The following is a 576,716-nucleotide window of genomic DNA, read 5'->3' on the forward strand; positions in this document are numbered from 1 at the left end:
TCCTGACCTGACTGACGTCTCTGTCCATTACAGGTAGGTGAACATTTTTTACAGGTGTATCTCAAGGAATATCCGCCCCGTGACTGTGTATAGTAAATGCTGTATTCTGTATGTACTGAAGCTGTCAGCTGCTTATAGTAGTCAGTATAGTAGTACAGTAGTCATAGAAATGATTGATTCATTGATTGATGATTGGGTTCTTGTACTGTAACTAGATAGTCTACTTGTCCTTGGCTGGTACAGTATGTTCTCCTGGATAGTTCCAGTCTTTGTCTTGTAGAGTTTGGGATTGATCTAAATGGAGGCATTCCTCCCATATATAAAGCAGTGGAAGCTGCACACCAGCTGTGCAGGTACTGAAGCTGGTGGTTTAAGCAACAGCCTTCTTAAAAAAAAAAGATGAACTATGAAGACCTAAAGGTCTGAAGCCTCTTAGGGAAAAAGAGCCGATTGCCTGATGAGTATAGAAACGTAACCTTTTCCGAAATGTGAGCATCATGCACAAGCTTGTCAGTTAAGGATATTTAAGGTCTAATTAGATGGGAATGTCATCAAGTAGCTATGTTATCTTAGTCTGCAGTCTTAGGGCACAGTATTACAATTAAATTGAACTGGATTGTGCTTTGTGGTACTGGTGTTATGGCACTTTGCATCTTATTATTCATGTGGTATTTAGAAGAGAAACTTTACAAGACAGAAAAGTGTTCACCTTGCTTTTTTACTCTTACTGTAGCTTATTGAGCGAGCCTCTATGGAAAATTTGTTAAAGGATCCCTGATAAAAGGTTACAGTGGAATGCTTTGTTTAAAGAACAGTAAAATGTAATGTATGATGAAGGCTAGAGAGAATTATGAGAAAGCATTGTGCAAACTGGAAAGATAGGGAAAAACACATGCATGGCAGGATCATGTTATACAGGATACTGTACACTTACTTCCTAATCTCATTCTGCAAACTGGCTTGCACTTTGAGTCTTTTGTTCTTGATTTTAGTTGAGAGTTCAAGAGGTCTTACTAACTGGCATGTAGTTTTTCTTTATTTTAATTTCACCTCTTCAAAACGCCTTTTTTACCAGACTTTTTGAGAACGGAACCTCATCAGGAATTGTTCTGAATTTGCTCCTGAATTGTAGTTGTTACCATGATGGATGCCCCTCTCACTGCGCTGTAAATGGGTAGTCATTGAACTGCTGGAGCTTCCCAAAGCACAATCTAACTTAGTGTGGCTGATGATTCAATAATACGCAGTTTCATCTGCAGCACTGCAGTCGCATTGAATAACATTGTTTGACAGCACTGAGAAAAACGATAATTCTTGTCTGTCTCCAGCTTTATTGCTGCACAACTGGAGGTTAAACAACCAGGTTCTGCTATTTCCCATTCATGTTGTTGGAAATGAGCAGGGGTGACATTGTTATGGGAAAGATGACCCATCCTGTCTCCTCTATTTTTTTCCGAAACACGGTTCATTTCGGCCTTGTGCTGAATACTTATCTGATGGTGGTTTGATTGACAGCAAAGGCAAAAATAAAACTCTCTGGTGGAATGGTTTCCTGATGTGTTCTTCCTCATATAATATTGTCTTTGTTTTAAGATTTAATTATCATGTATGTAAGAACTTCCCTGAGACATGTATTGATTAAATATTTATAATAACCTTAAAGCTGACTGTTGTCATTGACTGTTGTTTTTTTAATTAAATCTTTGGAGCATACTGAGACCAGATCAGTCAGGTCTCAGTATAATAGCAGACATAATTCATCTTCCTAGTCCTGAGAAGCAGAATATGAGGAGCACCTAGTGGGAAACCACTGGAGCCCATGAAAAGTGTCTGGGGCTCATTGGTCTTCTTGCACCACAGTGTCGTACTCTGGTATAGCTAGCGGCATGTGTTGCACGTCTCCTGCTGTCCACACTTAGGAAAAACAGGAAGCATATAAACAATGTAAAAGAGCTCAGCTCTGTCATGTCTGCCTGTAGTAGATCAGGGATGTGGTAGTTAGAAATCTATTCCAAATATTTGTGAAAAACTAGACTTACAAAATATGGGGTTTTGTGTATTGGTTATGAAAGCAAAGGGCAGGATAATCAGAAATTCTTAAAGATTTTATTTTAGCTCACCTCTAAATAAATTATTTACTTAGAGGCCACTAGAAGATTAGAAGGTCACTATAAACCTGTAATAATGAATGACTAATAATTTTATTACTTGTTGAAAAGACAGCTTTAAGGAGAAGCAGAGAATGATCTGAACACGTTCTGCACGCAGCCAGGAAAGGCAGTCTTTCCAATGTTGAAATCGTGCGTTTGGCAGTTAATGAGAAAACCAGCGGGACTGAGGGAGGAGGAGGAATTATGATATACAGTACCTTGACGATGCTGGTGCTGATTCTTGTCCACGGAGGGACCCCAGCCAGGCTACGCGGAGGCCAGGATGAGTATAGTGGAGCCCAGAGACCGTGGAGATAAGGGGTGCCCACTTTCCAGCTCGCTATTCGAGGGACTTTGGCACAGCCGGAGAAAGGGGTGATCAGTGGGAGCTAATGGATGATTTGAAGAGGGGGCCGTGTTGCTCTGCTCCATTCTTGTAGATTAGCAAACTCTCGACCAGAATTGATTTAAACTAATTATAACAAGCTGCGGGAGCAGAAAATTGCTACCAGTAGTTTAAAACCATTTCCTCTTTTACCACTCCCTTTCATGTGATATAAATAGGGCAAGTGCAGTACAGCACAGCATTTGTGTAAATTAGTCAGATGGACAAGATGGCTTTAAAAGTAGCAGTGAACTTTTACTTACACATAAATAGACCTCTTCAGAAACAGAGACAGGCAGAGAAACAGAAAGTCAAAAGCTGATAGTATAAGAAAAAATCTTCACACTAATTAATGCCAGCTGACCTCTGCTTTTAGGAGCATCAACATTTCACTACAGTTTGGTTTACGGGGTGATGTGGCATTTTAACAATCAGGTGTTTTTACTTTAAAACCTGTTAAAGGATACATTTGTATCATTTTGGGAGTCTTAACCATATTTGTATGTGCAGTCGGTTTGTAGAAAAAAATGTGACAGAATGATGCAAAAAATTGAAATATAAAATCACAAAAAAAGTATTATAGTAACATACAGTCGAGTAGACGTAGAATTTCCATTCTTGGTTACAGTATAAATATCTCAAAGGGACTACTTTTGATTGTAGCCAATTTAAGAACATAAGTTAAAATGAGAGTAGATAATTCGGGCCATCTGGTTCTTTTGGTAGTGAATTATAAACATAGGATCATGTGTTGTATAATTTAAGGACAAAACGCCTAAGATGTTTCCAAATCAATAAAATGACCTCAGATGGCCAAACGTCAAGTGCAGTCAGTTGAACAACTGTCAAAATATTTACTGGCAAGCAAATTCCTTAGATCTAATAGGAGACTTTGGAGAGTCTAGGAGTTATATGAGAGATTGGAAGCAAGTGTTTGCACTGAACAAGGTTAAAAAATGCTTGTGCCTGGAATCACTGAGTCGTAACATGGGTATCTGTAAGTTTGGTGTGTGAATAACCCTGGATTAGTTTACATCTGTGTTCCACTGATGTGAGAGAAGACATCAGTAGAGACCAAAGAGTTCTTCCTTGTGAGCTTCATCCATGAGCATATGAGATTCTCCAGCGGTGGCAGCGAAACCTGCCTTGAATCCCCTTCGCTCAGTTAACGCTTTGTAGATTTGAAGTGTTTTCCACCTTTTATTAAAAGAATCTAGAAGAAGAGACACAGGATGCTCTGACAAGTGGAAGCACAAATGTGTAAAATGAAAGCCCAGCGCAGGCACTTCAGCGGTTTCCCATGACTGGACAGCTCTTGCAGCCTTGTTTTGAGCATGTTTCAGTTGTTATTGCTTTATTCCCTCAATATGAAGTGGTAAACAAAGAGATTTTTAAAATGAAAACAGCTGGCATTTGTAGAGCCTGAAAGAAGAAAGGGATGAACTGAAAATACAAGCTGCTGGAGTGAGGCAGAATCTCTTGCACAGATCTTGGACATTCAACAAAGAGAATGAGTGTTCTTTTGGCAGTTTTGAGGGAGCGCTAATAAGTTGAGGAAATTAACATTCAGTATGAAAGGGAAATGGTGAGCCTGAAAAATGATACACCCTTTTGAAGTGTACCCTCTGCAGAGGGGTCCAGAAAATAGCGGCACAAAAGCCGAGCTCTTGGCTTGCTTGTCTTTGTTAAACGAACAGTTGTCCCAGATTAAAGCTTCTGAACTGTGTTAACATTTTTTCTTTGCTGCATTTTGGATCACAGCAAGGTTTTGTTTTGGCTCTTGCTTTTGCATTATTTTCTTTAATCTTTCTCTGTCTCCCTTTCCATTTTTGTTTTCCTGAGAACCTCCACAATCTGCATGTGGTTTAGTATTTTTTTCTGTCCTGCTCTTTTATTAATGAGTGCTTGTGAACATTACCCTCATGTTACCAGCAAACTGTGATTGCATCTTCTTGTGCTCCATCCTTCAGATGTGACACCAAACCTAGTGAGAGTGACTCTTCAGTAGCTGCTGTTCATAAATGTGTTTAGCTTTATTCTCTGTAAAACATCTTATACTGTGTACTGTATGAACTCACCTGTTCATTTTTTTCATGTCCAGAGGGCAGAGCAGACAAACTGTTGTCTTTCTAAAGAAATGGGTTATATTGATAATGCAGTATTATGAGAAATAAACAAAGCTAAAGTGCAAAATCCTAAAAAGGCTAGAAAAAAAGTTTTTTTTCTGTCAGGTATGCCTTCAAATCATGCCATTATAAACCACATCATTTTTCCTCATAATTGAGGGATTTTGAAAGGAACGTTAGTGGCATTGGGAAATATCAACAGTTGGCTTTAATAATGTTCGATTCCATAAAATATTTCCATAAAGAAAGAGGTTGATGGTGGCTCTCGGCAGAGAATTAGGCCTAATTACGAATGAGGTCTGTGTACAGGGCTGCATGCTTCACTTATTGTGGGTGTGAAATTTAACTCTGTTTATTGTGTGGTTTCTTAGTTTGTGGACATTTTATTTGTTAGTTTGTTGTTTTTTAATTTATTTGTTTTTCTTTCTGTTTTTCATTATTATCAAACTGTTGTCGTGCACTTTATCTTTACATTGAATCTGCTGTCTTGCTGTTTTGATGCTGCTATCATAGTATCTTTGCAGTTTTACTGTGGTTTTACCTCACTGTTGCTATGGTTTCCTATGTTTTTAATATAGCTGAGCTTTACTGTACCGGACCCAGAATAAAGATTATTGGCTTAAATAATATATTCCTTAGAAACTTCTATATTAAGGAATCCTATATGTCCTCTAGTAGCTTGATCTATTATCAGCCTTTTGCTTAGGATCAAGAGTAGTACTGTATAGTGGTGTAGGTGACGTTCCTATTCTTGAAGAAGAATCATTGTGAATATAGCTGTTTTTTGATTGCTGTTTCCAGCAATACATGATTCATAATAATTCATAAAGCAATCCATAATACATGAAAATAGTTCAGGTTTTGTGTTTCCAGACTGTACAGGCACTGTTTTTGTGTGTCAGTTATCAGACATCGTCTCAAGTAATGTGTTTATATTGCTGTGAAGTTTAACATCCCTCATGGTCATTTGGTACCTAGTACTGACACCAGCAAGAGGAATATTGTATTTCCTGAGTGCATGGCCTGTTCATAAAAGTCCAAGGTGCAGCTTTTTTTAAAACTCTTGATACTTTGCATCATCCTGTGAGCATAGTGACTGAGCGCTGAATGGGCTCTACATGGGGGTGTGCTGAGAACTTTCCAGTCCAGTACACTTTTCTTTTTAATGTGCTGCACGGACAGTCTGACCCTGGACTCAAATCTTCGCCTCAGTGCGCCTCATCTGCACAGGAGCAACAATGAACCTGTGGCATTAAAAAGTCCCTCACACTGCGAATTGGTACACCCCTAACACAAGGTAGTGAAGGCCAGGTCTGCAAGTCTGTTTGCATCTGTTAACATAAATCCATGAAGTCCTTGATTCCGCGGGCAGCTTCTGTAACTGGATTTCAGGTGAAGTCATGATGATAAAACGATTTAAATGTAAAAATGTGACCACCAGCGTGCTGTGTGCTTCATCAGCAGTATGGATTTATTGTGTTTTTAATGTCTGTTTTACGTGTTGAAATGCAGTTGTGACCTACTTTTGTACTATGAATTTCTTGGAAACAATCTGAAAAATAATTAAATCAGAATAACAAAGGCAGTCCCTTTTGTCTAGCCCGCAACTGAATAGATTTAAAACATCATGATTGGTGGTCAAAACATCCTTCCTGGAGTTTCATTGAGGACAGACAGTTCAGTTTGCTTGGACACTTTCCAAAAGCCCAAAGTTGCGGCTGTTAGCTCCAGTACAAGGGTTTGCTATTTTTACATGGAAATAATTAGCAAAACCAAAGAAAAAATAAGAACAATTTTGGCAGGCATCTCCAAAACATGAAGAAAAAAATCTCTGTTTAATGGGACTCCGCTGTTCTTTTTCTAATGTGGGGATTTTAATGAAGTTCATTAACTGAATAGAGGACACATTAGCCCTTACTTTGTCATGCTGTTTTATTGGCTGGTATAACAAGACTACACCACTTTCAATCTGACTGATGGAACTGGACAGCTGTGCACAGGCGGGGCTGGCTGACCAGCTGGGGGAAATGTGATGTGGTCTGAGAGTGGCTCATTTGATCCTGCCCCTGCGCTCCAGTAGGTGAGAAAATGATTCAAGGACTCAATAAACTGGAATGCAAATTATCCCCGGAGTCAGAATTCAGTCTTACTGGGAGTAAGGTTTAGTGACCCAGGAGTATTTCTTTTTACTCATCTCCACTCCTGGACACATGCGTGTCGTTAGTTTAGGCAGGTGAATCTGTTGGATGTAGTTTGTATTTTTCTTGTGAAGTGGGGACTTTTTTTTAAAAATACCACGGCTCAGTGTTTGATGAATGTACTTTGAAATACGACTGAGTTGCTATGGCCAATTCATTAAACACCTTTTAAGGAACAGAGTCCTGAATTTTGTTTTGTTTTTTTCCGAGGATTAAGTATGACTTTATTCCTTAAACCCCAAGTATGCACAAGTAATTGGCAGGATGGTTCAATTTGGATTTGCGATTATGCAAAATCTTCCTGGTAAACGCAGATGGCACATTCATTATCTAATATAACAGAATTGTTGGGTTTAAAGGTGGGTTCAAATATAATGATACATTAAACAATACACATCACAGCAAAATGTATATGGCCAGAGAATGTAGAGAATGGGAATCTTTGAATTGCACAGTTCCTTTGCAGGAGATACTGAACTGTATTATTATTATTATTACTATTATTATTATTATTATTATTATTATTATTATTATTATTATTATTATTATTATTACTGTTATTGTTGATATGGAGGGGTGGTAGCATGGGGTGTTCACTGAGAGTGATGCCACTCAAGCTGAATACACTCTCTTCAGCCTGAGGTTCTTTTCAATTGCCTAGAAAACTAACTTCTACAGGCTGCTGGGTGGTGAAGGTATCTCAACTCACAGCACAGATTGAGTCCTATGGCCAATGTAGGGAGTTGTGGACTAAGGCCTTTGTGAATTGGTCAGTTCCATGCCCTCCTGGCGTCTGCAGGATACCTGTCACTGAGTGACGGGCTTCTTCTCTAACTGGTGCCAGCACCCCTGTAAGCCAGTGTGAGCGTGCTGGGGTTGAGACAAGGATTGCTCCGACAGCTTGGTGCTTGTAAGACGTGTAGGAGCACAACTTCAGGTCATCATTCTCGCGATAAAAGAGCTCTTGCCCAAAAGCCAGGTCCTAAAATACTAGGCAATATTAAAACGCATGATTCCAGAATGTGATCAAGTGAACAAATGACACAATATCATAACACTTATAACCATATGGCATGGTTTGTGCTAATATTTACAATGTTATGATGAGGCACTCCTTAGTCCTTTAAATAATTTGGAAACTGTTATTGTGGATAATAATCTTACAGAAAGCCCATATCTATTACAATAAATAAGCTACAATAGAAACTGCAGTAAATAGATTACAGTACAGACTGCAGTCAATAGTTTCCAGAAAAAATGTATGACCTTTGCAGGCTGCAAATGCAATCCTTCTATCAGACTGACTAACCTCAGGCCATCCCATATGGACCTCCAGACAGCATTCCAGTACTGTTCCCTTGCGGAATCAGAATAGCATTGACACCAGCTTGATGGGGTCTTACATCGCTGGATGATATGCTGTTAATTTAGCTCTCGTTTTACAAAACAGGGAAACAGACAAGCCATCCCAACAACTTCCGAGCCGGCCCTCTGGGGCTGGAGGGATGGTGTGATACCCTGTCTCTGGTCTGTGCTCATGAATTGCATACGGAGATTGTGTGTCATTTCCCCAGCTGTCTGCACTTATCTGTGTGTATCTGTGTGGTGCCCTTTGGATGGGAAGCCAAAACAAAAAGCTTCATACCGCAGGAAGACACATTTAGAAATCCATTCAGCTTTTGTTTTCTAATTTGAAGGTGCAAGCCTTGCAGCTGCTCTCTAGATAGCTCTGCTTTCATGTCTTTCCATTCATATCTTTATATGCCTCTGTCTCGTGGGGTATTCATTTCACCAGTCAGCCTGCAGCGGTGTCAAACTCAGATAACAGGAGCAGTTGGTGCTTTTCTTGTTAAAGGGTTTCACTTTATGTGAGAGGAACTGCATTTGCAGCACAAATGAACTGAATTAAGCTCAGTCAAAAACTTCTAGCAAAAACAATTACTGGTTCTTTTGATATTTTCTGATCTTAGCGGTACAAAGCTGTTATGAATTTCCTTGGGGTTAGATCTTTAGATCTTGTAGTTTATTTGGCTTTCTCAGAGTATCATCTAGTGCAGTTCAGTGTTTCAGCTTCTGCTGTGTCTAAATGTGGATGGGAGAAAGCAGATTTAGCTTATTAAGAAAGTACAGATGGAATTTTAGAGAGAGGATGCTGGCAGATGTGGGTGAGTCATGGGAACTTCAGTACATATAGGGAGACACTACAGTCTCCAAAGAAGACTTTATCAGTTTATATTTGACTATATCTGATAAATCTACAGGCATATGGTGTTGTGTTCAAATAACTCATTACCTTTATTAATGGTGACAAACAAAATTATTTTATAATCTTAAGATTTCAAGATTTTCTGTGGTGTTGTCCTATTGAAGGAGATCAAGACCACACATCAAGACACACTTAAGATTGAGAAGGAGATATTCCTTGCAAAACCGCTGAATCCTAGCAGAGCTCCAAGATGGACTGTGATGGATTGCAGTAGTATGTACAAGATGTTTAAATCCTCAAATCCATAATGGTGTATTAATTAAATCCAGGTTCACTACCTGCCAGTGAAAAGGACAGTACAGTTAACAGTTTTGTAAGGGTGACACAAGTGTTTAATGAATGTTCTGAGCCTTACTGCACTTGTTTTAGATGCATCATATCTGGTCCAGTTACATTCTTGGGTATAATTGCACCACATCTCTATAAGAGGCCTGTCTCTAGTAACACTAAAGCTGAAGGACGGTTTGGAAAAATAATACCCCAGTCTCCAGTAGTGATTCATGTTTGTATAGAAGAATAATTCATTACAGATGCTGTATTCTGTTTGTAGAAATTCATGTTATGGGCACTTGGTCATTATTCCTATTATTCAGTGGGTTGTTTTGGGAAAATACACCTTAGTATTTTTGTGTCGTTTGTACAGTAAATAAAAAAAAGTTGGTGCATTTCCTTATGCCACAAACTTTGATTTGGAGCTCTGGTTTTTGAGTCCATGCAGGTGCCATTTCCCGGGGTAGCTGGTGGTGTTTTGAACTTGGTGTACGTCTTGCACAGACGGTAGTTTTGTTTGCCTTATCTGGGCCAGTGGTGGGCTGGTGCTGGGATGAAGCACACGAGATGTTCCTGCATCGTTCCTCCATCAGGTCTTCCCTCTCTCACTGCACACCTGCTCGTGTTTGCTGTAGGCTCTCTTTTAGGACTCTGGGAGCGCATTAATTCTGAGCATTTCCTCTTTAAAACCAGCAGAGCAGAGACCACAGCAGTCTCTTTAGCATCTTCGAGGGAACAAACCGTTAATCTCTCCCTCTGTCACCCATTCTTGCCAAATAATAAAGATCCTGGCTAATGGTCTGAACCAACAGCAAACAGTTTCCTGTGACATGTTATTTCCTTCTTTTCGATTTAGTCTTTATTGGTGGTTATGGTATTTTTATTTTATGGTCTCCAGTTTTCAAAATGCGCTGCGAAAAGAATCTACAACCTATGCTTGGAAAAGTAATGAAACATTCCTTCCTATGTTTGTGAGCGGTCATTGATTTTAAAGCAGGTTTCCACGGAGCAAATATGACAAAGCCTAGAAGAATGCAAGTGCATGTAGTGTTCGCCCCCAGAAATACCACAGCTTCTCTAAAAAATATCTGTATGTGGAACCTTTCACCAGGGTTGTACATACAGTAACTACCTCACACCTGAAGAAGGCTCCATAGCTGAAACACTCTTTTCTTCTCTTTTGGAATAAACCTCTGCTTGTTCCTTTTTACATAACTAGTCCCCCTTCACAGGATATTTAAGAAGGGGTGATGGTGGACGAATGTATTCTTTAATGCAGCTCCTGTTGTTTTTTACACATTTTTTAGAAAACATTGGAAAAAACTCTCAGCCTATCTGTGCCACATTTTTAAAGTTATACTGTATGACAGGTTAAAAAGAATGCTAGTCTGTGTTACTATAACATATCTCATAGTATAAAATAAGCCTGCTGCAGTCAGATTGGTGTCTCGCTGGTGCCATTGAATACTGGGAGGTGTGTCTGTTATGGTTCCTTAGTCCAGCCACACCCGCTACATTGGCTTGTATTGAGATGCAAAATAGCAGACGGGAAGTGTGATGTCATTAATTACATTAACTAACTACAAGTAAATGAAGACAAATAACTCACTAGTCCCAGAACAGAGGAATACCAATATGTTGGGTTCATCTGAAACCCCCTGAAACACTGGTTAAATCACAGTTTTTTAGGTACAGAGAAGGGTTCTTATTCAAGCTTTATCTGATGAGTGGCTTAGGAAAGAAGATACAAATGCACCATAATTTATAACATTACTAATGCGTTTTTTTTTCTACAAGAAATAAAGCTTAGCTGGAATTGAGTGCACATTACTTATATATCACAGTCTTACATGCAAGTATATTTGTGACTCACTTGAGACTGATGGAGTGCAGTAGTTAAATATTGAGCCTTTTTTGTAGAATTAAAGTAAGTGATGCTTTTATCCAAAGGTGTACAATAGATCCAGTACATTTAAACCCATTCATACGGTTGGTCATTTTAGTGCAGGAATCTGAGTGATGTACCCTAGAACAAGGTACAACAGCAGTGCGACACCTGAGATTTGAACCCACAACCTTTTAGTCCACTGTCTTCAACTCTTCTGGCAGCAGTGCAACGTAGAAGCCTAAATCCTCAAAGGAATTTAGACAATATTTTTTTTAGTCCCAGAAGTTCCAAACATGTCCTTGTAAACACGTGCATTTTGTCCTGCTGGAATATTGTTGCATCAGGATGAACCTGCAGGAAGGGAGCGAATGAGCTCCCAGGATGTTATCCATGAAGCCTGATGCAGTCAGGCTCCTCTGGGGTTCTGTAGCCCACTGGTTAGTCTGTTTCACACAATTAGAGTACTGTTCTGCAGCTGCAGTGAATGAGTCCAGCATTGCATGAAGGCATTGCTTTCTTGATAAGGGGTTCATGTCGGTTCCTTTCTGTGTTTTTCTGCCTTGATTTGCAGGCTTGACATTCAACAGTTTAAATGACCTCATCACACCCATTCAGCTCTCTCACTAATGATAATCAATATGTACGTATTAACATTGCAACTAAAGAGCTAACAACTTTTCTGGTACAGTTAAAATCCTGGAGAAATTAACAGATATAATTGTACCATGTATTTATTTTCCTGTACTATCTGTTGTATTTTGTTGTGCTTTGTTGCACTGTCATTATTTATTATTTACAGTTTTTACTGCTATCATGTATTATTATGTTTGTATTGTGCACATTGTGTGAAAGTGTTGTCTATTGTACTTGGCACGTCCCAAGAGAGCAGCACAAATACAAATCCCACTGTACATGTACTGTACATGACAAAATAATCTCTTCCTCCACCTTGTAACGTCTGGAGCTGGATATGGACTTCTGGGGTTGTCCTGGTGGTAAGTTTCACACCAATTGTGGTGTTTCCAGCTGTGATGTCCTACTACAGTATATATTTGGAGCCGGAGGAAAAGCACACATATTTTAATCTACAAAAGACCGAAAAATAACTCCATTAATCAATTAGCAAAATGTTGTACAGTGTATCATTTTCATTCCAGCACATGATATATTCATTTCCTTTTCAGTTTTGTTTATTTATTTTTCACCATTTATTGTTTTAATGCCTTTGGAACCTCAGAAAGCCGATAACTGCAAATCTTTATTAATCTGACACAGTTATTTTTCTTAAAGAGACTACAGGATGTCTTACATGTACAGCCCGCTATCATTCAGTGCTCAACCAGAGTTCACTTCGCTTTTGGTTGTCTGGCTGTGTCAGGTTGGAATAACTGCAGGCAATACGGCTATGGTTCAGGAGCCTTGCAGCCTTAAATAAAAATCGCTTTAGTCCCTCGTAGATAATAAATGATAATAAATGACTAGCTACCTGCATGCCTTCTAGATAACAGGCTACAGTCTGCTTCTAGCAGGGGAGTGAATAGAGGCATAAGCCTAACTGCTTTGAGCATTTAAGAAGTGTTTAAGTGGCGACCAGATGAATGAACAACAGATGGTTGCAGAGGAGGCTAATGAAAATGAAACATCCAACTGTCCACCCAATTCATGACACCAGAGCAGAACAATGTCCCTCTCAGGATATAGGGTGTTTCTGCACAACAGATGCTTCACAATGGACTATATCTGTAGGAAAAGCATATGGGCTCTAATTGTATTAGCACCTTGAGTAGAGAGTCTGTCGGGCCTGGAGTGTTCAGTTGGCTACGCCTGTTGATGAAGGTAACACTAGGCCAGGTGTCCGGCTGTTTAGCCTGTCTGTGTGGGACTTGGAAAGGCTTTTTCTCCCTTCATGGGCCAGCAGTTGGCCAAAGTGAGGTAGCCCCAGGACGGGAGCCGAGTATGGATACAGAGTGCATCTGAAATAGGAATTGACAGAAACAAATGTTGACGCTGCTGTTGGACGCAGGGCGTACCTTTAAGCGGCCGGTTGTGGAGTGTGGCTGAGGGAGCACTCCGATTATCCACTGGTACTCAGCCAGCACTTTGCAAGCTCCCAATTCATCATCGTTAAATTACTGCTGCCTGTCTCTCCCATTACTGCACAGCCTTTTCTTTTGCTATTATTAGTGCTGGGCGTTCCATGGAGATATAGAGTGTCATTAGAAGGAGACCACTCATCTCAAGGGGAAGAGTTTTGGATGGTAATGCTGCAATATTTCCATTTAACGTTATTGAATTTTGGTTTTGAGGAACATTCATACATTTCTGTGTTTCTGCATTTCCTAGTGCACAATCTACGACCCCTGATTCAATTTTGTATTTTGTGGTTGTGCTCTTTAAGTAAATTGTGCTCTAAGTCTCTCTGTTTGATTTTGTTTTTAATATGGGGGTTTTAATTGTTTTTCAGATAATCCATGCAAGTAATATAGGCAATGTTAAATTTGATGAGCATACTGTATATAATGTTCACATTTTTCCAAAACAAAAAAGATCACAATCATTGTAATCATTTTTTATTCTGTACAGTGCATTCTGATGTTGAACACATAATTTTTTCAATTTACATTGGAAGAACAATGATATATGCTGTACAAACAACTATTCAAAGTAGTGAGAGACCGTACGGAGATGAAAATGTGAATTTTCTGCATGTCAGTCTCACAATGGCAAAGCATGTTTGCAGTGAATAGTGTGAAGGGTTGGTTTATGGCTTCACCTTCTTTTCTCCTCTTGTCCAGGGAGCCTGTGCAGTCCTGGCATTGTTATCTCTTCAAATTCCATTCTGTCTCCAGGTGGAAGCCTGGTTTCTTCTCTAGGAAATGGGCGTAGTTCCGAGTGCAATGGAAAGGAATCAGAATGGTTCTGACAGGAAATGTCATTGCTCAGCGGAGGAACCAGAGAATTCTATCTGATGCCTTGATGGTAGCCTTCCGTAGGGTGTAGTGGAGTCGTGTCTTTCTTTTCCTTCCAGGGGACAGACTCAGGGGTCTTGCTCATTTTGGACCCTTTGCTCATTCCGAGAACAGCCCATAGAAAAAGTCACCAATTCCTTGTTAATTAGAAAAAAGAAAATCTATCAAGTTTCAGTTGGTAATTCCTGGCCTCTTTCAGTAAATCCCTAAATCCTTTGGTAATGATTGCTCTTAACATTCTTTCCCTCTGCTCTGAGAAGGCCTGTAGTCTGGGATTAAATGCGTCAGACTGGTGGAGCAAAGAGTCATGAAAGTGTTTGATGTCTGATGTAGAAAAGGCACTTAACAAGTACAAGAAATAATGGAACCCCAAAGGAGCCGCGGCATGACTCTTCTTGAACGTTTAAGCAGTAGAGCAGATTTCTGCTTCTGGGCCGAAGGAGAACTGTCTTTCATTGCGCCTGTAACATGTCATCACTCAGATCTAATCATGTTTTGGAAATTAAGCCTGTGAGGATACTGCTGAGCCTGCCTTGTGTTCCTGCTTTCCCTTTTTCTTTATTAAAAAGGCAATAAAAACGGCGGTTTGCTTCATTTTGCCTGACAGGAAAGGCTTTCAGTAAAATTCAGAGACATTATAGTACCTGTATGCGTCTGTGCATGGTCAAAGGGTCCGATTGAAGCCACTTGAAAGCTAAGCTTCATTGAGGTACCTTGCTATTTTGTTTTTCTTGATTGCTCTTCTGTAAACACTGCAGAAGGGTTTATATTGCCTGAAGGGTGCATATTATAACATCAACATTGCCGATTATTAACCAGAAGTGCTGAGAAAACACATAGCTGTGTTCCATTGCCGTCATGGGAATACAGTTAATTGGGCAGCCAACATGTTTTAGTCATTTCTTTCCGAATAACATAAAATTAGGTTTGCAGCACCAGAAAAGGGAAGCCTTTGATTTTTCATCTGATGCTGATGTTCTGATTTTATTTACAGCAGGTGTGGTGGTTATTAAGCTGCAGATGCAGAGTTTCTAAACTAATTATTAAGAAATATCATGTAAAAAGAAAAAAAGAAAAATAGTTAAATAAAAACAAATTCTGCTAACCTTTAACAGTTGATTTCTACTAACCCTTAGGCATTTATGATCCAATGAAACAGGTTCTGAACATGTGTTTATGTGGTCTTTGATGTGCTGAACACTATTTGGGACATTATACATGTAAAAAATCGTAATCATCGAATGATCCACTTACATTTTCTTTGCAGGTTGTACTTGATCCCTTGTGTCCATCATCCCTGCTCTGTCCACGGAGAACCATAGGCATATTCACACATGTTTTGGGAGTGTCCAGTTATACAGTAGTTATGTTTGAAAGACAGGCTTCTTCTCTGTCTGCTTTGCTTTCTCCTACTGCTTTTGTTGACTAATGACTCCCACTTATTGGACTATCACAGTAGCAGAATTGTACCTAGTTAGCTAGTCTCTGCATGGCTAAAAACCATGTTGGTGGTGTGTTGAGAGCCTCTTAACTCTCTAACATGGCATCGCTGGAAACTATACTGTCTTGACCCAGTAGTGTTAACCAAAAATGTATTGTTTGTACAGATTTTGGAAAAAAAAAAGTTCACAAGGTTTTAGATGTGCATTAATTTAGCCAAAGAAAGATGCATATAAAAACCACAGATTTAACATTCAATACAAGTGGCAAACATCTTGTACATTTCCAAAGTTTTTTTTGTCTCATAATATTGTAGCAAAAGCAACATTGCATGTCTTTAATTGTAATATTGTTCGTGTTTCACTTACCAATATTGTAATGCAACTCATACAACACACCCTTTATTTCCTTTATTTCAGCATGTACTGTAGAGTATGCCTACTTGAATAGACACCCACTCATTTCTCTTTAACAGATGGATTGCATGACCGCTCATGCAAGCAGGAGGTTGTGAGACTGGAGTCCCAGGCTGCCTGGGAAACACTTTGAATCCTTCCTTTCTTGTGCAACCTAAAGCATCAAAATCCAGTGTAATCCTCTTAACTGATGAGGCTCCTTGGCCAACTATCATATTAAAGAGTAGAGGAGGAGTCCACTTTAGTCAGTCTACAACCAGGCCCTTCTAGACACCTACAGGAACGCACAGATAGTCAGAGTCCTTTTGTCTGTCGTCTTGTGTCGTGATCATTAAATCTGCCAGAAGTATGGCTTTCCTTGTAAGGAGGCCATGAAGCATGTCTGATCCTCTGCTTTGTTGTGCCTTATTAAAGTGGAGTTATGCTAGCTGATTCTGGCATTTAGTCCTCTTATCTTTAGGTGTGCGCTAGATGTGCTAGATGAAACGGTTTGTCTTTTATCACTGGGTCTTTCCATAAATCCAAATTTAATTAACATTTAAAGGCCCACCATACTATGATTTAAGGTTTCTTGTGGAGCTAGAATATCAGGTGGACCTTTCAGACATATTGTAGACGTAACTAAGAAAACAAAGGTGAATTGCTTGTAGAAAATGCTACTGTATTCAAAACAAATATTGTTGCACATACTGAGTAAACTTGCAAATGTGTAAAGAAGGGCATTCATGGAGTATTGATTTCTTTGTAAAATCAATTTTAATGATTTGTATGAAAGGGCGTCTGCTAGGTGATTCGGACAGGAAAGAGTCAACAAGATAGTGTATAAATGCAAAGTGCATTAATATCATAAGAAAGATCAAATTCTCTATGAGGCTTAGAGAGGTGAGTGACATTATTACTAAACAGAGGCAGCAGTGCCCATACATTAGATTGGAGCTCGCTAGGATTCTAAAGGCTTTAAATTATTCTGTTTAAAGCCCCCTTTAAACACAATAATGCAGATCCACTCATCCATAATCCGCAGGCTGGAATGGCTATATGAGGAAGATAACATTCACTGTTTGCCGTGCCTTTCTGAGAAAATAATGCTATGAAATGCACTTTTTTAAAGTGGGCTGGTGTTTGCATATTGATCCTGTTATTATTACGATTATGACTATTATTATTTACGCATTTCTTTCACTTCAGCAGGCTAGCTGGAGGTATCGCTGATGGAAAATCATTTTTCTTGCCCGTGCAGATAAGAAGTGAGGAACAGAAATTTATTCCCTCCTATTGCGTTACGGATTGATTTTCTATTGAAAGACTCGCATCTCTGACAGCTAAAGCCATCAGACATTGACACAAAAGTCTGTATTCAAGACTACATTTATTAAAAAAAGATTAATGGTATTAATCTTGTATTTCTGAAAGAATCACAGAGAACGTAGTTCAGGGCTGCTGCTGGAGTTGAATTAAGTGTCGCTGGTACTTATTTTCTTCTCAGGCACACAAGGCATCTTTTTTCAGTTGCTCATGCTCAGTGGCTCACTAAGTGTTTTGTGTAAATCTCCTCAGTAGCTATGAAGAGGTTTATTGGTGGTCTGTGTAGGAATAAAGTTTATTTTTAATAATAGGCAACAAGGCAACAGAAGAAATAAGGTTACGTTTGAAAGTTTGCTTTAATAAACTTTGCTTAGCTGAATAGTTTTTCATCTGAATAGTAACTCATCAAAAGCAGATGGAACAATAACATTTTTTTTTATTAGTTCATTGTTCATTTGGGTTGCAATATGGTGCAATCATTCATTTGTTGTTCTTAAATTCCTCCAGAGACTGTATTTATCATAATGAGAAATCCAACTTTTGTTTCATTTAAAGTAATTTACTAATTTGGAAATGTATGGTTTAATTGGTTTTCCATTTTAAAATGATAAGTGCCCTGTTATGGTTTTAATTCTGCTGTAGCATTCTCTGTCATAGGCACTTGCCCCTTTAAATACTTTCTTTGTTAATTTTAATTTTTTTTGCAGCAACCGCAATCCAATTAAAGCCTAATCCTCTAGCTTCTTTTGGTCCAAATTATTATTAATTACAATCATCTTCATCGTCATCCTCTGTCCATCTGTTATCAGGATGCTGCATAATCCTGGTAAGATTATAAACACTGAGTCTATCCCAGAAGCACAGGACATTTGACAGTGTAGTTTAGCTGTCGCTGCCTATTTCAGGTTTTCTTGCAAGAAAAAGCAAAATTGGAAATGAGATGGTAGTACAGTACATCAGGTCAACAACTGGTTATTAATATTAGTTGTTTTTTTGTGAGAGCTAGCACAGAACAATTGATCTAGTACACCTTGATAGTAGAATGGTCTGCAGAAAGAATTTTTTGGTATTCATGGCTGACACAACAGAGGCCAAAGAGGCGCTACAAACTATGGCCTGTAACATCTCAGTGTAATGTTTATTCCTGCAGAGAGGTCTTTAAATTCTGGATTGAGGGTAAAAGAAAAACACATCATCTTGTGCTCTTTTCCCAAAGGCTCGTTGTACTGTGCTTTAAAGTGCTTTGGGTACTTTGGGTAACAGTGCAGCGACCTGATGTTCCTCAGCAGTGTTGAATTTGAAAAATGAGTGTATGAACGTATTTTTGAAAAATAAAAATAGTTTCCTAAAGCAGGAGCTCATAACATTTTTGTCTTTGAAACTGTTTTTTATGTTAGACCATCGCAGACTTTAAATGCTTACATTTTCAGGGTTCTTTTATGGATGTGTTGCATAACAGCCCTGCTTTGTGGCTGTTTGTCAGTTGTGTGGTTGGGAAGGAACTTATCCACATGCAGAGACATCCAAACCAGAGGGCAGGGAGCTGAGGGCCTTTATTCATGGTGACCAGCTCATGACCCACAGTCTCTGTTGTACCCTTCCCTCTGGGTTCTCTGGGTGTGGTAGGTTTGGCAGTAAGATGATGCATTTGAACAGCTGGTAAAAACTGTCTTTATAAAAAGAGGCACAGTGCGTTGTGTGAAAATAAGCCCATTGTGATTAGTAAGGGTTGTCTTGCCATTTGATTTTGGTGTAAAAATCTGTAACAGGATGTTATGGTGGATGATGTAGCAGAATTTCATTTTTGGGTTAGTAAATATTTTGTCTGACAGTAAATATTTAGTTTGATCATGTACTGTAGCTATCATGTTTTTTTTCCCAAAAAGAAAGGTAAACACCCTGCAACTCTTAGGCCATTCCTGCTTTAACACAATATTGAGAGAACGGTTTGAACATTTGAACAGTGTCATTTTATTGATGTATCCAAACACAAAAATAAAATGTTTTTGTTTGACAGAAAAAGATATAAATACTACCCCAGCAAGACCAGAGTTGTTTCTTAATCGGTGTTGATGAGGGAGAAGGAGTAGGAATTGACATGTGAAGTATGTGGTGATACAAACAGTCCCCACCCGCAGCTTGAGAAAGAGGTGCCATGACTGCTTTTGTTATTTTTGGCGAACTGACAAATATCTAAACAAAATTGTCTGTGAATATCAAAAGATTTAAAATGTATGTGTTGCAGCATTACGTACTGTACGCAAGAAGCAGGATCTGTTTGTGTCATAACACGGGGTAGCTGAACAGGTCCATAATCAAGTCACCTTTTGATTTCAAAGACTTGCTTTGGTTTTGACTAGTTTTGCTGGATTCTCACTGATTCCCAGTGTGAATGCCCTTTCACGTCTCTCACTTACTCTCTTCTTCTGCAGTAAACACTTGTGAAATACCAAGGGGACAAGGGAGAAAGGTTAGCAGGAGGGCTCTAGCAGGCCTGTCATGAGAACATGAGAAGTGAGATGGGTGCAGACCTGGGAGAAGCTGCTCAGTGTTCTGGTGCTGCTGATTCCTCTCTGCAAGTCCAGGGCTGTATTGATGTGGGCACTGTTCTGGGATAGGTCATTCCCAGGGGTCAGTGGTCAAAGGTCAGAAAAGAGGTCATTGCAGTAAAACATCTGGGGTGGAAAGAATAGCTTTATTTTTAGAATCGTTGTAAAGGAAAAAGCAGTTCCTGGTTGAAATACTAGGTTGCGCTCGCCTAAAGTCTAGTTGAATTCCTTAATATTTTTTAACTGATTGCTTTGAATTGAGAACAAATTATCATGTAGAATGCCTGTTTGTAGAGCACCCGTTTACTGGAGCCATTTGAGTTAAGTATCTTCACAGAAGATCACAGAAGTGTTGAACCCAGGATCCCCTGGTGTCTGTAATTCTAACCACTTCTCCACACTGCTGCCTTAGATTATCCATTACTATGGCAGTCAGAACTAAAGGCAACCAGTATGTCTTTGCTCTGAGTTGTACTGTATAGTGCCTTTTTGATCTTCAAACCTCTTCTCTTCGTGTAGTGTCTGTGCCATTTAATGTATACCAGGATTTGTGCTAGTTAATGAATAACGTAGTGATCAGTTTTCTTGGGACTAGGTAGGTCATCCTTTTAGAGACTATCACCAGATTTTTATTTCTAAAATGGGCACAGCTGAATTCATGAAAATGAAGCTTATAAAACATAATAGTATAATTTGCAATTATACTGTTACGTTTAATACTATACAGTATATTCAAAATACATTTACAATTAAAATGCAAAACCTGCTATCCTGTCCAAATATGTAACCTAAAAGCCCAGATTTACATTTTTATATTCTTTTAGAGGTGTTTTAAATGATTCAAATTGATACATTCAACTACTTTTAGTTCTTTTGATCAGCAGTACTGGGATGCAAAGGTTTGATCTCATGTTGAGTTGCCATGCTTGTTTCAAGATGATTATTTATTGGTGTTGGTAAAAGTGACTGCTGAAGCGAAATGAGTCACTTCTTGTGGGTAGAATAAATTTACAGTGTGCAGCAACAGCAAGCAGAGAACTTACCCAAGGCAACACGTCCCCTGCCAGCCTCTCACCAGGACAGTGCCAAAGGGATCTTTAGACATACGACTGCTAGGAGATAAACTCAGAGGTCTAGCAATACTTACGCAACGTTCTTTAGAGATCAGCAAACACATAAATATGACACATTGTAACCTTGCGTGTTGGCAGTGAGGCTAATAAAAACAAACTTGATTTTTCTTAAATTGTTCTTTGGTAAATAACATTCACAGATTAGTTACAGTATATCCCCATGGCTTTGAATTATTTTAATAGTTGCCATTCTGCATGTAAAGTGTAACAGTTTTTACAGAGTACACAAAAGAAAGTATATAAAGAGGGAAAGCAACCTTGACTTTGACCAGTTACTGTGTTTGTTTATTGTAAGCAAAATGTGTTATTTAAATGTTGGTTCTTTTTATTTCAACACAAATGTGCTTGGGCATATCTTTCCTCCAACTCTGCATAGTACATTAACATTTATAGATGTCGAGGATGTTGTATTTTGTAAACAAATCTATAAACTTCTGCCGCTAATAATCAGGGGGTGGTTTTGGACCTTTTTCTGCATAAAATGTAATTTCTAAAACCTAAACTTGAAGTCTTAGTCAAATTCTTAAAATACTATCCCTCTCTATAATGCCAACACTAGGAGTGGCTTCCTGTCCACACCGTAGCAATAAAACTCTTGAGGTCAGAAGAGTTAAAACACAGCCTATAATGTACTAAAAGAAGCTTAAGAACCATTCAATATTTAACCTCAGCCGCAAAGACATCACATTTTGAAGCAGTTACTACCAGCCTTTGTTTCCTTAAACATCTTACAGATGCTATGACAGAATGTTTTAGCTGAGTGTATAAATTAAACTGACTTGCAAAACTAGGCATGAATTTGAAGACTCAGCAGCAAGGTTTCTGTACACTGTGATAGCCGCAGAATATATTAAGAAAGAAATCTGCCTTTTTGTTTCACGTTAGATGCCAGCAGAAAAGAGCACTGTAATTAGGATTTCTTCCGTGTCTTTTAAATTTAACTAAGTGTATTTTGTAAGATTCTGATTAAATGAAAAGCTAATGACTTCTGCATCAGGTACGATATGTCTCTTTTAGAATTCTTTTCACAGTTCAGAATCAGTCAGGTAAATCTTTAGTTAAATATCTGATAATTATCATGTAATTATGCAGTCATTTATCCAATATTTACTTCCTCATCCTAATTAATGAAATCAGTCGCATTCTATAATTAACATTTAGATGCATGCTGACTTCCTGCACAATCGTATTAATCTTAAATTGTTTTCTAAAGATGCTTTTTAAATGAAGAATAAAAAACTAGTGGAGTTACTCACTGACAGTTTTGCTGGCATTATATTAGAGCTGCTGAAGAAATGTTTGTGTGTTTGAAAAGAAATGTGTTTGAAAAGCAATTTGTCAGAATTTGTCTCTGTTTTTATAAAGAAATATTTTGTTTTGGATTTTGTTAAAATTCCAATGACAGAACACAAAATTCATTTTGAGGCATGAGTGACATTCACCTTGTCTGGACTAAACACATTAAATAACGCCTGCAGAAGGCTCCACACCCAAAATGTTGTCTCTCTTTTCTTTCAGCATGGAATCAACCTTTACCTGCTCCTTTGCAGCCTATGCATGCAGACACAGCTCCTTACTTGAGCTTCTTTAACTAAGTATTTTTAGTTTAATCTACTTCTGTCTACAAATGGCATCAAAAAACGATGTTCCACCAGGATATTCCCCTCATTTAAAAAGACAAATTTTGCATCGTTTGGGGATGAGGAACTGGAACACTGGAGAGTGGTACAACAATACTGTAGTGTAGGGGCCCTGGTGAAGTACAGGGCTGGATGAATACAGTTATGGGTCTGCATCCCCAAGGGGAATCATGTAAGATCCAGGACATCTGGATTGCAGACAGGTGAACAACGCTATTTCCTTAGGAATGTGTCCCACAGGATAGGAATTCATCTTGTAACATGACAGTGGTCACAAGTGTACATGCAGTGTGGTGTAAAACTATTTGGAAAAGGGGTTGATGGAACAGCAAGGAAAAGATCTCAGCCTGGACAGTCCTGATAAAGTAGAAAAAGCCATGTGGGGTTGAATGGATGCTTCAAATGTCAACCAGTCCACTTGGATGAAAAACCTGTGGAAGGTTTCAGTTTCAGGATAGCTGGATTCAAATCATGCAGCCCTTCACTTATAACTGTATGGAAGCAAGAAAACAACGCATCAACCTCTGTACAAACCGATTGTGCAATACATATTATACATTATAAATAGTTTCAATGCTTATTTGCTAAATTAATTTGCATTACATACATCATTTTCTACTGCCTTCATTTAAGTAATCCATTCAAAAACAGTATTTGTTTGATATGACACATTTCAGTCCACTGTGCCTTTTATATGTGACAGTTTTGTACTGTAGGTTTTAAGGGTTCTTTAATGAAACATTCCCGGTATGAGAGAAATAACACTGTGCCTTTCAATCCAGAGAATTCTCACTGGTGTATGAAAAAGATCAATTGCTTTCCGAGAAGGCCGAGTTGAAAGTGGGGTTACCGATGGATGTGTTGACTCCCATTAAATAGAGGTCCATGTGAGTAATTTGTCATCTTGAAATTACAAGATAGCAGTTTTAGTTGCTAAATAAAAGATCTGTCTTGCCTTTTTTAAATTCTCAGTGGTGTCTCTTTGAATGTAGGAGGGTGGAGGCTTTGTTTGCACACAGGGGTAAAGCAGGAAGATGAGGAGAGAAAAGAACGCACATAACTAGCAGCCTAATTAACTCTGCTGTGCGCAAAGAGCCAGGAATAATTGAAAGGAAGATATTTCACGAGGTGATTGGCTTTGTTCTTGCTATGCACAGTCATCTCGGAATGGCATAAACATTTTTCCTTTAAATTAACAGCAGCATCTAACAGACATTGCGAACCAATTGGACACAAGTTGTGGTAATTGTCTTTGTTAGTTCCATTAGTAGATCAAAACCAGTTCCTAAATTTAATTACTTTTAGCTGGTCCGTGTCATTGTAATGAGTTCCATTATTGGTGGTAAAAAAAACCTGTATACTGATGTCTGCTTTAAGGTATTTCAAAGTTACTGAATGGAAGTCTGTTTGGCAGGTTTAGATATAGACCAATATGAAATGAGTGTGTTCCTTATGCTGGTTCTTGTTTTTACAAATACTAGAAGAAAGTATAACATGCATTAAGGCAGTTTTTTTTAAGCAGCATGATGCATGTTTCTTTTCTCTAATAAAACGTCTGGCATAGTTCTGCAAAACTGGCATTTTATTTGGCACTAGGAAACCCCAGATCACTTGTTTCCATCCTGTGGTTAATGAAACATTCCCTAACATTTCCCACTTTTCTTCCTAAACTGCAGTGCTCTTACAGCACAGTTCAGGTGCATCTCCTAGCAGTGTCTTCTGATTTCATAGTGTAGTGTTTTGAGTGTAAGCCAGCCCAATGGATTTCTATAAATTTTATGGTTTAATTGCTCTGTTTCATATTACTCAGCTGTTGTATTTCAAGTATCCCATCAATTGCAGGTATTATGTGTATCATCATCCAAGTCTTTCTGGTTTATTTCTCAGAGGACTTAGGATTAAAAAAAAAAAGTAATTTAATGCATCTCAGCCAATCCACAACTTTGAAAATTTAGGTGTGAGTTTAAGGGGGCTACACACAACATACCTGACAGAATAATGAGTGAAACACAAACCAGAAGGTAGAAGTGGAAACGTTGTGGAAATCCATGTAAACCTGAGAACAGAAGGCAGTGAGTGTGTGGAACAGCCTGTCCTTCCATGTTGCTGAAGCTGATATCCTGGTTCTTTCATGCAATGGCTGGCTGAAGCCCCTGGGTCAACTGACTACTGACTACCTAACAAGCTAGAGGGGCCAGGGGCTTCCTCTCGTTTATACCCTTTCTTATGTTCTTAATCTGATTGATTTTTTTATGTAAGAGGGGGTATTGTTCAGTTTGCTTTATGGATGATAGCATGTGGCATGAAGAAGCATTCAGGAAAAGAAAATATAATCAGTTCCTTAAAACAATGAAAATTAATTAAATGATTAATGATTAAAAAATGTCTATATGTAAAGAGAGTTCCTATAATTAACTAGAAGGACTGTGTAGGTGCAGTTAATGAGAAGGAATATATGAATTCTAGCAAATTAGTTTGCAGGGGGAGATTATTAAAAACTAAACACACCAATCAGTACATTGGTAATATTGAGGCAATAGACTACTGAAATCATTTTTGTGATCTTTGTGATATAAAATGCCTAGCAAAAGTATTCTTACTCTTGCACAGTTTTTACATTTTATCACTTTAAAGCTTGCAGTCATTACAAGAAGCAATTAATATTTGTTACACAACCTGCTCCACACATTCAAAACAGAATGCAAAAAGAACAGATAATTAATGTAAAAAAAAGGGGAAAAGTCATTATTGCGAAAGTATTCAGATCCTTTACAATGGCAAACCTAAATTTACTCAAGGTCCTCTGTAAGATCCTGCAGTCAGGTTTTAATTTCAAGCAAAGATTCAGCCAGCAGTGCTGTGGAGCTTTCAAAGCAAGCATGGATAAAGTTGTAGAAAGGCACAAAAGAGGAAAATCTAAAAAGCACAAAGAATATCTCCTTGAGCATGATGAAAAATACCCAGTGTCATTGCCATAGTACCCAGACACAGCTTAGAACCCTAGACCGAGGGGAAAATGGAAGGATCAGAGCTCAGGGAAGCTTCAGAAGAAACTCTGCCTCACTCTGCTTTAAGAGCTAAAACTGGGATGAAAATTCACTTTTTAGCAGGAGAATGGCCCAGAGCTCAAGGCCAAAGCTACACTACAATGGTCTAAGAATAAGAAAGTGAATGTCCAGTAAAGCCCAGTCAAGGTCCTGGCTTGATTTCTGTTGAGGGTTTGTGGAATGTCCTGAGCACCGCTGTCCATAAGAGATCCTCAAGCCATGCGAGAGACCTGAAGAAAATCTACCAACAAGAATGGGAAAAATCTCACCAAGCCTGTGTGCAAGGTTTGTAGGGGCTTACATACAGTAGGAAGAACTGTGGCGGTACTTGCTGCCAAAGGTAATTCTACCAAATATTGAATTCATTGGTCTGCATACTTGTGCAATCAACATATTTAATTTTGCTGACATTTACTGTAAATTATATGACCCTTAGAGGTCAGGTTAAGGTTCAGGTTTTAAACTATGAATTAAAAAATATGCATCATTGTGCCATTGTTTGTAGGGATGGTATATACATCATTTTGCACTTGCACAAAAGGACCACTATAGGTACTGTAGGGCCTGAATACTTGTGCATGACAATGGATTTAAAATTTATCTTCAATTTTATCACTAGTCTTCCTACGAAATGACAGAGAAGTGACAGGACTGCAGTGTTTCTGTAGGCCAATTCTTGGGGTCCCCTGATGGGGTGCAGCCATGTGCTGACATGGAGCTGACAGCCATTGTGGTTTTGAATCTGAAATAATAAACAGTTAAAAAAATTCCTGAAGTAGAATAGTCTTTTGAACAGCAAACATCACATTGTCTTATTGATTACGGTATGTGCCCTGAGGATCAGTGTGTAAACCTGAGGAGAATTTTGTTTTCAAAGCTCTAAACATGCACCAAATGTTCACTTCTCCTGAGATTTTACCACTGCGTTTACCTAAAATGTTTCCATATACAAAACATCTTTCTGTTTACTCAGAAAGACTCTTGACTAACAATCCATATGCTGATTTTAATTTTGTGCTCACAAAAGGAAAGAATGGTTTCTTACTTTGAATAAGTGCAAAAAATAAAAAAAATATAAAGATTGTCATTTGAAGCACAGCCGTTACAAGTGAAGGCTTAACAAATGAGCCATTTTATGGAAAAACAACAACTTAAAAAGCATCCAGAAGTCTTTAGAGCCCACTAAAGTCATTTTCATCAAAGACTGGGTGCGGCTATATAATGTTTAAAAACAGAAGCCAAACCTTTTCAAGCTAAACAAAAATGAGGTTTAATAGTTTCATAGTCTCCATAAGTTTGTGTGTGTGTTTACTCTTAGACAACCATGAATTTAGATTTGGTCCCTTTTATGGCATTGTGTATCAGAATGTGATTACAATGCTGCAACCCTTTGAGAATCTAGCAGTGGGAAGGAGGGTCTGTTAATCTATTCTTGATATCAGAAATTCAACAACAAAAAGGGGGTTGTTTGTCATTCGAACACTTGAGAATAACCTCAAGAAGAGGCGAAGTCCTTATCAAGGAAACCATTATATTAATTTTTTCACCTAAGGCTGTCCCTTTCAAGTGGGGAAAGATTTCTGAAATTATTATCTTCCCTTTGTTCCTGCTACTCCATGTTGAATGTATTTATTCTAAAATCAGGGTCCTTGCTGAATGATGACACTGCAGTGTACTGTACTGTAAATACCAACTGGGAATGTGAAAGACTAGGCTCCTTATGGATACACTTCAGATAAAATAAAACTAGCAGACCTGATAAATATTGTTTTCCTTTTCCTCAGCAATAACTTCATGTCCAGAATATGCCATCTTGCTAAGTCTTCGTATTAGAAAGAGGAAAGGCAATCTTTGCGGCATATTTGGACTGCTTAAAAAGAAGAAAGCTTTTAATTACAGACTCCCTCCTCTAACCTCTGTCTGGGATCATTAATGCAAAAGTCTAATTTGCTTTCTATGAAGTGGGTTTAGACTGGGCAGCTCTGTGCCACAAAGAAGATTCTTGCTTTGGGGGGGGGGGCAAATTATGTTAAGTACTTGGATTCCCAAGGCAATCAATTGAAAGTGTTTTTTTAAATGGACTCTAGAGCAGGCAGAGAAGACAGCTAATGATAAGTAGCAGAGAGCTTGTTCCCAGGAGAGCACTCAAAAGGGACTAATACATCTTATCTGGGCCTGGTGGGGAAACATGGGTCTCGAGAGGGACGCCCCTGTGGAAGCGAGGCCGTACAACTGGAAGAATGAAAGTGGAGGTGCTTTCCTGATCCAAAGAGTAGGCTGATTGAGAAGGGCAGTATGGCTGTGCTCAGTAGTTTCTATAAAGAAGAAATGTTAAATGTTGAAGGGTCTGGGGCTGTGCTGAAGAAGTTCTGTGAAGCTTTTGAATGTGATCTCATCTAAATTCTCACTTAAGAGTCACTACTTCCTACTTGAAAGAGCTCGAGTAAGCCTGGAGCACCAGCTCAGCACTGCTATACCAACCGCTGCACGCCATCAGGTCTCGGCGAATTTCACTCTAATCCTGCACAAAGATTATTGTGACTTTTGCTGGTTGAATTCTAGTTTTACCTTATTGTTTAATTAACGAAATTAGATCAACATACAGTTAGCTGGTATTGTCAATATATTACCTATGGGTTTACAGTATTTCATTAAAGGAAATTACTGGAAGATTTTTTGTATCACGGACAATGATGGTGATTATTTTTGTTTTTGTTATTATTATTTTAATCAGTATTACAGCCTTCCTCTAGTTTTCCAGATTTGCTTGTTTATGTTATGGAATATTAAATGACTGAGAAAATTAAAGATGAAGATGTGGTTGAATAACTTCTTCAAGCAGCATGTATAAACACTGTGTCATATTCATCTGTTTATCATCCCAAGCGTTTTCCTCACTAGGACTGCCCTGAAGTGAAGTTTAAAGATGGAGCACTGATTGGCTTTCTTTTCTTAAAGCCAGCAAATTGTTGATCTTAAAATGCTGACAGAATTTCTGTGAAAGAAGGTACAAAAGAATCTCTCTCTGAAGGGAGCTCAGATGTTTTAATAATGAACCACACAAATCCAATGCTTCAAACCAACAGAACACATTTGAAGGCGAGTTCATTAGTGTCATTCCTAGAATTTCTTAAAATCTGACTTGCAAAGCAACACAGATCTTAAAGCTGAACCTAGGATTTTAACCTTTATTTTTACTTTTAAAAATAAGGATTTTTAAGGTGTCAAATTTTAAAGCAGACACCTTTAAGGCTAGAGTATAAAAATAAACTTAACAGATTAATTGAACCAACTATTTGTAAAAGACGCCAAATCTCATGTATTGCTTATGTGATAATCAGTCTACTAATTAGAAGTACAGTTAAAACCTGCAGTGCATGTCCAAGTAACTCTCCACTGGTAATTTCAGAAGAAAAACATTTTAACTGTTATTAGTCTTCATGCATAAATGATAAATTCAGTTCTACAATTTACTCTTTTCATTTTTTTCCAGCCATTACTTTTACTACTGTGATTAACAAAACAAAAATGCAAAAATGGTACCAAGCATATACCTTTTCACTTCCAGAAGAAGCACCATGTTTGTATCGTTTGCATGTTTCATCCTGTCACCTAAGGAGGGTCCTGGCAGCCCTATGTGGACGGTTGAGAGAGTGACTCTTTGTTGAGTCCACGAGCAAACCCGTAGCCGATAGCAGCTTGCAAACAAGCAGAGGGGGAGAGAAACGGGGGATAATCTTTTCTGACTCTCTCGGACACGAGCAGCAGGATGGTAATACAAGGATTAGGGCAGCAGTTCACTGCTCAGACTGGGGCCACAGCTAATCGGGTTTAAGTGAGGAGCCAATTGTAATGCCTAATCAGATAAGTATAATTAGGAGGGTGGATGCCTCGTTCAGTGAGCTGTTTCATGGACCTCCAGGGGCAGCCTGGCCTGTATAGCAGTGGGCCTGTTTTTGCACTGTGTCTGGCTGTATTCCAGATCTCACTGAGGTGCTTTTTTTACCTACACAGAAATAGGGTTTACAGTTTTATGTGGCCATGTTTTTTTCTGGGTTGGAATAATTTAAATCCAGAGTTGTGACTAGTCACAAACCATGTCTTGTGAAATATTTTGTTTTTGGTATTGAAATAGTGATAGTAACAGGCATGCAAATTACCTTTTAAACTTTTTCAGTTTGGTATCTATTAGTCTTTTAAACAGAATCTGCAAAGCTTTACTCCCTGTGTACTGACACTGACCAATGTTCAGACATATGTTCCACATAGCTGGTTCAAAAATCCAGCACTGATATTGGGTTTCCATTGGATAGAAGCAAGGTGCCACTGTAAAAACAGCACTTTTTATTACAGAAATACAATTACAGTATCATTAATGATTGCTGTAGCAACAACAAGAGTCCTGTCCTGAGTGCAGTCCTGCCTCAAACCCTGTGCTTCCAGCACAGGCTGTAGTGGTTTCTTACCAGAAATAACTGGCTCATTCACAATGGGTGGACTGCCTGTTGTAAGCACCAGCATTATATTTATTCAGTGGTTCTGTCATTTTAAAATTAAACATTTTAAGGGGCTTTATTTTGTGCATTTGTGTGATAAATGACAAAATGATTGCACGTAAAAGCACAGTGACATTTTATGGCTTATCCTACAATTTACAGTGGTATGTGAAGTGGGGAAAATTAAATATTTTCTTGCTCGGAATGAGATTTTCTTTTGCTGTTGACAAAAAAAAAAACTCCTGTATATCACGATAAGCTAGACTTACATTTTAGCAAAGGTACAAAAACATCCAATGTTTTGGTCACAAGTCCTCCATTGGAGCATTAACTTTGTCACATTTTAATCTTTAATTCTCCTACTCTGTGGATTTTATGGTTGTTTTTTACCCATTTTGCGGTTGAAATTCTTCCCTATGGAATAATTGTTAATATCAAGTCTTTTCTGAGCAATCCATATTTTTTGTGGAACAAATAGAGGTTAATTCCACAAAAGTAAAGACGTAAAGAACAAGAAAACACTGTTTCAGCCTCAGAGACTGAAGGTGTGTGTGAAGAAGCTCACATGTTGAGGATTCTGCTCAAGTATTTGCAGTTTCATTATGAGCTGTGAAGATTTGAGCCTGTAGCCCAGTCACACTAATCTTTTGATAGTCAAACAAATTGCTGAACATAAAAGGAAACACTGCTAATCAGCTTTAAAATACAATCCATGCTTTTTACATAATAGCATAAGCCTGATTATTAAGTAAGCACGTGTGTAAATGGAAGTCAAATTACTGTGAGTGTGATGTGTGTCTGGAACCAGGACTTCACACTCATACAAAGTTCCTAGAAGCAACAGAAAGAGGTGTGAAATTTGGATCAAGTATTCACAAAGCTGATATCAATTGTTATCAATGAAAATGACTCAAAGTCTTCAGACATGAACACACACAACAACTGGAGGAACATTATAGATTTGAGATATAGCCAACGTTTCAATTTATTGTGATTTTTCCTTTCTTTTAAACTTTATTAGTTACTTTTGAAACCACATTTTATTATTGAGTAAAAGCTTTGGGCTTCATATTTAAATTAATATATGTTCATATATGAATTCACTTCATATTTATAGGTCACTTTTGGTTACGGGGGTAACTGCAGAGTATCAATATATTTTTCCCAACTTTTTAAAATACACAAAACAGTCCATGAGTCCTTGTGTGTATGTTTCTGTATACCAGAAAGTTATGTGTTGTGCACAGATACAACATACCAGGTTTGTTCCTAACTGAATACTGCATGGTGTACCACCTCATTCCTTTTGGGTTAATGTAAAACCACTCTTCGGGTTTTTGGATGATAGGAATTTGGACAGTAACTCTATTGTAAAGTGTAAGAAGGATGATGTCTCTTTCTCAAACATAAATGTTTCTCTGCTCCTCTAGCTTTGAAGAAATAATATGACAGTGTTTAGGTTGTGTTGTAGTTGTACCGTATAAAGTTTTGACAGTAAATGGACCAGCAAAAAGAAAGAATACCCTGATGACAAGACAGGATTATTTTTAGTCCTCACGACATTTAACAGTAACCCCTTGTGTTTTCCAGCAATGTGTGGAAATGAGATAATTGGGCCAGACGTGTTTGAGAACTCTCAACCAGTGTAGGTCTGTTTGTACTTTCTTTGCAGGTGGTACAATCCTGATATCTCAGGAAGAATGACAATGGTGCAATATTTTTAGGAAACAGATGATTTTTTATTACTAAGAAGGCAGCTATTATTGTAATGATTGTGAGAAATACACATACAGTATAGTCCTTTTTTCCTTTATCTGCTGAATTAAGTTACAATTGCATTACAAATAACTAAAAGAATGACCACATGCAGCCTGCAAAATGTTGATATACTGTACAGTACAGTATTTGCATCTGAGTACCTACTGATTGTTTTAGTATAATCACCCGGGAATGGTGTTTGGAATTCAACTATACGGTTGTAACAGTTTTCCAAGGAAGTGGGATCTGGCTGAAGGAAGCTGTTTCAGTCTCCAAAAATCACTGAGAGATTAATTTCATTTCACAGAGGTGTGCTAATAATTTGGTCCCTGAGTGAAAAAATATGAAGAAATTCTAAAATAGCACTGTCTTCAATGATGTTTCTCTTTATTTCCCTGCTGTCTGTTGTATGCACACTTATTTCAGAAGTAGCTTTGAAGTATTTCAAGGGTTGCATATATTTTCCATACTCTCTGGGTTCACATATTAGGAATTAAGATGCAATCAGAAAGCTGAGACCACCGCACATCTTGAGAGAGAAAGCTGTAGATGGTAGCTGTGGGGGATGGAGTTATTTTGCAGTTTTAACCTGATGAAAACATGAAAAGCAGACTGCTACTGTGCTGGCCCAGGGGGGGAGAAACTCCCAGGCTGAGAATTGGAGGGCGGAGGTTCAGAGGATCAGCCACAATCTCGCTCCAGCTTTCCCAGTGCCCTCAGGAAATGGTTTATCTATGAAAAGACTCCAAGGACTGGAACAAGAGTTATTTGCATGTTTTTTTATCATGTTAGTTAGAAGCTGGCATTTGAATGAAGTACTTATAACCTATAAAAAGCTTTTGTGTGCAGTTCAAGAAAGCTGTTATATAGGCCTTTGTCATGTAGACAAATTCCAAGGTGTTGAGCTATAAAAGTAAAAGATCTTGCTCCTATCTAACTATGGGGGCTAAAATCAATGGTTTGGCTTAATTTATTTTTTCTAAGGTTTGGTTGGTCGGACAACCCTAAATGTTCCTTCGAATGGCAAATTAAGATCAAATGAATGGGAGACAACATCTACTGTACGTGCACAATTCACAATAAATCGCTGTACAGCTCATGTGTTTGTAGTATGCCGGTGTTTTCTTGAGGAGTGCTGTATGTTTTAACAGAGTGTTAAGAACCCATTCTGTTAACAGGTAGCCAAACGGAAACAGCTGGCTTACCAATTTAATCACCTTCATAGGCCCCACATGAGGTTTAAGGATGGGCTTTGAAATCCAATTGATCAGTGTGCAGCACCACTTTTAATCCAACACCCCCTTCATCCTTTGTGTTCCTTGTTTGTTTCTAGATTTAGAAAGTCATGTCTTTTCACAAAAGGATGAAACTTTTTGACTTTAACATTTTAGTTTTCTATGTACTTATTGTATTCCTCTTTTACCTGCGAGTGTTGTGTACTTCCTCCACAAGAAACAACAAATCATTCCCAGTTTAACAGGGAGCAAAAAAATTCCTGTAAAAACCCAGCTCCAACAATGTGAACTCGCACCAGATTTCATTCTTTGTATTATTAATTATATTGTACAATTATACAATTAGTGAAGCACAATCTTGATATTATGTATCATGTTTTTCTTATTGCCGTTTTAAATAATTCCTTGCATTTATATGTTTTGAATAAAGAAACCCTGGAAGAGTAAGAAACTTTAGCAGACTTTAGCAGTTGATTTTTGAAGGAAATTTAGGGAGACCACATTATAGAACCTCAAAATAGAATTTAGCCATGAGAGCAGAATTAATATCCCTACTCTTACAAACATGTCATTGTCTTTAATGACCAAGTAATGAAGACCTCAGTTGAACGTCGCTGTCACTGTACTCCAGCAATTAATTTGAAAATTGCAGTCCAGATGAAAGACTGTCACCTACTGGTCTATCAATACCACTGGATCACCACTTTTTGTATATTGTTATTAATGGAACAGAACTGGAAGGAGAGGGATAATTTTGTACAGTGCTCTGTGAAATTCAAGATAAAAGCAGTTCAGACATTAGAAGAATATTAAAAATTGACAAAATCCTTGATTTTTACAGAGATTTCCCTTGGATGTTTTTGGAGTAGTACCCTGTGAGCAGATCATTGCCATATATTCCCTTGATCAAGTTTAAGCACATTGTACTGAAATCTTTACCCTGAGTATTAGAGTGGTGGATCTAAGTTGTTGCACGGGTGAGTTTGTTAAAATGTTCCCCCTTGGCTCTTTGGTCCTTCAGCTCGGCGGTCTAGAGGAGAATAATTCCAAAGACATGTGTGGGATCTGGGTGTTAAAATAATTGAACCCCAGCGGAGCCCAGCAGTTTCTGCAGCTGGGGCAGGGGAGCTCACAGTAATTCTCTGACGTGTAAAAGGGTGTTGGTGTAGGGTTATGGGGTCAAACTGTCTTTTGGATGACTGAAAAATCATAATTATCCCCCTGGGGCTGATGAAGTGGACTGCCCTGAAAGATCAGGAGGAATAGCTGAAAAGGTTCTTTTTAGAGGGCTGAAATTTGAGGCGTTTACAGTATATATAAAGTTTAAATGTGGTAATGAAGAGTCTGGAATATGAAAAGCCCTCTCTCTGTGACTTTGTAGTTCTCTCCAAAGTGTTGAGGCCTTTTTAAAAAGATAAATACCAGAAGGCTAACCCTCCCCATCACACATGCACACATTTATTAGGGTCAAAGTGTAATCCATGGCTCAACATTGGTAATGAAAGGACAAAATAATGTTTTATTTATATTAGCAGAACCGTTTGAACTTTTATTTCCTCTTAATGAGCATTAGAATTGCATAATCAGCATTATCTCTGATACCTGAGAGCTGAAGATGTTTTTCTTTGGACAGTGAGAGGAAGAGGACTCTTTTGAAATATTGTATGAAAGTGAATTGAGCCTCATAGCCAGTCTGGTTGGTCCTCTCTGGCACAATCCAGGTCTCACTATGTAATTGTCTGCTTTTTGCGTTCCTTGTGTTTTTTTCACATAAATTTTGGAAGATGACTTAAGCTGTCTGCAAAATAAAGCAACTGCTTGTTGTGTGCTTAAAGAACAGAGTCTCAAATCAATGCTGAACAGGTGCAAATGTTGATTTTTTTTACTTAACCCAGTTAGGAAATAACAAAAAAATCTAAGTCCAGGGACAGCTTTGTTGAATAGTCTCTGGTGGGGATTCTGATGAATGTTTACACTGACTTGATGTTTCATATTAAGAATTAAATTAGTCCTTAACCTGGATTTGAGCTTTTGACCTGCTGACACAGACCTGACTCCTTACCATCTTGTCAGCCTCATCACAACATCTCATCCACAGCTGTTGGAATGTCACAGCTAGAGCCAGGCAAGTCAGTGCTTGAACACATCTTGTTATAATATCTTAGCACGTATTTAACATACACATTATAATTCTGTTTTCACAATTTTATTTATTCAAAAGGATTCCATGTGAGTGAGTGAATAATAATTGTATAACATTAAAACATTCTATAATTCCTCTTATAGAAGAAATTATAGTTTTGGGAAGAACAACACATCTCCCATGTGTTGTGTCCAAATGAGAGTTTCTGTCCCATTTTTCCAAAGATTTTTGGATGTTGCTTATTGTGGTTTTAAAAATCATCAGATCTGGAGTTCTTCAAAAAAGTGTCCACTAAATCAAGGCAAGACTTTGGCCATATTATGGCACAATTTATACCCCTCCAAAACAACTTTTTTTTAGCATATTAACATTTAACATAACATCCCTTGATTTAAATTCTGTGGTTTCAAAACACAGTATATTGTTTGTCTTTTCAATTCTGTCCCCACATTGTCTAGAATATGTAAGTGGTTTCAACATAAATTTATACAGTAAAAGCCCAGTCTTTTTCATACATAGCCTCTTCTAGCTCAGCATTTTCAATTATGCATGTGTACTTTAAATGCCATCTGCCAGGTGTTTGCCCAGTCTTGAATTTCATCTAAATCTTTTTAAATTTTTGTTGCTATTCCTACAGTATTTGCTAATCCTCCTAATTTTTGTATTATAAGCAAATCTCACCACTTTAAGAGCTATACTAGAATCTTGATCATTCTTATAAAGAATAGCAGTGGTCCTAGTACAGATCCCTGTGGTACTCCACTAATTACACCACCTCAGTCTTAATGTCCACCCCTCTCTGTTTTCAATTTAATGACCATTTCTCAATCCAGAAACACCTGTTTCCATGAATGCCAACCATCTTCAAATTGAGAATTAATTATTTCTGAGTAACTTTATCAATATCCTTCTGAAATGAAATATACTACATCACATTCCCAATGTGTATCTATTATGAAAGTCAGGATTCCTGAATAAATTTATCTTGTCTCATTTAACTGCTAAAAACCAAATGAGCTGCATAGGCTGAACGTTTATCCATGCTGTGTTTTCAAGTGACAGATTGTTATGTTTTTACAAACTTGGAGGCTTTGAAAATGTCAAGATTTGCCCCAAATGTGTACATTTATAAGTTCCTTAAAAACATGTCAGCACTTACAGTACCTCATCAAATTCTGCAATGGTGTGATTCAGTGCTTGGTTAAGCTGATGCAGAATGACCGGTGCAAGCATGATATGTTTTACAAACTGAAAAGGGAAGCAACTTTCTTGCAGGGGGTGTGCACTGTCAATGTAGTATGGAAGATCTTGGCAGACCTTCTTCTAAAAGTTGGATTATTAAGTCTATTAATCACAGAAATGACATCCATCAGGGAGGTACTGTTGCCTAGCAGGGGAGAGCTGGCTGCAGGGGCTTCACCGAGAGCCACATGGGAGTGTGACCTTGTTTCCCCTTTTGCTGTTACAGTGTTGGCAGAAGGACTGTGACAGAATACTGCAGTCCTGTTTGCACCATTACATGGACATTCATATAGAATGTGCAGACTGCCTTGCGCCTGTTGCTTGCCAGGATAGACTCTGGCAGCCCCGCTGTCCTGCTTTGGATAAAGTGGTCAGATAGATGGATGTGTACTGCTGTTATTTATTTTTTCTCCACAAAACTTGTTTTATATGCTTATAAGTCAATTATCAGGAGTCTTGGAGCTTTATTTAAATAATCGTTGAAGATGGGTTGTTAGCAGACAATTATAGTATCCAAAGTCAGCACTTACAATTTTTGGGGAATTGCAGTAATATTGCAGACTTGCTTTTTGCTGAACTCCAAATGACATTTTATATATTCAAAGTCCTATTTCAAAAGCGATATTACAAATAGTACATTAGGCCTCCACCACAGTTTAAATTTTAAATTGTAATATTTGACAAGCCACGGTTTTGCATACATTTGAGACACACTTTTTTTCCCCCGTTAGTATTTCCTCCTTCACTATGGTTGGCTCTACAAGATATGTCCATTCATCATGGAAGCACAGACATGAACAAACACATCTGATCTTTTAGTATTAATTATTGCTAGGGTAGTAGGTCAGTACAGTACCTTCAGAACTTTAAGCAAATTGGGCAATCATGCTAAAAACTACAAAAAAACCCCCAAAATATCAGTACATTATATTGTGCAAAGCAGCATCCCAGGTAATTGCATACTAACTGGTTGTTTTGGGAAGCCTACAGTGTGTCCTTAGTACCTGTAAGTTGGGTGTTGATGATCCTTTAAACTATAGTAATCAAATAAAATGATCTTGGTGGGCATCAGAATTTACATGCAGCTCTGCAGCTGTTTCTGGAGTTAGAGGAGACAGCAAATAAATCTTGGCTGGTTCCGAGGACTCCAAGCATGCAGTGTGTCAGTATTGACTGCACATTGCAAGGAGACCACAGTAGCGGGGTCTACTGCATTAATATTCAATGCTTGTAAAATGCAAGAGGCTAAAGAGACTAGAGTTACATTCTATAGCGCTGAATGACATTTTCTCTTCTGAATTTTACATTGTACTGTCGCTTCTGTAATGGATTTAATATAGTTGCACTAAAATATCTGAACATGAAAACATTCATCAGTCATAAAATAAAATTGATTGCATCATTCCAGCAATATTTTCTTAAAGTCTTTTTTTCCCAAATTGCTGTCATTACAAATTTAACTGTATTATGCAGCTGTCCATTATTACTTTTCTGCTTTTTTCCACGTGTTGTCTGCACCTCAGTTGCAGTTTAAAAATCTTTCTTATTCCAGTTGGCCCTTAGGCATATTTCAGTTAATATTAATATTTTGTCCCGAGTGCTTTACATGAGGAGTAATGAATGATATCTGCACACATCAGTTAACTAACACTGCCCTGTAATGGAATAGTCCCATGTCAGTTTCCGGCGTATCAGTTGCTTGTTTTTCCTGGTAGTTTTGATTGCTTTAAAATAGTGAAAAACCTGTAGTCTACGGTATTGTATAAGACAATTGCCTGTTTGATTCTTTTCTGATGCCGACGAATGAGGGACCATTTTGTCCCTCTTTTATTTCTGAGAGCATTCTTCCTGACCCCTTAAAAATGTTGCCTCCTTACAGGCTGGGACCAGTACAGTGAGTTATTTATCTTTGGTGCTTAAATCGCATTATCTCTAATGCAAAAAGCCATAGGCCACAAGGTACAAACCTTTTTGTGCATCGGAAAGGTTACTGTACAACACTGTTCCTGTTTAATCCCCTGCGAAACAAAAGGTCACAAGCAGGACTTGACTGACAATTTAATTACCTAGTAAAGCAATTCCTTTTCTCTTCTGCCACCAGAGCTAATTACATCGGAGCGTTTGGGCCTCCCAGGGTCCTTCTGACAGTGTCAGGGGAGCAGCAGAGTCATATTGGACAGGAAGGAATATATTTACAGTTCAGAAGTGGTATGAGGCTAGAGCTGCCCCTCAGAGGTGATCAGGAGCAGAGCAGACATGGAGACGGATGAAGATAAGCAATGACAGAAGCCACCACCGGGAGGGCAAAATCCTCGCTTGAGATTGACCAGCAACTGTAAATTCCAGTAAACAGGATTTCAGATTTGGAAGGGGTGGTGGGGGATTCATAAACATAAAACGCCAGTAAGAAAAGTTACCGATGACAGGAGGCCATTTGACATATTTAGCTCATTCAGCTGCTAGTAGGTGATTGGTTCAAGTAACTCACCCAGCTGTTTCATGAAGGAATCCAGGTTACAGGCTTGGATAGCATGGCTGGGTACTCTCCTGTTTGTAAGAAGTGCCTTTTGTTCTGTATTTTAAATCTATTTCCCGTGAGTTTGTACCAGTTGTATTTGAGGGTTAGGGTTAGGTGATGTTGCCAGCAGTTCTGATGGGAGTTAAAGTGCAGTAAAGGGAATTTAGGATTTGCACTTTATTTCACTAGTGAAAGGATTAATATGTTAGCAATATTTGTTTTGAGGCATTTGACATTCAGTCTTCACTTTCAGTCTAATTCTGTGTATGCATGATGGCCTGGTGTGACCATGATAGCATGTTGCAGACCTACAACACTCCCTGCCAGTGAGTCCTGCCCTGCATGTGAATTATAAATCATTCACCACATGGTTCACCACAGTACCCTGGAGGATGATTGTGACGGGTTATGTCGCTCGATTTAAAGAAAAAAGGGCTGTCAGATGTAGCTCTTCTGTCAACAGGGTCTTAATTGTAAATTCTACCAGGTTTGTACTTTTGCTTTTCAGGATAATGTATTCTGTGTCCTCTGAAACTGAAAACAGTATTGCTTAAAACCGTCTATTTTCTCTGTTTTAAGCCACGGTTGGTGCTCCACATTACCCTATGCAGGCTTTAAATGGAAAAAGTATTAAGAATCTGCAGAGTAATTTGGTTCGCCCACCTTTCTTTTTGATCTGCTTTTTTTTGCATTACGTCTTGTAATGCAGCATGTAATCTGCACTAAAGTTTCTTATACTAGATAGGTTTAAGTATTCACCCTTGTGTATGAACTGGGTATCTCTGCTTTATTTCTCTCTTTAAAGCTTGAAATTAAGAGTACTGACTCGTGACAGGCTTTGCTGAAGGGCCCTGAGAGCAGCCTGTCTTTCTGGAATAAATGCTGTGGAGCCTAAAATCTGAGTAGAGCTTCTGTCCCGCATGGGTGGAGACTCTCAATGCTTTTCAAGTATGGAGTCTTTACAGTAGACCTTTTTTTTTTCAAATAAAGGTCGCCACACACCAGAAGCATCTGCGGAAAGCAGAGATGTACATACAACGACAGGACAAGATACAGAAGCAGATGATTATCGTACGAACTGCCAGAGTTCCTAAGCATGAAGGTCTCAGCATTTCCTTTCAGATGTTTTGCCTCGTCTTTCCGTCAGATACTGTGTAGAGTGGGCCTGGACCTGACTTACTGTATGCTGAATATGCATTCATGCACTCGGGGATGCAAGTGCCGTATCTTTCCATTTAGAGAAGTGGGTATACCTACCACACTGTAATACAGTTGGGCTTTTCAGACTTGAGCGGAATTAATGATTAGGGATACCTTCTGATCTCCCAGCAATATTTCTTGGTAAATAATCATCTTAATGTAGCATGTGTGCACTAGAGCAGCTGTGCAGCTGTAATTGTGAAACAGGGGGAGGTACTTTTGGGAGCAAAGTTTACAGCAAAATGACAAAATGGCTGCCCTCTTCTGAAAATATCAGTCTCTTTGCATTATAAATTATTAATGTATATAATCTGAATTTTCTTTTCTGAGTTATGGTGTCATAGCCGTCCCTTATACATACATTACTTTCACAAGGGAATCCCAGTGGTTTTTATGTTGTTGCCAAATAAGGAATGTCCACTTCAATCACGAGTACTCACTGCTGCGGAGATCTGAACAAGATCATTTTAAGTAAATGGAGTTTGATTTTTTAGCTCAAGACGTTGTGTGCTGTAGTCTGTTGCAAGTGATCACTCTTCCATATATATTACAGGAGGTAAAAACCCCAAGAACCAGTATTATCTGCGCAGTCTATTACACAGTGATTCATGCTCTACTGAGCTGTGAGATTGTGCTGTTTAAATCTGTGTGCTTGCCACTGGTCCCGCGTCTGTCTGATGTTTTCCAGGCGAGCAGCTTAGGGTGAAGGTGCAGCTCTGCCAGGGTCTCGCTGGAGATGAGCGAGATCCTGGGCTGACACAGGACCGGGCACAGAGAGCCCCTTGTCAGCGCCGATCTGCGGCGCGTAACCTTGTGTCAGTTCTGCTGTAGCAGACGTGTCTGAAGGAGAAGGTAGCCTAGGGGACTCTGGGTTTATGGTTGGAAACAGAGCACCCGGAAAGTGTGCAGTAAAGCATTATGAACTACAGTACGGCGTGCAGTGGACTAGGATCTCTCACTCATTGGTAATTAGCCTTTCGTCTTTTTTAAGAATGGGGACTGTCTTAGGTGGCAACCTGCTCAAACCACTTAAATAAACACAGAAGACAAAGAAATGAGAGCAACCAAAGTATTTAATCGGTGAGCTATTTGAATATGAGAACTGATGCAGTTTATGTAAAAAACTGGCAGGAGCTGCTTCAGACATTTTGGCGAACTAGGAACCAGCTACAATATTTGCTAGAGGGGGATGTGCGAGACCTCCCTTCCCAGTTTCCAATTTGGTGATATTCCAAATAAAATGAATTTATTGCACTCAGTGTTGTCTGGCTCATAAGCCTATTGCACAGCTGGTTGGGAACCTTTGGAAACTGTCTTGAAGCAAGAGGTCAGGAGTTGATGGATGGCTCCTCTATGGCAGGCAAGAAGGAGTCAGTGTAGATTAGGCAGGAATGGCTGGTGTTCCATTATAGTATACAAGTGACACTGTAGCACCTTTGGTAAAATACATACAAAGATCCATTTCCAAGTCAGAAAGGCTTGTGAAAGAAATGGGCGAACATCTGGATACTACTCTCACATAATTCGGAGTATCGATGCTCATATACATACAGTATAACAAGAAGAGATTAATTCTATTCTGAGAAGTAGAAAGAAGAGACAATGTTTATGCCTGTGGGCCTTCTTCAGGTGTTCACATCATTCTTTCTTTTTCAGCACTTTTTAATGTTTACCTCTTCTTTTGCAGCCTGCGAGCTGACACAGCTTCCCACTCAAACCATTTCAATATGCTGTTTGTGTACCGCACATACGCTTGCTTTGTTAAACTTTAGTGATTGAGATTAAATTTAGGGTAAAATGAAATGCTTCAGGAAAATCGCTGTCAATGGCAATGCTTTTCTAGGTTTTCAGAAATCTTTGGATTTCATATTTTAATATGCTTAGAACATATTTGTGTGACATGCTGTAGAACCTGTAATTCATATACTGTATATTAAAATTTCCAAATAACTGGAATTGGTTAAAGGTCATGTCAAATGTCAAAGGGCAGCATGTTTTCTTGCCTCTTTTCAAACATGGCAGTACTAAAGAGAACTTAGGCGATTATTAGTGCTAACGCAAAAGTCCCCTTTCACAAATTGTGCTTTTTTCACCCTTTGAAAATGTAATGAAAGAAAACTAATGCTGTATTAAAGCAGTCATGCTGTCTGCCTTGTGAGCATATCTTTATAAGGGTATATACAGTATAAGCCTTGTGTGCTGCTGATTAAACCTTTTTCTGTCTGCTGTTCTTTGTGCCAACAGTGCCTGACAAGTCAGTGGTGTTGAAAGACTGGCAGGGAGAATAAGATGTCACAGGAAATGTGGGTCATTGGGGGCACTTTAGCTCACTGAGGAGTGGACTGTTGCAGTGTGCATCCTGTGAGCTTTTTTCCTTTCAAGTCCTGGAATAATACAGCACTCAGACAGCTATGAGCCCACTGAATTGTACCTTTACAAGGGAGATTATCTGATTCATACAGGGCAGCAGGGCATTCATTTAATTTGCAAGTACAGTAGTCTGAACAGTGCTCAGCTATGTATTCTGAATAAGTGATTTCCGTTGCTTCCAGTATCCATATCAAAACAAAAGCACACAACTTCTTCTTATTTAAAAACAATTGTGTGTTATTTATTTCACATTTTCTTCAGAGTTGAGAATGGTCTTATGACATGCTTTTAAAACTGGAGTAGATAAGGTATATTTCTGTTTGTAAAAAAGGACATTACCATATTAATTCTTCCCATGATTTTGTATGAGCTCCTCCTGTGTAGAACAGCCAGACCTGTAGTTTTGCTAAAGTCATGGGCCTTTAGTGTAAGAGACTGGTACACTGTTGGCAAGATCAATCTCACACTTGCTCTGCAGAGACGCAAAAACAAAGACAGTGTCTAAAGAGCTGGGAGGAGCTGTTAACTTGGTCCAGTTAAGCCCATGATAAGCTTATTCAGGTCGGTAAGTGCTGAGTTTGAATCAGAACCTGTAGACATGTTGGCTCTCCAGGGCCACGGTTGGAGTCCCTTTCTCTATAGCCTTGTTTCTATCTGTCTGGTGTTCCCTGGTATCCACAGGTCCCCTGCTTTTTAGACCTATGGTGCATTTCAGTGAATGTCTGAAAACCCAGTAGACATAAGACTCTTACTTTACAATCGGCATGGGCATTGCACTGTGTCACACAAACCCATTCAAAACCCCACAACCCAAAGTAGTGAATCAAAGTGACTCCAGTAAATATTTGCATGGATGATATACATGTGCTTTCTGGAGCCACTGTAATGAGGATCTGAAGAAAAACATGGAAAAGTCATCAAACCTTGACATATTTAAATAACACAAAAGGGCAAATGGGAATTATTTTGTAATTTCTAAGGAAAGTTGACAGTATATATACAGTAATGTTAAAACATTTTCTTTTGATTGGAGCAAAACACTTTTCAAAGTTCCTTATTCTCTTTGATATTATCAGCCTGGTGCCTGTTTTTTTCCAGAATTCAACACTCAGACACATTTTAATGCATATCTGGGAGCAATTGACATGTTTTTGTAGTTACTATTTCCGGCAGTGCTGTAGTTCTGAAAATAACCACAGTACGGTTTTGTAAAATGCATCGTTTCCAGGTTCCTCTATTCCCTGTTGTATTCCTCACAGTTTTCTCTTCTGCTTCCACCAGGCTGAGCTACCAGAGGGAATGCAGAATCATCATGCTGATTTTGTACATTAGCATTTCTTTATATACTGGCATACATATATTGTAGAAGTTACAGAGTTGTACAGTATGTATCATTTAAAATATTGTGAAAATTCAAAGTAACAGAAAACGAGAAGTTTTGAAGTACAGCATTGTCTGCATTGCAAAATGCCAAAAAAAATCTTCTGGTGGATGAATCTTTGATTTGTCTCTCCTGCAGTGGACATTGGTAACAAACAACAAATCAAGTTAAAAAGAATCCCCACTTTCACAGCACAATGTCTTGAAAACTTTCTGAAACATCACAGGATATGTCAATTCAGCAAAGTGATGGGAAATCATCTTCAAAATAATGAAACCACAGTCCTGTAAAATATTTCTCTGCTGCTTAGGAATAGAAGCTTGTGGAGGACCTCTTTGGTGACGACTTGTGTTCTTTTGGTCAGAGTTTATCTGTATTTTCTCTTGGGATAAATGCTTTGGATGTAATGGATATTTTAAGTGACACTCAAAATTAAAGTCAGAAGGACGCTGGAGGACTGGACACTGCAGAACAGTAACTTTGCATGGTAGAAATTTGCACCCAAAGTCCTAATTCAAAGTCAGTTTAGTGTTTGGTATTTGGGAATGACCCAGCTCTGTGTTAGCTCCACTCAACAAAAGTTTTTGACATGGGAAAATGTCAAATATGAGTTAAAAAGGCTATTCAGTTTTTAATTCAAACTGTGCTAAAAACCCACAGAACAAAACTTAATAAAGGGGGTGATTGAGCTGATATTGAAGGACAAGAGGGATACAACTTTAAAAGCCATTGAAGCAGCTGCTGAGATTCACTCTCTATGATACACTGTCCTCTAATTATGATGTCAACATTTCAAATTATTCCTGTTTTAGGTTATGACAGTTCACAGGGATTTTACTTAAATATCTTGGGGTTTGATCAAATGTCAGTTTTTTGCTTTTTTGTTATAACAGTAGAATTCATTTCTTTTTGTTTTACTTTGAGTGAGTATAGTCAATGTTTGCTTTTTTAGCATGGACAGTTGTAGCACCTATTGCAGCCTGGGATGTATTGAGAACATTGGGGTTAAAGAAATACAGTTTTTTACAGGAGATAATTTAATCTTTTCATCTGTCTTCATTTACAGTGCAAGGGACTGTATATAGAGTGGCTATTGCTATTACAACTGTAAGTGTGTATATAAGACACATTATGAAAAATAAGTCTTCTATAAAATAGCTCCCATGAAAAGAGTTTTTCTGAGTCTGTGCTCTTCAGTTGTCTGTGTATTACCTCAGGAGTAACCCATCCTGTCAGGAGCCCTCTGTGTGAAGTGAGTCGTGCAGTTTGCAGATGGTTTGTGATACAAGCAGGTGGCCTCTGTGGACTGGAGGGGTGTCTCACAAGTATACTTACTGTTAATCTTTTTTTTCCCCTACCACTAAAATTCAGCTTCTGACTGTTATAAAGACATATGGCTGTGTTCAATGTGGAGTATTGTCACTTAGTTTTTATTTTGTGTTTGAGTTCACCTAAATGCATTCATCTATCACTACAGAAGTGTAATGAATGTCTCCTGTGTCCTCTTATCATGATTTATATATTTATATATATATACTGTAGTTGTATATTTTTAGGGTATTTTAAGTGGGCTTCTTGCACTTCAATTCTTATTCTACTACAAAACAGAATGGGCAACATACTGTTTTGAAGTGCAAGATGCCCACTTTAAATGGAATGTAATTTAGCTTGCCTGAAATATAGCAGACTGCTGACTGCCTGCTTTTTGTAGCATAACTGTAAGGTTAGCTAATAATCAAAGAGTCTGAGTTTTAAAAGAATAGTTGACTGTATAAAATGTATTTTTCCCATTTATAGGTTAGTCCAAGTCAAAAGTCAAGCTGAGTGTGCTGATTTTGTTGGTTGCTCAAATGGTCCTTGGATGAATTCTATTTTAGTGCTGTAGAAGTTTCTTACATATTCAACAGAAAATACATTTCCAGGCTAAAATAGTTTTAGAAACATTACATTTTTTCCTTCCTGTAGATCCGTTGTTGACTTGTAATCAGACCAGTAGTAATAACTTTCCCAGTTTTTGTTGGCAGTGAACCCATATAATCTACATCCTTTGACAGCACCTGCATTATTTCTTATTTTTTTCCTTTTGTTGTAAAAATTCTACAAGATGCACCCTTTGCAGATTAACGCATTGATTTCTCATCAACCTGATTGACAGTAAGTCAATAAAACTGACCTTCAAAAGGTTATAGATAGTTTATTCTGTTTATAATGAACACATCTGAAAGGATGTGACTGCATACAGATGCAACCATTCAAAACGCGTGGCACAACCCCGTACCGCGGGAAAACATCTACAGCCTACAGCCTTTGGCTGGCCAAAATGGCCGACAGGTGGCACTTGTGGTGCGTTAGTTGTTAGTGAAATGATTGCTTCTTTTAATCTCTCTACTGTACATGTTTATATCTGCTTAATATGGTAAATTAATATGGAGAGTTTATTCTGTTTATAATGAACACATCTGAAAGGATGTGACTGCATACCGTAGCTTGCTGTTTTTATCGTACCCCAATTTATATCACAAAATACCAGTTCTTTATAATTCACTTACCCTTTAAAAATAGTTAACAAATGTACCCTTTGAAAAAAAATTAAAATGGATTATGAAAAATAAATCCCAGTACAGTAGTTTTAAGAAGCACATAATTACAAATCCCAGATAGAGAATCCTCTGACTTTCTAACCCCAGAATGAAGCAGTATAATCTAATCTTTTTTGGCACCAGAGATGCAAGAGAATCCCTGCTGCATTTTTTCAGCGTGACATGCCATTTATTGTACTTGCTCTACTATGCTTTCATTGGGATTGTGCTCTCGGAGGTCAGTCTATCTCTGGAAAGGTGAGCAAAAGTGAGAAGCAGCACAGAGAAAGAGAAAAGCAAAAGTGGATTTAATTTTTGTCCTACCTCCAACACTCCTGTCAGGGCTGTCAAACAGATTTTCAATAAATATAATGAGATTACACTTTTACAAGTAGAAAAGAGCAGCCAGATTGGTCAGAATGGTTTATGATCTTCTTTTCCATATGTCAACTTTTAAGTATATCCATTTTCAGTACTGGTGTAATGGTACAAAAAGCATGTTAGTTCAGTTTGTACATTTACAGTTAACACTGAATTTAAAATATAATCTGTAGTATTAACAGGTGGGGGTTTGAGAAAGACACTGTGGATAAAAATGTAGGTGAGAAGCAGGCTGTAACACACTAGCAGTCACAGCCCACATAGGTGCACTTGGTTATATTTCTATACAAGGAGCTCATTTTATTCTTCCAGGGTACCGGAGCTCTGTGCCGTTTGTGGGTGGGTGTCACATTATGAAATGAAATGGGATGGAAACTCCAATGAATGGAGAAAATTTAAAAGAACAGTAGTCTGTCGTTAAGGGAAGGGAGAAGGTGTGATCCTAGCTGCAGAATAATTTTAGTTTCGGTGGTCTTTCTGATGTATGAGTTTGGAAAACCGTCTTTGAGAACACAGACGGAGAGATTAGAGTGGTCGTGGCCGTCAGAGGTGAAATGAGAAACAATGGGCTTGGAGAGATCTTTAATCTTTACAGCCCTGACGTGTTCTCTGAAACAGTCTCCGAGTCTCCTTCCCGTTTCTCCAATGTAGATGGCTGGGCATTTACTGCAAGAGATACAGTAAATAAGGTTGCTGGAGGTACAAGATGCTGTCTGGGTGATCCGGAATTGTCCTGAGGGGCCTTGAATGAGTGTGGTGGTGGCTGTGTATTTGCAGGTGATACAGCGAGCTCTGTTGCAAGGGAAAGTGCCTGGTGTGGATGGTTGTTGAGGGCGGTCAAGGGAGCTGTGAACAAGGAGGTTACGCAGATTAGGTGGTCGGCGATATGAGATGATAGGGCGATCAGAAAAGAGGGCCCCAATGGAGGGATCATCCTGTAGGATGAAAAAGTTGTGGTTAATGGTCCTGGGGATAGGAAGTGTGTTAGGGTGGTAAGGAAGCACCAGAGGAATGCGGTTGTTACGGCGGGAGTTCCTGATCGGGTTGATGGTCCGGGGGGTGTTTTTGGCTCGGGCAAGGGCCCTGTCAATCACACTGCTGGGGTATCCTCTGTTGATGAAAAATGAGTACATTTCGAGGGCTTGGTTCTCGAAGTCGATGTCGTCGCTGCATAATCGTCGTAACCTAAGGAACTGTGAAAAAGGAAGAGAGTTTTTAGTGTGGTTGGGGTGAAATGAGCTGTACAGGAGGTAGCTGTGTGAATCCGTGGGTTTGTAATAAACTGAAGTGGACAGTCGGGGGTAGTTGATAGACAAGTGGATGTCTAGAAACGGAAGAGTAGTGGAAGATATGTTAATCGTATATTTGAGGGACGGGTGGAAGTTGGTGAAATGGTGCAGGAAGAACTCAAGCTGATCGTTGGAGCATGTGGCGGCACCGACGCAGTCATCAATATATCGTTTGTAGAGGTCAGGGACATAGCCAGTGTAGGAAGCGAAGAAGCGTTCTTCTACCCAGCCGACAAAAATGTTGGCATAGCTGGGTCCCATTCTGGTGCCCATGGCAACTCCACTGACCTGTTGGTAAAAAAGATTATTGAAAGAGAATGCGTTCAGTGTGAGGACCAATTCTGCAAGGCGTACCAGGGTGTGGGTGGGTGGATCAAGCACTGTGCGTTTGTCCAGCATGTGCTTGAGTGCTGTAAGGCCGTCATTATGGGGAATGATGGTGTACAGAGATGTGATGTCCATGGTAAAAATGTAGCATTCGATACCCTGAAATTGGAAATCATTAAAAAGTTGGAGCGCGTGGTTGGTGTCTTTGATGTATGAGGGAAGATCTTCAACCAGCGGTCTCATGAGGCTGTCGAGAAAGGCTGAGATGTAAGTAGTTGGACAGTTACATGCTGATACGATGGGGCGTCCAGGGGTGTCCGGTTTGTGGATTTTGGGGAGGAGGTAAAATTGAGATACCTGTGGATGTTCCATGATGAGCCGGTTTGCCTCCTGGGGGAGCTCATTACTGCTGATAAGAAGAGAAATGGTGGATACCACTTCCTTTTGGTAGTCAGTGGTAGGGTCCTGTTGGAGAGGGAGGTAGGCAGAAGTGTCAGTTAGTTGTCTAGAGGCTTCAGAGATGTATAGATCCTTACGCCACACCACAACAGCGCCTCCTTTGTCCGCTGGTTTGATGACGATATCATCCCTGTTGCGGAGAGACTGGAGCGCCTGATTTTCTCCTTGGGTGAGGTTAGACCTATGTTTACTGGGTATAGAGAGTGCCTTGGGAGCTTGATTAGTGCATTGGTTGATGAAATAATCAACTGGTGGAAAACGGCCAGAGGAGGGAGTCCAACAGCTCTGTTTGGGATTAATGTTGTTAATGACATCAATAACCGGGTTGTTATCAGCTGCCTGTGAAGAGGAATTGTCGGCAAAATGTGCTCTGAGACGGATCCTGCGGTAAAAGCGGTTAAGGTCGACATTGGTCTGGGGGATGTCCAGCTTCCTGGGAACTGGTACAAAACTGAGCCCTTTGCTGAGGAGGGATCGCTCATCCTGTGAAAGGGAAAGGCCGAAACGTTGTGTTCTCTTTCTTCTTTTTTTCAGCATGGAATAAACCTATTACTTGTTCCTTTGCAGCCTACGCATGCTGACGCAGCTACCCACCTAAATCATTACTATGCCACCCTGTTGACCCATTTCCTCTTTTCATACATACAGTATGTATGTTCCCCACGAGAAAGATAAGATTTCAGTGATCCTCAATAGTTAATTTGTTATTGGCTTTGTTTGGCTATTGATTCAGTGTATCCAAAGAGATACACTCTTCAGATACCCAAAAGAGAGGTGACAAGTGGGGTTTTGGAAAGTTTAATTTTTAATATTTTAATTGGTCCCACCACAGTGAAATTATAGGTGCCTTTTCAGTGATAAGTGAAGCCAGACTGAGGCTGTCATGCCCATCCCATGCAGGGTGTTAGTTATGCCGTCTGCCTTATGCTAATTGACTGGCACGAGCTTCTCTCACTAGCCTGGCTAAACACAAGTGTGCCAAATCCCTAGCACAGGCCTGGAGCTTTTCCGAATTAAACAGAAATCTCCCTTGCCCTGGTGCTGGCAGTCTGGAAGAAAACAAATCTTGCAAAACCTAAAGTTTCACCTGGAATCAGTGGGGACTTCAGGAGATTACAATTCTTAATTTCATGAAGAAATTCTACATTTCAGTTTTTCTCCCTACAGTATATATATGGTCATCACTATTGCTGATCATGATCTAGTTATTAAATGAATACATTCTAGCTATATTTTAGGCTTTGAATACATGTATATTTCAATTTGTTTTCAAGGGTAAGTATTCTGATCAGTATTTTTTTCTTGCCACAATCACTTTCATGTGCAATCTGTAAGGAGCTCTAAAAACAGTCACATTTTTGTAACCTAATTGCTTTTGCAGTACGTTTTGTAGCTATCAGCTATTTGAATATATTAATGTCAAAAAGAAAGTGTGAATATGATCATTTTATTTTTAATAGTATTTAGTAAATGAGAACAGAAAGTCTGTTCTGTAACCCATTTTGTTTTGATGGGAGACTTTTTTAATGGGGTTAAAGGGTGTAAGTAACTGACAGGTGAGATGCATGACATTTAGAGAAGCGCACAGAATTTCTTTAAAGTACAGAAGGTTTTGGCAAGGATCTCTATTAATTACTGCAAACTGGCTCGGTGTCTGAGGTTGCCTCACTGGTTCTTTCCTTTTTGGATTAAAAAATATTTTTGTTATTGTTGTTTCCTTGCCTTTAACTGGCAGAAATTCAGTAGGAAAAATAGTGCTTTTGTCCATTAATTTAATTAGAAAGCAGAAGAAAAAACATCAAGAAGGCTTTCCACTGCTTAGATACCAGTGGTGTTAAAGAGTTATGTGCTGAGCCTTTGAAAGCCTGGAAACTACAGAAGTTCATTAACTGAGCAGAATAATAAGACCCTCTCAATGTTTGTGCAGAGGGAGCACAGTGCTGGACATAATTTGTCCTCTCCTTTGGTTGTACTTATCTGACATTGCTCAAAGTCATACAGTGTCGGAGCTGGCTTAGGTAACCTGTGGTAGAAATCAGGGGTGTCTAATAGTCAGGCAATGTGCTTATATTCCAGGAAGTCTAATTGAGTTACTAGAGTCATCCTGAAAGAGCAGCTGAGTAATAATTAAACTGAATAAAATTTCCACTTACAAATACACAGAACAATAAAAAAAACAGTGGATACAGAGAAGTACCTTTTAACAAATGTATAAATATTGTACTGTTCAGTAATTAAACAGAAATAATAAAATAACTTGGTGCTTCCCTGATATGTTTGCAATTTGGGTTTCTTACGATTTTCAGTGAGAAAGAGTGAGATGATACGCAGATGTTGCCAATACTGTAGTAACTGTGGGTGATTTTAGAAGATATATGGGCTTGAAAAAACTTATGAACCCCAAAAAAGAAATCCTTTGCTGTAAAAAATAAATGCCTCTACTGGCATGTTTGTTGATGGCCTTAGTTACAGCTTGTTTCTCAGTGACTGAAAAAAACTCAACAGTATAACACATTCTGCTCATTTGTTTTTGTTTTAACTGCTAGATTTGGGATTGAGTATAAACCACTCGTAGTGCTGCAGCTGTGTGCTTTCAGATATTAATATCACAATCCTGGTCTTTCACAGATTAGCAAGAGTTGATCTCAGCATTGCTGCTAATGAGGCTTTGACAAAGGCTTCAGTCTTGTGAGGAGACTAAAGACCAGGGTTTATGCTTCTTATCTCCTGAGACACTCGGTACAGAATAAAAGGGAAGAAGAGAAGAGAATTGCAGAGTCTGTAGCCTGGCACAGCTAATCCAATTGCTCAGAGAACAAGATAAGACGGTTCAAGCGCCTAGTGATTGGAAATTGGTCAGAACTTCAGATGATCAGATGAACAGTTATTGTTTCTGATGGCCTTTTCTGTTGTTTTATTGTGTTTTTTCTAGCTTCAAAGAAAATGTTAATAGCCTTGGCACACTGGTCCATCCATCTACTACCTGGGAGCAGATGTCTGTCCTCTGAAAGTCATTCTCCATTTTATGCTGAAAGCCCAGACTGCCAAGGCTAGGGTAGTGTCAGAAGGACCAATAATCCTGGGTCCTGATGTTGCTCCAGACAACTCTGAATCCTTACAACAGCAGTGGCACTCCTGTTTTTACACTGTGTAATCAAAATGTTTTGCTAAGACATATTCCTTCTGAACACAACCTGGCCCTGCCTTGCTTTGCTCATGAGATGTTCTGATATTACCATTTGGCTATTAAGAAATCAGTGTTAGAGGCTGTGCTGTCTCAGATGATTACAGAAGGAAGGGACAGTTCTATCATGAGGTTCACTTCTTTATAGTAACCCTGTGATGCCACAGACAAAATGCAGTTGACTCAGATAAGAGATGACAGAGGGAGACTGAATGAGGCATGAGGCAACTAAGATACTGTGGGCTGATTAGGAGTCGCTGGGTCCCAAGATTTATCTTACAGCATCTCTTTTCAGGCGTATTTCAGAAATGGATTGTTTGACAGCCAATTTAATCACAAAAAATAATTGCTGCAAAGAATTTTCTCTCCATTTTGTAGCTGCATCTAAAATCACAATGGGCTGACACAGGTGGCTTTAAGAAATATTGAGAGGTGTTTGCTCTTCCAATTTCAATATTCCACATTTCCCAAATAATTAATTTCCGCCTTTTGCTTTTCTCAGATATAACTGTATCCTCCTGGTGCAATTTAGATACTTGAGTCCCAGTCTTGTTTGCTCTTCTTTATTTTCAGTGCCTTCGGTAGGCTTGTCTGTATTATCGTTAAAAAGCATAATTTTGGACTCCCTGTTCTAGGAGACAACAAATGACTACATGAGTACAAACAGACTCTCGTTGGATTCTTAGCACTCTGTAACATAAACAGACAGTATACATACAGTCTTGTATTATTATCCAGAGTTTCTGAGTACATATCTAAGAGGACCCAATGTAGGTTCCAGATTAATATTTTATTCCAGTCCAGGTTTGAACAATCAGATGGTGTTCATTTGAAATGAAAAAGCGGATCTGTTCTTCCAATCCTCTTATCTAAATTTAAAACCCATTTTTTTTTTACAGTTTCACATACAGTGGCCCTGTGGTGTGTAGATATTCCTCACCAGTGTTGTCCCTCAATAGGATTGCCAAGTTCACATTCCTTTCTTACTGCTGTGATGTCTTTCACATTTTCACAGTTTCCTATCCTACTCCTGTGTGAGGCCAGGGGCAGATGGACGGTCTTGCTTTTTGGCCAGATATTTTTTCACTTTGGTTTAATCTAATTTGCAGTTTCTGACAGACCCTTTGAAATGGGGTGTTCGTTGACTATAGCTGCTATTTTGGGTACTGGGGTCATTTTCCCAAACTAGAGCTGAAGCGGAAGGGGGCCAGACACGCTTGATAGTTTTCCTCAAGCTATTGTTTCTTTAAAGTAGAACTGTTTTTATAATTGGGCAGGTGGGGTTGGGTGGGGTTGCCCCAGTGGTTAGCATTGCTGCCTGGCAGCACTGGGGTCTGGGGTTCGATTCCAGACCTGGGGTGCTATCTGAGTGAGTTTGTATGTTTTCTCCATATGACCAGCATACTGGTAGGTCCATTGGCTTCTGGGAACTTTAGCTTGGGTCTGTTTGCCTTCCCTGTGACAGACTGGTGTCCCATATAGGGTGTACCCTGCCCCGCGCCTGTTGTTTGCTGGGATAGGCTCTGGCTCCCCTGCGACCCAGAAATTGAAGAACTGGTTAGGAAATGGATAGATGGTTTTGTACTTCGCTCACGGTTATTCTGGTTTATGATTTTGGCCTTCTTAATGGAATCCGCCCTGTATGTTCTGTACTTCTTGAGTCAGTACAGCCATAAAACAACCCATTATTCCAGAACCCCATTTCAGTGTTAAGTCCTCCCTCAGCCAGGCAGAAATGTGCCCGGAATGTAACAAAGTGGACTTACAAGCTTTGCAGAAAGAATTGCAAGGGGCAATAAAGTCGATGGCCGTGAAACGTCCGACTTGTTTTACGAGCGCGGGTGATTTCGTCAGCTGGGTAATTACACAAGCACGTTCAGGGAGTTGTAGTTTTTTTTTTAATAACGGGTGTCTCTCTCAAAATGCGTTAGGGATCCAGCAGTTTGTCATTAGGCACCGTCTGCGAAGGTTTCACAATCAAAGCTGAAGCCATTTTTCTTTGCGGCCCTTCCACCATTATGTGCTTTTATTTCCTGGCGGTAGTGATTGTTTTGCCTGCTGTCAGAAGTCTTCACTGGTGTCTGCAAATGAATGACTGACATAGAGAAATAAAAAGACTCCCAGTCTACACAGGAGCTGCATACTGAAGTTGTTCTCATCTTAGCGTCGGTCTGTAATTTCTATCCCTTGATCAGGAAGAAGACTGAGGCTTCCACTTAACAAAGGCTCAGCAGGCACAGCTGTTTAAAAGGTATAGGGGTACTTAATGTCTTTTTGAAAAGCAGTGCCTTACAAACACAACACAAGGCGTGATTGCTTCTGTGGCAGGGGTTTATTTCAATTACAAGCAAATTGAAGAGTTCCACCTTGCTTGAGAGTAATAATTACAAGAGGAAATTCCACCTGCTAGGACAGAAATAGGTTTTCAGACTCCCATGCACACATAATGAGCATGTTCAAGGATTCATGTTGCTTTCTACCTGATTAATGTCAAGAAGCTACACTGACTCATACTTAAGTAATCTTATAAAATTAAGAAAATAAAGTCTTACATTGTCAGAAACCGAGTTTGAATTGTTCTATATGAAATTACGGGCTATACTATTTTTAGCGTTTTCCTTGTTTTATTATTTTTTTGAATGAGAAGAAATGCAGTCTCAGGCTATTGTAATGATTGCTGTTGCTGTTAAAGTTGCTGTAGACCTGATGTGAATCATGTTATCTATACTGTGGAGGTTAACTGAATTTCATTTTCATCTGTGGCCTTCGAAGGGAGGTAAGAATGTATTCCAATAGAGCATCGATACCCTACTTTTTTTTCTTTAGTGTCTACCCCTATTAAGAGCTTTCTGTGCACTCTTTTACCAGCATTTGCTTTGAACTCATTTCACACCTGAATATTTTGTCAATAGTTTTATGAATTTAATCAGACATTAAAATGATAATAATGAACATTTCTACACCTTTAATGGATAGGCCTGCTTCCTGGGGCATAAGCATGTGACGTTCAGAGCGAAAGGTGACAGATTCAGCTGTTTTCAGTGCATTCGTGGTTGATTTCATGTCAGTGAGCGGCAAAAATCCACTTTCACAAGAGGACGTTAAAAACTTGACTGCCTTGTTAGAAAACGGAGGATACTCAGATTGCTTTTGATGAAACTAAGTCTTGAGGACACTGTTAATTTCTGTATCAATGAGGCTGATAAAAATCCCATTTACTTATTCATGTTCTGGGCCAGTCGTTTGATATTTGTATTGTGTGTTCATGCTGCTTGTATGTAGTGCTTTTCCATATGTGAGCTTTCAGTTTCACCTGTCGGGTATCATACAGGTTCCAACTCTTTTTAGGACAGTGAAAATGGAGACTGCAGCTACAGAGAGCCCAAACCCATCACAGCTCTCTTGGATTGTACACAAACTGCCCTTATTTAAGACTGGCAAGATATCTTTTGTTTACTCATTCATTTATTAACAAATACTGTGACAATTCACTGACTGGTTCATGTTCTATGACCTTGCCAGACAATTTATTTTTTTCTTCTTGCTCTGCCAGTGTCACCAGGATCAAATAGGAACCGATGGCAGGGGTTAATTAAACAGGGATCTGTGAGAAAGCCAGTGTAGGGCCGATACAATATTGTGTGTAGCAGACTGGTCTATTGGTTTGACCCTGTTGGAGGGCACTGAGGGCTCTGAGTAAATGGCTCCATACATCACTGCTCTGCGGCTGTCAGATGCAGGCAGCCTGCTTGATGTGAGTGACAGCCGATCGGTCTGCAATGCTGCCTCTCCAGCCCTCCCCCTACCAAGTACTGCAGCAGCAGACAGATCCACCCGCTGCAGCTAGGAGGATTGACTCTGACCTTGAACTGGACAGCACCTGTACCCTGCTCTTCCATTTCTTTTAGTTCTGAGCTGATAATTTGCATTTTGTCCTTTGTAAAAGACTAAACAGCATTCTAGCAGGGACCTGGGAATTGGCACATGAAATGGGAATTGGCACATGGATAGAAGTTCATACCCCGACTTCAATGGCTTGCCTTTGCTTGTGGATGCTTTGTAGAAGCGCTGCTGTATTTCCATATACAGTAGGAAAGGCTGTTGGCCTGCTGGAATCAGCTCTGAATCAGGAAAGGAATGTGCAGAATTCATTTTGTTTTTGTGTGGAGATTATCTTGCTCAGGAGGGAAGCAACCGTAGCAACGAAGCAGGCACCTTGCTCTGCCCGCGGTGCCAGCAGGCCAGCCAGTACGGGCCGGCGGCTTATCAGCATCTGCAATGAGGGCAAAGGCAATGCGACGGGATTGACTTTTCTGCAGGGTCCAACAGTTTCATTTACTGCCACTGCCGATTACTTTAGCACCCTGTAGTCATCCATCTTTGATGAAGACGCGAAAGCTTGTTTGACGTGCGTGAGTAGTTTATCTCCTGCCTATATATCATAGAATATGATGAAGGGCATCATTCTGCAGCGCACCTCCGGCGTACTGCTCTGGATAAGATACAGGCTCTGGCCTAGAAAGACAGATTGAGAAAGGAGCTCTGTTATTCAAGATGTGGTACAGTATGTCTGGAATGTTAAAAAGCAAAATGGTATACAGTAGCTGCCATCAATCAAGGAAGACATTTTAATGTTTGAGGTGTACTAAATAAGTTAATCTTTTTAAAGATTTAATTATTTTGAGTTTTTAGTTGTGGGGAGTAATCTGGAATTACTGCTCAGATATATGCTGGCTGGCGTAGTACCAACACCTCCACATTGGCTGGACAATGAGTGGCTCCATATTTGCTCCACACTCCTCTGTCCTGTCTGAGCTTAATGGTCGGTTTGGATTTGAACTAATGTACATCACGTTTTTTTCTGACACTACTAATCTTATTTAATTTATAATCCCCGACAGCAATACCTCAAGGCCCTGGAAAACTGAATTTACAATGCTCTGACTAGTCTGGTTTTTGCTTCAAAAACTCAAGATGTCAATCAGGACTCTCCAAGGAACCTAATCTGATGAATAATGAAATAATCAGCCGCTCTGACTAATGAAGGACAGTTATAGCCATTCTACACCTGAGGCAGTATACTCTGAGCTTATACTTCGGTAAAATCAGCAGAAAGTGATGAAATTGGATACTTTCTCTTACAGAAGGTATTACACCTTTTTATAGCTAGATCAAGTTTAAAAATTAAAATAATGTTTGAAGATGCTTTCTTCAGTCACAATCTGAAGCATTAAAACTGTATAGGACCAGGACCAGGCCTGGTAACAATTGTATTGCATCATTTGTGGAAAAACGGATCACAATACTTGATCATTTCAGATACATGGAGAAATGTGTGCAATATTTTTGTTACGATTTACAAAGAAGAGGATTTGCACAGTATTATTAAAAATAATAGATTTTTTCTTGCTTATCAAATAGATCTTGTCTAGCAGAATTGTTTTCACCTTCTCAACACTTTCTCATTACATGTGATTAAATAAGGGAGTAATTATTGTACAGACAGAACTGGGAGTGTGGGTATTTGTGTAAATAATGTAGGATTTTTGATATTTCACTGAACATGGAGCTCCGCCACTGTGCAGGAGTCACTGCTCCTGACTGCTGTGATTAATTACTTTTAATAAAAAATAGTATTGTGCTTGTCAAATCAACCTTCTTTTTACATGTAACGTGAATGATTGTTGAAATAATTGCTAATCCTTGTTGTATGAAATGAGGTTTCAAATGTCTTGGCTTGCAATTTAATTTCTTACCTCAGTACTTCCATGTGAATGTCCCACTAAATCAAAAGATGAGCTTTTTTCCCTTAATGTTGCATAGCAACTGTGACTCTGGACAGGTTAAGTTAAGCGGGCCAGTGGATCTCAGCTTTCGAACAGCCTGTTGTCTAGAAAAACTTTTACTGTAAACTGAGGACGAAGGCGGACAATGAACGGCTCAGAGGCCCTAATCAGTTTAGTTGTCAGTGCTAGCAGCATCCTTTCTTTTAATAATAATTGTTTTTACCTCAGCCCTAGAACAACGTATTGAGAGTGTATTTCAGGGTGGGATTGAGAGTGTATACTAATGAAACAGTAGAAAGCTTAAATTGTTTTAAAATGGTTAGCTACTGATTAGTGTTTTTTTTTACTTTAAAATCTAAGAGCTCACAAATACCAGACACTGCTGAAGCCAGCTGTAATAAACTGTATTTATTTATCATGCTTTTTCGGAAGAACTTTAGTGTAGTGTAGTTTTGTGTGGATACATAAGAACAGTAAGTCCTTGCTGTAATTCAAGGTATAAGGCTTAAAACACTGTATTTACAAAGAACAAAGACATGAGGATGTCTATCTGTATTAAGAAAAATGCATCTTATTCTGTACTGTTTGACAAAGCTTCCAGGCGCTTCTGTTTGAAAACATTGTCATCACTTTCAGAATCCAGAGGATAGCTGAAGCAACATAGTATTCTACATTTGTCCAGTGTGGGCTTTCTGCCTCAACACCATTATCCACTACACTAACAATCACTAAGTATTCAACGGTGCTTCTTGTACACCAAGCAATCAAAAGGGTGTGTCCCTCACCTCTCACATGACTCAGTGATGCTGACACACAGAAGATCATCATCTCCTTCAAGACCTCAGTCATGCACCTCTGTCGCGCAGGGGCTCTGGAGATCTACTGAGAGTTTAGTGGATGTTGCAAACAAGACTATACAGTGTGTGAAATATACATAAAATAATAGCTAATGCAGTACAGATGCAGTGCTTTGCTTATGTGAACCACAAGCTGGAAGCTCTGATAGTTGATAAAATTCCTTAGCTCCTCAAGGTAAAATATTTTCATGGTTTTTAACCATTCCATTGAGTATTTTAATATATTTTATACTTTGTAATTTAATACTGCTTTGCTTAAAGTACCTCAACAGGTCATTTTCCTTGTACAAAAACAGCCAAGTTAGAAATTGGGGGTCATCAAAATAATGTGATATCAGCCAACATACCAAAGTTAGTAAAACACATCAGCCCTAAAAGAATATGATGTATAAGTCTGTTAGTTAAACAAGACGCTACAATCACCAACTTTGTGTTCACTGGCATGAAGTTTTCTTTCTCCTCTTTGCCTCCCAAAGTCAGTGCCCAGTAATTCACAAAAAGCATATACAATATACATGTCAGAATTATTTGAGTGAGCCTCAAAGTGGGCTTACATCTAGTACATTTTTGTAAGATTTAAAAAATAAATATATATACATAAACAAAAAGCTTGTGCTATTTAGACCCTTCATCATTTTGAATTTAAGAACATGAGGCCACTTAAATGTAAGATGAGAGTATAAGGCTCAGCATGATTATTTCTTAATCATTTTGATCAAAGAAATTCGATCATTTCTTGAAATCTTTGTGTTGCTGTAGGCAGAGCCTTGCAGGAGACTGCTAAGTGGTTTGAATCCTTTTTGACCAGCTTCAGTCAGTGTGCTGCTCATGTTTTGTCTCACTGGCTGCTGTGAGGCAGGGAAACTGCTTGTCCTGTGAAGCTGCGCTGAGGTTTTGAAAATGTTGGGAGGCTGGGAGTGCTGGCACTTGTTCAGCCGTCACTCCACAGAAGGGGAGAGGCAGGCCGGCAGGAACTGAACTATCCTTTCAATAATTGATAGAGCTTAACTCTCAAACAGCTGTCTTCACAGAACAATCCCGCTTTAAAGCCTGGTTTGATGTGCAGTGTTCAATAAATTTTTAACACAGGGCGATTTGTTACAAGTAATGATCTTTTGGTTACTACAATCTGATGCAGGGATGAATCCTTAGGAGGAAAATGAGGCCAGGATTGCCTGGGGTGTTATTGGTTTTTCATGATGAAGTGATGTACTTTTGTCCCTGTTGACATTGGTTTACTTTGGGACAGGATGATCAGACCCTCACAGGTCCTCAATAAATGTGCAAATTTCCTTGATTCTTTATATATATCATTTTCACATATCTAGTTTTTATTTTCTTTGAAATAATAGATTATTGTCTTTTGTGCAGTCTTGCACAATGCAGTGCTGGGCAGAAAGGTTAGAGAACTAATCAATGGGAGCTTCTTTTCAGATGTACTTTGGATTGATTTGATGTCGGTCAACAAGAACAAAAATGTAAACAAATGGTGTTCAACTCTTGACCCAGTGTTGTTTGAAATACAGTTACTTGTGCCTCAAAGGTGCAAGTAAACAACAGTGACTCACACTGTTTTTTTTTTCCTGCTGAGCTGCATAATGATTTTTTTGTCGCACCCAAAACTAAGAAGTCCTGTGTTGAAGAAATATAAACTGCTTAGATAAAATACAGATATATGGGAAATACAGAGCTTGATGAAGCTCCTGTTGAAAAAAAGATGTACCGTAGATGTTTATGGTGATGTGTCGTTTTCATCTTGGAGACGGTGTGGGGTAGCAATAAAAAAGGAAAAAAGAATGTGAAAATGTATAAAAGTGTAGAATTTAGATCAAGGGATGTTATGTTAAAATGGTATAATACAATTGAAAGACCTTATTTGGAATATTGTGCGCAACATGTTCCAGAATATATTACTATTCTGGAAAGAAGCCAGTGAAGAGCAACCAGATACTGTACATTCCCAGGCACCAAGGAAAGTTCAAAACTGATTCAAGTACTCAGAATCCTCAAAGAGACGTCTGAACATAATGACTGCAAAAATTCATCAGTCTTAAAAAAATCGTTCAAGGTGATTTTGCTTTATTATTTTCACAGGCTGTTATGTTTTTTTCTAATCCCACAGAGGAATGATGCTTAGTTTATGGGGTCATTACTTTCAGTTTGTTTTTCTCAGGACGTTTCCAACTTTGTTCTGTCCCGGAGACCAGCTTGTAACTGTCTCTGATAGCATTTCAGTGCTATCACATAGGCATTTCACGTAAGTCTTTCATTGCACTTGTGTGTATGACAAATAAACTGAATTGAATTGGTGACTGTCTCTGGGTCTTCAAAGCACTCATTGAATTAAGGTGAACTGTACCAGTGTTCAGCACTCATAGGTACTAGGTTAGGGTTAAGGTAGGAGAATGACTGAACCTAGATGTTTTCAAAGAACGTGAATGTGTTGTTAGTTCAAGGATTATTAATGTTTTAATGGAACCATTGAGTTTCTTTGATATTTTTTTTTTTACTTTTCCTGTCATTGACATGAGGTATTAGGCTATGCACTACTGCACAAAATACTTTATCAACATTTTCAATTGTGTCCATAAAACCATTGAAACTCGCTTAATTTGGCCCATTCAAAAAAATTGGTGACCTTCTTTTCTTTCAAACTTTTGTAGAAGTTTTAGCCCTAACCCTAGGTAGACGTTATGTGCTCCTATACAGTAGGTCCTATACAGTGCTCTCACTACTGCAAACCTCATGATTTTGCAATGTCAGGACCTGTAATGTGTGAAATCTTGAATGACTGAACTTAGATGTTTATAAACAACATGCTCAGCACAGTGGGTTGGTGGCTCAGAGCGTATCAGGCCGAAGATTAGAAGTGCCGAGGCACTTGTTAATTAAGCTTGAAAATAAGCTTCTTTTTTTTTTACTGGTGGCTTTAGAGTACATTTTGGCTAGTTAGCTCATAACCCACTCCTGCAGACACTCCAGTTGAATGCAGTTGTACCCCAGCTACTCCAGTCCACCCAGCTAGATACGTGGGACCAGCAGTGCTAGGAAGGTCATCCATGCAATGGACTGGTGTCCAATCCAGGAAGGAGGCACAGGCTCTCTGGTCCAGTTCACATTGTGGAAACCTAGGCTGATGAGCCGCTGTGCCTCTGTAATGTATTTTACCATCACCTTCTTAAAGTGCTTGGGTTTAACAGCCCCTCGGATTATGCACAGGAGCGCATGATGAATCCAGGAGAAGGCCTTGGATGAAATGAGTTAGAGTCACAGTGGGCTGTCTTTGGAACAGGAAAAGGAATTCAATTAGGGATCAATGGACAGAACAGCAAGGAACACTGTAACAGGATTATGGTATTTTAAGAGCAAACAGTTCCTATAGATAATGAGAAGTTGAATGTTAATTAGCTTTGACTGTTTCACAGTGCTAGATAGCAGAACCATCAAAAAAGGCTTATTATTCCTCTTTGCATATATAAAGTCAGAGTAGGCAGCTACAGACATCTGTTTCGCACTTACGATATGAGGCCTCATCAGCAACAATTTATAGAGCAGATGCTATTGATATATACACCGTCTTGAGAAAATATTCAGCCCATTCTCCTGGATTACAAATGATGGATACACATTTTCTAAATGAATATTTTTCTTCAAATGCTGAAATAGTTTAATGGGTGAAAGAAGTTAACTAGATAATGACTTTGCAAAACATCTTTCTGTATTTGTACACTTGATGAGAAAGATGTGGTTCCATGATTTTATAAGCCTGGATCAGCTTGCTCAGCTTGGCAGTCATTGCCAAGCTTATATAATGTATTAATTGGCTCTGTGCAAAAACAGAACCTCAAATAGATTAATAGTGTTAAATTAACTTTGCAGAGCAGCAGCAAATAATATTCATGGGAATTGTCCATGTTTTTCAGTGGATTGTTTCAGTGATGTGAACAGTTGGGCTCTGGAGTTTCAATTAAAGTTGTATTTATTTTTTAAACCGTTTTTATGCAGCAGGTGGGCTGACAAACCTTGCTGCCTCTTTTCTGTGTTTTCCAGCAGTGGCAGAGCTGCGTTGCAGCCTGCAGAGTTTCTGTCTCATATTTAGTCTTGCTCTCAGTCATCAGCTCTGTTGGTTTAGATTAATTTGGAATTTATAATACATTTAAAGCAAAGTTCACATGCAGAGACAGATTTAATGTATAAACATTTGTGAAGAGAGATTAAATATCTTAAATAGTATTATTAACAACCAGAATACACCATTCTCAGAAATCGGGGAAAGTTTGTTTTTACATTTTTAGAGAAATTGTCACCAGTCAGTGTACTGTTAAGTAAACAGCACTCATTATTACTTAAGAAATGATCATGTAAATAGATTGAGCACAAACCTGTACTCTTTTGTTAGTAGTTTATGTAAAGATAATTTTATTTAAATAAATTTTAAGTTTTAAATGCTGTAAAACAAAAAAAAAGTAGCATTATTGGAATACAAAGAGAAACATTAAACTCTGAGATACTCGTTTTTTTATCTTTGAAATTCTCTGATGCATTGAAGAAGGCAACAACAGGCATGGTCAGGTTTTCAGCGTAGAAGCCTCGAGGGTTTATGTGCATTGGTTTGCAGTTAAACTACCACCAGGAAGCACAATTCAGGCAGCACAGTGCTACTGTACCGAAGGACACGATACCAGCTTACTGCATATGACAGCTCCCACATCTCCATCAGTGGGCTTGTAGGACTGACACAGTGAGATGTTGCATCTCTAATGGCCTCTGGATGTGGATTCTGCTGCTTGTGAGGTGATATACTGTAGTGATTTTATTTATTTTATTTAATGTTGTTGCAATTTCATGAATTATATTGTAATTGTTTAATGCTAGACATTCTTTAAAACAGGCTTCTACATGCATGGCTTGAGAGCCTGCAATTCAACTTTTTGCTGCTCACACCATTGTGACAGTCAAACAAATCAATAGTATTCAGTCCACAGGCAAAACACTGAAGGAAAACAAAACACTTACAAGATAGCACTACAATACAGCAAGAGAAATGAAAGGCCAAGCCCTTTCTGTCTGGAAAGGAAGCCCAACAAACCCAGCCCGATCAAAGGCAGTCGAGGGGAAAATTTGATGTACAGTACTGTGACTTTCAGCTGAGCTGAGGGTTTCTTTCTCCCTTCAGAAGATGCAAAATTGTACAGTTCAGGAAGTGAATAAAAAGAATAGAAAACTACATTTCATCCTACAGTCTACTGTACTACTACTAAAGATAACAGGAAACAGCACTGCAGGCTTCTTTGTCTCCTGTGACAGTGAATCTTACTGCAGTTACCAAGCATAAGGCATCTCCTTAAATGTACTATAGAAGTGAAAAGGCTTGGACTGGGAGCAGTGGTACAAAACTGGTAAGCCTGAAATAAATCTGCCCTTCTGTTAAAGATGCACAGTTTTTGTTAGAACAAGCTGCAGCGTTTTTATATTTTCACAAGACTTAAGTGCATTATGTTTGATCTCAGCTTCTGTCCTCCTGTTTTAAGGGATGCACATCTAGAACATAAAAACATTGCTAAAAAGAGGAGGCCTTTTAGCCCATCATTCTTTTTTTAAATTGTATCTACAGTTTCATACATCTGCTTTATGGAAGAACTTAGGCATCTGTCACTTGATTGAGAAGCCTGTTCCAGATACCTATAACCCTTTGTCTAAAGAAATGATTCCTCATAGAGTGCATTTTAGTTTTAAAATTGTGTCAACAGTCATTTTTGATTTTGATCGTACAAGATGGCACCCTTGGGTCAATTAGATGAGAAACGAGCTAGATGGACCTAATTGACTCTCATTTATTGTTCTTTTTATTCTTCCTTCATTTCAGTTAATAAGTCAGTTGAGAACATATTCCCATTAATAATCATGACCCTGAGAGTCCCATTTATACAGCAGGATTTTTTTATTGTAATAATTTGAGTGAAACAAGTTGCTGAAGGATACAACAGCAGTGTCGATGCACTTGAGATCTGAGCCAATGACTGTCTGGTGCAGAACTATCTTTAACTCCACAGTGCTGCCTTATGTTGTAAGGATTTCTTGATGATGTTTTTTAAGTTGTGGTTATGTTTTTTTCAGTCTGTTCCCCAAACACTGCCAATCAAATCTCTGATGGTGTGGATGAAGTGAATTACCAGCACAGAACCTATCTTGACTTGTGTAGCCGTTCATTGCTTTGAAAATAGTTGTGCTTCTGTATGAATTTGTGGGATGAAACTACCTTAGTGAACAGGCAATTTAATGCTTTGCGCTTTCGATGCAAAGTTAGGATAAGAATGCACACTGAGCTGGTGTCGCAATCAACTCAGTGCACACATTAGTGTGGCCAGTGTGGAATCTGGTAGGCTATATTTAGGTCTTTTGCACGTGTTCTGAATTAGAGTGCATCACTCTGGAGATCTCTGCATGTACATTCCAGCAATCCTACCGTGGTGCTACAACCCAGTCAAACTTGGATGAAGATAGAGAAGAATTACAAACCCTCTCCCCTCTCACTCTTTCTCTGTGGCTTTCAACCTTGTTATTGTGTGGTTGAAGGGCAGCTCCACAATGCTACATGGTCATATCTGAATCCTAGTTTCATTTGAATTGGGTTCACATTGTAAAAGAGATAATCACTATTGTGCCTTAATTTTATGTAAGGGAAAACTAAAACTCAAAGGCTTCTGTAACAGATGATGAAAAACAGAGCTCTTAATCTTTGTAGAGCAGAGCTTTGAAAATGGTTCGTTGTTTATAAAGAGATGGCTGTTTCTTGCCACAGTCATACTCATTATCAAAGCTAATTAAGGGCTCCAACAAATAAAGATTGAGGATCCTGCTTCTGTACATCATTTAGGGTGGCTGATGGAATTCTTCCATATTGTAAAATTAGGAGAGAAAAAAGAACTCTAAATGTGTCTTTTTAATAAATTAAAGCACACAAGTCAGATGTCACTGTGACAGCACATACTGTACAGTAATTATTCTGATGTCTGAGGTTCTCAGTCACCATTTCTGGAGAGTAAACTACACTTAATTTATAGTTTTAATCAGCCTGTAAGTTGGGTTTCAGGGTTCAACAGGGTCAGAGTGATTGACATTGTGAATGATACCATGAACTACTGTATAAAGATAGGTTGTTTCCTTTGTTTAGGTATACACTACAATCTGCAAGCCTTAGCTTTCTATCTCAGTATAGTTTCTCTGCCCTGTTTTATTCAGGATTTTCACAAAATTGTGGGCCAGAAATTGTCTATTGTTGTGTCATAGATGTAGAAAGATGTTGTGTGGTAGATCAGTGCCTACAGCATGACCTGCTGCTTGCTCTGTGCTCCCACGACTCTTCCTAAACACTACACCTCCTTTTCTAACTGGTGTTACCTTATTTGATATGGTATTGCCCATTCCATTGATGGGTGTGTAGTTTTCCTGTTTACCCGTTTCTTTTAGAAAAAGTAGAAGTAGAAGTTGGGCTGTAATCAAGGAAACTATCAGTGCAGTTAAAAGTTAGAGAACTGCACGGTAAGTGGGGTTGGTATAACTTTCGGTTGTTTACAGTGCTTCACAAGATTATACTATTTGTCAGGAAAACATGATGGCACTGGAGGATGGGAAACTGCACTGTAGCTGCTACAGACCTGCCAAGGTGGTCTGTTTTAGTCTTGAACTTGTACTTCTGAAATCCCCTGGCAAACTGCGCCAGTAGTATAAAAATGCATTCTGCTTCGTGTTGCTCCATACATATTGTATATGCAAGCTGGCTTTGGTACTAATTAAAGGCGAATTGACTCATTAATGTGTGTTTTAATTAATGATTGCCCTCTTCTCATTCCACATGGCTCAGCCAGTTTTGATCATTACGCTATCTGATATTTCGGGACACAGCTCCTTATAAGGAAAGGCTGCCTGAAAATGCAGGACAGGAAACAGAGCAGTCTACTCTTCAGTCCTCAGCCTGTAAATCAGCCCTGTAAGTCTCAGCATTTTTTCCCTTTGCACAGTACAAACAGATGATGACACAAAACATGCCAGCCTTCTCCTCTAAAAGAGCAAACACTCCTCTTTTGCTAGTTCAGTGATAGTGGTTGTACTGTATGACCATGTTTGTTCTAATGGTCTTAGTTTACCATTGCAAACAATCTTGTGGCCTTGTTGTTGTCTGTGTATTGTATTATTGATCAGGAATTATAGGGAGAGAAAGAGGTTGTCATAGAACAGCATGCTGGCCTCATGTGTCCATGGTGGCTATAAACTGCTTTGCTTTGGAAGGTGCAATACACATTTATTGTTGCGGTTGCCCTCTTGGTGTTGTCCTGTTCTGTCAGCATAAAGGATTGGTTTCTGAATGTGGTTGTACTAGAATTTAATTGATGCCTCCTGTTTGCAAAGGGCAGCTTTCTTATCGAAATGCGCTTTGTCTGTTTTAATTGTTCAGAGGCACTTTTTGTGGTTCTACAGCAGTTGGGGATTGCATGTAATTGATTGCCTTGAAACATGACCTTTCCAAGTCACAAACTGCTAGTTAATCTGATGTGTACTTTGTATTGATTTTTCTACAAGATAAGTTCTGCTTAGAATGTCCTTTTTCAGAAGAATATTAGTAATAATACAAATAATAAATATTATATTTATTCTAATTGTATTGTCATTTTTTTGTTTGTTTACTGGCTTTACAACCTTTACAGTACATTCTGATTGCAGTGGTTCACGTGTGAAGGAGTCTGAGGGTCTGTACTCTCTCTGCACAGGATATTTGAGAACCAGTAACCAAAATCTTGAGAAAATACTGGCATTGTAGAGATGTACCATTTAGGATCAGGATTATTTTTAGAGTTAATATTATCCCCCTAGCTAGGCATATCTGTGTAAGTGTATTGGCTTTTAATGCTACACATTTCGTTACCAAAAAACATTATTGAATCCTTTCTGAAAATAATGCAAATATAATTTATCTCCAATATCCTTTAAACACAACCATTAAGTTTGTTTTCACTGTAGTGAAACTCTTTTGTAATAAATTAATAGCGTAATGCTGCACTTCAGACAGAAGCTGCACAATAGTTGAATAATATATATTTTAACCAGCAAAATCACATACTATACATCACAAAATACAAGCCACAATACAACCTGAGCTTTTCAGAACTGTGTTTTGTAACTAGATGCATCAGCATAAAGCAAATAAACCTTTTTTTCAGTTATATTCATCTCATGTTTCAGTTTAGAGAAGCATGAAAATATATCTATAATGTATGGTTCTCCAGCAACATACAAGTGCAAAAGCGAACATTTGCTAAAATAAGAAAGCATATTTTACCATACCTTGAGAAAGTCCTTTCATTTTACTACTTAACTATGAAAATTCACAAGTTTATAAAAAATAAAACATTCTGCAGCGAAGATGGCTGCCAAAGCCCTACAGTATATGTTCAAATCGACCGGCTCTTGAAAAACCTCTTCTGATAGGTTAAAATAGCTGTCATTCAGATATTTCTGTCCATTCCTTTCTATAGCATGCATGCTATGGTAAAAAAGAGAACAATCTATTGAAGTTTAGGAGTTTGATTTCCTGCAGTTTAACCTTTCCCTGCCTGCACATGTTGCCCGTAGTATAGGCTGCACTATTCTTTTTTTATCTTGAGCTTCTTAACCCAGAGTTTTGCTTCCTCTCCCATGAGGTGTATGTTGAGAGGCACTGCCTGGCTGTTTCCTTTGACACCGGCAGTCCCTGTGGAAGGATGAAGAGAATCAGTCTCTCCACAGAGCTCACACAAGGATGCCTTTCAGGATCTGGCTAGAGCAGCGGCAGTTGTGAACAGATCTTTTATGCCTGGCTTGTGGTGCATTGAGCCACTGTGAAAGAACACATAGGTTATGTTTCCTGAGGCCTTTTGAAAATACACCTTCTCAAGCACTGTGAATAAGACTTAAATATATTAAACACAAAAAAACCTTCCTGCTCATATATTGGCAAAAAAATCCAATACTTGAATTTGTTCCCTTCTTACATAAGTCTTGTACAGGTTGAACAAAGGTGGAAATGTGCATAAGAAGCCACTTCTAGTAAACAACAATAATTATAGTTCATTAAGACCATAAGGGTTGTTATTAATGAAGATAACATTCTTTGTACAGAAAAACCACATGTGCACCTTTCCAGAGTAAACAGTAGATTACTCTTCTACTAATCAGTAGATTGCTAAAATAGTGTTTTATTAAGAGTATAATAGGGGGTTCACGCAAGAGGACACCACTGAGACCATTTTGTCTGGTTGCTAATAGTGATTGAAGAATTACATAAATCATTTTTTTAAAGCAGGGCTGTCCTTCAGTTCTTGAAGAGAAGTGTGTCTGCAGGTATTCCCTTATAGCTCTTTTTGAACCAACTGAGCTAATTAATGAATTAATGGGAGAGGTTTAACAGTTCTTTCCAGATCTTAAGGTGCTACTAATTCAGAGAGACACTGCAGTGTAAAGGACAGGGATTGCCCACATCTATGTCAAAGGACTCTGCACTGACAATTTAGGATCTTGGCTAGCTTATTGTTTTTGGTTGTTGTTCTTAAAGACATGCCTTGAATTAATTCTGTCAATCCTTTTCAGATGTATGAATACCATCATGAAAGTACCAAACCCATGACGTCTCTCCTGTCATTCTTTTCAGAAAATGAAAGTAAATGAGATGACCAAAAAGTACTATTATTTCCTTGTACCATATTAACCAAAGGTAGTTTTCAAACAGAAGATCAGGCGTAGTTCTTTCTTCCGGAGTGATGTGTGCTAATCTGGTTGATCCTGCTGTAGGACAGACTTCACTCAATCTTCCAACATAAAACAGCTCCCTGCACACATATAGTAACACGCATCTTCATGGATTTAGTGCAACCAAGACTGACACAGGAATTCATGACTGTCATGTAGCAGTGTGGTTACTGTTTAGTAAGGAACGGACACTAATCATTTTAATTGGACTTTAAGGTTACAAATGGGCAACTCTTGTTATACTTTATTGTTTGTTATATAATGTAAAAATGGACTGCAAGAATGTGTTTATAATTGGCAATAAAATGGAGGTATACTCCAATTAAAAAGAAAATGTCAATTTTCTAATTACGCATATGGAATAAGAAATTTCCGTGTGTCTCAGGTGGAATATTTTTCTAGAGTACTATGGGATGAATGCATATCTCAGCTATTTGCTGTAGAAGCTGGGAAGAAAATGCATTTAGTATGTCTTGGCAATGAGAGCTTGAGAATGTAAGAGAGGTTAAAAAGGAGGTGAAGACATTGTCCCATCTTTCTTCTCTAAATTAGTCAATTAACCTGCCAGCATGTCTTTGGACTGTGGGAGAAAAATGGAGCACCTGGAGGAAACACACATTCACACAGGGAGAACATACAAAATCCACACAGATAGCACCCCAGGTAAAGAGCCCAGGGCCCCAGCGCTGTACCACTGTACCACCGTGCTGCCCTGACAGTGTACCTGCCCCTCTCTACTTAAAGAAGTGCATCATGGCGTAAAAAAAGAGCAGTTCCACTCTTGTTGTGTCATAATTTGTGAAAAGGAGCAGTAAACAGTCTGTAGTGGTGTGGTCACTTGTTCCTGGTTTCACAGGCTCTCTGAGACTTCTCTGTAGTTTCTGTAGGAGGATCAGTGGCTGCAGATCTGAGGCCTGACCCCGCTACCTTCTGATGTGGAGTGCTGGCGCACTGGTATTTCTGTGTGGCTGTGCAACCGCTCAGCTCAGTCTCAGTCCAGCAGGGAACTTTTCCCGGCCGCCTGGTGCCTTAGTGGGTTACCACAATGGCTGGGCTTGGGTTTCGGCACTGAGGGGGTATCCCCGAGAGAGAGACTTGTGTACTTTCTATGAAAGGAATGGGTCAGGTGTGTGACGTTTGCATCTATTAAGGGATTAAGGGAACCCAATGTGTATATGCTGCTTCATCTCTTTAGGGAACATTAGGTCACATTTTCTTTCTGTGGCATTGATGGCAGTGAGTACAGACCATGATGATCCCATTCATTCTTCTGTCATTTTGACTACTATTCAAAACCAGTTACACTTACCATAGCCTGCCCAGATGTCTTTTAACTCATCTGTGTGTGAGTAATGTTGTCCCTTTTGTTAAATGAAAAGAGAAGGATTATTTCACATTAAGTTAGAACCTTTGCAATGCAAAGCCAGGCTTCCTCATGATTCAACAGGAGCCTTTTAAATCCTGTTTTACACATGATACTTTTTATTGAAGTAATTTAAATATGAAAGGTCCCCACTGCCGAGTGACAGATTGCAGTGGTTCTATGGTTTTTACAATGCAACCCAATATGAACTAGCAAACATGGGTATTTCTCGTCAGTGCTGTCTGGAAATGCTACCACCCTGCTACTGCGCCACTACTTAAACAGTCATGATCAAACATAATTACATTTACCCCAATAGGGAGGGTTTAATGTAATTTTAAAAAGATACTCTAGTTCCTATTCATAAGCTATCGTCTGAAATGATCTACAGTCAGTCTCTTTCAAGATTACAGTCAGTGTACATTATGCAATGTGCCTTTTCAAGGCAAACATCATTTCAAAATTAATGATGGAGAAGGAAATAGAAATACACATGTGCTGTATATGTAGTTTTTTTCCCTCAAGATAACAATGCAATATGGATGAAAGCTCTGCAAAATAGCACTTAATAATAGAGATATACCAGAGATACGACAGAAGCGTTCACTAATATTACTGAGTTTTATCACTCAGTGATCCAAGAGTAGAATAAAAGGAAAAAAAACCACAAAATTACTGTAAATAAATTGATGTGATGTGCCTCTGAAGTTAGTCACTTTATGTCCTTTTTATCATCAGGTAGGTGACGGTGTCAGCTATTTGGACATAATGAAATTGTGAGGGAGAGCTTCCCATCAGCGAGGGGAGGGGGCAGAGGGTTGCTAGGCAGTGTGAAAGAGGGCTGGTGAATTGTGTGAACCTCCTACTGCACAAATTGATTGTTTGTGAGAGACTCTCTGTGTTTGGGGATATTAATGTGCCTGCAAGGGTCTCTTTCAAGAGCCTTCAGTAAACTAAGTACCACATATTATTATATTTGTAAGGCCAAAATTTATTGGAAGCAAACATTATTGTACAACTGTTATTTTATTCTGTTATGGGTTTTATTATTATAGTAATCATTAGTATTGCTACTTTAATCACTGAAACCACTGCTGCATTTTGCTTGCTAAAGCATATTGCTTCATGAGCTGCTGTGTTTGTCCTTTCTGAGAATTCAGGATTTCTTGAATTCTTTTTTAAGGTCTGTAAAAAACTACATGCAGCACATGAATGTGTAATGACACACAATGAAAGGAAAATACACCCTGCCAAGAGTGCTTAGTACTACAAAGTATTTTATAAAATGAGTGTTATTTTTAAAGATTAGATGCTAGCACATGGAATAGATACTGTCAAGATTGGCAAGTGGAGTAATTTAAATGTTGCCATTCTCAGAATTTCATTGGGTGAGCTTGGAGGCCATCTTTAATTGACTCTAGTGTTATTTTAGCTTGGTCAAGAGTCTGCTGTGGCATTTCAACTCAGTAAAGGCTTCGGAAGGGTGCTCTGTTCCTGTAAAAAGTCTGTGGTGATACTTCATCCCAGAAAGCAGCCTGTAACAATAACTAAACCTACTAAAGGCTCTGTAGCATTAATGCAGCTCAGTAAAAGGTGTGTAGTGATACATCAGCTTGGATTTGACCTGTAGTGGTTTTGATCTCTAGTGATATTCCCACTCATTGGGAGTTTGCAGTGAGATCTTGACCCACTGAAGGCTCTGGAGGCACATGGTTTGGAGTGACATTTCAGCCAAGGAAAGGGTTAAAGAGGCTTCTGGGAAATTTGCCTTGTGAAGTTTGGCCCTTTAGCAGGCTTTAAAGCTCTCGGCAGGGTGCTAACGAGGTTTGTTACAGTATGTGCTGAGTGATAGGCCGAGGGCTGGTGGCGTGGTGTTGATTGTTGGAGGAAGTGGCGTGCTGTCAGCGTTGTGCAGCTGTAAAGGGCAGGCGACAGGTGCCAGCTGCTGTTCGTAACCAAAGCCAGTGAAAAGTTAAAGGGAACAGTTGGGTTTTTGCTCTTCTGTGCCGTTCCTGTACTGCCTGACGGTGTAATCCGGTATGCTGCCCCAGCCGCCAGAGACCAGCAGAAAGAGCTCGTCAAAGACTAGATTCAAAGACTTTCCTTTTAGATCACTTTGCTAAAAGGAAGTCTCCTTTAGACTCCTGTGTGGAATTTTGCAAGCTGAAGAACAAAAAGCTTTTTACACAGTGGTCACATGCACTGACACATAGGGAAATTCTGTTGGAGGTGTGGACTATACTTCAGTATTCACATTTTCTCTCTGTGACCTTTAGAAGATTGTTTTTCACAAATACCAGAGTAGTTCAGAAGTTTCATACATACTAATGATGTATCTGCAATGCAAAAAGAGTTCACTTATCTACTGTAGAATAAAAAATATTGAAGTACATTGTTCAACTGAAAAAAAGGCCTTGAGAAGTGCAAAATCTTGTTTTTACTCATAACAATTATGTTTATGTGTCATAATGTTTATGTGTCAACAGTGTCAGCAAAAGAATAGTGACTTTTTGTAGAGTCATGACAGCAATTTTGTCCTCCCCGCACCTAATAAACAACATCACATCTGACCATCTGTGATTGCAGTTGTTGTCACCCAAAAAGTCAGTTGATCAGTCTTGCAAGCTTTAGAAAAAATATATTCTGGTAAAAATGTTCTCAACAGTAACCGCAGTTTCTGTCTGCATGACCATGCTGTAATTTTACTTGTCTCTTCATAGCATTTGGCCTCTGTGTAATAATGCTGAATCATGTAATCTGTGGGAAACTAGACAACAGTAAAATCACGTATAATTTGGGTTTTAGTGTTATGACAGCTTGGAAACATTGATCACAAGCAAGGTCAAATCACAAATCAAAAGTGTTGCCATGTTGCTGAGTCGGTTTTGCTCACGCTTCCACACTTACACATAAAATGCACACTGAATTCAAGGATAAGGGAAGCATCAGAGTCAATACTGTTTGTTTCAGTTAATGTTCTTTCGTAGAATAGAACTGATTGTCAAGATACAGACAATTAAAAATTCTGAGCTTTATACTTGCATTTGCATTGCCTTTTTGTTTTTTTTTAATTAGAGAATGTTAGCATGCCCAAAGGGGTTGGGCAACCAGTTGACCTTGGACCCCTAGAGGTTTTTTTTCTCCTTACTAAGGGATTTTTAGTTCCTCTCCTCCATTGTCCTCTGGTCTTCTGCTCTGTATTGACAAAATGTATCGTCAACTGCATTGTTAAGCGCCTTGGGGAAACCTTGTTGTGAAAGGCGCTATACAAAAATAAATTGAATTGAATTTGCCTGAGGTCTGTGTCCTTTTTAAATAACATTTATTTGCAACTCTGATCTGGGTAGGTTATAGTTAGCACTTTAAAGAGCAGTAAAAGGTGTTTCAATGAGTGATTATTGCCTTTCCCTCAGCTACTTACTACACTAGAGATATTTTCATATTCATACTGAGTATCAGCTTGAAGTGGTTTCTGTAGTGCTTTGGAAATTAACAGTGCAATATCAATTGAAATGCCTCTTACTGATAAAAGCTTTCTTGCAACATTGAGCCATGCTTCCATGCTGTTAAGACATGATTTTTTCACAGCTTGGAGGTAGTGTGCTTTTCCAAGTTTACCACACAGCTGAAAAAATAATTGGCTCACAACCACACCACACTTCAGGTAACTTGTTGTTTAATATAAGACAATAAGATGTCTCTTTTAGTTTATTAGTTATTGAACATGAGAGAACATAACATAGAGAACATGACAATTAACATAGACAATTTGCCTCACCTTTCCTGTTTGGTAGTTAGTAGGTAATTTATCTAAGGAGCATACAGTACTTCCACAACCCTTTAAGTAGAGGAGTGCCTCCCATTCTCAGTCAGATGTCTTGTAAGTGCTCCTCTACATAGTTTCCTCTTGTGACCTTTAGTTCGTGTTACACTGTTGATACTAAATACATGTAAATTTACCTTTGCGGATTTTAAACTAGTGACTTCAGTACTGCCACCAGTGAAGCGAGTGGTAAGGCTTGAGCACAGGTGGGAAAAAGTGTTATTGGATGACCTGTAGGAACACAACACAAGTACAAGCTAATTTGGAGGTTGGGGAGCCAAAGATCTTTGCAAATATCAAAGAAACATTAAAACAATAAATTAGATTACTGGAAACATATATTGAAAAACTAATGTGGCACAGTTGGAAATGGGGTTACCAGAAGAGTTCAGGCATGATTGAGCAAGGCGTTCATACAGCACTGTGCCCGTATTAGTTGTGATTTTACTTATGCAGCCCTACCAGAATTACTGTTTTCATTTTAAAGAGCTAGCAAACTGAAAACATGAGCAGGTGTAAGGAAATGCTATAAGAATTCCTATCTTCTCTCACAAACCAATTTTTTTTCATAGCTTTCTAAAGAGTGCTGTTTAATCAGTATGGATTCCTACAGCTGTTCTTCAGTTTGAAGTCATCTTCGCCATGGACACTGTCATTGTAACCTCGTCCGTCTTCCTAAGAGTCAGTGATCAGTTCGTGCAACACCAATAATAAAAATGAGAATAACACTAACAGTCATCACTTTTTAGCATACACCTCTGCTCAAACTTTGCATTTTTATTGTCAAATGGTGAATTTGTTTATGTTGAGGTTTATTTGCTCGTTTTTGTCAGAGATTAGTCTATTATAGTGCTTACTGATTTAATGTGACAGTGATGCTGACCCCAGCTACAGTTAGACGGTGTGATCATTATGCTGTTTTACTGCCGCGTCCACTTGAGCTACATATTGATCACATTTGATCAGTCAAAGTGAACTGCAGGCACCCTGTATACAGTATGTGCATGGTGTGCATATGTGTGTGTGTGCCCTCCTCCACAAATAAATCCTTTTTCCTATTGCATAGTGATGAAGTTCATTAAATCACCCATTTGCTGTCTTTGTCTTACCGATTCCATGAGCCTACGCTAACAGTTCAGTCCAGGATTGACAGAGCCAACTATCAGAGGTCATAATGACAGTCTATTTGGCAACACCCAGAGCTGAGGCTGAACTCTGCGTTGTGCCAGTTCTTGTTTCAATGCATTGTAGCCCTATATGAATTTCTTTCACCCAGATAGTTTTTAACAGGGGATTTTCCCAACCTCAGTTTGGCTCGTTTTCAGGCAATGCATTAATCAGTGACAGTACTCGTTTGTTTTCTTTCTTTAAAAAATTCCACTTCAAATCCCATCTCAGTAGCTGGCTTTCAAATAAAAAGTGAAGTAGTAGTATGAATTTATTCATTTTTTACAAAAAAAAGTCAAATCTCCATGTATTTTTTGTTGCATCCACTTGATTTGGAATCGCCAGTTGGTTTTTTTTTACAGCACCATTTCCCCTTCATGGGGAGAATGAGGAAGTGCAGGCAGACTCCAGCCTAACCGCCTTCGATTCACATACCTTTTTACACACCCCAGGCAGAAGAGCAGCGTACCGGAGGTTCAGCGCTGATTTCGGGACAAGCTTTGCTCTCACACTCACAGAGGTCGTTGTGTGGCTGAAATCCGTGAGAGCCTCAGCCGACTCCTCTGAGCCCACCCTTAGTGGGGTAACACTAAGTGCGCTGCTGCATTGTGAATCCTGTTTCAGTCAGCTTGCACAGTGTTAGGCTTAACCCTACTGTACAACCATAGAGCCGGACCTGATCTTACCGGACAAGCACTTACAGTTTAGATAGATAGATAAGACTTTATTGATCCCAAAGGGAAATTGATTAATCAATTCCATCAATTTCCATCCATCAGTTTAATCCACCATTAATGGAGGTCCGTTCTTAATGATTTTAGCAAAACAGCTAGACGGTTGTCTGCCTTTACTTTCTGAAGTACAGTAAAGTGAGGCGTGGCTTGTTTAGAAGGCAGAAATTGTGCTCATTCAGTCACACTGGTGTAGGAAGTGGCAAACTGCAATTAACACTTAATGTATTTTGTTGTTTGGTTGCACTGAGAGAAAATGTGCAAATTTTGTTTGGCTATTGTCTGTCAAGCAGGGCTGCTGTATTTTACATCTGCAAAGTCATTTTGCAGGTAAGGGTATAAACAGAAAGCTTTCTGGGGGAATGCTAGATTAGTTGTCCCTAGTGCAGTGGCTAAACTAACATGACATTGCTGATAGAGATTCAGTCAGCACAATATTAATCAGTGTTACCTGCCATCTAGACTAGAATTGTGTACAGTAAGATGAATGCCTGTAAAAGTGGCATCCAATTGCTATATATTTTCTGTTGCACACAAATGCCTGTTTTATTGAAATTTGCAGCATTTGTCTTTTCTTGATATTTGGAGTGAAAGGGGAATCATTATGATAGATCCATGTTTTAAAGCTTATATTTTACAATTTTTACTACAACTTCCAGGAACCCTAACCAGTTAAGCTCTGACTGATGTAACTGGGTTTTTGTATTGTGCTTTCTAGGTGGGCGGAATGCAAGCATGGTGGTTATCACTGCTGTCTCACATCTCTGGGGTCCTGGGATTGTGTGGAAATTACAGACTGGGGAACCTTCTGTGTGAAGGTCTCATGCTCTACCCATGTTCATGTGGCTTTGTGCAAAGTTTCCTTTGCACTTCCCAAAAACACGTAGGCAGGTAGATTGGCTACACCAAATTGCACATTCCATCAGGAGCAGAACTGCAGTCTCTTCCCTGTTAATCTGCAGAGAGGTAGGATAAGGTTCAGGTGAAAAAGAAGGATACGCTCTTTGTACACTGGCCTTGAAGGGCTAGCTATAAAACCTGCAGAACTTTGTTTCTCTGACAGTGATGTGAAACAGCAGGATTAAAGATGTGATGGGAGACTCATTATGATGCAGGCTAAAGGGCCTTTTCACAGTGGCCCAAACTAAAGGAAGTCCATTCGAGGGGACCCACACAAGCACACAAGACAACAGAGCCGCACGTTGTCGTGAATCGAATTAAAGACCCAAAGCTGTGAGGCAGAAATGCTAACTACCATACCATTACACAACCAGAACTGAATTAACGACATTTTAATCTGAATCTTAAAGTGTCTGGAAGCACCTGGTTGAATGATTCGCCAAACATTGAGAGCAAGACAAACAGCCACGTTGTCTAAGTGGTCAATCATCCAGGCATCCTGGCAAAATACCTCACAGCCAAACTGCTGCTGGGGGAGGGGCTGCAGCCTGCAGTGTGATGCCAGTATACAGCTGATGTGGAATTGTGTTTATCTTAATCTAAGGCACAGATGGAGCCTGGGCATTAATGATTTACTATTCCTTTGGGCCCAGTTATTAATTGTACATTAGTGGTTTCTCATGCTTGTACATGATACACAGTGTAATACTCCAGTTCTGTGTCGGTAGCCATTAACCAAACTGAAACACTGTTACTTGTAATACACCAAACAGCACACCATAATGACAATCACTCGATATTTATTAATTTTCAGCAGAAAAATATTTTAAGGATGAGCTTCCCCATAATATGCAGCAGATACACAACAGTTCATGTACTCTTTATTGATGGCTTTTCTGCATCGGCTGAATAGCTTCAGTGAAGCGTTCCGTGATCATGAAAGATGCGGATGTCTCTTTTTTTCGTGAAGGGTATGTATATTGATTCCTTCATGTGTCACCGAAGCAATGAAGGATTTCGACATAAATCCATCTGATGCTCGTACTTGCATCCTAGTAAACCCACTTGGAAAAACTTTCCACTCTTGATTAATGATGAAAGGAATTTGCCTTTAAAGGCTAATTATCATAAGTATAGGCTATATTTTTGTAATTTACTTATTTTACGATCAGGATGTTTTTAATGGCTGCTTGGGCTCAGAGCAGCTGTGTGATGTCCTTGGGTCAGTTTCTATTAAGCAAAGTCAGACACTAGTAAGCAAGCTGATGAGTGGAATGGCTTCTGCTCATTTGAAGTCTTGCTTATGTAATTTCTAGACAATGTCACTATTTGCAGACGTCTTTCTGCAAATCTTTCAGTTATTTTATAATATCACACCAATGAGAATTCTACATTTGCACATCCTTAAAATAAGGTAATTTACTGTAAATGTAGCAGTCTTTTGTCCTGAAACGGTTTGTGGCAAGATGCAGGATTCAGCACAGGCCAGTGAGATTCTACAAAATGTAGCAGTTGGCAAAACTCAATATTGAGGTATTTAAGAGAGATCCTTTTTGTTTTGAATTCAATTTCTTTGTAGTTGGGTTTATACTTGCCAATTATAAGATTTTGGAATTATATCTCTTGATCTTTTTATTTTTCTGTATCAAAACATCAATAATTCAGCCTGTAAAGCACTAAGAAATTTGCTTCCATTGCATTCCTTTGTGGGCACCATATATGTTCAAATACAGAGTGCTCTACATACGGGAATATTTGTTAATGCTGTTTTGTAATTATTTGATTTATTAGATTGGATACATGATTAATAAAAATGCAAATATATGTTTTATGCAGATATTAAACAAGAGCTGTGAAAATATTTGCATGACAATATTTGTGCAAGAGCTGTAAGTGCTTCAGAAGAGTGGTATTCACCCCCCCTGATCTGACCATCACAAATGCAAATGTTTTTTTTACTGTGAGGATGAGATCAGATTGTCTGTGTCACTCACTGTTTATTTATGGTAGGAGAGAGGGAATCCTAGATGAAGATGATTTTAAAATCAGCTACTTAGGATAAGGATGGAGATATTGCTTTCATGTTGATATTGTTATAACTAGTCCAAACACAATTAGTAAACACATACAGTATCTGACATTCCCTAATGTTTGGGAATGTAGTTTCTATATAGCAGGAATACTTACCACCTGCTTTGTAATGATATGCAGTGCATATCTCTTCTTTTTAAGCAGTTCCTGAGTAGTGCCCAAAGATTTCAAACTAAACGAAAGCATTCCTTCTTTCTCCTCCTGCTGCTCATCAGAGTGTTAAAAAAATCCACTTTTTTGAAGCAGTCATACAGTAAATCTAATCAAGAAGTGAAGTGGTTTTAAATGTCTTCTGTTCCCTGGGGCTTAACAACTTTGCTTCACTCTGTTCCAGTTAGGGCTCTGAACCCTGCACGCTTGAGATGTAATTAATATTGAACTGGTACGGTGGCCTGTGCAGCTCAATAATAACGCAGTTAGACCAAAGGTTAATGAAAGAAATTTAATCTCCATCCCAATTCATTTAAATAAAAAAGATGTCTCCACAATCAAGGATGGCCTAATAGAAAGGAAATTAATTATTGGTGTTCATAAATTTTCTGTGTCACGTCTGATTTTCTCTCATTTCTGCCCTGTTTAGAAGTGGCTTTTGAGAAGTTGCTTAGGAGATCTAATGAAAACCTATTTTAGATGCTAATTGAAGATTAGTCGCATTTCATTTGCAGTCAGCTCTGGACTTATGGAGGAAATGTACCTTGAATATTGGCTAAATTAATGTTAGTTTTCTTATATTTTTTGCATTGGCCAAGGTTCGTCAATCTTTTGCATTTGACAGTAGGAGAGGTTTTTCCTGAACTGGAAAAAAAGTATATATGTGCAAAACTAATTATTTGTCTAAGTACAACTGCAGTACATGCAGGATTTTAATTTAATATCTTTTCCTGGCAGTAATCCAATCATTTTGATTCGAACAGAAGCTCCATGTCCATATTCCCCATAAAATTCAGTTTTATTAATTATTTCACCCAGCAAAATAAGAAAGGTCTCAAGCAAGAGAAGACCATTCAGAGCATGGTTGTTTGGTTATTAGCAGCTAATTAATCTGAGGATCTCACCCAGCTTTTTTAAAAAAATAAGATGAGTAGCTTGTTTCTCACTATAGCAACTCTAATTCTAAAGTTATAGTCCTTTGAATAATACAAAAATGTTGTATGTGGATGTTTTAAGCACTAAATGATCACTGAGTGAGAAGGGATAGTCCTGTATTGAAGTAAAACGATGTCATGGTTGTCATGTTGTCTCCCATGAATCTGGCAGTAAATATTTACATTTCTAAGCTTTTTAAAAGAGGAAATATAAATATAAATTTGAGCAAGGTGTGTTTAGCAACAGGCAAAGCAGGGTGTACTGGAGTTTCATAACCTCATATTGAACTACTGTATGTTGTAAAACTGAAAATAAGAACAGTTTCCTATGAATTACACTGTTACTATGTATAAGGAACACACTTACCAGAACCTGTGTGTACTCCCGGTTTGAAATCAGGTATTAGTTGGCAGAACATAGACAGTTTGTAGTTTTGCTTTCAGTTTCAAAATGAACAAAGCAAGATTATTAACATTCCGTTAACACAAGAGCAAGAATGTTTCTGTAAAATGATTGACTTATACTCAAAGCCAGAACATTCAGCTGTTTCATTGTTGTATTGACTAGTGTTGTATTGACTCTGTTTGCTTCCCTCCATAAAGTCGGAACAGTTGTGCATCTCTGGTTAGAAACACAGCGTTCATCTACGCAAAGTTTTTTTTTTGGTTTAACCTTTGGTGTATTACTAAATACATTGGTATAATTACTTACTGTAAAATGGTTGCTTGCCGCTGTCAGCATTATACCGCAGTCGAAATCACAGACAATCACAGTCCACCCAACCTGACTGGGAATCTGAATCCTGGCAGATAGTGCCTCTCATCCTCCTGTACCAGCAGGGAGTCTGACAGTTCTCCTCTTTTGTTCACAGGCATACTTCCGACAGGGTGTTGCCCTCCAGTATCTTGGGCGCCATGCAGATGCTCTGGCAGCGTTCGCCTCAGGCCTGGCTCAGGATCCCAAGAGTCTGCAGCTGCTGGTTGGCATGGTGGAGGCCGCCATGAAGTCTCCTTTACGAGGTATGAAGAGCTGCCCTGGCTCTAGAAGAAAGATATCTGCTTTTCTGGGTCACACTTTGAGCTTCAGCTGTCCTACATGGCCATTAATTATTCTAATCTTAAATCACTCAGGTTTCCTCTCTTCCCCCGCCCTCAGCCGAACCCAACTCCAGTTTGTAATTCCCTCTCTACTGTAAATCGACCAGTATTGCAAACAGGATGGATGATCTGTTATTATCCTCATATCTGTTGCCAAATGAGTCTAATTAGTTGGTACTCCCTATGTTAATGAACCTAGTAAAATGGGCTGTGTCTCAGGAGCTGTTTGCTGAGTTGAGGTCATTCTACTAATTACAAACCAAATCTGTCCTTGACAATTTTCTCTCTTCAACTAGCAGCTCGTCTGAGCCAAAGTAGTACTCCCTTGTTGTTTCACGGCAAGATACAGAGCTCGCTGCATCCCTTGTTTCAACAAGGAGACTCCCAGTGAATGGCCCAGCTTGCAATTCACACAGTGCGCTGTTTTATTTGCGACATAATCTGTTCAGACCAATAATTCCACTTGATCGTTATTGCAACACAAAGACATAACACAGCAGATTTCGACTGACACCACCTTGAGGGCTGTACAACTGTAACGATAAAATTTATTCAAGTTCTGCACATAATAAAAGCAGCAGCTTTACCAAAATGAGTGGAAACTATGCAGAGTACTATGCCAAAATGAAAGACCTGCAATTGACTTGCAAAGACTTTTAAGTGAAGAATCAGTACTCAGTAGTAAAACACTGGTTCATCTGACCCCTTTTATATAAGGATGGGTAGTCTTTTACTCTGGAATTCATCAAAAGCCATGAGAAGACCGAAATTTACTGTGTCATTATTTGTATCCTTTGCTACTCTCGCTTGTTCAATGAACTCTTAAAGGCAAACTAAGCAATAACATTCTATTTTAAATTCATGTTGAACACCCAGATAAACTTCTTGCTGTACCAATGATCCTTGTTTGTCTCCGTAACCTTGCCTTCCATAATGCACACCCCTGTCTTGAGTGAGTGTTAAAAGAGATGTGTTAATGGTCTATTAATAACATCCTTTATTGCCACTAATCCATTTGGCAGAATACCATCAGGCTCTGTAGATTTTATCTTAAATGTTTCAAGTACCTGTAACACATCTGTACTTTCTATTCTAAAGCGATTTAAAATAGGACTTTCTTTCCTCATCCTGAGGCATATTGTCAACCTTTCCCTTAAGCAAAGGCCTGGGAATATTAATAGTGTAATACATGTGATGATAAATGGCACAAGCATTATAATCTCTGCAACTCTAAATTACATCCTTTGCTTTTTGCTGTTGTAGCACTGAAAAAAAGAGTATGTACATAAGTATAGTAAATATACAGTAGTATGTACATAACCTACATTGCAATATTCTAATGTGTCTCCCAGAAAATATATTTTTGACCTGTGCTTACTATTCAAACAGTTTTTTTTTGGATTTAAAACCTTTTCTTAGAGTATACAGATAACAAAACAGCTGATGGAGGGTTGAAGGAAGACACTGATCATTTGCATCATACCACAGAAGGTTTTCCATGCATACTTCTTTTTCTCCAGTGCTTTCCCCCAAACGTTGTTGCAGTTTGTTTTATGGGAAAAGTGCAATGCTTATTCCATTTTTTTTGGGTCCGAACATAAACAACAACCACCGGGAGGATTGTGCTTTAGTAAACTGCTGTTTACTGGAGTATCCCGGATTGCATTCACTAGTACCATGATGAGCTGGATTCTATGACAGCGCACTGTCTTCATGACTGAGTTGTCTAACTATTGATAGTTCTAAAATCAGGGTATAGAGGCTATTACTTGTGATTTTTGGTTTAGGGATTAGTAGAATATTCTACCATTTGCATAATACAGGTAGGTGCAGTGCAAAACTAGTCACTGTAGTCTTATTCAATGCTTATTTTTTAAAAACCCCACTTTATACTATGCTGTTCTGCTAGTAAACTAACCTGCTTTATTTTAGATTAATCTAATGTTTTCATTTTCACTTCAAAGACTAAAAAGAAAAAGGGTTAACTGAGCAATGGATTAAAAGGCTGTGATATTTAATTAGATGACTTTCACCTTTTTCTCTAAGTGAAATGGCTTCTGTGTGTCACTAGTTGTGCTTGACAGAACATCACGTAGATGTGCTAAGTTCCTGTCACACTCTCTGTAATGGATCTTTTAGTCAGCACTGAGAATACAGTAGCGTTTCAATTAAAAGGGTTATTTTAGTATTAACGCATATATTATTAATATTATTTCACATTTGGAAAAATACTGCTGTAATTGGGCAAGATTTTTAGTTTCTGTATTGAATAAGACATTTATTTCAGAATCTCCACCCTGTTTTATTACTGCTGTGATCACCTTCAGCAAGCTTAAACTGGTTAAAAGGACTGCATCACAAACAGTATCCCCACTCAGAAGTTTTTGTTCAGAAGCTATTGCCTTTTTTATGGTCATTAGGAGACTTTCAGTAAATTAACTACTAACAGGAATGACCTAATAATGACCATCGTGTTGGCAGTATCTTAGTCCAGCAATGACAGCATTCTGTTATTGTTCACAGAATATCATTGAGTGTTTTTATGAAGGAATGTCTGTTGTTTCAAATAAACTTTTACAGCTTTGGTTTCCTTATGGGGCTTTTTCAAATTGCTGAATTCCTAAAGCAGTTGCATATAATTTTCCCTGTTTAGCATTCTCAATGTTTTTATGCCCTCCATTGGAAACTGTAGTTTGGCAGTTGATTGACCAGTTAAAAGATGAAAGATAAAAAGACGAGGGCTCTCCTGAGTCCTCAGAGGCCTGTACGCCACTAGGTTATTTTTTTTGGCATGATGATTCCTAAATGTATTATTTATCTAAGTATTTTGTATTCTAGCAACACAGCACAATAAAAAAAGAGTATTTTTCACAATTGGATATCTTGTCTTCATGTTTGTCACATATTGTGATGTTACAGTTTAGCTGAATAATGTGTTCTTTGCAAAATCATTACTGATGCTTGATTTAAACAGTGTCAGAATAACATAACTTCATTCACCATGATGTGCTACTACAGCTGTTTGCATTAAATGCCCTTTTCATTATTTACATCTTCACAAGTTTTTTAAGTCAGATATTAACGGGTACTACTACATACATCTTCAAGATCTTAGCTTACATTTTTTAATACAAGGGTGTCACTCAGAGTTGCTGAAAGAAACACAGACTATGTGTACTTTAATTATGTCGAGGTCTGGACAAAAGTATTTCTCTAGCTTGTTCAAATAATGTCAAACTGAATAAAAGTTGTACAACTCCTCACCCCATTACAGAGATGCAGAGATCAACGGCACTGTTGGTTTGCTTTTTCTGGGGGACAAAAGGTATAAAAATGTTTTTACTCTGGAAGTAGCAGCTTATTTAGCCAAAATTTCTTTCAGATTCCCAAATGCTTTTCACTTTAAATGCAAAATAGATAATACAAAAATTAATTTACTACATAAGAAAATATCAAGTGTAAGCGATCAAGAAAAATATTAAATATGTCAAAGAACATTAGCACGTTTTAGAATAAATGTAAACATGATACAGGGTGCATGATCTCCGAATGCTACTCATGGGGTGTGTGTCTTCCGGGTGAATAGAGCTAAACAGTGTAGCTCTGCCCTAGAGATGGCAGTAAATTCGGAACTGTCAGCAGGAATTAATGCACATGTCCTTGAAAGCCAAATGCCAATTTCCTTCTTGGAGTACAGAAGGAAAACTTTCAGTGATTCCTTGTATAAATGGTGAATAAAAAAGGCACAGTGTGACATTTTATTGGCATTTTTATCCTGTTAGTTAACCTGTCTAATTTTATCAGTGGTGGCACATGGAATGGGGCTTATGATATTTGACATAATATATGACATAAAACATATGTACCCATAAAGCACACTTCAAACCAATAGAATCATTTAAACCAGGAGAATCCCATTAATAACCTGTTAATTGCGAAATGAGATTGGCCATGTGTCATTAGGCTATATAATTTTCAATTCAGTTGCAGTTTTTGCTACCAAACACTGATAATGGGAAAACCATCTTGAAATTATCTGGATCAGATGTGCATTATATGCTGTACACTATATCATTTATGGATTATTTACATAATAAAGTTGATTTTTAGTCTGTCAAAACAGCATGTGCTCTGCATTTGCCTGCGCTGTTAAATTATTAAAGAGGTTAACTTCAAACAACATGCACATAAGCACAATGTTTCATGAAATAGTATACTATTTTAATCTCTGCATCTGATTGCTTAGCATGTATTTGTATTTACTTCAGCTCGTATGATTTAAATATATGGTCCCTAATCATTAATTCATGATTTGAAAATTCTATATTACAGAGCACCAGACATTGATCTTCCCAGAACAAAAGACTCTTAGACTGCAGGTGAAGGAATTCAACTCTGGGAATGTCTTCTTGCAGTGAACACTGGCTTTCCCATCGTAAACTGATTTCTAGCAGCGGGAAATGTTCAAAGTGACACATTATTAGGAATCCCTTTAAGATGGCTGTAGCCTCATTCCACATGTGCCTCCATTGGATTAATTCATATTAATTATTAATACTGAGATCACCTACAAGAGGCCTTCAAGGAAGCTGTCTCTATAGTTTGGATTTCATGTGGGGAGGATCTGAGTTTTCACACCCTCTGTTTCTGGGCTCCCTCGGAGCAGTGATTTGAACTGAGACTCTTTTTTGGGGGGTTCTTTCAGTTAACACAGCTGCGCTCGCTGATAAGGCTGCCAAGTCAGTTGGCTTAGCCACCCGGGGTGAAATCACAGGCTGGGCGCAGCTCCTCAGTCGCTTGACAACAGGTATCCAGCATCAAGGAGACGTTTCAGTGCCCAGGATCCTTTCACATTGACTGAATTCAACAGACGAGAAGGAAAGAAAATCCGTTTGGAATTTTTTGTATTCCCCTTTGAGATGAACTTGATAAAAGTCCTTAAAGTTCTCTATTCCAGATAAGAGAGGCTGTCATTATGACAAATATGTATAAGATGTCTGGCTAACAGTTCCAGCAGCTATTTATTACCAAATTAGCGGGAGTCATTTCCCTGCCAGGAATTTTATCAGCTTTGTAGATACACTGGGCTGTGTATTAATCCAGGATTACCTCACCCATAATTTAATTTTCCCCTGTTTGCCTTTCTTTTGTTGCGGCCTTCCAAACTTTTCACACTGTGTAAGCGTTAAAAAAAGGCAAAAAAAACGGAGGTCAGGAAATGATGGGCCCAGCATCCAGTGTCCCACAATGTCTAACCATCTATTAGATTTTGTGTGAACACAAGGGCTTTTCTTACGAGGATATTTTAATTTCTAAATTCTCTTTTAATTTAATTTTCATCTAATTTAAACTTTTAATCTAAATAATGTAAAAGTTGTGTTATCTTGGGAGCAGTAGTAACCTCCTTAGCCAGTCACATACAGTAGCTTTCTCAAACCTACAGTACCATTTAAACTATTTAGTTGATACAGATCCAGTCGCTTTCTTGGTAAAATTGTTCCAGGTGGAAGTTTTGAAAATGAGAAGTTTGCCTCATTCTTCACTTCTTATGTTCTCTTATCAGAAGCCCTTTTCAAGATCCTCTTACAATGTATACAAAGTTCTATGTTATGCAGTATGTCTTACAATATGGAAGATTTATTACTTGGAATATGTAAGTAGAATGAATAAAATCACCATAAGTACTATTGAATGCTGAATGCAAGATGCTAAACAGCTGGTGATACTATAAAAATTAATACACACTAAAAATAAAAAAAATATCCAGGTAAAATATAGAAAAACCTGGGAATCCAGAAGAAAAACCTGAATAATAGCTAGAAAAAGCAGGCAGTCTGAAGGAAAGGGTTATGTTATGGTATTGTTATGAATGCACCTCTACTTAATCATGCTATATGTTTTTGTTTTTAAAATAGTGATACTAACCTGTGGCACTGATCCGAGAAGCTGATCAAGGCTGGGCCAGATCTGAACTGGAACAGGAGGTTGAGATGTTGCTATGAGCAGTGTAGGTGCACCAAAAGCAAGGCCCCAGTATGCTAACCAGAGGCACAGTGTTGTAATCAGGTGAAACTGAGGTGCTCGGGTCAGAAATGTCATGGCATTGTTTGTAAGAACAGGGTTGCTCAACTAAAGTTCCACTTTGGGCTGGCCTCTTGAAATGTTCCCCTTACTGTACATCTATTGGTGAAAGATGTTCTGACTACTTGTGGTTTACAATGACTTTGGCAGCATCAGTTTGCAGAAGGTTAAACGCAAAATGAGTTTTGTAGCCTAGGGATAGAGACACCTTAGATTGACAGAGGACAGCAACCAAGGAGACTTCTTCCTTTTCTTCACATCTTATAATGGAAGACTGACGTTGGAGGATTGTAGTCACTTTGCAATTGGAAGAAAATGTTTTGATGGAAAATGTTGCAGGTATGTTTAGATCTGAAGAATATTGAAATAGACAGGAATTCCAGAAAATAGATGGGAATTTGTAAAAGACATACTGAAGACCCCCCTCGATCTGCTGGGATTGTGCTGCATGTCTATTCCTTCGTTCACACTTGATTTTTTTCTGCATCAGCATCTTTGCAGAATTATTCTAATTACCATAACAGCTGCTGAAACATATTTACTGTGAAGAGGCACCGTCTTAAAATTGCCTAAAGTGATTCAAAGCTCTCCAGTGTTCCTGAGGTACATTCAACAGGAGCAATTCATGATAGCAACTTCTGGCCATCATCAGCTTGATTTGACAATGAAAAACCCATACACCTTCAATTGTTTTAAAATTGTTTAGATGGCGTGGCCTTCACATTTCAATGCACTGATTTCTCTGCTTGTCAAAAATGCATACCATAGATATATTTATTCTTTAATACACCCTGAGCGTAGGGTCAGCATTGTATTTCCTTAGTCTGTGCAGTATGTAGGTACAGAATGTCAGCGGAATACTGGTACGGTCGGGCGTTCACTACACCTGATGAAAAAAAAGACAAAGAAATTACAAGGGTTAGCATTTGTGAAATGAAAAAAATGTGTTCGATAGAAGTGAAAGAAAATGGAGGTGAGATTTGTTCTTTGTAAATATTATTCTCCCAGGCTTTCCTGAAGTCCCAGGAGGTGACATGTTATGTGTCAAAGCTTTTCTCACTGAGACAAGACAGCGTGAAGACGGCAAGTAGAGCACAGACTGCTCATTAAACAAGCCCCTGCCAGCTTCTGTTTGAGAGCTAGGCACCCTGCGCTTCCCAGGTTTTTTTTATAGCTTTCCCAGCATTGCACTGGCTGTCTCATTTGGTATCCTTAAGTATGTGTTTATGAGGTTGAGCGCTGTGAAGATCACTTGATTTTTTCCTTGTGACGCGTCCGGAGTTGATTTATGGGGTGTCATGTCAAATGCGCTTTCGAGTTGTTCATGGGGATGTGGGGGATAAACACCCACATTTCAGCACAAATGTCTTCAATCTCACTGTGGTTCTGCTAGGCTCCCCTTCTTCCTAACTCTTACTGGAACCGAGGAGTAGCCAGCCCGCGCGCTATCTGTGGTCGCTCGGCACATTCAAAGGACATGAAAGTCCACACCTTAAATTTAAATGCACAAATGTCCAGTTTGTGTCAGCTATAGGACCTCTTTGCTCTACATAAGAACCAGGGCTCAAACAACCATAAAGTATGTTTTTCACAGGGGAGTGTGTGCTGGGTTTAGCTGCATCAAACTTATTGGAGTGGAATGCGTCACGCTTTAGACTTGCTTTATATACTGGTGGAAGAGGAAGGGATGATACTGTTGAAGCACAGTCATGTCAGGCATGTTGCTGTTGTTACTACCCTAACCCTGACTAAAAAGATGTGTGGAATAACCTTATGTTAAAAAAATAATATGCTGACCTAAATCCTCCTTTTAGACCCCAAACCCCACCAACACTAAACAACAGTCACTGCTGTCGTGATGGAAGAGCCTGAGCTCCCTCAGTGTTGATGGGTCACTCTTAAGGCAGATGTGGATACAACCGTTGTCATCCTCACTGGTGTATAGCAGATACTCTCTTCTGCAGGGAAGATGTATCACTCTCGTGATTCACCCAGTCTACTTCTGACAGGTACAACATGAAAGGAAGCTCTAAGGTACAAGGCTCTGTGGCAGCCTCTGTGATGTAGAAAAACGCTTCAGTCAGGGCTGTTTCTGAGAACCAGTTCTGCCACAGATGACAGATTTGAAAGACCACTACGGCACAGCTAAAGAATTTTAGTAATAGGTTTTCCAGGAGATTTTACCTAATTTATAGCAACTGTAAATATGTTAATGTTAACTGTACATATATTCATAAACCTGCTTTTTTGCTGACCTGCATTTTATGTGACTTTCAACTTCAAAAAAGGCACCCCCACCCCTATACCGTAAATTAGAGGAAGGTTTTCTGGATTCTCTCCACCTGACCTGGTGCGCAAGTACGTCTCCAGCTCATCTCATCCTCTTGCTTTTGCTGTTCACCATGCCTTTTTATCGCTCCCCAGTGTGTATGAGTACTGTATTCGTAGAGTTGACTCATAGCTTTTTCAAAGAAATGCAGAAAGTGGAACCCTAGACATGGTCGTAGCTATCTGAATGCATACACATACACAAGAAAGAATGTTTTACAATTCATTGCTACAATTAGGAATGATTTGAAAGGTTATAACTTGGTAAAAGTCAAAAGGTAGTACTGTATCTCTCAATAAAGGCACTGCAATTTAGTTAGATACCCATCTCTTGAAATATGCTGTATCTTCATCATTGTGCATATATAATACACATTACATGCTGTGTATTTCATGGCAGGTTTTCCGTTTTAGAATACAGTACTTATCCTCCTGATGCTATTCAGTCAGCTGCTACAGTATCCAGAGTATCAACCAAAGAATCATGCAATCTCTTGATGACTAATTTTCTATAGCAACGAAACCTGCAGCCTCTTTTGTAGACCAGCAAAATAATAATCTTTTACTTTGTCTTTCCAAAAAATGAAAAAGATATTAATGCCATCAAGCTACAGATGTACTGAGAAGATACATACTCATGTTTGCCATTAATCACTCTGGTTTGGGGATTTTTATATTTTGCATGTCGGTACAATTGTAATTGTATTTTTTTGCTCTTCAGGGAAATGACTTGTGTTGTGTGAACTGTCCGCCTTACTGTGTGCGAACTGTTCTTTGCCACCTGAGAAACCTGAGGATTACTACACTTATTGAAAGCTCAGTGCTTGTCCTTGATCTTTCTGTCCTCCTCCCTCTTGTGCCTCTGCTGTAGAATCGCTGGAGCCCACCTATCAGCAGCTGCAGAAGATGAAGCTGGACAAGAGTCCGTTTGTGGTGGTGTCTGTGATTGGCCAGGAGCTGCTGACAGCTGGCCACCACGGCGCATCTGTGGTTGTGCTGGAGGCCGCCCTGAAGATCGGCACGTGCAGTCTGAAGCTCAGGGGCTCTGTCTTCTCCGCCCTCAGCAGCGCATACTGGTCCCTGGGCAACACAGAGAAGAGCACTGGCTACATGCAGCAGGACCTAGAAGTAGCAAAGACTTTAGGTGAGAGCCCAGAACAGTTCGAAATGGGTGTGGCGGCAGCACACATGTGGCAGTAAAGGACAAAAAAAGTGCACTGTAATACTTATCAGCTTCCATTTGTCTTCTCTTCTTTTTAGCCATTAGTGGTCAGAGCTGAAAAATAGTTCACACTGTTTACCTAGTGTGACAGTTCACATTGGTTACAATTATAACACAACTTTATTTAGTTGTATAGACAGGTGTTTCACTGACTGTGAGCATAGATTTAGGGATTTTCAGTCATCTGGCCGTCTTTGTGCTTCCACTTCAATCTCTTCACTGTAAATTTAGTAAGCAGAGGCACTCCTACATTTAGTTTTCAGATCATGAACAAGTAATTAAGAGTATAAGTGTTTCTGATTTATAACAGATTTGTTTACAACTGATTTGTTTATCTTTAAGCGCTCTTTATAATATCCCTATCTCTTTTTTCAATTGTTTTATCGAGCTGAAGAAAAAGATGAGTTAAAATATAGATATGCTTTTGTTGCATTATACAGACCCTCTTGATGGTTATTTGGATTTGACAGATGGCCATTTTAAAAATCACTTTCAACTCAACACAAAATCAATATTAGATTTATGTGAGGAGACAGCAGAGGGTTTGAGTTTGTCCAGTATCCCCAGCTTTGCTCGGTGTTTAGTGAAGGGACCTGCCAAGCTGCGTACTGAAAAGTTTTATACAAATCAAAACCAACATCTGCATGCATAGACACCACTGACATACCAATTGGAAGGCAGGGCCCTCTGCCCTCTTGGCTGTGCTGTAAAGATCGATAATAAGTCAACAGCACACAAGTGCCAGAGATTCTTCTGCTGCTGTCCAAAAAGGAGTCGGTATGGTTTTCATGTACAATTAATGCTGCTGTGATTAACTATATGTTTTAAAATTATGTTGCTTGTTTATCCTAGAATATGGTAATTTACATTTTAATAGTATCTTGCTATAATATTACAGTCTAGCTGTACAGTTCTGTTTGAATCAGTAAAATCAACATTTGTTTATTTAAGTTTAACTGTAGATTTTTCTTTTTTTAAATCACCACATTTTGCAAATACAAGAACATTTTGAAATATCACTGCAACCTGTCCAGCTCATGAGCATGACACAGCCCATCTTTAATAGAAAATGGAATAAAAGCAGATTTTGAACTTTCTCCTTTCATCCTTGTCTGTTCTGACATTTCAGCTTGTAAAGCACTGAATGTTTTGAAATTACAACTGCAGTTATGCATCCTGAATGCTACCATATAAGTTACTGAGGACAAGTGATTTCACACCTTGACTGCGCCTCTTTTTCTGTACAACTACTTTTTTCATTTTTCAAAAATCACAGCTTTTGTGAAGAACAATAAAAACTAAATTAAAAGCTTCTTTTGTGACTTAAGACAGAATATTTGCTGAACAACAAATACTCAGTGTACTCAGTGTTATCTTAATCTTTGGCAAGCTGTATAATTGGTTAAGGAAGAAAATGAATTTTGAAGACTGTTAAAAGAAAATTCATTTGAAAAAGCTTTTTAAAGAAAGATTGAATTGGGTGTGAATTTCACAAAGCAGTGAAAGATCAAAATGTGACAAGTTTTGAGCAGTTGTTGTAATTGTAAGAGAGCCACTTCACAAATATGGGTCTACATGCTGTATATACACACAATTTATTTGTGAGTGATTCCTAAATCAAATCAAAACCCTGTAACAGGGGCAAACACAAAATCTGCAACACAGGTGAAAAGCAGGTGAAAAAACAAGCCCAGCAAATTGTCAGTGAAGCCATGAGGAAGCCTCTTTAATTACTCATTAAAAGACAGGTGTTTATGCGCGTGTTTGTTAAAGATGTTGACAGTTGCGTGGTCCTTAATGCCTGGAGCTGGAGAGCCCCAGTCCAGCAGCTGTTTGTATCTCCTGAATGGCTCAACAAGTAAAGCCATTTGATCTCTGTGACCTGAGTCATGTCACTAGCTGACTGGGACTGTGATTCACCAGGTGGGTAGGTTGGGAAGTAGTAGGCTAGGAAGACGACTTGGCTTTCATTGGAGCTGCAGTTTTAGTGACTTACTGGGTGCCTGCCATCATCCAATAACATTAGCAAGACATTATTAAGAGCCACTCCTTGAATTTTCAGCTCTTCTGTATTCCAAAATTGTACCTGTGAGACAAATTAAAAAAAGAATCTGATAAGTTGACATTTCAGTGGAACACATCTTCTGCACTTTATACTCCTCATACAGTACTGGAGGTGTTGCTGAAAATTCTCAAACCATCTGCTATTGCAAATTGGGTGAGTATTAATGAACCCATTGCCAGGTTTGAAAAAAGAACTTTGTTGAGCTGAAAAAAATACATCTATTTATAGGTAAGGTAAATCTTAGTTTTTTTACAGGGTGGAAATGAGATACAGTATCTGTAAATGCAAAGCAGAACAAAATCCTACTGTAAATCTACAGGAATGAGAAAATTATACTTTCAAACTGGAGATCAATAAAGCAAAACTAAGAGTGACTGTTTTGAATGCTAGTCTAACCTGTTATTCTAGCATTCTGTTGCTACTGTCACGTTTATTCATATCGGAGAGGATTGCAAAGTCCTACTGCTATCATTCTCAAAAATAAGGGTGAAATAGACAGCCAGTGTTTAGTTTCATGCGGTTTTGGTGTTTTATTTATAACAGCATGTGCGATTTCTAGTTATGTACCATAATGCTCACTTTATATGGATTGGCTCAGAAGCTATTTGGAAACACACATTACTCATAGTGTGAGCCGGACTAGAGCCATTTAGAGTAATTACCACCCCAGGATCATATATCCTCACTTTATGATGCCTCTTTTCACGCCAGTGTGAGAGGTTAGCACCACTGTTATTTCCTCTGCACAGTTGTTTTTTGTGTTCTTTTTTTTTCCAAAAAGAATTCCTTGGGCTGAACAATGACTGCAGTGTGTATGAGGCCGTGCTGAGCGGTGCTCTGAGTGTCTGTGCAAACAGGAGCAGATTCCCCATCTTTTCTCTTGATACCTACAGTATGCATTTAAAGTAGGAGTCTACAGCTCAGAACAGGAGCTGTAGAGCTGTTGACCAGCACTCCAGGAAAATATCTATTTTTGATACTTCTCCTTTTATTTTTTTGTAATTTTAACACCTTGCAATGAAAACAGCTCGCACAAAAATCTCTTTTCCAAAGGTTTTCTGGGGGGAATAGAATGGAGTATAGGTTCCAACAGCAAGTTCCAAGTGCTGTATTTCAAACGAAAAGGTAATAAATATTGTTAAAAAGAAAGTACAGTACTGTGATATTTGTTATGCTTTCCTAAAACACTAATACATGTGTAAAAACATTAGTTCATTATTATCATGAAATTATGTTTAAACATTGAGGTATTATATTGTTTGTTGTCTATTGTACAGTGTGTAAAAAACACTTTTAATTCCAAGACTTGTGTTCTAAAGAGACGAGGGTTTGTTTGGTTTCACAAAGCTTTAACGGCACATAGTATCCTTCTAGCAAATAGAAATCTTTGCTGGCTTCTTTTGCAACTTTCTTTGCAACTTCTAATGCAGCTCTTTCCATTCAGGTTATAAGGTTAAATATTTTCAGATTTCATTGCAATTTAATTACTCACGGCGTTTGTGTTGCCAGGTGACCAAACCGGTGAATGTCGAGCCCATGGCAACCTGGGATCGGCATTCTTCTCCAAAGGCAACTACCGCGAGGCCCTGACCAACCATCGGCACCAGCTGGTCCTGGCTATGAAGCTGAAGGACAGAGAGGTAGGCCTGCGGCGGGGGCTGAACAGATTGAAATTGAATTCGGCATTTGTATGTAATGAGGTATAAACACTAAGTCAATCAGTCCTTCAGTCCTGAGGTGCCCTTCGCGACAGTTTGCTTTTTGGCTTGTCAATGGACTGTCACTTTCTTCTTGGTCAAGGTGACACTTCGCGTGTTGTGACTGAAATGCAATAGAGCCCCTACGTGTACATTGCAGTGGCCCGATATTGATCTCACGGTTGTCCCACAACAGGGGCATACTGTATTTGACGGCTTACAGGGAAAGATGAGAGATGTCTTTAAATCAGAATTTTAAGGACAAGCAGCAGTCATTTACTTAGCAATGTCTTGCAGTGTACAATCAATCAGCAAATCTATTTCATGTGCCCTGTGCCTCTGCGCAATAAGTAGCTTCTGTCTTTTTGGACCGAACGTGATGAAACGAGTGATTTAATTTAGAGACTTGAAATCATCATCTTAAGTAATTCTTGTGCTGATGTATTGTTAAAACGTTGATTCAAAGGTGTCGTCTGTCAAACACGCTGGTGTTAAGTTAGAAATACTTTTGTCATAAAACAGACAAAAATCATTTTATTAATTAAGTTCCTTCCTCAGTCCTCATTTTTGGTTTTGTGGCATTTGTGATATACAGCACAGGGTGCAGTTTGTGGACTGGGGCTGGATGTGTTCAGTATGGAAATGTACTTTCTCACCAATATAAATATTATATTACATCCATAGCAGGCTGATTGTTTCAATAAATAATGACTTGGTAGAAGTGTTTTGTGTTATTTGTCAAATGAGGTTAGTTTTATCTGCTATTAGGACTTGGTGGGGATGAGGGCCAAATATGTCTAAATATGTCAAACCATAAAATCGTACTTACTTTTTCACCACACTGTACTGTATATATGTGTATATGTATACAGTTCTTTGTGAATGCTTATTATTCAGTGTAAACTGCGTCAGTAAAACGCATGACCTGTTTTGCATGAGTCAGTACAGTATATAGCAGATTTAGAAGAGATCCCCAAAGCTGTTTTGGCTGCTTCCTGACATGATTCCAGGCCTTTCTGTTGAGACGTGAACAGTGCACAGCACTTGATGTCAGCTGGGAATGTGTTTTCCATATGAAGGGGTGCAAGGAGTGGGGGTGGCAACTCACACTCTCCTCTGTGTGCAGGAGCTGACCTCTGCACTGATTGTTCTGCATGACAGGTGTTCATTCCATTGCTGTTCCAAGCAGACAGTGAATAATTCTCTGCTTCCTCTTTCTAAACACCCCCCTGCCTCCTTTGCTCCGCCATGCCTGGGGTTTGTTTGTCTTTCTCCTGGTATTTTAAAGTCCTGGTAGAAGCATTTCATGAGTGAAACACAAAAGGCTGTGAGCCTAAATTACACCAGCACTTAAGTTTTGAGAGCTCTGAAGCAACTTTTGTTCCTCTTCTACTTCTGCTATACTTTGTAATCACGTTTTTTTAGTTTAGTTTTCTAGTTTTTGTTTTGTGTCTTTTCTGCGTGAAATTTGAGGCAGCAGCAGCTACTCAGTGTTGAGCGGTATTCAGATCAAGTTCCAGGCCCCAGCAGAGCTTCACAGGATTGCTCTGCTCGCACACCTTAATCTTCTGCATTTAAACAAGTATCACAGTGTGAATCCCATGGCAGAGCTCATTTGTTGAATAGAAAGTATAGAACCGTGAAGTTTGGAACTATTGCCTGGGTATGTTTTTAGACAAATTCTAAATTTTGTCTAAAAGTCTAACATATTACGGACGATTTTACCATGACCGTTGGGGTGACTTGACCACTGTGTTTCTGATGCACCAGAGCGGACTACCAATAGTGTCTGTTCTGTGTGCTTCCTGCTCTGAGTGATGACAGTGTAAACTGTTCACCTTTCAATCCTGCTCAGTCCCAACTCCATGTAGGAACAGTTGTGGTGTTTGATTTTGTCATGAATAATTACTACTAATAATTTAAGTGAGAGAGATTGTCTTTAATTGCTACAGTTTGGAGAGCAAGTACTGCTTTTTCTAGAATTCCCTAGTCTATGTTTTATCGAAGTCCTGTGCCTAGTTAATTTAACTTACAAGGTTTTTTTCTCTGTCCCTTTTATTTGCAGCGCCTCTTTAATGCAAACATGTAGATAAGTCTGTTGCATTTCTGTTTGTTTTTTTGTCATCCTAATAGTCATTAGAAGGGTGCCATGCATCTCTATTGCATTTGTATCTTTTTTATATCCATTGTAAGTTCTGGTTAGCACACATATGTCAAAAACCACTGAAAAAAAATACCATACCCCCAGTTTTTTTTCTTTTCAAGTAAAAAAATGTTTTTCAATAAGTGTTTACAACTCTTGTGAGACATGAGCATTGTGAATTGTTCCCTTTCTTCTCTAATTATTTTGCAGAGAAGACAGAAAGACAGACATGCTGAGACACACATATGGTTAGTCAAACTGCTTAGCAGGGAGAATTGGTGTGCACTGTATCAATGCCAGGTGCCTTGGAGCAGTGCGTTGTCCTACACCTGTTAATGCAAGGTACAAAAATACAGTGTACCTCTCTCTAGGGCAGCCTTCTATAGATTAAAACAGGAAAGGAGTCTTGTGCAGTTCATGTTTTTTGTAGATTGTCAGTATAGGGTTTTGGACAGAAGATGGGAAATAATAATCACAGCCCCTTAGTAGAATCTCGTTTAATTTGTTAGCCAGATGGTTGGTCTAATTAAAAGCCACAAGGTGGTTTGTGTAAAAAGCTGAGATGCCTGGATTTGCTTCTCTGCTGCAGCCATAGGAAATTAATTGGGCTGTTCTTGATGACATCATTCTGACCACACTTTGCTTGGAAAAAAGGGCCATTTTTCAAGCTTGTGCTGCCTGGTGGATCAAGTGTTTTAGTTTTCCTATGCCACAGCTGTGAGAGTTAACATTTTTCTCATGTTTTTTTTTCCTTCCTCAAAGCAGTTTATTTGGATTTCAGGAAGATGCAATTATATTTTTTTCTCTTTCCTTTAAAAAAAAAATCTTTGAAGAGCAGCGTTTCTTTAGGCAGTGGTGGCAGAAAAAGGAAAGCACAAGCTGCTTTAAAGAATTTTCCAAATATTGAGCAGTCGGAACTTTACAAAATAATTATACAATTTAACATTGGGAGAAATATGTGAAAAAAAATAATTGCATGAGTTTCTCCAGCTTTTCCCTCATTTTCAATGTGCCTGTTGTTTTCCTTTGAATGTTGTGAATAATTTTCTGATTTCCTGATTGTTTAAATGCTGTGTTTGCCATTGCATTTTTTTGTAAAACTTGATGAAAGTACCAGATTAACACACTTAGGCTATCTGTGTAATTGTGTGTGTATATAATTCTTTTAGTTGTTACTCATTTTTTCAAGTGACTTACTATATCACCATATTACAGCAGCTATTTAGAGAAAATAGACCCTAGTTATCAGCTCTCATGGGAGAGAGAGCGTATGATTAAGTGTTTTCTTTTGTGCTCAATATAACAGGAGCATTGTACACTGTTTCAGCTATTAAAGAATAGCACAGGCATATCTGAAATTGAAATTGAAAGAGGTGAAGTCCTTTGGTCTGTTAATTTTTCCTGCATCGCATATTCCTTGCAGATGCAGAAAATGAGGGATTCAAATTTGGGTTTAAAAATTGTGAGCAGTCTAAATGAGAGCTCTGTATTTCTAATGTATTTCTGTATTCTGTATTTTTATTCTGTATTTCTAATATCTTAGAATTAATTACTAAGAACTTGATGGACTATGCCTTAAATGTAAAAAAGGGAAGTCTTATGCATTATTTCACATATCCTTCCATTTAGACAAATCCACTTATTCCTGGTAAGGTTGTGGTAACCTGGAGGCTTTCTCTGAGCAACAGCCTGTTAAAGGGAATACACCCTTTATCGTTGAGCAATATGCTCTTCATCGCCATCATTGACCACATTTAGATACTACGATTTAAACTTTCAAATGAAAGTATTTTGTCATTTTGTACAGTATATTCTCGTGGTGTACGTTTAGAATAGATGTGCCCGTTGTTGCACTTCTTGACGTTACTTGGCTTGCAGTTGTGAGAAACCGAGAAGCTATGATATTAAACATGCTGATATTTCTGAGTAACAGGGTGAGGATGGAAGTGTTTTTTTCCCACTTTCTGCTTCCTGCCTGTTGGCAGTAGACTCGGTGGTGCCACCCTTTGGAGCTTCCGTTGAGTGTCTAGGTCTTGTTTGGAATAACAAAATAAACAAAGACTCAATAAACACAGACCTCTCCACCTGGGTCAGGAGAACTATGTTGTTCGTTTAAGAATGGTTTTAGTTATTAGGCTTTTTTTCAGACAATAATAATAATTGCTCTAACCGGCTGGCTGAAGAGCCTGAATAAACATGGATCAAGCAGGTTTTTTGTTAAGGATAAATTCAGTTTCTTTTTTGATATAAAGGGTTTCAGGCCTAATTTTGACTTATTATAGGATTTTCTAAATATATAGTTCCTCTTGGTATTAATATTGTTTTTTTTTATTTTTCTGCTGGTTGATATGGACCTCATATACAATATGTACAAATTCCTCCATGTTTGTCCTCTTCAAAATGCAGCAAATGTAGCGATTTTTCCTGCTGCAGGTTCGACTGCCTGTTCCTGTTGGTGTGGAGTTTCCATCTTCTCTCCATAGGGTTTCTCCAGTTTCCCCTTATCTGACAGGATAGGTTTGACTGTCTTTGTCTTCTTCTTCTTCTTCTTCTTCTTCTTCCTGTGTTTGTCCCTTGTCCCCATGAGGAAGGCAACAGGACATCTCCCCTGATTACTCTGCCCTGTCTGGAGCAGCTCCTGGAGTCAGGTTGCTTGGATGGATTGAATCCTCACGAGGAATTGAGAAAAAGCTAATTTACCAGCCTTCGCAAAGGACCAATGTTGTCGATTAGAAGCTGGTAGAGAGCTTTTAGAAAAATATGTATTTTGGATTCAGTTGACCTGGGGCTTAGGGGCTAATGGAAACATTGTTAGCCAACCACTTTTCAATTCAGGCACAGAGCTGAAACAGATTAGTTCCTTACCAATATAATTTCAGGATCGTAATGATTTTATCCTCCATGTTGCCTGGAGTATTTTCATATATATTTGTGTACAAAGCATAAACAATGACAGTACTCTCTTTGTTTTTTCCTCTGGAATGCAGAATTAATGTGTTACCATGGCAAGGTGTTTTTCAAATGTATTTTGTACCAGAGGCAAAATGTGCTCTCTAGGGTTTTTTTATTTCTTTTATGGAAAGTAAGGGCTCTAAACAGTAAATAACTTAATAAAATAATTAAATATTAAGTTAAAATTATAAAAAAATTGCAGAACTTTCTTTAAGGATTTGTAAAAGAAATTTGATCTCATTACCTGGTGTTGCTGGGAGGGATGTTCTTGAATTCATATGAAGTTAGACTGTGCAGAGTTTGTTGACTCCAGTTGTGTTCAGCGTTGATAGTTTTCTTTTTGTTTGAACAGCTATTTAATAATATGTTTCAACACAAGTGATAGACCAAAAAATGAACTGAAACAGGAAAAAATTAAAAACATAGCAGGCTGAATAGCGAGGCTTTTGAAGGTAAATATTTAAATTAAAAACAATTCGTAATGCTCACTTTTGTCAGCCTTTAAGGTTTATTTGCAAGTGTTAAAAAATGGAAAGTAGGAGCAAGTGTATAGTTAAAGAAAAGCATGAGAGCATTGCACACTATTTTTAAACGCATTTCTGATGTGCTTCAACTTTCACTCCTGTTCTACCTAAATGAGAACCAGACTACCTAAATGAGTGTTCTATAAATGTATGAATCTGAAAGCTGCTTAATTTTTTTGTTTTGAAATGAATACCTCAACTTTTGCAGTATTGAACTTTGGTCTTTTAATATAAATGAACAACAGTGGTTCAGGCCATGGGCTTTATCTTTGCTGAAGAGTATATTTGAGTCTGTACTGCCCATGGGAGATTGGCTAGGCTCCCCTTCGTGATCTCAGGGCCTGGTACAGTATCAACTACAAAAGATACAGTTAATGCACGCCATTCATCTTCACTTCTAAAAACAAAAATACATTTCAGAGGTAAACCCAAATTCCCAAGTAACCAGTTCAGCAGAGAGGTGACTGCATGGTGGCAGTGTGATCCTCTCGGCTTCACCGTGAATAGAATCTCCCTGCTGTCATCCTAACGGTGGACTTAGGAGCTCCAGAGAATGGAGGAAATGTGTTTCTCATTGGAGACTTGAACAGTCCACTCACCCTTGACTACAACAATGTGAAGAAACTGACAGGCTTAACAATGCTGCTCTTTTCCTCTTGTTTTTTAATGACCCACTTCCAAATACTGAAGGTCACCACAGAGATTCAACAACGTAATCACTCTGCCTTCAGACACCAGTGATTACAGCCCTGGGCTTTAAAAATAGCAGGGAAATGAGGGAAAATCATAAAGTAGCTAGTCTGAAATGAGCGTTTGGGAGAATGGAGTTGTGTCAGGAAGAGTCATGCGTGAAAACCTAAGGAAAGAGAAGGGGAGTTTCTTGTGGAAGTGTACTGTACCTCATTCAGGCAATTCCAGAACGGGAATATATGCTCTCAGAGCTGTTGCAGATATGCTACAGCAGGCACAGTGGCGATAAGTCCATTCAGGAAAGGGGAGACGTTTAGACAGTATTAGAGGCTTTCACATGACTTGAGATCATCATGGGTCTCAAAGTGCACTGTAACACTGGACGAGCTTGTAGGTTTTAATATAGTGGTCTGTGATGTGTTCAGCTTCCTTCACTGTTCTTCATGGTGGTTTCTTTCATTCTACAAAGGCCAATTTAAAAATTAAACAATTATATAGCTGTTTTCGCTTTTTTGCTTGAAAAGATTACTTTTAAATGTGTGTGAAAGAATTAAATAGGAGCGGTCTTCGTCTATATCTGTTGAAGTTTGTTTGTCATCACTGGAGCTCTAGCTTTCACTGTTGAAGCTGGAGTATGGAGGCCTGAATTCAAGCTGGTTTTATTAGCTCAGCCCTGGCAGCACTTGAGCTATATTATGGAGCAGGCGGGAGCATCGTCTCCCCACATGGAGCCAGTTGCTGAGGCGCTATCCAAGTGAGCAAAGAGGTGGTTTCAATGACCAGAGCCCAGGCAGTGGGAGGGGGTTCTGTCAGGACATTACCGGCAAGGTTTTTTCCGTGCTGTGCTGGGTAAAGGATCCATTAAAAAGTCATTAATGTGCTGTTGCTGTGCTTCGAGCTCTTTCATCTTGCGAGCTCAAAGGAGGCAGGGGGCAGCCCAGTCGTATGCCCTTTCAGTGTTGCGGCTCCGTATTGATTGAAACCAGGGATTTACAACCCGGTTCCTTGCTAATTAGAACGACCTGCGCTGAGCCATTCAGTTGTAGAGGAGGCTGTGGAGCACATTGTCTTTGGAATAATGGAAGCATAATATTTCTCTCTGAAAATTTTTGTTTTTATTGTTTTTTTCAGTTCTAACAATGTAACAGACTGCATGGCTAACAGTTTTTGTCCAACACGGTGGCATCCTATTTTTGTTTTTATTTCTTATTGATTGAAAAGAAATGGAATTTGGTAACTCAAGTTATGTCAAGTTATGACATCTTATAGAAGTGATGGTGTCCTGCTGTTCTTTGTTTATATTACCAGTTTGCTTTTCCTACATGTGCTTTTCCACATGGAAGGACAATTCAAAAACACCCTTTGTTGTTGATGAAATTGTTCCTTTTGTATGTTTTCCATGTCTCTATGAGGGTATTTAAAGGAATCATATGAATCTTATAAGACTGTACTATTGTTTTGAGCTCAAGCTCTACGTTTAGAACCGTCTGGTAAAAGTACCAAGAGACTCTGTGGGGGTAAAGGTGAGAAATCTGACTTGACCAAATGGTCAGTAAGATTTTGGCCATGCTTAAGGACCACCACTGGGAAAAAAGAATTATTGCCAATTACTATCTGATTATGAAATATTCCAATGTTTTTGTAAAATGTATTTGATCTCTTTCGAGCATTTGGTATACAGTACCTAGCACTACATGTAATAGGATTTATTTTCTTTATGGATTTCTCCTGATTTTTAAGAAACATTTTGTACAATAATTCAATAACCTCACCCTTGTATCCTCTTAGTTTAAAGCTCTTTCATTTAAAAAATATTCTGTTTAAAATCATAGTTGAGTTATATGGTAAACTATTTCTGAGTGGCAGCAGATGATAACTATCCGCTGGTAAGTGTGTAGGTTCAATTAGTTGCTTTGAAACTTAACTGCCAGTTAAATTCAGCTAATAGGTCTACTGATACAAATGATGGAAATGTTTAAATTTCACCATTTACATAACAAAGTGCTTGGCAGTATAGCATAGCTCCCCTTTGAACGTCCCTGTAGGCATACAGATGGTAGAATTCTGCTCTGGTAACAAATGTTTTCAGTCTGTTAGAAACAGAGAGGTAATGTCCTGCTACCAATCCCATGGGCTCAAACAGAATTATTCTCAAAGGTATTGACTCGTGAACAACACCTACTCCAGTTGTTCTGAAAGAAAGAGTTAGGATTTCAAGTTGTTAAAGCAGTGACACAGGTATCTGTATTTTATACTCAGTTAAAGATAGATTGGAGACATCAATGTTTGTCTGTGTTTGAAAACTGTAGTTTTTTTTTTTGGGTGGAGAATAATTGTAATCTCAAAAGTGATTGCCCTCTAGCAACTGTACCAAATGGATACCATGTAACTGAAGAGATGTTTTCTGGCTTGTCATACAAATATTGAGTAAGGTGTTCGTGTTCACCTTGTCCGAGAAGAACTTCATGACCTTCAAGAAGTGGTACCGTCTTTTTCCTATTACTTTCCTGATTTCCTACATTGTTTGTTGAACTGACTGCACCAGGCACCAAAGAGACTTACTGAAAATGTCCGAGCTGTGAAAAAGGGCTTGTCCAAAACAGTAAGAAGCTTCTCCTCTCAAACAGTGTAAGACCAGTAGTTTTCGAAGGGCTATCAAGATCAGGTCAATAATCCATCAGTAATGAAGGTACAGTATGTAGACATAATGTAATTAGACAGTCTCTAATTCACATTAATAATACATCTTTATTGATCACTCTTGTAACAATATTGTTTTGCATGAATACTTTCAGCTAGTGTTTGGTTTCTGTCGGTGAATGTGTTGTGTGGAAGGTTTTGCGAAAAGAAACTGTCCACTCTTTCTTAGGGGACAGAGGCTGGGCTTAGTTACAGATAGATGGATTCTCTAGTGACGCTTTTCTGCTCTCTGTCCTGAGGTGTGATTTCCTATACCCAGCACTGTTCCATTTTTTTTCAGTGACTAGATGAATAGCCTGGAGTCCCAATAAATAACAATAAGAAAATCACAGCAGCTGTAGAGTGGATATGGGGCTTAGTACTTACTGAACCATAAACAGTACTGTGGTACAATATGAATAATTAACGGGAAATGTGAAATTCAGTGTTTAGGAAAAGTTAGCTTTCTTCTGAGATCTTTCAAGTCAAAAGGTATGTACTGTTTTTAGGCAGAAGAAAATCACTGATCTTAACACACCCCTTTTACAGTATGTCACCTCTGACTTTCCAACTTCACAGCTGTCTCAAGCTGGGTCAGTGCAAGGAGACAGGGCTGTGTTTGGACATTGTAGATTGTGATTTAATTGTAATAAATTGTAGATTGTAATTTAATTGTTTCTTAGTTTTGTTGTGATTTTATTTTGCTGACTTTATATTTTTTTTCTGTATCTATTTTTTAAACTCATGGAACAGGCACCAGTTTGTGCTGGAAGAAAACAGAATACAGTCACTAGGTCCCCAAGCGCAGCACAGATTAATTAGGCACTCCCTGCAAGCTGTGGCTCAGGAAGCAGCCAGAAAAAGACTTACTTCACCAGTGTTTTACTTAACAAAATCGCCTTCATTCATTTTACAGCAGTGTACTACGCTGAGAAACACATGCAATTTTGCAAGCTTACTGGTTTAGAACTCTTGTTTGCATAAATCTATAATTTTCAAATGCACTGTCAGGCTATAAATTACCAGGAACATTTTTAAAGGAAAATGAAGAAAGAGTCTATGGGAATATAAATTGGTTTTGCAGATATTGAATGATTTTTTGGCAGTACTTTAAATGATACAGGGTCAAAATGATTGAAAATTTGTTTTTGAAATGAATAATGTCTGAGCTTCACATTATTGATGTATTTGTGAATGACATTATACCACAGCTGAAATAACATGAATGATGACATTTATGTGCATATTAGGTGAACTTTCTATCTAGATCTCAGTCTGTTTGGTACATAAATTTACTACACAGGCAAATAGCCAAGTGAGGAATAAAAATTAAGAACAAATGGTGCTTGTTTTGAACATGAAGAAGATTCCCAGAAAGCTCCTTACTCATGGTGAGGGTTGAGCATCTCCTGGAAACACAGGGCAAAAGGCAGGAGAGCTTCTTTTGGAAAGAAACTGGAGCAGCTAGAGAAACCCCATGTGAACAGTGGGACAATATACAAACAGACTGCCCACAAAAGACAGACACAGGACCCAAGGGCTGTGAAACTGCAATGCTAATCACCCTATCATTGCACCACCCAACGTGGTGCTATTTGTGGATAAAATTGTCCATCCATTCATCCATTTGCAATAATAGTTTAGCTCAGTACTGGGTCACAGTGAGCTATAAGCTCCCCTGGCTGACAGTGGGCAGAAGGCAGGACGCAACCTGGTTGAGACACCACTCAAATGTACTAACACATGTATATGGAGGACAATTTAGTGACACAGAGTAACTTAGAAAGAAAGTCTTTGGATCCTGGGAGGAAATCAAGGAACCCTTCACAGGGAGAGCTGCATTCAAAAGGAGATGAACAGTAATACATGTATTTTTTATTGAATATATTTGTTTACTTGTCAATACTTCTCAAACCACTTTGAGTAAAGTGCTTCAGGTATTTTTTGGAGTGTATTCCTTTAAATCTTGCTACCTTGTCTCAGAATATCACCAGTATTATAAGGTATTGGTTTATCTGTTGTTAATTATGAAATGGCAAGGTTAGAGACTTATAGTCTTTTCGGTAACAGATTTTCTCTCTTTTTGGCTCCCAGTGCAGGAATGAACTTGGCTTATTGTTCAGTACCAGATTCAAGCTTGACGCAGCTCTCTATGGGAGCACTGGTGCTTGGCAAGTTGGAGGGGTTACTGTTACGAGTCAGCAAAGAAAGCCCTGGTAGATTTAAAGTCATTGTAGATTTAATGTGGCACTGAGCCAGCTGCATGTTACTGTTCCGGCAGTCCTAGTCAGTCTGATCTCTGGACTATAAGGACCCATCCTGTCCTGCAAACTCTTTTACTGGCCCATAAAGAGAGTGTGTTGTACACAGACTAAGTTTGTCTTAACCTTTAATGTGGAGCTATCATTTCTCTATGAACCCTGTTGGAAATCTATGGCAACAGTCCTGGAATCTGATTACAGCACCGCTCACATGTCACCCCTGGGACAGCCCTCAGGACACTGTGATTCTGCTGCGCCGGCCTGGCGCACGTAGACGGTCAGGGAAGGTCAGGAGGCATCCTGGTAACCATGACTGTGTTTCAGGCTGCTCCATATGAGCTTGAACAAGCTGGAACTGAATTAATGAAGCCAACCCCCCCTTGAAATCTTTGCAAAAGCATTCAGTGTCTTCAGAGAAATGATTTGTTAAGCAGAGATATTATCCATTTTGGCAAGATGAAGGGCTTTGGGCTCATGCCATGCAGGCTTTACGGGGCTAAAGAACCAGGCCCTTTGTTATCCCTCTAGGTATCTTTAATAATGTTGAACCGAGAAATAGTAATAGATGAAAAGAAACATATGGCAGGAGAAGCAGACCTGAATCAACGGGTCTGTGCAATAGCTCAGCTGTTCACTGCTATGGTGCTGTGGTACAGTATATTCTTGCATGGATTTTTTTTTCCAGTGCAAGAAAAGCAATAATCTTTTCCCTTAAAATGTCAAGTGCCCACCGCATGGCTGGAGCTTGCTGGGAGCAGTAACCTTTCGGGTCACCCAGCAGAGTGGAGAGGGTGGTGGGTGCTGCAGTTTGGAGCTGGGAATTGCCTTCTGTTTTCCCCAGCTGATCGATGAAGAGGCTGTCAGGGAGATGAATGGCTGCTCTGATGCTGGCTGGCTTACTGAGCCAACCCCGAGAAGCACGCTGGAATTGTGATAGAGCCTGGCAGGCTGTTCGGCAGCAGAAACTCAGAACTCTCTCTCTCTTCCTTTCTCTGGCTCTTTTTTTGTCCATTTCAGCAGTTGTTTTGGCTGTGGTTTCCAAGGGAATGTGAGGTGGGGGGAATTCCTACTTCTAGCAAAGTTCATTTGGAAACGTGTGGGGTCAGAGCAAGAATCTGTGTCATAATTCAGCTACAGGAGAGACTTCAGATTCTTTCTTGATACTGAAATGAATCCAGGTCCAGGAATCTCTGAGATAGTAGCTGAAATGTAGGATTTCTTTTCATGATAAATGGGTTTGGCTTCTCATAACAAATTCGTCCTTAGTGGGGGAAGAATAGGGAGGGAAGTTCCTTCTGATAAGAGCTGGTAAAAGTTAAAACTAGCGAGAAGTCACTGTGAGAGGATCAAAGCAGTTCAAAGAGTTTTTTTGTAATGCATTCATAAATGCACAATATGCTAGGATTCATATCAGGTCTATAATTTATAAAAGAATTATAATTAAAGTCACCTAAAGGCAAATAGGCAAGTGATAAGGCATATCAATTCAGTCTAATTCAGAATGGAGCTGTATCACACCCTTCAGGCTGAGTTTGTGTGATATTTGTAAATGTGTTTACACAAAACCATTGTAGTGGACTTGATGATTGTACAGTTATCTCAATACATATAGTTCCTAACAAAGGAATAGTGATACATTTTTAAACTTTTTTCATGAAAGGTCAGTCTTTTGAGCTACTGTATAAATTTCTATTCATGCTTACATCTATTCAGTGCCAGAGCAGTAATGTTTTTTATAGTATCTGAAGAATCAAGAAGAAATACCCTTATTCTCTTTTGAACAAATAATTTGTGTAGGATAGTCCTAAACTAAAGTAGGGAGCAGAGAGTTGTATAAAAAGGTGAGGATTTGTAGGAGCTTCCTGGTTTGTTTCTATATGCTGTTGTATTTGGTCTAACCTTAGTTAGTAAGTTCTCTCAGTGATCATTGCTGCTGAATTTCTCCCACACTTTGGTGTATCTGAAGGTCTGTATGTCCCTGTGAGAATTTTGTACCCTTTCATTTTAGAAACAGAGACCACTTCATGGATATCCCATGCCACAAAGTTACTTGGAATGCCCTGGCATCCCTAAGAACATAAGAAAGGTTACAAATGAGTGTGGGCCCAACCAGCCATGTCTTGAGAGAAGCCAGTTTATCAGCTTCGACAACACAGTCTAGTAGTTTGTTCCAGAGCCTCACAGTCCTTTGCATGAAGAAGTGCCTCATTTTTAAATGTACTTTCACATTTCACAGAACTTCCCCTTCTGTCCCCTGCTGTGTGTTTCACTACTGGGTCTTTGTTGATTTTACAATATCAGTGATCACTTGTGTCCACAGGCTTGCGGTGCGTGCAAGAAGACATTAGGTGTCTAGCTAACAGTGTGTAGACAGAATCTGCATTATAGAAATGTCCTTTTTATTTCAGCTAGTTACAATAAAGACTCAAATCATTTTCCAGTATAGGTATTGTACAGTATATAATTGCAGAGCCAAATCACAAATATATTCTGCACTGGGGAAAGAACAGTTTATTAATTAACTTCCAGCATTATAAATTCAAAAAGCAGCAATTCCCTTGAACAATATTTAAGTCTTTAAGTTATTAATTGTTAAATGAATGATATTGTGATTTAAATAAAATACAACTATGACTCATCTTCTAACAATTAATCACAAAGATAACTAATTGATTTCCATTAAACATGCCAACCACTGAAAAGTACGTTTGGTCATTTAAAATGGAAATGAATTACTTGTCAGTCTGAGTAATTAGTAATTTACCGCATTCATCCTGATTTTTGCTGTAGCAAATCAAGAATTAAGTCCCTCAGTGTTGGTACAGTTCAGTACAGTGGATATAATTTATGTGCAGCAGAGACAACCAGTACACAATTTTCCAGTCCTGGGGACTCTGACAGCTTCTTATTGGTTAGAATCAGGTCACAACTATGTACTCCATTTCTGTTTCTGGAAATAAGCCACTGTAATTTTGCCATGCTGGATATTGGATGCTGAACCATGATTGTTGGACAATGTCAGTGGACCAGCTCGCCTCAGAACAGGCCCCTACAGTTCAGCACTGAGAGCCAACATACTGTAAACCCGCCATGTTTACTTACTGTGTTTAATTCTTTGTGAGAAGTTTACACAGCACTGGCACCAATGAGCTTCCTCTTCAAGCAGATTACTTCAGCATGTATCGAGCTCCTAAGTGACTGTGGTTTTCCCCCCATCTGTTAAGCAGCGAGAGTACCGTATGAGTAATTTAAAGGGCTGGAATTGCATCCTGTTCTCTGGGCAGTCGATAGTTAGCTGTCAGAGAGATAAATGGGGGCTTTAGGAAGTCCATTTTAATGAAGGTGAGAGGCTTGTTTACTTGGGACCTGTCAAACCAGTGGGCATGAGGTCTAGATGTGAGTTGGAGAAGGTATTCATTAGTGGAGCCCAGCACCTCTTCTGTCTGTACTGATGTGTAAAGTCGGGTGTGGATCCCACAGTACATGGGCAGCCAGATCAGTTCACAACACACCAGGACACCAAGGGCTGTTCTGCAGTGTGAACAGCTCTGCCTTGATTGTGCCATAGATATTACCACAATACTAGCATATGTGCTTAGTGATGAACTGCGGTGCTGCTAAATTTTAATCGTATTCTGTGTTACCAAATAAATTAGATAATGCCTCAGGTTGGTCTACTTGAAGCAGAAATGACCACAGAAACATTGCATTTTTTATCCCACTTGATGTCTGTGGTGTTATAGGACAACTCAGAGGTCTTCTTACAAGCCATGAAGTTGCCGTGTCTATTTCGGTTATGTAATTCAGTGGTCTGAATTGCATTACTATTTGTTAACCTACAGTATAAGACTGTCTGACATGAGTCAAGTCTGGTGCTGACTTCAGTGAAGCAGTTATATACTAATTTACCATCCTCTGAAATCATGAAGGATTTAAGGTGCTGGTCTAACCCCTACTTTGAACAGGAGGAGGTACCGAGTTTCAGACAATAAAATCTTTCACACTGTACTGTACAGTTGCACATGTTTGCTTGGGTCCCCAGTTAAATGCTGACTGTACATTAAACATACTTAGAATACTTAGATTTATTTATAAGAGTAGTCCAAATCTTCTTATGGTTTTCTTGTTGTTGTTTTTTTTCTTGCCCCTAAATGGTCACCATACAGTATCAGCACTTTTACCTCTTTACCTGGTAAGTGGCAGGTCATAGCCTCTAAATTGTTTGCAGTAATTGAGTTTCCTCAATTTACATAATAAAATACAATCCAAACTGACATTGTGAGATGATGACTTCATAGTTTTCTCTTAAACTAAATTTATTATCAATGATAATGCCAAGGTATTTCTAACTGTCCACTCTCCCTTATGGCTCTAGGTCTGTGACGCCCACTACCTATGACCATTTGTTTTGCTTGTATGGCAAAGAAATAAAAAGCTGCATTTTGAAAGCTTGTTATTATCATTTGCTCAGTCCACAACTCAGTTGCTATGACATGTAGTGCCTACTTACTATCTGCTGATTTTAATTTCATGTTTGAGATTGAATTATGTATTCTCTTTAGATTTTTCTGTTAAAACTCCCTAATAAGGATTCATGGGTTTTCAATTCTGCAGTTTTTTTGTGCTTTATACCTCACTCACTCTTTTAAGAACATACCCTAAAAAAGGTCCCAAGAAGAGGCATTTTTCTCCAGCTTGATTGTTTGGGTTCCCTTCTGTCCAGCTCTAACAGGGGACTAAAGAATTGAACTGAGTCCAATATCTTTTACATAAGCACCGTTGTACTGTTGTACATTCAACTGGTCTGTTTGTACCATGCTCGACAGTGCCTTACTAAGGATTATATTAGCATTCCCAGGGTTATTCATGACTTGCCATCCATACTTGAGGAGCAGGAAAGCAGCAATGTCTTCTGCAGTCCAGTCCTTTGCAGGATTTTGCTTTCTATTTTCTTTTTTTATTTTATTGAAAGACATCATTAAGGTCCGTCCAATATGCAGTGACCTGCAGCGGATAGATTAAAGCTCTAGAACTCCCGTTAATCTCCTTTAAGATAATATAGTCTGTGCTATTCACCACATTTCTGAGCTCAATCCTGCTGTTTTGTGCATGTTTGCTGAATGCTGTTTACTTCTTCCAGTCATTTATCTCCGATACGATGCTTTAAACACTCTACCTTTCTTGTTCACATCATGCTGTGCTTCCCCTGTCCTCTCCATCTCTGTGCTGCACCTCCATTCACTGCACTTTTCTTCTTGTTTGTACTGTGCCCTGGCTGTGCTTTGCTGTAGAGCTGTGGCTTCATGAAAGGGAAACCCCTGCTGCCCAATAGCAAAGCAGCACCTGCCAGGTGGTGCTGCAGCACAGAGTCTCTCTTTGACAGTGTCAGTCAGGAGGACTTTTCTTTTTGAGTATCATTAAGGCTGTAAGTGTATTATTTGCTTGACTGGCTCTGGAATCTAGCTTACTAAATTGAGTCCTGTTGTACAGAAGGAAGAGAAAGTGGAAGGACAGCTAATTCACACAGCAGCCTGGTGAAATCATTCGACATCACTCTTTATTTCGCACAAATCTCACTGCGTGTTGTGTTGTGGGGAGGGGGCACAGCATATTAAAATCACAACGTATTATCCAGCTCGCATAAGTCCACTCAGGAAATTTGCTCACTGTTCATTTTGCCATGAGTTCCTTTGGGGGGTTTGGGAATTTCTTATTATCTTATTATCTTGCATTATCTACCGTATGTTTGAAGTACATCCTGAAATCCCTCGCTCCTCCTGAGCTACTTCTGCATAGTGTAGAAAGAAACTTCAGTGATCTCTTACCGGTAGTGTGCACTTGAGACAATAAATCAAACAGCGTTAAATATTTATGGGTTATTTCTCCAAAACAATTAATTTATCTTGCAAACAGGATATTTGTATTCTTTTGGTAGTCCTCTGCAATACAGACTGAAAGGCTTTCTCTCAGTTATGTTCTGGATGTAACTGTATTAAGGCGCCTACCCAAATGCCAGCGGTGGTTTCTGATCTTGGGTTCGAGCTCGGTCCATGCCACTGGCCCAGCACTGTGGTGCTGCTGGTGGGTAACAGGCCTCTCCTCTATCAGTGTTGTATCTCAAGTCTCAAGTATGGGGCTGTGTTTCCTGTAATGTGTTAAAAGATGAATGGTTCAAAGTTCCGTGGGAGGAGTCTGCTTACACTTCTTCATTCTCCCCTGTGTACACTCGCAAGGTTTGTATGTGCAAGCCTGGATGTGAAAAACCCCAAACTGGTGGGTCTAAATCAGCTTAGTGGATCAGAATAATTGGTGCTAATATATATTTTAAAAATCTGCTTCTCCCAAAAGTTTTAACGTATGTCTGTGAAAAATAACTTTTGTATCACACTTATCTGGCCACTGTAAGTTTTTCATTTTCAAAAGCATGGTTGTCTTGTTCTTAGTACAGATAATGAAGCAATGTTTTATTGTATTGAATATCGGAGGAACAGACCACAACTCCCCTTCAGATATCCCCTGGAGAGTTTGTGAAACTGTCTTGCTGCTCTTACATGGAAAAGATGCTCATGTTTGTTATGTGTGGCTTTCAAATCTGATTGTGTATCTATACTGTGAAGCTATGGTGTTAGAGGTCTTATTAAAATATTTTTGGGCTCAGGAAACATTCTTCTGTAAGGATGCCTGAGGTGACACACGGGAGCTCACAGCCTGAGAGGTGGGTTAAACTGGCCAGGGCAACTCTCAGAAATGTGTTCGCTCTCTTCTGAAAAGACTTTGTTGGAATCATAGACCAAAGTGTTTACTGTATGTTGTTTTACTCTTTCCAAAAAATAATCAAAAACCTGTCACATTTAATGAAAGTCAAAAAGGATAGTTGTGTGGAGCAGTGTTTTGAGTTCTAGACTCATTATTTGAAGGTTGTAGGTTCAAATCTTAGATGAGACACTGCTGTTGTGTCCTTGCAGCTTACTTCACCACAACTGCTTCACCTGGTACCTGGGTGCTAATGTGCGTCCTATGGGATTAAAGCATCAGCCAAATTCATAATCAGAATTCTGTGAAAAGGAGGGGGGAGTACAGACCTTCTGTTTCTTAGAAACCCAGAGGCTTACACAATGCAGTATTTGCAAACAGTGGTGAAGTTTTGTCTGTGACTGTAGTCATGCGTGGCTGATCCTCACATGGATGCTGTGAATCACAGTTACCAGGGAGAAGAAAAAAACAGGTCTGTGAGCATGGCATGCAATTGTATCTTTCATCTCACTGCTTGTGCAAGTTCATGGACTTTCAGAGAAGCTTGGCATGATCTGGATTTGTGATCCGTGGAGTTCTTAATGATGAAAGAGACAGAGCATGGCAAATTGATTGGGCTTTTTTTCAGGCACTTGATTTCCCCATACAGAAATAAAGTGAAATAACTGCTCTTTAGAGACAGAAATGAAAAGAGAGTGCTACATTTTTTAAAGTCTTATGTTTTTTCAAATACACTAATGTGGCTGAATATGTATCTCTTGGCATATTATTTCTGTTGCTTTTAAATAATGCTGTTATTGTAGGTCCACGAGGGATCTGTGATAGATAGGTTTAATAATATTCATCCTTTATTTGTCATTTTGCTTCTGTATTGTTTTGCACATTTTTCTTCATTGCAAAATGTATTTTGCAATATTTGGTTGTTGTTGCAGGGAAATTATGGTGTTTCTGGGATAATAAAACTTATAACAACATAAAGTTTGTTTTTTAAATTGTAAATTAATTAATTGCCATTTCAAAATACAGGGATGGGGTCCATGAAGTGTTTCTCTATGTCTAGCTGCAAAGATCTAAAAAACATGCAACATGAACAGTAGCTTCAATAAAAGTGTGTACACCTGGAGTCCTCATCTCAAAGGTAGTCAATATAATTATCTTTGCAATTGAGAACCCAGTATAAAACCTCATTTTTTCTCTCTGGTGTACAGTGAAAGACTCTGAATGGGAAATCTTAGCTTTTCATTCCACAAAGAAAAACATGACAGAAGACATTAATGAAATGCAGGCAGTTGCACCATTTTAAACTCATTTTGTGATTTAAGTTATCGGTGGGTTGCATTTCATGAAAGCATTGCAGACAAAAACCGTTTAACATCATCTGTGCTTGCGATTCAAATAGATAGCTTGTTCTCAATCTGCCTGCCACCCTGCTGTGAAGATCGACATTGGAGATTTTGAAAATTAGCAAATCGACGGACAGTTCAGTGAATGAAACACGACCATGTACCTCAGCTTTGGTTTTAACCACAGTCCACAAAATGCCCTGTAAGTACTGCTGCTTACTACTTTGCTGTCCTCAGGGATTATTAATAATGTTAGTTTATTCAACACTTACTTAATCTCTTGCTAGCTTTCTACCTTTTAAATTTGCTGTGACTCTCTTAAAACAGAGCACCAGCCTCTGGATGTCTTAGGATCTTGGGATGAACAAGCCGTGAAAACAAAAATAAAACAGCCTGTACCTACACACTGCCTTGGCTCTGTACTGCCCACCTCATTGGATTTGGCTTTGCCACAAGGTTTAAATCCAAATCAGAATCATATTTCCGAAATGTGACTCAAGATCCCTGCTGTGATACAAAGCGGTGGCAGCAGCACGTTTGCATGCATACTGCAGAGAAAGAAGAAACAGTACTGTATATTCCTCATCATTTATTCTTCACGAATCCTTCCTCTTGTAATGCTCTTCTGCTTGGCTTTCTGCACTGGCTTGCCATCCTTGCTCTTGAAGTACAAGGTCCTTGAGTTGGTTTTCCTCTGTCTTTACCATTACATTCCCTACTACCAGGCACTTGTCTGTCCTGTGTTTCTACTCCTTTGGCCTGCAGCTTGTACTCTAGTTCTGTCTCCTTCTGTGGAATCAACTATCCAGAACTGTACCGTCTCCCACCTGCTGTCACCTCCTCAGAACTCCCAATCACACTGTACCTGCAGATCCTTTAACCCAGGGATGGTCCCTGCCCAAGGGACAGAGGGTTTTGGGTCTTACTGGTACTTTCAAATAAAAATTGAATTAAAGTAGTTCAATTCAACAGTTCAGATCCAGGATAGAATACAATCCAGAGGATTGAAATTGCCCATCTATTACACTTTAAATTGTTACCAAGGTTTTGGCACTTTAATTTTCTCTGACATTTGTTTGTAGTGCAGTGCATTTTCTGATTGCCACCCTAATATATCACCATGGATAAATGTATCATCAAATATTGGGCAAAGGACTGAACATGACATTTGTAATATGTGCAGTGATGGGTGCATGTCAAGGAGGAGTACTGAATACGCTGAAAGTCATCATCCTATTGTAGGCTGTTCCGAGACATTGGTCCTCAGACCTTCTCAGTATAGATGAAATATGAGTAGAACTTTAGCTTATCTGAGCATTTTTATGAAACTGCAATGCAATCATCTCTAGTTCTGCTGATTTAAATGCTAAAGATTTGAAAGGTTTTACAAGCCTTCCAGGTGTGAAAGACTACTGAATGGAAGTCATCACTGTTAGTCTTTTATACATGCAATATACACACAAAGTCTCAAAACAGAGTTGTAAAAACTCTTTGGCTAGTGCTTTTAAGTGAAAAAGTCATCTGCTTTTGCATTGTGTCATCTTAAACCTTGTTCAAATCTTGTTCATTCATATACATCTGGCCTTCCCTTAATCTTTTTTTTTATAATAACGTTTCTGTAACTTTCTTTGGGTAAAATGTAAAGTTAAAACCTTGTGTAAATATTTCTGTAGAAACTACACTGAGGTCCTGAATCAGTGTCACTCATGTCAGGGTAGAGTAAGGTTAGAATTACCAGAACCATTTTGATTGATTGAGAGTAAAATGCACAAGTAGGCTTTCAACGAAAAGTTGTATGATCTGTGCTTTTGTGAAGCCCTGTCCATCATCTCCTTGCACGATTCACAGCTAAGCTGTTTGTCATTTAGTTACTGGTGTTTTGAAGTTGGGTTCATAATGATCTCCTGTCCCCATGTCTTGAAGTATAGCCTCAGTAAGTGTCCTTTTTCCCCTGAATTTTGACAAAGACTGAAATACATTGGGTCTGAATGAATCCATAATCCATTTATGGACCAGTTAGGGTCTCGGTGTGCAGAGAGTCGTGGCCATTCAAATCCTGTTGTTTTGCCCTGGTTTGGCAGTCTCAGTATGTGGATCGCTCATGTTTACACCTCACACATCTGCTTTAGGATTCCCTTCACATTCCTCGCCCATTAGGTCTTGCCTCATTACCACCACCACCAGCAGGCAAATCAGTTTTACCATGTAAAGAGTCTAGAATACAAAAGGACCGAACAAACCACCTGACAGTCAGCTGCACGTTATAATTATTTTTTACTGAGAGACTCAGTGTGGCTTTTATTTATCAACATAATGAATTTGTAAGTATATACAGTTATATAATGTACTGTGTACAGTGTATGTATTGGATATGGACATACTAGCTGGTTAGCTTCATCTGTCCCTTGTGTAATCCTGTATAGCTGTAGGTTTTGCTATAAATTATAACAATTTGGTTGGTAATTAAGGCTTTTATGTTGAATTAATTGTTCTGTATCACAGTATTTAGATGTAGCGATAAAATAAATAAGTAACTTTAGTGTAACTGATTATGTTCTTTTAGATTTCAAAAGAATATAGGAGGTTTGTCTCATATGTAAATATAAATTGTGTGTCATATTATCAGATGTTTCATCCCAATGGATTTATATATCTGTACATTTAAATACCCTTTTTGGTAAAGCAATTAGAGTGCTGCTAATAAAGAGAGCAAGTGCCAACTTATTATTGTCTCCAATCGGATTATAACTTTAATATAGAACTTTTAAAAACAATATGAAAAAGGAGAAAAACTGTTTAAAAATGTTTCCAGTGAGTCAGGAATATTGTCTACAATACAATGTTGCTACAGAAACACAATACCAAAGCTTTAAGCGATGTGGCATAATCTTTCCTAGTTTTGCAATGAGGAACAGAGACAAACAGCTGTCCTGTATTATGGCCATCTTCTTTTCTTTCTCCTGTGTTTTTTTTTGTTATTGAGAGATGAATTCTCCCTGCTGTGGTGTGATTTGCATTGGATTGACTTTATCAATTCCTTTGAGGATTCCAGCTGACATCCTGGTACTGCTTATTATACTAAAGAAGCAGATAAGGGCTGTAGCTAATGACTAAGGGATCTTCCAGGGATCTCATCCAGCTATCTCCTGAAGGATGCCAAGGTATCAGCTTCAAATGTATGTGGGTGTTCTCAGCTCCCACAGGCCTTTGTGTAAATAAGTACATTTTGATTTTGGTCTTAAATTCTCTTTCTCTTAGCTTCTTAAAAAATGTGTTTTGTGTTTTTGGGATATTTCTGTGTCAGCCCGTTGAAATTAACTGTGACCACGTGATTTGCATTTGAAAATGATTTGCAGAACATAATTGTCATTTATTATTAGAAACTATTTCAGCAGGTTTGCAAGGGCAGCAGTCCTCAAGTTACATTTCAGTGGACTAGCCTCATCAACACATACCCAGTTTGCAATAGCATGCTTCACTTTGCATAGCTTGGAGTTTCTGCTACTTATTTCTGATGATATGAGTCATGAAGTAGATGTTGGCTAGTGGGAATTGAACATTCTCTCTAGAAGTCAGTGTTTGTTTGCAGTGGCTTTCCCTTTTCAGAGGAGAAACCAGCTCTGTGTCTCCCCTTCTTTGCTTTGACAAAGCAGAACTATCCTGTGTCCAGCCAGGCTCCATCTTCATTCTCCACTCCATATTACTACCATCTCTGCCTTTTCATTTCAAGCCAGCCAAATGGCAGAAATACGGTCCTTTTGAAGTCCATATTGTTATAATTATTTGAGAGTTCCACTGCATACACCAGTATTTCACACTTCCATAACAGGGTGTGTTCCATTTCCAGGTCGCCAGCTGTGCAGTACACCCATGAGAACAGAGGATGTGAATGTTACAATTTTCAGAGAGTATTTGTGAAGTTCCTTCTCTTTTTTCATAAAAAGTGTGGTTGTTAACTAACAAGCACCCATTCAAACTGAACCACTTACTTGTATGGTAACATCATTTCTTGCATGATTCAGACATAGCCAATTTGAAATTCTGACATTCTGAGATAACATCATTCATTCTTTTGAATATGATCTGAAATGCACTGAATGAGACAGCCATGCCAGACAGCTTTGTGAGAACACAGGCCTTTTGTTTTAGAAAAAAACATTGCTTGTAAGCACTTGGAGCTTGGTGATTTTAAAGTATATTCTCCTCTATTGGCCCATGACTGAATCCATACAATTTCCTTGCTGGTGGAACCTCCAGAGCAACCGGAAGGGCGATACAATCATTGCTAGCGGACATTTACCCCCAAGTCAACCCCCAACCAACGCATGAGCCAACAGCAGGAAACAAGCTCGGAGGTTTCCAGGGAGTTTGGAGAGAGCCAAGTCAGCAGCTGTTATTGGGGTTAACTGTTTCAATCTTGCAGCTTCCATGTTCCCTACTGTGTGCCTGCAAGCAATTCTTTAACAGTAGAAAATCTGAGGGCTGCTGGAGCTTTTAAATACCCTGTCCTAGACATCAGGCAGAGAAACAGCAGTAAGGCCTTTTACCTTTGCTGTAAAAAAATAGTCCCATCGTCCCGGTTTAAGAAAATCGTGCTAATACAGAAAATATTGTTTTGCAGAGGGTAAGCAGAGTTTTAGAGATTAGATAAAAACAAGAACATATTCAAGAGAGGTCTAATGAAACACCATTCTGTGGTGTGAGTATATCTCATCCCCATTTCCTATATCTCTATGTTTTCATACTACAATAACCAATGAATAATGTGTTATATATACGGCTAATAGCTGCTCAACATTGCCTCTTGTCTTCTTGTTTTAGAAACCTTTGCAATTGTGGAAGGTATCCCTGTTGTCTGTTAAACAGGCTTAGGGTGTAGGTGCATGCGCATTAGCTTTTACAGAACAGAGAAGTGTTTTGTCTTCAAATGGCTTTTGATGGCCTTTTTCACAGTGATCCTGAGCAGGATCGGCAGAGGTTAGGGATGAACTCTGGGATGCAAAGACCTCCTGTTCAGCTGGGCATAGGCCCACCAGCAAGGGGCACTGCCTTGCAGCATGCCCTGGACCTCTACCACAGCAATGCATAGCGGAGTCAGCAGTTTCGCTCCGAGGCCATGATCCTCCAGCCACCTTTGAAGAGGGACAAGGCCTGAATGTTAGCTTAATGTTGCAACCTGGACAGCTGTGTTTTTCTAGACAAACTAGATTTCCCTTTTGTTTTGTTTCATGCACTGTAATAACTTAAACAAGATAATTCCATTGCCACGGTATTGTTTTCAGTGTTGAAAAATTGTTGTACACTCTACAAACGTAGAGCTTAAAACAGAATTGACTCTCTTTTTCTGCCTCTGTCAGAAAGTATTCTGCCTTGTCTCTGTCTCACGTCTGATGAAGAAGTCAGAATATCTTTTGCACATTGAACGTTGCTTCGGGACATTCTGTTCCTCTTAAACTAAAGCATGTCTAGGTTATAGGGATAGCTGAAGCTGTCCTTTACTTGGTGAGAAAGACTTCAGTGTCCTTTTCATTTTTTATGTTCCGAGAAGACGTCTTTAGTACCTCTGTTTTGCTTTGCACACACATAGCCTGTAATTACCTTTCATGAGTACTTAAAGTGACAGAATTAATGAAGAGCAAACAAACTGAGACTTATTTGGGGAAGACAGAATAGCTCTGAGGCTATTAACGCATCCTTTTAGGGGTTTTATTTTAATTTCTGGCTCATGTAGTTCTATAGCTCTACAAAGTATGTAGAAGATTGCTTTCAACCTCTTGCTTCATAAAAAAAAACATTGTGCCTAAAAATAGTCTGAAAATATTTCCATGGACATAAAAACTATATTTGCTTAATTGCCTTCTATATTTTAATAACCAAAGTTATTTAGATACTGTAGATTGAATATGGGCCTATCATGTGTCAGAAGGCAATGGGGTCTGGAATGTATCTAACCTCTAACTATTGATAAGAGATGTTTTCAATAAGCAAACTATGTACAGTATGTACAGTATTGCTGAAATGAATATTTTACAACAGAAGTGGCGAACATTGTCCAACATATCTGGGAGATGACACTAATCAACATGGTAGTAGTAGTAATAATAATAACTGCTGCTGTAATTTTTCACCATCTTGGAATGTCGACTACATTAAATGACTTCCATACTTGCACTGACACTTTCCACAAGTGTTTGCTTCTCTTGAACATATCCTTGGTGGAAGCATTCATCGGAGACAGGTCCTCCTCTGTTAGACTGATGAGGCATTTACTTGTATTTTGCAGTTGATAAGGGAGTGTATAACATCACCTCACATACAGCTGACACTGATAACAGAGGTGTGCTATCACTGTAAGATTTATCACTGGAGCACCTGATCTCACTCATCATTGTGATTTTTTCTTTGATTAATTGGCCCTGCCTGCATTCTGGACTAATACCTCTCTGGTTTAACTTCATTTAAATCTCTCTAACTGATAAAATATCCTCCTATATGAGTATGTGTGTCTCTGAACATCCCACAATTTAAGATGTAATACTTTCATCAGAATGAAACTCCCAAGAGTAGCTACTTTCTTCAGGCTCATGTCATTTCAGTGCACCACTGGCGAAGACTGGAACAGTCTGCAGCAGAAAATGAAACTCTCAACTTGAGGGTGTTTTCTGTTGTCTGATTAAATCGTTGCTCCCTGATGTTTGCACTTGTTCATGCTGCCATGTCCTGTTTTGGCATGTCTTGTGTTATTTAATTTTTTATTGATTCTGCCTTTTGCTGCTTTATCTTCTGTGGAATGCTGGTGTCAATCACTGGGTCAGGTTGTTATAATAGATGTGTGCTCAACTGGCTTCTGATTACTTCTGGCTAATTGACTTCTGGGAAAATTGGCCCTAGGTGTGTGTGTGTGTTTGTGTCAGGTTGTGCCCTACAATGGACTGGTATCCCATCCAGAGTGTACCCTGCCTTGTGCCCGTTGCTTGCCAGGATAGGCTCAGGCTCCCCCACAACACTAAATTGGAAGAAGCACTTATATAAAATAGGTGCATGGACTTAGGGTTATTAGCACCCCTTAGTTTACAGATAACTGAGTTAAAAACTAACAACTTCTAACAGCTTGGATTGATTTTTTAAATCATTTGATGACACAAGTGATGCCTAAATTAATTATGGTTTTACATCAAACTGTACTCATCAGCAGAAGTGAAAAGGAAATATTCTGTAAGTAGTTTTTATTTCTACTTTAGAACATCTTAAAATTGAAAGGAGGCCATTTGGCCCAGTTAAATTATTTGGTTGTTAGTGGATAATTCAGTCCAGAATCAAACATTCCTTGAATGAAGCCCGGGTATCGGCTTCAGCAGAATGGTCGAGTAGTTTGTTAAACACTACCAAAACCTTTTGTGTACGTAATTAACTTCTATACTCAAATGTAAATGCAATCCCATTTGGTTTTCTCCTTTGTCCTCTATTTCATGTTTCACATTTTTATTCCAGAAAAAAAGATTTCTTCTGCATTTCCATTGTGAGTGCTTTTCAGGATTGTGAATACTTGTATCAGACAGGTCTCCTTGTAGTCGTGTCTGTATAACATTAAAAAGGTTCAGCTCTTTTAGCCTGTCAATGTAGAACATTCTCTTAGGCCTGGGTATATACAGTATACAGTATTAGGATGTTCTTCTCTGAACTGATTCCAAAGCAGCAATGTGGTTTTTTTTTGTAATGTGGTGACCAAAACTGCACACATTATTCTAAATAAGGTCTGCCTTATGCAATTTTAACGTCACATTGTTTGATTTAAATTGCATAAAACACTTGCTTAGCATTAAAAATGAGAACATGATTGTACCAGTACTGACCTAAAAAACAAATCCCTCATCAAACACCTCATCTAAAAGGCAAAACAAACATAATCTCAGTCATCCATTAGATGTCATCATTATGGTCCCAGTAGGTGTTTCATTGTTAGATATAGTAGTAATTATTCTCAAAGCGCAGAATGAAGGTTGTAATTGTAGCAAAGATTCCGTAGTTAGTGAAATGATGGGCCCTTGGAGAATTCAGCATTGTAACCTGTACTGTATGTATCATCCAACATGGAAGGATATTTTGCTGTGTTCCAGTTATACACAAAGGAATTCCTGCACAGTCTTTGAACATTTTCAGCAATAAAAATGAATGCATCTTTTTGCATTACATTAATACTTAGAACCAGGAAATAAATTTTGCTGAAGAGGGTTCCCAAGTGGCATAATAAAATAAAATGTAACAAAAACAAAATCTGCCCCCCTCCTCCACCTTCATCTTTTGACAGTACCTCCCCCTCTCAAGACTTGACCAACGACACCCACTCTTCCTCTGAACTATGGATAATGACGTTGTCACCAGAATACCCCCTACTCTATTCAAGTAAGCAAGGGTCTTTGCTCCAGCTAAAATGCTTTGAATAATGACTCCTCTGCTCTTAATAGTATCACAATTCTGTATATGTACCTTCTGTGTGGTGCTATTGATGAACTCGGATGGTGTTGGCATCTCGTTCAGGTTTCATCACATTATGGCTGAATGAAGGTAATCAGGCTTCGAGCGCCAGCTAGGGCTTTCAGCCAGATAGTTTATATCAAAAGCAGATTTTCATTTTGCTTCCTGGAGAAAAAACAATAATTGTACAATCCTGGTTGCCTATAATAATGGCCGCAAGAGGAGACTTCAGTGACTCTGAAACAGGGGTAATTGTAGAGGAGTGTTTGGCAAGAGCTCCAGTGATGTAGTTTCTGATGTTTCATGAGCAGCGATGTCTAAGGTGATGTCAGCATAGAAATCCAAGGGAAACACTTCATCAGCAAAAAATAATAAGCACTTCATCTGTGCATTAATTTGAAGTGCAAAGAAAAGCAGTTGAGCAACTGCAGATCATTTGACTGCAAATTTCAACCTGGGGCATGAGCAGCCAGTTTAAACAAAACCAGTCCACCAAGAGCTCCACAGAGAGAGGTGCTATAGTCGGATTGAAGTGCACAAAGTGCTCATTACACGTGGCAGTGCACATTTGTAAGTCCAGTCATGCTAAGATCCCAGGGAATGGACTTCAGAGCAGGAATGTGATGTGGCCAGATGAATCATGCTTTACCATGTTCTTGACAAAGACATGTCTGAAAAGCAGACGCGTTGTGCCCCGACAAACTGAGGCGCCAACCTAAAGCCCTCAACAGCCCTGACTGCTTGTTTCCTGCAGTGAAGGATTCTGATAGTTCCATAATGTTGTGCTGAGGGGATTTTCCTGGCGTCATTTCCATGCTCGTTCCCTTAGGTAGCAAGGTCAAAGCTAATCACTACTTAATGGTACTGAGTGATCACCATCACCTCATGTTGCAGGAGTTCTTTCCCACCAAGAGGGGTATCTTTCAGGATCATCCACAGAACATGTGTGGTCACCCAGTAGTTTGATGAGCGTGACACTCAATTTATCTATTTGATATTTATGGGATATTCTGGAGCAGTGCCCGAAACTGTGTTATCCACCTCCATCAACCAGCCATGAGTTGACTGAATTCCTTGTGAAACAATGATGCTGCATCCATCCTGCTGAATTCCAGATGCTCTTGTGCCACGGTGCATACAGGCCATACTGGCTGCGTGTGGTGGTGGCCCAGCGCCTTATTAAGTGACTTTGCACTGGTCTTAAGTGGCTTTACATTACTCTTGACCTTAACACTCAAATCCGAGGTGAGGACATTACTGCTGTAACCTTGAGCATGGTATCACACCTGTTGCTGATCCAGCAAACCAAGTTATGATGCACAAGAAAAAACAACACTACCAAGCACATCCCAAAAGAGAAATTGTGATAAGGAATATTCATTGAAAAGAAAGCATGGGAAGAAGACAAATGGTAGGAAGAGTGGGGATTGCTCAGTTCCTGTATACATGTATATAGCTTTTCAAGAAGTGCTGATGTTCTAGATAGAATAGCAGAGGGTAAGGAGAAATTGGTTGTTGTCACCCCTCCAGACCTTTATTAAAAGCTCCAAAAAGTGGTATGAAATTTGTGTGAAAATAAATGAACAATTATAACCTATGTGAGTTACTGTGGATAAGTTGTATGCCTAAAATACACACTACTGAGGTGTTGTTTGACCAATTATTGTAGGATGGGCTTTGACTGTTCCTTATGGTTCAAGATGTAATGCATCATACATGTGTAATGTAAATATTCACATAGATCTTTTTGATTGCTCTGTAGATTTTATTTATTTGCCCTAGATTGTACAGTAGAGCTGCACCTGCATATGTAGTGAGTATGGTTTATTTCATGCCAGACATTTATCATAATACTAGAGCTTATTGTTTCATTTTAAATAGTCAGTGAGACAGTTTCCAACATTATCTCACATGCTTGTGTGGCTCCATCATGCACATTTTCCTGTGCTTTTGTATTGTTTTTAATTTGATGTAATTTGTATATATTGTAATATGATACCTACACGTATACAGGCATATATAAAATTGGATATTTACTGGAATATGCAATATACCATTAAGCTTATATATGCAACTTTTGACTGATTAGACTGGTACTTCTGCCATCCGCAGACACAAGTGGAGCTGAAAGCCTTCATGGCAGTCAGGCATGTTCCATGGGGCAGGCAACTGGTTCTTTGCCATTGCGTCTATTATTTTTTTAAGTTGTGCTGAATTTACCAACGTAGTAATTGTTAATCAGTCATAAAAACAGGGGAAGAAAATCTCCTCTCCGCTGTGCAGAAGCCAGCTCCTATACTTGGTTTCAGCGGTCGCGCCACTGTCAGTTTTGCAAATACTTGTGAAGAAGCAGAAGCCAACGAGGAGCCAGCCAAATGGTCCCCTGGCTGCCTGCTCTCCGGTTTCCTTTGTGCTGCCCACATTCAGCCCTCAGACAGCCTGTGATTTAATACCACGAGGCTGGATATACGACAGTCCGTGGGAAACGTTGGATTATTAAGCAGAACACGAATCACTTGGGTTTGGAAGCTGGTACGGAAAAGTCCACGCGCTGCCAGCTGTGTGCGCGGCAGCGAGCGATGGGTCTCGCAGCCAGATGGCCCCGTGACAGATCCTGATCTGCAGGAAAGAAAGCTGAGATGATCTGCTAAATACCAAAACACAGCCTCTTCGCACGTGCTGCTTCCCCGAGGGAGCTGTTGCTCTGGGAATTGCTACACTGTAGCTTCCTGAGGGCGTCCCCGTTCTCTGACTGAGATCATCTCCAGGTACGCCTTTTGATGAAATGGGACTTACAGATGGCGTATAGAATGGGTTATTTAAAACTAATGCATGCTTAAACTGCAGTCAGAAATTATTAGTTCACAGAAACATGAGCAGGTGGTGGATTAGACTTTTTAACATATTCTCTCTTTTTGCATATCCTATAAATATTATAACTGGCATTTAGGGGAATGAGACTGTCATGAGTTAGACATGAGATGTACCCTCTAACATCAAGTACATTGTATTTGCTGACTATTAAAACAGAAGAACATAAAGAAGCTTGACTACGGTTAGTGTATCCAGCTAAAAAAAACCATCCAGCTACTTCTCAAGGTTCCTATGGAATAAGTTTCAACAGAATAGCTGGTGTAAGAGCACAGCCTGGCCACACAAGATGGCACCCTCGTCTGGACTACATTCCCCAGAAACCTCTGGGGGGAATGAGCTGCCGCTTGCAGTCACCTGACCAATTGCATCGAGACAACGGGCAAGGTGAGAATTTGAAAAGCAGGGAGTGGAGGTTGAGTTGGTGAAAATCTGCTACGTGAAGGTCAGAGAACAGATTTTTTGTGTGCGGCCTCTCCAGACTGGGGGGGATTGACCATGAACTCTGAGTTTTGAGATTTTAGAAATTTCCTAAAGAGTCTCAGAGAGAGATTTGGTTTTGAATAGACTCTCAGAGGAGACAGAAGTTTTGTGTTTGTTGTGGAGGAAACCGGTTATCAGCTTATGTGCCCAGTATAATACATAGGGAGTTTGTGAAGACGTACAGTATAGTCGGGAGCTCAAATAGGAGATAGGTGTTGATTGGCTAGTTTTGTTTTGTTGTGTTTTTATTTGATATAAATAAAGAAGACTGTTATTTTATTAGAACTTAATGGATGTGTATATATGTCTGTTGTTCTGCACCTGCCTATTTAAAACATTCCTTTGCAACAAGTCAAGCAGGGTGTCACAGTGGAGATTGTTCCAGGTATCCACAACCCAGTGAAAAGAAGAGGCTATTCTTTCAGTTCTAAATGCGTCTGGTAGATTTCAAAGTATTTTATCAAGTCTTTGTGTCTCTGTTGAAGTAATCCTGAGGGTTGATTTTATAAATAACCTTTCAGAAATTTAAATATGAATTACAAATATGTGAGCAGCGATGCAAGAAATACACAGTTTACTATCCACTCAAAGAACTACGACACAGAAATTGAATGAGATTAAAATTTAAGACCCTCTGAATTAATCCGGTATTTAATGTGTTATACTTAAACAGCTCATTTCTTCTGGCCTTTAAAGAGAACTGCTACCTTCCTGAGCACTCTTTACAGCAGAGGCATAACTGAGCATGAATAACAGATTTTTCAAAAAGGTAATTCTGACTTAACACTTAGATTATTTTTAGGACCATTAGAATTTTACGGCATTGAAGTAGGCCATCATTTGCGTTTCTTCACAGAATTACCCTACTGTATCTGGTAACCCCATATACAGTAGTATTTCAAAATGTACTGGTCACATACTGCAGTAGAAGCTCAGAGTGGCTACTGTAGCTTCAGACACTGTCAACCAAGCTAGGTGGGCCAAATGGCCTGCCTGATTTTGTAACCTTTCTTGTATTCATATCACTTTTTTCTGTGTCTGCAACTGGATTGTGCAGATGTTGCTTTGCTCATATCTGTATTGAGGAGCAACAACCTGAAGGTTTAAGTGCAACACACAAGCGCTCAGATTGTGTTTAAACTAGCTCAGTGTGGATCCAGATGTTTTCGACAATCATGTTGATGCAGTCCAAAAAATCATGTTTTTGTCTGGTTTTGGAAGTGAGTAGGTTGCAGTATTCGTGGCTCTACCCTCTCAGTCTGCAGAGCAGAAGGCACTTGGCTCATAGGGAACTCGGGCTCCTCTGTCCCCTTTATTTTTTAGAAATACATCTTTAATGTAAATGCCAGATTTGGTATATTTGGACTGTGTACCTGGGTTATTCTCTTGAATGGCATTAAATGTGCCTGTAACAGCTTGTAATTAGTTTTTAATGGATGATGTAAATGAAGCCATACATCACTGTAAATTCACACTGTCTCTGATGCTCAAGGTATTAGGCTTTTTCTCTGGGAGTCCCAGACATCTTTCCCCTCTAATTCTAGAATTCTAAGTCACTCATTTTTTTTTGCTCGTTAAAAGAGATGGGATATAATACTCTGGGCTTCATTTATCATGTCATTACACTGAATAAACCTTCACTTGTGGATTAAAGAGCAAATGTTCAGGGCCAATCTACATTTGTTAATATTAAAAATAAGAGAAGAAAAATAAGTTATGGTATTTTGTAATATTTGAAGATATGGCTGGTGTTATTGGGAATGAACAGACTTTTTTTATTGATTTTTTTTAATTCATTTCTTTCAGAACAGAACAGTATAATCATGATCTCGCCAGTTTTACAGCAGCGTTTCATTCCTCCAGTGTCCCCACACTGGCACTAAGATCCAGGAAATACTGTAGTTTCTTATAATATAATATATAATATAATATCTGGATAGACCAGAAGCCAATGTTGTTCTCGTGTTTTTGTGTAACTCATATGTCAGAGGAAGCATTTTGCAGTTTACCAAAAATCTGTTTCTTTCTATTGTATAGGCTGATTATTTTTTCTTTTCATTACTTTAGAGAATGCATATTTCCTCAACTCAGAGTTTCTAAAAACCAAACAGCAGAACGTCTGTTTTACTACCTTTCTGGCCCTGTCTGATATCAGAAGCTAAGCTGGGCCATGTCAGTACTGGGATGGGAGACTCCCTAGGAAAAACAAGTTACTCCAAGTGGTGTTAGCTGATGAGTAGCTGGTCCTCTTCCTTCTGAATTTATCAAAAGAATACCCCAATATGCTGACCAAGGCAATGTAGGAAGTGCCGTACATCAGATAAGATGTTAAACTGAGATCCTGACTTCTTGGTCATTAAGGTTCAGTAATCTTAAATCCTGGCTAAAGTTCTCTTGGTGCTTGTATAATATATAATATCTAAAGTTCCACCATAATTCAAATGGTCAAGTAGTTTCTCACTTTTGCATTTGACCTGATGTACAGTATAGTGGGGCTGCAGGAGCATACTGTAACAGGTGTCATGTGTCACTGAAGTGAGGTTGTGAAGTGGTGTCCCATATTATATGAAAAGCACTTGGGATCATATGGGATGAAAGATTGTGTATAAATGGAATTTCGTAACAATAAGATTGAATCATGTAAATCATGTAAAGAAAAAAAAAGTATCCTACAGATAACAAACATTCAATATAGTATGTCAACCATATGCCTCTAGCCTGAACCTAAACCTCAATTTCTGTGAGGTGATAAACTGTTTACAAGGATATCTTTCACATAATATTTTTTATAGCTCACAGGTGATCACTACGGCATTTGGTAACATCGTTTCTAGATCATTAAGAGGAAAATATGTGTTTCTAACAAGTGTGATTACTGATCCAGCAATGAATAAAATACAGGTATTTTTGTCAGATATGAAATTGGAATGAAATTTGGAATGAAAGTAGTAGAGAGCCATACATTTTTTTAACAAACAATTAGTTGATGGCTTTTGAAAAACATTTTTTTTCCCAAGTGAGTTGATTTTTTGTTTCTAACAGACCAAAAAGATGGAAACTGGAGTGTATATTTAGGAAAACAGGAAACAAATTGACAAGTCAGAGAGGGAGAGGCCGGTTACTCACAGGGGAGAGAGACCATGTAGTTCAATTACAAATTGCCCTCCCTCACCAAACACCAGTTTAAAAATGTCTTTGTTTTGTCTACAGAATTTCAGCAGGGTTTGAAATGTGGAGCTGTGCTCTCGTGGGAGGAACCTATTACTGTCCTTTATCTCAAAGAAATGTTTGCATTAATAATTGCAGCCCTCCTGACTGCTCCCACCTCTGCCCACGGTCTGTGGTTATCGAAGGTTTAACCTGATTTCTCCCCAGCGCCTGCTGCAGCTTCTGATTTAATGAAGCCTCGAGTGTATTATGGCTAGGCTGCTGTTTGCAATGGACAGGTGATAAGCCCTTTCTGTTGGTTCGGTGGCTCAAACAAAGAAAGAACAAAGAAGGAAGTCTTTACACAGTCAGGGTTTCTCTGTGCCACAGTGGTGACAAAGCAGGTGGCACTGCGGTGCCCTCACAGCATGCCAGACAAGGAGTGAAGGGAAGCTGTTACAGTGCATCCACCTTGGAAAACCACTATTGTGCGGGGCGACTCCATCAAGCGTGCCTTCTTTGCTTGGTTTTGTGTTCTGTGGTTCGTTTTTTTCTTTTCGTCTGACTGACGCAGGTTGACCTTTACCGCATTGATTTTTCTCTGCTCATCATGGGAGGAAGTTGAAATGTTAAGTAGTCAGGGTAGATGCCTTCGCATTCGGAATCTAGTGCACTTGATTCCAGCGGTAGTCAAGGTGGTGCTGAAATCGATTGGAGGTGACAGCTTGCAGGGATTGCTCAACATGCCTCCATCCTCCTTATCTCTGAACCCCACTGACAGAGGCTTTTGATGCGATAGATTCGTTAGCAGATCAGATTGATTTCATACCCAGGACAAATGGGTTGTAATCTTTTAATCAGCAGGCTACTAAATAGTGTGTTGCTCTGACAAGGCAGTTTTTCATGTGCTGTTTATTAGTTCTGCCTGTCTTAGTTAGAGATTTGCTGCCGTGAAGAGGAAAATGCACATGTAAAAAACATGTAAAGGTTAAACTATATTGCTTATAATAATGAGAAATCCAATGCAACCCATATAAGAAGTGTTGAGGCTGTACCCAACATCAGATATTACTACTGCCTTTTCAGGTAAAGTAGGGAGTGTTTGGATTCTGTAGAATTAGCCTGATGCTGAATTGAGAAGACATAAATTAAACCAATTAACCTCGTGATATTTAATGTTTTCCTCTTAAAGACAGAACCGTTTCTTTTCCAGTGCACCCAGTTATTGTAAACATACTAGACATTTGGAAGAAATTGAACCATTTTCTTTGCAACCCCCTGAAAATTCATAAACATATACTGTACCAATTTGGAATACCTTCCTTGTTACTTCTTACTACTTACCCCTTTGATTCCCTGCCCTGTCCTACAAGAAATAGTAACATTCTTGTCAACGAATGAATAGTAAAGGTTTATTCACATTTCAGGATTTGAGAGAATCATTAGAACCTCAGTAAGTTAGCAAATGAGAGATTATTTGGTCCATCTATTTCTCTTTTTCACAGCTAATTGATCACATGATCTCATCAATCTGTTTCTTAAAAGAAACCCTGGGTATCGGCTGGGTAACTTGCCCCTTGTTTGTCCACTGGTTTGTGCTTTACTGTTTATTCTAAAGACATCCATAGGTTTAACTTTATCAGTGCATTTGAGGATTTTGAATACTATAATAAGGTCCCTTTGGATCCGTCTGTGTTTTCGTTTAGCCTGATAAGGCATTCCTTTGACACTGGAAATGTATGTGGCTGTTCTTCTGTGGACTGACTTCGGGCCGGTAATATCTTTATTGTGTTATTGTCTTACTCAGCCCCTAGTTTTTGCTGTTTCATATATCCCGAACTCTGCTTAGCCCTTCTTTCCCGAGGGGTGCCATCAACAAACACTTCTTTACTTTCCCATATGGTCTCTGATCCAATTGTTTCAAGTAAGGACTAGGGTTTTTGACTCCTCTATAAGGCTTTGCTCTCTCTCTCTTCAAAAAGGGATACTAATACACTAGAGAACTAGAGAACCTAGAATGTAGTGCTTACTGCATTGCAATCTGGGCATTGTAATCCAAACATTTAACACATCAGATAATCCATTTTAAAATTGCACATGGGAAGTGCACAACACTGTGCCAGCAATTCCAGCTGAAGATCACTCCTTACATGTTATGGGAGTGCTTTGTAATAGAATGCATTTGAATAGAGCCTCATCTGCTCCTGCTCTATGATAATTCCCAGGTTATGATCAATCTTCTGGCACAACATTGTTTGAACAGCTATAAAATCAGCTTTGTGAAACTGAGAAATCCTTGAACAGCAGTTGCATTTATTTGCAGAAATTGCTTTTAAGGAAAGAAGTAATTATAATAATAATAATTGCTTACACTTGTATAGCGCTTTTCTAAAGACTCCACTCAAAGCGCTTTACAGGTAATGGGGACTCCCCTTCACCACCACCAATTTGCAGCACCCACCTGGATGATGCAACGGCAACCATAGTGCACCAGTACACTCCTCACACATCAGCTATTAGTGGGGAGGAGAATAGAGTAATGAAGCCAGTTCATAGATGGGAATTATTAGGAGGCCATGATTGGTAAGGGCCAATAGGAAATTTGGCCAGGATGCCAGGGTTACACCACTACTCTTTTCGAGAGACGCCCTGGGATTTTTAATGACCACAGAGAGTCTTATCCAAAAGACAGCGCCTTTTAACAGTATAGTCTCCCCATCACTCTACTGGGACATTAGGACCCACAGGGTGAGTGCCCCCTGCTGGCCCCACTAACACTTCCAGCAGCAACCTTAGTTTTTCCCAGGAGGTCTCCCATCCAGGTATTGACCAGGCTCACACCTGCTTAGCTTCAGTGGGTTGCCAGTTGTGAGTTGCAGGGTGATATGTTTGCTAGCTATATGGCTATATAAGAAAAAACATTGCATTTTGCCAATGTGAAGACTGTCACCCTGGTCAGATTTGTTCTTTTGTTTAAAACTTTTGATTAACTCCGCCTTTTACAGTGTTACAGTTGTTGTCTCAAACAAATGACAACAATTTGGATGTCCGTGTAGCAGAAGTCTTCTTTATTACATATGCATATGGGAGCCTAGGTCTTGCAGGCCAGTCTCAAAGACGTATTACAAAGAGTGGTCTTTATATACAGTAAGGTCTGTAAAACTTGTCCATAAAAGGGATTTGACATTGGCTGTGCATGTGTCTCCCCACTCTAAAAATCATGATAAAAATCCTGAGATTCAAGACAATGTCCAATAATATTTTTTAAGAATAACAAAATTACCACACAATCTTGAATTGATATGTCTTTTCAGCATTCAGGTTGTCAAAACTCACAGCTCTGCAGTTCCTCCAGTGAAGTGGACAGACCCTTGGACATCACTCTTCCATTTGTATTTTACACTTAACATGTAATAGGTTTATTCCATGCTGAAAAGAAGAAGAAAGAAAACACAACGTTTCGGCCGTGGAGTCTTCTTCAGGTGTGAAGAAGGCTCCACGGCCGAAACGTTGTGTTTTCTTTCTTCTTCTTTTCAGCATGGAATAAACCTATTACTTGTTCCTTTGCAGCCTACGCATGCTGATGCAGCTCCCCACCTGAACTACTACAGCTTACACTTAACATGTTTTGTAATGCAAAGAAGCAGTACATGAGAAAGAGAGGCAAACATAGAGGCGTTCTCTGAATAAAAAGGCCACAGTTCAAGCCTTTCCCCTGCTGTACTTCCATACTTCTTTGCCTCTACTCAGTTTCATTTTTTCAAATCTCTAAAATACAAGCTAGCATCTGGAAGTGGTGCTGCTTTCCTGGCAAGATGTTAATTAGCTGGTAATGAAGTGCAAGGTGTCCACCTTATTAGTCAGTGTAATTTGCAGTTCTGGATTACAGGCTGTCAGCAAGGGAGTAGAATTGTTTGAGGTTGGCCGTCAGAAGTGTAGTGGACAGCTACGATACAAGGACTTGTGCTTCCTAAGCAGAACCACTGTTAACTGTTAACATGAGGAGAGGGTACAGGAGTACAGCTGCTATAGGTGACTTTCCTCGACAGGAGCAGGAGAAGCCAGGCTTTTGAAGGCAACTTGCATTTCAGATTTGTCGTTAGCTATGTTATAGCAAATTATGTTAGAGCAAATTCAAACACTTTTAAGGGAGAGAACTGTGGTTCACAATGTACTGTATACACACTGATAAGCATCAGTCTGAAAAGAAGCGAGTGTTTTTAGCACTTGGTGTTAGGGGTGTTTATGACAATCACAGCACTATTGTAATTACAGCTTTTGCAATATGTGAAACACAGCTTCATTTATTCTGTCGCATCATGCACGTGCATGCCCTTGGGTGAGCCTGGGACTGAATTCAAAATCCAGTGTCTCAATTCACCAAGACTGGAGTGGCTGTGACCTTCCCTAATTTTTGTTTTTAAATATAAGTAAAAAACTGTAGAAAAGGGTATTTCTGTGTGGCTGCAGTGGCTCCTTATGGAGGGCAGTTGGAACCCCATCATCCAGAATCAGCCATTCTGGAGCTCAAGGCACATGGCTGCCCAGATATCTCTGGGGTGGAGTGGATTTGAGATGGTCGGGGTATCCTCAGCTTCTCAAGACGTAGTGGCTCAAACATCTTGCTGGGTTCCTTATTCCCAGAGGATTGTAATTATTTAATTAAGAATAGACTCCTCATCCCGTGGGAATGTCTGCCCAGAAGTTAGCCTGGCCTCTGTAGTCCAGAGATCACAGAGACCTTTCTGGGCTGTAATTACAGCCTGCAGGGCTGTACTACGAGTGAGTCTGCAGTCTGTGTTTTAGTTCAGTAACACCAGTGAAATCTTTGGCTGTATGTTTTTTGTGTTTCGATTTGTGCCTTTGCCATCATTTCTTTTCAGTGATTTAAAGGGCGAATGTACTGTTTACTTTTGTTACAGGGTTCTTGATACAGATGTTCACATGAAAAAGTGTGCTTTATAGAGCAGGGTTGGGCAGTCCTGGTCCTAGAGGGCCAGTGTGTCTGCATGTTTAGCATTTCAGCTCTTAACAACGTAAATCAGATCATTATTTGCTTAATGGAACCAATTTCACAACATGTTTATCTCTCATGGTGCTGGTGCTGTGAAGAGACCTATAACACCTGCATGTACATCAGGATTGCTAATCAAAGTTCTTGGGTAAATATATGATAGAATATATATGTATACAAAGGAAAAGTAAACTTTAATTCTTTTTTTCTCATTTACAATAGTTGAATGGTAGATCTTCATGTTATATTTTGGGTGCCAGTTGGTAATGTTTCAGTTATACATCAATATGAGGTTTGTGCAGCTGCCTCACAGCTCTTGGCCTGGCAGATCCTTCCTGTGTGCTGCAATCGACTGGATCCCATCCTGAGTTTGGTCCTACCTTGTGCCCTGTGCTTCTGTGACGCTCTCCAGGTCACTGTGACCTTTCCTAGGATTGAGAATTTTTTTGATAATAGATGGAAGGATAGAGATTAAGGCTTTGCCAATGGCTGAAAATACAGAGAGAGTAATTAGGAGATCAATCCTGGGCCATTTGCTGCTAGGAAACTGTAATAGCGCCTCTATCATTTTTTACCAGGATGTGAGCTTTATGGCCCTTGCCACCCTCCCCCGCCCCCCAGCCTGTGCCAGTGCTGTGCATAAATCACCTGCCTATATGCATTTGCATACTTGATCAGTGGCTGTCAGACGTGATGCGAGTCTCAATTAAGTTCTGAGGGGAGAAAGCAGCAAGTGGCCAAAAATGTACAGTTACAGTGCACTGCAGCAAAGACAGACAGAGGAGCTGACTTGTGATCAACAGGAAGAGGGGAAAGATTTGATCCATCATCTAATGAGGGGGACGGGGCATAAATACAGCAAAAACAAACACCAGTTCTTTTACACAGTTGTAACATTTGATAACATGACTGGATAAGAACAATAACTTGGACTTTAAAAAAGGTGCACGTTGAAGATCACCTTTTCTTTTTATTATTTACTTATGTATATGTGTGTTGCTTGACTGTGATACTTCTATTGTTTTTTTTTTCTTTTTATGTTATTCCCTGTGGCTAATTACTTCATTGAGAACAGACTCCTCATCTCGTGGGAACCTCTGCCCAGAGGTTAGCCAGACCTCTGGAGTCCAGAGATCACAGACTCTGATCTGGGCTGTAATGACAGGCTGGGAGGCTGTGCTAGGAGTGGCTGGTTACAAAGTCTGTGAGGTTTCTCTTGAAGTACGACACAGCAGGAGCCCTTGTGGCAGGCCTGGAGTCCAGGAGCCACACCATCTGATGCCTCAGCTCTGCTCATGTGGTGTGGCCTTGCAGTGTGAAACCCAGTGCCTGGGCTGATGCATGGGTGTTGCGTTCATCCCTCCTGTGCTGATACAAAGGTTACAGTGGTGATAGGAATCTGACTTGTACTGTAAAAGATTTATCTCCCATTGCAAACTGGGACTCAAAAGACTTTTCAAAAGTTCATGTCCAGAAGCACTGAAGAACGGGCATCCTGGCTGTCTCCACCAGAACAGATGCTCGCAAGAGCCCAGGCTGAGCCCTGTGATTGCTGGTTTGAGTGTCATACCTGCTATGACTGGCATCACTGATCTTCACTGAGTACGAACGGCTATTGGCCGGGCTCTCAGCAAGAGTGTCCCCTGTGCCCTTTTAGGTGCATGCTGCCCAGTGTGGGCCACGTTTCCCATCAGTACTAAACCCCCAGTCCCAGACAGTGCTGCCTGTGGTGTGTTAAAAGATTAGTGGCTCCCTAGTGAGCAGGTTGGAGGAGTCTGCTTACATTTCCTCATTCACCTTGTGTCCTATCGAGGGGTTTGAATCTGTGAGCCAAGACATGACAACAGGCAACTGGTTATTCTGAATTGGTGGGTGTAACAAAAATAATTATAATTGATAATTTTATAAAAGACGCCCTCAGTGGAAGTAAATTAGAGGCGCTGGACTCAAATGTAGAGACGTCACAAACAGGCATCCTCCTGCAGAACACACTGTATTCATGTTGAAGTCATTTTGTGGCTGCTTATCTTGTTGTCCTGGGCATGTGTTCACAAATGGCACAGCTTGCAAACACATGTTCTCAGTCTTCTGCACTTCATTATTCTTGCAGCATTAACTGAAGGCTTTGATAATAGTTCTTGTGGCCCTCAAAAGTAAAGGAATATTGAGCAATGAATAATGAAAAATCAGTATTGTAAGTGCCTCTATTTCTTTTTTTCCTTGAGTCATTACATGCATCACAGTATGTATATTTGCTTTATATTGCATAACTTGCACTTTATATGCATGTCTTAGGACTGCATAATAAATTATATTGCCATGGAAAGAGCTGACAGGTTAGCCTGTTCTTGGCTATTGAACCAAATGCTTTTACTTTTGTTTGCTGTGTGGGCATTTTGATTTGATTCAGAGATCTGAAATACAATTAAATAGTGATTGTTTTACGTAACATCTAGTCCCAGTGGAAAAACAAAATCTAAAGTACAGTGACATGTAAAGACAGCAAATTGACTTGTGTATTCTCTTTCATGTCTCTTTTATGAAAAAGCAGGAAATATGTTTTTTTTTATTGCAGTTCAGTTATTTTTTACAGTTATAATGTTATTTTTACATTATATGTATATATAATGGGTCTTAGGAGCATCAGATCTTTCATGTTGTTATTTACTTTTTTTAGACAAAAAGGTACAGGACAATCCTCCTGTTCCTTTCTTGCATTCTTGGCGTATACACCCAAGATGTTATAGCATAAATCTCGTCTTTTTAAACAAAATATTTACGTACTGTTACAATGGTCATGAAAAGCTAATGCTTGCAGTTCTCAGCATCTAAGAAACAATGAGGAGGAACTGAGGTGTTTACTGAGCTTTTGGTGTCCAGAGAAGGAAAGATCAAAGGGGACCTTCTGGGGAATAATTACACTAATCATAATAAGTGTAAACATTCATCAGTCCAGAACACAGAATAAGTCAGGTAAAGAAACAAGAAAGGGCAGAGAAAGAGACAAAGAAGAAAATAACGTAAGGAAACAAGAGAGGAGAGCAAACGTTCCAGGCTGAGGACTTTGTTCAAATCAGCAAAAAATACCTGATTCTATTTGAACCTTGTTTAAGAGAGCTAGCCATTCTGTTATTTTAGGAAACTGATTTCCTTTATTAGGAATCCCCAAGCTAAAGATGTTCTCTTTGGGTTACTGATTATTTTAGAACAGGGGTATAGATTCGCTTTTACTTTGGAACATCCAGATTTTTAGGAAGGGAGATTTAGCTCTGGGTTGTAATCTGTTTTATTTAGGACACAGGTTTTAACTTTTTTTGGCCCATGTAGGCACTATATAAGTTTTCTGAGTGCTGGGTTAGCAGTCTGGATTTTTCTGGTTGGTCAGGATGTAGGCCTCTGAGCCACCCTGTTTGTAACTAGGGTAACTTGTATGTTGTATATTGTGCGTTTCTTAGTTTGTGCTACTGTAATTGACCATAAATATTTGTTTATCTGAGTGTGCCTTTAATTTAGTACTCTTCTGCCAGAGCAGTGCCAGAGAATAAAGAACTCAGGTGCTTCAATCTATACCAGCCTCTTGTGTATATTCATGGTATATCTTTTACAATTTGGGTGTTATGTTTATTTATTTCAATCAACGATTATCCTGCTCTATATTTGAGATTTTCTTAATCCCCTAGCAGTATGTTTGTATATATCTACTGTATGTGTGGTTAGGGAATGTGGTTTGATATCCTTGCTTTGATGTCATTCCTTGCATTACTTCACCCCCTCCTACTATACAGTATGTCATCTCTGCCCCCTCCTTTCTTCTTAAATCCCCTATCACCCCTCCACTCCTCTTCACCTGGTGACCCCAACTATGCTTATTATAGAGCTAGATTCCTAGAAACATCTGGTGTTCAACATCTCTGACCACCTTCCAGCACCTCCTCAATATCCCCTTTTCAGACTCTACGACTGTCTGATTCATTATTTCCACTTCTGTGTTTTGTATTACATTGCTTTCCTTTTGCTTAGTGTAGTCTTTGCATAATGTTTTTAAACTTTTTTGTCTTTGTTTTATGTGACACCATCTGATCTTATTTATTTTTTCATTGTGTTTCATTCCTTTGGTTCTTTGGTTTAAATGTAGAATACCTTTATCAAAAGGTATGAACTAAGTAATTATAATAAAGCATTAGAATAAACTCAAACTCTGAGTCGATTGTAAGCTTAAAAATAAAGTGAGAACACAGAGTCCAATTCCAGCTGTTATTCATAATTTGATTCATACAAGGAGGTACAGTAAATGGAACTTTATTAATAGCTTAATTAAGGGTGAGAGGTATCATTTTCCTGCAGGGCTGCAGAGATTTTTAATGCTTCAGATAGTTTGCCAATTCATGCAAATCATGTGTGAGAATGTTAAAATTGTTCAGATTATGGGATGTGAGCAGGATCTTCCATTCAAAAGGCCAGGGGCTGGTCTTGCTACTGATGACTATACTAATGCTGTGGTCTCACAGAGATTAACAAGGTGATTTTCTGTGTCTTTCAGGAAATGTGTAGTGGGTGGCAGTCCAGGTGTGGAGATAACAAAGGCTGTTTTTCTAGTTACACATAGCTTAGGCATCTGTGCTGGTTTTGTTTGTGACACAGAAAAGTGAAGCAAATGTTTTGGTGGAGGAATCAGGTTTGAAGGTAGTCCAGTGGTTGTGTTCCCAGTAAACCATAAACTATGTGACTCAGTAGGTCTTTCAAATACCCTCGGTTACAGGAAAACATTAACTTGAATGGTGTCCTGGATGTTATAGCCCTTCTCAAGTTTACATGCAGCTCTCTGGCCTTTTATATTGTATTACCTTACATATTAATTTGAAAGTGCTGGTCATTGAGACCCTGGGGTCATAAGTAAAACAAAACCTCAGCATTGTTATACTGCAGACAGCAAGCAATTGGTAAAATTTCAGTCTAGAAGCGAGAACACTCATTGTTAAAATGTCTGAACACAGCCATCAATAAATGCAATTTATGGGATTATAGAAGAGGTCCAGGTCTGTCCTTAACCTAACATACATATTTATTTTTAAAAAGCAAAGCTCAGGGTTGCACCATTTTAGGAGTAGATTTCTGTATGAATTGTATTTCTCATATGAGATGTAACAATATAAATGAGCTCTGAGTGTTTTAAAAGCATTACAACAAACCGATTTAATATGGAACTTTAATATTAAATAGGTCTAAATGGTCAAAGCATGGCTATACATTACCAGGGTGAAACAGCTGTCTGTGGGGGTTTACCTTGCCTAAATCTGAAGCAGAATCAGAATCTCTCCAGATGTTTGAAAATTCTAACTTTGTGAACAGTCATAGCTTATAAATATTCAGAGCCCCCACACTATCTGCCTGTCTAATCAGAGTTGGGGTACAGTATCTCACAAACAAAAAAAATGACTATGCAATATGGCAAAAATGGAAATAAAAATTCTTTGACTTTCACATTAGAAACGGAATTGTCAAAGAGGCCCTTTAATTCTGTTTCATGTAATTTAGCCAGGGCAAGCAACTAATGACATCCATTGTGCAGGTTTGGTGTTTATTTGAGACTCATGACACAACATGCAGCAGTACCTCAAGGTGGTTGTTGCTTGCTTACTTTGTGGTGTGAAGCCCAGAGAGGAGTCTGCTGGAGTCTTTTTTCTATAACAGAGATTTGAAGACAAATATTCTTTGTGTGTACATGTGTGTTTTATGTTTTATTTATCATCAACAGCTTTGTTAATGAAATCACTGGGCCATTATGGATGTAATGAGGTTTGAGCAGACTGTAATATCTTTAGTGCATATCAGTTTTGTTTTGTCCACTCTTTTCCCTACAGAGTGTGAAATGCCCTGAGAAAATGGAAATCTCTCCATTCATCTTGTCAGATCTGGTGCACACATATTTAACCTTACCAGCTGCTTTTGCTGAAATAATGAACCAAGCAGAATGGGACTCAAATTCTTTTTGTTTGCCTCCTTAAGAGATTCTTGCTCAGGTCAGGCCTGTGTGTGGAGCTGAATCAGTTCAGCTGGATTTTTGCATTCTGGATATTGAAACACTTGTGGCACTGTCCCTTGAATTCAAAATCAACCCTTAACTTCAGCAGACAGAGAGACCAGAGGCTTCCATTACCCCACCAGCTATGCCTTGTGCTGGTGTAAGGTTACATGCTACATTTTTGTGTTTTAATAATTTGTATTAGCTTGTTATTTTATACCCAACTATTTGAGCATTGTCAGTCTGTAGTCACTGCATATGTCTGCTTTTGTGCCACATGCAGTATGTGGTTCATCCCTCAAGCAGAAGCCACAGAGCACACTGTAAACAGTTCTGTTGAGATAAAAGACCGCCTTTGGGACAGGATGAGTTTACCATTCCTTACAAAGTTACAAAGTTCTAGAGGGTTTTGAAACTCCAACCGAATCAGAAGTTATAACCCATATTATCCCTGTCTTAAATTCTCCTACAAATTTTGGACACAGACAAGCAAATAAGATGGGACATGTAACCCTGCAGGTTTGGAAAATGCATTTAAAACCTCAGAGGGTTGTATTACTGTACCGGGCTCACATTAAATGACCCCTGTTAAATTTGCACCACTGCACACTTTCAGAAATATTGTATTGAAATGTGGTACAGTATTCACTTTGAATCACTCCAGTTTAGTTAAGTATTACAGTAAATTACAGTGCTCCATTGTAGTGTTCAATAACCTTAGGAGCAAGGAAGGCAACACATCTATTTTCCAAGACACATTGTGACACTGCTGGAAGACTGCTGTGCTAGCAGAAGGGCAAAGCTACTTCCAGCAAGGGCTGTGTGAAACTATTTTTGGATTGTTTTTGGAAGGTCTTGAAAGTGATTCACTCGGATTGTTGAAGAATTTTGCTCATTGTTTACCATAACAGACAAATATGTTTAATTAATTTCTTCCCACAAAGATCTGATAAGAACATAAGGTTACAAACAAGAGTAGGCCATTCAGCACATCTGACTCATTTGCTAGTTAGTAGCTTATTGACCCTGTATCTCATTCAGCCATTTCTTGAAGGAAGATATTGGTAACGGTATCCAATTCAACCACATGGCTGGGTAACTAATTCAGTATTCCCCGAACCATTTGGGTAAGGAATTGTCTGCTGTTTTTGGTTTTAAGTGCACTTGTGTCCTCTGGTTCATAATTCGCTGAAGATGTCCTCTATGTCTGCTTTGTCAGTGCTCTTGAGATTTTTTTTTCCCTCACAATCTTCTCTGTTCAAGAGCCCGTTTGTATAGGACATTCCCCAAGGCCCCCTACTACAATGAGAATTGAATGCAAATTATTGCAGCTGTTCTTCATTTCTGTTGTCAGTGTTATCAAACCCATGAAAAAAATTAACAATTGAATTCTGTTTTATGGAGCTCATACCCGTGCCCACATTGCCAGGTGCTCACACAGGAACCACGGTCACTGTGAATTTTTCCCGGCTAATCATATTCCACCCGATCCTGACAATACCCTGCCAAATGTACGGCTCTCCTTCAAAGGTCACAGTTTCCTTGGGATTTACGCTGGATTTGTAATGGCAGCCAAATCTTCAAGACATAGGCCTACAACTAGAGATCAGTGATTTGAATCCAGAGTCTGAACTGTTTGCTATAGTCTCATCTGGGTGAAGGAGAGTTGGTCCGTGGTCAGAATCACTTCTTGCCATGCTGTATCAAATGTGGCTGATCATTGGATCAGACCAGGGTAGCCAGTAGAAGCTGCTTATGTTTTCCTCAATCGGGCTCATCTGCTCCAGTGAAAAGTGAGGCAGTGCCAAAACAAGAGATGAGCTTCTAACATTGACTCAGAGTATGCATATGTGGCACTGGATCAAGCAGGAACTGGTAATTGTCTGTTCTTCTTTTACTTCAGATGGACTAAGTGTGTCAAGTGATTGAGCTGATTTTAGAGAGACAAGCTGCTACCCGTCATTACTATGAACAGAAATATAGTATACAGGTTTTCCTAAAACTCTATTAGGAGTGATGGCATTCTACAATAGGGCACACTTTTTGAGAGAGAAAATTCTGAAATTTACAACAGCCATAGATCTTGTAATCGGCAGTTTTATTTACAGTATGGTCTTTATTTTCAATTAGCGTTTTTCTTTTGTGATATTTTAGTAAATCTCACTGCATATCACCAAAGAGGATTTGACATAACTTCTTCTCGAAGATGTGAAGTTACTCTTTAAGATCCATGACAGTGCCGCTCTGAATTCTATATCTAAAACAGATATCTTTTGTTTCTAAAGTTCTCATTGAAGGAGACCTACTGTGTTTTTTGAGATGTTAATATTTTCGATATTCCTTTGCTTCTTGCATTTATTGCTAAACATTAATCATTGTCTCATACCCCCTGCAAGACTTTCTTGTACAGTGACCTTCCAGCAGGAATCTTTATTTAAGGGAGTAAAACAGTTTATTTTTTCAGAAAGGGGTCTGAGAAGCATCATTCGGAGGGTGGGCCTGCTTGTCAGATTAGGACTGTTTTGTCAAGGAAAGCCGGCCTCGTTTCAGTCTGGGGGCTGGGCTTGGGAACAGCAGTGACCATTGGTCAGTGGCCAAACAGCAGCAGGGAAGCCCAGGCACCAGATGTTACTGAGACAAAGGCCTCAGTTAGTCCTGCCATTGAGGAAGGTTAGTGCTTCCAAACTGCTGGTCAGCAAGAACCTCTTCCCTGAAAGACATTGCTGGCAGAGGCAGAATGTTTGTGGATTTGTGCACCGCAGTTGCCAGCAGAATTACACACCTGAACTAGTTTCACTTTTTATTGTTTTCAAATAAAGTCGTATTTCCTGAGGTTTTTTTTTACCATCGTGCCCCCCAAACTTGCGTAAACAGTTGGGTTGTGCTAATACTCTGTGGCAATGCTAAGCCAGGCTTGGTGAGTACAGTTCATTGTTTTTGTTTGTTGAGTTCAGGAAGTAGCAGACACTAGTTTTTGTCATTTCTTGTGTGTGTTCTTAAAGATTGTCTCGTATGTTTTAGTCTCACGTTTCTATTCGCCTTAATATCTGTTCCAGCTTACCTAGCTTCAGAAATGTGCGTGCCAGGGTGTTATTGAGAAGGAGCTGAATACCCCAGGATACTCTTTATTGTTTGAAATGTTGCTAGCAGAGTTAAGTATTCCCCCCCCCAAAAAACAAATTTTCAGCCTTGAAGAGCTGCATGTCGGTTGTATTTCCGACTTTTCAATAGCAGTTTGTACTAAAACACATAACAAAATAACCTTACCAGCAGAAGTAACTAAGAGTCCCTAAGGACACATACAAGAGAGTTGAAAATATGAAAGAAACACCAGAACAGGAAGAAACAGATGAAATACCCTGCGTCTTTTAAGGATCAGTATCAGCATCTGACAGTAAAGTGTTTCTGTCAGGCTACAGGCCTGTACTAAATGACTGTGACCCCCCTTCTCCCACCTCCCCTTCTACAATGGGACCCCAGTGCACTCTCTTTTCGATTAGCCTCTCGTCTGCTGAGTAATAATGAAAACAACATGTAAATGCTCAGTAAAATGGGATACAGAGAAAAGCTGTCTGATCCTTTGGTGTGAATAAAGCATTCTCTCAAGACCAGCTTCACACTGACTGGAGTAGAACTGAACTTTTGATGGTTATTGAGAACCAGTTTCTAGGAGATAAGCACTTCCATTCTGATTCATCATGGTGATCATGGTACTGATCTTTACACTTTCCCTGTCAGATGGGGGCAGCCCATTGAAAGATGTGGATTATTTACTGCTTTAGGATGACAACCACAGCAGGAGAAGTTTTTCCTTTTTGAATTTTAGAAGCTTGGGCCATTTTATGAGAGTAACATGTGATCAGTTTTTGTATTAATTTCACAATTTTAATTGTGTGACCAATACCAAAAAGAAGAAGAGTACAGATAAAAATACAGTACCGATTCCCTCATCCTCTATAGTCTCTGTAATTGCAAAACTGAAATTACCAGAAATGTGGTCAACATTATGTGCTGAGAGCTTGGCCCGTTTTTAATAAGAGTTTTTGATTTTAGGTTGATTTTAATCATTAAGTGCATACTTATGCTGTTACATAGTAGCACACTGGCACTGCAGTGAAACCAAAATATGTTAAACATTAGGTAGGTATGTTATGGTAGATTTACTGTTGCTTTCATTGTTTGTTCTCTTTTTATTTAATCCTTCATTGTCTATTTAGTGAAACATTAAAAAAAGTTTATCTTTAAAATGTGCTAACATAAAATTATTTCAAGTATTATTTAAAGTGAAGCTAAAAGAATGCTGCTTTATAATACTGTACATGCAAAGTCAGCTGGACAAATCGTTTTCCCAACTCCAAAATTGATCCCTTTATGTAAGAATAATTTAATACAGAAATGTATTCTCCCTTAACAGTTAGAAGAAAGCCTTCATTTCATACAGATTTACCTTTAAAATAAAAGGTAGAGAAAGACATCAAATACTGCACTTCCATTCATAACATTTAATTATTTCCATTCATTATCATTTCATTTCAGTTTTCATTTCCCTTGTATGCCTCTTTCTTTACTCAGCACATTCATTCAAAGAAATTATAAGTCACACCATCATCAAAAAATGTATTAATGGGTCTTCAATTTGCCTTGGTGCCAAGTTATGGGCAATCATTTAGTCCTGGGATTGTAATGCTGTGTGCTCTAAAACATCTAATGATGCTCTAATAAATAGCCACAGCAAGAGAGCCAGTCATCCCTAAGGAGACTGCAGTCTGATCTCAGTGAGATTAAATGCCTTAATACCAGAAATCAAGTCTCCCAGTGGCAATTAGCAGAATGCACCTGGTCCTGTGGTACATTTGGGCCGTGTTGGGCTCCTTTGTTTCCTGATTTTGCAATGTTGTCATCCATCACTGACTTTTTAGGACCTGGATTTACGAGCCCTTCCTTCAGTCCAGCCTGGCTGGGTTGAAATGAATGAATGGTGGCGTGGGAGAAATTCTTTGACTCCAGAAAGTTTGAATCTCTTCGGCAATGCCAATGTTGTGAATACACCCCAGTTCAACTTCTCTGTTTGCTTTGACATCTGAGCACAGAATCACTACAGTTACCTGTTATCATTGCTGTGCCAACCTTGTGGCAAAATGCACGAAAACCATTTTCAGTTGTTCCTGCTCCAGTATTATCCTTCCTCTCAAAGTGCTGAATAGTTGAATAGTTTAGTGACTATTTCCCAGCCTGACTTGACATGAGTTTCAGTCACAAAAGGTCTGGACTTTGATGTGAGAAGCAGCACGAAAGGCAAATGTCTAGACCGTAATTAATTACTGACAGACCAGAACTTAACTGTTCCCATAATCACCGTTTAAAAGGGCTTTGTGAAGCAAGTGTTACTAAGCAGAATATAATCAAAGCACATGGCTATCTGCACAAAAATGGTTTTAAATAACTTACAATACACATTATTACAGTAATAGCCATAGGATGGATTTTACACCTTTGTCATACAGTATGAGAGCAGCAATAGTAATAGCTGTTGATAATAAAATTAATTCACATAATTTCCTTAAAATTTGTTCCTCATTAATTACTCATTAACTGGGCCTTAATACTGAGTATTCACATTTGGTGTTATACTTACTCTGGCAGGCTGAAGTGTCTTTAATGTGTTGAATGATATTGCAGTTTGCTTTTCTTTTCTTTTTTAAGAAACCAGCTGCTTGCACAATAAGGGTTCAATATTATTTTTCAGAACAACAGCTCTAACTATACACAAAAAACGATCGAGCACAGTGACAATCTGTGCCTGTTTTAGGAGACCATCTGTGATTAATCTGTGTGATACACTGTGACTCAGTGCCCTTCAGAATCATTCTGTAGTGCTGATAGATCTGTGTGAATTGTTTTTCTGCTCCTTTGGAGGCTATGACTCTGTATTGCCTGCTATTATTGCCAGCCATTGTTAGGTTAAAAAAAATATCTTTTAAAAATCAGAAGTCATGTGATTCAGCATTGCCTGAGCATCAGTAAAGGGCAGTTTAGACGTGATCACACCCAGAGTCTGGAGCACCAAATCAAATAGAAGAAAATGAATGATGATGAGAATGCGCATTGAACAGCACTCCCGTGTCCTCAAACATTGCACAATCAGTTTTCTAATCATGACTTAACCTTGCATCATGAGTAATTTGTTTCCTCTCTAGCAAGATGATTTACATAATTATAGGTGTGTAGCCTCCCATTCCATTCCCCTTCCTGCCCTCCACAGCAGATATCTTTTCCAGTAGTTGATGTATCCCCCCTCCCTTCACCCCCAGCCCTTTTTTCTACAAGTGGTAATTCTGCTTGATGGCTTCCCAAGAAAAGCAAGATGTCTGTCTGGGAGCTGAGTGATGCTTCGTCCCCTCAGAGACCGGCCACTATTTACTTAATGCATTAGCTGTACGTGCTGACCGCTAATGCCCCTTGGCAGGGCTGGAGTCGAGGAAGGGGTTGGTTAACACCCCCCCCCCCCCACCCCCCATGTCCGCGAGCATGAGTGTGAGTGTGTATTAGAGTACTAACAAGTCAAAACATCCCGGAGTACCCCAGGGGTAGGAGAGGAATAGCTTTCTTCAGAGTGCCTGCGTGGCAGTGACGGCAAGGAATAATGGTGAATGTTGCAAAGGTTTTATCTGGGGCTGAACTCCAATCTGTGGCTTTATTAGAACTGGGCTTGTGCCCACAGCAGCTCCCAGTGTTGCGCACACCTGGGAGGCCGTCCATCTCAGGTGAAGTGGGGTTAGGAAAGAGGTGAGCTGTAAAAGCCCGTTTTACCATTCTGTCTTCTCACAGTGTCTGACATGAATAAAGGTGGTATTTCAGAAAGAAGAATAGTTTCAGAACTATTTTGTTAAAGCCTTGGCAGGAATGGAAAAGGGGTCTTAAATGTATGAAAAAAAAGAATTATGGTGAACGGTTAATATTCTAGCATAGTTATGTTCAAACCAATTGGTAGATTTCAAAGGAGAGAAAAGGAGATTTTGAATATTTTCTAAATGGTGACAGGGATAGCCTGCTAGCTCACAGTCCTTGCAAGGAGGTTTCTCCTTACAGACCTTTTTTAGCTCAGCTTAGGCCAGACCCATTTAGGCAGGCAGTATCCCCTGATCATAGCACATGGGCCCGACCCGTGGTTCCATATAACATTGCGTGCATTTCCTATCTGCCATGGCACGGCAAAGAAAAAGATAATAAATGAGTATGGAGGACTTGTGATAATACAGGGTTAGTGTAGGTGTCGTTGTATACCTAGTAAAGCCAGCAGAAAGAACATATACCTGTACTCACCCGATCATACACTTACTCATCTGGTTGCAGAGTACTAAAAGATTCTTACAATTGCTTTGTTGTTCATCTTCCTAATAAAAAATGAACTGGAAGGACTTCACACTGGGTCTCCTGGCTTCCACTCAGAGCATCGTTTGGTCCATTAAACGAAGTGAGGTGTCTGTCTTACAATATTGAACTCCGCAGTGTCAGCTCCCTGTGTTTGGCTGCTCTATTATTTCCATTCTTACACTTTGAAAGATGTAGATTACTCCTCCCCGCATTGCCACTACAACACATCACAGTTGAAGCCCTTGGCTGACAGTGCACTCAGCAATGCTGTTGGTACTGCCTTTTGGCAGAAGATATCATTTCCTAAGTATCAAATGTATCAAAATAAGTATTAAAAGTATCAAATGGCTATGTACAGCATGGTGAGCGTGACACTGGTAAAACCACCTTATCAAGAGGGCAGCCAGATGCTATTTTCACAGGTCCCTGGAGGGAAATATTTAGAGAGCATACAACGGCATTTCATTTAAAAAATACTCTATTGATTACAGATACTAAGGTCGCTTACAGAGGAAGTTGCTTCTGGTACCTATAGATAGCACTGGACGGAAACGATCAATTAATTAGTGTCAGTGGGGGATGAAGACAGAGAATGTGCAGGCATTCTGTACCACTGGTTTTCTGGCAAAGCTTAAGTTTCTTAATCTTCGTCTTCCTCTGTAAACGCCTGAGACCTCATTCACAAAAAGTTATTACGTGCTAAGAAGTGTCTTGCCCAAAGATGAGGGGGGTTTTTAAGCACTTGTATTTGCAAACCATGATAAGAAATGTCTTTAACCTTAAGATACACATGAACACACACATTTTAAAATTAAGGCACATGGGCAGCATCTCTTTAATATCTGCTAATATATTGATATAATCTGCAAATATAGTACTAATAATAGAAGATATATGCACAGTTTACGCAAAACCTTCTCAACCATAAGGTTCCCCTTCATTCACACCCAAGTTAGATGGAAGCAACTCTTGTCTGAGATCCATCTTAGAAAAAGCTACACAAATGTTTTATCTCGTAAGGGAGAGAGGAAAAAAATGGAAAAAAAATATCCATTGATACCCAGACATTTAAAAGCAAACCATAAAAATTAGTCAGAGGAAGAAATCATCACTAGAAGGTGACAGTTGATTGCCACTACAGTACTGATTCTGCGTTATGGTTTCTCTGCTTTTAGCCATTTTTTCGAAGCTGGCTCTAGCTTGAGAACCTCCATCAGTTCACTACTACCAACCAAATGAGCTCAATGGAGTGAAGGGCCTCCTCACATCTACCTTTTTAATGTTCTTACAAAATGTGACATGAATTCAGATTTTTCATACAGAACATATCTTCATTTCACTAATGACCTTCTTGGTACATTTTAAGGCACATTTTTTTCCCTTGTCTTTTAATGTTCAGTGGAAGTATTTTTATGAATAATAGATTTTAACATTAATTTTTAAGGTTTGTAAGAAGCAATATATATTCTTGTTTTGCTGTATTTTTTATTCTCCAAAAGACAATTGCTTCCACATGCAGTTTCTCCTGCACTTCCCCACACTTTCTCAGTCTCTGCCCCTTCCTATTATATGGATTATATAGATTTATAGAAATTACATAGATTCTAGTATTAGAACCAGTTTGCAGATTATACCAAAATAGGAGAATAAGCAAAATCTGATGAAGCTGCAAAGGAATTTCAGTATTCTGTATATATCAGAATAAATGCCAATGTGTGTCTGGAATAATGTCGCAAGCCATATCGTTGAATCTAATACCTTGCAGACCCTTGGATCAATTACCTTCTAAAAACCAAACGAGCTGGTTGGTCCGAATCTGCACGTTACGTTTTGTGATTTTAAATATCTGTGGTTCCAATCCTTTCACGGAATTTGAAGCACCGGCTTGTTCATTTATGTATCAATAATGAGCACTTTAATATAGACAGCAGGTCTTACCAATCCCTGCACTGGATCTGTACCAACAGCCATCTCTCATCTGCTTTTAAAAACTGTAGGAAATTGTCTGACACCAATATTCTGAGGGCATAATATTGAATATGTAAAAGCCTGTCAGTTATCTTAAGTTGGTGAATCTCTTTATATTATTAAATGGCCGTTTTGAGCCTGTTGTGGGTCTGGGGATTAGGTGGTACAGTGTTAAGGTTGTTTTCACCTACCTGTAGCTGTGGCAAGGGTTACAGAATGATGAAAATCTTCGGGGGACAGAGTTTTTATTTTTTGAAAGTGGGGGTTGGGATAGCCCTAGATAATAGAAACCTTTTTCGGGTGTGGCTCCACAGCCGAAACGTTGTGTTTCTTTTCTTCCCTTTTCAGCAGGGAATAAACCTTTATTGTTCCTTTGCTGCCTACGCATGCCGACGCAGCTCCCCGCTTGGTCTGTTTGTAAAGAATGTTTGGAAACACTTACAAGTCAATTTCTGATCACATTTGTTCCATGAAGGGAACAAATTCCTTGAGGTCCTTGTGATTTTTGTTCCGATGATCTTACAATCAAATGTTCCTGAAGTTCACAGATCTCCTGATTCGTTGATTACATTTAGATGGTGACCCTTAAAACCAGCTCGACCTACTGGATCTGGAGCAACCAGGTTGTGGACAGTGTTACTCCAGAACCAGGGTTAGAAGGTGTGGGGGCCAACACTGAACAGTTCATGACCTCATAGGAAGAACTCCTGAGCAGTGTGACGATAAAGGGCTCATTCTGAACTGCAGGACAGTTTATCAGCTGTCTGTGAGAACTGGTCAGTTATTGCATCAAGCTGGTCAAAATTAATTTACTAATTAATTGCTTAATTACATTATATACGGTGATTTTCTATGAAATTCAAAATAAACTTTATTATTATTGTCAGGTATCAGATACCCATATTTAAAGTTGTTATTCTGTATTAATAACAGTAATAATTCAGTGTGCTAATTTATACTGAAAGTGCAGCATTTAAATATGCCACACTGCTGAGCCAGCCAACTTGTTGTTGTCTTTGAAAAAAGTTTCTACGTATTACATAGACAGATGCAAAGATATTTGGGATTCTTTAGTTTAAGAAACGTATATTGCAGTGCTGGCTTATATTTAGAAATGAGTGAATTCATGAATTTTGCAAAAGGTTAATATAATATTTGTGCAGAACTGCAGTTCAGGGGCAACTTGAAATCCATACCTGCTAGTATTATTATCAGGACAATTTTAGCAGATTTCTAAATTGACTGAGTGAGGGGAAGTTGCATTGTGAGCCAAGCCACTATGTGATGTGTGCTAGGAAGAGCTAGGTCTGTGCTGATGTCACACTGAAGGGCTACAGGCTGAAGTAGCTCCAAATCCCTTACCAATCTAGACCTGACTCTAAATTAAACACAAGGCCGCCTGTACCTTTTTACAAACTGAAATCCACTTTTGTTTCCAAGGAAACTGTCCCCCAGGCACAAGAAAGCTGCTGTAGCTTGAGACAAGATGTAACTAGGATATTATTTGGGAATGTGTCTGAATTTATTTCATGGGGAATAGCACTTTTCAAGGTGAATGAAAAACATCAAAAATCTATCACTGAGCATAAATCCAGCCCAGTCTGAAAATCCCTTTCCTGTATAAAATACAAACAGAAAAATGAAGAAATACATTTTTTGAAGATGGTGTTTGTATACCATGATTATACCAACATTATTATTTAGATTACAGACAGATCCTCAGGGCCACATCCATTTTTAAAAACATTTTTTTTATTTTATTCATGAATGCATCTGCACCTTAAAATGTAGGTGTTCCAAAATCTCTGATCCTATTATATGTAATCAGCAATATATATAGACATACAGTACCAAGTAACTTTTCGGGCTGTGTTCTGTTACTCTGATGTACTGTATACTGTAGGTATAGAAGGTAGATACTGCTACAGTACCTTCTACCTGAGCGGTAGATTAGAGTGAACAGAAATCTGCTGCAAATTCAGTTCAGTGATGTTAAATTGCAGAGAATTTATTATTAGCCAAAAATGAATAATAAAGTATTCATTAGTAAGCACATTTATATGATACCTTATTTCAGCTTTTTTGTTTTTCATCTCCTTAGATGCTGAGCTTGCTCAAGCTATTCTCGTCCTGATGTCTGTGCTGGCAGATCATTTTGCTGACATTCTTTCCAAAGCACAAAACATGAAAATTCAAACATTGTCGATCGAAGAAACTTCATCCAGGGCTGCAGTGCTTTTGTTCGTGTTACATCATTTGTGTTTCAGCTTTGTGATGAACAGCCAGACAGGGGTTATCCATGACCAAGCTTGGAACAAGTTAGACGGGAAGAATAGCTCTCTGCAGTGCTGCGTATAGGATCGAGCCTGCTCTACAGCACAGGACATTTCCAAAAGCCAAAACTCCTTTGTTGTGCTGTAATGAAATACAGCTTGCTTAGAATAACAGAATTCTGATGGGTTCTTATCACAAGCAAAACATCAATTAAGTGATGAATGTTGTAGACAAATATGGCATCATTAAATTACAAATTGTTACCAGGAAACCAAAGACAATGTAGTGCGTAAGTGAAGGTCATGAGTAATTTAAGCATCAAGTTAATCATCTTTGTTTTTGCTTGGTTGAAAAAACTTTAGAATAGCTAAATTAATGTTTTGTTTTTACTTTCCATTTGCTTATTTCTTTGTATAAATTATAAGGTGGACAAAACATCTCATTAGCATAAGGGTGCTTACTATGGAAGTGTTATGCTTCAAAGCTTTGAAAGCACAAAGTGTTTGAAAACAGAATAATCGGAATCAGGCTGCCCAGCTGTGATTAAAAAGTAATTTTCAGGCTCCTTAACTTCTCCCTAAGAGAACATAGCCGAGTTTACCTTGCATTAGCAGAAACCTACAAAACATTTTTCCTGATAAGGGCCAGCAGTTTATGAACAGTTTATAAAGTCTGACGTTTGAGTAAATTCAAATTATAGCGTATCCGGAAATGTGGTTTGTAAACACAATCAGGTTTAACTTTGAACAGTAATATCATCAGACTGGGAAGAAAAAAAAAGAGTCCTGTAAGACTTCGTTTGTTTATTTTCTTAGCTTCTAAACATTATACTAAGGTTTGCATCACAAAAGGGCCCCAGTCTGGTTAAAAATCATAATAGTTTCCTAGAAGGACACCACCATAGTAGTATGTGACCAGTCATCTTTGGTTTATCCTTGTGGGCTTTCTTACGTAACTCAGTATTATCTTTCTAAACGTGAGTGAGTTTGACTAGCTACCTACAGCTGGAGAAAAGCACAAAGAGGAATGAGACAATCTGTAATCAGTCATTAACAGCAAAAGCATTCTATGCTTGTGGTGGCTAAACTTTCAAGCTTGTCCTCACACATACACAGTTGTACTCTTTGCCGTTTAAGAGAAAATTAATCAAGGCAATTTATTTTTTCCATCACAATTATAAAATTAGCAAACAAAAACAGTGTGATACGGTACATAGACATTGGAACTCAGACAAACAAATGTTAGTCTTTGTACCCAAAACATACTGTATAAAGTTGAAAATTAGCCATGGAAATGTAATGATTTACTGTAGTGAAATCTCCAGAACTATTATAAGGGGGAAATCTCACAGGTGAAGGATGGCTCAAGTAAAAGGTGATCCATGGGCTTATTACACATGCTTTCTTGTAAGACTGAAGAAGGAAAGATGGTACAGCTGCCCAGAACTGGGACAATGATTCATTAGAGAGGTCAGTATGTTTGTGGCTGTTTATGCATTGGTGCATTCTCTATCTAAATCTATAGATCTTTAGAAGAGCCCCTGCTGATCAAAAATCATATTTCCAAGACTGTAGTGCAAGAGCTGTTTAATTTTTTTTAAAATAGCAGAATCTGGAAGATAAAATGGCAACAGTTATGACCACATCTAATTACGTTCTTGTGTCAAATGTCTTGCTGGGCTTTTCAACTTTGGCGAACTGCTGGAAGTCTTTATGTGAACAGGTAATTGATTCCAGACAGAAGCAGCCTGAGAAAGTGAAACAAAAAGAAATCACTTTTGCTTCTGGTCCCAGGGCCCTCCAGACTCATCCTGCCTTGTGGCCTCAAAGCAGAGTTTCTCAGCATGCAGTCCTTCCAGGCCACTCCACCCACCCTTATCCATTCAAATACAGAAAAGATTAAATGGTTATGATTCAGCTGGCTTCTGATTAAATAATTAAGAAGTTCCTTATAACTACAGTATGTTTCTGAAGGACTTCAGTGAGCAAAAACCTTTCAACTGATGACACAGATATTCTCAAATATCCCTCTTCAAGTAACATTTTCAAATTGACTGGTATCACTAAAAATGTGGAAGGAAGAAATTCAAAAAGTATATAATTAAATGCAAGAAAATCATGCCTACCTTTTTAATTTGTACTGTATTTTTAATTCAGTGGCATTAATTACTAATTGGAAAAGTTATCAGACAGTCATCTGACAGCTGTCCTCACCCTGCAGAGCTGATTCTTCCTGCAGAGGTTTGGAATGAAGAGGAGAATTAAACAGGAAGAGGTTTGGTATGCTTATCCACCAAATGGTGGCCACTTCACCAAACTTCACTGGGCAGTTACACTTTGAAATTTACACACACTTGCCTTGCTTTGGTGACTCCCCATGGAATAATGGTTTTATTACTGGACACTTTCTTTCAGTGAGCAAAAAGAACAGGTTGAACAGGATGTGGCATGCATTCTGTGATTTGTAAAAATATACTGGTAGGATTGCAGAAGATTTTTTGTGTAGGATTGTAAGTTCTTGTTCAAACAAGTCCACTATTTTTCATTAGGAACAAGGTCTAGGGAAAGTTCTGGTTTGATAAACCCTGAACATGGCACATACTCTACACTGAGAGAGTTTCATAATCAAAATTCTACTCTGTTTTTTTATTATTGGTAGTGCACAGGATTAACATACAGGTATGCTCACTGAAGCTGCCAAAAGGGGATTGAAACTCAAAACTAACCCCATGAAGTGTACAAAGTCAAACTCCTGCATAGACTGTAGTAATACAGTGTTGTACTGTTTCACCACTTTCATTCCACTGTTGTTTTGCCTCTAGCAGAAAAATGGAAAATAGCCCGAATCATGCTCCAATAAGTATTTATTGCCATTCTGAGAGATTGTTTTGTTCATCTAAACCGTACTGTAAAACTGGGATTCTGCCGAAACAAAAATAAAAAAATAAAAATAAAAAAACAGGCTTTGCCTGTTTTTTTTTTGTGAAGTTTTGGACTATAGCACATTGCAATCTAATTTAAGTAAAATGTATTAAATCCATTGGTACCATAAAAATCTTAAACACATCAGCTAAATTCGCCATAGGGCCAAACAGCAAGTCAGATATTAGAAATCCATCCTAATATGTTTTTCCTGTGCTATAGTACGTCACTATAACACCAGAATACCAGATAATCCCACTGTGGGTCTTGCTACCTGTAGGCCTTCAACTGATATCCACACAGGCTGTTTTAATAGAAAAACAAATCCATTTTAATTTCTTGGCAAATCGGAACAATTTACCTTAAAAGCATGACGGAAGGAAGAGACTATTGAGGTTTTGTCGTCCTTTGTGGTCAGTTCCTGTGGAAGCTCAGTGGAAGAGCCTGTTTTTTATGTCCCGTCTGCACGCAAAAGACCTCTTTTTTTCTGAGAGCAGTGAGACTTTCTTAGGGAAACGCATAGCAAAAACAAATAGATGCGTAACATCAGGCAGTGTTTGTGTTCTTGTCTGCGTGGGCCCTCTCTGTCGGGCGGGCGGAGCAGCCCACCCACCCTGATGAACTCGGAGCTGTCTGGGCTCCCGGGACATGCGAGAGGGAGCGGGACATTGGGGTGGGAAGGTTCAGCTCGTCTTCAGCTCCATCCCGATTTGCCTCCTTCCTTGCCACAGGCACATGGGGCCTGAGATGAGGATTCAGTTACAGAAGACTCCTCTTAATGTGGTTAGGCCTTTTGTCCCCTTAAAGTGGCTGTCGGCAGTAAACCAAGCTGCTAGAAGAAGAGATGTTTACAACAAAGTAAACAGCAAATTGCTTTCAGTTTAAAATGTCATTCAGAAGGCGTCCTTTGTTTCTGTCTCCTAAGACATGCACACTCCCAAGCCAAACACTTTGACTACGGACAAGATGGATTTCTTCTGGCTTGTAAATTCTGTCTCAGCAAATCGAAATGCACTGTACTTGTGCTTTTCTATCATCTGGACACACTTAAAGTTCCATAGTGGAAATGCATAAAATACCGAGGTGTTCTTAACAATTTCAACAGTCAAAACTGTCATTAAAATGGTATATACAAAAATTAGCATGGAGGCTCCACTGCTCTGTTGGAGGTGCCATATCCTTCATGCACAAATTGGCCTTGAGCTGGGATTTGTGTTTGCAGAAACTAATTTCTCCACTGGAAGAAATTTCACAGTTTCAACAACCATTACCGTGTATCCCTGAAGCACAACAGTGTTATCAAATTTAAGATGCAATGTTGCATGAGGAACATTTTTGTGATGTAATGCACTTTTATATTTATATACACTCACATACCTCATTCAATTTATTCTAATAATACCCATGGGGTTTATACCCTTACTTCGGCTTTGGGAATAATTTGAGATGGGATATCATATTTGAGTGCTGTTAGAGGTAAAGTAATTTTTCTAAATTTCTCATAATTGTCATAAATCTGAAAACTGGGAAAATAACATTAATGAACACCTTGATATGCAGCATTCATTGCTCAGAAATCCTAAATGGTCTTCATTTTAATAGACTTAAAATTGTTTATTTGATTGTAAGAAGACAGATTATATAGTTAAGAGTATAGTATGCCTGACAAAAACAAATTAATTTCTAAAGAACAAAATGGAGGATTTTTTTAAACAAACAATTGCCATGTGCAAATTAGATTTTTCTGTGTTTTCACTTGTTTTCTGTGGTTCCGATTTGCCTTGGTTTGCTATTTTTACTCTATATGAGACCTATTCTAGGTTATTAATGTACAATTATGAACTTTAATTAAAGATATTATTTAAACAGTCATATTATAAGAAGTTTCTTGTTTTTTATTCTCTAAATCCCCAAATCGTCTGAAGCACTGATAATGTGAAATGGAGGCTTTTGACGTTGGATGTGGAAATAAATAATATATTTTGTGTACTAGGGGAGTAGTGTTTTTTCAACCCTTTCTCCACTATGGACCATATTAAAACTAGTAATATAATATATATGTATTATATAATATATTCTGCAAGGGCTATCTAAGAAGTGGCAAAGGAAACAGAACAGACCAGATTAAGCAGTGGAAAGCTTGTATAGTACAGTACTTGAGAAAACCATCTCTGTAGCCAAAAAGCCCATTGAAATATATTTTTTTACAAAATCCCAGAGCAGCTGACACAGTTTGATGATTGTGAAGTCAGAACACTTTGAGCAAATACATGCAGTATAAAGTAAGTCTTGGCAACAAGGTAGGAGCTGGCAGAACATGGTATGAACAACGAAGCAAAACTGAATCACAAACCTGTGGCCGTAGCTGACTGTGCTGGTCCCCACTGAGCACTGCAGTGGGCTCTATGTCTCAGTTTCGGTCCAGGAAGGCAAGGAAAAGACTGACCCCTAAAATATTTTGCAGGTATCAAGAGATCCGAGGAGCTAATCTAAGTGGTGTGCTTTGTTTTCTCCCTGACAGGCAGCCTCTTCAGCACTCAGCAGCCTGGGCCACGTGTACACAGCCATTGGGGACTACCCCAACGCCCTGGCCAGCCACAAGCAGTGCGTCCTGCTGGCCAAGCAGTCCAAAGACCAGCTTTCGGAGGCACGGGAGCTGGGCAACATGGGCGCCGTCTACATTGCCATGGGTGACTTCGACAACGCTGTGCAGTGCCACGAGCAGCACCTGGGCATTGCCAAAGCCCTGGGCAACAAGCGGGAGGAGGCCCGGGCCTACAGCAACCTGGGAAGCGCCTACCACTACCGCCGCAACTTTGACAAGGCCATGTCCTACCACACTCACGTGCTGGAGCTGGCGCAGGAGCTGGCAGAGCGGCCCATCGAGATGCGGGCCTATGCGGGCCTGGGCCACGCGGCTCGCTGCATGCAGGACCTGGAGCGAGCCAAGCAGTATCACGAGCAGCAGCTGGCCATCGCAGAGGGGCTGAAGGACAGGGCAGCTGAGGGCCGAGCGTCTTCCAACCTGGGTAAGAGCACTAAAGCACAGAGCATGGCTCAAGGTACAGTGCTCTGTACAGTGCCCTGGTGACAGGGGCATTGCAGTCAGGAAAGGATTGACTAAGGGTTACTCAAGAGTAGTCTTCTTTCTTTTTCTAAGGGTCTAAGTTGTTTTATTTTTTCTACAGATTTTATTGCTGATTACTTTATGTTGACTGGGCAACCAGACGGTAATCTCAGAATTGGCCGAATTACATGATGCACTGGATCCTTGACTCCATGTGATGTAATTGTGTCTTGGTATTTCAGTGGTCACATCCATCTGTTGCAGAGTAGCTTTTGGACCCAATGCTGAGCCTTGCAGGAAAACGGCAGGAGACCCGGCTTCTTCATTTAGGGCTTACAGCGCTGTCTTCAAAACCATCATTAACAATCTGAAATCAAATAGATTATACAAGAACAGCCAAAGACTCAAACTGAGCTCTTGTAACCTATTATTTTTATGAGTGAAGAGAGTATTATTGCCCTGGTCTGAGGCACACTGTGATCAGAGATACCATGCACTGCAAATGTGGGTCTGACCCATTATTAAATATTTTCTGCCACATCCTCTTCTCCTGGCAGTCACTATTCCCGATCTCTTTTCCATTTGTCTCCCCACCAAGGTGACCGATGTCTGTGATGAATGTACCAGTAACACCACTGGCACCATCTCAGAGTGTGCGCACTAGAAAACACTTCTAGACTCTGCTAATGCCGTCTGTGGCAAGCAGTTTGTAATTGACCTGCTGAGCCATGATTACAGTGCAACGGGAATGACATCACGCAAGGGGATCGTTGCCAAATGCAGTAAGATAAACAACCCTAATAACGGGGCCAGACAGTGTATTTCCAGCATTAGGATGCAGCTGACAACTGAAAATTAAAAGGCCTGAAAGCCATCCCAAGGACAAAAAGGACTGTTTGTCCCCAGAGTAAATGTTTAGAATGGGTTCCTGAACTGCTTTCTGTGGTGAAGTTTTTTTTTTTGTTGTTAGAACTCAGTTTAGATGATTTTCTGGGAATGAACAAGCCAGTTGTGGTTGGAATGTATTACACATATTGAGAGCAACTGCTTGTTCACCACATGACACAGGTATTAGTATGCTTGTGGTGCAGTCCTTTGACATCAAAAAACCTACAACGTACTGAGATCAGGGTCTTCCATGCAGTACTGTCAGGTAGAGTTAAAAAGAGCATCATGTTATTCTTTCATTTGGAAAGTGCACATGGCGTAACATTCAGTTAGCATTATGAAACCAAATTATTAATGGCCTGTTCTAAATTAAAACATGGCTCAGCTTGCTATTCTCATTACGTCGTTTATCTGCAGGCATCTACCTCGGCTTTCACAATGGCCATTATTAATAATGCACATGTTTTTTTGCTCCCGTTCTCCCTTAGTGGTTCCCCCAATACATCTTTGAGAACCGTGCAAGAGCAGCACTGTTAAACTCCGGGCTCATGTGCACCAGCTCAGAGCATCGTTAAAAGGAGACAGGCTTTTAGGAGTAAAGTTATTCTGGTCCCCTAGTTGCTTCTGTAAACTGAAGACCTCTCTCTAAACAGAATAATAAATTGTTTTTTGTACAATGTTAGGAAGACAAATGTTAAAACAACTGTATTTCTTGCATTTCACATATTTCTGAAATACCTAGAGAGAGCATGAGGCTAGCGGATTGCCCACTGCATGTTTCGTGATTACTTGAGCCCAGATAATACCCTCGAGTAGAGAAGGGGTCAAAGTAGGAGGTGACTTTCAGAAGATAAGGAAGTCACAAATAAGAGGAGAATATTTGGTCCATCTTACGCATTTGTTGGATCAAACATACAAGAATCCCACAAACCCATTTCTTAAAGGATCTACTGTAACAGAGTCAGCTTCAAACACTAATGCTAGGGAGCTGGTTCCCTCAACTGTCCTTCTCTGTCCTGATGCTTCTAGCACTTAGTGCTGTTGTTCATCTAGACGATCCCCTTGATTCACTTTCAAGAATGTACACTGCCCTTCAGGTTTATTAATTAAACAGAAAACGTTGTATAACTAAACAATTTACAGACTGGACTACAAATCATTATGAACACTCTACTTGTGTTTGTTTTGTTTTTTTTCTAAATTCTTAAATTGGTTATTTTATTTGTTTATATTCTTGTGAAGGACTTGGGAATATTTGTTAAAGGTTGAAAGGTGGTATATTAATTAATAATTATTATAACTATGTTTTATATAGCACTTGTAACAGACCAGACTGTAGAACAACAGTAGTAACTGGGCCTTGATCACCTGTAATTAGGTGACCTGGGTGCTAATTAGTTAATCGATTAGATTATTGGTGATGGGTTAAAAGTACACATTGGTGTGATGAATGTGGATGAGTTTTGGTAGCAGGCTGCTTTAGAGTGCTTTTTGTCATGATGCCTGCAGACCTTTCCACCATACCATTCCCATTATTGTTATTGTGGGTTTTCATGTGCTCAGGTCTCTAGAGCCACCTTACTGAGGTCTGTCAAACCACTCCACATCCCAAAAGATCCCAAAGTGTTTTACACCTAAACTGGAACCTGCTTCATCTACCCCTGAAGGGCAGCACTCACCTGGGTGATATGTGGCAGCCGTTCAACACCAGCCGCCCCACTACAGAGCAGATCAGCAGGAGAAATGGGAAATTGCATCACAAATGTAATGAAGGGGGAACGTAAGGAGGCTAGACTGTAGAAGTACAGAGTGGAATTTAAGCAGGAGTCTGGGGCTGAGACACCTACTCTTTCGTATTTGTAATGACCAATTAGTGAGGAACTTGGATTAATGTCTCATCTAAAGGATGCCACCTCCCACAGTGTCCCAATTCACCAGGCTACTGCACTGGTTGTGGAAATTCTGGTGTAGTGGGAAGAGTGCAACCTACTGCTCCACAAATAACACTTTCAGCAGCAACCTGGTTTTCCTTGGAGGTCTTCCATCCTCATGCTCCTTCAGCTCATCCTTGCTTAGCTTCTGAGATCTGAGGAGATCATGCTAAAAGGTGACAATGATGCTGTCAAACTAAAATGGATTATATCTGCATGTGTGCTGTGTGAAACTTTACTAAATCTTTCTAAAACAGTTCTATTATATATTATATTGTCTTTTAAAATGATTACACATTTATTGAAATACAATATAATGTGCTTTATTTGAGTGTGGAGTTTAAATTAGAAATATAATGTATAGTACACTTAACTTCAAAATCCAAAGACTGAGCTAAGCTTTGGCAATCTGGATATTTACAAAAGCCTAATCACAGTAATCTTCTACTGAACATTCCTCTGGGACTCAATGTGAATCCATAATGTATTGTTAAATTAATCAGATTAAACTGAGTGTTTAAACCCCTTCAATTTTTTATGTGGACTTTGACTAGGTTACTTAGGTATTCATTTGTCTGCACAGGCAAGAACTTAATCATTTTATATTAAATTAGTTTCCTGCAGTAAAAACGATCTCATTTTAGTTCAAGGCTTAATCACCAGTAGCTCCAGAAGATCCTTAATGCTTTTGTTCCTGCAACACATTGCTAAATTTAATCCACTGCAGAGGCTCTGTTGGGCTAAAACAATTAATATCAATGAATGTCTGACGTGTTTAGTGTTAAGCAAAGTGTTCATTGTCACTGCACTCAAGTGAGAATTTTTTGACTTTGTTGTTAGTAAGACATTTTCAGACATTTTTAGTGAAGGACCTTAAAAGACTTTAAGATCAGGTAGAATAACCAGTTAGTTACTCAAATTTAATGTTTTTTAAGGGAGTAATTAGATATAAAGGAGCTGATATAGGTAGGAGGTGAATGTACAGTAAATACACTCCATTTAATGTATTTTTCCATTTCTTCTTGTCATTACTTTACCCCTTGTAGCCAAGCAGGAGTAACACAGGGAGTTTATGCACATCTATACAGTCCAGAAGGCAGAGTTTAGTTTGTCAAGCTAGGGGTGTGTAGTTGCAATTAAAGGTATAAACACAAATAAAGAACAGAAGAGAGGATAACATAGGACCTTACACATTTAGTTACCTATTGCTTTTTGATGCACAAATCTCTTCTGCCGTCTTCTCAAGGAATCGCGGGGAATCTGCTACAAATTTCCTTTTCTGAAGGAACTTCTGTAGCAGTATTTGGAACAAGCAAAGTTTGGTGGGTCATGTTGTCTGTTAAGATTGTTTATTGGAAGGCGCAGCTTTAAGAAGCATAAGCCAACCAAATTGAAGGCATGGGTAAAATGCATATATTGCATTATCCTTTGATGGTACATTGTGACAGACTTTTTGGAATTTTGGCTTTTGCACACGATTTAGACTTGTGCGCTAGACGATTTAGACTTGTTCAGGACAGGTCAGCTAGTCACATTGGGCTACCATATTGAAATTGTCAAAAAAGCATTCAGTTGTCTTCTCTGAATGCTTGGGTGATTGCTGTGAAATGTGCTACATGTACAGTAAACTAGGACAAGTTCTCTCTTTTCTTTAGACGCAGTTCACTACATTAAGGAAACATTTGAAGCCGATCAAATTCCATGTGTGACTAATATGCACATCTGTGCATATAGTGCAGCATTTATCTTTAGTTAAATATTATAGGTTCTTGAATAATCACAGAGAAGTAGTACCCTGTATTCCTTGTATTCCTCTGATTAAAGCTTATTGGTCACATGATATGCCAGTCATATCACCTTTCATCTTTCCTACTGATCAAATTACAAATGACCTCAATAATGAGTATGGTCATGGTATTATGGAGCACATACAAGGAGCCATACTGTATGTACTCTATAAAGAAGCATTCTTGCCCTTGAAAAGCGATGTTATTTATTGTGATGTTATTGCTGCATTTTTAAAGATTTACACATCTAGTTGTGTTTCTTTATGTCCCAGCCTCTTGCAAGGACAGTATGTGATAACGTATTTTTTTGGTTTATCGAGCAGTTGAAGTTGGTGATGTTTTGGGGAGTTTTAAGGCTTCTGCAACTTGGCCATTTTCCTCCTACCGTCCCACCTGTGATTGGATCTGGCACTGACAGGCACCTTGTAATTGAAACCGACTTGATGAATTGCTTAATTAGCTTTTACAGCTGATTCGTTGAGTGCTGAATAATGAAGATAAGAAAGAATGGAGAGGGGCCCAGGCAGTATTATTCTTTTAATTACCACATTGTTGTGTTTCTCCAAATAATTAATGGGGGAAAGGGAAGTCTGGCTATAAATAGTACTTATAGAAATGGATAAAAAATTGGTTTTTGTTCTCATTTATAAATGCTACTGTATATTACCAGCTCAGGTTGGTCAGACAGAAAATCACATAAGAAGAGTGTTTTGCGTGTCAAAAATCCCAATTAAGTTTTTAATAATTTTTTTAAAATAATTATGGGGATACTAAGACATTTGAGACTTTAAATACTCCTAAACAATCTGAAAGCTGTGTGCTTTGAGTTAATTAGCCACGTTATCTTATTAACCTTACCAGCATGCTCTGAAAGAAAACTTTAAAAGAACCCTAACACTCTGTTTTTCTCTCTTGATCATTTTCCAGAAAGACAGGATATTTTAAACTTGTCTAATATTCTGAAAAGAAAGGACATATAAAAGATCTTTAACAACTGACCTATTGTACAAGAAGCATAAAACTTCTGCTTTAGCACAAAGAGCTGTTTTAAAATTAGTCAATTGTCATGTAAATTGTTATTAGTCAGCTAAGGCACCCACAGCCAATGGTGTTTAACATAACCTAGAAAGCTGGATTAAATAATCGAATAATAATTTATTTAAATCTAAAATCTAATTTCATTTTCAGGATCAGCTTTTTGAATCTAAACTAAAAGGCTCTCAGATTTTTTTTTTAATTGTCCTGCCCTTAAACATTTCATGCATCTTTGTTTATATATTTAGCTCAAGGTAAAGCTTTTAATTATAAGATGATTGCTGTTGTTTCAAAGCCACATCCGGAAGCGCCATGAGTGTGTTTTGCTGACTCTGCAACCAAGAAGAAAGTCACCATCTGGTGCATTGATCTGACCTCTTAATGTGCTTACTTTTGTATACAGTACTTGCTGTACTTTACATGAATTTAACACACAAAAAGTCTGTATCACTTTTAGTTTCTATCATTTTTAGCCCATAGCTTTCCCTACATATTAAATGAAACTGCACACCAAGAGCAATGTAAGCAATGTCCTAATATTTGCTTATTGGAGAGAGACGTAATTGGAGGTTATTTACAGTCATCCATTTTTGGGCCTACAGTTAATAAATGCAAACATAATTAGAAACTAACAATGTTAATCAGGTCCATCAGAAAACCATAAATATAATGAGATCATCCTAAGAAACCTTCATGTAACACAGAACTCATGCTCAAATAATTAATTTTTAATTCCATTTCTTGGAGGATACAGGTACTGTACACAAGGAATGTTTTTTTACAAGCTAAGTAGTGAGATTATATTTGGACATGCCCTTCAAAGCAAACAAGACTTTAATATGATATAAACGGAGGCAGGTTTGGTTTTTCTGCAAGCACTCTTGAATTTCAAGACAGATTCATCACACCTAATGAGGGTGGAAGAGTTATTAATGCTTGAGGCAAGTGAAAGCATAAGAACTGCATTTATCTCAAAAGAGGCACACTGCATATTTATACACAAAATCCATTAGGCAACCTAACAGCATAAAAGACATGTAATGACATGAGAGGGAACCAGCCAAGGTCAGTTGCTTTTTCATTAGCTAGGAGGCGAAGGGTCTTGCTGGTGGGAGTCTGTGAACATTCACAGCAAAATAAAATGAACTGGGGTGTCCAATGTTGTGTGTTGACACACACGGCTCTTTGCGCAGTGAGAAGTTTCACCCAGGCAGAGTCTATACTAAAACTGTAAAACTAGACTTGCTCTTATTTGTCAGGAACGTTACTAAATGTGTGTGTAGCTGTCTGTAAGACTGCAACTACATTTGGCATTGTTGCATTACAGTATATTATAGTATAGAAGCTTACTATCATATATAGCTTAATATATAAAACTGATAACTGTGTAATTTTTGTTCCCAGACCAATTATTGTTTTGTGTAGCCTTTTAAGACTTACTACATCTTTAAAGCCCAGAGAGACTGTGAATCTAAAGTTCCCATCCATACCAAGGCATACTCACCACTACCTAAAAAATGAATCAGCTCTGTTATCTTTTATTATCCTCCCCATTTCATAAGCAGATGCAGACCAATAAAGTCTGAACTGCTGGACTCTGAACCTGTGAGTTACCAGCTTGAGCCACTCACAAATCACTCCCCCCCCATAACGTGATGCTGCACATCAGCAATCCTGAGTGAGTCATGGGGATGCATTTCAACTCCCTGTTGTGGGTGGTGTGAAACACGAGGAGGGAGTTTGCCTCTTCAGGCTCTGCTTTATGTCCTTCCTCCTCATCTTTTATTAAGAAAGGCGGTCTCAGTTTAGCCAAATTGGTGTTATTGTAGACGCCCAAGTGAGACTGAGAGATTGAGCCTTATCCAGATACCAGTGACTCTGCTGAATGGACAGTAACTTTACACTCCGTTGAATTTATTTTTCCATTTCTTCTTGTCGTTAATTTAATGACCTCTGGTAGGGAAGCAGGAGTAACGCAGGGAATGTACAGTATTGTATAATCTCTTATGGACATAAAAGGGAAAAGTGTAAAGTTTTACAATACTCTGAGATAAAACAGAATGCAGTTTATTTTGTCAGACTAGGCGTGTGTAATTTTACCATACTAAAAGTCTAAATTCAAATACATGCACTTTTTTATCAGCAGCATTCACTTGTCTTCCTGATACCTTCTGCCGTAATTTGGAAATTATCTTGCATAATATGTTCACTGAGTAATGTCTCAAAGTAACACCCCGAGTACATTTGCCACAATATTGAGAATATATTTGTATAGTATACAGGGTATGTGACAGCAGCCTCACCGAATTATTGGGAGTAGAAGACTTTTCGGTCAGCTGCTAATGAACAGTTAACTGAAGTCCCAGAACACAGTCAATGCTTTAGGAATTTTTAAGATTTATGTATTTACCGCCTAAATCTGTAAAAAAAATATTAAATAAATGATCTAGTTTCATCAAACACCTGCAGACAGGCACATAAAACAGCTTTTTCTTACCGAAGCTGCTGACCTACAGTAATTGTGTTCAGCTTTTTGAAGTTGGTTTGCATGTATATTGGGTAGTAATCAACAAAGAGGTGATATTGTGTAACTGCCCACATGTTTGAGAAACAAGGAGATGTAAATGTAACAGATGTGGAAGAGTTCTGGGAAGGTTGTGACCCTTTCAGAAAAAAAACAAGACAGATACATTTAGAAAGTAAGGAACATATTTTACAGAAAAGCTTTCAAAAAAGTCAAAGACCGCTTTACTTTTTGAATTATGGGAGTTCTCTAGGTTTTGCAAAGCTGAATTGTGGGATATCTCGCACTTCATGAAACATACTGTACTGTAAATATGAGCAGAATCCATTCAGTAACAGCTTGCACATAAAAATGTAATTAATGTATTTTTTATTGGTTGTGTACAGCACAGTTCCATTATAATAGCATTTAAAAAAGTGCTGATATAATATATTAACACATATTAACATAAGTTTTTGTACTTAAATAAGAGCTGCTCACACAGAAACTTGAAAATGCACAATAAATGTGTTGCCTTATACTGTATCTTATTTTCTGACTATTTACTTTGTAAATTGTGTTGTGAATATCATAAGAATGCTTTCTTCTTACACAAATAAACAGTTTTTAAAAACAAAATAATTGCATTTCCCAAAAAAACCTTCTAAATATAGCAGAGACCTTTATAGCCAATTGATTTTCCATCAGTATAAGCTTAAGCTAAATACACTGCCGTTACCTCACGATATTCACTTAAGCATGAAGGTAAGCATCACCCACACTGAGGAGCTGTGTGAAACATCCATTCCTGCTCAAAGACAACAACAAATGCTTGCTTTCTTAAACTGTCATTTGCCAAAACCAAGCCCCAAAAATGACTACTGTTTCTTTAAAAAAACAAATTACATGTGTGGTACAAAGAGTATATGTCCCCTAAGTTCCTGATGGAAAGGAATCAACGTGACTTGAGCTCTTTAGCAGGAGAGAGAGTGAGAGTTACATTTCCAGGCTGATGTAAAATATAATTGTGGAGTTGGAATTGGTAGAGAAGTAGTTTGGTGGGGGGGTTAAATTGACAACAGCTGTTGATAATTGGCAGAGTTATGGGCATGTGCAACTGCCTGCGCACTGCTCTATCTCTGATGGCTCTGACTAGTTTCTTTTAAACCCAGGACAAGCCCTCTCTGCAGTGGAGTTACTCCCATCCTCCTCTTGCCATTTAAAGACCCCTGTTTTGAGAACATTCTGCAAAGGCAGGAAAGAAGAGGTAGATCTTTCTAAAATGGGGCTCTTGCAGAAAAGGGAGTTTCTGGCTGCAGCACTACACTACCGTATTGTTGTTCCCAGTGGGAGAATCTATCAGTGAACAAAAAACTTTTTGTTTAACCCTTTGCTGTAGGGAATGCTTTATAAAAGAAAATGTATTTAATTTTAGAATTTTATTTTAGAAATTGTGTTTATGTCTTTCATTTATGGAAATAAAGACACCTATATCTCATTATAAGTATGATGTACTGTATAATAAATCAAAGGACATACAGTTGAGGCTGAAACACAGCCTGTCCTTTTTTTAAAGAGCAGCCATTTCCTAAACCTAGAGCATGAACAGTCACAATACCAGAGCTTGTAACAGTGAGTGAACAGATGTTAAGCATAGTTCTCTTGCAGTTCAAAACAAAGAAGGTCAATGAAGACGATGTTGCAAATTGTGATCTAGAGAGATATCTGCAAATAATGCAGCTTTAATTCACTGGATATTGTTTTAAGTTTTTTCCCAGCTCACTGTTTATTGGTCTTGTCACTTGCAACACCTGATAGCACAGCACACAGAGAAAAAGGCCTGGTTTGCTACTGCTTTATAGTCCTCATGAGCCATGGGGACATACCACATTATGAGCCATTCCCTGCTACTGTGAAGAGAGATAGATCATTCCTAATAAATATCATATCATGAACAGGACAGTTTTTTTATAGTAAACTGGATTTAATATTAATTCAGTTAAACTTTTTTTCATAAAACATTTAGACAAAGTGGAACATGCAGCAGAGTAGTGTGGCTAGATTGTCCAAGGGTTTGCTCAGGGTACTTTTGAACACAATACTTCTTAACAAACAAAAGAAAAAGGAAGTTAATAACATCTGTGTGACCTTTACGGATAGAAATAATAATTAAGGGCTGTAGCTCTTTCTATTTGACACTGTTCTGTGTCAGTGCTATTCCTCAAAGTTGAATCTAGTTTGAAACAGTGGCACTCATTTTGTATTTACAGCTTGCATTTTCTGGTTGAAATCAGATAGCTGCAGTTGTGCTTCACAGAAATACTCTGAAGTTAATCTGGGCCCCAGTATATGTGCCATTCTTGTTAAGATGATACCCCAAGAGTAAACACAGGCCTCATTTGGGTTCAGAGTTTGGCACACAAGGCAGAATGCTTAATGAGTTTTTCTTATAGCAACACACAAAGTCTGGTGACAAAGCAAAGTGCTGGGAGTATGTTTTGAATTGTTTTAATTATCATGTAATATGAGGTGGTTCACTCAAAGACAAATGACTGGGTTTCCAAAGATCTCAGATATCATGCATGAATAGTTTTAATGCAATTATTTCTGCAGCCACCCAGATTTCAGATTTAGCAAATAAGCCAGTCCACTTTGGTAATCTAGGTTCAAATCAAGTCCTGAGTGTACTATAGAAGAACCAACTTTGTTGGTAAAGTTTTGGAATCTAGGAGTTAAAATATTGTAACAAATTTAAAATACACTAAACAAATGACAAGGACCTGTTGTACCACGGTCATGTTTTCAGTCACTTTCCAGGTTCTCATCTTGCCTACATGAACTAGCTAAGCTCATGTGTTTTAGACAATCTGTGTTGGGTTTTGCTCTATGGTCCTAAGCTTTCTCTTTACTCTTTACTTTACTCTCTGGCTGGCTTCCTCCAGGATTATTGCTCTTGTTCCACTAAGCTCCCTTTCAGGGAGAAGGTAATTCTTCCTCTATACCCCAGACAAATGGTTTTGAGGGAGAGGAATGATAATCTGCCTCTCTGTCTCACTGTGGAGTTTTTGTTTTACCTCTGGCAGTCCTGCTCCGTTCTCTGCTACTTAAACATCTTTCTTTCAGCACAGGTTTTGTCTTTGTCAAACAGTGGCATCAGTGCCAGAAGCCCAACTCTAGGAGATGTCATCCATGTATTGCTCTAGCTTCCACCAAAATGTAAGGGAAACTAACAAAAAGTGTTTCACAAATAAGAGGAGAGTTTTCTGCTGGCATCTTGTCCCTCTAAACAGAACTGTCCCCACCCAGCTTTCTAAAAGCTCCAAGGGGAACCCCTTAACAAATGCATCTCATAAAGAGATTGTTAATTATTGAAAGGGTAAGCACATCCTGCCAAGACAGTATTAAAAGAACATCAAGAAGCACCCACACCCCCCAAGATAGTGATCAGTTTGGTGGAAACGTTTTGATAGGCAAAACTTTTTTTTGTATTGGCCTACCTACATTGGCGACTCCCAAAAATATAACCTGGCATTGCCTCTGCCAGGTTTTGAAACGTTTAAGGCAGTGGACTTGGGAGCATTTCAATTTCTGCCTGCGCCATATTACTGCCACTTCTTTTGCTCCAACCTTCAAATCAGAAGTAATGCCCAAGGCCTGTTCTAAGTGACATAGTAGCAGCAGTTGGTGATGAATTGATCACCCTCCAGCCTCTGTAAGCTGCACTGGATAAAAGCATCTGCTAAATGACTAATTATTAATTGTGATCCATCTGAGCTCCACTGCAATGAATCTGTCCTGCACAGCTTTAGTCTCTTGTATTCCCTGATCACCCTGGCACCACATCTGCTATCAGAAAGGATATTAATCCCCAGGGGCAAGAAGGTGGGAAGACATTTGGACTTAATGGTGCAATATTCAGCTGACTTGCTCAAAACAGATGCAGAAATAGGAAAGACAGCCAGAGAGAGAGGGGCAGAATAACAAATTTTGGAAAAGCATATGAATTATTTATCTGGGATAAATATATGCATATATCATCGCATGTGACATTTTACCATATATATTTGCCATAGAATTATCACAGTTTTACTATGGTTTGACCACTGATTTGCTATGGTTTCCCTTGTTTTTTTCCCATGATTCTGTGGTCTCCATGGTAATCTGTGTAAAGTGATCGTTTACACTCCCAGCTGTGGTGGTCAAAGCCAGTTGAGTTATTAAGATTAGTCACATTAGTCTGTGCTGCACGCAATCCGTGTTTGATTTAGATGCTGGGTTTTGTTTTCCCATTGAGACTGGTGCAAGAGGAGAACCGCTCAGAGCCACTCTTATGTGTTTTGCCCTCTATCCACGTGTATGAGTACAATTGTCATATTGCTTAGTTGTCATCTTTACCGTGTCTTGAAGACAACATCCCACAGAAGCTACAAAAAATACTGTGTTGGATCTCTGGACCTTGCATTTTCTGCATTTTCTGGAGTGTTTCACCCTGTAGTTTTAAAGTATATAGAATTTGAGTTTTTTTTATCAAATAATACATATAAGTACGTACTGACGTAGGCAGGCACAAATCAATAACTAAAATGACAAATTTTTGGTGTATTACTTATTATTTTGTTTGGGATCCTCTGCCACATTATTTATGACAGACATGATCACAGCTGTTTTTCATTTAGGATTTGTCATAGTAGGTTAAATATGTGGATGTTGCAATTAATCTTTTCTTCACCGCAAGTCTTCTGTTGCAGAATGGCAATAATTGTCCTTCATTATCCAGGAACGCTTTATGATTGGCCAGTAGGTGAGATGTTTACTATTCGTTCCTCAGATTAGTAATTGGAGAAATCTGAGTGACAGCCTGGTTTGGTTCTGACCATGCAGCAGTTTGGATTGTCCTGTTACTTTTACGGGTCTTTGACATTGTAATGAGTCTTACACACTGCCTAAGTCCGTTTAAACATTAGGTCAAAGTCACAGTTAGACCTGACAGTAGCGTAAGTACAAGCAGTTTAAGAAGGTGAAATAACAACACTCACCAGTTAAGAAACACCAAGCAATGTCATGTGGCTTCTTTAATCTACCATTAAATCGTTGGTCATAGATGAATCAGGCAATTTCAGAAACGTTAAGCAGCTGATCACATAAAGATGTTAAGCTGAAAGTAATGGCAAGCTGAATGTCTCTCTCACCCTGCTCCTGCTGTACAAAGCTTTTAAAAAGATCCTTCATTACTTACTGTATGTTATGAAAAATATGGGCATGTTTCTTAAATGTGAAACAATATTTTTCAGAACTCTCTGCTTGCTGTTTCCAAAAATAATGGAAATGAAAGCAAAAACGTTTTACTGCTTTATTTTACTATTATTATTATTATTCCATGTGCATGTTATTTTTGTATTAAAGGAACCACTGGATGAATCAGAAAGTAAAGTACAAATGTTTTAGGCAAAACCCTAAAGTCAGAAAAGTCAGCTTTTGACACTTTTGGTGACAGTTTTAATGCTTTCTGACATTCCAGCCCATTTTAAGCTCTCAAGAAATGGAATCGCACAATGCGGAATACTGCCTGACTTGCCTTGGGAGCAGGCAGCTTTGATTCTTATCCGATGATGAAGCCTTTCATGGCACAGCCATCCAGAAGGCCCTATCGTCTCCATGCAGGACCTGCAATGCCATTGTTCCACACGGAGGAGAGACGGTAAATCCTCTCAGCGCACAGGAAAGCCGGGCTGAGTTGCAGCCTCTGGGCTTCAGCCCTGTTCCCCGGGACAATTACACACCAACTTAGCGTGAATGCATATGCATGCTGCTCCTTCCAAACACATGATCCGAGCAGTGCCAGATCTAAGCGGATCTCTAATGAGAAATGACAGCCATCACATAGTCCACCGCATTCCTAGGCTTTGGCAGTTAACTGACATGCTGGCTTTGCAGCTCTCAGAAACCAAACCCAGTTTCAGTTTAACCCCCTAACTCCTGCAGAGCATCAGGGAGTGTGCAGAGAGATTTAGTAGCCCTCCATTCCAGATGCCTTTCTGTTAGGTCCTCTGATGCAGCAAGCTCCTGTAAAACATAAAAGCCTAATTGCTATAACCTGTAAAGAAGAAACAGAGATAAACATTTTGTTTTCATGGTTAGGAAAGACTCCTTTGAAAGTGAGCTGTTGCTATAAATTCTTTAGACTGTTTCTGAAAACGGGGTTTGGCAATTGAGATTAGAGTTCAACGTGCACTCCCACCATTAGGTTGATAAAATACAGTATGTCCGCTAGTTCATGTATGTGTTCACTTTGGTTTCCAGTCTTTAAAAAAATAAGATCATGGGGCCTCCTGAGTGTCTCAACCAGTAAAGATGCTCCCTCAAGCCTGGATGAGCTGAATCATCACGGGCTTAAGCCTGGATGATTGTGACTGGGATTTCTTGAGCAGCAGCTCACAGTTGGATATGTGCGTCTGAGATTAGAGTTAGAGCAGTGGACAGGTTCTTTCTCTGTGCTCTCAGCACTTTCCTGAAGGAACCTGGGAAAATCCGGTTCATCTGCATGGCCGGTTTGTGTTTTCTTGTTGATCTCTATAGGAGGAACTCCATTACGTCAACTTTGTCATGAGTGTCAAGACAGACGTCAAGTCTACTTATAGTCTTCACTGTTCAAGACTAAAGTGTTTCACGTACTTTGAGCTGATTCCAGTTAGCAGTTTTACAACATTACAGAGACAAAATTCACATCATATTTCAATTAAATCTCTCCAGTGTACACAAATTCCTCATTGTACTGAAGTTGTTAATTAAGCGAAAATTCATTAAACAAAAATGAGTGTCCTCATTACAAAAGCTTGGCAATTACCTAAAGATATATGACCTGAGATATATCACATATTTAAAAATAGTAAATAAGAGTAAATATGTGGTAAACATTCAAGTATTCATTACAATAAAAACAATAAATAGTAAGATAGAAAAAAACTAATGTACAGTCTGAAGAGAGCTGACAGACGATAATTCACTCACTGGTAGAGGGTGATGAATGAAGTTCTGAGGTACTATAGATGAGAATGTCTGGAGGATGAGATATTTTGCTATTAAACTCACAAAAATGGTTAAAGCTCTGAGAAGTTTACAGTGCACAATAAACTACACAGTACGAAGATGGTGAGCTTTAACATCAGCAGTACATATAAAAAGATTATTTACAGAGGAAAAACATTCTTCTAACCCCTACAGCCTCTGTTGCCCTTTGTTTAACCCAGGAGACTATCCTCTCTGGTTTAGACCCACATTGTATCTGACATCTGTCTATAATCTGATTACTCTCATCTTAATGTATGTGGCCCATGAATCTTTAATATGAGTCTTCCTTATATATCTTTAATATAGCTATATCTGGTCCATTTAGTTTCTTTAACAAAATACATTTCTCTATTCAAGCTTGGGCTGCTGCATAAATGAGTCATCCTCCTGATTTCTGGGGCATCTGATTTTTAAATTGGTCAAAACGTTTGAAGAGCTGCCCAGACATTCATCACAGCAGCACAGCAGTCTCAGAGCTGAAAAAAGGGAGCAGTAACCGATAAGGGTTCACAGCCTGTTCCTCGTTAAGACAGTAGCAGAAGAAAGCTTGGCACGAATCAGCAGAGGAGGGACAGAGGGATTGACTGCCATTGAGAGGGTCATCAAGAATGTCTGAGGGCAATGTGACATCAATGTGACTGGATTCAAGCCCCATTGAATAGATCTATACAACATAAAGAGAAAGCACTAGATATTGGGTGTTTGGGGGCTGCACATGCAGTACTTCAGTCAATAAGTGGAGAGTGGAGAACAATGTTACAATATTCTGGCCTTAAGAACAGTTCTGTTACTAAACATTTAATATTTAGCTCATATCTCACTGGCAAATATTAAGAAACAGTCAACTTTCAAAACGGACATCGTTTATTTTGACTAATTCAGAGGAGCCTTTGCAGAAAATGAAAGTAGCTTATTTGCCTGCAAAGACAATGCAGCTAAATATTCAGGAGTCTTTTTTCATAAGACAAAATTAATAAAGCTTTGTACTGTCAAAAGTCTTTAGATATCATCTTAGATATTGTAACGCTCTCGGGTTCACGTGGGTATGTGCCCTCGCCGCTGCCACCTCAGGTCAGCCGCCCACCGCTGGGGACTCGAACCCGGGCCTCTGGCGTCACTCAACAGGGACTCAGCCACTTGAGCTAAAGGGGAATCTCCCGTCAATGTTGGCCGTATGCGTTACAATATGATATGACAGAATGAGTTAAATACAATAAGAATGCATTAAAATTGTGTCGTTTTTGACAGCACGGCGGATCGCTTGTTTTAGCTGAATTTTCACATTTAAGGACATTTATAGTTTACCCACTGGCAAAAACATTAATTTTGAACATAATACATTATATAGTTAAGATACGGTATATAGATCTATAATTGTGCATTACAGTGCATAGCAAGTGACAGTTCATTTCAAGGTTGCGGTTAGAAATGTAGATACTGTACCCAGGTGGACAAGATTTCAGTCACTGTTGTCAATTGATAGAAAATTAAATTGTAAGTTTAGGAGACCTTAACCAATTATTAATCATGTGTGCAGCACTGTTGAAGCTGTGTTCTTGCATGAGATATGTTTTTTGGGTAAAATCAATAGGTACAGTACAGTATATCTTCATCAACAAGGACTTTATTTTTTTCAGAACATGCAGTGACATATCTCTGTTGTTTTTCCAGCAGGACTTTAAAATTACCTGGAATGATGTAGGTGACATTGGAAACTGAATAAGAACTAAAAGTCTTTATTGGTTGATCAGCACTCTGTGGGAGAAAGATCCTGTTTCTAGCTTTTATTGATTGTCTCCAATCTGAAGAGTTTTTCTAAAAGAATGAAATAGTCTGTGTAATTAGAGATATCCCACTAGCTAGTGCACACTAAAATCACTGCATACTGTATGTACACTCTCCCCAGTCATTCATTTTTAACTCCACCTAGTAAACTTAATTGTCTTGTGCAGCCCCAGTTCCAGCCGTGCACAGCTGTTAATGAATATACAGTGGTGTGAAAAAGTGTTTGCCCCCTTCCTGATTTCTTATTTTTTTGCATGTTTGTCACACTGAAATGTTTCAGATCATCAAACAAATTGAAATATTAGACAAAGATAACAGTGTGTGACAAACATGCAAAAAAATAAGAAATCAGGAAGGGGGCAAACACTTTTTCACACCACTGTACATAGTAAAAGCTAGTATGACCACGCATGGAATTACTGCTAATATCTCAACGTGTTGTGAACCAAGGACTGATTAAGCCATCTCTGATAAACTGTTTGTCTTTGTAGCCATTGATAATACAGTTATAACTTGTAAATACAAACTGTAGAGACTGCAGACACAGTTAATGTAATTCTCAGGCAACGCAATCATACTTAATGCAGAGCAACTAATATTGTCACACCAAATAAATCCAGCGCTAGCACAGTAATAACTAATCAAGTTACAGCTAATCTACTCACAGGCAGCTAATGCACCCATAGTGAATACTTTACAGCTGAAAATAAACATGGAGACACATTACATTCAACTCCATTGACTGCTGCCTGATAGCTCTGTGTTGTCAGCTTTCTCCCTTGTGTAGGCGGAAAAGTATTCTGAAAGGATTCTGAAAAATTTGCAATTTTTTAAAATCTGGAATCACCAGTTGTATGTAACACAGTTTTATGTCTGCAGCTCCTGTACCACTTGGTAGAGAAGGACAGGTGTACACAAGCCCTTCCAACACTTGCGAAGTCTTTCACCATGACTCACTGAAGGCTCCACAGTGCCATACAGGAGTGTTAGTACTGACTGGAGGAGTGGTGTATCCCTCTACCTGATGTCACTGCAAGCCTACACATTACCCAGGATCACAAGACAGGTTACAAACTTAGAGAGGCCATTCACTGCATCTAGCCTGTCACAGAAGTTATGGTAAAGCGTTCTGGCTGATAAATCCCAGATCTGCACCAAAGGGGAGAACAGCTGCTTAGGGACACATGGCGACACTTGGGTGATATGGCCCAGGCTCAAACTTGTAAAAACAGCAGAAGCTTACATCTATGAAGTCACAAAAGTCGCTGTTTGTGAGAAAGCTGAAAGATATTTTAGCACTATTTTACCCTATATTATCACAGGGTATGTACCCGTACAGGGCGAATCTTGGTCATGGCTGGCTTGTGAGATGACCCACGCTCAATCTGGTGACGTCAGGATCTCAGGGCTCAGCCTGCACTCAAGCACTTTTACTCACTGGCTTCAGACGTTCCTCAGTTTTTAGAGAACTTTAAGAGGATAGGAAGAATACAAGAGGCTGAAAAGAAATGAAAACCTAGCCTCCTTAACATATGGCTAAGGAACCTTATACATTTGTAGTGATATTCCCCATATAAAAAGGGAAAGTAAACAAAACAAGAGCATAGTTTATACAGACTAATTGGCTTAAAACCAATCATTGAGAGTTTAGACAAGCTGCATATGGGAGCTTTATTGGTAACTTTCTTCATGTAACAGGAGGCAACAGAAAACACTGAAAATGTTGAATTGAAAATGTTGAATGACTGAGTCTGTCTTAGTCAGGCCCTAGTGGAATTTATCTGAAAGGGGAGCCATTCCCTCTGTTTCCTTTCTGGGATGCTGTAGACAATCCTAGCTGAGATCCTTAGGCTGGGCTCCTCTGTGGTAAGAACAGCCATGATGCAGAGGAAGTACTGTATGTAGAGAGTGAGCTGCAAGCTCTCTTGGGACTCTTCCTGCCTCCGTTTTTACACTCAAGTCACGTCTTTACAGGACTACAAATAGCATTAAAATAAATAACGGTTTATGGAGGGTAAAAATAACAGTACAGGCATGACTTGCTTATCAATCCGCTAGTTACCAGAGGTCCCAGCACCTCAAATTATCCCAAATTGCTGTAGGGCTGAAAGGTTAAATAGAAATACTTATGACTCATTTTCCATGTGTGTCTTTGTGTTTTTCACAAAAACGTAAAAGATCTATAAATATATACCTTACTTGCACAGTGTCTCTTTGTAATTCTGTCGTTTGTGTTTGACTTTGCCAGTCCCATTTGGAATTTTAGATCTTTTAATTTGATCATGCTGATTAATTTCTTATAGTTCACAGTGTACTCCCGTTTTAAGAAATGTCTCATTGGTTTCACACCACTGTTGTTGTTTTTTGATGTTTTAGCAAATATCGTAGGGTATGTTGTGTTCTATGTACTGTTTAGTTTTAACACTTTCTCCCTAGATTTGGAATCAATTATTTGTGCAGTGTGAATAGAATTGGGTGGCAGTTCAGTCCACCAGGCAGCCAGCTGACAGCCTGACTGGTCAGTAGGAAGCCAGCTCCCTTCCTGTCCACATGCTGCTCAGTCAGCAAGTGGAACCTGCGCTGGACCAATGCCAAACAAAAGACCCATGGAGCTCAGCAGCAGTCTGGAGAATCCAAATCTACCCCCTACTGAAAATCACTCCCAAGATTTTCAAAAACACTGTCCCCACTTCACGGTACCTAGATTAAGAAACACTGTAGAACTATAAAAAGACATTGAAAGATGATAGCCGTTGTATGTACGGAACACTACAGACAGACATCAAAGATGTTCATTTAAAATATTTGAACAGCTTTTGAATCCTATTCAAAAAGTGATTTATTCAATGCTGATTTTGAACATTTTATATACTGTTGTCACAGCGACTATAAATGAGATATTGAATTCTCCTCGGAATAGAGTCTCTGTCCTTTCATTTCTGAATAGCTCAATGCTGCAAACTGAGTTCACCTCAGTATGGAATTCTTTAATCCAGCCTCCAGACAAAGGTTCCATTTCAAATCACTTAGTTCAAGATTAAAGAGTATACCTGTAATCTGTGTGAGAAGCCAAGCACAGCTTTGGAGCGCTCATCATCTTACTTCTGGATGTGATTACATGTCTCATAATGCGTGATCAAATTTTGCATTCATGAGCTTAGATCTGTGTATACATATGGAAATTAAGAGGGAGTGCATTTAGAATTGTATTTCGGATCAGTTAGTTACCATCAGCCAAATAAGCAAGATGGTATGGAGGACCTCCTGTCATTTATAATCTTTCATAAGAAATTAAGAATAGAAGAAAAATAAGAACTATATTCTTCTGTGTAAGATATTTATTGTCTAATGCACTTTGTTTACTGGGCAACAGAGAAAAATTGCACTGGCAGATGGAAGAACTTTGGGGTCATTAGGAATGAAAAGGACTGATGCAAGCAATTATTATTAATTGTAATTTCAAGGGTGAAGGTGTACTAAAGTATGTTAACGGGTTCTGAGAGGATCCTGTGGGTTGGTGAGTTCAGCAGTTCCTGCAGAACTAAAGAAATTTAAAAGTCAATTTTGTCGTTTTCAACTAGTAGTACAAATAGAAAAGACTTTGAATTTAGCCTTTCAGTTCTTTGTGAAGTAAACAAGTTGAGGTCCACCCTAGGAATACACTGAAAATATTTTGTTTTTGCTTATGTTCATTATGATCAAAGAGTTCAAAAGAATTACAATATAACCAAGAATATTTTATCACCACTATTACAGTTGTACTGTAGCTGAGCAGCTTGAGTGCGGTTTAATTATATGACATAATTGGCTTACAGTCCGTATGCTATTCTTATGTGAATAGCACAGCTTATATTCATTTTTACATCAGTACACGAGTCAATGGCACAATCACAGTCTCCTTTTCACAGCAATCGAGAAATGTTTTATAGCTTTAACATTTAGGTAGCTTATACTTAAACACCTGGAGAATGATAAATGATGATTGGAAGAGGTCAAAAGAAGATTTTATTAATCACAAGTAGCCAATTTCAGGTCACGAAAATAATTTCTCATTGTAAGTACGACCACAGTCCTTAAAAGGGACGATGTGGTTGGACAAAAACAATGGTTGTTGTCATTGAGAAGATTAACTATAGTGAATGTCTAGCATGTACAGCTCTATGGGTAATAGGCCTCTGATGTCAGTTTCCCTCTCTCTACCAGCACTAAAAGAAGCACCAAAGGAAACAAGCAATCGCCTGTTAAAACTGGCACCAGCCTTTAATTGGATTTTCTGCATGCTGCTAATCTCTTGGCCGATAGTGATTGACAGTGTGCAGACTCACACATTGCGTGGCAGACAGACTGTGCACCCTGGTTTATGCCTGCAGCGACTAATGGGTACATATTTGGATAGCTACCTTGAACTTAGGAACTGACAATCAGTCAGAGTGTATTACCAAGCAAAGTACATTTATAACAGTTGCTGACAAAGCTGAAGCTCAAAGGAAGCGTATCATCAGCCATTATTATTATTTTTTTCCTGGCTTTTCCCTGTTCGGAATGGAGTGCATTTTTGGTCAAACGGTCTTTTAATAAACAGACTGCGTTGCCAAGACGTCAGTGCCCACTAACTTCCATCACTTGGGTCATTTTCCGCACATGCCAGCAATTTGTTGATCCTCTGTAATACACTGCACTTTTGGTTAAGGGAAGAGGCAGATTAGTGCACAGAGAGATCTCATAGTGCAATTGCAGGGACCATGATTAATGCTACTGCTGCCTCAAAGTATTTTCCATTATAAGTATTCATTAACCTCTTCTTTGTGAGTTTTTCTAGCATCACATATCCAGCTATTATCGCTTTGGAGAAGCTTTTTAGTACGTTTGTTAGATTTTGAAAGGAATCGGAACAAAATGGGAATTATACTTCTGCTGTGACCTCTTTGGAAACAAGGTGGAGGTCCAATTGCTTTCACTGAAAAATGTGCTCTGTGTAATTGTTTGGTTACTCAGGAAGATAATCAGTTTTGAAGAGGATAGAGTACTTAGAGGTATTTCTTATAGAATATCAGATATTAAATTTACTGTTTTTTCACAATTTCCTTTGCTCTTGATCTCTGTGTCAGACATAAAGTAGAAAATGTCTTTAAGGAATGCAAAAAAATGCATTTTTAGATAATTATAGGGTATGTTAGTCATTTTCTGGAATATATATTATAAACTTTGTGCTGTAGCACAGTGTTACCCTCATATGAGCTGAGAGAGCCACAGTCGTGTTTGCGTGTTTAACAGGTAACTTAAAATCCTTAATGACTTCACAACTTGACTTAAACTCAATTAAGTCATGTATATCTTAGTTGAGAGAAAAGCAGAAGTGGCTCTCTAGGACCAGAAGTAAGGATCACTGGTCTAGCACATACTTAACAGCTTGTGTTTGAAAAACATTCTCTTTTTAACCACACCCTTGAAATCCAATAAAATTACATTTTAAATTAATGGTTCATATTTATTTGCTTTTAAAAGACATGATGATTTTTCATGATCATATTCTATTACAGAGATAATAGGAATGCAATGCAAAATCAAAATATTATTCCATTCTGTTAATATTGAGTGTATTTTTGTGCCTGCTTAGGTATAATTCACCAGATGAAAGGAGATTATGAGACTGCACTGAAACTCCACAAAACTCATCTCTCCATTGCTCAGGAGCTCAGCGACTACGCTGCCCAAGGTCGGGCATATGGCAACATGGGGAACGCCTACAATGCCCTGGGTATGTTTGACCAAGCCGTCAAGTACCACCGCCAGGAGCTGCAGATATCCATGGAGGTGAATGACCGCGCATCACAAGCCTCCACCCATGGGAACCTGGCTGTGGCGTACCAGGCCCTGGGAGCCCACGACCGCGCCTTACAGCACTACCAAAACCACCTCAACATTGCGCGCGAGCTGCGTGACATTCAGAGTGAGGCCCGAGCCCTCAGCAACCTGGGCAACTTCCACTGCTCCCGAGGGGAGTTCCCTCAGGCTGTGCCCTACTATGAGCAGTACCTGCGGCTCTCTCCCGAGCTCCAGGACATGGAGAGTGAGGGCAAGGTCTGCCACAATCTGGGATATGCCCACTACTGCCTGGGCAACTTCCAGGAGGCGGTGAAGTATTACGAGCAGGACCTGGCCTTGGCCAAGGACCTCCATGATAAACTGAGCCAGGCCAAGGCCTACTGCAATCTGGGCCTGGCGTTCAAGGCCCTGGGAAACTACGGTAAGGCAGAGGAGTGCCAGAAATACCTCCTGTCTCTGGCTCAGTCTCTCAATAACTCACAGGCTCGTTTCCGGGCGCTGGGCAACCTTGGCGACATCTTTGTGTGTAAGAAGGACGTGAATGGGGCTATCAAGTTCTACGAGCAGCAGCTGTCGCTGGCCCACCAGGTGAAGGAACGCAAGCTGGAAGCCAGCGCCTATGCTGCACTGGGAGCCGCCTACAGGATGATACAGAAATACGACAAAGCCTTGGGCTACCACACCCAAGAGCTGGAGGTTTATCAGGAACTGGGTGACATCCAGGGAGAGTGCAAAGCCCATGGGCACTTGGCAGCTGTCTACATGGCCCTAGGCAAATACACCATGGCCTTCAAATGCTATGAGGAACAGCTGGACCTGGGGCAGAAGCTGAAGGACCCCAGCATCGAGGCCCAGGTTTATGGCAACATGGGCATCACAAAGATGAACATGAACGTGATGGAGGAAGCCATCGGCTACTTTGAGCAGCAGTTGGCCATGCTACAGCAACTGAGTGGCAATGAGGCAGTGCTGGACCGAGGCAGAGGATATGGTAATCTAGGAGACTGCTATGAGGCGCTGGGCGACTATGAGGAAGCCATTAAATACTATGAACAATACCTGTCTGTAGCTCAGAGCTTGAACCGGATGCAAGACCAGGAAAAGGCTTACAGAGGCTTGGGAAATGGCCACAGGTGTGTACCGCCTAATCTATTAAATCTACTCCATGTTCTCAGGATATTGTCCTTGACAATAATGCCAAAATATTTTATTTCAGCTTTCAGATAATCTATAAACGGTGCTTCAGGATCAGAAAATAAAAGTTAGTTTAACCAGATTCTGTTTACACAACTTTTCACACAAACAGTGTGAGAATTAATGTGGCGTTACTGATCACTGAATGCTGACGGAAATATTTTACCTGAAACAGCCTGATTAAACTAGATCTGGTAGATCTGATTAAATGATGGCATCAACTTAAATCAAATTATATTACATGTAATATAAGTCAAAGTGGAAAGAATGCAGATGATTTTTTATCTTATTTATTTGTTGTTTGAATTATGTTTCACTGGGGCACAGTAAGCAGTTCTTTGTATTCCCCACACTCATTGTTGAAGCACTAACTACTAGGTTGGGTTCAATTAGTTCTGCATGAAATGAGGACTGAATAATGATTGAAGAACACGCCACACTAATGACCCCAAACATGGCACCATGGGCCCTAAATGAGTGACGCCTTGTCATTGAACTGAGACATATTAACATTATGCATTAATTAAGTTCCAATCATATCATTAATACTTGTACTGGCAATTACAACCAAATTGTAATTTTATTTATTTGTTAGGCTTCTGATTTTTCCTTTGAGCAAAGCACAAAGGATGATGAACGTTACGGTGAGCTGCTGTCACCCCATTTGCAAATGAATCTGTTTTCATGCATCATTCATCAGAAGGGCCCGTTGTCCCACGGAGATGCGTTGGGATGGTAAATTATCTTGTCAACAGCACAATTCTCTGCATTTCCAATTAACACTATTACCACCCTACGGAAAAAAAAGAATCAGTCAATTAAGTGAAGGAATTAAACCCGTTTCATTTCCATTAAATTAAGAAAATCTTGTTTGAAATGTCGGTATAATTTTACAAGAACACAGTGCTTGCTGAAGTTGCATATGTTACATTCTTCTTCATTCAATCTTCTTCCTAAATAATAATGGTAATTGTACATGTGCTGATTATTATAGCAGTGCTTCCAGGCCTTGAATGTTTGATGTTTCAGAACCAGCTTTCAGACACTGTTCTGTACTCTAAATGTTAAATTTGCACTTTACTCTAAATTTTATCAAGTCAGTATAGAATGTAGAACAAGACTGGCCTGATATAACTGTATCTGTTTGATTCTCAGGACTGCAACTTTGCTTCCATTCTCTGTTTACTGCAAAGATGTAATTTTATTGTTTCCTACTGGAATATTTAAGTAATAAAGTGTAATAAACACATATAAATTACTGCTACAGGATATACTGAAAATGACCGGCATTTGTTTTTGTCTGAACCTGTTTCTCAGGTGAGTGGATGGATGCTCAAACAGACAAATATCAGAAGTGAAGTGGGGTCATTCCACATATGTTGTTCCATTAGCTCCTGGTAGCATGTTGAGAGTCAAGCAGAATGATCCATCCATCGCTGGTTAATCTATATGAGCACAACTCATGCTCTGAAGAGGTGTTTCCTGTTGAGGTTCCAAAAACGTCACACTCTTAAGCTCAGAAGCAAGAGAGTGGATTAAGAAATGTGTGACTGAGTGAAGGTGCAGGGGTGAATCCTGACTTCTTGATTATGTCCTGGCAGGGCTATGGGCAACCTGCAGCAGGCTCTGGTGTGCTTTGAGAAGCGGCTGGTGGTGGCTCACGAGCTGGGAGAGTGTGCCAGCAAAGCACAGGCCTACGGCGAGCTGGGCAGTCTGCATAGCCAGCTGGGCAACTACGAGCAGGCCATCTCCTGCCTGGAGCGGCAGCTGGGCATCGCCAGGGAGACCAAGGACCGCCTCCTGGAGAGTGATGCATCCTGCGGCCTTGGTGGGGTGTACCAGCAGATGGGGGAGTGTGACACCGCCCTGCAGTACCACCAGCTGGACCTGGAGATCGCTGAGGAGACTAACAACCCTGGTTGCCAAGGCCGTGCATATGGCAACCTGGGCCTGACCTATGAGTCGCTGGGCAACTTTGAAAGGGCCGTGGTGTACCAAGAGCAGCACCTGAGCATCGCGGCGCAGATGAATGACCTGGCTGCCAAAACCATGGCCTACAGCAGCCTGGGGAGGACACACCACGCGCTGCAAAACTACTCCCAGGCCGTCATGTACCTGCAGGAAGGTGAGTGTCTGTGTCGTTTTACTATAAACAAAGATAAAACGTCATGCACTTCTGAACTGCTGAGTTTATTTTCATTTGTTTAGGGATAAAACTAGGATGCAATCCATCGCCCCGTACTTGCATACTGCATTTTTCCAGACTGTAAACAGACAAATGCAGTTCAGTACAAATTTATTTTTATTCATTGCTTCTCTCGACTAGGAATTCCAGAGCATTTTTACAGAAATAAATACAAGGCATATGCAAAAACAAATCCCATTACAACTATGTATAAAAAGCGCATCTGTAAGCTTTGCTTTTAATGAAATTTAGTGTCTCAGAGATTCTGATGTGAATCATGAGGGAGTTCCAAGGAGCACAACAGCACTGTGACCATCTGTTTTGAAATGGGTACCACGACTCAATCGAAGAGCTGAGATTAAAATGGAAGATTTGGTGCATGTGCTGTAAGTAGCTCTTGAAGGCAAGCTGGTCTTAACATGTCAAAGGTTACCAACCTTTCACATGCAGAGAATCAAGAACATACTGTCTGAGAGCTGCAAACTTCTATGTGTAAACCCTATTCAGTATTTTTATTGTATTTATTCTTACAGTTATACTATACAGCATTCTAGCTGTAGAACACCTACTGTATCCCCACAAAGTATTTACAGTATGTTTAGGTATGTTCTGTAGGAGCCACCTTTTAGTCTCCCAATAGTTCATTGCAAACATGACTCTCAGAAACTAATTTTCTGGGCTTAAAGTGTGAGAGCAGAAGGCTATGCACAGTACTAGGCATCCATCCTGTGGAGCCTCATACGCCAGGAAAGGCAGAGATACTGTACATCCTGGATGGGATTCCAGTCCATCACAGGACATACACACCTGTGCACAGGGTTTGCAGCTTTAGAAAGTATTAGTCTACAGTTCTTTATGTAGCCGAGCATCTACAGTAAGTGCAAGGAAGCCAGAAAACCCAGATAAACCCCACTCAAGCATGGGAGAATGCAAATGGCAGCTCAACCCAGAATTGAGCCCCAAGCGAAGATCTGCAAGGAAATGGCCCTAACCAGCACATCACCAGGCAGCCTGTGCATTATACATCATAGAAGAAATTATTTTATCGCACAATTAAGTTATAAGGGATTAAGGGATGCATCAATCTGTGACTGGGCCACAGAATTTGTCTACATGGTTATTGATTTGTGGAAGAAGAGAAACAAGGACCCCCCAGTTCCAAACACACAGCCATTGTCTCCACAATATTTGTATGCCGCTCTGCTGGGTCACCAGACAAATAGTGAACAGAAGCAACCTGTTGCAGATTGATGTTGGAAGTACAGCCAGCTGTCAATGTATGATCTATGTTCAGCAAGTAACCTTGGGGGAACTGTAAGCCCTCTTTCATTAATCACTCCCCAGTCCATTCATTTTAATATTGCTGCCTCACCGTCACTGGTCTTGACAATTAGTTTTTCTGAGGTGCCTGGAACTGTGAATTAAGTGGGAATGAATGGTCACATACTGTATAATAACGTACAAAAGAATCAGTCAGATCTAGTTGGTTTAAATATTTTAAAAATTAGTATCAAACAGACTCACGGAAAAAATGAACAAAAATGCTAATTATGAAAAACTTGGACTGTGCTGTGCATTAGTATAGAAAAATTGGATTTTCTGGATTTTGAAAGGGCGCGTAGCTTGTCATGCTGACAACCTGTTAATTTAACACAACCTGTTGTGTTTGTGGTGGTATTTGCCGAGTTGTTTTTGGGCTGGGAGATTTGTAAACGTGGCGGTATTATAAAAGAGTTTTCCTAATGATTTTCTCATTAGTTAATTTAATTAACATTAATTGTGAATCATTACGATCACCATATAAAAGAACAAAACTGTGGCATTCCAAGGGAGATCATTTAGATTATTTTAAGAAATTCACATTTTCTCTCTAGTGAAATCCTGACACTAAAAACATTCTCCCCTGTTTCAGTAATGCCTTGATAGAGTAAGAGAATTGTTTTTCATTCACTTGTTGGCATCTGTATTTTAGAGTTGGAGATTTAGTCTTGGGTAGGATCCATTTTCTTATGACACTGAATTTCTCTGTGTGACCTGTTAAGGTGTTTTGTTTGTAGCATTCAGTTTATAAGGGTAGAATTCTTTAATTCTCTAGGTCAATAGTGAGTACTGTAGGACTCACAGAAACGACAGATTGTACAAATCAATATCCACCATCAATTAATCAATATCAATATATCAGGGTTATGCAAACAAAGCTCTTTGAATCTGCATAATATGGAATTTGGCCTAACATTGAGTCAATGGAAAAGAGGGAACCTGCGATCTGTCAAATCAGGGTCCTTCACAACACTAACTTTTATCTTTCTGGAACGGATGCTAAGCAAATGGGAGCCTATTTCCCTACTCATAATAAATGTATCCCTAAACAGTGAAAGACATCTCTTAGCCTGTGGATTCACGATTCTGTATACCCGACAGTATGAGACATCTAAAACATCAAGTTAATTTACTTCAAGTGAGGAGTACGGTACTCTTTCAGTGCTCAATTGCCTGGACAATTTCTAGTTTCCAAGTCTAAAGAAAGAGGTTCTTCCTTCATGACCCAGTTTCTTCTGCTGTCTTATCCTTTGAAATGATTTCTGTCCTCCCTGTTTATTGTGTGTCCTATTTAACCTTACTTGAGACCTACTTTGTCCTATGACCCAGTCCCAGGAAGACTAAATTAATGGCCTCACTCAGAATGCTCCAGACACTATTATCGATGTTCTAAGATGCCTGATGTAATGATTTAACAGAGAATTGGTTTAGCCGGAGTTAACAATCAGTACCTTTTTTTTTCACCTGGATCTCTGGCCATCGTGACTTGCTTGAAGTGAGCTGATCAGATCATCCAATTAAGGCAAATACTTAACCAATGCCTCTTACAAAACTTCTAGAATGTGGAGAAATTCAAACGTGAAAACCCCCAAACTGTAACAAAATGTACTGTTTGTATACAAAAATGTACAAATCTATACTGTATTTATGTCAAATGGAAAAAAATCCCAGTGACAGTTTTCATTTACCCACTGTGTTTAAGATGTAATTTGGAGCTGGTGGTTTTCCAGAGTCACCTCCGGGTCTGAATCACTGTGGCTCCAACATGCTCTTCAGACCTGCTGCACACATGCTTCCTGGAGCCACAGTAAAGTTTCCTCGATTAATCAGGATTTTATTTTTTCAACAGTCATATAAGACACGATGAATTCATTAGCAAACAAAAGCTCGTTTGATTTCATTTAAACACCAAATAAAATGAACTTTTCTATCAACCAGATAACACTTTCAAACTAAAAATGGGTTTGGCAAGGGTGCTTGAGTCCCTTGTGTCCATTAATCTTTAGCCTATGGTTTTTGTGCAGAGTCCACAGGGCTGAGCTGTCTTGTGCTCTTCTCATGTGAACTCACTTGCCCTGCTCTAAAGAGGCTATGAACACCCGATTACAACTAATTCAATTCTATTACCATTAATATATTACTTTAGAAATGAACCCTTTATAGGATGTTTTTTTTGTATAAAAGTAAGAACTGGTAACATATAGGAGTGCTATCTTTGAGAGAAAAATAACGTTTTCATTGCAGTTCAATAGTATTGACCGGCAGGGGAAATTACTGTACAGTAAATATTCCAACAGATCTCTGCAGCGCCATTGAGTGTACCCATGTTGAATATTCTGATGTTATTAGATTGTCAGATAATTGTTTTACAAAAGGTATTTTGCAGTCCCACCAGGCCAGAAGCCCAGGTTCAGATACAAGAACTGTTTCTGCTGTTGGAACCTTCAAGTGCCAGCAGGCCAAAAAGTGTGAAATCCAGCAATTTCGTGTATATTACAGTATAAATTTAACATATAGTAATTATCTACTTATATGGGCTTAGCATAATTGTGGAGGGAGTTATTTTAGAGAGTTCTTTTGTAAATGTGTGGATTTCTGTAGGAGTGTTGTGAAATGATTATATATAGGTTGATGTCTACTATGAAGTGTTATGTTTATTTTTAATGTAATGCTCACTTGTATTTTTGTGTATGTTTTGTAAGTTTCTGTGTGTAAAATATAGCAGCTTTGGTATAAGACATATTTCTGAGAGATCAGACTGGAATAGTATCGTGTCATGTGTAGTATGCACCTCACCCATCACTGCAGTACAGCCTCATCTGGGTGACTCACTGCCTCCGTTCTGCCCCTGCAGCCCCACTACTCTGCAGGTCAGGGGGAGAAATCAAAAAATACTTCAGCAATTGAATTAGAGGCAAAACGTAGTGAGGCCAGTATGTGCTAGCCTAGAGTTTTAATGAGCCATTTCACACTTCTGTTTATATGAACAGTGCCACGGGATCTTTTAAATGGCCATGCAGTCGGGACCTCAGAGTAACATCTCACAGGATGGCACCTCCCGCAGATCAGTGTTCATGGCCACCATACTCGGGCATTGGACTGGAAGTCCTGGTCCAAAGGAAAGAGTGACACATCGTGACACCAGCTTCAACAAGAGCAGCAGCTTGTATGTCCTTCATTCAGGGTCTCCAGTGTTGTTCCAGAAAATTTTATTGTAGCCATTATAACCTCAATTTCTAAAGACCTGGAACAAATGATCTGACCAGTTAAATAGGTGATTTTTAACTGAGTAATTTAGAGGTCATTTTGGAAAAAAAAACAATAAAAGCCCGTCAGCTCTCAAGGACAAGATTTCCCTTAATTTAACAAATAGCTGATTAGGTCAGTAAGTTCCAGATGTTTCTAATAATTGTCAAATAGGTGACTTGTGGTGACCTATAATGCAAGCTGCATTGGACCTGTCAAGGACCAAGGTCAGAGACCCCTGGCTTAGAGGTTTATCATTCCAATACAGGCCAAGCTGTGACATAGTTCCCCAGGTATACATGAAGGAATATGTCTGACGCATTTAAAATTGTCTTCCACAACAAAAAGATATTAAGTTAAGCCAGTCTAAACTTCCAACACTTCACGATCGGAACCAGACCCTCGTTGTCCGTAGCGACTGATTATCCTCTCCTTTTCATCTTTTAGTTTGTGTTGTTCTTATTCATCCAGTTAACCTGCTGTCCCTTCCAAAGTGTCTTACATACTGTGAAACACAGTTCAGTTTCAGCCAAAGCATTATTTACAGAAATTGTTTGATTGATTGACCTTCCTAGCACTTTGAAGATCTGTATCAGGCTGCTTTTGGAAATCAGAACAAAATTGCCTAGCATATTACATATAGTCAGACACCCAAAGAAATTGATTACCTTTTACAAAAAATCACTGATCTGTCATATTTTAAATTCAAATTGAATACAAATTAATTAGGGATAAGGTTAGTGGCAATGGTTATCTTTACAATGCTAAATGCCTTCTAAACAATTATCCATTATTAGAGGTTTGAAGAGGTTTTGTCAAACGCTAATATTAAACCACAATAAAATTAAGATTCCCTTATTTCCTTCCGGAAATGTGTATTTTAATGCAGGTGAAATGGTTAGATCCCAGTGCTTTGCATTGTGCTTTTCAGTATGCAGTGGGTTGGGAGTTGTCAACTGAATTGCATAATTTCTCCTTATTTTCCTTGACTGTGTAAATGGCAACATTAGACTGGCTAATTAAGACACTTTAAATGAGAGAGACCACCAAGTCCTGAACGCTGGAATTAACTGCTGAAGATTTTCCACTGAGAAGTCGTCCATATTGAGGAAACCATTAGAGGAGTTAAAGCTAATTAGTTCTTAAATGGGAAACCTAGTTTTTAAGAGGAACAACAGTTCTTTACCCAAACTCATTATTAGGTTGGCACTACTGTGGTATGACTGGGACACATATATAGAGGGACCATTATGCAGGGTGCTTGGGGAATATTTTCCATTATACTGAGATACAAACATTTAATGCTGTTGTATCTGTAATATTGCTGTGTTGTGGATATAAAGACATTTGAAACTGGAGCTTTTTTTAATTGATGGTAGGGCTTGAAACATCAAGCCTTTTTGTCTGTGCATTGTATAAAGCTCAGAAGAGGCTATTCACCCAGTGAATCTCATTAACTATAGATTTGCACAGTGTTTCTGAAGAGCTGAAAATTAGGGATCTGCATGGATCACATTGATCAAATTGAGGTAATTATCTGAGGGGAAAAAAGCACTTTTCTTCCCTCAGTCCAGAAGGTGGAGCTATGGCAGTACTAAATGAACAACCTTTCTCAACACATGATCGCTAGTGTTTAGCAGAGCCGCCTCTGCTTGTCTGAATGGTTGATTCAGTGCATTCTTATTATTGTGATCTAGAGCAGTGGTGATACGGTATATCCAGGCTTTTTCCCAACAAGCGTTGGATGAGAACTTTATCCCATGCGTTCCTCCACTAAAGACCTCCCTTCAGATCAATAACACTTCGCGCACCTCTTTGAATCTCAACAGTTCTTTCACAGACTTTGATCAGAACAACTCGGAAACAAGGAAATTGACATAAAAACTTAGTTTTGTTTTTCCTTCTATGAACAGCATACCTGGTCTTGAAGCACAGAATGTCCTTCACCTATTAATACTATACCTGCACATAAGAGTGCTCTGCAGTTTTGGTGTAAAAGGAGTAGAGTAGCATGCTTCCGTTAAAACAAGCTGTCACATTCAAGAACAAAGTAGAGTTATGTAGAGACACTGAGCTCACTTCCCCCACGGGGCTATCAAACATCATCTCTTGTTGTGGGAGAGACTTACAAAGGTGCCAAATTGCTTGGTCTCAATCCGTGTTTAGAGATCTGTAAAGTGTTTGCAGTCGGTTGTCAAAAGGACAACAAGCTAGGTTCAACACTGATGTCAACTCCAGTTAAGCACCTGTGAACTGGAGAGCAAATTAGGAGCTGGAAACCCTTTGTTCACTGCAGAGAGAGAAGCTGAATAAAGGCCACGCAAAATGAAAAGATCAGTTTCCCTGTTTTTCCAAGCCTAGAGTCTAATGAAAACTAAATACCACCTGGATGACAGTGTTTCTAAAGTGGCAAATAGGAAAAAAGGTTTGAGCTCTGGAGAGATGAAACGTCGAGGCATCAAAGTCAGAGGAGGAGGGTTTCAGTCGTTGAGGAATGTTTCTCTTTCTCTTTTTTTGCTTTCGGTGCTGTGTAATGCTGTAGAGTAGAGACAGTTCTATGATCAGAATAGCAGCTGTGACACTATTAAGCTTTGTTTTCTGCAGCTCTTGCACTTTTTCCTTCCCAATAATACATGGGAAGTCCAATTATATTGAGGAGTACATCACAGGAAAGCCTTGCTTTTTGGTCTTCTCAGAACATATTGTTTTGACACACTAGATCTGATTTTTGCATAGTGATGAAATCCATGGCTTTCAACCTGTACTTCAAACATTTTGTGTCAATGCCTAAAGTAAAAGCTTTAACTTGAACATTTAAATGTTTTGTTCTTTTCAATTTTTAACTTTTTCCCTTTGAGTGTATTCGGAAAATAATCATCCTAACTCAAAGACTGAATGAGGCAAACCTAACACTGCCAGCTTTCATTTTTCTTGACCCAAGAGCAGAGATATTCTCTGCCCAAGAACGTCTAGCAGCTCAGCAGCCAGTGAAGTTGCAGGTAGCTGGGGCACTTCATGTCTAATGTGACACTACACAGAACCAATTAGAAATCGTATATTCCTTACCTGTTCATTCTTCAACATCTTTTTAGAGCATATTGTACAAAAAAGGCTTTAGTTCATTAAGGAATCCATACAGCATAACTTTTAGGAATTCGTGAAGCCTCTGGGCTTGTCTTGTTTATTCTTTGTGCAGCATTTTTAATTTACTTTTTGTCATTGCAATACAACTCAACAGGATGTGTGAATTCCCCTCAGTGAGATGTGTTTCTTGACAACAAACAATATCAGATTTAAGTTTCAGTAAGCCCACTAAGATTCTTGTTCGTTTTACTGGACTATGTATTACCTTAACATTCCAGTATATAATTATGGGAATTTTTCTCCACTAGCCATTATCTAGTTTGCAGTGTAGTTTGAATGGTTTAATGATTTGTTTTTCTTGAGACTGTGATACTAATTCTTTTGTTATAAAAGAAGTACTATACCATTAATTCCATTTTATGTCCATTGACATACAACATCCATTGACATACAGTATTATTGTTGTGTTGTAGTAGCAAGGATATCCATAGTATACAAACAAATGTACAAAATTATCTGCCTGTGATTATATTACTGTATGTAGAAACAACCTTCCTGTAGCCCTTTTTCAGTTTTTAGTGTCTCAAGTTTTAAAGTTAGGAAGCAGCCTCAGGAGTTCCACTCTTGCTAAAAAGGGTCATCTATTTTCCTTTTTATGATGTCATGTACTGTAGCTTCACCATGTTCAGTAAAACATATGGGAAATGTGTGTAGGGTCTTTTATGTAATTTCTATTCCATTTTCCCTGTGTTGCAGCTCAGTGAAAATATCCTCAGACTCAAAGAACCTCTGGTGTTTGTTAATGCATTGTTCCGTTTTCCTCATTGTGTTCAGAATTTTTTGTTTGTCTCTTGATCCTAATTTCAGGATGTTGGGTCCAGGTCGTTTGCTGCTCAAAGAGTTGGTTTCAAGACGAGACCTCAATGTGCTACCAAGCCATTTTAATTTTCCAATAGTAGCTCAATGAAGTTAGCACCCCTACAAGCTGTACAAACAGCAAATCTTCTAATTCATTTGTGCTAGTTTCTGCTGTTTAAAGCACCATTTGTGCTGCCTTAGATTCTGAGATATTAATGATTTTTAGGGTTATGACATCACTCAGAGTTTACGATACTTGCAAGATACAATTTAATAGATCTGCTTAGTCCTCAGGGATGCCAAATTTTCCAATTTTAGCTCCCTGATCTTATTTTTGTCAGCCTTTTGTCAGGAGGTGTACAGGTCTGTGATGTTATTCCAGCTCCTTTTCATCTGTTGTAACTGTTGTAGTGCAGAGAGATTCTTGTGTCGCATAAACATTTTAGAAATGACCAGTTGAGTTACTGACCAGTTATTTTCCCTTCTAATAGATAATCTTTGTTCTATTCCTGGTCTGGGCTCTCATCTGCTTCTAATGGTGTCAGAACCTTGTTTGTGTCTATTTTTCCCTTTTTCATTTTATCTTATAATTTATTTTATCTGTGGACACAGACATGGTCACAACTTGCATAGTTGCTCCCTTATGAAATATTGTTTTTTTTGTGGGTAAAAAATAGGGTTGTGGACAGCCAATACAAGAGTGTGTGTGTTCTTAGTGCTGCTTGCTCTGCCAAGTCCATCACCTGACCCTCATGTGGCACCTCTGTTATTATTTTTATTATTGTATTCTTGACCAGAATGTGGAGAATACAGGCAAAACACTTAAATCAGTTCATTAGCAGTACAGAACTTGGACAGTATAAAAAACTAAAAACTAATTTGTACTAATAACCACTATTTAGCTGTGCATTACTCTCTGTAATGCTGCTGTCATGATGCAGCCTACTCAGCAAAGGAAATATTTTCTGCTGTGTAATCAGGATGAATGCTACTGAAATAGGAGCCACTGCCAAGCTGCAATGCATTGTAACAGGTTTCTCACTGTACAGCGTCATTCTCCATCAACAGAGAAAACTCAAATGGAAACTCAAGTATTGGTGCATGTTGTTCTGTGACATGTACTTTACAAGCAAAGATAAGTGGAAGTATTGCAGTATATTTTTTTCTGTTTGGAATCATTATAGGCTTTTTTAAAACTGACTGGTGTTGATCCAGAAGCCTGTGAGACTGGGGCAGAGCTCGCCTGGGCTGTCTGCCTGCGCTTGATCTGTTGCTTGACTTCACTGGGTGTCAGGAGAGTCTGTGCGTTGGCTCTCATTGACAGCTCAACACAGAGGAAGGCTGGGTTCAAATGAGGCACTCTATTGCCTTCTTCTAGCTTGACTTTTTCAATTTTGTTATTGTTGTCCCAGCCCTCATGCAAGAACAGGAATCTTGACCAGAAATGTGCAGCTGCTTCCCAAGAGTGCAACTGTCTGCAAGCCTGTTCCTCAAGCTGTTGTACCAATTGGTAATCTCCCAAGCACCAAGCAGCTAGACCCAAAGTGGTACCTGTTTCAAGACCTGAAAGTTCTCTCTCATAGTCCTGTGTTTGCTGATGATAAAAGCCTAAATCTATCCATCAAGGGTTTCTTCAGAGGAGACCTGAAAGTCTCAGGGTTTTGTCATAGTTTGAAGTTGAAGTGTGCAAGCTGAACTGTAGGTGGTGGACACTGTATTGAAAAGTGTTGTAGAGTTTGTGGTTTTAACTAAGATAAGGGATTGACACAGCTTTGTCTTTAACAGTGCTTAATTCATAGTACACCAAGAGAAATATTCAAATATACGTACATTGAAAACAAAAGAACTCACACTGGATTATATTAATACCTTCTAGAATGTGATCATTCTTTCCAATTAACAATGTAATTAACAACAGAATTTAAAAGGAACTGAAAATTAAGTTATCTATTAAGACTCAAAGTTATTGCTTCTAATTTCTACTCTACATACAGAATCCTTTCTTTTGAGGAGAATAGAATGTTAAACAAGACTTAAAAAGTTAAAACTCTGTGAGGAACGGGGATACTTTCCATGTTTCTGAGTGTGGTCTGTTTTTCTAAATATTCAGACGTATAGTAGATCTGATGTACAAACTGTTTTTTTCTTGGACTGCCTGTTTCAGTTCATTTTCCACCATATGGTATTTTTAATAAAGGGGTTTCACTATGGTGTTTTCTCTATACTGTATACTGTGGGATTGGTACAGACTAGTATAGGATGACATTAAAGACTAGATTTTAAAGATGGGATACTCTTTAGGCGTTTCATTGCCTTTAGACTGTGCAGGGTATGTTTTTTTTCCACATTATGTCCATTAGGAGCAGGAAAACTCTAAAACGGACACCTCTATTTTCTGCAGACTTTGGCCTGGGTGGATTCCAGACCTTAGCCCACTTGTCAATAGCAAATTCCACACGAGTCACTTGGTGGTGGCTTTGCTGTGTTTGCCAGACGTCTCCCGTCTGCCTGATCAGTGGAAACCTGCCATCAAGTGTTGGGTTTGGGAATTGCATTTGGTGATGGGGTGGAAGATTTTACATACTGGAATGATGTAGTTGCCAGCTTTCCTTGTAGTTTTTAAAGAAACTGTTAATAGGACAGATTTTAAAGAAATAACTAGGGTTTGTTATCCATTTGAACTGGAAGTGAAATTGCTTCAAGCTGGTCCTTATGTTTAATCTGTTGAATGATTATTTTTAGAACCACTGCATTTAAAAAAAAAAAAGCCTTACTGCTGAAATCCCTGCTGTCATCATTTAACGTTTTAATAAGCACAACTTTAACTGTTGTGTGGTCTTTTAGTTGTTTAAGTATGTCATTGTTACTAAGCAGTTACAACAAGGAAATAGGAGTTTCATAATTACATTTCAAAATGCGTATTATTGCATTGATTGTGTTATCTATTAATTAAAAGTTTGTCAAACCTAGTCAGTTAATAATGTTTTCACTTGGATCATAAATTAATTGATGTCAGCTGACTTTCAATTTTAATTCTACTTAATAAAATCTGGAATGTTCAAATAGTAAGTTCATTAAGCTGTTAATTTCTTGACTCAATAGTCACGGTCATCTCAAAAGAAGGTTAATGCACACTCAATTGGTACTGTAAGTGTTAGCAGGAAGCAGCCCAATTACAGAACTATGAGTGAGCTGGCTCATTTGATTTAGTATTATAAAAGCAGAACAGCACTGCACTTTTTTCAGACTCCATCTTTTACATGGCATAGAGAAAATGAAATTAGTTTACATTTTGTGATGGGTATTGTCAGTTGTTTGTTTCTGGAGCTCTCCAAAGTGTCGGCTCTCCAGCACTGATTCCCACACCCGCCCAGGAGAGCATGAGACTCAAAGACACGGGGGGGGTAGGTCTCTCTGTAACATTGCTGGAACCCTGCAGTCATAACTTGGCACGTCACAAGAGTCGCTATTTGTGGGACAAGGGACAGAACCTTGGCCAACTAGGCCCACCTTGATGGCTTTCTCTGAAGAAAACCTGGTTACACCTGGCATGACATGGCCCAGACTGGAACCCATGACACTTTGAGAAAATTGATTTGCCCCTGTCACTCTGGAGCAGGGCAATAATTGGGTACAGTAGCATGTTTTGACCAGGCAGACCTCTGACAGTGCCTTTTATAGGGTTAGTCTAGGCAGTTTTACGGAGGTAGAGCTCTGAACACTTAATGGGAAGATTGTGGGTTCAAATCCCAGGAAGGGCATTTTTTTTCATAGCCTTGAACAAGATACATTTTCTGAAATCGCTTCAATAAAATGCCCAGCTGTCTAAAGGAAGACAAGTTAAGATGACTGTTGCATTGTTCAAACCAATCCATTGAGAGATGGAGTTTGACGTTATGGAAATGAACCACTTGTAATAGAGGAGTGGTTTTTGTGCGGACTGAGTGTGACTGTAATGCTTTGAGCAAAGCATCTCACAATATGTGAGAAAACTGTCAGAATTGTCAAGTTCATGGTGTAGTCAACATTTTTTTCTAATCTGAGTGATAGAACATCCCACAGCTGTCTGTCCAGAGGCTGATTAGATCTGTGCATCTGCACTTGCAGGATTGTGTTAAAGCCAATAGGTCATACCTGAGATTTTAATGTTTTCAGTTTAACAGTGATACAGGACAGTTGTTGTACTGTAATCTGTGTTTTTGTTCACAGTTTTTGTGCTGTCTTTTTGTCCCAAAATTATGAATGGATCCTCCAATCTTGTGTACGTTTCTGTTCACGTTTCACCTCTACCAATCAGACAAGAGTGAAGAGCTGATCAGTGTTATTGTTTCAATCAGAGCCTGAAACATTATGGTGATCTGATAGTTTCTATATTAAAATGTAGGTAGCTGCATGAAAACCTTTAAGCAAAGAAATACATAAATGTGTTTTATAAATTTCATTAAATAAGACATTTTTTGTCACAATTCCTACTTGCATTAGAATATATGAATATGCCGAAAATTATTCTTCAGCTTAAAAATTCATTTCGTTCATTTTTGGGGCAACTTTAAGCCTTAATGGTTCAGAAAGCACCTGTGTATAAATGTGTATGTGTGAGGGAGCTTCTTTTAAAAATAATACATTCTGAGTAAATATTACATGAAGCTGGGTTCTGCCTTGACAAGTGGAGTTCTGCATGATTTCCTCTTTAGTACAGCAATGACAAGAGCGTTTTCTGTCCCACAGGTTTGAGACTGGCCGAACAGTTGGGCCGGAGAGAAGATGAAGCCAAAATCCGCCACCGTCTTGGTCTGTCTCTGTGGGCTAGTGGCAATCTGGAGGAGGCCCAGCACCAGGTACTGTCCCAGCCCTCTGATCACAACACAGCACCAGTGTACTGTCCCAGCCCCCTGATCACAACACAGCACCAGGTACTGTCCCAGCCCTCTGATCACAACACAGCACCAGTGTACTGTCCCAGCCCTCTGATCACAACACAGCACCAGTGTACTGTCCCAGCCCCCTGATCACAACACAGCACCAGTGTACTGTCCCAGCCCCCTGATCACAACACAGCACCAGGTACTGTCCCAGCCCCCTGATCACAACACAGCACCAGTGTATTGTCCCAGCCCCCCAATCACAACACAGCACCAGTGTACTGCAGTACAGCAAGACTGATCCTGTTCACACCATAGGAAGCACTCATTGAAGTCTGTCTGTTTTTTTTAATTTTGTTTTCGAAGCACAAAGTGTATAATTTGAACATCAGGTTTCTCATAAAATATTTTGTTTTGTTAACATTGGCATAACGTGACTTGCATTAAGAAGTTATATAGTGTTTGCTAATTCGTTTAGTAAATCACCACTAATGAATCTTAACTGAAAATGTTTCATTATATAAACATCTTAAAATGCACAGATGTAATTAAGAGAAGTGCTCAATACTTCCATAAGGTGAAGCAAAATTGAAAATAATTAAAAATTACATATTTTTCCTCACTCTACTATGATACTGTGATATTATTCTGAATGCTTCATGTAACACTAAAATGTTACACTATTCAAAAGATTGGATGAAAAGAAGGATATTCAGTATCTACTTTCTGTCTGAATTTAAAGGGTAAGTATTAAGAATTTGTTTTTGTGGTTGATAAGGCAATTACAGTCAATATTTAACAAATCTAAATACTGTGCCATAAATCTCAGGAGAAACAGCACCTCCTACACACAAATTGGATTGTAATTAAAACTTGGGAGCTTTAATTAATGGCAGATGTTTGCCTTCTGTACCAGAATTAGACATTGCTTATTTGTTACACCTTTAGCCCCTGGAGTATATAAAGTCTTCAGCACAGGAAAGCATAAGCGCAGTTGTAACCTCCTCTCTCTGTCTGCTGGGGCCAAATGTCTTTTTCATTGTTGCATGTTCGGCAGGACCGATTTGAGCTTGTACTCCATCTACCACGTTTCTTCTCTCCCTTCTAATTGAGTTGCCACTGTTAGCACCTTGTCAGCTCGGACTGGTGACAAACATCAGCAAACATTTCATTTCCCTCTGAAAGCTATTATCTGACTGCGAAGCACAGTTGGCGCTCTGTAGACAGGTTTTGAATCCTGTTGACACGCTGGCGGCTGCAAATGGACTCTTGTGTTATGATGCCAGAATTATGACGGTGCAGCTAAGCATTGTGACCATTTCTTGTATCAGCTGTTTGCAGCCACTTAACCAAGTCAGGATTTATAGCTTGGATTGCGGGTATGGAAATGTTTAACACTCTCAAAGGCAAATTTTTGTAACTAAACCCTTCAAGACAAAGGAGGCAATGTGTCAGCTGTCACCCTGCACAAGGCATGAAAGTAAACAACATTTTCCAACACAAGCAAAAGGCAGTTCTGTGTTCTTTTGGCCTTTGTGAAAAATCTGCCACTGTTTCTGGGAAGTGGAAGACAGACTTTACCCTGAAGTGCAAAGACAGATTTGTACATTTCTAAGTCTAAATCCTTGATGGGCCAAGAGACACTGCTAAATACTACAGTAAATACTGCTGGGATTTTAAAATTGTTTTCCTTTGGTTTCCTCAGAACCTCGTTTTCTGTCACTCATCTTACTCCGTGGATTTTGAAATTTCTTCCTAGGCAATGGTTTTGGATCTCTACTATGATATTCAGTTTGCATAACTTTTTAGACTTTGAAGAGCAAAAGGCTCTTCTTGTTGGACTTAACAAAATTGGCCCCAAATGTGTATTGTATTTTCTTTGTAATTGGTGGTAGATTAATTAGTGCCAAATCTGATAGGTCTAGAGAGATTGGCTTCTTTTTCAGTAGCTGCAGATTTGGGATTAATACAAGTCATAAAATTAGACCTATCACGTCACATACAGTATGACAAAGCACGGAGCACAGACAGAGTCACAGGTGAGAAACAGGTGACCTGTTTTTAAATGAAAATGCTTTTGAACTGGTAGGTCTGCATGTGCAATTGTAATTATCCAGGCCTTGCCCTTTTCTGAGTTTTTAATAATAAAAAGCTTATTCAGACTACTTTGTCTGCATGTTCAGTTGTTTTAATATCACGTTTTTTTAATTAGTAGTTAGCATTCTGTTGGTCAGTTTTTAATGATTAATGAATTATTAATGGAGTAGGGGTCAGGGCTCTGGACTCCACATGGGAGGACTGTGGAATGTAACCCTGGGCAAGAAGCTGTTGTTGTGACCTTGCACAAGGTTTTCCAGTTGCCCAGTAAATGCTGTGGAAATGTGTCTCCAGGTCATCGTTGCAAATGAGAATTTGTACTCAATTGATTTATCTGGTTATTCAAAGGACAAAACATGTTTAAAACCTAACATATTCTCTGTGTAAAGGTATATGGCCCTCTGGAAACTTGTCTGAAGTGAAATACTCTTTGGCCAACATTCATCTCTTCCGCTGAGCAAAAAAACTTTATTGAAAACAATTTCTGGGAAATGCAACCCTGTTACATCCCAGGCAAAATAGAGTTTAGTTTTTGTTCTGAAAGATAATATTTAATCATACTGATAATATTATTCAATAAGTTTATGTGACAAATTCCATGTTGTTACACCGAACAGATTTATTGTAGTAGCAGCCAGAAGAGGAAGGATGATAAAGTGAAGCACAGAAATACACACTGTCGCTGAACCTGGCTTGCAGGGCTGAGCTAACATTCCAGTGGGCACTGAGGCAATAGGTTTTGTGAACCCACTTACAGACAAGTCTTTCACCCGGTTTAAAACAAAGTTTTAGTTATGGCGTAGGAATTAGTAACACTACATGAAACTTGCCTTCTAATTAAACAAAGCAGATGTGAGGGACATGTTTTAGCATCTTATTACATGATCATTATCAGGAAGTTGTCTAAATACAATATGTAGGCAAAATCTAATATTATTCTACTATAATCCATGTATAATGCACTGTTCCATATAACATATTGTGTGGATATAATTATGACATTATTTTCTGGGGGTCCCTCATCACCCACGATCCTGGACTGATTCCTGTAAAGCCTGTGAGTTGGTTGGCGTCCTTGGATTCATAGACACTGGAAGCCTGGCTGTTTCACTGCCCACCTCTGCCCACACAAATACTGTACACCTCAGTGTATCTGTGTTTCAAAGAGAGCATTATAAATAAAATGCTTTGTTATTCAGTGGGAATTATGCATATTGGCCACATGGGGTGTTTCAGCATAGAAACCAGTTGCCAGAGAATGTTTTACATGGAGAGATTTTTCTGAATCATTTCTTGTAAAAAATGAACTACTGAACGCTATTTCAAAAAAATGAGATATTACAACCAGTGAGCAACCTGGTCAGTAGGCAACAATATTTTCCATTAAATCTTGGGGTTTATAATCCCTCTGTCATTTGCTTGGTCTGTTCATCCCGAAGATGGTCTTAATTGCTTAAAAAGCTCACATCAAGGTCTACTTTCTTCTCGAGCGACGTCACTCTCTGGATGATGTGTGCACAGTGTTTCAAACCCCTCTCACACTACCCAGAAGGATAAGAATAATTTACTGTATACAGTATATACTGAATATGTGTGGTCTACTTTGTAAAACAATAACAGTAAAACATTTTATTGCTGGCTGAAGGAGCAGATCATTAGATCATTACTTTGCACAGCAAGAGATTGTGAGGTTGGGAGTATGTCCTTAAAATACAGTGAAGTCCAGTAAAGAGACAGTGATGGTTTTAAAGAAGACATCAGACCTTGATGTGACCTCAATAATGTGATACAGCAAAGACAGAACAGGATATCAATGTCAATAAGGATATCCAGTAGATGATTTAGTATTTAAAGGTTTGTTTGCTCAATAGCCTATTAGTAGCGCCTGTGTTGCCGTAAGCAGCTTCAGGACAGTAACCTCATTCAGCCAGAAAGACAGGAAGAAATCCAAATCTTCCAGTTCCACAGATTCTAATGTCACAGAGATTCTAAGTATTTTGCTTCACAGTAATTTTCATTAGCCAGAGCCTGACTTTTGCATCTGCCCAATGGAGAACTGCCATCAAGTTTGATGATCTGAAATTTGAGACTGGAAGATGGCTTGACGTTTTGATTTGATCCAAGCCAAGGACTTGTAAAAACTCATGAATAAAATAATCAGGAAAGATTTGTTTTTTAACAACAGCTGAAACGAGTTACCTGATTACAAGAAATAAAGGAAGACGGCTTTTCTGGTCTAATTAGGCGTCGAACACTTAGGATTTATAGATGCAATAAATAATTTTCACTTTGGCACATTATGCAGAAAAGCCCCAGCAATCTATTGTGCAATTTACATGTTTGAAGATGTGTCAATTAGGAACCAGGTTTAGGAAATGGGAAACAGCTTAATTTAAAAAGGTGAGGAGAGTGTAAATTTGGGAGTTAAGATGAGTGAGTTGTAAAGGTTATAATAAAGAGAACATGTTATATGTTTCCAGATCTCATGTTCGCAAGCTTGTGAATGCAGGAAATCCTCATGTCCCACTTGTAGTAGATTTGTATTTGGGTGACCCTGAGTAAGGACAGACAGTCTTTGCAAGCAAGTACTTAAAAAACTGCTGTGCAAGGTCAGATGAAGATGGTATTATTTATCAATGCCCAGACTAAATTCGCCAGGCCAGAAGTTTCTCTCAATTAATAAAATGTCTACAGTACTCTTGAGCTCTTATTTTTAATGCAAAGTGCTGGCAGAATTCTTTGCAGTCACACACAGCATTCCTCAGTTAATTGATTACAGGCTAGCCATCACTTTGGATAGATGCTGATAAAGTGTGCTCAAGTTTTAACTCCGTGCAAGCCTTGGACTTCCTGAAACAATCTTCCGGCTCTACAGTACATAGATGCAGTTACAATTACATAGTAAAGCTCTCATTCTTCTGATACTGTATTGTATGTAATTGTAATTTATTTCTGATTTTATTTTACAGTCCCATAGAACACTATTGAATTAGGGTGAAGGGACCATTATGCCAGTAGTTTTTTTAGTTGATAATTCTCTTGAGCTCATTGACGTCACTAGCAAGTCTTTTTCTAAACAAGACACAAATCAGCATTCATAGTCTAGATTTATCATTTCTTCCATATACTAACCACATTTGGTATTTCCCTTCTGTAATTTAGTTCCTTGTTAAAGTAGCCAAAACTCAATAATTGTCAAAAGGAAGCTAAAAGTTATTTTGAGATCCTTGGTTATCCTGGAATTTAACTCTATCTGTTATCATTCTTTAATTCAACTGCAGACAAGAAAACCAGGGCATTTGCCAACAATTGGTTTCCTTTTGAATTCTACCTGTGTTGTGAAGAGGTCTTTCTCAGACTTTACGCCACTCTTCTGCATGGAGGAGGGTTGCTGCCCTCTTGTGGGCTCAAAACAGAAATGCTCTTCCAGCCCAGCCAGGAAGGCTCGTATTTCATTAGCCCATGAGTTCTCTTCTTGCCGAGGGGGATACAATATGCATATGCAATAAACAGTGCTGTTCTTTGTTTTGTAGCTTTATCGTGCATCGGCATTATTCGAGACCATTCGCCACGAGGCCCAGCACAGCACAGACTACAAGCTGTCGCTCTTCGATCTGCAGACCTCCTCCTATCAAGCTTTGCAGCGGGTCCTGGTTAGCCTCGGTATGCCCCCCGCCACTCTCCTGAGTGTTACCTTCTGCACAGTGCTCAACAAGGACAGTCCTCTGCCACAGCTATCTCGCACACTGGTTGGTTAATCTTGCAAGACGACTACAGAAAGTATGTCAGATGTTTAAAAGTGAAGATTTTATTGTAATACTAAACATACTCATTGTCCCATGCTTTTTAATTCTAGTGTGACGTAACCTTATTCCCAGTTGAGGGCCTTGAATAAACTGTCTAGAAACATTAAGAACATTAATGGGGCAGGACAGCTGCTCTCTGTCGTCAAAACGTATGCAGTTCTAACTGCTAACTAATTAATTGTAACTGTTACCATGGACCAGACATTTATAGAATAGCCATAATAAATATAGAACTTGGTAGTATTTGTTAAAAATAATTAAATGTAGTTTCGTTGAAAAAGCACAACATTAATTAAATAATATTGCACAGTCTGTGGTTTGTGATTATTCTGCTCCATTTAGATCGGTGGGCAGAAAAAATAAACAACAGAGCAATTTATTTCAGTGGTAGATCAGAAATAAAAAAAAAACAAGAGCAGACACCAGCAGTGAAAACCATGAGTGTGTTGGGATTGGAATCAGGGGCGTTTGTGAACTTGAAGATGATAAAATGACATGGATTACTGTTTCTACATTATGCATCAACAGTGTGATAGCATTAGTGCACATAGAAAGTTCGGATTTAGATATTTAGATCATTCACACAAGAAGGCCGCCAAGCCTCGGAATGTTATATGTGTTGATTGGCAGTACTTAGTGAACAAAGCAGTGATCCCATCCAAACACATTGAGGACCTCACATCAAGACTGAATTGTTCAGATTTGAATTGGAGCAGAAATCAGCAGAGGAAGGAAAACATGAGCAATTAAAGGTATACTGTATCAGCCCATTTGCAGCACCTCTGTAAATGTACTATACGCCGCTACCTGCTTGTTTTACAGAAGAATAAAATATTGGGGTGGATTAATTCATGGCTACTAAGCCAATCCTTCTGGTTTTGTCAGTTAAAGGTGAAGCCCACAGGGCTGAAGGGGTGCTCTGTCTCTCTGCACTGACTTACTCCCCAGAGCAGAGCAGCCGTGATAATTTCACAAGCGCTGGTTCTGGCACCATGGGTGACCCCCAGCACCAGCTCCCCTGCAAACGGGAAGCAGCTGCAGCATCAGTACGACTGATGGCATCTCTTCTGCCTGTGTGTCTGCGACACCTCCAGGTCACCATGACGAGGCTCTGGCAGTGGCCGAGAGGGGACGGACACGGGCGTTTGCTGACCTGCTGGTGGAGCGGCAGACTGGGCAGCAGGACTCTGACCCCTATACCCCCGTCACCATCGACCAGATCCTGGAGATGGTCAACAGCCAGAGAGGCCTGGTGCTGTACTACTCGCTGGCTGCTGGATACCTCTACAGCTGGCTCTTGGCACCTGGGGCAGGTACAGTATGAGCACAAAGAGTCGGGACACTGGAGCAGCCATGGGAGTCATTCTATATCGATTATTCACTTGTAGTGAAATCAGCAGTGTCCAAATCCATCCATCCATTTCCCAACCTCTTTATCCAATATGAGGTCGCTGGGGAGCCGGAGCCTATCCCAGAAACCAGCAGGCACAAGGCAGGATACACCAGGGCAAATTTTTTCAGAAGCCAATTAATCTACCATTATGCGGGAGGAAACCCACGCAGACAGGAGGAGAACCTATAAACTCACACAGACAGCAGCTCAGGAACTGAACCAGGGCCCCAGAGACGCGAGGCAGAACGCTAACCACTGTACCACTGTGCCATCCCCAAAACCTAAAAATAGACTGAGCAGCTTTGGAGAGAAACAGGTCGTTAAAAAAAGCTGATTAAAATTTTCAGAGAGGTGCAAATCTAATTAATGATTCATAATTCAGGAATGGGGAAATATCAAGGTGAGAACAGCTTTGCTATGTACTAATTATGCCATTTTTATGAACCATTGGTGAAATACATATATTAGTTCTCTTTACATTTAGTGGAAAGTTTTTTTTTATTAAAAAGACAAAAGTTTGTTAACTGCTAAAATATGACAACCATACCCCTTAATCAAAAGATTATGTATTGAGTTTTCTGTTTTTATATCAGCATAAAGACGTGTGTTTCCATAGTAGAGCACAGGGCTTGTGTCTTCCGCTTTCCTGCGTTGTGTAAAGTTGTGTCACGGTTGTTTTCAATGAAGTCTGAGGTATGACAAGATAATCACTAGTAGCACAAGCGGGGAGTCCAAATATTGCTAGAGCAGAGCATTCATCACTCATGTTAATTGAAAACATGCCCCTTGTTTATGAAGTGATAGATTATATTAACAAAGCCGCAGGTTTGGCAGCACTTCATCCCAATTCCATATTAATATCATATACGGATGATTAAAGAGAAATGCTTACTCGGAATTCTCTTTCACCACATTCTTCAATAATGAGACAGATGAGTAAACAAGCAGTACAAAAGTCTATAAGTGTAACAGTCCTGTCCTTAATTAAAACTTTCTTTTCCCACACTTACTATGTTGGCTAAAATCTGTTCAGATCTTAGAATATTAAAAAGATATAAACAAGAGAAAGACTTTGGTCTGATCATGCTCATCTGATTGAGTCTGAAGAATGTCATCCAACCAGTCTGTGAGTGATCCCAGATTGTCAGCCTCAATAAGATGGGTAGTTTGTTCCAGACACCATGAAGTCTTTAAGTAGAATTAGCCGTCCAAAAGTCACCAACTGTTTTACTTCCTTTTGAATGTTCAAAAAGTTAAATAATTAAAACAAATCCCAAATTGTGAACAAATGTTGCTTATTTTGTTCAAAACAAAATAGATTCAGTTTCTTAATCTTTCTTAAAACACAATATAGCTTTCGCAGAAGAAATTATCCTGAACATCTTTGTTTGAATGTTTTTTCAAGCCTTCTCAATTGCTGACCAGCTCCCTATACAACAAACTCCATGCTTTTTCTTGCTGTTGAGTAGTATAATTGCAAAAGATCAAACATATGGATATTTGTTCTGGTCCTGTTTTGAAAAGCATGGGGCAACAGGGATCTTTATATCCGAGCTGATCTCTGAGCTGCATCCTGTAACTGATCCAGGTGGTACACCCTGTGCTGTCTTGATAGCTGGACACACTTGGCACTCTACAGTATCTGCCTTGCTCTGTGAGAACAGACTGAATTTCAAGCCTTATTGTTAGCTTTATCTCTTTATTAGACTTTTTTTCTATATCTTTTCTATTCCAATAGTGCATGTTTTTGGATGCTGTTCAAAGGAATGAATAAAGCAACAAATTAACAGAAAGCACGATGCCACCTGCTTCACTGCTTCTGGCTGTGCCAGGCCCAGAGGGCATGTGCAGTCAGTCTCGCTGTTCTCAGCGTGTGACCATACGTTCTTCTGTTCTCATCGCACACCTGGTGTGTCAAAACCCCTTTGTCAATAGTTAACCTTTAACATCTATCAGTGATAGATTTTAAGACCGAGGATATTACAAGTCAGATTGCTAAAATCCACTTGTATTTTTGAGCATCTCTTAAAATCGTAAATGACGACATGAGCTCCTTTTTTTTTCTGCAATTTCCCTCACGGGATCAATAAAGTATCTATCTATCTTTAAAACCAGTCATTATTTCTATTTCATACTCAACTTCTCTGCTCCTTTACCATATGGAGAGAATTAGGAATCAAGCAGATCCTTCTGTGTCACACCCACCTGACAGAGGTCCTTGACAAACTGCAAGATCCCTGCACTTTTTTGGGGAGAGTTGGAAGAGTTGGAAGAGTCGAAGAGCGACATTGCTGCAAGGCAGTTGGCATCAAACAGGTCCATAGAGGAGTTTCCACAATCTAAACTCTGGTGAACTTTCCCCTCACTGTGTACTGTCACTTGGGGAATCCCAGTTACAGTCAGCTCATAATGGCATGACCCAGGCTCAGACTTAAAAAGTCTGGACCATAGGGCACATCCTGCATTCTGACTATGTGTGCTGTTACTTGGTTGAGCCACTTCAGAACCTTTCCCCAATGTATTTCAAAGTAGATCACTTATCGCTTACCATCCATCCTTTCATTTTCTAATGACTTCATCCAGCATAGGGTCACGGGGGAGCTGGAGCCTGTCCAGGTAGGAGCCTAGAGTACTGTCTGGATCGGACTTCAGTCCATCACAGTAGATCGCTTCTAGTGCATATGACATTGTAAAACAATCAGCAAGTAAAGAGCAAGTCAAAGGGTTCTTAAATCACAGTTGTTGTGTAACACTCTTCTCCAACCTTGATATGATAGAAGCACTTGAAGTGGATATTTGTCCATAAGCTGCAAGAGAAGTAGAAAAGACATCAGACAGGCAGCAGCCTCTTGGACACATACTTGTTCACAAAAGCAGACATGGTAGTGACAGCAGTGAGATTTTAACCTCAAGTAATTACCCAAAGAGACGGTCCTTTTTTAGGTTTTACCTTTCACATTCAGAGGCATCAGGGCACTTCCTCTATGGGTCTGTATGGGGCATGCAAGGGAAATTCTGTTGAAAAATCATCTCCTAAAATATATCCTGAAAAAGTCAGAAAACCAGCAATTGAAAACAGCTGTGTTCCCGAGCGAGACTGACTCCAGTGTACAGTGTGCTGGACTGAACTTACAGATTGCTCTCTGAGATTGAGATTGCTTTCTCTCCATCTTCAATTACTAGAAGGTCATTTTTTTATCTGATGTCATTTATAATGTGGATGAACAGTGACCGGGCAATGCGGTTTCCATGACTATTATCATTACATATGAGTTGGTGCAATATAATAACAATAAAAGCAATAATAATTAGTCATTTCAGTGACACTGTTATATAGTGAGACTAGGGAGAGAACTGTGCATCCATAAACTCTGCTGCACAGTCATTTCAAATACACCATTAGTGTAGTACTGCTGTATGAAATTAATCAAAAACTGTTCACCCTCTGCTCCAGCATACCCGCTATGAAGCCACATATCAACTGGACCTTAAAGATTTCCAGATGAACAAATAGAAATATTATGCTTTTGGTATTGTTTGAATATGTGAAACATAAAGCAAAAGAAACAATATTATAAAAATCACACACTTTTTGTTCTTCTTATTAATAGTATTATTTTGTCTTAATGTGTCAAATTACTAGTTTAGGGCTTTTAGCTCATTTAATTTATATTGACTGACACCTGGGAGAAACAGCCTGGAGGATGAATCACCCTATGCATTGAAATGAAAACCACTCAGATCTGTTTCAGGCCAAGGTAATAGGCTGTTTTATGTGAAGGTGGACTTTGCTGACCTCATCTCCATTACCGATGAGATCATCAGGTTCAGAAACACTGGATTATTCACAGTTAGATCAGAACAGAAAAGGAGTTAAAGACCCGCACACAGAACCCACTGAAACCATGTGTTGCTTAGCCGGTCATTAATTCTCTCTTCCTGCCCCTGCCAGATGGCAGAGGTCACTGCAGGTCCCAGGGAAGGTCTGGCACTAACCATGCTTGCAGTGGCTAGTGCTGCAGATGCCCACCTCTTCGCAGGAGGCCCTGCAGATGTCCAGACAGCAGCCATCCCTTGACTGCAATCCCCATTCCCAGTCCCTCCTATCCTGTGCTAAGCAGCTCTACCATCAGGCTGCACTCAGCAGCTGGCACAGCCTGGGATGAGGGCACCACCTGCTCCTTGGGCACGGGGTGTTAACAAAACAGCTACTCAGAAGTTGGCTCTTCTCTGTAATGTTTTTATTCAGAGGTGTGTTACACAGCCATGCAGCTCAGTTTGATAAAAAAAAACGGATTCCCCAAATCAACCTAATCCACTTCCCTTCGATGTTTAATGGCAGTGGCTTAAAAATGACTTTGAGGTCAAATAGATGCAGCGTTCAAAGCAGGCTTTGTTTTTGTGGTCTGCATTACAGTTCTAAGGGATTTAGAAATCCACGTCTGTGGATTTAGAAAAGCATGTCTGTTTTTTGAGAGCTGTAGTCTAGTGCTTTTTTGAGATGGCAATAGTGTACTTCGCATCATTTCTGCTCTGGCCTGCAATTTTGTGCACATATGAAACAGACTACAGCTCAATACCACATTACATTTTGCAGACAAACACAGCCGGCTTTTAGCTTCTAATTTTGAATATCTGTAAGGTTACAAATGAGAGGAGGCTATTTGGTAGTTAGTAGTTAATTGATCTGAGGATCTCATCCAGCCATTACTTGATAGAAACCAAAATCGTGTCTGGCTTATTCCACACTCCAACATCCTTTGGATGAAGAAGTGCCTCCCGCTCTTTTGTAAATGCACTATCGTATAGTCTCCACTTGCACCCTCTGGTGCTTCACTATACATTCTGAAGAAATCATCTGGTTGAACGTGTCAATAATTTTGAGGATTCAAAATTCAGGTCCCATCATAGTCATCTCTGTTCAAGGTTCAGTTCCTTCAGATGTCATTGTTAGACATTCCATTTAGCCCATGGAATGTATATGGGTGCTCTTCTCGGGACTGATTCTACATCAGCAATACCATGGTGGCAAAAATTGTAATTCAAAAATGTAATTTCACTTTCAAATGAAAGTATAGAATGAATCTAAATAACGATATTTTGCTTACATACCATAGTTCTTACTACATGTAATGATGCTCAGCACATTAATTTTTGAGAAGCTCCTTTGTTTGTTGATTGGTTCCCAAAGTCTGGTTCCTGAAAACAATAGTCCAGCAGGTCTTGCAGCTGTCCTGTACTGATCAGTGGCTTCTGACCTGTGCAGGTGGGTTAGCTGACCCAAGTAGGTCCTCAGTGGCTACCTCAGTCCTCTTTCTGAAGTCTAGTGCTTTTGATGATTTCTTTCAAAAGCTGCTAGACTGTAGACTTGTGGAACCTGGGAAGCTCAGTAAAGCACATTATTGTAATTAATTCTTGAATTTTTGTACTGCACCGAGCTCAAGCACTTCCTCTCAGAGACAGGTGATCTTATTTCCCCTTCCAGGGATCCTGAAGTTCCATGAGGTGTACCTGGGGGACGGGCTGGTCGAAGGTGGCACAGATTTCCATGAGACGAGCAGTATCAGCCTTCAGAGTGCCAACAGCTCCACACTAGAGCAGCACATTGCCAATGTCCGTGAGGCGCTGGGCGTCGACTCCTACTACACCAGGTGAGGGGTGCAAGTCAAGGGCTCAAGGCCTGGCCGTTTCTCTTCTGAATTTGGGAAGTAGGAAGCAGAGGTTTCAGCTGCAGGGGGAGTCTTTGTTTTGAAATATACCTGGATGAACACCTGTACGTTGCCTTAGCTGTGCCATCTACACATTCAGAGCTCAACCACTAACAGCAGGTCCTCTGGCATCATTATTAAGATGACAAGGACACCACCCCTCATGGGTAGAGAAAGAGAGATTTAATTTGAAGGCTAGCAGACAATGATTGCACAAACAATTATTCAAGTACTGTGTTTGCACTCAGTTCCAATCATAAGATTAAGACAGACTAATAAAACATGGTTGTGTAAGCACTTCAGACAGATTAGTTTTTCATTTTCCCACTTCACCAGTCTCCACCAGTTAATCAATCCCGATGTCTGCAGGCATTATTCTGAATTATCAGTGTTAAACTGTTCAGCCAGTTTCATTCTAACCTATGGATGACCATATGACTCCATGTTTCCCAGAATAGGATTTTAAATATGCCCTTAAAAGGAAGTACATTCACTTCTAAATTAAGCATTCCAGATTTGAGTACTGTTGCTTAATTAACCCTGGAGAGGAATAACAACAATAAATGTTCATAAAGCACTTATTGTAAATATTGATGTTTAGTGTTTATTTAATTGCTGTTTTTTTGCAGTTACAGTACAAATATTTACTTGGTGTGTTTATTAAGCTTATGTGTAAAACCTAATTCATAATGACTCTCCAGACCAAATCATTAACATTGATCATTAAAGGTTTATTTCACAAAGTCATAAAGCACCAATAAAATGTGCAAGAGTAGAATGCTGAATTTGCACATTAATATTTTTCAGGTTAAGTGGAACTTTAAAATCACATGCTGTAAAAGTATACTGTACATGCAGCCATGTGGTCCCCCTTTTCCCTGGAAACCCCATCCAAGTAAATGAATAATCTTTCCACGGAACTCCAGCCTGGAGTCTCCATTGTGTTGACAGAGGAGGTGGCATTCAGGGACCCAGACTCATAATCCATGGTGAAAGCTGTTTTTCCGCAGAAGGGACAGGATGATCCTTTCTCCAGTTCATCACACAGTACAAATCTCCACTGCACATCTATATTACTGTTGCAGACGGGGCAGTCCCAGTAGGCAAGTACAAACAGCACAAATCCATTCTTTCACTTTGGGATGAGATTTTAGCTCCCACTAACAAACCTGTGCAGCATTACTATAAGCCCGCACTGGAAAATCCATTAGCTTTTTTCACCATGGGTGATCGTAGAGAGGCAGAGAGTGTACTGTATTTGTAGCCTAAAGCCAAGATCTTTTTTTTTCTACTGCTTCATCACTTGGAGCATTTATTTGAGTAGTGAGACAAGCCCTCACCAAACACCTCCAGCAAGAAGACATTTTAACAGCAATTGAAGAAGCCAGATCGTGCTTAGAAAGCTATAACTTCCCTACCTTAATACCTTAGCAGGAGCTACTGATTACACTAATTCACCTATCTGCATCCCGTACTCATCCAAGACACTTGCTACAACAAGTACTGTTAGAGTAATAATTTGAGTTTTTCGAGTTTTCAAGCTCTAGGTCACAGTCTTTAAATATTTGCTATAAACTATAAATGCATCTGTCTCTCAATCATTCCAGCAAGGTGTCAGTCGAATGCTAAGTGTTCCCTGCACTACCATGAGAGAGTGTCCATGAGCAGTTTCCAGAAAGGCTCTAAGACCATCAGAATAGATATGACATCTTCTGAGTCTGAGGAGGTCCCTCAGTTGCTACTACTTGAGTGTAGTTCTTCAGATATAGTCATTGTGTATTTCATATTTGCATACAGATAGGTTACACAAGCTGCACAAGTTGAACACAAGTACTGACATTTAGACGAAGTATTGTAGACTTACACATCTCCTATGGGGTAGCTCTCTAAACCAGAGCATGGTGATCTTGAAGATTCCCCCCACAATACCATTCAGTTCCACAGGCCCCCGTTTCAGAAAAGGACATGTGTTTTTGCCAGCTATTGCACCACAAGCTGTAGTTGTCAAGGTTTACAAACAGGATAACATGGGACTTCCTGGAAGTCGTAAGCATGACGCCAACAGACTTTACTGCGTATGTGGCTGTGTGTTCCAAGTTTGTATCCTTATCCTAAGCATAATGGAACAGATTCAAAGTGCAACCTTTCGCTGCTTTCCAGCAAGTGAAACGCTAAGCAGTTGACTATCAATGCCCAATGTGGTAACACAGCAGTAATGACCCTGATACTACAGGGAGCAGGAAAGCCAAACCACCTATTTTATTTTTAAATGTTTTTCCTGGAAGAGGGCAAGGGCAGCTTTCACACCACCTCCACTGTGGGCAAAACTATGCTGTGTGAGTGACCTCTTGAAAAGAGATTAGCCTAGACTTTAACCTTTACTGCAATACAAAAATGCCAAGAAAAACTATGGTAGGAAAAAAATAGGGTGTGTTATTTAAAGTTATAAATACAAATGAAAAAATATCACAATATATTTTTATCACGTTATATTTTGGGAAAACCACAAATTTCCCTTTAATAATGTACTGTATAGTACTCCTCAGCAAAAAAAGGAAATAACTGTTCCCAGTGACTTGGAATGACCAATTAAATTAATATTATTATCAAAACTATGGAGTAAAAGAAGGATGGACATTCTTAAATAGCAGCTGATTGTTACACATACTGTAGAGATAGCAATGCTATCTCAAGCAGAAGTATCTCTGCTTCCTACACCTTCAGCAGGTAGAGCTGCACTGAATACAGACTCGGCTTAAGAATCGGGTTGTGTGTGTGTGTTATAGACCATGTACCTTCTCCTTTATGATAAGCAATAAGACAATTAGCCTTTTCTGTGCTTTGCTGTGACCATAAGTGAATTTTCTTGATAGATGTCAAAGGAAGCTGGGCCATAATAGTTCAAAAAAGAAGGAATTATTTTATTACAATTTAGCTTCTATCTTCACCTTTGCGAATCTGTTAATCAAGTGGGAGATTAATTTCTCTGTGAGCTGACTGGTTTAATCCTGCTGTATTAAAGGATCATTTAGTGCTTCGATGGGATGCTATAAATGTGTTTCCGCTTGGCTAGGTGCAATATGCCACCTCCAAAACCCCATCCATTCACCAGTGAAAACCCTAATTTTCCTCTTCTGTGACTGGAATACATCACTGCTCCAGGACTAATAAACACGGCCATCTCCTGGACCAGCGGGGCTCTGGAAATCAATATCCAGCGGGACTGCGTAAACAAACATGGAAAAAACGGAGGTGTCCTAGATGCTGTGCAGAGAAAACACACTGTTGTACAGTATGTTTACATAGTGTTTGTGTAGTGTTAAACAAAGAGTCCTTGATCAAGCGATGCATTATACTGTATAGCTATGATAAAGCACAATTCTTTCAGTCAGGCATTAAAGTATGTGCCAAGTGGGTAGTTGGATGAAAGCAGTATTGATTTGTAGATAAAAATGTTTTGAGTCAACAGCTATAAGATACACAGTTAAGAGATTAAGTAGGGCTTTGGCTGATCACAACTTTTATACAGTTATACAGCAGACGTCTTTGTAGTGCAGATTAAGATTTGTCAACGGGGATATGTGCTTTGAAAATCTGTGATGGGCTTATTTAGATTTGCAGTCCAAAGTGCGTTAGCTGGTCAAATTTGACAGGCAAAAAGCTGCAGCCATTCGATTAGGTTCATAAATGCCTTAATAGATTGCAGGATCAGGTCACAGGGGAGCTATTGGAGACAACAGGATTTCAGGTAGGAAATTGTGCAGCTGGAGGCAGGTGCAGGAGTAATCCTGGGGAACAGCTGGCTACAGTAGGTGGACAGACATCAGCAGGAACACTGGTTACCCGGATTTGTATTGAGCATGGGAAGGCACATAGTTAGTCCTTGCCGTTCTGTCCAAAACTCCTTATAAAATGCATTTCTCTTACAGCTCAGTTGAATCTTTAAAAATATTTTAAGTATCTCACTCTAAACCGCAGATGTTGGCTTTATTGTGTTCCATAGCACTCTATGTGCTGTTATATTTATAACTTTGGCTGTTCCATGTGACAGAATTGAACCATTTCTATAGATATCCCATTGGGAGGAGAACTCTTGGTTTCTTAGCCAGAAGCAGCACAAGGGACTGGTTTTGTTTTGTGTGATTTAAAACGCAGGCTGTTCAGAGGTGGAAAGGCCCCAGTCCTCAGCATCTCCTGTGGCTGCAGAAACAAACTCTTAATTGGCAGCAGTGGCAGAGAGCACAAGGCAGAGGAGCAAACACACAAGACTGAGACAGGAGTGATTTATACAGGCTCTCCCCTGCGCCAGAACTAGCACATCCAGCTCCAAGATCATGACCTGAAAAGCCAGGGACTTAACCCTGTCTTTTGTTTTTTTCTATCTCAAACCTTCCTCTGAAATCTTCATGTTCATATTCTTGATATACACATGACAGCCCTCTAGATTGTAATGCAAGGGCTCCAATCACCAGCCGCTGAGGTAAGAAACCCAGGTTTTGTTTAAACATACTGTATATCTGTTGATCACATATCTGAAACACTGAGTCCTTTAGGACTTGTGAGTTTTCGTAAAAAAAATGGAAATCTAATCAGGAAGAGCACTGGCTTTGACACCAGAAATTATTTCTAGAGTCGTGATGTCATTTTCACCAGGCTTTTATCTCAATTTAGCTCACAAGGTTTAAGACTAATTGCTCTGGTTGCTCACGTGATGACTCCTGCAGTGTGCTCACTCCACATTCCTCTCCCACACGCTGCTCTCTTAATCAACATATTGCCCAGCTGCTGCATATCCCTGCTTTAAAGGAGCAGGGCCAGGAACGATACATCAGTTACAGTTACAGACCGCTGGATGTACATGTTACTGACCTACTGTGTCTTGGAAGCCGGGGCCCTTTCCTAGAGACCTCAGTAACAGTTGAGATGAGAAGTGGAAAATCCTTTTTATAGACAGAATATGTTAATAAAGTATTAATAGAGTGATAAAAGTTGCAATAAGTCAAAAGCCTATAACAGGTCAATTGCATAGTCAGGGCCATACCTTTAACCCCAAATCCTATTTGCAGAAGTTAGTCTTTAAGGTATGAATAATGATTTATAAAACTATTTAGAAATGGATCATAAGACAGTTATTAAATGTAATTCTGAAGCTTCTAAAGTGAAATATGACCATGATTGCAGCTTGGCCTCTCTTGGGAAGCGGTTACAGTCGGTGTGAGATCTTACCAGCTGTTCCATTCCAGCTGCTGGAGGTGAGCCCATGGGTCCGAGCAGGTCTGCCAAGAAGAGGCAGTGTCTGTGGTCAGTCACTGGACAAGAGCTGAAGCATGGAACACATTCACCGTCAGCCTTTTCAGTGTTTCCCCTGCAGGACCCAGGGATTTTTATTTTACTGCTCCTCTGTTAATTTACATGCTGTGGACATATCTATATTACAAGACTTCAGTGTGTTCTGAGCAGACCTCTCATTAAAACCAAGGGATATGGGAACGGTTACAACACGAGGAAGCCATTTGTCTAGACTAAGTTGTTTGACTGTAGCTTAAGTAAAGGTCTCTTCAATCTGTTCTTGAAAGGATGTCAAGGGGAATCAGCTTCAAGGTGGTCAAGGTGTCAAGGTGGAGTGTAACAGACATTCACAACCCTCTTGCTAGACGGTAGTTCTAGAGACAAGTCAGCTCTAGTAACAGATTTTAATTTGTGAGAAAATAAAAAATTGCCATTTTTGTGGGTACTTTTAAGGCATTGTACCACACTGTTTGCTACATAAAGACAGGGAATTGCTTGGCTGTGTGTGCCAAAAGTGATCAAAGCCTCTGACTCCAGTTTAAGTCCTCATCTGTACATTCAGATTCTGATTTGCGACCAGCTTTGTTTTGCCCAGTCTGGTGTTTCTTCAGTCTTTGGCACTGCAGAAACGCTGCATCTGGAGCTGTAAAAGCCAGAAGCACAGCACAGCGTGGCACATCAGAACCGTTTCATCACTTTCTCAGTCTGTAGTGGCCTTCTACTGATCCAGACACATCTCCCCAGGGCCCACGATGGGCATCTGAGCTGTCATGCACTGACGGTAGCATGCAGGCCATCAGCTCACATCACTATATATGTAAATTTGTCAAGAGGGATGTCTGCTTGAAAAACAGGATGCAGACACTATAGAGATCGTCCAAAAATATCATCGCGGGGTTAGTAAATGACTCAAATGAACAGATGCTATTGTGCTTCGGCTGTTGTTAGGAATAAATTTTGGCACAGTAAGGATACACAGATATTACTTCACAGTTATGGGTGAACTTGTTTTACACATAGAAATAAAAGTCATATGAATAGCTAAAATAAGCTCATTCACTCAGTGGACAATGGGTGGTGTGTGTGCTATAGTAAGCCCAGTTCCACAGAGGTGTAGAGTAGAGTATTCACTTCCATGACATAATCGTGTCCCTAATTATTATCTCTGACATCACTGCAAGTAACACACCTCTCAGAAATTACTGTAGACCTGAAGTCTCTAGGATTCTCACTTGCAAGCTGCTTCCAACTTTTGGCAGTGGAGAGCCACCTTCTTGGAGAATCAACTAATGAAGTAGCCCTTGCTTGAACCTGTGACATCTGGCTTTTTGATGTCAATCAGACTAGGGTCTTTCTCCAGTTCTTGATCTGGGAGGCATGCTTACTTGGCACCTCTTCATTTATTGTGATTGACAACAGATAGTCTTCCTGAGATGTACTAAACTGTTCTGTTGGCGCCTTGAAGACAAACACTTAATTCATCCAGAAGCCTGCTGCTCCTAACATCGAGAAGGAAGATTTTATCTCCCTGCCACAGACGGTGATGTCATTACCAAGTAATGTGCATGATGGGACAAAATAAATATTGACACAGAAGAAAATCTTTGCTGAGATTTCTGAGAGTGACAGTCTCCACCAGTGCCTGAGCCATTTAATTTATTCTGCAGTCAGACTGCTCATAGGGAACATGTTTCATGTGTAGATAAAGACACTTATAGTGAGAGCCATTTTCTATTTTTTTTTAGTTTTTTTTCCTTCCTTTGTTAGTGGGCAACTTGCCAAAGCAACTATTGAAAAGCAGATGGGGAAATCCTGCAGAGTGGAAAGAAACACTCTCCCTGTCTGATTGTATATTTATTGTATTTAAATTATAAAAGGGGGGTCGTCTATCCTCAGATTCATATTCACAGAACATATTCACTCCCCCTTGTGACTGAGCTCTTTCCATTTTTAGGAAGATAATTGACTCTTCTCAAAGCTGATCTTCCCATGTAAATTACTCATTAACTGAATGTAATTAGGGCTGAGCATTGTATGAAAAAAAGAAAGCATTTCGTTAAAAAAAGAAACCTAACAACTTTGCTATAGGATATCTCAAAGAACATGTGTATTGTACGAAAGTGTTATTATCTGAAACGAAGTTGAAAGACTAATGTATTCAACTTATTCTTAATCTGCAGTCAGTTGAAGAATCTTAAAGTACTTTAAAATGTTGTTGTAGGATTGTGGTAACATCAACAGAGACATCACATTTAAATAAGAAATCAAAGCTAACAAACACAGGTGTGTTTATCCATTTAAAAATGGATAAAAGTCTTAATAAGCAAGCAGATCAGTGGTGATTAATTAGCATTTATACATTATTGGAATTATCTTATGCCAGAGGTATGCAATGCTCTACCCCTGATTGTTAAGGTTTATTATTGGTATTATGTATATCTCTCATTCTGTGTATTCAGATACACTTTTCTGTAACTTTGTCTTATTATTAAAACTTCTTACAAACTGAAATATTCATTTCTTAGAAATGAGCTTGGCCTCTATCTTTTGGGGGATTTTGCTGACCTGACTTCTTCCCAGATGAATTAGCAAATTTTCTAGAATATTGTAGAGCTTGTGCTGTTCCATGAATCCATCTACTTAATGAAGTCGCCAAAATCAGACTTCTAAACAAGCTTTTGCTTTGTGCTGTTCGTGGCACTGTGTTCTTTTGCTGTTCTAAATGAATTGCATGTGTGGTATATTAAATCCATCAGTACAGTTAGGCAGAGGGTATTTTGCTTGAGCAAAGCATTGTGAAAGTTTAAAGTGAGCCTGTGGTGGATTTGAATAATGGGCTGGGTTTGTCACAGAGTTTTACTGCCCTGAAATTGCCTTATGAGACACTTGAAATCTGAGCAAATGACAGAAAATGAGGTTTGTGACCAATTACTGAACAAAACACAAATTATAGTTTGGGAAGTCCATTTCAGGCTGCCAGCTGGCCTGGATTAATTGCTTAACACAATAAATCAATCACCACTACACCATATATGACTATGCAATCACTAAGATTATTGTAGTTATTTGTTGTTAATTGTATATATTTATAAACTTATTAAAGATATACAATTTTCACAGATACATGTTTCCCATTTTGTCTCCTAAAGTGGTCAATACAAATTGATCTTAGTCCCCAGAATGTTTGAATCTCACAGCAAATAGCATGTTATCTTTGATCCATTACCCACTAGTGTTTGCAGACCAGGATAAAACAAAAGAATAATAAATGTCTTGCATTCTTTCTAAGTGTTCAAGGCTGCTGAGGAAATCTTTGAAACATATCACCATAACAGAGAGGGCCTGTAATGTGAAACCTAAACACGAAGATGCTTTGGCAGTTCAGCCTGCTATTGGTTTGCTACTGATTAAAATTGGAAAAGGAAAAAAATAATTCTGAGAAGCAAAACCATCCAAACTCATTAACAAAGAAGACAATATAATTGTTCTTTGAGCTCTTAATTACAGCCTTTTCCTTCTTCTCTTAAGTCAGATTATTAAAGCTTTCTCTGAAAGATGGGCATTCTTGAGATGATATTGATTTTTTTTCCATTTTTAATGACAGAGCTTATTCAGAGCTACAGTATGTGATCTTATTAAAATGCCTTTTGGTCAGAGCCTGCTTATATGTTTCATAAGACTTATTATAAACACAAAACTCTTTTGAGCCTTAATTTTTTTCTTTTGTGAATGCAGTGCATGCAAAGAAAATATTCTTCAAGTGCTTTAAGAAGCATCTTGAATAAAGTCAGTAATTGCTGTGCCAGCATTCAGCTTAAGAGTTTTGTCAGTACATTGGAGCAGCTTTTAACACTTAAGGCAGTTATTAGTTTGTAAGCATTTAAAATCATAATCTTTATTTATTTGATGCTGAACTGAAGGACATTTCAAATCTTAAAACCACACAAATGCTCAGTTGCCCTGAAAGCTTTTAAAACTTAACTTACAGGTCACTTGGTTTTTGTTATATCAGTCTAACCAATGGTCATTATCAGTTTTTGCTACTCTTATTTTTTTTTTAAGTACAGCCTCTTGCTAATCAATGAATACCTTTTTGTAAAAGAATATTAAAAAATGGATTTCATAAATAGGAACTTAACAAGCAATGTCAAAAATGAATATAGCAATTCTGTATTTCCCATGAGTTCCTACATTTAGGATTCAATGGCCCAATTATATTAGAAAGGCTGTTCATTCGGTTTTTCATTATGATCTTTTTAATATAACTGTAGTCATATTTACAGATGAACAAATCATCTGGTATAATTACTGTCTTCATTGCTTTGGGTGAGGACGAATGGGGACAGTCTATCTTATTTAATACAAAATTCCAACTGAACATCACACAGTTTTGCACATCTGCTCTGAATGCACATTCATTGTGAAAGGAATGCCAGTCTTTTATTATTGAATTTAATTTAATATTTTGACATTAGATGAGTAAACTATATGGATCTCCTAGTTACCACATTAAATTAAAAACTAAAACAATATTGTACTTATTTTGTACTGATTGCTGTAATTCCTTTCTGGGTGATCTAAGAGATCAGTTATTTCAGGATTACAGAAAATGCATTTCACAAGACTATTTTAAACAGAATATTTGTTTGTTTTAAAAATCTGTGTTTCTTTGGTCGCTTCATGTTTTCTTCTTGATTATGACTCAAGAATATGTAGAGTGGCTCCATCTTATCCAGTTGAGTTACTGGTATTGTGTGATTCTGCAACTGCTCTATGGAGTGAATACACAGGCTCAAGGGTGCTACAGTGCAGAGCATGCAGAGTTATCAGTTATTTCTCACCAGACTGCAGAGTGTTACTGTGCAGAGTGAACACACATGCTCAAGAGTGTTACTGTGCAGAGTGAACACACGTGCTCAAGAGTGTTACTGTGCAGAGTGAATACACGTGCTCCAGAGTGTTACTGTGCAGAGTGAACACACAGACTCCGGAGTGTTACTGTGCAGAGTGAACACACGTGCTCAAGAGTGTTACTGTGCAGAGTGAACACACGTGCTCAAGAGTGTTACTGTGCAGAGTGAACACACGTGCTCAAGAGTGTTACTGTGCAGAGTGGACACACAGACTCCGGAGTGTTACTGTGCAGAGTGAACACACAGACTCCAGAGTGTTACTGTGCAGAGTGAACACACGTGCTCCAGAGTGTTACTGTGCAGAGTGAACACACAGACTCCAGAGTGTTACTGTGCAGAGTGAACACACGTGCTCCAGAGTGTTACTGTGCAGAGTGAACACACAGACTCCAGAGTGTTACTGTGCAGAGTGAACACACGTGCTCCAGAGTGTTACTGTGCAGAGTGAACACACGTGCTCCAGAGTGTTACTGTGCAGAGTGAACATGCCAGGCTTTGGTGTCTTGCCTCTCCACTCTTCAGTGTCAGTTTAGAGAAACTGCAGTAAAATGTAAATGACAGAGCACAACTGTCTTCCCCTGGGCACGCAGTCAGGGAGCCATAGCACTGGAGAGATTCACAGGCCATTGGGAACAGATGCTGAGAGGATATGCTTGATGAGCAAATAAGCTCAGCCATCTCTCTGTAAGGAGCTGTTTCATGTGTTGTATGGAGACTGGAGCTGGTACCAGAAGTCACACACTTCTGGCTCTACTGTTTAATTATTTGGACATTTTTTTGCTTTATATTTGTAAATTGATTTCTCTCTCATTATATTTTTGGTAATTTTTGCTTCATAAAGATAATTTCTTTAAACTCAGTATGGGACTTAATATATAGCTAGTACTGTATGTTTTGATAGCTAGTTTGTTTTGAAAGCATGATAATGTCTATAAACCAGCAGTTTAAGCAATTAGCAAGTGTCAAAGTCATTTTAACAAAAACAATTTAGTTAAAAAAGTTGAGTTTTGGGGGTTCCTGAGTTACTCATCCAGCTAAAGTGCTGGCTTGATTGCAGACTGAACTATGTGATATCACCAGTTTGTGCCTGGTAATGTTACTAGCCGACTGTGACTGAGATTCCCCCTTGGTGGTATCTCACCACTAGAGTTAAAATGGCCAGGGTTGTCCTCATTCTCAGCAACTCAGTGATCCTTGCAGTGCTAATCGTCCTCGTACAGGGATGTGTTTCCTGTAACGTGTCAAAAGACAAGTGGCTCAAGGGTGAGCAGGTTGGAGGGGTGCCAGCATTTGGATTTCCACACTCCCCTTTGTGTGGTCATGAGAATCAAAGCTGTGAGCTGAAATGGGAAAATGCACACAACTGGCATTTCTGGCAAAAACTTGTTGGCAGTGCAGAGAAAAATGGAAGGTGTTTTGCTTTTGTGATTGGTATTACAATATATGGTATTTTGTCAATCACAAATATGTAAACATGCAAAAATTTCTAATCATAGTTATATCTATTGTTTGGTTTTGAAAACTTATGTAGAGGATTTTGTCACTGTACTATGGTAAGATTTAATGATTACGTAGCAAAGCACAGGATGTTGAAGTATGTCAGCTGTTTAGCATGGTTGTGTAGAAGAGTATGATTATTTGAAATTGACATCTATGGTACGATAAGACCTGTAAACGGGGAGAAGTGGTACTTCGGTCCTGTTTATGAGATAAAATGACATTTACTAGTACGCTAAGACTGTGAGTTAGCAGTGGGCTATCACCATGCTACACTGTAGCTTCATCAACAACTGCAGCAATAACATACATCATATGCAGACAGGATTTTAAATCCTTTTCTGAATGTTGTTCCGAAAGGTTTAAAATTGTATTCACCCCTGTTTGTCAAGGTGAGACCTGCTTGTCCATTTACCATTCAGTCTAGCTTTACCAACTCAGTCAAACACAAAAAAACATGGTTGAGAAGAACAGGAACATGTAAGTTTAATTTGCAGAAGCTTTTGAAACCAAGTTTGTTTTTTTAGGAATTAAGCTTGTTATTTGCCTTCAGAAACAATCTGGGAAATCCATACTCTGGCTAAAAGCATTTCCATTTTGTGTGGTCTTAAGTAATGGATTCTGACAAGCATATCATCTTTACCTCCTCTGCTTTGGGAAGAGAAGACTGCTATTTTGGTGATATGCAGTAATGTGCTACAAGTTGGTCGCTGAACATATGCATTTGTGCAGCACAGTGCTGCTTCTGGCTGATGGCTCATGATGGTTCCCTGTCTTCAGCAGGGCCTGTTCCAGCAGTGAAACAGAGAGCGAAGCCGGTGACCTGCTGGATCAACAGTTTGAGGAGCTCAACAACAAGCTCAACTCTGTCACCGACCCCACCGGCTTCCTGCGCATGGTCAGCAGGAACAACCTCTTCAACAGGTAAAAGATGTGCCTATTGAGTAGCTACAACTGTGATTGTGCTTATAAGTGTTTTCACCTCAGCGGCTCTGGCCAAGGTGAGAAATCTCTTTAAAGTGCTTTGATTGGATGTAGCACAATGTGTGACCATTTTGCTGTTTTCTGCGGGTGGGAGGCTGTAACCTGTTTTATAACAAAGCCATATATTCAGGCTGTCTATTATTTGAATGGTGAAATGAAGGCAGGATTGGAGCCCCAGCCATTCGAAGTGATTGCAGTATGAGAGCATTGACACAGAGTCAAATCAAATCAACTTGCCTAACCACTCCATTACACGCCTTTAACCTTAAGCAAAGGGTCCGCAGATCGAGATAATTAGAGATGTGGTGAACGTGTTTAATCTGACGGCTCAAACCTTCATCAAGGAGCTCCCAGTTGCATTTCTAATCACTATTGATCTCACTCTAATTTCTCATTACTGCTCAGGCTGGTACCTTAACTGAGCCCTCTGAGTGTTTACAGTTCTTGATGGGAAACCCAATCAGTGGCATTATTTCTCCTCTCCATGGGAGAGGCACACTTCAGGGCTTCGACAAACAGCAGCACAGCTCTGGCCTGGGAAAACAATGTAATTGCGTAGTTATCCAGTAGGCTGCAAACGGGAATATTAGGGAGTCCACCACAGATCATTATGCTCAGAGTTTAAGGTAAAAAGCAATAAACTATTACTATTTTGTACGGCTAATAATACAATTGTATGTAATGGTATGTTATAAACTCTCGCTATAGATGAAATTGCAATAAATCACAAAGTAAAGCAAACATAGAGCTTGATATTTCTTTGGGGCATTCATAGTATGTAAGGTAGGGATAACAATTCACTAACACCAAGCAGGCAGCATAATAGAAAATTCCCAAAAGGTACCTGTGATGTGATTTTCTGTAGTGATCAGTGCAGGAATGCAATACGAGTGATGAGTTTGTAATTTCTGTAATGCAGAGTAAAAGTTGGAACTGGATGAAACTGGCACCCCATCCAGGGTGTATCCTACCTTGTGCCTGTTGCTGGTCGGGATGGACATCCCTCATGTCCCTCTTGTCCCTCATGATCCTGTATTAGATAAAGTGGTTAGAAAATGGATGGGTGTTAGCAGTTGGAGGTATAGGTGTAGTGGACAGTTTTCATATTTATAGGCACAGTCTGGACAGTCCATTTCCGAGAAGATGGTCAGTGCTGGTACAGTGATATTCACAGGTAGAAGGTGCCGCCAGAGGGGAATGCATTAGCACAACTCATATAGACATGTACTGTACCTGCAGTAACTATACAACAAATGAACTTACTGCATTTTGCAGGGGTATGTTCTTATGAGTGGGCAGAAACAATTCTAGGAAATTAAAAAAAATATAGGGAAATTATAACCCCAGTAAAACGTCACTTACAAAAGCTACCACAAACAGAATTTATGAACACCAAGAAGCAATTATGCAAAGGAACTGCTCTATGTATTTTGAGCATTACTCACATTTGTTCTGAAGATCTTCAGAAATCGGCATGACTTTGGTCTCTCATATAACATTCTACAATTTATTTGAAAGTGATTTATTTTTCCTGTGGGTGAACCGATTTAATGAAGCATATGTTAACCGAACTTGGACATTTCTTACTTGTCTAGAGTAGGATCTGGGACTAATATAACACTTAGGTACAGCAGCATTTATTAGAACTTCTTAAAGTCATGTAAAAATTGGTTTCCAAAAAGTAATTGGAACATTAGCTTTTTGAAAGAAGTAGATTTTCATTAGCTTAGCCATATGTAAATGTGCTGATTAATTTGGTTTAAAAAAAACTGTATGAAAACCCTTATCAGCAAAGTCTGATTGAATACAGACTGCCTCAGTGGCATTTCCCCAAACTCTGCCTCACTAATTCCATGCTTTGATGAGAGGGTAATTCAGAATGTAATTGAGTCTGGGTGCTCATTAAGTTCTTTTAATTCTGCTACATAGCTATCACTAATACCCCTTTCATGGAAATTCCATTTGTGTACAACATAAGAGGCCTGTATTAAAGATCAGCTGGTGATTAGTACAGGACTGTTAAAAACTTACCATTGCTATAATCCAATCATTGGGCGTCACATTTATAAGCAAGAAACAAGTATTAGCTCACACAACCTCCCTTTATTATTTCCTTTGCCTCTTTGTCACTGACCTTTCCTCTACACCCATTTTCCTGCTTTACACTTCAGATGCGACAGACCAAATGAATACAAAAACGAGCTTTACTTGCAATTCTATCACAATAACTATATGAAGACTCACACAAATTACTGTACCCAGTGAAAAATTTGCTGAACCAATGACATTAGCATGATCTAACAAAATCCTCATAATATTGCCCACTCAAAGACCATGACCGTGGATCCTAAGACCACAAAGCTGTGTGTCTCCATGGCCATTGGCTTGTGAGGGGCAATCCGGATGAGTTCTGTGTTCAGGTGAGACGTGCTTACCTCATGCACTGTAGTAGGACTTTGATCATGTTTCCAATCGCTGAAAGTCCAATCATTAATTTCTGTTATTGCATTAATCTGCAAGCAAGCGACACACAAAACAGCACAACGCTGCCCCTACTGATTTTGTTGATACATTTGTCCAGGGTGTTGTTTCTTTCACAGACAGCTGTTGGGATTGTATTAAAATAGGGTTTCTCAGTTGGTGTTTTATTTAAAATCGCTTCTGCCTCCATCAATTCCAGTTTTAATGCTTTTTAGCTCCACGTTGGTACAGTCTGGTGGCTCAGTCTGATACTTTTCCAGGCTGTAAAACGTCACATTGGTTCCAGGTGAGATTTACGTTTGACTTGATTTGAAAGAAAACCACGTGACCAGGTGAACTGAGAAATGGAGATCTGTCATCAGATTTGCACAATCACTGTATATTTTTATTTAATAATTTAATTTAATAATATTTGATTTCATGTAATAAAAATATTTAAAAAAAACTGACAAAACTGGTGGCCCCAGGATGCAGCTCAGGAAGCTGTAGCGAGCTGGGCTGTCAGCTGCTCGCAGTGGCTTAGGGGCGAGAGGTGCCAGTCAGTGAGTCAGAGCTGTCCCTGCTGTGCGGCTGTGCAGAGCTCATGGTGTCGAGAGCAGTTGAGGTTTGTGTTCCTCCTTCCTAGCTCCTCAGGCTCCTTGTGCAGTGCAGGGACATTGGTAAGCCCAGTTAAACACATGCTTACAAACCAAACATCCCTTGGCCTACCTGACCCCTCGGGGAATGTGTCTATCTACCGTAGTGTTTCTCTTGCAAACCTCTCTGTTCAGTTTGGAACAGGTGTTCCTGCTTTGTGCTAAGTTTTATTTCAGGCCTGGTAAATCAATTATATTTTCATCCAGTAAATGACAAATGGCTTGTAAGTAACTTTTTGAAGCCCTGGTCACAGGACAGCCTGCTTCACATGATCTCTGTATCTTTAGGCATTGGCTTCTTTTTTAAAAATAAAAGAGAAATTGTTTTTGTTAGCAAGATTGTGCTTCCATCAAGCACACATTCCTGGACACACCACTCCTGACCTGACTGCTTCCCCTGAAGAATGCTTTTGTCCTTCTTATTCTTTGCCCATCAGGCTGACTAATGTCTGTCTGCTTTGCCAAGAAGGCCTGAGCCAAGGCCTGGGACTGCCTAGTGGAGGTGACTGCTGGCTGTGTGAAGCTTTTTCTCATCCCTTCCTTGCCAGTGTGCAAAAAGTGACGAGAATCAGGATGGACAGATTTCTAACCCCACTGGATGAAATGCAAAGCATATAGAATTCTTCCTATGACCAAACTACCATATCTATCAATCTTATTTCAAAACAAGATCTTAGTGGTTAGTGGCAGTTATGAAGTTTTATCAGCGCTAAATTTGGATTAACTTTCTTATTGACTAGGCTATGCGCAATGTTTTTTAATATTAGAGATACAGATCCTAACAGAGAGAAAAATATGTGAAAAAACATCAGGGCTAAAATAAGCAAATTGACAGTCTGGCAGTTTTGAATCGATGGAGGCTGCAATTTGGCTTTTTCTGTTGACTACTGTTTTTTTTCATTCATTTGCTTTTTTGTTTGCAACATGTTTATGAAACAGGCATGGAAAGATACTTGAAAAGGTAACAGCTGGACTAGGCAACTTTAAGACTTTATTATTCCTGGTGTATTTCTGTTCTCTGCAATCATCCTCTTTTTTTAGACCCTGTTTTTCTTCTTTCTCTATGCACATTGCATGGCTAATGATTCATAATAGGTACCAGAGTCCTGCTCACCACCATATCTTCTTTTGGTGTGATGCAGCCCTTATGGTATACTTGATAGACATTAATAGGCTCTCAGGCACTGCCCCAACACTCATGTTACAGTCTGTGGAGAGATGTGTTTTACCTCTGTGCTGGAGGGTCCATTTGACACAACTTTCAGCATTATTTTCTAAAGGCAGTTTTTGATAGATTAAAACAATGTGACAGCAAAATGCCAACTTGCAGAATTTAGCACACTGTGACACAGTGTTCTGACATGTTGGGTTGCCTGACAATCCCTAACTAAAACTCCCAAATTAAAAGCCGAGTCTGACAGCTCTTTAAGGAATGGGCTGTGAATCAGGCCAGATGTTGGAATACAGTTGCCGCCTTTTGTTGAGATTGTAAGAAATGGGTCACTAAGAAAAAAATGATAAAAAATAACCAATTTCAACACTGTCCACTAGGGAGCTTTCTAAATATCCTTCTTTTTCAATTCTTATATGTAAACAGATGACCAGATGTGACCGGAGTATAAATTATTTGGGGGATGTGTTTTTTTTCTTCACAAATCACAATCACAAATAGTTCAAGCTTATATTCATTTAACTTGAACAGCTGTCTAAGGAAAACTCTCAGAAGACTTCATTAACATGTCCCACAATTTACAAAACACCAGTTGCAGTCTTCTTTGAACCTCCCTTGCCTCAAGACAACTGTCAGACCTCCCTTCAGTACCTAAGTTATACTTTCCTGCCACCTAGTGCTGGTTATTGTGTTTCACTTGTAAGTGCTGCTCCAGTTGAACATGGGAAGAGTAAAAGACAAGTGAAAGTCTCTTGGACGAAAAGCAGCTCCATACCCTTTGGAGGTGAGCTAAGTAGACTTTCATTCTTGTAATAAAACAGAACATTGTGTAATGTGACTGTGTTCTGGTAGTTTATTGTATATTTGATCAGTTTTCACTTTATCTGAAATTGTACTGTTTGCTCTGTATAGATCTGCACAGCTTTTACAACAGTTATGGGTGGGTAGAAGTCTGGCTATGACATGAACGGGAAGCTCAGAACCTGGTGACAATAAAACCGTTGTGAAAAGCACTTTATACCGCAGCTAAAGCTTTTTTACATATGTACAATGTATTGAACAAAACATTTAAACACCTCCCATAGTCCTGGGAGCTGCCACGTGGCTCCCTCGTAGCTCCCAGACATTGACAGCTCCAGCCTGGGTCATGTCTCTGGGCTGCTGGGACCTGGAGTCACCAAGCAGTGGTGCACATCTGGCATGGTGCATGCTGGGTCGTGTCAGCCCCAGGAGGTCAGGATCTTCTAGTTTTGGTGAAACAGCAAATCCTGTGACTTTGTACTATAGGTGCCTTCAAACAGGGTATGGAACTTAAGAAAAAACATTGTTACAATCGAGAATAGGGCATTCAGCCCATCCTAAATGCCTACATGATGAAATAATATCATTAGAGTGTTTATTAAAAGTCGGCTTCATTAAACAGCTGGTTTCTTTCACAAGAATCCCATATACCTTTAAGGAAAGAAGTAGATGTAAATCTCATAGCCTCACTAGAACATTTTATTTCTTACCTTTTTTGTGTGACTAGGAGTCTTTTGGCTCTGTCTTCTTTGAACTTTAGGGCAACATTGTTCTTTCTGAACATGCACCCAAAACTGATAAACAAGTATTTTAAACATGGGTTTCCATGTACCTTTTATGATCTTCACTTTACTTTTCAAAAAAGGTTTTGTAGGTTCCTCGCATTATCAAGATAAGTTCAGCATGCCTAATGTCTTTTCATAAATAATCTTTTTCTCTGAATTTGTGTAAAAAACAAGGATTTTGAACTCAAAATACTCAGGTATTTCTCAAAAACTAGTTTTTAAACTTTCTTGGACCAATTTCCAGTTAACATTGCTATGGTGCATATGTCAGGACTCACTTTAAGTCACTGAGCGGGATCCAGGCAGGACTGTGGCTCCAGACACCACAGAGACCCAGCTGCTGTGCTCTCTCAGAGTCTGTGCATGTGGGAGAAGTGAAAACACCCAGTTCTATTGGAAGATTGAACCTGGAAGGTTTCTCCCCGAGCCTCCATGTGCACTGATGTACAGTTGGGCAGGGCACATGAAAGGAGTGCAGGCCTCTTATTACAGTCCCACAAGAGGCTTACAGGCCAAGGTTTATGAACCGTAAACAGAGCAGCCTTAGGCTTCTATGCACTCATTAAAGAGGAACGATTTAAACACAGAACACATTGGCTGTGTTTTCTTACCTCTTTATTGCAACTTTATGCATTAAGATACTATGTGTGTGTCAGTGACTGCTGCTTAATGTATTCCAGAAGCATGTGCACACGTGGACAGCAGATTATGTAAGGGAATAAATTGTATTTTCTATTAGTGTAGACAATAACAAATAACAAGCTTGATACCCCTGGAAACAAATGGATTGGTTCACAATTGATCAATACCAGAATATCCAGAAAGGTGGGGGCAAATTATGTCCTCTAGTGATTTCTATTCATAAATTATTTTCACTAGCTGTTCACTAAAGAACCTAACCTAAACACTTTTGAACAAATTGTACTGTGCTGTGTTCACTTTTAAAAAAAAAATTAGTTATACTGTTTAGCTGTTCACACAGTCTAATCTTTGGCAGGAATAATGGACAGTCAGCAAAAGGCAATACTTAATTTACAAATCAACACCTTTAGTTTAGGAGAATTTTAAAAACTCTGTCCTGTCTAAGAGTGTCCAAGTGATCACAAGATCCATAAAGGATTGGAAGATCCAACCACATTCTACAGGATGAACAATATTACAAGCAACTGGGAGGGTGCACATCTACAAGACGCTACCCAACCATGCTGTTGAAACAGATTGTCCTGTACCTTTCCAGACTGCTAGTAAGCAAGCAAGGAAGATGTGCCTAAGGGCTCATTCATAACCTTTCTTCCTCTTTGCTTCTTACAGAAGGTATCACCTCATGTGTGAGCCTCTAAGGGTTCCTTGTGTAATTTCTTTGCTTGACACAGTACCAGTGGCAACTGTGCCTTACTTTTTCTGATTTACAACACATGAATAACAAACTCTGTTGAACGTTTAAGAGTTTCTGTGAGTCCTATCCATTTCTCAAACAAGCTGGTAGTGACAACAACTATTTGTACAACATGGCATTCAGAATTTACCGTGATGGACTCTTTCCTTTGCTTAAATTGCTTGAATTGAGAAATGTGAACTGAAACAAGCATGTAACATGTCTCTGAGAGGGTGGTTGCAGTGTAGTGTATTCATTAACACCTCATACTGTACCTACCATTCAGGAAAGGACTAAATTAGGTGTCACTGAAGTTGGGAACAGATACTGATATTTTTCTGAAAGTGTAATGTGGTGTCCTCCAGCAATTAATGCAGTATTAGAGCAGAACAGCATGTCATTCAGCCCTACATCATTGTATGCTACAGTTTGGAATTAATTTCTCCTGTCCGACGCGCGGCAGTGCAGTCATATCACAGCTGCTACATTTGCAGCTCTGAAATGCTAAAGTTCAAGCTTTGTCTCTCTGTTCTGGGCTACAGCCAGAGGGGGCTTCAGGCAGAACAGAATATTTCATTATGGTTTTTTAGTCAGACTCTGTTCTTCACCAAACCAGACCTGTGACATTGAAAGTCACTAGTGTATTTTCAAGCTGCAGCTTTAGGTTTATGATTATGAAACATACAGACATGACCAAACTCCTTTTTAAGCTACTAAGAAAAAAACATTATATTCTTATGTCTTGTTTGTGGCATAAGAATTACAACAATGAAGTGCTTGAAACCACTTTTGTTGCAATCCTGAGTATGAGTTGTCTTGGGCGCTGCTCTCGGGTTTGGGGCTCTGATGCACTGTTGTGGAAAGTTCTCTGTGTGCCCTCGCTGAATGCAGTGAGCAAAGGCAGGCAAGAGCTGCAGAAGAAAAATGCCTCTGGACATAATTAGCTGAATTAGTCAAATAGAACGGTGTTGCGCCAAGGTAAATCAATTCTGCTTGCTTGTGAACTCCAGCAAAAAGTGTTTCAGTGCGAATGACTTAATTAGAACATGTCTTTTTAGGAACGTGAGCCCCAGGCAAGCTCTTATAAACTGAGGTGTCTTATTTTTATACTCTAGTATCTGTCATCACAGGGGACATCTTTGTATGCTTGAATTTTTTCACAAGACATTGTAATCTGTTAAATGTGAGAACATAAAACACTGAAAAAAATGATAACTTAATCATAGAACCAGTTGCATCTAGGTATGATACAAGCTGTGAATGTTCAGCATTTATGCGCAATATGTTCAAATCTCTACCAACCTTACCACCAATTCATAGGAGATTGCAGTGTTTTGTGTTTTTTCACTATTTTTTCATGAATTCAGAATAAGTCTGAAAATGTTCTATTGTAAATTTAGAATAGAATTCAGCAAATTCCCACATGATGTGAGATTCTTAGTGGATTCAGGATATTCAAATATCCTGAATTGTCCGATCCTTGTGTAGATGTAGAAATAGACACAAACATGTTTAAGAGATCACAGCTTCTCCTGTTGGACAAAACGGTACTTTCTGTCACCATAACAGCTAAGTATTTTGTATCACTACAGTCCTTTATAGGTTAATCAGACTGACAGATACAAATGGTACGCAACTGCTTAGAAATTATTTTATTTAAATTAATAAGTTGACATTGATCACAATGACTCTAGCCTAATGATAACTCCATGCGTGGGGAGGTGTGTCTAGTGCAGAAATGTTGCCTCACAGTATGTTTGCAGGCTATTTACAAAAACGGTGAGAAACATGCTCCAAACATACAGTATCACCCCGTGTGTTTACAGCAAACTGAGTACCATGGCTCTTGTCTGTCCCCTTCTTTCACTTTATTTTTCGCTGTGTGTGCTGGTTTTGTTGAGTCAGTTGTGATGCACTCCCTGAAATCAGCAATGAGCTCATCCGTTCTTTGTGCAGGAGCTGTCAGAGCATGACCAGCCTCTTCAGCAACACCATGTCTCCAACCAAGGAGGGGACCTCTTCCCTGCCTCGCAGAGCCAGCTCCTTGGGCAAGCCCCCCCTCCGAGCCCTGTACGACCTCCTCATCGCGCCCATGGAGGGGGTAAGTCCACAGAGTGGTTCACTAATTATAGATGTGATCACTCAGCATGGCTCAAGAAAATCCTTATGGCAAATTAAGTTGGTGAAATCTCTTTCTTCCAGGGAAATCTTTGCAAGGGAAAAGAATAGTCATCCCATGAATAGCAGTATTCTAGTCCTGCTATATGAAGGTTTACTGCTGCTGAAGCATGATGACCAATATGTTAGTGTATTCTCTGTCTGCCATACAAATGTGGTATATTTGCTTCTTTGAACAGGAGCTGTTATTCCATGCATGTGATTTACATTAGAGGCAAGATTAGCATATGTAGGAATTCAACACAGAAAATTTCCTGATTTGTTCTCTTAAGGTCCTGTGTTTTGGTTCCCCGAAAAACGCCCTTACCTCAAAAACGGTATATGAATGCAGGACTACATTTCCTTCACCTTTGATCACCTTTGATTGGGAAATTACAAACTCATAATTTTATAAAACTATATATATATATGTCTTTTATAACCACAAGAAAGCTGAAGTTTAGAAATCTGCAATTTTATCTAAAGATATCAGAAACAAATTTCCAGTTTGGCCTCCAGGCATTTCTGCATTTTATCTGCTATAGTTTAGAAAAAGAATCTTTGAGTAAGATTGACTCCCAACTTACCAGCACATTAACATTGAAACTGCGCTGGGAAGCCAGGGTAGCTTTCTTGTTGGCTTTAGCAATTATCTTCCCAGCAGCCTTTAATAAGAGAATTAAGAAGAAATTAATTTCACATTAGGGAGAACTTGGTTCCCGGGTGTATGATAAACAGCACAATGGCCCCTCACAGTGATGCATGTCTGCAAGACAAGTCATGTCAGTTAAAGCTTGTTGTTTGATCCACAGAAAAACAGCAGAAAGAATCAACCTAGTTAATGTGTGTAAAGCACAACTTGTTTTGTTTTACTGCAAAATGTGTTTCACTTTTTCTCTGTTTTTTCGTATTGGAATTGGTTGGAATATTTTAGATTTGCAGTAAACATTTTTTCTCTCACTACAAAAAGTATTCCACTCCTTCAAATACTGAATAAACTCAGAATTCAGAATACATTTGCACTTTCACCCTTTCAACTTCAGTTGTCCACTTGTTCAATCGTCAGTGTAGTATGAATGTCCAGATGGTCTAAGGCCCTGTGTAGCGGTTGTCCTTATTTAGTTTATCCATGCGTTTGTCATTTTATCACAGATATACCATCGATGCAAATGTTATTGCATAGGCAATGAGACTCCATTAAACTGTCTGCTCACGACAACCCCAGGAGACCAGGAAACGTCTTGAAGCTCTTTTTCGTAATCATGTTCTTTAGTAATCATTATAGTTCTATAGGACAATGGTTACTAGGTTCAGTTTTTTTAGTCCCCATTTTTTATGAATTGGTATTCTCAAACTGTGGGTACTGTGCTGATTCTAAGTAAGAACTGACATACCCCAACTGTTTCAGAAGGCATGATCAGAAAAATACCATCAGAACTTGGTTATTTGCTGTTTTCTAGCTGCCCTAGACCATGCTGAAGCTCAGTAAATGAAGCTATAATTACCAAATATTGTCAGAGCTTGTAGCATGTTTACTATATTTTTATCATCTTATATTATTAGTCCTATATCATCATGTGAAGAATTTATTCCTGCTGTTACAGGTCTTGAAAAAATCCCTTATGTTTAATGTCTTTCTTCAGCTGTATCTAAAGCTCAATACATTATTTTTCAGTCTTTTTATACAGTTTGTAGAGTGCTGTATTATTTTGGAGTTGTTTTCTTAATAATTGCTTTAAACCAGTTATTCCCAGTTCTTGGACTTCATTGTTTTTAGGATTAATTCAATTGGAGGATTTAATAATATGTTCTTACATCTATTCCCTCTGAATCTTTTTGTTCCCAGTTCACTGTTTGTAAGCTCTGCCTCATTCCTTCATAGTCTTCCTTTCTAAAATCAAATGATACTAGGTTATGATCATTGTCAGTGTCAGTTTTTGTATTCATCATCACAGTATCCCAAATTTAAACATCAGTAAATCTTTAACAAATACTCTCTCCAGAGACAGTGGTGGTGTGAAATGATGTAAAGATATTTTTTACAGTTTGGCCTAAATTCCGTATATGGAACTTAAAATAGAAGAACAGTCGTCCAAATGTTTTTTTAAAAGAAAATCATTTGTGACAGTTTACTGGTGCTAAAAGGACTGAAAAAAACAGAATCAGTTTTTACTGTATGTAGTGTCTCCTAGTGGAACTAAATATTACTGCAAGTACAGCTTCACTTCACTTAAATTGAAAGACAAAGATAAATTGCAGCAGTACTTTATTTAACCAGATATACTGTAGAGCCTTGCAAGAATTATTCACCCACTTCCAATGATATCCCATTTTATTTAATTAAAATTATGTATGTCTGTATCTGAAGTGAATATTTTAAATTAATGTTAAAACTTTATGGTTGAAAGAAGTTAGATGTGAACTAAAACTTAAAAGAAAACTCAAACGTAAAATGTTGAATTTAAATATTTTCACTCCTTTCTGTGAAAAACCTAAATTAGTTCATGCGCAGAAAACTATTTTGACAATTCAAATGATTAATTGAATGTGACTGTGTGTGTACAATAATAGTGGTTCACGTGATTTTAGTTTAAACACACCTGTATCTATAAAGACACCCAGTCAGTTAGTGAATTTCAAGCAACAATTCAGCCACGAGGCTCAAAGAACTTTCAGACAACACAGAGATAGTTTTAGAAAGGCACAGATCAAGAGAAGGATATTAAAAAAATTCAAAGATGCTTAAGATCTCATTGAATATGAAGAAACTGAGCATTAAGAAATGGAAGGTATATTTTACCACCCAGTAGACTCCAAACTGAACAGCTGAGCAAGCACAGAAATTGGTTAGAGATGCCAGCATGAGGCCAGCAGGGACTTAGACAGAACTGCAGTAGTCAAAGGTGAGATGAGAGAAAATGTTTGTGAGTCACCAATGCCCCTATCACTCCATAAAGGGGAAACCAGCCATTTCTGCTTCATTAAAGAAGCAAATCATTTTAGATTCTGAATGGAGTTTGCAACACAGCATTTAAGTGATGCTGCAAACATGTGACAAAAATGTTTTGCACTCACACAAGACCAAAGTGGAACTTTTGGGTCTAATTGCAAAGCTATATGTCTGGGAGAAACCCAACATAGTGCCCTTCGATGGCATCCTGCCCAAGTTGTATCCTGCCTTGCGAGCATTGCTTGCCAGGATAGGCTCTGACTCCCCTGTGACCCTGTATGGGATAAAGACGTTAGATAGAAAACATGGACGGATGTAAAGATGTGAATGGGCCTGGTAGTCTTTCATCTCTGATGTGTTGAAATAGGAACCGCTGAGAACTGAAGTACTGAAAATTGTCCACAAGGTGGAGCTGCTTCTCTTAGATTTGCTATTCGTTCTGTATGTGGCTGCAAACTTATTTTAAAATCCTTGATAAAAGCTTACAAAACATATCAGTGCCTTCTAAGAATATTGTTTTAAAACTTCAAAACCTTTTACATGTATCTTGAGAGCCCTGAGAGACATTGGACATTCTGAACAAAACACAAAGTATTGCAAATACAGTAAATAAATATTGAATACTGTACTTGATTATTGATAGGAAAAAGAACATTTCAAAAAGCTGGTATTTGTCCGTAAAGCATGTGTCTGTCCTCTGCCTGACAATAAAGCCTGCTGACTTGATCTTCATGTCTCCCAGGCAGGTGTGAGGTTTATTAAAGGACATTGGATGAATAATTTGGTTAATAAAGTTAACGTCCAGTGCCCCTAAGCCTGCCTGTTCCCCTGTGTGTGGCTGACTGCTGTGTGTTGTTTTGTGCATACAGGGATTGATGCACTCCAGTGGGCCGGTGGGCCGCCACAGACAGCTGATCCTGGTGCTGGAGGGGGAGCTGTATCTCATCCCCTTTGCCCTGCTGAAGGGCAGCTCCTCCAACGAGTATCTGTACGAGCGCTTCAGCCTCATCGCTGTCCCCTCTATCCAGGGCCTCAACCCTGCCGCCAAGGTAGGCCTGCGCCGGGAGACCCTTGAGCTTTACCTGCTTTCGGTTCTCACTTGCTTCTCAGATTCCAGTTTTCTTTCCTTTACCCTTGAGGGAAAAAGAAGGCTGAAAGAAGAGAGGTGTCCTTTTTGGAATTAAACCACCTCTTTTAATAGTTCTTATCTGTGAGAAGGCCCTGATGTGCCCTGTGGGTGTAGAGGAGTCACTTAGGCTCATGTCTTTCCTGTGCCCGTCTGCCTGTGCCCGCAGGCTCACCCCAGGAAGGCCGTGCCAACCTACTCCAGCTCCACCTCCATGGCGGCGGTGGTTGGGAACCCGCGGCTGCCCTCCTCCGTGATGGACCGCTGGCTGTGGGGGCCCATGCCCTCTGCCGAGGAGGAGGCCTACATGGTGTCGGAGCTGCTGGGCTGCCAACCGCTGGCAGGGGCGGCGGCCACCAAAGAGCGGGTGATGAGCGCACTGAGCCAGGCCGAGTGCGTGCACTTCGCCACGCACATCTCCTGGAAGCTGGCCGCCCTGGTGCTCACCCCAAACGCCGAGGGGCCCCCCGGGGGCGGCAGCGGAGGCGGGAAGGGCTTCGGGAACAGCTACACCATCCCCGAGTCACTGCGCATGCAGGACGACGCCAGCGACGTGGAGAGCATCAGCGACAGCCCTCCTCTGCAGGAGTTCCTGCTCACCGCCGCCGACATCCTGGACCTCCGGCTGCCCGTCAAGCTGGTGGTGCTCGGGTCCTACCAGGAGTCCAACAGCAAGGTGACCGCCGACGGGGTCATCGGCCTGACCCGGGCATTCCTGGCGGCGGGAGCCCACTGCGTCCTGGTGTCCCTGTGGCCCGTGCCCGTGGCCGCCTCCAAGATGTTTGTCCACGCCTTCTACTCAGCCCTGCTCAACGGCATGAAGGCCAGCGCTGCCCTGGCCGAGGCCATGAAGACAGTGCAGAGCAGCAAGCAGTTCTCCCACCCCTCCAACTGGGCAGGTAACGCCATCCCGACTCGGGGACACAGCGGGCCCCCACCCCATCAGCGCCAGTGCACTGTGAGACAGGGAGAGGTCACTGTCGAGCTGCCTGACACCTGTGCCAGTCATGCTCAGGATGTTCTAGAATGACACTGAAGGGAGGTGGGAGGGATGAAAAACACTGCTTCACCTGACAAGATGAGAAATGTTTCTTTCAATATACTGGGTTTTCAGGTTAGTGTCCTAATCTAGTGAAGAAGATTTTGTGTCAGTATCTCCTTGATTATATTACTGGAATAAGCTGACAGCTGATCCACAAGACAATCGATGCCTAAACTTTCCCTGATCATTTTGCTACTCCTGCTACAGTTATTCCTATGATTGGTTTCATGCAGATCTAGTTCACTGGGGTCACAGTTGTGTCTGCAGTTTGCTACCCAAGGCAGACAATCATTGTTTCTATTACAAGGGGAAATTTCAACAGTAACATTTGATAGAACTTTAACTTACAATTTACTTACAAGTTATTTTGATATTTATGGTTTTCTCAGTGCTAATTTTGTAATGCAGAAAGTACCCCTATCTGCATGTTTTATATAAACAGGCCCTGTAAAGCAGAAATATTTAGGTTTGAATTGACCTTAACCTAATCTGCCTTATTCTCTTACTGTGGTCCTTTCCTATTCCTAGTAACTTTTGTCCAGGTCATGGTGTTCTAAATCACTGCTTTTTCTTATCAGGAAACCAAATAGATTTTGATACTCAACTTGGACTCAGTTTATTTTAGTTTGGGGCAGTTCACATCAGTGTTATAGTTAGCTGCAGATGTGCAGACGTTCAGAGGAATACAGCAGAGGCAGCACATGTTTTAATACTTGCAATAAATGCCCAAGAAGACCTTGATAGGTGGACCAAGTAAAAAATATAAGGAGCTGGGCTGAAAAAATGCACGGATTGCCATGCTTTCAAAGCTTTACACAGTGAGCCAGTGATTCTCCAGACTATGAATGTGCGCACTTTAAAGAGAATAGTTCTGTGTGTGGCTGTGAAGTGCTAGACAATGATGCTGAGCCCGTCCATCTGCCTCTGGCTCCTCAGGGTTCATGCTGATAGGCAGCGATGTGAAGCTGAACAGCCCCTCTTCTCTGATTGGACAAGCCCTGACAGAGATCCTGCAGCACCCTGAACGAGCCCGCGACGCGCTGAGAGTGCTGCTTCACCTGGTAAGTGCCCTGTGCTGTATCAGAGCAACAGTGAGAGAATAACGGGTAGGAATCCGGGCTCGAATCGCTACACAGCAGCAGAGAAGTGGCAGAGCTTTGCCAGGCTGGATGGTGCTGCCAGTGGCTGGCCAGGTGCCCATGCGTTGTCACCGAGCGCTGTGTCTATCTGTGTGAAAGCCCTGCCATGTGTATCACAGAGCCACAGCTGTGTGGAAGGAGGCCTTCACACAGGACTTATGTCCCCCAGTGTGTGTCTTGATCATTTCAATACCTAAATGTATTTTAAGGTTTTATTTTTCCTGAAATATGGGGATGAAGTCAATATTCAGTTCTGGCTTTGTGAGGTTCATAATTATTGTTTCTGTGTGAGTCAGCATTCTCCACAATTAAAAAAGTATTATTACTTGCAGGAGGTCAAGTATGCTTATTTTTTCTCATTTAATACACACTTTTTTTTCTGATCTCCAGATTGTTTTGCCTTTGGCTGAATCAGAGGGACAGTTGTTGTGAAACTGTTTTAGGGCCTGCATGTGTCTGTCCAAAGGAGCCTGTTTGGCGCACAGAATAGTTTACGTTTTGACACAAACACACATGTATGCAAGAATGCCCACTGAATGAACAGAAATTAAAATAGACACAAATTGATCAAGCACATACACTGTCACATTAAAGCACACATCACTGTACATTTTCTGAGCTGTGCCAGCTCCTCCATAGTGCTCTAATTTGGAGTTTGCAATTCTGGTCGTGTTGTAACCTTCACTTGTAGTCTTAAACTGCATTTGAGCGTTTAATTGCATTGCTGAGGTTAATTGATCCCTACTTACTTGTTAAGACCTTTTTTCTAAAAATCGTTTCTCAAGTAGATACAGTACAGTGAATGTCCCACCTGTGTCTGGACATCACTAACTGGTCATCGATCAGCCAGTAATGTTGACAGCAGTGTCGAATAAGGATCCTGTTGTCATAATCAGAAGATTTCGGCCTTCTATCCAGATACACCCTGGTCAGACAACTGATGTTGTGTCCTTGGGGAAAGTACTTCACTTCTGTTACTGATATGCAATGTACACATGTAAGTTTATGTTAGGTAAAAGTGTTCAATAAAATAAAGGGAGGAATCACTAAAGCACATTGAGGAGAGAGTGAAGAGAGTCATGTTTTATAGACAACTTACATCAGAGTGTTTTTGAAAAAAACAAGAACTTGAGGGCAGGAGGAAATTAAAAAGGTCCTATCCACCTGATGGTTCAATTAGAGTGACCGAGAGTAAATTCTCCTGCTCTGTGCCGAAAGCACTGACTGTAGGTCCTGCAGGATGGGGCTTGAGCTCCGCTGCCTTTACCTCACTGGTGCTGTCTCTTCCCCAGGTGGAGAAGTCTCTCCAGCGCATCCAGAACGGCCAGCGCAACTCCATGTACACCTCCCAGCAGAGCGTGGAGAACAAGGTGGGCGGCGTCCCGGGATGGCAGGCCCTGCTCACCGCCGTGGGCTTCCGCCTGGACTCCGCGGGGACCGGCCTGCCCGCGGCCGTCTTCTTCCCCACCTCCGACCCCGGGGACCGCCTGCAGCAGTGCAGCACCACGCTCCAGTCCCTGCTAGGTGAGCGGGGCGGGGCGGCTCTCCGGCCTGAGGCAGGGGCATCGACGCAAGAGTGGGGAGAAAAAACTCTGGCAGCAGTTAGAAAATAGATTTTCCATTCTTCACAAAAACATTGCACAGTGTCAAGGGGGGCAGGGGAGGAAATAGCATGTGTAGATTATATCTTATTAATACTGAATTCTCCAACAACCCAGAACAGATATGGCTACTTTCATGACACCTTTGGCACAAAGTGTAATTTTGTAAATTTCAACTGTTCATGGCAAGTGTGTCAGACTCCAGTGTCTGCTCCAGATCAGCAACATATTTATTCTGACTTCATCTCTCTATCGAGCATTCGGGATTTCTGTTGTTTCAGTGTTTTATAGTTCACCTATTTTCAGGGATCCCTCTGACATTTGCACATGAAAGATTATGAGAATCCTTGGATCGCACTCATTGAAACTAAAATATGTTTACAGAAGACATGTTTCATACATATCAAATAGAAATCACACCTGGCTAATCCCTGCTATTAACCGTCTTCTTGCACCTGGGAAATATTGTGGCTAGAAGTGTTGACTAAAATCCAGCCCTGTTGCTGTTCTTCTTCAGGCTTGCCCCATCCTGCCCTCCAGGCCCTGTGCAAGCTGATCACAGCCTCCGAAACAGGAGAACAGCTCATCAACCGGGTATGTGCCCCCACCCTGAGTACACATTGTCATGCAGGAAAATGTCATGCAGAAAAGTGCATGAGATACCGTAAACAGGACTCCTGTAAGATCTTGACACCACAATCCTTACAGGTCACTTCAAGTGAGGAGGACTCCCAGAAAACCTTCCTGTCAAATGTGTCTGTTAGGATTCCTCTCTAGTCCCACGAAGATCATCCAGGAATGTCTGAGGGTTTGGGCACAAAATCCATGCAGGATGTGTGATTTGCATGTGTGTTAAAATAAGAACAATCTGATAGGTCTTTTTCAATTTTTTCAGACATTATCCAGTTCTTCTTTCAAGTAATCAAGTAAAATGTCTCAGCCTGTGAACTTTGAGGTTTGCACTGTGTTACCAGCCTCAGGGCCCTTCTGTGTGTGCAGCACCACTGTCCAAACAACAAACGTCTCTTGTGCTGTCTTATATTAGACACTGCTAGCGGCCATAGAGTCTTCAAGCCTGATCTCATCCATTGTCTGAGACAGAGCTCCATTTGTCCTTCTTAATGCTTAAAAAAATGCTATTCTGAGGGGAAAAACACAGGGGCTTTAGCGGTTGGTAGAGTGAAGGGAGGCATCTCTTTCTTCTGGCCCCAGTCCAGTGATTCTTTTCTGTAAGCTATGGCTGCTTGGGGCCAAGGTGGGGTTTGCTCAAAGAAAGAAATACCGCAGTAGTTACTAAAGTAATTTTTTGTGGAGGGCACATCATGGAAGAATACATTGTTTATAACTGCAGTTGTCATAGTACATTTTAAGACCATTAAAAAACTGAATCAGTCAACATGGATTTAGTGTGCCTTGAGTTAAACATAGAAGTATTATAGTGTATTGAAATATTTATAGTAATTACAGCTCGTATTGTGTTCTGTAGCTTTATCCAGAAAGTTCAGGTGCCTGTTCTTTACAGTAGTGTAATTATAGTTGTTTTATGATATCTTCTCTACAGGAAATTTGACGGGTAAAAAAAAACTATGGGCAAAGTTACTTAGTCAGTACTTAGATATACACAACAATTAATATTGAAAAAAATCATGTAGGTTATACTGTATGAAAGTATATAGTTTGTGGCTGGCAGCACCATGATGTAGAGTTGCATTACAATAAATGGGGCACTAAACACTAAAAATGAAAACCTTCATGGACTATGCTAGCTTGTCCTGTTCACCCTGGGGATTACAAAGGGTACAAGCACTTGTATGTGAAAGATCAATGTGCAGAACATGGGCTGGGGCTTTAGGTCTCTGTTGAATTGTGATGGTGACTAATTCTTTGGGCACTTTCCAAACTGGGTAGACCTTCAGTTAAATGTATTGTAGACAGACTGGGCACCAGTGAGCTTCTGACACCACCAGCAAGAGCTATACCAGTTCCCTATCTGATGCATGAACTGTGTTGTTTTCAGAGTATACTTTCTAGAAGAGTAAGTGAATGTAGGAGTTAGGAGCAGAGGAATAATAGTGTTCTCTCGAGCACCCTTGCTACAGGGCTTTTGGCACTGTATTTGAAAACAAAGAACAGTAAAATACATAGTATTAATTTCACATGATGCATAGTAAAAATGGATTTAAATCTTTTACACTATGAAATGTAATTCACAATCACTGTTGCCTTCTGTATAATAATATGAAGAATTCCCTTCATTTATATTACGCTTTTCATCCCAAAGATCCTGAAGTGCTTTACATATGGACATATGTATATGCTCTCCTTAAGAGGAAACCTGTTGCACCCAATACTGAAGTACAGCACCCACCTGTTTGACACACAGCAGCCATTCTGCACAGACAGTGCTTCACCAACTAAATTTGCAAAACCAAAGTGGACACTGGAGTTTGTACAACTCTGAGGTGGCTAGTCCTAGTTAGGACCTCCATCTCATTTATTTGTATTTGCTTGGTGATAGCAATAGGATGATCCATCTCCAGCACTGTTATCGATTTGCTGTGCATGATTATCAGGCTGGGTCTTCTACATGCTTTATCATACCAAATCAGACCAAATGCAAATCCATTCAAATACAAATGTCATTCAAATGCAGACGAATATACAAAGTCAAAACAACAGAATGAGCTGCTGTGAATGAACAGGTGAAAGAGCGAATAGCTTTGGACCTGAACTGGACAGGTTAGGGAGGAAGAGCTCATGTAGAAGGGGCGGTGGGGCAGGGTAGGAGCAGGAGAGAGAGCAAAGATTCTGGGTGAGGAGGGGGGGCAGAAGCTGGTGAGTCCAGGAGAACGGGCTGACGCCATGCAGGCATGTGCTCAGCTTCAGGGGTGAACAAAGAGCTTCCCCTTCCTTTCGGTAAAACACTTTGGGGTCTTTCTGAATGCGTTTCACAACCAGAGAGAATAATTCTAACAACAAGGCCAATGTTTTATCACAGTGCTTTGTGGACATTAAAAATAAAAGCCTACCCCGTATACCACATATATATAACGTGAAGAATGTCTTTACATTACAGCTTGGTGCAGATTTTCTTTCATTTCAGCTTCCCTGTTGCCTGTTTGCTAATACTTGGCTGTGAATAACCTGAGCATGAAACTAAAAACTTTCTCCTTTTTCTTTCTCCTAACCTGCTGTCTGAAGGCTGTTAAAAATATGGTGGGAATGGTAAGTCTTCTTTTACTAAAACTACACTGACTTTCCTTCGTCACAGACTTTGAAGAGGCCAATCATGGATGTTGCCATGAAAACTGTCCTAATTTACTATTTATATTACATGCCTGGTAATGAATGCCTTAATTCCTTAAAACTGACCCTTCCTGGTATTAGGTAAGCTTTAAAAAGTTAAGCAGCATTAATGTTTAGCTACAGTTTTCTTAATATTAACTACAAGGCTTGGAATAGTATTACTACATCAGTTTTTGTTGAGATCCTCACATCAATTTGCTACTAACCAAACGATCTAGACAGACCAAACAGCTTCCTATCAGTAATCTTATGTTCTTTGCTGCCCTTTGCTTCTGAACCCAGGTCTGGGAGCTTCATGGCAGCATTCTGTTACTAATACTTCAGTAAATAGCATAACCATCTAATTGGAGTTTCAGCATGGAATATTGACACAGATTAGTAACAGGTGGGAATGAGAAGATTTTGAAAGACAAACCCAAATTTAACAGTTACTGCAAATTACCATCTGTCTGGGGTATACAGACTTTATACCATTATACCAGGTCTTTAAACCATTAAATCCCAGTGATCCATACATTAACACCTCTCCACTTTCTCCAGTGACACTGCCTGTGCAGCAACATCTTGGTTCGTCATAATGGGCCGGACAGTTGTCCATCAAACCAAGCAGGACAATGCTAAACACAACATAAATGCTTTTCCATTATTTCATTTTTAGAAGTTGTCTTTATTTTATGAATAAATAGTTTACAGTAGTTTGATTAAATACTTCTTCTCGTGTCAGTGGGGGATAATGTTTTTTTTTATTTTTAAGACAACTCATTTTAACAATAATATTGTTTTATGTTTTAGAATTTAGGATTCCTACACATTGTTATCCATAATTTGATATTTTTATTAATGAAATATGAGGTATGTTATTTGGAGGAAGAGATACCTGGTACAGTTTGTTTTTCTAATATTATTAAAGGTACAAAATGTTCATAATTTGGAATTCAGGTATTGTAGAGAATCTAATCATTTCCAAGCAGCGTGATTTAGTTTTTCATTACGATCAGCGGACGTTCTTCTTGACATATACTCTTGAGAAAAGTGGGGCATTGTTTTCTATGTAATGTGCAAGCCTTATGACCAGAACTGAATGTAACATGAAAATTGGTATTAAATGTTCTTCCATTATAATAATATTGGGAATCTGTGCAATACAAATCCAAATGCAGGCACTTAATCCACTTGAAATTGTTACAGTTCTTTGTGGCATACATGTAGAAATCCAGTTATCAGGGAATTTCAGACCTAAGAATTTGCTCCTTACTGCACTGTTACTATTTGAACTCCACAGTAAGGAAAACATGGATTTATTTTAATAAGGCATTGCAACAGGCCAAGTAAAAAAAACAAGATTAGCACAAATTCGTGGCTGTTCAGTCTGAAGGGAAACTAAATATCAGCACCCTGCATGGCAAAGAAAGCTTTAAGCCTTCGAACCTGGTTTGTACTGTTCAGTACTTCGGTCAAAGTATGTTTGGGACTAAACACCTGAAAGGTTGTGGGTTCAAATCCTAGATGAGGCATTGCTATCTCTGTGTACACAGGGTACTACACTCAGATTGCTACAGTAAAATGCTCAGCAGTAAAATTGGTACAAATATAAGTGACTCGGGATAAAAGTGTAAGTGAAATAAGTTTCATCTAATAATAGTGTACTAGCATATTTTATCACTTCAAGTGGTATTATAATATCATTATCATTATAATTTTACACAGTTTCGCTAGATGTGTTAAAAAATCGTGTCATTTCAAGGAGTAAGATAGTGGTACAGTACATTATTACTTTATTTCAGAACAACTTTAATTACAAAAAAGGGACTTATTTTTATCATGTTGGTTGATTCTTTCAAAGACGTAGCTACCAGCTACTGTGGGGATGTTTCTCTCGCTCTCATGATGTATCATACAGTACCTGTGTAACTCTCTAACACAAAAAGTCCAGAGTGGACAAGGCAATGGCCAATTCAATTCTCTCCATCTCTCTCCTCAGCTCCATCAGGTCCTGGTGCAACTCCAGACGGGGGAAAAGGAGCATGATTTCTCTTCCACTCCAATCCAAGTGTCCATCAGCGTACAGCTCTGGAGGCTTCCTGGTTGCCATGAGTTCCTGGCTGCTCTGGGTGAGTTTCCTTCCATACAGCTCTGCTCTGCTCCTGTTTAAAGGCTTGCAGCTTTATGTATCTGCACTCGTATTTTTAATTTTTTTAATTAATTCTAGTATGGCATTGATGTCTTTCCTACACTTGCAAGGAATAAAGACTTATTCACAGTCTTCAAAGCGAAAGCAACACAGTTGGTCCAAAGGGGTTATTTGTACTGAGTGTATAGTGGTTAGTTTCTAGATTCCTGATTTATCAGTTGTGCTTTAGAAAGAAAATTGTTTTGAAACAATCTGGGTGACTGAGCGAGGCTTTGAGACCCTGCGCCACGGCGCTGTGTTTTTGTGGACTTGACTGCTGCCTTTCACGCTGTGAAACTGAATAGAACATCTTACACTTAAACTTTACTGCCAGGGAAAAGCACAATCAAAGGAAGTGAGTTTCGAGCTAAAAATACCATCATCTGCCACATTTTCTTAGGTCTAGAAACATTTGATACACCCGATTTCATGGTTAATTGCCCCCAAGAACAAGTGATAATTAAGGAAAAATAATTAAGTGGAAGTGAAACCTGTCTTTATTTTTTTTTATGGATGTACTGTTAAAAACTGTAAACTGGCAGTCCTCCAAAACTAATATCTGACATCTTTATTCCTCCACATAGCAATGTGGACTCTGCTAAACCTTGGAACAGAAATGAAAAAATAATGTAGGAAACACTTTTATTTCCCACTTTGACTTGAGATTTATAATGCTAAAGCCACCTGAAAAGTTTCAGATAATGTTTCATGTACAGTGACTGCTATCTGGGAGATGCAGCACAAGGAACCGCTGGAGGGAGCTTACCCTCAACATGCCATAATCACACTCAACCAAATTTCTGTCAAAGCAAATGTGAAGAGACTGGCTTTGTGTGGCCACCTTTCCAGAGAGAGGAGAATAAATCTGACAGAGCCGTACACATACTGAAACAAAGCCCAGGGTGACCAAGTCCACCTCAGTCTAAATGGAGCCAAGTTATTAGAATGATGGCCCTTCAAAAAGAGCTTATCAAGTCCTCAATTGTTTGAGACAAGTAGAAAATTGGCTCTGACATTTTTCTCTCCCTCTGAGCAGACAGCATCACCTCTTATTTAACCTCCTTTGTGCAGCTGCTCCGTCTCCGCAGTGTGTCTAGGTCTCAGGGCTGTAGACATAGGGATAACTCGCATGGTCTCCTCAGGGACTTTCTTTAAATAACAATAATTCCTTGAATTCGTAGAACACTGTTCATTTCAGAGTACTTTACGTACAGTATAAGAGGGCAACACTGAAGTGCAGCTCCCACCTGGGTGACGCTCAGCCGCCATTATGTACCAGCAGAGCCAAGGTAGAGAAGAGAGCAATTGGTTCAAGAATCAAACTAAGGGGGAAGCCCAGGTAGACCATACTGTATAAACCCAGTGTAGAATTCAGCCACCACTCATGCTAAAGTTCAAAAGGCACCACAGGATCTTGATCTAAGTAATCAGGACCTTAATTTACATCACATCTGAAGGACAGTACCTGTTACATCACAGTTTTGCTCCTCACCGTAAATAAATGATTCCAATTATATTAACTCAAGGTTTTCTTACTGAGCGAAACCAGTCATGCTTCACCCACGTTGCAGAAAGTACAGTGGCTGATGTTACTGTGTTATGCCTGTGAACAGCGGCAAGGCACAACTGACAACTGTGAAACACTTGCTCCACTGCTAACACCAAAGTCAGATGCACTGAATGGCTGCTTTAATCCAACAGATGGGAGTTGAAAGACAAAAGCTTTCGGGAAAAGAAAGCTTGACTTTTATATTTTCTCGCCTCTGTATAAATAGTGGTTGTTAGTCCTTCTTTCCCAGCACTCAGTGGCTTAGAATAAAAAGTGAATATCCTTGAGTAGTCCAGTCAAAGGTGCTATTGAGAATCAGTGGAAAAATGTCCATAAGACATTCCCAAGCAACCTGAGAGATTTTGAAAAAATACCTCTAAGTCATGGTGTAAATTTTGCAGAGATTTACCCAAACAGACTTGTAACCTTAATTGTTCCCACCAAAGGTGTTTCTTCCAGATTTTAAGTTCACCCTTAAGGTCTTCAGTTTTAGCATTCAGGCTTTGAATATAATAAAAAATGAGCATGCATGTGATAATTTCTTAGCGTTGAGTGTATATGTAAGGTAGTTTATTCACAACATGCCATGTAAGCTATTCAATCCATCCATCAATCCATTTTCTACCACTTCTTCCAATTCGAGGGCCACAGAGGAGCCAGAGCCTATCCTGGCATGAAACGGGTACGAGGCAGGGTACACCCCGGGTGGGATACCAGTCCATTGCAGGACAAAAAGACGCAGATGCACACATTCACACCAGAGCCAGTTTTCCCAGAACCAACTTAATCTACCAGTATGTTTTCAGACTGTGGGGGGACCCCACGAACGAGAGGAAAACATACAAATTGCATGCAGACAGCACCCCAAGTTATTGAACCCAGGACCCCAACGCTGGTTTCACCCATTGCATCACTGTGCTGCCCCTCATATAAACTCTCATATAACATAAATACAGATGAAATAGAAGTAATATGGAAGTATATTATACATAAATATATACGTATACATAAATACATATAGAAATTAATAAGAGATATCATACACTGTGTGCAGGGGATTGCAGTTGACAATCATGTCCGCTGTCAGTGAACATATGACAGCCTTTCTTGTAAAGATTTGATGCCAACTGATGATTCTCCCATTGTAAATGAACTGGCTCTATGCTGAAAACAATGCACAAACTGAAAATGAAAGCAAGGGCGGGAAATCTCAACTTGTGTTTAAGAAGTTTCAGCCTCATATTGAAGTCGCAGATATCTGACTAGCTAAAACACGCCTAAAGGGGAGAATATTCAGAGAATACTTGCTTCACGAGCTCCCTCATGCTCTTAAGCTGTGTAGGCTGCAGTAGATGCGAATACATACAGTGACAGCTGGGTTTCAGTTTTTAAACAGTTTTAAGAGACATCAGTGGAAAAGGTTTGGCTGTGTGTGTTTCCCGGACAGATGGCTGTAAGAGGCGTTCTGCTGAGCCAGTGAGGCGCTTGTGACAGAAGCCTGTGTGATAGTGTGGCTGCATGGAGACTGTGCTGTTGGGGCACATGCCAGCTCGCGTTGGAGTGTGAGAGACATGTGGAGAAGCCTTGTCTCATCTGCCACTGTGCAAACCACACTTCAGCCCAAAGGGGATATACACACATCTGTGCCTGGCTTCTAGGCAGTGAACTGAGCTGTTGATAAATACATAAGCCAGCAGATTTAACAGTCAGGATGAATATCTGATCCTTTCTGCTTTCATTATGGGTATTATAATTTTCATGCTTGAAATGAAACAGAAGCCTTTCTCTTCTCTGCAAATATTGGGTTTGACTGCATAGCTTCCAGAGTGAAATGTTGATTTTGGATGGTGGTTCAGTAAACCCATTTTGTAGGCTGAGTGAGGTGAGGTCCAGCTCACATAACTAGAGAAATGAGACTGTGGATTTTAATTTGGCAACAGCATTAGTCTCCAATAAATGACTACTACAGATGATGAATGTAATTGCTTACACAGGAGCGATGTGATGCTTTCAATGAAATAAAAGTCATTTCACATTTATTCCATATGTACTGTTTTATACCACACACTGTATTCAGAGTGCTTTTCAAAGCTTTTTTTCTCTGCTGCAGTAAAGTGTATAATATTGTTGGTTTCTCATTTACATGAGGAGCATAAACCCCTGTCATATCCCTTCAGAGTAAATTGCAGTTGACAACAGTGCATAGAAATGAATAGGTTTCAGTTTTTACTTTTGACTTGAACTGGGAAAGTTCAAGTTATGTGGAAACAAATCACTATGGAATCATTAGACACACAACGATCCTGTTTTGCATTGTCTGATGTTCTTCATGTTCATTCTGCTTCTGCAGGCTTTGACCTCTGTGAGGTGGGACAGGAAGAAGTAGTTCTGAAGACGGGGAAGCAAGCCAACCGAAGAACCATGCACTTTGCACTCCAGTCCCTGCTGGCACTCTTCGGTAACTCATATTTTCATACTCTTGCAATTTTTTAGGATAATTTTTTAGAGATAATTGCACTACAGTTTTTCCATTAAAGCATTTATCCAGCGTTTTTACAAAGCTTTTGCCCAACAAGTAATTACATTTTTCTCCTCATATGTTAGTTCTTTCTTCCATTGTTTGCTTTGCCTCTGTCTGATTTATGGCTGATACAGTACATACTGTGTAGCTCAGTGCTCTGAAACATCATTACCTGAATCCCAACCTTCTGGCCTACCCAAACACACAATTCTGTCCTTAGTTGTTATTCAATTTTTGAAAGAAATCAGTTGTACGTTCACTTTTATTTAGTGATTGTTTAATACATGTCCATGCGTACACATAAAAGAAGGGACAACACACATTTTTATTTTGATGGAGCAAATTTATATAACCTCAAGACATTCCATAACCCTGCCAATGAAAGAACCATATCCTGTTTTGCTTAAGGGTTTCAATCTCTTCTCTCTCTCTCCCAGATTCCACAGAGCTGCCGAAGCGCCTTAGTCTGGACAGCTCGTCTTCCCTGGAGTCCCTGGCCTCGGCCCAGTCTGTCTCTAACCCACTGCCCCTGGGTTACCCTAACCCACCCTTCTCCCCCCCCTGTCCAGACAGCCTGGCCTCCGATGCCATCTCCGTGTACAGCCTGAGCTCCATCGCATCCTCCATGAGCTTTGTCTCCAAGTCTGAGAGCACATCTGACTACATGAGCCACAGGGCCCGGCAGGACCTGGAGCGCCACCGGGGCCTCTACCCTCACAAATCCTCCGTGCCCCGCAGCCGGTCCTCCCCGCATGGTGGGGTGTCTGCTGGGAAAGACGACGAGGAGTACGAGGGGTTCTCCATCATCAGCAGTGAGCCACTGGCCGGGAACTCAGACTCATTGCCCCTCCCACCAGGCCACAAGCCCATGAGAGGCGGGGTGCGAAATTCGGAGGCCTGCTACGGGGCGTCAGTGTCTTCTCGGGGCAGCATTAGTACTCCCACTTCTCCCATCAAAATGACCCTTATCCCCAGCCCAAATTCCCCCTTCCAGAAGGTGAGCAAGGTCACTAGCTCAGACACAGGCGAGTCAGATCAGTCCAGCACAGAAACAGATAGCACCGTGAAGTCCCAGGAGGAAAAGACCACCAAACTGGACCCACAAGAACTCGCCCAGAAGATCCTGGAGGAGACCCAGAGTCACCTTATTGCAGTGGAGTGCTTGCAGAGGAGTGGCAGCCAAGCTAGTTCTGCCAGTGAACCTGCCGGAGGGGCCTCTACCCCCACTGGTGGCTCTGCCTTCAGATCTTCCGAGACCAGCGCGTTCAGTCGCCCACACAGCGCTAGCCTCAAGAGCCAGTCATCCCCCATGACAGTGAGGCCTAAGCCTCCTTCCCGGACCTCCTCCCTGCAAAAGGTCAGCTCAGGATACAACAGCCCGGCCACCTCTGAGACCTCTCTCAAAGACCAGCAGAGTGCCCACCCCTCACCCACTCTTGACACCCATGGCTCCCTGGCCCAGTTCAAGCTGAAGTACCCCAGCTCCCCATACAGTGGTCACATATCCAGGTCACCCAGCAACATGTCCCCAAGCTCAGGTCACCAGTCTCCAGCTGGGAGCAACCCCTCGCCTGCCCTTTCGTACTCCTCCACCGGCTCAGCCCGCTCCAGCCCGGCTGATGCCCCAGACCTGGACAGGCTGAAGCTGGCCGCCATCGATGAGAAAGTCCAAGCCATCCACAACCTCAAGACATTCTGGACTAACACGTCTCCGCACCCCCCGGGGCCGGTGAGAGCTCTGCGGGGGAACATTGGCACCACCAAGAGGGATGTCCTCAGCCTGCTCAACCTCTCGCCACGCCACGGCAAGGTGGAGAAAGGGGTGGACAACCTCGAACTCAAGGAGCTGGGCGTGCAGCAGGTGGAGCTGCAGGCCAGGAACCCCCCCAACGGGCACAAACGGCCCGAAACAAACAGGGTGGCCCCATCTCCCTCTGCCTCCACTAGCAGCAGTCCAGGTGGGCGCCCCATCAGACTGCCCTCTGGGAACGGCTATAAGTTCCTCTCCCCAGGGAGGTTCTTTCCATCTTCTAAATGCTGAGACCTTTTGAATGATCTCTGCTTCATTTTGTTATTCACTATTGCTTTGGAACAGTTGCAAGTTTTAAACCAGAAGATAATGAGCTGAAAGGCTGCTTAAATGTGTGAAACTGGTCATTATTTTTTCAGAGCAAGACTAGCCCTGAAACAAGGGAGTCTGAAGTTTCTTGCAGACAGTTCACTGAACTTTTAGCAATTTCCTAAGTGTGGAAGAAAACTAAGACAATGACCAAGAAGACCTGATGTGCTTTAGGGAGATTTTGAACACCAAGCAGTATTTCCTCAGAAACATAGATCATTAGCTGTTTGTGTTAGCCAAGATGACCCAGCTATGACTGTACTGTTTTATTTTATTTTATTATTGTTTTGTAAATTAAATTCAGTGTTTCCCAATCAGTATTAAACGTTTTTATATTATAAAAAGCAAACAAAACTGTAACATGTAAAAAAAAGGATTTCATATTTTTATTGAAATGGCAAAAGGCATTTGGCCTGATTTCTTTGTGATTTGAGTGTCTATATTAAAGCATGGATTCTCTTGCTATTAAATGTTAAGTACCATGTATGACTTTTTAGCACACAATTTTTGCAAACACTTGGACTGTCATTCAAGAAAAAGACATACGTCTCTCTCAGTCATTTATCAGTAAAATGGTTTAAATAAAACCCAGTTTGCTCTCTTACACGTGTCCATTTATGTTGGTTTTAAAGGGGGGAAAGATGTCATACCTTTGAATATGAAAACTCCCTTAATAATGATGTATTACTTTTATGTGACCTTGTTTATGTGGTCAAAATGCGGTGGCTTTGGATATTTATAAACTTTACCCACCTGTCAGAGCCAGGCTCTAGCTGACCCTCTGCGAGCTCCACTGTGCCTTGCAGGAGAGTTAGTGCACTCCCTGATGCTTTCCCTTCACCAGAACACTGAGCTCTGTCGCTTTTACTCACTTTACCAAAAATCTTCACTTGGGAAGAACAAGTGTTTGTGAAATAATTATAGTTTAAAATCAATCTATTACATTTCCTTAATTTGTAAATAGTTATCAGAGGTTTATCAGAGGCTAGATGTGGGACAGTATATACAGTACCTGTTTGGATGTTTGTTTTTTGCTGGAATGGTTCATAGAAATTATTTAGTATTTTTCTTCTACAGGCATGATGCCATACCAGAAATATTCCTGAGTTAATTTTACTGGCGACTGACACACATGTCCCACCTTGGAGATTGGACCACTTTCCTATTCGCATCCAAATCAGCACTGCTGACATTCACATCTGCACGTAGGGATCTCATAGGCTACTCTAGGACAGCAGGTCTTGGGTACTTGGGCGTCTAGTGGCTCATGAGAAATAGGAGAGGAGAACAAGGAAAGTGTTTTGTGATGTTTTTTTGTTTAAGTAATCTTTGGTATTCCTAACTTTTTACTCACCCCATTTGAGATTAGGGAGTTGTTATTTTTCATCTCGGCTCATAGCGCTTTTACAACACAGGAAAAGTGAGGCTGTGCAGGCAAGCTCTTGTGACCTGGCTCGGGAGCGTGGTGGTGCGTCTTATTTGTGTAAAACACAAATCTCTTTCCCTCCTGGGCACTTGAAAATTGTATATACTGCAGCTTCATGTGATTAGAAACTATTCTTTCTATTTATTCTATTTTTTGGAATGAAATATGAATACAATAAAGCTATTAAGATAAAAATGTACAGTTAGAGAGGATTCTCACAGGACAAAAGACACAGCATTACTACAGTATATTAGAAATTTGTACTAATATCTAGGTGCTAATGTCATGATAAAACAAATTTTTGGAGTAGTATGGGAACTTTAGATCTGAGTGGAACTCATCACATTTTAATTCTAGACAAGGTATGTCCTTAATCATCATTTACCTTGTTTTTTGGCTCAGTCTTATTTTACTGTAAAAGCTGCCAAACTAGTTGTGTGGCAGTTAGTACTGCTGCATCACAGCTCTTGGGTGTTATTCTTGACTCTTCTTCTTTTCCCTGTGGAGTTTGCATGTTCTGTTTGTTTTTTCTCCAGAAGCCTCCATTTCCTCCCACCTCCCACATGTTAGCTGGGTAAATGGGTGTCTCCAAGTTGTCCATGTGAGCAGGGTGTAATCCTGTGCCTCCGAGATGCTTCGGGAGAATAAGCATCTTTCTGATGATGGGTGGTTTCCAAAATTATATTCCAGTATCTCACAGTAAGATTGGTTCATTTCATTAGAGCATAAAGCTGACTTCTTTGGCCAATCTAAACACTATATTTTTTATTGACATGCTTCCTGTGGTGTCACATGTGTTAGTTTAATTTCCTCTGTTTTGTGAACTGTAGTGATGTATGACCCACTTAAAAATAACATAACAAAATAACAGAGAGAGTTCTGTCTGGAGGTTTTCTGGTTGTTGCTGTTCTATTTTTTTAAATTGTTTAAAAAGTCAGTTCAGTATTGCTTACTCTTCTCATTGCTTCTCCTGGGCCTGCCAGAATGTTGTTCTCGCACTCACCTCCTCCGTGCTGGTGCGGCGGGAGGGGCTCAGTCACTGTCAGCTCACTGCTGCTGATGCTGAGCCATTCGGAAAGCACTGCCTTTTCCTTCAGAGGGCAGCTTCCAGCCAGGCGATTAAACTTGACACAGAACCATCACTTAGCCATGGCCTAGTGAGCACGTGCGAGAGAAGCGGCTCTCCCTCCGGGCAGCCATCCTGACAGCCCTTCTCCCCTTGCCCTTCTTCGTGCGAGCAGGTTGTCTCAGCAGCCCTGTGCTCTGACTCGTCTGCAGCACCAACGTGCTCGGTGATAGCACAGGGCAGCTGGTGTCTTTCTCCTGCACTGACTGAGGTAGGTTACCTGCGTAGACACCTGTTGTTAACCTGATGACCTAGAGCCCTCTTGGGCTCTATCCTCTTTGAGAACCTGCTAGCTGAAAAGACTCAAGGTCCCGAGTGGACTCCCATTGCACTGTGCATGTTCTCAGGTATACGTCAGACCACAGCCTCATATTTTTCCTATATTTGTCATGAAGTGCAAATATTCCCCAGAATTTTCAGTACTAACGCTGATTCCCCTCACAGGTTTTGATGGCACTGTAGCAGAGTGTAGACATTCTTGTTGTCATTCTTCGAGCCACATTGGACATTTTTATTTTTTTTGTGTTTCAGGGAACTCCTCTCAGATATCATCGGGTCCCCCTTTGGTCATTCCATCTGTCACTGGACCATTTTGTCATTCTCTATCTGTTTCTTCTTGTTCTATACTGCACATCATCCTGTTATTTTGGGTTGACAAAAGCTTTTGCATGACTTTTGGATACATGATCACAACATAAAGGTTAAAGACTTCAGGCACAATATATAGTATTTTATATATCATAAGTTAAACATAAGTTTAAAGGCACTCAAACCTATTTTTTCTTAAATATCAAATATATTTATTTCAGCTACCTGGTTTTAGCTGTCAATGTTAATTGGCCCTTGCACACATTAATCAATGACCTCCCCCGGATTGATGCCATTTATTTCAATTGTCATTTGTCTTGCATGAAACGTGTATTGTTGTGCTAACCTTGAAAACTCAAATCAAAGTAAATGCTTAGTGCACACTAACATGCCAATAGGAGCTGCAGCTACAGGATTTAATGATGTATGTATCTGTGAGGTAGTTCAGGTGGGTAGCTGTGTCAGCATGCGTAAGCTGCAAGGGAACAAGTAATAGGTTTATTCCATGCTTTCTTCTCTTTTCAGCATGGAATAAACCTATTACTTGCTCCTTATCTGTAAGGTATGTTGAATTCAGGTGGTATTATTTAGTAATTGACCTCTTTTCAATGAAAAGTTTAGGACTTTTGTCAGCCACAGAAAATGAGTTGTATGTGGAACAAGCACCATGAAAATGAAGCATGAATGAACTTCAATTGCAGTTGGGAAGTTGATCTACAGTATGAAAATACAGAAAAAAACATTTGTGACATATATGCATAAAATGTACATTTAAATCAGCGCCTTGATTAATTTCTCGTGTTTATTCTGTTGTCACTTCTGATTCAATGAGAGAATTGTGCGGTGGCTCTGTACGGTAGCTAAGGATCTGCGCCTGTGGCTGGAAGGCTGCCGGTTCATATCCCGCGGCCGGCAGAGGAATCCTACTCCATTGGGCCCCTGAGCAAGGCCCTTAACCCCAACTGCTCCAGGGGCGCTGTATAAATGGCTGACCCTGCGTCTGACCCCAAGCTTCTCTCCCTGTCTGTGTGTCTCATGGAGAGCAAGCTGGGGCATGTGAAAAGACAAATTCCTAATACAAGAAATTGTATATGGCCAATAAAGTGATCTTATCTTATCTAATTAGCATTGTGCCAATACTGCAACTCTATTGTAACAAATAAATAATGTAATGTACCAGATTTGTAGACTCCAAGATATACGGTTAAATAACATAATACAGTTTTATGACATTCTTACAACCACACTGTTATATCACTAGCAAATGCTTTAGCAACATTGCAACAGTGTTACCCTTTTGCTGTGGTAACAGACAAACATAACATCACACAGTTACAAATCAGTAGATGCCACAGGACTCCTTCACAACATGAAGGTGTTTCGCAATGTGAAATGACATTATAACCAGACTGCAAACAAAATACAGAGAATGAAAGTTGTTTTGTTTGAAGGAATATATATATAACATAATGAAACGCAGTGAAAACACAACAGTATGTTTTATACAAACAGGAAGCTGTGCACATATAATTTTCAAGATGAGCTCACTGTTAATTGTCTCAACTGGATTTAGTAGAGTTCAACACAATATCTTTTACACAAACCCTTAAAGATCAACCTGCTATGTTTAGAAAATAGGACATAAACGATATTTGACACATTTTGTTACATGAAGTGACATACAGATTAAAAGATGCAGGGTTTGACTTAAATTTTACCATTAAAAAGAAATCTCAATTTAAAGGGCCTTTTATATCATTATAAGATCTCTTTTTCTACTTGAGTTATTATCCCTAAGATCACTGTGTTGTAAAACGATGATCATTTATGTAAGCCTGCGTTGCATAATCTTTTCTCTTTCTCGGCCTTGCTAATATCTCTTTTTACATGTGCTTGCATTTACTGTACTCCATTTCGTTACCTGTATGCGTAGAGTATTCACTTTAAAATCACTTCTGTGTGGGATGTCCTTCATGGTTCAACTGAAGGTTTAGTATCTGGATTCTTTTGTGAAGTGTAGCTTTCTGAACTGTACTAGTTTATTTGAAGCTGTAACACTAGGAGTGTGTTCATTGTCAGAAGCCTGTGTCAGATTGTTATTCATTTTTTATATATACCCAATGGATTTCTCTAGGTACTTTATTGCTCTTTGAGTTCCACACAACCTGTTTGCACTAATGCTTAATTATGTTATGCCTTGTAGAAGTAACAGGAATTTAAACTGTCACTTTACATTTTCTTAAACATAAAACACTCACATTATGTCTATCTAGTTTAAATGAGGAAATCTGACTCTCCCTCAGGGACTATATAGAGAAATTAAACTGAAGGAACACCTGTTACACCACTGATCAGCGGTATAAAATTTCAGGCATATACTGTACATGACTGACACTATACCACTTGATACCTATGAATGTATCAAGTGATGAATACTGTTTCTCAGAGTAACAGGCTTCTATTAGTTGATTAATCTCCATTAACTCTTAACCTTCTTTGCCCCAAACAAAATGCCATTTTTCAATTACCGTTTACTTTGAAACCAAGAACGAGATAAGCAAAACCACTAGAGCACATCGTTTTTCTCAGTAAAATCTTCATAAAACGCAATGAAGGCCGCCCCTCCAGTTTACACTATACGCTCAGTAAGTGGGAGATGTTCCTTCCTGTGATGCCTACTGTCATTTCTGGAAAATTGACACTGCAGTTATGCGGGCACCATTTTGGATCGAATACTAACACGCTTACTAAAGGACTTTGCGCTTATACACAGAGCCAAAATGGCGCCTATTTCATACGATCTTTGCACCTCCCCAAAGTGGCGCAAGACCTCATGATTTTTGCTCGGCGGGGAGGGGGGGGTTGATCGACACATTCCTCAATCAATTAGAATCCCCGCTTGTTCCTTCCCTCCCCCTTCACAGGCGCGTTTCCGCCCTAGCCTGCCCCAGAGTAGCCAATCAACGGAAGCTGGGGGCGGAATAACGCTGTTGTTGATAAAGCGGGGTGACGTCAGCACCCGCGCAGCCGCAGCTGGTGAAGAGAAGATGGTGCTGATTAAGGAATAGTGAGTCCAAATGTTTTACTCTTTTTCATGGGTTTTTGAACGGGGATTTTTTTTCCCCGTTAACTTTGTGAAAGGTAGAACATAACAGCTCGGTATCCTATATATGCATGATCTGGTTCCAGTATTTTCTGCGTGTTACCCGTGGCATTTCTGCGCTCTATCAATGGTCAGGATGTGGCTTGGGTGTAATTGCCGGTCTATCGGGCCTGGTCTATTCGGAGTGACAGTGATTCGGAGTGTGTGTGTGCTGGCGATTCCGTGCTAGTACCGGTGTCTGAAGTTCAGACGTGCGCCGGCTCCTACTGTCCGGCAAACGGGGCCGGTCTGAGTCTGAGAAATCCTGCGGCAATATCGATAGCCTGCCTGAAAGTTTAAGAGCCCGCCGCAAACCACAATGCCGAGGTGGGTCGCTGCACCTTTGCCGACAAAGTTGACGGGAACTTATTGTACAGCGAGGGAGAGTTGGGCAAGATATGCTTGTCCTAGGAAGTGATGTTCGCTTGCTGTCTTACTCCTTGCTGCTGGGTGACACTGTAGCCTCAGAAGCTGATTTGGGATTATAAACACTTGGAGAGCAAGATTGCCGTATGGGACGTCCACAGGGTTTGACTGCCTTGCGATACGAGGTTACTTTCCTATAGGTAAATGCATCCGATGTTATACGGCAGTCTCCAAAAATGCTTAGTAATTTTGTAAGTAATAGCTGCTTAATAATTTAATACCGAGTGTAAGATTTAGAAGGTCCCAGTGCAGTCCGTTCTTGGTTAATTTAATGGGAAGAAACCTCTAATCGTGTTGGTAACAGTACCCATCCGCCAGTGTGCTCTTTCCGAAGAGCTGGGTGAGTGATCAGTGCCCTTTGATCGGAGAGGAGCAAGGTGTTGCAGAAGGGTCGCTTGCCCTCGGGCGTTTATTTCAGCATGAAGTGCGCCTCTCCTCCCAGCTCTATCACGCTGCGGCGGAATGTGGTTAGGCGCCTTACACCACACGAGTAGGTTGTTTTTTTTAATTGTGCTTATGCGAGAATTTGTTTTTTTTTTTATCTGCAGTGAAACAGTTCTTATAATGTTACAACGCGTTTGCCAAGCGAATTGGCTTTTTCTTTTAAGTGTGTGATTTTGCAAGATGGTTAAGGGAAGATTTCCATCTTGTGTTTCGGTTTGGAGAGAGAGAGAGAGAAAATGTGGGATCACCTATGGGTAATCCGTGTTAACCGTTCTTTCTCCTCCTTGGCATGAAGTGATCGTGATCTTTAATTTGTGGAGATGTACAGGTGATAGAAAAGATTGTTTTTAATCTGCTAAATACAGAGTTTAAAGTTCAGTGGATGAAGCAGTCTTGGCTATATGTACTGCCACTAGGGCCTGTGGGAGGGACTCTTCTTCCTGATCTGTGTCAATGGTCTAGATTCTGTATTTCGTACAGTGGCACAGTGGTCAGCATTGCTTTCTCCCGGTTCTCCTGTTTCCATCCACAGTCCCAAGACAGTTTTTGGTGAATTAGCTAATGGAGAAAATAGGCCCTGGTGTGGGAGTGTGTGTGTGTGTCTGTGTCTGCCCTGTGATGGACTGGCGTCCCATCCAGGGTGTATCCTGCCTCTCTCCCTCTGGTTGCCTGAATAGGCTTTGCGTTTCTATGCGCCCCTGAATTGGATGAAGCCGTTAGAAAATGGATGGATCTAGTTTCTGGTTTAGATGGTAAACTAGCTATGTTTACAGATGATGCCTCAAAAGAGGTTAGGAAATCACTTGGTAGGTGTCATTAAATGTAGACGTTAAGGAGTAAAGGACATTAAATGCAGGTAGCAAAACATAAACTATAGTTCCGAAAGGGGAAATTATAATAGAAAATTGGAGAAGTACTGTACTTAAAAAAAAAAATCCTTTATATTTAACACATCATTTAGCCTTACAGCTTCTAGAATAAGTGTCAGCAACTCTCCAGAAGGGACATTTTAAGAGTTAACTTCACAGATCTGCAGTTTACAGTGAGGAATTTGGTAAACATGACTAGCATGGCCTAAAACTCAATAAACTTTCTTCAGTAATACCCTGATTTCTTATTTGTCATCTTGAGAGCATGGAAAATACAGCCTTATTTGGCTGAACGACTCTTCAAACATCTGTCAGTAAGGATGCATAATTAACGAACATAGTCAAAGTCTGCAATAATTCTAAATTATACTAATATTAGAAACAAGGTTTTGAAAAACAAATCTGTGGGTCACCGCTGTTGCAGCATCAGTACTGTCTGAAACAGACACTTATACGGCCCTTGTTCTTGAGAGCGCAGTCCAGCACATCTTTCCGATGGTCTTTAAATCATCTATTTGTAAGACTTCGAGCACATGAGTGTTAGTCAGTTTAGTGAGTTAAGTGCCTCAATAAAGGTAGGAGTGACCTACTGTGGTCCCTGAGAGTTAAAGGATATCTATATTTTCAGTTCAAATTAAATTATGTAACTGAACAAATCGCTTGCTGTGTGCAGTGGTCAAAATGAAATGAAAGCCTTCTGCGCCATAAGAAATGCTGGACAGAGGCTCACCAGGGACTGGGTTTGCATCCATCTGGGATCTGAGTATCCGGAAAGTCAAGGTCCAGCGTATTTTTGCCACCCACTGTCTACAGTCTTCAAGATTTCAAGACCTGAGCAGTAGAAAGGGGCTGGAATGTATAACATTGCACTACGTTATCAAATTCTCTGCCGGCCCCCATTCAGGTTTGGTTTATAGAAACCTTTTGGAGGCAAAGTAAAATGAAGCCTGCACAGTATCTGACAGTTGGTAAGAAGAAACTATACTGTTGTATAGATTTCTAACTTGGCTGGAGGTATCACCTTAACGCAGGAGAGAAACTTAGTGTGCCCAATTACATGCTGTGTCAATGAGAATAACATATTGAGCTTTTTGTTAGCAACTTGCACTTTTCACATGTTTCATACAGACATCAGCAAATTTATTTATTGTGATTTAAGTTGTTTTGAGCTATTTCCTATGTGATATTCATGGCATTATCCTTACTGGTACATTTTGTATATGAAGGAGGTTTACCATTTTTAAAGCTATAGAAGTAAGGCCTATCCCTGAGCAACATGTAAGTGATTTAGATATGACTTCATGATAGACCTATAGGACTCAAGAACAGTGTCGTATGATCATACTTTTTGGCTCGAATGGAAATTCAGCTTCCTAAGTTAATAATTCCTGTGAATCATCTCTATATTTCTTTAAGGTTCCTATGGCATAACCTTTGACACAGGAAGGCATGTCTGTATAGAAATACCTTTGGTTTAAACCTTCGAACTAGAGAACATGCTCAAAAAGTTCATAACTCTTGGTTTAGTAGAGGGGGAAAGGTGCTGGGGTGATGGCGCTTCTGAGCAGAATTTGAGGGTGTGGCATTTTGTGGTTTTAGATGATGGAAAAGCACTACTTCACATGTTAACTGCAGTGGTCATGACAAGGCAAATAACTTTTCTGGAGCACTTTGACATGACTAAGGATGTCTTTAAAAAAAATCTTGAATGTTTTAACTTTTCTTGGTTTGCATTTGAATTAAATGCAAATCTGTAGTCATTGGTGTACGGTAAACATTCAGTGTGAGAGACCTCATTTTTGTCTGAATTTTTTTCAGTTTGATATCAAGAAAACCTGTTGTCAGTATTTATGTTCGTTTTTCCCTTTCTGGATTCATAGTGTGCAAAGCAGTGAAGGGGGTGACAGCTTGGAACTTGGATTGTTTACCATCGATGATGGTTCTGTATAGTGTTTTCAGCCTGGCCTCACTGTGGAAGTAGTGTGACGTGTTCAGTCTCCCCTAAAAGGAAAGTCCATTCCAGAGCCACAGCAGATAATCCTGGTTTCTGCAGTGTTGAGGGAACACAGAGCACAAGACATCTCCTGGGTGGGATGTCGTTCAACGTTCAGCAGTGTTTTCCAGAAGTTTTATTTCAGTACTATGTCTGTCTCTTGATTGCTAGCTGGAATACATTATAGAGTAACAATCTAATATTTGCAGTAAATTCCTAGAAGTATGTTTTTGGCCATGGCTGGTGCTGAGGTACTTACATGAAGAATCAAAATTGTGAAACTTTGATTTAACTGAGGAGAGGAGATATGAAAAGGTGGTGTTTCTGACGAAGTGACCGTCATTTGTAAAAGATGAATCATTTCCACAAGGTCATCACTGTGCTACAAGGACTGTCAGTGAGCATTAAAAACCACAATGTGCCAAACAGACAAACATTGCCTATTGAATATCTACAAGCTTTGGAAAGGGTGATGATTTTACGGCCCAACAGTCTGAAATCAAAATGCATAAAATCTGAATTTTACCTTTATTTACACATTGTAACATGACCTCCAGGTGACATATACTTGAACATTCTGGAAAGTAATTACAAATGAAAATGTAGAAAAAGGGGTTGAACAAGTATCTACACCCCTGAGATATTAATTTTGTGGAAGGAGGTTTTGCTTGAATTGCAGCAATAATTCTATTGGGATAGGTCTTTTAAAGTAATTAAAGCCATTGTTTGTTTACCAGATTGTGTTGTCACAGTGTTATTCTTTGGTTCAAGTAAGAGCTTGTCCAATCTAGTTAGCTTTTCAACCTGTACTATCAAATAGAGTGAGACATTTACACCCTGACATATAGAGATTGCCACAAAAAGCAAGGCTTAATTGAGACTATATAATTTTTTAAGATGTGATGGAAGTATTACAGTATCAAAGTATATGGGTCCATGTAGTTGCTCTGAGATCAATCTTTATAACCCTTTCAGTTTGCTGATACTGAAGGTCTCCTTAAAGCACCTTCAGTGCCTCAGACCTGTGTATCTGCCGCCTGAAATCAGCCAGAATTCTGACTTGTTTGAATCCTGAAAATCACAGCAGTGATTTAACTCATTAAGACCTCAGATGAAACCATATCTAAAAACTACTGGCTCAGTTCCAGGACCAGGACTGTTCAACAGTGGCTTATATAGTCAGGATACAGGTGAACTGACCCAGAAAGAGCAGGGCTTTGGGAGAGCACATGGCACATGTCTGTTTTCATTTGTGAGAAACTCGCCTGCCAATGTGTCAGTAAAAACTGTGCAGAAATCATCATGGAGACCAGGGAGCAAGAGGAGCCCCCCCTCATCCCGCACGTCCTGCCTCACCTACCCAGGGTCTTCCCTGCACAGAATCAGGGCAGGAAAGCATCTTTCCTGGCACAGGCCCCACTGTCTCGTCTCTCCGCTTCCACCCTGCAGAGAAGCTCAGCAGGACTTCCTCCTGCTCCACTTGGGCAGGGAGGGGGGCAAGTTGAGCAGCAATGCAACTTTACTGCACCGGGCAGCCTCCACCCTGTTACTGGACTCAAGGGAATGGCACCGCAGCAGGGGCAAGGCCTGTCAGTCAGGTGACGGAATTGAACCTGTTGAAAACATTCAAACCTCTCTTTCAAATGCACATAAAGATTTGATAGTAAGGGCAATAATTAATTTGATTCAATATTGAAGCCATCCAATTGTGGGGGGGGGAATCATGAGGAAAGCTATAAGAGGGCAATGTCATAAGATGCCGCTATAGATATAATCCAATAAAAAAAATGAGGATTTCAAACCGGGAATTGTAGCAATGCTAGCATTAAGAGATATTCACAACTGAGCAGATGAATGCAGGACCACATTTAGCAACACCTAAAACTCATGTTTGTTAATACAAGAATTTCCTGATGAACACAAGGGCAAAAACAGTAAAATATATGAAAAATGAGAACTGATGCCCAAAGAAACCACAAAGGTTGTCTAGCATTGAAAAAACACCGCCTGCAAATGAACTCTTTTTCATACATTAAATATGGATGCAGTGCCTTCTCCTGGGGTGGGCGTTAGCTCCAGCTATCTCTGCTTTATCAGGAAACTGGGACAAACCAGGGTGTGTGAATCCTGCCGACAGTATGAACATCACTGTAAGCACTGGTTTGCTCTGCCGTTTTGTTTTCAATGCTTTCTCCCGAGAGCAAGGTCAGAGCTCCATACCATTCTTCAGCCAAGACTGACAACCTGACAAGACCTGGAGAGGAGTCAAAACACCTGCCATGATATTTAAAAAAATGTCAGTGTCAGATTGGTAAAGACATCTTTCCCCAAAGCAATGTTAGTTAGGCCGGGCCATGCTGTGTGCAGGATCAAGGATTCACTTTGCAAGAAAAATTAACATCCATCCGTTTGAATCAAAACTGATTAACGCCTGTCCTCTTGGACACGTTCCCATTTATACAACTATTACATCTAAATATGAACAGTACAAATTTGCTCCGATAGCAACCACTTGTAAAAGAATTCCATTTTCTGTACACATAAACATCCTTAGTTTCCTGGAGTCACGTTTCTCTCATAACACTGCTGAAAACCACTAGTCACCTCCTCTAGTCACTTTTACATTCAAGAAATCCACTACTGTGGTTTACAGGCTTTATGCTGTCTTTCTAAACACTTTGTCCGTTAATGTTTTACTGCAGTTCCCAATGCTTTTCATGATGAATGCTTATTAAATTAACACTAACTGAGGCACCTAAAGAGTTTAACTACGATACATAACATTTTTCTTTTCATCCTACATGAACTCTTGCACAATATTTGAATTAATTATTCACTTAATCCAACAAATTTAACAAATTTCCCGCTTCAAAGCAGGTGATGATTTAAACCAACCTGCGTGGAAGAGCTGTGACACAGCATATTAAAATGATGGAACCCTTAATTTAGCCAATTGTATGATGTTTACGATTTTCTGCACTCTTAGGTCATAGTTTCAGAAATGTTGGTTTTCTATTAATGATGTTCTGAAGCAGGTGGGAATGACACTGTCAAACTCTCCTCTAAAAACCATTCCCAGAGACTCGTTAGTTAAATTCCACCTTGTCATTTACCCTAAACAATAACCTTAAATGAGTCTGTAGCCTAGCAACTGGTACCCTGGTCATGCTCATTTTTATTCTGTCCTACTGTATAAGTGGTGAAACCAATTAATCAGAATGGCTCAAGTAATATTCAGTACGTTTATTTGAAAAACAGCCCAGTTGGAATGAGAACTAAGCGATAAAGGGACACTCCAAGATCACACTTGGGAAATACTGTTATAGGCCATATCTGTACATCGAAAGGTTGAAATGCTTGCTCTAGCTCCTTTCAGGCTCTTTAAAAAAAATAATAGTTGCCTTTGATTTCACGTGAAGGAGCCTAGTTTTTGGGAGAGCAGGACACACTCTTTAAAATAGTTTTGTGGAATTCCCAGTAGATCCCAGGAGAGGAGTAAAAGGGTCACGCTCTCCCATGTGAGAAGACTGCAGCGATGCTTTAGATTAAGGCGACAGGCAGCACTCGTGAAGACACACAGCCCTGAAATCCAGGGGCTTCCACGTGTTCCAGGCAGGCCAAGGACCACCTCCTTTCAGCATCCACAGCCTGGTGTTTGAGCTGACCTGCAAGCCATCTTGCAAATGAGCTCATTACGTACAGTATATTAATATTGTAAACATTTCCACAGGGCAGCAGCAAGAGAATAAATCAAGCAAGGTAATAGCACTTGCGGGAGTGGAGCCAAGCACATCGCTTCTCCAAGCAGCCTGTGAGGGTCGGGGGCAGGACAAGTAGCTGATCACACTTCACCTGCTCCAGATCACATCCCACCAGGCTCAGCGGTGCCGCTGGTGACCTCAGGCCAGTTAGGGACTCATACTAGCAGTATTCGGGCATACTGTATATTGAGGACAGCTTACTGGGACACAGCTTACATAAGGTTTGGTAAAATAGGGAAGAGTAACAGTTCAGGTTATATGTGCTTGGTTTTGGAAACGATTGCTGTTTTAGGGGTCAGAATTAGAAACTCACAACCACTTGCATGTTGCTGAGTTTGTGACTTAAAAGCAGGGCATTGCGTTTGTGTGACTGGGCTGTAATGTTTGAATGGTGATGGTGTTTGAAGGCATACTTGCAATCTGTAACAGCGCTGGGTGAGCCCCGTGTGAGCCCTTGTGACTGTAGATGACAGCAAACAGTTCAACCGTGAGCCTTATTGACAAATACTGGCAGGAAAGAAGTGATTTCCGCTACTGGGGTGTGAATCTCACCTCAATACCTTGATGGAAAAAAAGCTTTGAATCCTTTTCAGGGCAGTTATTCATAGACCACAATCATAAAGTGCCACCCACAGTTGTATTCAATCTCGGGGTATTCTTTGTCTGAATATGGACCATTTTAAGCGCCGCAAGGATATCCCTGCTGACAGTCCACTTACTGTGTGCCAAACAGGCTTAGCCAAGGCCCTCCTGTTACAGGGAGAGAGGGAACCTCCTGCCAGTCAATCGTCATTTTCTTGTCTTGTCTTTGCCTTCAAGTTCAGAAGTTCAGACCCCGCTTCATGTACACTCGTATCGGAGGGGTGGGCAAGTGACTCTGGGTCAAATGCATGACATTGGCTTCCTTTTACTGTACATGGCAGGCGATTGAAGTAGAGTTGTAAATATAGTCACAACCCAAAAGAAAAAGGAACCACTGCCTTAATATTTGAAGGACATCTTTCAGATGGAGTTTTAGTTTAATAATAATAATAATAATTGCTTACAAGTATGTAGCGCTTTTCTGGACACTCCACTCAAAGCGCTTTACAGGTAATGGGGACTCCCCTCCACCAGCACCAGTGTGCAGCATCCACCTGGATGATGCGACAGCAGCCATAGTGCGCCAGAACACTCACCACACATCAGCTATTAGTGGGGAGGAGAGCAGAGTAATGAAGCCAGTTCATAGATGGGGATAATTATGAGGCCATGATTGGTAAGGGCCAATGGGAAATTTGGCCAGGATGCCAGGGTTACACCCCTACTCTTTTCGAGAAACGCCCTGGGATTTTTAATGACCACAGAGAGTCAGGACCTCGGTTTTACGTCTCATCCGAAGGACGGCACTTGTTTACAGTATAGTGTCCCCGTCACTATACTGGGGCATTAGGACCCACCTGGACCGCAGGGTGAGTGCCCCCTGCTGGCCCCACTAACACCTCTTCCAGCAGCAACCTCAGTTTTTCCCTGGAGGTCTCTCATCTAGGTACTGACCAGACTCACACATGCTTAGCTTCAGTGGGTTGCCAGTTGTGAGTTGCAGGGTGATATGGCTGCTAGCCATATGTTTAATGTTATAATAGTCCTGTCATTATGCTAAGATACCTTAAAAATGCAGTCAGTGTGGAATAAGAAACTTATTCTAACTTCAAAAAACAATTGTCGGAAGCACTACAGTGAATGTTTGCCAACTTCTCTTGTAGGTGGTGACACTGGCATAGTGTGCTTCAATTCTGTTTTTCTGCGTTCCATAGGCATAAATTAACATTCTTGTCTCAAATCATTATGCATCTTTTTCAAAAAGTATTGCTATTGTTCTAGGAGTATGCTGAATTTTGGTACAACAGATATACTTTCCAACACTAAATATGATCTAGTTTTTAAAGCCTACTTTTTGGAGGTATTGCCCTGTATGAAAGGTGACACTGCAGTGACTGATTTGGGCGATTGGCTTGCGAGTTCTGAATTGGAGCAGTCTTTCTTTACTCCCAGGGACATGCAAGGATTTTGTAATTCATTGTTGGTCTTTTGATGACGGCAAGATAGAACCACAATGATGATGTGGCTTCTGGTGAGACGCTATCAGATGCGGAAATTGGGGCTGAGCACAAGATTAAAGAGTCAGCAGCAGTATTGAGTAATTTCTGTACTTCAGAATACTTTTTACACCTTTATTCAATGCAGTCATGCACTTGTCAACCAATCAAGGCGTTTAATTTGCTTTTAGCTGAGCGTATGGCATTTGACATGGTTTATATTTACCTTAGTGAGATTTGTGCGGCTGCCTCGCCGCATGCATTAATTTTTGCAAAAGCATTTCTGCAAAATCCGTTTCAATAGAACCTCAAATTTACAAATCCAAAGTACTTAAAAGTATGGTAGCCAGAGAGTAGCTTATAGTAAAACAAGTATTCCCTCAGCCACTTGGACCACTTTGCCTTCACCTTGCACATGGTGTGTAGGGTATACTGTAGAGAACACTTAATGTTTTTAATTTAAGGTTTTCAGCATATTGCAGCTGTAGATCCACTTTGGACCACCCTACAACAGCGATGGCCAGTGAGATGCATAATCCAGCAGATTTTCTACTTTGCTTTAATGCTTCAGTTGTTTAGACGTAAAAGAGGAAACGGCAGTGGGTTACATAAATCTTGAGTTCTGGAGCTGGATATACTTAGCTTAAATAGTTCACCAGGATGTGACTTTAATACTATAGGGTACTGAACTATAAACTGAATATTTATTCATATAAAAGGAAACCAAAATATTCATATACTACAGTACCTCTTTTAATCTCAGTGATTTTCTCCAAGCTTTGGATATGTACTGTATTTGTATTCTGTGTTTCCACGTCTGTATATTGTCAGCCAAAAGGTTTATGATGGGTTTTCAACAAGTGACATCTAGAATTTTTGGAATGATGCGTCTTGTGATTTGTATTGTATTTTGACCTAAAACTATTTCCACTAGTCTCTCACCATCTTATGAAAATGTCTTCGTCCTGAAGACAGAGCTGAGAAATGGCCAGAATCTTTATCAGACAGGTTCTTAACCTGCTGAGGTTTTATTCGAATTAGAGAGGGTGTGGTAGTTGCAGAGAGGTCTGGAGAATCTTATGTTCTTGGATGGTATTAATGTACACTCTAAGCCAAAGCTTCTTGACATGGTCTTTTATGAGAATTTTCGGGAGTCGTTTCTTTGTTTCATAAACAACTTCTGTAAACATTTTTTATTAAAAAAATGACATAACAGCTGCTCTTTGCTTATTTCTTTGACCATATTTAAATACTGTAGTAGTCATTAAATTCATAATATAATGTCCAGAAGTTTCAATGTTTATTTCCTTCAGTGTCTTGAGATTTTAGAATGAGGCATATTTTTCAAGAAATACAAACAACAGGAAGAGATGAATGCAGCTAAACAAATCTCCAGCATTGTTAGTAGCTGCAGCAGAACTGGACACTCATGCTTCCCTCTCCACTAGGATTCCAACATTTTGAACCAAGATGAGATAATATACTGGAACTGTTATCACTTCAAACTGCAACAAATCCACAAAATTCCTAAGTTTGGAAGCAGGTGCATTACCATTTACTTGACCAAATATGACGGGTAAATTCATGATTAGTAGTCGCCCTCCTTGTCAATGACTAATGTTAAAGACGCAGACTAACTGTGAATGTGGCCACCATTGGGGGAAAACAACGCAAGCTGTACTGCGTCTCCCTCCTGCTTTCACCAGGTTGCCGGTGCTGTCCTGTGTGATTCTGGCCCATTCCTCTACTAGAGCCCTGTGTAGGGAATCCTAGGCTTTTGTTCTGAGATTCTCATCTTGCCAGAAAGTCACTGTTGCATGAAGAATGAGGCTTTTATATTCTGTCTTGACAACATTCCAGCAGGACAAGTCCACACAAAGGGTAGCAGATGAGGTCCTGGGACTTGGTCAGTGTAAGGGCATTGAGTCAGATTGCCATCAGTTGCTAAATGTGCCATTTTCTACTGTTTAGCACCCTTGCCCAGACTATCATACTGCTGCTTCTCCATCGATTGTGTTTTACCCAACAATTACCATGTGCTCACAGCATGCGCTAAGGTCCATCAGTATGGTCTGCACAAAATCATGATGCTCTCTTGATGAGCTTGATGATTGGTTCCTTTCTTTGTTTTGCTTGACTCATGCAATGAAATCGCTCGAGTGTGTCGTAGTCGGTTATGAATGAAAGATTAATCAAACTGGTACTAAAAACATGACATGAAAAACACGCATAGTGATGTTTCTTGTGATGCTTAGTAAATATTCATTGTCTTGCATGCATACGTTAGCTTCAGTATTCATTTTAGTGCCGTGGAGCAAGTGTAAATGCACATATTTATCTATTTCCTTATTTTGTGTTTTTAGTGTAATGAATTTGAGCTTTTCTTCTGTCTTCAATGTAATGTTTATCTGATATTCCACAGCATAAAGTCAAAGGTAAGAGTATTCAGTCCAAACCAATACATCACTCTCCTGTTGAAAAGTAGTTTGATTCATAACAGAAATTACTGTTCTTAAACCATTAGGTTATATAACAGAACCCTTTCAGCTACAGGAGGAGAGTGTTGTTTTGAAGAGAGCAGTTCCAACTAGGCTTTATGAACTTTAGATGAGGTGCTGGATTAAAATACCAGTAGTTTTTACAGGCTTTTTAAGGTATTTTTTTAGGTGGTTGTACAAGCCTTGGCTTACAAATGCTTTTGATCAGCATGTTGTGAATTCCGTGTCCCTGTACGTCTTCCGACTGCCCAGATCTTGATTGTTCTTTTAACCCCAAGATCAATGGCTGTAACTTGTCCTTTTCTTCCCCTTTGTTATTGCCAATTCTTGTGGGATTTTCTCTAATGTACAGAACTGAGTACCTTCAAGCCCTGTACCTCAAAGCTCAATACTTTCTGGAGTGACCATGTGATGTATGCTCTGGGATGACAGCCTTGAGGTTAGAGATCCATCTTGCAGTGCCATCTTGTTGTTTTTCTTTTCCCAGGTTTCTTACTACTTTTTATTGATGGGCTGTTAAAGATGTTGGGGACTTTTCCTTCACCCTGACCACAGCATTAGTTTGTTTTTTTTTTCTGGGGTGCATTGAACACATGTACAACAGCAATAACAAAAGCCTATTACCAGTATAACTTACGTAATTTACATTTGTTGTCATTGGTTAAAAACATAGCAGGGTCAGATACGATAGTTGGGATAGGTGTAAGCCTTATCCCTAACCTTCGTCTTAATAAGCCCCCAGACCAATGTGTCATGTGGGGATTAAATTATTTCCAGATTGATCTGGTATAATTGTCGATATGCCATAATTAAGACTGTATCAAGGTGCTGTAACAGGTCAGAAAGGGGAAATGTATTTGTATGTTACTGTTTCAAGACCTTGCAAGCAATTGACCAGCCAGGAAGCACAGAAAGACAGACTAACAGAGACTTCTCTTAAACCTTTGCAAGGGAGTTAGGGCATTCTGTGGAGCCTTCTGCACTCTCTAACCTCCCTCTAATGCAACCGCAGTAGTTAAGCACAATAGGAGAATGGATCGCTGCCAAGCTCCTGTGCCAGGAAGCACAAACTGTGACTGCCTGATAAGATCAGTGCGGTGATTTCTTTTCAAAGCCTAAGAGATTGTTGCTCAAATCCTGGGGCTTCGTAGACTTGTGTTCCCGACTGATTTGCTGCCACTAGCTTATTAGCACCTTTGCTGAAGTTGCATTTTCCTCACTATTCTAGGTACTTCGGCTTCTCCATAAAATGCAGCCTCTAGCGTTAATGCTTAAGGATTAACGTGTAAAAGTGAAGAATATTTTCAAGTATTGCCTTGGTTAATCAGCAGGGTGCACACAGACAAACGCGCACACACTCGCGCCAGGGCCATCTTTCCCAGAAGCCAGTTTACCTACCAGTATGTCTGTGGATTAAAGGGGGAAACCCATTCAAACTCCCCACAGATATCACCCCAGCAGTTGAACTCGGTATCCCCAGTATCAGTATAAAGCAGATGGACAAGGCCGGTAAAGGAAAAGAATGACTGGAAATAAATCCCAGCACCCCTGTGCCTATCAGCAGGCTAATCAAATTGCTTAACTCGCTGGGTGCTGGTGCTGCTGGTGGGGACACCCTGTGCCCTTTGTTCCAGTGGAGCTTTTGTTTCATAATTGAGTTTTTTATTGATCTGTTTGCTTATTTAGCCCTTATTTAGAGGTTTTCAGCATTTTAAAAGGTTTGAGGAGGTCTGGAAACAGGTACTTTATATGCAATGGCTGGGATTCAGGTTTGCCTTTTAAGTGTTTTTTGAAGGAGCAGGTGTCTGGTAATTTTTTGGACCTGTGCAGCACTAGGACTGCTTAGCTATTATGTGAGCTTGCTATATGCCTCAGATGGTGACTGAGATGAGGTATCTTTAAGAGAGTGGCATCTCATTAAAAATGTCAGGTCAGATTTTTCCGGAGTTCTTTGTTAAATTTCTTGACACTGTGCATACTATTTCTGAAAACCAAGAACTGAGTGCAGAAAAGTTGAATGGTATGTTCTCTCCATCCTCTTCAGTGTTCCACATGATCAAATCAGAGTCTCTTACTCGGAGAATTCTTTTCAACAGGGTGAGCACCCAGTATATTTTCAATCGTTTTGTCATCTGTTTTGATAGCACAAAATGCCACAGAACTGACATTTGCAGAATGTATACCTCTTAGAGGGGAATTTGACGCAAGGTAACTGATACCTGACGAGCAAAAATGTTGTTCTTTAATGCCTACTAAGCCTATTAATCCCGAAAGCACAAACCACTTGAGAGTGACACAAGGTTTTAGTCATGTATTCTCTGTTTAAATGATCATTAATGTATTTACAGTAACAGGTGTCCTTCCACAGTGAGAAAATAGGTCAGAAGTATTCTCATGTCCTGAAAAACTAAAGGTTCACTTGCTGTAAAGCATGCCGGGGATCCTGCATGAAAGAAATTTCAGGGGTCCCTGTTTTGTGAGAAACGTATACATTTTGAGACAAGACACTAGGTACAATTACAGTGCGTATTATATTTCAGTATTGTCTAAAGGTGCCAGGATCTTCAAAATTGAACTATGGAACATAAAATATGTAGTAGGTGGCATAATTACCTGATCCTAGGACAAATTCCAAGCTTTTAAAATGACAGCACACACGTAAATGAAACACTGATTTTTTCTGTTTATCGAAACTGATTCTACATGACCATGTGATATGGTGATACTACAGTCCAAATTTATGATGCTCAGAAAATGAAATAATATTTGAACAAGAGTTTTTTTTTTGCTGTTGCTTTTGTGCTGTGCAGTTATCCACTTGAATTTTTTGTTAATATATTTCCCAGACCGCCTCCTCAGATAGGATCAGTTGTTCACTGAGATTAACAGCAGGAATTGTTTTTGCCAAAGACAGGACTTTGGTACTTCTCAAAAGTCTTCTGCTTGCAGCAACCGTTTCGCAGCCCTGTTTTTATATACCGCAAATTAGGGGGATTTCACAAAACAGCAAGAATGTTGCTCCATGTAGAACTACACCCTGTTTTATTGGTAATAACCAATACCCTGTCTTACTGGATTAGAGCCTACTTTCTGTTACCACTGACATGCTGGCTTGGCTTGATGTACAACAGCAGGCCTAACTGCTACACTCCTGGAATGTAAATGCTGAAGGAGGCTCCTGTTGCTTCTCTCCCTTAAGTCCGATATTTTATTTGACAACAATCGGCATTGGTTTTTATTTTAATTCTGTTAGCCTGGTTAAGCCTCAGGAGCACTTGTTTGTGGGTTTGCCGACAGTGACCCTCCTGTGCTCAACTGCAGAAAACCCTTGTCTTCACAAATGAAGTTTCTTCTGTCCCAGTGACTGTGGTTGTGTGAGGCCAGCTGGCCACACTTAACACATTTCATTGGTTGTTTACAAAAGTATGCAGGTGGGGGACTTAAACTTGTTGCTGGATTTAGTAGATTTTTCTTTAGTTAATAACTTGTACCAAATAGAAGAATAATAAACAGATTAAAAATGGTCACTATTTTAAATTAAGCAAAAAGTGGTCATTGAGCTGACTCATCAGCCAGGAATGCAGGCCTAGCTTGCTGTAAAGTAATGGAGGCAAGCTAAAGTAAAATCATTCAGCAGTTCCGCATGTTCTTTTTGTTTTGATATTTGACCTTCTCCTTTCTTTTCTCTTTCAGTCGTGTGGTCTTACCCTGCTCGGTGGAAGAGGTAAGTATTTTTTAATCCCCAATGTCATCATTGCTTCTTTTTATAATGTTCAACTTTAACATTTCAAGAGACCCTATTTCCTGCAGATTTAAAGTGCAATAAATGCTGCTCGACAAATGCTTAATAGAGAGAGTGTCTTTATGATCCCCAGGGGGAGGCGAGTTGTTGTTTTGCTTAAGTATATTCCAATTCAAGACGCATAACCTGAGTAAGGATGCATTGCTTTCTTTTGGTCTGTCTGCATCGTGCTGGGAACATGAACAGGTAAGTTTTAAGACTGTCTTGAGCTTTTTTTGGAAGTCTACGGAAGCAGGGTGGTCGATAGATCTGACACAGATCCGGAGTAGACTTTCTGTGGTGTCACTGTTCACAGCATAACAAGCCCTTAACCATGTTATGTACAGGTTCCTTCACACAGACGTAGTAAATCCCTAGGCTGCTGTTAAGAACCCCAAGGTTCCCTACTGTTGAAGTAAACAACCTCAGGAGTTGGTTACTTGTGCCTATCATTACCTGTGAGCTTATTGAGAGATTCATGTAATTATTCTTTCTCTTGTCCCTTGTAGAGAAATGTCTTGATTTGGAGATTGCTGTAAAAAGCTAAACAGGGTTTTGAAACAATCTCTTCGTTTCAGGAAGCACCCTGAGATTGTAATTTTTCTCATCATAAGGCAGCACACGATAGATCTGTCTGAATCTGTACATCCCACATCCCTTTCCTTTCATGGCTTATCTGCTATAAGTGACTGAAAGGACATATTACATGCAAATGTTTTAGTAGCTTGCTGTGGGCTCTCTAAGGGCAAGTCTTTTTAATGTTTGTTTTTTTATGGAGCAGTTCTTTTTACCTATCTCTTAGGTTTGACTGCCAGTTTTTTAGCAACATTTTATCTTATTTCACTCCATATAAGGGCAGAAATTGTGACCTAACGTTTAAGAGCCTGTGGTGCTTCTGCAAGATTCACTAAAAACAACCTGCTACAAAGTCGGCAGAATAGTTCGTGAAACCTGATAAAGCAGATTTTTAATACTGCTCACATCACGAGTGCTGTAATAAAGTTTTGCATGTCATTCTTTTAAGGAAAGGTCATTGCCAGCTGAGTGCCATTACAATGCAATGACAACGAGGGCAAGACACAATTACCTGCTGTATTTTTTAATGGATACAAGATACCATTTACTGTGTGTTTTTTTCTATGCAATAGATGTTCTGTGAATCAGATTTTTTTCTTGTGTCATTTCAATTCTGTATTTCCAAAGGATTTGCAAAACCTAGGAAATGAAACAGATTTGAGCGAGAAAATGCAATACTGATTTGGTGTCAAGCTTGCACTGAGGTGCTTAAATTCACTGGAGGGTTGTTTCCGGTGCTGTTCCAGTTATTCTGGGTGAACAGGCTTTATTAATTTAATGAAAAACAAAACATGTGACAGTGTTGGACTCTTTTGATGATGAATATTCATAAAAAAATTACCCTGGTTTTAAATTTAACACCTGTTTTTCTTACGTTATGAGAAAACCAAGCCACAAGGTGACAGATCTTTCAGGATATGAATTAAAATGTTTTTTACTTTATTTTTTTTCCAAAAGTGTGGTAATATTAATGTCGTAAACTATGAGTATCGCTAGAATTATGGCTTTTTTCTTGATTTTTGATTTTTTTTTAATAGAAACTCATATTACTAATTATATACTGAGTCTCTTGTTTATTCATTGGGATGAGGATGATTATCTTCCATGAATCCAAAGGTGACTGATAAGACCAATACAGGATCCGTACTCTAGCAGGTTAAGCAGTTGTTATTTCGAAAGTTGGTTTTCTATCCGGGAGTGTCAAAGAGTGCACCATGAAAAGATTGTACAGTACACAACCACTTCATCAGGCCGGTTTCCTTTCCAGATATGCTTCCTCCATCTGGTTAAGTCAAGAACCATAATCTCGCAGGAGCTAGCTGATAATGTTTATTTATTCTGCTTTTCTTCTACATCATCTTTGAGGCTCTTTAGCTGTCCAGGAGAAGCATGCTTTGTTTTCAGATGCTTCTTTAAGGACACTAAGCTTTCCGTTCTGCTTGGTAAAAGGAGACCATACCTGCTGATTATCCAAGGAAAATCGGAGACAGGCCATAGGCTGTGCTGTAATTGTCTGGGACAGATGAGAAATGAGTGCAGCAGACATTATTGATCCGTGAAGAGATCTAGTACACAAGCCTGACATAGTCTGCCTACTTTGGTATTCTTCATCTATGGTTCTGCCTCCTGTTTGAATTGCCTTTGCCAGGTTTTATCTGGGTTGAGTTCTGTGTCATTTGTTAAAATGAGTTACAATAGCTGGTTAAAAGGTGAAGGCCAGAGAAATCAAGTTGCAGGTCTTGTAGGGGGCTTTAATGGTTGTGTGTGGACAAGTTGTTTAGGAGAAGATGTCTCCAGTTCCCAAATTCTACTGTTGAAAACTACCAGGACTTCTAAATATTAGTTAAGAAATCAAATCAGCAGAGAATCGAAAATAAGCTGTACTAGCTCTAAAAAGGCTGTGTCTGAATGCAGTTTAAATTTTATGTGATTTAGAACAGTGGTTTTAAAACTGTATAGATTACACACCCTTCCTTTTCTGTATAATGTATACACCCCCAAACATGTCCAAATGTCAGCTATAGCAGGAAGTATCTTACGGTGCTCCTATTCCAGGCAGAGAAAGTGTTAGTTACATTTCTTTAAACAGTGTCTATCAAACGTGTTCACCCCCCTTGAACTTTTTCACATTTTATTGTTATCAAATGGGAATCATAATGTATTTAACTTGGATTTTTTACCATTGATCGACACAACACTCTATAATATGAAAGTAAACGCAAACTTTTATAGATCCTATTGTTCCTGTAGTAGTCACTGAAATCCTTGTTTGTAGCTTGTATGATCTTTGCTCATTTGTTTGCTAACACAGCTCTTTGACATTTATTTAAATATACTATATAAACAGTGCTGTACAAAACAATAAATCAAACGGATTTGTTAAGTGGTTTAGTTTATCATAGAACAACAGTGTAACCACTCCTGATGGTCTGCCTCACCCAGGTGCTAGCTGTGTAGTGTAGTGAGCAGTGCGTTAGGTAGTATTTGAATGACAATATATGTGTGAGCCGTGTTGGGGGAGGTAGTGTCTATTCAACTTGTGAAAGCACACGTGCAGGGTGAGTGGCAGAGGGGGTCACACTGTGTCTTAGGGCCACTGGGTTGATCATTCTGGGATCTCTGATCTTCTAGTGAAATATCCTGGTCCAGTTAGAGTTTCACATCTGGTTGGGCAGGTGCTGTAGAGAGACGGGAGTAGCCCAAGTCTTGGTCATGGTAAATGATGCTCAGTGCCAGCCGAAGTTACAAACAAGAAAATGTAGAGCATTTAAATGTACTCCATGAATGATACTTATGAGGCATGAGGCATGTAAGTAGAGTACTTCCTTGCTGGTTAAAATGTCTGATAATCAATATGTTTTTCCCCACAATTCCAACAAGTCCAGTAAAATTGCTTCAGAAAACTGATTAGCTGTTTAGTGCAAGCCTTATAATGGCCTGAGTTATTCTTGAATAATTTAGAAATAGCTGTATTTCAGTCCTCCAGCACCAAGAACTGGACCACCAATAATCTCTTTTAAAGCCACTCTGATTAAACCATACCATGGTCTTATTGCAGTACCTTAATCATCTCAGTTGGTTATTTAATTGCTGCAAATACGTAGTTAATACAAAGCATGTAGATTAACAGCAATCTTGTCTGTTGGCATATAATCCATTCTCCTTGGATGGTATTTAAAAACTTATTTCACGGTTGCAACAAGCTTGTTTGCTTGCAGGAATTCATGCGCTCCTATATTACTCACAAGGTCAGCTATGTGGAAATTACATGTCAGGTGTAATTTGGCAACAGCCTTCATATAAGATCGTTGTATACCCTGATCATGTAACAGGCAATATCCGGTGTCCTGTGCCTCCAATGTGTAATTCTCACAGTACAGATGATTGAGACAGTTTAGCTCCGTTCACAACAGTCGTTTAACTGGTAAAAGTAGATTCTGTTAACGGAATATGCCACACGGGTTGAAAGAGCTGAACCATTTTAGTCTTAAACACAGAAGATTGGGAGAGGTTGTGTGAAAGTTTGATGCTCGTTTCATTTCTTTGACAGTCATTCAACCCCAAATATCCCTGTGTGAAAAAGGTAATGCCTGCTAGTTCAGTCAGTTCAACTCGAGGGCCAGCTGTGTGAGTACTTTATTATGAAATCAGGCCTGATTTGTGCCTGGCCTGCTCTATATAAAACTCTCAGTCTTTGGGTCTCGTCATCACAGCAGAGCTCCTGCCGCACAGAATCTAAAAGCACATAATGCCCCGCACTAGGGTCCACATAAAGCTTGGATAACATTCAGTGGTGAAAATATGCAAAAATTCAGAAAACCTGAAAGGGGGTGAATACTCATGGAACTGTAGAACACATTAGCAAGCTGTTTTAAATTAAAAAACAAACATGATTTAAAGGCAGAGGTGTCCAGAATGAATGCCACCTGAAAAGGAGTTTCAAACCTGCTCTGTACAGATGAGATTTCTAAGGTTTTCTGCCGTGTTGAGTAGGTGATTTGTTGTAATGTAGGTTACTGATTTCCCAGGAAAGGATTTTCTAAAGAAAACGAGATGCTTTGGCTTCGGAAAGTGGGTGGGGACCCCCAGGATACCCCAAGAGTGTTTTTTGCACTCCTCATGTTACGCCCACCAGCATGTCCTGTATGTCAGAGAGAACGGTGGAATTTTTCACACAGGATGTTCATTTTATATTCATTTTTTTTTGTGAGGCACATGCTGCCAAATGTGCTTCCTTTTTCTGAATGTGTCTCCCTTCCAGGTGGCATTTGTCCACAAACAGTGAGACCACAGTACTGTACTCAGTTAATTATCTTTGTCTTAGTAATAAAGCCAATATTAGCTTAGGTTAGTGGTTAACATGCAATCTAGCTCTCCACACAAGACTGGGATGCTTTACTTTTCAAGGTAAACATAGTTGCTATGGAAGTCCTTCTGCAAAATTTGTTTTCTTAGTGTTGTAAGAATTAGTCAGAACAGTGTAGCCTATTTTTAACTTGATTGATAAGGGTGTAGACTCCAGAGGGACCCTGGAATTTTGTAGAAAATGGTAACAGGAGCTTTCTGCCTGCTGCCCAGACTCCATTACTGCAGTACAATTGCTGCTGCTTAAATAACTTTATTTCTCGGCAGCACCACTGGCCGTTACAGAACTACAGAAGCAGTGCGAGGTTAATATTCTTTTAGTTCTCGTCTTAAAACTGTGCTATTTTAGAGTGGCGAGCTTCTAACAAATTTACCGCTGTTTTTATTGGATATGGCAACACCCAACAACTCTTTTTTTTCCCCACCCATAAGAGAAATCACGATGATGATGGAGAACAAATTGCAGTTGGTCGTGACGACATCCATTGTGCTCATGGCTGAAATCTGTCTCGTTCCATTTTTTAAGATGCCCTTTTTGCAGTCTGGGTTCTGTGCCATAGTGAGCAGGCTTAATATTGCCCAGCATCCTTCCACAGAGAGACCCATAATATCAAAGGAAACACAACAGTGTTTTGTAGTTATGGCAAAGATAACCTTGCATTACTCGAAGACCATTCTGTCCATCTAGTTTGGTAGTCGGTAGCTAGTTGTTTCATGGATGTAATCAATCTGTTTTTTGAAAGAACCCAGGGTAATAAGAGCCAAAGACTTTTCATTTCATGGATGTTATCCCTTTTTACTCATGAATGTATTTTTTGTCTCCAGCCATCGGAGGGTTAATATTCCTGTTTCCTCGCTCGACCAAAACAGCATTTTTATTTTTAGCATGAAAGCTGCTTGTTCCCTGAGTAGTGCACCGTCACAAGAACCCTCCAAGGGTGAGAGAGAGGAGTGAGAGGGAAATTGCAAGGTGTTGAATTGGCAGAAATAGCTTATCTGTAAAACTGTTGTGCTCAGAAAAAAACCCCAAAATCTTAGTAAGCAATGAAGTCCAATAGAAGCTGCAGCTTTGTATTGGAGTGTTCTCAGTTGCTTTTCAGTTTTTCAGAAATTTACAGAAGTTCTTAGGACCAAAACCAGTCTGTAGTATAAAATTCCGATATAGCCTGGCAATGTGGACATACCATGCGTGATTGAAGGGGTGAAGGATACTTGATTGACTGCTGCTACAGTCTAGGATACTAGTCTTCTCCACAGCTAGGACAGAGATGAGTTAGTGACCCTTTTGCTTGATGTCATGTAACACCAATGCCCTGTCTTGCTTGGTGGCCTCAGTACATCGCGGCAGTCTGACCATGGCGAGGCTGTGCCCTTCTCAGTCCTGGCTGCTGGTGGAGGCTCATTTACCACACTCGCTCCTGCCAGGTACCTGCGGACAGTGGTGAGGGGGTGGAAAGAGCTGTAATGACATGCGTTTTTTTAACGGAGTACAAGGACTGAAACAAACGGACGGCTTTGTGCTGCAGGATTGATGTTCTAAACAGAACAAAAGGTTGGTTGTTTGTCCAGCAGCGGCCAGAAACTTGAAATCCCATTCAGCTGTGCTGGATCTGCGGTACGTGCCTTCCCTGTGACAATGCAGAGCCTTGTAAGTGGCCCAGCAAGCACATTTTCATAGGGCTTTTAATCAGATTATTGTTGTAAATATCTTAAAGCATTATTTTCAGAAGCTGGTTTACATATTCATGTTTATGGATCAATATATACTGCTCAGCCCTTGCAGGGCACCAGACGTTTTTCATGTTCTGCACATTGATTAGTTGACAGTTAATACTGGCATGGGCTTCTCTTCCACCACTTCCAGAACAACAATTAAATGTATTAATAAATTGCCCACACTGGTAATCCATTTTATGATCTTGTAGGATATAGAAAAGCCTATCTATATTTCTAAAAAATAGTTGGAATCTGTATTTTATTATATACTTGCCAAATTATGGAATCAACAATTATTTTAATCCTTTCTCTCTGGTAATGACTCCTGCACCCTCTTGTGAATGGTGGAGACACATGGAAATGCGCTTTTTAACACCTGCAGACCGATTTGTCATTAGATGCAGGCAAGCTCCACAGTGCCTGTCAGGATAATTAACATCTGCTGAGAAACTAGTGGCTTGTCTCTCACTGATCACTGATGTCACTTCAAGCCTTTTTCTTCCTGCTCAGTTGCGGTTTTGCCGGAAAAGAGAGCTGAGAAAGTGCTTGCCGGTTAATTGCAGTCCTGTGCCGGCGACGTATGCGCACCACTGCCTGCGGAATCCTGACCACCGTGGCGTCGGGTCACGGAGCTCACCCTGTGCTCCGTACACTTCCCTTGTGTGACTTGGGTGTTTTGTGGAAAAACCCAGGTTTGAAAAATAGTTGGCCCGAGCTGGCACATAAACGTGTCCCCTTTCTCTGTCTGGCAGTATCAAGTTGGGCAGCTCTTCTCGGTGGCAGAAGCGAGTAAAAATGAGACGGGTGGCGGTGAGGGCATCGAGGTCCTGAAGAACGAACCCTACGAGAAGGAAGGCGAGAAGGGCCAGTACACACACAAAATATACCACCTAAAGAGGTAAGTCAGAGGTGCCTCTGTGGGCCTCATCCTTTGAAGGACATGACAGCTTGAAGGCTTTAAAATAACCCTTTTCTTGTTTGCCTGCTGTTCCTGAAATTCTGGTATACTAGGATCGCGTTCATTATGTTTGAGGTATCTTGACAATTTCTTTTCGGGCGCCTCAGAAATTAAAAATCACTCTCTTCTAAAGCAAGCCAGGTGGGGAAATTTCCATAATGTAATATTTATACTGTCACTATGCATATACAGTATATCTCGAACAGCACCAAACATTTTAATGCGTCTTTTTCAGCTTATGGTGATTAAATATGTTTGTAATGGACTCCGGGTCCTGGAAATCTCGGTCTGGAGTGTGGGTTGCATGACAGGCGTGTGTGAACGCTGCCCTTTAGGAAGATAATGCCTGACGTGGGTGATGACTCAGTAATGGAGGAGTGAGTCAGTTGGAAACTGGAACATGAGAGAGGAGGGAGGAATCTCACTGATGTCTGAATCATCCTTCTCTGCAGCTTTCAGGACCTCAGCCTTCCAGAGCCGCAGACCCTGGTTAGAGATGTGATAAAAGCAATTATATTTCCTCTCTGATGTCACCCATTACGTCCACCCACCTTATCTTCACTCCATTTTCCTGGAAGAAATTGAATTGGCTTTATGAAATGGCTAGGTGCCTATCTGAAGAAAAAAATGAAATCAATAAAATGTTTCGGCTTTCTGTGCAAAATATTATATTAAAGCAGGAAAGAATTGATCAATGTGAATTTCTTCACAAAAGACAAAGAAATGTTGTATTTCAAGAAGAGCCGTGCTTTCAGATGTGAATGTTGTAGAAATTGCCCTCTGAGTTTAGCAGGCAGATGGAGAAGAGTCATGGGTCAGATGCTGCTGCTGTACCGTTGAGCAGGATACTTCACTCGGAGAGCTCCGGCATGATTCCCGATATAAATGGCTACTTTCCTGGTAGGCACTGTAAATGAGAATTTGTTGACTTACAGTACCTTGCAAAAGCATTTGGAGCCTTCCTGTAATGTCCCGGTTTTTTAATCGACAAAGTGATGCATACACATTTTTTAACTTTAATATTCACCCTAGCATATCTGCTTTCTTGTTCTCGAGTCACTCCAGGGTGGCTTTGGCCTTGTAGTTTGGGTCATTGTCCTACTAAAAGGTGAATTTCTTTCCCAGTTTTAGGTCTAGAGCCTGCTAAAGCACATTTTCTAAAAATTTCTAAAAGGTCTAAAATGTTTCCTTTTCTTTGCTGTATCCATTTACCCCTCAGTTGTGATGAGTACAAATGTATGATTTAGCTTCTGATTTGCTAAAGGCTAATTTTGATTTAGCCAGTGGCATTCCTTTATCCCTGTTCTGCAAGAGGTGACAGCACTTTGTGCATGCTGAGCTGTGTGCTTTGTTTCCCGAGTTTAAAAACTAGCCCTGTGAAGTGACACTCTGGAGTGAGGCAGGAAACAATCCTCTCATGATTCATATTGTCTGAAAGTATTAATAAAGTTGTTAACTTAAATACCTCATTAGAGCACAGTGCGCACTAGATATGTTATGTTCCTGTTAATGTCTGAATGTCTTGCTGTTCTTGACGTGAAATTTGTAAACATGAAGGAAAAGAGAAAGCCAGGTTTTTATCAGAGGATTACATTTTGTTTTTGACGTAGTTTTACATCACAGAGCCGATCAGTTTTTACTATGGTTTGTGTCAGTTTTAATGGGTGTAAAACAAAGTACAGTGCCACCTTGTGTCCAGTGAAGGATATGGGAAAGTATGCCAACATAGGAAATAAGTGAAGCTTTTAGTTTAAAATCTTCTCTGTACAAGAACCCATGTGTGCATTCATTCATACTTTACATTAACAGAAGTCATAAATAGTACTACTGTTGCAGCAGTCTTTAGTCATAGGCCCATACAATGGTGGCACCAATCAAACCATAATTTTATTGGGCTTCATGTTCCTAGGAGAGTCTAAAGAACATTTATGACCCTGTTACCACAGTGACTTTAGCAGCGTTTTTCTATTCACTGAAATACCTGCTGTCAGATGGTCGGTCAGTGGTGCACAGGAGACTGCCATGACTTGACTTCAAGCTGTGAGCTTCTGGCTTTCACTATGGTCTTGCACCAGCTCGGCTCTCATGAGATGTGGCAGTTCTCTCCCAAGACTTGAAGGTTCACTGTTGTTTATAGCAGTGGACACAAACATATTACTGTAGGCACGAATCCAACATTCATTGCTCTAGCTACAGCAAATTGAGAATGGGCACACAGAGAGGTGATAGGCGAAGGGTGAAGAAAGAAATTATAGTGCAGCTGCGTAATGATTTTGTGCACTTGAGGAAACGAGAAGAGCGACTGGAGGCTGATTCAATAACGCCTAGATGTCTGATATTACCGATTTTGGCCCCTTCTTTGCTGTTGGGAGATGCAGAGTGCACCGCTCTGTGAGGTGCTAGCTCAGTGTGATGGGCAGACTGATGTTTCGGCAGAGGAGGCGCAACTGCACATCTCTTACAGGAGCGTTTGATGCACTTCTGTTGTCAACCTGTGCAATGCATACTGTAATTCCAGAGTGGAAATACTCGGATCGAATAACATTGTGTAGAACAAGGCTGGTAGGAAACACGCAGAGCTTCATATCTGTTTAATTACAGATTCTAGAAAAAGGCATGACTGTGAAGAAGACGGGCTTACTGTGGGAGCTTGCCGTTGTGTTTTTACACTGTAAAACAAGTCCTTGCTTGCTGTACCTTCCAGCGATTCTTCCTCCTGCTCTGCTGATGAGATGTTGGTGGCAAATGTGTCCTTTTTTTCCCTGGACACAATGCTTTTACAGTGCTGAGGAATCATAGTGACGTTTCCAGGGGGATTGCTACTAGCCAAAGTTTAATATATGTTACAAGAATTTAAAAACCGTAATATGATCTTTGTTATATAAACACTCTCCTAAGTTTAACAAAGCGTCAATATGCCATATCAATATTTCAATTTACACCTTTAAAACTGTAGTGCAGTTTAGAGTCTTGTGCCAGGTGGAGCAGTTTGTTGGTGTCTTCTGCTCTAAACAGTTTTATTCATTTTTAAGAGATCTAATATTATAACATTGTTAAAATAACTAAACAAAACATTACACAATATGCAGCATAAAGGGTTACATTATAGACAAGACCTACCTTATACAGCCTCAGAAGCGCTGAATGCTACTACAATAATTAATTTTACCTGGTCCAAATATTTGTTAATTTAAACTTTTTAAAATGCATATATTGTGGATAAATGTATATGTTTTCAGTATGCATTTCATTCCATTGGTATGCTGTAAAGAACAATCTGTTTCCATGTGTACCTGTCTATCTTAAGAGCAAAATGTTCTGCATGCCAGTGTTGAAGGATTTACTGATCTAGACATATTTCCTCTTCTTAGAAGAACTTTTATGTCCACTTAATTGGTCAATAATTACATATTGAGTTAAATAAGTTTATTACAACTAATTGATTTATCTGAAACAGATTAAGGATTACTGAAAAATCTAAGTATTCCTAAATTCACCTCTTTCTCACAATACTATTTGTACTGTAATATTTATTAATTACTAATTTATTTGGATGATGGTTACATCTTAACTCTTCAATACTGATATATATTGTAAGTGACTCACCCACAAGACTCTGCATTGTCAGTGACAGCCTCCATCCAGAACTCTGTGTGGCTATTTTCTTTTTTAAACTGTTTAGTCCAGCCCTTGAATTCAGCCTCTTCATTTTTAAAATATTTGTATGCCTTGTAGTCAAATAACAGATAGCTGAATCCATGAGTGACTTCTTTTTTTTTGCCTTCCCCTACTCAGTAATTGCTCATCTTCCCTTTGGTAAGAAGCTGGGGAAAGAGTTTCTGTCCTCCTGAAATAAAAAAACACAAATTTCTGAGATTTGAAATTACAGAGTTATGCCTCAGACCATACTGTAACATGCCAAAAGTGCCCTTAAATGAAGCTGCCACTCGAATGGTGTGAAGATTGCAGACATTATGCAAGAAATGGTTTCTCCTGGGGTATCTGCTCCCAGCCACTGATGAACTTTCCCTCTGGCTTACCTGAGAAAAAACTGATGTCCGCTGTGTCCTGTCTCCTCAGCCCTGGAGGGGTAAATGTTCAATTTTAGGGAGCCTAGCCTATGTTAATCATGCATTTCACCTCAAGAGAAGGCAACTTAATATTTACCACAGAAGGATGTGTAGGTAAGGATAGCATTACAGTGCTTTTTGGATCTTTTATCTTATTTTTTTACAATTGCTATCAACACAGTCAGTGAACATTGTTCCTGACCCCCTTTTTATTGTAAAATATAAAACCCAAACATCTGTCATAAGCAATTGATCTACCCCTGTAGGGAATCATTGATATTTCTTAATTTGAAAACTATTAATTTGTACTATTTATTTTTATGTTTTATTTGTCCATTTTACCAAGCTTTTCTGTGTGTTGTTAGTATTTTAATCTTTTTTTTTAAAAATCACTAAATTATACAAAACAGGAACACATATTGTAATCAATTTGCCTACTGTTATTGAGGAGAAAATCAGAAATACTGGACTTTACAGACAACATTCCAATTGTCAGATTTCAGATTTTGTCCAATAAATTCAAAGTCTGTTAAACTGAGGGTTTGCTATATTTCATAAGATGACCATCTACTTTTCTACTTGATGTATATGGTCTAATATGCCAACATGTCTTCCTTTATTTCAAAATGTGTTACTTGCAGTGTGAATCAATGAAGATTTAAATAGAAAGACTAAGTGGTATTTGAATTGTAGTGGTGGTTTAAGATGTATTTGGATCATTAACTAAAATGGAAGCAGTCTTACAAATAGCTAAAGTTTTTTTGTATAGCTTTCTGCTGGAATGCATGTCATGCTTATTAATTCCCTTTACTTTTGTCGTGTGTATGTATGTGGACATGCAAGAGACACTGAAACTGTTCTGGGCCCTGTGGACAGTAGAGTGAAAAGCTGTCAGTGTTGCTTGTCAGCTGTGGTCAGGAATTGCCACAGTAATTGTAGGAATTGTGTGAATTGCGAAGATTCTTGACATGGGAGACAAAGGAAGTTCCTGTTGCTCAAGAGAACAATATCAGTGTGGAGACATTTCCAAAATTTTTAAAGATCTGTAGGTTTAAGCCCCACTGGACTTAGTTGTCATGTTGAATTGCAGTTTAATTCATGGGATCATGTGTTCACCAATCTTTACTTAGAAATGCAGAAATTCAGAACTTGGTTCTGATTTGTGATTTACTCCATTCCATAAGATGACCTTTTGTTTATTGTCAAACAACTTTTTATACAAGTAAACTATGATGTTTTGTACATTAAATGAAATAAGGCGTCAAGATAATAGTATGTATTTGTAGAATGTGTGCAGACATTAAATATAATGAATGTATTTGTTAAAAACTGCATAGGGAAATTGTTCTTGAACACGTAACTGGTGCTAATTTCTGAATTATCTTAAGTGGTGACAAATATATGATCTATTCTCGTCAGTTCCCCATTTCCACCAGTAGATGTTACTGTTGTTTCGTTTTTTACTGTAGCTAATCACATTTCACTCATGTTTTCTCATAAAAAGTGTTGTTGCACTAATCAAAGTGTTTGCATCTAATGTGACACAGCTAACTGAGACAGCATACATAATAGTGAATTGATTTTTTACTTATGGTAATTAAAATGCTTGAAAATGCTTTCTCTAAAGAGCGACTGCACATTTGCTTTTTACTTTGATAACAAGCATGCAGAGATTTTTTTCAGTATATATTAATGAAAATTCTTATTCTGGTGTAGTTGCTCTTGGGGGTGGGGGGGGGAGACCTCTAAAGCTCTATTGTCTAAAACTAAAAACCTGTTAGGCTTTTAATCGGACCTTATCAATGATCCTTTGCGTTTCTGCTGAGATATTAGGGACATCCTGCCCTTTCAGATCTTAAAGCTGTTTTTAAAGGAAGAAACGAAAGGGCACAATGTCCTTAGTGAAGTTAAGGTGGAAATATCTTCGCACACTTCCTTTACAATCTGTATGTGAAATGACACTGACGTTGGCTCTTCTGAAGTGGACATTTAAAAAATATTTTATTACATTTAGGAGTAAGAGATTAATGTGAGACTTCTAATGGCAAAAGAATGCTTTGTAATTAAGATAGTAAATTAGCAGGTTAGAAAATGCTTCTTCATAGTCTGTTTCCTTCCTCCTAGTAAAGTTCCTGGATTTGTAAAGATGATCGCACCAGAGGGGGCCTTGGTGTTCCATGAAAAGGCGTGGAATGCATATCCTTATTGCAGAACAAGTAAGTGCTCAACACATGCTTTTACTTCGTTCACAAATCTAGTTTGTAACACTTGAACCCATTACACACTGGTGTAGAACTTTCTACTTGCATGACATCCACACACCATGGTCACAGTGTGAGACAACGGATTTCAAGGCACATAGAGTATAATACCTTAACACAGAAGGTGTTATACTGTGCATAACAAAGTGTTTTTAATTTTGGATTTCGTGCTGTCTTTTTTCCATTCGAATGCAGATTTGTTGAGTTAATTTATTTGAAATAATAAGGATCAATATAGTTATGAATTTCCTTAAATAAGTGCTGAAATAGGTTGACATGGGTCACATATTGAATAGCCATACTTGAGGCCCCTGGTGCATGTCTTTGTTACAGTTTTTGAGGGAAGTTTTTGAGACTTTAAAGGGGTGAAGTGGCTGAAGGACTGCCTGGTGAAGGAAAGGCATCAATAAAGTCTACAGATGGTTACATTTCTGTATAGTACAGTAGAATTTAAAATGAAGAAAGAGCACCAACTTAGAGTATGCTGGCTGGGATTCAAATTTTAGGGCACCTCTAAGGATCTGTACCATAGAGAATCAGTCGAAGAGTCCCAGGAATGCTCATTAAAGATCGTGATACAAACAGAAGGAGAATGTGACCTGATCAGTGTGATAGAATTCAGAATGAGGGTGAGGTCTTAGCATGAAGAGTGCCATGATTAAACTGGGAGTGGGCGAAGAGGGTTGGTCTGGGTGCTTCAAGGTGAAATTGCTTCTGATAAAAAGGAGGAATGTTACTCCCTGTACCTTCCCCTCCCTTAGTCTAAGCACAGTTGCAAACCATTTAACAAACAGTAAAGTGTAGTTGAAGTATCCAAATGCATAATGACAAAATTCAAGTTTAGATGATTTTGAAGGCAGCAGCCTGCAAAGGAACCCATATTGATCTGTAACTTTGGCCTAAAGTAGACTTTGCTCAGGAAATGGTGAAAACTCACAGCAAGGTGGGAGAAAAGCATTTCTGTACAGGGGGAGTACACTGAAAAATAGGTAAGATGTTATAACCATAAACTGAAAAATACTGGGACTGCGGGCCTTTGTGTCTTTCCTTATTGAAGCACTCTTGTAACTAGCATTAACCCTCTGTGTGGTTTAATCTCTTGAGGGTGTCTTTGTGCCTGCTTTGAATTTATATCCCTCGGGATTTAAGCACTGCCTGTATGGCAATAATATTATTTCTGTTATTTTGTGAGGCTAAAACAAGATGCCTTTCCAGTCTGAAAGCTGGAGAGCAGTGTTTTGAAGAGGTGCATGGATGTGCCTTTAGCCATTTTTGAGTTGTACCAAAAGAGGCAGATTGGGGTCAATAAACACAGAGCACAGCAATCAGATCACAGGCCTGCCAGGAAAGGTTGTGTCTGCATGGGGTGAAAGCTGATGAGAAGATCTTTATAAGCTGGAATTTAGTCTAGGTGTTTAATGTTCTTTGATAGTGGTATTTGTATACATTTATTAACATTACATGACCTATTACAGCCTTACTTATGCCTCTTTTTCTCTACTTAATAGAATGTACCCAAAACCGGCAATATCTTTTGTAAAATGCAAAAATTTTACCAACTCATTCCTCTGCTTTTGTATCTTGAAAAAAATGCTTTGACTGGATTATCTAAAAATGTAATCCAGTTAAGCAGTCAAGTGAAAATTGTTTGCAATAAAATTTTGCACTTGATTTTCAATCAAGAGAAGTATCGAGTATAAATGAAGGAATCCATTACTGTGCTGTATAGTAACTAGATGTCAGTTAACATTACTGTAAACTGTAGTTTATATGTTTTTTTTAATATTGCATCACATTAAAAATATGCAATGCTTTTGAAGGTGTAAGACGAAACTTTCTTTTGTTTTAGTTTAAGCTTTACCTTAACTAAATAGCTCGTCTTAAAGCAGCTAATGTTGTGAATAATATCTACTGATATGTGGTGTTTCCTCCATGAATTTATTTTTTTCTTTTTTTTATTGCATGGATGTTCCATTTGCTTCAGTTGTGACGGTAAGTAGCCATCCAACTATTCCTTTTTATTTTTTTAATGTATTTAAAGATGTGGAGTGCTGCCTCTAATCTGTGTCTTGCCTACTGAAATGCTGAAAAGAATCTTTTGTTTCTTTGACTGCTTTTACATTTCACCCCAGTTGGGTAGGTGGGACAGCTCTGGGAGGGAATAAGAGGGTGGGTTGTGATCTGTATTGAGAGCAAGTCCCATTTCTGTTTCACAACTGCTAAAGCCATTGCTGGTGACCTGTATCAATCAGCATTCATTTGCCTGAGGTTGCCTTTTTATAATCGGAGTCTTAGTATACTTTATTTTTCTCTGTTTCAGTTGCGCTGTGTCCTACTAATTACTAGACAGCTGTTTAGCATTTCACTGTGTATTCTTTTTGATTGTCTGTGAATTTACAATATATTTGTTTCCATTTGTGCTATCAAAGACTTCATACAGATAGCAGAGACACTCTTTTTTTGCATTTTTACAATGCCTGGGTATTCTGCTGTGGTGTGTATATAAAGCTATTGTGGTTAAAATGAGAGTCATTTCATATAGATTCTCATGTTATCTGTCTCGGAAACAAATAGATTGTTTCTTCCACTTCAACCCTTTGTGTAAAGATGTGCCTCATGCAATTAAGTCATTTAAAGGCTGAATGTGTTCTGGAACTTCTTCTGAAATGCTTCAGTAGTAATGCTGAGGTCGAACTGTCAAAGCATAATTAATTTAAAACTCTTCTAAGGTTTAGAATCTGTTTCTGTTTATGGAAGAAGATTCTTTTTTATGTTAATACTGATTGTGTATTGTGTTCTCCAAAAAGCAATCAATGACTCAAAAATGATTTTAGTCTTGGAAGTATGTGTTTTGCTTTCTTGGCACAGTGAGCCAGCACAGCTTCTTGGCCATGTTTAAGCCTGTTCCATGTCAGTCTTGAGCACTTGGTTTGAGCTTGTGCATCTGCAGATTTATTAAACAGGGTGCTGTGAAGTATGTGTTGTGATTGCTGAGTTCACCTTTCTAGCTTGGATAGCCCCGAAAATGATGAGGTCTAACATGCAAAGCATATTTCTCCTGGTTTCTTTTTGTTTAGTGCTTTGGTATTTTTGATTCTTAGATGAATACAAAGATTATATGGAATTTTATATGCATCATCATTTATATTTAAATGCAAACATTTGTGGCAATATCTTGGAGGAGACCTTATTCAGCAAAGGGAAAAGGGAAGATGATGGTGTTTGCAAAAACATTCACAATGGCGTTAAAATGTTGCCATTGTAATTTTTGGTGTCCTAACATTGTTAGTTTTTTGTGGTTCTGAATATAATACCAGATCTGTTCTCTTAAAGGTCTGTATTGTCACATACAAACAAGTTACTGTTAAACACCCCACACACACCTTGGGTACTGTTCATATGAGAAAGGGGATAATTGATAATTTTGTTCACTGTAACATGATGCAGGGAGCTGTGCTTTCAGACATTTTGGGGTTAGGGTTAGGGGATTAGAAATTAATCCCCTTACAGGGGATTTCCTCTAAGGTTTTATGTTCATTTTAAATATGATAACTTAGGCTTCAGGCTTTTTTTGACATTATACTGCATCTCTGGTTGTTTTGGGGAAAATGAGGACCGGTAAATACATTCCGGTCTCAACCTGTGCACTCCAACAGTGCACTGTAGGTCTGATATGATGTTGTCAAGGCGATTCTCCAGCACTGGCTCACCAGTAATTCATATTTATGATAAATAGTCCTTGCAGGCAATTAAGTTTCTTTCAGAGAAAACAACAGCAATAGAGGAATCTATTAAATGGGTAACTGTATGAACATAAATGTTTTTTTTCTTTCTGTTGTTTTTACACTACATCACTATGGCAGATTTAATTAAATAGCCAGAATGGGTGTATAATGTACCTTTTACCTTAGCTTGTTTTTCCTGTACATAATAAAGGAATAGGGGGATTTGAATACACAATTCACTTGAAGTCTGGAGAAGTCTGGACTGTAGCTGTGTCCCCAGAATCTGCATATGTAGGTTTTTAGCTTTTGATTGCACTCCAGAATAGGACTTTCAGGCCAAAGGATATGAACCTGCCTTGTGAGTATTTAGTTTCAGTGTGACCTAAAGATCTTTAAGGAATTTCTCACATAAATCAGGACTCATGGGTGTTACAAAATACCAAACCATTACTCTAGAAAGATGAGCTTATCCACCCTGATCTATGAAACTCATGATAACAGTACAAGACCTCTAATGTCTTTGAAAATATTTGCACCAGACATTTAAAGAGCATAGAAAGGATTGCCATCCATCATTGGGAGGTGTTATTAGATGAGATACAATAGTAAGGTACTGTTGTACCTCAACACTTTTTATTATCATTGATAGTCAAAGAGATCTAGGAAATAAGATTCTCACCTTTTACGGCTTGTGAAGCTTAACTGCCTTGTTTTTTTTTTCAGAACGAATACATGAAAGATGACTTCTTTATTAAGATTGAAACGTGGCACAAACCTGACATGGGGGCCCTAGACAATGTAAGTACCTTTCAGGACTTCACTGTGATCAGAGAGACGCTGTGGTGTCTCTGTGCAGGGAGTCATTTTCTTTCTTGAAGTAATCTGTTCACTCTCGGGGAGGTCAAGCTGGATTACGTTGATTTTCTCTGAACTTTTCATACCCTAAAAACATTCTAGCAGGGATTCCTAGAGAGATGGAGGCCTTCAGGTTCTTGGCAGCTGATTTAAGACCAGACAACAGGTGCTTTGACTTCTTATGTAAGTGATTAAGCAATTACGATCATAGGTGTGGTAAAAGGCAGAGGTATGATGTAGGTATATTATTAAAAATGCTGTTACGAGTACAAGGAAACATCACAAGAGCACGTCTATGAAGAAGGACCCCCCACAAAACAGTTTTTCTTCCAAATATGTGTTCAGTATTTTAAACTATAAAACACCCAGAAATTTGCAATTCGCTACTGACCTTGAATTCTGCTTCTCTGTGTTGGGGTGAATAGTCTTTTTTTGGCTGCTTGGTGAGGTGTGTTGTTGAAGGGCTTATGTGCCAGTCTTGGATGTACATCCTGGGTGCTGAGTGTGTTGTCTAGCACACGTCTGCTGCTGGATAAAGGCCACATTCTTCTCCGATTTGTAGGTTCATGAACTGGATGCCGACACGTGGAAAACTGTGGAGATAGTACCCATTGACATTGCAGATAGAAGTCAGGTAGACCCTGGGGTAAGTACAGTTTTGTTTGGACATTTACATTATCCAGCACTTTTTGGACTGCATCTGCAAGAGAGTCATATATGACAAATATAAAGCCTTACCCTCAGGCTTTGTCAAAGGTAAAATGCCACATGTATCAACATCCAGTAGTGCAATCATTTGAAAAGACTGCACTTTACTCGCAAATTTCATAAAAGATATATAATTTACAGTTTCCATAACATCTGTAATAGCTGTTAAAGCACATCTATAATGCTCATATTATTGTATTTATTAGGATCTGAAATCTACCAACATACAGTTTCCAGCACTGGAGTGATTACAGAGACCGTCAGTGTGTTTAGTAAAGCCATGTGAATTCGAATTGACTAAAAGGTACTGAGAGGACTTGGTCATTATCCCCAGTGTTGTTCACATGCCCACAGGTTTCACTGTAGTTCACTAGTGTTTCCTGAAAGTACAGGTCACAATTCCATTCTTTTGTTTGTTCTGAGCTGAATTTGTAGTGTGATCATTGAGTTTGTTTAAGCCGTGCACAAAATCAAGTTCTTAGCTTGATTGACTTCAGCGAGTTTAAATACAGCATGAGAGTTCATTTCTTGAATACGTTTTTAGAGACACAATCTTGTGCAAATCACATAGTGTTTTATGACAGATAATTGTGGGAATTGAAAGGCAGTTAAATTGATTGAGATGGAAATTGCAGTAGTGATTGCTATATGCATAATATAAAAACATTATTTTTTCTAATGTCTCTCGATTCTGAACTTTTTGTCCTTGTCTACAGTAGCAATAGAAAATTGTTTGGTGCCACCTTGTGGTTTGTCTCAGGAGGTACGGTTCGGTTAATGTACAACAACCATTTTCTTAAACTTTTTGATTCGGTTTTTTTTTAATTTACAAGGTAACGTTTAAGAATTCAATATCAAGCTTGTGGCTCAGGAGAAAGTATCCTTTTATTTCATTCAGCTGCATTGTTCTGATGTATATCCCTATATCTGTGGACATGAACAAGAAACATTTCCTATTAATGAGCCATGATTGGTGAAGGTTTTAGCCGAACTTAATGTACAAGTTATCTGATTGTCAGTATAAAGTTTAATTGATTTGTCCTGGATTCTGCCTTGCCCCCATTGCTTTCTGGTGACCCTGAATAGGAAGCAGTAGTTAGAAAATGGATGGATGTATTATCCTAGAAAATAACATTCACAAATGTTAAAGGAAAAGGCAGAAATAACATCCTGAATTTCAGTCTGTTTTTAATACCATCCTTTACAGTTTAAATGGTACCATTTGGTTACGATCTTAAAAGAAAGATAAAAATACTTGAAGAAAATAAGGAAGTGAACAGTGTTATTGTGCCTAATTCAGATCAGGCTGGGAAGTGAAACTGCTAAGTGTAGGGGGAGCAGACTTCAGACAGGACACCAGGGTTAATACTCGACTCTTTCAAACAGTGCAATAGGATCTTTTTAATGACCAAGTAGCTGTTTTAATGTCTGATCTGAAGGATGGCGTCTCGTACAGCTCAGTGTCCCCCAACGCCATGCTAGCACATTTGGCCTGGGAATTCTGCTCCAGAGGGATGAGCACCACCTACTAGTCAACCATCACTGCTTGCAGCCACAGCCGGGATTCCCTTGGAGGTCTTCCATCCCAGATCAGTCGAGGTCAAGGTTCAAAGCTGCTGCCTTTACTAATGTCTTCATCTCTGCTTTGTAGGGAGCATTCTGCTTGCGGAAGGTATTTGCTCCTCACCCCTAACACTCAAAGGGCTGCAGCATAGTTCCATTTCTCTTGTGTGGAGGATAGCAAAGGTTAATATGCCCAAAGAAAGGAAATCAGTATTCTGTGTGAGCGGCTGGGAGATGTTAGCAAATCTGACTGCATGTTGCCCATCTGCATTAACACACAAATAGGTTGCTGTATCTGTACTGTTTGCAGGAAAGAGACTGCTGTAAGCAGTGACTGAGCAGCCCTTGGCTTGTTAAAAGTGTGCCGTTGCGCTTGATGTTTGCTGCACATGTACTTTTCTCCTTTGACAGTCTATTTAAATAGGCTTTTTAGCTGTGACTGAGTCCTTTATTTTATTGCTTAGTAACCAGTAGTTGTTAGAAACATGCTGTATTTCACTATTGCAAATTACTACTGCTGTAATCTGCTGGAGCTGTGAATGAAAAGTGTTTCTGTTTCTGTGATGCTGAGACTTGTTATATCCACATTCATAAACTGTACTAGAACACAAAAGATAAATATTAAATAGGAATTGAAATTGACATATTGAAATACATTTTGGACAGTGTGCCACTGCTGGTCAGTAGATTGCCTTGTAGGTTCTACTGTTATGTTTAAAAGACCAATAGTGAGCTTTGTTAATATGGTGTAGAGGCTGAGATCCTCTCAGATTTCCTGAGTTGTTTGCTTCTGCACTGGGACATCAAACCACAGCAAAAGTTTATATGAATCCGAAAAAGCCTAATTAGGATCATATGTTTGCACAGAGTTCGTTAAGCAACAAATCTGAAACAACAAAAACTGTATAAAAAAGACGCTGTCCATATCTGTTTTCTTGTTTCTTTAATTTGCAGATTCTGACCTGGGTATTTTTAATCAGGCCCAGCACTGTGCTGCGAGTTTGTCTTGATTTGTATATAGACAGGCAGCCCCGTGGGAGGCAGGGTATTTACTGTGTGTGGAAAGATGTACACGCAATTAACTTCACAGAGGGCTGAGTTTGGAAGTAATTTTAAAGCAATTGAGCCTGATGCAAACAGAGATTATTGAAATCAGTTTAGGGATGACATGCAAGGCTTGCCGTGAGAAATCCTGGCTTTCTGCGATATTCCACTCTTCCAAATCCAGTGTCTCACCACCCTTTGTATTAGGCTGTGTTAATTTAGTATTTAAAGGGTTGATGGTAGGAGTTGTACTATGAGTGTCATGGTAGTACCCCAAAATTATTTTTGAGTAATGTAAAAAGTCTACATCTAGACTGAAAAGAAAAAAAATAGATTGTAGTGTTAATTTCAAGAGCATTTTCTAAAGCACCTCTCTGCCAGGTAGTTTAAGCATCTTGTCACTCCTGAAATCATAAGTGGTTTTATTTCAGCAGAATACTGTTTTTTTTTTTTACCATTGAAAGATATATATTCTGTCTCTTAGTTCTCTTAATTGGAGGGTTCATGTATTGGCTTTACATACCTAGTTTGAATTATATCCTTTAAAGGTTGTAGTTTTACTCTTTGTGTTTGGAGAAGATGGCTTTTGTGCACTGAAAATTCTGGGGACACCTCTGATGAAATTGAGAAAAAACAAAAGCAACTGTGGCAAATTAGGCGAATGAATGAACAAGAATTTATACTAGGTTTGGGGATTGAGAACGGGATACTTGTTGTATCAACACCTGCCCAGTAGACTACCTGCAATGTAGTGTGAAGCCCATATAATATGTAGCTGAACCAAATCCTTTATTTCATGGTGTTATAAAGAGAAATTTAAAGGAAATGTACTATATTTTACTTTTGCAAATTAATATTGCTGTAACCCACTTGGGCTGTGAATACAGTCTTATGAAACACTTCTCTGTCGTTTACACTAAGGGTAGGTTACCTGAACGCACCCTATGCTGAGTAAGTGCACAATCATGACCTGGACCTGAGGACAGAAGTATTAAAAAGGGTGGTATTTACATATATTTTTGTTCTGTGCCTTTGGTGATGGACTGATGGGCCTTGAAACTTTACACTCAAGAAATGAGAGTAAGCAGTATGCGCCACCTTCACTTTTATTCTGTGGAAGGTCAGAAAACGTAGAGTGCTAGACCGCCGTAAAGAAAGATTAGGATCCGTGCTGTGTGAGGAGGCTATGAAGATTTTTTTTAGATGTGTGGTACGTCAGGCAGACGTGAAGAGCAATTTAGAAGTGTGGCAAGAGGATTAGATGTGCACTGCACGAGACAACTGTGAAAAAGGATTTAGACGAGCACTTTGCAAAAGAGCGCTGATGAAAGATGTTAGGAAAGGCTTTGCACAAGAGCTGAGTGACTGATTTAAATCGGCAGTGTGAAACAACTGAAGGAAAATGTAGATGCATGCAGCACAAGACACCTGCGAGTGAGATTTAGGCATGTGCTGTGCCAGACCGCAGTTTGAGATTGAGCTGTACCAAGTGTTACGAAAGAGGTTTGGATGAGCGCTGCGTGAAATAGTATGAGATTTAGATGCATCCTGTGCGAGACGGTTATCAGGGTGAAACTTAAACGTACACTTTTAAAGACAACTGTGATTGACGATTTAAGATGCATAGCTTAACCGTGAGGAGAGAGATTTAACGCAGGTCACTTGAAAATGCAATCAAAATCTGAAGAAACTACAAAAAGGTTTTTCACATCTCAATATTTTATCATTGTCTTTCGGTCGTGGTTATATTTTTTTGTTTGTTTGGACTTGAGAATTGCTGAAAGGGGTGGTGAGCCTTTCTTGAGGATTTGATCTGCCTGCTCAGCTGTGCTTTTATCATCCAGTTGTGGATGATACAATATTATAGTATGATAGAATGTTTTAATTATAGAAACAATGTGCAGAATGAGTTTGCAAATATCCCTGATTGGTTGTTAAAACAGACACTAGGAATTGAGGTGGGAAGCTAAGAAGAGCACGTTAAGTAATTTATGGCACACAGCACCATTTCAGTGGTGCTTGACTTGAAAATGTTTGGGGGAAAACCTGAACATATTGTGGCTTGCTGAATCATTCACGTTTTCATTCAGTCATTCGGGTTTGTGCCGAGTTTGATCTGTGAATAAAACTGATTGTGGGGATGTGATTGTCTCGGAGGATTCCAAGGAACCCCAGTCAGCCATATGGCTAGGCAGTTAGATTTGTATTACCATACAGTTACAATCTGTATTGCTTTCTAATTGAGACTGAGAAAGGAATAGCCAGTCGAGATCCTTGAATCACTAAGCAACTTGCAACCTACTGACGAATGTGAGTTGAATGACCTCTACGTTGTCGTAATCCACTATTACTATAAACGTACTCTTAAAATGTTATTTTATTATGATTAAATTAGTTTGTTTTGTTTTGTTTCCTCAATAATTGTATTTTAATCGCCCGTTCTCATTGTTCTTACGAAGTAGTGTGAAGGTGCAGGAAATAATTACTTTAAAAAATACCACTTGTTCTATGATTTTTTTTCTGCTTTGTTAAAATAATGTATCTTTTTAAAAACATTAAAATCACCAATTATTTTTTTTACACACTGGATTTGGAAAAGCCATTTGTGTTTTTCAAATTTTGACTAAGAGCTACGAGCCCTGTGACCCACACAGAAAAATGAAGAGGTGTTATTAAATAGAAAATAGTACAGATAAAGGGTGATTACTGAAATTGGGGTTATGTGATTATTAGAGTTCTGAATCTGTACTAGTTACACTCCTCTTCCTATTTCACATCAATTAACTAGTTTCAAATATTGTCAGTAAACACCTTCCAAAATAGTAGTATTGACAAGCACTGTAGAAGATGCAAATAGTTTAAAATTGGACAGACACCAAGCAGATGACATCTAATGTAGTTGAGTGCCAGGTTTTACAGGCAAATATCAAAAACAAACTATAAATACAAAATGGAAAAGAAAGAGAGAAAGAGGAAACGTGAAGAAGATTTAGGCATTTATGTTGACATGTCATTACCATCTTTTAGACCGATGTTAAAATCATTTAACGCAGTATATTCTAAATGGCGAATTACTTCTGTGCAGTTTTGGGCATCACATCATTAAAAAGCTATTGCTGCTCTAGAATGTATCCAGAGAAGAGCAACAGGATGCAATCCTTGGCTTAAAGAAAGTAGTCTTGAACAGAGAAGACTGAGGGCACCTGGTTTAAGTAATCAAAGTCCTCAAATTGACAAGCTAGGAACTTCTTCAGAGCGGACAGTGAATCTTGGAGAAGGAGTACACAAGTGGACACTACATTTAAAACTGAGAACGGGACAACTACTACCAAACGGGGGAGAAAAGTCCCATTTATCTCTCTTTTTTTGTAACTACTCTTGAGTGCAGGTATACTACACAATTGTTGTACCCATTGACACTTTGTTAGAGAGCTAGATATTAACTAAAACTATTAGAGAATATGACCATTAGTGCATCGTCTCCTTCATTTGTGATTGCAGCTGTAAAACTGCTAGCTTCGGTATCTGTTTACAGTTGTCCTTAGAGATGCCGAACCACTCAACAGTAGCTGTCACAGCTCTGCATGAGATGTGGTTAGTAGTTTAGTCGCTTCTTAAAGGCTGTTTGCATTGACACATTAGCCTAGTGTGGTGTTGCTTTCAATCACGCCTCTTGAGAGGTTTGATTTCTTTCACATAGTGCAACACCTCTTCCATGTCGTTTTAGTTTAGCTTAACATAATCATCATTAAAGCGGACAAAGATCATTTACCTTTGCAAACTAGTTTTCCTTTTAAAAATAGTCAGACAATGCAATAAAGCTAATTTGGTTACATTGCCTGTATTTTGCACTTGAAGCTGGCATGATCACTGGAAGCAGATTCACTAGTTTGCCGGTGAACATTTCACTTGAGTCTTTGGATACTTATTTTCCTTTGTCTTTGTAGTTTTTCTCCTCCTCCTTGACCCAGTAAAACCATGTTGTTAATATTTCTTGTAGGCGCCTTGGTGCATTTTCCCTGTGAAGACGACTGTATTTTAAACTCATGAGGGGTACTTTTCAAGCCTTTTGATTTCTTAATCTGAATATCTGTTTATTGTTTAAGGGTGTACACTGAGTGGTAATTTTATTCTCTGCGTTTGCCTTGGAATGCCTTGCTTGTTATTATGCATAATTCTGTTTCTGTGCAGTTCATTATTATGCCAATTAAGGTTTATGCTGGGAAAGCTTCAGAACAGGCTTTCAGAGCTGAACACCACAGAGAATCGCTTCTCTTTAGTACTGTGGGTGACAACCATAGAGCTGCAGAGACTGAAAATGGAGTGATGGAACTGTAAATGAGTGAACTGATCATTTCTGGGGGGATTGTGTGCTCCTGTTGTGTAGTAATTATATTCCAAATTTTTATTGTGACGGGGATATCTTTAGCTTCCTCTGATAAAGTCGGCCCTGATACTTGAGAAATGGAATTGAAGCTGTTTGATTTAGCAAACTCTTTTTTCACAGTTTATATTCCTCCTATTTATAAGAATAAGCCTCAGAATTAACTGCTTTTTCCTGCCTATAGAGAGAAGACTCTTTTAATTCATAGTGGTCACATACCATTGTAAATTACTTGTGTATGTAGGTGGTTAACTGCAAAGTAATGCTGGCGAATGGAGGTGTTCATTACTTCACTGGGTTGATAACAGTTTTCGCCCCAGGCAGCACCACAGGCTAAAACTAAGCTCTGTGCAGCAATGAGTTCGTTATCACAATTAGAGGGCACACATTCCATATGCATCCTGTACTACCGTTAACGAATTGGTTTTAGTAATTGCAAAGTATTCCTTTTGATTGCACACCTTGATTAGCCAGCTTGTTTATTAGTGGCATACTAAACATTGTTGCTCGTTTGCCTGTGTTTGTATGTTTGTATCAAAAGTTTTTTATTTCTATTTTTTTTTTTGCTGTCAAGTAGCCCTGAAAAACAGTTTTGCTTGAGGCATATCATGATTTATTTAAAAATGGGCACCCTGGAGTAACAGTTAATTTGAAAGGCGCTTTTTTATTTCATTTTCTGTTTTTTCTCCATCCTTATTAAAAATGAATAATATGTCCACAACTGAATACTGAACCCATTAGCAACCCACCTAGACGGAGGGTAATAGTGCACTTGGAATGAAGCAGGCTGGGTTAATGACTCAGTCAATCACTCTCCTGGTCTGTTCCATTATTCTGCCTCTTCAAGAATTCCATGTATTTGTACATACAGCTGAACTGGAAAGAACAAAGTATCTGAATTTTACATTCCGTTTGCTTTCAGTCCGCCCATTTTTGGTTGTTTATTGCATATTCAGTTGAATACTTCTATTTTACATGCTCAGCTTATGATTGTGGGTGAAAAGTGGCCATTAGTGTTAGAAATGAGAGTTCCCCCCGAACTGCAATGCATGCAGTCTCCAGTCACCTCGTCTCCCTTGGCAACGGACAAAGAGCAGCACAAGCCCTCATTCGCTCTGCGTGATTATACATTTTGCAGTGTTGGGTTTGTGACTTATTAGTGCTTTTTAACAAGGAAGTTATGTGGGCTCAGTTACCCTTGTGGCGTCACTCTTATGGTCTTTTCCTCTCAGGTTTTCGGTCACTAAAATTTGGCATTGCCATTTACTTTCCTTCATAAACCTCCCCTTGGAACTTGGAATTGTTCCTTTTCACTTTTGTGATGCCCATATCGGCAAGGAAGGGATGAAGATGCTCCCTATAAAACGTGCACTGCCAGGGTGTCCCTCTAGGGTGGAAATGCCCGAGCCGAGGCATCGGATGGAGAAAGCCTTCCACAGGCTAGGAAATCCCTGATTTCCTGGGGTCGCACTCTTGCGCAGTTGCATACGGCCCATATAGCAGCTTCCAGTAATGAGTAAATGATGAGGCATTGGCTCCACCCTATGTTCACTGGCTGGGACCCTCGGGAGTTGGGTATCTAAAATTTGAAGGAGTTAATGAACACTTGAATAGTGTTTGGGTATGTGTGGCATAGCTTTGATGTGAACTGCAACACCTAGGAAGTGTTCAGCTGTGGTTTTTACTGTTATAAGCATATCTGATGAACATTGTACTTATCCATTAATATTTTATACAAAAAAGGTTATTTAGCAGTCTAGCATTGATTACATGTGATCTTTGCTCATTCTGAAGATAAGTGTGCAGCCTTTCTTATCTTTGAAGCCAAGAGCATTTAGACTGGAGCTGGTGTAGCCAAATTCCCCAGACCTAAGGGCTGCCTAGCAAAATCTCTCTGGCTACGTGGCATGTTGTAATAGTGCAAGTATTTTATTATTTTCCCAAAAGTATTTTAAAATTATGATGTCCTGATGCTATAAATTCAATTATGAATCACGTTAATTGCTTTTCGACTCCTGCCAGTTAAGATCTAAATCCCACTGTATCTGTTCGGTGCGGTTGTTGTTTTTTGAACAATGGATGTGCAGTGATATCTTCAGAAATGTTAAGGAACTCACTTGAAACTATTTTAAACATTTGCTCTGTACCTGCAATGTTACATTTGCAGAAGCTCTTGAGGTGCTTAACTGAATTGCAACATCAGCGCTCAGTGTAAATTCATTACGTGCTGCGAAGAAAAAAAAATATTTTATCTGACTTTAATATAGAAATCACTTCTGCGTTCTTTGAAATCAGTTCAACAATCAATTCTCTATAAGGTTACGGTTGCACAATTTGAGGTACAGCAAGGTACAAGATCTTTAAGAAAATAAATGGCAGAGTGCAAATGAATTATATTGTCAAGACTTTTAAAGCTTGAACTTAAAGTGAGGTAAAAAATGGACCGTTGAACACTACAGAAGAGTACTTATTTACACACCTTTATATTTAACAATAGTCTTTTACACATAATTGCCTTCTTTTCTTCCTAATACTGTACACCAACTCTGAGGAGAACCAAGCGAGACGGGCGAAAACGCAACATATCCTGGTCTGGAAAGTGTGCGAAGCAAAAATTGCCATGGCAACACTTTGGTGACTGTATCACCAGTTGCCAGCGCTGATTGTGTGTTGAGTGTTGCAGGCTTAGCACGAAGACTGCAATTAAGATCTTGTCTACCTTTAACGGTGCATTTCCAAGATTTTAATTTTGCAAGCTCTTTCGTAGTTCTTTTGCGCACTTTCAGTCCCCCTCACCACTTTTGCAAAATTCAGACATTGCAATGTGGTTTTCATTTTTCTGCTTGTGATGAATTGTGAGTGCGTGTTTGTATGCTCTGTCCGGTGATTTCAGATTGCATACAGTTTTTTTTTTTCCATTTGCCATACTAGGAAAATCCCAGTGAGTCACCATAATGATTTTGTTCTTGCAACATTCCTCTTTCATGCAGGGAAAGAGTTAAAGCACTCATGGCCTGACCTGGCCAGTTCTAAAGGCTCTGGCCTGCCAGGCTAACACCTGATATCTAACCTCCAATTACGGTTTACAACCCTGCTGCAGCTTTAGTACCGCTGAGCATTGTTTCCTCCTGTTTCCGGGAGTGTGATTCTTCTTTACTGGCCGGTGGAGTGAGGTGAGCGGCTCGCGGCTCGCGGCTGCAGGGTTATGGGGAGGGCAGGGTACGCCACCCCCCCCCCCCCACCCCCCGTCCTGCCCCTGCGGCAGAGCTGGGGCCTCTCGCTGACGAGGGCGGCAGCTGTCCTCTCGCACTCCGCTCTCCGCTTGGCTAATGAGATGAGAAATCTCTGCAGCTGGTGGCAAGAACCGTGAACCGAGAGCCACGGGGCTCCGAAACCCTGCGCTCTCCCCAGCCCCCCGCTGCCCCTCACGGAGACAGAATATTAACGAGACCAGCGGGGCTGTCTCGGTACGTCCCTGCTGCTCTTTTTATTTTTAATAAACACTCTACAGTCATAACGGGGGAGCAAATAAGTACCGAGTGCCGTTCGGTGGGTTCATTTGCCCACACCTCTCCAATTTTCATGTCTTTTCCGAAGATTTGAAGCAGGAGCTTGCTTGGCTTGCCTGGAACTCCGGTGTTTGATGGTGTTTGATTTTCAAGAACGTTGTAATGGCAAATTTACATGCGCATTAGCAGACTGGTGGCATTTAAGTGTTTTCCTAGCCAGGGGAGGTGATATGGTTGTTTCCCCTGTGAGGGAAAACAGTGGGTAATCTGCCCACTCCAAAATACATGAATTAAATGAGGAATTTGTTGACTGTGTACCCACAGGGGAAACTGGACCTCAAGTGCTAAAAGAGCAACATAATGATCGGACCTTGTTTTCAGCAGTAAAGGATCATTGTGTCAATTATTTGAATATTGGGACTGAATTTTCTGGCAGGTCTGCATCTCAGACCGGCGAAGTGCTGCTTCAGGCTGTGAATCCCTGTCGGAGAGAAACTTGGAAACTGGAGTCCAGGGTGGAAGGTGTAGCCTACATAATAAAAAGAGAAAAGACTCACTTATGTTTTGAGTTTAACCTTCATTGGGATTCAGTCGGACAGAGCCAGTCCTTTGGTATCTTAAACTACAGTTTATAAACCAGTTTATAAAATGCGTTGCAGATCCAAGCAAGTGTTGCAAGTGTTCTCATTAGCATAGTGGTTTAGGCAGCGTTAGAGAAATATTTGCAGTAGATGCACTAAATTCCAGCCTTTTACATGTTTTCAGTTGCTCTTTCGCTGGCAAATTGAAATTCTTTAGATATTTTTTTTTGCTTTCTGATATATTGTGAGCTCATCCATCTGTGTTTTAATCCCATCAGATGGTATCATCATCTTTACTGTTAAAGCAGACTAAGTACTGTCAGTCACCAATAACTCAAATACAAAAGCTGGGCTGGCTGTCTGAGGTCTTTAAATGTAATGCAACAGAGGATGTAAGAGCTACTTGAAATGCACATACATTTTTCATCTCAAGGTTCCATTAATAGAACAGTAAATGTCCACCATTTTTAGATTTTTGTGTGCATAATAGTCCTTGTATAACACACACCATGAATATGAAGCACAGCTGTAAAACAAAATTCAGGATCATTTCATAGCCCCTCTTATCATGTTGGTAGGGGTGTAATGAGTATTTTACCAAACCCAAGTACTGATATATTTGGAGTGTTTTTGTGTGTTTGTATATATAATTGTATACACATAAATATACTGTACATAAAGGGGTTCATGTAACTTGTATGCAGGTACAGATAAGGACTTGGTTTTGTAAAACGCATCCTGAAATGTAAGAAACAGATTGTGGAATTACCATAACCAATGATAATTGCCATTTAAATTATGCTAGTTTGAATATAACTTACACAGTGCAGAAAGAAGGGAAGCGTGTCAATGCTATTGCTCCCTCTCTTGAAAGCTTCAGGGAAAACAAGTAAAGAGAAGTTTGGTAGAAAACCTGTCTCTCCTCAGCTGTGGCTTATCTTGCCAGAATTTGACATTCTTTTCTGTTCACATTTACCTGTTCCCCTCAGGTGACCCTTTATATAACAAACCCTTTATAGTCCTTCCACATCTCAGACCTTAGAACCTTTGGTTTCGCTTTAAAAATAATTTCATGAATGTGCTCTTTTGTACTGCCATTGCATTCGAGTGCTTCATGCTTTTCCTCGAGAACTTTAATTTGCACAGTTAAGTGGGTATGTTCCTGTACAAGGTTGAGGCCTGCATAATTTCCTCATTACTCCACCACTGCGCCTTGTTTGTTGTTCTTGAAAATGCACAGGCTGGCACGAGTCCTGCCTGGTGTAATATATGCACACTTCTGTGTAGTGTGATCAGTCATTGTTAATGTCACTGGGCTCCGTACACCGGGAGACAGTGGCCTGTGGGTACAGAACCAATGGCTATTCTGCAGCAGCTTCGTCTCGCTCACCGTGAGCTGCTCAATAAATACCAGCCGTCCGAGCAGCAGCTTTTCTGACTTTTCTGACCAACTAAAAAGGAATTTTCAGCCTCTCACTGGCCTCACAGCAGTAGAAATTTTAAAATGAACTGTTTTTCCACAAAGAAGCAAGACTCTTTCTCTTGTATATTTGACATCCTCTGATACATGGGCACTTGTAAAGGGTTCAAATAAGCTTAATCAATCAATCAAAACAGACTGAATGGCACTTACTTTCTTCCCAGAAGCTGGCTTTGTCTAGGTTTTGGAACCAGAATAGGAGTTAGGTACCCAAGCAACAGCCCTCTGTAATTGATAATTACATTCATCTTAAATAATGACTGGGCATGGCTGGTGATTTCTGAGAGCAGGTAGAGCGGCACAACATGTTTCATACCTTTCTTGTGTTTAACTTTGTTTTGCTATTGAACCTGTAATTTATCTTCACCAAAACTGTTGTGTGAGTATAACATTTTGCCAAATATTGTATGTCTTGTATTTGTAAATGATCAGCAATGCCAGTATGAAGTCTCACGCGCTCTGTTCTTTAGTACCTCACCATACTACACCTATTACAAAACTATTATAATGATTTTAATTTCCAAGTCAGTATACTTAAATTGCAGTTCCATTTTTGTGAACAAAAAACATCTTTATTTGCTTGTAAAGCAATGCTAGACCGCAGCAATGTGTTCTTTAAACACAGCGTCTGTTTTCTGTTGCTTGTACACAGCTCTATCCATATAAGCTGCCAGCTCCACCAGGCCCTGAAACACTCACAGGTTCACGAATGATTGTTTCTTCATGCTCACGCAGGGCGAGTTCAAACGCACCACAAAACTTCTTGTAGTAGATCAATTCTGAGAGGACGTGTTCATTTTTATCTACTTCGGTGTGTGTTATTTTCCAGCACAGTAGCTTTCACCCAGATGTGTTTAAACTCCCTAGCACTGGGAGCTTTGGTGCTCCTTCAGTGAGGATTAGCATGATTCACGTGTTTAATGTTTTTGGAAAGAAGTAAGATTCAAGTCACATCTTCCTGGTGTGTCCGGATAAAGTGCTGTCAGAGCAGCAGGATGGGGGGAAAAACAGCCGGACATTCCTGGATCTGCAGTCACACAACCAGTTTGTTTTCTAAAAGGTTTTTTTTAAACATGCACACATACTGTATAATCCTTACCTCTCTTTTCAAGATTGCTTGGAGCGACCCTGACTTTTTTTTTATAAACGCATGCTAAGAATTCAATAAGTTAAAAGTTCTAACTGCTACCATCTTTTATTTCAACCCTGTCGGTCTATTATCACTCTTGTGGTGTCTGACGTAACAGGTCTTTCCTGTGCTGTGGCGAGTCCAGCTGCCCCGCAGTCCACTTTAACAAGGGGTTGTTGCCATATTGCCATCCAGGTGTCTACTGCTCAGGCTCCCTGAAGGAGGTGCCTTGAAGAGCACACTGCACATACTCTGCTTTTGGTTCCATCTAGACCAGTGTAGTCAAAATGCTAGTTTTGTTATTTAAGCTGACTCTGTATTGGAAACTTCCCTTTCATGACACTCTTATCTGTAGCTGGTGCATCTTGCATGTCGTTTTGGAAATGATCGTGACACAACGAGTTAAGTTGCTGTGAGCTTGGTTGAACTGAAAACTAGGAAGACTGTTGCTCTCCAGTGCCAAGGTTAGCAAAGGGGACTTGAGAAAATCTGATGCATGACGAAGACTGTCCACTATTTGGCCTTAAAAACAGCGACAGGGGAGTAGAATTAAGTAGAATTAGGCGCTGCATTGTTCCCTGTTTAACGTATGAGTGAGCGAGCTCAGTTCACTCAATTCGCAGCCACGACCGGGCTTGGCTTTCTCACCGCCACCCTTGTTTTCTCTTGCAGGATTACAAAGCTGACGAGGACCCGGCCTTATTTCAATCCATCAAGACTGGCAGAGGACCCCTGGGGCCTAACTGGAAGGTACTGTGATCAAACCAGTCTTGCCTTGGCGCTGAGCGCAGGGGAACAGCTCCAGGGAAAAGCTGTGGAAGGTGGTGTGAAGTGGGGGGTAGAGAGGGTGAGTGGCAGGGCTGTACATTCTGGATTGATGAAGACAAATTACCTCTTTCTCTCCTCTAATTTGGCTTAATAAAAAGCGAACAAGAGGGGGCTAAATTAGCGCACGCATCGAGATCCCTCCTGCCATCTGAAGTAAGTACCAGATGCAGCTCTGTGATACCTACTGGTCTGCTGCAACGGATCAGTATGTTTTCGGAATCTGCCTGGGCCTTAGTGATGGCTTTTTCCCATTTTAAAAAAGGGTTTTCTTTTAAAAAATCCTGTCGTCTTGATGTGTCCTCTCGTTGTAAACCTTCTCTCAATCATAAGGGCTGTGATTCGTGACTTTGCCCCATTCATGTGATGTGGGCTTCAAACTGCCTTAGAAACACTCTTGAGGAAGGATGCCTTCCTGATCTCTGCAGATCCAGACACGTCTGAAAAAGAGAAATGCAGGCTTAGGAAAGGACCCGGTTTGTCATTTTATTTATGCACTCATTCCTCTTGTTATGCTTATTCATTCTTCATAAATGAGTGTATTATCATAATGGGCTTCACTTGGAAGAAGCATTACGTTTTACACTAGTCTCATAAAGTGTTATTAAACCATACCTTGTCTATTCTTTCTCCGACTAGACATACACAAAGTAGAATAAAGTATCTTGTGTATGTACTGTATAACCAGTACAATTGTTTCGCTAATACCGCAGGAAGCAAATATTTGATTACGCAAGTGACTTTCTAGGGAAAACTGATGCAGGTAGGGTAATGAACGCTGAGAACTGAAGACCAGCTGTGGGAATTCATATTGATTGTCCTGCACAGAGACAGGAGTAGGAGAAATGAAAGGAAGTGATCCACCTGGCAAGAGAGAGGTTCCTCCCCACACACTCATCAAGTTCAAGTTTACATTTGTCATTCTGGCCGTCTACAAGTATAAGATAAGATCGCTTTATTATCCATATACAGTTTCTTGTATTAGGAGTTTGTCTTTTCGCATACCCCAGCTTGCTCTCCATGAGACACACAGACGGTGAGAGAGAAGCTGGGGGTCAGAGCGCAGGGTCAGCCATTGTACAGCGCCCCTGGAGCAGCTGGGGTGAAGGGCCTTGCTTCCTTCCTTCCAGCCACAGCCACAGAGCCACCACTCCGCCCCAACTTTTCGTATACAGTGGAACTAAATATCGTGCCTCCTCGTCAACGGTGCAAATACAGGCAGGACATGTTTTCTGAAACGTGTTAAAAGATGTTAAAACGGTAAAACTGATCCCAATAAAGTTCTGTCGAGTACAAAATTGGAATAATTACAGAAGAATCACGTATACACTTTGCTTTTATAAATAATTTATGATTACTCCTGGTTAATTGAATCCAGGTAATCCAGTTATCCATATTTTGTGGCTCTGTTGGCTTTTATGACAAATACACGCAATGCTTTATTTTCCATTTGTTTTAACTTTGATGAAAAGGTGACATTGGGAAAATATTATTAAATACACAATCTTAGTCCTTATTTTTTGAGCAGCACCATCTGTATAGCATCGTAGCTATTTTATCATTTGTCTGAATTTCCATTTTCAAAAACAGCTCTTTGTAAAACAGGCATCACATACTCATTACTTAGGAAACAATATATTTTTAAAAAAAAGTTGATTATAATTGTTGGCAATCTGTCAAGTTGCTTCATTAAAATTGCAAAGCAGTGCTGAAAGGCTATGACGCTTTTTTTTAAATTTAGCGCAAAAGGCCAGTGATACCTAGTTGTAATAGAGAGGAGTAGAATATATATCTGTATCAGAGGCAGAACTCTCCGGGAATGGAAAGAGTCATAAGTCTGTGTTCAGTCTTAAAACAAAAAGACTAAATGATGCTACTGTTCTTGCATTCTACTTTATGTAGAAAAGGTGATATAATTGGTAAGAGAGACATACCTTTTATAACAAGAGTTGGCATACAGGCTGCATATTGCCAAGTGAAGTAGCTAATGATCTGCCTTAAGACATATCCATTAGTTACCCTAAGGTTGACCCTAAGGGGGTTTTGTGCTACTGGTCACTGGTGGTTTAAATAGCGTTAAATGCCTGCTGAACTGTGACCCTCCAGGACTTCCTGCACAAACTTCCTTAAGTCATAAATACCTTAAGTATTGAATTCTTTAAATAGGCTGTTGACTTCAGTTTGTTCACCAGCTTTGTCTAGTACCCTTAAACTTAAGGGACACAGTTGGCTGCTGCACTTGAAGAAGGAGGAGAGGTTGTTAGTATTCTCCAATTAAACCAATAAATAGTTGAATTTGGAAGTTGAGCTGTTGTGACACAGACACCTCAAGGTAAGTAAATCTGCTTACTATGTCTTTGAAATGATCTTATGTGGCATGAGATGTAGACTAGGTATGCAGAGATTGCCTTCAAACTGGTTTTGCACTGATACTACCGCCTTTACAAAGCAGCACTTCATTAAATTATCTAGCCTTTAATGGACAGAATGTTGTTCCTTTTCTGTCCATTCATTTAACAATTAAATGGATTTTTCCTGTCTTAATAGGCCCTGTTGTGAAATCTTTACCTTGCTGTAAAGACATTTCAGCTTGTCTTCAGTCTCAGAACATAGACATGTCATTTTGTGCTGTAACACTACCATTTTGGCATATAAGTACCTTCAGTGCTTAACAATTAATTACCTCAGCCATTGCTTCTACATGACTATTCTATTCAGTGTGCCACAGAATTACCCATTTCCCCAACTTCTTGAAAATATAGAAAAGCTACTTTTTTCTCTCTCATTTCAAACTTTATATTTTTCATGACAAGAGAATGATTTTTAAAAAAGCCTATTAAAGTCACAATGAAACTAACATTTTCTACAAAAAACCCTACCCCCCTCCTATTTAAATGAAATCCTTGTCTATCTAGACTCCCAGACGTTCTGAGACTATCAGCGCACTTTGAATTGCTAAAATATTCCTTCTTTGAATAAAAAATGTCATCCTAAGTGTTTTGATGTGGGAACTGTTTAATGTAAAGTTCTCCTTTAGAGAAGATAACTTTCCATGTGCTGCAAATTCAAATTTTCTGATCGAGAACATCAAATGATGTCCTTGTCAAGCGAAATGTTGGGAGCTGGCATTTTCTCCAGTGTTGCTGAACATGAAATGATTAATTAATCTTACCTATTGAGGGCAGTGAGCTAAGGGTCCTTCATACTAATAATATGGAGGGACAGGGGACAGTGGAGCTCTGCTAAGGAGACAATTTTGCCTGTCCACATCTCTTTTCTTTTTGTGACGGGCCACACACCAGCTAGACACCGTGAGTGGTTCAGTCTGTGTGTTGTGCAGTGCGTATTAAGTCCATTTCATTAGGCTTAGAAAGCCTTGCTTTCTGAATTTTGTTTTCTGATCTGTTATATAAAAGGTATAAGTGAAAACTGTGACTGCTTGCAGGAGGAAAAAAAAGATGCTCATTGGCCTCCGAAATGCTTAATGTGTTAATATTCATTTTAATACTAAAAATACTTGACTTTGGACTGTAAAAAAGATATAGTCCAATTATACCATAAAAGAGATGTATGTAATGAATGCATAGATGCTTTTTCATTCATTATTTCCTTGATTCAGGAATTTAACAGTTCTGAATTGTTGTATTACAAAAAATGTCCAAATTGTTTTAGAAGTTGTCCATTACAGACTTTATTTTTCGCATACTTCTTTCTTTATTCATTTTTGTGTGAATCTCTGTAGTTTGTATAGCATTTGTGAAAGGCTAAATTGTCTTTCATACATCTGCTCATGATTTATACTGTGTGCTACTTTTTTTATACTGTCTTTGTTTTTAATCAGGATAAATAGATACAAGGATAAGGTGCATTAGGAATAAACTATATCATCCGACCCAGAGAACTCCACAGAATTAGAAATAATTATTAGATTAGGGATTTTCTCAAAATCATTTTCTCCAAACATTTAAGCAGCTCAGAGTAATAATTTTGTACAATACAGAAGAAAGTGATTGCTTGATGACTCAATATAAAATACAAGGATTTTTGTTTAAGGAATTGATCAATGGTGTTGGAAAAGGCCTCTGAATTATAGTTTTTCCATGCCTTTTTTGTAGTAATCAAGAATAGAACATGAGCTCTGTTTTGTTATTTTGTGTTTGTATTAAAACTGACAAAAAGCACAACTCGTCTTAGGCTTGGATAAAATCAGCTTTTCACAGGCTGTTTTGTCACTCTTGCCTTTCATTACGGTTGGACACATAATATAGATTGCACCATGTGTGTGCTGTTCATGTAAACAATACCGACTACGGTAACGTACAGAAGAGTTTTTCGGATGACATAATTTCAAACTCTTCCTTGTTTTTTTTTCGGGAAGATTCAGTGCTTTTTTTCCCAAATGTAGGAATCAATACGTTTGCTAATAGCCAATAGCTATTACGCCTTTTTTTTCTTATTCTTTGTCTCACTGTAAATGTGTATGATGTTACTAGACCTCCCCCTGTGTTATACACTGTATTTGTAAGCACTAAGTTGGCAGATATTTATCCGTCATCAGAAAGCTGGATATCTGGGGAGGGTTGCTGGAAGCTGGAGCTAATGACTGCACAGGGTGATGGAGAAAGGGATAGTTTAGACCAGACATCCACATGTCTTTAGGATGTGGGAGGAAACTGAAGTACATACACGCAAGTCAAGAGGTGTGAGATAGCAGCACTAAATCTGCATTGCCAAGGTATTGAAGACAAATACACACAGCGCATTGGAATATTAGTATTAAAAGAATTTCCCATCAGTGGCTGCCTTTTCACAATCACTGTATTACCTAGGGATTAAATTTACAGAATGTTGTCAGATTTATCCACATAAGTAGATAATGATCATAAATACATGAAGAGTTCTTTACTAGTGGGCATTATCTTGTTTATTTAGCTGTAAGAATTGGACGTGAAACAGAGGAGAGTGCAAAGCACAGCTTTAGTTTTCAAAACACGTGCCTGCAACAACGACATTCTTAAAATGTTCCCACTGTCATTTCAATATTAACTAGGAGCAAGTTGCTGCAGTCATGCGTCACATTTATGATTTATGTCATATTTTATTTCTGAAGACTATTGCAGTGAAAATGTGAAAGTAATGTGTGTTATTTGCCCACATTGGTCAGAACAGGCTAAGGGCTTAGAAGGGGCATTGTGTCAAGAAATAAGTTCCAGCATCATAACAGAGATGAGGAAGAACATTTGTAAAGATATGATGAAGGAGGACTTTGATGTAAATGGCCCTTTAATCCGAGTCTGATAAGGAACATGTCCCTGAAGACTGCTGATGTTTTTTTATTGCACGGTAATTCTGTGCTTTCTGGAGATGGATATCGCTGGACATACAGGTTATCTGAATTACAGAGCTCTAGATGGAGCAGGAAAAAAGTAGTTTGTTTAAATTAATAGGCATATATTTCAACCCTTTTCATGCTACATATGACATGGATAAGCTTTAAGATAAGCTATCTTTGGTTTTGATCAGACCAGTTGGCATATAGTCAGTTATCTTTGTCCTTTGTTTTTATAGCTTCTTTAATTTTTTTTTAAATTCTCTTCTCCTTGCCAACATGTTGATAACTGAATGCCTCCCCAACATTAATGTGATTGCCGGCCCGGCCTTTCCCATCTCATTCTGTGGCACAAGGCTGGAGTTTAGTGTGCAGTGTGGAGTGATGGATACTGCAGTGCAGTAATTGGTTTCTTAATACACTGCCCATTGTCCACTGCAGCTTGCAGTCCTGTGTGGTGTAATAGCCAAGAGGCTGGGCAAGTAAAGCCCAGCACCTCAGGTGTCAGGCAACAGAAAAGGACAGGTTGAGATTCCAGGCCTTTTCCTGCTTTTATCTAACGACCTGGCCATCAGGTTGACTGCATGCTAGTTACTGTTTACTTTGTTTGTTTCAAAATTTGTGTTTCATGAAATAGAGATGGTTGCACCTTGTGAGGTGCTGCTTTTTTATTTCCACTCTTCTTTTCCTTAAAGTTCAAACACATTCAGAAAAGGGCTTAGTCTCCGCAAAACAGTTGTGGGATGTGGTTTTGGCTGAATAATTTCCCTGCTAGAATTTGGAAGAGTAAAAAAAATGAGGACCATTCTCTTCTTATTTAGCATTAATCCTTTTTTTTGGGTGGGGGGGGGGGTACTCTCCCTTTAGGGTGAAATCTAGTGTCTCAGAAAAACAATGTTTTTTCACAAAAGTTAGAAACATTGCATTATAGCAAATATTTCATTGTAATATTCTCAGTTGTGGTGAGGACAAATAAAACAGTCACCAACAAAATCTGTCTCCTTTCGTTCTTGCGGAATATGGTGGTTGAAATATAGTTAATATGAGTTGGACATGTCGATGACAAAGGCAGTGCATGGAGAGCACTCAGAACTCCAGCTCTTATTAGGGCTTTTCCCCTATAAGAAGGGGGAAAATTGTCACAAAACCTCAAATGGAAAGATAATTTTTGTTAGTTTTTATATGTTGAAGATTAAACGGAGGGTGCAGTTTACATATTTCATCGTAAAATGTAGTGTGTAAGGACATATATATGCTGTACATTGCATATTTTAACATTTTTATTCTGTGGATCATTTTCCATTTCTGATGACTTATTGATAGTTTCAGAATTGTAACCAGTGTGCCCTAATTATTTCACTTTCCCCATTAATTTTGCACCATTGGTTATGTCCTAAAACACTCATTAGCCGCCATTCCATGTTTATGTGTGCTTTTATTAGATACATGATCTTATACATTAGCTTTGCACACAAAACTATCAAGTCATAATTATTGCTTCCCCAATATATACTATGAAACTTAGCTGAATTAATAATAAAATGTTAAGTTACTAATAAGTTACACAAATCTCAAAACAGCAATGTTGCAATGTTTTTGTCAGATAATGATCAGTCAACAGAAAATCCATACATGCTTTATGTAGGTTGCTTTTCCGTGTTCAGTGCCACCAGCTAGATATTTGGGATGTGCATTCTTATTACCTGTGTATAGCATTATGTACAAATTTTAAATTTTGGTTGCATGATGTCAGTGTTTGAATTTGCAGTTTATTCAACCGCCTGCCAATCAGGCTAGGCACATTCCAGTTAGTGGGTAGTTGCAGTTTGTTTCAGTGTATGTGCCCTATGAAATAGACATGCTTGTATTAAGAGGGGTGCTGGGTGTTGTGTTTTCATTGTTTTCTTTTCCTTTATGTTGCAGCAGTTAGAAAACGACTTGCCCTCAGCAGAACAGCTGTGGGATGTGGTTTTGGCTGAACCGTTTCCATCCTAGAGCTGTGGACAGGAAGACAGAAAGGCAGTTCTCCTCTTGTATAGTGTTAACTCTTTATTCAGGATACAATCGGGTATCAAATCAGATATGGTATTATGATATACTGTATGCAACTTTTATTGGACTTTCTCACTTGGCATTTTCTGTTGAGAGGAAGGAAACCAATCATACAACATTAACCACCAATAATCTGTTACATTTGTTTTCATATATAATCCGGATATAAACGTTTATAACCAAATGCAAAGTTTTTAACAGGTTTTGTATCTTTTTTATTCCTCCATATGAAAAACTTTGAGTAGATAATCAAGAAAAAAAAGGTTATGACAACAGAGACAAGACAGATGCTCCAAATAAAGTCACATTTGTGTTCTGTAGCAGACCTGATTGAAATACATTTAGTTCAGGATGTTCAGGATGCCCGTGAATCAGAGCTGGGCCAAGACAAAAAGGAGCTCTGAAACCTCTTCATACAAAGCAGTGTGTGTGGTTAAAGGAGTGAAAGGAAATGTGCTTCCCCATGCAAAGTGAGGTTAGGGATCACAGCGGGTGCCTCTTCAGGTAAAGAAAGTTAAAAGACTCTGCCCATAAAAAATGGGCGGAGCGGTGTCTCTGTGGCTAAGGATCTGCGCCTGTGGCTGGAAGGTTGCTGGTTCAAATGGGCCCTTAACCCAAGCTGGCCCTTAACCCAAGCTGCTCCAGGGGCACCGTATAAATGGCTGACCCTGCTCTGACACCCAGCTTCTCTCCCTGTCTCGGTGTCTCATGGAGAGCAAGCTGGGGTCTGCGAAAAGACAAGTTCCTAATGCAAGAAATGTATATGGCCAATAAAGTGATCTTATCTTAATCTTATCCAGGGCTCTGTGATGTAAGCCCATGGTCAAGAACGAGATTCTTACAAGCGTACTGCAGGAGGGTCTGGTGAGGGATAGTGTGCTGACTCCGTTAGGCTGCTTACTGCTTGGCAGTCGGCAGTAAACAGCAATGCAGGGGTACTAGGATGTACCAGAGTAGCCTCAGAGGCTGTCTTTGGGCAGTTCTTAAATGTACATGTGAAAAGACTATCCTACCTACTTCCTACATCCTCTTGAGTCTTTTTTTTATCAATGGAAAAGGAATCGTGTTCCGTGGCACTGAGGCAGTGCACACGGGTATTATATTCATTGATTTCCCTCTAGGGAAAGGAGTAAGGAATACCTCACCCAATCTCCCTCCCACCTCCAGCACAAAGAGAGGCTGCTTTTGTTAGAAGTATCGTTGACCCTCGCAAAGGGTTTCATTTCACCTTCCACCCAACAGCTTAGGAAAAAAACCGATAGACTTTTGTAACTTAAGACATTTTCAAAACCTAGGAGCTGCAGTAGTAATGGTTGTCCAGTGTTTAAAAAGTAATTTACTGTCAAATGCTTCTCAAGTGCATTTCAAAGATGTACATTCAAGGGGAATAAACTGTTATTGTTTTAAAATATAGTATTCTACCCTTATTTTAAAATCATTTTTGACTTTTTTTTCCAGCTTAGTTTTCAGTTTTAATGCTTATTTTGTCCCACCTTAGGAAAACATTATTTCATTGTAAAATTGGTCCTGTACATTGCACAATACTAAATGGAATTCATTTGCCCTTTTTCTCCTTTTAAAGACGTCAATAATAAATATAGTGGTTTGTCCCTTTTTTTTGTATTTTCCCCTTTCTGGGATTTGAACAGTTGGCTGTCAAGACAAGTGAAGCCCTTTAATTAACTGTGACTGCAGCATTTTTGCCAATCCTTAAGGATTGGATTTCTCTGTATGTTTTAATGGAAATGCAGTAATTGCAGGACTTGTATTTAAGCTTTGACACAACCTCCATCAAACAACATTAAACACTCTCCCATCCCCTACCCAATCAAAGCAAAGGTTAAATTACACAGAAGTATTTTCCAGTTTGCCAAGAGTGGTCTGCACTCTCTAATATTTCTTCACTGTCGACATAAAAGGCAAACCCAGGCCTATATGCAAGGAATGCCAGTTGCCTGGTAATGTAGCTCAACCTACAGTCAAATACACATTACTCTCTTGGTCTGTCTCCCCCCGGGCCTCTCTCCACATATCTCCCAGAAACCTGATCCTCATTGTGAAATGAAAACACGATTGGACCTTTTGAATTCCATTTAAAATAAAGAGACATGAAAAGCCAAGAAAAACAATCAGATCAGCTAACTAAAGAGTGACCTTTTGGAAATGCTGAGCACCACAACTGAGCGGGAGAAAAGCTTTTAAAGATGCTGCTTATTCTCTGCAGTTTTGTGGGTCAGTGGATTAGCAATTTTAGGTCAAACCTAAGGATTTCAATCATGGCTTTTTTCAGATGGTCCTCCCATGTTTCTGTTGCTACCAGTTGCTACCTATCCTACTGTTTTCTAATTTGCAAAAATACTTCTTCCAATATGTTTCTGGTACACCCAGGCTTATGAAATCTAAAGATCAGTTCTAAGTATTGGTGTTGCCATAACACAACGGTGTTATGGAAGTACTAATTTCAATTAACATTGTGTTGTGCTTTTTGATTGAGTGTTATGACCTTATGTTCTCATGAGAACATTGTGCTATTGAAAGTAAGGTAACATAATTTGCTGCAGTAATTATGGTAAGCCTTCCTGTAGGGTAAGGATGTCTTCTCACGAAAATTGTACACTGACAGATCAACTTCAGAAGAAGTACTTAAGTTTTTTGTGTATTTCTTATTTTGTTCTTATTTAAGGAATGCTAGACAATAGTTCCTTTATGTTGATGAACAAAATGTGCCACTGTGTTTCAGAAAGGGGAGCAATTTGAACGTGTCAGAAAAGAGATTGTCCCTTCAGTCAGTGTAATTGTTTTTGTCTCTAGAAAGTAATTTTTGAAACCTGAACTAAAACCATGCGTTATGAAAGCTGTGAGGTAGTACAACTTAAGAGCAAGGCTCTCAAATTTGCACTCTTGGTGAGGTCCTTTACAGTGCTAGTACGATTATATAAATTGTCCATTTTATTTTTCTTTATCAAATCGTGGCAAGATTTGAAATTTATCCATTTATAACTCGCGTTCAAGGTGTTAACCTGCATACAGTCCAGCTGCTGTCTTTTGTCACTTAAACCTATTGTAGTAGTTACCACAGCGTTCTGAGTTCATCACAAGTTGGTAATTGCAAATTGGGAGGGTATTAAAAGAAAATTGGATATTTTGCAAAAAAAAATATTTGAGCTTGTTAGGGTGTGAACAAAGAAAAGCAAAATCAAGGATAGTTTTAAAAATGCAGTGATTTATCGTGCTGTAGTTTCCTGGATTGTCATACAAGGTTATTTGTTTTACCGTTACCGAATAAGTGAAGAAAGTTTTGCACTCTAGGTGTCTGATTAGGAAGACGCTTGAATGACTTCCAGCAAGCAGTAGTCTGGATACCCAGGAGTCTCGCTTTGGGGCAGGACAGTAGTGAGCTCCAGGTCTCCAGGGCCATAGGGGGAGGCATGGGATTTTCTCCAGCTGTCTTTAACAGTTGAGGAATATTAACAGTATCTAGATAGTGTTGCCTAATTCCAGTGCAAGCGATCTGCAGTGCCTATACACTAAGAGATGGGGCCCCCATTTTATTTTAGATGATTTTGTGGCATTAGAATAAACCGGTTTCTGTCATCCAGCTGCCTCTGAAGCCCAGTTTTGTTTTTTGTTGAAACGTGCAAAGTGTTACCTGAGAAGCATGGTTATCCTAAGAATGCTTTTGTTGGCCTTCTGTTACCTCAGGCTAAGCAGACAGCACTTAGGGGATATGAGATAAATGTCAGATGAAGATTGTTTTCTTTAAATGAGGATAATTTTTTATATCGGCAGGTATTATATTCCTACCTGCTGTTAAATTGCCAGTTTTAGAGTTTGCCGTGTGAAGCACTGAGAGAATGAGAACCTGCAGCTATGCTCTGTCCATCTCTAGGAATGCCACAGGCTTCTCCATGCCTTACAGGACTGTACAGTACGTTTTAAATACAGGAGCGGAGCATTCATTCCTTTCTTGCATGTGGTCCACAAGTAGCAAGATCCATGTTTCAGTTGAAGAACATAAGAAAAGCTGTGAACAAGAAGAGGCTGATGTGCCCTTCTAGCTTGTTCGGTTACAAGAAGAAGGCAGATGATCCAAAGATCTCATCTAGCGAATTCTTGAAGGAAGCTCCTATCCGAAATCCGGACGCCCGCAGTGCTCTGTATAAACAAAATGCCTTCTGTATTCCATTTGAAGCGCACTGCCCTTTGGTTTGTTTCCATGTGGAATCTGGAGGAATCCAATGGGTTGAATTTGTCAGTGCCTCTTTTGAATTTATGCATACGTCTTATACTCTCTGAGAATAACTTCAGCTATCAACTCTGCGGTTGACTTTCAGAGAAGCAGAGTGGTCCTAAGACACCGTGCTTGAAGAGGGTTTTCCTTTCGTAATTTCAGCTCTTTTTACAGACATTTTGGATTGAAAGTGCTGAAAAAAGTAAAGTGAAGGCATCAAAGCAGACAGTTATCTCTGTGAGTTTACATCCACTTACTCCTTACAAGAGTGTTTAACATGAGAAATACAACCATGCATTTCCCCTTCATATTTCAGTCAGTATGTTTTTTGTTTGTTTTTTGTCTTAAAAAGAGCATAGTACTGAAAGTAGCATTCTTAGATTTATGCCTGTACTTGAATCAGGTCCCCTCTTGAACTGCTGTGTTCAGCACTTAAAAGATTTTAGTTATTTATCTTGTTATTGTAGGATGATTTCAGCTTCCTTTAAGCCCACTAATGAACCTGGTTGCTTTTCTTTAAACTGTTTCCATGGCAGCAACATCTTTTTTATAATGTATTTTCAACTCTATACATAATATTCTAAATGAGGTCTTCCTACTATATTGTACAATTTAATGATGTTTTTTTGTTTTATGTGTCCTTTTTTTACTTCCCCACATTGTCTAGATGTAAATGTCAACAAATCATTTTTATGACTTCTTTGCACTCAAGTGTTTCCCATGGTACATCTGTTTTTGTTACCTGAATATGATGCACTGTACGTCCGTATCTTAAATGTCTATGTATTTGCCTATTTGTCTTTCTGAACAATACTCCCCTGTGCCTTTATAGAAGCAAATCCAGTAATACTTGACAAGCATATTAATGCTATTATATACAGATGTTTGTGCTGGGTGTTTTTTACAGTATATGTGCATGTATGCTTTTTATTGTTCACTGCTTCTGGTTATTTTGCTTCCACTTTTAATCACATGAGTTGTCTGTGTGGTTTACACCTGTCAGAGCAAATCAAGATGGTTTGGGATTGGGAGTGGTTAGCCCTTGGGTTTAACCTGCATTTAGCAAGACAGGAATAATTTCTTTTATTTTCGTCAGACATTTTTAAAATGTGTCTGTTCTGCTTGTCTGGAAGTTAAATGCCGCAGATTCCTGCTGTATTCACTCCAAAGTTATAAGGTACGACCACATCAACGTCCTACGCTCTAAGAATAGCTCCTCTCTGGATTGTACAGGGACAGTCTTTGCAAACAGGCATGGAAGACACTGGAGTGACCTGCTGAATACCTCCTTCCTCTGTCGTGTCATTTTTATACCAGCAAGAGATGCAGCTGTGTCCCCGCTATGCAAGTTCAAAACTGCTCGCAGCTGGCTGAAGCAATGGGAAACGGATGGCTGTTTGGTTCTTTGTTTCCGTTTTCCTGCCACAAACATGTGAAAAAGAGCACAACAGTCATTACCTTATGTTAAAAGTTAGCACTTTGTAGATTACCGCAACAACAGAGGATTGAAGCTTTTTAAATCTGAGGGATCCTCTTTGTCTTTTCCCACAGTTATTCCCTAATGTCCAAGAACTTTTTTATTTTTTTTCTGGACCACCTCTGCTCAATTTCGGCCAAAGAAACAACAGCCATTAGAGTAGAAAGCTTTCTACTCAGGCTTCTCATATCCACATAAAAATATGGAATGCATTGATGACTTTCAACAAAGAACACAGACAATTGTTTTGAACCAGCTGCTCTCTGGAGATTGTGTACTGTAAAGGGTAAAGTGCCATTGTACTCTCTTCAGTCCTGGATATTTAAATTTAGACCCAGAGATCTTAGTAGAAACCTGTTCGACAAATTTGTTTTTTTAGCTTCATCCAAGCATGCCTGTTTATTTTGTAATCCCGTTATCCTATGGATTGTTTTTCTTTTTTGGAAAAATCAATCGGAAAATGTTTTTAAAAGCAGAGCATAATTGCACAAAGAAAAGCAAGCCATTCGGCAAAAAGTAGCTAACCAGAAAGGAAAACCACAGTGGGAAAAAAAACATATCTCTACACAGGCACATGCTGGTCTAACTCCGGCAACGTTGGAGGAAGAATATCATCACCCTGAACTGTCTCTTCTCATCTGTGTTGGCTGTGCCCTGCAAGGACTTAACTGCTGCTGTGTAGCAGGGCGGCAGCTGCAGGGAGCAGATCACACAGACAAGTTCACTTCACGTCTCAGTGCAGTGCCTCACTTGCCTAAAGAGGTCATGTCATTTTTTCCCTTTTTTTGAGAAAGCCAAGACTTGGCTTCACGATTTTTTTTCTGCTGCTGTTTTTTTTCTTTTCCCTTCTCAAGGCAAGCAGTATGGTGGGAAGCTGACAGCCTGGACTGGAGCCTCAAGCTGACAAAGCAAACAGGCCCAAACCACCCCCAATCCCTGCCCGCCCCCTGCTTCCAAGAACCCCTCTCTTAACATGAGCGATTACGCCATTGGTTTTACAACAGGAGAGAGAGGACGGCGAGCACTCAGTGCGCTTCTGAGATGAATTGTCTGTGCCTGCGCTGTGTGCAAAATTTTGACTGATTGTATCTGATCACAAACCATTTTTCTGACTTTCTGTAGCTGAGGTTTATGCCTTCTGTTAAATTCGCTTGAATATAGAATAGATTTAATATCAATTCAAAAACAAAATGTTTGCTGTCTTGATGTTGATGTTGATGTTTACAGGTTTCATATGACAAGGAACATGGACATAGGTGGCTCTCTGACTTGTCTCAGTAAAATCAAAGTCTAAATGAGCCTATAGTCCAGAAACCTTTCTCTCTGTTTACGTGTAATGTTTTAGGAATTATTGTTTAAAAATCACATAGACATTTGTATTTTAGTGAGAAAGAGAGAAGAATTGCTTTTTGTGTGTCCGTACAGGTGTTCATATGCATTTGTGTTTTAGTGCAGATTTGTGTTGGTACTTTTTGGTTATTTTATTAAATACAATTATTCACTAATGTGGATTACATCATATTTTGTTTATAATTTTGCACGCTAGTAGAATTCGGCTAACCAAAGGTACAGGGTGCAAATACCTACTGTATGTAACTGTCCTCTACACCTTTGCAATAAAGGTATAAAAATTTAGTCTTTTTTTATTTTTCACCTTCTCGTCATTTATTTCCATTTCAGTGCAGTTAACCTTGATAGATTCTTGTCGACCAGTGATGGGCTGCTCTCCTCCTGGAGGTGTGGGGCTGGAGCGCTGGTCTGTGGCTGCACCAGCAGCAGGACTCGCCAGAGAGGCCATTGACATTATTCCCTCCCTCTCCCAACAGAAGGAGCTCGTCGCTAACCCAGACTGCCCCCGCATGTGCGCCTACAAACTGGTGACCGTCAAGTTCAAGTGGTGGGGACTGCAGAACAAAATAGAGAACTTCATTCACAAAGTAAGGATGTTTTCCTTTTCTGTGGTTTTATCTTTCTCTTTTTTTGGTCTTGGGTTTTCTTCCCTTGTCGGTGAAGTCTAACTGCTGCAGCTCACATCTCCCATTACACTGATTCCTTATCCAGTCAGGAGTCATTCAAGTTGTAAACCAGTGACCCCTTTTTTTTTTACAAAAAACCCCAACTGGGAAGTATAGAAGATGCAGGGGATGAAAGAAGAGTTCTTAACTGTAAAAGTGGAGCTTCACCATCAAATTAAATTGCAAGATAAGTTATACCTTGAAAATATTTAGCATTTCATTTGATGTAGTTTTGTGTGGAGAATTAATGGGCTGACCCCTTCCAGAGTGGTGTTCATGTATCACTTAATGTAGTACTGTTAAGTGAAATTAAGTTTTGGCGCAATAAAACGTAGCATCTGTGCTGAACCCTTAAGGCACAGGCCATGGACAAGAATAGTGCTCTTTAACTTAAAACAATCATTGCCTTCAATACAAGGAGAGCACAGTCAGTTCCACTGTACTGTTACCGAGTTTTCAAACTTTAATACAAATTACAAATTATTACTTTATTATAAAAAGCTCATTTTTGGTTCACTGAGTTAGCATTTAAGACACACTTGGACTGCACCACCTCAGACCACTATTTTTACCACTTCAAACATGCTATTTCAGTGTGCTTGTAGATTCACCTTTATATCTTGCAGCCTACAGCTTGCTGCTGTGCTGCCCATTACAGATGATCAAATCACAATTGCCTGCAACAGAAATCATGTTAAGGTATCCAATTTTGATATGCTTTAGACTTGTTGCATTTAACTGTTTTGCAGTTTTCAGTCATTCTTTTAAATGCCCTGTACAGCATTTAACAAATACTGAGTTAATTGTGCATGTACAGTATGTGTTATTGATTTCAATTTTTAATTGAACCATGATCTCGTTGGTCTGTAAAACCAAATGCAAAAGGACTGCAGAAGTTCAGAGTGGAAAAAGTCCTCCTGGTCAGACAGGTATCGCACCCCTGCAATAAATATAAGGTGTACCTTAGACCTGCATCCTCCAGCATGTCAGATTATGACTTTCTAACCACGGGGATCTTTGGCAAAATTACAGCAGCTCCCCCAGATTCACACCCACGTTGTTCTAAAGGTGATGCCTTCCTTTGATGTTCTAATCGGAGGTGTATCTTGTCCTTACAGCAAGAGAAGAGGATTTTCACTAACTTCCATCGTCAGCTCTTCTGCTGGATCGACCGATGGGTGGAGCTGACAATGGAGGATATCCGGAGGATGGAGGACGAGACACAGAAAGAGTTGGAGGAGGTATGAATGTGCATGTGCCTTTCCTTAGCTCTCTAAGTAGCGCTTAGCAGACTAAGCAGAGTAGTGCTCTTGCCCTGGTGTCAGTTAGACAAGTTTTCCAAGCAAATCTCAGTCCCACTCAGTCTACACCATCTGTTTCTTGCTTTGTGTATAAACACACAAATTAGAAACGGCAGCAGTGTGTGCGTGCTTTTTGTTTCTTTTGCATCGTGCTCATGCAAAAGGAGGATTTGAGGATTGTGTTCATGGTAAAAGAGGATTTCTGAATTTTGCAAGTATTTATATTTGTTTAACCGGCAGATGAATGTGCACAAAAAATCCATCTGAGCATATTCCTCTGTTCCCTTTTGTATTTGAGTTGCATATGCTCTGAAGATGTTTACATAAACCATTATGTCCAAGATTTCTTCTTTCCTGATTGGAGATTTCTTCTCAACCACTGAAACAGGCTTTAAACACACTCCTCAAGATTCTCGCGCAAAGCCCAACATTTTGGCGCACATACATAATGATACTCCTCCAAAAATTGTACATGCAGATGAGAGCAGGTTTCAGACACCCTCAAAAAGGCTCTTTAAATTTTCCAGTGACCAGATTTTGTCATTAGTCATGGATCATGGATTAATCATGAGGTCATTTTGAAAACTCAATTTTACATTAGAAAAAAGTATATATAATTAGCAGTAAGCTAAAAAATCGACTATGATTTTCTTAGTTTCATATCCCTAGACTGAGGGCTTAACAGGTCTATCAATCAAATATGTATATACATTTAATTGCATTTCCTTGTTTTCTTATCCCATGTTGATTTTTACACTTTGGCATCCTCTGGTGCTCAGAAGGTGTATTTGTATAAATGGTATACAAATACGCTTGTCTTTGCAAATCATGTCAGTCAATTAAACACCATCACTGCAACTGAGGAGAAGAGGTATTGATGCACTGTTAGCAACAGAGTGGTATTAACAGTAGAGTAAGAGCTCACTTACCTGTTAAGAGAGGCATTTGTAGAAATCATACAAAACTGAGCACCAATCCTTGCAATTGCAAAACCAGCACAGAATATGACAACATGAATAAGAAACATCTCTTGCACTGTTTATTTATGAGCAGTTCATCTAGACACTAATATTCCGAGTGGAAAACACAAATGAGGTTCAAACTCCACACATAAAAGAGCATTACACAAGGCAAAAACAGCACATGATTCAAATCTGCTACACCCTTTTCCAACACCTTTTTTTATTTTGAATATGCCCATTATTTGACACACATTTCCTGTCACTAATCTTTTTAATTGATACTGAATCAATTACAACACCTTGAAGAGTAAGAAACTGTGTGCTTGTGTTCGTTAGTCCATGATCACGTATTAAGATGATAATGCAAGCAAAAACAAAAAGGACAGTAAAGGGGAACAATAGTCATCTTTGTTCCATGTTGTGTACATGCATTTTAATGCTAAAATCAGACTGACATAATATAAACACCAGAAATTATGTGTATTTATATAGAATCATAATCAATATTTCACATTATATTCAGCAATAATCCACTAACATGCTATGAAATTCGTCATGAATAACTATCAGTCTTGTCTTTTCCCAAATAGTTCTCATTTTATAGAGTACTATTAACCTGGACAAAATGCATTTGTTCCCTTTTACCAGAAATTATATTTGAACGTCTTGCTTATGTCGCAGAGAAAAATGTGCCGCTCATCTGCTACGGATGTCACCACGCAATGGGGAAGGACATTTACAGAGATTATTTAGAGCTAAAGTAGAAAAAACAGCAGGTTGTATTGGAAGCAAGTTTCACATTAGATGACATGATTCGTGAATTCCTTTCCAGTGCTTTCCAGCTCAAACTACAGCCTATAGCCTTGCATAATTTCTACTGGTGAGGCAGAAAATATATATTTCTAAAAATAAGATAAAAATATGATGTTTGTTTTGACTGATACGAATATGCAGCTCACCTGAAATGGCTGTGTAGAGTCTGAGGACAGCCCTAGCTGAACCTGTCATAGACAAAAATAATAGATGTAATTTTAAAGTTTTGGGAATCACAATAACGTGTGGTTCTCTTTTATTGTTTAGAAGCTTAGAATTTGTGGAACATAATACTATTATTTTTTTACTATATAAACTCCTGGTTGCATTTCAGTTCTGGTCAAAGGGTGATAAACTTGTCTGTTTTAATAAGTTAGCTTTAGCTTGTTAGTCATATGAAATTAGTTTTAATTCACAAGTTACCTGTGCCTTGCATCACTTTATTTCTTCATACCAGGTAGAGAGTGCATATCAGAAGGACTACAAATGTGTCTGTTACCTTTGTACAAAAGGGAGATGGATATTAAATCAAGTGCATTTACAGTAGACCTAATCTGTCATGTTTCTACTGTTACCTTTTCAGTGGAAGGATGTCAAATAGCAAATAGTGTGTGTTTTATAATATAGTTCACAAGGTTAATTACAGTTGTGCTGTGTACAGTTAAGGGAAAATAACATTTTAAGAGAACACATTTTATGGCCAAAGTGGTTTATTCCAGTTTAATATGTGGAAAAATAAGCACTGGAAAGGGATACACCTGTTTATAAAGATGGCTTATGAGGACAGAAGGAAGCCCTGATCAGACCACTACAGTTAACCGTTTTGCTAGGAATTTCAAAAATAGAGCTTCAGGAATGCTCGACAGAATTTCACACAGAATATCCAGGGATAAATTGTTTCTGTTTAGTTCAGTGATGTTTGTATCACCTGTGATTAGGATATTATTTTAATTCATTAATACAAGCCATTTCCCAGAGATGAAAAGCTGACCTTGTGTATGGAGTCATGTTTGCAATTGCAGGTTTGCAGATCAAGTGGAGGAAACTGTCCACATTTTCAGTTTAGATTTAGATTGCAATGGATGGTATGATTCAAATCTGAAATCCCACTATTGGCCGGGTTTTCTCACACCAGCCGCTTGTTTTGGAGTGGATGGGACCAGTTCCTCCCCCTTTGCGTGGTTCTGATGGTAATGCCTACTAACCCGTGAACAAGCAGAGCTCGTCGAATGCCGCAGGACTCCCCGACAGTCCCACCAGGCCTCCTCATGCAATTGCTTGTGTGTCCCTTACTAACCCGCCCAAGTCCACGAAGGCCCTCGATTGCCTGTTGATCCTTTTATTTTACATCTAGATGCGTATGAGGGGTTCTGTGCGAGGCACGTCGGCAGCGGATTGATTAGCAGATCCCTCTGTAGGTTCAGAGGCAGGCTGTGTAAGTGAAGTGGGGAGGTGGCCAGGGCTCTGGTGATGGGCCATTTCATTCCCAAGAGTCCTGGTTTTGGGTTATCGGAGTGCCCGGCTGCTGCGCTGCTTCCATGCCCGCCACTGGGGTCTGTGTGTTGGCTTAAACAAAGAACGATCAAATCGTGCGCACGCCGCGTCGTCCATCGGAGGCTGCCGGAGGGTCGCCCCTTCATTATGGGACCCATTAATAGGAGTCAGCCAGTTGTGTCGCACATCTGTCCAGGGGAACGAGTAGTATGACTGGCAGGAACTATTGTTAGCTGTTTTTATTCTTCACTGTGGAATGTGATAATCGTGTAGAGAAATTTGTGAAAAGTTGGGGGACTCTGATCTTGATGGTCTGGCTGACGGAAGACTGTTGCCTTTAGGTACTCCGGTGGCCAGAGAAGAAAACCAGAATGCAGCTGTGAACTAAAAAACATAATCTATATCAATCAATAACAGATGTTTTCAATACTAGGTATTTGGACACATTTATGCAAAAATTCATCGATATTACCAGCAAATAATTCTGCTGGTGATTAAAGGACTTGAAGTATTCGCATAGAACTTTGGCCCTTCTATGTTATGACTCATTGAATTGCTCAAGAACCCTAATAATATGATTATACTCCTAATTTAAAACATGTTTATCTTTAAGAAGGGACCAGAATTGGGAAACCCCAGTAGGCATTGTTTTCTTACTTCAAAAAGAAAACATTTTTTTAAGTATGGTAGCTCTGAGGACTTCTGCCAGAATATCCCTAGGGTAACACCCCAGGCTTCAGAAACCAAGCATTGATCGGATTTGCCAGCCATGGGGAAAACAGTTGCAAGAAATCATGGCCAGGGAGATTCTGGAGATTGTGCAGTCTTCCCCAAGCATGTTGAGAAATCAGTAAAGAGTTCAGTAAAGTCACTTGGAGATATTTGTGACATGTTATCTCACAACCATTGAGGTTCATTTCCAGTTTACAGTTAATCTTACTGGCAGGCTCTTAAAGGGAGTTTTAAGAGAGATATAGCCCATTATTTTATTTTTATTACTGCCTTATAAAGTGAGGATATAATGTATGTAAGTACAATTGCCTGAAGCTATTGCTGCTGATAAATATCAAAGAGGCTGGTTTTTGGAGGGCAGATGACATACCTCATACCTTTAGATAAATAAAAAAACTGATGTTTTGAATTATGTTCACCCCTTTAAAGGGAATTAATTCAAAATAAATTAATGAACTGTAATCAGTTGCAAAATTCCAAACTGTTGTTTCTGGATGATTCGTATTTTGAAGCACATTAGAATGAAGTTACTTGTTGCCATCGCACAGTAGCAGGCGTTTCTAATTCTTAGTTGCTTACAATTCTAGTCAAAACCGTTGTCCCAAGAATCGAATGCTAACAAGCTTGAATAAGTCTAGCCTACTGCCTGCACAGCCCAAGAAAGGTTGTGTTCATATTTTTAAGATAACTTTTACATTACATTTTATCGTTCTTAAGAGTGATGCCTTTCATCCTTTCACCCATGAGTGATATTTTGTCAAGTATTTAATTTAGAAATACTCAAAATGTATAAATCATAGTCTTCTAGAAGCTTCTGGTCTCCTGTAAATTAGGTCTTAATACAACTTGTTGGATGAAATCCTCAGAATGCTCAGTATACTCAATTTGTCTTCCACAATAACTATTTATAGTAGTAATATGCTTTTTGGTTTATTACAGTGGCCAATAACATCCCCCAACCAGAAATATTAATTCCTTTTAATGAATAAATCACCTTTTAATTATTTGCCACCCATAAGCTAGATTGTTCCCCACATCGTGTACAGTTCAGCTGGTTCTTTTAACCAGTGTCAAAAACTCAATTAATAGTGCATTTTAGGTAATCGGAGGCAGTTCAGACATGTATCGTGTATAAATATTGTTTTATTGGCTTGCAGGCCCAACCGAACTTTAACCCCCCAGTGGAAACAATGGAAGCAGTGTGGCGGTGCGGTTGTTATACTCCTGAATTGTTCTCTTGACTCTCATTATGCTGATTTTTCACACTTGACACCGTCTCCACATGTGCTGCCAACCGCCGGCAGCACTTCTCAGACAACCGTTCTGCAAAACGATTGAACTGTTTGCAATGAGTTTAATCTTGGGCTTTTTCTTCTTGCGCTAAAATGACTGCAGCTTGTTCGTATTGGCTTCCAGCGGGTGTAGGTTATCTTTTTTATGCTGTTAGGTGTTAAGTGCAGTGGATGAAGAAACACACCAGAACATCACTAATGTGCATTTACTGCATAAATACCGTTTTTTGACTCCAGTCCTTTCAGCTGGAGATCTTGTCCCAAAAGGAAAGCATGTTATTTAGTTCCACATTAGTCGATGGAGCATTTTAAAAACGGTACAATAAATATTAAGTATTTGGTGAACATGAGATCATGGAAATATCATGGCATAGTTTGTTCTGTGGTTTGACCTTCATTTGGAGAGGTCTTTTAGTGTTGGTGATGCAGAAGTGTTTTTTTATTTTGACCACTGGCAGTTTCCATTATAGATTACAGCTAGTGGTATACACTATATTGTAACCAGCCATAACGGTGACCATGTAAACTATGTAACTTGCTACTACTGTAGCACAAAAGTGGCGTTTTGCAAAAGTTAAAAAAATATAAATATGCAGTATACTAATCTGTGCATAAGAAAAACAAGCCACTATGAATCACAGCAGTTGCAGTTTTGAAAGCTAAACTGGTTCATCTTGAGTCAGTCTGTGGCTGAGAGTCTTAAGTGGATTATTGCAGTTTGCCCTGGCAAGCTGAGACTTACATGAACCAACATTACCTTATTTTCTTCACAATGCTTCCTTTCATATAAGAGGGTGCAATCCAAATTAGATTCTGGACATCCTCTATCATTTGGAAAGCTTACAGGAATTCCTTCGGGCTCGGTTTCTTCTTGTTGTTTATACTGAGGTGTTCTCACCCAAAACTGACATCAGTTGTGCTGAGCACCACGTCATACATGCATGTCTCTGTGAGAGAAACAGACACATTTTGATCTTTTTCAACTCCCAGTAAGACATAGTCTCCATCTTCCACTCACCAGGGTTTTTTTTATTCTGCTCCTGAATCCTGTATGCGTACCATTCTAAATAATGCTTTCAGTGTGAAAATTTATCTAATAGCAATTATCCAAAGAGATTTTTTATGCTATTATTTCCCATCTCCTCTGCTAATAACAGTCATTAAAAAGGGCTATTTTGGGAACTTTTTTGTCAAATTTGCTTGTGAAATGGTGTCTTGTTGCTTCAGGCAATTTGCTATGCCATACAGTATATGACACATTTAATTCTGGCCTCCTGTTATTTTTGAGAGAAGGCATGGCATTAATGCATTAAGCAGCGGCTGTCAAAAATAATGGGAGTGTAATCCCACTCACTTGTTTTTAGCTTATTTTTTGAGGATGCTTTCCTAAGAAGCCCAAGGGTAGCTTGTCCCTGTCCAGGGTGCATAGGCTAGCATGTCACACTTACAAGTGGGGGGTCTTCAAGACGCACGTAATGGGTGTCGCTCGGAAATTTTGAGGCTTCAAGCCATCTCATCGCTGGCAGAAGCCTGGTATTGCTTGTGTTTAACAATAGGAAAAAAAAGCCCAAGATTGTACAAACGAGACTCATTAGCATACAAATGGAATTCTGCACTTGAAAAGAGCCTGCTCTGTGAGAGAGTCCTGCCTGTACTGGAGCAAGCTGGGGGGGGGGGTTCTTTAACCATTCTTGAGAATATTACAGTGGAATGCACTGGGCTGAACAGCTCTGGAGATGCTGGCGGTTCGAGGTGATGTAATAAAAGTAGTGGTACATGCGTGTAATCAAGGTTTATAGAAACACCATGGTGGCAAACATTTCAGTTTTTAACACAGTGCGATTATAGGAAGAATAGAAGCCTAACATTTCTTAAATCAGATAATGACTCTTATTTATAAAATGTTTGTTTGTTAAATCCTTAACTTAGGACATACTTTCAGATGTTTACAGTAAATCGTTATTTTAATGGTGGTAACTAAAGGGGGAAATAAAGTGATTTCTTAATTCTATAAAGGAATTATTCTGAAGAGTTTCAACTGAGCAAGTTTAGTGCAGTTTTGGAACTGGAAATTAAATTTAAATTTTGCGTCAGTCTTCTCGCAAACATAGGATAATTTTTTTATATTCACCTTAAGGTTAACAGCCTTTCAGTTCCCTTTGCTAGGTCTCACAAAATGAACATTTCTACTGAAAGACCTGTATTTAGATGTTACAGCCCTTTCACTTATGACATATTGCAGCTATATCCCCTTATTGGCAAACCTTTTCACACGGCTAGGAGGTCTTTTACTTTGAGACATGCTTGGGATAAGATTTATCCGTGGAGAAGCAGTATAATCAGGTTGCTGGACTGTGTGATTCCTTCTCATCCCAAATGTTAGTTTAAAAATAGGGGAGTCGTAGTAAATTGGAACGTCGAATTGGTGCCATACATAAAAATGACATAAAAGGGGAATAAGTTGTCTGTTTTTGACATTTATTCTGTATGATCTTGTATTTAGGTTTTGATGGGGAAAGTTTCATTCGTTCTCAATGACAGGCCGGCTCTTTTCTTGCAGGTGGAGAATGTTGTTGGAAATGCTCATGCTGCAACTTGAATTCATGACGATCTCACCCCACTTTTTCTTCTCTCTGCTCTTTTTTTTTTCTCTTCTTCCCCACAGCTTCGTAAACAAGGTCAAGTCCGGGGCACCAGCGCTGCGAACGATGAATGAGTCAATACAATACATCACCGCCACCACCACCATCAAACAGCCACATCCAATTCCTAGCAGCATTTCCGTTTTCTCACCTGACCGGGGTTTCTTACAGCTGGTCGGCAGTACTGTACCTGACCTCTGCAAGATTGCAAAACAGCTACTGACAAAATGAAAATTAGACCTTTGCTGGGCGAAAAAGAAAGATTTGCATATTACAAAAAGAAGAAAAACGTATACCAGTACTTGGGGCTGCGTTTTAAAAATGGCTACAAGAAAAAATGAGTCCCGGTTTATATAAATCTAACACGTTTGTAATTGTACACTATTTTCCAAACAAGGCACCGGTCTGATTTCATCTTTGGCAGGTTTTGGACCAATTTTCTTTTTCTGTCTGAGGTTTTATTTTGTGTTAAGTCTGCTGTATTGGCTGGTGTCAGTTTTTCCATAGTTTTTCTTTCTGTAAAGAAATATATATATAAAATTCTTCCCTCTACATTCTCACCCCTATTCTGGCTGCCCAGGACCCTCTCTGAATCTATTTTCTTTGAAATACTATATTTTGATTTTAGAACACTTTATTTTAAAAAAAAAAGGTTTCCCCTTTCTTCTGCTTGCTGCTTTTTGAGGCATTCTGCCTACCGGATGGACGCTAAGTGCATGCGTGCTGGGGATGGTAGATGATATGGCTGTCCTGTACCCCTTCAGATCTTTCCTCTTTGCTCTGCAGCAGGACAGAGGCGAGGAGGCTGGGACAGCGACCACTCTTCAGCAGTTCTGAGCGTGCTTGGCCATGGGGGGGGGTGCCTCTAACAGATTGCAGATGCCTCACGGGTCTCGCCTTTTAATTTCTCTAAAACGGGGGGGAGCCTGCGCTCCGATTTCTCCTTCTAAACAAAGCTGGAATTTATTGCAAGCCCTGACCTTCTCAAGCATGCTTCAAACCTTGTTTTCCATGAGGTCTCTCAAGGAGGCATAGCTGAATTAAATCTGAAAAAAAATTGCATAAGAATTTGTTTCTGTTGGCAACTTCAGGCATTTTTTTTGCCCCCTCTGCGTTTAAAGTTCATTAGAGTTACATTCTACATATTTATTAGGGCACAAATTCAGAGTTTCCACATTTTTTGATAAAGACCCCCTAGCTCTGCAAGGCGAAGGAGATATGCCTTCTGACAGCTGTAGCCTTGCAGTGCAGGCTGCTGCTTCCTGCAGGCTCTCTTCACGGTCTGAGCAGCATGTAAATTCCACATTGTCTTATCTGCCTCCTGCCTACCTGTTGCTTTTAAATGGGATGATATGTAATTCATCTACAGCAGCACATCGATATACAACCCTATTATGAAGGAGTAAATCCTACCTTACCCCCATTCCCTTTTTTACTTGTATAACAGGAGGGCAGGGTCTGTATACTGTTACCTCACTATCAGAACAGAGCTTCTGTCAGTTTATTAAGGCACACTAATAAAGAAAGCTGTATGTTCTACAGCAATCAAGACCAGTGTGTCTGAAATCTTTTTCACTTTTGCTCTTCATTAGGTTTCACAGACTTTTAGCTGTTCTTTACCTAAATGGTCACCTTCCAGTCAAGTGGATTGCCAGCCATACTGCGTCGTCTACTTGCCTGTTTTTGTGTTCTATATCTTAAAGGAATTAAGTTTGACAGTGAAATGGTCAGGAGCTAATGATTACAAAAGTCATTCTTATTGTCTTCTGGTTCTGGTAAAGAATTGGCATTCAGCCTAAGAGTACCATGTTTTACATATTGTTTCTCTGGATTATCAGACACACAAAACTGGCAAGTTGAGTAATAAAAGGATCTGTACAAGAATGTCTGTGTGTATATCCCAGCATTTTAGATTAAGTGCCGTTTCCTCGGTTATCTTTTTGTTAGTGATGTGGTAGTGCTTTGGAGAGATCATGATGAGTTAAAACCGAAAATGTTTGGAGTTTTATACTAAATTATTGTGACATTTTGTCAGTAAACAGTTGAGCTACTAAGGGGGCAAAACAAGCCTACCAAAAAAAAAATCAGTACCCAGAATTTAACATTTTCAGTTTTTTCTGAATCTTGGACCATCTCTTTCATTTTAAATCATCTCGGTTTTGTGCATAGAAATGTACAAGACCATGCTGCCTTTCTGTTGTATGGCTGCTCCGATACATTTTCAATCACTCATCCATGTATCTCCGTATCTGGGTATTTGGTGGAGCTATCAACAGTGAGAGGACAGTGTCACCATTTTTAAAACTATATAGAGAAATCTTGTAGATTTGAGGGACTTTGGTCTAATCCACGTCAGAGCCTTGTATGATGGCATTAGTCCCAAGAAGAATATATTTGCATTTATTGTGCTCACTGACAAAGTGGAGTTTACTTTCTGTACAGCAGCATTATTATTGAAAGGTTGGGGGGGCAGGAGGGGTGTAAGGATGAAAAATGTACAGTATAATCATGATTAAACAAACTTTACTTGCAAAATTGACTACTGTTAATTTTTCTGAAAGATGGATACTTTTAAATGTCTCTTATTTTCTGATCATCTGTTAAAAATTCAGGGGAAATTGTAGTGAATGTAAAAGGTTATACTTTTTTGTTCTCTTGGCAGCTTATGAGCTGCAAAAGATCTAGACAATGGAACTAAGCTGAATATCTAATAAATTTCAACACAAAGTATGCATGGTCCTTGACTCTGCTTGAATATGTTCTATGTTCTTTAACTCAGAGTGCCCTCATACAGTCAATGGACTGTAAACTGCAAGCAATTGTGTGTATTTGCCCCCCTTTTTCCTTTTAACTAAATTGTTTCCAAGCTTCACACAATTATATGTGGGTCACCTTGAGACTGCATGACTAGCAGTGCCATTTCCAAATGTGGAAAAATTTCACAGAGGATTTCCAAGTCTGTGAACAGCAGTAGCTTGCTTCATCACCAGAAGATTGAGCCAGTCGTCACTTATTGGTTTAATGTGAGCCCTCACAGGTAAATGGACTCCCCCTTTGGCAGGCAACACATGGCTGTCTCATGGCGCAAAAGTCCAACTTCCATCCCTGGCTAGAGCAACACCCAGCACTCAGTATTATTGAAAATTGGTGGAACTAGTCACGTGCAGTTCATCCTGTGCTCTTTTACCACCATCATCCTCAGCTGAAAGCAATACCGCTAGAAAAGTGGAGATGGGGTTGGGCTGCAAAGATTTCAGACCCTTGTGGAATACAACACACAGTAGACACTTGCTGAAGCCTAACTATCTGGTAATTGTATCAGCATTTAAAAAAAGGGTTTCTAGAGAAGTCAGCACTTAAACAAGATCAGCATTAAAATAAATCTAAGAGCGAGTGAATTTAGTATAGGAATCAAGGCTGAGTTTTACAGAGATTTGTGGGTATGTGTAAAGGACCTTGCGATTGAAGCCGATGCTCTTTTATCATTTTTTTTAATTTAGAAATCAAGTCACTGTTGGCACCCACAAAAAAAACACGACTGGCAAAATGCCCTCGTCTTGTTTGTAACCCTTATAGCTATTTTCACTGTTGTCAAGGATTTGAAATTTATTTTATGTGGTCCAACGAAAATAGTATTTTCCTCAAAACAGGAAAATAATCCTCAACTAGTAGTTTGAACTTGTTGCACCCTTGGTCTGTAAAAAAAAAACAAAAAAAAACAAGCACCATCTTGCTTCAAGCATTGGAACTATGAAAAATTGAAATGAGAAAATGTTTCATTGTTTTACCCTCATCAAGCATTTGCAAACGTGGACACTTTTTGGTGGTTAATGTACAAGAAGTCCAGCCAAAAGAAGGGAAGTGATCGTCTGAAGCGCTGTTTTTGTTTAAAACATGAGCTAACGCGCTCTTGGAAGGCTGTGCGTCGCGTGAGAAAGCCGAGAAGGGGAGGCAATGTGTGAGCGGCATTCCGAAGTGTTGTAAGCCAGCTTGCAACGTGATGCCCTGCAGGCAAGGCTTTCTGTTTAGAAACTGCATTAATAAACAGCCCGAGCTTCTCTCTCCTGGTTCCGCTCGGCCCTCTCCGCCTTGGCGAGCTGCGAGGGCCAGATGTGCCAGTGGCCACAATAAGCTCCCCGTGTCAGAACACATTACAGATCAGTGGTAGGAGGTGCTGGGGGGGGAGTTGTTAGGGGTTCAGGAAAGTTCCGATTTTAAATCTCCCGACTGGCAAGCTACTTCTCATCTGGGAGGCGGCAAAGTAGACGCAGGGAAGGATCATGAGGAACTGATTTAAGTTTTGCTCAACACTGCTGCCGCATGATGTTCGCAGCATTAAGTGGTACCTTTCAAAAATTCTCTCCCCCTACCCATAACCACGTTCTCATGAATTGTAAATAATGTATACAGTGGTTTTCAGATTAATTTTGTGAAGCCATTCTAATGATGAGACTGAGCCCTCCTGTCTGAAGGTGGTTAAATGTCTGAATTGACACATTGCCCCCCCCCCGGGCTCTCCACCTCCATCCCCCTGGGTCCGGCTGCAGCAGCTCCCATGGCACAAAGCTTGGTCTGTGTCAGCAGCAGCTCTCCCTGTCCCCATCATCCCCCACTGCTCTAGTGGATCCTAACAGACAAATTGTTTTGCATAAACAATACCAGGACAGGCCATTTTCCAGTGACTCCAGGAGAGACGACTGTGGACTCTGCAGGTAAAGTCCGAACAGCCAGACCAAGAAAATTCTGTCAGTGCAAGATGCCTGGATTTAGAGTCATCGGTCTGGCAAGTTATAAGTTAACAGGGAACATCTCTCATTAGAATAATAGACAAATGGGAAGAGACAGTTGCCTAAAACAGAGTCTGGATACTTGTAAAGAGATCAGAACTGCATTCAGAGGATTAGAAAGTACGTGAAATTCCACTGCGCTCTGTGAATCAGGGAGACAGAGCCTGCTATTCTTTTATTTTATTAGAGGGAAGTATAGAAGAAAAGTGATCATCCCAAGCTGGTACTGGTGAAAAGCTGTTTCATCTAGTGCAAGCCTTTTTTCAAGATATTTCCACCTATATTAGCCACCACCAAACAAGACTACTTAGAATATACAGACGAGCCAGCAATAGAATATTCAGAAGTTCAGATATACAGCCTAAAGTAATTGAACCTCTAGTGTGAGTTGGCTGAAGTGTTCAAAACTGCCGAGGGGGACTGTCAGCACAACCTTGTTTCACATCAAGAAGAGAGCTATGATGTAGAGTACCAATATTCACTCCTGGCTGCTATGTCTTCTGGATTTCATTTCTCCTGGGACTCTTAATGACTTGACTTGAATCAAATGTTCACTTAATTGGTCTTAATTACTGCTGTTTCCAGGTGTTTAATCACTGAGGATAATAAGTTACCTATAAACCTCGTAGACTGCAGCCCTACAGGACTGGGAGCGACTATCACTGATGTAGATTCTTTTCAATAATCCATATCCTAATGTGTTCATAAAAATTAATTTAGAACAGGGCTACTTAGCTTGTGGCCTTTCCAGACTGCTCCATTCTGGAAATTTGCAACAAGCTTCCTAATTGCAACATTGATCTTGCTGATGATCAGTTAAATAATTAAGGAGCTGGCTGCAGCAAATTTTTTGAATGGAGTATATTGAAAGGAAGACAAGTTTCATAGACATAATTTAGAATAAAATAATATGGTCAGGCTCATGAGGTTTCTAGACTAAAGAACAAAATAGCAGATTGCAATTGAAGTAGCACTGGAAGTATATAAAGATTACATTTGAAGTCAAAAGAATACAAGTATCTTTTAAAATGGGGAGTCCATCCGAGAACCCAAACATTAAAAGATGCCATTTGTTGTTTTCTAGGAAAACAGTGCTGTGGGTAATAAGGCCCTTAGTTCAAGTCTCGACTACACTTCATTGAGGCCTACAGAAGATTTTAGATAATGCACATAAGTATATTTTTGTTAAAATAATGTATAATTGATATAATGTAATATTACTTCATATTTATATAGAATTCTTACGTAGGTATAGAAAAGGCAGATCTTGTTGAACCAATAACAGTAAATGACAGGAGAATATATGAAATGCTATATTTAAGTTTCCAAAGTCCCACATAAATGTTTAAAGTCCATAAAAGCTGTAGGAATCCAAAGTTGTATATCCATGTGGTTTCAAAGCTGGTTATTCTCCAGGAAACAGAATAAATGGAGACCTTTCAAGCCTACAGCAGCTCTCCCCAGTGGATATCGGTGATCTTGACTCTGTCATTGGTTAAACGTTCAGCTCATGCAAAATGCAGGATGGACTGTAAACACTTCAGTAAACTGACAGCAAATGTAGAAAGAGAAACTTTTCAGTTCCAGTTCTGGAATGAAAGGTTCAAAGTTGCAAAATATTGTAAAGTACCAAGTATTTTTGGGTGAAAGAGTTGTTCTTGGGTGTAATTAATGTAAAAAATGTCCTGAAACCAATTTACAATACCAGACACTGCTCCCACTTCAGTCAGGAATCACAACTATAAGCAAGCAGATCGCGGGGCACGAACTTTAAAGACATTTACTACACCTAACATAGACACACATGTCCAAAGACCACACGTCTTTGAGTGTAGACAATCTACAGATCAAAGTTATCCCCTTCATCCCCTCAGAAACAGAAACAGCAGCCTAGGGTAAAAATGATTCATACCTTGGACTTTTGCACGTTTTAATGTGTTACAATATGGAATCATAATGTATTTAATGGGATTTTTTTGCCATCGATCAACACGAAACACCATAATGTCAAAGTGAAAACAAAATTCTACAAATCCTCCTAAATTATAAATATTATTATATTCTATTATAATTGAGTTGTGAAACCTTGCTAGCCACTGTAGATTTTCCATAAACTATTTTCAGGACAGGGACATACTTCCTGTGATGTGTTGATTATAAGCTGTAATATATATTTTAAATGTTTCCTTACCTATGTATTTTTCACCTTGATTTAAATTCCCCACATGTTCCTGTATATCCTTACCTTTTTCTAGCTTTCTCAGTGCTTGCTCACATTTCCTAAATGAGGACTATGTAGATCCAACTCAAATGCCCGTATCCCTTCCATTGATTGCTTATTCAAGATCAATTACATATATTCTATTTATACAGAAAGGCATTAAAACAACACAAATGAGTTCTGGAACCGATTGCGTTTGTTACATTTTTAATGCCTCTCAGTAAATAATTGATAAACCTTCTACCTCCAGATCATACTGTTGTGTGCTGGGGTATATCAGTTATTCCATCATGAACTGTGACAGACATTTCATTTTCTGTACCACTTATCCAGAACAGGCCAGTAAACAATGAGGGCATTGGGATGGCACAACTCTGGGTCTACCCACCAATCGGAATTCTGTTGCTAAGCCGAGTCTGGCACCCTGGGATGTTCCCAGAGGTCAGTTGTGGTGGATAAGAATGGAGTGTTACACCCGCCCCTAATCAAACATACTGAACCCCTTCCCTTGGAGGGTGAGGTACAGTTAGGTGGAGACTTTTGTAGTAGACGCCCAAACAAGGTAACGAAATACGCTAAAAGACAAATGGCCATTCCATGGTAGGGTCGACCATACCTCAGACATAAGAGGGAGATCCACCTACAGTACCTACATGTCTGAATCACCTATTCAGCGTGCACAGGTATTTCTGAGCACAGGAGAGGCCAGACGTCAAAAGGGCTGTGTTCTTTTATATTTGATAAAAAGAAGAGCTTCCAGAATAATCCCGGGCCTACAAGTCACGCAATACACAGGCACTTTAAAGAAACAGGCTTGCCATAGTATTAGAAAGCAGAGATGATATGATACAGTACAATATTCCCAGTACAAAAGATGTCTTGAAATCCCAATTCAATACTTCAAGGTCAGTAGCCTTCATCTCCTGAAGAAGCTAGTTTTGGACACAAAGAGTTGTGGATGTCTGGAACGCGCTGCTCAGCCCAGTAGTTGAAGTGCATTCATAGGATCATTTAAAAACAGCTGGGTGAGGATCTGCAGATCCCTAAGGTAATAACCCAATGTGGAATGTGGGCCAACTGGGAAGCTTTTTTATATCCCTTAAAAAAATATGTTCAGTTCAGTAGTCTAGTCTAGTTACATCAGGTCAGACTCAGAGGCTGGTTTCACAACAGTGGCTTAAAATCATATTCAGGTAACTTCCAAATGTAATTTGAAGGGGGGTGGGGGTGAGGAGTCTTCCATTAGGAAGAGAAAAATAAGTATAAAATCAAATGGATTTTTAAATCCATGTCAAAATTGTTCCCAGCTCGGGTGATTTAGGATAGCCTTGCTTTGACAGCATCGGCAGGCTGCTTCCCTGGCTTCATTGGCAGTGGCAGTGTTTTGTTGTCGTTTAGAAATGCATCCTTAACTTGCTCATGAATATTAATTAAAAGTCACTCCTTTTCATCAGTTGACTGTAGTTAAGGTTACCTTGACAACGCACTCACTGTTACAATAGCAATGTCATGTACATAAACAGAAACAGAAACCTGTCTTGAGTTACCTACGTTATTTTAAACTTAATCTATATTCTTGAAACTAAATTAGTGTACAACATTTTCCAAAGTATAGTAACTGAAAAAATAAAATTTTGATTTTTTATATGCCACTTTGTGAAATGTGCCCCAGATGTCATTTGTCCTAAAGGTGTGTTCACTGTTAAACTGAAAGTACACAAGGAGACAGTTTTGTCAGGAGGGTTGAATCTAGAATTGTGAGGTAGTTTTAGTGCTGAGTCTTAAGAATGTCTTTGTTACATTAAGGTAAATGCAAAGCTAGCATTCAAATCACTGTCCCCTCGACTCTCACCTCCTGGACGGCGTCACAGTCATTTCTTGGATATGGGACCTCAGAGCTGGTTTCTGCTCTCAGCTCTGACCTCAGAGCTGGTCTCGCACCATATCCCGATATTTCTATAAGTCTTTAGAAATGTTCTATAAGAAAATAAGTCTTAATGTTTATGAGGCAATAGTAAGCAAAAGGAGTTGTGTTGGGATTTTTTATGTTGAACCATCTTGCTCTGTGTTTTCATGGATTTTAAGAGTAGGTCTGGTCTCTATATCTGATCTCAGGATCTAGAAGTACATCAACAAACTCATACAAGTGAAAGACAGAGCTGTGTACATTGGAGCCTGCCTGCTTCTTGTAATGACTCCACTCCCCAGTGTTCTCCAGTCTGATATAGTTCACTGCAAACACACAGCTAAGGAAATATGGCAAGGTTTGCATTTGCATATTGCATTCTGCATTTTAAACAAATTAACCTAAAACCATGAGTTGTCTTCAAAAATAATGACACCAAGTAAAAATATTTTATAATGCGTCTTTTTAAAGGGAGGGTTCCCATAGCAATTTAAGTATTGGGTTGTGGGATGGAGATGTTATATTATGAGCTTCACAAATTAATAGGTGCACATGTAAATTAGTGCATATATCTAAGTTAGAAAATGAGTCTTTTGGGATGCATTAATAAACTACAGGACATTGAAGCGATGCTTCCCGCTGAATCAGCTACTGAGAGGTGTTGGGGTGTCCTGCTGCTGGATGAGCCAGACTTGAGACATGTTTTGATCTTAAATTATACAGAACATAATAAAATAAATCACCTTATTGTTTTATAGTTTTCTTTCCTTCTTAAAATAATCATTGCAAGGAAAAAACACAGATGGTTATGCAGAAATTGTGAAAATGGATCAGAATGTGAGATAGAGAAAACAGGATGTGTAGAAATATTAAGAATTGACTGGCGTTCCAAAATCTACATTTTTACTTTTCAGAAAGAGTTGAATCTTTTTTTATTTGCATCCGAGGTTAACAAGATTAATGGGTGCGATATTGCGTCACTGAACAGGATTTACATTTCTGATGCATGAATATAAAACCAAAATGAAGTGTGGAAATTGCTGAGTGGTACGCAATTAATTAATTGTGCTAGCTATAAGCTGGAAGCCATTCATTAAATAAAGAATGCAAAGTGAAAATGCTATAACATCAGCACAACTGAGATGCATCAATCTTCTGCAAAACATAAGAAAGGCATGAATCAATATGATTGCAGGAAAGAAGAGAAAATATAAGAACAGGTATCTTTGTGTGCCTGTTTTGCTTCAGGAGAACATTTGAAAAACAATTATCTTACCAAAAATTTAGTATCATGTCTACAAGAGACCTTCTATGATTGTATAATTGAACATATTAGTTGCCGGCGTCTGCTAAATCCTGTGAAATCCCTCGCTCATAGGTAGGGAACCTTCCCCAGAGTGTTGTTCATTATTAGGTGAGTGCAGAACAGTTTGCTGTAGGGTGTGAGCAAAAAGCTACATGAGAAAAAATATGATGTGGAATAGATACAGTTTTTCTGTTCCTGATTTCAAATTGACAGTTTAAGTTTTTTTATAATACCTCTTACCCCCACAAGAGCATCCCACAATACAAAGAGCATGGCAGCTGAGGGCTAGATGACCTCGCACCATCAACACTCAAAAATAGTTTGTGCTGCCATTTAGGGAAACTTAGTCAGAGCTGGCTAATGGCAAAACCTCAAACATCTCTAGACCAGATCTTCTCAAACCGTGCTCCTTAAAGTCCACTCTCTTTGCAGTTCTGTAAGTCAGTTGATCATGCTGGCAAGTTCAGTTACAGAACTGAGGTGACATTAGCACTAGAGCACCGTGATGATGTGGACTGGAAAAGCCAGTTTGAAAAGGAGTCACTGCATACTCCAGGACCCCCTCACAATAGTAACCTTTACTGTTTAACCACTTCATTGTACCAGTTTAATTTGTGCAATGTGGATGTAAAGTTGAGGCAACACAGATTAGATAAGACAAGATAACACATTTTTTGTTAAATTCAGTAATATCATCAAACCTTAGGGAGAAAATAATAGCCTGCTTACACAGGGAGGTGAGAAATTCATCCACCTCAGTCTCTTGAGCGGCTCGCAGTTGCCAATGAAAATCTTGCTGCTTGTTTAGTTTCCTTCATGGTTCCACAGAACATATTGAATTCCACAGTCATAAGAAAACTGCTACCGCTTATATGAAAAACAAACTATGCTCTTGTTCAGGAAAAGAATTTGCATTCTACATGACTTAGTGACTCCATGCACATCTTAGATAACATCTTTCCTGCTAAAAATGGGTTCCTAAAAGGAATCATCCTTCCACATTCCCATAGACCGACACTCAAATCAGTTATGAACGGAATAAAGGCCCTTTTTAGAAGGATACAGAGAAACAGCGTAATTAAAACGGAGACTCAACTGCAACTGGTATTTGCATTATTTAACAGACTTTGTTTTGAAATACTGACAAACTCCCCCACACAGATTCTTCACTGCAAGGGGATAGCCGGGGAAAACAAATAGCACATGTCAGTATTGTCATTTACACTAGATGGGAGGTTCATCAATACCGCAGAGGAAGCTGTGCTGAAAAAATCCTAATAGCAAACCTTGCTATGGGCAGTCCAGTGCACCATCGAAAACAAGTCTCCGAAAATAATTACTTGACATAACCAACAGCGAGCGGCAAGACAAAGTCTTGGAAAAGACTTAGCTGAGGAATGCGATTCACTATTCATCACCATGTCAGCGACATGCAGGGGCTGATTTATCGTTTGCTCAAAAGCCTAATTGCACTAATACTTTGTTATTTGGAAGGAGCCGAGTGAAAAAAAACAGTTCCACTTCACGCCTTTTCTTCAGTGTCAAAAGCACCAGGCACCGCGAGAAGAGGCCACCCACAATGCCGCTCCACACCCAGTGAGCGCCGTGGAGACACGACCACACGTTCTAAAAGCCTGGGGGCGACGACTAAAATAAGAGCTATGCTATGTTATGGCCGCTTTGTCACAAACCCAGAACGTTATTGCGCAGATACAGTGTATGAGAGCAGAAATAAAGGTAATACGAGGTGAGCCGATAAAAAAAGCAATTGTTATCTTAGGACAATACAATACTTTTCCAACTCTGTTTCAAGCGTAGTCTGCCCAGGGTTCCAGTTATTCAATTAAGCACAACTGCTCAGGTAGTTGTGGCCACAATATACCTGTTGCTTTGAATATGCATTACTATTGCTTCTGCACTACCTGGTGTTTTGGGGGGAGGTTTTGAAAGACTTAGAAAATATCCAGTTACATCAATTTGATTCACACACATCAATGTGCAAGAATTGTGATGTCATCTGTCATGTCATTTATCATGGGAGGAAATAAGCAAGCATTTCACTGTACATACAACAATAAACTTGAATATCACCAGAAAGATATATTAACAAAACAAATTTGCCTTCTGAGATACTGCAGGGCCTCTACTTCAAAACTGAACCCAGAGCACAAGTGAGATGTGTAATCATATGGAATCCAACAGATCAATAATAATACATATTTCGCCCCCCAATAGGGATTCCATAAACTCCAAGCTCCTCGAGTTGCATCCTGAAGATGCAGTGTTTTCTCTTACTCTTTTCTGCTGTGTAGAAGTGTACAACACATTCATGGTTAAACACAAACATGAGTAAGCAAAATCTGCACAGCGGTGGAAAACAGGTAATACGCAAATATACAACATACAAGCCAGAGATGGGGTACAATAAGAACAAATAAGGAGCAACGAGCAAGGTAGTACAAGCATAATAAAAACTAAACAGCAAAAACAAAGCTGAAGCTGGCAAGACAAGCAAAAAAGTCTAACAATTAGCTCCAGCTCAACTTGGAACGCTAATGGAGTCTAACCTTCTTTAGGTATTTAAACTGTAGAGCTTGGGTTCCGATTGGCCGAGAGTAGAGATGATAATGACGTCACACAACTGCAGCAATGGTGTAATGATGGACCATTGGGGGGGGTGGACATACGGACATGTTTGTAAACAAAACACAAGCGCCACGACCCAGGGAGAAAGGGGTCTGCTTGCTGAGGAGCAGTAAGTTGTTCAGAAGTGATGTTCCATTTCATGTTAGTATTCATAGCACTCAACCCAGGCTTTAACACTTTTATCGAAGGCGGTTTCCCAGGAGGGGGAAAAGTAGTAGAATCTGACTATGAAGTACTATCGGCAATTTCTGTCACTAGAAAGGATTCAAACAAATCCACTATGCCACCCCGTTTATGTCTCTGTTCACGTGTGACGACATGCAGGGAACGCATCAGGAAAAGCGTTTGCTCAACGGGAGCTTCATCATTCGGCTAATCCAATACCTCTACCACTGGCTTTACTTTACCTCCAGCACAATAATTCCCTAGAATGAAACTTACACCTTTAATACGTAACGAGGGGCGTACCCCAACTGTACCACACCCCACATGTATTCGATCTAAGGGTACCTTTAGAACTCCCATCTCAATTCCTTGAACTAAAATAGATTTACAAGGTTTCTTCTGAAAAAGCCAGTGCATCTGCAACAGTGGTCGACTGGGTTGCCCCAGCATCCCTCAATATCTGAATTTCTGATCCTCTGGATCGCCAGTTAATGAAACTAACCCTTTCAAGATGAACGTAAGCGAGCTCTTTTCTGAGCGCACCGACGTAAAAACGTTTTTTTTTGTGAATAACCACAAATTCGTCTGCTAGCACTGCTGCCTGTGACAAACAATTCACCTTCTCTTCGTTTAAAACAGACAAGAGTTCTTAAATTAATTCTGTTAGAAGAACTCAATTAGTTAAAAAGTCGCTCTCTTTACTCGCTTACACACCACTTGTCAAAGAGAACACCCTTCTCTCCAGCGAATTCAACAAACGTTTGTACTTCTGACACTTCACGATTCCCGAATCGTTGCCGATAAGCTTCAGGAACCAGCTCGTAAGCACGTAAAACGGCAGCTGTCACACGGTCATAATTCAAACTGTCCTCCAGTGAAAGTGTAGAACAGACTTCCTGACCTTTTTCCAGCTGGTCTACATTGCAACAGCAGTGACCAGACCTCTTTAGGCCAGCGAAGTGATGTGGCAACGCGCTCGAATGCACCAAAGTACGAAACAACTTCCGACTCCCGGAATAGAGGAGTTAAAGCCACCTGCTTACTCACGTCGAAGGCGGTCGAGAGTGGATCTTGGCCGGGAGACATGCTAGAGGGCTCGGAGCGGGTCGGCTGCGCAGCAGGGGCAGTCCGTTTTGCCTCCAATTCAACAAGCTGTCCGAGCTTCACCTCTTTCTCCGCCTCCGTCTCCATGTTACGAATCGCAAGGCGCAACTCAAATTCTGCCCGGCGTGCCTGGGCTTTTCCCTGCGCCTCCATTTGCAAACGGGCCAGACGAGTCTCGTCTTCCGACCCAGTGGAGACGGCAGAGAACGGTACAAAGGGAGGTAGTGTGACCTTGACCTCAAGCCTCCGCCACGTCTTCAGCCACCACCTGCACCTCGTCCTGTTCTTCCTTAGCCATGGCAGGTTTAGCACCAGCGTCCTTGCTCGCTATTGCAAAGACCTCTACCTCCACCAACCGACCCATTACAGCTCTCTTGACGACCCTTTAAAGACCTTGCTCCGATACCTGAAGCCGGAAGTGACCCGCAATTTGGAGCAATTCGCCCTTCCTGCACCTGTCCAGCTGCTCAAAGGAAGGTTCCTTCACAAGCTTCCGTAAATCGAAAGTAGCCATAACCACCTTGCCAAAAGCACACTCCAGATCTCAGAATCCTGTACCAGTCCTTAATCAATCTACCAAGTAACAACCAAAAATGCAAACACCAAAAACGCTGCAGACAAAAACCCTTAACACAGCGGAAATTAAAATCCCGGACGAGCCCAGGTGTCTAGGGGTAAAGGGGTGTAACATTTAGGATTAAACACAAACACGAGTGAGCAAATTTGCACGATAGTGGAAAACAGGTAATGCGCGAATATACAACACACAAGCCAGAGATGGGGTACAATGAGAACAAATAAGGAGCAACGAGCAAGGTAATACAAGCACAAATAAACAAAAATTAAACGGCAAAAACAAAGCCGAAGCTGACAAAAAAAAAAAATAAAAAGTCGAACAATAAGCATTCCGAATTGAGCTGGAGCTAATAGAGCCGACCCTTCTTCAGGTATTTAAACTGTAGAGCTTGGGTTCTGATTGGCCGGGAGTAGAGATGATAATGACGTCACACAACTGCAGCAATGGCGTAATGATGGACCAATGGGGGGGGGGGGTGTCCTATATACAGGAAGTGGAAAAAAAACAAAACATACGCGCTCGCACGCGAACGTTAAGTGTCCTCCATTACCTGAACTTCAATACATGAGTGGTAGTACACCACTGGTTTTGTCATAAAGCCTCCTCTCTTGTTGTGAAGAAACCTTATTCTCTTTGAAATGTCACCTTGTTTTCATCCCCACAGTCACTAGGACAAACTACAGAAATATGATTAAAAGAATTACTTCTGTCTAAAAAAGACACAGATATTAACTCTAGAAATGCCAGAATATCTATGCCCAGTCTTCTGCATATTCTGTTGCCTAGAGTGTGCTTGCAGAATTAAGCTTATTAATGAACATTATTCATTTTTAGTTGTAGGTACTGACACTTTTCAAGAGTTCTCAATGTCCACAAAATTACAACTAGTTTAATTCCATGTCTGAAGGGCATGAGTAATGATGACTGAAAAAAGCTAAACTTATTAAAAGCTGGGGCAAGAGAGACAGCTGAAGACAGATGACTGAAGACTTCAAAACCATTCAAAAGAAATCACTTGACTCTGGCAGTTATGAAATACTGAGATGATGAAGCAGAATGATAAGACGTTAACTGAAAACTTAGTAAGAAGAGATGTATACAAACATATAGAAAGGAGTCTTAACACAGAGAGTGTCGTCTGCTTTGAATCGTGCTTTCTAATACAGTGGAATCAATCAAGCACAAGAATGATGCTTTAACAAGATAAATGAGATTATCAAATAATAGCAGCTTAGAACAAAGTTAACCAACTTCTCTCCAGTAAGAGCAATATTCTTTTAGTGCACTGAGACTTAGTTTATATCTAAACTTATCCAGAAGAGAAGAACTAATGCCACAGACAGCTCTTCATCTGAACATTACCAGTGTCCCATTGGTAATGGAATACAGAAAGTGTTACACTGTTCCACCTTCAGTAGAGATCAGCTCAAGTCTTCTAGGTTTTAAAGGGACCTAGAAGAGCTTTTGGTTGTGGAAGTAGGAGCAGAAAGGTTTGTTGTGGCCATAAGGTTGTGTTCCTCAGGCGTGAGCGAAACAGAAGAATGGAGTTCATTGGATTGGTTTGAGTGCTAGTGGAGACATAACATTTGAGTGAATTTTAACAGACTCAAGTCATTTTTCCTTAAAGTTCCTAATCCTAGACATTTGTTTTCAAGCTTAAATTACTTGGAAAAATGAAGTGCCCTGTCTCCTGACCTGCTGCCAATTTCCCTTTATACTACCCAGTTCAACAGTCTCAGCTCTTCCCATGCCTGTCCCAGACTCTGCTTCTGGTAGTGTGACTCTGTACAGAAAATACTCCAAGACAGCGAAGTTATATTTCCAAGGTGCTTCCTGGCTTGACGTACAACAAAAGATTTCACACAAAAAAACTAAAATGGCTTCTCTCACATTAAAAAAGTCTTTAGAGAGGGTGGCTACCTGGCTACCACCATCCCTTAACTACTGCTGCTTCAATTATATTCAATTTGTAAACGTATTACATATCAAGTGAAACTGCTAAAAGTCTTTGAGACCCCATCTGGCGACCTCTAGTGGAAGAAAACTAGTTAGTACAGTCATGCCATGGGACACCCTACCACACTATGAACCTTACAAACACTTTCAATCTGGCTATGGACAATTACAGTGAAACTGTTGTCAAGTTGTCAAGTTCTTTATCTTGATTGTCCTAAGACTAAGGTTACATTACATTCTCCCATCAGTTACATAAAATCAAAGCTTGTAACCTTTGTGGTTTTTCCATCTGAGAAATACTGCCAGGCAATGCCCTATGCTAACCGATTTGTTTTTGAATATTGTAACTCCTATCTGAAGTATCTCTTGTGTATGAATTCAGAATCTGGCAGCCAGAATCCTGATTGTGTTGTTTGGAATTGATCACATCACTCCCGTTTCGGGGTCCTTGCACTGGTGTCCTGTCAGGTTTTGAGTGGATTTAAAATCCTCCTGCTCTACACGCCTCCTCAGAATCGAGCCAGCACTGTCCATTCGCTCTGTTCTGTGTGGTCCTCACTCCGCGGGTCCTGGCTGACTATGGGTTCCCACTGTTCGTCTGCGCAGTCAATGGTTCTGGACCCCATCCTGAAAGAAATCAGGTACTCAGCCAGACTGGGTGCTTTTTACATTCAGCCACAAAACTTCCCCTTCAGAGTCTTTTTTGTGATTATTGTATCTTCTGTACCTACTTTTATGTATTGTAGTGCTCTGAGATTACTACTTTTAAAGACACTGCACAAAATAATTTTATTATTCCTTTTCACACATGTATGCAAATGCCTTATACAGCCTGTAACTCTAGGTTCTTTGCTTGCATTGTTTTGTTTCTCTGTGAGGTGTGTTATTGCAAAGTCTCCCATAAAAATGCCAGGGGCTTCAATCTAGAGCTGCTCTCTTCCTGTTAGCGTTTTCTTTTTTCCTGTCTCTTTCTGTATTTTTTTTGTGTAAAAAAAGAGAATTTCAGTAAGGTGTTATGCCTGTGGGGCTGTGTAGTGGACAGCTCTATTGTGAAACAGTGCCTTTTGCATGGAACTGCAGAAATATTTCAAATGCTATTTAGCAATAGGACAGTCTTCATTTCTGAGCTAAATTGCTTGATTCTAAGTCAGCTGGAGCTGTTGAGTTCATAATTGTAAAACAAATCTCAGTGAAGTCATTCTCTTCAGCACTGGTAAACACTGATTCTTTGTGTTTTTATGAGTTAAGTATTAATGAAAAGACAAGGTCTAAAGATGGATAAGACAGGTTTGTTCGATTAGGCTCAAGAATTTCAATCTATTTTCCTTATGGAGATAAAAGGCTACATTTACAAAATAGTGAATGTGGAGAAAGGTTTGCTCTATATTTTTCTGAATAACTTGATAGCTATTTTTAAAAACTTTTACCCCTAGTTTTTGAAGTGGAAATTCTGTTTCCTATCTATGCTGCATGTGTAATATGAAAAAAAAACTGTAAGAAACAGTGCTGTTATAACTGTTCAAGAAATTGATTCTGTATTTTCAAATACTATTGCAAATTCTAGAAAAGTGCCATGTTTTTTTCTACTAGCACAAGACTAAAATGTGTTTCTGATGTGGTCTTCACTGCAAACACACTGAAATGCGAATGAGATCTCTGTAATCTAACAAGTCAAGAGCATCTGAAAATGTGTTTTTATAAGACTTGTAATAGAATAGTGTGCTTTAAATGTAGGGGGGCTTGTATTTCACAATTTGAGGTTTATATTCAGAAGCATTAACTTCTAGTTAAAAGTCAACTTTAGTTTAAATTTCAGAATTGACCACATCATTATTCCATTTTTCTTACATTTTAAAATGATTTTGTTTTTCTTAATGTTATACGTTTCTGACAGGGGGTATGTTCATTTTCAACAGCTTCAATAGCAGAATTAGATATCCTGTTCTGGGTGATCTATCTCCCAGGGTCTGAACATCGGAGCATTCCTGTCTAGATTGGCTGATCAATTAAGAGCTACTACAAGGGTCATTTACACTCCTAACGACATGAGATAATATTGACAACTGGACCAGCTCAGTGTCCCAGTTCCACAGTGTTTCCTTGCTTAGGGCCTTTTCTTTCTGACATCATTGTTTCTATTATAACATGCTGGCTTCTCCTTTCTCCTTTTGTGATTTTAATTATTTTGAATTGAATTGTGTTTGTTCTTCATCTGTGCACTTCAAAGAAATTTAGCTTCATTAACATAAGTATCATGACTAATCACACAAAGCATCAATTGTTCAGTTTAACATTCCTTGTAAAGCATGAATGAAAAGCTTTGTCAAAACTGTTGTAATGCTAGAGGGTTTTTACTGTCAACTAAAGCATACTTTTTTGGGGTGCAGCTACTGTACCGCTTTGCATGTCTGACGCTGACAAACCTTCCCCTTAAGTTCTGTACCCTGAACTGCTTGGTTGTGTTTTCAGTTCTCGGCACTTGTGAGTCCGGAAGTGCGCACACGAATCAGGGGCGATTGTGTCCAAAGAGGTTATTTTGGGATGATGGATGATGTAGATGCACTTCCTCTTTGCCGTGCTGTGCCACTGCGATTCAAACAGCACCTTCCTGTACTCGTACTGCAGGGTCAACAATATGAGGCCTGACTGGCAGCCCTGTGACTCTTTTCTTCTTCTCTTTTTTTTCCACTTTTGTTCTTTGGATGACAGATGCTGCTTCACCTTTTGACCTATTGTGACATAGTTATTGTAAGCGACAGTTTTGAAGAAAACAGAAAACGGGTTAGGGGTAACGTGCCATGTGTTGTTTTTTTTAGATAAAAGTAGAGGAATGCTCAGCTCCATGACGATCCTTCTAATTGTGTATTCACTGAAGATATCTAAAATGACTATTCACTTGCAGATGTTATGCTGTGCTTTTTGATGTAAAAACACTGGAATGCTTTGCATGAATCTCACAGGACACATTTACAGTAATAGGAGTATTACACCAGAAATAAGGTACATACAGTAGAAGTAACATTTTGAAGGGATTATAAAGTAATATCAATTAGAGTATGTAGTTACTTTGCTTTTAACATTTAAGTGATCGCTTTTAACTCAAACACTGTATTGGTCCAATATCTTTAAGAGCATGGAACGCTCTCTAGCCTTGGTAAGAAAATGCCTTCTTATGGTGTCTTTCATGGAAAATGTAAATTGACTCATATTCTCAGATTTATCCCCACAATTCCATTTCTTTTCAGAGTCATCTTGAATGGGGCTGCATCTTAGTGTGTTTTCAAATATGTATGAAAGTGAAGGGAGGGGACTATACTGCTTATCTATGTGCAATAGGAATAAATACTGTAGCTGAATATTATTCAGTTGACAAAGGGAAGAGTAATAAGGTGTTTTGGTCTTTCTAATGCCTATGAAATGAGAATCACCCCCATGGTTTTCTAAGAAGTCTTGGGGCTTTGGCTTTGAAAGCAGGCATGTATATCTTCTGACGACTTTGAGAGCTGCTTCAAGGATTGGGACTGCTGGAACTTCCAACTGTTGTTTTCAGTCAGAATTAGGAATGGTCTCAATACCCAGTGGGACCTACCTACTACTCTGGTTTCTTGAAGGTCAAAAGGCAATGTACTTGACTGTTGAACTTCAGACAGATTAACTGACATTCCTAAAAATCCTTTAAAATTGCAGCCTAAGACACAAAAACACATATATGTGAGACAAAATATAAAAAGCATGGTAATGAACCATTGGATATATGCTTTTTTTTCCTGCCTGTAGTGATTGAACATTTAACACCAATAGGATGGTTGTCATTTCTGGCTGTTAACGTATATTTTATGAACTTTCTGTAGCTTGCTTGGCCCCACCAGGTGACTGTGATCATTAAAGTCATTCTTTTGACTGAAATGGCTGCCTGATTTTCACAACATGAAACCTTGAGCCTTTAGGAACACAGCATTTCTAAAATAATATAAAGCTGCAATGCTATTATTAAACAAAATCATGATTATTAAACAAAATCATGATCAGCTCTTAGGGAAAGAAATTCAGCCAGATCGCCTGGAACCAGTGTAAAGATTGTCAGCCTGGCTAGATGTCTTTCCTGGTTTACAAGTTTCTTTGATTACCCCCTCTTTGAGAGTTTCCTCTGAGCTCTCTTTGTTATACAGTCCATGTGTTTATCATTTGTTCTGCTCTTGTTATGTTTTCAAAATTGAGTACAAACTGCTTAAAAATGAACATCTTCATTACAGAAAATTGTACTTGACTGCACTATTTATAATTATTTAATTATGAATAGTTCAGTCCTTCAGGTTTTAGATATTTTAATTAATTATTTCATCATAATAGCGCCCTTCAGATATTAGAACTGGAATCTGACAATTAAAAAGGTAAGAGAAATTTGGCTGCTGCTCTCAAAGCTATGTTGTTGGCTCTGATACTTTCTATGTGGCTTTAGACTTACAGTCTTGATGCTAACCTGGGGAACAGAGTTACAGAGAGAGTTCCAGTGGAATCGGATGCTATATTTACAGCCAACCTTAATCTGAGCCCCCAGCTATTATTTAATTGGTGCTCAGCTCTGAAAGCCATGCTGTGACTCACAAAAGTCTACCAGTCAAGGGATTTATTTTCAGTTTGCTCCTTTAATATCCAGCCTCACAGTGATCTGCTGCCAATTTTCCAGCCACCAGCAAACAGGTAACTGGACCCACTTCCACCAGTGCTATCCTTAAACAGGAGGTGAATGAGATCGGATTTCCCTCATGGCCAACAGTGGAAAATGTCTGTAATTATCTATATTCAGAGAAAACTTAGGTTAGTTCTCTAACAAGGCAAAACAAAAACAACATTGTATCAAGATCCTTGTGTTTCAGCACACAGTAGCTTGCAATGGGTCAACTTTATGCATGTTTGCAGTTTGAGAATTGCTTAATCCTTCTGTGCTTTCTTCTGGCTTGCTCCAAATGTGGTGATCCTTTGACCCCGACAAACCCTCCCACATCCTGTGCGTAACCTTTTTCCACAGGCCGTAATGTGTAATTAATTTGAATGTAATTCGTTTATTCTGTGACAGGAGACTGGGCTTTTGGTCTATCAGAATTTGCCGATATCTGAGGAGGTGCTACATAGCTTGGAACTTGGACTTTCTCGAGAAACTGTGATTGAATCCCCTCAAGGAAAGGCCTCTCCAGACCACATTTGCATAGATACGGTACCTACTGTGACAGGACGTGGTGCATGAGGTATGAGGCCCTTTTGTACCCAAAGGATCTTGGTATGAAACATGCTACCTAGCCGATGTTGTTTAAGCTGATACCCTGGTTACTTTCAAGAAAGAGCTGGACAAGCATCAGGCTGACTCAAATGAGCCTTCTTACGTAAATAAAGCACCTCGGTATATTTATAAAAAATGAGACGTGTACTTAGTCCTCCACGTGCCAGAGAACAGGCTAAAACCTGCCTGGGTGTAGTTGCGAGCATACCCTCAAGTTCCATTTGTTTTTCCAAACTAACAAAAAGTGGTTGTGACTCTAACTGAGACATAGCAGACCATTATGTGGCTCGGAGATGGTTCTCATTTGCTGCCGCAGGTCCATTATTCCCACTGCAATAAATGACGTTAACTTCAACTGTTGACCTAACAAAGCTACATATCAAACAGGAAAACATAAAAGACCTTATGTGTATATAAACGCTCCTATAGATGTATTTCCCTGTTGATTTTTGTACCTTCATGTCTCCAAAGTTATCTAGGAGAGATTAAACTTCTGTATTACAGAGATTGTCACTACAACCTTTTGCCAACTGGAAAGCTATGAATCCAAAATATTGAACGTGTGGTTATAGGTTAGATATTGTGACCATCTTCTTGTTTTTGGTCAAATCTTGTGGCAGCAATTTAACACCTTTGCTTTCAAGCTGGAGGTGGGGTTGACATTTCAGAAATGTCAATAATATCTAGACTATGCTTGTTTACAGCTATTTTAGTTTTTGAAAGTGGGGAAATACTAGAGGAAAACCCAGAAAAATCTGATTGTCTTTTCATATCCTTTACGAGACCTCAGACAGATAAAAATGAGATGACTGAGATGTGATAAAAATTGTGACAATACTACGGAAATTTTAATGTATCCTTTAAAATCTAATGTTTGAGTCTAAAATTAAGATTTCTACAGCTAGAATATAAGACTATGAAGGAATGAAGCAGGGTTTACTGATGAAGAACTGGGAAGAGACAGATTCCCAGTTTACAGAAAAAGGATAGTTACATTTAAGAAACATGACATTAAAGAATCAAAACAAATTCAGCCTTAAAACTTAAACTTGAAGTGTAGGAAACTGGGTCTGCATAGTACAATGGAGAAAAAATCAGCAGAATTGTATTCTGTGCCGACTCCATAAATGGGCCCAAGATTCAGACTTAGAAAACAAAAACACCAAGCTACGCAGACAGCTAGAAAAGATTTAGATTGAGTTACAAGATTTTGAGGGACTTCTGGTGGTGACCGGTATGTGATGGCCTCTACTCACTGAGATCCTGATCGATGACTCCTATTGATATTCATCCTCTGTTAAGAGCTCTATTTTCTTTCTTTTTCTACATCGGTCGGATCTGCTGTACCTTTGGTGCCATGCCACTGAAGGAGCAGGAGCTTGACTCCAGCTGCAGTGCTTCAGACTGGCCCCAGGCCACGATGAAGCTGCACCGGTTATAGCGAGAGCTCTCGCTGCACAAAGAGATTCACTTCACAGAAAGGCGATGACCATTCAAGCCGAGGCTTTGGGTCCCTTTTACTAGCCGTTGCAGGTTTCGAGACAAGAACTTAACGAGCAAGTTCGACCAAACTGTGGAAAAGCCATGTGCAGCTGCTGACACAAAGTCGGAGCTGCAACAAGGTAAAAGCGAATCCAGTGCCAGCTGCAGCATGAGAAAGAGCTGTAATGTGAGGCTGCTGAGGCTGCTGGGGCTGCCTGGGGGAGGCGAAAGTAAAGACAAAGCTCAGCTCCTTTAGAAAATGCTTCAGAAAATCCTTCACTTCCTATATCTCCTCCTATGGAGGTAATGAGGGCCCTCAGAGGCTATGGCAGATCTGCAGAACGGGTCTGGGAGGACCTTGATCTTCAACCTGCTGCACTACATGGATAGTCAAGGTATTCTGCAGGAAACTTGGAGGGCCCACCCCATCAAAGCAGAGGGAAGCTGGCTCGTTTTCTTCGCTGATTACTCACCAGCCAGAGCAGCTGAGTCAAAAGCATTTGCAGGAGTAAGAGCCTAGATGTGGATGTAGGGGACTAAAAACTTTCTGATCTACCCAGCATTGTTCCAGGCATCACATCAAGGTGAGAATCTGCTCTGTAAGACTCCTTCTGAAGTGGATGTGTTTATTGTTAGTCTGTCAGACCCACCGTGCAAAGAGAGCTCAACTGTTTGACTCTCTGAAAAACAGTTCTGTTCTACTAACTTTCCTTCTGAGTGAGACATTCATATGTCTTGTTCTCCCAGAGTATGTACCCCTTAAGGACCAGAATACTTTCTTGTTCTGTTTGTATTAAGTTTTGATACTGATGACTAAGGTTAATCTTTTATCTTTTGTTTGGAATGTATGTGGCCTTATTTTCCCTAACAAACATATTAGTAGCCTTGACATTAAGCACAGGAAAAGAGTGGATGTCACCATGATACAGAAATCACACTTACAGGTACAAGGATACCTCTAGACCTGTTTATAAATATTATTCTTACTATTTACATTATTAATAATGAATAATATTTAAATATTGTTACTGTTACTATTATCAGGTTACTAATGTAGAGTTTTTTTTTTTGGGGGGGGGGGTTCTTAGCAATCACTGAGAGGTTTTCTAAAGAGAAAAGAAAAGTTGAACTTGCAGCCCTGGAGTAAGAGGTACTGGATGAAGTTCAGTTAAGTTCCTGACATCAATTTTCCACTGATCTCCAGTTGAGCTATGTCTTAAGTCTCCAGCAGACCTAAACAGGTTTTCATTCTAGTATTTACTTCTACTGTGCTTGACTGTAGAGATGGTGTTGGCTGGAAGATGTGCTGTGTTGGGTCTGTGCCACATGTAAAGCTGGGCATTGAGAGCAAAAAGTTTTGTCTCTTCAGATCGCAAAGTCATTTGTTTTCAGTTTCACTTAACTGCTCTGTTTATAAAGCCATGTAGGCTTTTCAATGGGCTTACCATCCTACTGTACCATACAGCTACCTGCCATACACACATTTTCTCTGTCTTAGACCCTGAACTCTGTAGCTCTTTCAAAGTCATCATTGTCCTCGCATTTGCATTTCTGTTTCAGTTGCCACCTTGCCTGTCTGCTCAGTCTGGAACTAGGAAGCATATGGGTGCCTCACATTTCCAAATGACCAACTTAATGAGTGGTTTAGAAACACAAACTGCTTTCTTATTCCTAAGACTTTGTGGTTTAATCTTTACTTAAAATTCACAACATGAATCTCTTTACAGAGATATATGTTATCTGTAAATCTCTTTAGAGAGATTTAGAGATATTGAGAAATCACGTAAATTGCACATAGAGGCTGCTCACCTAATTGTAGGTAATTTTAATAATATTATATAATATTAATATATGTTTGCCACTGCAAAAGGTTTAATATGCAAATCATTAACTTTATATTTTCCTTTCAAATTATCTTTCTTTCTTTTTTTGCATTGAATGTGTGGAGTATAAATTGCTACTTTAATGACTAAATGCTAAGCCAACAAAACATGAAAACTCTGAAAGTTTCTGAATACTTTTGTAATGCAGTGAATGCTGCCTCACAGTTGTTAAATAGCAGAGATGACTTTGTGACTTTGCGATGAGCATGTGACATAGTTGCCTTTTGTGTAGGCTGATGGTTCTGCAAATGGCACAATTTTTTTTTCATCTGCAACATATGACAGAAAAAACAATATATAGTTTGTCGCATACAATAGTTTCTGCCTGTGATTGAAGACTGTTCCTTTGCAATTCTATATATAATTGTTTTTTTTATTCTTAGTGATCACTGAGAGGGTTTTTCTAGAGAGAAAAAAATTGTATTTCCACCCCTGAGTAAGTGGTACTGGATGAAGATCAGTTCATCTTGTCTTAACATCTATTTTCCACTGATCTCTAGTTACTGTTTAATTGTATATATTGACAATAATGTCATTTGGATACCAGATACGATCAGCATAAAATTTCATCCACATGCAAATAAAAAACATGCTCCTTCTATATTTTTTTCATTTGTTTGAAAAAAATTGCATCTGTATTTCATGTTCTCTTTTACTTTACCCTTGGTTTAGTGAAAAGGCACTCGGGTATCTTAAAATCAGCTATTTGGTATAGTTCCCAAAGCAATGAATTTATTAAAAAAAGAAAAATGGAGTGCTGTGGTTTATTTCTACAATTCATATGGAATTGCATCGGTCAGCACCTCACTAACATAGGGTGTGCTTTCCATTTATTGTTGGAATTGTTTTATAAATCCAGCTGGGAAAAAAGCCAGGCAGGCTAAACTGTGTGAAGCACTTCTAGGCTCTGTCATGGCAGTGGTGTTTGTACCCGCTGGCGTAAAATGAGCTTGGAGAAAATTAAAGCCAGTTTTAAGGACAAGGGATTTAAACCTGGGAATACTGTGTACAGTAATTTAGTTTGTTTATGAAGAGAGTGTCTGTGGGGCTTTCGCCTGCGTTACCTGCCAGGCTCATCCCCTGGTCGCCTGTCTGCTGCTATGCTCCCTCCTGGGTCCTGACTGCACTTCCTGGTGCTCAGGGGAATTGTGACAACACCGCCAGATAACAAGCTGTCTCTGTCTCACAGAAACCTGGTGGTACTGTAGCAGAGGAGTGCTACCAATGCTACCATTTCTGTAACACTAAACCTGCTCATTACTCATACTCAATTGCAGACCAGAAGCAAAGCAAATAGCCATCAAATAGGAGACAAATGTTTACCATTAAGCTACTGTAAAAGCAGGATTTTTATTATTATTTATACAAATAATAGCAAACGCTAAGGTGTCAGTACAGAAAAAACAAAAAGCCAGAAATATTGTTGGGAAATAAATATGCAATCTCTAATTCAGCAAGTCATGACTTAAATTATTTGTTTTTTAATCTTTGTGTTTTTAAAGATTTTCAAAAGGCAGGTAAACAGCGTGAATCGAAAAGGACGCTAGCAAAGCCTTACAAGGTAAGTAATGAACAGTACAAACTTTACAAACAATGCCCATGGAGAAATCACTCACCTTTGGGTGATTTAAAACACTCCAACATTTTAAAAATGTTCATTCCACCATAAGCTGGATAGATGAAGGAATTTAAGCACAAGTAGCAATATTAATCACAGCTTTTCTTATTGCCTATTTAAACCTTTAACATTTGTGCATTGTGATGAAATTGAGCAACATTCTTACTGTACGCTTCACCTATGAGCTCAATTTGGACATTTGATTTATGCAGTTTGTGATTTTTTAAATTAATTTTAGTCTGTATCATTCATTCTCATTAATATTGTATTAGTAAAATATTACACTTAAATATATAATTAGATATATAAAACAATGCATTTTAGATGCACTGCTTAGATGCATTGTGATTTTAATTAGAAATAAATGGGATACTGAATTTTGTACAACCAGTTTATTTTAAATTTGAAAAACAATAATTTCTCACTGTAAGGTGTCAGTGCATAAGAAATAATTACAACTATTGAAATTAAGAGCTCAATTGACTGATTGTTTTCAGATGACATAATTGGAGAAATCAAATAGTGTTGTGCTAGTTAAACCTATCCCACAGATGTAAACTCGTCCTGTTTACGCTGACATTTGTAATTCCACTTGTTACTGGAACATTTGGTGCATTATGATACTTTGGCACGTTACCACAGACCTTTCAGCCACAGAGTCTTGTGGTTCCACACTTAATGCTTTCCCTCTTTAGTGGTTTTTCAAGGAGCAAAGAATCTTCCATTATAGTGAATTATAGTGACTCCTAAATTTCATTGAATGCTCAATATTTACTCTCCTGGGATACTAAATTAATGGGAATTAAGTTTGACTGTGGAGAAACAAGTAAAGGTAAATTCTATACTGAAAGGAAGAAGAAAATAAAAACATAATTTCTGCAGTTGAGTCTTTTCCAGGTGTGAGGGAAGGAGACAAAAATTCAGAGGGATAAAGCAAAAAAAAATGATAGTATGTGATGATGGGGGGGAAAGATTGAAATCTAGGGTAGAGGGTTGAAAATATGAAGTATCAATAAACAGGAGTTTATTAAAATTAATGAGCCTACCATTGAGAGCTGTTAGAAGGTGAGATACAAGTTTAAAGATAATCCTGGTTTCTGATGTATTTCAGGAAAAATCCTGGATCTGGGCTTTCGCAGTCAGTTACTTCCTGAATTTCATTGCAACGGTGACTCCTGCAACTTGCCAGCATGCAGTGACATCAGTGACAGATGTGCTGCTGCTCCATTTTGTGTTAGCTCACCTGTCAGGTGCTTTGGAGTTGCTTTGTGTCGAGTGACTCTGTAGGTGAATGGCTATATGTCTACATGTGTCATTCTCTCCCTGGTCACTGCACACATTTCAGATAAGGTGGTCTTAGAAGGACCTTCCAGTTCTTTTGTGTTCAACACATTAACTACAGCAGGTGTGATCTTTTTTTAAAATATTTGAAATGGTTCTGTAAGATTTTTGTGTGGTAAAAATAGTAAATGGCCCCTCCAGTATGCAACATTTTTTTCTTCTTTTATAGAGTTGAAAAACACTGTAGATTTTGTAGAGTCAGTTTATGTGTCACAAATATCATCTTATGTCACAAATATATATTTGTGAAATATATTTTATGGGATTATGAGAAAACAGAGAGAAATATTTCAGCTTGTATATCCCACATTTGGTCATCGAGGAATACTGAGTCTACTGACTTATGCTTCAGGCAAGTTTTTAATCACAGGTTACTTGATTTCAGTTTTCAGTTATTTGGGGCATATTTATAGACTTGCTTTCAGTTCTTCAGAGATCAAATGGTAAATGTAATTGATGTCATCTTTGTAAAAACATCTTGAGTTTCAGAATTACTCTCATTGAGGTGTGCAACTCAAAATCTGGCATCAGAAGAAGGAAAAAAAAACTCATTTCGGTAGTATAGTTTCTGGAACAGTGTCATTTCCACCTGTGTATGTTCGTCATTAATTGGTCACGTTGTAAGAGCTGTTGAGTCAGAAATAACAGCAAGCAAATAACATCAAGCAGAGGTTAGAAATAGTATCCTTGAGATACGGTCATTTTTGACACTCAGAACTGACTGATGAAGTAAAAAGAGTTAAAAGTCTAAACAAGCAAGTTGTGTAAGGCTTATGTTTCCCACACTCTGAAGTTCTTCACTCTTCAAAGCAACCTCACTTTGCAGTATCAATCTTTGTGTATTCGTTGCCTTACAACTGTCTAATCTAATTGTGCCACAGCAGCACAAGGGCTATGTGATGCTGCAAGGGGTAGTACGTTCCCTGAAGCATCTTTGTTCTCCCTGATCAAGATGGGCAATTGGAGCTGCCAGCAATCACTGCATCGGGCAACACCTGTGCACCCTCCTCCAGCCTTTATAAGTACGTTGCAGAAACCAAGAGAGAGACAGAGCACCAGTCAGGAGAGTGTTAAGCTGGGAGAATGACAGATGCAGAGAATGACTAACACATAACCTGTGAGAGAGAAGCAGCTGTATAGAAGCTACTGAATGAAAGTCACTGTATGGAAACAACTCAGTGGAAACACACTGTATTAGGAGTCGCTGTGTAAAAGTCCACTTCTTGAGGAGAACACTAAGAGAATATAGTTTTATGTTGGTAGCTGGTAAGCATCTTACCTGCCCAGCTGTAGTTAGTAATTAGTTTCCAGTTTAGATACAAGCTTGAGAGGAACTAGGTTTTGTTTTAGTTTTTTTAATTGTTTGATTCTAAAAAGCACATTTTTACAATCTAACCACTGGGCTTGTGGTGAATGTATCCATTCAGCCCTGCCTCATTGTGCCATTTGCCCCCTTGAGGCATCACAATTTATAAGCTGGCATACAGTTTTTTAAATGAAATTTATGGTGAATATGATTGCTCCAGGAATGTAAATCACACACAACAATTCCATAGAAATGATATGTTTTGGCTAATAAAGACTTCTGCTAGCAACAGATTGCATCATATCTTCATATCAAATGCAAGCCACTCATACATGGAGACAATTTGGAGGCCACGGTAAAGGCCGAGGGGGGAAATTTGGCCCGGACACCAGGATAACTCCCTACTCTTCTCGAGGAATGCCCAGGGATCTTTAATGACCACTGAGAGTCAGGACCTCGGTTTAATGTCTCATCCGAAAGATGGCGCCTGTTCACAGTATAATGTCCCCGCCACTATACTGGTTCATTAGGACCCACACAGACAGCAGGGTGGGCGCCTCCCGCTGGTCCCACTAACACCACTTCCAGCAGCAACCATAGCTTCCAAGGAGGACTCCCATCCAGGTACTGACCAGGCTCAACCCTGCCTAGCTACACTGGGCAGCCCGTTGAGAGCTGCAGGGTGATATGGCCGCTGGCAACCCACATGGTTAATTGTTAATATATTGTTATATTAGTATATTGTTTTTATGTAAATGTAGCAGTGTGTAACAAAGGATATCATATTTCCACACCAATGTGCTTTTATCTGTGTTGTATGTCGGGAAGGAGGTATGCTATTTCACACCATTTCTGGCTGAAATGAACCCTGTGGCACAGGCGAAAGTTTCTGATAAAAAGCTTTAAAAAAAGATCATGGTAAAAAAAAGCATGGGGCTTTTCTCTTTTTTTAAGAATCTTTGTAGTTGGCAGTAGTCAGCAGAAGGCTGTACAGGAAGGTGATAGCACAGTGGTTCCGGACTTGGTCATTGACACAATCGGTGCCGTGCAGACAAGGAAGAGAGGGTGTTATCTCAAATATTGTTCTTTCTCTGAAACAATACAATACAAAGGATGTAGGACTGGAGAAGTTCCGTCAATACTGAGATCCATAAAACAGAAGAGAAATCTAACCATGGAAAATATTTGAAAAATACAATTCTATATATAATACATTTTAAGTATAAAGAAACACAGAATGAAGAAAGCTGCTTGGTCTTACACTGCTGGGACATTTATAGAGCCAGTACCTATTTGAGGTGATGGTGGATGGAGACCTGAAACCTTTAAAAAATCCCAAACAAAAAAAATTAAATTACTTTGAACTCTAAGTTGTGGCAAAAACAGCATTTCATTGTACATAAACATTTTTTTTACAGGAATGCTTGAAAGGTTTTTATCACAATACCTGGTGTATCTACCAATAACACAATCACATGTAACTACAAATGGAACAGACTATTCAGGTGATCCAACCAACCTGTCAGTTGAAAGGTCTGTGATGTTCTTTGATGTTAGTAGATATTTTAAAAGTCTAAAAGTTTCTTAAAATTATTATATTTCGCATGCACATTTAATTGCTGATTCATTGCAGAATTGCAGGCTTCAGCCTGTTTTGCTGAAGCAATCAGATGAAAATACCTTGTTCAAAAGCACAGCAGCATTGTCCCATTTTGGGATTGAAAACCATGCCAATCCATTAAGGTGTTAGTAAAGAGCCTTACTAACTAGTCCACACTGCCACCCCTAGAAAGATCAGCATGCACAGCCACTCAATCCATTCTACTGGTACTTGATAGGGTTAAGATCTGGCAATACAGTGAACTAGTGCATAACATTGATCCCATACTAATGCAGAAAGTCTTGAAAGCCCTTTCCCCCCAAAGAAGGAGCATTATTGTACTGACAAATAATGAGATTGCATTGACCTTGGTGTAGCAGCAACACTGGATGAAGCACAGGTTTCAAAACGTGCTTAACAATGCAATGAGATTACCATTGACACCAAATGAACTCCTAAAGTTTTCATCGGTGCCTCTCCAGCAATTTCCACCAAAGGCTGGTAGCAGTGCTAGACTTGGAAAGCTTTTGTGACTTCATGCTGCAATGTTTTTGCCAACAATAATCCCTGTGGGAATTCATTCTCTCTTTTACTGAACCATTGTTTCAGTGTGATCTGCGTGTTTTATTTTTCCTGGAATTTGCATGTGCAAGTTCTCAAGTGTCCATTTCTTAACACACATTTTGTCTTTTCAGAATCAGGTGTGCAAAAAATGAGGTAGATAAGCTCTACCACTTTCTACAGGTGTATCACAGCCTCTTGTACAGTTATACTGAAATGTATTAATGGGGGGTTGAAATTTTTAAACTATTTATATATTAAATATTACTGTGATTGTAATCCCCTTCAGTTATGGACACATAACTTGTCATTTAAAAGCTTTCAAGAATCTAAAGAAACCTACTTCTATAGGAACTGAAGAACTAAATACTCTAAATAATATTATATGATTGTTAAATTACCTGTAGGCTATTGTGGTTCACCTGGCATTAAAGCCAGCTGAAAACCTGCACAGTGTCCTTCTTTAAAATGTATTGTTTTCCTTTCTTGAGGCATCACCAGCAAAGCATGGAGAAATATCTCAGAAACATGAATGTTTTGCATATCTGACATTTCAGACATTTCAGAATTCGTGGGGGGGGGTTTATTGTTACGCCCTCTACAGCTAGAGGGCGCTCCTACTCTGTCCTGTTCCTAGTTTCCCTACTTGTCCTTCCAGTGTGTCTTTGTGTGGGGCTATATATTTCGTGGTCACCCTTTCCTCCTTGCTCAGCATTGAGGGTTCAGATGTCTTGAGACCCACCCAGCACCAGGTCCTCTCCTCCATGGCCTGAGGGCACAGGTTTCTACCCGACATCGTCTGACCTCCTGAGCTCAGACTAACCCCCGTTTTGCCGCTACGCGTAGGGTCTTTTTTGCTCTCCTGGCCATTCCACAGCTTGCCCTTTCCGACATCCATGACATAAATATTCAGTTACTGTCATTAATTAAACCTCATAAGACATATTTATTTGTTGGAAAGTTTGCTTAATTCTAGAGTTTAAAAATATAAATTCAGCAGATATGCATGTATATCTTCAAAATCATCAGAATTGAGAATGCTTGGACAGTTGCTGTTCTGATGATGTTTTAAAAGTTACAAAGGGAGAGGAACAGATACTGTATACGCATGTCACAGGTTATCCAGTCTGGAGGCAAGAGGGTGTCCTGTTGGCGTAGAAAGAGTGAATGTATTGAGCTTAGTATTGCGCTCAGGTTCAGTCCTCAACTGGAACAATTGTGCCTTTATCAGGACATGGGAACATGGCCATAAGTGAGGCTTAGGTGGGAAGACACTTTTTATAAACTTTTTGTTGCTGCCATGGTAAATATTCATTGATCTTCAATCAATATATGCCCAAGTTTTATTTAATTAGAGCAAAACTATAAAACTATAAGGTGGTCACAGTCAGTCAAGGCATCTATCTCAACATGTCAACACTGGAGGTGTAAGGATGTGTCAAATTTTTGGTGGCCTGGCTTGGATGTTGGACAGCCAGGACACCCTGCTTATCAGAGTCTTTTCTCAGCAATATCCCAAAGAGGGAATCAAAGGGGTTCAGTTGTTCCAAGAGGTTTATGTTCTCTCTCAAGAATGTTCAAACTACCTACACTCTTCTTAGAGGGTTTAACATGTGTCTAGGCTGTGCAGGTCTGACACTTAGAGATGGCATTTTGAATCTGGACTTGGACCTCAAACATCACAAAAGTAATGTATTTTGGCAAGTCAAGAACTCTAAAGACCCACCCATAAATGGGTTTGTGAAAAAAATCCCAAATTTGAATGGGATTAAGTGAGGTCTGGAAGAGTAGTACAGCAGTGATGCACACATCAGATTGCAGGATGCTTTACTGAAGGAGAATCTACGACCACGGTTCAAACACAGGTTCTTGGGTGTGAGTGTCTGCATCAGGCCAAGCACTACATGAGACCAGACAAGTCAGAAATGTTAATACCCAAAGTCCTCAATGTCCGCCTGTGGTTGCAGTATTTTCTTTATCAAGATAAATGTGCATTTGCGTTGTCTGTTCTCACAACAGAAAACAGGGATTGTGCTGCTTTGCTTTCCCTCCTTCTGCCACTCCACTCTCTTCACATCTCGTCCTGCTGGCCTTCCAAACATGTTCTGTCATCTGGAAAGGCACACCCTCCAGCCATGTTCTTGCACATGGGCCCAGACTTGCTGATTAATTTCCACGGGAAAGAGAAGGCTCCGAGCCTGGGCCCGCCGCGGTTCCTTACTGCTTCTTGCAACGAGAGAGGACCCTTCTCCCACTGATTAAATTCCCACTTAAATAAATTAACCACGGAGGTCCAGTGGTTTGCTTTAGCAATAGCATAGGAACAGAGGTAGCTTGCAGAGGAATAAAGATTTATCTCATTCATTTATTTTTGGAAATAAAAAGTGAGTGAGTGAGGAGGAGCAGAGGTGTCTAGGATTGTAAATACCTTCTTTTCATGCAAATGCATTTCCAGTCTCATGAAATTAGGTCACTGCCATGCAGTATTGCAAATAGAATCCCAGAGAAGAACAATAATGTAATAAAACATCTTTTTACTTTAGTTACATGCAGGAAGACAGCTGAGTGTAATGTGCTGTGAACGTCTGATTCACACAGTCCATTTTGTAATGGTCATGTTCCCTAATTAGCAGGAATTGGAACTGCAAACTGGGCTCCGGGGGACTTAATTACCATTTATGCACAATGTAGGTGCCCAGGCTGTGTGTAAGACTAATTGGTCTTGTGCTCCTGCGATTACAGGTATGTTCATATTTTTACTGACCTGCATGTTCATGTACTCTCTGAATCTTTACTACACAAATTGGGATGTGGAGATATTTATTGACCCTCAGTCTGTTTGGAAACCTTTAGAACGGGGTATGGACATATAGAGTTACAGCTTGGCAGCAGTGTGAAGTAATGGACATAGCTCTGGATGTATGAGTGAAATGTTGTGGGTTTATATATAATCTAAGGACACTACTATTAAAACTTGGAGTTGAATAAAGTATATTTATTATGAGAGTATGGAGTGAGCCACAGCCTGATGCACAATATCATACAGAATGATGGTACAAATTCCACAAGCTCAGAAAAAGGGTGGGGACCAAGAAAAGGGAAACATTCTCTATTTGGGAGGAAAGATTATTTTAAAGGTCTAGGAGTGCTCAGCAACTGAACATGCGGGCTTCATCCAGACCTTGTCTGAGAAAAAAAGTCCTTCACCTGTCCCATTTGTTTGTAGCTATTTTTATCAGTTTGTTGAACTCATTACAAAGAAGCTGGTGCTTTGTGTTAAATTGCTCAGATCTAGAACTGAATGAGAACAATGTAGTGCTTTTCCGTGTTTAGCTTTGCCCTAAAGAAGTCTTACTTGACTCTAGTAATGTTACCGAGCTGGAAGACATTCCGTTTGGGATTCCCCAGGAAAAAAGAAAAACTCTTTACTAGCATTCTGTGGTTTAATAACATATTAAAAATGAATTCATTAAATAATACTTAGATCATTTAACAGTTTGAACCCAAATGTATTGTTCATATCTGCAGGGAATTTATTCTTCTCTCACAAAGGGTTCTTTGTTGGTTGGAGTGGTGCATTTCCAATGAGCTGGAAACCTGATAGCCTGACATCGAGAGACGACAGAAGCACACTACACCTCTTCGTCTGCCCAGGGGATTAGCTTGACCTTTTTTTCCGACTTTTTGATGGCAGATCATGTGACTTTGAAAATGGCTTTTGCACTTTGTGTTTAACCCTGAAATTACCTGACTCAGCTCTGTTCTCTCATTTCTGCATCTGGTCAAAGTAAAATGGATCACAGAAGGTATCAACTAGCATAACACCTTTTTTTTTTGCTCTGTCTTTTGGTGTCTGTGTATTTTTTATCATGACAGTTTTTTCAGATGCTCCAAATCACGCCCAATTTGGCAAGACCCAATTATAAAAATTGTATTATGTGAGCTATTGTGAGTTGAATTTTTAACTGAGGGTACAAAAATATAAATAAAATATAAATCTGCCCAGAAATACTAAGCTCTTTATCCCTTTGACATGTTTCAGAGTTTGTGACACTTGTGTACAGCAGTAAGACCAAAACTGCCACAAAAACGTCCTGTATGATTTCAAAAACAAACGTCCTTTAGAACTAAATAAATAACTAAAGAAATCCTGTCAAATAATGCCAAAAAAATTCTAAATCTTAACACATCCTACAAAACTCCTCTAGGAATATTTTATATTTTTTGTGCAATGAGTCCTGCAGGATCGGTCATACTTTAAATACCATGTGGTATGACAGTTGCTGTAGATAGGTGACTGGCTGGAGCCCCATGTGGACCAATTTGCTGATCTTGGCCAGGGAGCCATAAGGAGCCTATTAGTTACACTTTAAGTCTCAAGCAGAATACAGAAATAGTTTCTCTCTTTTCCATCTTGGCCTCACTCTCTTTTACATTTTGAAAACACTATTAGTTTTCAACTTATACCCTCCAGTGTGAAAGCAGTAGTAATATTTCAACAAATATTAACAAAGCAAATCCAAGCCCTCCTCTAGTGATATAAAAAGTCCATGTTCACCCAAAACAGAGCTGCTGGCAAGTAATCCCATAGGTCTTCCTCACCAGCATACAATTAACATCATTCTTTAATATGAATGTCTGTATAAAGCCTTGTACAAGGCACAAAACCAAGCTGCTGTGACAGCTATTGCTATGATGATGTTTTTATCATAGTTCTGTGATGATGTTCTGTGAGTGGTATTTCTTCTATTTTCAAAATCAAAGTTCTGGATAAAACTAACCCAAGGAGTTAATTTGAAGATCTAAACACAGACACTGGGCCACAAGTGGAAAGTAAGCGGAGATGTATTTAGGACAGAAAACAGGAGGTAGGTCATTATTTGTGAGGGACTAGAAGAAGCTACCCAGCCAAGCTGTTGAAGCAGACTCTTGGACCTCCTTCGTGAGACCTCTGTAGAAGAGTTTGGGCTCAGTCAATTTCAAGCAAGCAGAAGTGTAAGAGGGCTCATGCACTGAGCCAGTTATTGAAGTCACCTCAGTCCCTTTTGAAATTTAGACAGTGTAAAGTTCCACCACAAGGACCAGTGGTGCTGTGTGTGCTTGGAGACTGCGTGTGACTGGGGTTCAATCCCTGCTGGAGCAGGGAGAGCTGCACTCATTGCACAAGCAAAGTCAATAAAACGGCTTTCTGTTGTATATATTATTTCTTCCGGTTTTTAGTTTCATCTAATATTTTTTTAAGCTGCTGATTTCTACATCATAATATGACAGGCCTATGTTAATCTGATTAATCCAGGAGAGCTTTGCTGCCACTTGGTTTCTGATTCAAAGTATAGAGATCACAGGCGGGATAGCCTGGATTTGGACCTGATAACCACTGCAAAGACAATCTGTACAAATGTGATGGATTATGTCTAAATGAGATGGACACCAGTCCACAGAGAAATTCAAGAACATTTTAACTAGAATGTAAGAGACGGAATCCAAAGAAAAAGGAGACACAAGGAGAAATGCCAAAGACAACCCAAGAGAAAAACGTAGTATTTAAAGACCTAAATGTCATGTATTAGGAACAAAATACAAGCAAAAGGAGATGTTTCCACCTTTTACTGGCAGGGAATTATAATAGAACCAGAATTACAGCAACACGACCAAAGTAGAGTAGTAAAAATACAACACTAATGGATACAAAGCATTCCAGAGAGTAAGGAAAGATGTGAATGTGTAGAGCTATACATCAAAAAAGCACTCAGGCACAGAAATGTAACATAGGTGAATCAAGCATCTCACAATCCATGGAGACATTCACTGTGCATCGTGTTAGCATAACAGTACATTACAGACCATCAAATTCAGATATCAAACACAATGCAAACTTTTAAAATAAAATCTGGAATATATATGTAAAGGAAGGCATGGTTATCATAGGAGATACTGGTTTTCCGCACATACAGTAGATGGGTAAAAGGCTATCAGGGTTGTCAGTAGCTGCAATCAAATTAGTATTCATGGGTAATGATAGTGTCCTTACTCATTAGTCACAATGCCTACTGGAGGGAATGCCTGTGTTGATCTAGCTAAATCTTTCAAACAAGATAGAGTAAGGAAAATAGAAATGAGAGAACCATGAGGAAATTATATGTTGTGAAGTGTATTTTAAAATTGTACAAGTAAAATCCAAAACAATGGTTTAAAATTTCAAAGCAGACTAGGAGTTTAAGCGACGTACAATGGAAAAAGGTAGATATGTAGAGAATGGTTGGGGATAGTTTAAAGGTATTGTTTGAAACACAGAATAGATTCATCCCAAGAGTAAGCAAATCTAATCTAGAAGGCAGTGGTCTAAGTGGTTTAATAAATCAATTAAGAAAATATGTGGAGAAGAAAATGCCTTTTAACAGGATAAAAATCATCAGAATCCAATGAAAAACAAATGCAATGATGGTGCAACAGCCATACATTCATGACACAATAAGTGAGCCGTCAGATGCACTCAACTGATCTTCTGCAAGCTTGGCCAAACAACCTTCAATACAAGCAAAATGACCATTTCATTAATTATAATTAATGTAATTTCAGCCACTTTAAATCAGTTTCAGTTTCTGAGTCATATCAACCTACTGTACAGATCTGTAAGAAAGGTTATATCAACCTTTAATTTTCTACCGCCCCTTGAAATAGCAATCAGTTGATCCCTTTAAAAGGGCCTTATGCTTCGGGGCCTTCGGACTGCTAGAGAATTCTTGATGCTATGAAAGCCTGAGTTCTGGCAGAACTTATGGATTTTCCATTTGGCATTTTAATTTTATCAGGATTCCTGACAGAGTGAATCTCTACAAGTCTTATACATAAATAAGGGATTTAAAGTTCGTCCACCTCATCTGTTATATTGGTGACGAACTTGGGTTTACTACAATCTACTAATCACAGAAGCAGCAAGTTGCTTGTGTCTTTAAAGAATTGAACCATTCATGGATAAGTACTTTTCTATTTTTTTTTTATTTTCATCTGCTGCTGTGGAAAAGAGTGCTGTTTGTTTGTAAAAAAATTGTTTAGAAGGTAAAAAAAAGATTGTTTACAAGTATGGAAGCAGACCTGTTTTTTTCTGCGAGATTGTTTCTACAAGAAAAGCAAAGGAAACTCAGAAACAAGGAAATCAACTGATATAAGAGGAGAACTCTCTAGAGGAGAGCCTTCAATATATATTGTTTTTTATAACATAACTTTTGTTTTTTTCTCAGTAATATACAAACCTTCGATGCACTCATTCCTCTGTCTTTAAATATAACAAGTGCTCGGTACCCTTATGTTTTAATATGTTGGCATTTGCCTTCCTCTAAGTTTTTCTGGTCCACACATTTAAAAATAGTTGTAATTCTATTTACCTTTTGTTACTGGAATTCAAATTTGGTTAGCAATTCCAAGGTTTGACTGTTACAAAAGCACAGGCTAAAACACAGATAATAAGGTTATTAGAAATACAAAGAGAGAGATTTAACAGAATATTGCAATGGATGTCACACTCCGCTGCTTAAGGTGGACCAGGTTTGTGGTCCAGTGAAGCAGGGACCAGAGCCAGGAAGACACAGTAGCAAAGCACTGGGAGAAACAAATGAAAAATGATTTCCCTAAAAAATCCCAAACCGCACATGTCCAATGGAGTGTGTTCTTCATGTGTAGCTGATTTCATTGTTTCATGGCACAATTTCTACAACAGAGATGTTTGAGTAGGCCATTTACCTACATAGGTTCCCTTGTGTATGGTGTATTGAAAATAATACCTGTTGCAGCTTAACACAAAGTTAAAGGTCCAAGCAATCAAGACACTGTCAAATAAAGAGTTAAAATTTAGGATTACCGTTGTTTGACAGACAATGTTTTCATACATTTACCTTAATATTCTCTTTACTGCCATGTGGCACTTGTGTTCTGGCTTGAAGTGAATACTGATGATTCCCAGTAAGACCCAGTCAATCAAGTACTGCAGCCACTGGCAAGGCTGAATTAGCTTATTAGCAGGACTCGCTGGCGCTGTTCATAAGGATGTTGTACACTTGAAAATACCTTCACTCAAAACAAACGAGAGAATGTGTTTTGTAGAAATGAGGTGAACCAGAAGTAACGTAAACCATGTAGAATTGAGAATGCACATTGAGTGCAATGAGTGATGAGGTTGAAAATAGTACAAACTCTGATTAAATGATTTGGCAGTGTATTTACATCCCCACTGAAAATCCTGTCAAATAGAGCATGGTTATGAGCTCCTTCTCACAAGACCTATCATCATGGCCCAATGCCATTTCTTATTTATATTTAAGTCCATCTGATTTTTTTCTTTCACATAGCTGAAGTAAACCATACATTCATAAAGATTGACTTCATTCTTTCCAGCTGAGATTCCAACATTTGTATTGTAAATTCTTTCATTACCTTCTAAATAAAGGTTAATCAATGGTATCCAAATTGCTTGAGAGATTATTTTACTTTATCATGTTTCTTATGTGCATCTATGTTTTTTTTAAAATATATATATTTTAAAAAATCATATTTTGTGCCTAATATAGGGTTAATCATTTACCACAAAATGTATCTTACTGTTGCAATTCTTGACTATGCAGCCTTTGGGCTAGTGATAGTTTGCTGGAATTGAAAACACCTAGGTTCATGTCCTTCTTAGGATTTGAAACACTATGAGTGATGCTATGTGCAATACGCCTCACATTCCAGCAGGGGTTAGACTTCAAAAGTAACCTCACAGTTTCAGCTACTGGAGTAGGGCTATGCTTTAGTTATTTAGTTTCCAAAAAGGAAATCACTAATAGACCTGTTGTGACTGGAGGCTCCGTTTCCCAATCACCTGGCACTCGTGAGGTATCCACACATACACACACTCATTCACATACGCAAATGTAGTGCGGTGTTAATTGCCACAATTGCTGCCCTTCCTCTGCATTTTGTTGTGATGACTCAGACCAGCAGGAGATCGCAGGAGAGTGCTACAGTATAGAAAAAAAATATAAAGCCCATATGAGACTCCTCCTGTGGTTCCCCTGACAGGGGTGGACCTGAAGAACCACAGGATTGCATAGAACGAGAACATCACATATAACAGAACTTATTTTAAAACGAACAAATTATCACCCCCGTCTCATATGATTTCACAAAAATCAGCACACAACAGAGGCAGTGATCTTGCCAGGAGAGTGCTCCCAGGGGTCTTTTAACTTTAACTTTAACTTCAGGTCAGTTCAGGTCAGGATAGTTCATATTCAGGTCCGGTCAGGTCAGGGTTCAGGATAATCCAGGATAGTTCAGGTCAAGTCAGTACAGGTCAGGTCAGGTAAGGATATGTCAGGTCAGGATAGTTCAAGTCAGGTCAGGTCAGGAAAGTTCAGATCAGGATAGTGCAGGATAGTTCAGTTCAGGTCAGGTCAGGTCAGGTCAGGTAAGGTAAGGATAGTTCGGGTGAGGTAAGGTCAGGTCAAGTCAGTACAAGTCAGGTAAGGATATGTCAGGTCAGGATAGGGTAGTTCAGGTCAGCATAGTTCAAATCAGGTCAGGTCAGGATAGTCCAGGATAGTTCAGGTCTGGTCAGGTCAGGATAGTTCAGGATAGTTCAGGATAGTTCAAATCAGGTCAAGTCAGGATAGTCCAGGATAGTTCAGGTCCGGTCAGGTCAGGATAGTTCAGGATAGTTCAAATCAGGTCAAGTCAGGATAGTCCAGGATAGTTCAGGTCCGGTCAGGTCAGGATGGTTCAGGATAGTTCAAATCAGGTCAAGTCAGGATAGTCCAGGATAGTTCAGGTCCAGTCAGATCAGGATAGCTCAGTTCAGGATAGTTCAGGTCAGGTCAGGTCAAGTCAGTACAGGTCAGATCAGGTCAGGAAAGTTCAGGTCAGGTCAGGATAGTCTAGGATAGTTCAGTTCAGGTCAGGTCAGGATAGTTCAGGTCAGGCCAGGTATACTACCTACAACAATTTTTGAAATTGATTAAATTTTCCTTTTGGTTAATTTGTGTATTTCACTTTGTTTTTGTTTTTTGGGTGTGGACTTTGGGTACAAAGTTACTCACAATAAACATGTTTGCACTTCTTTACAATTGTGGCTGTGCCATCATTATTGCTACATCCCATCTGTGCTTCTAAACATTTGAAGGATGAGACTGTGACAATTGTTATCAGAGTAATGCTTGTATATGACTCTGTGTTGTGCTGTGAAATAAACGAAATTCTAAATAACAAAAAACTGTGGTCCCCTAACTTATCACTGTCTTAGTCCTTGTGTCTATTACGGAAAAGGAAAACAAAATAAATTAGAAGAAGAGAGAGAATTAGACATACTGCAGGACAGGAGAGAGAACTGGTTCTCTCGTGTGGGAAGAGAGTGACGTTTACTTTGTTATTACTGTATTGTAATAAACTTTATTACAAAACAGTAGTGCTGCATTTATAATAGAGATAAAACCAGGATGTAGAAAGCAAAGAAAATGCACTCTAATAAGAATGAAAAAACATACTCTAATACTGGGTAAGCTTAAATATTTTAACAGTGATCTAATTTCTAATGCAATTAATTATAGCAGAGAACAATGCTTTTTTAAGTTTCCAGTATTAATTTTGTAATACTACCAACAAATACTAACACTATTTCTGAAAAAGGTAACAAACAGTTATAAAAAATATCACTATTGAAATGTTTGTTTGTGAGTCTCTGGACCAAACCTACAGTATTTTTCCCCATAAGGTATTAAATCCCACATTCACAAATGTGCCATTCACAGAGACTTCAAGATACCTCATGCTCATGAATACCAAGGTTTTATATTGTATATACTGTATACTGATTTAACTTTTTTCTATTTCCTTGCATTCTTTTTACATTTTGCATTTTGCATATAAACTAAACAATTTTAGACCTGCATATAAAAAGTACAACAACATGCCATCAGGTCCACTTGAAGACTTCTCCCCTTCATGCTTGTCATAAGTGTGTCTCAGGAAGTGACCAGTGCCTACGTACAGATCTTTTGGGAATGTTTTCTGTTATGAGAGCTTCCAGGTGCATGGAACATGCACATTTTGGAAATGCCTGGTGTGATTGTGCCACTGACAGCCTTGATTGCTCCTTCTCAAAGGCAATTCCCAAGTTGCTATGAATCTTAAGTGTCTTGAGATCTAAAGTGTCCAATTCCAGTAAAAATTGCCTTACTTGAACTGGTTTAGGAGCATTTCCCCAGGTGCTGTTGATTTAAAGAGACAGGCAACTCCAGCTGGACTGCAGGACTAGTATTGGACAGCCATGATATAAGCACTCAAAACACGCAAGAAACTTTTCAAAAGTTTTAATAAACTAAATTTTCCTCCTCCCAGAAAACACAATTCCATCATAATCAAGAGGCCATCTTTCCATCACTGTACTGTGAGCTCTGAATGGACTTTAACATATTAATAGTTTTCACGTGCCTGCAAATTCCCTGAAGATGATTAGCAATCATCATGAGTGGGAACATCTGCCGCTAATACACTCCCACTCCCCATACGGTAATGGTTATCATCGTGTCTGTCTTTAAGCGCACCACTGGGGCTCATATAAGGGTCACTGCTTTGACGGGATCCTTGCCAGCCCAAACACCTGCTCCTGGAGCTCATTTCTCAAATTTAGTCGCCCTTATCAGACAAAGACAAAAAATTATTTTGTTAAGAAAATGAAAAGAACAGAATTCCAATAAAAGTGGAAAATTGATCTCCTAGGGAGGCAAATAATTACAGTGAAAAGAAAAATATTACCCCTTTAGATGGATAATGCATTTAAGATACAGGTATATGGAAGTATGAAAAGAAGTTGTGGTTTACATGATTTTAACAGTATTTCAGTTACTGTTTTTTGCATAAAAGCTCAATAACATCTACAAAACACTCATGAATGCTTCTATGTAAATGACAGTAGTTGTAGGAAACAAAATTCACATAATCATGGCAAAGAAATACAGTGTTAGTGGGTACAAAACATTATGGAGAGAGAAGCGACAGAAGAGTTAGAGGAGAAGCATTATGTATCAAAAAGAACACTCAGGAGCATCGATAAATCAAGCATCTTAGAAACCGTATTGATGAAACCTACATTGTTAGGAGAGTGCAGGTACAGGTGATCAATTTAGATATATATTACAATCTTACATTATATGATGAAATCAGGAACATACATACGAGGGAGAAGTGGTTGTTATGGGAGATTTTAATTTTCTTCCCATAGGTTGTGAAAAACAAACAGGAAAGCCAGCAATAATGGTAGACATGGCTAACAGCATTCTTTCTATGTTTTGTCAGAAGATCTACTAGAGGGAATACCTGTATCAATCTGCTGTTTGAAAAACTCGAAACAGAACAAGGAACACAAAGGTGTTAGAACAGTTATGGAACTGTGGTAGGAATATGGTATGTTTTGAAGGATATTTTGAAATTGTATTGGCATACTGTACAATTTTTCTATTTCATTGAAACAATCAAACAATGAGTCAGAGTTTCAGAATAAGAGAGACGTACAATGGGACAGAAAACCATCCATTTGCTATCCAATCTCTACAGCTATCCAGCAAAGAAAGACACCACATATTTAAGCTTAATACTAAGCAAAGAAAGAAGACTAGAAAACAATTGGCCAAATTATTTAATAAATCAAGGAAAATAATAAAGAAAACACTTCATTGATTTATCAAAAAGACTGGAATCAGCTATAAAAAAGGAATGTGGAATTGTGGACAAGGTAAAAAGGATTTTAGAAAAGCCACAAAAGAGAAAAGAAGAATATTGAAATGGAGACTTTAAATATTTTTATATTGCAACAGAAATGAACAGTGAAGGATGAAGTAAAAATATAGTTTTACATAATGAAAGGGAAGTTGGAAATATATTAAATCAGTATTTCACTCAGGTGTTTCCCAAGGATAAACCTGTCAACACGCCTCAGCAGTCTCTTGAGACATGGGTAATACCCATTGACTGGAAAATTAATAATGTTTTATCCATCCATAGAAAGAGTGACAAAACTGAACCAAGTAATTATAGACCAAAAAGTCTGACTTCAATTACATGCAAGGTTTGGGAAACAATAATTTGAATTAAACTAATTAAACAACAGGATTTTAGGGGAAAGTAAACATTACTTTTTCCACAACTCCCTTGTAAGATTTCTTTGAACTAGCAATAGCATTGATGTATACAAACAGATCATATTCAGAAAACGTCTTATATGATTCTCATAAAAGATCAGTTCTAATTCTAAATTTTAGGACACATGCCTTCAAGGTTAATGTTTGTACTTGTATCGAGAGGTGGTCAAGAAGAAACAGTGTACTTTACAGAGTGTATGCTAAACCTCAGAGATTTGATTCAGAACACTGCTTTTCCTAATTTATATTAAGCACTTAAACTCTTGCATAGTTGATATATATGGGTGGAGTGGTGGCTCTGTGCCTGTGGCTGGAAGGTTGCTGGTTCAAATCCTGCAGCTGGCAGAGGAATCCTACTCTGTTGGGCCCCTGAGCAAGGCCCTTAACCCCAACTGCTCCAGGGGTGCTGTGCTCTGACCCCAGGCTCTCTCCCTATCTGTGTGTCTCATGGAGGGCAAGCTGGGGTATGTGAAAAGACACATTCCTAATGCAAGAAATTGTAAAGGGTTAATAAAGTGATGTTATTATTATTATTACTAGTAGTAGTAAACTGGCAAGAAGAAAGCTCTTACTTTCTTTTCCTAGGGGCGTTCCTGTGCAGGATATAAAATCTAAAACATTTTAGAATGTTTCAGCATTTGTTTTTCAGGTTGTGTGTTACAAAGTGTAAATAAAGGTAAATGAAATTCTGAATCCATCCAGCTTGATTGCAAGCTATTAGGCCACAAAACATGTAAAAAAAATACAAAAAAAGATTTTATATAGGAACTGTAGGTCAGTTTCCTGTGTTGTTTACTGATCAGTATTTATAGTCTCATGCATTTACTGGACATAATTTGTGTGTATGTATATACAGTTATTTTTTATAACTTATTTTAAATACTTATCCAAAATATAATTTACTTGCTTCTGATAACATTACATAAATGTATTTGTAATTGTGGTCAAATTATAATAGTATTTTAATCCTATGATTTGCAAGTTTCATAATAAAAATAGGCTTTGTTTTATGTCAATTAATATTGTGTTATACCAAATAATGTATATTGTAGATACTGTTACAAAACTAAGAGCCCTGAATTCCAACTTTAATGAAAAATGGGATGGTAAATAATAAAATTTTAAATTTTAAAGATTTTAAATCAATAAGAAAAACAAACAAGCATCAGGTTCTGACACCAGCTTGCTATAGAAGCAAATTCTGATGAGAAATAATTTCACCTCCTACAGTCACAGACTGCTGAGTGTTGTCATATGTGTCCTTTATTTTCTGGCACAGTGGAAAATAGAGTAATAATCAGGTACAAACTTAGACAAATAAATATTAATAATAAACAGCATTAAAACAATGTTACACAACATACAATAGTTACTCTATGAGCAGATGTTTACAGGTTTGTGAGTTCCAAAACCTAACCTTCTATAGACAACGAAAATCCAAAAATTATTCCCTCATGATCTAAATACAAAAAAAAACACCTTAATAGGTCAAAGACAGAGAAACCTGCATCCTAATAAACAAAAACAAATCTCACTCATCCTCTTTAAAAATCTATCCATTTCCTAACTGGTACTGGTAACCAGCTACATAATAGCACTCTGACACTATTATTCTGACATTTATTTCTTGTTTTTATTACAGTAATAAATGATTCTATTTGCTCACCTCTCATAGCAAAAGAGTTAAAAATGTTTTTAATTATTTTGCATAAACTCTGCAACATATTTTCAGCAGTATGTTGAATCCTCAGGTGTACTTTGACATTGTCAGGATAATTCAGATTAGCAGTTTGATCCAACTATATTAAAATTCCACTTGTGTTGTCACATAGTTAACATTGTAATTACACATGAAGAGGAATAACCTAAACACCACACGCAAAAGAAAAAAAAAACAAAAAATGATTAAATGTTAAGAGAAATTTGACCTTGTGCAGCACACATGGCAACAACTGTCTTCCAGGCTGTCAGCAAGGAGTAAAAGAATTAAAGCACAGAATGAAATTTAATATCCTTTGTCTTCAAAGTTTCTCTTGAAAGTAAGACTTGTACAAGTCACAAACAAAGCTGGCATGGGAATCTTTAATTAGCTTTGAACTAAACTTCAAAGTTGTTAATGACAAGAGCTTTTTATTCCTTGCTGTCTTTTAAAAGTGTTTACTTGCTTCTCTGTATAGTAATAATGGAAAATTAGATTAATTAGATATATTGAAATGAAGACTACTGAATGTGACATCAGTCCTCAGCTGAGCTAAACCTTGGCGGTCTTTAGAAGACGTTGCCCTCATGGGACCCCACACAATAGGACGGGCGTTGCCGGGACTAAGTGAATTCCAGGTTGCTTGGGTTTTCTCAGATCTTGTCAAAACACCAAACCTCTGCGTTTGGGCGGACACGCGTCAGCCTGTGGTGCCAACAGCCTGTGCGGTTTGGAGACCTTTCCATTTGGCTTGTAACGCTGCTGCACCATGGGCTTGTCTTACACCATGCAAAACCTGACAAGAATGGGTAAGGGGTTCAAAGAGTTAATTCATTACAAGAGCTGATGAACAATTGCTCAGTCCAAAACTGGGGAAGGTAAAAAAAAAAGTATGTTTTTTTGTATGTAAAGTATGTAAAGCTGTAGGGGCTTTACTTCAACTTTGTTCATTTTTTTATAATAAGGTTCTCTTTTGTGAACAAAAAGGTATTTCATTCTTATCAGGTGTTTCCCAACTTCAAACTTCACAGGCAGTGATGCCCTGGCATCCTGCCAGTACCCCCAAAGATGTTTTACATAGCTTCATTTGTGCCTTTCAATCCCTCACTGCAATGCACATCTTATAGCCTAAAACTGTTTTTAAGGCTATCAAAAACATCCCCCATCTCTTTTCTCCCAGCCATGAGAGAAAAAAAAAGTTTAAGACAATGTTACTTCTATCTCTAGACCACCCTGGGGCTTTGACAAGCTGGAGAGCTACGCATGTTCTTGATTCTACATGGAATAGTGTGAAGAAAAGGCCACGTTTCTTCAGTTCTCCCGGGCCTCACAAATACAGTATACTGTACAGCACTAATGAAATACGATTCTCCAGGCCTTTAAATCAGACACGCTGACCACTGGATTGGGCAGATTGAAAACCCTATTCACAATGGACAAGCAAATAAAATATCAAGAGTAAAGTGTCTTTTAATATTCCAATTAATTAAACCACAATTTTACTTATAGATTTAAAACCTACCCTATGAAGAAGCAGAGGCTTACAAAAAAAAGATAGAATTGGTACCCAAATTTAACTATACTTTTGGTTTTCTAATGTTTTAACACATGTAAATTAGGCTTAAACATGTTATGCAAGTACAGTTGGAGTAAACTTGTAGTTTTTTTACGGCAGGTAGTTTACGTATAAACAGCTATTTCTTAAATCATTTTTATCACCAATTAGTAAAAGAGATTTGAAAATAAATCTGTGTTTTAAAATAATCTAAAGAGAAACTGTACTCGATTACACAAGCACATATTCTGCTTGGTCACCGCGCATCCGTGTTCAGATCAGTAGCGTCCTTACAGAATGAAAAATACTGAAGCTAGAACAGGCTGTTACTGAGATTTCGTTGTTTTTTTTCCAGTATACACACACCCAACACCTGCAAACACATCTTAGGCTGTGAGAACAAATGGTTTTAATCGCATCATGTGATGGAATCGCTGCTAAACGTAGCCTGTCGTTTTTTCTGGTGTTTTAATACCGCGTTTCCGAAGAGAGAACTGGATTTGACAATCTTTTGCTAAATAACATGCAGCCACAGCCAATACAAGCCACACCCACTGCAAATATAGAAATACTGGGCAAATGTTGTGATTAGCACAGATGCCAATAGGGTGCATTAAAATATGCACGCATACTTTAAGGAATCTATTTTCCATACATTGGTAGAATACTCATGTGCTTGCACTTAATTTCATCATAACCACCTGCGTGCTTGATATCCACGTGGTGGTTTGTCAGTGATTTTCAACAGTGAACTTTATTAATTGTGGAACCCACATGTAAATCTCACAGGTTAGATTTCTGTGAGTCCTTGTATGTGTAGTTTGTTATCACTGTGCAAATTACTTTAAAAAACCGTGGTTCTTATTTATATTCTTCTGGTTATTTTTTTTAATAAGGAGTACTATAGCAATTAATAATGAAACGGGGAGAGGTGGCTGTTGATATTAAAATTCTACAAATACAACTATAATAGCACTAGTAACTACAATGATTCAATTGTAGTTAATCCCCGTAATGGATATTCAGAGTCTGTTCGACTCGAACAAGTTAGAAGTGTAATCCTTTTCTTTTAGAAAATTACTTTAAAATGTCCCATTTTGAACTTTAATACTACATGCCCTCTATAAAATTTAAATTAGTCTAGTAGTATAATTAGTAGTATTATTAAGACATGTACTGCCTTTTCTCCTCGGAATAACAATAACGACTGAGGAAAGATGTTCACGTCTTTCCACATAAATCAGACTGAAGACCGTCAGGAGTGTCAAACTTCATATTTTTCAAGACATGTCAGCTGCTCTGAGTGGCGTTTAAACGGAGCTGAGCTTCGGGTGAACAGGCTTTTTAAATATCACCGGCGGTTGTTGATCCTTCGCCCCATTTGGTAGTGAAAAAGGGCTACAAGAAACGCGCCGGTTTTAACAGCGTTTAATTAACGTGAAGACGAAAATGATGATATTCACAGAGCCACATTACAATATTTTATTTAAAACACGTTTTAAGTAACATTATATTTTAACACCCTTTAAAGTTCGGGGAGTGTTGTGTAAATTTAACTGTAGTTTTATAGCAAAGCTAAAACCAGTTTTTGTGGCTACTGTACTAACTGCCTTAACCAGTTATAGGATTAACTGTAGCCGATGCAGAGTGATCCTAAGCAGACACGACCACTATTTAAACACTACAAGAAACAAGCACAGAACACGTTTTGATTTTCATTAAAGGAATGAAGAATAAGGAATTAAGAGTGTATATCATACCTTCTAAAGAACGTATAGGACATCCGAACATGTGAATGTTTATAGCTATATAAAGGTGAAAACACAAATGAAATAATCTCGGCATTAACCAAATCTTTATTTTGATCTCAATTCTACAGTGTCTGCTGGACTGTATTTCGCTTTACGTTTTTTCCTTATGTGAATAAAGGACCAACTGAAATAACGAAAAGACACGTACCGGTATGACTTTGACCTACCCTATCCGAAAGCAACAAGTAGTCCATAATTTACCTCGCTCTTTAACCCATAGAAAAATGCTGTTTTGCAGAAAGTCAATGCTTTACGTTTTAGGTTTTACTTTGTAAATTAGAATAGTTTTCTACAAACAAAATCAGCCAACGTTATATTCTATATAATTATTTATATTTGATATTGAAGTGGTGGAAAAATGTGAAAACATTTTATAGACAATAAACTGCTATTTGATTTTCTGTACTAAGGGTCATTTACTGTGTGATATTATAAACGGGCTAAATAAAAAAACAACAACACTTTAGTCGAGTGATTTCTCAAACCAGATTTATTTAACTGAATTATTAGTATTCAATAGTATGCATAAAGATTGATTGTACGTTTAATTTAAAACATTACAAAATAGAAATTAAGTACTTTAGCTAGACTTAAAAATAAGAGCACATCTTTATTTTGCTCTTTTTGGAAATCAAGCTGTAAAGAGCAACTACGTGTAATTTCGTATAAAGTTGTTACATGTAGACTACCTCACGGGCGTTTCCCCTAACTATGCGGCCAAATGTTAAATCTCGCGGGACAAGAAATAATTAACTTTCTCTGTGAAATACCAAATCCAAATGAACCTATTTTCAAAACTTCAGTACAGAAGGTCAGCCCCCCATTTTCCCGGAGGTGCAAGATTCAAATATTTGGTGGCTATTCAGAAAATAAGAAATACTGACTTAAACTCACATTATTCATCGTGTTATTGTTTGTAAAAAAATAAATAAATATTAAGAACCAAACCTAACAAGCACTTTACTCAAGAGGGCAATGAAGCTGAACAAGTTCTTTCGCCCGCTTATCAGAAGGGTGTTCTGTAACCTGAGGGACTGCTAATGGCTTTTTCAGTGTTCGTCACTAGGTGGCACTGTGTCCGTTTCAGAAAAATAAAAATCCTCCTTATGCGCAGGGGGGAGACGCACTCCAGACAAATTGGACTGTTTTCAATTGACTTTTAACCAAAAAGTAAGGGAAAAAAAACAATGCATTACTGACACACTAATTAATTTGAAAACTCAGAAATACATTTATAATTTATACTCGCGTTTAAATATATTAAAATTAGTGCATTTTGATTTTTTTCCACAAATTGGTTACAATTTAGTAACGTTTATTTTTTTTAATAGATTATCGTCACACTATAGAACCGTTTTTGAACTGTATAAAAACAGCTTTTTTTATTCTCATTATCAAATGTATTATGAAGTGATATTTATGCTCATCCATTATATATATTTAATGTTTGCACATGTTGCTCAGAATGAGGCAGTGTTTTCGTCGTCTACACAGATTCGTCTCTCTGTCCGCCGGGGAAGGAGGAAAGGCAGCACAGCCCTGTCACTTTCCTCAGTAATAATTTCCACGTCCAATTCCATTTCTTTTCTAGTTCTGAAATCTCCCCGCCATCAGCGAAGAGGATAGTTCACTTGAAAACTAATTACACAAAATCAATATTTAATCACAGACCAGCATCCTGATCTTGCAGGAAAGAAAAAAAAACCTTTAAAAATCCACCGCAATATACAAATAACCCCTTTCACCCACTGTGATGTACTCATGTATTTTATTCAGCCCATTTTATCTTTTTTTTTCAGGGCACCGCGGTCATATTTCCAAATATTTCATCTCTGTTTCAAAGTGCTGGGTCCGTGGTTTTCTGTATTTTCTTGTAGTATGCAGTCAAGAACACGTTTTAGTCATTCTATTCTTGAACAGAGAAAGACGCAGCTATTTGGTGAGCTTCGATATTTCATTCTTTCGAAAAATCCCAATTGCTTCTTTAATTCTGCAAGAGCCAGTGAGAGAGCAAGTATTTGATGGATAATGTATTTATATATTATTTAAAAATGGATTTTGATTTTATTTCGTGAGTTGCGCCTTTGTTTAAAACAACATTTTAAAATGTTACGAAGATAAACATGAACAAACTAATAAATTGCCGCATCTGTGATCTGAGTCTTTTAATAATGAGTTCGACCCAACAAAAAACAATGTGAATGTAAAACAAGGGGGGAAACAACCATTTTAATAATTATAACAATCACGAACATGTCATCGGGATCAAAATGTAAGACAAAATCGATATTTATTATTTTTAAAGCTAAGTGTAATCTTTAATTATTTTTTCTTCTGATCACACTAGAGCCCTTTGGATTCTGCTTCCAAAGCTTTTCTGTTTTACCCCTAATTGCAGGATAGATTTCAACCCCAGCAGAGATCAGAAAGGTCTAAACATTTTAAGTAAGATTATTGGGATAAATATTTCATAAAGAGGAGAGCGAGTATTAAATAACATGTATTGATTTTAGTATCACAACACAATTCTACTCCTTAGCCCCTCTAGTCTAATTGATCTTTTAAGGAGGTTTGTGGTAGGAGCAAATGGCAAAGCGTGCCTTCATCTGAAGCTCCTTCTTATGATATGTAGACACCTACGATCTACAAGGTTGCGAAGTCTCTCTTCACTTATTTCCGACTCAAAGGAGAGAGACTAAGCGTGTGGTTATAAATGAACAAATTACAGCCCCCGCGGTGCGATTTTAAAAGCTCGTGCATGGTGTTAAACTAAGTTCGATTCTGTGCAACACATGCACTTGTACTTCACTGAGTTCTTGTCAGTTTTTACACCTGGTAGGGACCAAAGTTTAGTCTTGAAGTGTCCGTTCATGGGTTTCTGATCTCTCTCTGAAGACATTCTAAAGCGCAATGGACTGTTGTCCCCGCAATATGTTCTGATGCGGAGCGGCGCTATCACGGCTGATATCAGACAGAGAGCATTTGAGATCCTAAGATCGTGCCTCTCCAAATTTTTTTTAAAAAATGTATCCCATCTAATCACACAGTCTGATGTGGGTGGAACAAATCTGAAATGCACGTTTAATATTTTAATCACACACGAAGACACGCGTTACATGATGCCCTTGTACTATATATATAAACTGAAAAACTTTTACGTCCTCAATCGATTGTTACTTCGGAGCTCAATACGGTACAAAATGCGCGGCGCTCCGAATAATTTAAAAGGCAAACAGAATTATGCAAATTACGTAATTAATCTATAAAGAAAATGGTAATCTATTGTTTAAATTACATTAGCAAAACAAAGGGCACGACGGTCATTATACTCCATATGTGTGAAAGCCACCACTCTGCGCGTTGCGTTTCTGCTCCCTGGTACACTGGAGACATCAAAAAAGAAGAAATATTCTTGATCATGAGGAGTAAGGTCTCCTAACGGTGTTTCCTTAGTCGGGGTTTATGCTGAAAACAAGAACTATGTGGAAATATAGTTTATACTAGAATTTATTTCCCAATAAAAGGACGGGCTATACAAATGAAACGAATCATGTAGATAAACATGCCATGTATGATTAAAACTTCATGCACAAGGCTCCGATTTAAAAAAAACACTGAAAAAACAAAATCCAACATCTGATTTGCCCTCAAAACAGGAAAGATGGCAAAGTTTCTTTAAAGACACAACGTGAAAAGACTGAAGTTGTCGGAGGATTGCTTGAGCGACTTTAGACCACCTTAAGAGCTAGTCCCTCCCTCGCTGGCTGTGCATAGCAGGCTGCGATTGGCGAGAAGCTAATGGCTGAAATTGACTGCCGAAATGCAAAACTTGTTGCTGCTTCTGTAACACGGTGATCTCACAGTGCTAGCGAGAGAGAGTCTGATCTCACACCGAATTCCTCCTCCTGGAGGGGATACATCAGAGTCCAGAGAAAAGAAAAAAAGAGAGGGACTTCACACTACAGCTCCGCTAATGACAAGGAGCAGATGACCGGCGTAACAGAGCCCCGATAATGTGATCTGCGCTCTGGGGGTGAAGGGAAGATCCGTGCGTTTTGGTTTTCTTGGTGACAGCGGATTTCTAGCTCTTCTTCTGGATGGTTGCTCATCGACGGAAAAAAAGACTGACAATATCATAAGTCGCTAAATGCTAAGAAGCAGTTGAATCACATTGGTAAAGGAAAAAAATATAATACAGACGTTTTTTTTTATTGCACCACTTTTCAGTGCTCGTGAATTGTGGAGAAATGAGAAAGGGATGGGACAAAGTATCGAGGAACCTTTGACTCAGACCCGAGATACAGACAGCTAGGACACTGACATCACCTGGAGTAAGACTTTTTTTAAAAAAGGGGGACATTAATAGTAGGTGTTTCTTCTTGTTCGTCTGCCAGTTTTGCTACCTGTCACTTTAGCTTCATAAGGCTGAAAAGAAGGATTTCTTTGTTTTCTAACTTTTGTGGAGAACGGGGGATGTGCATAATATATTGGGAATACGAAATCGCAGAAGACTCCTTTTTAATCCATTGTGATAATTAAAAAATACTTTATTTTTTTATTTTCCTGGCCATGCAAAGTTTGCGTAATGCACAGTAAAACGTAGGGATCAGGAATCGTACAGCTTATGAACTTCAAGTTACGGGGAAAGACCGTGGATATTTGTGATTGTTTTTAAGAGCGCTGCACGGACGCTCGCTGGACTCTTTTCCCCCCTTTTAAAACAATATCGGGGGACAAGAGTTTACGTCCACTTGAGCAATACTAAGGTCACCACGCCGCAAAATGTGAACTTCGGGGGTGAGTTTTATATTAAGCTTTTCAATTAGGATTGTGTATTTTATATACAAGGACATTTGATATTTGGATTATTTGAATTCCATCTTTTTTTGCCTTTTGTTTTATTATTTTTTAATCTCGTTTGTCCCCTCTTTTACTCGTAATTCGAAAAATCGAGAGAGAAAGAGAGAGAGCGGGAGACTGTGCTAGACCAGCCGTAGCGGGGAGAGCTGGCTGTCATGAGGGATTGATCGCGGAGAAGTATGTTTGTGCTGGAGCAGTTTGAGCCTCAGATTAACAGTAGAAACGCTGGCCAAGGAGAGAGAAACTTAAACCAGCCTCGACTGAACATGAGCTCCCACTACAAAAGTCCGGCTTTCCATGCCGCGGGGCCGCCTGGAGCTGTGGAACATGCCATGGGGGCTTTAAATGAGCCTCCGATTCTGGGACTAAACATGAATCTCAACGGGGAGCAATACAGCTTCCACCCGAGGGGCCACTCTGAAATGCACGCAGGAGGGCTGCAGCAGCCGCCGCCGATGCACGGCTTCTTCAATAACCAGCAACCTCACCACGGCCACCCTCACGGCCACCACCCTCACGCTCACCAGCACCATCCTCATTTCGGGGGCAACTTCAGCAGCCCGGACCCTACTGGGTCTTGTCTACACGGGGGTCGCCTCATGGGCTATAACGGCAGCGCGATCGGGCCCCAGCAGAACTTTGCAGAAGGCTTTGAGCCCATCGCTGAAAACCAGACGGGGGAGGGCTTTGGGCAGCAGCAGCAGCAGCAGCAGCAGCAGCGTTCGAGCAACATGCCAGAGTTCCAGCACCACAGCGCCCAGAACAGCAGCCACGCGGTCCCAGCCCCCTGCCTCCCCCTGGATCAGTCTCCGAACCGGGCTGCCTCCTTCCATGGGCTTCCGTCCTCCAGCTCCTCCGATGCCCACAGCCTGGAGCAAAGGAGAATGCCTCCCCAGGGGGGTGGAGAAAATTTGGAATACAGTTACCCCAGCGAGACCCCTTCAGGACACTTTGATGTGCCAGGGTTTTCTCCATCTGAATCAGAATCCCAGCACCCCCACTATGGGCCCGGCAGGCAAGTGGCTGGTAGCAGCTTCCCTGGCAACCCTGCAATGCCAAGAGCACCAGGCATGCCAGGGATTGCCAAAGTCCACCACCAGCAGCAGCATGGTGTGTTCTTTGAAAGATTTGGAAATGGACGGAAGATGTCTGTGGGCATGGAGCCCGGTGTCAACGCCAGGCACCCTTTGATGCAGCAGCAGCAGGCTGGCTTGCTTGCCAGACAGAACTCTTGTCCTCCAGCTCTTCCTAGGCCACCTCAATCCGAGTCGAGCACAGCCAACCCTAGCATGCAGGAAAACGGAGTGATGATGCCCGGCCAGCACAACCAGTTTGAATACCCCATTCATAGACTGGAGAACAGAAATATGCATCCTTATGGGGACCCTATGTTTAATATGCAGCAACAGCCCCCTCAGCAGCCCCCAAATCAAAGACTGCAACACTTTGACTCCCCCTATCTGAATGTGGCAAAAAGGCCCAGGTTTGATTTTCCAAATAATCATAATGCTGAGAACTGTGGTACCTGGAACAGCAACTTGCACAACCCTCCAGGCATGGAGAATCACCTGTCTCCATCTGCCTACCCTGGTCTTCCTGGGGAGTTCACTCCTCCTGTTCCAGAAGGGTTCCCACCAGGCCCCCCTCTCCAACACGCAGGCCCGGATCAGCAGTCCATGCAGCAGCGCCAAAATGCAGCTATGATGATTAAACAAATGGCCTCCAGAAACCAACAGCAAAGAATGAGACAGCCTAATCTCCAGCAGTTGGGTCACCATGGGGATGTCAGTCAAAGCAGCATGGTGCATGGGGGCCAAGTGGGAAATATGCCTCAGCCAAATTTTGAAAGGGAGGGTGGAAGGATGGCCAGCTTTGATTCCCAGAACCCCCACATGCCTCAGGAGAATACCTGGTTTCCAGGGCCCCATCAGCCAGGAGAAATGCTGCCGCGGAGGATGGGCGGCTCCAGCGTCCCGGGGGAGGCCAGCCCTCACGAGATGGGGCTGCAGCAGAATGGCTCGAACATGCTGTTCCGGCCTGGGGTGAATGGAATGGGCATGCAGGAGCCGATGAGGATGCCAGGAGACGGACACGTACAGGCCCTGCATTCTCCGAGCATGCACTCACAGTTTGGAAACAACATGGGCGGCCTTTCGCAGATGCAGTCTCCCGGTGCAGGAGTAGGGCTTCCAAACGCACCCTCTGACCGGAGAGCCCCTGATTTCCCCGCACCCCCTATGGGGGCGCAGCCTAGTTTTCCTTTTGGAGGGTCAAACCGACAAGGACCACCCCACAGCAGCACCCCAGGGGTGAGTGCTTCCCCAGGAAATTACCCTCCCCAGCCCGAATTCCCTCCGGGTCAGCGCTCCTCAGTCAGCAAACTGGGGGCCCTCTCTCTTGGTTCCTTTAGTAAAAGCAGCTCGAAAGACAACATGTTTGGTCAGAGTTGCCTGGCAGCTCTTTCCACTGCGTGCCAGAATATGATTGCCAGTCTGGGGGCCCCAAACCTCAATGTAACATTTAACAAGAAGAGCCAGAATGAGGGCAAGAGAAAACTGAGTCAAACAGAGCAGGACATAAATAGCGGCAGCACAAGTGGAAATGGCAGCAGTGAGTATTTTCAGAGCAATGCTGCTCAGAGCGGCCAGATGCCTGGCACTGGGAATAGTAACAGTAAGCCTACAGGTCAAAGTGGCACGAGCCAGCCGGTTCAGGGGGACACCACCACCACCCTCTCCCCAAACTACAGCATGGACGCTACCCCGGGGAGCGAGGGGAAACCGACGACAGGGAGTGGGAGAGGGCGGGGGAGGAGAAAAAGGGACAGTGGGCATGTGAGCCCGGGAATTTTTTTTTCCTCTGACAGTGGCAATCCGGTAGTAAGTCCGGGTCAGCAGGGCCCACCTGCCAGCGCTGGCGAACGGGGTGGTGGGACGCCTCACGAAAAACCCCTCACGTCCCCTTCCTGGGGGAAGGGGGGTGACCTGCTGCTCAGCGACCAGCCGGATCTCATGTCCTCCTTGGACAGTGGGATTCAGAGCGTCACCAAGTCCGACGGAAGCTCCCCGCACGTGGACTTTCCCGACGACGTCAGCACCAGCTACGGCGCTAATGAAGACGAGGTGTCCTCCAGCTCGGACAACAATGTCTCAAAACCTAACCGGAGCCCCCTGGTCACAAGCTCCCCCAAAATCCAGCGAGGTGACCACGGGCTGATGAACGGACAGAAGCAAATGGGTCTAAGTATTCTAAATAACACTACCTCTACCCCAGACAGCTATGGGCTCAGCAGCAGTGGGGGTGGCCATCCTAGTACACCTGGCATGGAGCAGGTCCGCACGCCATCCAGCACCTCCACGCAGGATGAGATTCACCCTTTAGAGATCCTCCAGGCACAGATTCAGCTGCAGAGGCAACAGTTCAGCATATCAGAAGATCAGCCTCTGGCCATGAAAAACAAGAAGGCTGACTGCAGCAGTCAGAATGGAGACAATGAGCTGGCCAACTGTGGCACGGACAGTAACAAAAATACCATGAGCACTATTGACCTTGACTCTCTCATGGCGGAGCAGCATGCCACCTGGTATATTCCCAACGATAAGTCCTTGATTGAGGGACAGGAGGACGACAAGCCCATGGCACCCTGGGAAAAGACAAAGCCCCAGAATAACAACAAAGAAGGTAACCTCATTTGCAATCTTAATGAAAGAATGATGAATTGGTTGCATGCCTGCTGTGTTTCCCTTAATAGTTAAGTGTTTTTACCAGGAACGGTGACAGTGATGTCACATCTCACCCTACAGGGCTGTGGAAAAGCACACACACTCACACAGGACGGTTTTTCATATGTGGTCAAATTACACACGAATGCGCGTTAACAGTCGGTGTGAAAATGCAACAAATATTCACGACTTACATGCAACAAACCGTCTAGAAGCCTGTATTTTACGATAAAGGTGAAAAGGAAATGAAATACAACTATTATGCGCATTATCCCAGCTGCAGCAACCCAAAACTCTAATCAGTATTGCCTTACATGTTGTTTTAAAAATTTAATTAATTACTTTTTTTTATACGAGCAATTCAGGTTAGCGTTCCAGATGATTCCAGGGAGTATAAAAAAGGGCTTCATGTGAGGTTGTAAGATTTATGATCCTGGCACAATTCCGGAACACAATGTTAGGCTTGTTTCGTCGTTGTTTCGAGACCTTGCTTAACAATCCGCGATGAAGCGGCATTTTGCTCGAGCGGAGACGCTCTAAGATCTGTGCAGGTTTACTTTCGCAAGTCGAAGTTCGTGGGGCCCCAACTGGAGGAATTTAATGCAGCGACCTCGGCAAACACGAGGCAGCCAGACAGGCGAAAGAAATATTTTGCATCCAAATTCAAAAGTATTTGCTGCAGGTAAAAATTGGAAAGAACTGTTGAAAGAATGTGGTGTGAAAAATAACGACTGGGGTTCAGAGGAGGTAAGCAGACCCCTTTTCTGAGGAAGACAGATGGTGGATTTTGAGAAAAAAAATAAAGTGGGAATCGAAAAAGTAAAATTCAACCCCCCCGCGCTTCTGTGACTTTTACATAGTCTCTCTTGCGTTGCTCCCGGTTTGTACAAGGGGAACCGATATAAAGTTACAGTGAAAACAACTGTTTAACTGCAAACTGTAAACTGAAGGGAAATAAAGTAAATATTTTCCCCTGTTCGTTATCTCGGCTTTCAAGTCGATCAACACGGACACATTTCTGTCTATTGGAAGCTCAGTTTCTCTGTGGGGTCCCACCGGTTTGCCCTCAGGGTTTCTTTCCTGCCCCGGTATCTCGGTTTGCTTTTGTTATTACTCGGACTAATCTGATTGGATCAAGTGGATTGTTTTTCCTCCCTTTTTTTGGGGGGGTGGGGTAACATGAAAGGGGATTATCTCACGTTTTAATGACCAAATTGTTGCGATTAGGGGAATTTCTTAAAATCGGCGCAGTTGGGGTTCCACAGTCTAATCTTATCAACAGTCAATATCCCACGTACGCGCTCGTGCCGGTACTAATGGGATTTATTCGTCGGACTGCAGCGTCTCCTGCGTCTAGAGAAGCACCTCGGTTGGTCTCTGACTGCTACCGGTTATCCTCTTTTTATTACCGAAAAAAAAATGCGATTCTTACGTGTGCGTCGGAGAGAAAAGTTTGAAACAAAACGGGCGAAGTATTTTATTCTCAACGTGTGTTCTCGCCACACGACCTCCCACCGATTAATCAAAATCCTAGAGGAATTTAATTGGCGGGTGTATAATTTTATATCTTATCTGATGTTTTAAGACCTTACGTCCGACCTGATTTATTAGGTTTTTTTTTCGTTATAAAAATGTAATCGCATATGTTACAACAGACTGGATGATGATGATAACGCTCGTGTCATAAAGTTCTTTCATGACGTTGATACCTCCACGATTTCTCGAAGCGCCCAAGAATGGACCCAGAATGTTCATGAGTGAATTTATCAACCAATTGAAACTTAAGAGGCAAATTAAGTTAAGCAGCATCAAATGAATAGGGAACTACTAGCTTTAATGCGGCGGCCTAATTCATTTAACAGCCCGCTTATAATGATATAGTTAATAGCTGTGCAGTTTGTAGAAATGTTTTGTGATTGCACGTAAATTCAATTGATATACAGTAAACACCCGAGTGATCCTAACTCATTTTTCACAGGGGCTGGGACATCGCCCTTTTCATTCCTGTGTGTTGGTGGGCTGTACGCGGGGAAGGTCGCTTCCACCAAATAAAGAGAACAAATTTAAACATAACTAGTAAAAGACATGTTTACACCATCAACAGCGACGAATAGGCCTTCTTCCTCTGCAAATGACTTGACCCTAATGGGATTTATTAGGAAACTGGGCGAGGGCACTGTGAAAAGGGGTTGTACACGCCTGAAACAAAACGAGATAACTTTTTTTTTCATTCAACCAAGCAAATGGGGATTTTGAGGTTTCCGGGATTTTCTGTACCATTTTCATTGAGAGTAAACGATTAAAACAATTATACAGTTATTTCAGTACAAAACAACGTCGTCTAAGATTTAATTACATTTACACGAAAAATCAGTTTGACCTAATTTGGAGGCTACGTGGATGCACCATGCTCATTAAAAATTGAAACGCCCCAAAATAAGTTTGAAATTGTGCAACCTGAATTTCGAAACGCCATACGGTGTTATAATTCAAAATGTACTCGTTCATACATGTGTATATAAACATACATAAACGCACAAATGTATACGCCCATTAATTATAAGTGTTTTTTTTTATTAAAACAATTTGAATTCTCGCAGTATGAGGAGACTTGGGACTGTTTTGCCGTCGTGCAATTCACATTTGATTTGGGTGGGTTGACGTATTCAGTGAAATTAATCGGTTCATTTCGAGCGTCTTGACTTTTTTTTTTCCTTTTCATGGAAAACGGTGTTGCCAAATGCATCATCATAAGCCTTTGTCACTGTGAGCTTCAGCGGGACAGCATTAGATGCGGTAGACGTGGTTCGGCTGGCTTCCTCCGGGTCAGAGCGGAGCCTCAGCCCCTACCGCCGCCTCTTTGTTCCGATCGGCGCCCGGAATTCGGGCTGCGGTGTTTAACATGCAGAGCCGGCTGCAGGCGGCGCATCAGCATGCCCGGCGCTGCGCTCCGATTCAAGGACATAAATTGGCTTGTTCGCAGCCCTTTTTATTTTTAAATGGGAATCGCAGAACAACACGCTTCCTTCATTGCACCCCTTACCCTCTTTCTCGGGTCTCCCCCCTTTTATTCTTGCGCACAGCGTCTCGTTTCGCTGCGATCGATAGCTGGTTAGCACAGATCTCAGCCTCTGTCACAGTCGCCTCTTAGGCGCTACAGACAACAAAGAATTAGAGAAAAAGGGAAGGGCTTTAAATATTTTAATATGCGTGCTAATATGTGGCCTCTCATTTGTCAAAAATGGAGTTACTGATAATTTCATATAGTCCAGTGTATAAACTTTCCAATGTATTGTGCTTTACACAATAACACGCTAAATAATGATATAATCGATGCTATCACGGGGTTTCTGTGATATCTAGTTTCTTTTGCCCGATGTCCTGCTACCTTATTGACAGGGCCTCCCGGTAGACGACCGATCACCGAGATTATAGGGAGGATAACCATTTCCACCGAATAAAGACGCAAATTACACTGTCTCAGATCACGCTCCGTTTTCTTAGGGGCCTGAGGACCAGGTGCGGTAATTGCTGAAGAATTATATGATAAGGGTCCATTGATATTTCAGTTATTTGATACAGTTGCAACAACATCACCTTTAGTGCTATATAGGTGTATCAGGTCACTTGACCAACTTGGTCTGAACATGCGGCTCAGGGATGCGGGAGAGGATCACCACTGTGTCAAATGTAGAAGCGGTTTAACGCTCGATTTCTATTGCTGTTTCGTTAGCCACACGAGCACGTCATCATCTGACATAGTAAATCCGGTAGTTTAAGATTATGTGATACAATTTTGTTTTGTCGTTGTTCCCTGAGTGCAGTTTCTTTGTTGAGGTAGTCCTCAACAGGCCTGCTTGAAGAAACGTGCGAGTCGATTACATTCAACTTCAGGATAAACGTTTTAATTTTACTGATGCACGTTACAGGAAAAAAAAAACCCAACAAAACTCGTGGTTTCTTTGACTAGTTTTCTTTACACTGAGCTGTTTTAGAAACTTTAGTATTAAATGGATTAAATCACGTTTATTTGATGATTTCTGTAGGTCTGAAAACACCGTAATAAAACGAAAAGCACAGGAAAAACGACTACGTTAAAGCTAATAGTAATACAAGTGTGGCAGTAATTTGGAGATCTATTTAAATGTTGTCTAGTCGGAAAATACAAGCCGGAACTAGTCTGACAAGTATAGAAATTCCTGCCATTTTCAAGTCAAAAAGGGTCTCTGAAGAATGTAAATACCTGCATAGTTTCACTGATCCGTCTGAGAGGGAATTAGTATAAGGTTTTGGCGCAGAGCTGCATATATATATATTTAAATCAATGGCCCGAGTAATGAGGGTAACAGTGGGCAAGCTTGTATGAACAGTTGTCCGAGTACACAATAATTAAGGAACACTAAATAATTTATTTGAATTGCATTTACAATAAAGATCATGTATAACATGTATAAAATGAATAATGTACAACATTTTAAAGTAATAAGAGACGTCATGATGGCATCTTCACAAATGTGTCTATTTTTAGAGTCTTGCGTGGAAATAGGCTCTCCCAGTCGCATACAATCCACAGGTATTATGAGAGGGTGTTTTGTTGTGTGAGGAAAGGGTTAATGGTTCAGTAACTCAACACCTCCCAGGTGTGAGTGGGTATTTTTTCTAATGTGCAACGATTATTTAGGATTTAAAAAGGCAATATTCGTCTTCTAAGAATGTGGGTGATTGCCAACTCTACTTGCAAAGACTAGTGTTTTATTTAGTTGTTTTCAGAAGTAGAAATAGACAACCTTTTTCACTCGAGTCCGTATGCACCCATTAATATATGCTTGAGTGCAAAATATACAAAATTACGTACTTTGATATTGCTAATACTTTATAATTATTTTCTTTGCCGTTTCACGTACGTGCAGAAACCTGTACCGATTTCAGTGGACCAAACATTAACCGTGGAGCTACACTTAAAATGAGAAAACCCGAGTTTATAGACCTACATATACCTTTAGTTTATTATTTGTATCTGTATAAAACAATTATCTGAAATCTCCAAAGATAATGCATTTTAGAAATTGTATACAATTCTTATGGAAAAAAGTGATTGTATTTTTAAAATTGCTTTTTTTTCTGACGTGTATAAATTCTTTTCGGATAAATGAAACAACACACCTGATTGTGTTGTGCGCGTTATTTATTTTATAAAAAGAACCGAAAAAAGAGGTAATTTGCTTATTTTCAGTTTTGATTTTTGTTGCGTAAATTATTTGGTTAATAACTGGCAGTTGGTTAATTCAGGCGTAATCAACGCGTCCAGTCTCAATAACTCCAGCTTTTAGTAGTGGTTTTGAAAGTTGCGTTCTGGTGTGCAGTACAGTGACCATACAGGAAGTGAAGTCGACTGAAGAAAGAGTCAGCGATTGAAAGGCGATTTGACGTCGTATTGTGTCAACCAAAACTGTCCGTGTCAAAAAACACAGGAAGGTGTGGTGCTTGAAAAACAGCCCACAAGCCCGTGCACGTCTGATACACTATTGTCACGCAATGACCTAGGCTAGGCGAAGCGCTGTCCTACAGCAGTGCATCACGTCTATACGTTGGCCTCTGTAGCCTCTCGCTGGATGAACATTTGTACTCGGAATCATTTTTTGCAGCACTATAACGTGTCGATAAAGTGACTGTTAAAAGCATGAAACCCGACGTCAAAGTAGGATGAAAACACGTTTTACGCGTAGGATTTATTTACTGTGCTGCATGCACACACCTTATTCATAAAATAAACAAGTGAATAAATCCTTTGTAATTCAGATTTACACACCCTGGAGAGTTTTTAAAACAGATGTGCCAGTGTATTTTATTTTATGATTTAGCACATTGGTGAAATACTTGTTAGGTAATGGAACACAAATGCAGCCACTAAAATGTCACAGGGGAATAACGTCCTTGAGGAGATTTAAGGAGATTTGTTTAGACTACAGCTCTTAACTTAAACCATCATAGCTGGGGTAACAGTGGGTAGTCTAATAAGACACCAACTTGTTGGAAAGCCTATGATCATGCTACCCAGCCTGAATAACTGTACCACACTGTGCCAACAACAGATGATGCTGTGGTTGTTTTCAAGCAACCTAATTAGTTCAAAGGTTTACCGAGGACTCAACCTGAGGATATAATTATTAAGCAAATAAACCTATGAATGGTGCTACACAGAGGGAGAAAACCCTCTTGTCTTTTTTCAGTAGAAGATTTTTATTTGTAAACCATAAGTTTGCAGTTTTTGGACACATAGCTTTAGTTATGCTCCCTAGTCTGGTGTCTCCACTCAGTAACAGGAACAAGTAGCTTACCTACACCCCACATCAGCTATTCAGAAAAGGGGGGGTTAACACACCATGTCATTTCTGTGTTCCAAAGACATTTGAAAGTCCTTTCATTGGTGGGTGTGTGGTGCTTTATAGTTGTGTTTGTGTGACGAAGTGGACGGCTTGGGCTTTGGTTTGTCCTGACAGGAGCCGTACAAACCTCCTACAGTAGTTTGCTCAGCGCATACAGTTGCTGCTGGCAGTTTGTCAGCTGACACTGTAAGGGGCTTTTCTGCTGTATAAACGTAAGGCGAACACAGTGCCTATGAAGATATACTCACCCCTTGACCGGCAGATATGTGGAAACTCAGCTCTTAAATGGATATTTCTGTTTAGTAATATGAAATCTCATGGTTTTGGTTATTTTTTAATTTGAAAATATACCATTTGGTGTCTTCGCCATCCTGTCACTCTTGTTTTCTCCGTTTTTGACCTTTGTAAAGACAGAGATTGCTTGGCTTCTACCCTGTTTCTGTGCTTTACCACTGAAAAAACGTCATAAATCATCTCATTCTCAATTCACGGTCTTATGTCCCCTTAACCTCTTTGATTGTTTGTGATGGGTGTTTTAGTTTAGTATGTCCTTTGCAATACCATACACGCTTATTAATAGAAAAAACACAAGTCTCCAGCTGCTTTTTATTATTGTTTTCTAAAGCCGGGATAATAAGATACTACATGAGATTTATTTCATATTTTTAACCTCGTGAATGAAAGGGCACTACTTAGGGCTCCTAAAGGATATTTTTGTAGTGTCTGAGAAAACCAAGGCGGATGCCAGAGAAGTTACGCGATATTCTCCACTGATTTGAAATGTACATCCAAGACAAATGGACTAAGCTTGTGGACTTATTTATGAGGACAGATTAGTGCGGAGTGCTCCCAGTGCTCAGTGTAATGGGGATATTATAGCCTGTTTAGTGAGTGTTATGCAGTGGGCTTTAATGAGTTCCGATCTTCTAAACTGCCTTCATAAGACTCAGTTTTTTGGCCAGTCTTGCCCAGCTACCTCAGGAGGGATTATAATATATGGAGACAACATTTGGCAGACTAACAATTTCAAATAATCACTTGTTGATGAACTGTTAAGGAAAACTCTTCTAATGCTCCTGGGATGCCACATTTTCTGAATGACAAAGTCAGCGTTAACAATATATATATATTTTATCGTACTGTTCTTCTTTAATGCACATCATATAATTTTATAAATCCGAATTTCATATTGAAATGGGTGAAGTGGAAAGGATTAACATCTAAAAGATACAGCCTTTTTACAGAAAAATTGAATTCAACATGTAATTGAAGACACCTGTGTACAATACTGAAACAGTTAAAAATAATGATCATGAGCCAAAAAAGGACTTTTCATGACTGTTTAACTCTATGCAAAGCCAAAGGAAATAAATACATTTTTTAGATAAATTTAACATAGCTTTTTAGAACATAATGTAAGAATGGATACAAATGACAGGAGTCTTATTTGATTTGGTTGGTAGTAAGGTTTATGTAAACAGAGGCTGTAAAAGCTGTCTGTAGCTCATAGCTTCTTGATAGTTTGATAGGTATGTACAGTAGGTAAGTACATACATTTAAATCACGCAATATCAAAATGCTATGTATTATTTGTGCTTGCGTCCATCAGTATAGGAATTCCCTTTATGTGTTCTAAATGTGAGAACATATATCTCAGAATTATCACATTTTGTGTCCTTGTGCACACAGTAATGTCAGATCAATAGAAATGTTATCAGTTATTATATATGTACAAGCTTGACTGCTATGTCATGGTATAAAAACCATGAATTTTTAATACCCTGCCATATATAAATTCTTCTATTTAGTATACAGATAGCATTTTTCAATTGCTTGCTCTGCAGTTTTTGAATTATCATATATTTTATTACAAGTGGATTATACTCATAAAATGAAGGGCCTATAATGATTACAGGATAGTTATCTAGCACAAGATACTCTCTGAAAATGCTAACATAGCAAATAGAAGAAACTTAGCAAGAATAAAAGTGTTTTGCTTAAAAAAGGTGTTTTGTTTACTGTATGTTCCATAAAGAGAGGAACAGTATATTTATTGCTTCTTTTTTGCAGCAATATGGGGCACAGCAACTCACTTCATTAGGATCCTATGCACACCATTTCAGTGATTAAAGGATTCATTGCAATTACCATGAGAGGTGAGGGGTTGGTGGCAGTTGTTATGCGGGTGATGTGCACATTACTGTAAGTGTTACGACTTGCAACTCTGAAAGAAGCTCAGTCTTTACCCGAACTCCCCCTGCTCTGACTCTTGGGCCCATAGCACAAATCAACTGTGGGCCTACAGGTACAGAGAATGCATCTTCCAAAGAAAATTGCCCAATGTCTGTCATATAGTTTCTCCTTCGATTTGAATGCTGTAGCCTGGCATAATTTTACAATGCTCTTCAAACACCAGGGATGGAAAAACAGTCCCACTGCACGGCAGTGTAAGCCATTTCAGGATTCGCAAGCTGCAGACTCTTGAACGTAAGCCAGTGCCAGGTGCGTGACAACTGATTTTATGTATATTTGCATAAACTGATTTTATGTAAATATGCATAGACAGACACATAAAGTTAAAATGCTATTACATGCGTATATGTAAACATTTCTTTTTTTCTTTATTTTACGACTGTGCGTGTGTTCTTACAGGCCCTGAAGCCTTTCTCTCATGTCATCTCATGTCATATTTTCCCTTGCCAAATAATCATTAGGACACAGGAACAAAACAGAGGTTGCAAAATGAGAAGCAACCTTACCCCTCTTGTGTGTTTGCTACTTTCATAGCTACATAAATCTAAAATTTAACCCATCAGTTTTTTGAAAGAGTCCAGAGCTTGGACCTCACTCACAACTGTTCATATAAAGAACTATTTCCTATAGTCCTTCCAGTTCCAGTTGTCAGTTGTGACCCCATATCCAAGGTTTACCACTGAATCTGAAGTAGTCTCCAGGGTTGACTGTCCCTTAGGATTTTATATACTCGGATCAAACCGCCTCTTAGTCTCAGTCTCTGTGTTGTAGGCTGAAAAGCTTTAGTTCCTTTAACCAGTCTGTGAATGCAAAGTGTTCGTTTAATACTGTCTCAGTGTGCAGCCTTTTTTTGGAATGGCGACCAAAACTGTACACAATATCCTAAATGAGCTCTTAAGTAAACTCCCGCCGTTTTGCTGTGTGCCCAAGCATTCGATGCTTTCTTATTGCTTTTCCACAGTGGCCTGTGGAAAACATGAAGTAATCTACATAACCACCCTGATCAGTTTCAGTGTGTCACCACCTGCAGCTCAGATTCAGCCCTTGTAATATACTGTATGTATATACTGTGTATAATGTATGATCCTACATCCTGTGTGGATCGATTTGCACTTACAACATTAAATTTAATTTGACTAATCCATGGTTTGGTCAGATTTTTTCCGATTTATAGTGCTGTTGTTTTTGTCTGCCATTCACCCAATGTTTGTATCATTTGCATATTTAACGAGTTTGCAAACTCTTACTAGAATCTTAATGGCATAATGATCTCTATCCAGTTCATTAACCAGTATTTCATCCATATGCATTCAATATAATTCCAGTGACTTTTAATGTTTAAACTATCATATCCCATGGCTTTTAATGTTATCAATTATCCCTGTTACTTGTTCAAAGAATTCTTGATTCTTTTTGGCTGTCTTATTCTTCTAGCTTAGATCCATCATCTTCATAATGTTACCGATAACAGTAAAGTAACAAGTTTGGCTTTGGCCCCCTTTTTAAGAATTGGCGTTACATTTGTAATTCTTCAGTTTGTGGATACAGGTCTATGACTAATATTCCTCAAGTACAACTGAAAAACTGACTTTAAATTCAACTGTTCCCAGCTCGGTGTCTGTAGCACTGCCTCATTCCTTCAGGGTATGCTTTTTTAAAACTATAAACCTGCTGGAAAAATCCAGGGTTCAGTGCAGAACAACTGGGCATGTGTAAAAGGTACAAGAGTTTTAACATGTGAGAAGCATTTGAGAATCATTTACACTGAAGCTGGAAACCACCCTTAGGCCAGACGGAAGTTGTTCATCACATTTTGTACTGTAAATGGTCTTTCCATGTTTTGTAGCTCCAGCTTTAAACAGGAATTCATACTAAACGTTTTAATGAATTATATAATTTGAACTATTTATAAAACCAAAAGGAGGCCATTTGATTTTTTGCTGTTTCTTATGGTGTTGACATGTTTCAATATTAGTTGGAGCAGAAGGCAGCAGTGGTAGTTTAGGTAATGAGCTGCTGGAATATGCATTATTCTTTGTGCTCTGAATGTTAGGTATTAACAATAAAGTTATGCAGCATCTGGAGCCTGTAGTGATGTCGTATTTCAACATCCTTGCATTACAGGTAAACCAAGGGAATACTGCTGCAAAAAATCTTACTTTTCTAGTGATTGCTATAAACAGGTCAGCTACAGGTATCACTTGGACTCAAAATCTCTGATAAAACCTGACCTGTAGCTCTAAGAAATTTTGAACGTCTATTTCCGATTAACTGAATTCAGACATAGAATGATAATTCTTTTAAAAAATGCTGTCCCACAGTTTCTGCAATGCTTTTGTATAACAGGGCTCAGCTCCCTGAGCAGGCTACAGCAGTGATATGACCCCGCTCTGAAAGCTATACAGTGTAAAACTCTGCTGTTGTGTCTACAGCATGGTCAGGGAGAACTGTGCTCATCACAGGTAGTTCATACAAGAACATGGAAATTGTTTCATATTGGCTGTTAAGTGTGATAGGTTGGTGTTTGGGAATATTTCTTGCTATTTTTTTTAGATATTAATTTTCACGGTGTCCTAAATTGCATAAGTGTTGCATAGTATTTATTAAGTTTCTTTCAATATCAAATGGGTCTTGCTGAAATTATCTCAACATACTGTATATGACTCAGTGACTGTAACCTGCCACTCACCTTCTGAAAAGCATTTATTTAAGAACCATGATTAGGAAGTAATTTAATAGAATGCAATTATTGACTCATCCTAAAAAGACCCGACAGGCCTCATGACTTGTTAGGTAGGATATATTGGTTCTCTGCAAAGTGGGGTTAACTTCCTGTCGATCTATCAAAATCACATTTGTTCTATTGATATTTGTTCCAATTTGTTCTACTGACAACTTGTTAGTATGTTAGCATTTTGATTTTACAAAGAAATGTGATTGACAATTTGTGAAATGTAATAGCTTGGGGATATGGTGTGCTCCAGTAAACTCTTTACAAGGTGTTTTGTATTGATGTCCTTAATAACATTATCTGTGGTTTCACGTATTATTGTACAGTAACTCTTATTGTGTGGAAAAGTATCATAATAGTCCTGCCTTTAAGAATTCAAGACAGTGGCATCTGCAATGAAGTAAAAGCAATAAGAATATCTCTGTTGATGTGGGAAATGGTAGCTGTCTGTCGGATTTAGAGGGCTAAGTTTTCATTGTCTTGGTGAAGTAGCTTAATGGAATGGGGTTTGTAAAAGAACGGCATTGTTTCTTGTTGGTAATTTAATAACTAAGAGTTTTTAATAATGGCATAGCATGTTTAATTGTAACTATTTTGATATATAATATTATGATTATATCCTCAAAATGATAGTAAATATGAAGATTAAAAATAAACTTGTGTAAAAGACTATTTCTTCGGGTTAAAGTGTGTTTGGGATTTATAGTTTGTATTTTCTGTGAACTAAGTGAAGGGACTGACAATTGAAGATGTCTGGAAGACAGACCTGTGGAGACACAGAAATGGGATACACTGGCATTTGTCAGATGTTGAAACATGACTTGTAATTTACAGACACCCAGTTTGGGCTTTTGGTTTGAAAAAAGTACATGTCAAGTTTATTTTTGAATTCCACGTATCTACGCTGGAGTAAAGTGCTCTTTTTACATAGCAACCCTGGTTTCAAAATATCAGGAAGCATGCAAAATTGCTTTCTGACACGATTGGATGTTTTCTGAATGTAGCAGGAATCCTATTAACGTGTGGAGTGAAAGTTTTTTTTCTAGTCACATAGAAACTCTATGTACTGCAAATCACCTTTGACTTTGTTATATCGAAAACAAAGCTAAGCACTCAAGAGTATATATTACTTTACAACTGGCACCTAAGAAGCAACTGTTGTTCAATTGAGAGGGAAAGAAAGTTGTATTGGGTTTATCAGCAGGACACATCTGTGGCCTGGAAGTTTATATTCAAGGAAGCACATTTGTTTCATTTTGATATTGCTGTGTATTAACTTAATTAATGACAGATACTTGACAACTCTCATTAAAACCTGCTTCTAGGTACTGCTTTTGGTTTTCAGCATAAGTCTGTATAAGAGGACAGTGAAACATTAATTTCAAATTGGAGAAGTGTATGAACAATTTGAAGAACAGGTTGTTTTTCAAGAGCAATATCCAACGTTTTCTGTAGAGTACTGTTTCTTTTGCAAAAAAAGGCAGTTCATGAAGTTCTTAAATAAGTGGAAATGACAAATATGGGTTATTGATGATTACATTGTTACTGAAGGCTTACAGCATTGATTGTAGGTTTCTGTTTTCATAAATAACTGCTTTAAATATATGTTTTGTATAAAGCTTTTTCCATTTTTCAGTGGATGGTGTTTTGAACTGACCACTGGAAATATAAACTTTTTGATTTTCTAGTTTTGCACTTGGTCCAGTGTCGTGGATTTGATTAAATTGGTGAACTCATGTGTTTCTGTTCATGTGGAAATGCTTTCTTGCTGAAAATGAGTAACACCAAAAGAATCGTGTGTCTTTTATGAAATATTTAATCATTTTTTTGTGACAGCACATTGGTGTTTGCTTGGCTCTTAGAATATTTTGGCTTCTGTCAAAGAGCTTTTAAGTTTATTTTCTCCTTTCTTGTTTTATACTGAAGAGAATCTGAACTGAATTCAGTTCTGATGGGAGTTTAGCGTGAACTATGACACTGCATGTCTCGAGTTGCAGCATAGCACCCTTGAGGAAGAGGTAACCGATGTCGTGACTCATGCAAGAATGACTAATAAGCTGCAAAGCTGTTGGACTTTAGTTTGTCATTTTTTTTTTACATTTTCCTCACCATAGAAGACACAGAAATCTTGCTAATCTAATGATTAAACTTTTAAATATGTTTTAAAGTACAATGATTTTTTCTGTAACATTTTCCTGAAATGGGGATCTTCATGTGGCCTGGCAGCCTTTAAATATACCTGCATTCACCCCTGCTTGTTGATTTGGTTTGTATGCTAAACATTTGTTAAAAAATGACCATCGTCTCATTTAAAGTAATTGTCTTTCAGAGCCAAATGTATTCCGTATTTATTGAGATTTCAAAGCACGCTGTTCATCAGGACGGTGAAAACACAAAGTCAGAAAGATTTCTGTTTTCCACAGATTCATGCACATTACTTCCCATACACAGAGAAGAGATATTTTTTAACAAAGCGCAACATTTTCAGTAGCAGGCTTTTTTTCTTCTGTTTTTCTTATTATTCTAATTTAATTTTGCTTAATTTAAATTTGCATCCCCACATGCTGGAGTGCAGACTGCAGTTGTCTTCATAATATTTTAAGACAAAAAGAAAATAGAACAGAACTAATGTTACAGGTGCAATGTGTCAAACAGCAGTGATGTCCCCATTAAAGCACTGATGTACCGTGAATAGCAGTAATATTCCTTGGCATATAGATACTCAGGTAGGCTCTGTTGAGGAGTATCTTTAATTCATATTGAAAAATTGATAAATGAGTTGTGACATCAGAGAAATTTCTTCTAAGCAAAACTTTTCAATAAAATATTTGAGTTTTCTCTTCACAGCTCTGTGAACCTATTGCTATCATACTTAGTTCCAAAAACATCTTCTTTTTTTTGCAGATACATGCAATACTGGTCATGTACGTATTTTATTTACTTTCCTTTTCTTGGAAGAAAGCCCAATCAAATTATTAACAAATTAAAATTATAGCCACACGAGCACCTTTTCTTACTGGTTTTGTCTCTGTCTGGTTTGTAATTGTGAACAAGGGAGAAAAAATAAACCAACAACGCAAATACTTAAAGGCTGTTCAAAAATGAACACAATTCTTTTGATAATGTTAAGTACCTGTCAGAATGAAGTGTGAAAGAGGTGCCTTTGTCTTTTATGGTCTGTTAAATTTTGTCAGTTAATGTGTTGCAGAATTGGGATTTGAAAAAGGAAAACAGAGAGATTGGTAGAAGGATTGTACATTCTCCTCCCACTGCATCATAAGAAGTCTGTGTGTTTGCTCTCAGAATGTGGTAGGATTTGCAGTGTTTTCAGAAAGTATAGAGAGCAGATCATGAGTCAAGAGTTAAAAAAAATCACAATTATATGTATCCTGAGAAGTGTGAGCGCTCGCAATTGTGATTTATTAGGATGGCAGTAAATCAGTCGTGCCGCTCTGGTGTGTAAACTAGCTTGCACTCGTGTTCAACATTGTGCTGAGTTCCAGCCTTCAGGAACCGTGCCATATTTAACTGAAGGATGGAAAAAAACTAACCTTTATGCCTTCAAGAAACTTTTTTTTAACCTATTCTGGAGCTAAAGATCATGCTTTGAAAGTAATAGTAGGTCAGACAACGCTCCGTGGCCCAGAGTAAAACAAACTCAACCAGAAGCAATACTCAGGAAGCACTGTGCCGACTTCATTTCATTGGGATTCTTATTTTTTCCATCAGTTTAATGTTTTTATGGGAAAAATCAATAGTAATACACAATAAAGGTGTACATAAGGCTCCTACTTTTAGCACCATGCAATATTTTTTAATTTGTTAACATTTATTTAAAATACAACAAATACTTTGGCTGGTTTTCAAAATGGGTAAGGGCTCTATGAGTGAGGACATTCAAGTTAAAAAACATCATAAAATTAGCCAGACATATAACAAAAATATTGATTTAAATATGTCAGTTTAAATTCAAGCTATTACTAAATACTGGTCTTCAGATGTCTATATTTAGAAATGGTAAAATGGTTTTACTCACCAGAAAACCATTAAACTTAGGGCCTTTGTCTTTTTTAATAAAGAATGTTCGTAACTTTATGGGAACTTGTGATTCCATGCTTATTCTTGTTGAAAGCTCAGTTTAAATATGCATTTTTGTTTACACAGAGCCACTTATCATGTATTCTTAGTGTGAAACAAAACATTATAGCTGTAAGCTTGAATAGCAGAAATGCTTATTGTTTTAAGCCTATCTATTTTATTTTTATCATTTAAAGTCAGTATGCATTCTATGACTAAATGCGCACGCTCCTACTTCAGTAAGCGAATATTTGACGTTCCCGATGTATTAAGAGGAGCCCTGGTGCAATTGCACTTCCTGTATTGTAGTATCCAGTGCCCTCTTAAGTGATTCTTGTGTTCTCCCATTAATCCCTGTTGTCTCTCTTCCCTCAAAATGCAGACCGTCTGATAGCAGGATTGTGCTTGTGCCTCCCACTCTCCCCATGCTGTAGAAGCTCTTTCCAGAGAAGAGGTTTTACAGCCAGTCCAGTGAGAGGCTGGTTCTGAGTTCATATTTGGTTCGAGAGGCACCCAACTGTGATAATTAACAGTGAGGCTTACCTCTTCCCAAAAATATGACTCTCAGTGCCTGTTATGAGGTAGTACAATAACATTAGTAAACCAGAACAGCTAAGAAATTTCAAAACATAATTACTTATAAACGAAAATGTTTTTTTTCTAACATCGTTTGTTTTTTTTGTCCAAATAGTCACCTGTGGCTGTGATTTGCGTTTTCATCTGTTACTTTTAGGTACTCAGTGTCCTGATGATTTTTGTATCCAAAAGGGCTCTCTTACCATCCGTGTGATTTTGTTTTGTCCCAGTGACTGGCCATTAAGCAGCTCAGGAAAGTTAGAGTCTTTTGTGTTTGCTTTTATCATGAGGTATCGTACTGTATTCACCATGTTGAACAAAGACATTCAGTTCAAGTTCAGACAGAGACCCCGTGTTATGACTTCTGCTGTTACAGAGGCACCCTTTCGTTTCTGAGCATTAGTCACATTGAGGTGTCCACCGTATTCTCTATAGTTCCCGAAGAAAAGAACGTGATTTTAATCAGGATTTGAAAACGTTTTGGGAATCTTTGCTTATTTGCTTTGCAATTTGCTTCTTTCTCCAATAATTGATGTACAGTTTCAATCCATTGCCTTGCTGTTATTTAGTTTTCTGTTATTTTGCTTATTTTGCATAAACTGGTAAGGTTCTTCTGTTCACTCATTAGACTTGCTTTACAGAAGCACTAACAGCTTTATATTATTTTCACCATGAGTAATGGCAATGGTATGCAAGCAATTGTCAAGCTATTGTGTCCTAGTGTCTTGCAATGTAACATTTTTGTCCGGCTCATGTATTTGAAACATTCCAATATGAAAACCTCTGTTTTACCTAAATACATTCTTATTACTTATAATAAAAATCATAATAATTACTATTTACATGGAGTTAAAAAGGTATTTATAATGAAGAACAGATTTGTAGATCAGTATTAAAGAGCAATGAATAGCATAATTGTGAGTATCATAAATAACTGAGATGTTTCCATATATTGCAGTCAAATAAAATGTTGTCTCTTCATACTCAGATAGGTCCCCTGTCTGTAATGTCTGTATGAACCTCATCTATATCCCAATGGATTGCTGTCCCTTATTCTTTTGAGGCTTGAAAAGTCTTAACCAGTGCATTTCAGAAAGGGAAGTTTGACCAGGTTTGAACATGTAGAGATCTTACAAACTGAGTATTTTAGTTAGTATTGCTGTTGCTGAGGGTAATTAATTACAAATATTGTGTTGGTAGATTTCAGAGAAGTGGACAAGAATCAGAAGGGTTCTGTTTTATAAAGGTGACCCACTTGAAGGTCTATAGTCTCCTTTTCTCAAAGACGGGAGCAGCAGGGAGGGAGAGGTTAGTAGTGCCTTATCTGCTAACAAGCCCGAGGAAGCCAGGGTGCTGTGGCGGACAGCTTGCAGCAGGTTCACATGAGCTTGGGAAAGGCGAGGGCAGGGCCCCTCCAGGAGCATTCAGGCAGAAAGACCAGTTGTCGCAATCACAGACACATACCCAACAAGCCCCAGGCAGGCACTCCACACTCAGAAGGCCGCAGCACTGCCTTAACCCTTGGGGTGCTGGAGGAACATACGGGGAGTGCATTTTCATCAGTCTCGGTCACACTGACGGAGCGTAGCTCTCTTTATCCGCTTATCATGCATAGAAGCATGGCAAAATAAAAAAAAACCTCCAAATGGATGTTCAGATTGAGAGCTTGAGACACTGTATCAAAATCATCTCATACCCGGTAAAAAAAAAAAAGAAGAAATCAGTTCAGCTTTTTAAATTGATTGCACGGAACTCTTTAAAATTGAGACTAGGAGCGAAGCGTTTTTGACATTTTACGCATGTGGCGGTTTGATTTTATTTTGTTGGAAACTGCTGGGCTCGTCCGCAGTTTAATTTAATGAACAAGAAGATAAATTGAGTGTCATTAACTGAGTCAGCCTTCTACCAGAATAGAGAATTGTGCCCTCAAATTGCACTTACCTTTATTTTTTAAGGCCTGAGAATGCAACTCCTTGGTTTGTCCATCTTTAGCCCCTGTGGGCTCCACCATTTATTAGATTCTTTTGGTGCTTTGATTTACAAACTATCCAAAATACGTTCCTTTAGAGAAAGAGATATTTTTGGACTATACTATGGAAAACATCTGAACCAAATGCTGAGTAGCATATTCTCTGTTTGAAACGATTCTTAATTCATCAGACCTGTGCTAGAAGCTCGTTCACATATTTTTCAGCACATTCCTGCCGAGAAAGGGTTAAAGGAGAAGGGGTCGGCAGGGGGCCCAGCTCTCCAGCCCTGAAAATGAAACCTTTCTTGCTTGTGTTTTTCCCCCTTGTCTTTCCTCGGTTTGTTTGTGTTCCTCTTGGCCTGCTAGGAGAACTGGGACGGAATGCGGAGTCCAGGCCCGACTGCTGTCTGCCCAGATTAGAATGGGTCCCTGGGTGTAGTCTCAAAGAGAGGCTTTATTCCCTCAGAATTTCCAACTGTGTCTTAAGAATGTCTCTTAACCCTCTTTTCAAGGCCCTGTGTTCTAAATTTTTACAAAGACATCTGACCAGACTGCTTTTCTCTCTTTATCTACACAGTGCCTATAGTCCTTTAAGTATATAATTTAATGTCTACACACAGTGGAGATAGTGTGAGTGATAAAGATATAAATGTGTTTTGATCCTCAGTCTAAAACACATTTTCTAGATCTAACTCTCAGTTTAGATTTGTGGGCAAAAAAACCCAACAGAATTAGTTATTTTTATAAAACTGTGAATAATCTGTGATGACTAGGGCTTTTTTTCAGGAGGCAGCAAGTCTTATTTATTTTCTTCCTTTGTGTATTAATGCAAATACATCAATCCATTTTAGGAAAATTAGCAAAGTAAAAGAAAATATGGGAAATCCATCATTTCGGTTCATAAAACAAAAGTTTTATTATTTTTTGCATAAAGGCTCTTGAAAGAATGGTTTAGATGTAGATATAAATGCAAATATTGATGCTGTGATGCAGCTTAAGTAAACAACCACCAACAATTTTGCTCACAGCCGTTGCATAAAAGGCGTTAAAATGTATTCAAGAGCTTTTTTTTAACTTCTGGTTTTGTTTTTCATTATAGTTCTTTTTGCAGAATAGCATAAGTAAAAGACATTGACTGACAGACCTAAAATACATATTGTGGAAAATGAAACCCAGTTTAGCGCTTAACATTTTCACATCAGTCTCTTTCTTTGTTATGTAGTCATCATTGTACATTATAGGACCCACAGCATATGTTTATACATTTATTACCAGCCAGACGTCTTCGGTGTAGAATCCTAAACGCACATAAATGTCACCTAGTATCACACAAATGGAATTTTGGATTTTGGAGATCACGCGCTACACGTTCGGCAATAAAACAAAACTTTAATAAAACCGCCCAGCTTTGCTTTCATGACAGTTGCAGGTTATTTATTTGCGATGTTTGAATTTGCAGCTGCAATAGGTTGTATGTTGAGGTAGTAGAAGGAATGAAAATCTGCGGGTTAGCAAGCAGCAGACATCAAACTGACAGAAACAAGTCATGTTATTTCGTTTCACTAGATGAGCTGTATTTGATTCTGCAAGTAATGTGCTAAGAGAAGGCTACATTAAATTTGCTTTTGGAATGAAAAAAAGCATAATAAAAAATATATTGCTTCTTTGAAGCTAAAATGGAGCATTTAAACTTTGGGGATTTACATTAAAATGAACCGTCGGAACTCGGCTGCCTTTCATAGTGCTCTGAAATTGTAATTTTTAAAATATTCCTTCCAATGATAAAATTACTGATGTTATTCATGCTGTGTATTTTACCATTCAGGTTATTACTTCTTTAAAGCATTTTAGAATAAGGAGTAATCAGAAACTTTGCCTATTTACTGCTGTAAGCCTTAAATCTCTGGGTTTTAGATTTTTACTGCAATTTGTATGACTTTCTGTCCTTTTAAATATAAACTCTGGTGTTTAAAAATTCAGTTATGAAAGAATTTCTCAAGTGTAGTAAAGAACTTTGTACTTTTTTCACTTGTATCTTCCTTTTCAGTTCTTCTTTATTCCACAGTTAGGAATGAATCTTTTTATCTCACCAGGTTCTGAGTCTTACAAAGAGCAAATTTGTGAATTTTGCACCTGTATGTTTCATATTTTGTTTATGTGCAACGTAAAAATTATAAATTGATTTAAGAAAGGCAACAGATCACACAGTATGAGATATAGAAGTGCAATGACCTGCACAAATTAATCCCCAAACTGACTGCAGCTACCTTATTTGTTGTAAAATTGTTGTTGTGTGAAAATGCACATCAACAGGGCCTGTATTGCGGTGAACTACTGTAGTCATCTGCTTCCTACATTGTAAAAGATATATTTCTTCCAAACTAAAAGGACTCTTTTTTATAATTTTCACAAAAACAGCCTTGAAATTACACCTGAAATCTTCATTTCAAGCCCTCTAGGAATTATATGTTGTGTCATTCTAACATTTTAAAGTAAAATCTTTTTAAAACAAAACTATATAACAGCCTTTTAACATTTAGTTAATTTTAGGGTCAAATCACTGCAAACATAATAATGTAGATTATTCATTTGTAATTTATTAACCACCCACCAGGCCCCGCAACTGCTTTCATAATCATATATTTTAAAGTAGGTTAAATCTTAGTTTTCTAAATCTGTCAAGTAAATATTTTCTGATTTGTAAAGTATGTTGAAAAATTGAAAAATGCCTGCTTCTTGGAGTTGGTTTTTCTCAGCAGCTAATATCACCTACCATGGAGAAAAATGACAGCCTGTTAATGATGGCCCTTCTTATTCTATAAATTTTGACCAAATTCATTTTATGCACACGTGTACACAGTTCAGATTATATCGGAACATATGGCTGTAGAGAGACGGAGCCCAGTAAAAAGAAGATATCGGCAAAAATTATTCTAATGAGACGTTTCAGCTGTTAGCAGCTGTGCGCAGGAGAGAGGCTGACATGCAGAATTGCCTTTTTCTTTTCCCTTTTCCCCACATGTTTCATGTCTTCCCTCTTTGCAGAGCGGTTCAACTGACTGCCATCCTTTTGATTTTTTTAGGAGAAAAGGTTTGCTAGCAAGTCATTGTAAAAACATAATGCTTGCTGGAGATTCCTACTTCTGGGAAATACAAAATTACTTTGGAGGCTCCAAAGAGGAATGGGAGATATTTCAAGGTAAAAGTAAAATATATATATAATTATGAGAGGGAATCCTTTTCCAGACAAATGTGGAAGGATGCAAACGTGCCTTTGGCTTTTGTGAAAATGTAAATCCCCTGTCTGGATGAAAGTGTCTTGTTTTTGGAGTCAGGGGAGGTGAAGTGGGGGAGGTTTCAATGTGGCTGAACTAGGGGAAGACAGTCAAGGTTTTTCTTTCTCCCAGAGACCGAGGAGTTTTGGGAAGGACCAAGGGAAGCCCATTCCCATGACCGTCAACCAGCTGGACGGGTCTTTTCGGTTGGTTTCATTTCTGGAGGTAGTCATCGGCTCTTAGATTGCAGGCTGTTAATGCAGGAGTGGAGCAGTGGAGCAGTATTTTAAGTATAAAAAGTTGACTCTTTGTTCATCCTCCCCGCACCCCCTTTCTCCTCCCTCGCTGATCGCTTTGTGGACGGGATCAGCTTTCCAAAGACCCCATTTAGACCTTTTAATAGAGAGCTGATAAGGTAGGATGGGACTGTCACTTTGTTCCCTGTCCTGTGAATTCAATCAAAGCTAAGGCTCCTGATTATGTATGTGAGATATCCATAGGACTGCAAAAGACTGCACCACGACATGTGGCATTCTATTAACTGCTGCTAACAAGAAAAGCTGTAGGAAACAAGAAAAGAAACCCAAGCCGGTAGATGTTTCGATATCCATCTTCTTTGCCATTATAAATTGTTGGAGCATTTGAAGATACGGCTGATTGAAAAGTGCCACAGCTACGAACTACAGGTAACAGTTAATATGCATGTAGTGAAAATGACAGATGAAACAGCAGTTCAAGTCAAATTCGAAACTGTTCGTGGAAAAAAAAATACACATAGTAGGGAATGCCAAACTTTACTATCTTAAGTGTATAATGGAAAAAAAAGGAAAATACATAAAAAATAACCTACAATTAGAAATGAATGCTCTTTAACAAATTCATTTAACAAACAGATATTTTAGACAAACAGTTCACTATAATTACCGGGAAGACGGCATACAAGATAAAATTTATGCCTGTAGAGGTTGTATAATTTTATTGTTACATTTTAGCAGTGGTGTAGTTAGAGTGTGCAGCTTTTGTGTTTTAACTGCCTTCTGATAGAATAATCAAAGTTATGCACCTGAGGGGAAATCAGAGAGAGTATATGTGTGATGTAATGAGTTTAACAAATAAATGGTTTGGCACTACTTTCTTCTATGTTAGGCTTATTTAATGAAAAACTGTATACTTCTTAGGATATCTTCTATATAACTTAATTTGAAATAATAAAAACTGTTGCATTTCTTTAAACTTGACCAGTATAACTTGTCATTGGGCAACACACTCCATTCCAGCATTTGAAACAAAAATATAGTCTACAATGAAAAAGACTGCATGTGGAAATGTCCATCAAATGTATTCACCAAAACACTTTGAGTACATATTGAAAAACATTTCTTTATAGGAAACTAGTTTTTAAAATTAAACTGTCTATTTTTTAGTTAGGACTCAGTTTTATTGTATGTTTAATGTTTTACTGTATGCCTCATGTAAATAAGTTATACCAAGTCAATTTATACACAAATCTGGATACAAAACACTTCTCATTATACCATCACAGCCCCAATTAAGCTACCCAACTAATCTCCTTAATACTTTAATTTAGTCTCCATAGTGCACATCTTTAAATAAATTATATAAACAGTACTTAAACCAGTTTTTGTTTTGCTATAAATGATTTTGCTGTAATAATCTCTGCAAATAAAGAACTAGACAATTAACCCAATAGGCACTGTACATCAGTAATTGTGGGCAGAACTATCATCTTATCATCTTATCTTTTAGGAGAAAATTGATAACAAATTTCTATTATCACATCTTTGTAGAAAAAGGTGGTAACTGCTTTTTCTCTATGACAAAGAAATTGACAGTAAATTATTTTATATGTAGTTCTAAAATTAAAATGTGTTAGTGGAAAAGCTTTACTCTTTGAAAGCCACAAAGATGTTTTTGTGCTACTGATGTGATAATGTCTTGAATCAGCAGCGGGTTTCCGAGCTCTATAAAAATACCAGTTCTTATAGATTGACCTGAGTTCTGATTCAACACCATTCCTTCAAAAACTGCAAGCAGCTGCAGGAACTACTCAATGGGGTGTTGAACAATTAGGAATGTTGTCTTGGCTTCTTTCTGGAGTGGAGTGTGCTCTCATTGCACTCATTTACACCAAGTGCTTGTTGTCTCCTTTTTAAACCTGATGCAGAGGTTTGTAAGTAAATTGACAAGTTGCATAAATCAGTTTTTTTTTTTACCGTTCCCAATATGTTGAAAGCAATTGTGTGCCTGGAAAGATGTTTAGATCTGGAAAAAGAAATGTATGAATCCTCTTATCAGTGCAGGATTTTGAGTAAAACGCTTTTCTTTTTATTCATTTTTATAAAGCCTTAAAATAAAACAGGGCAAAATAACGTAAATTTTATTGCATGCCAAAAATTCAAGTAAAATATGTCAAAATGAGAAAATGAGATGGATACGGCTGATCTTTTAGTGTTTTGAGGAAGGGTTGTTTCGTCGCTCTGATCCTTTTAGCTGCAGTGTGACTGAGAGCACGTGAGGGGCTTGAGAGGTTTCCGGATCAGCGTTCTGGGGGATGTCGGGGGCTGGCCTGGCCTTCAGACTGAGGCGAGGCGAGGTAGGCAGGAGCAGGGCGCTCGCAGGGTCAGTAGGCCTGGAAGGGCCGTGTCAGGCGGCTGTGAACGCTCGGCTGGGTATTGAGGGCGGGTCACTGCCTGCTGTGCCCATGCAGCGGCGCATTGTTGGACGGCCAAAGATATGTGGGTGGGGGTGGGGGGCACTGTCTCAGGGAACTGGAAGAGGTGAGAGGAATGAGCCCCATGGCTATACCCCCCTCGACCTCCTCTCTCTCTCTCTCTCTCTCTCGATAGCCTCCCTTCCTCCCTCCTTCCTTCCACTCCGAATCTCCCTAGGCTGGCTCAGGGCGTGCAGCAGGACGCAGTCGGCCGCCTGACCTTTTACCAGACCGCCCTTTCATACGAGTGGCAGCGTCCACCTCCTCGGGGCATGGCGGCTGCATTGTTAGGACTGCGTTACTGCTGCGCTCTTCCAGTAGTAAGAGCTGGCAGCTGGCAGGGAGAGGGGGCCAAGGGGATACCGAGCTCCTGAAGGACATGCCTTGCCAGTGGACACTGGAGACTGCTGTCCAGTCCGTGATACAGGGGTGCTGCTGCTTGGATTGCCATGCACAGCCCGCAGTTACAAGCAGCAGAAGTCATGCTGTTATTCTTTATAGCACTCGCAGCTGTAAGAGCAAAATTGGAACATGATAGGACGACAAACGGCAGTTGGGATTTATGCTTGCAAAGATGCACAATACAACTCCTGTTGTTACTACTGGTAATTTTAATATTAGTAACCATTAAATGTTGTCATCGGGAATTATGCTGACTATATTTGTGCAAGGAGTGGCAGCCTGCAGTTACATGTACATATAATGTTGACGTCATCCTGTGGATTGATCTTGTCCGATCGCAGAAGCTAAGCAAGACTAGGAACTGGCCAGTAGTGGGATTGAGGAATTCCCAGAAAAATCCAGTGGTGTTGATGAACGAATATTTGCTAGTCCAAATCGGTATGGAGACTGGGGACACTCTGCTGTGATCATGTAATCATTGGATGAGACAAGCCACCAAGGTGCTGTCTACTTTCTTTTTTATTTTAATTCCCACAGCGGTGTTTAAAACACTCAAGGAGTGCTAACCCTACTGTTCCAGCTATGTTTCACTCTGGACTTGTAAAGTGCAACCTTCATAAAGTTCTGCCTAAATTCAGTTGGTGAATTAATTACTCACTTCTGCAATTTATAGTCCAATGGGGCTATTGGCAATCTTGCATCACCCAGCTAGGTGCAGCGCTTCAGTGAATGAATGAAGTAGGTCCCCTCCTGTAAATGTACAGCAGTTTAGAATCCATTTGGATGAAAAGCATTATGTAAATGAAAGGGGCTATTATGAATTCATTGACTTTCCCTAGTTCTACAGAGCAATTTAGCATTTTTAATTTTTTGGAAGCCCCTCTCTAAACCCCCTCTTTCAGACAAGTATCAAGAAAAATATTTATTTTTGGGATTTAAGAAATATAATGATTGGTTTAAAACTATACTTTGGAACTGACAAATATTATTTCCCCTCAGAGTGTATATTTAAAAAAATTCTCTGAAACTGCTAGTGTAGCATTCCTGCATACAAATGTAAGAGTAAGATTTAAAGATAAAAATAGATTTACCTGTAATTCGCTGTGGCTCATACTATAGCAGGGCCTGTCTAGTGGCTGTCAGAGTCCTGTCAGCACTGTGAATTGTCCATACTCGAGTGTTTGACTTTTTAGTTCACGGGAGATTCTGGTGTTTCTGTCTACATTTTCCATCTTGAGAGGCAGCACATTCAAATAAACAAAGTTTGTTTGCACGGATCAAAAGAAATGTGATGTGCAGTTCTGGGTAAACAACAGTTAATTGTTTTGTAAAAATAGTGACAGTATTTCAGAAAAAATACAATTACATGCTACAGCATAGTTTTCTAATAAATTAATAAATAAATGTTAAGTATGGCTGTGAGGTTTTTTTTTCATGTTTGTAAGGGAAAATATTTTTTCCTGTGGGGAATAATCTGAGATCTTCAACAGTAATGGAAATTAGTCCATTTCACTTTTTAATACTTTTACATGGTAATACTGTTCTCAGTCAGAACAGTAAAATTCATCATTTATCTCTGCAGGAACAGACTGCTTCATTGGTTTTAAGAGCATAAGTGTTGTTGTAACCCTTGGGCTCCATCCAGCCTGCCTGGTAGTAAGTAGCCAAGTAGCCAACAATCTCATCCAGGTGTTTCTTGGAAGTAGATGGGATATTACCTTGTTCCATGCTCCCACAACACTTTGCATAAAGAAGTGCCTAATATTTACTTCATGTGTAAGACACATGTGGAGGAGATTGAACTCAGGACCTCATTTATGTAAGGCATGAGTTCCCCTACTGAGCTACACCCCTGACATTTTCACCTGCTCTCAGTTAGATTTTAATTACACAGTTCTAGGAGTGTGTGTGTGTGTGTGTGTGGTGGGGGGGGGGCTTGTCATGCAGTCAGTCCCCAGAAAGCAGGTGCAGGGTGGTGTTGGCAGGTTGGGTGACACAGACCTAATTCCCCTCTCTGGGTAACAGCAGTGTCTTCTGACTGAACAATGCTTTTTCATTTCTTAGAATTTTTATTTTGTGGCTGTAACAACAGCTTGAGGGGATAAATGCATTTTGTTACTTATTTTGCAGCAGCAGTAGAGAATAGTAGGTAGGGTTCTGGATTCAGGACTAGCGGGTTATAAGTTAAAATGCTGGATGAGTCATTGCTGCTGTTTTCTTGTGCAGTGTGTTTCACTTAGATTGTGTTCTTAAATGCCCTGCTATATAAGTGAATGTGCTCCAGCATATAACTGATTTGTTCTCCATTGAATTTACTGGTTAAAAAGAATGAAGTAGGGCTAAATTCTTGTTCTGTTTTCTGCTCCATGACAGGGTCAAGGTGGTTGGTACTGTATAAGTGGATAGGGGATTTTAAAGAAATGAGTGTCCAGACAGCTCTGGGTGGTTCACCCATTAATTCAACAGGATTAATCACTGATGTTTTCTTTCTGGATCCCAGTGTGTTGTTGTTATAAGCATACCACTTGTAATTAAAATCCTTCTTGTATTTTTTTTTGCAAGGATAATGTATCTCCCTTGAACCATTAAATTATCTGATTTTAATGGCAGTAAACCTTTTGACAGTGGGACATGCCATGGCATGCAATATATAGGAGTTTTACATTTTCTGAACTTGTCTCTTGATGAACTAGTCTTTGTGTTGTGAAACAGAATTAAAGGAATATGTAGATCCTCTTTCTTATCAAACCAAGAAATGATGATCGTGTTGATATCCGTGTTTAATGTTAATGCTTCACATCACAGTGTTGTTCATATAATTTAAATGCTAATGGTCCTAAAATGAATTGGGTAATTTTTCTTTCCTTCTGTCTTTCTTTTAGTGATGGAACTGTCTCATTCTCTTGGGCACTGCCTACAGTAGCCTTAATTCCAGGGAAGAGGACATGACAAAGTGTGTTTTTACATATAGTTTAGGTTAGCAATTTTTGCTCATCAATCTTTTACAGGTTTGAGCGAAGATGGTCTGTGTATTAATTTTCACCTAGTAACAGCAATTTTACCCGCAGACACAGAATGTTAATCAAATCAATCTCCATTACCCTCTGGCAGTATGTAGCCTTTTCTTTTTTTTTCTTTCCTTTGGAAAGTTAAATTCATATTTCCTTGGTAATTCTGACACATGCCAAAATATGGATTTTGAAACTCAAGATTATTTTTTAGCCCTGCAGTAATAGGAAAATAAAAAATAAAATCTGTAGATTTAAAAAGTACACATTTTGAGTTTAAGCTGATGAAGTTTTGTTTTGTTCATAAATTTCTGGTTTTAATTTTGGTGGGATGTTTTCTAGAATTAAAGCAATCACTGCTTTTGTACAATAGAGGAAATTTTCACTAATTGTGGGATGGACAGCTGTCAACAGTGAGGTATCGTGGTACAAATATAATTTATTACAAATTTACAAATTATAATTTTTAATTTAAAATCTTGGTTTTTCTGTAGACTGGGAATAAAAGTAGGTGGATTATGAATGTCTAACAAATTCAAAAAGTATTCTCTTTGATTCCTCCTCAGCTACAATGCTGAAAGTGGTGTCTGGCTTACGGTGAATGGTGAGCTTTCCGGTCATGAAGATCAGGTGATGACAAGTGCTCAATGATGCCTGTCATCTGAGAGCACTGAGGTAGCAAGAGCTGATGACCTGAGTGCCCAGGTCAGAGAGCTCCTTGGGGCTTGTTTCTATAGCTTTGTCCATAGAGCATAAAGAGTCAGAGAGTCACATTTAAAAGATGTTAGTGCAGTGGGTCTTCTTAAACATAGTTCACATGTGACAAGAAGAGAGGTAATTCACAGTTTTTATGTTGTTTATTTAAAGGAAACAACAGTGTAGGTGGATGAGACATTCTCAAGTCCATCTGACTAAAGACTGACCATACACAACTCTTGTCCCAGTCTTGACATTTTGATCCACAGTTTGGAACAGTGAATTTAGCCAATGAGAAAGTCTTTTGGAGAGCCCATCCAGGCTTTCAAACTGCATGAGATCGTGTGTGTATGTGTGGTGGTGGGGGGCTTTGCACTGTTCTACTGTCCTTTCCGAAAGAAGAATTTGGGGTGAAATTTTATTTTTTTTTATTTAAAGGTTCCCTCACATTTACATTTTAAAGGGAAGTCGGGAGAGCTGCTGTCATTAGAAGCATTGGCACCTTCTGGGGGCTGAAACATTATTTAACCCCAGCTGTGATCAATGGCTCTCTCTTTAGTCCCAGGCAGACCCAGGGAGTTTAGCCAATTATGGTGGTAATGATCTCGCAGTGGGCTTTATCTTGAATGCCCAGCTGGGTCATTAAGTTTGCATAAGCACTTCACAGCCAGCCAGCCTGACAGAGCTACAAAGCAGCGAGAGCAGCATTTTCAACAAAACCTTTTATTCCAAATTGTTATGAGCTCCCGTTTACTTTGGTTCTTATCCCTCTCCTTTTGCATTTTGCATTTTAAATTTTGTTTTATTTTTGTAATTTTTCTTAAGATATATGTAAGAGACAGTATTGAATTGGGCTCTTCTTAATTGTTTCTTCCAGCATATAAGAATCAAATGAATTCATTGGTACGTGCTGGTTGCTTACTTGTGCTGTCTGCTTTGTTTTGCCTTGTCAAGTGCTTCACATTATCGCTTGCAAAAATAAAAGGTGCTGTCCAAAATGAAATTGGTTTTAAAGAAAGCAGTGACTGGGGAATGGAAGATTTTACTGCTTACAAAAGTATTTTTAATTGTGCCAAGTGAAGAAATGAACCGCCTGAAACTTGAATGCCGGGTTAAATCACTGAGTGGTGTGTGTGCCGCGCGGGAACAGCAGAGTCACCGCGTTCGTTGTGTTTCTCTCCTGCAGCCCCTGACCTCCCTCCGAACAAGAGCTCGTCCACGGGGCCGAACGGCAGCCATCTCCAGTGCCTGTCAGTCCACTGCACGGATGACATCGGCGAGGCCAAGAGCCGGGGCCCGGTGCCGTCCTGGCGATCCCTGCACTCCGACATCTCCAACCGCTTCGGCACCTTTGTGGCCGCCCTCACCTGACTAAAATGACTTTCTCTTTTCTACAGAAAAACTAATAATAATAATAATAATAATAAGGGGGCCACTACCGTCAGGTGGGACTTTTCTATGTGGTTGGAACCTGTAGAGTGGCATTCGCACCTGTAAACCTCAACATTTTTTTAAGAAAACAAAACAAAAAAAAAGTACTACAGTATGATACCAGTGTTTAGTTTTCTACCAGCGCAGTTATTTTTTAATCGTTATTCTAATTATTATTTTTTTCAAGTTCTTCTTCCTTTCTCCTTTAGATATAGCTAACTCAGACTAGTTTAATACCCCAGACTGGGTGGGCGGGGGGGAGTCCAAGCCAGGGCTGAATGGAGTTGTCTCAGAGTGAGCAAGAGCAACAGCAGAGAACGCCAACATGGAAAAAGAGTTACGAAAAACTGCCCATATGTGGCCTTTCAAGTTGGAAATGTGAACATTAACCCAATATCGGTTATTTTTTCACCAAAAACAGTTGCTGGCCTTACTAGGGCAGAAATCTCATTGAAGCAGGTTCTTCACTGCAGCTCATTCTGCCGGCTCCAGGCTGCCATAGAGCCACTGAGATTGTTGTCAGAATGCGTAACAAAATGCTATTGCTTGCTTTCAAAACTTTTCACTAACATGTCCCTTGTTGTTCTCTGCTTTCATGTTCTACCCCTGAGACAGTTATGTTCTTGAGACCCTGTTATTTCACCCACTTGGTTAATGTACTAAGCCTGCAAAAGAGGAAGGCCGTATAGTACCAGATTGTACCCTGTTATGACTGGTTCAAGCTATTTAAAAATAGGAGTAATTGGATTTTAAACCAGTACGGTGCTGTATTTTTGTACAGGACCGAGTGCTTCTGTCGGCCCGAAATTCTTAAACGAGAAACTAGAGCCACTCTTTTTGTCTTTCCTATTAAAAAGACAACAGCAGACTTTCTGCTACCCTTTTGTTCTTTTGATCTGCAGGCTGAGTTGTCCTTTTGTATATCTCCTCAGATCCCTTTTGAGAAAATCTTATTATAAAAGCAATATTAAAGGCCATTTGAGTTTGCCTTGAAAATAATTTTTATCGGACAAACAAGTTTTCATTTTCCATTGTGTGAATGCACTTCAGCTGACTGTGACCTGATGATTGTCTTTTCTTTGCGGAGATAAACAAAAACAACGTTAGCAAAAATACAGGTAACCCTTTTCAGATTTACTTTCTGATTTAAAATGAAGAGTTGTGTGTATCTTTTAATCTTGGGTCTAAAACCTTTAAATGGCAAAAAGGAGATTTTAGTCAAAAACGTAAATCAAGTGAATGTGCCAAAAGGGTGAGAGAATGTTTGCAGTAAGAGTGTTTTTGGTTTTTCTTTTTAAAGCAAAATGGGATGTATCTGCAGCGCAAATGGGATTGGAAAGGCTTGTTTTTCAGTGACGCATACTGTGCCATGGGCTTGTGTGAACAGATCTCTTTTAGAGCAAAGCCCCGAAGGCCTGTAAATTGAGCCCTTCGGATAGACAGCTCATGATACAACGCGCTCTGAGACCTGTTAGCTGAGTGACTTGCACAACAGATATGAGCTCAAACCAGCCCAAGTAAAAAAACAACAATTTAATCTTTCTTTTGAAGCCTAACTGTTCATTTCCATTAGCTGTGATATCTTTTAATCGTGTTCTTTCTAATTCCTTTTTTTGAGCATCAGAGAAGGTGTCAAACTAGTTCTTCAGCAGTAACAGAGAGTGCATTGTGTTCAGAGCTTTACCCTGTTTTGGGCATGGCCATTTACCTGTTAGCAATGCAGACTCAAAGCAGATGGGTGTCATCACATGTCCCCAGCTAACCAGATCACCTTTTCAATCAGCAGGTTAAATCAGTGCTGTGTTAGAAGGTGAATCCAGCCCAGATTATTGTCCTTCTCTGCTGTTGGTCACAGACAGGATGTCCCTTACTGCTTCGGTTTGACAGCAACAGCTACCACAGACATATGTGAATGAGGAAAAGAGTGATTGAGAAGAAGCATGTAACAAATGATTTCCCTTCTTTTTTTGTGCTAAAATACTCTCTCAAAACATGGATCGTGTATCCAATCGGGCAGATCCAGTGTCTGCACCAGAATCTAGCTCCTTTAGATGCCATTGCTCACTGTTCTATGTGCAGTAGTTTCCTGGCTTTTAGCTGATCAAGTTCCAGTCTAGTTGGTTGAAGATTATCTGTGGTGTATCTTCCAAGTATTATCATGCTCTATATTTGTGTCTTTGCGGAGTTTTTTGCAACAAAAAAGATTAAAAAGTAATAAAAAGAAGAGTTTTTCGTCTTAGGAAATCGCTCAAACACTGGTATACAATACTGCCTAGAAAAAAATCTTTTTAATGAAATAAAAAAGTATTGGTATTGCACATGTAAAATAAGAGAGAAACTTTGCTGTGTGTTAGGCAATCTTGTAATCTTTAAATCTTCTTTTGTTGAATTTGATCTTGGAAACAATGGATAGAAGACTGTGACGATAACTCACAAAATGAGTTTTTTTCTTTTTTTAAATAATATGTAAAGTGCAGTCTTCTGTTTTCATGCATATTGTATATATCTGTATATGTTTTATTGAGCAACTAAATAACAATAAATATGATGTTAATGGTGACTTTTGTACTTCTTTTTGTGTCACTGTCTTGAAATATTTTTATTTTTATTTTGTATGATGCTTTTTTCAAAGAGACTTATTTTTGTTACTTAACTAAGCCTACTTTTAATTTGTAAAGTACTTACTTTGGACAGAGGTACAGTACAGCAGGGTCTCACTGAGGACATGCAAACACAAGATTCAGTTATAAGTCCAGAGTCCTGACCACTCCTTTGCAGAGCTGCCCTGGAATCTTGCTTTTTCAAGAAAGCATGAACATGAATTTCATCCCATCTTGTGAATTTTGCAAGTCTTCATCCTAACAGCAGCGTGATAGATTAAGGGATCAGTTTTTCTGTTTTCTTGTGTATATTTGTTTTATCATCCAGTTCAAGTAGAACAGGATACTTGAGTGCTGCTGAAGGCTTTGGGGATATTAATTCCAGAGCTTCAGTCTTACAAATAGAAATAGGATGACAAAGCTGGCTGGTTGTAACCACCACAATAACACATTTTATTCCACTGGTTTCCATTGCTGTCTGGGTGGTAGATGTTGCCCAGTTGCACAGATCTCTCAGGTACATTGCTAACCCATCATAGGCTGTCCATCCAGCGGAGACATGGAAGTCTGGCTGTCTATTACATGCAGGGCTTGAATTGTGAAAGAATGGGAGGAGATCTCATTACTTTGTTTACATGAAGCAGTTCACTTTCTAATAATGATCAATCCCCTTGTTAAAAGAACTACAAATATGTCATTCATCTTGAAAGAAAGGTTTTCCTGCAGCTCCCTTCCCTGAATTGTAATGTGGATCCTCATTCACATGCACTCCTCATTGCCAGTGATGAACCAGTGATAGTTCACAGTAACACCCTATCAGTCTGGGCATTACTGTAATATACAGTGACTATACATCCTTTCCAAAGTAACACTCTTTGTGGCCTAACAGCCTGAGATCAAGACACATTATATCAGAATGTATTTGCCCTTGATTTACACATTGTAAATTGCACACATTTACAATTGTAACACAACCACCAAGAGAAAAAACTATTACACATGAAAACGGGCTAGATGAGTGTACAGAATACTGAGTTAGTACTTTGCTTGAATAGTTCTGTTTGGATAGGTCTGAACCAACATAGCCCACCTAGATTTGGCCATGTTTGCCCATCCATGCCTACAGATTGCGAGGGGACTGTTGATGGACTGCAGCCTTTTAACTGGAATGCGATCAGGGCCCATTCAAGGATATTTACCTTTTCATTAACCTTTTAGCAGCTCCACTGTTGCTCTGGCTATGTTCTTACAGTCCCTTGTCGTGTAAAAGGTAAATTTCCTTACCGCATTACAGTGTGTAAATAAAGGTACAATTAATTCTGATTTAACCTGTCTTAATTTCAGGCTGTTTGGCTGCCAAATGCTTTACTTTGGAAAGGATGTGACTTTCTATAGGCACTGTATGAATTCTGAAATGATCTAACTTAAGACGCTGAAGGTTCATCACATCCTTCCACCCTGTCTATGTGAATATGTTATCCAGGTCTTATTCTGGGTGCAGAATAAGGAGGAAAAGATGTAAAAGAAGGTGTAGGTTTGCGCTATGATACACTGCTGTCCAACAGGGCATTTTGCAATGTTTCCCTGTAAGTTTCTGCATCTGCGCAGTTCCAGTTGGAATTCAGTGATACCAGGGTCTCAGCCTCGAGCACATGTCATTTCACAATTCACATCATGCAGACTTTAGTCCCATCTTTCTCATTTGGTACTACATTGTTCTGGGAAATGAAGTCTCTATCTCCCTGGCTCAGGCAGTGAGGCTTCTTGTGTGGAAAGGGTTAAATGGATTTCCCCTGTTGGCTGACAGCTCTCTGTACTCGACACTCTGCTCCATATTGGAAGCCTGTACAGATATATATTGGAAATCAATGACCCACCTCAAACCAAATGCTGGTGTGACCATTAATTTAAAATAGCAAACTGACAGGAACCATGACACATTTCCCAGTCAGATTTTGTTTTAAATTTTTATTTATTGTTTTTTTAAATAACAACTATTTCCTTCCCATTTTCAGTTCATCCTTAACAATACAAAGTGGCGGATTTTTCATATGAAGTACAAAAAAACCAAACATTTAGCTTGCACTATGGCTCAATATGTGTATTCATCCAGACGTAATCAAAGCCTTTTCAGTTTCACGGTTTTAAAATGCAGATATATGAATCAGAGGCCAGTTATGGCTAAATGTTTTCAAAAAATGAGCTAATCTTTACCAAGTACTTAAAACAGTAATAATGTATTCTTGGATAGTACCCATGATGCAATAGCAAAAAAGAAGAATATTTGCAATCCTGTAACCGAGTGATACTCTGTGCCTGGACTGTTTTAGAAAGAACTCCTTGGCAACCCTGGTTGCTAGGACCTATTGACATGGATGATGCTGCATTCTAACAAGAGGGGGGTGTCTTATCTCAACACAGTAACCATGACAAACGTATCCATATATTCCAATTATGTGCATTTTTTTAAATTCTCAGACTGAACATTTCCAAAATGCTGGTAAGAAGATCAGATGCTAGTTGAGAATCTGGTTGCTGACATGTCATATAGTCCAGCAGCTGATTGGTCGATATGTAATGGATCTGATATGCGTCTGTGGTATGTGCTGCAGATTAATTAAAACCCTCTCTTCTTTGGACGCAAAATCGGAAGATAAGACCCTGAGATAGCAGGTTGCTCTATCTAGGAGTTTGTTTTGTTAATTCAAGGCACTGAGTGAAGAAACACAGCAGTCATGTCTGATGGATTGAATCAAACATATAAAAATTACAGAGAATGTGAAAAAAATCTATCCAAAAAATTATGAAAGAAGGGTGTAATCTCACTGAGTATTAACACAATGCAGGACGTTTGGGAGCTTATTATTATTATTATTATTATTATTGACTTCCACCAAAACAACTTTAATTAATTTTTTTATTTGGATTCACACACATCTATACATCAAGACATTGGACTGGAGCCATGTTATGAGTGACATACAGCACCTTGCTCAAGCAACCCGCCTTGGATTTGAACCCGAGACTCTCTGGCTCAAAGTCCAGTGTTCTGGCTAGACAATGTCCAGATTCTGGATGGCAGTGCAGCCTGTTGGCAAGACAGGGTACTAATGGGTACAAATATCATTTCTATTGTTTATCTTTTTGTTTGCTTTAGTAAGAGAATTACACTGCTGGAAATATGTTGTTGTTGAAATCTTACATAGTATTTATTACAAATTGACTTCTAGCAGATGAAGACACAGTGGCTCTGTGGTTAGCATTGCAGCCTCACAACGCTGTGACACTGGGCTCAATTCCTGAGGTGCTATCTGCATAAAGTTTGTGTGTTCCCCCTATGTTCACATGGGTTTCCTCTGGATGCTCTGGTTTCCTCCTACAGTCCATTAACGTACTGGTTGGTTAATTGGCCTCGAGCAAAAGTGTCCCTTCCAGGTTGTATCCTGCCATGCAGGGCGGTTATGTTTAGTGGTAGCTGTTCATGTTGTGTTGTTTCTGTGTTCACTGTTTAAAAGTGTATCGTGGATATTTTGTGGCAAGAACTCTTGGTAGACCTCTTCATTCATTAAACTGCCAACAGCATGTTATCTATGCCTTCCTTTTTTCCTGCAGATTTTATAATTATAAACTTTTTCATGGACTCTGGGAAACATACTGGGAGTCACAAGGAAAATGAATAAACTTCAAAATATGGCATCTAAAATAGTCTGGGAATAATTCTTATCGTGACTTGTGCCTTGATATCCAGCCTCTCAGACAGTAAATTCCTATAAATATATCTAATTTATTTGTTTAAAGGCGATATACATCTTTGAGAAAATACCGCACTGTTGGCTTAATATATGTGTATGTTTGCTTTTAAAGGCACAGGCGGCTGAGTTCACCACCTCCGACAAGCCTGATATGTAAACGTTCTCTTCACACATGTTCACACCATGGCCTCTTCTCCATAAGCCTGCACATGCACTGAGGGGAGTGCAGAATGCTCTCATCCTTAGGCACAATGGACTCCACTGTTAAACTGAAATAGTTTTTAATTATAAAAGTTTTTTTTTTGTAAAGAAAGGCTGGGGGGGGGGGGGTTCTTACATTTCATTTTCAAATCTCCGTTTTTTTGAGCCGTCAGACAGAAAAGAAAACAGAGTTGGGAAGAGAAAGGGGTGGCGAAGCTGTGGATCGGGAGGGGGGGGGGGTATTGGAATTCTTCCAAACGGTGCCTTTTGCTTTCAAGAAAACTTTACTGTGTAAATGTGCTCTTTGTGCAGCAGCCTATTGTTTGAACAGCATTGTGTGTTTGCACTGGGGGGTGGTGATAGTGGTTTGTGGATTGGGGTGATGGGGGGGGGGTTGAGGGCAAGGTGGGGGGGCAGTGAGAGAAAGAATTCGAAAGGCTTTGACCTCTGTGGATCTGGATTGGGAGTACATTAGCAGATTGTTCGGTAAATTCATGATTCTCTGATAAAGTGGAAGTTCCCCTGTGGCTGGTCTCTTCATTAGCCCCCTGCTAGCCTCCCCAAACAGACACACACACATGAGAGGGTTTTTTTAGCTACTTCTCCTGTGGGAAACAGCACACCCCACCCCCAGGCTTCTGACTCCCTCCCCACACACACTCCTGCCCTGAAGAAAAAATTTGCAAAGAGAATATGCGAACTGTTTCCAAAATTATTTTCATTTCATCAGTCTGGACTGAAAAAGAGCAGAACGGGCAAATATAATTGCAAAAACTTAAAAAAAGAAAACATGTCATCACAAACAATGCAACTTCGCCTTAAAAAAATAATAAGTAATAGGTTTATTCCATGCTGAAAAAAAGAAACATTGTGTTTTCTTTCTTCTTTTTTTCAGCATGGAATAAACCTATTACTTGTTCCTTTGCAGCCTACGCATGCTGACGCAGCTACCCACCTTAAAAAAATAATGGTAATTAAATCTATGAAGCTGTCGCCATGTTCAGAAGCCTGCTGAACATGTATGGATCACACAACACGAGTGAAAGAGGTTTACAGAGAAGAGTTTTTCCTTTGCAGGATTTACGGTATGAATATCTGCATAAATTAATTTCTAATTTACAAGGTTCTTGGTACAGGAAGAACATGTTGAAGTTCCTGTTGACATTTAAGGCAGTGGTTAAGGGAGAGAGGTGGCGTGAGACAAGGTGCTGGAATTCAGGTGAAAGGCAGTCTCTCCTGAGAAGTGGACCTCCTCCCAGAGTAACCTGATTGGGGACATAAATAGAGATGGGCTTTCTGTCTTTAGGCAGATCATGGTAAAGCACAGGTGTGGTTTTGCATCTGTCCTTATGGCATTCATTCATTCTCTCCTGTTCTAGATTCCAGTTTCTGAAATCCTTGCAACCCTGGCGTGTATATGGTTTCATCACAATTTCGTCACAATGAGGAAGTTAGCCTTACCGAAAAAAAAATAGATCATTCCCTGATGGAATTGAGACAACGAAGGCTCTTAGCCTAAATGGATTAGATAAGGACTAATATCTTTTTAAAAAGGCACTGATCTGCTCGAAATTCTCAGTGTACCTTGTATGTACTATCTAAAATATTAGGAACTCCCTTTCAAATTAATACAGCCTCTCAATGAAAGGCAGTGTGTGTCAACACCATCACTTATTATAATCTCAATTGAAAGAGATCCTGCCGGAAGAATGGGATGATGATTGAGAAAGTCAATGTTTGGAATCAATGTTGAGGAATACATTCCACGTCCCGTTCAATTTGTGTTCATAGGCCCGACATGTTATTGGGAGAATTTTTCTAATGAGTCTGCCTGTGTATCCCTGTGGGAAGTTTTTAAACTTGACCATAAAGATGCTTACAAGAAAAGTAGCAGGGTGGTAGGAAACTGCTCAAGATACTGTAACCTTTCCTATGCTCCTCATTTTATTTTGTACTTTATTACACTTTTTAATAACCCCCGGGAATTGAACAAGGCCAGGGTTGGCTGTGGGAGTTGTCAGAGCGCTGAGCCATTCATTGAAATACCAGACTAAAAAGAGTAAAAAAAGTGTGACAGGAGCTGTGTACTTTAGAAAGTGAGCTGGGGAAGGTGAGGAAATAAAAAGCAGACCCCTCCACCCCTGGAGGCCCTCCTGCCCAGGGCTGGGCCACACTGTGCAACACAATACTGGCTCCCCACAGGTGCGGAGCAGTTGCACAGGAGCGCGAGAAATTAAATGCCAGCAATTCCATGCCACTACATTGTGAGGGAATTGTGAGTAGCACCTGCTTGAGCCCCTCTGTAAAGCAAGATGCAAACTTTAAATACCATAGATGTTCTGGATTCTTCCTCTGTGTTGCACTGAAGTGCAAATTCCAAGCTAGGTAAGATTCTGAATATATAAGACTACAACAGATTCTCACTTTTCTTCTGTTTTCAATAATATCATGGGCACCTTTGAATGAAATGCCACTTATTATATGATGCAGAGTTGGATGTTTTATCCCAGAGGCATGTGGAAGGTCAGCCTATTGAATAAAGCAAAGGTTACTGTTTCCTCACATTACATTGTTTTAACTGTAGCAGTAGAGATCAGCCCCTGTGTTTCAAAGCAACATCATAAGAGTTTCCCTTGTTGGGTGGGGTTCCAAACATTGATATCCAGTGTCTTCTGGATTTCATTCCAGATGTGCTGTCAATGATTTTATGACCCCTATCATTGAACTTCATTGGGATGTTTTTTTTCAGTTTTCAGTTCTCATGGAAATGATCAGGTGTTCAATGAAGATACATCGGTATGTGGAAATGTACAATTTGTACATTAATACAATTTGTACTAATAAAGAAATGTAATTATGTATTTGAGAGCTGAGCTGAAAGAACTGGGAGAAGATTCTATAAGTTTTATCTAATATCTAAGACCCAAACAATATTTTAAAATTGCCTGTAAAAAAACTATTTGATATTCTTGGCACTGGGCAGCAATGTTAAGTAATTGGTACAGTGGTCAGCACTGCTGTCTTATGGCACTGTGGTCCTGGGTTTAATTCCAGACCTAGGGAGCCATCTGTGTGGAGTCCGTATGGTCTCCTCGCATTCGCCTGGGTTTCTTCTGCTCTGGTTTCTGCTCCTGCAAAAGAAGTCTTTCTAAAGAGATGTTTGCACTTTAAATGTGAACCCTAACCTTTCTACTTCCTTTGTGCAAACCAAACATTTCCTGCAACAGCTGTCTGGGAATGTACCCCAAGCAAATCAAACAAACACAAAAAGCAGGATGCTTCAATGCAGTCATACGTTTCCGGGATCATCGTAATCAATAACAAACCCAGAGTGAGGGAATTGTTGAATTCAGAAATATAATTCATTATCAGACTCTATTGTGCTGCATTAATATAACAGTCATCTTTTTTACATATTACAGATGTGCATAAAACAAATCCTATAACATTGCAAAAGTCTACAAATCAGTCTTCTTTGAATCAGCTAACAGCAAAAGGCAGATCTTTGAAAAACCCTTTACAGTATATCAAGACACAGTGAACTGACTTAGGACAGTATCACTGTTTGAAAGACTCATTCAGGTGGTTTCAGCAATGTCAGACTGGCTGAAGATTTTTCAAACTACAGTACTAGAACAATGAGGTTCGTGGATCTCATCACTCCTGTCTTGCAGCATTAGGCCTTCAGGGCCTTCAGTTGATTCCAGCCTTCAATGTATTTGTTTCTGCTAGGCGTTTGCGTGTTCAACCTGTGTTCATGCGAGTTTTCACAGGGTGTTCTGCTTTCTTAGCATATACAGAGGACATACAGGTTAAGTGTAATTGGTGATTTCAAAATTGATTGCCCCCTGGGATTTGATTCCCAAACATCTAGGAGAAGATAGAAAAACTGGCAAACCCCTATTTCTTTCCCATGAATGTTGCAGTGTTGGTGCGTTTCTGACCTGCAAGCATTTATGACGCGTCAGCAATGAACTGGTGCAGGATCATAAATCTGACCAGCTATAAGGAGAGGACCTCTGTGTTGTAGTTTAGTGAAATACTATGGTTACATTTGTTGTGGACTAGGGATTCAGTTTTGAATGATGAGTAAAACAGGTTAGCATAGAAAACAGCATCGCCACTTAGAAACATCAAGTGTGTCATTTCTTGAGCTGGAGTTCATTGACTTATAGACGTCACAGAGCTCCCAGAACAGAGGGAACACATTTTCTGCATTTACCTGTCATTCCCAACTTCTCCATACAGCGTACTGTTTTCTAAAAGCTGCTGAGGAAATGAAAAAGCCAAGGTGTATCTTTTTGAAGGAAGACGTGGTTATGCTTATGTAGGCATAGTTCATTTGCAAGGCGGGATAAATCACAGGCAAGATGTGTCTCAGAAAGTCTGGGAAATCAATCCAGTGAGGGACACTTTGGCCATGAAACCAGGATTCCATTGTCTATAGCACGTGTGTAGATTTTTACAACAACCCTATCATTAATCACTGCCTCACAATTAAACCATGGGCGTTTGCTAGTGTCTGATGGGCATCCCAGCTCTACTATCTGTTGCAAGAAACCATAATTGTGATAAGATTTCAAACTAGTAGTTAAATAAAAATAAAAGGTCAACTGAGATCTCTTTTTGCTGGGAGATACATTTACTTTAAATTCAGTGACTTCACCAGCATGGCTCCTGGTATTTCTGAAGGATACTTAAATGGAAACTTAATCTCTTCATTAGAAAGTGTGTATTTCATCACAAACAATGCATATTTATGTTTGCTGCCATCATTATATTTTGGTTTATTTTCATCCCCAACATGGCATTTGGGATTTGCAGTTCTTTTTGGTTAAGTGTACAAAGAGCTCTCTACCAATTTAGCACACCTGCTTGGTGAAAGTTTTTCCCATTCTTCTTGGCAGATTTGCCTAAGCTTTTTTAATGTAATTGGGGACTGTTTCTGTGCTGACAAGAGAAGAAAGGGAACACTATGTTTTGTCTTTACTTTTCCTTTGCAGGACTTTCACTGGGCCACTCAAGGACATCCCTTCATTATTATTAAGCCACTCCTGTGTAGCTTTGGCCTTATGTTTTGTGTCTTTGACTCACTGTTCATTTTGGATCCAGTTTGGATGTGAAGCAGGTTTCCTCTAGAATTTGCACTGTAGTCCATCTAAGTACCCATCATACTTGACAAGCTTCCCAGTTGCTGATGAGAAACAGAACTATCACATAATTCTGCTAACACCACGCTTGACAGTAGGGATGGTGTTGATTAGGTGATGCACTATGTTGAGTCTGCATGAGATGTATTTTCTTCATATTCAGCTTTGGTCTCACAGCTGCATCCCTAACCAGTTTCCTCCTTGCTTGGCTGCTCAGTAAAGATGAACAGATAGATCTAGGCAGGGTCTGGGTGATATGATAAACATTTCACTTCATAAGATCAACTTCACAGTGCTATAAAGGATAGTCAATGTTTATTTTTTATTTTATACCTTTGTCCTGCCTGATATGTGCCTGTCTACACATTTACATTTGAATTATTCTGAAAACCTCTTGGTCTTCATGGTTGAATCCTTGCTTGAAATACACTACGTAACTGTGAGACCTTACAGAGACTGGTGCATTTATTGTGAAATTGTGTGAATCACTATTATTTCACTCAGGCAGAGGCCACTCAACTAACTGTGTGGGTCACTAAGGTAATTTTGAGCACCTAAAATAACTTAGGTTTGCCACAGCAAAGGATTCGAATAATCATGCAGTCATGCAATATGCACTTTTGCAATTAAGTTAAAAAATGGTATACATCATTCTGGTCAGAATACTTTTCAAGGCACTGTATTTCACACACAGATGAACTTCATTTTTTACAGAATAAATTATTTGCTAACCTTTTAAAATTTAAATATAGCTTTAAGCATTTGTCTTGTATATATACTGTATCACATATGCACAGTCCCTTATTAACTAAAAAAATCTTCATTGGTTGTGGCATCAGATTGTAGAGGTGAAATATGTGTGTATGTTTATGTAGCTGCCTTTATTGAACAGATGACTTGCTTGATTTGAAGGTTCAATAGGGTTTTGCCGATTGCCTTTGCCAAGAGATGGGATGCAATACTGTTTTGCACTGCAAGTCGTCTTTGCCATCAGTTATAGGAATGAACTTGGGAGTACTGGCGGGAAATTCTCACAACCTCCCACACACAAAAACAAAAGCCACAGAGAAACTCACAATAACTATGGCAAAGTGAAGTGTGAAAATACAAACTGTTTAGCTTAAGACTTAATGTCTCTAACTTACTCCTTTCCTCCCTTCCCCCCACTGTAAAGCAGGTGTCCCAGTGAATTTTTCTCTCTATTCACACAGATACCTTTTGTCTCCTGTAGGAAATGCCTTTTTCTCCTTGGTCCTCAAGAGCCTGTTTGTTTCCCATTCAGGCTGTGTGACTCTCTTCAGGAGGGGGATGGGGGGAGGGAGTGGAGGGGGTGGGGGGTTGCTCTACCCCTGTGAAAAGCCCCCTGAGGCCAAGCCTGTGCTGGCGGGACAGTGCCCCAGGTGCTGGGGTCAGGCCTGGCAGCAGGGGACTACCCCGCAGGCCTATTGACATTCACAAGCGCAAAGTTCTGGGATTAAACCCAGGGGATATTTTTTCTTTTTCTCTCTCTTGCTTCCTCCCCCTTCTCTCTCTCTCTCTCTCTCTCTCTCTTGCTTTGTAAAACAGGGAAATAAAGCAACCCAGCTGGCCAGGCCAAATATATAATCAATAGTCTTCCAGAAAGAGAGAGAAAGGGGGTAAAAAAGAACATTCAGCCTGCCAGCATTACAGGCTGGAACTGGTGCCAAATGTCCAGCACAAAAGACGGTCCATCCCCACCCCCCTTACTGCAGCAGTCACAGAAGTTAACTTTTGCCATCTTGTCAACACTTGGCTTAACAGCGCAGCCCCAGGGTTTTAAACCTTGAGCCGCAGGGAGGTCGGGGGGTAAGCACAGCCTTCGCACGGGGCTCTCTGGCCGCTTCCCTTTGCCATGACGGTTTTCCCTTTGAAGACAGGAGGATATTGAAAAGGCATTAAGAGCTGATAATTGGTGTAATCAGGGGGTTTGAGAGTGGTGGAGGCTGGGGAGGAGAAGTGGTCAATTTTGATTTGTGGCCTGACAGAGCCAATGGCTTCCCTTTCTGACTGACAGCCCAGTGACAGCCACCTTCCCTCTTGTGTAAACCTTTTTTTTTCAGCTCACACAGTGTCCCTGCTGCACTGTCACAGAGCAATAAAGCACATCACCCCAGCACACCCTGCCCTTCTTAAGGAGTGAAATATAGCCTGAGGAAGGGACAAGTAGCTGTTTAGGTGATAATTAAGGCATTTTATCTTAATTTGAGCTGTTAAGAAGTATCCTTTTTTGTGATTTACGACCTCACCAGGAGACCCTGGGATTCTACACCCCAGGCACAGGCTGTCAGATCCATCCAGATGGACCCCAGTGCCTGTTTCACAGTAAAAAGAAAAAAAAACCCAAACCCTTTGACTGCTTCTATCCATTGAGCTATTTTCACGTGTCTGGTTGGCTTCGATGGGCTAATGCGTGGAAAATGCAATCCAGCTTCTTAATGTCTGCCACTTCTTTGGACAGGATCTGACTTCAGGACTACCGATTTTCACCCAGACAGAACATCAGCCTTTCACGGTCATCCGATCCCACTTCAGAGAAGAAAGCTGATCTCTGCTTAACTAAAATACATTTTTTTCCAAAGAAAAAATATTAGAATACACAGGAGTGGCAAGAAATGAAATATGTGTTGGAAATGGTTATTTTTTAACTTAGCAGAACATTTTGGAAATTATTTTACTGTCTGTATAAAATAAAGTACTCACTTTCAAATAACATCATGTATCATAATATATGTAAAAACATACTTGGAATTTTTTTTCTGAACAAGACAGCTTATTTATTTCAGCTCTCTACAGAAAAAGGAGAGTCTGATTGGACATACTAACTCAACCCTGTTACAGAAATAGGTTCATAACTCATTAATATATAAATAACCGACATAAAATAGGTGGCAATATATACAGAGGCTAGACATAAGTAAACAGACCCCCATATTTATTCTGGAAACATGCTGTTCTTTTCTCCACCAAAAAAAAGTTATGCCCTTTTTAAAAAAATCAAAGAATCTAAACAGGGGCCAGTATGGTGAGAATCAACAAAAAGACATTTTATTCAATATTTTCCCGTTGCAGAAATTCGAGAGATTCGGATTCAGAGGGGTTCAGTCAGGAAATTGTGCAATGTATGGACAAACACAACAAATCTGAAGTAATAGAAACACCTTTGTGACTGGTTGTGGGGCTGATGCTCTATTCTGAAGCTGAAGACCAGAGTTTTCTCAGTCGAGATTGTCTTGACATGCTTTCAGCAGCACTATAGCGGGATCTAGGGTTCCTGTGCATTACAGCACAATTTTAAAATTTGTAAAAAGACAAAATACCCAAAATAGCATTGCAGTGCCTTTTAAGCGTTTAGACATATTTTCTTTCATCTTAACAGTTACAATATTAAGAAAATTCTGTTATCAAATTTTGCAACTGCACATTAATAAAGTCGTCAAAAAGCAACGCAGCTAACTTTACTGTAACGGAGTGACACGTGAATTAAAAATTAAAAGGCCTAAGAAATTGGTCATTTTGGGATAAGGTTTAATTAAAATTAGCTGCCAATTGAGAAAGGTTTATTTGCATGTACATCAATCAATACGTCATTAATAAGCATAGTTCATTATCTAAACAATCTGATATATTTCATAACCATTACAGAACAAATACACATTTCATATAGAGCTCATAAACAAAGATCAGCCAAAGCTCTCCACACAAGCTGTGTGATGAGGTCACGAATTCAAAGGATAGCAGATCTTTTGGAATAGGTAGACTGTCCCTTTTGTTTGTGTACGTGCTGTAGGTCAGCACTATATAATGTTGCTGCTTGCTTTTAGCAAGTGAGTAATACACTTACACAATAAAATAGTTATGTGAAAAGTTTTAGTATTCCAGTATTTTAGTAAAAGTATTCCAGTTTATTATCAAAACAGTATTATGAAGCAATGCACTAATGTTTAATAAATATCACAAAATACACTATATTTGTTGAATTAATAATGTTGGCTTTTAACATCTAATAGATTAGTACATACATTTGCAAATTCTTAAAAACAATTTTTAAATTCTATTAGTATTAATAGTAGATTAGTAGTATTTTATTTTGCCTCATGCTTGATTTTCTTAATTCACAATTCATGGCACTTTTTAACACTTTCTAAATGCCAGAAAAACACCATATGTAACACATTTGTTACAGATGAGCTGAAAACGTTTGACAGTGCTGCAGACTGGATCAGCAATCTTATTCAGCCCGTTCCTGGCAGAGGATCTGTGACAGGGAGTTCCAGGATGTGGTTTACTGGGACAGCTACAGAAGAGATAGTCAAAGCGATACACACATGCTCAGTGGTATTCAGCTCTAGTGCTTGGCCAGGCATTGGGTGGGCAGTGTGAGTGGGGGACACCAGCTTTCATAAAAGCACTGCTCTGTTTGGACAGATGGACCAGCTCTAATAGAGACAGGCAGGAGTCTTACATCCTTACATTTTGTTTATCCCAAAGTGCTTTGCTCACTTTAACCTAGCTTTTCCTGAATAATGCATAGCAGGCTTCTATTCATTTTCTTATCACTTCATCCAATTCAGGGTTGTTGGTAGCAAGCAGTGGGCACAAGGTGGGGTACACCCTGGACAAGCCAGTCCATCACAGGGCACACACAGACATATACATGCACACACTTACACCGGGGAAAATTTTCCCAGGAGCCAATTAATGTATTACTAAGTATTTTTGACTGTGGGAGGAATCCCACATGTACACTGTATAACATACAAACACCACGCACATAGTATCCCAGGTCCGGGAATGAACCCAGGGCCCCAGTGCTGTGAGGCAGCAATGCTAACCACTTGAACATTAGATTGTGGTCCAGAGGAAAGAGTGACACCTACAGGTCCACTAAGAGCATTTACAGTAGCAACCTGATTTTCCTCAGAGTGAGGCCTGGTCCTAAAGAAAACCCCAATTCAATTAGTCTTATAGGTCACCTGTTTCTAAAGGGAAAAGGGAAAGAGAGAAAGAGCACATGTGTATGCTATTAATAAGTGCACTGCTAAATTAAAAGAACTGAGAATGGATTCTCAGATTTTAGTCCCAGATAATCTCTAAATGACTTAATTTGAACAAATCATCTGTGTAATTGGAACTGTTACAGGTCTTCAAAAGTGATTTAATGGTGAACTATAAAACTTGCTGGACTAGGGATTTCAAGAACTGGACCACTTAGAGGGCTCCTGTCTCCTGACATACTCAACCATTTTCAGTTTCTGAAATCAGACTGGAAGGTGGTAACACTGCTGTCAAGTTCTTGGAAATTTGTAAGATGATGAAAACAAGAAGGTTTCTTCTTTTGTCACCTGCTCTCAACTGTGTACTTCCCAATATACCCTTACAACATCAGTTGGTCTCCCAGGAGGGTAGTCTAAGTACTGATGTGGGGCAGTGATGTTGTTTTTTTAGGAGCGCTGATGTGTTTCTTATCTGATAATCCTTGTAAATATTTGGCTGAACGGAACACTGTAACCATCATTAGTAGCTATTTGGTATTTGTTTTAGAATCACTAAGCTTTATGGGATAATGACTCAGACAGTGAATGAACTGTCAATGGCTGCTTGATGATCTGTAAAAGATAACCACACAACATCTGCTGGCAAGGGGGCAGTGCAGAAGGTCAACAGGGCCTAGTGATGGACCCTAGTTATAGAGCACTTGATAGAGGTAGAGATTCTGGTACTGTCTGAGTTAAAAGAGTGACCAGAATACCATCTTAGATGCTTTATAAGATAAGACCGCTTAGTAAGACATTTCCCTTAAACTAAAAAAAAAAGAAAGTATTTAAAATATTAACAACATATTAAAATATTAAGCTTTGTTATCCTTATTTACTTTTATTGATATATTTTATTAGGATATCTCAAATATTTTAAGGACTTTTACAACAATGCACATTTTAATTCTCATTATTTTTTTTCTTACTGTTCCCTCAAGTTTTGATTTTCTTCTCTTATCCAGCAAAATATTAGCCCAGCAGATCAGTCCTGGTCCACAAAGAGCATTGTAGCTCTTACTTTCTAGTCCAAAATGACACTTTAATCACTGAATCTAATTAAATCCTTAAATTAACATATGCCTGTATTAGTTTAATTAAACTGTTTTCTCTATTTACTCCTTGATATCAGAAACACTCAGTTTTAGCAGTATTGGTGTTGAGACATTTAGTTAATAGAACTCAAGGAAGTTAGTTTTTAACTTGTAATACATGTAATTTCATAAACTGTTGGTTTCCTGTATGTTTTGGGGTTTTAGAATCCCAACACGTGCTTAGAGGTATTTCAGTTGGAATCTGAATCATTCTTTACAAAGTAGATGAAAGTAGTGCAGTACTTGTAATTGCATTAAAATTTCCGTTAAGAAGGAGGAAGTGCACAATCTATGTAGGAAAGGGAGTGAATGTTAAATCCTGAACTGAGAGGACAAAATAATGCATATTCATGGAGCTGCAACATATTGGCTAAATGTTAAATGTTTATTAAAAAATTGCTCAAAGTAGAAGCTGCGTGAAATCTTGCAAACATTTCTTTGTTTCATAAAACACTGAAGCAAGAATCATATACAAAGAAACCATGTTTGGAAAAGGTCCCATGTTTATTCTGGACCTGAACTGGTTTGATCATTCTCAGTAATTATGAGCTCAGGAGAATTATCTGGATACACTGTCTTTGTCTCTATTAATAGCAACAATCAACCGTTCTCTGCATTTGATCATTATTGTCTACTATATTTTGGTTGGTGATATAAAGAAAAAGGTCATAATAAAAACATAAAAGAAGGGATTTGCTTCAGATATTTATTTAAACACAAGACTTATTTTTCATTCTCTATATATTGAGGGATTTATTTTGGAAAAGCAGGTAGTGTAAGACTTCCTCTGTGACAGTACCAGGGAAAATTGCTTAAAGAGATGCTATAATTTTATGTCAAGTTGCCTCTCACCACATAGAAGAAGAGGTATGAGAAGAGGCATTGTCAAGATAACGCCCTGGGCAGCAATCACAGTGAACCTAGTGATTTGATTAGTGGAGAGGGACTTTAAGCTCTGTAATCAAATGTCTTCACATTTCACTGGAAGAGTGTCCTCCCCCTACACTACTGTCTTCTGATAACCCCAATAAGGAAGCCATCTCTGGTCTAACTCCTGAGATCTGATGAGATCAGGTTCCGAGGTGATGTGGGCTTCAGGCAAAAGTTAACTTAATCTTAATCTGAGAGGAGGGAGGGGGAGTATTACTTAAGAACAAAGCAGACCAGTGTTTTCAGTATGTCCCCACCTCAGGCATTCGAAAGAAAAGATGCCAATGGATTCACAACAAACCCGTGCACATGAGCAAAGCACAGAGGTCAGAAACATATCCTACACTTTTACTTTCAAGGAGTTGGTTGTATCAGCTGCATTTCCCCTATTTGTTTTTTTATGTATCCTGTTACATGTATGATTCTCTGAGATCACTTCTGCTTATAAAATGCCAAGACGAATATAAAGGCTGACTAAATGCTTAGATATACATAGAGCATTGTTGACACTAAACAAAGAAACGTAATGTTAAAATGACATCTAATGTTAAAATTCAAACAATGAAAACCCAAGAATACTTTCATCAAATAACTAATGATTCTTACAACTGTATTCCACATATTCTAATTCTGGGTACACAAACTCCAGTGACACCCGGAAATCTGGCCAGTAATGAGTAACTGCCCGAATCTGAGATCATCCCGTCAGGGTTATAGGTGTAAAACTCAGCTTTAAATAAGTGCTTGTACTGTCTTTATTTTATAAAGAGCAAAACATTGAATATTATTTGAAAATGATTAAACTAATAAAATTAGCATAAGAAAGATATCAATTATATTTATGCCTAATGGTGTTTATTTAAACAGAAGTTCAGGAGGAGGTCAAATTCCAGTCTCACACTTCCACCCCTCCACGTGGTAGTGCACACATCTTTTCAAGCTCTCTGCATTTTCACACGCAGTGTTGCTGGGACCTTACCTTTATTGTGTTTGCCTCTTACAAGCCAGGACTGGAGTCATGTTCTTAGGTCATCAGCCCCAAACTCTACACCAAAAAGTAGCTCTGCTGCTCCCAATCAGTCTGCACTTTTCATTCGGTCCTCCAGATGTTGTCAAACGTTTGAGGAACTCCAAACAACTGTGATTGTTTGTACTCTCTCTCTTTTCCTTCTTCCTTTTTTTAATCCTGGTTGTTCCACCTTCCCTCCTTCCCCCTTTTCTCCTCATTTCTGGCCGATTGTCCCAGTGCTGGCATTGTCTTTACGTTCGATTTATGCATTTTAAGAGGCTGATAGAAAATGCATGAACAGTGTAATGTAGCTCGGCCTATAAGGCTTTCTTAAAAGAAAAGGGGGTTTTCAGACTGTCCACCCCATCGCCCCATAGGCCCCGTGGTCTTTAACCGGCCCACCCATATTATCACAAATATTTTTTTTTATTTGAAGAATGCATAAGTACTTCCAGACCTGAATATCAGTGGGATATTTTCACTTACATGCAGTGCCTTTCAGTGGGGCCTCTTTAGGTCCTGGGCCTTGTGCAATTGCAGATATTGTGTAACCACTAGTGTAGGCCCTAGATTGTCCAACTCACCGTGTGTACTAAACTCCTATCCTATATTTGTTGTTGTAGCTTTTCAATGTAGCCGGACTGCTGCCGAATGCCCACTTCACCGCACTGGTGTAAGCTCATGGTGTCAGTCTATACTAGATCAGGGCTTCCTCGTTCACAGTCCCCACTCCGCCTGGCACTTGAAGCCCAGGCTGCTATGGTGAGAGGTTCCGTCCCACCCCTTTACCCCCTTCCCTCGGTTGGTGTCCAACGGGTGTAGTGTCTTCCCTTGATTCTCCTCCCTCACCAAAGCTTCCATTTGTGAACAAAACTGATGTCCTTCTTCTTTCGTGGGTTCCGCCCTGAATACTTTCTCACCCATTCCAAACTTCAACAAGTGGTAGCTCTCATCCTCCCTCTGTATCAGGCTACTCGTCCAGGTTGCTGGTGTGTCTTTCGCTGCCCACCCTAGAGTTCCAATCTCTCACTCTCTGCTGCTGCCAGTGCTGTCACCTGCTCCCTCGTGTTCTGTCACCCACAACTTATGTGCTTCTCACTCATTTCATTCACCATCAGTGTTCCTCTGAAACCTTCTCATTCAAGCAAGTTGAAGCCTGCATTATGCATGCTTCACATCGACTGCATATGTACAGTAAATCTGCTGAATTTAGCAAGCTCAGGCCTGCGTCATATGGACTTCTCATTGTGCTACACACATGTTCTCAATGGCAGCTTAGTGTTAGAAATCTGCTTCCATGTTTTGGTGATCCTTTTGGGGGGGGGAATGTTACAAACTATTCGTTGGTTTGTTTTTTTGCCTCTATGAGAATTTGACGAACAACCGAAAATATTAAAACTTCACCATCAAAAATATTTGCCTTCGTAAAATATGCCATTTTCATCAGTACACAACTGAAAATAACATAAATGTAGGCATATTTGACTACACATTTTGTTAACAAATTTAAGTGAGCCAGTACATATCCTAAAATGTCAAAGCACAACTTTGTCAAATGAAGTACAGTAATTCAAAATGCTTCAGGCCACCTTATTAAAAAGTAACTGGATCGAGCCCCTACTCACTATGTGTACAGGAATTTGGAGTTAAACAAAGCAAGGACAGTTTATTTTGCATGTTTAGAAACAGAGACCTACTTGTTTTAAATATAATGTGGTTTTCACTCAACCAAAGAACAAGGAATTTAAGCACCTTCAGGATTTCATGGAAAATTTTCCCATTAAAAAGTCCCCTAGTTTCCCAAGGAGAACAAAGAAAGTACTGACATTCAGATAAGGGAGACAAAAGTATTGTTTCTCATGGAAGTAAACCATTGACCTGTGACCAGAGTTTCTTAGATAAGGGTGCATATGGTGTTTCTTTTACTGAAGAAAAGGATCTGGAACTTCTGGTATGTTATCTGGAGGGAAGACAGCTCCCAAACTGTAGACCCCCGTTCTGTTCATAAATTAGAGAGCTGAACAGTTTTTTTAACTTGCACCTTCCTGAGCTGTTCACACTTAATACAACATGAAAAGGTAAAATATTGTCATGATATCTATGTCAAAGCTGTAAGATTCAAGTAAATCAGGCTAATCTTATCATTGTGCAACATAGGTGGCAAAACAATACGATAGTAACACAACTCAATTTGCAATAAAATCTAATTTTGCGGTGTAAAAGCATTAAAATATTACAAGTTACAATCCATTCCTTTACAAAATTACGCACACCCAGCTCTTTCATTGTTTGATTAATTAAATAAGTAATTAAATGATACAAATAACAACCTGCACTGAAATGGGTTGGAAGGACTAATATTTGACTACCTTATTCCTTATAAACATTAAAATACAGGGAGGGAAAAATCCAATTAGAATACACAGTATAGCAGTATAGCAGAATATAGCACTGAAGGTCATAACATTAATTTGTACAGAGTAGTAAGATAATGGATTTAGGGAAATGTAGTTATGATAAGTTCTGATAAAAATCAGTTGACACATAACATGGTGAAATCCTTTTACTTTGTTCTTGAACTCTTGGAGCCATATTCCTAAAATATCTATCAGCATTCTATATCTGCACTCTATAATTAAGTTGTAATATAAATAATTTAAGGATTTTAAAATAAAATTTACTCCTGGCGACAGTAACATTTTGTAATAACCGGTGTCTGCGTAAAAAAAAACCCAGATGTTTTGTAAACCTAGAGAACAGACTTCATACACAAGATGAACAATTAATGAGATGGACTTTATCCTGGTTTCATAGTTAGGTGGATAGAATGTTCACAACATCCTTCTGAACAGGGTACTAGTGCAATACTGTTTTATTTATGCTGCTGGTTTGACTACAGCTACTGGGTTAAAGTACCCTAGGAATGAACTCATAGCAAGGGAGTTCAAGTAACAAGTACCCTGGTTACTGGTGAGGGTTCCAGTTCCCTAACCCCACATTTACTAAAGTAGTGTTGTAAAAATTGGTGTATAATAGGGCACTTATTCCAATGTAAGAACCAAATTTAAGGAATCACAAAAATATGAAGTCGCAAGGTTCTAAAACTGTGAATTAACAAATGACAATTCCATGTAAATAATTTGGAACTACTACTGGTGAACTTGCCAGGGCAAAAGGAAACAATTAAATTAAGAACACTTCAAGAACATAACAAAATAATGCTTTCCATCTGAAATGAAAAATAAGTTTATTGATCAGAAGATTCCACCCGGCCATTTCCTGAAGGATCTCAGGGAATCTTTAACAAGACGGGCTAGTTCCAGACTCCCAGAACGCTATATGAAATTAACTTTCGGTTTAATTTCTGCTTCTGTCTGACCTGTAATTCACATTTCCCTCTCAATCTAATTATAAGGAAGTCATTTGGAATGTATTGTCAACGCCCTTTGAGAATTTTTGAATAGCTCTCTAAAGCTCTCTCATAATCTTTTATGTTCAAGACTAAAACAATTAAATTTTTTAATGTATAACATTATTTAAAAAGTAGGAAATATCTTTTCTTATTTGGAAATATATTTGGAGTATGTCCTTATTGGAAACCTTGCTTCGTAGCGTGTTGGTTATTCTAATTCTACCAAATAGACAACATGGACCAAATGACCTCTCACTCGTAAAAGTTCTTATGCCAATAAAATTGTACAGAATATTCTAAATTAGTTAAAAGAAAATGTCGATGAATCGGGGGAAATAACAATAAAACCAAACAAAAATTAAAAATCAACACTGACGGGTGTTCTGAGAGTAAAAAAATGTGAAATTTCAAGGCAATTTTAAGATATATGGACTGCTTACATTAAATTGAGTCTCTTTACCATTTAGCTTTTAAGATACTGAAATGAGGTTTTCGGGGGATCAAAGGATCATCAAAGTAAAGGCCAGAACTTCTTCAGTTTAAATTTAGTTTAATAGTGTCGGGTTTGCGTGTACTGCCTGAGCACCGGCAAAGCGCTTCTTATCCTTTACCAGGGAGTGAGCGGTGTGCCGGTGTGTAATCGTGTAGTAAGGCGTTTCCTCTTCCTTATATACACTGTACGACGTAGGGGTTTTCATGGGGGGGTACTATAGTTGCTTCCATAGTTGTTTCGCTATTGGACTGGTTCAGGGCTTGAACCCTGTCCGCGCTCTCGTGGGGATCTTAAACAGTATCCGATCCGCCCCAGGTGCTGTAGCTGCGCATTCTCACGCGCCGCGGAGTAGGGGGTGCGGTGGCAGGTGTGCTCTACTGTCACATTAGGGAAACCTTAATTAAAAAAAAAAACGAGACCAAAAAGTAGAAAAACATTGCACCTCATATTTTGCATTTTTTATTTATCCTCATGGCCATCCAGAGTCCGTCATCTTACAAACGTTATTCGACTAAATGTCCATAGTTTAGGTGTAGGTGCAATACACCTACATGGCCCTAGTGGTAATTTCTTTTAAATACATATCTTCATATCTTAGCTGTGGTTAGGTAAACTGTGTTAGGCTGTAGAGCCAAGTCTATACTTCTCTATACCCAGGGAGCTGTATGTAAGTTTTGCAACTTTTAGTCTTGACTATATGAAGTTACATTAAATATATACAAATACATCTGCTGACAAAGTCAGATTTGGAAGCATAACCAGACACTCTGCTTTTTTATTTCCCTATGATTATGCCAATGAAACTTGCCTGTGGCTCCTTTTCCAAATCAACTTTGCACTTCTCATTTTGGAGCAAGTAAGATTTTCCTATCCTTCCTGTGAGCAGATTGCTTATTTCAAATGTGTTTCTTGGCTCAAGCACTTCTGGCGAGGAATCAAAGCTTTAACCTTCCATGATGAAGGCACGTCTGCTAACCACTAAGCCAGTTAGCTGGTAATACAGCACCAAAACAAATGCTTTTATAGATACTGGGTACATCAGCTCTCATCTGCTTTAAGGATATCCTGCCCATCCTTCCAGTATAAGTGCACATACTCCTGAGTAGTTTATGATGTCATGCAATACATACCGTCTCTTATTGATTGTTTTTGGAACAATGGAAAATGGAAAATGGCATTCCCCTAAGAAAGATTTCAGGAAATATATATTTTTCATTTTATTTTTATGTGCTCACTATAACCAAATAAAGAATTTGTGTGGCATTGGAAACTAAATTGTAAGCTATACACCCTCCTTCCAATGATGTTCCAGTGATTTTGTTGAATTACAGATGATGTATATACTGCACATTGCTTTAAAGACTTTTTTAAAGTTGAATATCAACAAGAACTAAAACAAAAATGTAAAGAGCTAAAACATGTTGTTTGCATAAGGATTCACTCTGCTGAATCAATCAGTATTTGGTCTTTAGCAGATAGAAGATTTGTTTTCTCTAAGATTTGCCTTTACTTTGTTCTGAAGTCTTGAAAAGCTTCTCAGTGTCGTTGATGAGAAGCCTCTGTACATCAAACATAATGCTGCCACCGCCATGCTTGACAGTAAGGATAGTGTTGACTTGGTGGCGCATTGTGTTGAGTTTGGGCCAGATGTAATGCTTTGCATTTAGACTAAAATGTTCCACTTTTTTATTTTCTGACCACAAATTTGCAGTATCACAGTACCATATTTTGCCACATTTGCAGTATCACTTAAAATGTTCCACATACTGTACATCACGTATACGTGTACTGTTATCACGTATCACTGATACGCATCACGTATCACGCGTATCACTGATACAACGTATATTGTTGTAATCTCCATGTGAGATTTGAGATGTTGTTTTGTAGTATATACAGGCCATCTTTGTAGAGTGACCAGGATAGTTTTTACTCATGAACATTTTCTCCCATCTCGGCCATTGAACTGTTTCAAAGTTGCCATTGGCCTCATGGTGCCAATTTTCCTCTTTTCCTGGTTGCTCAGTTTGGAGGGCAGCCTGATCAACAGATAACCTTTATGGTATGGTTTGAAATAATACATTTCTTTTCTGTGAGCTATTTTGAAAGCTCCTTGCTCTTTACGGTTGAATCTTTGCTTGAAATTCACTATCTCTCCCCACACAGAAATCGGCAGGAATGATTGAACACAGACAGGGACTAACTAATTGTGTGACTTGTCAAAATAACTCAGACAAATTTGGGTTTGTCATAACAAAAAGGCTGAATACATATGTAATCAAAATTTCATACAGGTTGTCAGACAGGTGGACTGGCAGACTGGAGAGCAGGAAGAGGAAGTTCAGGGAAAAGTGGTGCTGGACAGGAATGACCCATGGGTGGAGGACGATGAGCCACCAAGGTGCAGAGCTGTGCTTTGCCCAGAGGTCATCACAGGGTGCAGGGGTCCAACCTCCCAGGCCGGGAAGAAAAACTATGAATTGGGGTGGTCTGACCAGAAGGCACTAATTCAAGACGTCTTCTCCACAGGTGAGGCCAGGCGTGCACTGTCAGCGCGGTCTCCTGGAAGGAAGTCCTCCTGAGACGTGCCTGGAAGAGGAGGGAACAGGATTCCCAAGCACCGTCTGGATAGGGCCAACCGAGGCATCTTCTGAGGTCAGGTCCCTGCTTCAGACCCGCCCTCCGGTCTCCTCTCTTCTGGAATCCCTGGAATCCCCTGGACAGCACAGCAGCGGGCCGAGCTCCCAGGCAGAGCCCGAGGGAACTGGAAACCAGGAACAAGAAGGGTTTCCGCTGGGACGCTGGATGCAGTACCAGATCACTGAGGAGAGGCGGTGCAGTGTATAAATACCCTCACAGCACCTGCTGCAGTGAGAGATTGAACTACAGCCAGGCGTTCTGTATCAGCTGTCTCCATGGCAATCAGGACAGAGCGGGGGCAAAATTTTTGGGGCCTATAAAGGAGGGAAACTCTAGTGACTAATGAAAAATGAGCTGAAACAACATGCTTGTGATCGACTCTATGTGCTCCAAATCAATAATCACACGCTATCTATCAGCGTTCTAGTTCTAGAAACTAGAAGTATCGAAGTGATGGTCGCTTGACTCGCTCCAACAATCAGGTGGTTTGGCATTAGAACAGTTTAAAATGCATTATGTCAATCGACGTCATTCAATTGGCGTTTACCCCTCTTTTTGCACATTTCGAAGTGAAAGTGCCGAGGGGCTACGAACACCAAAATGCAGCCCTGCACTGAAGTTACAATGCACCACCGTGTATGAGTGTGATTCACGGATCCGTTAAAAAATGCAAACAAAATTTTAGCGATTTGTAAATGCTTTCTCTGTAATGAGCTGTAATTTAGCAGGATTCAAAGAGTACTTTTTATATCAAAATAAAAACCAACTAAAATATGCAAACAATTTTTAAGTGAAAAAAAACACCAGTATTGTATCGTAGTATATTAGCTTCGCAAATTTAAACTATATGGAGATTCAGAAACTGGAAACTGATTTTGCTTTGGAGCAGGAAGCTTTGTATACCTCTCTAAAAAACTTTGTGAGGAGTACTCTATGCATATACAGTATGTACATTTAGCTACTTTTTTAGCAAAGCAGTATTAGGGGCATTTCATTGAAATTTTGATATAGTGATTCATTTCAGGAGCATCCTTTCTATTTGTCTATTTAGATTCTAATTTTGGACAAAACCTAGATTAAAGCAACCCAGCAATAGTAAACTGTTAGTTGCACACAGTCTCCAAGATTTGCTTTGTTAAGCTCAGTATTTGCCAGAGGGATTTGCTGTTCAGTGTTATTAAATTTGATGATGGGGTTCATTGAAATTTCAAGTGACAGGTGTACCTGTTCAGTATTTCTTGATGCAGCTTTCCATGCATCTTTGTAGAAAAGTCTAAAAAAACTGCTGAAAATATTGTCTCATTCCCCTACAGCAATGCAGGAAAAATCTATTTTGACTAGTTCTGCTATAGCTGTGTTGCTCAGAAGTCCCTAGTGGTCTATTAGCAATTAACTGTAATGCTTAAATTATTGTGGGACTGCTGTAAGTTTACTCAAGAGTGCAGTGTGACTAACAAACTCAAGTGGAGTCATTTTAACAGCATTTGTTTGTTGTTAAATGCCCCTTAAAATGCTGAAAAATGCAAGCAGCTGGTACCATGAGGGGGCACATACGTCCTTTTTAACACATCAAAATGTTGTCTGCTGGCGTGAAGGGAGAAACAGCCAAGTTCTCCAACCAACATATGGAAAACAGCACCATGCCTTGCGCCAGTCGGTACCAGGGCAGGAATAATCAGATGAAAAGAGTTTTCTAATTGGCTGCTAATCATGCTGGCATAAAAAGAGTCTATTATATACATGTAGATCATGCACTAAAGGTCATCTTAGTGTTATTATTACCTTCATTGTACTTTCTGTACTTTTTGCCCGACACGTCTACTGTACTGCATACTATACTGTGTTGCTGCAAACACTTTAAATTCTTCTGACCATGAACACATGCATAATTAAAAACATTGTTTCCTGAAATAACCGATATCACTTGTTGACATTTCTACAAGGCAAATTCGAGACGAGACAACCTTTTATCTAATCTGGTAATTGGAACATTGCACAAATTTGGGTTTATCTCACTAAATACATGACAGTATGTTCATAATTATTTTATTATTATTATATTATTTTTCTTAATACAGTTAATTACAGTTTACAATTTATGGATCTTAGGAGTTGATTCAGTGAAAATAAAATAGAAAAAAACAATCTTCTTTTATATTAACTGATTATTATTATCAAAACATCACAAATACAAGCAACGCAACTACTTGATGTTCTAAATATTTCTATAGAAAGAGGTTATGTCTATGTGATAAAGTCCAGTGGCATCTGACAAACAGCAACCTTACCTGTTACTGTAAAAAAACAAAAGGCAACATTTTGACATTTTACAGTATTCTGTTTAAATTTGCTTGCTCTGCTGCATGTAGACCATGAGTTTTACAAAAGTACAAACGTTTCTTAATAGAAAGAATGAAATCATTAAGCTATTTTTTTAATCTAATAAAACATTAAACTAAAAGGAGGTAAATGGCAGTTGAAATGATCTGATATAAGTCATTTGTAAAAGAAAAAATAATGGGTTGCAAAGCTAGGGATAGTTTACTAAGCAGTTTTGTAAAGGTTAATATTTATGCAGGACACCTGACTTATTTTAAGGAGAGCTTTTCCACATTACGAAGTGAAATCCATAGTAAAAATATATCCTCTCTCTATGTGTGTATATATCCTTAGATAACACATATTGTAGTGCAGTTTCAAAACACATTCTCTGTCAGTTTCAAAACTCACCAGTGCTCTCTTATTTCGTTCTGTGAACTAAATTACGTGTATCATGGGATTTCTGAAACAGCACCATGACACATTTATTCATGAGGTGGCCTGATCCATAGGCTCTCGAAGTGTCAAGTGTAGTGGAAGGCGGTAATCAGGCAGACTGACGCCTTGCAGACTTAGCTCAGTGAGGCTTCCCTCAGTAATGACTCAGAACAGATTTGTGTCGCTGCATTAAGCACTGTGGCTTTAATGTCTTATTGTAACACCAATGAACCATACCTGGGGCAGCTTGTGGGCATCAAAGACAGGGGTGATTAGGCATGCTACATTAGTGTGCTTGAGCCAGAGCTCCAATCAGTTCCCTGACACAAGCCCCAGTCAAGACCGAGATGCAAAAGGCAATGCCTCAATTAGAGCAGCCCACTCAGGACGGCTTCTTGAGGAAGTGACAGTGCATTAATGCTTAGGGGGTTAAGAGAGAACCTGGTGCCATCTACGCGGAATCTATGCAGAATTCAGATTTATTTGGAGAACTCGAGCGTTTAATCCATCCGTAACCGAAAAAACAGATTTTAGCTTATGCAGTTAAAAATACTGTCTTATGTCTACTCCTGTGTTAGAGGCTGAGAAACACTTCTGTTGGCTGGGTGAGTTTGCAGGATTACCAGTGAAAGCTTTACCAGTTCTTTTCCATGAAATCGTGAAAGGAAGTGGCGAATGGCAGACCATTTACTATTTGAAATTTCACACTTATCAGCAATTTTAAAAGCTATTCAATTTCTAAAAGTGTTTTTTACACAAACTTCAATGTCTATGTGTCACGCCCTGTACACCTAGAGGGTGTTGCTCTTCTGTCCTGTTCTTAGTTCCCTGTGATTATTCATGTCTTTCCGGTGTGTCTTGTTGTGTAGCCTATTTACTTCCTGTGTCTGCTCTGCTCCTGGCTCAGCATTGAGGGTTCGGATGTCTTGAGACCCGCCTAGTTCCAGGTCACCTCTTCTGTGGCCTGAGGGCATAGGTTTCTATACCGACATCATCTGACCTCCTTAGCCTGGGCTAACCTCCGTGTTGCCCCTTTTACCGCTATGCATAAGGTCTCTACTGCTCTCCTGGCCTTTCCACGGTTTGCCCTCCCGACATCCGTGACACTATGGGCCTCAAAATTTAGTGAAATATAGTCTCTATTATGTGCAGGACATGTTCTTCCTGAATCCTTTAAAATTTGTGTACAATGTCTTCCTGTGAGGCATACTGTAAAGCAACACTCTAGGAAAGTTTTATTTAATGTCCTCTCGCTTTCTTCAGGTGTATATAAACAAAATTTGGCCTGGACTTGTGTTCTAACAAAAAAGGTTTGCTGTTCCTGGGTAATTTTTTTCTGGGTTCCGATATATGTTACTGAGCACTGCACATTTATTTGTCTCTTTCTCTATTATTGTTTTAAATGTTACATTTTCTAATACTCTGACACCATCCTGGTGTTTCACTATATAAGATATATAGAACTGCAGTAGGAGCTTTTTAATGCAGTTTTCACTATTTTGAAGCACCACCCTACCAACAAGGACTGCAGCTGTTTTAGTCCGAAGTTTGGGCAAAAGCATTTTCTGACGCAGGCTGGATAGCTCGTTCTTCTGGTCTGGGGCCAGAATGAGGAAAAATCAGCTTTCAGATTTGTTTGTACCACCAAGAACTCCACCACAGTATGTAAATGCATACCTGGAATGCCGACCTAACCCAAGTGAATATATATCCGATAATGGTACTGTTTCAGGTCAACTTTATTTCTTGAATTTCTTGTGTATTTCAATCTCAAAGGTAGAATATTTCAGTGTAGGATTTTAAAATAAATACATAAATGTTATGGGAATGTGAATACTACTAAAGTTTTACAATTTCATAATTGTAGAAAGTAGGCCTGCTTAAACAGATCTCCAATCTATCTTGATGCATATAATCAAATTATGAAGTTCTTATTTGGGCTTATCAGCAAGAGTTAGCTAACTGTGTTTTAAATATACTTTGATAGCTATCTGTATATATCTTACAGGGAACGGACACTGTAACTCTAGTTCCCACAGCCTTTCATAGGAGTGACCCATCCCGTTTAATATACAGTTCTCTAATACTTTGGGGTTTTACTCTATACTCTGCTTTTAATTCTAAACATAATTAAGTGCTGGCATTTGGATAACTGTACTGCAGCTTAAGTTCAAGTGCAGCAGCTCTCTCGGCACAATATTTAGAATTCACAAGTCCTCATTCACCAGTGAAATAATTCATCATCTTGTGGTCAGGCTTTCAACAGCCATGACCACAGGCCACCACACCAAATGATTTGAATGAGCATCAAGACTGCAGACTCTTGGTTCCAAGTGAAGCTGTGTGAATGCCTCATCTCAAGCCTGACGTCTGACCCACTGTAGGCAAACGAAAAATGTTCCAGCTTTTTTTTTTTTTTTTTTTTACGCAGCCCCAGAAAGTTTCCATTCATTCACTGGTTAGCTGCACTTGTACACTTGTCCAGGGGCTTCACTTACTCCTCCAAAACTGGTGAGAAGAGGTGTTTTATTCTTTTGATAAGTGGAAATAAAAAAAAAACAAACTATTTGCTGGTTAACACAATCAAAGGTTGGATTTTGGATTTTGTATTTTTAGAAATGGAATTTCCAATTAATATTTTTCTCTAAACTTTTTATACCAGAGTCTGACATTCTCAAGAAGAAAAGAAAACTTGTATTGCTTACATTTAAATTTAGCCTTTTAGGATTGTAGATTATTATAAATTGTATGTGTTTATGTCCAAACAAAGACAGGTACGGCATGGAGTCTTCAAACAGGACTTCATGCAAAACCATTTCACAGAATAAAAATAGTACCAACTCATCATTCATTGGAGTTCTGAGTCTCCAATCTTGGTTAAAAATAACCTGGGAATATACAGTACTGTAGCTTTCAGAGGCATGTGACTCTTGGAATAAGACAAAAAAAGGGTTTTATGCTATTCCAAGGGATGAAAAACGTTTTTTATTTGGATGTTTACATGAGACTTAAAAATAATTAATTACACTAAAATAAATGCCATACTGTTACCTGAATAAATAGAGATACCTCACAGAGTATAGAATTAATGTAGTATGAAAGCCCATTCCTGTTCAATATCTATAAGATTGAGCTTACAGTGATGTACGAACAGCCTGCAGCTCCTAGCATTATGAACATAGCATGTCATGTAGACACTGAGATCAAGTTCCTGTTTTACACTGATGACATGGTTTTGCAGACACCTACAGAACAGGGGCTGCAGCAGAGCCTGGCACTACTGGAATGGTACTGTTAAACCTGGACACTGACAGTCCATATGGACAAGACCAGAATTATGGTTTTTCAAAAGAACACCAGGTCTCTCCTCAACCTGAATAACAGCTCTTTGTAACTATGCACGCACAGAGCAACACAGACAGACCTTGCCTCCCAGTGAGGAAAGGCTCGGTGACCAAGCCTGGCCATAGAAGCCTGACAACACAGGCAGACCTGGCTACCATGAAAGAACAGGCTGTGCTCTCACTGCCAGTAGGAAGAAACAGAGACAAAGTTTCACTTTCTGCTCCACTGCAAGAAATACTCGGGGATTAGATAAACATTCTTTCCTCAAATGAAAAAAGAAAATATAAATAGCCACACCTGCCAAAATCAGAAGAGCTATCAATCCAACTGGGGGAGGTGGGATGAAACTTAATCGAGCTGACAACCCAGGTTGTGATCTCCAATCACAGCCTTAGGAACACATTGTGATCTTATCCAATAATACTATGCATTTATTATACATGTTTTGGTTAATATTATTGCTTTGGAAACACTATAATCCAAAGGTCATGCACATAAAAGTCAAATACCATACAATTTGTATAAAAAGAAAATGCAATTCCTGTAGTGCATGATTTGTGACCTAGATTTTTTTTTTATTTTTTTTTTAGTTAGAGTATAAATAAGACTGGCAAATCCATAAGAACACATATAAAGAGGTATCCTCTTCCTCTCACAGACTCCCTCCCCTCTCATTCAAACAGTGGGAAAGCTACCCTCCCTTGACACACATAAACAAACTCAATTAGCTAATGATGTGGCTGAGGCCATAGGAGGGCCCTAATTAAGGGTTATTGGCTGTTTGACGCCAGCTCACAGGCTGTGATTTATAATGGCTGCTAGTAACTTCAGAGAAGAGGTGACTGCAGTATGACTGCATGTGAAGAGGGTCTCTGCAGCAGTGCCAAAGCAGAAGTATCATTGTTGTCTTCTGTGCTTTATTGCATAGAGTGAATTCTTACAGTAATAGTAAACAAGTTGGCTTTACTTCTTTGCTTTACAGCCTGCTTCGCATACCAAGGGTTACCTGTACAGACATGACGGATTACATCTCTATGAGAAGGGTACCAGTCTGCCTGGGGCAGAGATCTACGAAGAAATACTAAAACATACACTAAAATAGAAGGGGTTAGAATCCAAAGAAAAACTGCAAGAAAGAGACATTGGGGGTACTTACAGAAAGAAAAACCCAAAGGAAAAACCAAGTCATTATTCGCTTGTCTCTAAATGCCAATAGTTTTTAGAACAAAATGCAAGAAAGAGAAACAACTATATTAACATTAGGGAATTTAATTGGAACAACATTGATTGAATTTAATTGGAATCACAGAAACATGGCAAGAGAGTGATTTTGCCAAATGCAGCATTACTACTATGGATTTCTGAAGATGAAGGTAAGATAAAGAAGATAAATGTGAAGCCACGTACATCGAAATGAATTTAACCTAGAGGAATCAAAGATCTCCACATATATATGGGTCAGATTAATATAAAACATTTAAAGGCCGTAAAATTAGGAGTGTGCTACAGACCACCCAATTCAAATATCAATTATATTTGCTATCTGATGTAATGAAATCAGGAATTTGTGGAAAAGGGAAGAAATGCTTATCGTGGGAGATGATACGTTTTTCTCACACTGAATGAAAAAAGAGATCAGATATGACAGATGAGGCCAATTCTTTCACTCAGTTTGTCAGTCGCGTACTAGAGAGGATGCTTGTATTGATCTAGTGTTTTCAAACAATTGAGATTAAGTTAGGAAAACAAGTCAGATATCACTTAGAAAACCATAATCGCAATATGGTATGATCAGAAGTATATTTTGACAGGTGGCGAACAAACTAAAATTTTACAATTTCTAGAAAGCAGACAATGAAGTAAAGAGTTTAAGAATCGTGAAATGGGTTATTATACAAATGGAATCAGTACAGAATGGATGGGTGCATTTCAAAGATATTCGATTAACTATAGTAAGATAATACTAAAATGAGCAAACACTGTAAAAGCATTAAGGGAAATAAAAAAAGGAATTAAAACAGATTTAAGCCTGGAAAAAAAATCTCGGCAGATGATAATTAATGTGTTACATGCAGATACCAAAACCATAAACTATAAATATAGGTTTTATGAGCTATAAGTTTTGAAATATAAATTTTATGAGAAACACTGAGCTCAAAGAAGATAACTATGAAAAAGATTTAGGCGTTTATGTGGACATCATTTTCTTCCTAGAGATGGAGTGAAGAAAGCAACACAGATAGTTAAACAGTGTGTTAGGATGTACAGTATAGGATTTAAAACAAAGGATTCTGTGTTATAATCTTTCAGCACTCCCACAAGGTGCCTTTCCCAGCATAACTACTGTATATGGAAACTCCAGAATAAAATTTAATTGAACAAACGTGCAGTTTTACAATACTGTAGAAATATAAATATAAACCCCTTAATTTCAGATATTCTATGAAGCAATAAAATGAGAAATCTGCACAAGCAGCTATGGAGTGTCATAACATGTCAAAAAATAGGTTAACTGCAGTGTCAGACAAAAAAAAGGGAGCTGTGTGCTAAGCCATATTTTTGAGGTGGGGAGCATACGGCAGCAGATTTATTTAATGAAAAATGTATACCTGCGTGATCTATATATCAGATATAAACATAGGTGATAGGATCACGCACATTTGAATTATAAAACACTGGTACAATGAAGTAGATCAGGTAGAATATTTAAAAATCATTCAAATTTGTGCTCCAAATAATTTTAAATAAGACACATATTTGTTATATGCAAGTTATATTATTTAGTCATTTCAAGGTGGCCATACTTAAATTTTAGAAAATGTGAAAGACAATCCCACATATATTTAAAATGCATTGTAAGCTTAATGTTACTTTGGATCTTTTAAGTAAACCAAATCACACCCAAAACATTTGTTTTATATGCGTGTATATATAGAAGTATATGGATCTTGCTTACAGTGTGTTTCATTAAAGTGGAAATTAGTTATACACAATATTTTTGATAAGTGGATTTTTAGTTTTTCTAGTCATTTTTAAGTCACATTGTTTCAGTAGGTAAGGCGCAAATCAGCTCTTGGCCCATCTGCTGCTAAGGGTTAATGTTTCAGTCCACACAGACTCATGAACGTGACGCACTGTCTCAGAGAGGGAAAGTTTAACAGGAAAAGCAGTCTAAAAAAGGTCCCAGCTCAGTCAGGGTGAAGGAACATTTTCCTTGGCTGCCTCTTGACATTTTTGCACTTGTTTTTTCAATTTTCTTAACTACAGCTCAATGGTTTTCATATTTGGAAATCATAGAGTTCCTATTTTTATTCCGGTGGAAGTAATGTTTTTATTACCATTGTGGGATTAATTTCATTTTGTTAAACTTTTCTTTGCTCTCTCCTGCCCACACCTCTCTGTAAACTGCAGATTCCTCAATTAACGTTTAATATCTCAAATCATTTTCAGACTTGAAGGAATTTTAGGCTGAGAAGCCTAAAGTTAGCGTTATTCTTGCTCTGCATACCCATACCTCTGGGACATTAGGGTGTTCAGGTTTTTGAATCTCTGTACACAAATCCACCAGATAATCGGCATTCTAGAGAGATGTATTATTTTTTGGCAATTTTCCCTTTTTGTGTAAGATAATGATTATATCATCAACACTAATAGTGCATCACAGATGGATATTCTTTAATTTTGAAATACTGATCATCCCTGAATTATAAGAAAAAAAAATAAACAAAAAGAAAAAATGAATGTGGGAATGCTGTGCTAATTATTTCAGGCTTCTTTCTTGTTTGATAATATTTTCAATGTTCTGTTTCCATTACAGGTCAAAATGTTTGTCATATTTGTAAGTGAAGGATTGACTGGGCACTATCTAAATGTTTGTATCAAACCGAGTGTTGTCACTCAATATGCTTGGCTGCTATGTTATGAGATGGAGCCTATCTGATCTTATTCTATACTTTGTTGTATCATGACAATAGAATAAGTATCATGTGAAGACAAAGTTTAAAATTGCCAGGGGTTGAACAGTTCAAATCTAAAAAATAATCCAGAAGAACAGATTTTGTAAAGATGAAAAAGAATAAAAAATAGTCTGGATGAGTATTTTGTTAGCTTTCCTTTAACTTTTGGATGGTTCTTATAGATGTTTAATATCAACAGGTACTGTAGCTAACGTTAGGCAGGAGTAACTCAAGAATAAAACAGGAGGTACCTCCTCTACCTATGAAAATGAACAGTGGAATGTGTGTGAGTGCCCTTTTTTATGTAAATGCCCAGCATATATGCTTCAATGTTGCAGGGCGTGTGTATGATAGTCACACCACATATACTGAAAGGCGTTTCCCACTCAGCTTTCTTTCAGAAAGGGAGAGGGAGGGGAAGTGGGCTTGGGGGAAGAGTTTTGTCCCTCTGCTTCTGGAAAAGAAAGGCAATTGGTGTGCAAATGCTGGAGTCTCACAAATGCACCAGTCCCTCCCCTCTCCTTAGACCCTAAGAAGACAGTTTTTTGGAGATGTTGGGGGGGGGAGGCCTCCAATGGCTTTTGAAAATTTCATAGGTCACTCCACACAATGGGCACTTTGATAGCAGCCCTGTACAAATGTAAATCAGCAAATCGTAAAAGAATGGGCTTTTCTAATGAGTGAGGGGACCCCTCATCTCAATCCTTTTAAGAAAGGTAGTTGGTGGCTTTTTTATTATTATTTTCGGGCAAGGAGGCTACTGAGAAGGATGTTTCAAAACTATTTCTCTCACCAGTAGGAGCAAAGTACAACAATTAATGTTGCCTCTTTGCAGTTGTGGATGCTGTGTTCTTTATATGTACCGGAGCTTCGATTGGGCAGTGAAGTGAAGTGCAGCGGTTGTTTCTATGGGAGAAAAAGTTAGCCCAGCCTGAAAAGGCCTGTGATACCTAAAATTGTACTGGTTGTAATTCATAAAGATAGTGTGAGGAAGAGGTACTATTTTGTGTCAAACGAAAGTGCCTTATAAACCTGAAGAAGAACAGCAATTCTCTTGTGACTCACTGACAAACCGAGCCCAAGAAAACATCAGGAGGAAGCATGAGGGGGAAAATAATTTCCTTTCTGTCCTTTTTCGTCCGTGTTGATTATGTCTTGTAGGAGCATGTGTGGTACAGCCATTACTAATTAAGATCCACTCACAGTTTCCTGAAAAGCACAAAAGGAAACTTACATCCATAACCACTGGAAGTTTAACTGCTGATCTTTTTCTAAAAGCACAAGAGTGGAGCAGCAGATGACTGAAAAGACAGAATTTACAGTTCCCACCTGTTCTTACCTGTTCCGGATTTGAAATGACACACTTAGGATGAGTCCACTAGGCTGCTCCAATCAAAATATACTCCATATGTTATTTGATCTACATCTACATTTAATTTGATTAATATGCATATTAGAGGACAAGACTCAACAAGCAAAGACACACACCCAATGAGAACATTTATTTCTTTATCTGCTTAATGCTCTAGTGGAGTTGTTGTGCATTTACATCTCACGCAACATAGGCTAAAGAGCAATGAGCAGCATGGTGGCATGGGATTTAGCACTGTTACTTCCTAACACTTAGGTCCGGTGTTCAAATCTGGACTGGGAACTGTGGAGAAGAGTTTGATGTTCTCCCTGCTTTTGCTTGGTTTTTCACTATGGGTTCTGGTTGTCTTTCACCTTCCAAAGACATGCTGGCTAGGCTAATTGATATCAATCTTTTTGTATATTTGTAATCCCAAAGACCAAGTGGGCGTTGTCTCATAGTTCTAGAGGAATGATGAGTAATGGCAGACAGAGAGTATGTCGGCAAGTGAGGAGGCAAAAGGAAAAATGTGGGCCTATACTCCTAAAAACAGGTGTATTGTGGTTAATTTAACCATAATATTTAAGAATAGTAATTCTTTGCAATCGTATAACGATTTAGATCCCAAGGAGCTAAAATATATGCACTGAGGAAGTGTTGTACATAGCTGCTCAACCATACAGATAGGTGGAAAAGTAAGACTTTTCAATTCAAATTACTTCATCATTTGAAATTGCCTACCATGCTGTACACGAGAGTTTTGAAGAAACCAGAGCCAACATTCTTATCATTATTATTTTTGGAGAGGCAGCCTTGTAAGGTCAGAATATTTGGAAGATCACATTTACTAGGAGCTAAAACATGAGAATTGACCTCAAAGAGAATGGTTTGGGTTTAGCATACCACAATAATTTATTTTTAAATTAAGCGGTATTAAAACCTATTCTGGTTGCTGACACACAAGACCGGAACAAATGTAGAACAATGTAGGGTTTATTTTCTTCATTGACGGTAGTAAAAGTACCAGGATGTGGTCCTTCTTGCTTGTTATTAAGACTCTACAAATGGACAGCAACTAGCTCCTGTCATCATCTGTGTCTTCAAAGGTTGTAAAATATTTTTTCCTTGTGCAGTAACATAGCACAAACTGTTCGGAAACAGACATTTGTTATTACATTTAAAAAGTTTGTTTTACTGACTTGCTTGGTGATAACTATACAGTAATACATGTAGCTGGTTCATTTAGAAATCATAAATGGTTATAAACCAAAGAAAAACAGAAACATTGCAGAACAATTGAATGATCTGTATTAAATTGTTATTTATGTTATTGCTTTTTCTGATCATTTGTCTTTTATATAGTATCTGCCTCAAACATTAAATATGATAACAATGACGTACATTGAAAATAGAATAAATTAAATCCCAGTAACCATCATTTACTACAAACTGGTGTAATATCTAAATGGAAAGGTGACTGACTTCATTGTTCTGCTAACAAAACTTCCAAAATTTATAGTTCAGTCCTTCTCATAATTTTCAAATTTTTACATGCACTGTTATGGGTGCAGTACAATCTATTTTGTACAATGACATTTTTAAGTGAAAGTAGGATTTTATTTATGAGCAAGCGCACGAGGCATAAGTGTAAGTGCATTTAAAGCTGAGAAGAGGAGGCACTTTTTTACCCAAGAAGTTATGGGAATATAAAGAAACAAACTATCCGAAAACGTGGTTTGAATACCTTGACCTATTTTATCAAATGACGGGATGAGATCATTGGATCAATTACCTACTAACTACCAAACAGGTTAGATGTGCTGAATAGCCCTATTATATTTTATAATATAATAAATAAATAAGTGTATGTGGGATCCCATTGTCTTCTGGTTTTCATTCCAAATGAACTCTTATTCAGAGGCAAACAGATCCAGGCAACAGAACTTGAATTGAATTGTTGTGATGAAATCTAGCAAACAAAACTCCAGTTTTCCTTCCTCAGCTGATTTACTTACTCCTTGCTGACTTATTTTTTTAGAGCTCATCTTAATAGGTGATCAATTCATGATGAACAGACACAGCTGGGAATGACACTGTATCAGATACAATTACTTATATTCCACACACCTGAATGGGGGTGTGATACCCTGAAACGTATTCAGGCTTGGAACTAATTAATTTTCCTAATTGAAAGCCTTATACATATATGTGTATGGACATATTAAAGGTGCTAACTTTCTTCAGTGTATAATAAAGGAAATTTATATCCAAGTATATAAAATCAAATATACTAGACAGAATCAAACAAGAGGATTATTTTAGGAGTAGTAGTGGCATAAAAGGACACTCAAAGGAATTAATTTAGGGTGTAGATTAGCATACTCTTATTTACACATACAGTTGTGAATATCTCAAACAGGCTTCCAGCCAGAACTTCGGAGTCCATTATGGAATGTCTGGAAGAATTTTGTGATTGAATTAGCTACTAAATTAGCAAATGAGCAAGAGTGCCTGAATCCTCTCACTTGTTTTATTTCGTTTCTTAGGTTTTTTATTACTATGTCCTACCAATTTGCTAAAGGCTGATAAACAGGTCTTAACAACCAGCTATACAGATGCAGCCATTCAAAGTGCGCGTCACAGACACGTACCGCAGGTGACGTCGCTCAGTATGACGCAAGATGACGCGTGGCACCGCAGTACGTGATTGGTTGACCGACAGGGGCACTCGTGGTCCGTTGGTCTGTCGTAGAAAGACTTACAGTAAAAACGTCTTTGCTGTGCCCGTTGTAGATATTGAATTTTACCACTGAAGGGAAATCTTAGTAGCTGAGCATAAAAAGAATAGGAGCATACTGTAACGCGTGTGAAGGCCATAAACGATATTAATTTTGGAACATAAACATACAGTATATACTGTAGCTGGTCTTGGTACTTTAAAGAAAAAAATACACACCAGTATTCCATTTCTCCCTAAACATTTTAAGCTTTGAAGTCTTTAACTAACATGATACCGGAGTCAACAAGCATACTTTTAGAATTTGATTAAAAGGGAATATAATATGGAATCGCGTATCTAAAGAATTTAATAACGGTATTCGTGTACTGCGACAGGGCTGTGTAGGGCTTTTTCGCCTGCCTGTTCATGCGAGCTGTCTTCTAGCCGACTGGTCTAGGTGCGTGACTAGCAACTGGGAGGTTGTGTGATCGAATCCAGCTGGTGCCGGACTTTTCTTTTAACAAACATTTCTTCGAAAAAATAGAATAGCGATATTATGGACAATAAATTGACTTTTATATTTCAAAATATCGCAACATGAACGATATTTGCGATATTTTGAACATATCTTCCCTTCTGACAGCGGTTCCTCCTTCTATTGTGTGTGTGTGTGCAACAGAGTAAATTTTTATAGAGAAATGGAGGCTGGACAGTATGCGTTACAATATAAACATTTATATTGATTTAAATCGTGTTCTGATTTAAATCGCAAACGCGTGTTTAATTATGTGTTTTTTAATCATAATCAGGCTAATGCATTTCTACATTTTCTGTATGAACCAGCTTAGAGGTTCATACAGAAAGACAGCTTGTGTTTAAATTGAGTGTAAGGTAATTTATGCTTCTAAAGTCATGGTCAGCATTTATTATTGTACTGTGCTGTAAACTTTTTCTGTGCCTAGTCACATTATTTTATAGCGTTTTTATTGCGTTATTAAATCCGGTGGCGCTGTGTGTTAGAGTAGTTTCCTGACTCCCTTGTCACATGGTCTGTGATTGAATCCCATAGAACTATGACTTTATTTTTTAACAAACATTTCTTTGAAAAAATGAAACGTTTCCCTTGGTCAGAGATTAAATAAAACCTCACTCGCACCAAACAAATTTATATTTCTAAATATCACAAAATACGTTCATTGTCTTCCAATCGAGTCGAGTTGACATTGGAAGCCTGCCACACCCGGACTGTTAAACCAACGCATTAGCACGTCAAAGCCCATCGAGGGTATTGAGCCAGTATTGGCTTTAGTATTCCCCCCTCTCCCCTCAATTCAATTCAATTCAAGGTGTTTTATTTGCATGACAGATGGGTACAAGCAGTGTTGGGTATGTATATTGTAACGCTTACGGCAGACAGGCACTGTGTAAGAGCCGGCGCACCAGAGCAGCGCACCGAGGGAGCGTCTGCATTTCTAACTTAGTTTTTAAAATTAGTCAAGCAATATGAAGCATCTCCTTTTACTTAGTGCCTGAGCATAAAAAGAATAGGAGCATACTGCAACGCGTGTGAAGTCCATAAACGATATTAATTTTGGAACTTAAACATACAGTATATGGCTGGTCTCGGTACTTTAAAGAAAACATACACACCAGTATTCCATTTCTCCTAAACATTTTAAGCATCGAAGTCTTTAACTAACGCGATACCGGAGTCAACAAGCATACTTTTAGAATTTGATTAAAAGGGAATATAATATGGAATCGCGTATCTCAAGAAATTAATAACGATATAATTATATTCATGTTGCAAAAGAACTGCAACGGACATAAAAACTCCCTTGCTTTTAACAGAGCGTTCCATAATTTCTAACTACGAAAATGCCAGGTGAAAGGATTTGTAAACATATTTTGTTAAAGCAAGTCAGAACCCATTCAGAGCCTACATTACATTTTAGCGTTTCATTCTGAGCAGAAGACCCTCACACCTGAAGAAGGGGGAGGTGTTTTTCGCTGGAAATCTCGCCTGCTTCTACTTTACAACCGGAGTGCTGGCTGTGACGAATTAAACCGGTATTACAGGTTACAATCACAGACCATGTGACATGGGAGTCAGGAAACTAACACAGCGCCACCAGATTTGATAACGCTATGAAAACGCTATAAAATAATGTGACTAGGCACAGAACAAGTTTACAGCACAGTACAAAAATGCTGACCATGACTTTAGAAGCATAAATTGCCTTACACTCAATTTAAACACAAGCTGTCTTTAGCCCTCTAAGGTGGTTCATACAGAAATGTAGAGATCCAGGCTCAGAACACACAGCTTCATTAGCGAATACATATGCAGGACAACTAGAGAAGACGTTTTACAGAGGATGGATTTTTAGAAACATCCCATCAGTGACATCACTGAAGTCAACTCCTAGGTACTGTAACTGTCGTGTGGATAGTTTCACAAGAATCAGACAAAGGTTTAAGCATCGCTTGTTCTAGATAAAACTGCAAAAAAAAACAACAACCCATAATGTACTTCTTTGCGGCTCTGTTTGCCCAAATCATATATTCACAACGTGAAATCTAGAAAATAATATTACGTAACCAAAATCCGCAATATGGAAACAGAACCTGTGTAATTGTTGATAGATGATGTACTCGTAACATTTTTTCAAGACGAACTACAACATTTAAAAAATGACTTGTATGTACTTGATATCTCTAATCAATCCACGGGTCCCAGCACGAAACGAAAGTAAAACGCATACCGTTTCGCGCTTCTTATTAGTTGCTCAAAAGTAATTTGACCGTATGAAATGCATAATATAAACCTAGAAACATATACGTGAGTAGTACTTAAGCACTGTAGTATCGGTGTTAAGACATACCTCTCAAATACTGTAAATCAAGTTAAAAATATCTCAAGATTCTGGTCATAATGAAACCATGTTTCGTGTATGTTTTCTTTAAAGTACCGAGACCAGCCATATACTGTATGTTTATGTTCCAAAATTAATATCGTTTATGGCCTTCACACGCGTTGCAGTATGCTCCTATTGTTTTTATGCTCAGCTACTAAGATTTCCCTTCAGTGGTAAAATTAGATATGAATATTCAATACTTAAACGGGCACAGTTAAGACATTAAATATACATATACATACTGTATACAGTACAGTTTGCATACGGTAATATGTTTATGTCCCTAAATCAATCTCTTTTATGAGCATGTGAAAGGCATGGTGAATCACTGTACTTTGCATGATTGGAAAAAAATGCGTGATTGCGAAATGCTGTGGCGTTACTTTTACAAAGACGGTCAATGAAAAAAAGAATGTGGACCAGGGCAATACTTTGAGTTTACAGCTTGTCCAAGGTCATTTATTATTAATACTATTATTAATATCTTCGTTAAAGACTTTGATGGCTACAGCTCAAACATGAGAGGTTGAGCTTTATTAGCTCCACCTTGCGGAAATTCCGGATACTATTATTTTGCTAGCGGTATTTACCGGTAACTCGCGGTATTTACCGGTAGCTTGCGGTAGACTGCGTACAGCGTACCGGAAAATAATGCGGTATCGCCCGCGCATTTTGAATGGCTGCATCTGTAAGTCAATTAGATGAACTATTTGTGCATTTGAACAAAGGAAGACTGAGTGGTCATCCAGGACTGAGGCTGAAGTGCTGACTATTGCCAGTTACATGGTGTCAGTGCAGTTACACTATTCAGACACAGAGATTCACTTGTGCACCATGCCAGCTGCTTGGACCACCGTTCTTTTAATTCACACTGTCTCAATCTTGGGAAACGCAGCTCTTGTTGCATTGATCCTTTTCTACCTCACATATTGCAAAGATGTGTTTTCTGCCTGCACAAGGTGTTCAGAAAGCCTACTAGACTTTGAGTTGCTTGGAAGCCTTCAAAACCTGAGCAGCGTCCAAGACATATTTAAAAAATATATATATTCCGCCAAATTTTTCAAAAGGCCATAAAATCAGTACTGTCGGAACAGGAATGTATAGGCCTATAGGAAGCTGTGTGTTATATTGAAAATGAGATTGCTAGGTCTCATGGTTTGGTAGCTATATCAGATCTTTTGGGATTTAAAAAAAAATCTTCTGTGAAAAGAACTAAATGCATATCTGACAATGATACAGCTGGGTCGGAGTAAAGCTCGTGTATAAGTGTTTGACTTATTGTGGACAGGTAAATTGGTCATATAGTTGGCTGTCATACTGATGTCGTCAAAATCTGTTTCAATAACTTTGGCTCAGCCAGTTGGTTTACAGAAGCTAGGAAAGGTCCTCTCAGAAAAGAAAAAAACTTCTACACAGACACATGGCTTCCATGAGCAAATTAACAGCTTGGGAAAACTCATATGGGCTAATGGCTCTTCAAACTCCAAACGTGTAGATATCATTCAAGCGACTATTCAATTATAATCCAGTAAAACAGGATTCCTGTAAGTACTAGAAAATGCTGCTGAAGCAATGTACTGTATTATTGGGCCAATTAATACCAAATTTGATGATGACAGGATAAAATGTCATATGATTAAACAAAGGTGAAGGCCTGATTGCCATTTTATTCTCAATTTACTGCTGTTTTAAGAAAGGTCTGCCCGATTTCTACTGCTACTGTAGAAAATGTGTTACTGGCACATTACTCTACCATTATATTTCATGACACTGGAACATTTTTGGAAGCTTTTAAAACTGCATTGAGTTTTATAGTTTTTGTGATCATTATTAGTGTCTTTTCTAAATGTACATAAACTAAGCAGATATAAAATGTCTGTTCCTTTCAATTTTACAACATTTTTAATAGTATTATTTAGAAAGTTAAAAGGAAGTGTGGTTTTAATGATAACAGTGCTTTTCAGTGCTTGGTGACATCACTGTTGTTTATGGGAGTTGTCCGAGGCCAGAAATTGCATCTGCAGAATGAAGCAAAATTCATGCACTGTTCAGTCTGCCCACCAGATGTAACGAGTTATTTTTTCACTTTCTTAATTGGAACTACTCAATCTCCCTACCTCCCCCCTACCACGCATCTCACACACTCACCTGAATTCACACACTCGCTTATTTTACTTTTTTTTACTTACTTTTACTTCCCATTTTAAACAACATGTAATGTATTCCAATACATCTACAGAATATCTACAGGAGCCTGTACGTAAGTGTTTCAAAAGGTTATTTTTTGCTCCATAACAACAAACAAGAGCAAACAAAAGTATTTCTATTTTTCTTATACTGTATGTATAGCTGTAATCTATACATTTTTAAAAAATTTTATTTAGCACACTTAAAAATAAAGCAAATCTTGGAGATAAGAATCAAGCTTTGAGAGCTGTGTTTACTCTTTAGTTTTCTGTTGGTATTTAAACTGCAAATAAAGCAGGCAAACTTGGGCAGAGGAGAAAGAGGAAATCCATTGAGAGGCTACTGGGTACAGGTACAATGTATTACACATAAAGATACTGGGCTTTAAAGTGGTTACTAGCGATTAAAACAATACCCGTGATAATGGATCCTATTATGAAGGTGTAGCTTTAAAAAACATTTCCCAGTTTAAAGGGGAACAGAAGTCCCCGTTAATCTGATTGGCTTTTAAATCTTGGTAACGGTATTGCACAATTGGACAAATTCTGAATTAAGCACAAAAACTTGAGCTTTGCCAAAGTACATTGTGGTCGCCATGTTGTCTCAAACCGCTGGTCTCGCCACAGGAGAGAGGGAGAGTTTAAACCGTCCCTTCCTGTTCACTAGTCACTGTAATGGCTAATGTACTGCGATGTACCGGAGAATAAGTACAGGTTGTGCAGCAGACATTTCACCGCTGAAATGTTCCAGTGTGATCTACATGGGGAATTAAGTAAGAAGTGTTTGTTGGCAAAACTGTCGCGAAGTCGATATGCTGAATTCAGTTCAATTGCACTCATTCAAATCCGCAGTGTAGTTAAAGTATCTAAAAAACATGTCGCCTGTATGTGGCAGTTTCATAACATTATATGTAAATTAATACAATAGGAAAACCCACGTGGTCTAAAGCATGTGCTTTATTGCAACAGAAATAGATTGTTTTCAAATATTGTTAATTAGTATTGAAATTTTCTCTCCTTTGAAGTTTTCATGATTGTGAAGTCTGACGGCTCATAATATGAGATATATTTTCATTTCAGATACTGAACCAAAACTTGTGTTCAAACCAGCTACCATTCCTGCCATTTTTGCCCATAAAAAACATCCAATGAAAAGCGAATGAAGTGAGAGGGATACATCAGTGCTTGATAGAAAAACAATTATTCTTTTTACCACAATTATAGACCTACAGTAAGTTAAGATGGGCATTAAATATGGTTTTATGGCTCAGAGCAATATTTTCATTGGATTAAAAGAGATGAATTCACAAACCTGCTTGTTTACAACATAATAAAGCCAGGTCACTGGAAGTTTTGTTGCCTTGTTCTGAATCACAGACAAAGACAGCAATGTGGCGCTGTGCGTACCTGGAAATTCTGTCTATTTTGTAATGTACATTGGAGGTTTTACACATTTTGAAATGCACTCTACAATGCCAGCTCTTTCTAACCCCGAAATATAAAAATAGTGCAGTTCTCCTTCAAATGTCTCCTGTGGTAGGGGGACCTCATGCTCTCCTTTCCCTGGTATAAACAAAGGCAATATACATAAAACATGTCAGTGCTATACTGTAGTTTAATGTTTACCTCACATGTCTTTAATAAGTTGTACCATACACTTGATACAGAATAGTGAGGAAAATGTGTTTATATATATTTAATCATTTAATGTTTTTTTTCTGTTTTACTTTTAGGAAATGTTTATATCTCAAATACATTTGTTAGCACAAGTGGGATGGTGGTCTAAACTGGACTGAGAACTTGATTTGCCCACTACAATCACGCATTAAAAACTGCTAAAACAGAGTACAAACAAGAGCACAAAGAGAATATGCCAGACTGATTCAGTATTAAATATATAATCCACATGTCGCACCATTTGAGCCCTGAGCAGTTCACTAATAGAGCATGTTGGAGTCCAGAAAGTCTATTGTCATACACTCGCTGGTTATAATTTGTAGGTGTGTATATGTAACAAGTCTCATAGTGGAAGAGGACATTATAACAATGTCACTGCCCTTGGCTCCCATCATATTTAAAGACCTTATGTGGCAAAGGTGCTGGGAAGTGAATAAGAGACGGTGGGTGAAATCCCAGTTGTTAGTGCACTTGCTAAATCTATGTGTGGTTGGAGATAGAGCTAGGAGTCCATTGTGCAAAGCGAACACACCTTATGAGAGCCCACAGGTTAGGTTGGGTGGAAAAACAATGTGGAGTACCAGAAGGCTATAGTTTCACACAAATTTGCACATGTGAAAAGGATTTTAGAGGTAACCGCTACTTGTAACGAATAAGGAAGACAAACAAACAGTGGTGTTAGATAAGCTGATCATTAATTAATGAGGGGTTTCAGGAGAGTTAAATGATGATAGATGCAACTGATCACTGGTTTTCCTTTTACCTGAATTTGTGCTGTTCAACGCTTCCACTTCTTCCTTTCCAGAACTGGCAACGACTGTCAGGTGGTTAAAGGTACAGTGACATAAACAATCCATTGATGCTTATTATATGACAGAACCATATTACATAGCTTATTTAGTAGGCACAATGTTTAACTCTATGTTGTTTCTGAATGATGTACAAACACCTGTTTGTGGCTGTATTTTTCACGTTCATTAAGTGCTGCCTGTGTGGACCCCAATAAAGAGCTGAAAAACCAAAGTGATTCTATTGCGATGAGGGGCTAATAAATGACTTTACAGCGCATACACCTGTCCTTGCTAAAAAGGGATATGGGAGAGAAGAAAAATTCATTTTAAATGCCAGACATGGTTCTTTCACTTTTTTGAATCACCTGTCTGCCCCATCTTGCATTTAGAAAAGAGAAACGCATTGAAAATCCCAGGCATGCATAAATTGCCAATAAACTCAAAGTGAGAATTAAAGAGGCCCTCTGTAGAGCTATAAAATGTTATGGCTGGCAGGCAAGGTTTTTGTAATTCGATTGCGCCAGCCAGGAAGTAAAGTTTTTTCACTCTAAGTCCTGTTATGCCTTTAGTAGTGCAACCCCCTCATAAAATAGATTTATTGTTAAAAATCTCCTTGACTTTAAGTGATAATAAATATAAAGCTTTTATTCTTTCACTTTATGCTTTTAAATCCTTACTGTGTCTCCTGGCTGTTCTCTACATCCTTGTATGCACAGGGAATAAAAAGTGGACTCAGGTACGTGCAAGAATCACTCATGTGGTGAAGTCAAACTTGCATTTTCAAACTCAACCGTATGCATGAATCTGATAGTGAGCTGATTTATAGAAGCCATCTCAAAACATTTTATCTCCTGAACAAGATAAGCATTTATGTCATGTACAGCAATATGGTCTAAAGACCTTCTGAATTTATGTGCTTTTCATGTTAATTTCAGGTTTGGATGTTAGTTACTGTTAACACATTGAAGTAGATTGAAGTTAGGTTTTTCCAACATTCTTAAGTAAGTTTTGGGAGTTTTTCCTCCAATATGTACAGTTATTGTAGATCAGGTTTAAAGGATGGTTTTCCAGCTTGCAGTATCCTGCAAGCTAAGATAATAATGTTGTTACCTTTGTCTTGGGAACTCTACTCAAACATGTTGTTGCTGAGGGACATTAATGTCTTGTCAGAAAGCATCACTTCTGTCTTGGTTGACATTGTCTCCAAACTATAGAGTATGTGGCTTTATCAAACTTCAGATTAGCACTAAATCAGTGACAAACCAGCCCAGACAGGAGTTCCTGGGATGCCAGGGGCTGTGCTATAGTCTTTCAGCTCTGAAAGTTGCATTTCTTGTAATTATATTTGTATGCTTATAAAATATAATAAATACTGGGCAGTGTGGGGGCACAGTGCTTGGCTGGGTCCTTTGGTTCAATACCCTGGGTGATATCTGTGTGAAGCTTGTGCTCCCCTGAGTTCACATTGGTTTTGCATTGGCTTTTTCCTGTTTCCTCCAAAGACATCCTGATAATTGGGTTTTGGGAAAATAGGCGTGAGTGTGTGCCATGTGATGGACTGACATCCTGTTGCCAGCCGCTTGATGGAATAGCCACTGGCTCCCCTGCAACCCTAAAATTTATAAGAAAAGTTAGAAAATGGATGGATGCATTAATGGATATTAAATCTTAAGTTACCTGTGTATGTCATTCCATCGAGATCTAGTATTGTTCTTGACACTTTTCCTTTATTGTGGTTTTAATTGCTATTTAAATTAATGGAATCTCTTCAGTTTTGAATTAAAAAAAAGATTACAAGGGAACTTGATACAAGTACTCAAAATCTTTAAAGGCATTTTCAAAGTGAATCAAAGATGCAGAAGATTTTATGAGAATGAAATTTGACTTTTATTAAATGAGGCAAAAACAAAAATCATCCGCACAAAGAGAGATTCATATTTGAGGCCAAATTTAAAATGCCAAATGCTCATCAAACATCTCAGGGCTGCTTTTATCTTATGCTGGCATACCTACACTTATAGTGTTCTGACTCAATTTTATTGAACTTCACAGCAGCAGTTGCTACATCCACATGGATCAAAGCTCTCTGGATGCTATCAAAAGGTTTTTCTGATAAATTGTGGTCCTAGGTCTTATGTGGCAATAGCAGAGCACATGTACTTGGGAGTAACATACTGTAAATGGTTCTCTGCAGTCTGTGTGTGTGAATAACATTGTTTTGCTGGCTGTAGCATAAGTGGTGTAGGAGGACTTTTTTAGCATCAGGCTTGATGGTAATCTCACTGCTGACAGCATTTTGAGACCTGTGCTCCACCAGTCATTTGAGCAACACAAATGTCAATATAACCCTTTAATCTTTCAACACAATAATGATCATGCACACTCAGCAAAAGGTCAGTCTCAACAAATGAACCACCCTCCTGGTGCTAGACTGTCACAGATATGCAGGATGTATTAAGAGTACAAACTCAAAGAATAATAGCTTGGAAATAATGTAATTAAGAACAATTAAGTCAATCATTGATTCAATTAAGCCACTGAAAGCCCAGGTAACCAAAAGATTCTGCAGCTGTTTGGGACCTGCAGTGAGGATAATTTTTCAATTTAATGTAGGATCAATATCATGCACTGACCCACTATATCACCAGTTCTTCATGCAATCAAGCACTTGTGGGACAAGTTGGATGGATTCCGAAACATCAACCACCATTAATAGTGTTGCTTTTAAATTAAATGGATGACTTAAATGCACAAGGAAACCTGATTTGAATGCACAATGTCAGTGGTTCTCATTCATGGCCCTAGAATACTTATGTACTGCTGGTATTTGATCCAGTTGGCTTAATCAGGTGTGCTAAATGATGCCTGTAACTGATCTGCTTGTTGGTTTAGAATGTTTTCTGGTCTCGTTCCCTGGTTTCAAAACTACCCAGGTTAAAGTGCATTATTTCCAGGAATGTCAGCCTGTAGAACTTACGTAGTCTCTCCTTAACTTCTAATTCAAACTTTTCTCCCTTATGTCTGTTGAAACAGCTCTTTATAGGCAATCAATTGATGATGAACAGGTGGGAATGACATTTTATCACACACTCCCACATTAAGTCAGTGTTTTCCCATATTCTTAAATGCAATTGCTTTACTAACTCACAAATCAGCACAGGATTCCTACCAATTACAGATCTCATTGAGGAAAATTTTAAAAAGGCCTCAAATAGTAAAATAGAGACTAATTTGCTTGGAACAAAGAACAGTGGTACTTGGGTAATAAAGGACCAGAATTGACAACCATTGCATTATGTGACCTATAGCATAAATTAATCATTTTAAACTTCAGAAAAGTTATTTACAAATCCTGCAATTATATCAAACAAAACTTAGACAATATACCTATTTGATCCCATCAAAATGTATCTTCAGTAAGATGTGTTTCTAAACTGTTTCATTCAGTGAGATGATATATAAATGAGATCAGATTTCTTTTACATGTAAAGTTTTGGAAACAATAGAACTTATCTAGTGGATTACCTACTGTATATATAAATAACATCTTAAGAGATATTCAACATGGATTTAGAAAATTTAGGTTTTACTTAACTTGTTAGAGTTCTTTGAGCAAATAAACAACAGTAATAGACACACACAGAGTATGTGATGTGGTGTATTAGACTTTCAGAACTCTTCTGATAAACTCTTCCTCATGTAAGATCAATTCTCAAATTACAGGCAGTGTCTGGATTGAGAATGGGTTAATGATGGAAAACAGAGTACAGATGAGGGGGATCTTTAAACATCTGCTGGAATCTTTGACATGTGATTCAATCATTTGTCATACAATCACATTAATTTAGGATTATTTCTGGGAAGAGTAGCGGTATTTGGTGTCATAACTAAAACCTAGTCCTGACTTGCACAATTCCCTCAGTGTTTCCAGTGGTCCCTAGTGCCTTCAGATGCATGTCTTCTCATAGAAAGTTAAGAAGAGCTCTTGTCATCAGTCTCTTTCCTGAGCCTGTTTGAAGGCTCTCTCTCAAGGCCCAGAACGTGCTGACACTCACCAGAGATAAGCTCACTCTGACAGGAGACACTCTGGAGATCTTGTTTGTCTCTGCGTCCCCCTGCAATGGCTTCTAGAGACGTTGGAAGTTTCCATAGAAACGAGAGCTTGGGGAGAAGCCTTGCAATCAAAACATGAATAAAATTGTTACATTAGAAAAACAAAAACTCAAATCAGTTTGAATTCCCTGCAATTTAGTAAAGGGTTGTGTAACACTATCCCAAAACAAAACGAAAGTATAAGAAGCTCCTGTGGTTCCCTTTCCATACCTGATGGCAAAATGAAAGAAACTTCTAAATTTATTTGTCTTGGAGTGAAGGAAACATAAGCCACCCCAGAGATCTCATTTATCCTATATCTAATAATAAAGCAGTTTCGAGACCTCATGTACCTGTAGGCTAAAATAATGTTAGTGAATGTGATTGCATTTTGCCAGAAGCAAGAGGAAATAACACAAAATTAGATTCAAGGCTTAAAATACTAACAAGTGTACTATATTCTATAATAGGGAAGAATAGATGTCACTCTTCAGTAGTAAGCACCCTCATAGGAAGTGCTTTAAGGACCGCAGGAATGTTCCACATGATTGATATTGCATATTCCTGGGTCTTGTGGTTAGGAGGCTGGTTGCAGAGGATATTTGTACTTTCAGGCTTTTGTTGGGAGAGAATCTCAAAAAAGACCTTTTCTGGTTTACCACTGTTATTCTTTCCACTGGTGCAATTTATTTCTTAAAGTTTTCTTAAACTCTGTCTTTTAATGGGAAACCATTCTGCTTTGAATGATTGAGCTTCTGTGAAGCTGCAGTGAAGATTTTTCTAATTAAACATTTGTGTAATATTTGTAGCAGGATAGAGACGCTATATAGTTACGGACCTGTGACACTTAGATGACAAAAGTGTATATTTGAATACTGGGCTAATTATCCCAGTTAGTTCAATCAAATCTAAAACATCAGCATCACCACCATGTAGCCTGATCTTGTCAGATCTCTGAAGATAAGCGAGGGTGGGCTGGGCAATATTGCAATGGGAATCTGTGTTGTTGTTGCAAGTGGTGCTGGTGATGCTGTACTGTAGGTGACAGTCTAGAAATGCTCTACTCTGGCCATTGGAGATACAGTGCTGTAGAAGGCAGGATTCCTCAGATAACAAGTTCAATCAAGGTCGTGCCTACTTGGTCATGAAAGATCCCATGACACTGTTCATACATTAATATGTGCATTAACCTCAGTGTCCTGGCAAAATTGTAAAGTACAATGAGCTTTTCTAAATTACAAAATCTATTACAAATTAGTGATAAGTTATTATCCTCCTGCAATTCCTAATGATAGACATAATGTTTAGTCAGTTTGTGTTTGGACTTCAGTGCCATGCATGAAACTAAATACAGTAGAGGTGAAACACATTTGGCTTGCAAATGGACAATTTAAAGTATCTGATCATGATCTGAAATAGAAAAGGCCTACAGAGGTACCTACAAGTGCATAATGTTGTACTGTAATTTACTGCAGAGTAGTTCTCAACTGATGAGCTCAAAGTAGTTCATTTTTATTTTAGAGACTGGAAAAACATGGCAGCGTCAGATTCCTGTGTTCCCTTGGCGTGGAGTAAAATTTTAGTCACTCACATCTAGTGGTCCATGAAGAAACTGTAACTATTGCTGCTGGCCTCCCAGTTCTCCAGAGGAGAAAAACAGTCTTTCCTTCCTCCAGTACCAGCTGTCAGCTCTCCAAAGAAGGCAATGGTATCGTGGAACAAAACCTTTCCTTTGCATCAGGAATGTGGAAAGTAAATCAGGACATCACAGCTCTGCCATGATCACTGGATCCAAGCAACTGCAGTTAAAAAAATGGTCTCTTTAACACAGTTCCTGATATGCTTGTTTACAGATGTGCTAGAAAGAGGCTGCAGCCTCTCCATCCACAACTGCTGATCTCATCCTGACAGTGTGTTAGCACTTCACTACCTTGAACAAAACAGCATAGCTAAGTGCTGCACTACTTTGCATAAGGAAAAGGTTTCACAATGTTTCTCAAGCTTTTCCACTACTGTACAGTTTCAGATTAAAAAAAAATGTTTTGCCAAAATATGAGAATCTATTTACACATAGATATATATTTATACATAATTTATGTCAGGTGTATGAATACGAAATGTATTTTAATAATTGTACTGCACACTTTGAACAGCAATTATTGTTTCTGAATGAATTTAAAAAAATAAAAAACTGTATATATGTGATAAACGTCTCATATTTCCTATTTCTGTGTGCCTTAACAAAACATAATACTTGATAATGTGTTTTGTCTTTTGACCTTTTCAACATGAGTTTGCATGTTTTATTCATAATTTGCAGATGTTTTTACTGCAGCTGTGCATGTTTCATAGTTCTTGACTAAAAATTGTAGACAAGCCCTGTAGACAATTTAAGTAGTAATGTTTCAGTATATTTTGGGGTGACAGAGATAAAGAAGAAAATGTTTCTTGTATAAAACTATGTTACTGAACAGGACATAAAACTTAAAGCATTCACAATTCATAAGAAATACCCCCTCCCCTCCTTATTATTTTCTGGAGGGAAATAAGGGAGATAAAAGTCAATTAAAAATCACAGTTTTCATGTTTTGGATGAAATAGAAATTCATGCCTCAAGTGAAATATTAGATATTGCTTCATCGTAGAGACAGCGGGAAAGTTCTCTTCATTATGACACACAACATCCAACAGAGGCAGTGCTGTTTCTTCCAGATATCTTTGCTGGCGTGTAAGAAAACAATACCATTTAGTTCAATGAAAATGTTTTTCTGTTAGAAACCAAAAATCATTCTATTTACAGCACTTCTGTCTCAAAAGGACAAAAGGAAGAGCTTCTGTCTTTTTTCTTCCGATTTTGAAAACTGTATTAAGATCATTTGCTTCCTCTATCAAGCAAATAGATTATTTCCTTCTCTTGTGTCATATCTGTACTCTAGGTAGCTCTCCCGGGCAGCCAACTGTACTGTTCCCTTAAGAGTGCGATAGGATTACTGCTGACCAAAACCAGCCTCCAAAGTACCTCAGCAGCAGCTGGCCTAATGCTTTGTTTACAAGTTGACTAATTATGTCAAGGCCCGGGGATCAGAACTTGCAGTGACAAGCTTTCTGTGCCTTGACTTCCCTTGGTGTGCTGGAGGGCTCTTGTCTGAGAAGTGCTTTGTGGTGGTCTCTTTCTCTTGCTCCCAGTCTCCGGCCGATCCTTCTCAGTTCGCACCCCTGTTCGCTCCTTCCCTCAATCCCAGAGCCAGCTCTTCTTTGGCATCAGCGTGGGGCCAGATTCTGAAAACGCCGCACATTGTTGTCAAGGCCACTCCACAGTGCTGTGCATTCCCGTCCCCTCCAATGAATTCTCAACAATCACGACAGAAGGAGGCAGCATTTTTGGGAGGCAATTTGTCCTGGAATTCTTATTTCTCCTTTTCTCCTCTGAGTGGCCAACAATCAGCCCACCAACAGACACCACTGACCTGTCGACCCCACAGCCCTGACACTTTTGTGTTTCACAGAGAGCCAAGGTGCTAAGAGATTCTCCGACACTTCTCTCTGCTTCAAAACACATTACATTGATTATATGTTAATTATTTACACCAAGGCATTGCTTGTCAAAACCCAATAAAATGTTTACAGGTTAATAAATCCAGTTATAAATATATTTGCTCATTTTTGTAGTATTCTAAATTAATGGTATTTGTGTATTGTTGGACCTTTCCTTGAAAGTACTATTGTATTATGCATAACATTTCCTAATATAATTCCTTAATGTAATTCGGATTTATTTTGTGAATATTGAATTTAGCTTTTAACATCAATAGCCTTACTCATTACTAAATTGTGGGCTAGAAAAAGAGCAATTCTCTTTTTTATAGTGGGGAGAGCTCACTTTTTCAAGCATTTTTTTACAGCCTTAACTTTCACAGATAAGAGTCCCTTCGCAGTACAGCCTGTCTACACTGCTTAAGCAACCTAGACGTGGGACTGGGACACAAAATATTTAAAATTAACAATCTATTTCTATAAAAAATAACCAATCAAACAGAACCACTTTACCGATATTCCTTTGTTATAGCTCTGCAAAATACATCACTAATGTATGGATGACTGACAATAGTACTGGGCAATTTTAATTAAGAAGAACTTTTAGACATTGTCTTCTGCTTCAAAGTGAATAGTGACACAAGAGCCTGAGGAACTAAGAGGATGTGTATTGAGGACTGAAAATAGGAGGCATTTCACGACACAATGGGTTACACAAGCCATAGCATAATGGATTTTAATCACAACTGCACGCTGTTGATTGGGCCATGTGTCAAAGGTATACTCTGCCTTGAGCAGCTGTGTGTGACTGCGTTATCACAGAAAAGCTACATCTGTCCTCCATTTATATTAACTGTGTGGTGGTGGCTGTCGGGTTTGAATTTGAAAATTCAGTCTGAGGCAGGTGGCCCAAGTGTACATTTTTTACCATGACATGTACCCGTTTTCATCAGTTTTCGGCTGCCATGTGGGCTGTTATAAAATGGATGAGGTTAATGCAACTGTACTGGTATTGTACAGGTTGTGTCAGGTTGTGGCCACAGGCTAGGGAGGAGCATGTGGCTGCCATGTGCAATGCACTGTTCATCCCCCTCCAGAACATCAAGTGGGACTGGAAAGAAAGCTAAGAACGTGTTTGCGAAGGTGGGAATTTAATTTAAAGATGAAATATCCTTATTTTTTAAACAAAAAAAAAAATAAATGGAAACTACCACAAAACATGAAAAGAAAAACATAAAAATGAAAGGCAGAATAATCAGAGGAGGCCATCTGGCTTTAAGACCATTACAGTTTTCCTTCAAGGCCCTATGTCTCCAGTGTATTCAGCTACACAATTGATTGGTTTGTTTTAAATAGCTCTGCCTGCCGGGACATTACTTGACTTTGCTGCATAATTCATTGATAGAAATATCGGCTGACTAGCCGACTTGATGAGCTAAAATGAGTTAACCCTTTGGAAACAAAATAGGACCCTTGGAAATAAAGAGCAGAACAGATCTGAAAGCAGAATTTCTGAAAAGTAACCCGTGAATTATGAAGTCTGAAATTATTTATTCTACATTTATTCTGTATGTTATTATGAGTTTTCTCATTTCTCTTATTGCTACATCTGTTTGACTCCATTTTTATCTTCTTTTCATCTGAATATATAAGCTGAACGCAAGGTATCTCTGTGCCAACACCATGCTGCCATCATAATAATATCAATAATAATAATAATAATAATAATAATAATAATAATAATAATAATAATAATTCCTTACACTTATAGAGCACTTTGCTAGACACTCTACTGCACTCAAAGCACTTTACAGGTAATGGGGATCCCCTCCAGCACCACCAATGTGCAGCCCCACCTGGATGATGTGCCGGCAGCCATAGTGTGCCAGAACACACATCAGCTCTCAGTGGGGAACGTTCTGGCACACTATGGCTGCCGGCACATCATCCAGGTGGGGCTGCACATTGGTGGTGCTGGAGGGGATCCCCATTACCTGTAAAGTGCTTTGAGTGCAGTAGAGTGTCTAGCAAAGTGCTCTATAGCAGAGTGATGAAGCCAATTCAGGGATGGGGAATTATTAGGATATTGATTGGTAAAGACAAATATGAAATTTGGCTAGGATGCTGGGGTAACACCCTTACTCTTTATGAGAAATACCCCAGGGCTTTTAATGACCACAGAGAGTCAGAGTCAGAGTTTTATGTCTCATCCTTCTAAAACCTCTTCCAGTAGCAACATTAGCTTTCCCAGGAGGTTTCCCATCCAGGTACTGACCAGGGTGCAGTGGGTTACCAGTTGTGAGTTGCAGGGTGATATGGCTGCTGGCAATGATGATTAAAGGTGATACTTCATTGTCACCAGAAAAGCAAGTTTCAGCGGATGCTTGAATCTGTTCTGTGGCAAGGCTGTGTTTGGTGTGGCTATGATTGGGTGACTAGACCAATAGTCCAATATTTTATGAATGGTCTGCAATTTCCTTTCATTAATCCTATATTATACAAAATACCCACAAACATCTGTATTTTAAACTTTTCTTTACAATTTTGTTGTACTTTTTTGCTTTAAAACACCCTATGCTATATACAGCTTAGTTACTCAAGCTATGCACACTATTGGTGACAATGTTGTATGGAGGAACATACTGCATGTATTTGCCTAAATAATTCATCCACTGATACTGTCTGACTCCTCCTGATGGCTCATCTATATTCCTGCTGGGTAAGACAACCCCACCCAAGGTAAAGTACACATGAGCTGCCAATAAGTGTAGCACCAGCTAATCCCTTCTTCAGTCAGACAAAGTGATTCTTTCTTAGGTGTTCCTAGTCATTAACACGATTTGTTCTATGTAACATACATAAGCTATAATTATTGGCCTGTAAATGTTCTATATAACATCTATAAAGGATTGAGGAAAAAACAATTAAATAAACCACTCATTTCTTAATTTAAAATAAAATGGCTAAACGTTTAGGTGAAGATTACTATAGAATTGTGTTTCTGCAGTAAAAACATTTAGTGAAAAGAGCAGATGAATGCAAACTGTCAAACGTTTGCACAGCAATGAACATACAGCACACTATCTTCTAGGGTGGCAGTCCCACCTATTTAATCTGCTCCTGGACTTCCATCAAACCTGACTGTTATAGATTCCTAGTAGATGAATCAGCTCCAGTGTAGTTTTCCTTCCTAACCCTTGGGTCCAGAAATGTCAAGGATTATCTTAGCAGTTACAAGGTATCCTTTACCTCATTACTACTTGAAAGTACATCAGTTCTGTGTGATTACAGGACTATGAGAGGGGTTGCAACTTTCTTCATCTATGTCTGCATGTTTCCTATATTCATGTATGGTAAGTACTATTCTCCTAAACCATCTCATCACTTGTTTTCAGTGTATCAGTAACTATAATCACATTTCTCTTTCATTTACCACTTATTACAGCCATACAAAACCAGGAGATTCCTCCTTTAGCAGATTCTGATTTTTTTAGAGAGTGTACATGCTCATTCTTTGTCTTTGTAATAGAGCAAAAAACATGAAAGTCAATGAAAAAACGAGGAGGGAGCAAACAAGTTTCTCAGCTACAAGAGGCCTTTCATTCAGGAAGAGAAGGTGAAAACAACGACACTTTCAGTAATAGCTAGACCCTAAGGGCCTTTAGGTGCTACTCCTGGGGAATTTAACAGCTTGCTCTATGTTACCACATAGCAACACTCACTGCAAAGCCATGTGAACAATAATTACATCCTGTTCCTTCCTTTCTCTCAGAACACACCTCAGAATTAAATCATCTGTAACTAATTAGCTGTACTTTCACAAAGCGAGCATTCTCCAAACATACAGCCAATCAGGTTGAGAGCAGTGAAGTACATCTCATCTCACTGGTCAGCTGGATGACTGTAAGATTTTTTAAAAATCAGCAAACAGAAGCTCCAAGTTTCCCTTTTCAGTTCAGGACAAATTTGTCAAATGTGCCTATTTTGTGCATTTCTGGCCTCCTAGAAAAGATCTTCCAAAAAATCAAATTTCCAATCAGTAAAAACACAATCAAATATGTATTCCTGCATTATTCATTCTGTAACATATACCATATTCCTGACTTCATAGATTATGAAATATCCCTAGCTGCACTGCAGCACTCTGCTTACTGTGAAACGTAACTTAGCTCCATCTCCTACATCTCTGAAAATGTCATACTTCATTGCACTGTAACTTTGTATTGATCCCTTTGTATAAAGGTGTCAGCTGTATATATTTATAACAATAAGAAGAAAAGGAAATAGTAAGGTTGGCAAAATCAGAATTTGCTTTCATGTCTTGCTTTTTAATGTTTAAAAGCATAGGCCAATACAAAAGCTTTATCTGCTATGAAGGTCAGCTAAGTAGATCCCATTCAATACACTAGCCCGACACAGACTCAGAGCTGCAGTCAACCAAGTGTATGTTTCTGGACCAGACAAGCTATTACATACAAGTCACATATGTGTTCCATCTGGGAGCTGTGCAGCTCGTAATGAAACAAAGGCAGTACATTTGTCGCACAACTTCCCTTGACACCTTTAAATGGGGTCTTCAATATAGCTACTGCAATTACTCGCTCCCTCCAGTATTCATCATTTTCCTCAGACCTCGCTCCATAAGTGACGCCAGGACCTGCCGCACAAAGAGACCATGGAGCTCAGCCTATCTTTCTCTGGAGACAGGCAGGTCTGCACACGCCTCAAACAGAAAGTTCATTAATATATTGAATGAGCCGTCAGGAAAATGAAAACAAATGCTTGGCCTGGACCCACAAGAGAAAGTATCCCCCACCATAAGTATTGGAAATCTGATGTTGTTGTGAGCCACTGTGGCTTTACATTAGAAAATAATAATCATTAATTTGCCACGTGGGCCTGAATTGATTGGTGACCCTGATTGGCAACGAGCAATCCAGCTCTTTTGGTCACTATGCCACTCTGTCCAACAAAGAGAACCGTGAAATTTTTTTTTAGCCTTTAATTTAATTGATATTCAGTTTCAGATACCGAAACTAGGTTTAGGTCACCTTGGATGCAAGCCTGAAATGAAAGCTCTGATCAGTTATGGTTTTAATCGTCTCAAATCTATAGTGCACACAGCAGCTGTCAACTCACAGGCTTTTGCAAAAGAACAGGTATCAAACTAATTAAAAATATTTGCTTTCTGTTAAGAAGTTCTGTGGAAATAGATTAATCACATAAAATCAAATAAAATGGATTACATAATACAGAGAGGTTTTGAACTAATGGCTTTCAAAGCCACAGGATGATACTGACTTGCTTAAGGGAGCTGCATCTGTCTTGGGTACCTTATGGCCCTGAGCCAGCGATGGATCAACATTACATCGCCATGGCTGTGTTGTAGTTCAGGTGATACACTGAGGAGAGTTCCTACACTTCCAGTGGGCTGCAAAGTAGATTTTTTTTGTGGGCGTGAAGATGAAAGGCTGGTCAAATTCTACATGAGACACTAAATGATAAATATCGGAAATTGAACGATGTAACCGCTGTGGTTAAACATTCTAACTTAATAATCGTTACCTTACCCTGTGTGCTGATACTGTATTGATCAGTGATTCTGATCATCAAAAGGCACTTCTTTACACAGAGCCTGAAAATCACCATCAACATAATCTAAACCACAGAGACAGCATAGTTTTAAAATTGTCTCATATTTTATGTTCTGAACATTACAATACGTAAGAGACACATAGAAAAATATTTTGAAATATGCTATAAAATATTTAGTTTGTTTTTGATTGATTATTAAAATGTAATACTTAATTATGTTTCCTACATAAATGGAGTTTTCTAGAATATCTTTTATTATAGGATAATATGAATATATAAATCGGGAATTTTCAACTTGCCTCAGCCCACACAGTCTCATCTCCTAATAAATACCTACTTCCTATTCTAACTCAGAAACAAAGCTGTTCAATCCTACAGACTGAGCTCATACCGGGCAGTCTCTGCCTGGCATTTCTGTGTGCCCGTTCAGAAACCCGAGGAGTCACAAAAGCTGAGTTACAAATACATGGAAAAAAAGATAAGGGAGGAAAGTGTTATTTTCTTAGCAAAAATCTGTTTTCTTCTAATATGTGCATTCTTTATGTCAGTGCCAGATCTCAAACATAAAAATCTATTGCAAAGTCAAATGCAATCTGCTCTGTTGTTTCTGAAAAGCACATTTTAACGAATATGCTCCCTGGTGTACTCATTGTTTACCCAATCACAGTCTCGTTTATGCATTTTTTTATTTTACTTCTTGTGGACAGGTACAATGTGAAGCCAATTAAGGCAATTGTTGTAGAAATTCCTAGCATCGCTGTATGTTTTCTCACACTCCACCTGTAATGAGGATTGAGCAAACCTGTGACTGGGACTGCTGTAGTCATTTTCAAATTGCTGAGGAAAACAAATAAAAGAAAACTTACAGATAACTGGAAAATCCTTGAAGACTTGTTCAGTAGAGATGAACTAATGATAATAACAAAGCATGCCCCCTCCTCCTCATCTCCACAACTAGATAGAGGCAGAAAATAATTGTATTAAAAGTTAAAGGTCAGTTTGTTTCTTATGAATTAAATAGTTTCCTAGAGATAATTAAAATGTATGAATGCAGTGTTGATTGTCTATTTGTATATTCCAGACACAGGGACTCTTAGAGAGCTTTATAGCTGGATTAGTTTGGTACATAGAGAAACTCTGTCTTTCCTAAGAATTGCAACAGAAGACTGAATAAATAAATTGAAACTCCAGGTGAAAACTGAGGACAGGTGAAACTGGATAATTACACAGCTTCAACTTGTCCACCTGAATGGGTAAACTTGCCCTTAGCAAACTGGTTGGCTGTTTTGGCTGTGGGCACCTTGGTTGTATTAATATCCTGGGTTCAATTCCAGCCTAGGGTGTCTGTGTGGATTTTGTATGTGGGTTTTTGCCAGTAGGTCCAGTTTCCTTCCAGACATGCTGGATAAGTTTCATGTGCTATTTTAAATTCTACCTTTCTCCATGGCCCTGTAATGGACTGGTATCCTCTACAGGGGACAGTAGTTTTTTGCTTTTATCCCCACAATGTGCACAGCCCTCATCAGGATAAGTGATGGAAGTGTGATGGAAGTGTGCAAAACACAATAAAAATCCAATCCAGGTTACACTAACACCCGTCACCAATCTCTTCAGGTTTGCAGGTCTACATAAAGAACCGTAAGAATGTGGTCAAAGACATACAAGGAACCCCGAAGAAAAATGTTTTTTACAGAGTCGGCAGTGGTGCTCCAAGCCTCCACTGTCCCCTGACTGGCACCATGGATCCCAGCTCTACAGCAATAATACTACAATATCAGGGTTATTATCCAGGGAAATGTGAGATTCAAGTCATCGTCCTACAAGAGTGCTGAGCATAAACAGGGAATATCTGGCTAAGAGACTGACAAAAGGTGCATGGTTTGGCAATCTGTGTAGATTCAGGTGTCAGTGTCAGCCTGACCTCCAGAAGAGAATGGCATCTCTGGTGATGAAAAAAACATTTGTTTTGGAAGAGCAAACACTGAACTTAACCTTTCTAATTTCCATCTGACCTCACAGGCCTGTTTCAGAGCTGTGTGGCACAGCAATGCAAATCTTTGCATTCCCTCCAAACCCCAGAGAAGAAGAAATACATTTTTAAACCAGACTGTTTTCAATAGCTCACGTTCTTTTATCTCTCTCTGTTGTCTTCACACAGTTTCATTCTTGCTCAATAGTGGAAGCACCACCTGCTTGTAACACACAAATGCAGATGTCCACTATAGGCTTTGGAATTTTACAGTTTCCTGGTCTTGTGAGCAAAAGATCTGGGCTGCATGAATTTGTGGTTTTCATTTAGTTTGGAACTCCGTCCTTCTCCCCTGTTTTTTATATCACAGTGAAGAGAGCTCTACATCGCCTGTGTTTATCCCACATGTGGTAAGCATTAGCACAGTATATTCAGTCATAGGGAAAAAATTCCTGAACAATAGACCTGCATGAAATTGAATTGTAAAAAAAAAAGCAAAAGAAAATTCAACTCTTGCTAGCACAATATAAGATGTGCACTTATGTGGTTCGTATTTTTCAAGCTGCCCTTTGCATCGATAGATTTTTTGATGATGTTATGGAAAGAATCAATGAGGTTCGGGCAGTACCAGGAAAGCCAGTCAATTGGTGGAAAGCTGCAGTTAGGTAGTATTGGGAAATAGATTTTCTTTAGCCTGCCCTCATCTCCCCCTTCCTCCACATTCACTGCATCAGCCTCAGAAGCAAAAGAGAGATCTGGGTAAAGGAACTTCAGGGATTAAAGAGCTTCATACAGGCATCCTCTTTATAAATTTTCACTTAAGACATTGGCTTAGGTAGTCAATTCTTGGGTGTGTGTGTTTGTGAATAATGTGCAGTGCATGCTGTGTAAAAAAGTCGAAAAACCCCTAAAGAGAAAAATCATTTGAGTTAAAGATTTGTTTAGAATATTTTGTTTCCTGGTAAAGCACATTTCATTAGCTTTTCACACATTTTAAAATAACATAGGAGTTGGAAAAGGTCAGCTTTACTATGGTTCACAAAAATAGAGAAAGGTGAGATGAAATACAGAAAAATATCACATTGGACTTCAAAGCCTGTTAACATTTTAGTTTTTTGTGTAGTAGTGTTTTTCTATTGTTAACATCCTGTCGTCTTTTACATTAAAAGGGTGATGACTACCACAAGCTTTTGAAATGGCTTGCATAATATATTATGTTTTTCACAAAAATATTATAAAAAATATTAGAATGAGTGTAATCTGCTATTATCACGTCCCTGAATGTTGAACACAGGATACACAGTCATGGAGAACAGAAAAATCAAGATGTTGAACTTAAGGATGCAGAGAAGAGACCAGTCAGCCCATCTTGGTCATCGGTTATAGATTATTAACAACAATGTTCAGAATTTCAAATTGCACCTAAGAAATTTAAATAAATAAATAAAAATTCCACGGTGTGTTTAGGTTTCATCCCACAGTCCAAAGAATATATTGGTAGTAAATTGGCTTCTGTAGACAAAATTGGCCCTGATATGTGAGTGTGTGCATGTTTATGTCTCTGTGTGCCCTACAATGGACTGGTGTCCCATCCAGGGAGTATCCTACTGTAAGTGAATTTGAAAATAGATGGAAGAGCAAGAACAGTCTCCTCTGTGTTGTTACCTTTATAATGTTCAAGTTACACTAGATTTTAAATGATAGAAAGATAAAGATAAGAATATCGGGCAATTATTTTTTGCAGTGATGGTTGGTAATCAGTTTCAATCACTTGTATGTTATAAAACATCATTATTAAAACAAACAACTTTATTGCATTAAAGATTTGTAATTATTATTTTACATCTTTCTTTCTCTGAACAGATGATCTTTAGTTTTGGGCCTATTTGTATATTCACCGAACACATTGAATAGAAACAGTTATATCTGATTGTGTGTTTAGTACATCGTCTTCCCCACTCCTTACTGTAATAATATAACTGTCCTTTTAATCTTGAGATTAGTGACTTCTGCAGGACATAAAGAACAACCCCCTCTTTTCCTAGTCCTTGTGAATAGCTAAAGCTATAAATTAGAAAGAAAATGCAATGTATAACTCTTTGTTCCCTACACTAGATAATTCAATTTATTTAAGTCTTACTGTACATTCAAATGATGTTTGCATTGACAATGCAATTAAAAGGACCATACATTAAAACACTACTGAACATGCATAGTTCAATATCTTGCTGCCTGCTGCTTTTCATGATGTATTTTATATTAGAAAATGTACAGAACATCTCGTTAATGTGTTGCTCCAAATATCTTTGTAAAACTACTAAATAGTGTCCTTATAAAAACTGAATAACCGATGGAATGAAGCTATGTTGCAGTGCAGGCTGTTTACGGAATGTACATCACTACCAAGACAGCAGAATTAGTTCATTTTTAGAGGCTTTTATTGAGGAGAAAGACCTGGTACTATCAAATTAATTTATTCCATTATTGGAGAGGCTGCGATATTTTAAGGAACTAAACCAAACAAGTAACAAGCATTTGTGTCTGCCCTTAATGCTAGGCAAAGTACTTATCATTTATAATTTCATGTTTTGTAATGGAAACTGAAAATTACAGTGAGCAGTATGTATGGAGCCTGTAGTGCATTGGTAGCTGAATGGGTTTGAGAGGGGAGTGAGTCAGGTGGAATGTGTGCAGGTCCTCTTTCTCTATAGGTGATACCAGGGGCTGTGATTTTCTTATTCAATCAACCCCTCCACATTGGAGAGGAATACAAAACCAACTAGTTTTCCAAATTTTAAACCTGATTCTGGTAACAAGTGTAGATGAACTCAGTGTGTGCTGCTCATGCTGTTTTGTGCCAGAAAGAAATTGGCAACTGTGCTTTGTAGCAGTCAGTGCCTGCTGACAGTCTGAAATATCATATACAGTATACTCCATGCATTATAATGGGACTGTGCCTCATTACTCATAAATATATTTAGGAAGTGAGTAAATTGATTTTTGTTTTCAAAATACAGTGCCAATTTCTAAACAAAGTATTTTGTAATCCCATTAAAGAAATATCGTCTTAACTCTGTTAAATCCATTAATTTTTTTGAGATGCAGTCTTCAAAGCAAAACATTCCAAAGATACTTTAATATTGAAATACACCAATTTTCAGTCGTTTATTTTTTGAGAGTGCTTATGGAATCCATGACCAAATACAAATGACTCGTCTTCTTTTTATGAAAGAAGAACTGTTTTAAAGCCCTTAAAAGATTTATTTAAAGTTACCACAAGCTTCCAAAGGTAGTGTCACCTCCATGAAAATTACTTCAGATTTGTCATTAGTTCTGCTCTCAAATTCTGGAGTCAAAATGCCTTTGTCAGAGCTGAAGCTGAAAAAACATTCACCACTAAGAGGTAAATATTCACATTTCAATGTGTTGTCTAGAAAAAAAAAGAAAATAAAAAAATACAACTAAAAACAATAATTTACTTCAGAGGGTGAATCTAGATGAGTGACATATTTCTTAGGAAATATTAGGAAATATTTAATCTATGAAATGGATAGTAACAATGAATGGAATTTATGCTTTAGTACTGGTGTTAATGAATTTCAGTAATTGTATATCTTAACAAAGATGATTCCAGCAGCTAGTATAAAACCCACTATTTGTATGAACAGAAATATGTAAAAAATAGCAACACACAGATTCACAGAACTGTTTTTACATCCTGTGGCCGATTAGAAAAAGGCATAAGAATCTTTACCAACAGAATTCGGCCATGTGGCCGTTCACCACATTTGGTTTCTAATTGTTGATTAATGTGAGGCTGAATGAATCACTCAACCGTTTCTTGAAAGAAACCAGGTTACTGGCTTCAAAATATGGCTCGATAGTTTGCCCCAGATTCCCACAACAGTTTGTGTAAAAAACGTGCCGCTGATTCTTAGTTTTAAATGCACTTCCCATGCATTTCCTTGAGCCAGGGAATGTATCTGGTTGCACTTGTCTGTACTGATTCCAGAGCAGCAATATCTTTTTTTGTAATGTGGAGACCACCTGAATGTATTTGGATTAAAACAGGACCTTTCCTTCATGATTGCCAAAGGAGAACAATATGATATTTCACAAGAAATAACAACATCCAAGAATCATATGATTTACGCATGTTTATTGAGTATGTAAGTCTACTGTAAGGTTTGGCTTACCTTGTTTTGTTAAAGAACAGCTCCCTGTCCACGGAGCAAGCAGGCTTGGAACCCCATTCAGAGAGAGGGGTTAACTAAGTGGTATCTGCAAAGATGGCGATGGAGTTGAGGTGGGATGAATGCAACACAAATGCAAGATGTGTGCGAGATACATATAGTAAAATTCGGTAATGAATTTGAATTAAGACAGCTGGGTGAGATTAGCTTTGTCTGTCCTTATCCCTCCTAAACTTCAATTATGAACTTAATTTAAAGGAGTCAATAGGGAGATTGGCTTAAAATTCCATTGGGTTCTCTTTTTTTCTGAAATAATTTTGTGTTCTTGGTTTGTGTTACAAAATGGCAATGTTTCTGTTTATTGGATTTTTTCTGTATTTCCTTTAAACAAATCTTAACATTTCACAAAAATGAAAAAGTAAACAAAGAGAAAGGGTAGAACTTAAATCCCTGCAAAATGTCCAATGTAATCAAATATCACTTTTAACTGGATTGGGCTGATTGCTAATATGTGCAGTGATTTTTTGTATTTCAAAATTATTTTATAAGTGTTCTAAATACACTCAAGAAAGTGGAAATTAATATATTTTTTATTTTACAAAATCATTTATTTTACAAAACCGTGTTTTGGTTAAGATGATAAATGTACTGTAATTTGTATGGAATGGTATTCATAAATATGTGGTACACATATGAAGCATATTTTATCCCCTAATGAGTCATTATGCTATATTGCTATCTGCCTGCCTTGACCACAGACTATAATACTTTTGCTCTCTTTGTTACCTCCTAAGTATGATAAGACAAAAAGCAAGACAACACATGTATATGTTTGTCAATTTGTACACGTGAAAGTTAGGCAAGCACGCAAAAAAGGAACAAAGGTTTGATGTTTTTTTGTGTCACTTGGCAATGATGCCAAGTCTCAGTGAAAGGCTGAGAGTGTGCTGTGTGAATGATGCTGGCAGGAACACTGCAATCTGAAATCTCTCTGGTGCTCAGGATTCATCCATCTGTCATCAATAGACTCCAGCAATACTAGCTGACAAGAGTCACTTGTGAGCTATGAAATGTATATAATGACCCAATGACAGATTACCATATTCAGAGGGGTCACCTGAAGGATCCCTTCTGCACAGTTATGACTCCTAACACAGCTGGACATAATGGAAGACTCATAAACCTGATTACTATTAGTACTACCATTTGGATTTTCTCATGTTTTTTTTTTTCAAAAAGCAGCTAGATGATACACTTGGACCACTTAACAATCTAAATGAGCTAGGTGGTTTGAATGGTATCCTCTTTTTATTTTAAGGTGCTGTGCGATGGTTATCACATCACTGCATTTTATAATTAATAATTATAATTTTTTTATAATTTTGGGTGACAACCACCTGGAAACCAGCAAATGGTATTTTCTGATTTTTTTTTCTGTGTATCACTGTGTCTTCAGCTGTAAACCTGTTGGATTCTGGCCCTCAAGGACTGGAGTTGGACATCCGTGTTGTATTGGAATGACAATATATTGCAATATAATGGGGCTATCTTTCAGAATAAGTTCAAGTAGGTAGCTGTGCTACTTTTCCTGTTGAAAGGAAAAGAAGAGAGACCCAACATTTTGGCTTTGGAGATTTCTTCAGGTGTGTCAGAATGCCTGTTTAGTGAGAGAAGGGGGCAAGTGGTCCAGGGAGAAGGAGGAGGAAAAGCAAAGGGATCTAGAAAAAGATTTAGCGGAAGGCATAGCACAGTAGGTCGCAGCAGAAATGGATTAAAGAAGTTTAAGTAGAAGAAGGCTCCACAGCCGAAACATTACCATTCAGAATAGTCTTGTTAGACTATCAGTATGAATGTTAACATCTTTCAATGGAAAAAGTCGCTTGTTTCAGTTATTGATTATTTGAGGTAAGCATATGGTGGCATCATCCCCTTGGGTCTTAAACAGTGATTCTTTTGCAGCCCAAGGCCTTGTCTTTTTTTTTTCAAACTCTCAGTTTGCAATTTGTATCTGCTGGTTCTAAACTAGGGAGAAATACAGCAAAGCTAAAGTGAATTAATCAATGTGGACCGAGAAGAGGTTGCAACATGCCCTGACTAAGGCACAGACAAAAAGAATGACCTCTGGGACCCAGAGGAGAGTGTTCTTCCTCCCATTGCCCTCCTCCTTGACCCCCCCCAACTCCTGCTCATTCTGCCTCTGGCTTCCTGGGGCTTGATTAATGTTTTCCCAACAATATCCTGTCTGTGTCTGTTTAAATTTGCACTCGGTTTCAATTTAGATTCAAAGAGAGCCAGTCAATCGTCGGGTAAAGACCGATGGGAGCAGGGCTATTCTCATCTCAATAAAAGGCAAATATCAGATTGTTTGCAAAAACAAATTACCCGCCGCAAGGGGCTCCATTGAGGGCTTCTCAGGTGGGTATAAAAATAAAGGATTCAGCCAAAGCAAAGTCTGCTTCCGCCTGACTTATTCCCAGGTAGGGCGGCCGCCAAAACAGTCAGGATCTCTCTAAAGGTTAGTGGTAGAGGAATATACATAGCAAGCATTCCTTCTAAACCTGTTTTTACCACTATCTGCTCTAAGAAAATACTTTAAAGTCTATGTTTTAAAGTGTGCTATGTCTATGTTCCCTATACATGTATGTCCAAAATATAATATTGTTCTATGATTATGTGTTTTAGAATGCTTTATTCAGTGTTTCTGTATTGTGTGCTTGCTGAATTTACATTTGTGATGGAGAATCCTATCAGCTAAATTAGGAGCATTCATATCAGGTAGACTGTGGCTTAGTTTTTAGAACCTCAATATCCAATCTTACAGCTGGAGCAGAACAAGTCAGGGGGAACACAATTGCCAAACCAAGTTCATAAACATTACTATGATATATAAAAACCCAAGCGCATCAGACTTAAGTTAAACATTTTAATTAATCATGACATTATTGCTCTTTGCTTCAGCACTGATCACTCAAAACAGAGGAAGGCAGTGGTGAATTCATGAAGCAACTCATGAATTGTAGAGAGAATTGTAGTGGCCTCTATTACAATAAGACTTCAATATATACCAAACCATGCATGCTGTATGAAATCTCAAGAGAAAATAAGGCAGGAAAAATGTTGTTAAATTTGGATGGGCTTTGGGTTTGGAAACTATTTGTGGTTGTTCTCTATGTTATTGTAATGAAATTTTACATGCTGTATATATGTTGTTTGCTCCATGTCTCTTAAGGCATATAATGTGATAACATAATTTGTTTCCTCAACATTATGGACTGTTGTGCATTAATGCATTAAACCGAGTTACACTTCTCCTAATACGATGTAATAATGGTTAAAAAATAGGAAGCTGTTTTGTTCTTTATACAACAACTAACTTGTTATGAAGTGGTCCTCTCTGAATCAATTTTGGTAAGCCGTAATATCATTAACATCTTTCCCAAAGTCTCAGAAATATTCAAGTAAAACTGGAATAAAAGTGCACATTACTGCAAAAAAGGTGAAGAGCTACTTCTGAGAAGATTTATGTTGAAGTAAAATTCCTGACAATTGTGCATTATATACTCACATTATACAGAACTATCCGGATTCCTCGATAGTTGTACTCTGAAGGAAAACCCGGGTGATTAATGATGAGTTTGTAAACTAAGCCCTTCAAACAATACAGGGAATGTAAAGAGTAGAGATAAGACCTATTCTAGTCAAGTTTGGCATCATCCTTCTTCGACTAATAACCTCTACTGTCACTGTGTAATGGTGGCGTTGTAGTTAGGAAAAAAAGAGGGCTTGACAAGCACATTCATTTTGTAAATGAAAAGAGATAATTGTAAAAGAAAGAGACGCATCTTTATTCTTCAGTAAATAAAAATGTATGACCTGCCTAAAATATGGACAATACCATTACAGATTTAATTCAAATGGCTTTCTGTTAAGCTGTCTTCCTTGTCCTAAGGTGGATAGTTAGTTTTAATAAACGTAATCTCAGATTGAGCTGAATAAAAAAGTGTTTACAAAATGGCAGCAATTATCTTATAAAAAGGAACAGACACAGTCTTATACTCAAATACTTTTGAATCCCATTCTTTGTACAGGAGATTTCCTTACCAGAAAGGAGAATTATAAGGCTGCGTATATTTTTCTAGTATTTAAATTTGTAACTAAAAACAATTAATATAATAATTTTCAGACTTTCTTTGAAGAATAACCTAATCCAGAGCACTAAATGTCCTGAAATATTTATTGAGAATGGTAAAATCTGATAAAATATTTAAAAACATGAAACAGAGGAGGCTGTTATATTCAACCTAGTTGTGATGAGTTTAATTCCCCATTGGGAATTTTTTCTTGGTTTGTGTGCTGACAAACCAGGTCAAAGTTCACCTAATCTTTTTCAGATGTTTCCTTAATGGAACACTAATGGGACAAAGTTTGGGACCAGAGGCACGAGTGACTCTGCTGGTAATTTCTGTCTTTATAATAGAAAATAGTGTCCATTTCACTTTGAGTACAGTACCACATGAGCCAGTTTTGAGAACAATGTGAAAACAAATGAGCTTCCACTGACATGTGGATGATGCAAAAAGTTGCCGGGCTCAGAGCTGTATTGCTGGAATGTTCTCAATATGTATTGGTAACCCTGTGCATTTAAATTGTATTTTTTTTTCACAAAAGCCTTGAGGGTCTAAATCCAGCCCTCTCTTAAACAAAATTTCATATTCCCAGTTATTTTAGGAATGAGTACTGTTGGAATTCTGTGTGTTGTTTTCAACTTGACCTTGCCCTCAGAGAAATCTGGGAGTCTGGTGGTTAAGATAAAGTTCTTTTTACTGGGTGGTTCCTTTAATGAGCAGTACACCTCTGACTAGCTGTGTGTGCAGCTAGTGAATCTCGCTGGACTCTGTTCTTTGGGTGACATGTTAAAATGGGTCCTATTTTATTTCTGTCACACTATTTGTGGATACTTTTTACACCTTCAAAGCAAGTGTAAGTCACTTTGTATAGAAGCATCTGCTAAAATGGTGGATACATTCCTAATCTGTCTTAAAAATGTACCAGGAGGAAATTTACAAAAATGTATCCCACACTCCAAAGACAGCAATACATTGTGCAAACCAACATAACTATGCTTTATAACTATGAACTATTGAAATATAGAACTGCACAGTTTTCTATAATAAAATAGAATATAATCAAAACAATAAAAATTGGAATCTAGGAAGATTATGGTTATCACAGGATTATAGGACTGTGCATGAATTATGCATAATTGACGGTGCATGTCTTGATGGTGACCACAGGTGAATCCAATGGCGACGGTGGTGACTTTCTGGCCCTTTCGCTACTCTTTTAATGTTTTTCTTGGTACTAGTAAAAGGATTTTAACAAAGACAACAAAGGACTGCGATTGTCCATACTGATGCAGAGTGAATGAAATCCTGGGAAGAGATGCAATGGCTAACACAGACAGTGAGAGAAGCTCTGGGCCTCGGAAAATGTCCAAGAACGAAAAGGTATAATCACTGAAATTAAAACCGATTTTCAAGTTGGTGTAAGGGTTGCTGATAAACAAAAACAGTTACAATTTTGAATTGAGATAATTACCTCTCAAAGATAAACTGATAAACATATCTTTGCTTTTGTAACGAATACGCCCCTGCATATCACAGGGATCTCAGCCGCCCAGGCTGGGGGAGTTCTCCTTTGGCTCAGCCAGCAAGCTCCCTGTTGTGTGACGCTGGAGATCCGGCTTCGCACCCAGGCAGTGAGGGGCGAACTGGCAGGGCAGGAGCGACAAGGGTGGAAACCCCAAGAACTGTTACACCTTAAAAAACTTTTTATACCATTTTAAGTCCCAAATGGTGCCGCAAAATTTGGCAATAATTTAAAAAAAAACATGACTAGTAACCCCCTTAACAACTTCAGAAAATTTATAAAAGAGACAAAAGGCACAACTGCTTTGTCATTCGTATCATTGCAAGTGCCAGCAGCTGCGTTATATGCTCCCATGTATTGTCCACACGTGACTAATTCATTCCACCAGCACAGTTATATGAATTCCGAGACAGTATGTTACCACATGAACAGATTGTTTAAAACATCTCACCAAAACTGAGATTTTTAAAGATGTTGAAGAGTTATCTTCAAATGGTATAATTAAGTAATGATTCCCGTCGAACAACTGTGCTATTAAAATGCATTTTTTCCTTATTCAATGGGAAACCATTCAACCACAGGGCCCATTCCAGACTGGCTCTGGTGTAGAAACTGTATGAAGAATGGCACCAGCTGTACACTGTAAGGGCATGTGACGCGTATGGCATGATCAATCAGGTTAGACCTACAGTACTTGCAATCAAGAAGTGTTAGTGTCTCTGAAAAAATACACATTTTCTCTGGTTTAATTAAATAAAAGAATTTCTGGATCAGTCAGTCAGTAAATTGCAGCAGTGCATCAGATACTCAATATGATCCTTTAACTGTCTGTTCTAAATGACTGAGCTGAAAATTAATGCTGTCCTGTTTTACAACCAGAAAAGTGCTTTTATAAAAAAAACAATACTGGCAGAAATACAACACTACTGTGCCATTGTCCTCTTGGCTATTAAATTATACAGACAATAATTAAAGTACTTTTACCTGGCCCTACTATATTGAGCATTAATACATTAATTGCACAGACTAGTCATGGAGAACTTACACAAAGAATTTAAAGGAAACATTAATGCGATTGGAGATATTAATCTGTTTTCTATGCAACCCGGAGAAAATGATTTCTTAGACAAGAAACATCCTCTTTCACTGCCATCTATCTTTTCTTTTATAAACTATAATAGGTTAGGCTTCACATTAGAGGTGACAATCTTTAAACAGTGTCTTTTATAATTATCATTTTTACAGATCACTCTATTTAGTAATACAACTCTGCATATCAAAGTATTTGTACATCAGGATCACGTTCACGTTGCCAGTTCAACGCTGGTATAACATCTTGAAACTGCTGAATAATATACAAAAGAAATCCTAACAGAAACTAATTCTGAAACAACCATGCCATTATTTTACAAAAAGGGACAATGCTTTGGTAAGTCAAGATTGCAAGAACCAGAAAAAAACAGGTGACTATTTCTGGGGTTGTTTTTGAGAACTGTTGAAAATACCATTTCGTTTTCTGACATTAAACTAATGTTTTCTGTTAGGATGTCAGAGCTCACAGACTTCAAACAAAAGAAACGGTTTCAACCTTTGTCAGTGGGCCGGACAGGCTGCTGTGTGTCCCTTCCAGCCCAGTATAGGTAATGCTTTTTCCTGCATGGACCTTTCTTGTCATGCTCTTTTCCTGCCTGGCTCCGGCGCCACCCTTGCTCAGCTTCTCTCACCCTTCCGATGCCAGAACCCTGTGACCCTGTGGCAGGATAGCGTGTGAGGACGAGGGCTGACTTTCCTGTGTCTGTCCTCCCTGACAGCTCTCCAAATGCATGTCTCATCTGCCCACCATAAAGCTCACTTGATTGGAACCACTACTTGCTTTCTATTAGTCTGATAAACCTGACAAGATTGTCCTCATTATGGTATGCTGATGTTCCAAGGCACACTGCCTAACAATACCTTTGTAGCTCTTCATTTTGGTTGTACTGGTGAAGAATGGTATAGCTTACTTTTGGGACCTTACAGCAAAGAGAAAAGGTTTCTTACTAATTATGTCATGTATTAAATAGACTTCTTAGTTTATGGCATCAGGCTTAAAGTAATTGAAAATTGTACAATGAAATATAAGACTTTCAGTAGTAGACCAATGCCATAGAGGCTCCATTGGCCCGGCTAAGACTGAGCTGGGGGTGTCAACCTCTGAGATCAGTTCTGAGCCAGGGTCCTGATCTTTGTTCGTCTTGCAACAGCTTGAGAGCACCCCGGACAGCACAGTCAGGGACAGAGCCTGGGGAACAGAATCCCAGAATCAAGGAAGGCTCCTCTGGAACCCTGAAAGGCAGCCCTGGAAAGAAAGGTAAGCAGTGTGAGTGAGGCATGTAGCCGAGGTAGCCCACACTGAGATCTAGGTCCCCGGTGGAGCCAAGGTAGTCCACAGTGAGCGCTGGGAAGCGATGCTTGCAGAGAATACCGCTCCACTGGCAAAGCAGAAACAGACTGAGATGAGTCCCGGATGCCAAGTGGAAACTGCAGATGGAGGGAAGGCAGTCCACGGTAAGCACAGGGAAGGGCAGCGCAAAGACAGTCCAGGATGAGCTCTGGAAGTCCAGGTGATGAAATCTGCTCAGGAATGGAGCCGCAGCAGGCGGCGAGGATAAAGCAGCCGGAGAGAGGTCTGAGGTTCCTGGCTGAAATGGACCGGGAAGGGTGAAGGCTGCTTCGGCAGTCGAGCGAGCACAGTCTGCAGTGAGATCGGCCATCCTGGGCAGGCGAAGGTGCTCAAAGATGAAGCCTGGTTAACAGCGAGAGGGAGACGGCTGGAGAGAAACCCGGGGTTCTTGGCAGGAGCAGAGTGCTCAGAAACAAGCTGCCGTAGAGTCAGCCCAAGAGAAACAGCCGGAGGGTGGGGTGGAGGGGTGTGCTGGCAGTCCTGCCAGTAAACGGCAGTAATGATGAAGCACAGCTAGAGAGGCACTTCTGGAATAGATGGGAAAAGGGACAATAGAATAAGCGGTGGTCTGAGTAGAGTTTAAGGAGCATGGGCCGAAAGAAAGTCCAGTTGCAGCGATAAGTCATAAAAAACCGTGAGCCGTGGTGAGAATGCTCCAGTTTCCCAGGGCAACCATTGACCGAGAGATGCCACAGGATGGCGGCTGTAACACTATCGCTTCAAAAGTTACCATTGAGATAAAAGAAACATACTATTCAATCGTCATAACTTTGTTAATTTGATTCTGGTGCTTTATTACTTAGTGCAGAAAATAAGTCGCAGTGATCAACTGTTCATAATTTCTGTAATCAACTGGACTGAGTGAACAGCTGATAAATATTATTGGTTCGATCAATGGAGAGTCAGTGTAAATAAAGGCGATATATTACCAAGCTGAAAAAAGAGTAACTTTAAATACAGGAAACTGAAAAAGGAGAAAAAAGTATTTGAGGTGGGTTTTGTATTTGTTTCATAAAAAAAGACGTGTACTGCCATGGTGATCATGGTAATTAAGCAACAGTGTTCAATTTACTAATGCTAAATTGGCATCAGTCCTAGTGCTGAGAACACCCCGTGTCTTCTGGCTTTTGTTCCTAAGGAGCTCTTAATTATGTTGAGTAATCCAACCTTTGAGTTGAACAATTTGCTTGATTATTTTGTTTTCAAACTATTTTCAGTTCTTTAAAAGTTGAACAGTATTAGAAATTAACTGTGTACTTTCTTTTAGAACTCAAGGTTTGTGGATATAGTGTTTCAGGAGTTTAAGCAGTTGGGGTGGTATTAAACTAAATTTTAATTTGGGAATGACTGAGACTAAAAATGAGACAGATCAGGGTGACTGATGCTGAAAGAGAAACCAAGAATCGAGAGATGCATACATTAATTCTCCCTTTTTTCTAGGAAGGTGAGAAACTCATGTGCTATGGTTTGCCTAAAAATAAAATCTTAATTCCACATTTGGATCAAGACGTTTAAATTTAAGGACATCCAGATTCAGAAATACTTTCCAGATTTAAAATACTTTTCTTTTTAAAGTTGCTGATTAATTTGATAAACCTATGTTTCTTGAAATTGTTTGATGCTTGCAAGAATCATAAACACATTCAAGTCTCTTCCTCGTCAAGTCAAGTCTCTTCCTCGTCTGTAGTGTTGTCTGAGATACAATCCAAAAAGTGCTTAAACACAGGTTTCCTGCACAGACACCTCTGAGATGGCAGGACTGTCTGTTTGCTCTTTATAAACTCTAATATTGGATTGGAATTGGAAAGGTGTGACAGGATTTGAAAGCAATTCCAGTAAAACAATAGGTATTAGAATGAAGCAAAGGGTTCTCTGCTTCTGAACTCTATTATTACTTCATTCAACAGTTAAAGATCTGTCAGTCCCACAGAATCAAATATTTTATCACGTAGCTGTTTATTTTTATCTTTTTAATAACAAAAAAGCAGTCTGAAGCATAAAAAATTCTAATGAGGTTTATTCCCTACATGAAAAGGAATCTGAAGGGATATTGCATTCAGACTCAGTTAATAATGGCCTGCCTTTCAAAACCTGTTCTCAAAATTGGTCAAATGACAGCATCACGAGATGAGACAGTGTGCATTTTGGAACATTCTTTTTGTGTAGCAGATATTCTCCAGCTTTAAAACTTAAGCTATTTTAAATAAGCTCCCGATCACCATTGATAGAGAGGCTGTATTATAACATTTTGTGGGGGGCTTTGTTCAGGCGATACAACCAGAATACCAAGGAACATGGATGTAAGAGAGATCTACTGAACCAAAAACAATTCATATGTGAGTCTCATTTTTCTTCTCACGAAATGATATTGTAAGATTAAATTCCAAGAAGCATTTTATCTAGCTATATAAAGGTTTCCTGTTGACTGACAACATAGTATTTTCCTTGATATACGGTATCTATAGCAGCAATGTTTACATCTCTGCTGTCACTCGCTATGATGTTAGTCAGCGTGGCCCTGCATTGCACTTGAAGATGGCTGGAAAGCAATTGGTTGGAATGTCAGACAATCTGCTCGCAGGCTCCCTTGATGTCACTTCAGATCAGTAGCAGTATCTTTGCTGCCAGAACATGAGCATGAGGCTCTTTGCGATTGAGTTTTGGTGGTTTGCTGTCCGGGACACAGAATCAGATTAAGAGCCCTGGTGCTGACATGCTGACAGGTCAGGCTTGTCGGGGATCCAGTCAAGTGTGCAAGCCATTGGAGCACGAAGGCAGCCAACCGTTTTGCCAGGGACTCCGGCGTACACTGTTGCTTAGCAACCACAAGTGCCGCTGGGGCCTGTCTCATTTTCTCCCTCAACTCAAGCTCCAAGTGAATTTCTTTAAGTTTATAGAATAGCTCTCTTTGAGAACAGTGACTTTTATATGTATAGTTCAGGATATTTCTGGTTTAGACACAAATGACCTCAATGTGACTGTCCTTGTTTAAGAATTTAGGGATAAAAAGATGTTGGGCCTTCATTGTATTAATAAAATGACGATACTTTCATGAAAAAAAAGTTAAATAATTTTAAGAGATACTAATAAAATCGATATGGTAAATAATTAAATTCTTTGGTGTTTTTACCTCTCATAAAAACTCTGGAATCTCTCAGCACTGATAAGATCATCACTTTTTGACTTATGAAATTGCTCAACGTCCTCCAACTGTGTGAATTATTGATGAAATTTTAATGTCAAACAGGCTATTTTGCTTTAATGTTCGAGGGTCGTGATACATCTTGAGAAAAGGATGACAGCCTGCCTTCCCAATTTAAAATGCAGGCATCTACTATTCCTGCAGCCCAGGGGTATGGGCAGCTGTGAGACAGACTTCGCAATTTGGCCATGAATCAGGGATAATGCCATTTTCAAGTCCACTCGCTATCGCACTGTCCATATGCACCAGAAGATACTCCTTGAATTAAAGTAAATAAAAATGTAGGTAACATTTTAGTAATTCTGTTGGTGGCTGTTGTGAAGGCATATGACAAAAGATTCAACAATGTAAACTAGTTTTGAGAAACTACTGGTCCTTGTGTGGATTTTTTGAAAGGAGGAAACAATATGCATTAGGCCTGCCAATGGGGACTGAGAAGCTTATTCTTCCTTATATGAGACTCAAAGTTTATATCTGCCAACATGCCCATTTGTAATACAAAATGATGTGGTTTAAAAAAAATAATTGTCTGGAAAAAGTGGCGACAAATAAATGGAGAATCAAAAGCTCATAACAGCAGGTTTGGCGTGGTCACCCATGGATAATGTACTGATCCTAACAGGCATTTCTCAAAATGGAAAAACTGCACAAAACTACAAAATAGTATGAAGACAATCATTTTAATTGAATTAAACTAACGTATTATAGAAACCATTACATCTTCTTGAAGAATGGTAGAATTGTAGCACCAGTAATAAGATCCCATTGGACATTTATCAAAGATTAAGTGATCTCTGCCTCATTGAAGTGGAATATGGTAAACTTGAAAAGACACAGAACACAATGTTAGCAACCAGTAAGATAAATTATGGCAATAAGCTTCTGAATTTGGGTGCAAGAATGCTTTGAATATGTTCATCTCTAACTGCTATCAAGAGAAGGGTTTCCAAAAAAAAAAGGTTTACGGTTTACAGTAAAATGACACCAAAATATATCCAATATTATACCGTAGAAGTTTTTAAGAAAGTCAAAATATTCGTTTGAGTTTTATTTAATACTTTACTTAACCAGATATGTTAATTGAGAACAAAATCTCGTTTGCAAAGATGACATGAATGATACAATTTATATAGCAGAGCGTTTACTGGAGCAATTTGAGTGAAGCATTTTGCTCAAGGGTTCAAACATAGACACACTCACATCTGAGCCAATTTTCCTAGAAGCAAATTACCTACCAGTATGTAAAAACACATTTTTGTCATTTTTTTTCAGTTGTTGAGAACCAATTAGCATAGGTACTGACTTTTTTTAATTTAATGGTAAACTTTTTGACACATTCTACTACTAAAATCAGAAAGACACATGAATTAACTAATAGCATCAGTATTAGTGTCATGTGAGCAAAAGGGAATATTATTTGTATAACTGTGAGAAATATTTTCACAGAGCAGAAAAGAACAAAGGACCCATAATGGATCCCTGAGGAACACTAGATGTATTATTAAATATTTCAGTTTCCCTTATAACAACAAAATATTGTTTTTTTGTTATGATATAAACAAATTCAAAAGTTTCAAAACATATATAATCTGAAACTAGATAATGTGGAATGCAGTTCATGAGGTAAATTTTAAAAGCAGCCACATCAAACTTCACTGTTGACAGAGAAATATTGACTAAAGCAAGGACATTTTTGCAAACGTTCTACATAAATCTAGGTAGATTAGAAGGTAGAAGACTAGGTAGATATTTTCAAATGGATTTTTTTTTATCATTTCATAAGATTTGATCCATAATAATAACTATGTTACTTTGAAAATAATTAAGAAAATGTTCACACTTAGTAGATGAGGCTCTAGTATCACTTTCAAGATAGTATGGGAGATTAATTAATCTGTCATGTGTTGAGAAAAGAACTCTGTGGTTGTTCTTATTTTCCTCAATAAAATAGGAAAACATAGGAAAGCTTCATTGTATTCCAGTAAGAGCTGCTTCAGAGTGTCACAATAAATTTGTGATTTTGTAGCTCTCTATTTATATTCTTTCAAAAATATATTGTAATTCTACAGATGGCACTCTTTAACCAAAACCATTTTAGTTTCTGTTAAACACAATATCATGAGTATTTTCCAAACAATATGGCCAAACAAACCCATTGGCAAGGTTGTAGTAGCAACAAGAGGCAATTAATTTAGTAATCCAGAACACCACTGAGCAGAAGAATTAAAAAGACTTGATAAGGTAGCCTCAAATAAACCACAACACAAACAACAAGATTAAAATCTGTAATGGATGACATGCAAATTTACAAATTAATTGTTCTTGTTTTGTTTTTACAATTGGTACTACAGTGATGTATTACTTTACTTTCGGTTAATAATGAATTGTAAAGATAACCCAATTTGCAATGACTATCCCATACTAATCATTAATATTGATCAGTAGAATCAATTGTTGAATAGGTCTCATTGATAGTAGGAGTAGTGAAAAGTGGATCAGTATTACTGTTGTACTTTATATCACCAGTAGACATTAATACGAATGTCAACAAAAGGTTTTCAATGAAGCATTACTTTATTTAGCTTTTTAAAAGGAATCTAAAATCTCATAGTATCCCAAAGTCTTGATGAGCAAGGAAACATATGAACACATTAATAATGTCACACTCCAACATTTCGCAGGGTGGGAGTATTCTGAATGCTTCATCTGAAAGAAATACTGTGTTGCACGTTAGACAAATATGGCTAGACCAAAGCCTTGTTATAATGGTATTTGCTAAAATACAGAGCAGGTTTTCTGCACAGAACCCAGTGCACTCCTTGTGACAGTCTTTACCATTTTAGCTACTTGGGAGTTCCCTAAATGCAAGTATTAGCTATATTAAGGGACATTGTTTCTTTGAGGTGGCTAATCAGCTTGACCAACATAATTTACAGAGACTCGTAAAAACACACTTAAAGTGGTACTCGCACAGCTTAACCCCAGTAAACCTTTAAAACATATATCAATAAAAAATGTCTAATAAATGCAGATGTCATTGGTCCTCGACCAACATGGGGAGGGTCTTGTGTCTGAGTTATTTATTTCCTGCTTGTACTTCTGCTTTTATTTCTTGTCTGAAGTCTGTCTCCCTCATTAGCTCACCCACAGGACTGCTGGTAAATCATTCAAAAGAGTATCTGGATTGCAGGTTTGGTCTCCCTGTGAGATGTAGTTGGAAGGCTGGCTGTTATCCTATATGTGTAACTGCCTTTCACCCTCATCTTTAATTCATTGAGGAGTTCATGTATATTCCATAGAGCTGCAGTGACCTGCTTTAATATAGTCAAGGTGTTCAATGACAGTGCTGTTCGGCATTCCACAATTTCACCGAATTTAAAGGTGCAGGAAAATATAGAGGCAACAATATTCTAAATATTAAACAAAGTAAAAAAAAAAGTGTTGTGGTGAGATTTTGGTATTTGTGTCTGATGGATGGTGGCTACGGTAATCAATTCCTTTGCAATAAAGTAAATGGAGCTTTGATCATGTAAAAATGGTAATTGTTTGAATTGTTTGTTTGACACCCACAAGTTTGATATTCCCATTGGGAATTTTAACATCCCTAGTAAAAATTGTTTCCACCAGTAAGAAGCAATAGGTTCTTACCAAGTCAAACTGCAGTCCCTTTATAAGTTGGGATCTGAAGTGATCTACAAATCATGTAGCTCTCGCTGCATGCAACTATTAACTGATTACAAGTACGGAGTTTCGACAGCCCTTTACAAAACCATTAAATAGAATTTGATGCAGACTGGAAACATGCTCAGAACCCTACCTAATGTAAAATATATACCAAGACCAGCCTATTATTAGGCTCAAAGTCACTGTAGCCACAGGGGTTGAAATGCTTACAGAAGATGAGCATTTTACACCTAGATTTCTAGAGAAGCACACATCATCACAAGCACCAAGAAACAGAATAAGTAATTCTTTCAGGGATCATATGATGCAGTACAACAAGCCAGGGCCAGGTGATGCACAATGCTTAATATTCATGTTCTGTCATTTAAGCTTCTGAACTTGTGCCACCAGTAAGTATTTTCTATATGCTAATCAGTTCTGAGGTTTCTGACCAACCTCATTATATGAACTGTAGAGTCTTGCAGTTTTTATTAATGTCTCATTAGAGGTACCTCCTGTAGCACAATACTCTGTCACCATCCTGTGGTATTGGTATAGAAATTATAGTTTGAAGGAAGAGTGTCACCTTCTGGGCCACAAGCACTACTTACAGTGGGAACATGGTTTAACTTAAAGATCTACCATCATTGCACTGACCAGACAAAATGTTACATAGCTTTTTAGATCTCATGAGATCAGACTACAAGGTGGCAATGCTACCCGATTCCAAATACTGCTGTAGATGGTTACAAGCCAGGAAGCCTCTGGGCACACAGAAAACTGCCAATCTGTCTAGTGACATATTTGAAATTTAAAGAAATTCAGTGGACTGTGACAACTGTCAGTACACACGCACCACCATAAGTCCATCACTGCCAGCACATCACCTTCAGATTTTCATGTTTTAAGTGGTCTGTCTTTGTTCGTTTAGATCCCCTCCAGGATCCCAGTTCTTTCATGGTGTTCCCCTCTTGGAGAAGACTGCACAGTCCTCTTCCTTCTCAGCTCAGTTTTTTAGTTCTTCACTCTGTCACTAGGCGTTCAAGTTGATTAACTCTATTGCTCAATTCTTAATCTTCAATTTACTAGTCACTGTTCACTTTAACACAACCAGCTACTGGAGTATTTGACTTGACTAACTCTGTCACGTAATTGCAGTCCTGACTTAAATCACTTCAATTCACCTTTTCAGTCTTACTTTTCACCCTCACCAGATGTTCAATAAGAACCAGTAACGTGTCATCACAAATTATCTTGGCTGATCCTGTTTGTCCAGGGATTCTCCTCTGTAATAAATAACCGTGTCTCGGATACAGCAAAAGCCAGAAATCTCACCCTTTGAAATTACCCATCTGCCTGGTGATGGTAAGCCCAAGGAACACTTGGGACTCAATCTGTTCCATCTGAGCTCACTGACTCCCACAGAACTGTGAGGCAGGCAGATCCATTGTTAATGAGAAACCCTCACCCTCACCTTCTGAAGCCACGATGCAGACTAAAACCCTTCTCCTTCCAGCTATTTTTTTAAGCCTCTTAAATAGCACAAGGGAGTGGCTATTTTCATGTAAAGTCTATTCTGACTGCTCCTTTCCCTCACGTGGAACTTCACTCCCTCTGAATGCCAATTACACCTCAGACCAGCTGTGTCTCATTTTACAGATTTTTCCAATTGACAGGTGGCTCTCTCAAGGCCACCTCTCACTACTTCACGGGCCCAAAAGTTTTGATATAATCTTGGCCTTTTTACGTACGCACCCATTTGCTTCTGTCTTTCCAGTCAACACAAACTTAAAACTGCCAAGACTTTGAGCTATTACTGACAAAGCCCTCAGATGACCTGCCAGCTGGACCAAGTGTCCTAACAGCAATGCAAATGTTTTCTTATTGGTATTCTGTCGCAACCCCCTCTTAGTTGACATTAATGAGCTTTCTGCTGGGCAACATACTAAATAATGTCATTAAGAGCTAAATTCTGAAAATATTTTACTCCTACAGCATGCTTTCCTTCTAAAAGGTATTTTTTATCTTTAAATACATCTTTTATCTTTTAATAACGATTGAGGTGCTTTCAGGCATCCTTAAAAAACCTAATGGTATCTGTTGATTTTAATAAAAACATAGAGTTTCGGTCTTGGTTTCGTATTATATTTTGTGCAAAAGATAATTTGTTCTAAACTTGAAAAACAAAATTATATATATATATATTCTTATTTGGAACTTGTGCAATTAAATTTGATGATTTGTACAGAAGTTAAAAAGACTTAACTATTTCAGCTTAGTGTATCCATTTTTTTTTACAAACCGTTATTCTGTATGTCCTTCATTCTCCCTGACACTTGCTAAGAAAACAATTGCATAGCTTTGCCTCTAATGGGACTGAGGGTGCTTGAAAAAGAAAGAAGCCAAACAATGGATTGTCCCATAGGTGTGAAATCTACACACTTCAATTTTTTCCTGCTAGGAGCTTCAACTGATTTACCTCCCAGCTTATAAAAACAAAGATCTCTATCACGCTTCTAATTTAATACTCACACAATAACGGGGACTACAAAATCCCATTGTATGGTTTGTCTGTGTGTTTGAGCAAGAAGCACAGTTCAGAAAATCAGTGGATGATGGATTGGGTACACTGTGGTGTCCTAGACCTTGCTTTAACTAGCAGTTCTCTTTTTTACAATGGAGAGCTATAGGTCATATCTCTAAAAAGAAGGACATTAATATGTCTGAAAACAGTTCTGAAGACTAGAGAAACAGAAGAAAGGCTTTATGGGATTTTATGGGAAGCATTATGGGATTTCTTCAGAGGCTTTATTTGCAGATCTTCAGCTCTTACTGCAGTTTCTTCACTTTACAGGTTTTTACCAACATACAGTATATATGCAATGGAACCTCCTTTTGCTAAAGACTGAGGTTATATTCACATAGTCCAAACATTAACTTTGCAAGGTTTGTGAATTCAGTGAAATCAAACTAGAATGGAAGTCAGTTACCTTAATAACCAACTGTTATCATTTGAAATGCATGGCAGAATGTCACAGAGGTATCTTCCTTCTGCTTGGATAACATTGCTCAGTAAAAAAAACATTGCTCTGCCTGTCTTATGCAGAAATATTGATATATGCCTTTGTTTAATCATAAGAATACTGTAGTAACACCTTACTCATTATACTAAGGTACTAAATAGGCTTCAGTATTGACCAAATTATGCAGCTCATATTATAATTGAAACTACTCTGCTTGAGCACACTCCTGCCTTCTGTGAAGTGCACTGACTCAGAGTGAAATTTAGAGGGGCCTTTCAAGTGATCCTGCTCACGTATGAGGCACTGTATAGTATAATTCCAGATTATTTTCAGGATTAGTATAAGCATATGTATATAAATAAATGATATATATATATAAAAATAAGTATAATAGACAAGCTTGAGTATATGCTATCTGTTAATCTGGGATGTGCTGATTCAACCTAAACGGCAACGGAGGAGGCAGAAGTAGGCGTAGCCCCTATCCATCAGTTCACCTATCAGTTTTCCCATTCACCACCACACCCCCGTCTCATCCTACTTAAACACCTGTCCTTCCCTACCTCGTTGCTCAGTATTGGTTTTTCCTTTTGAGCTTCCTGGTTGCGCTACTTCTACTCTGTGTTCGTCTTGGCTTTCGGTTTGCGGTTTTTTTTGGACTTGCGGTCCCTTTGGACTTCGGCTTTTCGGATCTCGGCTTGGATTGGTTACTTTCTCTCTGTTTCGGATCACTGGCTACCCCTGGATTATCGGATTGCTCTACTGACTACGACTTCGGATTACGCTTCGGCTTCGGTACTCGTTCCCTTTCGGATATCTGGCTTCCCCTGGACTCTCGGCCCGTTACCACGATTACCAGGTGTGGTTTGTGCAGCACTGCATCTGAGCAACTCCTTGCCCAAATCATTAGAGACTCTACAACAACTGACATTTTAAGATTTAAAGTTCTTCCTGTAGCCCTTAAAGTACCATACACAGTCAAATCACATGTTCAGACAGCCATCTCAGACACACATGCAGCTGTCTAAACCCTTCATCCACCCATTTTCTAACCACTTCATACAATTCAGAGTTGTGCATGAACTGGGGCCTAGTTTGGCAAGCAACGGGTGCAGGCCAGGATACACCCTAGATGGGCAAGCTGTCTAAACCACACAATCTAATTTACCATCAATCCACTATGCCATTCTTCATAGAGCATACCTCAAGGATCTACAGCCTGTAGATTTGCAGATCATCATGAAAACAGTCTCCAGCACTGAATCCCTAGTACTCTGTGTGTATGTCCTTCATCTATGTTCTTTATATTGGACATTCCTGGCACATTTTACATGTTTTGGGAGTTTGAGGTTGTGGTTAAGTTTTAGAAATGCTTTACTACGTCCATGTTCACTATTCTATCCATATCCCTTTCTCTTTCTACGTGCTTCTGCTAAGTGCACTCCTTCCTGTCTTGGTTTCTTTCAGCAGCAGAAACAGACCTGGCTGGTTTCACCATGGCTACAAAGATGTTGGTGATGTGTTGTCAGCTTCCCCATTATTTGGTATTTATATGGAGCTAGAATTTCTTTGCTAGAATCCAGAGTACCATTCTAGTGGACGTGATGGTGACTTGGAGTTGTACAGATGATGCAGTCAAATCCTCAGTTCTATTAATTTGATAGTAGCTGTCTGGTTTTACTTTAGGTGTCCTTTCTAGAAGGGGCTGTTGTTTAGTTCTTATCTTGTTCTTGTTTTGTTTTAGGGTTATGAGAAATGTTAAAATTAATAAAAGAAGAAGTTAATTTAAAACAAACTGTGTCAATCGACCGTAATGCTGGAGATGCATGAGATGCCATACTCTTGAGAACTAAAGGGGGTGAAACACTCATTACACAAACTTGTTAGAACTGAAAACTGGGGGCACTTTTTTACAAAACCGGTTGCGAGAGTGTGGAATAAACAACCCAGCTATGTTGTTGGAATTGTTTTCTGGCTTCTGTGAGGGAAATAACTGCATGGGATTCTTGGATCAATTTACTGTTAAAAACCAAAAAAGTTAGACCCTCTAACCATTGTAAATATTTTTCTGTTCTTGCCTTTTCACTGAAGTTTGTAACATCTACAGTATATTAGATCTACTTACATGTTTTTGTTTTACTCTTGGTTTCACTAACAGAATTAGCTGGGCTTTTCTCCTCTGTTTATTTTTGTTTCTGATGTCTAATGTACATGTTCAATAGTACAGTGCTTTGAGTTTATTAAAGAGCACTCACATACATCATTTTATCAGTATGTTTTTCATTGCCGTAATTGCACAACAAATTAGTGAACATATTTTACATTAGCTGTTATACCGCATCAATGAAAAATTCTTATTTTCCAAACATTCCATGTGGAATGCAACTTTTCAGTTACATCATTCTAGTTCTTTGGCAAAACTAAGGAATTTTAAACATGGACTGAAAATTTCTTTTAGAAGTTCACTTTATTAAATATTTGTCCATCTAAAGAAAACACAGGGATAATATGTGCTATGAGAAGTCTCAATTTCTTAAGTTAAACAAGAGTAACCTTTATATTATTTCAGAACAAGAATTCAAAATTCTCATGGAATTTCAATTAAGGCAAAAATCTTATAGACTGTTAACATTTATTTAAAGCTATTGCCTAAATATCTGCCATGCTTTTCAGAAAAAAAGCTTTACTGGCAATTTTGTACATTCACAGACATTACATTTAAATGTATTTTGACAATAATTATTTGACACTTTCATCATTACTTGGATCCAAAGAAAAGGAGGTAGATAAATGAAATTCAAAGTAATTTTGCCATGATCTAAATGAGAATTATGCTTAAAACGTCTGCTAGACACATTTTGTGTGAAAATACCTGCAAGAGTGATCGTACAGCTACACTATGGAATGTACTTTTATTTCAGATGCTGATGGGGAAATGAGAATGTAGCTTGAAACAAACTTGCATCTTTGCATTGCAAGTTATAAGCATTGAAGCTAAAATTTCTGATGATTACTAAAGTTGTAATTTGCATTAACAAACTACTTAAGACATGCAGTTTCCCTTTGTTTCATATTTTTATATTCAATTAATTTTTCCATTCTTACAGATAAAGTATGTTCTAAATCCATCCATTTCTAACTGCATTATCCAGTACAGGGTTATGGGGGAACTGGAGCCTATCTCACCAAGCAATGGGTGCAAGGCAGGATACATCATGGATGGGATGCCAGTCCATCACAGGACAAGCAGACACTCACTTCAGGACCATTTTTCACAGAAATTGGCCCTTGTGTGAGGGTGTGCGTGTCTGTGTGCCCTGCAATGGACTGGTGTCCCATCTTGGGTGTATCCTGCCTTGTGCCTGTTGTTTGCTGAGATAGGCTCCAGCTCCCCTGCCACCCTGAACTGGATGAATCGGTCAGAAAATGGATGGAAATGGTGTTAAAAACAAGTGTGCTTATAAAGTTTTCAGTGGCTGCAGTCCCAAGCTCAAATATGAAAAGAATGTTGAGTCCCTACAGAGGGTAGGGAAATGGTTAAGGGAATTGCAGATTTACACTATACAACAGTAGGATGTGAGAACAGACCAGGAGTCTGGTCCTGACCCCATTGTGTCTGAGTTTACATCAGCCAGTCTGAGGGAAATGAATAGTTTCCTATGTAAAGCTCTTGTGTTCGGGGTGTCTACAAGGTTCTGACTGCAGTGGCTGCTACAGATGACAAGTTTGCTGTCAAGATCTGTCTTTGTCTGATATATATACCCAAGATTCTTTGACCCTGAAAACATTTTACTCTTGTTTACTGGCAAAACAGAGTAAGTTGTAGTAATGAACTGGTCAAATTATTATAGAGCACTGGGAAGTACGGTAGTCGTGATCCAGACTAGGGGATATCATGGCAGAGGAAAGTTAATGTGTAGTATAAGGACTGCAATATCGTGTTAAAACGTTGCAAATATTGTGTAATTTTGTGACTTTAACATTCTAAACATTATATTAAAGGTAAATAACAGGGAAACAGGACAAACGATCAATCTTACTCTATCTGCTACAGTTTTCATACAGTCATTACAGGACACATTTGAATCAGACTATTCAGCTTTGGTTTATTACTCAATTCCTGGGCTCAAGCAAAGCAGCTGTTGTAGAATAATGCCCACTAGCTGTGTGCTGCAGTGTGTGTTGTTTTATGGGAAGTGAAATATGATGTGTGTTGATTGATATTAAATTATTTGGTGTCTTGAGGCAAATATATCAATCGCAAGTCTCTGAGTCACTGTTAAAATGATTTTGGTTCTCTCAGTCTAGCTCCACCCCCTACTCTTCTGTTGTTGAGTTACGACCTGCCACAACACTAACTGGGTAACAAAATGAGCCAAATGAAATAGCTCCCAAATTCTCCCAATTGATTTGTTTTCAGCACAGTACTAGTAAGTAAAATAATACACAGTGAAGCAAATGTTTTGAGATGACAGGCAGTCGTGTGGGTTTTTAAGTTGCTCCTGCTTTGGTACTGAAAGAATCTTGATATTGCACAAATAATAAAACACTTGATATTTACAGAATGACCATGGTGGTTTCAAAAGAGGGCATTGTACAAGGTTTATAGTGTACAGAGCTCTGCTGGAATGCTCAGGGCCATATCGCTGGCCTAGGTTTCTGATTTAGTCCCCGCTGAAAGCCAGGCAAACAGCCCACCTATTTAGACAAAGAGAAGAGGAGGGAAAAAAAAAACTTGCTCGGAACAAATCTGCCAAAAAATTAAGTTTAAACAGGTTTAAACTGACCAAAACAGGCTGTTAGGGATCTTGCAAAGATTTTTTTTTAATGTTCCAAACGGAAGCCCTACTTTTTTTTCTTTTATTGTATTGTTGAAACAGTTGCTCCTGATTAGGATTCTGTCGGGAAAGCGTTGACGCCACAAATAGCTTTCACTTCTTTTCCATGGCTTTCATGCTGGTCTCTAGCATCTGCGCGCTGACCTCTGCTATTCTTAACTCTTATTTTTCTTCAAAGGCCCCAGGATGTCAGTAATTGGAGGGGATGTGATCTGCTGGGCCCCACGTTGGTGCGGGAGGCCAGCCATGGTGAAGAGGTCAGGGGGAGCTTGTCTTACTTTGACATGCAGGCTCAGAAAAAAACACCCAGGCACTGCAGGCCTTGTCAGTTAGTGCAGCAATGCCGAACTCTGGATTGCCTGCTTCTTATCAGTAATGAGCAATTCGCTGCAACTAGGTCTGCAAGGGCCATAATAAAACTGTAATGTTTTTTCTCTCTCTTCTCTTTTTACTGAATACTCGTACTGTATCCCTAGGGTGCTTGCTAAAGTCAGACTTATCTTAAGAAGTGCCTCCAAAGAATATCAGAAGGTTCAACAGTTCAGACACAAACTGAAGCAGTTGGAAGCAAAAGTTCGGAAAAAAAAAGCAAAAGGGGCCTTTCGCATAGTGTACAGTGCCCTTCATTTTACAGATGTTAGCACTAAAATAAGTACAGAAAAAACATGATGGCAAGGCAGGAACAGTGATGTTTGTTGTGGGTGTTTGTGGAGGAAAATTATATCCACTGCCTTTTTCAAAGTTATGGTCAAATGGCTTCAGATCAGTTCAGTTTTTGTTGTTGTACCATTCTTGTCAGGACAACACATTGTCTCTTTAGTTGAGTAAATGTAGGTGTAACTTTGATGTTTTTACATTTTGCAGGAATTGCTGTGACTGAGGTGCAATGCAAAACATCTTGACCAGCAATGGATTTTAAGCTATATTGTCTTCTTCCGCCTCTGGGCTTTGGAATTTAATTAATGATAATGTTGCAGCAAGCACACGGTGGCTTGTAACAGAGCACTAAAAATTCCCCTTTGATATGAAGCTGGTTCGTGGTGGACACTGACAGTGCGGCAGAGTTTCTGTCCACCACACAGTAAACTGGAGAGGGGCCAGTTTGATTACAGCTCTGAATATTCCTCACAATTTCTTGGCTAATCAGCTTTCATTCCCATTCATCAAGGAGCCACAGCTGTAGCCATGAGAGTGTAAAATTGGGGAAGGGATGGAAAATCAACAGGACATTTACTTCAATGAGTAAAAGAAGGTGCCTGATGAGGTAGATTGGAAACCAGGCCACCAAACCAAAGGCCCCACTTCACTCATGAGAGGGTCACAGCTGCAGTGCTTCTTACATTGTTTTTCAGTTGGAAATCCATGTTGGGGAGAAAAATGTGGCAAAGATATGTTTAAGTATCTTTAAGTAAAGATACGTTTAAGGTAAGAGTTTAAGTACACGATTTTCATTTTTCTCTTCACTGATTTGCATATTTAGTTGAGTTTGTACCCTTTTACCAAAGGCTCATAGAGGGAGAACAGCACAGAAAGAGAACGTTTATTATTTTTATTTTTCCACTCCTAAAATGAAATACAAACATTTAAAAATGTTGAACGTGAAATCATCAGCTGTTGGCTACACTACGACTTTGTCCCAGCACAGAATTACTAATGACACACATATACAGTAGCTTCCTGGACTGTGAGTCCCATGGCATCTACAGCTGAGCCGACTGAATGGTGGACTTACACAGCTCTCTTTTGTAATGTTACAATGTGCCTGGCAAGCCCTGAAATTGTGTACTGCTGCTGGGAGATCTTAGTCACAGAGGGGAAATGACACAGTCCAGACTAGACTACAACCAGAATGAACCCCTTTACTTTACACTTTACTTATACCTTTACATCATACATGGATAAAAATCTAGTCTGGTAACAGCTCAATTCATATTCACCCTGTTGAATGTGCCTGGAATTTTAGTTAAATTATAATGGAATAATAAAAGTATATTTCCACAAAGTTACATTTATTTTTAAATGTATATATGCAGTTATATTTCTAAAAATACTAGTGCAAAGATATTATGAAGATTCATGTGGCCATTTACTGTCCAGGCTGGGATTCAATCAAACAGCTCTCCACTCACAAGGCAGTACATTCTGTTTCCTGTTCCGTGCAGTTTTTAAAGGATATAGTGCAGAAGTTTTTAAAGGATATCTTTATGCACAAGGACATGTGTCCCATGCCTCTCTAGCTAGCAGAATGTTCTGTGACATATCTCCCCAGTTTAGATAAAGCTCTTCACTCAGCTGCACACATTTATTTTTCTTCTGTGTCTGGAGAGGAGCTATATTGCTTTGAGCAATTTGTAGGCTTACTACACACGTGTGTCACAGTGAAGTGGTGCAGTGTTTTCCATCTAGACTGGGATTCAGTCTCCAGCCCTGATGCTGTCCTTATTTCTGTTGTCCCTGGACACACTTACTGCACAGGAAATGCACAACAGGTAAATAGGATTCAGATGTTTCCAGGCATTTCTGAGTTATTCTTCCATTTCTGCCTGATGCAGAGAGGTATAACCAAATCAAAGTTTCTTTCCCAAAACCCATTGCCTGAGCTCAAACCTGAAGGTTGACAGATATTTTTACTAACCTGGCTTATGCCACAGTTGTGTGCAACCCAGAGCTAATCAGTTAGTTGTATGCGCTGAACAACATGGATAATAGCAGTTACTTCAAATAAAGTTGTCTGGGCTGCTTTAACACTAACTCCCCCTCCCTTTTTAGCATATGTCACCTCAAGCAGCCTTGCCTCTAATGCCTCTCCAGTGTTGCCTCTTAATGAATTGAATAAACACTCAGCCTGCCTGCATTAGCCTACAGAGCTGTGACATGGAGCTGTGTTTGTTAAATACTACCTGGGGGTCTGTTTGTGCCATATGGAATTACAGGCGGCCGCATCAGCAATGCCGGCGCATTCCGAAAGGTCTGCTTTTTGGCATTTAGATTAATGCCAGAGACAGGGAGGTGGGGGGAGGCTGTGGTGTCTGACACAGACTCCCGCCTCTGGTTTCTCGCAAACACCAGATGACAGCGCACGACTCCCCCTCAAATAAAAAAGGCCTCCTGCTATCCCTCCCCACCTTCCTACTCTTTTTTCCATCTCACTCCCTCTCCCATCCCTTCAGTCTGACAGAACCCCGTCAGGCCTATGCGTGTGTGCTTCCTTGCTTGAGTGTGAGGATGCATGCGTGTCTCTCCGGGAGTGTGTCTGTTCGTGTAGGGGTGCACGAACCACAGTGTCTGTCAGCTTTCATGTAAGGAAACAAGGACCCGTCAGTCCAGTTGTATTTGAATCAGTGTACGTTTCCATCTGCCACTTCATATGAAAGTACTTTGAAAGCCAGCTTGTCTCCTGTCTAGCTGCGGAGGAACAAAATCAAGCCAATTCAAAGAGGAAAGGCTGTTGGGCTGATCTGAGAGTTGACTGACAGGTCTCAGTGTAAACCAGAAATAGATAAAGGTTAGGAAAAAAATGTATGTGTAAAACATTTACTGTAAGTAAACATACTGTATGCATATATTCCTGATAGTTACATCTAATACAATATATAAAGCCTACTACTTTAAGATAACTATTATTTTTGTCTAACGGTTTAATTTAAATTCACTTAACTTCACGATACGATTTTATTACATAAAATTGCAAATTCAGGAATAACTGCAAGTAAAGAGTAAAGTATGAGTGGTGTAGCATTACCTAACACAGTAAGTTGCATTGAAGCAAAAATAGTTTGCAAGAACATGAGGTGTGGGCAACCACAGTAAACATGGTACAGAATTACAATCCAATATGCTTGAACATCAAGCATACAGCACAGCAGTGAGTTCAAAACTATGCTTAATGAAGTCATATACTTTGAAATCTTGATGGCTGTCATTTCTAAAGATTAGTTTTCAGTCTAGTTTCAGATATTTTATATGGCATATTTATTAGGGCTTGGCTATAGTGTAGAGCTTTATTAGCTTTATATACAGTAAATAATACCTTTATATAAATAGTAAATAGTGACAAGTTAGGTCATTGCAGGAAATCTAGGCATCGGTAAGGGACTAATAGTATTTATTAGATGTACAACAGTGGAGGCCCTTTTGAGCTGTTGCTATGATCACAGCAGAAAAATGACACTGCCAGGATGTTTCCAGACATTGGTCATAATTTTATTAGATAAATGAAGCAAACGATCTTCATAAGAGACACAAAAAATATCCATAATCTAAGTGTCTTAATATGACTGAGACAGCTTCCAAAACTTTATGGTTTCAATACTGGGCCTGTGCTATGATTGAACATAAGACAGTATTTTCCAAGCCAATATGAAGTCCATATCCTAGTAAAGTGCCCAGATGTTTTGAAGAAATATTTTGTTGTTTTTCTGTACTTATTGAAGCATAAATATTTTATTTACCATAGTAGAATTCACCTCGTAAAAAGAGATCTTTCCTTCCAAGGCAGAAAAAAAAGCTGTCAAAAACCAAGCTGGAAAACAGAAGTGAAGTTTTTGTTGTAATCTCTCAACCACCTTTCACTGTGTTTTAGGATATATACAGTATTTACCACATCCTTTAGGCAACCTTTTGTGAAAATTCTAAAATTTAGATGGGATTTTAAAAAGATACAAAATGCTGTTTTTTTTATAGATGGGCAAGCCAATGTATGGAAATACACACAGTTACATTACTTCAAAAGGTTGCGAATAGCCGTTTATTAATTAATAACAAAAACACTGCTGCCACTGAATTATTCATAGAGCAGTTTCCCCATAAGTCTCCTGATTGTGTTGCTATGCCTCTTCATTGCAAGGTAAAATAAGCACAGTGGTCTTAAAGGCAGTATCATACAGTCTGTGGTCCATGTCATTAAATAACACCAGTCCAATTTAGCTTAAGCTAACAATTCACGCTCAGGGGCCTTGTGTGCATATGCATGAGGTGTGAATTACTTTCTCAGCCCTGCAGACTGGACTGAGGGGAATTCAATCTGAGAAACTAATGCCACTCTTCCCAGTATTTTAAGCTGCATTTCTTCTCTCTCCTTTTTAAAGCCAAAGCAGTCTTATTTATGTTCTGACTCCATTGCAGGGGTGAATGTATCCCAAAGCACACTAAGAAACAGTGTCTTTTCAACTATGTTGCATGGATTTGTGTGGGACGTGCAAGTGGTCCCTTATGATTGTGATATTAGAACTGTTACTATTTGTTGGCTTGCTCTTTATAAGTGTTGCAGTGTGTAAAACTGTTATACGGTTTTGTGGTATAAATGGCTGAGCAGAAATATTTTAAAAATGATCATGTCCTTGATAAATTATGTAAACTTTAACATCATTTAAAATTTATGTATTTTTTCTTTTCACTAAACCAAAGAATACACTGAACTGCAGACCCAGCTAAGATTTTAAAACCTTTGATTCCAGGTAATATTCAATCTTGTAATGGTAGCTTCAAATAGCACATACTGTAGACTCAGAATTCATTAGCAGGATGCAGGTGAATGGTGGAAGTGTAGATTAGATCATATCCTGTCCAAAGAAAAGGGCTGCCTTTGACATAAACAAAGCTAACATGTAATTGTCATCATATTGATCATGTACATTATACTGTGCATGATATTAATTAATTAAGGGCTTCTCACAAACCAGCTAAACTAGTATAAATTCAATCAATGTGTAAAATTAGATATTTGAAGCTTGTTTTTTAGTAGTAGAACATACTAAAAGAAGTAGAGTGCTGTACTTTGAGATTCTGAACTTAGGAACGGGAATGAATATTACAAAAATGAAACAATTAGGTGCTGCATTAAACTGTGCCATAACAGAAACAAAAGCAGTGCTAAGCAAGACATAGACATTGGGATGATGAACCAGAAAGGGGTAATGATCACAGCCTGGGATATTTTGTTTGTAAGTTTTTCTGAATGTATTTTCTGCAGTAAGGTTTTTTAAAGATTTTTTAAAATATAATCCTTCAATCTCTGAGAAAATCAGAGAATTTACACCTGCAGCTGCTTTGAATGTCCAGACCACACTGTTAACTTTTTAGGTGGGCTGCAGACTACACTTTCCATTTCTGCGCTGAATTTCATCACTCTTGCTGCTGATATCTTATAGTGAAACTGTGCACACATTTAGACTCATTTGTTCAGGGATTTCTCAAATCATGTATGTGCTTTCATAAAGTATAGCAATGAACAGTTGAGAACAACTGAACAAACTGGGAAACTACAGGAGAACTTTAAATTTTAATTTTTAACAAAGATTATAGCACATTTTATAAGACTCTCCAAAACAAATTTTTTTTCTCAACTTTAGACTTTCGCTAATGTATTGAAAGAGAGTTTTAAGAATCTTTATTTATTATTCTTAATTTTATTAATTTCAGGGTTTTCCTAAAGCCTGTCTTAAAAGACCAGACAGAGGAGAGAAGAGGTCACACATATAGAGAACAGGGATGTGGTCAAACGCTGTTGAAGGTTTTCAGATTTCCTCAGAATTCTTTTTTCCTGGTAGTACTTGTTGCAGTCAGCGAACGGTGTGGAATATTCCCCATCAGTATCCTGATGGTGAGTCTCACACTGATCTCTGCGTCTACAAGCCCATCCGAGGGTGCTTCGATAGGCCAGAAGTAATTACTTGAAGGAATTGGGCTTTGACTCTTCGATAAAGACATAAAGAGGTTGTTGCAAGTCAATCAGTTCTTTGAGGCTTTTCCAGTAATTAAAAGAAACAAAGCAGAGCTGTTATCATACAAACCTTAATTACTACTCAGGGATTAAAATGTAGGAGGATTTTAAGAAAAAAACTCAAATTGCTGACCAAAAAATATATACATTAGGGACTATATGAAATAAAAAAATGATTTCCAGCTTTCACAGGCACATTGTTGAGTATAAATTAGTTACAGAAAATTAATAATTGTTTATTTATCCATCCACCCATTTTCTCACCACTTTATCCAATATAGGGTCGTGGAAAACTGCAGCCTGTCCTGTAAGGGGCACAAGGCAGTATCCACCCTAGGCAGGACACCAGTCCATTGCAGGGCACACAGAGACGCAAACATGAACCTATTCATGCCAGGGACAATTGTCCCAGAAGCCAATGAACCTAGTGTCAGTAAGTCTTTGGACTGTGGGAAGAAACTGGAGCACCAGGAGGAAACCCTTTCGATCATGGGGAAAACATGGGACTCCACAGAAATAGCACCCCAGGAATTATACTAAGGGGCTCAGTGCTGCAAGGCAACAAAGCTAATCACTGTGCCACTGTGCCACTCTAGTTTGAGTTATAACTAATATAATTTGGTTGCGTAACTAATTCTTGATCTTAGCTAGTCTTTGCACAGATATAAAGTCTCGTTAAAGACTTGAGTGAGCTTAAAAGAGATTCTTTGCCAGACATCCATGCATTGTTTTATATGATTTCAAACTTTTATTGTCTAGCAGTTAATTTAATGATTATTTCCCAATGCTTATGAAGTGCCTCGTGAACTCATAAAAAATGATGTACTCTGTCTATATAAGATATAAGATGTACATAAATCTTGTCATTATATTTAATCATAATGCACCCAAACAAAAGCAGTTCTGAAGATTGATACAATCAGTGTTTTATTGTAATAAAAATGGATACAATTGAATAGCTGGTTATCAATGATTAAGTGCTCCTTTACAGTATATAACAGCATTATTGATTAGTAACTCCTCAGCACATGTGACTGCTCTATTGATAGTGGTGACAGACGACGGCAGCATTTTACTACCCACAAATCTGGGGGATGTTTTAATGAATAAAAAACACCTGGAGTTTCAGTGGTTTATCACACTCTCAGATGGTCAGAGGATGTTGTTTAGTTGACAGAAGAATGTTGATATTGAGTCCCTGGACTTCTTCCACCCATTTCCCTAACCTTCTAACTCTCCAGGGCTCTGTGGCCTAGACTTTGTTTCAGCTGCCAGTCTCAATTGTGATTTCCTTCGGGGTGCCCTTCTATATAACTCACAACCAATTGATTCTGAAGGATGCATAGCTAGCTTGAATGCTCTTCAAATAACAGTTACATACTGACAGGTAGGTGGACTTAAAAATATGAAAGGCTTTTACACTTCCGCACCATAAAAAACAACTGGAATAATCCCTATTTTGAGGTAATTCAAAATGACCTCAAAGTAATTTTTTGAGTTTTTTAAGCTTCTTTACTTACAGTATCATTTCAATATTAGAAGAATTAGATAAAAATTAGATCATCTCTTCAATCTGGAGCAAAAGAGGATGAGAAGGAACTTGACAGAGGTATTGGACTGTATTGAAAATTCTGAAAGTTTTGACAAAGTTAATGAAACCGACTACTTCAGGATCAACAGTGAAACAAGGACCTAGGGACCTCAAGAGGCTGTTGGTTTAGGACGAGGGGCTGTGTGTGTCTTCCATAAACGTCTCAGTCATATTGTTGGAGATGATTCAACAGCTCATCTTTTAAGTAATGGCTGGATGAGCCAATGGCCTCTATCATTTTCAATGGCCTTTCTCATGGTTTTATACCAGTAGGAAACTTAAAAACTCCACCTCGAGCATGTTGCTTGTTGCAATTCAAACTGATTCATCCAATTCAGAGACAGCTGGAGCCCATCCTGACAAGTTTATTGCAGGGCACACACAGACACCTGGACTGATTTTCCCAGAAGTCAATTACCCTACCCTGTCTTTGAACTGCGAGAGCACCGAGTGAGAGCATACAAACTACATGCAGATAGACCCAAGGTCTGGAACAGAAGACAGGGCTCCAGGGCCTGCCTGGAATCATACTGGTGACAATCCAATTATCATAGCTTGAAATGAAATTCCTGCTTAAACCAAGTTCCTTGACTACAATATCTTTCTGAAAATTCAAATGAAAATTGTCATGGGAAGAGCTGTGCCAGTTGATGTTGCATCAACATTGCACCTATGTCAGATTTGCACCTAACAGTTTTTATCAGTACTTTTTGTCTGTAATGTAGACTTCTTGTATTTGGGAAACTGGGTAGCCAAGCAACAGATAAGCCATTAAATTTGTAATAGAAACTAGGATCGTGTGTCAACAGGATGGTAACTTGACCCATGTGAACCCCTGCACCTCATGGGTTTCAAACCTTTTCGCAAAATGCAGCCTCTGATTCACACTGCTTCATTCATACCTTGAGAATGTTGAGTCTTGAATCAATTTCCCTTGCAGTCTTCTCTTTTCAAGTCTCAATACTTCTCTATTGTACAAACATAGATGAAGTACCAGCATGTTCACAGTACTACTTATTAGAGCCTTTCTGTATCTCACACATCTCCATGCAAAGCCTGACCTTCCTGAACACAGCCCAGCATGCTGAGGAAGAAAACTGCTCAAACATGCTGGTTTTATGGATGTGATTGATAATAACCTCCTATGCTGCAGTGATACTTTTTATGCTCCTACTAGGTCATCATGTTGTGGGTGAAATGTGGTCTACAAAGCAAAATGGTCCTATACAAAAAACATTTGGGCAATTAACCCCAGACCCAAATATAACTACAGTTTGGAAAAATGTGGTTTCTGTACAAACATAAATGGCTACCTAACTATTTACTGTCTGTTTTCTGTACGTGGCATTTACTGCAAACTACTACCGTTAAAAGTGTATTATTATCATGTTGTTTTACTATAATATATCCTAGCACTGGAGCATTCTTGAAAACCTGCACAACTACATATAGTTTTCTAGTTTGTGAGTTCTTAAAAAGTTGGGTTTTCAAGTTACTTTTTCAATAAAAAGGCCTATTCAAGCACATGTGCAAATGCATCAAAGGTTCAATTAATATTTTTATTAAAAATTCCAGAAAGTTAAAACCAGAGGCTATTCCCATACCACAGTTTTAAACCCTGAGCTGTAAACTCAAGTTTACATGGAAACTATTTGTGAACCTGTACATTTTTTTAAGATCTGAAAACAAAAAAAATCGCAAGACATTTTTTCCCAGGACCAGTTTAAGTTTATCCCCTCTTATCTGGGTTCAGTTTTCTCTGCTCGTGGGTCATCTGCAGTTACGATATGAAGTGTGGCAGTGATTCAAGAGCACGGAAAACAGGGCTGATTTTCTTCAGAATATAACAATGACAGAAATATCATTACATCAGAGCCTCCTAAACTTCTGAAAATAAGACTTCTGAGCTCTCAAATATGTCAAAAAATCATAAAATGAACCAATATTTAACTAATTAGACATTACACTTATTTTTCATACATACATCTGCCATACATATATCTTCATACATTATCTACAGATCACATTTTGAAATATGCAGCTTCATAGGCAATGAAAATGTTTTAATTAGAATAAAATACTTGGGAGTTTAGCTGGAATGAATCATGGGAAGATAGTAGGGTCACTGTGGCCAGGGCAGTGAAGCTCTGATGTACTTCAATGCTCTCATTGATCTGTCAGGGCTTTGCGGTTCAGTACGTGTAAACACGTGTCTTCATTGAAAAGGAAATAGAAAATACCTATGGGAGGGAGCTTGGACATTATAATTAAGGGAATTTGCCCTGGTCAGCCGAACACACAACAGTTGTTTTTCTTTCTTCACGAGCCTCAGGGTTCAACACTCTTAGTAAAGGAGAGCAGCAGTTTAAATTGTAACACACAGTGCCAGTTGGATTAATACTGCCACTTAATCTTCTCCTTCCTATTGCTTGGTTCCTTCCCATTACATAGTGTTCAGCATAGTGGGACAGGTCAGGTCAGAATATTGTCCTTTCTCTCTTCTTGATTGGGCTTTACCATGATGTCGGATGCCTTGTGAAATTCTTAGGATTACGAATCACCTGGTTACAGGCCTGAGTAACACATAAGAAAGGCCACCACTAAAAAGGGATCAGACAAGTGTTTACAAAGCAAACGCATCAGAACAACTCAACAGGTCAACCAAGAAGTACTAGCTGAAAGCTGTACTATGAAAAAAGACTGCACACTTCTTTTTTCTGCTTTATCCTGCGGCTGTTTTAATTTCTGTAGTGTTTCTAAAGACAGGATCATTTGCAACTCCTGTGGCAAATATGAGCAGCACAAGAGGCAGCCCAAATGTTCAATTTTGTAATGTGAGCTCACATAAATAAAAGGTATAAAACTCTTTTCTTAATTTCTTTGTTCACATGAAATTGTTCTTTAATGCCAAGATATTTAAACCACATTCTAAAACAGAAGGGTATCATAATAAATTTGCAGATTACAAATAGTGTGAGCTCTATGGTCCTGATATTGCAGGTATGTGTCTGAGCCTTGCCAACAGCTGTCATCGAGTTGTGGAGCACAATTATCAGAGCATCACTGGGGTAATGTTAGTAATAGTTGGCCAGGGCTCTCTGACCTTTTCCAATGACCGCAGGCTTACAGGGACATCAGTAAGTGATCTGGAACTCTACCAATTAACTCTAATTCTCCTGTAAGACACTGTGGAGCCTACAGAATGTCAACATTTGAAAATGTATCTAGGGTGCAGTACAGTAAATCAAGTAACTAGTTTTTGTATCATTCTCTCCCAAAAAATACAGGAGTTGCACGACAGAGTCATATACAAGAGGTAATTCCAAAACGGGTGTGTATAAAAGTAATCAGGAATTCCACATGATTATTAAAAAAGACCAAACTAAAAAAATCAACAAATGGCACCAAAATTAAATGTCCTCCAAATTCTTGTCCATATTAACGATGATAGTTCTCTTGTCCTTCATACAGTCATGAAAGCTAACTTACTTGAAAGATACAGATCTTTCAAGTGTGCAATCAATTGTATTTGAATTTTGGATAACCTACCCAGGAAAGGACTGAGTTTAGTCTGTGTTTCACAATGTTTGTATGTGACCTGGCAGCCTTGCCAGATGTGAGCAATACTTCAGAAATGATCATATTGCTGTGATTAGATTCATAGCCAAAGGAAGCTGGAGGAAATGAACATAAGGGCTGTTACAAATGAGAGGAGGCCAGTTCACCCATCTATTCAGTTTGGTAGTTAGTAGCTAATTGATCCAAGAGTCTCATCCAGCTGTTTCTTGAAGGAAACCAGGGTATTAGCTTCAACACAATGACTGGGTAGTTTGTTGCATACTCTGACAGGACCTGTTCTCAGTTTTAAATGCACTTCCACATAGATTCCACTTCTGGTTCACTGTTTATTCTAAGACCTTGTTAATGTCTTATTGCCTTGGGTTTTTATATCGGGTACTCTTGTAGACTTCTCTATTCAAAACTACAAAGGTTCAGTTCCTTCAGTCTGTCAGTGAAAGAGATTTCTTCAAGTCCTGGAATGCATGTGGTTGCTCTGCTCTGTACAGATTCTGATACCATCTGCAAACTTGACTAGCTGACTAGCTTGATCATTCATATAAATTAGGAAGAGCAGTATGGTAGTTCTAGTACAGATCTCTATGGCATTCTATTAATTATATCACCCCAATTTGAGCATTTTCCCTTATCTGTACTCTGTTTTCTATTTATCAAACAATTCTCAATCAAAAAGCATGCATATCCCCAAATACCTACTGCCTGTACTATGGAAATTATTATTTAATGAGCAATTTTTCAAACACAAAATATAAGTATAATAAAGACATAAAATGGATTTAAAAGATTTGTGAAATTTAGTTAAATGAGGAGAATACTTTGTTTTCTTTATATACAATATGAACACTGGGCCTGCTAGCAAAACTGTGCCCTCTCACTTCCATTCTGGCCCAAGTGTTCTGAAGCTTGAGGTGAGTCAGTTGACTGTTTTGGAAATATGTGTTGGATCATGACTTTTGTACTGACATAAAGATGGCGCATCACTAAACAATACCTTTTCTAAGAATGCCATTCATACAATGTATGGTGAATTTGTGATGGTTACATCCAGGTAATGTGATCTTTTGATTTTCCTATTTGTAAAGGGAATCCTGCACACAAATGTACTTCTGTCAACTGATTAAAATGTTTTATACGGATAATCTGAAGGGTGGACCTGTTTTGGTTTTGTATCATTAGAAATCACACGGCATGATTGACAAATGCAAATGTCAACAAAAAGGACTCTGTCCCAACATGTCATTTTCTCTTTAGAACTCTAAAGTGGTTCTTTACTGTACTGTATGTGAAGATGGGATCTAGTATTACATTGCATTTAGGTTGAGCTCTGTAAAAATGAACTATGAAATTCTGTTCAAGCACATTGTAAATATGAGGAGCACAAGCTGCTATTTCTTTTCCCAGAAGCTTCTTCAGGAAAGATTAGGACCTTCTTAATTCCATGTGCTTGTCTCCATTAAGGCACTAAGTGGAGGCTGTTTTCCATATTAGCTCTACAATGGGTGTGTTGTTGCTCAGAATCATTTGCTTTATTTTTTTGTTTTGTATTTTCCCAACAAAGGTTTATGAGCAGCATCACAGCTATCAAGACCAGTTTGTATGATTTTGTATTTTACTGTTCTAAAGAGACTTAAGCATCTATTCAACACCTGCACTTGCACCGAGGTCATTTTCTAGATCTCTCCTGGGTCATTGTATAAAGAGTGAGCATTGTTGGGGTTTTCTTCCTTGGCTACTTCAATTACTGACAATACTGGTTCCACAAAACTGTGTGAGTCATACTGTACATAGAGCACTGGGTGAAACATGAAGTTGGACTGTCAATTTCTGTCAATAGAATGAAGCTTCGTTAGCTATATCATTGATTTCTACTGTCATGTTAAATGAGACCTTTTCCTTCACACAAGCCAAAGTGTTCAACAAAAGTCAACAATGGTATCATTGTCTATACATATGTCAGGGTTGAGTCAGTCTGAAACTTCCTGATGGGTTGCCTTACAACCAATAACATTGTAGCATGTCAATATCACTAGCTATGGCTATAATAAATGACTGTCTTCCATGAACCTGATGATAACTGATAAGACCCAAACAGAACCTGAACAATCTCTGGCAGATTGTCTGATGAGATCAGATCGGCTGTGGGTCAGGACATGTAGTGTGAAGTCTAGTCATAGTGACCTCCCTTTCACATTCTCTCTATTCTAACAGCTTTGGGTTTTCCTTGATATTTTCTAGATATTTTCCCTCTATCTGGATCACTCAAGAATTATAATCCCCAGAAGTTGATACTGACGTTGCATTTCTTCATGATTACTTTCAACATTTCTTCTGTATACCCAAATGCTTGCATATTCTGTTACAGAGCCTTGCTTGGGAACCTACGGTATATACAGTATTAGGTATAATTTCTTTTTAGGATAATTTTCTTTATTCTGTGCAATTTGCACACATTTTCCTCTGCTTCAATAATTATTTCTAAAAAGTATTTAACAAAAGTGGTCTGAGCACCACTAGATCATTCATATAAATTAGGAATATACTAATTCAAGATATAAACTAATATATTTAGGATATAAATTAATTCAGGATATAAACTAATTCAGACTCCAGGTTTACTGATGGTAATATTACTGGCTCCTTTTTTAAAGGCACCAATATAACAAGAAGGGTTCATTGTGTATTTTTTTTGTCATTTTAATGCATGTCTTCCACAATTGACCATGCCAACCATTTGCCAAGGTTCCTGGTTTAATGGAAAAAGTGAGGCGAGGTGTTGAATTGAGCTAAGCTTGTGCAGAAACACAGGGAGTCATAAACAGCAGAAGCGTTAACTGACTGTTGAGACCTGTGACTGAGGATTTCCCGTCTTACAGGTGCCTGTGCCTACCGCTACAGTTAAGAAACACACAATTAGTAACACTTCTTTAAATTAGCGTACTAGCAAGGGTTTTAGCTCAATAACAATGCTGACCAGGCAGTGAAACTCAGCAGGGCTGTAAAGATTCGCTGAGATTCACTATAGACTTTAATTCTTTCTACACACTCAGCTCTTTTGACTGGCTACTTACTGTGGATTGACCATATAATTGCTCTCTGCCTCAGCAAACCTTTTTTTATTTTAAGATAAATATATTGACTGATAATGACAGGTAAATCACATGACTGACCTACTGTAGGATGGGTTCTGTAATCCTAAGGTGTTAGAGGGGGTGGCAGATGAGACAGGTAAACAAAATAAATTATTGTCAATCTGTTCCTTCCTGCTGTCATCTGTTATAATTTTCTGAACTCATGAAGAGTCTGAAAACCTTCTGATTTATGCTATCTTCTGCTGCAGCAGCCAATTATTGTCCCAAAGAAATGAACATTTTTGACAGCTGGAAGATTATCCAAACAGGAGATTAACATCTGAAGCTGACTATGTATTTCAGTGTTTCAGTGTTTTATCCAGCTAAGTATATTCCAGCCACATGAAATTAAATTTAGAATAAATCATTTGTGTGGCTATATCCTCTATCGCTGTTTCTTCACAGGCATCACATGAATAAGGCAGACTGTACCACATTAACCTGGCAGTGCTTATAAAAAAGGAAGGTATTGATTGGAACTGGTGTTCAAGTAATGTAGTGTTGGCCATCAGAAAAAGTAATTAAGAAAATGATGGTTCAGACAGGGAACTCAATTTTAATCTGTTTTCACACAGCAGTCAAGAACGATCTTTTCATTACTAGCCTCTGCTGCCACTACTTCATTTCATTCCAATCTTGGCTAGAGTTTGGATTTCTCCTTTAATATTCATTAAAATGTTCAATAGTATACAATCATAACAGCAGCACCTAAGAAATGAGAAATACAAATGATAGCATGTAGCACAAAATGCTATAGTGTAGTATTTGCATGCATTCCCAAGCAGACTTCTTAATTTCAGTTACTACTCTCACTGGCCACAATATTGGGGACCCCCAGTAAAATGAATTGATTCTACATGTGGCGGGCAATGCGTGTTTGACTTTAGGAAGAGAGGTACATTTCCATTTTCTCCCCTGGATAGAATAATTACTAGAATCTTAGTCCTATGGAGGAATTGGATGAAGGTGAAATTGATTCCTACAACTCTCCTTATCACAGCCTCAACAGGAGAGAATCCTGCTTAGCATCCAAAGTGTTGAGTTTCTTCATCCATGTTTTCCACAAATATTCACTACCAACTAAACATCCACAAACAGTCCTGATAAGAATATGTCTTGTGAGACAAAGCATAGCTATTACAATATTTGCATTATTTACAATGGAGTGTTACAATGTTTACAAAGGCTGGGGATTTGTGTTCATGTAAAATGTATGTGAGTCTGTAGCTAATTGTGTCTCCTGACAATGTGATGACATTGTGATTTCAGGTGGGTACTTTTTGTGTTCATCTGTCTTATTTGTAAAGACTCTGTGTCCCAATATTTTGGCCAGTAAGTAGGGTTGTGTTGACATTTTTAATTACTTTTATGAAACCACGTAGGTTTACATTAAGGTTAAAATTCGAATTTTTGAAATTAGTTTAATATCAGGTCAGTTGATAAATATTCATTTGAAAATCATTTACAGTATTCCACATTTGAAGATGACAAAGGTATACAAGTAACGTCTTCAAACTGAAAATGACTGTGTTTTACCAGTGTTTTTTATTACATTTTGATTTATAATATTTTTTAAGCAGTCTTCAGTGAGTTTTTTAAGTGGTTTAAATCCTATATTTGGAATTTGAAATTGTTAAATAACTCTGTTGTATTGCTTTGGTCATCATATCATCACAGGATGAAGATCAAACATGCAATCCTGTGGAAGGTCCACTTTGTCAAATCCACCTGTCAATTACTTCAGTGTGAGTACCACAGCAGTGACAGGAGAGTAGGTATTTGGAAAACAGATTAGATTCTCATTGAGAACTTCAAGCTCACAGGTGTCTGGTAAACAAGTCATGAAAACAGCTCAGGTCCACCCAACCCTGCCAATACCTGGCCAATTATTTACACCCACCTGGGGACAACTAGATGGCTTAAGCCGGCGTCGCGCTACAAGACTCGACACGACTCGAGCATGTCAAATTTAACGACTGCAGTTGTTGAATCTTGCTGCCTTTTCTGTCCTAGAGGGTGTCAAATTATACGACTAGGAATCGCGGGGGGTAACTAATTACACGATTCCCTCACAACGTTTCATCACGGTTGCAAATCTCATATTGCGCCATGAAAGTACCGTGAGGTTGCCTCATTCAGCCAATCAACGTGGAGCACTAGAGGGGCACCGCATGAAAGTAAACAAACAACATGGAGAAAAAGCACGTAAACATCTTGAAAAATGTAACACAGGCATTGTTTTCCACAAATAAACATCTTCAAAAATATAATTCTTCTTAAATGTAGAACAAATTCACCAAAATAAAACATTTAAAAATATAAAACACCTTTAAAACAAATATTGTAAACAAATTATAGTCTTGCGCTATATCATGTAATATAATGGGCACATTATCTCACAAGTACACATCTTGCTCACTGCCCGTCCCTACGACTTGCAACTCGCTACGATAAAACCAAACCTGTTTGATTTTATCGTAGCGAGTCGCAGAGAGTCGTAGGGGCTGTTAAGAGCGCTATCACTGAGTCGCTGGGGGTGTCACACTACACAACTGACGGTAACGGGCATGGGCTGCGACTCTCTACAACTCGCTGTGATTTTCTTCCGATTATGAAAATGAAGGCTTCGACTGAAAATCCTAGGAAAAGTCGTGTAGTGTGACGCTGGTAAAACACTAGTCTCAAACCAGCAATGTCTGAACTTAACTTTGAGCATGAGGAAATACTCATCCGAGCACAAGGGAGACACTTTTCAACATACTGTAACTGTTGATCAGCAGAAAGAGATGGACAGTGCAGATGACTTAGGACAGAGAGAAAATAAGATAATAAACAGTTGAAAAATTTAAATGTTACAGTATAAAACTTTCAACAAGATGTAACCATTTATTTAAAGTCATGTACTGTTTTATTCAATGACAGGATTTTTCTGCTAACAAGTATGTTTTTCATCTTGTTGTCTTTTTAAATAAAGTTGTATATTTTAGTTTTGTAAATGACCAAAAGCCATCCATCCACCCATCCGTTTTCTAACTGCTTCTGCCAGTTCAGGGTCATGGAGGAGCAAGAGCCTATCCCAGCAAACAACGAGCATAAGGCAGGACAAACACAGACACAAAGACAGACACGGACACCACAATGGCCAATTTTCCCAGAAGCTGCCAAAAGACATAATGCACACAAAGTTTCTCTTAAAAAATAACTTTCATAAATGGGTTAGTGTTTATACCTTGACATTGTCCTCGACAAAAAAATCCCATGTAATGCCACTGCTGCCTTTTCCTGTAACATTTGACAGTCTCCCTGAATTGAATCGAGCAGCACTAAGAGATTATCCCAAGATTACTCCTAAAAATAGGTCTTTGATACAATTTAGGGGGATTCCCTAAAGAACATTAATGAGATGCAGCTTTGAATAAGCCTAAGAAGTGCATTAAACTAACCTAATGTACTATTTTTTAATTTTGTTAATTGTGAAAATGACATTTTTAAAAGGAAAGATCTGCAGCACAGAAACAAAAATAGATAATAAATATAACAAAAGAACTGTTTGTGTCAATTCTCCCTTGTTCTCCACCAAAAAAGATAAAATAATAGCTTTTTCTGTAACTCCTGGTTTGCTCCTAAAATAAGCTTTATTACTCTATGTTTGTAGCTGTTAGTCAAGATCCATTTCTTTGAATGTTAGTGTGGGCTGAAGCAATGTGTGAAGAAACTAACCAGATGAGAATAATTAAATTGTTTATTCATGTTCTTGGTGTTTAACCGTAAACAGTATCTGTTAGAAAGTGATTTTACATTAGTGCAGTTTATAGAGTTAACGCTCTTTAAATAATTTTTCAAACAAGATAAATTAAGAAAACAACAGAGATGGGAAAGAATAAAATTGGGACAGCTTTTACAAAAGTAATATTACTTTTCTGGTAATTTTTCAAACATATCTGCAAGTTTCAAAGACATCATGCACTTTGTTCCAGTCTCTGCTTAAACCCTCCAAGACTGTTTCTCCTCTTTGTCTTGATCTGAGATATTTAAACAGGGGTTTTAAGCATTCTTAATTACCTAATCAATTAAACAATTATCTGTGCTCTTCACAGGGACCTGGAGATGGAGAGCTTCAATTAAAGTTCATGGTGAACAGATTAATAAAGGCCCAAATAAATTGCTTGCATTTTATCAAGTGGAAATAAGGGGATCAGACAATTACATAAAGCTAAAAATAATAATGTATTAATTTAGGCCTGAAGCTCTTTTGGATTTCTTAAAGAATCACATGAGAAAGATCCTACAGGACTCTATTCAAAAGGAGTCCTGCAAGAATCTATAAGGAGTTTGTTGTAATTTCTTGGAGATATCATGCTGGACTTAAATGTGTGAGGGCACTTTGTAGCCTCATGGATAGCATCCATCCATTCATTTTCTTACTGCTTCATTTACTTCAGGGTCACAGGGGGAGCCAGAGCCTATCCCAGCAACCAAAGGGCACAAGGCAGGGTAAACCCTGGACAGGATGCCAGTCTATCGCATTGCACACATAAACACAAACACAGACATGTGTTTTCCAGATCCAATTAAAAAACCAGTATGTGTTTTGACTCTGGCAGGAAACTGGAGCTCTCGAAAACCCCCGCAAACCCAGGGAGAACATACAAACCTCACACAGATTGTCACGGATGTCGGAAGGGACGAACCGTGGAATGACAGGAGAGCGAAAAGATCCTATGTGTAACGGCGAGACAGGGGTTAGCCCAGGCTCAGCTGTTCAGGGAGTGCCGTATAGAAACCTATGCCCTCAGGTAGCGGATGTTGGGCGACCTGGTGCTAGGTGGGTTTCAGGACATCTGAACGTCAATGCTGAGCCAAGGTGAATGAAAGACCCAGAAATATATAGCCCAGGGAAGGAGAGAGACTGGAAGGACAGCAAAGCAGGAAACTAGGGACAGGACAGAGTAGGAGTGCCCTCTGGCTGCAGAGGGCGTGACAGTAACCCCCCCCCCTTCATGGGCGGCTCCCGACGCCCATACAAATAAATGAGCTGCACAGCACTGGGGGGAGGAAAAACCTCATTTAACTGAAAGGAAACCTCCGGGAGTCCACGGCTGAGAGCTACCCCCTCCTCCAGGGTATTAACCTTTATTGGGTAGAGGAAGGGGGGATCGAGAAGAGCTCTGGAGACTTAAAACAAAAAGTAATCAAGCACATACACAACAGACATAAACCTGGGAGACCAGGGAGTCAAACAGGTAGGAACCAAAAGTTCCAAGACACAGGGAGCAGGGGAGACCAAATAGGAGGGGAAACCAGGAAGAGAAAAATCAAAACAACAGGCAAAAAACAAGAATAAAAAACAAAATACCGGGGGGAAAATACCGCAGACTGGGCAATAGGCACGTTCAGATTCTAACGCTGATATCGGAGTGGACAACCTGAGGAAAGCCAGGCCATAGTCTGCTCATAGACATGGATGCCCGGAGAGATATTCAGCAAAAAGAATGGAAGAATGGCAGAAAGCTCACCAAACTAACGCTGATATCGGAGTGGACAACCCGAGGAAAGCCAGGCACAGGACCTGCTTACAGACATGGAAGATCGGCGTGTTATCCAGCGATTAGGATGGGAGAGCCAGCTCAACATTCAATCACTGATATCGGAGAGATCTTACCCGAGGAAAGCCAGGTACAGGACCTGCTTACAGACACGGAAGATCGGAGTGATATCTAGTGATTAGAATAGAGGAACTGAAAAAAAAAAGCCCAGAGAAAAAGAAAAAAGCTGCGGAAAAAACAAAAGGCTCCGCTCGCGGGGTCGAAAATGGCTCAGCATTCTGTCGCGGATGTCGGAAGGGACGAACCGTGGAATGACAGGAGAGCGAAAAGACCCTATGTGTAATGGCGACACAGGGGTTAGCCCAGGCTCAGCAGTTCAGGAAATGCCGTATAGAAACCTATGCCCTCAGGTAGCGGACGTGGGGCGACCTGGTGCTAGGTGGGTTTCAGGATCCGAACGTCAATGCTGAGCCAAGGTGAATGAAAGACCCAGAAATATATAGCCCAGGGAAAGAGAGAGACCGGAAGGACAGCAAAACAGGAAACTAGGGACAGGACAGAGTAGGAGTGCCCTCTGGCTGCAGAGGGCGTGACATAGATAATGTGACCGTCACGGATCGTGCGGGCTTGTGCCTTCACCGCTCCAACCTGCAGATTCGTCTTGCAACACCTGGGGCAACACCTATCCAGCATCAGACAGAGTGCCATTCCCTTAGCTAGGCAAGTCAAATTAACTCAACATCTTTGTCTCTCATATTCATTATGATCTCATCAAACTACTGAAAGATTATTTATGTGGTCAAATGGAACCTGCACATCTACAAAATGCATAAAAAAGTGAACAGCACAAATGTTTAGTGCTGAGTCCACAGTAGATTCTGTTAAGGAACCCATGGTCCAGAATTCTGGGTCATGCTGTTTGCGCTGACTGTTGTCTTGTATGTATCCATATACTTTCTGTCATTTTTATTTTAGGGTTTCTCTATTTGGCAGCAAAAAGGAAAAAGAGAAAAAAAGACCAAATATGGTAAGGAAGTCCAAATACTGTATATAAAATTGGCTGCTGACTTTATTTTCAGATTGTCACAAAATAATCATTTCAAATATGGGTACCATATGAAATCAAACTATGATCAGGAAAAGACCTGCTTTGTCTGTTGTGATGAAACATATTCTTGAACACGGTACCGTATGTAGTTTTTTCCTTTCTATTTTCCTGCATCGTTTCCTGTGGTGGTTGGATAATCAGTTATTTTTAAAATCTTAAAATCTTTTGCACTTATGTGGAAACTAGTAAATACAAGTAAATATAAATATAAAAAAGTTTAATATTTCTAGTATTTTCTATAGGTGTCAAAAATGTTATGTGAAATTGAAACAATGGAATATTCGAACGACATTAATTGTTTGCTCTTTGTTACAAAAGTATGTGAATAATTTAGCTGCTTTAGCAGAATATACCATATTAGGAAAGCACTACACCATGCTACAGTCACCCATGTTAAACCAAGAAAAACACATAACTGGGCATTAAACATTAAACCTTGCGATTGTGTGACATTGTGCTGGGCTCTATAACCTTGAGTTCACTGGAAAAATCTACCTAAAATATACATAAAAAATGTAGTTTAAAGTGTCTGTGATTGCTCAACAGATAAGCCAGGGGATAACAATAGGTTATTATCTTTAGTTTCAATCTATCAGAGATAGTAGCTCATGGTTTCATTTTACTGCCGGTGTTTTCTAAAAAAGAAAACGAAAGAAAGAAAACCTTGTTAATATTGTAAAGGTCATTGTAGTGTTTATTTTGAAGAGCAGTCAATCTTTATATGCACTCCTTCACCCATGTTAGGCCGAGATTTTCTCAACCATTGTGAATGTGAAGGCTGAGGGTGGTGCAGGCTACTGCCCCTCCATGCATGCTGCCCTCTGAGCTTCCATTCCCCATTAGCACTTCAGCCTCAAAGGTCAAGCAGTGTGCTGTCCATGCATCTGAGGGCTGTCACTCAGGCACAGCTTACAGCCACCAATAACACATATGCGTGTGCAAAAAGGGCAATTAATATTACATGTATTCTTACACGCACCTTTACAAACGTTTTCCAACAACAAACCAAAGTAGTGAGTCGCTTAAAATAGCGAGGAGCCTGTCGTAGATTTGTTAACGACAAGATGACACTACTTGCTTTTATCTTTTTTTTTGCCATCCTTTGCCATCCATACCACTCATTTATAATAGGAGAACTGCTGGAATCCAATTGTCACTTCCAATAAACACAATTCACAGCTGCTTTGCTTTGTGTATGTATTGTTTTCCTAATGAATTGAATCTATATTTAGGTTGTATAATAAATATTTTGTTCCATGGTAACGTCTCAGATAAATTACCACATGTAAACAATCAGCAAAGGAATTAGCTTATAAAGATACACTGCTGAGGTCTCCATTTCAGATCACGAAAAGGGAAACAACACATATATTACAAATGAAGAATAAAGACCAGGAATGTTGTGTTTAAATGAACACGTTCTCAACAGGTTCTGCATTGTTTTGATTCACATTTCCAGGAAAGAATAATTGGAAATCCTTGTAATGGAGAATTTGCCTCACCTCAGGAGCTACCAATGCTTAGAGTTCATGAATAGCAGCCGCATTTTGTTACCAGTGCAAATCTTTGAAAATGTGCCGGTTTTATTACATGGTGTGTAAAATAATCATTTAATCTACATAACTGATTGATTTCTATGCTAAACACAAGGTGAAACCAGAGCTTGTAGCTTGAGCAACCTTTGACCTTAAAAGCAGGGAGGGGCAAATCCAGTCTGCAGGGGCCATACTCTTGCTGGCTTTACAGACACATTTGAATTAGCAGATGATTGAGACCTAAAAAAAACAGGTGATCTGACTGAATTCCAAATAAAAAATTAAATAGATTAGGAAAAGAGATGGAATTAAAATGACTGGGTACTAGATTCAAGGACTGGAGCTGTCCATTCCTGCTCTAGAAGATACAGCTGATGTGTGGTGAGCGTTCTGGCGCACTATTGCTGCCGTTGCATCATCCAGGTGGGGCTACACACTGGTGGTGCTGGAGGGGAGTCCCCATTACCTGTAAAGCGCTTTGAGTGGAGTGTCCAGAAAAGCGTTATATAGATGTAAGCAATTATTATTATTATAATTATATAGAGGTTTGCACATTACTGATGACCCATCGTTCTTTTGGATTTATGCTTGGTTTCAATATTTTTCATGACTGCCGAAGTTTAAGTGTTTTTCACCTTCTTATTTTAACGTAAATTTTAACGTTAGATTAATAACGTAGATTTAATTTAAGAACAGGAGGCACTTCTTTGCCCAAAGGGTTGTGGAAGCTGAAACCTGTGTAATAGTGTCGGGTTATCAAGTACTGCCTGAGCACCGGCAAAGCGCTTCTTATCCTTAGCCAGGGAGTGAGCGGTGTGCCGGTGTGTAGTCGTGTCGCAAGGCGTTTCTTCTTCGTTATATACGATGTTGGGTTTTTCATTAAAGGGGGACAGAATAATACTTCCTTAGCTTTGTCGCTACTAGGCTGGTTCAGAGTTTGAACCCCGTCCGCGATCTTGTGGGGATCTTAAATAGTAACCCGATGTGCCTCAGGTGCTGTAGCTGCGCATTCCCACGCGCCGTGGAGTAGGAAGTGCAGTGGGAGGTGTGCTCCACTGTCACACCTGGGTTCTTTCCAGAGATCCTTATGTTAATTAGCCACTAGCTGCCAATGGGCTAGATAGGCCGACCAATCTCCTCTCACTCAGAAACCTTTGTTATGTTTTTTTTCTTTTTTTTTCTTTTGTTATGTTTGTCGTGTTTGAAGCTATACTTATCCTTCTCATATATTTTATCACAGCCTTTTCTGACTTCACAAGAACTATGCTAACATAGGAACCCCAGCTGGTACCATTTCTATTTGGTCAGTTTGATAGAATGAAACATAAAAATGTTTAGATGAAGATAGTGACCATTCATTAGAACCATCCCTCAGTGTCATTTGATTCTGTTTAACACACATGCATAATTACATAATTATATCACAACTAAAATATCCTACTATTTGGCTAGTAATTAAATAGTCTCAGGTACACACTCAAAATTTCGAATTAGTTATTCATTTGTATTCCTTCCCAACAAGTGGAATTTCTCAAACCAGCATGGCTTGTACTTTCCTATGATATGCCCTCTGTTGAGCTATTTATTCTTCGACACATTGCAAGCTACACAGTGACTTATTGGCCGTACACAACTGGAGAACTGCTGTCTGTCACTGAGAACACTGCATGCTAACAAGAACCCAGCAATCCCATAGGGCTTTCTTGATCAGTAGGTCAAGGATACCCTGGTAACTCAGGAAAACCAAATCCCAGAAACACTCAGCCAACTGAGCATCACCATTCCGGGAATCCTGGTCACCACTGGCTAATGGCGGGGACATTGATCAAACCCGATGTAGCGCTGCCCGAATTTACCTTCTAAACATGTACTCTTATCAGATTGAGTGACTTAAAAGCCTCTCTTTAAATAAATGTTACTTGTTACCAGTTGTAGATGTAAAACAGCAGACTTAATTGTAATTTTTTTTTATTACCTAAATCAGTAGTCAATTAATGATGTGAGATATGTTTTGTTAAAATACATATAATGTTAAAAAAATTATGGTGTTACATGATAGTTGCATAAAAGAATAAGGACTTATATGTCTGAGTTTCCAAGTACGTAAATACTACATAGTTTTATGAGCATACTGCAAAAATGTTACAAAATTCCACAGGACACAAGGAAACATGCAGAATGAGAATTGGCCAATATCCTTTGTGTATTTCTGCAAAGATCCAGCAGCGAGCCTTTGAGACTCCTTCATTTACCAGTAAAAAAGAGAGTCTCTGAGGATATTTTCATAAACATATAAAGAATTTGGCTTTAAATTCTTGCAGGATGTTTTAGTTTGGATGCTTCTGATGAGATGTACAAAAACGTTAATATAAAAGACAGACAGTAGGAGAACATACAGCTAAACTGATAATCTTGGAGCTATGAATAATGTAGGGTCTCTTTTAAGGTGGGCTGCCAACATGACTTTTATACTATTGTGACATTTGCTTGGTTATAATATCTCTTAACATTTGTAGAGTTCATAGCATTTCATTCATTTCTAGGTTTTAGTATATACAGGATGGTTTACCTTTATCTTGCTCAAACATAGTACTGCAGCAAGATACATTATACCAAATACATCAGGATTTGCTTCTGAAGTTGAGAACAATGAAAACATATGATGGCGAAAGCACCTCTTGCAAGTAAACAACTAAAAAAAACAGTCATTGTATATAAAACTAATAACACCAATCGGCATGAACTACATCAGTGAAATACAGTACCTTTCAACATGGTATGCAGTGCAGTCAAAATGTTTTGCTAATTTTTGTATCACTTCTGAAAGTTCACAACAGTTGCTTTGCCACTTTTGCTATGGTTTTCTTTCTTGCTATGCCTTATTTGTGCTCTAGTACACTGGTTTATGAGAATACCATGTTGTACTTCAAGAAATATTAATTAGAGGCATGGAATATCCTGGTAAATATTCATTTCAAACAAAAATGGATTGCCAAGAGTCATTTCTCCAAACTTTTCCATTTGAAGGGAGGCCAAAAAGTGTTAAAACTTTGCATTGTCATTGCCAAATATTCTCCTCTCCACCACTCTTAGCCATTGAACTTTCTGATAAAATTAATTTCCAGAGTGATGTGGCTGAACGAGAACATTTTGAGCTGCTTGTTGTAAAGTATGCAGCCCATGCAGTGTTTGTGTTTTGCTGAGCCGGATGTTTTTGTCCTGTGGGAACCGGACAAGAGGATCTTTGGAGGCAAACACATGACAAAAACGCTCAGCCACACAGTTCCAATGAAGCCTATCCACTGGGAGCTGTGTTATTAACCCTGCCAGACACTTGGAGACCAAACAACTTTTTTGTTGGGTTTTTTTTCCTTTTGCTAAGATTTAAAAAAAATCATTTTCTTAGTTTACTTTTACCATAAACATGGACCACAGCTTGAAGTTTGGAATCCAAGTATTTGTCTTTGGAGAATGTTCCTTTGCCTGTTCTGCTTTTTTCTTTTATTTCAAAGCATTTGTTTCCTATAAAGGAACTACAAAATCCCACCAGAGAAAAAGCAACATTCTATGGCAAAGAATGAGTATAATGTGAGTATTTGCTGGCTATATGTTTAGCAGGAGGTCTCTTACTGACCTTTTTTGTTTTAGAGAAGTTAGAGATTTCAGAGTAACATTTAATATCTTAAAAATCTTCTCTTTTCCAGACTAAAAGTATTCAGGAATTTTAGATGGGACCTTATTTACTTTTTTAGAGACTTTTCGTATCAGAGCATCAGTATCATGTTTGTAACATGGTAAACAAAATTATATACAGAATTATACATAGTATGAGGATTTACTAGTTCATTCCAAACTGGTAACATAACATTCCTTGATTTAAATTCTATGCTTTCAAAAATGTTTTCCAACATTTCATAACATGGGGGGAATGTTCACCTATGCTGTGGTACCTTTGATAGGACAAAACGCAAAACAAAATCAGATCAAGAGATGCTGTGCAACACTCGAGTTTCCCGAGCAATGAAAACCTGCTAATACTCTCCTTTTTCTTCAGTCTTTTAATTCACCACATTCACATTCATGTTCTCTCCCATTGCCGGGGTCATTTTCAACACAGATCCTTCTTCTTTTCGCTTACATTGTTTTTTTTCCTTAGTGATCACAATCCAACTTCTTTCCTTTGAGAAGAGAAGCAAGTGAATTTCACAGCCCTTCAGTCTTCTCCAATATCATTCAAAAACAGACTGTCCCAGCTACTTTCTTTTATATTGATCCAGGTAAGTAATATCATTTGTGAGGTCAAACTGACTGCTCTTCCAGGGGTACCTGGGCAGTGTAGTCTTCCCCAGAATGGTTATATTTAATCTGAATTCTTAACACTTAGTGTCCACATCACAATTTTAGTTATGCAGGAATTTTAAAGCTGCAGTCAGATTCACATTTGTTTTAAATCTGTGAGTTTCAATAAATGCGTAGTGTTGATGTTGTCCTCTGAATGACTAAAGACAGACTCTGTTAGTGTTAGATTGGTTTCCTGGGCAGGGATAGAAAGATCCCAGTTGTAACTCCACAGAGAGCAGAACCAGTGCTGTTCTCTCAACCTAATTAAGGCCAAAGAAGCCCTCATGAATAAACAGTGGCAGAAATACCAGCTTAATTCTCACAGCAGTAAAATGAAAGGCAGTCACGCAGCAATTAAGCCATTAATTAACAGTTTAATAAAAAGAAACGTAATACTTTCCAAGCAAATTACTAATTAATTGCAAGGAAATTAAACTGTAATTCAAGTTTCTCCAAAGTGTACCATTGCCACTTTTACTGTAAGTACTTGCTGCTGTAATTCATGGATTTTACTACATATTTCAGCAGTGCTGTTCATCTACATAATTACAGCATTACGCTTAATGTTCAGTCATCTGTAGAAGTGTGATGTACATAGATTTTAATTTGCTGTGCATTAACTTTTGCAGCCAGGTTTTGTCTTGTTTTTCCGTATTTTTGGCTTTCGTTCCTGACACTTCTTGGTCATAAAAATATAGGTCTACCTGAACTGTTGAGAATTCATACTGCTGTTGCCTACACAGAAAGAGAAATAGGACTTCTGTCTTAATTATCCAGGCAACAGATCCTGCAAAGCTGCCTAACGAGCTCTCGGTACACCAGCTCAGTTGCACAGGGCACTGTGGAGCTGCGGTAGAAAAACATCTTTAATTGGTATGAACCTATTTATAGATAATGCAGGTTAGGAGGGTAGGTCAAGGCTAGCAGGGTAATCCACTGGAATCCTCAGTGTAAACACATACAACTGGTCACAGCAGGCTCGCTCTGGGAAGCCATCACCCTTGCCATGGCTATCCCAGAGGCTACTTTCTATGTCTGCATGTCTAGTAGACCATATGACCCATAAAGCAGACCCTTGTATCATTTCATGGTTTCATGTACAGCAAAGCAACTTTTAAAGTCTTTCAAAAAATAAAGAGTACAAACATGAAGCATCGTAAAAATGAATGCGAATGGATTCGACTATATCCACGGATAGAATATGCATAAAGCTTCATATAGGTAAAGGTAAAACTAGTGCATTTAAACATTTTATTTTCTTCACTTGCTCCTCTGTAACAGGGAGTAATCTGGTGGGTATGATTAAAATCTGTACAGAAAAAGATGACTGAAAGCAAAAGTTACTGTACATTTGTTCTACTCTGGCGGTAAAAGAAAGAATAAACATGAAAAATAATTAATGAAAAAATAAAAAGAAAAATTGAATAAATGTATTCTTAGTAGCTTCTATGCTCAAATTAAACCCTGCAAATTTCCCATGGGCTGGGTGAAAAATCCTGTTTGCAGATTTGGAATGGGGTCCTCAGGACGTCAGTACGAACAAATTGCTACTATGCCAAAAACAATGGTTTTTGCTTGTGGTTTTACAGTGTAACAATTGTAAAAAGTGAGGATCACAGGATGAAACCCGAATCAGGTAAAACAGGCAAAACACGTAATTTCTAATATTTGCAACACATTTCTCTCTAAAAAAACACATCTGACCTCTGGTTCATCCATTGCAAGATCTATTGAAATTGGTCTTTACAGAAGAAAGAGGAATGAAAGTTGATGAAGATTAGATGGATTTTCCCAAGGAATTACATTTGTATATTTCTATCTGTACACCATAATAATAATAATAATAATAGGAAAATTGAATTAATATAACTGTGAGAGAAAGAAAGACAGGTTAGCATTTTATTCTTTGACATCACACTCAGCTGCCTGTGACTCTCAGTGTTTATATTCCTTTCTTAAGCACAACCCTGTTTAGGGCCCCTGTAATCGATGTGGTGTAGCCCCGGAGTGATACTAAACCAGTGAAAACACAAACACGGGGAGAAAAAATGAATACAATTAGCAAAAGAAAGGAAAAAAGACCACCATTCAGTCTCCATGTTGTCTTTGACTTGAATGACAGCTGAGAAAAGAGGCAAGGGGCTGCAGCTCAAAATGAGGCATCTTCATCTCCTCACCAATCCTCTGGGGTTCAGCTTCTCCATTTCATTAGTTGTCAGGCGTGTAGGAGGATTGCACATTAGGCCTCTAATTTAGTGCATTGCCACAGGCTATGGACTGCCCGCCATCACTTAAACACGCTGAAATCTAACAAGGATCACTGGACTGCTCTTTAATTTAGCGCAAGCAACACACACAGCCAAGGCAGTCTGGAGCCGATTTCTTTGTGGAAGGGAGAGGAGAGCAAGGCGCTGTGTTCCTTAATGCAAAACAGATTAAAGATTCAAAGACAGATGAGGATTGTGAAGGAAAATATCACCAACAGAAAAAAATCTGAAGATGTGAAGCAATCACTGAAGAGGAAAAAAAAAAAAAACACTGAATCTGATGAGGAGCTAAACTGGTCCTTATTCCAGCCCTGAATGCTTTCACATTTCTACTGAAATGTGATTTTGCTGTAATATGACATTAATTAATTTGTGTTATTATCAGCATTCAAAATATTGTAATCTCTTCTCTTAAAAGCGTTTCCATATGTTTTCCAGTCCAGTGATTTGCAAAAGAGGGTCCTCTGAGACAGCCCCGGAACCTCAGAGAAAAGTTATCACACTCACACAAAATAATCTTTGATCAGTGAGAATGCTCTGACAAATATTGTTTCTATAATACTTGGTAGTTAATACTTAATATTAACATTAAAATGATTGCATTAAATAGTTTATATAGATATAAATATAAATAACTTAACATATGTATCAGAATCCCTTAAAAGGTCCTCAAGAAAGGACCAAACCATAACTTAGACTGGTTTGAAGCCACAAGATCACATTCTGTCATGTTGTTTGGTCTTTTCGGGAAAGGAAATTGTCTATACACTCCATATATACTCCAAAATAATACGTTTCTCACTCAAAATTGTCCTCAAGAATGCCAATTTTTGGTAAATGATCATATCATATCCAAATAAGAAAAAATAAAATTATATTGATAGGTGTATATAAACCCTTTCAGTTGGTAATTGACTTTCTCATCTGGGAAAACAGAACAGAACTCAGCTCCAGTACAGTCTTTTTCATAGTTAGAACTGTATTTCCTTATCTTGTGCTACCAGACAGCCCATTGCGGTACATATATGTAAATGTTCTTTTTTCAACATGCAGCTACAGGCTTTAGAAGTGCTACAAGGTGGAACGTTTTTTTTTTGTAAAGAGAGGAGCCTCTCTTTTTCACAATGGCAAAACCTAAAAGTATGTGGTTTCTACAGCTGACTGCAAAGCTCAAAGAAGGTTTGAAACAGTCTTGTCTTGTAATGGTTTTAAAAGTATTATGTTTTCATGCTTTTCAGTTTGTTTTATTCCTCGACATAATCAACCTGAGATGTAAAAAAAATACTTAGGAAACTGATAAAAACGTATATTTGGTGAACACACCTTTTTGCCATGTATGTTTTTGATCAATTCAATTATAAGGCTCTTGTTAGGGAATATTTACAGTATAAGCATTGTTCATTATTGTTATTTTTGGTCTTTCATATTTGTGTTTTGTTTAGAGGGGCACGTTACAAAATTCACAGTGCCTAGGTTTTGTGAAATCAAGTTTCCGCGCTCTTCAGTCCTAAAAAAAAGTAAATATGGATATTACCAGTGATATTTGGGTGTAGTATGCTTTCAGATGCCAATTAAGCCATCAATTCCTGTCCCAGCTGTACTTAAAATAAATCTTAGACTAAAGCATCTGACCCAACACATGAGGACTCAAGAATATTTGATCAATATTTGTAACTCCTTTTGATTGTTTATTTTCTAAATACTATCTGACCTAGATAGTAACATGGACCGGCACCATAGCTGTGTTTTGATCCCTACAGATGTATGAGGGCTTTCCAATGTCTTCCTGTGTGGCTGGCCTCTTCAGTGTATTCCCTCCACCATTCCTATTTTTCCTGTTTCTGTCTGAGTCCAGGCTGCTCCTCAGATTGGGCTGCCTTTGTTTGCTGTCACAACATGCCTTTCATCGGGAGCTTGGCTTCTGACCCTCCCTGGGCAAGGCCTTCTCTCTGCGGGCTGAGAGGGAAAGACCATCTGCTCCATCCATCAGGCCACTGGCTCCTGCTGGGGGGCTGTCAGTCTGAGACCCCATCAACTCAGAGGTCTGGGTGGGGGGGGGTTGTGTGCACTGTGCCAAACAGAAAACACAGAGGGCTTCATCTAAAACATATCACATACTGTGTTCTCAACCTTGCATCTCTTTTGCCTAGAAAACACTAATGCCTTTTTATTCAAATGAGTAAACTGCATATGCAACAGCTTTTATACAATTTACATTGCTTACATACATTTCAAATTAAGGTAAAAGGTTAATTTCAAGTGCGGAGGGTACATATGAAATTAACAAAATGTAACGAATTGTATTAATATAGTCTTTCAATATAACTGTTCCTGTGTCATTTAGCATGGTTTACTGCATTGGCTATACCTCAGCATTGAAAATCATTTTGATCTACCTTTATAAGACTATAGATATATTAAAGCTGTCAGTGGTTGTCAAGCATATAGATTTTAGATTTACACTTAATCTGAAAAATCTCTGGTCTTCTATCGATGTAATTGTAGCAAGAGGGGAGGGGGCGTCGTGTTTTAATCTTTGAAGACAAGTCACATCTGATTAAATATACATTTCCCATTCCCATCCATTCACATTTTGTTTAAAAAATGCAATAGAATTAATCAAACTCTTTAGACAAAATTGCCTATACTCTCAATAATCCGTTCTATAGGGGAGTCCTGGAACGAGGGCTGTAAATCAGTAGCAGACCAACCCTCTTCATCACTGTGCTCTGCTGTGGAAAACAAAGCTGACCAGCAACAAGGGTTTAAGATAAGAAAAACACCATCAAGATATGCACTCCGAGTTACAGCAAGCAACGTGCATTTACAGCTTCATGCTCATAATATACCTGCTGTTGGCAGAGTGGTCCTTTATCTCCTAGGTCATACATGTCATTAGTCTAAGCCAATCCACTGGTGGATTAAAGTCCCCCAAGAATTGTCCAATAACAATCCCATCCTGCAACTTCTTGAAGTTAACCTGCCACCTGGCAGAAGGTGCTCATGACATGATGGTAAATTGCATCTGAACACAGCACAGTCAGATTTTTTCACCATGCACACTCTCCTTAATCTTGCCTCAAATTAATGTCTCCATAATATGAATAAAGGAATTGGATCAGATTCTGAGAAGGAAGGTCAAACCTTCAGATGTGCCTCTTTATCTTTAATGAGTTCACCTGATTCTTAAAAAACAGTCCTTAATTGTGTCCCCTGAGACTTCAGTAAACCTGTCCAAAACCCAGAGAGGGTTCTCCAAGTAAAACAATCAGAAAGGAATTTTATCAAAAACAATGTCAAGGGTCATTATTAGCCTAGGCAGGGCAATTCATGTTAGATTTGTGTGAAGCAGAGATCACCTCTGTACTGTGTTGTGGGTGTCTTTATGGCAGTCAGAACTAATTAAGTAAACACAGCATTCACGATTTGTTTAATTTAAATAGATAAATAGGGCCACTCTTTAGTGCATGTACACTAATTGTTAGTCATTAAGAAATCCTAAATTATATATAGATATCTTAAACATTCACAAAAAATAAAATAAGTGACCAACCATTTTTATAAATATTAAATTGTTGTATGTGGAATTTTCTTTTTCTGGTAAGGGTGTGCTGTAATTCGCAGAAAAGGGTTAAGACACTTTAGTAAAGAAAATCAAATGGCAATAGACACAGGAGGAAAGCATTAGTAAGTGTCCTCTTGCAGATCAAGAACCAAGAAAGAAAAGAAGACAAAAGAAAAGCTTTTTTACTGCCTGGACCATGTGCATGTAATTATTCATATATATAATTAATCAATGAAAAATTAAGCATTTAACAGGCTTTGGTTCTGTAAGCAGAATGTGGAATGCTAAACCTGACCAGGCAACAAGTAGCATTCAGTCAGGCCAAAGATTTCACCTATGACAGTAGTGCCGTTCTGTCATAATTAATTGGACATAAGTGGTAATAGTTTGTAAATACTAATTTCATGCTTGTACATTCTTCTTTTCTGCACCTCTGCCTTATTAATTACTGTATTTGAAAAATGTACTCCTGAATGTATTGGTTCGGCTGAGCCCGTCCCAAGGCTCTCACCCCTTTCCCCATCCTAGACTCTTCTGCCATCTTATAGCTACCTTCCCAATTATCAGTCATCTGCTGTTTTTACCCCTGTGATGTTTTCATCTCTCCCCATGTAGTTCTGCTGTCAAGAACAGGCTCTTGATCAACGTCAATTCAATTAAAGACACAGGAGAGCAATCTGCGATATTTGATTTTGATTGCTTCAGGATAGAAAGACTGTTTACCTGTTTTACAATTTGTATTTTTCCTTTTTAGGTTTTAAAATAAGTAACAAATGATGGAAGTTTTGGTGGATGGATGGACAGATGCATGGATTGATTCCTGTAACTAGCTGCGTTGTTTAGATACCAAAAATCACAGGAAATATTACTCTGTGGTATATTTTCAGAAGTCCAGCTTCCAAGGCCAATGAAAAGTCAGTCTGCTTCTAGAAAGCTAGCTTTGGAGTCTAGCTATGAACCATGCAGGGCTTGTATATGCACACCTGCAGTTGTAATTAATGTATCCATGTGCCAAGAAATTAGAATAAATACACAGCTATGGGAAAATATTGGCTGGCCTTGTTGAGTTAATGCCAGATAGGATGAAGGGAATTTCACAGACAAAACAAAAATACTAAAACAATCTTAACTATTTTATTGATTCGTTATCCATAGGTAAGGGTGCCATCAAGGGCTTGAGATGTGAACTGACAGAAAGCTGCAAAGCAAAAACTATCTAAATGAAATATTAGGTATTGAAATCTTCTTAAACCTGTAAATGTACATACTGTAGTCAGATGAGGCAGGTATGGTTGTATTTATGCAAAAATCTCAAGGTGCATTAATTTGACAGTCTAATGTCCAGCATTAGAGGAGCAGCGCAGTTATTTCTCTAGTCGATGACAGCTGTTTGTGCAGTCAGCTTGAAAGAAGGGATTGGATTGATAGAAGCTGCCTCCCAATGGGACATTGCTATGTAAACACAATAATACATCTTGGGAGGCTCAGTCTATAAAGCCATAATTTTTACAATGCAATTCAAGAAAGCAATCATGAAAAAATCAGTGTGGCCCGACTTCCCCCACCCCACCCATACACACACACTTCAAATGTGTCTTTTTGTGCTATAATTGCATTTCTCTACAGCAAGGTCGTTGATAATGAACTGCAGAGTGGCTTAACTCTTGTCTGCTTATGGAGATTTAATTGCTTCTCGTTACCTGACAACGAGCTCAGAGGCGGTATGTGAAAAGGCATCTTGCTCACCCAGAACTCAGTGACAACCTGGTCAGGGTTCAGAATCAATCACGACACCCGGATGTTGACTGCACAAGTACACACACCTAGAGGAAAGCATTTGCTATCAAGGTCATTGAGACAGACGGAGTGAATTCATTTGCCTAGATTTGCATGGCCCCTGGTGGCTTTGAACAGGACTCTGGCAGTGTACAGGAATTTCCTGAGGAATCTGCGAGGGGTCTGCAATGGTGCTGTTGCACAGCTAAGCCCTAGCACCACCTGGTACACAGTGTGGAGTGACTAGACTGCCCTTTGGCGTTTGGTGTCCATATGACTATGTCTGAGCCTTATGGTAGCTTCTCTCCACACTGGAGCAACAGTGTATGTATAGATACTGTATACAATTTGCCTTTGTTCAGACAAGGATATGACAGCTTGCCTGAGGAACATCATGATTTCCTGAACAGAAATAAGCTTGAAAAGAAAATCAGACACCCAAGATGAGTTGGTAAGGATGTGGTATGAAAGAATGCAAAACAGAGAAAAAGCTTTCTTTGAATTTCTTAAACAAATTGACACAGAACGTTGTCATTGATACGCCATATGCAGCATCTATAGATGTATTTTTTAAATTTCCTATAAAGTTATTCAAAGGACCTACAATATCATTATTCAGGCACAATTATTTATTTTCCATTAATCAGGCTATTCCACTGAGATTAATATCTCTGTTGCAAGAGTGATATTGTCAGGTTATAAAACAATATATATGCAAATTAAATGCAATGATACTGTTTCTTTACACTGATAAAGCAACACAGAGCAGAACTCTACTTGAGGAACCACAACAACAGACTAGTGAGATCCAAATAGCAGGTGTAGATTTTCCATATTTGATAACAAAATTAGAGTTAAAATATTAATCGAGGGATGTAACAGCAATAATAGGCATCATAACTTAAGCCGTTACATACACATAAGTAACTGTCTAAACACTAATGGGTTTTAATTACAGTTGCCACCACTGGACAACAAGCTTGGTTACTTTATGGCGTATTGTGTCTAATTAGAATTGTAATTAGTCACACAGTAGTTGAGAAATAGATGGAATTACCAGAAATACCCTCACAAAAGGTATTTTTCTCTAAACAACAGTTCATTTGACTTAGTCATTTAAGTGCAATCTGTGTGGCAATGAAAGTGTGTAGAAAAGTCTTACAACTGATTAGAAAGAAATGCAACCACAAGGCAGTTAATTTTCTATCTAATGAGCTGAAAAACATTTTTTTCCAAAATCTCCTCAAAAGATTTTTTAATCATTTAAGCCTTATGTACAACATAAATAATTAATTTTCTTTTTCAGTAATTTATTTGAACACAGAAGTTCAACTTCTGAAAACTATGTACATTCATACTGTATGTGTACAGTATATGCTTGTGATAATAATAATGTAAATTATAATGTTTTGCTTTATGTAGTTAATGAGATGTTTTATATATGTTCTACAAATGGTAATCAGCTTGACTTATTACAAATATGGTCACCCTGTTACAATTTATTTTTCCCAAGATGTAGATGAGTGTGCTTTCAAACTGATTTTTTTTAGCATTCATCCTTTAGTATTTATTGTTATTTATGAAGCAAATAATTAATAATGAACACATAACATGATAACAAGATGATGGAACAATAGAATAAAAGCTAAATAATCTGAGTATAAATGCATCATAAATAGATCAGCTTTTGTATGTGGTAAATTTTGGAAATTATGCACTTAATTATGACAAGGAGACATTGGGTACTAGTGATTTTGAATAAGAACGGAACTGCAGAATACAATATCTTTTTAAAAAAGTAGAAGAATGAAATAAAGGAAAATGAGAAACCTTCAACAGGTGAACAGTGTAATGTAAAAGTACAGTATATCATGATCTAAGGCCAGTTTGAAATAATTAGAACTCTTCATTAATTTGCATTGCGGGCACATCATATTTCTATAGGATATGGAATGTGCACTGCAAGATTTCTTTGTGCAAAGTCAGATATTTAATATTTCTCAGACATTTTGCAAAAAAGGACACAAATTGAAATCTTGCCTTTTTAGGCCAAACTGCACACTGGCTGTATGACAGATAGCAGAGAATTAAGATATGTTTATAAAAAGCCGGGCCAGCAGGTGAGAGACTGCAGCAAAAAAAACCCCTACAAATCTGAGCCCAGCCGGTCCTTATCCAGTACTTCATATTCAAGACTATTAAGGCGCTCCAAAAAGGTCTGTTTGAAGGTCAGTTTAAATAAAAATACTTCACAGAGTATGACACTTCTGGTGTATGCAGAATTAATGAAGTTGTCAGATGCCTCCACACCGTGTGGGATTGATTGACTTGTAAGATCCTGAAAGCAGCGTTAGTTGAAGCCGACCACTTCTAAACAAAGCATCAGATACAGGTTATGGCCCAGTCCTGATGCTGGTCAGCTGCCCATGGCCACAGTAGGGCCTCTGAAGCAGCTGTCATTCTGTGATGGATTGATACAGACACCTTCCAATCTCATTCACATTACTCTTGCTGAGCCTCCCTGCTGGGCATTTCTGGGAGAGAAGATGCGGAGGTAGTCGTAGGCTTCGTGCTCTGGAGCGGTTTCCGTGAACGGCACAACTCCATCACCATTTCTGCAGCCATTAAAGAACTGTGCCTCATCCGCATGCACTTCATGTTCCTCTGCTGCTGTAAATTAAAGGATCCATTTCGAAGTCACTAAAAGGAGTGCTCCTTTCCTTTATGAAGATCCGGAATATTTCATTCATCACTCTAATCTCACTTTTTTTTTTTACCGTGATAATCATTTGTGATTATATTATTTGAGTACACTACCGTATAATTTGAGAAAGACTACTACAGACTTTATTGACTTTCATTATTTACTTCCGATATGACCACCAGTAAATGAAGCAATCAAGAGAAATTTGTCTCAATTACCCGCCAGGCTAAAAAGTACAGCTTTCATTGAAAACAATACCAGTGATAATACTGCATCAACTTTTAAAATAACTAGATGTTTAGAATACTGATATTCTTCACATATTAAATTTAAATGTGTAGCTATAATAACTTTGTATTTATCAGACAGCTGTAGTTGCAATGCTGATTTTCACAAAACTGGAAATGAAATTTCAAAATGAAAAGCATTTTCGAAGAAATTTGCATTAATCCCAGAAAATGAGAGGTGTTTTATATGAGACAGAGATCAAATTGCTGATTGTATCTCTGTAGAAGTAGAATGGAAGATGAAATGCCTTTTCTTTTACTTAAGTAAAACACGTCTATGGTGAGTTAGATTTGTAAATTATTTTTATTACATTTGAGAACCCTTACAATCAATATTGTGTAAAGAATGTGTCTTTTTAATAATGAAATGAAGCCACTCAGCCTAAAAACGAATGCACATGAAGGGTGTGGATGTAATAATGTCAAGGGTTCTACTTCAAAGTCAGGACACATCAGGACACATCACATCCAACATCAGAGACTATACCAGAAAACTAGGTGGAGAATAACTTACTAGTTCAGTTAGAAGATAAATGGTAGGGGTTGAGGTTGTGAGAGTTAAATACTTGAGCTGCTTTTAAGCCACTGGTGCATATGAGGTAGCTTGATCAGTCTTTTGATCAGCAATGTATTTACAACTAGAATCATAAGTTGTGATTTTTAATGTTATGGTCTCTCACTCTGGGTTAGTGTGAAGATAGTGAAGATAAGGATTAATTGATTTTTCTTTCCCATAAACAGTTGGTCAGAAATGCTCTATATCAAGTCAAGTACATGAATGCATTATCTGAAAATCGATTTAAGGGATTCTAGCTATGACCTTAAGAACTACTGAGACAATGTGTCAAAGGAACTTAGAACATTCATATTAATTTAATTTAATCTACCTAAGTAAAGTATCATATTGTGGCAAAATTGAACTATTAATTTGGAAAATTGTTTTTTACTTGAAAGTGTGTTCAAATAGCCTTTAAAAACACACAGAAGCTAGAATCTGGTGAGTATTTATTAACGTCTGTTTTTTTTTTACATGGCAAGAGTGCTTTGATTTACAATTGATCATGTGTGCTTTGGAGCCTTTCCAAAATTTTGACTTCTTTTGGTGCTTTAATAAAAAATCTTCTATTACCAGGAAAGTTGCGGTTCTCAAATTGCGGTTTATTTTTGTTGTTCGTGATTTTTTTCCATGTTTGGTCTGGTTTTTTGTCTTGCTCCTCAGGAGCCCAGTCTGGCCCCCCCTTCATCTATTCAATAAAGGTTTTTTACCCTGGAGGAGGGGGTAGCTCTCAGCCGTGCACTCCCAGAGGTTTCCTTTCAGTTAAATGAGGTTTTTCCTCTCTCCCAGTGCTGTGCAGCTCTTTTTTGGGCGTCAGGAGCCGCCCTTGAAGGTGGGGGGGGGAGGGTACTGTCCTAGTTCCTAGTTCCCTGTGATTATTCATGTCTTTCCTGTGTGTCTTGTTGTGTAGCCTATTTACTTCCTGTGGCTGCTCTGCACCTCACTCAGCATGGAGGGTTCAGATGTCCTGAGACCCGCCTAGCACCAGGTCATCTTCTCCACAGCCTGAGGGCATAGGTTTCTATCCGACATCGTCTGACCCCCTGAGCCTGGGCTAACCCCCGTGTTGCCCCTTTTACCGCTACGCATAGGGTCTTTATTGCTCTCCTTGTCATTCCATGGCTTGACCTTCTGACATCTATGACAGAATCTGCTTGGCTGCATTCTAACCTCTTATGTGCAAGATTTTTCTATGAAAGACCTTCCTAAGGCCAGTGTATCAGAAAATACAATTTTGGAAATGACAGATCCTCCTTTTTGAGGGAGAATGTTTAGCTACAGACAAGTTAAAGTTAAGATCAGGAAATAACAGGTTAAACAAGCAATAGACAGTGATTAATTATAGTGATTCTATACATAATTAACTGTAAAACCAAGTCAATTAGGAAGAAAAAACGTGAATGCTAAAGAAATACACTTTTGGTGTAAGCATGTAAAATGTGTTTGAAAATCTAAATTGTGACACATGATCTATAGAGTGACATAAACAAGAAAAGAAAGGCATTTTTACAAAAAAAAAGCTTAACATAGAGTGAATTTAGTTAAGGCTTCTCTTAAATGGCTCTGTACAAGATCACAAAGCCACATCTTGACATCAGGAAAAGTACTGATGTCACTATGCGAGCAACCAAATGTGACAATATCTCCATGATATCAAACACAGTAAGATCTGTTGGAAGGAAAGGTAAAAAAGAATCAGACTGCACAGGAAAGGGAAGCATTTGGTTAAGTGTGGAAGTAATCCCAGCTAATTAAGCTTCTCTATGACAGGCTTGTCAGGGCTGACTGATCCTTCAAATAACGCTCTTTGCTGTTGACAGGCAAAGAAACGCTCAAGGGTTTGAAGGTGAGTTTTTTCTCCTCTCCTCTCTACTATATCCTTTTTTTTCTTTGTATATTTTTTGGTAATTGCAAAACCTCAGGCAAAACACATTAGTGAGAGGAATGTGCAGAATTTCAAACTGAGCATTATGCAACTTCCTTTAAGTCTAAATGGTGGAAGAGCTGAATCTTATAGTTAAAAAATAAAAAAAAAAGCTTCCAAGGATATTTTAGTAATGTACTAGAAAACATGGAGTACATGAATAACTGAAAGCCCATAGAAAGAGGTTAACACCATCACCAATCACATTGATTTTTAAATTACTGATATTAAAAAAAAAGATGTCTGCTGCACGTGTGTTTTCAAGCAATAAGATAATATAATAAATAATATTAATACCAAGAGCTCAATGTTGACATTGAAAAGGTAATGTTGGTGGGTTAATTTTCTAAAGTTTTAGCCTTTCAAAAAATGTTGTGAGCTAAAGGAACTGCAGCAGTGTGGACAAATTAAATACTTCCATATATTAGCTGTCTATTTGTACTGTAAAGCCTGTTTGCACTTTTATAGACTAAACACATTTTATTGGATACAATGTCTGCTAACCTCGTGTGACCCCCTCCCTTACACACATTATTAAAATTAATAAATGAATAATAAATTAATAAAATAATAAGAATTGCTATACAAAACCAAAATAGTTACTCATAGTTTCTTTATATAATAAAATGCAAAAATGTACAGTTTAAACCTTTTTCATTGGTTACAATCATCTATATCATGCTGATGACCCCTCATAAGGGTGACTCAGATGTCCCTGGCTTCTTACATTGATTTTATATACAGTATATACAGCATTTAAGTGGAATTAGAAGTACTTTTCGACAATTCTGCATAATTTCTAGACAGCTAGAGCAAATTGATATTCCCATAATTCAGTGTCTTACTTTGCCTTATAAAACACAAAACTCTGAAAGGTGTTCCTTGTGAGATATACACATATATGTCAGGACACTCCCAGGTATTTTCAGCCTCTGTCAATCTTCTTCCTGAAATTGTGAGATGATATCAAATGGATTAGAGAGACAGGAATAGCATTACAAGATAATATAGAACCTACTTCCAGTCAGAAGAAAAAAGATAAATTTACCATTTGGGCTTCACATCACCCATTGAGAATATATTCTAATATTTCTAGTATTAAGATATTAGACAGTGTACAGAGTATAACGCATATGCAGAAGGACAAAGAAAATATACCGACTAGCCATGTACAATACATGGATATAAAAAGTTACTTTTGAAGGAATCAAGTGAAAAAGAAGTGGTCAGTAAACTGGCTCCCCCTAATATGTGTGTGCTTGGAGATTAATCTAGGCATGATGGGCACAGGCTCATGCAGTCGACACAGTGGTCTTGTGGATATTTTTTCCCTAATATTAGTTTATTTCCTCTGAGCAGGGTTATGAACACAGATCTTATCATTATCTGTATAGCACATTACCTCCTTATCAAATATTTTTAGACTTGTAGTTAAATAGCAAATAGTTGTCATGTGAATAAAACATTGAATATATTCCTCACTTCGTAATATATTTTAAGCACCTGCTTCCCTTGGAAATAGCTAACAGCATATTAAAGATAGGTAAGGCAGAGCAACATGTTGTACATAAATGACTTTCTCATCATCTGTCTGTTTTCCTAAATACCAAGTAATCCTTATCTCGTATTCATATTTTTGATCAGTATAAATAGACATGTTAATTTGCAGTTTTCATAAAATTTTACTTAAAAAGGAAAACAAAGTTGCAAGATAAGCACACTAAGGCAGCAATGATAATGACTGTGCCACCTTACCACCCACTACATGCAGTAAAAAACAAAAGGCTGTGGGAATTGCTTTATTCATTGTACCCATATTTAACATTTTTGCCTTTCATTTGTAGAAGCCAAGTGATCCTAATGAATTTAAAAGGTCAAATACCAATATCAGCTTTGCGTGGACAGGCACTAAACTGTAATAATAAGTTGGTCTATAAGTTGTGCCTAAAGCTTCCCTCTGCAGTCCCATCAAGCAAAGCAATGTCAGAGAAAATAGAACACATTTCACGCCATTATGTATAATCTAAAAACTCAAATTCATGGGAACTTTGCATCTGCTTGTTACTGTACTTGCTACAGTACACAGATCAGCACAACATATTTAACCCTGTTGAAACTAATGAACATCAAAATCCAATATAAGGAATTTCTAAAGTTACCTTCAGACATAATTTGTATTTTGCTACTGAATTTGCCTCCTTCTTTCTTAGACTGGTCAGGTAGTAAGAGCAGGGAGTTACTGTAAGGCCAGGGGTCCTTTGAACAGTGAAGTCAAAGATCAAATAATACAGTGTAACTTTATAACAGCAAAACCTCTTTTAACATTGTAACATGTTATGTCTACACCCTAATAAATACCAACTCACCTCACAGCTTGTCCTGTATTTAAAACCACCTCCTTCTCCTCCTCCTTCCTTAACCAAGATGCTAACGTTCACTGCAAAGCTCTCCTTCACTGGTGCTGGAGATTAAATATTAACCAAGTCTCTTGGTAGCAGATGAGTGCGGAGTGGCAATGTTCTTGTACTGCCTCAAGCCTTCATCTACCCTCTAGCTAGAGATGAATAGGACAATTGTGCTTACCCTGTAGCACGAAGCATTCCTTAAGGTCTTCTGTAACTTCTTACATAAGGCTGGTTAGAACCATGTGTCTTCACAACACTTTTTGTTCTGGAATTCTGAGGGAAAGTGGCATTTAAAAAATACAGATGATGCATTTGAAGTTTTGGAGTATTGGAGTATTTTTTTCCAAAAAACCATTTGCTATTTTAATTCACTACATATATTTAAGATATATTTAAGTCAGGAGATATTGGTCATTAATTAAAACTAAAATAGTATAAAAAACAATAACAGCAAAAAAGCTGCACATTGAATTACATGTGTAGCAATTAAAATGCACGTCTTCTAAAAGTTTATTTTACAGAGGATTTGTTTACATGATATCAACCTGCAAAGTTTTAGACTTGTTAAAAAAAACACCATTTATCAGTCTTTGGTAGACTAAGTTTACCAGTTCAACACATTTTTAAAAATAATTGCTGTATTTAAACAGGCTCAAAAGAATCATTAGTCACACTTAGTAGGAAATTCCACACAGTTACACACTATAAAAACTTAAACATACTGTATCATCATTGATTAAATAAATTCTAATACAGTCACAGAAGAAAATGCAGGGCAATATAGCTTTAAGTGGTGATCTTTGGTAGCCAGGTCACCACACCTCTTTTTTGTTCTAAGAGTTTGCACTTGACTTTTGAAAGAGGTCAAATATCGTGAATAAGAACATTAATTAATCAGGCACATTTGGTTTCCTAGATGATATAACCTTGAGTCTATAAAGAGTGGGTGGAAGGGTTTACATTTGACATTTAGCAAAGGTCAGAGGTCACAGTCAAGGCAATTTTGCTAGAATATGTTTGGGTTCCTATTTGTGTCCTGTAGTGACCGTGGCTTTGTCTACACTAATAATGAAGTTAGAAGCTATTTTTTTCATATCACCAGGAGGAGAGGTGAAAGGTCTTATTTAATTGACAAAACACATGACTAATCAGCTTTATTCAGATGTGGACTATAATACCCATTCCTATTCTTTTGTGATTAATCAACATTCTACTGCACACCAATATCATAACACATGAAACTACAGCATATGCAAATATGTGTTAAGCATACCTGAAATTTGATTGGTTCCTGGCAGCCATGATTTTTTAAAAGTAGTTTTTTGCAACATTCATGAGAGGGAACATGTCAATATTTCAAAGGGACAGATGGTCACCTTGGCTTTTACTAAGATGCCTTTCACTAAGATGCAAAAGTAGTGCAGCAGGCATTCAGATACACATATTTCACAAGGCTGTGGTTGATGAAGTGTGTTAAGTCTCAATTTCCTTCAATGCGGCTGTTTATAAGAAGAGTTTGGAAGGTTTTTTTAAATCTTCATGTTAAATCTTCTTCTTGGTTGATGCACGACCTGCATTTTTGTTTAAAAAAAGTCACTTCCTGAATGTCTAATTATCTGAACAATAACAATAGCATTTCAATGTACTGGAACGTAACAATAAACATTTTTGCTTGCACCTAATAATACATTTGTATTTCCATGTAAATACTATTTACTCGACAGGTCTCTGTGAACAAATAAATCAGAAAAATCATTATAATAAGTAAATTGTTTTTCACCTATCTACACTTAATAAAGAAAAACCTAGTTTATAGATTTTAGAAGCAACATACCATATATTAGAGCAGCTTTTTTGTTTTCACACAGTAGATTTAAGCTTGTGGTTTCTGATTTCCCTTTTGATAAGAAACTGTACTGACAACATGAAGAAACTTTTACAGTGATGCTCTCTGCCAAGGATGTTCTTCAGTGTGAATATCAAGCTCAGCAAAGACTTGCCATCTCAGTTATCCCAGTTGTTGAAAAAACTACTGAAACATGGGGGGCAGATGGACAGCTTGCTCATAAAAGTCTCCTGCCTAAAGAAGACTCTCAGACCTGATGAAAGTCCACATGTCCATTTTCTTTTACTGTCGCAATGTCTGCATCCCTCCTCCTCAGACTTAAGCAGCCGTCCTCAAAAATGCTTTTATTCTGCCATCAAAGATGATGGCCCCAAGCTGGAGCTGCCAGGTTACTCTGAAACGGGATGTGTAGAAGATGAGTGTGCCATTTTGCAAATAAAGTTGTCTGTAATTTCACACATGGGCAGGACGATCCTTCTGTATTGCAAAAATAATACGAGCAAAAGTAGCCCCACAAGGTTGCATGGTCACAAATCTCACCTTGGCATGCACACAAACAGACATGGGGGGGATCTGAAATGAGTACCTTGGTTTAAAATATGCTAAGTATACAATATTATGTATGGTTGTTATGTCCCAGTGTGTTGTCCATGTGTGTTTTTGTTGCTATGTTCCACACTTCCTGACTTTGATTGTTCTCCCTCCCCATTGGTCCATTATTACACCATTGTTTCCGTATTACATCATCTTCAATCAACTCTCGACCAATCAGAACTCAGCTTATTCAGTATATAACTTGGAGGTTATCAGAATGAAGGGGCTTTTTCGTTTGACTTTGGTTCTGCTTGGCCTCAGCTTCGTTTCGCTTTCATTTTGCTTCAGCTTCGTCTCTACGTTTTCATTTGTTTCGTTTTGTGTTTTTTCATATAGCTTCAGCTTTGTTAGTTTATGTATGTCTCCTTGTACTTTTGTTTGTTTGTATTATCCTGGATTTTGCCATTACCTTGCCCAAACGTGTTTATATCAACATCTGTGCATTTTTACCCCATTTCTTCTGTCTGCTCTCGTTTTCCCTTATTTGTATTCGTAGTTCTCTTGTGTATTTGTGTGAACGTTTTTGTATAGGTTCTCGGGTACATTCTGCACACGTAGTTGGTCTTTGTATTAGTAACACTAGTTTAGGATGGGTGTCTTGGTTTTTGGGTAGTCAGTCAGTGAAGGTTAGCTAGTGCGTTAGATGAAGTCGAAGACCGAATGTTTCGGGTTTTGTTTTTGTAGTTAGGTCAGCTTCCCCTCACTTTATTAGCCAGCTCCATTTTGTTTGTTACTTTCTATTATTTGGCACCACTTTAGTTCCCTTTCCCTGTGTGTTATTGTGTCCTAATTACGTACCAGTCACTTTATTCACTTTAAAATAAATCCCTTTTGCACAAAACTTGTTGTCACGCTTCCTAAGTCCCTCACCAGAAACCCACCTGCATCCAAATCCATCCTAAATGTTACACCCTTTTACCCATTGCCACTTGGGGTCGTAACAATGGTACATAGGTGCTAAAAATTAGTTCATGAAGTTTACATTCTGATCCACTCTCCCAAGTAAAAACGTCTCTGCTTCAGAACAGCACTTGCACATCTTCTCGCACATCCATCCTTTCACCCTTGCATCGTCACCCTTGCAGCGGCTTCCTGGCTCATTCTTCTCAAAAGCAAGGGGTTCCTGTCAGCCTTGTCTTGCTGTTCCCTCAGCTAGGTAAGTTAAAATTAAATAAAGTTCCAATACACAATTTGCCTCTATTTTGCATAAATTAAGCTTTGATCCTACTGAAATAACAATTAATGGCAGCGGTTAATGGCGGTTGGTTGCTAAAAGTAATTGACTTTCTATTATTATATTGCATTTATATCCATTTTCTAACTGCCTTATCAAAGAGGACTACAAGACAGGGTACAGCCTAGAAAGGATGCCAGACCCTCGCAAGGGTACACACAGATGCATACACTCATACCAGAGCCAATTGTTCCAGAAGCCAATTAGAAGGTTTGTTCAGTTCCGCTGTAAATACAATATGGGCAGCATAGTGATGCAGTGATTAGTATTGCTACCTTGCAATGCTAGGGCCCTGCTTTCAGTTCCTGGGGTGCAATTAGCATGGTCTTTGTCTTTTCTCCTTGGGTTCGCATGGGTTTTCTCTGGGTGCTCCAGTTTCCTCCTATAGTCCAAAAACATACTGGTATGTTGATGGGCTTCTGGGAAATTTGACTGTGGTGTGAGTTTGTATGTTTATGTCTCTGTGTGCTCGGCAATGGACTCGCTTGCTATACAAGTTGTATCCTGCCTTACACCCGTTGCATGCAAGATAAGGTTCAGCTCCCCCACTTCCCTGAATTTGATGAATCATTTAAAAAATATATTGCACTTTTGTTGTTAAGCACTCTCAAATTTTCATTTTATTAGTTGACACTTGTTTGATTTTGTTGACAGTTGTGTTTATTGTTATTTGGTTACTCCACAGGGGGCATGAATGTCTGTTTAAGTCAAAGTGTGGAGTTTTTTTAAATTACTCTATTTATGCATTAACACCTTTGGCTATTTCAGTGATGCATGAAAATTATTTATTTTTATACAATGAAGGGCTACTTCATCACAGTCTTCAAATCAGCACCAAGTAAGTTCTTCCTCTGTTTTTGCTTCTGTAATGGATTAATTTTTTTTTAAAACCTTCTTGTCTGACAGAGCTCAGCACCTAATTAAATTTTATTCAGAAAAGCAAGGACAATTTACTTCTGCCACACTGGCTGGGTGACTCAGTTAGGATTTAATAAGTACACAGTTATCTCACAGGTCTAGAATTGATAAGTGTAAAATTAACCAAAAAAGCAGAATTGAAAATAATCTTGTTATTAGTTACGTTGTAGTAAATTATGTTTGGTATTTATTTGCAAAATACACTAAAATTCAAACATGCATGTGGAGAATATGCATGAATTGATAACTCACAATAGAGAATGTGATACATTGTTGAAGAATATCAACTGAAAGGATATAAAATTTAAATGGCAAATTCCCAAAAAGTCCTGGAATTTGTCAGCATCTCATAGTTTATTTACAAGGCCAAATTATTTTAATTGCATTAGTAGTTTGCATATTTTTGTTTTTCTTAATTAACATTTTTGTTGTTTGTTTCTGTGTCTTTTTGTTCAGAGTTTAAAGATGTTCCTGAAAACTGTGAGGTTCACCCTTCTTGAGAACATGGGTTTCACACAGCTAATTCATTTTTTACATTATTCAACTGTGATTTGTCAATCATAGATTGTTTCATTCTGTTGGGGATCTACTAGATACAATCAATTGAAAACAAATAAAATCTTGCTACGCATGAATTTGTTGTTCAATGTGAAAGTGTTATAGTACTTTATAATCATGGAAATGCAGAAGTACTCTGTTACAAAATATAAAGCTTAGTAGAATTTGATTGTAGGACAAAGAAGGTCAAAGTCTGAGTATGTATGAGTATGTGATATAGTGCAGTGGAACAAGCTACCAGTTGTGCCTCAGTCACAGTACCTCACATTGTTAATGAAGTCTTCCTATTTTCTTAGACTGCCATGAACAACATGATAGATGACATACTACTGTTCCACAAGACTGATGCCCATGGCAGTCCAGACAGTTTTTCAATGTGTTTCGTGATTCACCTCTGAAAGTTTTCCGCCAATCACTGCTGTCTGATTTGTCTCTTCAACTCTGCAAAAACACATTCTCCAGGACATCACACTGCAATATTATCTCGCTGCTTTCGACTCAAGAGTTTTTGACTCAAGAGATGATGACTCAAGAGTTCACTTTTCCATGTTGGAAACAGAAAATTCAGCCTACTTGAACAAGCACAATGAATAAAACTGAGAGAAATTTAAATAAAGACAACAACTGTCAGGAAAGATTTCCTGATTTTCTTCAAAATAGTTCATTATTCTCTCACTGTGAGAGTGACCTATAAGCTGATAGTGACAAAATAAGACATAAGCATAATAATATGAATATTTTCTTTGGCTTTTACTCATTCCCTCAGGAAGTATTACCCATATACACTGATATTCTCTGCAGAATATTCTATACAAATTTTCTATTTAAACCATCCCAGTTGGAATCACCAATTATTAGTTAGCTCAACTTACCAGTGCAAACAATAAGAGTCAACCCTTCTTCGAAATGTTAATTCCATCATTGCCAGATGTTAGAGCCATGCATTGGACATGGTTTGACTTCCAAAGGCACTTGCAGTAGAGGTAGTACTGATTGTTGGAGGGATGCATCACTCGTTGAAATCATTGTGAGTTCAACGGTTCACATCATGCTCCTGGAGCTGCTTTTCCAGGGCATGCTGAGGAAACCCAGTAGTGCTCGGCCAACTATGCGATGTGCCTCAGGAAAAGTCTGTGACATTGGCTAATGATATCACCCAGGTTTTAATCAGAAACTCTGAATGAGAAGCTTTACTTTTTTGAGTCACCTGCAGATATTAACTCTTCATGTATTGTGAATGAGAATTTAATCTTTTTCGGGGATTTGCTAAAGGACATCTCAGACAGCTCAAGCACGTCTAATTGCTTTTGCTTGTTCACACATAGATTTTAATGCTTTGATGATATTTAAAAGGATCGTATTCTAAAAATGTTATAAGGGTTTAAGTGAAGATTAAAATCAATGTGCACCACAATATGGTTTCCTTTCCTGGTAAGCTGCTAAAACCATAAGCTTTGTAAGCCTGCCTGTGAAATGGTTTGATCCTGCCAATCTCACTTTTAATGTTTTCAGACTGAAGTACTGTAGTGTATTTTTAAGGTAATGTCTTAATTAATTTTGACTTAGTTTGGGATTTGCAACAGGACATTTGCTATCATTTTAATCACAGTTTCTTGTTGTTACATACTGTCCTTATATTACAGCCATCAAAGTACCAAAATGGATCTGCATTTCCATGTAGTTATGCATTTACCATTAAGCTTTAATCATCACAACGTAATAGCAATAGTGATAGAAATTATATTGGGCAATAAGCATTTCTGTTCATCTCTGGCTTCTCACTTACAAAAAAAAGCACAAAAGCCAAATTATTCTACTACTGTATATATTAAGCTCCATAAATATACATTCTAAAGTCTTATTCTTTTAAAAAATAACTGAAATATTTTTTGGCTAGCGGTGTAGATATTGTAAATTATAACAGTCACTGAGACAGTTGAGAAACATTTGCAAATAAAATTGAAAAAATATAAATATTGTAGCCATGTTTTATATAAATGTATTCATAATTATTTGTTTCTTCTTCTACAGGTACAAATAGTAATTAAAATATTTGTGATGGCATATATTGTATCTAACCATGGTGGTCAGAAAACCGACTGTAATAATATATGAACAAAGTTTAACGGGAGCTGGTCCAGGCTCCTGTGAAGAGTAATTTAGGACCCTATGCAGATGGTATAACCCGGAAATAAGTGGAGAAGGACAACAGGGAAGAGACTTAGAGGATCAGGACTGGTTGACAGACAGAGCGGCGTGATGACAGTGCCCGGGCGCTCGGGGGGCGTGGCCCAGGTAGACAAGTCCAAACAGTCCAAGGGGGAAATACAGGGTGCAGTCCAGGGTCCATGTAATGGGAAATCCATCCAAGACATACGAAGGTTAAAATCCGGAACAGGAACAATGAGTTAAAACCAGGCTAACGAGTCTCAGGTGGTCAGGACGCTGTGGTGAAGCCTGTGCCGTCGGAACTCTCCTGAACCCGCTGGTAGGTGGGCTTCCGGGCGTCCATCTCCCAATGCTGAGCGAGGAATAGCGGGAGTGCCCGACTTAAATATTGGCGGACTAAACAGAGGGCAGGTACATGTAATCAACTACAATACGAAAGGGCCAAAGATCCCTTAAGAGGAGGGATTACGATCGTAACACAAAGGATTATGTATTTAAACCACTGAATTTGCACTACCCTAGTTTAGCGATGTTTGGAAATGACAAAATTACAGAGGACAATACTTTGTAAAACACTTTGAAGTGTGATGCCATAAGCACTCATGGTGAGGTTGGAAGGAAATGCACCCCTTCTGCATGGCAAAGGGTCAGATGTAGAAATAGCCTCAGCTGGGTGTATTTGTGAACATCAGTGAGTTGTTTTGGTGTTTGGAGGGATTGCACTTTGCAATACATTGATAATATTGCTAAGGAAACAGGGAAACTCTGAGAAACCATGAGTTTGCAACAACAGTGTTTTGTGTTTGTCTTTCCTACTCATATTTTCAATGAGGAAAGCATTTTCATCCAAGAAGTGTTCTTCATCAGCATTAATCTTGTTTACTTCTTAAAATACCCCTGCATGTTTGCAACAATAATATAAAATGGGCAAGTTCTATCCGAAAAGAAGCAACAAAAACATGAATGCAAAGAAAGTACTCAAGAAAATTCTGCAGATACAAAATGACACAAGATCTTTAAGGAGCTCACATGTGCCATATTAATAGCTTGTGTTTGGGTCTACTGCTGAAGATATTGTTAAAGACGGCATGTGATTTCAAAATGATTGTTGAAGTCCTTTTTCGTTTTGGGTCAGACTTGATCAAGATTGATGCAGTGTCTGGAATAATTTGCATCAATTCAAAGTCAATAAAATAAAACCTTGGTCTCTGAAAGAAAGGGCTCTGAAGGGCACTACCTTAATTGATAGCTCCACTGTGCTCTCTTCTTCTTTTTCTTTCTGGCCTGCATTTCCAGTAGAGCTTTCTCGTGCAATACATGAGGATAAAATAAATTAATTGAGTTTCACTATTAAAACAGAAAGATGACCATGAAGTGTTCATCTATACATGCAGCATTCAGTTTTCAATCATGTTTAACATTTGCATAACTAGACCCATTTAAAAGATTCAGATTTAATTTTGAGCGAAACATTACTGATTCATAGGCAGGTCTCACCTCGAAATCTATGGCAGATCAAATGCCGATCACCACTATACATGCAAGCCTTACTTTCATGTTGTAGAAGCAGATTTCCATAGAGAACGGAATGAAATGGAATAGAATGGAACAGAACCAATGGAATAAAAACACAAACCCTGGGGTTAAAGGGACACAGGGGAGCAGGGATGGTTTTAAGATCCATTGCTCTAAGTCTTAATTTCCTGCAGCCATCTCCATTTAAGATCACCAGGAGACTGCTCACATGGACATTTTACAAGTCACAAGACCAGCATATAAGGTTTACCTCACCAGGCCCCCTATTAGCTATTCATCCCAGAATAGCAGATAGAAAAGGAGCCTCAGTGCACTGCGGGTTCCAGTTGCCTTGCAGTTGTTGGGTCAGAGCTGTTCTGACAAGGGGAACGGTGATGCAATGAGGCCCATTTAACTGCAGACCCCCTCTATCTCCAGCACAGCCGTATAAGGGGCTGAGAAGTGTCTGCTTTTCTCTCGGATGGACTTTTTTTTTCCCCTTGCAGCCCTTTCTCCTTGCCAAGATTGGCTAGGCCCCAGCCAAATGACCCTTCTTTCCCTCCCCACCAGCTGAGACGAAAATACCCCTGCAAATCCAAGTCATAAAAATACCTGCAACGTTGCAGGCACATACTTCAGATAGCTTCCAGCGGGAATAAAGATACTAAAATAAAACACATTAGTCCTCTGACTTGGGATCTGCAAAGATTGGGGTTAGGAGGAGATATTCCAGCTAATCATAGTCTGAACGAAAGTTTGAGAGAGATTTTTTCCAGATGAAATATATGAAAAGATTGTTATCTTTTAAAACTACTGTAAATATATATTATAACATCTCAACTTGAAGGGCTGTCTGACCTAGCCTTCTGTCTGAACTTTGAGCTTTAGTATAAGAATGAATGCATGCTAGATTTCGCAAGGAAACTGAAATACTACCAAATGCTGTCTTAAATTGTGTTCCTGATATAATGGGTTTAAGGGCATAAACATATTTTAAGGATTCATTTTGATTATACAATGCAAGATTTTATTTGACATATCTTTGACATATTTGATTTAAATACTCCTGTAAAAAGGTGGACACAGACAAGTTATAAGTTCAGACAGAGGCAACAACTAGCGAGAACAATTTTATGCTTTTCAAGCTTTCTTTGTCCTTGCACTTGGAGTCCTTGTACTTCCTCTGTCAGATTTCAGGCTATGACTGATGTGTGTGATAATCAGAATTTATTCCTCTTCAGGATCTTGAAAACCTTAGAAAAGAAAGTACAGGAAGCTTTAACTGGCATAACTTCTCCTGCTCATGTTTTGTTCAAATTTCTTTCAACCTTAGCTTCATTAAATTTTGAACTTTCAATTCATTTAAGGAGTCGACTTGATGGCTGTGAATGAAATCTTCCTCCATTGATTTCTTTAGTGATGCTTGAAGCTTCAGTGGGAGATAAAGCACAGTGGGTGCTTGTTACTGCCCCAAAACTTCATTGTCTCAAACTAAACCAGTACGTTTCATTCTGTGGAATTCCTTAGTGGGAAAGAATTCCCTTTTAGAGATAAATACACTTCAGATGAACACCAGCTGTGCCATAAAGGGATTCTCATTTTTGAGCAGGATGACCAGTTAAACTAGCTGGATTGTAGATACAGGCTTAGACTTACTTTACTATTACGTAAAGCACTGCATAAACTGGAGCTCTGGAGAGACATGGTGATCAAATGGGTATAATGCAAACTTCAATTTGATGTTACTTTAGTGTCAAATTGTATACCTCACTTCTCCAAAAATTCCATTGAATTATGAATTCTGCTATTTTATATAATAACAATATCTATATTTAAAATTATTGTGATTATTTGTGAAAAATAATAACTAAAGGAAAGCATTATGATAGTGCTGTAATAAGGAACAACAAGGCAATGAACATAGAGTTTTTGGGTCTGTTTAACTCATACTGTATGTATAAATGTGATGTCTGCAATACAAGATTCAATGTATGACTTTTAATATGAATTGAATGATCTGAAAAGTTAGATGATTAAGGAAGGGAGCACAGAAGAGAACTGGGTTAAATGCCAATGTTTAGCTGATGCTGACAGAGTCTATAGTGCTTTGAGTAACAGTCAGAAAAGGTAGCCCAATCTGAAATCAGGTTCCAGCAGCCTAATAAAAAGGATGGGGACTAGTGCTCACTGCACCAGTGCACCACGACAATTTCAACTAGTGATTTGATTGATGTCGTAGGAGACAAATGTAGGGTCCCTGGTGGGTTTTGGCAATGGATCTGAGTATATAAATGAGCACGGTCTACTAGCTTGTGCTCAGTCCATTTGGCTGTGTGGAATCCTTTTGGGGCCAATTCAAGAGCTGCCCCTTGCCAAGTTTATCACAAAGTGTCTTGGCCGTATCTATAACTAGTTACTGGAAGGGTCCAGCTTTGGCTAATGAGTTGTACATGCCTCTGATCCAGGACATGAGTTTAAATGCACCATGTTTCTCAGTATTGTATTTTTAAATGTGCTTGAGTGTGTGATGGCTTGATTCCCAGTGGAGCAATTTGGAATCTTGATGATTAACCTCTGAAGCAAATGGGTAGCCTTGCTTTTTAAACGCATCTGCAATTTCAACGTATTAAACTCTTCAAGACAAATAATTCATGAATTTAGTTGAAAACACAATAAATGCCAAGTTTTCAAACTCTGTTTTATTCAGCCTATAAACAGGCAGAGACAATGTGAAGATGGTTTGTCTTTTCATTTATTTGATTCATTAGTTTGTAGAAAAAATCGTTATAATTGTGCAAAAACACTGCAATGAGCTCACATAAGCAACATATTCTGACTTTGAATCTAGTTTGAGCTGCAGATGAAATCCTGTACAGAGCTGTTTCAGGTCTTGACCTTGAACTCTAGATATGATTTCTAAAATCACCACAGGACTAAGTGGTCAATTCATAATGGAGTAATGCAGTAAAATAGGAGTTAACCTTCTCATTTTATTCACTTACTGTATCTGCACATACTGAAGATCATATTGGACTACTAAAATATTGTTAACATAGAACATTTGTATATGAAGAAGAATTTTAAAGAAATTGCAGACACGGCATCATTGGATGGTCTCACTATATTCATTGTTGGTGATGTTTATTTTCTTTTGGATTGTTGATTGGATCCTGCCATATAATGAATTTCCCTAGGGAATATTAACACTTGAATTGAATGTGAATGAAATTTAAGTGGATTATTCAATGTTGATGATTTAATAAGACAAAGACTCTGCAGCAGTCAAATACATATTTCTGATAGTAAAGTGATCAAATTCTTATTGTACTGTATGTCTATCATAGCCGTTTAACTGTATTTTAAGTCCTTTAATAGAAACACAGAGGGGAGTTTAAAAGTGATATAAGGTACAGGTGAGAAATATTGTATTGTTTTCTTCTTGTTTTGGAATGCAAAAGGAAAATTAAACTGTTAAATTGGGTCACAAAAATTTCTATTGCATCTGTTATGCCATTTTATTCAGTGTCTCATTAATATCCTATGGACATCCATGTAAACATTAATTTCTAACTGCATTGTTTACCATATGGTTTGCCTTAGAGCTGCAGACTTGGGTTTTTGAAAAAATAGTTTTGAATAATGCATAAAAAATGAATTATCATGTACTCCGAAACACCTCTCACTGCACCACTTTGCCATGCTTCAAATTGTGATTCCATTTTTCTGTTTGAAAAAAACACTGATATCACTCAGGGATCATATGTTGTGGTGATGATGATGTAATCAAAAGGAGACAGATGTGGTCCTTGAACAAACACATTCCCATTCATCAAATGCAGTTACCCACATGCACTGGTTTATGAATATACATGTACATTTATTCATTCGTTTTGAACAAAACTCAAGAACCATGTCAAGAAATCCACAATTAAGGACTGAAGTGGCATTCAGCATTTGATTTTACTGTACTGCTTTACTGTTCTTTAGGTATAATGTCCTTTCTGGCCCCAAAATCAGCATTATCAACGCCTGTGAGCATTTTGAGTTCACAAGTTGCTAATAACTTGTTAAATTATAACTATAATGTAAATTGTAAAAATTAACCGAAATACTACAATAGACAATCTATATATAATGTCTTATAAACAATTACAGGAACAGATATCGAATTGCTTGTCTTCATGTTTCTGTATGAGCATTTCATAAGTCACTCAACATAAAAATCACCAGTTTTCCTTTTCACTAAAGACTTAAAGGGATTCTTTAATGCCTTCCATCATCTCACAATCCATACATACCTGATGGACGAAGATGTTCAAATCCTTTATTTGAGATTTTTTACACAGATAAATATTACCAGTAGACAGCCCCTGTGCTCCTCACATTCAGTATGTGGACCTGCCCCCAAGAGCATGTGCTTCTCGGTATGTTTGCTTAAGTCACTGAGGATCTGTGTGAGTATGCTGTTTGCAGGCTGCAGGGAGGGTAGGATGCTGTGGGTTTTATTTTTAACACTCTGCTCTCAGGCGGTGACAAGCCACCACTAAGTGAGGTAATAGCCAATTGATTTTGTTCCGTTTTGCAGTGCCCAGACATAAATCAAGCTGCCTGTCAGAAGGGGGAGTTTCATGCAGTGAGAGTGTGTCAACAATTAATTGGCAGAGAATTCTCCAAGCGCCCCCCCCCCCACACACACACGGACAAACACACTTTTTCAATGATGCATTTTCATTAATTCACCCATTTGTTTTACTGGTTACGTTGATCTATTCTTCTTATCCCAAAGGAGGGTGTTTCTCCTCTCCCTACCAACCTCCAGAAAAGGGGCCATATCTCCACGGTAAAGCCAGTCATTTTTTTCCCAGGGACTTTTTTTTTCAGGCGCTGCACTGGGCAGACACATCATTGATTGATGCACTAGAAAACCTGACCACAGCATTCAATAAATTAGAAAAGAGCAAACAGGGAAGAGGCAGACTGCAGCCAAGATGGCCCGCCTGGCATTGGAGCCCTAGGCAGGAAGGACACGTGAAGGCTTCTCTCTGAGTGATGGAACAAATGTGTATCCAAAAACCAAGCTACAAAGCAACACCTTGGCAACATATCTGAATATATATATATTATATATATAATTTACCGAACTTTGAGGAGTACAGTCTACTGAAATGATCCGGTATTGCCAATTAGTGTTAATTTTACAGCTGCAGATGAGAAGAGTGCACACTATCTTTGGAAAAGTTATATTGGTAAGAACCAAAGCCAGTCAATAATCAAGCCTGGTGACAGCTGGCCATTCTTTCTAGAAGCACTGATTGAATTGTGTGTGAATTATTTACATCAACTGAGAATACTTTCTCTTCTAGGGTTTTTACTTATATTATCTGGCATCAACAGCAGAATTTAGATTGGTAGTGGCAGTGTTAGGGTCACAGTTGTATGCATTCTTCACATTAGACAAAGGTGATTTCTATTAGTCTGACACGTTGAATAGAAATTTGACTGAAGCCTGCCCCCCACACACAATAAGATTCTGAAATTCAGATATGTAAATTGCTGTCTAAATATGCAATAATTCGACTGCTTGTACAGACCAAAAGTATGAATTTAAAATGACAGCCTAAACACTTTAACATTGGTCTCTGGAAAAAAGAAAAATTTCCACATGTGGAGACAAATGTAGAAACCTGTTTTTTGTTTTAAGGTGAAATAAAAGCAGGGATATTAGCACAAATCCCATTTGTTAATCCCATTAATTTAATTATGCTGCATGTGTATGGTTCCCGGACTCTTTTGAAAAAAGAAGGGAAAAAGAACATTGAAATCCCCAGGCCCCAAAAAGATGCCTTCTGATCTGGCATGATGGGGGCTCTCAGTTCAGAAGACCCCTGGAGAGCGTTCCTTTATCCACACTCCCAGGAGGTCACCCTCTGGCCCGGCCCAGGGAGTGCCCCATGCTGGTGCTGACAATAGCGGGTAACCAGCAGCACACTGAATCCAGCTGTGTCCGTTCCTGTACAGCGCAGCCTTCAGGATGTTGGTTCAAACTGCCCTGGCTAGACTGGAGAGTGGGGTGTGGGGGTGGGGGGGATAATGTGATGGGTGAAGGGTTTTCCTTTTTGTTCTTCACCGCTACAAAGTAGAGCGTTTCATAAGAAGTAGATTGCTTAATGTGGCATTTAATGCGTTAACCTGGGCTCGCCTCTATGAAAGACGAGCTTGTTCCCCTCAATTGAATGAAGCTGGGAGTATGTTATTGAAGCAGTTAGACAATCTGTTTGGATTAGGGGTCTGACTGAGGAATGTTTTAGTGATGGGCAGCTCGAGGGGAGGGGGAGTGGGATGGGGGGTTAAAAGGGGAACTGGGCTTGGGAGGGGGGCTGGAATCTGTCCTTCTTTTAGGCTGATGACTCCCAGATGCTACTCCTTTCCTCCTACCTACCAGCCCTCCCCTACAGCCCCTCTGCTCCCCCACCTTTAGTATTCACAGGAGCCTAGTTTAGTACAGCAGCGGAAAGTATAGGATGCAACAGCAGAGGTTAAGCCTCTTGTGAACAATACAGGAATCAAAGACTCCGATAAGAGTTAGTGGCTGCATTGTGCTAAACTCATTAATTTACAATTTCCTTTTGTTCCATGCATTTTCCTTAGAATTGTACTTTTTTTAGCCTTTTGAATTAAGACTTCCAGCTGGGTTTAGTGTTGCTGATCTATATGTTGGAGAACAGCGCAAACTTTTGGAAAGTCAAGAGTGAATCAGGTTGAAACTGACACACAGATACACATGTGCAAATATTTCAGGTAGAAACATTTCTGATTGAGTCTTCTTCAGAATATCACACTGGAGGAAAACATCTAAACGGAGTTGGCATAAAAACAGAATGTCATCGCAATAGTGCTAATTCTGCTAGTATTTTTACTACTGTTATGGAAACTGTTATTACCACAGAGATACAGTAGTAACTTTAGCAATTGTAAGTAGTTGGTATGTTAATTTACACTACATGTGTTAATTTTTTATTAAAAAACTTTTATTGAAGTCACAAAGGGCTTTGCAAAGAATAGACAATCTGGCAACAGTTCTGTGAGACAAAATCATTTGGACTCATGAATGTAAGGCTGCTTCTCCTAATATTTTTAAGGGATAATCTCTGTGTGCATTGAGTAGGTCCTGAACCTCTGACTACGGCAAACACTCAGCAGCCTAGGAATCTATAGAGGTTCCTTTCTGAACCTAGTGCTGAAAAGTATGTGGCAGTAGATTTACAGCACATTGGTGCTACATGACAAGTTCGTACCTACCTGTCTGCAAAAGCACTTACAGTAGACATACTCCCATCAGTCGTTGTATTGGACAGGTTGATGCTATATATTAACAACTTGTTGACTAGTAGGAGAGGCTTACATTTGTCAACATATTAGAGCATGTCATCACTTAAACAACAGGCCCCCTAGTCACTCGTCTTGGAACTTAAAAAGACAGATGCTATGGATATTGATGGCTGGAGTTTCAGGAGACAGAAGAACTTGATGGCATTTTGTGGTTGTGGAGCTGCCACACAGCTAGAGGGCATTTCTATTAAGGAGGTTTGCAAACAGCAGTGTCCCCAATAGTCTCTTCTATCTTGCACTTTCCACCAGCAAGAAACCAGCTATGAGAAAGACAACATAAAGTAGAAAGCTTTATTTAGCAATGAGAGCAGGGACTTATTATTATAGAAATTATTACTGTAGTATATTTTCTGTCATTCAAACAAAGGCTCAATCACAGGTTCTGCAAGGAGATCAGTGCAACTCAGTTGTGATAACAAGAACCCCTTCAATGCTTTATATAGACCCATATTAAGAGCTGATGTCTACTTAAGCTACCGACTAGCAAGACGGGCTTAGCTGAATTTACACATGAGGATTTTTTCCCCAGCATGGGAATTGGTTACAAGAAGAAGGGCTCAAAAGCTTCAATGTTCTCTAATTGTCTTCAATTATATTTTTGAAGTACTGTATAAATAAGCTATTTTCAGCCCACCAGTAATTTCTAAAGGATACCATATGTTTTTTAATAATAATATAATTGCAACCTTTAATTTACTTTTAACTTAGAAAAATAGCACTTGATACAAGTCATCTGGTCTTTACTGAGGTTAAAAGCAAATAAATAAAAAGAACAATAACCTCTTGACATACAAGTTAGTACACAGACCACCAAACCTGTGACCCATGCTAGTCGCTTTGAACAGCAAAATTAATGCAATAGTCTATCTGCTAACAAAAAAATATATTTACATAATATTAATAGAACAATACAACAATGTAGGTGGTATTAACCCCAAAATATTGTGTGATATGATCACTATAGTGTGAATATTTTTACACTATTAAGCCACATTTTTTATATGATTACATTTAACAGTGGGTGACACGGTGGCGTGGTAGTTAGTATTGTGGCTCTGGGGCCCTGGGTTTAGTTCCTGGGGTGCTTATTTGAGTAATATGAGCTATCTGTGTGGAGTTTGTATGCCCTCTGTGTGTTAAAAAGAGTTTTCACTGAATGCTACAGTTTCCTCCCGCAATCCAAAGACATACAGTACTAGTAGATTAATTGACTTCAGGAAAAAGTGGCCCTGGTGTGAATGTGGTATGTGTTTGTATCTGTGTACACCCCATGATGGACTGGGACTGGGACTGGAACTCCCCCGCTACCCTGTTTTGGATAAAGTGGTTAGAAAATGGATGGATTGAAGTTGAACGGTTATGTGCAGACTACAATACACTTGTGGAAAGAACATTCAACTCCTACCGTGTAAATGGATGTTCTGTAATGATGAAAACAGCCAGAGATCTTGATCGTGCTTATCGGTGCTGCACATCTGCTGCATCTGCATCATTTAAAGTCTTATGTTTTATTGTCCAGACATTAGTAAGGATGTGTCATTTATTCCATGTGGCTAAAGAAGTCCTGAAGATTAAGCACGCACAGGACTGAAAGGAGGCTCTTCATTGCTCGCAGAGTTGTAGGAGTGTGGGACAAAGAGCCCAGCTCTTGCTCCTTCACAAAATTACTGAACAGGACTCTAGATGTTCAACAGACACTAAGTTGTCAAAACAATAAAGACACAGGAACATACCTAAATGAACAGACAGCACGTGAATTACAAGAAATTATTTATTTGTTAGCCGCCACCCTTATTCGGGGTGACTACAAATGTTTATAAGAAATCATTTCTTAATCTAACAATACAGTTAGGTCTGTGCAGTGTGTCTTGTGGTCACAACATGTTTAATCCATGGGGTATTCCTGCCACTCTAGGGGAATATTTTATGACCGCTTTCCCAATATGTTGTTACAAGGGCAGGATTTGAAGGAAGACATTCAAGACGAATGAAGGGGGAAGGTGAATATTTTTGGAGCGAGCTGTATCTGTTACGAGAGATAGTGGTGAGAGAGGAGGCATTCCTTAGCCTTCTTGTGTTTCCCTTCACAGACATCCAGACCTCGCTTCTCAGTCTTCGTTTTGAGGCCTTTCTTGTCTTGTACAAGAACAAAAAACAAACTGTAATGGAGGGAAATATATTGCCTCTGTTGTAAATTATATACAACAGCATAGAAAAAAAAACACAAGAAATCATTTTTTAACACAACATTTTACAAGAAAAACATTTTTTGTGTTTTGCTTGTTGTGTTTAAAAGCTTCTCAGAGGGTTAAATATTTTCTGTATGCAATACAAAATCATTTGCACTCATTTTGAATGTTCATTAATGTGGGAGCCGGGCTGTGGTGTGGCGTTAATGTGTGCCTGACAGCTGCAGGATCCGGGATTCAGTGTCACAGGCATGTATCTGTGTGGAGTTTGCATGGACTTTCCACGTCTGTGTGGATTTCCTGAGTGTTCTGGACTCCTCACCTTCCCAGAGACAAGGCTGACGCGGCCTGATTGGCTGTGATGGACTGGTGTCCCACCCAGTGGGGGAGGAGTCATCTCTTCTTGCTTCTTGCTTCCTGCGATTCTGTGACAGGGGCAGTTTGTCACATCCCTCCAAGATAAACACCTTCTTGCAATGGCTGGATCACTAACATGGGTTTGAAATATAACAGTGAGATTGCCTTTGGGGGAGGCTAACACTAAGGCTTGGAGCCCCAGGGTTGTATTTTGAGAGTTTTATTTCTTTTTCTCTCCTTCGTGCCTATTGTTTTTTGTCTCTTCTGACATGCTCCTTCTATGATAATTACTAATTGTGAAAATGTTCTCTTGCAATTTATTGTGGTTGGTGCCATACCACATAAAACATATTGAAGATTCTTAATTAGAATCCATTCTCTTTTGTGAAAATATGTTAAAAATACAGTACAAAATACAGTATTTTAAACTAACATCATTGGGGTAAGACAGTTGTAGACAGATTCCTGTCATTTAAATAATTTAAGTTTGCTTGATTCAGAGAACATCTTAGTATGTTGAATATCTCTTGCAAATTGACAAGGTGAAAATCTGCCACTTTGGGACAAGATATTTTTGAGAAAAATAAAGTGCAGAATCCAAAGCTGTGATCAGATTTGCAATAAATTACAACTGGCATGTTAAATTTGGTTTGGATTTTTTTGGGGCTTTGTACAACATAAAAATATCCTCTATGGTTAATGTTCAATACCAGTTTCTAACAGCAACGATTTGCTATTGCTGGATGCTTTGTGTTTTTACTGCATGCAAAACAACAGTAGCATAGAAATGGAAAACTACAGTTTAAATCACTATTCATTGTCTGTTACAAATCACTGGAAGTTCAAACTGAATAAGAAGAACTGCTGGGGTTCTATGGTACATATTTGCTGTGGGTCCTTTTAGTTTTCTGCCCATTTGAAATTTGTCCTTGGTTATAGTGTTTCTTGCTCATTACTGCCTAATGCAGAGATGTGGGGAGTCTTTTAATGATCTCATTACTAGCGTCAAAACACACTTGCCAATGTGTAGAGCCCATGGCTACATGCCACTGTTAACTGTCCTGTGAGGAAAATAAATCAGGCAGGGTCTTTGAAGTCAGTTGTCCATCACCACCAGTAAATGAAGCCTGTGCCTGCTTTCCTGGTACTAAATTAAGCAATTATTAGCAACAGTGACTTTACCATATGGGTGATTATTAGTGCAGGCGGTAGCCATTCGCTGCCTGTGAGGTAAGTTACTCAAGGAGGGTCAGAGCTGCGTTTGGGTTTTCTTTGTAGTGAGGGATGCTCATGATGTTGAGTATTTTCTCTCCTGATCTTTTTTGTGTAGAAAATGTAACAGGCCTACAAAGGAGGGATTTATGTCTACATAGGATTGTCCACACAGAATAGGATAACATTCTATTCATTTTTGAGCCTATATTCAAAACAAACTATTAAGGATCCATGAAATAGAGCAAAATATATTAGAGATAAAAATAGAAGGGAAAAATGAGATTAGCATATACCATTTGAACTGCTTCTGCAATAAATGCTTTGGAATAACATCATTACATTTCTTTTCTAAGGATGATTTTACTAAAGATCAAAGGACAGTCCTCCCTATACCTAAGTATAAAGGCAGGTAATGAACGCCATGTTTTCTTGCATTCATAGTTTTGTGTCCACACTATCATCTCTCTTATCATTGATCACTGATCCATGTTCTCATCCTTATTGCCAGGCTATCATTGCTTTGTTATCATACCTTACAATTTTATTATAACATTTATATTAAAACACCTTGATGTTTAAATACACATTGCTTCCTTTAGGGATTTTAGTACCTATATTTTTAAAAACTTTAATTTTTATTAATTTAATTTACAAACTTTACCAGGGTAACACAAAAAATAAACAAATCCATTTAACTAAAGTTGGTAGTTAATAGTTCATATCCAAGGTTCATTTCAGATAGATTGGGGTAGGTAGTGATACTTTTGGTTGTTTCCAAATTCGATGCTCTGCATTATGCACATCCTGAAGATTACAGCGAATTTACTGTGACATCAGCATCTCCAAATGTCAACATAAGTCCACTGTGATTATATCCTTCCAATTGATTGCAATGAGACATTTCATTGTCATAAGAAAATAAGAAAGTTACAAACGAGAGAAGGCATTCATTCCATCTGGCCCATTTGAAATTGATGTCACACATTCTGCTGATATTAATCCTTTCAGAAATGTAGGGAACCTTGTGTCAAAATAGTTTAAATGCTGAACCTGTTCTCCAAAATAAAAATTGGAGAAATTAGAAGAGAGGTTACAGTGAAGGATCTGCCCAGGCAGGTTTCCGTAATATTAATACACAGAACTATTTGGAAAAAAACAGGATTGGTGGGGCATCAGGATGAGGGATCAATTTAGAGATACTTATGAAATTACTATAAATGCAAATATTACAAAAAGCATCAAATGTTATTTCCAGAGACGATATAGTAAGAAAAATAAATTAGTGTAGTTAAATTGCTGGGGCCCTGTGTTCAATTCTGAACCTGCATGGAGTTTATAAGTTCTCCCCATGTTCATGTAGGTCTCATCCCACAGTCCAAAAACATGCTGGCAGGTTAATTGGCTTCTGGGGAAATCGTACCCTGCCTTGTGCCAATTGCTTGCTGAAATGGGCCTCAGCTCTCCCGTGACCCTGTTGGAGAAAGCAATTGGAAAATGAATAGATGGATAATTTTAAAAAATGTTACACTGGTTTTTGCAAATCAATCAGGTAGTCAGAAAGACTAAAAACAGGTATTGCACCAAAAGTCAAGATACCATGGGTTTCTGGTTATTTCATTCAATGGCACCGAAAAGAGAAAATATACACTGTATTTTGTATTATTTTTTTTGTACCATTGCGTCTCTCAGATATTTTTTCTTCTTTTTGTCCCATTTTCAAAAACAGTATCAAATGAGGATCAAAACTTGAAAACTCTTAATACTTTTATTTATTTTCATCCTAAAAATAGAAAATTGCATTTTATTTTCAAACTAATAGTTACGTTAAAAATGACATTTTTTTTACTTGAGGGTCACTTTTCTGAATTGACCGAATATACTGTACTGTACCTGACAATCCTCATGTTGGAGAAACAGGTATGAAAGCTGTTAGATCAGACAGGTGGCATGGTGCCGCTCTTTTTTCTCCTCTATTGCTTCCTTTATGCAGACTTCACAGAAATGGGCTAGAGGTCTCGTGTGGCCTGTGAGTGTGTGGCATGCGAGTGAGTGTGTTTGAATGAGACTGGAAGAGCCGGGAACAAGTGAGGCATGGGGAGGGGGCAGTTTTAAAAGGCCTTAATGACTTTTTGTTGCTGTTAAATAAGGATCAAGGTATGAATGCCTCATTTCTGGCTGCGAAATTAAAGTGCCAACTAAGTGGCTGAAATTGGCATCAACTGTGGCTCTGTGCCAGTAGGTGCCAGTTGTTCAAGGATAGTGTCTTCTACCGAATTGGTTGTCAAATTCATATGGAAAAAGAAGACAAGTGCAAGGAGTAAATGAAAAAGGGACAGTCGTGGGCTGCAATGTCACAAATCTCCAAAAATAAAACTCTTTAGATAATGCTAAGCTGAAGCGAACTTTGTTTCTCCTTAATTACAATATGGTATCTTTAAAGGGTACTTAAATTACAATGCAACATAAAAAATCTATTTATATATACTGTATTTGAATGTTTCCTCCATTTTTCTTTCCTTCCTCAACTTGACATTTTCTCTAGAAGAAAATGTAGTACAAGACGTGTTCTAGAAGAAGTGTGGTACA

General features: G+C 39.0%; 3 protein-coding genes across 4 annotated transcripts; all 3 read left to right on the top strand.

Moving 5' to 3' along the window:
- Window positions 1-89,050: 89,050 nt before the first annotated feature.
- On the top strand, window positions 89,051-253,170 carry ttc28 (tetratricopeptide repeat domain 28). The gene is made up of 21 exons (XM_088935464.1): window positions 89,051-89,081; window positions 91,308-91,580; window positions 95,233-95,363; window positions 157,836-158,343; window positions 180,996-182,337; window positions 184,000-184,523; window positions 197,820-197,929; window positions 203,584-203,713; window positions 204,951-205,169; window positions 210,735-210,900; window positions 223,437-223,580; window positions 232,845-232,989; window positions 236,865-237,044; window positions 237,291-238,020; window positions 239,100-239,224; window positions 240,595-240,826; window positions 241,421-241,497; window positions 244,105-244,128; window positions 246,191-246,320; window positions 250,279-250,386; window positions 250,887-253,170. Exons 1-21 carry the CDS (start codon window positions 89,051-89,053, stop codon window positions 252,488-252,490), a joined length of 6,933 nt encoding a protein of 2,310 aa, XP_088791590.1. The 3' UTR covers window positions 252,491-253,170.
- A 5,558-nt stretch (window positions 253,171-258,728) lies between these two features.
- Window positions 258,729-335,516, top strand: pitpnb (phosphatidylinositol transfer protein, beta). Its single transcript, XM_088936164.1, has 11 exons — window positions 258,729-258,775; window positions 274,613-274,643; window positions 282,110-282,255; window positions 288,510-288,601; window positions 290,631-290,638; window positions 293,095-293,169; window positions 293,789-293,872; window positions 308,297-308,374; window positions 323,365-323,475; window positions 324,672-324,794; window positions 332,813-335,516. The coding sequence occupies exons 1-11, from the start codon at window positions 258,756-258,758 to the stop codon at window positions 332,861-332,863; spliced, it is 819 nt and encodes a 272-aa protein (XP_088792290.1). The 5' UTR covers window positions 258,729-258,755; the 3' UTR covers window positions 332,864-335,516.
- A 51,076-nt stretch (window positions 335,517-386,592) lies between these two features.
- mn1a (MN1 proto-oncogene, transcriptional regulator a) lies at window positions 386,593-423,435 on the top strand. Of its 2 annotated transcripts, XR_016094362.1 has the most exons (3): window positions 386,593-391,301; window positions 412,418-412,533; window positions 420,633-420,697. XR_016094362.1 is itself a non-coding variant. In XM_088936165.1 (2 exons), the coding sequence occupies exons 1-2, from the start codon at window positions 387,800-387,802 to the stop codon at window positions 420,815-420,817; spliced, it is 3,687 nt and encodes a 1,228-aa protein (XP_088792291.1). In that variant the 5' UTR covers window positions 386,593-387,799; the 3' UTR covers window positions 420,818-423,435. The 2 variants fall into 2 exon arrangements, 1 of the variants encoding a protein (XP_088792291.1); XM_088936165.1 differs by lacking the exon at window positions 412,418-412,533 and having other exon boundaries at window positions 420,633-423,435.
- Window positions 423,436-576,716: the final 153,281 nt, after the last annotated feature.

Source organism: Atractosteus spatula, chromosome 17 (assembly GCF_055471065.1).
Source record: "Atractosteus spatula isolate fAtrSpa1 chromosome 17, fAtrSpa1.hap1, whole genome shotgun sequence".
Lineage (NCBI taxonomy): Eukaryota > Metazoa > Chordata > Actinopteri > Semionotiformes > Lepisosteidae > Atractosteus > Atractosteus spatula.

Coding starts and splice junctions, on each gene's coding strand:
- ttc28 (XM_088935464.1), top strand. CDS start 89,051: ATGTGTTCGATAGAAGTGAAAGAAAATGGAG. Junction 241,498..244,104: donor GAGAACAGCTCATCAACCGG/GTATGTGCCCCC, acceptor TGCTGTCTGAAG/GCTGTTAAAAATATGGTGGG. Junction 244,129..246,190: donor TTAAAAATATGGTGGGAATG/GTAAGTCTTCTT, acceptor CTCTCTCCTCAG/CTCCATCAGGTCCTGGTGCA.
- pitpnb (XM_088936164.1), top strand. CDS start 258,756: ATGGTGCTGATTAAGGAATA. Junction 274,644..282,109: donor TACCCTGCTCGGTGGAAGAG/GTAAGTATTTTT, acceptor TCTGTCTGGCAG/TATCAAGTTGGGCAGCTCTT. Junction 323,476..324,671: donor TAGAGAACTTCATTCACAAA/GTAAGGATGTTT, acceptor TTGTCCTTACAG/CAAGAGAAGAGGATTTTCAC.
- mn1a (XM_088936165.1), top strand. CDS start 387,800: ATGTTTGTGCTGGAGCAGTTTGAGCCTCAGATTAACAGTAGAAACGCT. Junction 391,302..420,632: donor CCAGAATAACAACAAAGAAG/GTAACCTCATTT, acceptor TCTCTCCTGCAG/CCCCTGACCTCCCTCCGAAC.